Genomic DNA, 576,716 nt, shown 5'->3' with positions numbered 1-576,716 from the left:
CAACCCCCACCCACCCCCTCGTAACGTTTTTTGTATGAAAGGGTTCTGAAATTTGTATGGGCCGTAACGCTCTGATAGGTACCCTCCCACCCCCTAAAGCGTTATGTAATTTGTGAATGGGCCCTTATTCTCAAGTTTTACACGTTAATGCATGGTCAAGCTTTTCTTCACTTTGATGATGTTTAGTAAATGAATGTAACGTGGATGGCATGTCATATAACTAATGTTTTCAGACTTGATAATTGTATGTGATTGTAATGGAATGCAAATTGGATATAAATGACTGTCATGTGCTTGGTCATGTGTATTTATTTAAATTAAATTCGGTTAATTTTTATTTAAAATGCATTACAATAAAAAGGAGGACGGATTTAATTTCTAATTAAACATTATGTGCATGGTTTTTTAAGCAATCATTTTATTGACCAATATTGGCAAAATAAATATGTACATTAGAGTGAAACCAGAGTAAATGCAACGGCCTACCAGAGTACGCGACGTGCGACTGTTATAACTGTCGAAGGTTGAGTCAAGTACCCTGCGGTGTTTTGCTAGTGCGTTTGAATCATATTATTCCGTACGTCACATAAGACCGAAAATGTCGAGGAAGCATTTTCCATCTATTTTGAACTTTCAAATAAAATAATGTTCCTTTCGAACTTTGAGTCGGAAGAAAAGCTGACGCGTTCAGTTTGATTAGCTTTATAGTTTCCTGAGAGAAAATCGAATATGTATTCATTTTAGGACCCAATTCGCGGCGATCGATCCATTATAAACATCACAACTTTCTTTAGGAATACCTTCGGACATTCCTCCGAAAATTTATTTAGAAACTCCTCAACACCTTCGTATTTATTTAGAAATTCTCTCGGGAATCTCTTCAAAAATTCATTTATAAAATCTATTACGAACCATTTAGAAATTACTTCAAAAGTTCCTCGAAAAATTCATCTGAAAAAACCCTTCCGAAAATTCCTTCAGGATTGTTTTCATTCTTTAATAAATTTCAGGAAAAAATCTACCAACAAAATTTCCGGAGTAATCCCTGCATGAATTTTGTATGTTTTTACAAAATAAAAGGAAGTTCCGAAGAAATTTCTGGATAAATTAACAAAGATCTTTCCATTGGATTTTCCGAAGGATTTCCTGGAGGAAACTCAAAAGGAATCAATTAGGGTCTCGCCGACATTTCTCACCAACACGAACGCAGGTTCGTGGTTGCAAACAATGCCATTTGATTTTACCGTGACAGCTGCTTGTGGTTGCAAACAAACCGCGTAAAAGTGTGAGTGAAACGTGCGTGTACGTACACGATCGCTGAAAGCCTAATGGAAACAATATTCCTGGAGTAGAAAACAATTCTGAAGGATATTTAGAAGAAATTTTCAAATTCCTGGAATAAATTCAGAATGAATTGGATTCTGAAGCCCTACATCGTTTATCGTTGCAAACGACAGTGCAACGGTCAAGAATACATGACCCCATAAATTTTAATATTAGTGTTTGAGTGTTTAAGACATGTTTTGAGCAAAGCAACGTTTGAAAAGGCATCATATCAGAACGAATGCACCATCAGCCCAAAACGTCAGGCCCATATATTAAATGTCAAAGGTGCTATAGTGCGTTTGAATCATATTATTCCGTACGTCAAACAAGATCAAAAATGTCGAGGAAGCATTTTCCATCTATTTTTTTAATTATATAATAAATAATGTAGAGTGTATGTAATTAAGAGCGGCGACACTGTCAGAATTGGATCAAAATTCATCTGGCATTCCCATACAAAATCGTGTTCCAATCGAGCAGGAGACCTGTCAAATGCGGCACATCTCGCCACTTTTAATTAGATACACTCTGAAATAATGTTCCTTTCGATTTTTGAGGATTCGCGTTCAGGATGATTAACATCATCGTTCCCAGAAACAAAATCGAATATCAATTATTCATTTTAGGACACAATCCTCGAAGAAATTTCCAAAGGAAAGCCTGAAAGATTTTCGGATAGATTTGGCGAAGAAATTCCAACATGAATTAACGATGGCATTTTCAATAGAATTTCCGGAGAAAACCCGATTGGAAATTGCAAAAAAAAATCCTAGAATTTCTTCTAAAATTCTTTCAAAAAAAGCTTAAAAAATACTTTGGAAATTTTTCCAGGATTAATCAAACTTCTAAGAAAATCAGTTGTTTTTCATTGTCCTAATCGATTTTATGGGTCACGTGCCTTATTGTGCCCCACCTTAACTCCGCCAGTGGTCTTAAATAAAAGATTGTGCACAATTATTGTTGTTTTTGATTACTTGGCTTAATAATCAAAAGCAAGCAAACCGTCTGGTGGTACAATTTTGATAAGAGTTTCAATACCGCCATCCGGGGTGACAATGGGTCTGGGGGGTGAGAATGGGTCATCGCTTCCACCAGCAGTCTGGAGGTCGTAAGAGCAAATTCGTTCAGAAAGGTCTCTTATATTTTAGTCTTCTTGCCCTCAGATGCATACAAGCATTTTGAGTGGTTGAAACAGTGACCCATTCTCACCCCCATTTGACCCATTGTCACCCCCGACGACGGTATATAAAGATTTATATCGATGAATTCGGTCAACCATTCGCTAATGCTTGAGCCATATTCCCCTACATTTATTTATTTTTCTGTAAAAACGAATCTATTATAAAAAGGTTACCACAAGATCACAACAATTATTGTGTGGAATAACAGCGTCTCAAACGTTCGTACGCTTCCCCTTCCAATGACTCTCGATTGTTATGCGTATGCACTGATTTGTTTTGGAAGGTTACGTAATTTTGGGCTCAAGGACGAACCGATAAGCTTCATGGGAAAGAAGTTCAACGATAAAGCAAAGAGTAGTTAACTTACATCCTTCGGTGCACTTTTTCACAAACGAATCCAGAAATTCAGGCATCTCCACTGGTTCGAAGCAGCATCTTATCATCGACATTTTTATTTCTGTTTTGAGATCGTTGCACTTTATGAGCCTTTTGGATTGATTGAGAATTACTTATTCTGGATGAATTTTGTTTTTAAAAGCGTTGTATTTATTTAATTTACATATTTAGACTATTGATTAGATCACTTGTATTAAGCATATCGATGGAAAAAAGAATGCAAATTTAATTAGGATTGGTCTATTTATAAACTTTAGGTAGACTTCAATATTAGAAAACAGAATTCGATTCTGAATTTGTTAGAAGCCCAACGATTTTAGAATAACACATCTAACACTATTAAATTATCTTACAAACTATGAACATATTTCACTATTTTAACTTGAATTTCATTATTTGGGAAAACACTCAGATTTCAACTTTTCCTTCCATGACACACTTGTTTCACCGAAAAGTTCTGCTTAGAAGTGGCAAATTTCCACCCACTTCCGATTCCACGTCATGCGCAGTTCGGCATGGTTCGTTTCCAGCCCGGTCGGTTATCATTCACTGACTGAACGTAGACAACAAACACAACAGACGACACGATTTCACATCACAGAAGAATGGATAGATAGGTGCTACCTTGCAATCTCTGGGGATTTACCATCTAGTAATTTGATTTCGTATACTGATGATGACGAAGAAAATCAAAACAAACAATGCGTAAAGAGTGCGCTCAGCGACCCCCAAATTAGTGGAGCTGCTTGTCGGGCGTGTTATCAGCTTATTCACCACAAACATACGCTCGCGTTGATACGCGAGAGATCGTGAGCGGCAGACCATATTCACCACACCACCCTCCACGATGGTCGGCACAGTACCTCCGAAACGGACGCTAATGGAGCATGGCATTGAAAGCGGTAAACCAACTGCAACGCCAGAGGATTCCTCTGCTCGCTGCAAAACAATGCGTATGGCCTTCTTCTTTGATTTGAAGAGGCTCTCGATTTTTGAGTTTATGAATGAATACACGCTGATTGGATTGGTACGTGGAACCTTTGCTTACAGCTGATCTACCTTGGTGGCAAAGGTTCCTATTTTTTGTTTCTCGTTTTCTGTTATACCTACTGTCTTTAGATTTGATTGCCCTCAACTACGTGCTACTTACATACATATAGCATGTGGTGGGTACAAGTGAATTTGGAATGGATTTGGTGTTAGCTTGGAGTTAGTAGATATGTATATCTATAGATATTGTACGTGAATGAGCAATGACATCTAATTATATTTTTAAAGTACAACGTGAATATTAGTTCAATATTTTCAATCTATGCTGCTGATCCATTGTAGGTATTCACTTCATAAATATCATTGATAGTGCTTTCTTGTGATAAACGAGCTCACTACTTAATTGCCATGACTAGCTGCCTTTGCATACAGAACAACTTATCCTGTTGGCAAATTGCAGTGTTTTTTTCGCACATATGGCGTTATATGCGTCCGTATTGAGTCTTTGAGACCGCTTCAAGGTTGATCGGCTGTCGGTTTGTAAGTCGCGTGCAGGAAAGCTCCTTGGTTACTGTATAGCATATGGTACTAAGTTCATGCAGCACCATTGCATTGACCAGCATGCAGCATTGAGCGTTTCAAAGAAACTACCGATCGATTATCAATGTGTTAAGTTGTTTAACCTTTTGTCTGTGCTCTGGGGTCAATATGACCCCAGGGCATTTTGAAGTGTTACCATTTCCATCATTTTTGAACCAATTCCTACTAATGTTTGGTAGTTTGGTTGAACTAGCCGAGATTTGCCTTCTAGGAACAAACTCGCTTGAAAAATGTTGAAAAAAGCGCTGTAGTGTAATGCATCAAAAAACTTACGTTGTTTGGGCTCTGGGGTCATATTGACCCCAAATTGAAATTGTTATAACTTCGCAAAAAATTGAGATTTGTATAGATGAACTGGCTTGAAACGGAGAAAGTAATTAGGAATTTTACAAATGGGCTTGCATTATTCCTTTTTTTATCCCTTTCTTTATTTGGTAGGCACTCTGTGTTACTTAACCGCTACTGTGCCGAGATCTACTGTGGTATTCTGCTGGCAGATTCCTCACAGAATCTATTTTTAGATTTTTCATTATTCATTGTTGTTTGATGTTGCTGGTCCGTCTCACCGTTTGTCCATTGTGTCCATTTGTCTGTGTCATGAATCCAATGATCTTTGCATTGTTCGGTTGCCATTTATCCGGGTATGTTACTTCCTATAACTTCACCATGTTGAAAAACAGTGATTTCACGCACACGTCCGTCGCCGCTAGATGGCAACAGCGCGGCTGCGTCAAAGCGAATAGGCTGCGCATTCGGCGACTGACGAGGGTTTGGTGGAGGGGCTGGGAATCGAACCCATGACCATTCGCTTGTAAGGCGAACGTGTAGCCAACTACGCTACGGGACCGTCTAGCATTATTCCTAGGTATATGTGTTAAATATTGCTCTAGCTTTAGGGTCTGTTGAAATATTACGTAACGCAGTAGGGGGTGGGGGCTTATTTAACTTTTGTTACGATTTGTTACGCAAAATATAGGGGGTGAGGGTCCTTCTAGATATTGTTACGCGTAACAAATCAATTGCTTAGAGAAAAAATATTCAAAAAATTAAAAAAATGTTCGTTTCATTTCATTCATTTGTTCAGTCTACATCTAAACAGATAACACAGAATCAACAATTTGATGCCACAATACACGGTTCGAGGCCGCATATCTCCATCCTCGAATACGCCCCACGCTCGCCAAGTGGTTTTGCACCTGGGCTACCCATCTCGCTCACTGCGCTCCACGCCGTCTCGTACCTGCCGGATGTGAAGCGAACACCATCTTTGCAGGGTTGCTGTCCGGCATTCTTGCAACATGTCATGCCCATCGTACCCTTCCGGCTTTAGCTACCTTCTGGATACTGGGTTCGCCGTAGAGTTGGGCGAGCTCGTGATTCATTCTTCGTCGCCACACACCGTCTTCTTGCACACCGCCAAAGATGGTCCTAAGCACCCGTCTCTCGAATACTCCAAGTGCTTGCAAGTCCTCCTCGAGCATTGTCCATGTTTTATGTCCGTAGAGGACAACCGGTCTTATTAACGTCTTGTACATGACACATTTGGTGCGGTACCGAATCTTCTTCGACCGCAATTTCTTCTGGAGCCCGTAGTAGGCCCGACTTCCACACATGAATCGCCTTCGTATTTCACGACTAACATTGTTATCAGCCGTTAGAAAGGATCCAAGGTAGACGAATTCCTCGACCACCTCGAAGGTATCCCCGTCTATCGTAACACTGCTTTCCAGGCGGGCCCTGTCGCGCTCGGTTCCGCCCACAAGCATGTACTTTGTCTTTGACGCATTCACCACCAGTCCAACTTTTGTTGTTTAACGTTTCAGTTCTGCCACATTGCAAATGTTCGGCCGACAATGTTCATGTCATCTGCGAAACAAATAAATTGACTGGATCTGTTGAAAATCGTACCCCGGCTGTTACACCCGGCTCTCCGCATGACACCTTCTAGCGCAATGTTGAACAACAGGCACGAAAGTCCATCACCTTGTCTTAGTCCAAGGCGCGATTCGAACGAACTGGAGTGTTCGCAAGAAATCTTCACACAGTTTTGCACACCATCCACCGTTGCTTTAATCAGTCTGGTAGGCTTCCCAGGGAAGCTGTTCTTGTCCATAATTTCCCATAGCTCTACGCGGCCTATACTGTCGTATGCCGCCTTGAAATCAACGAACAGATGCTGCGTTGGGACATGGTATTCACGGCATTTTTGAAGGATTTGCCGTACAGTAAAGATCTGGCCCGTTGTCGAACGGCCGTCAACGAAGCCGGCTTGATAACTTCCCACGAACTCATTCACTAATGGTGACAGACGATGGAAGATGATCTGGGATATCACTTTGTAGGCGGCAATAAGGATGGTGATCGCTCGAAAGTTCTCACACTCCAGTTTGTCGCCTGTCTTGCAGATGGGGCATATAACCCCTTCCTTCCCCTCCTCCGGTAGCTGTTCAGTTTCCCAGATTCTGACTATCAATTTGTGCACACAAGTGGCTAGCTTTTCCGGGTCCATCTTGATGAGTTCAGCTCCGATACCATCCTTACCAGCTGCTTTATTGGTCTTTAGCTGTTGGATGGCATCCTTAACTTCCCTCAAGGTGGGGGCTGGTTGGCTTCCATCGTCCGCTGAACTGACGTAGTCATCTCCTCCACTGCCTTGACTTTCACTGCCTGTACTCTCAGCGCCATTCAAATGTTCCTCGTAGTGCTGCTTCCACCTTTCGATCACCACACGTTCGTCCGTCAAGATGCTCCCATCCTTATCCCGGCACATTTCGGCTCGCGGCACGAAGCCTTTGCGGGATGCGTTGAGCTTCTGATAGAACTTGCGTATTTCTTGAGAACGGCACAGCTGTTTCCATCTCCTCGTACTCCGCTTCTTCCAGGCGGCGTTTCTTCTCCTGAAAAAGTCGGGTCTGCTGTCTCCGCTTCCGTCTATAAAGTTCCACGTTCTGCCGGGTACCTTGCTGCAACGCGACCGCCCGCGCTGCGTCCTTCTCCTCCAGAATCTGTCTGCACTCTTCGTCGAACCAATCGTTCCGTCGACTTCGACCCATATACCCGACGTTGTTCTCCGCTGCGTCGTTAAAGGCTGCTTTGACTGTATTCCAGCAGTCATAAAGAGGGGCCCCATCGAGCTCACTCTCTTGCGGCAACGCTGCCTCGAGATGCTGCACGTATGCAGTGGAGAGGATTCTAAAAATTATGTTTTTCGCGTTACGTAATATTTGAACAGACCCTTAGATTCTTGTTCATTTTATTTAATTTACATCTAAACAGATAACACTGAATCAACAATTTGACATCACAATACACTGTTCGAGGACGCATCTCTCTATCCTCGAATGCGCTCCACGCTCGCCAAGTCATTTTGTACCTGGTCAGCCCACCTCGCTCGCTGCGCTCCACGCCGTCTCGTACCTACAGGACTGGAAGCGAACACCATCTTTGTTTGGTTGCTGTCCGGCATTCCTGCAACATGTCCTGCCCATCGTACCCTTGGAAAGATCCATTCATTATGTAACGCAACAATGGGCATTTTCAACTCCCCCTCTTCCCTATGTCACATTTTTGTATGAAACATCTGAAAATTTTGTATGGATCGTCACACTTTGACCAACCTTCCTCCCCCCTCTAAGCATTACGTAATTTGTGGACGCTCCCATTCCGGCTTTAGCTACCTTCTGGATACTGGGCTGGGCGAGCTCGTGGTTCATTCTTCGCCGCCACACATCGTCTTCTTGCACACTGCCAAAGATGGTCCTAAGCACCCGTCTCTCCATTACTCCTAGTACTTGCAAGTCCTCCTCGTGCATTGTCCATGAAACATGGATATCCGTAGAGGACTACTGGTCTTAAGAGCTTTTTGTCCATAGTACATTTGGTGTGGTGTGAATATTTTTTGACCGCAGTTTCTTCTGGAGCCCGTAGGCCCGTCTTCAACAAATGATAAGTCTTCGTATTTCACGACTAACATTATTATCAGCCGTTAGAAAGGATCCAAGGTAGACGAATTCATCGACCACCTCGAAAGTATCCCTGTCTATCGTAACACTGCTTTCCAGGTGGGCCCTGTCGCGCTCGGTTCCGCCCCTGCATGTACTTAGTCTTCGACGTATTCACCACCAGTCCAACTTTTGATGCTTCACTTTTCGACAATGTCCATGTCATCAGCGAATCAAATAAATTGACTGGATCTGTTAAAAATCGTACCCCGGTTGTTACATATGGATATCCACATGAAACCTTGTTGCGCAACATTGAGCTACAATTATGAAAGCGCATCACCTTGTCGAAGTTTTCGTCTTAAATTTTAACACAATTTGGCACACCATCCATCGTTGTTTCGATCAGTCTCATAGACATCCCAGAATAGCTGTTCTCGTCCATACTATCGTATGCCACACTGAAACCTATAAACAAGGACCAGATATTCAGATCATTTTTGAAGGATTTGTCGTACACTGAAGATCTGGGCCGTTGTCGAGCTATGAAACCGGCTTGGTAATTTCCAACGAACTCATTTACTATAGATTATGATAGATTGACGAAAGTCGATCTGGGATATAACTTTGTAGGCGGCATTTAGGATGGCGATTGCTTGAAAGCTCTCACACTCCAGCATGTCGTCTTTCTTGTAGATGGGACATATGACCCCTTCCTTCCACTTCTCTGGTTCCCGAGTAACACAACTCACACAAATGAGTTGCAGCATCACAAATGTGACCACATTTGGTTGTACACGTGTTACTGAAACTTCTCTACAACAAGTGTGCTGAAAGAGTAGCTGATTTGTTTTCCAGATTCTGACAATCTGCCTGTGCATACAATTAGAGGGCGACTGGACGAATCAACGATGTGTTCAGAGCTAGTCTTGTCCGTGTCTGTAGACTGCGAGACTTTAGCTGGCTAAGCAAACCGTTGGAAGTCCTACTTTGCATCTCGCTGCTAACGTCATTATCACATGTAACGAGTGTTCCAAGATATATGGATTCGTCGACAACCTCAAATCGCATTCCATCTATTTCCACCTCGAACACCGTTTGGAGGGCAACGTTCACTGCCAGCCACCAAGTACTTAGTTTTGACAGAGTTCATGATCAATCCTATTCTTTCAGTCTCCCGTTTCAAAGGCACGAAAGCCTCTTTCACAGTTGTGCGATGTATGCCAATAATGTCAATGTCATCCACAAAACCAAGGAGCATTTAAGACGTTCGTTGTGATGGTTCCGTTTCTTTGCACTCCAGATTATTTGCACAATTATGAATTCCCACATTTTACTTCTTCTCACTTCTCATTTCTCATTCCTCTCTTCTCACTTCTCATTTCACATTTCTCACTTCTCATTCGACACTTCTCCGTTCTCTCTTCTCTTTTCTAACTACTTACTTCTCACTAATCCCTTCTCACTTCTCACTCATCCCTTCTCACTTTTCACTTTTTATTTCTTATTTTTCACTTCTCACTTTTCACTTATTACTTCTCATTTCTCACTTCTCATTTTTCACTTCTAATTACCCATTTCTCACTTCTTACTTCTCACTTCTCGCTTCTCACATTTTTTACTTCTTACTTTTCAGTTTTCATTTGTCACCTTTCACTGTTTTCTTCTCACTTCTCATTTCCCATTTCTTATTTTTCACTTCTCACTTCACTTCACTTCTCACTTACGATTTGTTACGCAAAATATAGGGGGTGGGGGTCCTTCGAAATATTGTTACGCGTAGAGAAAAAATATTTTAAAAATTAGAAATATCATTTACTTTATAAATAGCATAAAATAAACAATACATAATATAAGAAAATTATTTTGAGCTTTTTAGTGGAATGTTTTCACCTGTCATAAGACGAGTTTAAACAATCCCATTGAATTCCACCACTTAATTGTATCCTGACAGATACGTATTTCGACCTCAACAGTAAGGCCGTCTTCAGTGTCTTGTACTTGACTCGACTTGAGTCGAGTCAAGTACAAGACACTGAAGACGGCCTTACTGTTGAGGTCGAAATACGTATCTGTCAGGATACAATTAAGTGGTGGAATTCAATGGGATTGTTTAAACTCGTCTTATGACAGGTGAATACATAATAATTTATTATAACGTGCTTCAAATTCTACCATGATTAATTGTTACGCATTACGCATGGGGATATAGGGGTAGTTCTGTAAGTTGTTACAGATTGTTACGAGGGGGTGGGGGGTTCTTAAAAGCATCGTTTTTGCATTACGTAATAGACCCTCATCATGACCCGTAACGCTGGGTAGACACATTTGCGTGGTAAGATCTACCACGGGTACATTGCCAGCTACAGGCAAATCCTGACCCAACGAATACCTCCATCTTTATCCAACTCCGTGGTATGTATGAGGGTGTCGCTAAGTCGGTGGCCTCTCGTTAAGTAAGTACCACATCAACATCTCTCCCTAGTTACGGTGAAGATGGGCGTGGCCAGGAGTAGTAATCCTCATGTATTTGTTATTTTTATCTAAGACTGGAATCAAGGACCACTCCCCTTCTTGATTTCTGATAGCATTCTAGATGAGGATTCAAAAAGTAAAACATGAGTATCACTAGTGTCCAATCTACGAATTACACCGTAACAATGCTAATGCTAATGCTACGTAATAGACCCTCATCATCATATGCTCATCGCACTGCTACATCGATAAAATAGAAGCCGAAGCAGCACATCGAATATTGGTATTGGAATGAAAAATAAATAAAAACTACCGAGTCAAGTACGAGACACTGAAGACGACCACACAGTTGTGGTCGAAATACGTATCTGCAAAGATATCGAAAATAATTGGTGGAATTAAATGGAAAGTAATTAATTCGTAAATAAACTAATAAAAAAAAGTCGACACTGTACAGTGTAGGGATATAGTTGTCACATGTGGCTCGCTCGCGTTGTGCCCAAAGGGACGAATGAGCTAATGGAAATGCAATAAAAAAAATCCAACAAAACAAAAATCCAATTTAATCCTCTGTCTACACTGCTGAAACGAGATTTAGAAGTCAACTAATAGAACTTCTGGTAGATTCGACACGCCGCCATTTTTTTTTTTACATCGGCCGATAAATATGTAACGCCATTGACCTATAATTTGCAACGCCGGTTTAAGTTTGAAGAAGTCCAAAGCATTTTAAAATTCCAACTAAATTAAACTAAAAATTTAAATTGTTTTCCATAGATAATTTTAGAATTTCTGCGGACGTTGCGAAATACTTTCCATGGATTTTAAGATCAGAACTAATTTCCATGCAAATTTCGAGCAACTTTCTGTCGAAATTTCAAAGAATTTTTTCGGTGAAAATTCTCAAGAATGCCGAGTGAAAATGTTGGTAAATTTCTCATGAAAACTGAAAAGGCTTTCCTGTGGAAACCGCGAAGATTTTTTACGAAAACTCGAAAAATGTTTGGTGGGAAATTAAAATCATTTCCCGTGGAAATTTTGAACAATTTTCTGTTGAAGCTACGAAGAATTTTCAATATCAATTCCAAGCAAATATTATTTGCGGATATTTCGAAGGGAGATTCCGTGGAGATTCAAAAGAAGTTTGGAAGCTTTCAAGACATTTTCTGGGAAATGCCGAAGAACTTTTAATTCAAATTAAAAAAAAATCCCTTGAAAATTTTAAAGAATTTCTCGTGAATTGTTCAAATCTTTTTCCGTAAAACTAAGAAGAATTTGGCAACATAACACAGAATAATTTGCTGGGGAAATTCAAGACAGTTTAATGCCGAAATTCAGAATTTACTTCAGTGAAATTCTAGAAATTTTTCTTGAGAAATTGCATTTTGAAAAAAAAAATCGTTATGTAAACCACTTTATAAACTTGATCGCCACGATTATCACTAAGAAGGGCGAATATATAATCAAGTGCTCCACTACATATTATGAAAATAAAATCGTTAAATACAAAAAATAAATATAGATTTCATTAGCATCAAGCGCTTCAGAACAGAGCACAATCATCACCACGCTGAATGATTTTCTAATTGATTGTCGCATAAACTATGAGCAAGATAGTCGACGATAGTATTGAGAAAAAAACGCAGAGTTTGAATTAAATCAAGTGTGATAGTCCCGCAGTAGCATTATACCTATTTTGAATTTGTTATGAAATGTGTTAATTTTTTTCTATCTGCCTACATTACTCAAAGTTCATATTAAGAACACGAACTTATTTATTGTTTGACTCAGCTGAGCCAGATAACCGTACGGCTCTTTAATATGCGTGATTTTTTCTACTGAAAACTATAAACAAACAGAGAATTGCGCCGATACATCAATAGCATCAATAGTTACTCTGGTGTGTGCTTGACAAATAGAGCAATTTCATTACCAACAATAGAAGTTGCATTGCTAATAAAAGAAAAGGTGGCTATGTTACTTCTATATTACTAATTTTGTGGTGATAGCTCATATATTTAGTGAATACCAATCATCCCAATCATCAAGCAAGAACATACAAATGTCTACCAGTTGAGATTTGTTTCATGGTAAATATTCATTAAGTTTGTCTTTAATTTTGACGGATAGTATTTTCGTATTTTCTTCTAATTTTAATATATAGTAATACCTCGATATAACGTAACCTCGATAACGTAACCTCGATATAACGTAATTTTTACCTCGATATAACGTAATTTTTACCTCGATATAACGTAACTTTTTTTTGCTCCCATTTTTAACAGTTTACATTATAAACGTGATTCATTAAGTATAAAAATATTATTTCAATTCTAGGTCACTATAGGACCATCCTCGACATACATAGGGTGGAGGGAAGAATCTCAGATTTTGAATCGTCACATTCCAAATATTCACGTTCTGACATATCCTCTCTATGAGGCTGTCTGGATTCATTCATTTTCATTTATTTAGCTTACATCTTAACAGAAAATACTGAATCAGCAATTTGACGCTTCAATACATGGTTCAGCCGTTGACAAGGATCCAAGGTAGACGAATTCCTAGACCACCTCGAAGGTATCCCCGTCTATCGTAACACTGCTTACCAACTTTTGTTACTTCACTTTCCAGGCGGGTGTACACTGCATAATCTGAATAAGTGACGTATGCGCCAAATTACAAAAAACATTTTTTCTGTTAAAGAGCTCGATGATTACTACTCGTTAACGCCATTTTTGTAAAATGGCGTATACGTCCCTTTGTCAGATTACGGCAGTATAGTTCGGCTACCTTTGCAATTTATCGGCCGATAGTGTCCAAGTCATCCGCGAAACATATAAATTGACTGGATTTCGCCCGAAATCTTCGCACAATTTTGCCCACCATCCACTATTGTTTTGACTAGTCTGGTAAGCTTCTCAGGGAAGCTGTTCTCGGCAATAATATTCCATAGCTCTACGCAGACTATACTGTCATATGCCGCCTTATAATCGATAAACAGATGGTGCGTTGGGACCTGGTATTATCGACGTTTTTGGAGGATTTCCCGGACAGTAAATATCTGATTTCTTGTCGTAAGGCCATCAACGAAGCCGGCTTGACAATTTCTCATCCATCCAAGCCAATCTTGATGAGCTCAGCTCCGATGCTATCTATACCAGCTGCTTTATTGGCCTTTAGGTGTTGGATGGCATCCCTAACTTTCCTCAAGGCTGACTGGCCTCCATCGTCCGTGGAACTGACGTAGTCATTTCCTCCGCTGCCTTAACTTCCAGTGCCTGTACTCTCAGCACCATTCAATTGTTCATCGTAGTGCTGCTTCCATTTTTCGATCACCACACGTTCGTCCGTCAAGATGCTCCCCTCATTATCCCTGTACATCTCGACTCGCGGCACGAAACCATTGCGGGATGCGTTGAGCTTCTGATAGAACTTGCGTGTTTCTTAAGAACGTCACAACTGTTCCATCTCCTCGCACCGCGCTGTGTCCTTCTCCTCCAGAATCTGTCTGCATTCTTCGTCGAATCAATCGTTCCGGCGACTTCGTTTCACATACCCGACGTTGTTCTCCGCTGCGTCGTTAATGGCTGCTTTAACTGTATTCCAGCCGTCCTCAAGAGGAGCCCCATCAAGCTCACCCTCTTCCAGCAGCGCTGCCTCGAGATACTGCGCGTATGCAGTGGCGACATTAGGTTGCTCAGTCGCTCTAGGTCGTACCGCGGTGGTCGTCGGTACCAAACATTGTTGATGACGAATAGGTTTGGGCGCAGTTCAACCATCACCAGATAGTGATCAGAGTCGATGTAGGCGCCACGATATGTCCTGACGCCGATAATGTCGAACAAGTGCCGTCCATCAATCAGGACGATCGATTTGTGATTCTGTCTGCAGTGGTGATCTTCAAGTGTATCGATATTTCAACTGGCTTAGAATGCGTCCTTATCATCATCAGTGGTTCCGGAGTATGGGCTATGGATGTTGATTATGCTAAATTTGTAGAACCGGGCTTTGAACATCAACCTGCGCATTCTCTCATGAATCGGCCACCACCCGATCACGAGCCTTTGCATATCGGCTATCTCTACGCAAGCTGTTCAAAGCTCGTGTATGTTGCCGGTGCTCTGATAGATGGTATGATTACCTCTGAACGTTCGCACCGTTGATCTCTTCCAACAAACTTCCTACAGCGCTTCGATGTCGAATCCACGGTCTTTGAGCACATCGACGAGTATGCGTGTGCTTCCGATGAAGTTGAGAAATTTTCAGTTCCACGAATTTTCCCTATGTAGGCACCACCGATTTTCAGTAAACATGATTTTTTCCGAGATCTCAGTAAATGTGACGTTTCGGTTGCTGAGATACATTAAATATTTTGCTGAGAATCAATACTAAACGAAATTTTCTGCCAAAGTTCAGTTCTGAAATGACTTATGAGCGTAGCCGAAGCACTTGTAGCAGACCACAAGTGGTTGGTGTATGATCACGTAACATACCATCAATCCTACCTTCAACTTGGTCTTATCGAGTAACTTCTTGGCTCCCGCCAGACGTACCTGGCGGGTACGCATAGCTCTTTCGTAAACGAATAGGATCTCAACTCTCCACTGATCTTTCAATGTATCGACCAGCACACTGGCTTTAGTCATTTCATCCAAACCCTTACATTGGATGACTTCAACTGGGCATAGGGCTCCAACATGAATCCCATCAACCAGCCCCTCTACAGTCAAGTTTGTGTACGCTGAGCTCTTCTGTGCAGGATCCCGAAAATCATCTCGCCCTTCTGCATCTCATGGATGCAGTTGACATCTTCTGCGTGACCAGAGAGTATTTGCTCTCCTCTCATGGCCTTTGGGACATCCGCGTAGCTCCGTCATAATAGCCTACTTTTACAAGCACCTCTTTCTTTGCCGTAGCTACCTCCTCTGCCGCTAAAACTCACTTCGTTTTCATTTTCGGCTTTTTAGGGATGGCAATTTTCCACCAGGGACGGTTGTCCTATAGTATACCGATGAAATTCAGTCGGTGGGATTACTACACTTAATGTTTTGGGGTGGCATCCTGCACAACCTTACTCACTTTAAGATTCGCACCACCAACTCCTTCTAACCAATAAGGAGGCGTATCTCACGTTCCGCATCCTGACTAGACATTAGCAGAGACTTTCACTGCTGCCTAGCCATTGTAACTAGGTCGCAGAGAATCAGCACGACGAGTTTGAAATTCTTGTGATTATGTCAGTAATTTCCGTTACCACGTCAAGTTTTGGGTCCTCCCCCTCTACATGGTTGGTCAACATGTTTTTAGAGATTCATCAGAGTCGCTTCGTCTATTTTCGAGTCCGCGGGCACCTCCTCTGACCAACCTACCATAGCCCATCAACATAGAAGATCTTTTGTTCGCCAAAGCGTGGGAGGTTGTTCCAGCTGACTTGATTCTCAAATCTTACAACATTCTTTACAATGCTCCATGAAGTCGAGAATGAGGATGATGTACCACTGTCAGTCTTAAGAGGCACACTGAGAAGCAATGATGAGAAGGTAGCTCACCGACATTATGCCGGTGACAACACAAGGCAGTCAATGTAAACGCATGAAGAAGCCACAATCTGCGAGTTTTGGAAATGATAACGAATATGTAAACGAGTTGGAACAAGCAGCCCTCAATGGGTTTATTATGGTAATCAGATACGCGGAATAGAACAATTGGCCACTGACTAATCAGTTCTCGCTGCATCAGATGCGTACTAATATCATGGGCATCGTAATTATCACACAATAGTAAACAGGCTTCAGTGCAGAAATATTGTTTTGCTGTTACGAACTGGTTTGTGAATTGTTATGAACTTGAGTTCTACTTTCATGAATAAAAAATGGTAATCTAGAATAATATTAAATTTAAGTTTATTCTTATTAAAAAAATATTCGTTTAACTGATTTAAAAAATATTCTAAGATAAAAAAGAAAAGAAAAGAAAAAAAAGAACATGGAAAAAAAATAGGTAAGCAAATAAAAAACAGAAACAAAAAATATAAAAAAATAAAAAAAAATAAAGTTGAGTAAGAAAGGTTGGAACACCCTAATGGATGGATAACATTGATTTTAGGTTATAATTCTTTTATAAAAAAATATTTGAAAAAAATTTTGAGAAAAAAAAATTGCTTCGATATAACGTAACCTCGATATAACGTAACGAAAATAAAAATTGAGTTACGTTATATCGAGGTATGCTGTAATTTAATTTAAAATTTAATTTAAAATTTAATTTAAAATTTAATTTAAAATTTAATTTAAAATTTAATAATTCAATATAAAATGTAAGAGTTGTATTCTTTTTAGGTGAATCTTAAATCGATTGACTGTAACCTTATGATCTATCATTGTTTCATAAAGTGTGCGTAATAGTTCTATCGATCCGTGCCCTTGAAAAAATAAGAGTACAAAAAAAAGTTCGTGGATTTCCAGATGGTCGATTTGTGGCTTCGTTGTATACTCAGCTTGTATGCCGATGGAAATGACCTGATTCCGAATATGATATGTATCTGTACCTTCAATCTTCATATATGCTTGTAAACAATAATTATCCAATTCTACGACCAAAGATTGGCAAACCGTGAACCGCGGAGCACATCAAAAACCGTTTAAACAAAATTGCAAGATGAAAAAGAAAAAAAGTGTGAACCGCCTTCCGTGTGCAATTATCCATTAATTGCTCCTATTCACAATGTGTTCTCCTTCGAATGTGTTTCATTCTCACTTTCAGGTTAGGTTTTTTTTTGCATTACATTTTTCTTACCCTCCTCAGAACACACGTCATAGGTCCCAAATCAATTCATCCAGAGATTACGATGCCTTTCTTATGGAATATAAGTGAACATAAGATTGATAAAAATGTAACTGTCAGTGATTAAGGTCCTATCATTTTGCGGAATCAACACACATTCTTCACATGCATTGATTGTTTTTTCCTGAGAAAGAAAAAGTAGGAAATGGGCCGACTTAGACTTGGATTCACGATCTTTTTCGTATAAGGCAGAACCTCGTCCTGACGTATTTTTCTAGTTAATAAAACATCTGTCTTAAAAAAATATAATTCAAATAATTTGCCCGAAATATTAACTTGTTTCGGTCCAAAACGATTAATTACACAGGAAAAGAACAGAGGTGAGAAAAATCCAATTTACTTTTTATTAAGAAGCGATAATGACCAATAATTGTAACTCATTGTTTCGATGCTTTCCAACAAAATCAGGGTTTCATTCTCCATCTCACTGAATCGAATTCATCTCATCTCCGAAGAAATGAATGAAGCATCAATTTCGGAAGTTGCTAACATGCGTGTTTATTCTTGAAAAAACACAACAGTAGAAAACAAATACAATTCTTCAAAATAAAAAAATGGTGACCTATGTAATGTCTTTTCATTATAAGTGTTTTTAACCCCAAGATGTTGTCGAATTTCTCATGAAAAGATCTTGCCATATATTTCACATTATTTAATACCCCATGGTACCTACGATCGTTACTAATCACTAATAACTAACCGTCGAATAAAATTCAGCTAAATAATTGTTCACCTGTCTTAACCCTGGCATAATCGATTCGTTTTAATTGTACCGTTTAAATGCCACTCACGAATATCTAAATACCTACCTAAATAAACTCACGCTAACATCATCACCAACTGATCAACTAAACTACATGATGACTTTGGAAATTCGCAAAATACAAAACATCTCCTCCTCATCGATTGACCCGGTGGTGGCGCCCTCGTTTTCGTACCTCCTCGTACACGCTCATCGATTTCTTCTTCGTTTTTTTTTTTCATTCAGCGTCTGTAATGAAAAGCTGCTGCAAGGCTCTCACGCCCATCTACAACCGCCCATTCACAAACGCGATGCGATCGGCGAAAAGTTTTGATTGATTTTCCGCGTGCCACGGTTATAATTAAATTGGCCGACCGAACATCATAACACGGACCGGAGTCGACGTTTGATCGAATAATTTTTATTGTTAAAACTATTATTTTTAACTATTCGTCCGATTGCGGTCACACACAATCAATCAGCTCGCTTTGTTGGGCCTTAACGATCGATGACGACGACACGATGGATGACGACGATGATTTAATCCGATCAATTCGAAGAAATATTCATAATAGTGGCGATGCTCCATACGATTCGTAGTTACGCGCTATGGCGTCCAAATTGGATCGTTTCGAGCAAATTACGCCAATCTACTCCAAATGGTCCCATTTCGGAGCGGGTGCGGTGGCCAGATCTAGCACTAGTGGCCACATTTGCAAACATATGTTTCGCGCTCGCGATCGTCGTTCATTGTCCGTTTGCTGGTTTTGGTTTGCTATTACCTTCGGGCAAGGTGGTTCACAGTTGGGCTGTAACTCCGACTGGGGGAGGCACGGAGCCGAAGGAATTCTACGCTTCATTCATTACGGTCATAGTGCCACCGCGTGTGTTCTTATCCTTCACCGCCTCACGCTCCAGCGAGCTGACGACTCCCCTTTGCTGGTGGTAACCGCAATCAATACCAAAACAAGCCGGCTGGTAGTGACAGTGAGTTGAGTGGATGATAGTAGACTGACGCGCAACTTGTTATGGTTAGTGCATTACATGCATACGTTCCAAGCGTTTTGTCGATCGCGATCGTGGTATTTAGTATGTGCATTATACTATACCAATACCCATTCCTGTTATGATCGTAAGTTTTTAATAGTAGCAGGTCACGATACATTTATGCATAGCTGGTTGTGTTTGGAAGTCAGTATGCGTAGGCAGTTCCTCATTGTTAGAATTAACATCTGTTCGATTTGCATTGCAATTCTCGAACCATGAATTAAAATGGGATTTATTTTGATTTGTCAAAACATTTAAATCGGAGTAGTCGAAAATATAACTTCAAATAAAGAGCCGATGCACAAATTTGTAGGTTGACTGGTTATCTACTCCTCAGCAACTGCAACAGCAACAGAACCTACGTATACCTACCTATGATAGTCGTAGACCCGTAAATCGAAGCGATAGGCTATTGGTCATACTCCAGGTTTCTCGTTCTTGGGCTGTTTCCCTGAACACCGGACGCACGCTTGTCTCCTTCGATTGCACACAACAAGCGAGTGCGGTGTCGACGTCCTCCTTCAAGTTCTCTGCTAAACATAGCTTTATTCCGGCATACATGTCCAGCTCATTGCAATCTGCCATATTTTATCTGCCTGCCAATATTTGCATTTTTGTACACTTGCTATAGCTCGTTATTCATGCGTTTTTCATCACGCCACCAAGTATAGAGTGCAGTGGAAAAACGTTCTAAATCGCCGTGGGTGTAATTTTTGGCTATTTTAGTTTCAAAAGTTTGGCTATTATTCAAGATTTTTATTGAATTGCGAAGGCTGGCTATTATTTAAGTTCTTTTTTTTAAAGAAATTTGCACTCTAAATACTGAAAAAATGAAAATCCTTATCTCCTGATATAACATTTTAATTTCAGGGTTTGCTGAAATCGCTCTCAATAGAACAACTAGGTATAAGAGAAACGCAACACAATTTCTGGATCATTTGCTTACTTATGCAGAACAATCGACTTAAATTTAAGCACTAAGCGAAAATTATTGAGACAGTTTTGGGCATTTAGCAACGGGAGTAGAAAATCAGGTGCTGAATATTAAATTCATCACGGGATTCCTTGTATAATCACGGTGGCGTCAATCGACCACCTTCCTTTACCGCAGCGGTTCTCAACCTGGGGTACATGTACCCCTAGGGGTACCTCGGACAAAAATCCGTAATGGCGGACGTATTACAATTCCAATCAATACTCATTTTTAAAGTTTTGAGCAAGTCTCTCACTTATCATCTCTGGATACATATATACGATATTTGTTGTTTTAATTGTCTTTTTTCGGTGACAATTAAATCAAAACAGCAAATTTAGCGTTACGCGTTTCGGCTTACTACGCTTCAGCCATCATCAGACGCTACTAGCTGGCAACCTCCTAGCTGTTCAGTCAGACAAACATAACTATTTTTCTTTCTTTCCTTTCTCGCTAATCTCTACCACCCAAATCAATGCAATCTACCTGATCGAAACAAAATGTTGAGCAATATGTTAAAAATATGCTTCTGAACTGAAAGCTAGAGTCTAAATGTTCGGAAGCCTCCGCTTGAAAGGCATGAAGGCATTCTTTTTTTTTCGAATAACTCGGTTGCCAAGAGGATTGGAAGCATTTTTCTACGTTTGTGGTTTTTAATGTATTTCCATGTACATATTTGGAGAATGCAGATAAACGCAACAATCAATCGATCTTACTGTTCTTTTAAATCGAAATAAATTTAAATTGTTCTTGCTTGCAAAATTCAGTCAAACTTAATTGAATTTCGAATGCAATTTTACACGTTGATCAATTTTCAAAACTATTTGCTATGTTCTTCTTAGCAGCTCAGAAGCTTCCTTTCAAGATACTCGGAAGCCTCTTTTTGAGAGGTTCGGAGGACTCCTTTCAAGAGGTTCGGAAGGTTTTTTTTAAAAAGGTGCGAAAGCCATTTTTCAAAAGGTTCAGAAGTCTCCTTTCATGAGGCTCGGAAGCCTCCTTTCAAGAGGCCCAGAGGCCTCCTTTCAAGAGGCCCGGAGGCCTCCTTTCAAGAGGCCCGGAGGCCTCCTTTCAAGAGGCCCGGAGGCCTCCTTTCAAGAGGCCCGGAGGCCTCCTTTCAAGAGGCCCGGAGGCCTCCTTTCAAGAGGCCCGGAGGCCTCCTTTCAAGAGGCCCGGAGGCCTCCTTTCAAGAGGCCCGGAGGCCTCCTTTCAAGAGGCCCGAAGGCCTCCTTTCAAGAGGCCCGGAGGCCTCCTTTCAAGAGGCCCGGAGGCCTCCTTTCAAGAGGCCCGGCTCGGAGGCCTCCTTTCAAGAGGCCCGGAGGCCTCCTTTCAAGAGGCCCGGAGGCCTCCTTTCAAGAGGCCCGGAGGCCTCCTTTCAAGAGGCCCGGAGGCCTCCTTTCAAGAGGCCCGGAGGCCTCCTTTCAAGAGGCCCGGAGGCCTCCTTTCAAGAGGCCCGGAGGCCTCCTTTCAAGAGGCCCGGGGGCCTCCCTTCACGAGGCCTCCTTTCAAGAGGCCCGGAGGCCTCCTTTCAAGAGGCCCGGAGGCCTCCTTTCAAGAGGCCCCGAGGCCTCCTTTCAGCAGGCCCGGAGGCCTCCTTTCAAGAGGCCCGGAGGCCTCCTTTCAAGAGGCCCGGAGGCCTCCTTTCAAGAGGCCCGAGGGCCCCTTTCCAAGGGGCCGGGAGGCCTCCTTTCAAGAGGCCCGGAGGCCTCCTTTCAAGAGGCCGGAGGCCTCCTTTCAAGAGGCCCGGATACCTCCTTTCAAGAGGCCCGAATGCCTCCTTTCAAGAGGCCCGAGGCCTCCTTTCAAGAGGCCCGAGGCCTCCTTTCAAGAGGCCCGGAGGCCTCCTTTCAAGAGGCCCGGAGGCCTCCTTTCAAGAGGCCTCCTTTCAAGAGGCCCGGAGGCCTCCTTTCAAGAGGCCCGGAGGCCTCCGTTCAAGGGGCCCCGAGGCCTCCTTTCAAGGGGCCCGAGGCCTCCTTTCAAAGGCCCGGAGGCCTCCTTTCAAGAGGCTCGGAAGCCTCCTTTCAAGAGGCCCGGAGGCCTCCTTCCAAGAGGCCCGGAGGCCTCCTTCCAAGAGGCCCGGAGGCCTCCTTCCAAGAGGCCCGGAGGCCTCCTTCCAAGAGGCCCGGAGGCCTCCTTCCAAGAGGCCCGGAGGCCTCCTTCCAAGAGGCCCGGAGGCCTCCTTTCAAGAGGCCCGGAGGCCTCCTTTCAAGAGGCCCGGAGGCCTCCTTTCAAGAGGCCCGGAGGCCTCCTTTCAAGAGGCCCGAAGGCCTCCTTTCAAGAGGCCCGAAGGCCTCCTTTCAAGAGGCCCGAAGGCCTCCTTTCAAGAGGCCCGAAGGCCTCCTTTCAAGAGGCCCGAAGGCCTCCTTTCAAGAGGCCCGAAGGCCTCCTTTCAAGAGGCCCGGAGGCCTCCTTTCAAGAGGCCCGGAGGCCTCCTTTCAAGAGGCCCGGAGGCCTCCTTTCAAGAGGCCCGGAGGCCTCCTTTCAAGAGGCCCGGAGGCCTCCTTTCAAGAGGCCCGGAGGCCTCCTTTCAAGAGGCCCGGAGGCCTCCTTTCAAGAGGCCCGGAGGCCTCCTTTCAAGAGGCCCGGAGGCCTCCTTTCAAGAGGCCCGGAGGCCTCCTTTCAAGAGGCCCGGAGGCCTCCTTTCAAGAGGCCCGGAGGCCTCCTTTCAAGAGGCCCGGAGGCCTCCTTTCAAGAGGCCCGGAGGCCTCCTTTCAAGAGGCCTCCTTTCAAGAGGCCCGGAGGCCTCCTTTCAAGAGGCCCGGAGGCCTCCTTTCAAGAGGCCCGGAGGCCTCCTTTCAAGAGGCCCGGAGGCCTCCTTTCAAGAAGCCTCCTTTCAAGAGGCCCGGAAGCTTCCTTTCAAGAGGCCCGGAAGCCTCCTTTCAATAGGCCTGGAGGCCTCCTTTCAAGGGGCCCGAAAGCCTCCTTTCAAGGGGCCCAGAAGCCTCCATTCAAGAGGCCCGGAGGCCTCCTTTCAAGAGGCCCGGAAGCCTCCTTTCAAGAGGCCCGGAAGCCTCCTTTCAAGAGGCCCGGAAGCCTCCTTTCAAAAGGCCCCAAAGCCTCCTTTCAAGAGGCCCGGAAGCCTCCTTTCAAGAGGCAGGGAGGCGTCCTGTGAAAAGGCCAGGAAGCCTCCTTTCGCGGGTCACGGAAGCCTCCCTTCAATTGGCGAGGAAGCCTCTTTTCAAGAGGCCAGGAAGCCTCCTTTCAAGAGGCCAGGAAGCCTCCTTTCAAGAGGCCAGGAAGCCTCCTTTCAAGAGGCCAGGAAGCCTCCTTTCAAGAGGCCCGGAAGCCTCCTTTCAAGAGGCCCGAAAGCCTCCTTCCAAGAGGCCCGGAAGCCTCCTTTCAAGAGGCCCGGAAGCCTCTGTTCAGGAGGCCCGGAGGCCTCCTTTCAAGAGGCCAGGAAGCCTCCTTTCAAGAGGCCCGGAAGCCTCCTTTCAAGAGGCCAGAAGCCTCCTTTCAAGAGGCCAGGAAGCCTCCTTTCAAGAGGCCCGGAAGCCTCCTTTCAAGAGGCCTGAAGCCTCCTTTCAAGAGGCCCGGAAGCCTCCTTTCAAGAGGCCCGGAAGCCTCCTTTCAAGAGGCCCGAAGCCTCCTTTCAAGAGGCCCAGGAAGCCTCCTTTCAAGAGGCCCGAAGCCTCCTTTCAAGAGGCCCGGAAGCCTCCTTTCAAGAGGCCCGAAGCCTCCTTTCAAGAGGCCCGAAGCCTCCTTTCAAGAGGCCCGGAAGCCTCCTTTCAAGAGGCCCGGAAGCCTCCTTTCAAGAGGCTCGGAAGCCTCCTTTCAAGAGGCCTCTTTCAAGAGGCCCGGAAGCCTCCTTTCAAGAGGCCCGGAGGCCGCCTTTCAAGAGGCCCGGAGGCCTCCGGTCAAGAGGCCCGGAGCACTCCTTTCAAGAGGCCCGGAGCACTCCTTTCAAGAGGCCAGGAGGCCTCCTTTCAAGAGGCCCGGAGGCCTCCTTTCAAGAGGCCCGGAGGCCTCCTTTCAAGAGGCCCGGAGGCCTCCTTTCAAGAGGCCCGGAGGCCTCCTTTCAAGAGGCCCGGAGGCCTCCTTTCAAGAGGCCAGGAGGCCTCCTTTCAAGAGGCCCGGAGGCCTCCTTTCAACAGGCGCGGAAGCCTCGTTTCAAGAGGCCCGGAAGCCTCCTTTCAAGAGGCCTGGAGGCCTCCTTACAAGAGGCCCGGAGGCCTCCTTACAAGAGGCCCGGAGGCCTCCTTACAAGAGGCCCGGAGGCCTCCTTTCAAGAGGCCCGGAGGCCTCCTTTCAAGAGGCCCGGAGGCCTCCTTTCAAGAGGCCCGGAGGCTTCCTTTCAAGAGGCCCGGAGGCCTCCTTTCAAGAGGCCCGGAGGCCTCCTTTCAAGAGGCCCGGAAGCCTCCTTTCAAGAGGCCCGAAGGCCTCCTTTCAAGAGGCCCGGAGGCCTCCTTTCGAGAGGCCCGGAGACCTCCTTTCAAGAGGCCCGGAGGCCTCCTTTCAAGAGGCCCGGAGGCCTCCTTTCAAGAGGCCCGGAGGCCTCCTTTCAAGAGACTCGAAGGCCTCCTTTCAAGAGGCCCGGAAGCCTCCTTTCAAGAGGCCCGGAAGCCTCCTTTCAAGAGGCCCGGAAGCCTCCTTTCAAGAGGCCCGGAAGCCTCCTTTCAAGAGGCCCGGAAGCCTCCTTTCAAGAGGCCCGGAAGCCTCCTTTCAAGAGGCCCGGAAGCCTCCTTTCAAGAGGCCCGGAAGCCTCCTTTCAAGAGGCCCGGAGGCCTCCTTTCAAGAGGCCCGGAAGCCTCCTTTCAAGAAGCCCGACGCCTCCTTTCAAGAGGCCCGGAAGCCTCCTTTCAAGAGGCCCGGAAGCCTCCTTTCAAGAGGCCCGGAGGCCTCCTTTTAAGAGGCTCGGAAGCCTCCTTTCAAGAGGCCCGGCAGCCTCCTCCTCCTTTCAAGAGGCCCGGAGGCCTCCTTTCAAGAGGCCCGGAGGCCTCCTTCCAAGAGGCCCGGAGGCCTCCTTTCAAGAGGCCCGGAGGCCTCCTTTCAAGAGGCCTCCTTTCAAGAGGCCTCCTTTCAAGAGGCCTCCTTTCAAGAGGCCCAGAGGCCTCCTTTCAAGAGGCCCGGAGGCCTTCCTTTCAAGAGGCCAGGCCTCCTTTCAAGAGGCCAGGCCTCCTTTCAAGAGGCCAGGCCTCCTTTCAAGAGGCCAGGCCTCCTTTCAGAGGCCTGGAGGCCTCCTTTCAGAGAGCCAGGCCTCCTTTCAAGAGGCCCGGAGGCCTCCTTTCAGAGGCCCGAGGCCTCCTTCAAGAGGCCCGGAGGCCTCCTTTCAAGAGGCCAGGCCTCCTTTCAGAGGCCTCCTTTCAAGAGGCCAGGCCTCCTTTCAAGAGCCAGGCCTCCTTTCAAGAGGCAGGCCTCCTTTCAAGAGGCCAGGCCTCCTTTCAAGAGGCCAGGCCTCCTTTCAAGAGGCCAGGCCTCCTTTCAGAGCCAGAGCCTCCTTTCAAGAGGCCAGGCCTCCTTTCAAGAGGCCAGGCCTCCTTTCAAGAGGCAGGCCTCCTTTCAAGAGGCCAGGCCTCCTTTCAAGAGGCCAGGCCTCCTTTCAAGAGGCCCGGAAGGCCTCCTTTCAAGAGGCCCGGAAGGCCTCCTTTCAAGAGGCCCGGAAGGCCTCCTTTCAAGAGGCCCGGAAGGCCTCCTTTCAAGAGGCCCGGAAGGCCTCCTTTCAAGAGGCCCGGAAGGCCTCCTTTCAAGAGGCCCGGGAGGCCTCCTTTCAAGAGGCCCGGAAGGCCTCCTTTCAAGAGGCCCGGAAGGCCTCCTTTCAAGAGGCCCGGAAGCCTCCTTTCAAGAGGCCCGGAAGCCTCCTTTCAAGAGGCCAGGAAGCCTCCTTTCAAGAGGCCCGGAAGCCTCCTTTCAAGAGGCCCGGAAGCCTCCTTTCAAGAGGCCCGGAAGCCTCCTTTCAAGAGGCCCGGAAGCCTCCTTTCAAGAGGCCCGGAAGCCTCCTTTCAAGAGGCCCGGAAGCCTCCTTTCAAGAGGCCCGGAGGCCTCCTTTCAAGAGGCCCGAGGCCTCCTTTCAAGAGGCCCGGAGGCCTCCTTTCAAGAGGCCCGGCGCCCTCCTTTCAAGAGGCCCGGAGGCCTCCTTTCAAGAGGCCCGGAGGCCTCCTTTCAAGAGGCCCGGAGGCCTCCTTTCAAGAGGCCCGGAGGCCTCCTTTCAAGAGGCCCGGAGGCCTCCTTTCAAGAGGCCCCGAGGCCTCCTTTCAAGAGGCCCGGAGGCCTCCTTTCAAGAGGCCCGGCGGCCTCCTTTCAAGTGGCCAGGCGGCCCCCACTCAAGACGCCCCGAGGCCCCCTTTCAAGAGGCCCGGAGGCCTCCTTTCAAGAGGCCCGGAGGCCTCCTTTCAAGAGGCCCGGAGGCCTCCTTTCAAGAGGCCAGGCCTCCTTTCAAGAGGCCCGGAGGCCTCCTTTCAAGAGGCCCAGGCCTCCTTTCAAGAGGCCAGAGGCCTCCTTTCAAGAGGCCCGAAGCCTCCTTTCAAGAGGCCCGAAGCCTCCTTTCAAGAGGCCCGGAGGCCTCCTTTCAAGAGGCCCGGAGTGCTCCGTTCAAGAGTCCCGGAGGCCTCCTTTCAAGAGGCCCGGAGGCCTCCTTTCAAGAGGCCCAGGCCTCCTTTCAAGAGGCCCGAGGCCTCCTTTCAGGAGGCCAGGAGGCCTCCTTTCAAGAGGCCCGGAGGCCTCCTTTCAAGAGGCCCGGAGGCCTCCTTTCGAGAGGCCCAGGCCTCCTTTCAAGAGGCCCGAGGCCTCCTTTCAAGAGGCCCGGAGGCCTCCTTTCAAGAGGCCCGGAGGCCTCCTTTCAAGAGGCCCGGAGGCCCCCTTTCAAGAGGCCCGGAAGCCTCCTTTCAAGAGGCCCGGAAGCCTCCTTTCAAGAGGCCCGGAAGCCTCCTTTCAAGAGGCCCGGAAGCCTCCTTTCAAGAGGCCCGGAAGCCTCCTTTCAAGAGGCCCGGAAGCCTCCTTTCAAGAGGCCCGGAAGCCTCCTTTCAAGAGGCCCGAAGCCTCCTTTCAAGAGGCCCGGAAGCCTCCTTTCAAGAGGCCCAGGCCTCCTTTCAAGAGGCCCGGAGGCCTCCTTCAAGAGGCCCAGGCCTCCTTTCAAGAGGCCCGAGGCCTCCTTTCAAGAGGCCCGGAGGCCTCCTTTCAAGAGGCCCGGAGGCCTCCTTTCAAGAGGCCCGAGGCCTCCTTCAAGAGGCCCGAGGCCTCCTTTCAAGAGGCCCGGAGGCCTCCTTTCAAGAGGCCCGGAGGCCTCCTTTCAAGAGGCCCGGAGGCCTCCTTTCAAGAGGCCCGGAGGCCTCCTTTCAAGAGGCCCAGGCCTCCTTTCAAGAGGCCCAGGCCTCCTTTCAAGAGGCCAGGAAGCCTCCTTTCAAGAGGCCAGGCCTCCTTTCAAGAGGCCAGAAGCCTCCTTTCAAGAGGCCCGGAAGCCTCCTTTCAAGAGGCCAGGAAGCCTCCTTTCAAGAGGCCAGGAAGCCTCCTTTCAAGAGGCCCGGAAGCCTCCTTTCAAGAGGCCAGAAGCCTCCTTTCAAGAGGCCCGGAAGCCTCCTTTCAAGAGGCCCGGAAGCCTCCTTTCAAGAGGCCCGGAAGCCTCCTTTCAAGAGGCCCGGAAGCCTCCTTTCAAGAGGCCCGGAAGCCTCCTTTCAAGAGGCCCGGAAGCCTCCTTTCAAGAGGCCCGGAAGCCTCCCTTCAAGAAGCTCGGAATTCTTCTTTCAATAGGCTTGGAAGTGCACTTTCGAGTGTCTCAGAAGCGTCCTTTCAACATTCTAGGAAGCTTCCTTTTAAGTGGCTCAAAAGCCGCCATTAAAGAGGCTCGGAAGCCTCCCTTCAAGAGGCTCAGAGGCCTTTTACCAAGAGGCGCGGAAGCCAACTTTCAAGAGATTCGGAAGCCTCCTTTCAAGAGGCTCGGAAACCTCCCTTCAAAGGGCTCGGAATTATTCTTTCAAGAGGTTTAGAAGCCTACTTAAAAGCCTGGGAGCCTGTCAAGAAAAAGGTTGAGAACCGCTGCTCTACCGCATGCTCTACCGAAGATGAATGATGATGTTTACAGGCCCAATTTGAATTCAGATATATTGCCGTATATTGCATAAAAAATCAATCTTCATTGCAGTAATGAAAGGATGAACATTGAACGTAGCTGAACACTGTATACATATAAATATTAGGTTAGCACTTTTAAGTTACGGAGTAATCTAAGTGGTCTCTTGTTTTCTTTGCTGATCTATTAAACCAGCGGTACTCAACCTTTTTCTTGAGAGGTACCCCTTCGAACTTTTACATTAATTGAGGTACCCCCTATTTTTGCTCTAAATGAAAAAAAGCGTAGCTCATAATATTTGAAAAATTGGACCTGAAACCTAACGGTATTTATGTTGGCTGAAATTTTCATCGCTCCGTAAGTTTATATATCAAGCTTCCTACAGAATTTTCATGACTACTGGAGCCTTCCGAGCCACTTGAATGAAGGCTTCCGATTCTCTTAAATGCCGGCTTCGAGACACTTAAAAGAAGGCCTCTGAGCATCTTGATATGTGACTTCAAAGCCTCTTGTAAGAAAAAATCCGAGCCATTTGAAGAGAGGCTTCCGAGCCTCTTGAAAGAAGTCTTTCGAGCCTCGTGAAAGGGGCGCTTCCGAATCACTTGAGCCCCTTGAAATGAGGCTTCTGAGCCTCTTGAAAGGAGGCTTTCGGTCCTCTTGAAAGGAGGCTTTCGGTCCTCTTGAAAGGAGGCTTCCAGGCCTCTTGAAAGGAGGTTTCTGGGCATCTTGAAAGGAGGCTTTCTGGCCTCTAGAAAGGAGGCTTCCGGGCCTCTTGAAAGGAGGCTTCCGGGCCTCTTGAAAGGAGGCCTCCGGGCCTCTTGAAAGGAGGCCTCCGGGCCTCTTGAAAGGAGGCCTCCGGGCCTCTTGAAAGGAGGCCTCCGGGCCTCTTGAAAGGAGGCCTCCGGGCCTCTTGAAAGGAGGCTTCCGGGCCTCTTGCAAGGAGTCTTCCGGGCCTTTTGAAAGGAGGCTTCCGGGCCTCTTGAAAGGAGGCTCTCGGGCCTCTTGAAAGAAGGCTTCCGGACCTCTTGAAAGGAGGCTTCCGGGCCTCTTGAAAGGAGGCTCCCGAGCATTTTGAAAGGAGGCTCCCGAGCCTCTTGAAAGGAGGCTCCCGAGCCACTTGAAAGGAGGCTCCCGAGCCTCTTGAAAGGAGGCTCCCGAGCCTCTTGAAAGGAGGCTCCCGAGCCTCTTGAAAGGAGGCTCCCGAGCCTCTTGAAAGGAAGCTCCCGAGACTCTTGAAAGGAGGCTCCCGAGGCTCTTGAAAGGAGGCTCCCGAGCCTCTTGAAAGGGGGCTTCCAGGCCTTTTGAAAAGAGGCTCCCAGGCCTCTTGAAAGGAGGCTACCGGGCCTCTTGAAAGGAGGCTTACGGACCTCTTGAAAGGGGGCTCCCGAGCCTCTTGGAAGAAGGCTTCCAAACCTCTTGAAAGGAGTCTTAAAAACCTATTGAAAGGAGGCTTTCGAGCCTTGTTCATTCGACGTTTTTTTTTGCTTTTGATCTGTTGTCCACAGCCCTTCATGCACTGAGCGAGTTGTGGAGGGCAGGCTTCGATTCACTGCACACAAGATAATGTTTTGAAATTAAAAACATTACAGTTTATCAATAAATTTTGATTGGAATTGTAATACATCCGCCATTACGCATTTTTGTCCAAGGTACCCCTTTGGGCCAGCAAAGGTACTCCCAGGGGTGCGTGTACCCCAGGTTGAGAACCGCTGTATTAAACTAATCATCACCATCATTAGTATTGAAAAACTCGAATTCTGAAATCGAAAAATCGACTTTTCCAATTATTATGTTTTTAGCTATGAGCTTTATAATTCACGATAACGCGGTGTTCCCACGGTGCGAAAAAGTGGATTATTATCGAAGTTTTATGTACCTCTGATTTTTTTCTTTAGAAAGTTAGGCAAGGTCATTTGAAATGAGCCACGGGATGTTTAAAAATATTTCATCGGCGATTTTTTGAAAATAGTAGTTTGTGCAACTAGTTGCAAAAAGTTGATTTTTTCAGCACGAGTTGTACCTTTATCCAACGAGGCTTGCCGAGTTGGATACATACTACGAGTGCTGAAAAAATCGAGTTTTGCAAAGAGTTGCACACGCTATTTTTTGCAATGACGAAAAATAGGCTTTACTATGACAAATTTGGACCAAAATGGTACAGTCTGATGTACATCACATGATAATTCATGCCAAAAAATCATGTTGCATTTTATTTGTATTTTTGCATAAATCACAATTTTTTTCCAGCAATTATCGTCAATTGCCAGTCTTTATCCAGTTCTCAGTGCTCAATGTTGTATATGCATTTTTTTTCTTCCAACATTCGTACTAGATAGCCAGTTCTTTGCCAGTCTGCCATATTTTATAGGATTCATAATATTTTCCTCTTGATACACTGTCTCATAGTTTCTATGGTACACATCACATTTTGCTTGAAAACCACAAAAGCTTCTCATAATTTCCATGATTCATGTTCGAAAATAGCTACCGGATGAACTAAAGTTTTATGTAGAGCGAATTTCATTTCTGTATATATGTTACGGAAGCTAAGCTGCTGCTACACGCTCGACAGTCATTATTTGATTTGCTCCATATCTGCGGGGGTTATTCATGTGTTTATGGGCAGTAAAGTGGTTACTTACATCTTAGAAAACCATTTTCGCAGCAGTAATACGTCTTTCAACTTTACGGGAAACATCCCAAGTAATAATTATGGCTTTATAATGTTCTTGAAGATAACGATTTACTCTTCAACTGTGTGTTGTTTGTGCTGATGTGGTGCTTGAAGGTGTCGATCATGACGTTTCCTGTGAAGCATTTCTACTACGAATGAGCAATAAGGTTACCTTCGGCTTACGTAATAAGTTCTAGGACTTGGCTTTCAAATTTTACGAGTGGAAGGTGTTATGTACAGTGAGAGGACAGAAAAAATCGTGTGACGCATACGCATGAGTTACGACCTGTATCATATGTTCAAAAAAGAAAATGTTATAAATCTTATAAAATATGGCGCACTTCAGTTGGCAGGTCATCTAGCCAGCTATGGGAAAACTCACTCACTCACACGAACCACACCAATTTTAAATCCCTATCCATCAGCGAACACGCGATTGCAAAACGAATGCTACTCAACCCAACAGCGAACCAACAAACGATTCATACCTACTGAGTGCCCCCCAGCAGGGAGAAGTGAAACCAAAAATAGTACGAAAAGAAATCGAGAGATGAGAGTGAACCGATGTGTAGTGAGTGCAGCAGAAAACACTGAGTTGGACTCAGAAGATTGATTCAATTTAGACTCAATGATTCGTTTTGCGGCCTGATTCTTTCTGCCGAATCCTCACTCACCACTCAATTGCGATTCCATTCGTTTACGAACCAAATACTCGGCTTTGCATCATTTACTATCTGTGGGAAAGATTCGGTGATGAATTTTGTCTGTTTGTTTTTTGGCATGATTCGTTACTAACTGAAGCCAAACGGCAGACAATCGAATTTGAAAATTTTGAAGGGCTCGTGTACAGTGCCTAATTTGCGATTGTGTGTAGATGTGAGTGAAAGATTAGCGCTAAATGAACCGATTTTTCTCATACCTGCATCTAGCACAAATGTTAAAAGATAGAATTGGAGATATTTTGTTTAACAGATAACTGGATAGATGCCGGAGATAGATGATAATTGCTGAAAAAATATTGTAACTCACGCAAAAAAAATAACAAACAAACAATTGGAAAATGCTTAAATTACATAAAAAAAGAGATTTTTTGGATATGGATTGGATATAGATTGGATTTAGATTTGATTTGCATTGGATTTAGATTTGATTTGGATTGGATTTGGATTGGATTTGGATTGGATTTGGACTGGATTTGGATTGGATTTGGATTGGATTTGGATTGGAATTTGATTGGATTTGGAATGGATTTGGATTGGATTTGGGTTGGATTTGGATTGGATTTGGATTGAATTTGGATTGAATTTGGATTGGATTTGGATTGAATTTGGATTGGATTTGGATTGGATTGGATTTGGATTGGATTTGGATTGGATTTGGATTGGAATTTGATTGGATTTGGATTGGATTTGGATTGGATTTGGATTGGATTTGGATTGGATTTGGATTGGATTTGGATTGGATTTGGATTGGATTTGGATTGGATTTTGATTGTATTTGGATTGGATTTGGATTGGATTTGGATTGGATTTGGATTGGATTTGGATTGGATTTGGATTGGATTTAGATTTGGATTGGATTTGGATTGGATTGGATTTGGATTGGATTTGGATTGGATTTGGATTGGATTTGGATTGGATTTGGATTGGATTTGGATTGGATGTTGATTGGATTTGCATGGGATTTTGATTGGATTGGATTTGTATAGAATGTGGATTGGATTTGGGTTAGATTGGTTTAGTTAATGGTTTAGTAAATCAATAGTTTAAACAGAATTATCTGAGCAGTTTAAGGACAGCGTCAATGCTTTAGAGCCACAGATAATAAATTCACAGCTGTTATTGATATATAAACAACTGCACCGGTATGAAATAAAGAATACAATTAAATTCTCGTTTTCGTATTAAAAGCTCCAAAAAAATTTTCTAACCGAAAAAAAGAAAGAGAAGAGACGGTGAATATTGTGGGGAATAAAGTGAGTCTGAAAAATGCATTTGCATTTGTTTGTTACATTGATGGATAAAGTGGAACGTATTTCTTATTTCATGATAAAAATAATGAAATAAACTAAATTATTTAAAAATGACATTAATAGAAAAAATGTTAACGAATTTGGAATTCAATCGTAGTTGGCATTGGAAATGCTAGCATACTAAGAAGCTAATGAGAAGAAATTTGAAATTCAATCGCAGTAGGCTGACAGGAAGCTGTTTTTGAGGCGTGAACATGCGAATTATCCTTCGGTGTTACGCGCTTGTTTTCGTTGGTAAAAGGCAAATCGGAAGACGGATTTGCTTGGCTACGACATAATCGTTACAATAGAAGATTGCGTATTTGAATCAAAAAAGGCTGAATGAACTCGGCAGAGCAATGCGCGCGCTCGCTGTTGCCCATATTGTTGCTTTGCCGAGTTCATTCGGCCTTTTGTGGTTTCGGCCCGTTTTTGCTTTCGGCCTTTCGTTATTCGACCTTTTGTGATTCGGCCTTTCGCAGGTGGGTGGCACGACGCCATGTTTTTGCAGCCAACATCTCAGTGTAAAATTCATGATAGTAGGGGAACGGTTCGCCACTTCATCTCATAGCTCCTATTTCCATCCTACCATAAACAAAGCAATGGACAGGAATTAGGTTTGTTTATTATTTTTGTGATTTTTTTCAGCAGTGAGCACGCATCACATTTGATTCTCATTAGGATACAGAACTGTCAGTGGGATACGGCCGCGCAATGTTGGCTTTAAAACAAACTTATTGTGTGAGATAGGGATGCCACCCGGCTGGCCTTTCGTAGAAACCCCGATTGGAGCGCTATCAGACCTAGACTAACAAAAAACTTAATAGTATCGGAAATGTCACTGGATCAAATACGATCGTTTTCGGACCTCGAATAGTTTTTTAATTTTTTTTTCAAATTCGCACAAAATCCCTAAAACTACTTCAGTGTATACGTTTTATATGGTCTAGGGTCGGTGTACCAATTGTCGCCATACATAAGAACAACTATTAAAAAAAAAAGTTAAAGGTATGTAGGTGGACTTTATATATCAAACGAAAGGTTTTACTTCCTGCTCCTTAGATAGGGGCAGCAGGGACTATGTCCAAGGGCATGACGACCCCTCCCCATGGCCACTGCGAGTTAGGGGGCCTGTCTAGGATGTGGTGGGGTTTTACAGTGGGCTCTGTTGAACCTCTGCAAAAAGCTGCATGTGTCTATAGGCAGGCCCTGTCAAACCCAGTCAACACATGGAAGTATATGGTGTCGTGTGGGTTGTTGAAGTGGAGGCGATATAGGTGCTTCCCCATACAACATGTATGTTAGGGTGGCTCAAATTAGTATGGGAAAAACTTTTTTCAATTTTTTTGATGGGCCGCCCTCTTATTTGGTTCTATTTGATGCCCTGATGCTCTGGACAAAATTTCAGCCAAATCGGCCAATGTTTGGGCAGTGCTAAACTCGTTGGAGTTTATATGGAAAAATGTATGCAGAAACATCCAAAAACAGTAAATTGCAGCTGGACTACACAACTTACGATGAAGAACTATGATACTCATTCAGATCTTGGAGAATTTAATACAGAATGTTATGTAGAAAACCGCGAGAAGATTCGAGTTTGCCTGGCTAAGTTATTAGCATTTCTCTGCAGTGGGGTTTGAGCAAATTTCGTTTCTTTTACCTTTGAAAAGAAATAAATTCACCCCTATAACATTCCAGTAAAATGCTAATATCTTTGCCTAATAAACTCTAATCTTCTCGCGGTTTTCAGCATAACATTCTGTATTTTATTTTACAAGAACTGAATGAGTATCATGGTTCTAGATCTTAAATTGTGCCGTCCAGCTGCAAATTACTGTTTTTGGATGTTTCTGCATACATTTTTCCATATAAACTTCCAACGAGTTTAGCACTGCCCAAACGTTGACCGATTAGGCTAAAATTTTGTCCAGAGCATCAGGGCATCAAATAGAGCCGAATAAGAGGGCGGCCCATCAAAAAATTTGAAAAAGTGTTTTTTGAGCCACCTTAATGTATGTATATCGTGTATCTATATCGTCTCCAATTTAGCATCGTGCATTGCATCATGTACGACTTTATATTGACTGAAAAGCGACCGTGTGCCGCTCAAAGCGCACAAGCCCATCAGGATTAATACCAGTGAGATCCTGATTACGGTATACTGGTCACGGCAAGCGACAAACACATGCGCGAAAGTAATTCAAAATAATCGACATGTAAAATAAACGTAAATTAACAAAATATGTCTGGCTGAACATTCTTATTTAACGTCAAATAGAGATAACATAATTAGCTTTCCGATTACTATCAATTTGGTTGAACAGCCGTGATTATTACTTTATTTTCAATTTAAATCCCGTTTCTTTTTTACTTTTCTTGCGTTGAAGAAATGATGCCGCGGGTGCCTCATCCGAAGTTCAAACGAACAATCGCTCATTTTGAGCGATTGATTGTTTATTCTCGCGAAGGATAAACAATTGAACAAATCAAGGAAATGCTAATACTGTAGTATAGAAGTTGCATAGTCACATCACTTTCCATGGTGAATCCCGATCTATGTTACTGATTAACCCACCCAACTAACACAACTTCCTTCCCGTGGTAATTGTGGAGATGCAGAGGTATTCTCAGTCTCTAGTAGCAACAATAACCACACACTAACATTCCCTCCCTTCCCCAACTGACTGTAAGGACTTGGCCGGCGCCGTTATTGATCAACATTTGAGAGCTACTGAAACGTGCACTTCGAGAATAGATGGTAAACACCAACCACTATTCACTTGGATCGTAGTGCAATTTGCACCAGTTCTAATCAATCACGGAGTAGCAACCATTGATATGTACAGTCAGTCTAAGCTAAGCTAAGCTAAAGCTAAGCAAACGAAAGGTTTTATTTCCTGCTCCTTAGAACAGCTATGAAAACCACAATAAAATTTGTTATTATCCTCAAATTTAATTAATCCATAATAGGAACGCATGCACCAGTTGTGGCACTATTCTTAATTTTGGTTCCTTATTTGGCAAATCCCATTGTTTTCTTATGGGACTGGCCAAATTGGGACCACTAGTGCCACAAAGTGCAAAGGACGTTAAAAATTGAGCAAAATCAATTTTTACAATTATGCTTTGCTTATTTTGGAGGAAGTCAAAGGTGTTATCGTGTCATATGAATATGCTTTATCGATATGAACTTGGTTTGCGGTGATTTGATTGGTCATTTGGCATATAAAGCACTAGTGCGACAACTGGTGCTATAGCCACAACTGGTACACCTAGCCTACTCTGTGTTTTGCCTTTCGCGTATTGAAAATTCCCCTTCTAGGGCTTCCTCCCCAGAAGCCTGTTCCGTACTCCTTGCCATTTTTAATTTCTTCTTCTATCATTTTTCTTCTTTTCCAAATCCGTCAAATGAATTATGTAACAGACAGTAGTTGAGGCGATGGCACAAATCTCCTTAACTGAGGGAAACGTGCTCCCTGAGCCGACGTTCTGATACCTGTATTAGTTATTAACGGAAAAGGGCTCTTCGGATACTAGTCGAACAGTTGATTGCGTAATCGTTTATTACCCAGGAAATAGTCTGATCACTTGAATCTGAATCACTTTGAACCAGTGAGTTTGAGAATATTTTGTGATCATTTACCATAGCGACATTTATGATTTTGACGCCCCCTTAGGCCTTGCGCCCTTGGCGGAGCCCAACCCGATCTGGAATGCATAACAAAATTATAACTCAATTCTATCAATTGTTGATATTTAAAACAACGTGTGTTTTATTTAGATAATTCGATAAAAATGTTTTTTTTTTTTGTGTCTTTATTAAAGAGACTTTCAGCCCGAGGCTGGCTCGTCTCCGCCAATAAAAATGTGTCTTCGGCCAGTTTTGTTTCATATCGAAATTATAACAACATTAGTTATGTATATTTTCACAAAAAAATTGCCTACACTTTTTGTAGATATTGGAAAAAAATCAGAGGTAATCACCTTCAGTATAACTTGAACCCGCTCGATATTAATACATAGCTAGAACAATGTTAAGTGGGAACACAAATTGGCAACAAACCACTACATAAATCCATTGGTTGTGTTATTTCTCGGTGTTGCACTACCACAATAACAATTTCCCGAAAGACGGAAAGAGATAGACGACACACCGCCGGTGGTAAATCATTCAGAAAGCTCTTTTCTTCGCTCATTTTTTCTTGAGCCTTAATTGCCTACATTATGGATGGAAATCCGTCGTGGTAGCGTACCAGATTTCTATCCGTGATGTAGGCAATAACTTTAAAATAGATTTTTGTACAGACAAATTATATTACGTTTGTTATAATGTTGATATGACGGTATCAACCTCTGTTTTAATTGTGTTACGGCTAGAGGTATTTTTGATATAATTTTTGTTATTTTAACAACTAACCAGCCAAATTTATAACACATTTTGTTACAATATTTTTCTGAAATAAATAACTCTCCTTGTTATAATTTTGTTATGCATTATTGATCGGGTATGGGTAAGCACCGCTTAAGAGTTAAGCGGAGGTGAAGAAATTGGCCATTGATCGTTTAAAATAAATACATCTTTTTGACCCAAGCTCGACAAGCTGTCTCACAGATTGAATATCTCGTTCGTCACGTATTCCCAATTAATGTATTCAATACGTAACACGCCAACTCTGAGTAATACCTATAGAAACATTCGACTGTATTTTGCTTGTATTCTATAACTACTTTTACAGTTGCAACTTCTAGTATTTACATTTTGCCATACAGACTGAACTCAATTCTAAGTTCTCCTCAAACAACCAAACTGCTCGATTTTCCGCCGTTTAGCATCTAAGTCGACGAGAAAGAGAGAGCATCCTGACGAGAAGAGAAATAGCTCACGCTGCTAAACTTGGCGCTTGGTACTTGACTTAGATGGGTGCTGTGTGGGTTGACGACGACGATGGCGACGTTCTTGAACTGGAAGCCGTGTTGTAGTCATCGTACAGGTGGGTGAAGGTGTAAATTGAGATTCAAATTGACACTGCGGATGACGCTGGATCACGATCGTGGTGTGTGTCGTCTGTCGCCTATGGTGCGGAAAACCGGGGAAGAGAGTTCTTGTTTTGTTCAAGAATGAAATATTGCGCTTGCGGTTATTGAGGAATTCTGGGCTTTGCAGTTTATGGATCCAAAAGCTATGCTGTCATGCTCGAGTAGATCCGACAGTTGCTTCGGAATCGTTTAGGCTGACTAAAATGAAACATTTAAAATGTAGGCGTTAGGCGTGACCTTTGAAGGAGGAATTTGTGTTGCAAATTAGCGCGTCGTTGTGGTTTCTCGGATTTTACATATAATAAGGTAACATTAACTTTTTTAACCAATGGATACACTTCGATTTTTGGTAGTCATAATTCTTTGTTGTAGATTCAATATGCGACGGTACAAGCCGAAACACAACAAGAATCAAACGTTTTGTTACATTCGAGCAATTTAGTGACTATAATAAAAATAACGTCATCACCAGATGGAACAATCAATGGTTTCACAAGCCGCAATTTTTATTCCATATTTAGTAGTATAGTTTCTCTGTTTGTCTACCTGAGTTATTTATACACATTTGTCGAAATAAATTTCGCCGCGAATTAAGACGTAAAGCCCGTCCCAAGGAGGTCAACGGGATCTGCGTGTCATCACATGAAACTCGCTGGAATGAGGAAGGAAATCGCATGACAACGACGACGATGGCGACAACGAGCTACGCTCCGCCAAAAAGGTCGTAAATCAAATTAACGCCCAAATTTCGCCAGTATGATTGCTGCTGTGCTGTTGGGCAGGATAGGGTTACGATCGGTGAGCATTATCTTCGTTACGTTGCGGTTGCTCAACTGTTCACTCTGTACGCAGCAAATTAGCGTTTCTTAACCATTTTTCCAAGAACATATCTTTTGGTAGTTTGTCAGATTCCGTAATCAGCATCATCAAGCTGATCGTTATCCAGAAATGCGATCCAAGTAGGGCTTCCCGAATATTTTTAACCGACGTAGTGCCTTGTGAGCTGCAAGGGCAGATAAGGATTTGTGATGTCCGTTTAGCTGCAACGGGACCGACATGCAGTGGGAATGCAGAGACCTTATTAGTTATTCAGATTAATTATATTTATTCGGAACATAGATTTGAAGGTAAAATTCAATAAACTTGTAATAATGTTACAATCAATATTGATTCGAATGTAAGACTCATACTAAGTCTGTTGACTTTTCGATGATTAGGTCCGTTTCATTATTTACATTCTTCACGCGCAGTCGAATTTCCACTACTTGTTTTATTTATTTTTCTGTGCGGCACTTCCTTCGTCATCTTATTGTGTTCAACATTATCATGGCATTTTGCGCTTCTGGCGTAATAACAATATTAAAATTTATCCTTCTTATCATTAACGACGACGATGATCGTTTGTTGCCGGAATCAACAAATTCAGCGCGCACTTCTGCTCTCCGCCGACCCAAGAACCTCATATTAGAGCACCCCGTTGCTGGTGTTGCAACATAAGCAGTGGCTTCGACATTCAGCCAATAAATTAAATTAGGATTAAAACGTGGCATGAAATATACTTGATCATATTTTAACGGGTCGGATTACGCTACTTGTGCGACGCAGGACAACCGAAATGTGCCCCCACAAACGTGAGCTGGTCGCTAATGAAGTCCTCTCTTTTCGAAGTTCGTAGCTTCCGTGCCCGCTCAAGTCTCCGCACCACACAGTTTCCCGAAATTTGGGTTTGGGTCGCGACCCGCTTCCTATAAGAAAACGCACAGGTCGTGTCGAAAACACACATCGTCCGACCAGCAGAGTGCAGCAATGCATCGTGTCGTTCTCATTTTCAGTTCGCCGTTTGCTGATTATCTGACTTGATCTTCCGATCTTCGGCCCGAGGGGAAAAGTTTTGATTAACTCACAGCATGTTTCATTTTTTTCTGCAACCACGGTGGAATCCCCCGGAGATCCATTAGGGGCTCGATCACAAGCCCTTTGCACTTCGCGAAGAAAATGTTTCAAATTTTGTGAATAATAATTTTTGGCAATAACCATAAATAACAGGACAAGAGGCGAGCGGAAAACTTGTTAGGTCTGTTAGAACTGAAAGAACTGAAGGACTGATGCTGGATAAGTTGGCCGGCTATCGTATGGACAACCAATGCGTTTTTGTGGCACGGCCTACGATCTGTTCCAAAGGGAGAGCGGCAATCTTCAAACCACTCAACGTCATTCATAATCACCTTCTTTTCGGGTGCGGACGAACTGCACAGCATATATTCCGTCTCTCGCGCTGCTGCCTCGACTTAATTATGATGAAGTAGTGGTCAAATCATTCAATGCGTGCTTTTTGACGGGAGTTTTGTTTTGTTTGAACCATTATCGGTTGAATCTGTTTTTGGTGATCTTTTTCAAAAAATGTACGTTTACAAGCATTGAACGTTTGATGCGCGTTTTATGTTGAGTAATAAGCATTCGTATTATATGCATTGACAGAGGAAAGTAGGCATTAGATAAATGCGAAAAAAAGCATGGAATATGTTAAAAATTTGTGCAATTCAGTGTTAACAATCTTTATTGTAAATTGGAAATAGCTTATGCTTGAAGTATTATTACCTGCTTGAAGTATAGATATAATATTTCCAGATATTGCAAAGCTCGGAAACTCGGGTTGAAAACAATTATTTTCATTATAGACTGGAAAAACATCATGAAAAAGCTACTATGGATGTTTCTTATTAACTGTAACTTGCTTCAAGTAAAAGTATGGAAAGTTTCCGGAAGAAGTTTGGAAAGCATTCGGAAAAAGCTTGGGAATCTTCTACTAGAAGTCCTAGAGAAGCTTGAAAAATTTCCAGCAGAAGCTTGGATGCCAGATGCTTGGAAAGTTTTCAGCAGAAGCTGGAAAAGCTTCCTGATGAAGCTTTGAATGCTTTCACAAGTAGTTTCGGAACATTCCCAATTAAATTAAAAAAAACTTCCGGCAGAAGTTTCGAAAGATTCCGGTATAAGCTTGAGAAGCTTCCAGTAGAAGCTTCGGAATGAAGCTTTGAGAGCCAAAGCTGGCAGCAGATGCTTGGAAAGCTTCCGGCTTGGAAGGCTTCTGACTGATACTTGGAAAGCTTCCGACAGAAGCTTAGAAAGCTTCCTGACAGAAACTTGGAAAGCTTCCAGCAGAAACCTGTAAGGCTTCCGGCAGTATCTTGGAAAGCTTCCATCAGAAGCTTGGAAAGCATCCATAAGAAGCTTGGGAAGCTTCCGGCAGAAGCTTGGAAAGATCCTGGCAGAAGTATGGAAAGCTGCCGGAAGAAGCCTGGAGAGTTTCTGACAGAAGCCTGGAAAGCTTCCGGCAGAAGCTTTTAATGTTTTCGACAGAGCCTTGGAAAGCTTTTGGCAGAAACCTGGAAAGCTTCTAACAGAAGCTTAGAAATCTCCTGACAGAAGCTTGAAAAGATTCCAATAGAGACTCAGAAATCTTCCGGCAGAATCTCGCAACGCATCTGGCAGAAGCTTAGAAAGCTTCCGGCAGAAGTTTCACCAGTAACAATGAGGTTTTGTAATGGTTTTATGGAACTCTTGTATAGCAAATGATGGGTTTCACGAGCGTACTCAAATGATACTTGATGGTCTACAGCTTTTCGATGAACGTACGTCGAATGGAGTATTTCATGACCGTAATGATACTAAAATATTACTTGGGTTGGAAAGTTTTCGGCAGAATTCCTGTAGAAGCTTAAATTGCTTCCTTCGGAAGCTTAGAAAGTTTCCTGCAGAAGCTTAAAAAGTTTCCTTCAGAAGCTTAAAAAGTTTCCTGCAGAAGCTTAAAAAGCTTCCTGCAGAAGCTTAGAAAGCCTCGTACAGAAGCCTTCTGCATCAGCTTAGAAAGCTTCCGGCAGAAGCTTAGAAAGCTTCCGGCAGAAGCTTAGAAAGCTTCCGGCAGAAGCTTAGAAAGCTTCCTGCAGAAGCTTAGAAAGCTTCCGGCAGAAGCTTAGAAAGCTTCCGGCAGAAGCTTAGAAAGCTTCCGACAGAATCTTAGAAAGTTTCCGGCAGAAGCTTAGAAAGTTTCCGGCAGAAGCTTAGAAAGCTTTCGGCAGAAGCTTAGAATGCTTCTGGCAGAAGCTTAGAAAGGTTCTGGCAGAAGCTTAGAAAGATTCCGCCAGAAGCTTAGAAAGCTTCTGCTAGAAGCTTAGATAGCTTCTTCCAGAAGTTCAGAAAGCTTCTGCTAGAAGCTTAGAAAGCTTCGGCCAGAAATTTAGAAAGCTTCCACCAGAAGCGTAAAAGCTTTCGCCAGAAACATAAAAAGCTTCCGCCAGAGGCTTAGAAAGCTTCCGCCAGAAGCTTAGAAAGATTCCTGCAGAAGCGTAGGTTAGAAAGCTTCCTGCAGAAGCTTAGAAAGCTTCCTGCAAAATGTTAGAAAGCTTCCTGCAGAAGCTTAGAAAGCTGCAGAGCTTAGAAAGTTTCTTGCAGAGCTAGAAAGCTTCTGCAGAAGCTGCAGCTGCAGAAGCTTAGCAAAGCTCTTGCAGAAGCAGAAACTTCTTGCAGGCAAACTGCTTGCAGCTCAGAAGCTTCTCTGCAGAAGCTCTGCAGCCTGCTTGCAGAGCAGAGCTTCTTGCAGCTTGCTTCCTGCAGAAGCCTGCTTGCAGAGCAGAAAGCTCCTGCAGAAGCTAAGAGCTCCCTGCAGAAGAAAGCTCCTGCAGAAGCTGAAAGCTTCCTGCAGAAGCTAAGAGCTCCTGCAGAAGCTAAGAAACTCCTGCAGAAGCCAAGAGCTTCCTGCAGAAGCTAAGAAGCCCTGCAGCCAAGCTGAAAGCTCCTGCAGAGCTAAGCTTCCTGCAGAAGCTAAGCTCCTGCAGAAGCCAGAAAGCCTCCTGCAGAGCAGAAAGCTCCTGCAGAGCTTAGAAAGCTCCTGCAGGGAGCAAGAAAGCTTCCTGCAGAAGCAGAAAGCTCCTGCAGGCTTCAGGGCTCCTGCAGAGCTTGCTCCTGCAGTGCAGAAGCTCCTGCAGAAAGCTTCCTGCAGGCCAGCAGGTGCCTCCTGCAGAAGCTTCAGAGCTCCTGCAGAGCTGGAAAGCTTCCTGCAGAGCTTAGAGCTCCCGCAGAGCTTGCTCCTGCAGCTTGGAGCGCTCCTGCAGAGCTTTCAGGAAAGCTCCTGCAGCCAGGAAAGCCTCCTGCGGAGAGAGCTCCTGCAGAAGCTCAGAAAGCTTCCTGCAGAAGCTTAGAGCTCCTGCAGAAGCTTGGAAAGCTCCTGCGGAGCCAGGAAAGCTTCCTGCAGAGCCCCAGGAAAGCTCCTGCAGAGCAGAGCTCCTGCAGAGCTTAGGAAAGCTCCTGCAGAGCTTTCAGAAAGCTCCTGCAGAGCTTGAAAGCTCCTGCAGGCAGAAAGCTCCTGCAGAGCCTCCTGCAGAGCTTTCAGGCTCCTGCAGCAGGCTCCTGCAGCTTGCTTCCCTGCAGAGCTAGAAAGCCAGGAGCTCCTGCAGGAGAGCCTCCTGCAGGGAAGCTGAGCTTCCTGCAGAGCTCCTGCAGAGCTCCTGCAGAAGCTGAGCTCCTGCAGAGCTTCCTGGAAAGCTCCTGCAGGCCAGGTGCTCCTGCAGAAGCTTAGAAAGCTCCTGCAGCCAGCCTGCAGAAGCTTTGGCTCCCAGAAGCCAGAAAGCTCCTGCAGCTTGCTCCTGCAGAGCTTGCTTCCTGCGGAAGCAGCTTCCCAGAGCTCCTGCAGCTTGGAAGCTTCCTGCAGAAGCCAGAGCTCCTGCAGCTTGGAGAGCTTCCTGCAGAGCCAGGAGCTTCCTGCAGAGCTTCAGAAAGCTTCCTGCAGAAGCCAGGAGCTCCTGCAGCCAGAGCCTCCTGCAGAGCTTAGAAAGCTTCCTGCAGAAGCTTAGAAAGCTTCCTGCAGAAGCTTAGAAAGCTTCCTGCAGAAGCTTAGAAAGCTTCCTGCAGAAGCTTAGAAAGCTTCCTGCAGAAGCTTAGAAAGCTTCCTGCAGAAGCTTAGAAAGCTTCCTGCAGAAGCTTAGAAAGCTTTCTGCAGAAGCTTAGAAAGCTTTCTGCAGAAGCTTAGAAAGCTTTCTGCAGAAGCTTAGAAAGCTTCCTGCAGAAGCTTAGAAAGCTTCCTGCAGAAGCTTAGAAAGCTTCCTGCAGAAGCTTAGAAAGCTTCCTGCAGAAGCTTAGAAAGCTTCCTGCAGAAGCTTAGAAAGCTTCCTGCAGAAGCTTAGAAAGCTTCCTGCAGAAGCTTAGAAAGCTTCCTGCAGAAGCTTAGAATGCTTCCTGCAGAAGCTTAGAATGCTTCCTGCAGAAGCTTAGAAAGCTTCCTGCAGAAGCTTAGAAAGCGTCCTGCAGAAGCTTAGAAAGCCTCGTACAGAAGCCTTCTGCAGCAGCTTAGAAAGCTTCCGGCAGTAGCTAAGAAAGCTTCCGGCAGAAGCTTAGAAAACTGCCGGCAGAAGCTTAGAACGCTTCCGGCAGAAGCTTAGAAAGCTTCCGGCAGAAGCTTAGAAAGCTTCTGCCAGAAGCTTAGAAAGCTTCTGCGAGAAGCTTAGAAAGCTTCTGCGAGAAGCTTAGAAAGCTTCTGCTAGAAGCTTAGAAAGCTTCTGCGAGAAGCTTAGAAAGCTTCTGCTAGAAGCTTAGAAAGCTTCTGCGAGAAGCTTAGAAAGCTTCTGCGAGAAGCTTAGAAAGCTTCTGCGAGAAGCTTAGAAAGCTTCGGCCAGAAATTTAAAAAGCTTCCGCCAGAAACGTAAAAGCTTCCGCCAGAAACTTAAAAAGCTTCCGCCAGAAGATTAGAAAGATTCCTGCAGAAGCTTAGAAAGCTTCCTGCAGAAGCATAGGTTAGAAAGCTTCCTGCAGAAGCTTCGAAAGCTTCCTGCAGAAGCTTAGAAAGCTTCTAGCAGAAGCTTAGAAAGCCTGGCAGAGTTTAGAAAGCTTCTGGCAGAAGCTTAGAAAGCTTCTGGCAGAAGCAGAAAGCTTCTGGCAGAAGCAGAAACTCCGGTAGAAGCAAGGCTTCCGCCAGAAGCTTCCTGCAGAAGCTTAGAGCTTCCTGCAGAATCTTAGAAAGCTTCCTGCAGAAGCATAGGTTAGAAAGCTTCCTGCAGAAGCTTCGAAAGCTTCCTGCAGAAGCTTAGAAAGCTTCTTGCAGAAGCTTCGAAAGCTTCTTGCAGAAGCTTAGAAAGCTTCCGGCGGAAGCTTAGAAAGCTTCTTGCCGAAGCTTAGAAAGCTTCTTGCAGAAGCTTAGAAAGCTTCTTGCAGAAGCTTCTTGCAGAAGCTTAGAAAGCTTCTTGCAGAAGCTTAGAAAGCTTCTTGCAGAAGCTTAGAAAGCTTCTTGCAGAAGCTTAGAAAGCTTCTTGCAGAAGCTTAGAAAGCTTCTTGCAGAAGCTTAGAAAGCTTCTTGCAGAAGCTTAGAAAGCTTCCTGCAGAAGCTTAGAAAGCTTCCTGCAGAAGCTTAGAAAGCTTCCGGCAGAAGCTTAGAAAGCTTCCGGCACAAGCTTAGAAAGCTTCCTGCAGAAGCTTAGAAAGCGCTTCTCCCGCTTCCGCTTGAAGCTTGGCTTCCGACAGAAGCTTGGAAAGCTTCCGAAAGAAGCTTGTTAAGTTTCCGACAGAAGCGTGGAAAGCTTCCTGCAAAAAATTGTAAAGCTTCCGGCAGATACCTGGAAAGCTTAAGCTAGAAGCTTGGAAGAATTCCGGCAGATAGCTACCGGTAGAAGCCTGGAAAGCTTTCGGCTAGAACTTTTAAAGTTTTCGGCAGAGGTTTGGAAAACTTCCGGCAGAAACCAGGGAACCTTTTGAGAGAAGCCTGGATAGTTTCTGATAGAAGCTTGGAATACTTCCGACAGAAGCCTGGAAACCTCCCGACAGAAGCTTGAAAAGCTTCCGGCATAAGCCTGGCATGTTTTCAAAAGAAGCCAGTAGCATTTAGGTTTTATAATGGTTTTATGGAAGTCTTGTAGAGCAGATGATAGTTTTCATGACCGTACTGTACGCATAAAAATCACTTTCATAAAAAAAATACAGTGTAGTAGTATACTGCCGCTAACCGCAAGTCGAGCACATCTGTATATGGAGCCCCATATACAGATGTGCTCGACTTGCGGTTAGCGGCAGTATAGGTTGTGCAGAAATGTCATGGCACCACTAAGCTAGCAATATGGGCTTCGGCCGTGCGGTTAGCGACGATCGTCTAGACGCATGTGCTTGGGAGTGGGGGTTCGAATCCCGCCCCGGTAAAGATGATTTTTTTCGTGATCGAAAAATTCTCCACTGGTTGTTATGTGTCTTGTTCGTTGTCTTACGCTAGGTGTTAAGTGCTCAGTCTGTACGACCTCTGGTCGAATACGGTGTTCCTGCCTTAACATAATAAATAAGAGAGAAGAAATACTAAACAGACTGCAGGATACTATCACGCCATAACACAATTATTCGAAAACAACATCGCCATCCAGGAACGATCGATTGTATGTCATACCCCAGAAACCCATTGCCCAGAAAGTGATTCCCCAGAAATTAATTCCCCTGAATGCACTACTCCCCAGAAAACCATTCCCCAGAATACCACAATCCCCAGAAAGACATTCCCCAGAATGCCCCTATCCCCCGAAAGACATTTCCCAGAATGCCTCCATCCCCCGAAAGACATTCCCCAGAATGTCCTATTCCCCAGAATACCATACCCCAGAATGCACCATTTCCTAGCTTAGGCTAAATACTTCGTAATTGCTTATCCCGGGCAAATGCGTACTTTTAAAGAAGGAGTCATCTACTCTTTTGCCTTATTCCGGGCAAATGCATACTTTTAAAGAAGGAGTCATCCACTCTTTTGCTTCATCCTGGGCAAATGCGAACACACTTAAAATAAATCACCGAATTCGGTAAAATTTTACCGAAATCTCAACAACAGAACTGTTCGGTAAATAATTTTACTGGTTTTCGGTGATTTTGACACTTGAGCAATGGAAAAATCACAAAAATCTGTAAAATATTTACCGAACAGTTCTGCTGTTGAGATTTCGGTAAAATTTACCGAATACTGTCAAATGAGTTAAGTGTGTACTTTTAAAGAAGGAGTCATTTACTCTTCTGCCTTTTTCCTGGCAAATGCATACTTTTGAAGAAGTAGTTATCTACTCTTTTGCCTTTTTCCGTACAAACGCATACTTTTAAAGAAGGAGTCTTCTACTCTTTTGTCTTATTCCAGGTAAATACATACTCCTAAAAATGGAAATCATATATTCTTACGACCCATTGCATTTCATGCTCAACGATTATGCCAAATGGTCATTATGCCAAACGGCGTTATGCCATACGGCATTATGCCAAATAGCGTTATGCCATATGGGCTTCCCCCAATATGAACAACGAGTATAATGGATTATATGCACCTTCGTATTATATGTGAGCCCTAATAAACATATCAAATGGTCTCCATTCCGGACAAATGCGTGCTTTAAAATAAGACACCATATGTCGTTTTGCCTTATTCCGGGCAAATGCGTTCTTCAATATAAGTATTTTTGCATAGAAATATAGTATCTAGTATTTTTAATTTATAGAAATGACAGCGAAAAACATAGTTTCTTAGACTGATACCTTTTTCTGGGGAACGGGTCATTCTGGGTTTTTGGTTTCTGGGGAATGGGTCATTCGGGGTTGTTTTTTCTGGGGAATGGGTCATTCTGGGGATTTCTATTCGGGGAAATGGTGCATTCTGGGGAATATCATTCTGGAGAATTGATCGTTCTGGGAAATGGAATTCTGGGAAATACCATTCTGGGGAACTGATTCTGGGGATTGGTATTCTGGGCATTGACATACAACCGAACGATCTTGTTCAAGACAATAGAATAGAATATACCAGCGAAATGTATTACAGTCATGACGTAAGGGTAGAAATAATCGTTGAGCTTCCTTAGTTCCTCCACTGTTGGGTCTTTTACCCTAGGTAAATATAAGTTTGAAGAACTTTTGGCAGTAAATTGCTTTTAAAATAAAACGCACGAAAAAAATACGTCCTACTGAGAGAATAGCACACTTTGATCTCCACAGTGATAGGGAATTCACGAAAGAAGGCTGAAAAAGTCACAGCCAAAAACCGATCAAGTTTTCTGCAGAATGCAGGGGATGGAAATTGAAAATCTACCCTGCAGAAGCTGAAAATGTATCTTTCATATTTCGAAAAAGCTTCTTACAAAAACTGGAAAAACAGAAGCAGAAAAAGTAGAAATGCTAGCGAAACTTTGAAAAATGTTTGCGAAGTTTTTTTTTGGGAAACACTTCTTCACAATTTGTTGAACTGTTTTGTTGTCTGGAAAACCATAAAAGATAGATCAATATTTTCTTAAAAGATCTCAATATTTAAACTGAAATGATTATTATTAGTATGCTTACATCAAACCGTTACTGAACTCTTTTCGTATAGAGCCAAAGTGGGTGTCAAATCTACAAAAATACTCCTTGTTCTCCCAACCAACCCCCGGGGCCATTACGTAGGGTTTACTTCATACCACAGTGCCCGTAAAAATTCTTCACCTATCTACTCTACGCGTTTAAACAGAGGCTATGCAAACAAGGCGCTCTCAGCGCTTCAAGTGCAAAACACAGCATTTAGTGGGCTCGGTACGACCGACGGTGCGACGCAATCTCTCCTTCACAAAAGACACTCTCAGAAGATCCGCCAGCAGCCAGGCTCAGGCAGCAACAATCCAACCCGAAACGAATGCGATCAGCACGATCGCGCCTCACACTGCATCCCTCCACCGCACCGTCCCAGCTATCACGCTCGGCTCATGGGACGCACGCTTTGCATGAATGGACCTCCGCGTCAAGAGCCTATTGCGTCCAGCCAGCCTACCTTTTTTGGCATATCTGCTCGCTCACCTTCAGGCCGGGGCTGGGGTTTTCTACACTGCGCCGAGTGGCTGACGACTTTGCTGGTTGACACCGTAGACACACACAGAGAAGCAGATTCCATTAACGTGGGTATGTGCTGTGAGATTTCATGAACGGGTAAAAAATAAACATGCGCAGCATGCGAGGAAACTAAAAATTAGTCATATTCAACTAATAATCACTTGAAATATCGCATACCCTCAGCACAGCAGTAATCAACCAAAGACGACGACGCCAACGACGGAGAGCTGGAATCGATGGATCGTTCTCGCGAAATAGGCTTATTCTCGCTCACTGGCAATAAGCCTGCTTCTGGTAAACAGCAGCGGCAGCGGCGACACGGCGCGGCGTGGTAACGACGTCGACAGGGATCGGAGTGCAGAACGTAGGTAAATGTGCGCGCGCGATCCGCTGCGAATTGGTTTTGATTTGTAAATTTTGCAGTCTCTGTTCGATCGCGGTGTCGCGCGCACTTGTTCTTCAACTTCAATTGGTACTGTGGTGGAACGAATCGGGCTGATCTTTTCGGTTAGTGTTGCAGCATTTGTGAATGCTTTGCATTGGTTCGGTGTTTATCGATCTGATTTTGACAGTCAGTTGATGATCGATCGGTTGTTTGAAGTGAGTTGAAAATTTTCCACTAGATATTTGCGGTTCCCTCACTGTGTGCTAAGACGACTTTCGATTTCCGATCAGCGGCGCTGGTAAAGCCGTGGCGAATCGAGAAGAAAACGAATTGAGTGATTCTAACGATCGCTAGATCCATCATCATCAGCGATCACCTGTGACAATCTGCGAGCCTTATAGTGAGTAAGTGACGAACCTCGAAACGAAACGAAAACACAGGTGTTGGAGGTGAGCGAAGTGAATAAATTATCGACCTTTCAGCAGTACGTGCGAAGTGTGTTCGAAGCAAATCGCTTAGAAAAGCATCCCAGACTTGCGAAAGGATTTTGAGTGTCTTTGGAGCCGGTTGACTCAATAGAAGTGGTTTTGTTCTGGAATTATAGAAACAAAAGATTCAGGGAATGTGAGGTGTCTCGAATCAGGAGAATATTTCGTTTTATCAATTTGGAAGTAGAAGATTGTGGTGATAAGTGCCTTCAACATTTGAATACGAGAAGCAGAGCGCTAAATAGCTTCTGGCTTTAAGATAGTGAAATCAATTAACAACCATTCCTCAGATTGTAGACTTCAAAGGAGAATAAACAATAACCCCATTCTAAAAATACCCGTTTTTTGTTTTGTCGCATCCGAAACCGATTGACGTGTTTTCGTTGACTTGGTAAGTAAGAAGGTGTTATAAAGATCTATTGCCATTTTCACAAATATTTCATATTCGAATGAATGGTGAAACTATTTCTTAGTTCATTATATTGGAGATTTTATGGCTTCCATGATGAATAGATATGTTTGTTATTGTTTTAAAATATTTGTATTGTTTTATATGGTTTATCATAAAAAAATTATCAAAATCAAATTAACCAAAAATATTTTCTTAACTATCGTTTATTTGGAAGGCTATTTTACGTTACGGAGCCAAAATCATGTTTTAATACAATTTTTCAAGAATTTTGTGCACTAATGTTAGTTTTGGGGAACAGTAAGATTCGCGGTTCGGTCGATTCTATGGAATGCAATAATACAGTAGGAAAGGATGGGAATTTAGGGTGCTTAAGTAATAACAATGCTGATATTCACATAGTTGACATTCTTGACGATGTTTCACTTCTGTAACGGGACGAACAAACATTTTTTTGGGAGACATCAACGAAAGGAATACATACGAAAGGGGATAGACATTAAAATGGGCAACAAGAGGAAGACACTCATGATGGGGTACGACAGACAACAGACAAGGCGTACATTACATAAGACTTTCAAAAATTGGTAGACATGGGACATGTAATCGAGATCAAGAGCCGCCAACACTTCTCTAATAGGCTTTGGTTGTTTTCCTCGGAACCGAAGATGTTCCGTTAGCTCAGATATGGGGCGACGATGCTCCTCACAAGCTCACAAGGAAAGATGTGCATTCAAAGTGTAGTGATAGGACATTAGACAACACATGGTTCGAATGAAGTCTTGTTCCAAATTCATTTTTTAAACCATGGACGCTTCGAAACCTGTGGGTGAGTTGATGTATAGCCATCTCCCAATTTATACATTATCTGTTGCCAGCTGTTCATGGTTCCCTAACAAACTAATGTGAAAAATTCTTCGAAGGTGATTTTCCGATCGTAAATATCATCTCCCACAGCGCCCACCTTAGCCAAAGAGTCCATTTTCTCATTTCACGGGATCAAGCAATGAGAAGGGACCCAAGCTATGATGATTGTGAAGGACCGTTTTGATAAAGCACTCAAAGCTTTCCGTATCCCATTCAGAAGATACGCTTTCATTGACCGAACAGCCTCCAAGGACTGACTGTCGGTAAAAAAGGAAAAGTGGGCAGGAGGACTAACAATAAATTGTAAACTCATATTTTACGGGTGGAATGTCTTTAATGAGCTCTCTCGTTTGTGAGGTATTGTAAGAAATGTTGGAAGGCTGAATATTCAGTAGTACTTAAAAAACTACGTATATAAACATTGTAATTCCTACAGTGTTTTTTGTTTTTTTTTGTAATAGTCAAAGGCGTAACAAAATATGGATTCTTTGGCAAAGTTGACTCTAATTAAGTCAAATTATCGATGTCGGCAATAAAATAAGTAAATTTGTTTGTTGGGAAGATTTAAAGCAGAAAAATGTTGGCTTAGGACTTGTACAAAATCTTATGAGTTCATTCAAGACAAAAGTACCAGCATTTCAAGGTATTAACTAATCAAAGTGAAATAGATATGAATATCTTATATATTGTATTTCAGTCCCTGGAAATTTCATGACAATCTGTTCATAGACTTAATTTTGGGAAGTAGTTTTAAGTGACGCAATTCGATGCCGTACACCCTTTATGTGCTATAAAATTGGGCCTTAGATCCAATTTTTAATTTATCCAAAACAACAACGATCCAACAAATTATTCAAATTTCGTCAAAATGTGATTGTACAACAAAACAATTAGAAAATTATTGAGTTCTTTTAGTGGAATGTTTTTACCTGTCATAAGACGAGTTTAGTACCATTCCATTTAATTCCATCACATTCTTCCACCACAATGTCAAATCATGATTTTAGTAAATCCTTAAATCATGAATTTTTGCTAACCTATTAAAATGCAACATCATTTTGGTGGATATTTCAACAATTTTGAAATTTTTGACATCAAAATCAAATAGAAGCATATAAATATTTTGTTTTATAAGAAATGCGTAAACAAGTCGGAGAATCCTGTCCTATTGTTTGACAATTGGCCATATCTATGTGTTATAGTCAAAATACATTTTCTTTAGGCCAAAATGAGTGGAAGAGTCTATCCTTTTTTCAGGCACTTATCTTTAACCAATTTACTTGCAACATATTGCATTCGACGAGAAATCCTGTCCCACTGCTGTTAAAAATTGATCAAGTCAGAATACTACTACTACTACTTTTCTGGTACTTATCCTTAACCAATTTGCTTGCAACAAGTTGCATTAGACACTGAATCTTTTCACTTTGGTTCCTGATGAAAATTTACCAGAGCTGACTTAGAAATTATGGTCAAAATACAATTTTTGTATTTCAAAAATTCATTCTTTTTTGTGGCACTTATCCTAAATTGATTTACTCGCAACAAGTTGACGAGGAGTCCTATTTCATTATTTCTTATGGAAAATGGGTCAGATCGAACTATGAGCACAGAAAACACGGCCATTTTTTTAATTTGGGAAATTCATTTACATTTTGAGTCACTTATTCTTAACTAATTTATTCTCAGCAAGTTATAGTCGATGGGGAATAATTTTTCATTGTTTTCTGTGGAAAACGAGCCAGATCGGATTATGGGCTCAAAGTTACGGCCAAAATACAATTGTATGCAAAATACGCATCAAAAGCTTACTTAGGTTACGGGCATTTATCTTTAACAAATTTATTGCAACAAGTTGCATTCGATGGTACTGTTCCATTGTTTTGTATGGACAATTGGACTACATCGGACCACAATCTTAAAAATAATAGCCTAAATATTATTTTTCAAACTCAAACTGCGTTTTGAAAACTCACTCATTTTTCGAACACGATCAAATAGAGATCTGAATAGGCAGTATATCATATCTTATATCTTATTTTATTATTACCTTCTTCTTCTATACTTAGCCGATTTCAACCATATTTGGTGCACACAATCTCTATCCTCAGGGAAGTTAACAAGGGAGGAGGGTTAGAAGGAGAGGTTGTCTTTAGAATACGAGCAATTCAGAGGAACTCCCAATCCACAGGACCAATTTCAACCAAATTTTGTACACATATTCACTATGAGGAGCCGATCATATGGAAGGGTAATTTTCGAAAGGGCGGAGGGGTCTGTAGGGAGGGGTATTTTTCAGAAAACGGGCAATTCAGAGTAAATTCTGAACCCCTGGACCGATTTCAACTAAATTTGGTACACACAATCTCTATCCTGAGGAAAAGATAACAAATGGGGTGAAATGGTCATTGGGAAAGGAGGAGTATGGAGGATGAGGGTATGGGGAAAGGGGTTGTCTTTGGAAAACGAGCAATTCGGTGTAACTCCCAACCCCCAGGATCAATTTCAACCAAATTTGGAGCACACATTCTGTGTCCTGAGAAGAAGGTAACAAAAAAGGTAGCTGTCATTGGGGAAAAGGAGAGGTTATGGGGAAGGGGTTGTTTTAGAAATCGAGCAATTCAGTGTAACTCCCAACCCCACGTCCGATTTCAACCAGATTAGGAATACACAGTCGAAGATACCGAAGGGTAGTGAGTCATTAGCGAATCAGTAAAGATTTTTGATTTAGTCTTTGTAACTTTTGAGCCCTAAGCCCTTTTGAACACTAATTCTCTGTCAAACGCAAATTTGGGAGACTGTTAAACACGTACTCTCAATTCAATCAAAGGTAATTGCCTATCTCCGGGGATTGAACCACCCGACTTGGACGTTAATTTACAATGTTATGAAAACTCATATGTGAATATGTACGTTATGTGGAAGATATTGATTTGGAAATTGTATTGGAGGTAACCACTTTCCCTTCGATGGGACTCAGACCCATGACCTACAGTACGCTAGACTGGTGCTTTAACCAACTAAACTACGAAGGACCTCCGTCGGCCTTCGCAACATAGCAACTACTGAACGAGCTCGAGATTCCCAAATTGGACGCATAGTCAAATCACTCGCAATCCATTTCTCAAGCCAATACTTCCGCATGTGTATTGTACACGTCCACATTAGAGGAGCGTGAGTATTTAGAATGTCTGGCGGCTATACACATTCTTCATCAGCAACGGTACTGATCAAGTGAGGTTGTGTAAGCTATTTGCCAGTCGGTCGTCAAGCTCAGACCCGACCGCATTGCGTAGGCGTCCAATTTGGGAATCTCGAGCTCGTTCAGTAGCCGCTAGGTTGCGAAGGCCGACGGAGGTCCTTCGTAGCTTAGTTGGTTAAAGCACCAGTCTAGCGTACTGTAGGGTCATGGGTTCGAGTCCCATCGAAGGGAAAGTTGTTACCTCCAATACATTTTCCAAATCAATATCTTCCACATAACGTACATATTCACATATGAGTTTTCATAACATTGTAAATTAACGTACTCTCAATCCTAGGGGAAAGTGGAGTTGGAGGGTCACTGGAAAAGGCGGGAGGTGGTTACGGGGCGTGGGGCGACCACTTCAGTAAAACTTCTGAACCCCTTGATCGATATCCAAAAAAATGAGACATATATCCTCTATCCTAAACAGGCGATTATAGATGGAGTTGAATGAAAAATGGGGAGTTGTAAAGGAGGACTAAGGTGCGCGAGATTAAGCATTAGTACGGCATGCGTGACAAATGTAAGGCATAATGTATGATAGCCATATCGGACGTTGGACATACTTTAAATTTCCCATTCTTTAGTTCTTTTAATTGAAAAATTCAAAAACAAAAAAAATATTTTCCCGGAAATAACATATCTCCGAAAATAACATTCTCCGCAAATATCAAATATGACATTTTCCTGAAAATTAAATTTCCTCGAACGTGACATTTCCCCGAATATAACGTACGTTTCCCCGAAAATGACAATTTCCCCAAATATGACAATTCCCCGAATATGTCCCCGAAAATTAACAATCCCTCGAAAATGACACTTCTCCAAATATGACAGTTTCGGTAATGATTGTTTTCTCGGTAACATCGTTCATAAAATATAACAAAACATTTTTTGCCGGAATTAATGTTTTTGAAAGTGATATCTACCATCTTTTAATCATTGGATGTTAACCATTTTTTTGATCTTTATATCAGTTGAGCTAGTATTAACAATAAAACACGATAACCCCGTTTACCAACTGGGTTGAACGAAATCAAATTAGCAATGCCAACTGCTGCGAAATCAAACTGGCATTCCCGGACAAGGCCGGGTACATACAGTTGGTTTCTAATGAAATTTAAAAAATGTGACCTCGCAACTTATCATGTCATAGGTAAATACAGATTTGAGATTTTCTTAAGTCACGTTCCAAGATAAACGTGCTATAAAGTAGTTTTTTGTCTTAGTTTTTGAAAGCAATATTATTCATTATTCTTTCTGTGGATATAGTTGAAACCTTGAAATGTTATTCCCACAGTGACATGATTGATTTTGATATTGATAGTGTGGGCCACTATTTATTTAACATATTTGTTCTCTCCAATTATAATCAGCCACCGCAAATTTACAAATATCCAAATTCCGGTAGGTCGAATGATGAAATTTTAAAACTGTTTATAGGATTAATTGGACATAAATCATTGTAAGCGATTCTTAGCCAACTTTTAGAAAAAAAATAGAAGATGGCGAGTTCTGTTTTAACCAGAGCAGTTCAAAACGGAGAAAGGCCGTTTGGCCGAAATCCATTCGGTTGAAAGCCATTTGGCCAAATGGCACTAGGGCGAACAAAGCATTAGGCCGAAAACCATTTGGCCGAAAGGGTCATCTGGCCAATTATGTCATTTGACCGAATAGGATACTCGGGCGAATAGGGAAGGGCCGTTTGACCGAATATCGTTCGGCTGAATGCCATTTGGCCGAATGCCACTAGGCTGAAAGTTGCTTGGCCGTATATACCATTTGGCCTAATAGGTCATTTAAAAAGTGAGAAATTAGCTTCTCACTTTTTACTGCGAGAAGTGTGAAATGAGGAATGAGAAGTGTGACGTCTCACTTTCCACTCCTCATTTCTCACTTCTCACTGTGAAAAGTGAGTAGTGCGAAGTGGGTAGTAAGAGATGTACTCATTTCTCTTTTTTTACAGTGAGAAGTGAGAAATGAAGAATGAGAATTGAGACGTTTCATTTCTCACTCCTTATTTCTCACTTCTCACTGTGGAAAATGAGAAGTGAGTAGTGAGACATCTCACTTTTCACAGTGAGAAGTGGGAAATAAGTAGTGAGAAGTGAGACATCTCACTTTTAACACCCTATTTCTCGCTTTTCAGATGACCTATTCGGCCAAATGTCCTTATCGGCCAAATGACCCTTTCAGCCAAACGTCCCTTTCAGCCAAATAACCATTCGGCCAAATGGCCTTTTCGGCCAAATAGCCCTTTCGGTCAAATGACTCTTTCGGCCAAATGACCCTTTTGGCCAAATGGTATACTCGGCCAAACAACTTTCGGGCTAGTGGCATTCGGCCAAATTTCATACGGCCGAATGGTAGTCGGCCAAACGGCCCTTTCCCGTTTATCAGTCACCAGGTTAGCTTCCGGCTGAAATGATTTCTATCTACCACTAGCTCCTTGTATGCTACCGTCAATAGGCTTTTGGGCTAATTTGTCCGTCGTTAGAATTTTCATCGTCGGGTGACAATAGGTCATCGCTCTCACCGTACGGAGGTCGGAAAACAAAAAAAAAACTTTGCACCCATTTTTCTCAAAACTAAGTTTCGACCACTTACACCCCTTTACGTTTGACCCCCTCAACAGTACTGGTAGATTTTGTGATCGTCATGTGAAAGCGAAAAGAGAGGCATTTTTATGCGATAACACACTTTTTCCTAACGAAACGAAACTAAATTTAAAATGTCTATGTTGATTCGGATCGAAACGAAGCGATATATAGATTTCTTTCGAGACTTCGAAACGATACGAAATCAAGGTTTATTTATTTTGATTTTTTTTCGAAACGAAACGAAATTTTATTTTTTTCCGCGGAATTTTTATTAAATTGGTTTTACATTATGTACGCAATTTTGATTGAACTTTTTCGAAGTCGAATAACTGTTTTGCGACCCAAAGTGTTATAATTACAGAAGAGGTAATCTGTGATAAATCGCCACATTCTTGCCGCATTTACCATTGCCGATAAGGCAATACCCCAGCATTTGTGTCGCTTTCAAAGGAATTCATCGTTTCGCGTGTGCTTCCTAATCTGATCAATTTTTATATCGGTTCATTTTTATATCAGTAATTATATAAAAATAAAGAAAATTGTGCGATATTTTGTGTACCGATTCGAATTTCGTTAAAAACCTTATTTCACTTAAGAGTAAAGTGATTATGCTGAAGCATACTTCACATTGTCTCGTCAGCGTGGTTTTACAGTATCCACATCTGCCAGGCGTATACGCAGATAGAGAATTGATATTACAACATTTGAAAAGGGTGAATCAGCCAAAATGTATTCCTTTTTATTCTTCGTCTACATATATAGCATACATTTACTCACTAGAAGAATCCTGTGCACCTTTCTAAAATGCACGAAGATATGTAGTTCAGATAGAATTTCACAGACCCATAGTCTTTTATACAATCAGCTCGGCAAACTGAGCTATTGTCTGTGTGTCCTTGGCATATGAGACAGCTGTTATGGTCAGTATGAGCTGAAAGCGATCTTAAGTAAAGAACTTTCAGCAATTTTAATGATCTTTCAACCCGTTCATGCGAAGATCTAGAAATGTGCAACAAATCTGCAACGTTCCTTACATATTGTGCAAATAGTCAAAAAAGAGCTTATTAGCTTGATTAACTGTACACATCGTAGTTGCTAATCATGATTGGCCGAGAAACAGCAAATATGCACAGCTCACCAATTAAATAATATTCTTTGGATACAAAAAAGTTATTCTTATTGTATACTTGCTTCGGAATTTCCAATTCATAACAAATAACGATGCTGGTCACGTGCTTATAGTCATTTTAGGATTAGGAGAGGAGAATTAAGAAAAAGAGTCGAGTCAAGTACGAGACACTGAAGACGGCCTTACTGTTGAGGTCGAAATACGTATCTGTCAAGATACAATTAAGTGGTGGAATTCAATGGGATTGTACAAACTCGTCTTATGACAAGTGAGGAAAATTAGTTTAACACTGATTGTTATAAAAGACAGAGGAATGCTCTGCATCTCCGTGAGCGCTACGGGAAAGGAATCGTTGGTTAGTTGATGTGAAACCCTTTGGTAAGCGACAACATATTTATTGTAAACGAAGTTATTTTGAAAACAAGAAGACGAAAACTGTGCTTCAAATCAATTCAACGCAAGATGGTGCTCTTCGATGCAGACATTAGTTTTATTACTTCGCGTTCTCCCGTACTAGCTGGCGTGATCAACATCAACACGATCAATTGCACACTGGTTAAACAAATTTCTGCTCGGCGAGGTACATTTTTTTCACTTCGCGTTCTCCCGGACTAGCTGCCGTCCCATGACCAGCAGCAACACGATCGATTCCGCATTCATATTGTGCAAATAGTAAAAGAAAATATCACAAAATTTAAATTTTAATCATGGAAACAATGAAGACGTTTTATAGAAGAATGTTATTATAGAAGAAAACTACTTACATACGAATTTGTCGACCAAGAATGGGGTTATGTAGTAAGCGTTAATAGGAATATTGTTAATCTAAAGTTTTGAAAACAACTTTATGATTTCGTTCAGCGGCGCAGCCAAAATTTTTGATAATATAAAGTATGGTTTAACCTTCAATTTGTTTCAAAATTCCGCGGAATATGTAAATTAACGAAACGAAACGAAATCAAGAAATCAGATTTCGAACAACCTGAAACGAAATTTTTCGAAATACCGCATATGCTTACCCTCAAGTGATATTGTCTACTCTTTTACTTTTATTCGATGATGGTAAAGAAGACCCAAATAAAAATTTGAATAGGGTATAGTTTATCACAATTCTTTATTCATACCAAGAATGTTTGCTTTTCTGAAATGTGATGGAAGTAATAATGATGCTTATAGTCCGTTTAGATTAAGAGCTGCTTTATAACTTAACATAATAATCTACTAAAATGAAATGTTTGAGCTTCGATCATCAACTTTTTATCAAGTAATAAAGCTTGGTATAGTAGTCTGAATAGGCTATCAAAATATTGTTAGATGCATTCTCAATGATTTGAAAGTAATGTGGATTTTGTGCAGATTTTGAAACAATATGGTTTTCAATATTTTTATCAAAAATTAAAGCATTCCTAGGCTTTTTATTATTTATTTTTTCACAATTTAACTTAAAAATGATATTTTCTATATCTTGCTATGTAATTGCCATTGCATCATTCCATAAACCAATATGTACAATAGACCTCTTCATGTTTTCAAAAAGTATTAAAAATTTAACCGGCCAGCTCAGAACCACAATTCTTATGCTAAAATAACCCTTCTCTCAAATTTTCAGCTAATTCTGATGAAATTTCGGGGTGGTTCAAGTCGATTCGGTGGTATTGGGCTATTTTCAATTTTGAAAAAAAGCTAACGAGAGATATTACTGCCAAAAATCATCGCAACAACCTCTAAACGGAAGCTTTTGATGTGCTCTACAAGTCTCGTAAACAATGCGATTCATTCCGTTCACGTTTTGACCATGTAAAAAAAAAGGTTTTGAGTGCATAAAAACACAATGTTCCCTAGAAATCGTTGTTCTACAAAGTTCTTGAATTTATTACAAGTAATTGCTAATTCATTATATTCAGAGGCGCGGCCACGTTCCGAGACGTGGATAGGTCAAAAACTATATTAAGAGAAATTACAAAGTTCTCGTGTTTCACATGTTACATGTCGAAAATACATTTTCTAAAAAAAATATTATGTTACGTTGAAACTACCCTACTGACATAAAGAAAATGAAATTTGAACCAATGATTTAAAATTTATTCAATTTGGATGAAATATTATTTTAGACTGTCGCTAGCTAGTAACTAGCGGAGCTGTACAAGTTCTAGCTATTACTGAGGTATCAAATCTATGGAATACTTTTAGGAATTAGACTTTCCGGAGATTATCTTGGATTACAAGAGATTTTTCGAACATCCTCAGATACGTTATAAAACTCTCTAAGGTTCAGGCACCATACATTTCCAGAGTTTATAGAGCATTTACAAAAAAACAAGATCTTCGAGCATCTTAACAAACTTCTAGAAGTGGTTATGGATTTCTGTAAATTTTATAAAATATTTAATCATTAAGCAATTATTACTAACTTCTAGGAATTTGTACCTCCCAAAAACACGATTTACCAGGAAAGAACGATCAATAATATTTCAGGGTGTTCAATACTACTGAGAGGTTTGAGTACATTTTCAGAAATCCCGAGAATTATGTTTGTCCGAATTTTAAATATTTAACTTCTAATACTTCATGAAATCGTAGGTATATTTATGATTCCCATACAGATTTCAATCAACTATTTCAAGTTTCCAGAGCTGTTATTCTCATATGCTTGCTACCACACATACGGATATGCTACAATTATTATAAACTAAAGGAACTGTTTCGATCTCCATCTCACTGAACATATATTCATCTCATCGCTAAACAAAGAAATACAGCACCAAATTCGTCGCTTCTTTTGTCAGCACGCGTGCTCACTGCTGAAAAAAATCACAAAAATAATAAACAAACCAAATTCCTTTCCATCGCTTTGTTTTTGATGGGATGGAAATAGGAGCTATGAGATGAAGTGGCGAACCGTTCCCCTACTTCATATTTGCATATTCGTACGGTTTCCTAGCATATCCTTGTTTAGATTTTGAGCTTTTGGAAAAGCTCGCTAGTCTAGTAACTACAGACAGGAGGTCGTGGACTCAATCCCAGGCTCGTCCCTATTTATAAAAAAATGGCATAGACTATACATCATTTTCCATAGTGAATAATCGATCTCTATCCTACCGAATTAACCAAATAACGAAACTTTCTGTGATATCGTGGGGATGCACAGTAGAGTGATTCAAATTTTGACTTTTTTGCTCCCCTATGCTTAAACGATTGCATTTGCCATTTTAATAATCATCCTAAATTTTTAGCTAATTTGGATGTAATTTGAGTGAGCACGCGCAGTTTGAAGTTTGTATGGACATTACTGTGAAAAACGACCCTTATGTGAGAGACCGTTCCTTGAGGTGGCCCATGAACTATTTTAATATAATTAACACGTTGACTGCATAGAATACTTCCTATGCTGAAAGCCTGTCGTTGTTGCGAAGCGATTTGTTGTTTGGAAGCAAAGTTATGAAGTAAACTAAAAGGCTCATTATTGATATTGATGTTATTCTTTTACATGTTAAATTGAATTTCCAACGATTTAGTATTTCCTTAATAACTTTTCTTGCAAGCAACAAATCGTTTCGCAACAAAGACGATCTGCTTCTTTGTTAAATTTCCTATGTTGCCAATGTACTCATATATTATTAGAACTTAATGGGAATCGTTGAGGAACGGTTTTCCACAAAAGTTACTGTTTTCATAGTAATTTTCATACAAACTTCAAGCTGCGCGTGCTCACTCAAATTACATCCAAATTAGCTAAAAATTTAGGAGGATTATTAAAATGGCAAATCCAATCGATTAAGCATCGGGGAGCAAAAAAGTCAAATTTTGAATCACTCTAATGTACAGGTATTCTCGGTCTTTAGTAACAACAATAGCTATAGACTAACATTTCTCTCTTTTCCCAAATGACTGGCGACGTTATTGTTCAATATTTGAGGGCTGCTGAAAAGTGTCCTTCTAGAATATGGTAGATCCCAATTTTTATACATTTGGATCGTAGTGCAATTTACATCAGTTCTGATCCGATCCGGAGTAGAAACCATTGACAAGTACAATCACCTAGGATAAATTGAGCTACGCTATATCATTGTTTATATATCCAACTTATGGTTAATTCACCTGCTCTGGAAAATCTCATAAAATTTTATAAATTCACTTAGCCTGACACTCCCTGACTTGCAGAAATTTTTCAACAATTTTACGGAAGAACAGAAACTATTAAAAACTTCAAGACTTCTTGGAAAATCTCAATACATCATTGAGCATTTTTTGGAATTGAAATCCTCACATGAGGAGCCTTTCGTATTTTTCCTTTACTATTACGGCCGTACGGAAACCTCGAAACCTTCAAATCTCTGATTACCTTTGAATGATATTTTAAATTATTAATTAGATCCTTTAGATATCCACATGATATGTTCTTACCAGAACCATGGGTAGGACAATGCTTCGACTGTCCTACCCAGGTATTTTCATGCGTAGGACATGTCCTACTTGTCCCACCCACTCCCGGCGCCACTGATTATATTATTATTCCTCTTCTTTCTCTGGATCTTTGAGTACTACAATTGCCAATGTGCGATCTACCGTTAAATTCTTAAAAATCGGAAGCTGAACATTTGTCATAAATTTACACGTTAGAATTTCTTCAAACAAGTTGTTCGAACAAAGAAGCTTTGATTTCACTTGTTACTACGATGCACGCGATGGTAAAAGCATACAGACATATGGTGCAATGAACCAAATTTGGAAGTCGTTTGTTGTAAGCATCATTATAATAATAAATAAATAAAATTGTTGTAAGCATCAAACGTCATCGAAAACCAATGCTTCTTTGTTCGAATAAATGTTTGAAGAATTCCTAATTGAAAATAGTTCAAAAACACTAAATTGACTTGAGCCACCTCGAAATTTTATCCGAATTAGCTGAACAGGAGGCTTATTTTAGCATGAGAATTGGGACCAGTGTTGTAAAATGTCATTTGCATTCGTTTGTATAATTTTCCCAGAACTTTTTTTTCTGAAGGTAGCCATCATTATTGATGTATGGCGAACTTATGGCGCTTAAATGTACCTACAACTTTGTCTAACAAGACATTGCTGTTAATATCTAATCTGAGGCGTGGGAGGCAAAATGTCATTCAAATGACATTATGTCAAATGACACGTGACATTTTGGAGAGTTTTCACTATCCAGCCTCATATGTAATATTTAGATCAATGTACCCTTGGACAAAAATATACCCTTACTCAAGCGTTATGAGTACATCTAAAAATATGGAATAAATTTGGCTTCTGAAGAAAGTTATGAACAAATTAGTCAAATGACATGCAGATGACATTTTACAAGCCTGATTGGGACTCTGGGCTGACCGGTTGAATTTTTGATACTTTTTGAAAAAATTAAGAGGTCTAATGTACAAGACAAAGTGATTACCAGATTTTAAACATGTTCAAGTTTTGACTGCCACTGAAATGAATTTTCATCAGGTGACAATTGATTCTGTAATTTTGATCTTATGTTTTTCCCGTCTCGAGGATTATTGTTCACTATAACTTGTCGTAGCAAATAACGAAGGGGTTCAGAGAAAAACTCTATTGAGAAATGGCAGCATCCACTCCAGATTCTGAGCAAAATTCGTTCGAGATTATAAATAAAATCCGTCAGTAATTCCGAACAGAATCCGCCTGGGAATCTAAACAGAATCCGTTTGAGATTCTGAAAAGATTTTATTTGGGAATCTGAACAGAATCCGATCAGGGTAGAATCCTTTTCAGTCAAATACAGTCTGTTTAGGATTCTGTTTGAGATTTTGAACAGAATCCGATTGAAGGTTCTAAATAGAATCTGTTTGCGATTCTGAAAAGAATTTGAATGGTATTCTGAATAAAATCCATTGTTGGTAGTTAACGTATTTTCTGGAGGTAATAATTCACCAAATTTCAGTTCAATTTCGCCAAAACCTAACTTATGTTTAAAAATAAAAACATTCTTATTATGGAGCAGTGTACGACAAAATTATTTTTACCTGTAGTTCAACCTTGGGTTCCTTTAAACCTGCGATAAAATTCAAATTTGCTATTATAACCCGATAAGATCGAAGTATTTGCTGTCGGCCTACACTGCACATAATCGCTTATTTGTGACACTCGCAATTTTGTTCATTTTGTAAAAGCATGTGAATCGGTCAGAAAGCTCAATTTACCATACCTAATTCCACAACAGTAAAATAGGCTTCACTTTCTTGCTTATATGTGGTAAACTGGAAATAATTGAGTTTATGGGGAGGATTGACAAAAGATTTACAAAGTCAACCAAAATGCAAATGTTACAAATATGCGATCATGGCCAGTACATATAATCTATGTATAAAGTAATGAGTTCCGTGAATCATAATGATAAAACTTTTCACGATACTGCAGAATGAAGGTATAACATGAAAATAAAAGAAAGCTATATGTAAAACAAACAAAAAAACAGTTGAAATAATAATAAAAATCAATAAAGTAAAACAATAAAAGCAATTCGTTTAGTTCTTTCGTTCTTTCATAAACGCGCTGTTTCACAAAATTTCTCAACAGTTAGAGATTTCAATTCAGCACTTCTTGAAAAAGCATGCCGTAACCAGAAAAAAAAAATGAAAAAAAAAATCATGAAGTCAGTGGACTTACAATTCCCCTTCATTGAAATTGGAAAAGCATGGCTTACTACCATCCGAAAAATTGAAATTTCTAGAGACGAGTCACATTTCCCCTTTATGTAAATTGGAAAAGCATGGCCTACTGCCACCCGAAAATTTGAAATTACAGAGTCAAGTTGGCATTTCCCCTCCGAACAGAATAGGGAGAACGGTCCAAAATGCACCCGGGGCAAAATGGCCTCACTCATAAAATCAACTATAAAATCTGTTGTAGTACATTTATAAACGAATATTACCATTACAATTCATAAGTCGAAACGTTGGACAAATATAAATCTTGTTTTAATTCTTAAAGACTGCGTAGCCGTTTTAAGTTGAAATAACAATAAACAGTCGATCATTCGAAAGTATTCATAACTATAATTATATGTAAATAATTATAAATAATAAACTATAGTTATCCATCATTGAGCTCCATTGAAAAAAAAAAATAGCGAAATCCCTTCATATTCACTCAAATTTTACGATTTGCTATTCTTCCACCACATCCTTAAGATTCTAGTTCAATCCATTAAGAAAAAAAAACAAATAACCATGCGTTCATCATCATATTACATGCAATCGAGTCATTTTAGACCACCATTCGAGCGTTTTTCCCCAGGCCTATTTTAAAAACATTTTTTAAATGCAAAACCTTATTGTTTTGAAAAGGAGATCATTGTGAAATGTGGCTGGGTTTGTAAATTTGTGTTTGGCAAGCGCGTCGGGACAGCAGCCGAAGAAAATCCATCTCTACAATCAGAGCATGAAATATTCATCTTCATGAAGCAACTTCACCCCGATTTTTGACAAGCGTCGCATGAATATTTAAAACATAGAATGACTTACTCAGATTACTTCTTCATAGATTCACTTATTTCAAAAACATAATTAGCCTTGATTATGTTGACATTTGCCGCTAAAAATGCGCCTCAATTGAACGTCGAGATATTAAATATGTGTGTATTTATTTGAATCATCAGAAATGTGTGCAGTTTTACGGTAATTTAATAATTTGTGAAATTTAAATAAATACTCACTGACCCATATTCATTCCGAAAATTGACAGTGCAGAGCTGAATATGAATATGTTTAGAAGTGAGCTGACAAAGAAGGCCAATGGGCTTCATAAAAATAATAAATAATTGGTAGTTAAATTAGCTGATGAAAATTGTTTGAGATAAAAGATTAAATATAAAGTTTTGTCTTTCTCGTTCACCATTCTGTAACAGACGATTCTTTGTTTCTTAAATTGTTGATACGGGGTCTAAAGAATCATATGTGGCAGACTATGGACTGTATCGAAAATAAGTTATCCACTTTCAAAGTGTTACTAGCTCATGTTTTATCCTGCATTCGATGTATTCATATGTTAAGTTTCGAATCAGATTTGTTTGTTTGTTAAAAAATTGTTGTATCCGAGTCGTGGACACATGGCTCCGTAAGAAGAGCATCGAGATGAATAATTTGATCAAGCGAAACCCACTCCGTAAAGATAAAAATTCACGGCCAAAAAGCTTGGGGAATACTACACATTCGCTAACCTATCGGAAAAAGGAAGAAAAACGAGATAAAGTGACGGAATATGGACCAGAAAGTAATCAATTTTACAAAACGAAGCAATATCATGCCGATTTGTAACTAGGAGAAAAATACTTGGATAAATGTTGGAATAGTGTAGTGTGGAGTGGAGTATTCAATATTATATTTTTTCATAAAACTAAACAAACAGAATTAACATATAATGCTAGACAATTTATAAGAAATTCTTAAAATTCATCCGTTTTTGTCAGAAAAAAATAATGTGAATAAATTATCTTCGAGACAGTCCTCAATCTTGGGATCAGCTGTTTCGGTATATGTATGAAAAGATAGAACATTTCGCTGGGAAAGTTAAAAAAAAACAAAAACATTCTCATGAGTTCTGAAGAAAACTATCAAGCTTAAGTTCAATCGATCTAGAGGGCGACGACTAAACGATTGAGAATTATGACGAAGAAGAAACAACCCGCTCAAGATCGGACAGGTTCGTCTAGTGTGAATAAAATTTTCTTCATCATGCCGTCCTATTAAAACATTTCGATCTTCTTCTCTTCGATGTAAACAACACCCCTTTTCACAGCAGCCATTTTTTTCCCAGTCTGGCACATCCGATGATTTATTTCTGTCATTTCATTGTCTGGCAATCTTTTGTATATTGTCGCGCTTTTTCATGAAGCTGTGACTCTCAATTCTGTTCGTGGTCACTATGTGTCACACTGTCTGTGAAACTCGAAGATCGCACAGCAGATTGATCGAAGTAATTTTTCAAAGGTTCAACCCTTTTCGACAGCAATCCGCTCGAAAATTGCACCACTCGTCGCTCGTCGGCGATTTCTGTCCTGGAGGGTATAGGGTTACAACGGGTATTACCGCCCGGGTAAATCCCATCATAGGTCTGAAAATCAATGGAAACAACATTCTTTTGCTATTACTTCAGATCAGAGGCTACGTTCTGATTGGATTGAGTTATAGCAAAAAAAGAGTAATTTTCATTAGAGTTCGATCCTAAGATGCCTCGGGCGGAAATATCTGTCGTAACCCTAATGAGATAATGAACGTGAAGTGTTTTTGTCCGGGGTGCTGCTGAGCTCCTTGTTTGTGCGGTCTGAAGAAACCAACCAGCGACGGCAAATTTGTGATAAAGCGCGTCTTCAATGAATTTCAAATTAAGTGGAATCCGTTCGGTGGGTAGGGTTCGGTCGACGAATGATGATGGTCATCATCAGCGCGAAATCGACACTTTAGGCTGTCCATCACGCGAATGCTAATGCCCTGTCGGCTCACCGCGCGTTGGACATGAATATTGATAGCCGACGCCCATCGAATATTTTGCGAAGTACGGGATTTATGACAATCTGCGCTCTGTCCTTTCGAAGATTAGTTTGGGACTGAGTTCTGTCCCGCTACAAAACTGCTATATGATGACTTTTTAAAAACGTTTTTGGCTCGCTCCATCTCTTCACTGATTCCGGACAGCACAAAATTCCTAACACGGGACAACAATATTTTGACAGCCAAGTCATTTCAAATTGCTCACTCCAGCCTCTAATCCCTTGATTCAAAAGCTCATAAGTCAAACCCCCCGTCGATCGGCGAACGAAACCGATGGGACTCCACAGACAATTAAATTCCCGAATTCCAGATCCCCGAAAGCTCCCTGCCGGACGAACAAAGGTGTCAATTCTTCTGCGCCAAAACTTCAGCTTTCGCGTTTCCGCGAATCATTATGCCCATATATCAAGGCGTCGCGCTAGTAGACGGGCTTATTCGGAAATTAAGAGTCCCATTTAATTCGGCCGATAATTGCTTCTGCCGTGTCAATGCCCCCCCCCCTCAACTAGACTTGTGCCTGACTGTGTGGCCAAGGCGCAGTCTCGGTCGAATTAATTCGGGATCCCGGGAACAGGTCACTCTGCGTGGGTTCGCACCATCTCGCATCGTCGTTGTCGTTTCTGATCCCGATCGGAGCCATTAATCGTCTTTACAAGCATCATTATTCACCCGCGAAAAGTGCGCACCGAACGCAAATTAATAATGAGCCAGTCATTGTGGATCGCGGATGCCGAAACTTTTCGAACTGGATGGATTACCGACAAGTAATCACGATTTCGGCTCGATAGTTGAACTGCACACTGCGCTTAGGCCGTAGTTGGAAATTCGCCATTACGACAAGTGCCCGCCGCTGAGAGCATTCGTCAAAGTCTTTGCAACATGAACGACCATCCGTGGCCCATTATTGGTATGGAGTGGCCATTAAAGTGATCCGCAGTATACGATGGAAGCAGAGGCTATACGGTTGAAATTGGTGATATTCAGTGTGGGAGGTTACAGGACAGGTTTTTTGCAGGTTTTTTGCAGATTTTTTTGTTCCACTGAATCTTGTTATACCCAAATGCTGATCCCAACTGCCGCCGGTTGCTAAAAGTGTCAATAATGAGTGGCTTGTGTAATAAGTGCGTCCCACACTTGTTACTCGGTGGGATTTGAACGAAGAAGTATTCACTTCGATTTCGAGAGACTTTGGGAGCAGTTTAAGATTGCGTAGGTTGAGATTACGTTTGAACTAAAATCACGCAAGGTAATTTACGATCGAATTGGTTCTTGGGCAATACATTTTACAGGACAATACAGTTTCGTAACACTTGGAAGAGAGCAAACATAGCCAGTTTTTGAGTTTCAGATTCTGTGAGGAGATTTCTTCTTCTATTACAAATTCAACGGCATGTGGTCGGGGTTCTGCCAAACCGCACCAAGCGGCTTTTTGACTGACTCGTGATGTTTTGTTCGTAAAAGGAAAAAAAATCATTTCATATCAATTCATACATACTTTTGTTGTGGAATATCCTCATTCCTCAGTTATGTGGTTGAAGTATTTTCGATACGATTCTTGGTCAATTAAACCTGTAAAACAAAAGCTTGAGCAGAAAATAGGCAATTTTTGTTGGCACTTGGAGTTCGCAGAACCCCACCCTTGCAGCACAACTCGGACATATTTGATTGCTGGAACTCAAATGTAACCAAATTTAGTTGCATATAGGCAACAGAAACCCCTGTTCCACATGTGTGCTGCTCGGGTGACCATGTGCATGATCATGACTACGGTTACTACTCCGCTATTGCCAGCTCAGCTGTAATTACACAAAGAACTAATCCTCTAAATTAGGCAATACCAGCGCCGGTCGTGTCTGGATGCAGGTTTATTTAAAAATGGTAGGAAAATGTTGACATGATGCTCGCTTTGATGGAAGCCGACAAGTCATTTGCATTTCCAAGTAAAATCACTTGTATGTTTGATTTTTTTTAGTAGCATAGAAATCTGCAACCAGACACCGACGAACCGGGTAATGGCTTATGCCGACTGGTAAGGTTATCCTCTCATAGCTCCCTCACCTTTCTGGAAGTTTTTTCCCTCGCGTATGATATTTTCTGTCAAATTTAATAAAATTTAAAGCCATTTGGGATCTTGCTGGATTTGTAACATTAACGCATACGACGCTCAACTACCAGAACGGCCACAAAGAGAGTGAACCCACTGTAAAACAACTGTCCCAACTAGTTCAACGATACTGCCGAGGTCCATGTCCCAGAAGGATGTCCAAACAATAGAGCTTCAGCATGAACCGCTCCTGGAATGCAGACTGGATGACATTTAATTTGATAACGGAGCAGCTTTTCAAACCGACGAGAGTAGATGTAGACGGTAACGCTACCTTTCTTTTTCGAATGGAAATTGGTAAGATGCTTTTTAGGAATTCGAGACCCAGAAGGTAAGTTGCAATATATTTAGGGACCAGCAGTTTTATCATAAGATTTCATCAGTTATGTCTCATAATTCAAGCTTTAACTCTAGAGTCTGAAAAGAATTTTAACGCCAAATGAACGTTGACCAATAATTAATCTGCGTACACCATTTCCGTGTAAGGAATGGCTAGGGGTAATGGAACTACCAAGCGAACAATCGAGCATGTCTTAATTCTGATGACGGAAAGAAAACAAGGCGTATTACGCGATTTGTATGTCGTTATTCCTACACTCCTACTCGTTAAGGACACTGAATGCTTCACGTTTCTTGTAATCAATTTGCAAAGTCGAAAGCAAACCCGCTGATCTTTGTTGGTAACGACTTAGTAAAAATTTTCGCAGTTGGTAGGGTAGCATGAATTCTCTTGCAACCTGATCCTTGCCATAATTCACCTTTAGTGTCAATGTGTTTCTTTCGCTTGTTCTGCCTTTCCAATGAAACATGATCGATTCAGTTTTGATTGTGCTTATAGGTAGCTGTGGTTTTCACTGTAAGTGAATTATTCTTCATTTTCAAGTTATAAATAAATAAATTTACTGTTTTCTTCACTGTAAGTGAGAAGATAATGTACCTAAGATATGCTAGGAAATATAAAATTAAATTTCCCAGTAAAAGCTTTCTTTTTAAACATTTATTATTATTATAATCTTTATTCACGAGATATTCGGCCCTTTGCCGGTTCATCTCATCGTTGCAATTTGCACCGAGAAAAATCAACAAACTTAAGATATATTCTATAGAATGAACATACTTTATTATTTCGCTAAACATTTCTTCATCTATGGCTTTTTAGCTTGAAAATTCTTGTCAGAACTTATCGAGAACTGTCAGCACTCAAAAGACCATCTAGTGGTAATGGTGCATTTATCGTGCATCACAATAAAATCGTATTTTTATGTACGCGTCCGATCATGTTTGATCTATAGGTGAGGCCAGAGTAGACGCGACCGCAAGATGCTATTTGACAGTTCATTGATGATAATTGACCTTTCCAGTCAAACTGTAACAGTACCATGATTTATGTTTTGAATTTTAAATAGAATTGTACAAAGTAGCACAGTACCGATGAATTTCCCATTGAACTACCCTTGAATTCAAACGCTCACTTTGAGTGCATACCGATAATGTTCATTTTTGCACTCAGTAAATCTCTGCACTGAATGAGTTCCCACTCAAATGTATGGCGTAAAATAACCGTCGTGCCAAGGCCCGGCCAATGACCTATCCGGATCGCTTTCAAGATTCGTTGACCCCCGAAATCATTTACAATCTTCAGGTGGGAGACAAGTATACTGATCGTTTCCACTTGGAAGCTCGGGAAAAGGGAGGTCTTTACCCGCCGAATATGGATGTTGGTGTGGGTAGAGGCAATTTTTGACCTTCGCGAAATCACTTCGTGATTCGCGTAATTTCCGGCGACGATCATAAAATCTCGCGCTTTGATCTGAGGATCCAATGACTTAGCTCGTTCACTTCGTTCTGGTCTACAAAAGAGGCAAGAGCAGTCCGGATTTTCTAAATCGCGTCGTGGTGTGTTCTTGAAGGTGAACCATAGGAAAATGTGAAAGTGCTCCAAGTTTGCTTATTTAGATTTTTTCTCTTAATTTCCCCTCTACTAGTTAGTCAAACCGTAATCAAGTGATTAGTGCATTCTGGCGGTTAGGTGGTTGTGTAGACTTGCGGATAAAGCGGTAAGACTGAAGACTAAACTTGGTGCAAAGTGTGGTGTTCAAGACCGGTGTGGGTTCTCTTTTCTTTACCAGATTGTTGCAAGGCCCGACACACCACCCACACAGTTGGAGACTGCTTTTGACCCCGTTTACCTGCTACGAAGGACGTCCCGGTGGTACACGTGGACCGGAGAGGGCACGCCCTTGGCAGGGCGGCAACAACCGGACCGGTTAGGAACCGGTAATCAAGTTTATTCATCCTTTTTCGTGAGTGACGGCGTGCAGAGCGTGACACGGTCGCGTAAAAAGTTTTTCCCCCGGCCGGATTCGAACCGGCGACCTTTGGATCGGGAGGCGCACACCGTAGCTCGACGCCACCGACGGCTGTACCCCGTCGAGCAGTCCACAATTTCGCGCCGGAGGCGTCATCGACAACGGCGACATCAATGAACGACGCGTGAACAATTTCGGAGTCCGTGGGAGAGACCGCGCGTGACACGCGTGGCGCCAAAGCAGCAGTAGTGGAGAACCGCCGACGCCTCCAAGTTTGTATGCAACGACCAAAGTGAGTAAACATGCATGTTTCATTATTTTTCTCCATGCGCATGGCGAATGAGTGCCCCTAGCCTTAGCCAATCTGCTAGCGTGGCCAAGCCGATAGCCCTACCGTTCCTTCCGTACGCGTCAGCGAGGTAGTTGGCTTATTTATAGTTCAGAAAGAGTGAATGCCGCACCATAGAGTGAACACCGCACCAGTTTAAGTCACACCGCCAATTGAAGTCGAGCAGTTAGACAGAGTATAGAGGGAGTGATTAATGATTAATTATTTTAGAGCGTCTAACCTTATAGAGGGAAATTAATTTGTAGCTAGGCCTAGTGTTAAGATTAACGATGTCGATCAAGTAGATCCAATATAAATGAACTGAATTCAATAAATGCTTTTTTGTACACTGTAGCTCGATAGTTTCTGAACAAATGGGAGAAATTTGAAAAGGTGAAGTAGGAGTACTTTCACATTTCGGTCGTTTTTTAGGTTACTTTTGGTTATTTTCTAGGGAGGTTGGCCCTTACTCCAACCAAGGATTCTCTCCATTCGAACGTGGCTTGTTCGGAGTGTATTGGTTTAAGTCTTCCAATGATGATAACAACCGCGAATATTGCTTTGTCGCCGGCGGAAATCACCTCTGTTCGCACCAATTTCTCTATTTGCTAGACCTCACGGTCTAAAGGCATCCAATTTTCCCTGAACAGCCCACTTGTTTCCCGCCCAATCTCTTTGGGAAAAATCCCTGAAGGGTCTCACTAGGTCGGGCAACCTTCGATCAGGTTAATGGTGTCCTCCGGGAGTGGCACATAAGCCATTTCAACTAAAAACGGGAAACTCGTTAGGGCAGGTTACAAAACATTTTTATTTTTTTCATTTTTCTCTCTTGATTTCTTTTAAATTTTGAATTAGTATTGCTTTTCCCTCCTTTCGGGTAGTTACGGAATCCAAGGGCGGTGCTTTTTATTAATGTACATCGTCTTCTATAACCAATTCGCCGTGATCCTGGTCTAATAATTTATCCTTATCCTTTTTATTTTCTTGGGTAGTACTCAAAAAGCAAAACCGTGTAGTGACCATTTAAATAATTTAATTCATAGGTATATCAAGTTCCATCTCCCCGACGAGACGAGCCAGCCTTGGGCTGAAAGTCTTCTTAATAAAAATAAAAAAAATATTTAAAAAAAGTTCCATCTGCGATCCCCTGATATGGGAGATTGCAAAATAGAGTTATTCACTTTGGATCGTTCCGAGCGGACGGCTTTTTGAGTCTCATGTTTAGTCATGTTCTAGGATTTTTTCCTTCACACGGTTTTCAGGTGTTTGCACAATACAGCTTCAAGTGATTTCTTCATATTTCTCATCAATATCTACACTAAATCTATTGCATATGGTCATTATACTTATTTACCAAGCAATACAAGTTAGGAATTAGAGGAATTTGAAATTCACGGCACCCTGCTCCAAAAAACGTGAAATAATTGTTCGCCCTCGTTTTCACTTATTTATGTGTTTTGCTTTATTTAATAATTATTAGTGTTGGCTTCTGGCTATGTTTCTTGAATATTCAAATGAAAGTTGATACAGTTCTTGAGTGTGTGTCGGTTCGGTCGTAGCGCGATCCTCAGTATGTAGAAGCCATCGGGCCGGCATTGTATTAGTTCCTTGAAAGGTGAAAGAGTTTTTAAAATAGTGTTCACTTAAAAAGTAGAACGGTCTCGAGGCCACAGATTTTTGTTCTGCTTTGTGCGGTAAGTTATTCAAATAATTAAGTGCGCGATCGGACGTGTTTGTTTAAAACAGAACGGTCTCGAGATCACGGAATTTTTGTTCTACTTAGTGCGGTCAGTAATTGAACTAATTAGTGCGCGATAGTCAAACTACACGTTATACACAGCATGCCGTTTACCAAGACGAACCCCGCTACATGCCCTACCCCATATTTTCCAACATCCCAGTGATTTCTCGTGGAAGTGCAGATGACTCGTCGGCTTCCATCAAAGCGAGTATCACGTCAACAATTTCCAACCTATTCCCTAATTGACCTGCATTCGGACACGGCCGGCGCTGGTATTGCTTTATATTGGGTTACCAGTTTTTACACAGTTGGTTCTCTGTGTAATTACAGCTGGCCTGGCAATAACGGAGTAGCAACCGTGGGCGGTCAATCATGCTCATGCTCATAGTTCCCTCACCTTTCTGGTACAGCTCATCGGCTTATTTGCTCAATTGCAGTTGCTGGTGTCATTGCAAATCGTCATTAGGCCGCACGGTCATTTGGTTGAATTGGAAGTGGAAGTAGGGAATGAGAAGTGAGAATACAGTTCATCCTTCATCCTTCTCCATTTTTTCTTTCTTCTTTTTCAATCCTTCTGTCTTCTCGCTTGTTCTTTCTTCTTTCTTCCTTTTTCTTTATTATCCCTTATTTATCTTTTTACTTCACCTTTCTTCCTCCTTCCTTTTTCTACCTTTCTTTTTCTTCATCCTTCTCTCTTCTTTCTTCTTTCGTCTGTATTATTCCTTCTTACTTCTGCCTTTTCTTCTTTTTCCTTACTCCTTCTTGTTTCTCCTTTCTTACTTCTTATTTCTCACTTCTCCATCTTTCACTTCTCACTTATCCCTAGAACGTGTGACCTTACGGTCTTCGGCCTAATGGCCCAACACCGAGGCATCGTTGCGTTGGCGCCCTGAACGTGACAGGGGCTGCATTGACAGGGCTTCAGTGCCACATTCGAGATACCTACCGTCAGGTTTCGGTGATTTGCTACTGTCCAACGGTTTTACGATCGCAAGCAGCTTTTCGCTTGTTTTTATTGCTTCTATTTTTCGTCTGCCTTTTTCCTCCCAATGATAACCACCGACGCCAGGAAGACGACTCCACCTGGACTGTACATATCGTAACCATCAACACATGGGCCGAGACCTACGGCTTTACCACCTATCCGAGGGAAGGCGTGACTAGGCATGTATCGTCTTTGAAAATGCAAACAGAGCCTACTGGATTTGAATCCAGACCCGTTGGGGCGAGAGCTTAATGCTCAACTCCGGGCGCCGTCGTCTCTTCACTCGTTTTTATTGCCGCTCTCACCCATCCACCCTCCTTTTGGAGTGGCCTCTAGCTGGAGGCCAGGGATTTGTGGCGTATTGCGGGAACAGTACCCAAATATTTCTGTTCAGTCTCTCTGGAGACCGTTCGTGAGGTTCGACGATCCTCTGGTCGAAGCCATTATCACCCTGTAGGAAGGTTGAATGACAAAAGGACAGAACAAAAGGTCGAAAGGGAAAAACGGTCGAAAGGACAAAACATTGAACGGGGCAAAAGCTCGAAAGAACAAAACGTCGAACAGGACAAAGAGTCGAAGAGACCAAAGGTTTTTTTCGACGTTCGACGAATAGGATAAGTCAAAAGGGGCAAAAGATCTAATAGACAAGAAATTAAAACGGAGATAATCAATCTTGGACAATACAAGTTTTATTCATTTCTTAATATTTTTTTTTCTCCAACAGAACAGAACTTTTGTCCGTTTCGACCTTTTGTTCCTTTCGACCTTTTGTCTCATTCAAATTTTTGTCCTTTCGGCCTTCTGTTCCTTTCTGTATTTGAGATCTTTCGTCTTTCGACGTTTTATCATAGATTCCCCTGTAGTAGTCCCCTCAGTGGTTGATGTAGCCAATCTGGCAGATGCTGTTGGAGCACGGTCTTGTCTTTGTCGGCTCTTTGGATCCTTCTCATTGTCCAAAGCGAAACTGACCGAAGGCTTGCGATATTTGCATTTCACCAGTAGGTTGGTGGCCTTGGTATGTTGTTTTTCGATTGCTTTTTTCTCGGCATTATTGCTGCGTCACACGCGCGTGACTGGACGGCTGTTAAATCGTCTCCGAACTAGGGATTCCTACCCGTAGTCCGAGATTTCACACTTGCCAGTCAGATGTGTATTAGTCCACCTCACAATGTGAACGTCGTAGCCAACCTTAAAATGGATTACTAACTGGTCACTGTGTGTAGCCTTTTCCCACTCTCCAGTTCATGCCGTTGGTCAACTCAGGACTACAGAACGTATCGTTAATGTAATCGACTTCACTCCGTTCCTACGAAACGTACTGCCAGCCTGTTCTGACGTTGGAGAGAACTACATCAAGTTTGACTAACTTTTCGTAACTCCGAGATGCAATTCGGAACTCGAACAATTTGCTTTCCGATACTTGAATAATGGTCCCTGTGGAAATCGGAAGTAAAAGAATTAGCTTCTTACACGCAAAAAAAAAGCGTTCCCGAATTCGTGAACCTGCAAAAATACACGGTAATTTAATTCATGGAATCGGGAACACCAGTCACGTTTTCCAGAACGTTCAAGAAAACGTGAATGTATTCCCGATTCTTTGACTGTTGCTCCCGAAAAAATACACCATGAATTCATGAACGCTTTTTTTGCGTGTAGAATGCAGAGATTTTCTTGTCAAAACGTTGAGTATTTATCAACAATTTCCATCTCGGAACTTGGAGATATTGCTTCTTGGAATTCATGCAATTCCTTTGCAGATCATGATCTTATCGAAATGCGAATGGATAAAGTTCACAGAGAAAATTCTTTTCCGAACCGCAGGACAATTTGTACCTCGTATCTCGGAAAACTATCATTCCAGAACATGGATAACTTGCTTTTCGGAACGCGAAAAATCTCGTTAAGAAATTAGATAATTTATATCGCGAAACACGAACATTAGACTGGCCCAGCTTAGTATGGGGAGACAAAAATGTTGACGAATTCCACGGGCACCCCCCAAAATTGTGTCTTTGGGTGAGAAAATCAATCTCTGAAAATTTCAGCTCAATCGCTTGTTGCATAAGCTGGCGCATTTGAATTGAAGTTTGTATGGGGATGTCAGCCAAAATGTATAGGAAAATACACCTCCGTCACTCATTCGATCTGGAAATTGGTTCTGATTGCTCGATTGACCTCAGAATTGCAAAAACGGCAGTTGGTATGCTACAGAACAATTTCACAAATCATTGAATGATGATTAAATCTACTTTTACACAGTTTTCGGCTGGTTTATGAGGAGCTGAATTGTGTATTTTTGGATTTATCGATCGATTCGCATCAGCCGAAACCTATATAAAAGTTCATTTAATCATCATACAATGTTTTGTGAAATTGTTCTGTAGCATACCAACTGCCGTTTTTGCAATTCTGAGGTCAATCGAGCAATCAGAACCAATTTCCAGATCGAATGAGTGACGGAGGTGTATTTTCCTATACATTTTGGCTGACATCCCCATACAAACTTCAATTCAAATGCGCCAGCTTATGCAACAAGCGATTGAGCTGAAATTTTCAGAGATTGATTTTCTCACCCAAAGACACAATCCTGGGGGGTGCCTCGTGGAATTAGACAACTTTTTGTTTCCTGGGCCAGTCTAACGAACATTCTACGTCTCGAGTCGGAACTTGGATAATTGGTATTTGGAACAATTCGCTTTACGGTTAGTTTGTTTCTAGGAACCCAAGATATTTTGATCTCGATCTTGTTAAATTTGCATTTCTCAGTCACCACCAATTGAAATTCACGTCAAAATATTTTTTTGCGTGTTTGACATGAACTCAATGGAATTTGTTCGTGAAAATTCAATTTCAGCCAGTATTCAGTAATTTTTGAGGAGTTTCTTTAAAAATTGTACACGTAATTCCGGCAAATTTTCCCGGTTATTTTTTCAGGATTATATCCGGGACTTGCAGTAGGAATGATTACGTTAACTCTTCCTAGAATTGCCCAAGTAACTAAAAGCTCCTTTAAAAGTACGTTTTTCGCTTAATCAGCTCAGTCAAGCTCGTCAAGCTAATTGAGCAAAAATGTACTTTTAAAGGAACTTTTGGTTATTTGGGTTCTTCGGAGGTTCCTTTATGAGCTTAAGAAATTTTGGCTAATTTCTAAGAAGTGTTTACAAAAAGTCACCAAATAATAGTTTTCCAATAGTTCATTGAATAATTCGTTTGGAAGCATATCCAAGAGTTCCTCCGAAAACTCCTCAAATGAGCATTAAATTTATGGGCTTTATTTTCATTTTCCGTGTAAGAAATAAGAAATATTTTAGAGTAAACCATTCACCACTGTTACCTTCTATTGTATTAAGTTAGTTGTGGAAAAATACTAAGGTACAAATATTTCACTCTTGAAACGGACGCGGACGAAAACACGAAGGAAATAAAATTGACGCATCTAGCAACATTATAAAAAGGGGTATTTTGAAATTTTATTTTAATCTACTCTTAGACATGCATTGAGGATTTTATTATTGATTAGTATCAAAAACTTATCTGAACAATCGAAAATAACAACCAATAGTCAAAGTACCCTGCCCGGTTTTCGGCATTAGAAGTCTAAGAAAAATAATTTTAAGAAAAAATGTCAAAAGGCAAATGCGAATAGAGCAATAGAGCTTGAGCTTGAGCTTGATTGACTGCTCGTAGTTGCTACTCCATTATGACCAGATCAGCTGTTCTTGCACAGGGAACCAACAGATGTTTGCTTGGGACTAGCACACATCTTCAATGTACAAGTACTGGTGATCTCAATTGTTAGGTCATACTGGCGCCTGCCACGTCAGAATGCAAGTCAATGTAGGGAAGGGGAGGAAATGGTGATGCAATCACTCGCCCACTGCAAGCCGAATATACCTCTGCACTTGCCACGAGTTCATGCGGAATTTGTTGGAATTTCTGGGTTAGGTTGGAGAAGCAGAGGTTCGTCTTGGTTAACGAGCTGCCAATGTGATAGATAGGAGAAGGTAACTGATGGAATTTCTAATTGGATGTAGGAAACGAGCTCTATAGTTCATTTCCAATTCTAGCAGATTACTGTTAGAATACTCAAGTTGAAGGTATAGGAATAAAAATGGAAACGGTATGAAAGTCCATTTCCAGTTCTAGCGATTGCTAGAACATGAGGAATATAGAGGAAGATACAAAGTAGGAGAATGGAACGGACCTGGGATTGAACCCACGACCTCCTGCGTATGAGGCAGAAGCAGTAGCCATATGACTACCAAGCCCGCTTCGAAACAAGAGAGATCACGCACAGAACTGATAAATTTTATTACCGGCCGCGCAATGCAGATCACAATAATTCGTCCGACCGCGCGATCGTTCTGCTGTCCGAAACAAGAGAGATCACGCACAGAACTGATTAATTTTTTTACCGGCCGCGCAATGCAGATCACAATAATTCGTCCGACCGCGCGATCGTTCTGCTGTCCGAAACAAGAGAGATCACGCACAGAACTGATAAATTTTATTACCGGCCGCGCAATGCAGATCACAATAATTCGTCCGACCGCGCGATCGTTCTGCTGTCCGAAACAAGAGAGATCACGCACAGAACTGATTAATTTTATTACCGGCCGCGCAATGCAGATCACAATAATTCGTCCGACCGCGCGATCGTTCTTCTGTCCGAAACAAGAGAGATCACGCACAGAACTGATTAATTTTATTACCGGCCGCGCAATGCAGATCACAATAATTCGTCCGACCGCGCGATCGTTCTTCTGTCCGAAACAAGAGAGATCACGCACAGAACTGATTAATTTTATTACCGGCCGCGCAATGCAGAACACAATAATTCGGCCGACCGCGCGATCGTTCTGCTGTCCGAAACAAGAGAGATCACGCACAGAACTCGCAAATGCGAATAGAGCAATAGAAAAAGAAAAACAAGAATCTCCACAAGGAAAGAACATTAATAAAATGTAATTTAAATTATTTCCATGAATATGGTTGGCACATGAGAATAAATGTCCTTCCTGATCGAATTTGATTAAAATAACGTTAAAGGTAGCTTCGCACCTCGGGAATCTTGTCCATTGATCTTGTTCCCATGAGCTTCCAAAAAGCGGGACTCATACAATTTCGTCGCGAAAAGTAAAAAAAAAACATGGCCAATTATAGTCTGGTTTACAGATCGGACCCTTGGCGATTTCCGCCGGATTGTATATTAAATCGGACCGAATTTCTAATTTTCCATGACGGAATCCCATAAATCTCGTCCACACACTTAGGAGCAAAATTTGCAGACAAGCTTCTGATGTGTAAACTAGCCTTAAAGTACGTGAGGACCAATCTAGCCTTTAATCCGACCACATTTTTCCTCGGTTTGAAGCTGTCTTAAACTTGATTTTGTTCAGTTGATTTATAAATTATGTTTTCACGAGGCTTTTTTTTACAGTGGATGATTTCGAAATATTCAGAATTAGTCAGAAAGGCTTTGAATGATTCTTAATGTTTCGAAAAGAATTAAATGATTGAAAAATATGTGGCAGATATGAAAAAATACTACGTAATTCGGAAGATTCAATAAGAATAATCGCAAATGAATTTAAATTGAAATCTAGAATGTCTGTCCCTGCGCTTCCTTTTATTGGCCTTTCCAGTTACTAATTCTGTTCAATCCACTGATAAAATAATATAAGCAGAAAAAATCATTAAAATGAAACTGTATGAAAAAAATCTCCTGGAGGTTGTCATTAACTGTTAAAAACCTTAAGAAAAGATGATCGATGGAAAATAAAAAAATACGATACGGTAGGTTAGGAGGTTCGGTTGTGGGCACCCTTTTTTGTTTGGTCCATAACTTTGGCCTTGGTTGATCTTATGCCGACATTTGCATGGCAATGGAAACCTTAACGTATAACCTTTCTACTAGTAAAGAAAATAGTAGGACGTCTTCGATTCGGAAAAAAATATTGCCAATTTAGAAATTTTGACATTCTGGATAATCTCATTTTTTGGTTCGATTGTGGGCACCCTGGAAATCTTACCTAAAAATTAAGAAGCATGAATAAAAACCACCCAAATGTAAAGACAAGGAATAGTTTATTCATTCTTAAAGCCAGGAGACACTAAAACTCAAATCAATTCACCTAGCAGATGATGCCTCCTCGGTGCATTAAAGAGATTGTTGAAAAAAAATCACATAAGAATAATCACATAAGGTCTAAAATAGCACTTTAGGTAAATGGGTTTTTTGGTAATAATAATTTTTCATTGATTTACGTTTTATTGGTATGCATCACAGTAAAAAAAAATCCTGATTAATCATCCTAGCAGTAATAGTGCCTTTCTCGTTCATTACAAAAAAATAATATTTTTGCGGTTTGGCCATTAATTTTGATCCCATAGTCCGATATGACCAATGGGAAAGCATTCCACGTCGAATGCAACTTGTAGCAAGCAAATCGCTCAACGCTTTGTTCCAAAAAGTGTGTGTGTATATAATAACTAAACATGCCCATAGAACAAAAATATTAAATAAACTAATTTTTTCGAATTATTATGTCAAAATTATTATAAAAACTGCATAAAAACGTTATTAAAAATAAGTTGAGGGACAACTAAAACGATATTGAATTATTTATCAATAAAATGAAGGTGCCCATAATCGAACCAATAAGGGTGCCCTCAACCGAATTTCGCAGCCTTTTTGGAATGTGAAGAAAAAAAATTTCGCGCTAAAAGTTTGATGGCAATCGACATTGGGCCTCAAAATAGATTAAATTTACTGTGTAAATACGCATTAGAACTAACTTTTTGAATTAAATCTCTTCAGTTTATAACATTTTGAAAAAGGCCAAAATAAAACTTTCGTGTTGTTTTCCTTGTACAATATTTTTTTCTAGTTCAAAGTAGAGATGCCCATCTGGTTTGATATTGAGCACAAAACATCATGCTATCATAGCAAACAAATGACGGTTGGCAGAATGGCATCATCTCTTATCTGTCAAAAGGTACATAGGGGTGCCCATAACCGAACGGTGCCCACAACCGAATCTCCTTCCCTACGTTCAGCCTATGAACAGGGCATATGGCCAAAAATGACAAGTTTAAAGTGATTAATGATAACTGAGAAGTAAGAATTATGAAGTGAAAAATAAGAAGCAAGACGTCTCTCTCTACTTCTCACTCCTCATTTCACACTTTGCGAAATGTGAAAATTAAGACGTCTCACTTACTCTTATTCCTTATTTCTTATTTCTTTCTTCTCTCTGTGAAAAGTGACAAGTGAGAAATGAAGAGTGAAAAGTGAGAGTCAGACTTTTCGCTTGTCACTCATCCCGTCTTACTATAACTTTATAATTCAAGAAGTAAAAAGTAACCATGTAACGTGAGAGATGAGAGACATCCAACTTCTTATTTTGCAGTTTTATTAGAAATGAGACGACTCACTTATTTCTCATTTCTCATATGAAGAGTGAGATATGAGAAAACAAATATCTCATTACCATTGCGTAAAGTAAGTAGTGAGATGAAATAATTGAAAAGTGAGAAATAAGAAAAGATAACTAAGAAGTGAAACGTTCTATTTCTTCTTATTCTTTATTTCTCACTCCTCATAAAAAGATTATTAATAGTGAGATGTCTTTCTCAATTACGTCTCTCTTTTTACTTTCCACTTCGCAATGTGAGAAGTCCGAAAAAAGAAGCGAGTAGAAAGAAATTGAATGTGAGATGTGATATATGAGAAGCATCTTACTCACTTCTCACGTCTCATACCTCACTTCTCACTACGCACTTCATACTTTTCAAGTGAGAGACATCTTACTTCTCGTTTCAGTGAAAAGTGGCTTATGAAGAAAAGAAATATCTCACTTCTCACACTTCATTTCTCGCTTCTTATTTCTTACTTCTCACTACTCATTGCGTAAAGTCACATCTTATTCTTAATTTTTCACTTCTCGTTTCCGATATGAATTACAAAATGAGAAGTGAGATGTTTTACTTCTCATTTTTCACTTACGTCTTTCTTGTTACTTTTCACTTCGCAATGTGAGAAGTGCGAAATAAGAAGTGAGAAGGAAGAAATTGAGTGTGAGATGTGATAAATGAGAAGCATCTCACTTCTCACTCCTTATTTCTCACGTCTTATTCCTCACTTCTCACTACGTACTCATCACTTTTCACAATGAAAAATGAAGCAAAAAATTAGCAGTAAGAAACGTCAGACGACTCACTTTTTACTTCTCAATTTTCACAGTGGAAAGCGAGAAATGAAAAGGGAGATGCGAGAAGTAAGTAGTGAGACGTATCACTTCCTGTTTCTCACTTCTCATTTCTTTCTTCTCACTTCTCATTTCTCAATTACAACTCAATTGTTACTTCTCACCGTAATAAATGAAAAATGAGAATGGAAAAGAAAGAAGGTTGTTGTAAGCTGTGATCAATGAGACATGAAACCTTTCACTTCTCTTTTAATATTTTTTTCTTCTCAGTTCTCACGGTGAGAAGTGGGAAATGAAGAGTGAGATGCTAAAAGTAATAAGTGAAGCGTTTCACTTCTTATTTCTCTTTTCTAATTTCTCCTTTTTCATTTCTCACTTACTTCCCACTTGTGAGAAGTGAAAACTGAGAAGTGGGAAGCATGAAGTGGGAATAAAACGTCATGTGCACCTTGTCTTATTGTGATTGATGTAGGTCAGATACCTTAGTTCATATTGCGAACTTTCATCTGTTTTTTTTCCTGTTCGGGTGTGCCACTGCGACCAATTATTAGATCTATTGTAGCGTTACCCGTATCCTTAGTGTTTAAGTGCATGTCGAATTACTCCAGTGCTATTGAAAAGCAATGCAGTATCGGTTTCGATACAGTTGTTGTTTTGTTTTCTCAAGACCACCATGACAAAGTCCCGCTATTTAGACCCTTCATAGGAACAATCCCATTGAAGGCGCGCCCTTATCAATAGGAAATCAATCCTTGCTTGAGAAAACAGAACAGTAATACTGTTTTCGGCCATGCATCGGGGCCCTAGCCCCATCCTGGTCTTGCTTCTAGAATATCACCAGGAAAACTCTTAAAACCCGGGATTTAGCTCTGTCTACAAGACCATTTCAAGCAAGAGAATTTGTTCAGTAATAAGAACTTCCGTGTGTTCCTCTCACTACCATTTTTCACCAGTTCATGCCGAGTTAGTACGTATTTAATCCCTAACTCGATTTTTCCAGCAATTAGTTCAGCCTAGGACCGGGTACCGAGGTTTTTTAACTAGGGCTCTGTTTGGTAGATCTTACACCGCAACACACTACGTCAAAGTCATCTACCGTGTTACGGGAATGAATTCATCTGTTTCTTTATTTTCTGTATAGCGTCAGTTGAAATAAATTGTAGACAAGATTCGTCTACTTTCGTATGCTTTGTATACTATCTTAGATACTTTTTCATAAAAATATATAACGCTCTACTTTTTCATATTTTGCACATTTATTTGAGAGTTCCATGTGCAAATCACATATCATTTTACAGCAAATATCATGGTGTTCTCAATTTCTATTCTTATAGAATGATGTCTGTAATAAACATTAGACTTTTTACAGGAATATTTTCTTTTTGTTTTCTTGGGAAACTTTTCAAGAGTTTTGTTTTTTGTTGTTCATCGTTTATTTTTCTGAAAATATCTGTGCCGTAAAACACTCGATTTATCTGACGAACCAAGTTTTATAGTTCATAAATTTTCATAGTTCAGTGCGAATGACAGCAATAAGACTTAAATAAAAATGGCAAAAACGTTTATTTTTGAAAAGAAAGTGTGATAATTTATTGCTCAATTAGTTTTGAAGCTTTGTGATCAAAAATTTGGTATTTCCTTCTTATTTAGAATTCAGTCATGGCGAATTGTGAAACTCAGGATTCGTTTGGAATGGCTGTCGATGAAACGATCATTCCACCGTCGATCGTCATCTTTCAAGAAGACCTACAAATACAATCGCTGCATTCGTACCTCGCGAGGTGAAAATAACCATATGACCTGTCTCGCGTGAGCCCTCTCTCTGTGTTCCCCCCTTTTCGCTCGGATAGAATGTCGAACAGCACTTTGTATAAATTAAAGTAAACATGTTGGAAATATCCAATACAGAGCCATCGATGACGATGACGACGACGACGACGACGAAAACGACTTCGCGGTGTCACCCTCGCAAAACAAAACAAACCTGTGTGGACCGAATTGATGCTGGCTTGCTCTCACCTAGCTGTTTGTGTCAACCACCCAAAGCAGAACCCAGCTGCTGAGCCCGCAGCCTCAGCATCAACCGCCCGCCCAGTCGATCGCGTTTATTGCATATGATTAAACCTCTATTTACGATGATGACATCATGGAAAGCAAAACAGCCACTTTGGGGCGGACCGGTCGGTCGTTGCCGCTTGGAGCCTGACGCCGCACGGTGCCATATACCGAGTTGTCGAATACGGCAATGGGGAAGAATTTATCTGAAGGCCGAATGCTGGCGGTTTGCCTCTTTCGTTTCAAACGGAGAGTGCCACTTACATTCATTGCGAAGCTGTTCTTCATGCAACTGATCAATGAATATGGTACAAGCGCTGATGCCCCCGATTCAAAAGTTGAGGGGGCGAAATTTCTAGACAACATTTCTATAACAGTTTTGTAAAATGAAATTAATCCCTTAATTGAATTCTTTTGTTTTATACACCTCCGCTCTCCCACCGGTCGAATCCCGTACCACCTAGTCTACTTATCCCGCGCATCTAATTATCTACATCTACACACCAACAAAGTGCTGCACTATCCTTCTTCCGAAAAAGTGATGGTACCTACATACCCGTTAAGGTGTGAACTGAGCACAACCTCGATGCAAATATTTAGCATTTGCTGGCTATTTATTTATTTTTGCGCTCCAGCAGCATGACACATCGGTGAAATGGTTTAATAAGTTTCTCTTCACTTTCGGCGCGACGACAAACGGGCGGCGACATCAGCAGTGCAGTGTCGCGTCGCCTGCCTAAGCGACCCCGCAAATAGAAATTCGTTTTAACTATTAAAAATACTTAGCTTGCGACACCATCATCATGACGCTAACATGCTACCCATTCAATTCAATTCGTAAACGCCTTTTTTGATTAACCGCTGATGTGCTCTAGCGGAAGGATCGTGATGCGTGGACGACGCGCGGTGAGCTCAATGACCGCGACAATGCTTCCACAAGCGAGGAACCTATTGTGGCGGGGTACGCACAAGTACGCATATTCTTCCGTTGTGCGGCTTCTCAGACGTCTTGATCTATAGTGGCAGCGGTTTGGTAATAGGACATGAAGGTACAATATTTTGATTTCAAAGAAATGCGATATTTGTGCGATGATCGCATCTTTAAAGTCGTTTGGCTCATGAATAGCAACGTTACCATCCTTGCGTAGAAAGTGCTGACGGTGCATCAATGCTTTTCTTATGCAAACATCACTCTTGTAGAAAAAGAGAAAAAAAAAACAAATATATGGAAATTAAATTACTTTAACACAGAATTTAGTATTTCCTGAACATAGAGACGACAACAATGGGTAAACACATATTTGAATGAAAATCGCATGATAGAAATCTTGGGGTAGCAAAGATGGCTGTGTGGTAAAAGGTCGAAAGAAACTTTTATTATTTTTTTTTGTGAAACCAATTGTAAATACGTAAAATTATTGACATCAAGGAATCACGCATTTGAAGATAAAGCATAGATTATAACATATTCCTAATGTTTTATTACAGTTCTTTGAAATTTTAAAGTTTTGTTCTCTCTCTATTTTATTATATTTTTCCATCGATCTTTAATTTTTATTAAACTCTCACATAGATAAAAAAAAAGCAGTGCTGATCATGTCCTAGTACCAAGTATCAGGATGGAACTGTGAACATGCCGTACGCAAACGTTAAATCAAATTAGTTGAAATGTATTCTGGCTAGGGTGACTCAAATTAGTATGGGAAAAACTTTTTTCAATTTTTTTTGATGGACCGCCCTCTTATTCGGTTCTATTTGATGCCCTGATGCTCTGGACAAAATTTCAGCCAAATCGGTCAACGTTTGGGTGGTGCTAAACTCGATGAAAGCTTAAATGCAAAAATGTATGCAGAAACATAAAAAACAGTGAATTGGAGTTGAACGGCACAACTCACAATGAAGAACTATGATACTTATTCGGATCTTGAAGAATTTAATACAGAATGTTATGCAGAAAACCGCGAGAAGATTAGAGTTTGCCCGGCTAAGTTATTAGCATTTTTCTGAAGTGAGGTTTGAGCTAATTTCGTTTCTTTTACCTTTGAAAAGAAATAAATTCACCCCTACAACACTCCAGTAAAATGCTAATATCTTTGCCTAATGAACTCTAATCTTTTTGCGGTTTTCAGCATAACATTCTGTATTTAATTCTTTAAGAATTGTATAAGTATCATGGTTCTTCATCGTAAATTGTGCCGTCCAACTAAATATCACTGTTTTAGGATGTTTCTGCATACATTTTCCATATAAACTTCCAACGAGTTTAGCACCGCTCAAACGTTGACCGAGCTGAAATTTTGTCCAGAGCATCAGGGCCCTAAATAGAACCGAATAAGAGGGTGGCCCATCAAAAATTTGAAAAGTGTTTTTAATGCCATCCTAAGTCGATTAAATAAAAAAAAGTTTAATTTTGATACACATAATTAAGTTTGCCTTTTTAAGGTGTTTTTATGAGATATTGCATAAAAAGTTTGGCTGTCGGTGGGACTTGAACCCACACTATTCAAGTACACGGAAGTATTACCAATTATACAACAGCTGCCCTTGCGAGAAGTTGTTCCAAAACCAGCTAATAATGATAGGATATTAGTCAATTAGTCCCCGTATTAATCGAATCTGCTTTGGTAACATTTCACACCGTTTCTCTCTACCCAACTATGTGTATCAGAATTGACAACAGTCGGTTGCGTTTGAATCACAAACATGTGCTTCTATTTGTTGTATTTAGGCGGGTTTGCTTCTGCAACGACAATAAAGGCTCGCTTTCCACCAAGCGTCCGACCAGCTATAGCTGCAGCTGCGGTGTGTTACTGCAGGGTATCATCTTTTCTTTTTCTTGATTGATGACTTGTGAGGGAAGATGTTTAATTTTGGAAAAAGATGTTTAATTTTGATACACATAGTTAAGTTTGCCATTTTAAGGTGTTTTTTATGAGATATTGCGAAAAAAGATTCGGCTGCCGGTGGGACTTGAACCCACACTATTCCATTAAATACACGGCAGTACAGTATGATTCAAACGCAACCGACTGTTCTTCAATTCTGATACACATAGTTGGGTAGCGAGAAAATGTGTGAAATGTTGCCAAAGTAGATTCGATGGATACGGGGAATTGACTGATATCCCACAGTTATTAGCTGGTTATGGAACAACTTCTCGCAAAGGCAGCTGTTGTATAATTGGTAATACGTCCGTGTACTTAATGAAAATAGTGTGGGTTCAAGTCCCACCGGCAGCTGAATCTTTTTTTTTTTAGCAATATCTCATAAAAACACCTTAAAAATGACCGGAGACGAGCCAGCCTCGGGCTGAAAGTCTCCTTAATAAAGACACAAAAAAAACCTTAAAATGGCAAACTTAACTATGTGTATCAAGATTAAACTTTTTTATTTAAATCGTCCAGCAATTCTGTCGAAAAACCTTGCAGACATTTATTCTACACGCCCGTTTCAAATCACTCAGAGACTGAGTGAAATTGTATTGCTGTCTCTTTTTTTTCTCACGGAAATAGTTCCTCTTTTTACGAAAATTGGGAAAAAAGAAACGGCAATACAATTTCACTCAGTCTCTGAGTGATTTGAAACTGGTAATGTAGTAAACGGCACGGCACGGCAAATGCTGGGTAAAGCGTACCATTGGTACTTCGCGTACCTGAAGGAATAAAATAGACCCCATCTCGCGGTCCTTAGCCTCTTACCCAGCAACTCCTATCCCTACCTCCCGCGGTGCTGGCCGGGATACGAGCAACCTTAGGGAAGATCGGGTAACCAACCCCGGTGGGAACTATGGTCGTATGCTGACAGGGAAGGGGGTTTGCTCCTCTTCGGAGGTGCAAATCTTATTGAGCGTCTGTTCTCCATGGCAGGATCGGCTCACAACAGCGTCTGTTCTCCAGGTTAGGGCGGCGGATCATCGTCCGGCTGCCAGCGAGGGACTCTAAGTGAAACTGTGCACCATGGTCCACCGGAAATAAGGAGGAATGGTCCTCCGGAAATTTAGGGGTTTGGTGTCAGGCCCTGCAAGCCAGCCTTTAAAAATCATAAGCAACGAACAATCAACAAGAGAGTACGGACCGGAACCAACGGCGAAGACCACTGCGACGAAAAGGGACTAGCGATTGGAAACTCGGTTCGTGGAACTGCAAATCTCTCAACTTCATCGGGAGCACACGCATACTCGCCGATGTGCTCAAGGACCGTGGATTCGGCATCGTAGCGCTGCAGGAGGTTTGTTGGAAGGGATCAATGGTGCGAACGTTTAGAGGTAATCATACCATCTACCAGAGCTGCGGCAACACACACGAGCTGGGAACAGCTTTCATAGTGATGGGCGATATGCAAAGGCGCGTGATCGGGTGGTGGCCGATCAATGAAAGAATGTGCAAGTTGAGGATCAAAGGCCGGTTCTTCAACTTCAGCATAATCAACGTCCATAGCCCACACACCGGAAGCACTGATGATGATAAGGACGCATTCTACGCGCAGCTGGAACGTGAGTACGACAGCTGCCCAAGCCACGACGTCAAAATCATCATAGGAGATTTGAACGCTCAGGTTGGCCAAGAGGAGGAGTTTAGACCGACTATTGGAAAGTTCAGCGCTCACCGGCTGACGAACGAAAACGGCCTACGACTAATTGATTTCGCCGCCTCCAAGAATATGGCCATTCGTAGCACCTACTTCCAACACAGCCTCCCGTATCGGTACACCTGGAGATCACCACTGCAGACAGAATCACAAATCGACCACGTTCTGATTGATGGACGGCACTTCTCCGACATTATCGACGTCAGGACATATCGTGGCGCTAACATCGACTCGGACCACTATCTGGTGATGGTTAAACTGCGCCCAAAACTATCCGTCATCAACAATGTTCGGTACCGACGACCGCCACGGTACGACCTAGAGCGACTAAAGCAACCTGATGTTGCCACTGCATACGCGCAGCATCTCGAGGCAAAGTTGCCGGAAGAGAATGAGCTCGCTGGGGCCCCTCTTGAGGACTGCTGGAATATAGTTAAAGCAGCCATTAACGACGCAACGGAGAACAACGTCGGGTATGTCGGACGAAGTCGACGGAACGATTGGGTCGATGAAGAGTCAGGAGAAGGACGCAGCGCGGGTGGTCGCGCTGCAGCAAGGTACGCGGCAGAACATGGAACATTATAGACGGAAGCGGAGACAGTAGACCCGCCTTTTCAGGAGAAGAAACGCCGCCTGGAAGAAGCGGAGTGCGAGGAGATGGAACAGCTGTGCCGTTCTCAAGAAATACGCAAGTTCTATCAGAAGCTCAACGCATCCCGCAAAGGCTTCGTGCCGCGAGCCGAAATGTGCCGGGATAAGGATGAGAGCATCTTGACGGACGAACGTGTGGTGATCGAAAGGTGGAAGCAGCACTACGAGGAACATCTGAATGGCGCTGAGAGTACAGGCAGTGAAAGTCAAGGCAGCGGAGGAGATGACTACGTCAGTTCAGCGGACGATGGAAGCCAACCAGCCCCCCCTTGAGGGAAGTTAAGGATGCCATTCAACAGCTAAAGACCAATAAACCAGCTGGTAAGGATGGTATCGGAGCTGAGCTCATCAAGATGGCCCCGGAAAGCTGGCCACTTGCCTGCACAGATTGATAGTCAGAATCTGGGAAACCGAACAGCTACCGGAGGAGTGGAAGGAAGGGGTTATTTGCCCCATTTACAAGAAAGGCGACAAACTGGAGTGTGAGAACTTTCGAGCGATCACCATCCTTAATGCCGCCTACAAAGTGATATCCCAGATCATCTTCCGTCGTCTGTCACCAATAGTGAACGAGTTCGTGGGAAGCTATCAAGCCGACTTCGTTGACGGCCACTCGACAACGGACCAGATCTTTACTGTACGGCAAATCCTTCAAAAATGCCGTGAATACCAGGTTCCAACGCACCATCTGTTCGTTGATTTCAAGGCGGCATACGACAGTATAGACCGCGTAGAGCTATGGAAAATTATGGACGAGAACAGCTTCCCTGGGAAGCTTACCAGACTGATCAAAGCAACGGTGGATGGTGTGCAAAACTGTGTGAAGATTTCGGGCGAACACTCCAGTTCGTTCGAATCGCGCCGAGGACTAAGACAAGGTGATGGACTTTCGTGCCTGTTGTTCAATATTGCGCTAGAAGGTGTCATGCGGAGAGCCGGGTGTAACAGCCGGGGTACGATTTTCAACAGATCCAGTCAATTTATTTGCTTCGCGGATGACATGGACATTGTCGGCCGAACATTTGCAAAGGTGGCAGAACTGTACACCCGCCTGAAACGTGAAGCAACAAAAGTTGGACTGGTGGTGAATGCGTCAAAGACAAAGTACATGCTTGTGGGCGGAACCGAGCGCGACAAGGCCCGCCTGGAAGCAGTGTTACGATAGACGGGGATACCTTCGAGGTGGTCGAGGAATTCGTCTACCTCGGATCCTTGCTAACGGCTGACAACAACGTTAGTCGTGAAATACGAAGGCGCATCATCTGTGGAAGTCGGGCCTACTACGGGCTCCAGAAGAAACTGCAAGATTCGCCACCGCACCAAATGTGTCATGTACAAGACGTTAATAAGACCGGTAGTCCTCTACGGACATGAAACATGGACAATGCTCGAGGAGGACTTGCAAGCACTCGGAGTATTCGAGAGACGGGTGCTTAGGACCATCTTTGGCGGTGTGCAAGAAGACGGTGTGTGGCGGCGAAGAATGAACCATGAGCTCGCCCAACTCTACGGCGAACCCAGTATCCAGAAGGTAGCTAAAGCCGGAAGGGTACGATGGGCAGGACATGTTGCAAGAATGCCGGACAGCAACCCTGCAAAGATGGTGTTCGCTTCCGATCCGGCAGGTACGAGACGGCGTGGAGCGCAGCGAGCGAGATGGGCAGACCAGGTGCAGAACGACTTGGCGAGCGTGGGGCGTATCCGAGGATGGAGAGATGCGGCCTCGAACCGTGCATTGTGGCGTCAAATTGTTGATTCAGTGTTATCTGTTTAGATGTTAACTAAATAAATGAATGAAATGTGTAGTAAATAATTTAGGAAATGTTTAGGAAATACCAGGAATTTCCTCGGGAATTCTTCCAGTAGAACTTTCTCCACAAATTCCTTCGGAAAGTCTCAGAAATTCCTCCATAATTTGCTACGAAAATTTCTCTAGTTATTCTTTCGAAATCTCTTTCAGGTTTTTTTTATCATAAAATATAGTACGAAATTTTTGGAATGTCTGAACGAATTTCTAATGAAATTTCTGAAGGAATTTACAAAAAAAAAACACCTGGAGGAATTTCTAACATGCATAAAATTTCCCAAGAACTTCAAAAAACCCTTCAGAAATTTCTTCGTAAATTTATTTAAGAACAAGCTGACACTGACTAGCTGATTGCAAACATTTTTTTTATTCACAATTTAAGTTTTGACGTTTGCTCTGCGATTCGATTTCCCTTGACCGTTCAAAACTTCTTTCTCGAAAGAGGGAATGAATTATGTGGTAATGAATAAATTATGAAGTAATATGTTTGTACATTCCTTCAAGAATTCCTTCGGATATACCTTAACCGATTCAATACAGATGGGTCATATATGACCCAAGACAAAAATCAGCTGTCAAAAATCAGTTTTAAGAGATAGAGCCTTGCTTTCTTCAGCAAAAATGTTTATAAATAACTGTTCCATCCAGGAAAAATATTGCACAGGTCAGGTTACGGGCACTAGGATGATCTAGAGCATCCAAACTATCCTTGAGTTGTAATTTTGATGTTCTAAGGAATCAACACCATACTTTAACATATTCTGGTTGAATAATTAAAAGTGAAATGCTTCATGATGAAATTCTGCGCCTGTCCAGTAGTATAACAGATCTTTTTCAATATTTACGATACTCCAAACTGTCCTTGAGCTTAGATCCTAATATTCAAATCGATCAACATGAAGATCTTCGATGTCCCCACTAGTTTTATGAGTTGAAATAGCTCCACGGGACTTTGTTATACCATTATATTATTATTATTATTATTATTACTTCATTACAACATTACAAACACAATACAGAATTTGTTGAACATCTACGACATTCCAAACTGTCCTTGAGCTCAGATCTTAATATTCAAATCAATCAACATGAAGATCTTCGATGTCTCAACTATGTTTATGAGCTGGAATAGGGATTTCGTTGCACCATTATAGACATATGATAGAATTAGTTGAACCGTTGATGTTCTGGTAACACTGAGATTTGATAAAAATAGTTTAATTGTGTCTCAAGTACCATTTACAACTTCAAAATAGGATTGATTCCCCGTAAAACGCTTTCTTGTTTATGTATATCATCAAGATCTGAACTCAAGGAAGGTTTGGAAGCCCTAGAAGATCTCAAAATAAAAAAATATATATTACCCCATATTTCAGCATCTTTTTCATGGATAGCATCCGTTTTTGAAGTAGTTTGTCCAAAATTTATGTTGAAACAAGACGATAAAAAAATCCGTATTGAATCGGTAAAGGGGTTTATCGAAAATTCCTTGATACACATCTTCTTAAACGACTGGATATGCTACCCACCTTGTTGAGTCCTCCATCCAACCATCAGCGGATGTCAGATTTTCTTACAATCCTGCATAAGAATTTGTCAAAATCTGGGCGTATGAAAAAGTGCAACATTCTCATGCAAATATTGTATTGGAATTGGAATTTTGCGAGCATTTTTTACAATACTTGTGTAGGAAGCTTGATTTTTTTTATGAGAATCAAACAATTTTGCATAAGCATAGTTCTTATACAGGTTTTGATAGCGAACCACCTGATACAAAATGTAAAGATTTCAAGAAATTAAATAAAAATGGGTTCGTGTTAGATTGATGAAATCATAACAAATTCACACAATTTCAGCAATTTTCGATTCTGTTTCTGAGGTAGACACCAAGATTTAGCAATCATGTTACTATCTTCTTGGAGAGTGAAGCTCCAACGAAATTAATAGATTGATTCATAGAGATTATTGTGTAGTATTGCTAAATTGAAAGACAGCATCTGTACCGAAGACTAACTAGACTTTATCATAGCTTTCGAATGACTTTTCAAAATTAGTTGTTTTTGATACGTGTTGTGTTCTTGGCAGCATTCGGTTCGGATTTGAGACCTTCTGCAGATATCTTAAATTTATTTTTGTATGTAAGTTTATCCAAATTGTAGTTTTACAATTAATAAAAATTTCATCATTTTGTTTCATGTTATTATATTAGTTTTGGATAGTTTTTGTCTTGCTTCTACTCACAGTGTTACAGTTTATAATCCGAATTGGATAACGGTTTTTCATTGGTTATCCTCTCTAATTTTATACACTAAGTGTTCACTGGTACGTGACTATTAGACCTATTCATGTTTTCAAAAAGTATCAAAACCTTAACCGGTCAGCCCTGGATCGCGATTCTTATAGTCATTTAATACTAACTCTCTTATGATGGTATGGTCCTTTTGCTGTTGTGTTTTGGTAGTTGATGATTTGTTTACCCTTTCGATGAGGTTGTATACAGCATTTGTTTTCAAATGAGTGGAATGCATGGAATAGAAGCTGAGAAAACGACTGGAGGCGATCGTCTTCTTATACCAATCCGTAGCGGTTAGCCATGATAATTTGTTATAATAAAACATTCATTGTTTAGTTATACTTCATACCTAGTACACCTATTTTTCATCAGGTTATGGGTCCAGGCACCGAGGCATAGTAGCTGTTGTTTGAAAAAATAACATTACAACAACTGGTGGTTTCTGGAGGCTCCTTGTCGTTGCCTGTCAGAGAGGCTTTGCGAGGATCAGAAAACTAAAATTTCCTAAAATGGTCCTGATAAAGGAACGGACCTGGTGCACTGTTCAGGAAGTATACGCGAAGATATAGAGTAGAGTGGGGCAAGAGTACGCACTTAGTTTTCAATCTATCATGTGGCCCTTATGAAGCAAGCTTCTGCATGTCAAATCAGTGTCGATGATTCATATACTCTTCCTTCAAGTTACCCAGTGGAAAAAATATTGAAATTATTGAGATTCGTTTTAGTAGAACCCTTATTGCAAGACAAGTGAAAACGCACTCTTACCCCACTGGTGGGGTAAAAGTGCGCATCGGGTGGGGTAAGAGTACGCATTTATCCGATCATGTGCTTTGAGTATATATTAACACGAATAAGAGTTAATAACATTTAATTGATGTTTAATGAGCATATATTAGGGAATGTTTAAAGATTACGTAACTCTTAAAGGAGAGGGGGTGCACTTTCATTCGAAAAACCTTTGTCTTTTATAAATATAAACAACTACAGAGGTAAAAATATATATCAGGTTTCGCGTGGCGTATACAAAGCCATTTTCCTTTCAAAGTCCACCAATCACACAGATAAAAATATGTCGTGACGTTAAATGTATTTTCATGCACATATTTGGAGCATACAATTAAACACAACATTCAATCGATCTTACTATTCTTTTAAATCGACGGTGCTTGCTTGTAAAATTCAATCAAATTTAATTGAATATCGAATGTTAATTCGTTTGATAGGGTTTGCTGCAATTTTACACGTCGTTGAATTTTCAAAATTATTTGCTGTGCACGTAACGTAAAATTTGGCTTTTCATCACCTCCCCTTATCTTACACTATTTGTATGAATCCTCTAAAAATTATATGTATCGTCACACATCTCACAACCCTCCTAGCTAAACGTTGCGTAATTTATGAATGTTTCTTTTGATTAAATGAAATTATCATTTAGATGAAATTGTGTTTTCGTACTAGGTTTAGGTGTACAACAAGTCCTAATACATTTTTTTCATTATTTCGCTTCAGTGCTTTGTTCGGTAAGTCCTTTCTAACAACAAATTACTCCAACTTATCCTTAAACTTGTTATAATTTCAAATTCTGTCCCATTTTCTTAGTTGTCTTTACGCTTTGGAAGAAGTCTTATTTCGGCCGGAGATACGGGTTTGACATCATAACTTGAAGATTCATATGCATACTCTTGCCCTCCCGGTTCCTGCGTACTTTTACTCCACAGTCCCAAAAATTATTCAAGTAATGGATTTGACTTCTTGGAAAACCAACCGGATTGGTGTTCTGTTCCATAAAGTACTCTATACAATAGGTTATCGAAATGGTATAATGTTCACCGGATTGAACGTATATATGGTAATGAAATACTAGTTGCGGAAATCCAATTATTTTTAGCAAAATGACCAGATAATTATCTAGCTTCATAACTCCCTTGTTGTTTATTCGAATCGTTCACAATCACACATGGCAATAGTTGGCCAGAATACCTGTCAAACCTATGCAGTGATGCTAGTTTATTATTTGTAATAACTTCAAAAAATCGAAAAGGTACTCTTAATCCGCGCGCACTCTTGCCCCACTCAACTCTAATCTACTCCACGGTGTCTCTATGTGGAAACATAATTTTTTTCAGACATTTCAAAAAGGCACATTTGTGAAAGAGGAAAACCTTTTATTTCGTGTTGTGAGTGTTAAGAGATAGGTACTGATCCAACCCATGTGTTTTATTAGGTAGAATCATCTTCCATTCAATCTGCCGAGGTTGGCAGAATTAAAAAAATCATGTGTTCGGTGGCTTGCTGCTTGGGAAGCCGATAAAGCGCGTTCTGCTCGTTGCGAGCACCGATGAATTTGTCCCATTGTCGAAAATATCTGCTTAGGGACACCACAACAAGAGACGAATCGCTGCAGAGCGGCGATGAACGCATCTGTAGAAAGGTCTTCTACTACCTCCAAATGAATGCCCTTGATGACCATGCACACAAAAACACTCACGTTACCCTTTACAGGAGCCATCTTTCTTCCTCGTTGTTTAATGAGAATGGGACCCGCAAAGTCAACTTCAACCTTCATGAATGATGAAGCCTGGTCGCACCTTGTGACGGGAATTGTCTGGCGCACGGAGGGTTGAGCCGGAAACACCGCACACAATTTCATGTCAGCTTGCGTACAGCAGACCGGGCTCCCAGAATCCAAAATTGCCGACGAAGCTGGGCGAGTAGCGCCGACTTTCCTATGTGCAGGTTCTCTTGATGTACAGCTTGAATCAATCGTTGGACGGTTTCATCGTTCTTAGGTAAGATCCATTGATGCTTTACACCATAAGGCAAACTTGAATGTCGTAGCCGTCCACCGACTACGTTTTGAATCTTTTACAGTACTCACTGGACTTGATAATGGCTACCTCGTTACCAAAATGCTGTAATTGGATCACCCTGACGATTACCTCCAACGAGTGGCGCATTTCCAGAACGGTGGGAAACCGCTCAGTGATTCTCCTGTTATGTACCTTCTTTTTGGGATTCTGACAAAAACGCAAGAACTCGCTGCAGTTTCCTGAATGACTCGTACTTGTAGAAAATCGGCAGTTTCTCCAATGACACCACCACCGTAGAAGATACATCTTCATCGGATAGTGGTTCCGGGACCACCATATGATATTCTTCACTGCGCAAAAACAATGGACCATTCCACCATATATCGTTCGGCTGGATTTTCCAGCGTGCTCACGTATTTCCACTTAAATTGCTGTCCAGTAGAGTTAATCTCACTAACCAGGTTCCGAACAAGCACTTCCAAATGTTCCGGGTTCTTCGCTAGCCAAGCTAGCACCACTTGATTGTCCGACCATAATAAGAATCTAACATTTTTGCATATGCCTATTTCTTATATAGGTTTTAGTAGGTTCAAATACAGAATTGTTAGAAAATCTAACAATCACCAGTTGAGTGAAGAGAGTGTAATGTTAGATCAAGAGCAGTACATCAACGAATTACTGCAGCATTTCGTAGTAACCAATTATAACTATAATATTGTATCATTACCTGCGGATCCAAACCAGAGGCTGACTAAAGAGATGTGTCCAAAATCCAAAAGAGGGAAAAGAAATGGAAATAGTCCCGAGCACTGGTAGGAGGCTTGCAGTATTTTGCATTATTTACAACGGATATCTATCATGCAGTTAATGTGGTTAGGCAGTATTAATTGAATCAACGAAGATCCTTGGACTTGAGCAATGATTCTTGGTTAAGGGGGAATGTTGAAATCAGTACTGCAAAAGGTCGTGATCGTCATAAGACAGAGATAAAACCACATTTTTCTATTTCAGGTGACTAAATGGAAGAACACAACCTTAAACAACTGTTCCGTTCCAGGTCATCCAAGAATTCTCCTGAAGTATAAGCGTTAAGGTCTATACGCACCTCCAAAAGGGCTTATATCTCTTTTTTGAAAATGGTGCATGCTCTTTGCAATCCGTAAATAAGACTGTATACGCCTTCAATTACTGTTTCGTCCTATATCGTCCAAGAATTCCCTGGAGTCTATGCCTTAAGGTCTACACGCGCAACCAAAGAGTTGTTACCTCTTTTTGAAAATGGTCCATGCGATTTTCAACCCGTAGAACCAAATTCGATGGTGTATAGATCTACAGATTCTATTTAACCAAATAGGATAACCATTCAATAACTGTTCTGTTTCAGGTCTTCCAAGAATTCCTTAGGGTATAAGCGCTATGGTCTACGCGTGTAATTCAAGGGTTGTTATCTCTTTTTGAAAACGGTTCATGCCCTATTTCACCCATTTGTAAAATTAAACACGCCTTCAATAGCTGTTCCTTTCCAAAGTCATCTAAGAATTCCCTGCAGAATAGGCCTTAAGGTCTACACGCGTTACTAGATGATTTATATATTTTTAAATGGCTCCTGCTTTATTTGGTCCATGAAATCAAATTGGAGACGTCTTCATTAACTTTGAGTTTTAGGCCATCCAAGAATTCCCTGGTGTATAGGCTTTAAAATCCACACACGTATTCAAAGGTTTGTTATCACTTTTTGAAAATAGTTCATACCAAACTAAATATGCTTTCAATAGCTACTCCCCTCCAGGTGCACCAAGATTCACTGGAATAAAGGCCTTGTATGTAAAGCCCAAAGGGCTGTTATCTATTTGTAACAAGAAATTAAATCCTACTTAATTTAATTAATTACTTAAAGCACGTTTAATTCCTAAAAGAAGAAAAAAGATTTTTCGTTATGCTTATTGAGCATAAGGCATGTACTCCAATTCTTGGAATTTTTGGATGGCTTTGAATGTATCGCTACACATTTGAACAAAATTTACAAATTTACAAACAAAACATTAACAAAATTTAATCCAATCCAAATCCAATCCAAATCCAATCCAAATCCAACCCAAATCCAATCCAAATCCAATCCAAATCCAATCCAACCAATCCAGTCCAGATCCAAATCAGTCCAAATCAGTCCAAATCCAATCCAAATCCAATCCAAGATCCAGTCCAAACCAATCAAATCCAATCCAAATCCAATCAGTCAAATCAGTCCAAACCAATCCAAATCAATCCAAATCCAATCCAAATCCAATCCAAATCCAGTCCGAATCCAATCCAGTCAATCAAATCCAATCCAAACCAATCCAAATCCAATCAAACCAATCCAAACCAATCAAATCAACCAACCAATCCAAACCAATCCAAGTCCAATCCAAACCAGTCCAGATCCAGTCCAAATCCAATCCAAACCAATCCAAATCCAATCCAAATCCAGTCCAAACCAATCCAAATCAATCAAATCAATCCAGATCAATCCAAATCCAGTCCAGGTCAATCAGATCCAATCCAAATCAATCAGTCCAGATCAAGTCAGGTCAGTCAGGTCAGATCCAGATCCAGTCAGGTCAGTCCAGATCCAGTCCAAGTCAGGTCAGGTCGGTCAGATCGGTCCAAGAGTCAGTCCAGATCCAGTCAGGTCAGTCCAGGTCAGTCAGGTCAGATCGGTCAGTCAAGTCCAGTCCAGGTCGGTCAGGTCAGTCCAGGTCAGTCCAGATCCAGTCAGATCGGTCCAGATCCAGTCCAGATCCAGTCGATCCAGTCAGATCCAGTCCAGGTCAGTCAGGTCAGTCCGGTCAGTCAGATCCAGTCCAGGTCAGTCAGTCAGTCAGATCCAGTCCAGATCCAGTCAGATCCAGTCAGGTCAGTCAGATCCAGGTCAAATCAGTCCAGATCCAGTCCAGATCCAGTCAGATCAGTCAGGTCAGTCAGATCCAGTCCAGATCCGGTCAGATCAGTCCAGGTCAGTCCAGATCCAGTCAGGTCAGTCCAGATCAGTCCAGATCCAGTCCAGGTCGATCCAGTCCAGGTCAGGTCCGGTCAAAGTCAGTCCAGATCCAGTCCAGATCGAGTCCAGATCCAGTCCAGGTCAATCAGATCAGTCCAGTCAGTCCAGATCCAGTCCAGATCGTCCAGATCAGTCCAGGTCAGTCAGGTCAGTCCAGATCAGTCAGATCCAGTCAGGTCAGTCAGATCAGTCAAGTCAGTCAAGATCCAGGTCCAGATCCAGTCCAGGTCCAGGTCAGATCGGTCAGTCCAAGGTCGGTCAGATCCAGGTCCAGATCCAGTCCAGTCAGTCAGGTCAGTCAGATCCAGTCCAGATCGGTCCAGATCCAGTCCAGGTCGATCCAGATCAGTCCAGATCAGTCCAGATCGGTCCAGATCGATCAGGTCAGTCGGTCCAGTCCAGGTCAGTCCAGGTCAGTCCAGGTCCAGGTCAGTCAGTCGGTCCAGATCCAGTCAGGTCAGTCCAGTCAGTCCAGGTCGATCAGGTTCCAGATCAGGTCAAGTCCAGGTCGGTCCAGGTCCAGTCCAGATCCAGTCAGATCAATTGATCAGTCCGATCAGTCCAAGTCAGTCCAGATCAGTCCAGGTCCAGTCGGTCAGGTCAGTCCAGATCCAGTCCAGATCCAGTCAGGTCCAGTCCAGATCAGGTCAGTCAGTCCAGGTCAGATCCAGGTCAGTCAGGTCGGTCAGTCCAGTCCAGGTCAGTCCAGGTCGATCCAGGTCAGTCCAGATCCAGTCCAAGATCAGTCGGTCCAGTCCAGATCCAGTCAGATCCAGGTCCCAGGTCAGGTCCAAGATCCAGTCCAGTCCAGTCAGGTCCAGTCCAGATCAGTCAGGTCAGTCAGTCCCAGTCAGGTCAGTCCAGATCCAGGTCAGATCGGTCAGATCCAGTCCAGATCCAGTCAGGTCCAGTCCAGATCCAGTCCAGGTCAGTCAGATCCAGTCAGGTCGATCAGTCAGGTCAGTCAAGATCAGTCCAGATCCAGTCCAGATCCAGTCAGATCCAGTCCAGGTCAGTCAGTCAGGTCAGTCCAGATCCAGTCCAGTCGATCGGTCCAGATCGGTCAGATCCAGTCCAGATTGATCAGTCCAGGTCAGTCAGGTCAGGTCGGTCAGTCCAGGTCCAGTCCAGATCAGTCCAGGTCCAGTCCAGATCCAGTCCAGGTCAGTCCAGGTCAGTCAGGTCCAGTCAGGTCAGTCCAGGTCAGTCCAGATCGGTCAGATCAGTCCAGGTCCAGTCAGGTCAGTCCAGGTCCAGTCCAGTCCAGATCCAGTCAGGTCGGAGTCAGATCAGTCAGTCAGTCAGATCCAGTCCGATCAGTCCAGGTCAGGTCAGATCCAGTCAGATCCAGTCCAGGTCAGTCCAGGTCAGGTCAGGTCAGTCCAGATCCAGTCAGAGTCAGTCCAGATCCAGTCCAGGTCAGTCCAGGTCAGTCAAGTCAATCGAGTCCAGATCCAGTCAGATCAGTCAAGTCAGTCCAGATCCAGTCAGGTCAGGTCCAGTCAGTCCAGGTCAGTCCAGATCAGTCAGATCCAGTCCAGATCCAGTCCAGATCCAGTCAGGTCAGTCAGGTCAGGTCAGTCAGTCCAGTCGATCGGTCCAGTCCAGATCGGTCAGATCCAGTCAGGTCCAGTCCAAGGTCAGTCCAGGTCAGTCCAGATCCAGTCAGGTCAGTCAGATCGGTCAGGTCAGTCCAGATCCAGTCCAGATCAGTCCAGATCCAGTCAGGTCAGATCAGTCAGGTCAGTCGAGTCGGTCCAGTCCAGGTCCAGTCCAGGTCAGTCCAGGTCAGTCAGGTCAGATCCAGTCAGTCCAGGTCCAGTCCAGTCAGTCCAGTCAGATCAGTCCAGGTCAGTCCAGATCAGTCAGGTCAGTCCAGATCAGTCCAAGGTCAGGTCCAGGTCAGTCCAGATCCGATCCAGTCAGGTCAGGTCAGTCCAGATCAGTCAGATCCAGTCCAGATCCAGTCCAGATCCAGTCCAAGTCAGTCAGTCAGGTCCAGTCAGTCCAGTCCAGGTCCGATCGTCCAGGTCAGTCCAGATCCAGTCAGGTCAGTCCAGATCCAGTCCAGGTCAGTCCAGTCAGTCAGGTCAGTCCAGATCAGTCCAGGTCAGTCCAGATCCAGTCCAGATCGGTCCAGGTCCAGTCCAGATCCAGTCAGGTCAGTCCAGATCCGGTCAGTCCAGTCAGGTCGGTCAGGTCCAGTCAGATCAGTCCAGGTCAGTCCAGGTCAGTCCAGATCCAGTCAGATCAGTCCAGATCAGTCAGGTCGGTCCAGATCCAGTCCAGGTCAGTCCAGTCAGTCAGAGTCAGTCCAGGTCAGTCAGATCCAGTCAGATCCAGTCCAGGTCGGTCCAGATCAGTCCAGATCCAGTCAGGTCAGTCCAGATCCAGTCCAGATCAGTCCAGGTCAGTCAGATCCAGTCGATCAGGTCCAGTCCAGATCAGGTCAGGTCGGTCAGATCCGGTCCAGGTCAGATCAGTCAGATCCAGTCCAGGTCCAGTCCAGATCGGTCATCAGTCAGATCCAGTCCAGGTCCAGTCCAGATCAGTCAGGTCAGTCCAGGTCAGATCAGGTCAGGTCAGATCCAGTCAGGTCAGTCAGGTCCAGGTCAGATCGAGTCCAGTCAGTCCAGGTCCGGTCCAGATCCAGGTCAGTCCAGGTCAGTCCAGGTCAGTCAGGTCCAGTCCAGGTCCAGTCCAGATCGGTCAGTCCAGGTCAGTCCAGATCCAGTCCAGTCAGTCCAGATCGGTCAGGTCAGTCCAGATCCAGTCCAGATCGGTCAGTCCAGTCAGGTCCAGATCAGTCCAGGTCAGTCCAGATCCAGTCCAGATCGGGTCAGTCCGATCCAGTCGATCCAGGTCAGTCAGGTCAGTCCAGATCAGTCAGGTCAGTCCAGGTCAGTCAGATCCAGTCCAGGTCGGTCAGAGTCAGTCCAGATCCAGTCAAGTCAGTCCAGATCGATCAGGTCAGTCCAGGTCAGTCCAGATCAGTCCAGATCCAGTCAGGTCCAGTCAGATCAGTCAATCCAGTCAATCCAGATCGGTCCAGTCCAGATCCAGTCCAGTCGGTCAAGGTCAGTCCAGGTCGGTCCAGATCCAGTCCAAGATCAGTCCAGGTCAGTTGATCCAGTCCAGATCAGTCCAGATCCAGTCCAGATCCAGTCCAGATCCAGTCAGATCGGTCAGATCAGTCAAGTCAGTCCAGATCCAGTCAGGTCAGTCCAGATCGGTCAGGTCAATTGATCAGTCAGGTCCAGTCAAGGTCAGTCCAGTCAGTCCAGATCCAGTCAGGTCAGTCCAGGTCAGTCAGGTCAGTCCAGATCGGTCAGGTCAGTCCAGGTCCAGTCAGGTCCAGTCCAGGTCAGTCCAGATCCAGTCCAGGTCAGTCCAGATCCAGTCCAGATCCAGTCCAGTCAGTCAGGTCAGTCAGATCCAGTCCAGATCAGTCCAGATCGGTCCAGATCCAGTCCAGGTCAGTCCAGATCCAGTCCAGATCCAGTCCAGGTCGAGTCCAAGTCAGTCGATCAGTCCAGGTCAGTCCAGGTCAGTCCAATCGATCCAGTCCAGTCAGTCCAGATCCAGTCCAGTCCAGTCCAGATCGGTCAGGTCAGTCAGGTCCAGTCAGTCGATCAGTCAGTCCAAGTCGGTCAGTCAGTCCAGGTCCAGATCCAGGTCCAGGTCGGTCCAGATCAGTCCAGGTCAGTCAGGTCAGTCAGGTCCAGTCCAGATCCAGTCCAGATCGGTCAAGATCCAGTCCAGGTCCAGTCCAGTCAGTCGGTCAGTCCGATCCAAGGTCCAGGTCAGTCCAGGTCCAGATCCAGTCAGGTCAGTCCAGGTCCAGTCCAGGTCAGTCCAGATCCAGTCGGTCCAGGTCCAGTCAGATCCAGATCGGTCCAGGTCAATCCAGTCCAGTCAGTCCGATCCAGTCCAGGTCAGTCCAGTCAGTCCAGTCAGTCAGTCCAGATCCAGTCCAGGTCAGGTCAGGTCCAGTCCAGGTCAGTCCAGATCCAGTCAGGTCAGTCCAGGTCAGTCCAGGTCAGTCCAGATCCAGTCCAGATCCAGTCCAGATCCAGTCCAGGTCAGTCCAGTCAGTCCAGGTCAGATCCAGATCAAGTCGGTCAGATCCAGTCAGGTCAGTCCAGATCCAGTCCAGATCAGGTCAGATCAGTCCAGGTCAGTCAGGTCAGTCCAGGTCCAGTCAGGTCCAGTCCAGATCCAGTCAGGTCAGTCAGATCCAGTCAGGTCAGGTCCAGTCCAGTCCAGGTCAGTCCAGATCCAGTCCAGGTCAGTCCAGTCCAGTCAGATCCAGTCAGGTCAGGTCCAGATCGGTCAGATCCAGTCCAGGTCAGGTCCAGGTCAGTCCAGATCAGGTCCGATCCAGTCCAGGTCAGTCAGTCCCAGATCCAGTCCAGATCGGTCCAGATCGGTCCAGGTCAGTCAGATCGGTCAGATCCAGTCCAGATCGGTCAGTCAGATCTGAGTCGATCCAGATCCGATCAGTCAGGTCCAGGTCAGTCCAGTCAGTCAGGTCAGTCAGTCAGTCCAGTCAGATCAGTCCAGATCGGTCAGTCAAATTCAGTCCAGATCAGTCAGGTCAGGTCAGATCGGTCCAGGTCAGTCCAGGTCAGATCAGTTAGATCGGTCAGGTCCAGTCAGATCCAGTCCAGGTCGATCAGTCAGTCCAGGTCAGTCAGGTCAGTCCAGGTCAGTCCAGATCCAGTCCAGGTCAGTCCAGGTCCAGGTCGGTCAGGTCAGTCCAGGTCAGTCAGGTCGGTCCAGGTCGGTCCAGTCAGTCCAGGTCAGTCAGGTCAGTCCAGTCAGTCAGGTCAGTCCAGATCCAGTCCAGGTCAGTCAGGTCAGTCCAGTCCAGTCAGTCGATCAGGTCAGTCCAGATCCAGTCAGTCCAGTCCAGATCCAGGTCCAGTTCGGTCAGTCAGGTCAGTCCAGATCCAGTCCAGGTCAGTCCAGATCCAGTCCAGATCCAGTCCAGATCCAGTCCAGGTCAGTCCAGATCCAGTCCAGATCCAGTCAGATCCAGTCAGGTCCAGTCCAAGTCAGTCCAGGTCAGTCCAGAGTCCAGTCCAGGTCAGTCAGATCAATCCAAGTCAGTCCAGATCCAGTCAAGATCCAGTCCAGGTCAGTCAGGTCAGTCCAGATCAGTCCAGGTCAGTCCAGATCAGTCCAGTCCAGTCCAGGTCAAGTCCAGGTCAGTCCAGATCCAGGTCAGGTCCAGTCCAGGTCAGATCCAGTCCAGGTCAGTCAGGTCAGTCCAGTCCAGTCCAGTCCAGATCCAGGTCAGTCAGGTCCAGTCCAGTCCAGTCAGTCCAGATCAGTCCAGGTCCAGTCAGATCGGTCCAGATCCAGTCAGGTCAGTCCAGGTCAGTCCAGGTCAGTCCAGTCCAGATCCAGGTCCAGGTCCAGGTCCAGTCAGATCGGTCAGGTCAGTCCAGATCCAGTCCAGGTCAGTCAGGTCAGTCCAGATCCAGTCAGTCAGTCAGTCCAGGTCGGTCCAGGTCAGTCAGGTCAGTCCAGATCCAGTCCAGAGTCAGTCCAGATCCAGTCAGATCCAGTCCAGATCAGTCCAGTCAGTCAGATCAGTCAGGTCAGTCCAGGTCAGTCCAGATCCAGTCCAGGTCAGTCAGGTCAGTCAGGTCAGTCCAGATCCAGTCCAGATCAGTCAGGTCAGTCCAGGTCAGTCCAGGTCCAGTCCAGATCCAGTCCAGGTCAGTCCAGGTCAGATCCAGTCCAGATCAGTCAGGTCAGTCCAGATCCAGTCCAGGTCAGTCCAGATCAGTCCAGTCAGTCCAGATCCAGTCCAGATCCCGGTCCAGTCAGTCAGAGTCGTCAGTCAGATCCCGGTCCAGATCCAGATTCAGTCAGGTCCAGTCCAAGGTCAGTCAGTCAGGTCCAGATCAGTCAGGTCAGTCAGTCCAGTCAGTCCAGTCCAGGTCAGATCGGTCCAGGTCCAGTCCAGATCCAGTCCCAGGTCCAGTCCAGATCAGTCCAGTCAGTCAGGTCCAGTCCAGATCCAGTCCAGTCCAGTCCAGATCAGTCAGGTCCAGTCAGGTCGGTCCAGATCAGTCCAGGTCCAGTCAGGTCCAGTCCAGATCCAGTCCAGGTCAGTCCAGATCCAGTCCAGTCCAGTCAGGTCAGTCCAGGTCCAGTCAGATCCGGTCCAGGTCAGATCCAGTCCAGGTCAGGTCAGTCCAGGTCAGTCAGATCAGGTCAGATCAGTCGGTCCAGTCCAGGTCAGATCCAGTCAGGTCCAGGTCCAGATCAGTCCAGATCCAGTCCAGGTCAGTCCAGATCCAGTCAGGTCCAGTCCAGTCAGTCAGATCCAGTCCAGATCAGTCCAGTCAGTCAGATCAGTCCAGTCCAGATCCCGGTCCAGATCAGTCCAGAATTCCAGTCGGTCAGATCAAGTCGGTCAGTCAGATTCAGATCGATCCAGGTCAGTCCAGAATCCAGTCCAGATCAGTCAGATCCAGTCCAGGTCCAGTCCAGGTCAGTCAGGTCAGTCAGGTCAGTCCAGGTCAGTCCAGATCCAGTCAGATCAGTCAGTCCAGGTCAGTCCAGGTCCAGTCAGTCGGTCAGAGTCGGTCAGGTCAGTCCAGATCCAGTCCAGATCCAGTCCAGATCAGTCAGATCCAGTCCAGGTCAGTCCAGATCCAGTCCAGGTCAGTCCAGATCCAGTCCAGGTCAGTCCAGGTCAGTCAGTCAGTCCAGTCAGTCAGTCAGGTCAGGTCAGATCCAGTCCAAGTCAGTCCAGATCCAGTCAGTCAGTCAGTCCAGTCCAGATCAGTCAGATCAGTCCAGGTCGGTCCAGATCCAGTCAGATCCAGTCAGGTCAGTCCAGGTCAGTCCAGGTCAGTCAGGTCCAGTCAGGTCAGTCCAGGTCAGGTCCAGATCAGTCCAGATCGGTCAGTCCAGTCCAGAGTCAGTCAGGTCCAGTCCAGGTCAGTCCAGGTCCAGATCCAGTCCAGGTCCAGTCAGTCCAGTCCAGGTCAGTCCAGGTCGGTCAGGTCCAGTCAGGTCCAGTCCAGATCAGTCCAGGTCAGGTCAGTCCGATTCAGTCCAGGTCAGATCAGAGTCAGTCCAGATCCAGTCCAGGTCAGTCCAAGTCCAGTCCAGGTCAGTCGATCCAGATCCAGTCAGGTCAGTCAGGTCCAGTCCAGATCCAGTCAGATCAGTCCAAGTCGAGTCCAGATCCAGTCCAAGATCCAGTCAGTCCAGGTCCAGAGTCAGTCCAGATCAGTCAGATCAGTCCAGATCCAGTCGGTCAGTCAGTCCAGATCCAGTCCAGATCCAGTCAGGTCCAGTCCAGGTCCAGTCCAGATCCAGTCCAGGTCAGTCCAGATCGGTCCAGATCAGTCAGATCCAGTCAGGTCAGTCCAATCCAGTCCAGGTCAGTCCAGATCCAGTCAGGTCAGTCAGGTCCAGTCCAGATCCAGTCCAGGTCAGTCCAGGTCAGTCCAGTCGGTCAGGTCAGTCAGGTCAGTCCAGATCCAGTCCAGGTCAGTCCAGATCCAGTCCAGGTCAGTCCAGGTCAGATCCAGATCAGTCCAGTCCAGTCAGATCCAGTCAGTCAGTCAGATCAGTCAGTCCAGATCAGTCCAGATCCAGTCCAGATCGGTCCAGATCAGTCAGATCCAGTCAGGTCCAGTCCAGATCCAGTCAGATCCAGTCAAGATCAGTCAGATCCAGGTCAGTCCAGGTCAGTCAGGTCAGTCCAGATCCAGTCCAGGTCAGTCCAGATCCAGTCAGGTCAGTCCAGATCCGGTCCAGATCCAGTCCAGATCGGTCAGTCAGTCAGATCCAGTCAGATCAGTCCAGATCCAGTCCAGATCGAGTCCAGATCAGTCAGTCCAGGTCCAGTCAGGTCAGTCCAGATCAGTCAGGTCGATCCAGGTCCAGTCAGTCAGTCAGGTCAGTCAAGTCAGTCCAGATCCAGTCAGTCAGTCAGGTCAGTCAGGTCAGTCAAGATCCAGTCCAGATCCAGTCCAGATCCAGTCCAGATCCAGTCCAGATCAGTCCAGATCCAGTCCAGGTCAGTCAGGTCAGTCCAGGTCAGTCAGGTCAGTCCAGATCAGTCAGATCCAGTCCAGATCAGTCAGGTCGGTCCAGGTCGAGTCCAGTCAGGTCAGTCCAGGTCAGTCCAGATCCAGTCCAGGTCAGTCAGGTCAGTCCAGGTCAGTCCAGATCCAGTCCAGATCAGTCAGATCCAGTCAGGTCAGTCCAGGTCCAGTCCAGGTCAGTCCAGATCCAGTCCAAGGTCCAGTCCAGGTCGGTCCAGTCAGATCCAGGTCCAGATCCAGTCCAGGTCAGTCGATCCAGTCAGATCCAGTCCAGATCGGTCAGATCAGTCCAGATCCAGTCCAGGTCAGTCCAGATCAGTCAGATCCAAGTCAGTCCAGTCAGTCCAGATCCAGTCCAGGTCCAGTCCAGGTCAGTCCAGGTCAGTCAGGTCCAGAGTCAGTCCAGATCCAGTCAGGTCAGTCCAGATCAGTCAGATCCAGTCCAGGTCCAGTCCAGATCAGTCAGGTCAGTCCAGGTCCAGTCCAGATCCAGTCAGGTCAGTCCAGGTCAGTCAGTCCAGTCCAGTCAGATCCAGGTCAGTCCAGGTCAGATCCAGTCCAGATCAGTCAGATCCAGTCCAGATCCAGTCCAGATCCAGTCCAGATCCAGTCCAGATCCAGTCCAGATCAGTCAGTCAGATCCAGTCCAGATCCAGTCCAGGTCAGTCCAGGTCAGTCCAGATCCAGTCCAGGTCAGTCCAGATCCAGTCCAGTCAGGTCAGATCAGTCCAGATCAGTCCAGTCAGGTCAGTCCAGGTCAGTCCAGGTCAGTCCAGGTCCAGTCCAGATCCAGTCAGGTCAGTCCAGTCCAGTCAGATCCAGATCCAGTCCAGGTCAGTCCAGTCCAGTCCAGTCAGGTCAGTCAGATCCAGTCCAGATCCAGTCGGTCAGTCCAGATCAGTCAGTCAGTCAGATCCAGGTCAGTCAAGTCCAGTCAGATCAGTCAGGTCCGGTCAGGTCGGTCAGGTCAGTCCAGGTCAGTCAGTCCAAGGTCGGAGTCAGGTCAGTCCAGATCCAGTCCAGGTCCAGTCCAGGTCCAGTCAGATCAGTCCAGTCGGTCAGGTCGGTCCAGTCCAGTCAGATCCAGTCCAGGTCAGTCCAGATCCAGTCCAGATCAGTCAGATCAGTCCAGTCAGTCCAGGTCAGATCCAGTCAGTCAGTCAGATCCAGTCCAGGTCAGTCCAGATCCAGTCAGGTCAGTCCAGATCCAGTCCAGGTCAGTCAGGTCAGTCAGTCCAGTCAGATCCAGTCCAGGTCAGTCAGATCCAGTCAGATCCAGTCCAGTCAGTCAGATCAGTCCAGATCCAGTCCAGGTCAGTCCAGGTCCAGTCCAGATCCAGTCAGATCCAGTCCAGATCCAGTCCAGATCGATCAGTCCAGATCCAGTCAGATCAGTCCAGGTCAGTCCAGATCCAGTCCCAGTCAGTCAGGTCAGTCCAGATCAGTCCAGATCCAGTCAGGTCAGTCCAGATCCAGTCCAGTCAGTCCAGATCCAGTCCAGATCAGTCCAGATCCAGTCCAGGTCAGTCCAGATCCAGTCCAGATCCAGTCAGGTCAGTCCAGATCCAGTCCAGAGTCAGTCAGATCCAGTCCAGGTCCAGTCAGGTCAGAGTCGGTCCAGATCAGTCCAGATCCAGTCCAGGTCAGTCCAGGTCGGTCCAGATCCAGTCCAGATCCAGGTCAGTCCAGTCAGATCAGGTCCAGGTCAGTCCAGGTCGGTCAGGTCAGTCCAGGTCCAGTCCAGGTCGGTCAGATCCAGTCAGATCGGTCAGGTCAGTCCAGATCCAGTCCAGGTCAGTCCAGGTCAGTCCAGATCCAGGTCAGTCAGGTCCAGATCGGTCCAGTCAGTCAGGTCAGTCCAGATCCAGTCAGGTCAGTCGGTCAGATCCAGTCAGTCAGTCCAGATCCAGTCCAGGTCGGTCAGTCCAGTCAGTCAGTCAGGTCCAAGGTCAGTCCAGAGTCGGTCCAGATCCAGTCAGATCCAGTCCAGATCAGTCCAGGTCGGTCCAGATCCAGTCAAGTCAGTCAGTCAGTCAGTCCCAGTCCAGGTCAGTCCAGGTCGGTCCAGGTCAGTCCAGTCAGTCAGATCAGTCAGATCCAGTCCAGATCCAGTCCAGGTCAGTCCAGATCCAGTCAGATCAGTCCAGATCCAGTCCAGGTCGGTCAGGTCCAGTCCAGATCCAGTCAGGTCAGTCCAGATCGGTCCAGATCCAGTCCAGGTCAGTCCAGATCAGTCGAGTCAGTCCAGGTCAGTCCAGGTCAGTCCAGATCGATCAGATCCAGTCCAGATCCAGTCCAGAGTCAGTCCAGATCCAGTCAGATCGGTCAGATCAGTCAGGTCCAGTCAGATCCAGTCCAGGTCAGTCCAGATCCAGTCAAGTCAGTCAGGTCAGTCGGTCAAGTCCGGTCAGTCCAGGTCAGTCCAGGTCAGTCCAGATCAGTCCAGGTCCAGTCAGGTCAAGATCCAGTCCAGTCAGTCCAGATCCAGTCCAGGTCAGTCCAAGATCCAGTCAGGTCAGTCCAGGTCAGTCCAGATCCAGTCCAGATCAGTCCAGATCCAGTCCAGGTCAGTCCAGATCCAGTCAAGTCCAGTCCAGGTCGGTCAGATCAGTCCAGATCCAGTCCAGGTCAGTCAGGTCAGTCCAGGTCAGTCCAGGTCAGTCCAGATCCAGTCCAGGTCAGTCCAGTCAGTCAAGATCCAGTCCAAGTCCAGTCCAGGTCCAGTCCAGATCCAGTCAGATCCAGTCAGGTCAGTCCAGGTCAGTCAGGTCAGTCCAGATCCAGTCAGGTCAGTCAGGAAGTCCAGGTCAGTCAGGTCAGTCCAGATCCAGTCCAGATCAGTCCAGATCAGTCAGAGTCCAGTCCAGATCCAGTCAGGTCAGTCCAGGTCAGTCGGTCAGTCAGGTCCAGATCCAGTCCAGATCGATCAGGTCAGTCCAGAGTCAGTCAGGTCAGTCAAGATCCAGTCCAGGTCAGTCCAGGTCAGTCCAGAGTCAGTCAGGTCAGTCCAGTCCAGGTCGGTCCAGATCCAGTCCAGATCAGTCAAGTCGGTCCAGGTCAGTCCAGTCAGGTCAGATCCAGTCCAGATCCAGTCCAGATCGGTCCAGATCCAGTCAAGTCAGTCCAGGTCAGTCCAGATCAGTCCAGATCCAGTCCAGATCCAGTCAGATCAGTCCAAGTCCAGTCCAGGTCCAGGTCAGATCCAGTCCAGATCCAGTCCAGATACAGTCCAGATCAGTCCAGGTCAGGTCAAGATCAGTCCAGATCAGTCCAGATCTGATCCAGATCCGGTCCAGATCTGATCCAGGTCAGTCAGATCCAGGTCAGATCCAATCTAGGTCCAGTCCAGGTCCAGATCCAGGTCAGGTCAGATCGGTCAGGTCAGTCGGTCTAAGATCCCAGGTCGATCCAGATCGGTCAGATCAGTCCAGGTCAGTCCAGATCCAGTCCAGGTTCAGTCCAGGTCCAGTCCAGGTCAGGTCAGATCCAGTCAGGTCGGTCCAGGTCAGTCAGGTCAGTCCAGGTCAGGTCAGATCGGTCAGAGTCGGTCAGGTCAGTCAGAAGTCCAGGTCAGTCCAGGTCAGTCCAGATCCAGTCCAGGTCAGTCCAGATCAGTCAGGTCAGTCAGGTCAGTCCAGATCCAGTCCAGATCGATCCAGATCCAGTCAGGTCAGTCCAGATCAGTCCAAGTCAGTCCAAGTCAGTCAGATCAGTCAGTCCAGAGTCAGTCAAGTCGGTCCAGTCCGGGTCAGTCAGTCAGTCGAGTCCAGTCAGGTCAGTCCAGGAGTCAGTCAGATCAGTCCAGATCGGTCCAGTCGATCCAGATCCAGTCCAGTCAGTCCAGTCAGATCCAGTCAAGTCAGATCCAGATCGGTCAGATCAATCCCAGGTCAGTCAAATGCCAATTCAAAACCAAGTCGAAATCTCATCCCAATTCAATCCAAATCCAATCCAAATTTAGTCCAAATCAAATCCAATCCAAATTCAAGTACAATTCAAATCCAATCCAAATCTAGCCAAATCCACTGAAAAACTAATTAAAATTTAATTTAAATCAATCTGAATCTATTGCAAATCCAATCCAAGCCCAATCCAAATCCAACCCAAACCAAATCCAATCCAACACAAATCTTGCCAATTTAATTACTTATTAAAATCTCATCTTCATCCAATCCAAATTTAATATGAATCTACTGCAAATCCAATCCGAGTCCAATGAAGTCCAAATTTAATCCAAATCTCAATTCAAATCCAGATCCAATGGAAATCTCACCCCAATTCAAAACAAATCTAATCCCAATCAAGTTCAAGTCCAATGAAGATCTCTAAATCCAACAGCGAGATTCAAATTGAAAATCCGTCTTTAAATATAATTTTGTTAGAACATATTTTCTAATTCAGTATCAAATTTTAATCTTTTTAAATGTTTTTTTTTTTGCAAATACAAGGAAACATTCGCTAATTCGTTTTTTTCTAGTTGGGGGTTCGCTAATTGAGGCGAAACCCAATTAAAAGCAGCTAAACGTCAGAATGTGATTTTAAAAACGCGTTGACGTTTTATTTCCATGTTTGGCGGGATCGATATTTTCTGGCGCGTAAAATTTTCCTTTGTTCAATGTAAAAAGTAAACAACATTGACGCTTGTCAAAACCCCCCAATTAGCGAACGGCATTCGCTAATTGGAGTGAGGTCATACCCCAATTAGCAAACTATCACTGTATCTGTCACCCGGCCTACTCCACTGCCCTTCCGTTAGGAAGCCTATCGGAGACGCTAGCTATCTTTGTTGTTGTTCTCATTGTGCTCTCTTTTTTGCACTTGATTACTGAATAAGTTCTGCCCTTTTTCTTTTTAAAGCCACGATTTGTGCAATTATATTTGCAGTGGTTCAAGTGCCACTCGGCTTATTATAAATTATAATTTTTAAACAAATTTGACTAATTTGCAATTGTGTGCTCCGCTACTGATTTTATACAGATTACACTCAACAACACTTGGACAATGTTTCAAAACACGCAAATAGCCCCAAACCTCCCATCGTTACCCGAGTGACCCAAATGCTCGATCACTTAAGATCACCGCGACCTCCCGAGGTTTAAATAATAATTCAAATCGCTCCCATCATTAGCATTAACGCACTTCGCATTCATCCGCCATCCGCCCTAATTGCCGTATTTGTAAACATCCCAAATCGGCGCACAATTGAGCCCGATTTGAATTGCGTTCGCGTCAACCCTATTTCACGCTCGACTGGCCATGCACGTCACGTTGTTGTGGTACCAATTCCTTCTTATTGGCGTCGTCCCACAGAACACAAAGAACACCGCCACCGCCAAACACCACTCCCTAAACTCTCCCGACGAGATTGTTGCCATTGTGTGAGCTGCCTACTACTGGTGCGGTGGTAGCACTGTCTGCCTACCGAGAAGGGAACATCACATCGTTCGGTCAAGGTCATCACGAAGCTACAGGAAATGAGCAGCAAATCCAATTACCAGCTCAATAGTAATCTCTCTGACTCTTCTGTCACCTCCACATAGGCGTACGATCGCACCTGAAGTTCAAATAAACATCAATCAAATGGTCGTCGCGATCGAGTGGCTACCTACCGTTTGGATACGAATTTTGATCAAACCAATATGGGTTCTTGGGGTAATTTTCATCTTGAGGTTCGTATTAAAGTATTATAAGCACCTAGCACGAAACAAATTGTTTTAAAATCACAGTCCATGAGTGTTCAAATTCGGGGTTCGATGACCCAGAACGGCTAGTCAAGACATAAATAATGATGTTTGCGAAAAAGGAAGTTCTTTCCAGGATGTTTGACGGTGAGAATCTTTTGGACCTTTGTTGAAATTTCGAAATGAGTGGAACGGGAAGCAAAACTTTCGGAAAAGGGCAAGACTACCACGCATTACCCATTTGCCACGCACCATTCGCGATCATCTTCGAACTGGCTAGGGGAACCAAGAGGCGTGGATCACTCAGGCGATCAACTAAATACGGCTTCAAGCTCAAACGCACAGGTGCTTCGTTTGATAGGCACGTTATTCGCTTCCATTCTAGCTTGTATAGCGTTTGGTGGTGAATCATGGCACTTAAATGATCGTTAGAATCACCGAGACTGTTTTTATCGTTCATTGGAATTTATGACGTACCTACGCGCTGATTTAGTCATTTTATGTAGCAACTAATTGGTAACCAGCAATTGAAATTATAAAAAAAGCTTGGTGATGGTAATGTCTCTATAAGAATTTAAAATAAATTAGAAAATAAATAAGAAATTAAAACATTTTTTTCTCAGAACATAGTATGTGATTCAAAATAAGATTTTTCCACTCTTTTATGCTTAAAAAATGACATTTGCTATTTCAGCATATATTTTTAATTTTAGACTAATTTGATTATAATTTGACTGAGCACAAGCAGTTTGGATAATATTTTGGTTTAACATGAGGCAAACCTGCTTAAGTCGAATAGATCCAAACCGAAGAGCAATTCTACCCCCAGCATGATCAGGCAAAAGTGAAAACAATTTCGTTCAAGGTGAACGTCCTTTGCGCAGACTCTAGAGCAAGGGACCTGCCGGCACCTCCTGGTCGCCGCATATTCTACCAGCATCCATGCATCGCAACCTTTAGAGAACCTAAAGCATGGCACTTTCCACAAAAGGGAATCCACATCTCGTCGGGTAGGTTCAGTCCGCGCAAGCGCATTGCATAATCGCCCGGTTCAAGTTGATCTACCATTGAGGCCACCGCTCGACCGCCGGCCGCGACCAAACTGGGAGGGGGTGATGTACCCGTAAAAGGAAAGAAGGTGCAAGAAATGCGACTGATGTGGTGTCGGCTACCATCGCAGAATACGGCTCAACGAGAGAGCTCGTAAATCTTGTGTGAGAACCTTGCTCGAGGGGTCCCAAATGATTGTTTTGTCAAGCCACCATTCATAATTGTTTGCGATCCGCGCCAGGGATTAAATGCTTGCGGCCGGCCGAACAAAGACCTGAAGGCGCAACCGTCAACTGTGGCGCACTGTCTCGGACGGAGGATTCTTCGATATTCTGTGAGCTGATCGAAATTTAGGTTGATGGTAATTGGCCCGGTGCCATATTAGTCCAGAGCAAGTTTACGCAAAAGTCGAGGGCAGGTTCTTTCGCGACGATCGGGCAGTCTGTCGTGGCGAGATTATGGTGATTAATTGTGGGGTGCCAAGTTAAATTGGATCACTTTTGCTGAAGGGTCGATAGTCGCCATTTTGCATCAATTCGAACGAGCTGAGTTGATTGGCGCAAATACGTGCGACCGATTCTGCCTTTGACGGAAAATTAATTTATTAAATAAATCAGCACCCGTAGGGGGTGATTTCACTATGGCCCGGCCAAGGTCCAACCAGTCATGGCTCGCTCGGTTGTCGGTGGGAAATTGGAGCTTGATTTTACGATGCTAAATAACACAAACCAGCGAGCTATTGTTGAACTTCTTCGCCAGTTCTAGTCTCCTATTGAAGCGAAACACGCCCACGATTTCCTTTGCGTGGTTTAGAACCAAAAGCGTGCTGGAGGCGCTACTTAATTACAAACCCTTAAAGCATTGTTAATAGTATTATTTATTAGATTCTAACTCGGAGACAATAAAACTTGCCGGGCTGTTCGCGAGCCTATCGTTTACTACGGTACTAATGGTTTTATCCGATAATTTATTGAGAATGTCGTGCACTTCTATTTAGAATCGATTCACAATAGCGGGAGCCAGATGATTTTTTCCCCTAATTTTAATAATAAATAAGCAAAAAAAAATAGTTTGTGTCAAATGGACAAAGGAATTTCAAAAGCATTCAAACATCTGAAGGCGAATTTCACAGACCATAGATAATTTTTAAAATGTATTTTCAGTAGCTTCAAGATGAAATGCATTTGGTGTCCCTTCTTTTCGTACCAAAACATGTCTGTCAGGCAATCAACGTTCAAAATCGTGAAATTTGAACTGAATCTGAATTGCCGCTCGTTTGTATCGACAAATCAATTACACGCTCATCAAGCCAGCCAGCAGTCGTGGCGAGATTCGATCAGTAGACTTTTTACATAATATTAATAATACAGTAACATGCCGCCCTCCGCGTAGCGTTTTCTCTCGTTTGGAGAATGCTATATTAGCATAAATACATTTAGTGGTACGGCAGCAACTCATTGACAGAAATTATGTCACTTTATAAGCGATTTTCCCCGGTTTATGCTCACCTCGAACGGCACACAGTCATCATTGCGCGCCGAGCCGATCCCATCTTTTCTCATCATGCTCAAAATCCTCACTGTGTAACATTACCCGTTCGCTAACGCAATGCACGATGGCAAGAAGCGCAGCAAATGTTCATAAAATATGCAAGGTTTTTTTTTTCTTGGGGACCACGGAGCAAGGCTTTGCGCATGGTTTTGCAATAACTCAATGACCCCCCGGAGGGTGATTTCGGGTTTGTTCTTTCGCATACGTACATAGTGATCATGCTTCGTGCACTCGACACACAGGCTGCTACTTGCGGTAATGAATATGATTATGAGTGACAAGTGAGCCGGCTGACGATCAAAGATTTAGTTGAGGTGCATCGACGAGTCGATATCGTGAAACATTCTAATTATCGAAAGGACGATTAAATTGGGCTGCGATGTAAATTAGATGTACATATGTTTGCATGTAGGTGTCCACCATACCGGCTTGAGTCTTGCTCTGCATACGGTTCCACCTAACAGTACAGTCGAATTTAATTACAATACTGCTTTCAGTGCACTGCTGTATGAAGGGCCGAAAAGGTGGTGGTGGACCCGTAAGCAAAACACTTATGTGAGATTACAATGAAGTAATGTAATGAATTAGTAATGAATTCGACATATTTGGAGCTGGAAATTGAAGATTCCCCTTGCGTGTATCGACATTTCTGTGGCGTTAATTAAATTGGTTTTAATCGTTTTGATCGTGGCTTTATTTATTTTTGTTTTATTATGTTTCGAATGACAAATAATTCTTGATTTGCAAGTTTGTTACAATTTTGTTATCTCGTATCAATTCATTGAATAACATCTAACGTTTTAATCAAATGTGTACTGTAGTCATAACATTCCGAAAAGATAAAATTAACATATTTTATGCATATGAATTTAATTAAACATTACTTCCAAAAAAATTTGATTTATGAGCATTCCTATGATTTCATTTTCTTTTTTTCTATATTTGCAGGTTTCGCCTAGATACATTCACAAACCAGATCCTGGATCCAAAAGGTAGGGTTTGAACAAAGTTTCAGAATGTTGGTCAAAATATTGAGCGTTCGAATGAGTGTTTACAATTCATTCTAGTCGTTTTAGAAAGATCGAGATTCGTCAAGACTTCCTAAGAAGAAAGCATTCTTTATTTTACTCTTGATGAAGGAAATAACATGATGAAGGTAATGAATATCAAACGATCTTTAAAACCTCTAGGCTGCATAGCCATCGAAACAATTCAAAAATTCTCCTTCTTGCGAAATATAATTGACTTTCGGCGTGCGCGCTCAAAATGGTAGGGGAAAGTGAGCAGACTTGATCCTCGATTACTAAGAACCAAAATAGTTTTGTTCTAGCGTATTTTTTAGTATAGATCCCTCAGTGGCGTAGCCAGAAAATTGGTCTGGGGGTTTTCTGAACATTTTTTTCGAATTCTAAAAGTTTTGTCTCTGGGGGGGGGGTAATGTCCAAAACCACCCCCGTGGCTACGTCACTGGATCCCCTAGTCAAAGAATAATTATTTAGGGAACTGTTCCATTTTCCATCTCACTGAACATATATTCATCTCATGCTCATCTCAAAACAAAGAAATACAGCACTTATCTCGTTGCTCCATTTTGCTAACACGCGTGCTCACTGGTGAAAAAATCACAAATATAAGAAACCAACAAAATTCATTTTCTTTCTTTCTCCTACTTTGTTTGATGGGATGGAAATAGGAGCTATGGGATGAAGTGCCAAACCGTTCCCTTAGAGACTTATTTTGGGTGCTTTTCATGCTTGCTATTTGTAAATTTTTGAAAAAATGGTTTAAAACTGGGTTTGTTTGTTAACATACAACAACTGTAACTGCTATTTCGCAGTAATAGCAGTTACAGTTGTTGTATGTTAACAAACAAACCCAGTTTCAAACATTTTATTCATAAATTTACAAATAGCAAGCATGAAAAGCACCCTGTCCACCACTGATCGAACGTGGTTTACAATAATTTACGATAGACGATAGACTATACAACCCTTGAAAAAGGCCACAACCCATCGGCCGAAACGTCGGGCAAGTAAATAAACCATCGTTTTGATACTTCAAACTGAGAAAGCCATCCTCCGAACAGTACATCTTATCCAGTCGAAAAACACCCTTCCAGTATTTTTTAAATAGAAATAAATCTTCAGTAGAAAAATAATATGTTTGGCTAATATTTGGCCTAACCATAACTGTCCGGTCCGGTGGAGGAGAAGGACGCAGTGCGGGCGGTCGCGCTGCAGCAAGGTACCCGGCAGAACGTGGAACGTTATAGACGGAAGCGGAGACAGCAGACCCGCCTTTTTCAGGAGAAGAAACGGCGCCTGGAAGAAGCGGAGTGCGAGGAGATGGAACAGCTGTGCCGTTCTCAAGAAACACGCAAGTTCTACCAGAAGCTCAACGCATCCCGCAAAGGCTTCGTGCCGCGAGCCGAAATGTGCCGCGATAAGGATAGGAGCATCTTGACGGACGAACGTGTGGTGATCGAAAGGTGGAAGCAGCACTACGAGGAACATCTGAATGGCTCTGAGAGTACAGGCAGTGAAAGTCAAGGCAGCGGAGGAGATGACTACGTCAGTTCAGCGGACGATGGAAGCCAACCAGCCCCCACCTTGAGGGAAGTTAAAGATGCCACCCAGAGCTAAAGACCAATAAAGCAGCTGGTAAGGATGGAGCTGAGCTCATCAAGATGGGCCCGGAAAAGCTAGCCACTTGCCAGCATAAATTGATAGTCAGAATCTGGGAAAACGAACAGCTACCGGAGGAGTGGAAGGAAGGGGTTATATGCCCCATCTACAAGAAAGGCGACAAACTGGAGTGTGAGAACTTTCGAGCGATCACCATCCTTAATGCCGCCTACAAAGTGATATCCCAGATCATCTTCCGTCGTCTGTCACCATTAGTGAATGAGTTCGTGGGAAGTTATCAAGCCGGCTTCGTTGACGGCCGCTCGACAACGGACCAGATCTTTACTGTACGCAAATCCTTCAAAAATGCCGCGAATACCAGGTCCCAACGCATCATCTTTTCGTTGATTTCAAGGCGGCATACGACAGTATAGACCGCGTAGAGCTATGGAAAATTATGGACGAGAACTGTGTGACGATTTCGAGCGAACACTCTTGTTCGTTCGAATCACGCCGGGGACTAAGACAAGGTGATGGACTTTCGTGCTTGTTGTTCAACATTGCGCTAGAAGGTGTCATGCGGAGAGCCGGGTTTAACAGCCGGGTACGATTTTCAACAGATCCAGTCAATTTATTTGTTTCGCGGATGACATGGACATTGTCGGCCGAACATTTACAAAGGTGGCAGAACTGTACACCCGCCTGAAACGTGAAGCAACAAAAGTTGGACTGGTGGTGAATGCGTCAAAGACAAAGTACATGCTTGTGGGCGGAACCGAGCGCGACAGGGCCCGCCTGGGAAGCAGTGTTACGATACACGGGGATACCGTCGAGGTGGTCGAGGAATTCGTCTACCTCGGATCCTTGCTAACAGCTGACAACAATGTTAGTCGTGAAATGCGAAGGCGCATCATCTGTGGAAGTCGGGCCTACTACGGGCTCCAGAAGAAACTGCGGTCAAAAAAGATTCGCCACCGCACCAAATGAACCGTTTGTTTGAGAAACTGCATATGTAACATTTTTGGCCAAAATGAGATTTTTATATATTCTGAATCCTCTTTCAAAAACACGTATTCTGGCAAAAAATACGAAAAAAACATTTTTGTTCAGGAGTGTATGAAATTTTTTTCGTTTGTTTGAGAACAGCATATGTGCACGCACTTTGAAGAGCAATTATAGAGTACTGCTTACAGCTTTTGCACCGGAAGTGCCCTAGGGTGTTGAGTTTTACCAAAAACTATTGATCTGCATCGCGAAAATTGAAAGATTTGGTGAAGTTTTGTTCAAAAACAGTTTTTGTTTGTTTTCTCGAAATAGTGCTAAATGGACTAACGCAGTTTCTCAAACAAATGATTCAAATGTGTTATGTACAAGACGTTAATAAGACCGGTTGTCCTCAATGGACATGAAACATGGACAATGCTCGAGGAGGACTTGCAAGAACTCGGAGTATTCGAGAGATGGGTGCTTAGGATCATCTTTGGCGGTGTGCAAGAAGACGGTGTGTGGCTGTGAAGAATGAACCATGAGCTCGCCCAGCTCTACGGCGAACTCAGTATCAAGAAGGTAGCTAAAGCTGGAAGAGTACGATGGGCAGGGCATGTTGCAAGAATGCCGGACAGCAACCCTGCAAAGATGGTGTTTGCTTCCGATCCGGCAGGTACGAGACGACGTGGAGCGCAGCGAGCGAGATGGGCAGACCAGGTGCAAAACGACTTGGCGAGCGTGGGGCGTATTCGAGGATGGAGAGATGCGGCCTCGAACCGTGTATTGTGGCGTCAAATTGTTGATTCAGTGTTATCTGTTTATATGTTGACTAAATAAATGAAATGAAATGAATGAATGAATGAATGGATGTGAGAAGTAAGACGTCTAACTTCTCACTTCTCACTTCTCGCAAATAATGTCTCACTTCTTACTTCTCACTGTGAAAAGTGAGAAGTGCGAAGTGAGTAGTGAGACGTCGTACTTCTCACTTCGCACTACTCTTGTTTCACAGTGAGAAGTGAAAAGTGAGAAATGAGAAGTGAGATGTCCCATTACTTACTTCTCACTAATCATTTCTCACTTCTCGCAAAATGATAGGTCTCACCTTTTACAGTGAGAAGTGAGAAATTATTAAAAGGATGTCAGAAAAGAGACTTCTCAACTACGTGGTACGTAGTAGTAGGTCTAACTTGGACGTCTTACTTCTGTGAGGGAAGTGAGGAGTGAGACGTATCTTTTTTAATTTTCCACTTCTAACTATGAAAAGTGAGTAGTGGGAATTGAGAAGTGAAACGTCTTTTCTCTTAGTTAGAAGTAAGAAATGATTAGTGGGAAAGTGAAACGTCTCACTTTAACTATTCATTTCCCACTGTGAAAAGTAGGAAAATCGAAGTAAGACGCCTCAATTTTCTTTCATTATTTTTCTTTTTTTGCAGTGAGAAGTGAGCAATGATGATTGAGTAGTAAGAAGTGAGACGTCAAATTACGTATGTGGCCAAATAACATATTCGGCAGAATGACTTGTTCGGCTAAATGACCTATTCGGCCAAATGACTTGCGACCAGATGGGGTTCGGCCTAATGGTTTGTTCGGCCTAGTGACATTCAGCCAAATGGGCTTCAGCCAAACGACACTTCCCCAAGTACATAGGGGTTTGTGGGAAAACCCCGTTAGGCATAAGCACGTTGGGCGTTTATTTCGTCAACCGACGTAGACTATAGTACATATAAAATATACATGTTTTTCTTTGTTTTCTTAATGCTATAAATACGGTATTATAGTGTGTTTAATTTTGAGATTTAATGTAATTTTAGATGTGTAGGTTTTGAATTGTGACAAAATATTTTTTAAGGTTCTGCCGAGACATTGTAAAGTCAAAAGTTTGTCAGTGTTCATTATAGATGGCCATCATCTGATTGAGAGGCCCGAATTTTGCATAATTGATTAATTTAAAAATGTACGTCGATGACGCAGTTGTCGACATGGTATGTAGAAATTTAATTTCGAAAAAATATTTGTTGAATCAATACGCTGCAAAACTTTATCGTTAATAGATGAAACCATTGCAGTTTCACGACGCTCTTTCAACGATTGAATGTTTATAAGCTTGCAGCGTGCCTCATATGATGGAAGTAGGAATGTTGTCCAACCTAATTTACGAAGAGCAAATAATAGGAATTGTTTTTGTACTGATTCTAATCTTTCTTCGTGTGTTATTGAAAATGGAGACCATACAATGCTGCAATATTCCAGTATCGACCTTACATAAGCAATATATAATGCTTTAATTGTGTATGGGTCATAAAAGTTATAGCAGAAACGTTTTAAAAAACCCATCATATTATTTGCTTTATGAATAATTGTGTTGTAGTGGTCGATGAACGTTAGTTTGGAGTCTAAGATAATTCGTAAATCCCTAACTCTATCGCATTTTTCTACAATCTGGTTTCCTAATTTAATTGAGAGATTTGATGCTGTTCTTTTTCTGCTGAATGATATAAGGTTACATTTTTTCATTCAGTTGCAATAGGCTTTTATTGCACCATTCGTAGAATGTGCATATTTCGTTCTGTAATATGTTGAGGTCATTTTTATTCCCTATTTCCAAAAAGAGCTTCATGTCATCTGCATAGATTAACACTTTAAGTTTGTCAAGAATGAAGGAAATGTCGTTTATATATACTTATTATGAATAATAGAGGCCCCAAATGAGAGCCCTGGGGGACACCGGAAGTGGCTTGAATGGGTTTTGATCTATTGTTGTTAAATTTTATAATCAATTGGCGATCAGTTAAGTAGGATTCAAGCCATTTGAGTAGTCCCGGCTCAACTCCAGTTTTTTTTTTATCAATTTGAATAGAAGCATGGGTATATTTAGGCGATCAAATGCTTTACTGAAGTCAGTATAAAGAGCTTCTACATGGTTTCCTTTATCCATTGCATTCAAGAAGATTAGTTGAACTTGAACGCCCTTTAAAGAAGCCATGCTGTGCGTCTGTAATTCAGTTTTTTACTTGTTTGAATAATTTTTCGTTTACTATGGCCTCAAAAAGTTTTGGAATGCAAGAGATAATGGCTATTCCACGATAATTACGTATGTCTGATTTTTTTTCAGATTGAATGAAATGAGTTTTTCCATATATTAGGGAATTTTCCTGATTCTAGTGACATATTAAATAGCCAAAATAATGGAGTGGTTAGTTCCACTGCTAGGGTATGCCTAACGTACATTATGCCTAACGTCGCGGACCTGAGGTTTTTTTTTTATTATTATCACCTTCGTATAATAGATAACATACAAATGAAGGGCTATAAAACATGTTTGTTGAAGGTGGGGCTTATTGCCCAGGAACTTGTTGAAATCCATTTTTCACTACTTTTTAAAAAGCTTTACTTATTACGTGTTCTCTGTAATATTTTTTTATGAGTACTCACAGGCAATGCATTTGCGACATTTTGGCACACAAGGACACAAAGTTTGTTTGTTGAAAAGTAAAAACTTATTATAGGCATTGACTAAGGAGAGAATATTTTACTGTCTTTCACTACCCTCTCCAGCTATGGTTTTGATGGATACGGTTTTCTCCGATTATCAAAATTTCCTTCTTCTTCTTCTTTTTAGCATTATATCCCCACACTGGGACAGAGTCGCCTCACAGCTTAGTGTCCATAAAGCGCTTCCACAGTTATTAACTGCGATGTTTCTAAGCCAAGTTACGATTTTTGCATTCGTATATTAGCTAGCATGATGATACTTTTATGCCTTTCCAATCCGAAAATTGCCTAGACCGGCACCGGGAATCGACCCAGCCACCCTCAGCATGGTCTTGCTTTGTAGCCGCGCGTCTTACCGCACGGTTAAGGAGGGCTTATGATTATGACACATTTTTTATTTGTAATTTGATATTTCCAATAATTCAGGGAAAACCAAGGTGCTTGGATGCTTTGGGGGAGACTAGAATACGTTATAAATATAAAAGGAAATCCAAAGAACGTTGCTAAAATTTACAAGAAAACCTTACAAATTCCAAAGCGCAAAGCAACTACAACTTCATTCCCAGCTAAGCGACTACATCACATAAAATTGACATTAACACGCTTTCAAGGCATCATGCATGAGCAACAGTCACATTTTTATGAGCAGTATAGTACTCATCATGGCACGGTTTGGTTTTTATTTATTTATACGGACCAAACAAACAATATTCAGTTCGGTGCCGATAGACTTGACGCGGCCGCACAGTCAAACGATTTTAGTGGATTTTCTTCCTTGACTTTATTTTTTCAATGCAGTCATTTTTCCGTTTTTTTTATTATTCGTGCTTACCATCGTAGGTGTGACACATGTTCGTGTTGGAATTAATCAAGACTCACAGTCGTTCGGTTTCGGATGCTTAAAACTCCTCCGACGCTGGCGTTAATCTTTACGCAAATAAAGTTGTAGCTATTTTGTTTAAGTTATCTCGGACGTCATAAAAGGTACAAGGTTTGTGTCAATAAGCAATCAATAAGTATAATGGCGCAAACCGAGCAAAAGTGATTCAAGTTTGCAATTGTTAGCTGTCTTTCTTATGTAGACGTGGATTGACATCATCAGCTTGGGAAAAACAGCCACCTGGCACGACGCCATGTTTCTGTAGCCAACATCTCAGTGTAAAATTCATGATAGTATGTGTTTTGCCTTTCTCGTATACTAAGTATACGGTAAAGGCTATATGATCGCTCCAAAAACAAACTTTTTATAGAAGGCCCGGAGACCCATAGTGTTATATACCAATCGACTCAGTTCGACGAATCGAGGTGATGTCTGTGTGTGTGTGTGTGTGTGTGTGTGTGTGTGTGTGTGTGTGTGTGTGTGTGTGTGTGTGTGTGTGTGTGTGTGTGTGTGTGTGTGCGCACAAAACGACGCAAAAAATGTCACTCATTTTTTAGGCACTTATCCTCAACCGATTTGGTCACACAAGTTGCATTCGACGCAGAATCCTCTCCCATTGTTTCCTATTGAAAATTGGTCAGGTCGGACTATGGGATTGGAAGTTATGGCCAAAATACAAATTCATACGAAAAAATCGCGTAAAAAATGTCACTCATTTTTCGGGCACTTATCCTCAACCGATTTGCTCGCAACAAATTGCATACGACGCAGAATCCTTTCTCGTTGTTTCCTATTGAAAATTGACCAAGTCGGACTATGGGATCGGAAGTTATGGCCAAAATACAAATTCATACGAAAAAATCGCGTAAAAAATGTCACTCATTTTTCGGGCACTTATCCTCAACCGATTTGCTCGCAACAAATTGCATTCGACGCAGAATCCTTTCCCATTGTTTCCTATTGAAAATTGACCAGGTCGGACTATGGGATCGGAAGTTATGGCCAAAATACAAATTTATTCGTAAAAATCGCGTAAAAATGTCACTCATTTTTCGGGCACTTATCCTCAACCAATTTGCTCGCAACAAATTGCATTCGACGCAGAATCCTTTCTTATTGTTTTCTATTGAAAATTGGTCAGGTCGGACTATGGGATCGGAAATTATGGCCAAAATACAAATTTATACGCGTTTATACAAAATTTATACAAAAAATCGCGTAAAAATGTCAATCATTTTTCGGGCACTTATCCTCAACCGATTTGGTCACAACAAATTGCATTCGACGCAGAATCCTGTCTCATTATTTCCTATTGAAAATTGGCCAGATCCGACTATGGGATCGGAAGTTATGGCCAAAATACAAATTCATACGCAAAAATCGTGTAAAAATGTCACTCATTTTTCGGGCACTTATCCTCAACCGATTTGCTCGCAACAAATTGCATTCGACGCAGAATCCTTTCTTATTGTTTCCTATTGAAAATTGGTCAGGTCGGACTATGGGATCGGAAGTTATGGCCAAAATACAAATTTATACATAAAAATCGCGTAAAAATGTCAATCATTTTTCGGGCACTTATCCTCAACCGATTTGCTCGCAACAAATTGAATTCGACGCAGAATCCTTTCCCATTATTTCCTATTGAAAATTGACCAGGTCGGACTATGGGATCGGAAGTTATGGCCAAACCACATTTTATAATAGAAAAATCAGAAAAGAAAATGTTACCTATTTTTCGGCCACCTAACCTTGATCGATTTACACGCAACAAGCAGTACTGGAATTTCTCATTTTCAATGAGAGATGTCACGCGATGTTTACATATCTGCCCCTTTCAATATCTATGGAAACGCGAAGGATGAATGGCATGTAACAAAAATCTCAAAAAATATTTGTTTCGTGACAGGGCATGAAAGTGTGCAATATCTTCTTTATTTTTGTGTTTATTACCACTTTCAACCCGGTGAATTAAAAGCATATGATTAATTTATCGTCTATTTACTATTATTTGCATTTGTCTATTAACATAATTTAGAAATTTTAATTTTAAAATAGAGCACAACATCCTTTCATGACTGCCTTTCATTCGAAATTGATCAAAGAAACCACGGTTGTTTCATTTGGTCGCCTGAAATAGACAAAGGCGCTTTGCTCTCTGTCTTATGACGATCACGACTTATTCCACTACTGGCAACAAGTTGCATTCGACGCAGATTCCTGTCCCATTGTTTCCTATTGAAATTTGGCCAGATCGAAATATGGGATCGGAAGTTATGGCTGAAACACCATTTTTGCCTTTTGTTTACAAAGTATACAAAAGGTTATATGTTCGCTCCAAAACCAAACTTTTACAGAAGACCTGGAGACCCATAGTGTTATATACCAATCGACTCAGCTCGATGAACTGAGCTGATGTCTCTGTGTGTGTATGTATGTGTGCGCGCACCAAAAGTGCAAAAGTTTAGCTCACTTTTTAGTACTTATCCTCAACCGATTTACTTGCAACAAATTCCATTCGACGCGGGATCCTGTCGTTTTGTTTTCTATTGAAAATTTGGAAGATCGGACTTTGGGCACAAAAATTATGGCCAAAATGCTTTATGTTATAAAAAAGTCTAGCTCATTTTTAATGCACATACCATCAATCGATTTACTCACAACAAATTGCATTGGACGCGGAATCCTATTCTATTATTTTCTATTGAAAATTGACCAGCTTGGACTATTACCTTAGAAAATATGGCCAAAATACTTTTTCCCGTCTTTTGCTACAAAGTTGTACCGAAAGGCTCTAATTTCTCTCCGAAAACGAACTATCGGATGCTTCCACACTGAGATTTATATAATAACAAATATTGCCCTCCACTCGCTTGATGGGAATGCCATTTTCGTTTTCTTTTGTGTAGTCAAAGCTTCAGTTTAACAAACATCCAAATGTGATATCCTTAAAATATATAACTGGGTAAAATAAAACAGGGGTATGTTCATCAAAAAGATTGGAAAAGGAAAAAAAATGTCGAAATTCTTATCAGCATATTGTAGATCAAGTTGAAAACCGAACCGAGATCTCGCGTTTTCAACTGGATCTACAATATCTTTGCTTGAAATAATCCGATTTTCAAGTTTTTCCGGCCAAGAAGTTTTTCTTTTAACTCTTGTAGCTCATCTACTTTCAAGCAAACACATTTTACGAAGGTCGAGAAAGGCACCATCACCGCTAGGTGGATTAATCTGGGTTTTGTTTACAAACATCCACTCAAAATAATTGTCACTTAATTTCCACTATAAAAATCAGGTAGGCTTTAAAAATCGACGTTTATGATGACCTTACTTGTGTCTAATAAAACTTACTCACATGTCATATGCATACCAAAAAGAAATGTAGTGAAATTTAAATGAAAACGTAGAAAACAATATCTATGTTCTTTTCTAGTAAATACTACTTGTCACGAATGTAAGAAAAATATATGAGTGGGGTACTCAAACCGAAGTGTATGTTTTCCATCAATCGCTAATGAAAAATTGTTCAAAAATGTCATAAGAGCAATTTATAAAAATAAATCTGAGTATGAAATAAATATTTCATTACTCTGTTTTTGGTCCCGTCTGCTTCTAGTGGATGGGAATTATTATTACTAACACGGATATTTCTCAAACTATAATGCCAATTCACTTAAAATCTATGTGTTTGTTGAAATTTCAATTCACTTAAATTTAATTACAATTTTTAAGTGAATTGAGAGCTGTGAGTACCATCACTAACGAAATATTTAAGTTTTACAATCGAACCTAGATGGAAAAAATCTACATATGTTTTCCAGTACCTTCTAAGTGGAAATTATTTTGAGTGTCACATTTGATTCTCATTAGGATACAGAACTGTCAGTGGGATACGGTCGCGCAATGTTGGCTGCAAAACAAACCTATTGTGTTAGATAGGGATGCCACCGGGCTGGGGAAAAACATGCTTCCGATCAGACATATTTAGCTAAAAATATTTAGAACACAGCGACCGATCATGGAAAGATTAATAGGGCTAATCTGATGCTCTGAATTGTGTGTTGGATTGCATAAACAACTCAGCATTTACATCAGTTTCACATTATGATAAACCCTAAAGATTGATATTGAATAAATATCACATTTTCAATAATAACTTTATAATATTTCAAATTTATGAGAAAACGTCCTGACGGAACCATCTTGCATAATTGGAATCATTTTAGTGGAAGACCTTGAAACCGAAACCTGAAACGCGCATTTTAGAGCAAATTCTTTTGATCAGTGCCGCTTTTTAGCGACTTCAAAATCTACGGCTCTGAAAACCTTCCAACAAGTGAATAAAATCCAACATTGAACACGAGAATTGGTACGATTCCGTATACAGTCATTTTCCGTTTTTGGATTACACATTGCCTAGTAACATTTTGGTTTTATATATTGGTTTTATAACATTCTTGTAGAGTAAATTATGGTCTTGAAGAGCGTTATAAGACTTCAAATGTAAGTTGGATTTGGCTCAATTTTTTGTAAATTTTTCATTTAGCTATTTAGATTTGAATGATTGAATTTTGTTGCCAAAAATGGGTAGGCAATGTGGTACGAGCTGAAAGTTTCTTTACGACGATAATTAACCGTATGTTCGCAACAAGTGCCTATTCGTGAGAGTGATTCACTTACTCCAATGAGTCGTTAATCGGTTCACTTTTATTGGGCTGCATGCATCGAGCTCGGTCTGTTGATTTGGGTGACAGAATTAAAAACGTAGGGTAAGACGGTATAATATGCCCCCCCTAAGGCAACTCCTTGATATGTTTTTCCTTTTCAATGCAATTTATGCAAACTTTGTGTTATTTGGTAGTCCAGGAAGTCGCAAATGTATTGCCCGTGAGTAGTCATATAAAAATATTACAGATTACACGTAATAAAGCTTTTTTGAAAAGTTGTGAAAAATGGAATTTTAAAAGTGCCTGGGCAATACGCCCCACCTTAGCCAAACACGTTTCAAAGCCCTTCATTAGTATTTTATCAATCCCATAATAAAAAGGTTACAAATCCTTATGCGCGTGACATTAAAAAAGCAACATAAGTCCATTTAATCAGGTTTGAAATACATTTCAATAGTTTCCATATAATTTGGAAGCAACTGCTGCAAGCTCGCCGCCGTTGTGTCCAGTTGGTAAGGGCATATTGTCCTGCCTACACTGGGGCGTATTGACCAGTGAAACATATTTTCGAAAAATGTTACATTTTTGAAGATGGAAGCAATTTTATATTACATTAACCACTGATAGAAGTTAATTGGTTGCCCAACTGAGTGCTCCAGTGCAAGTTTTGCGGACAGTATGCTAGAGTTTCTCAAGAATGTTGAGCAAACAAACATTGAAAGTTACATCAAAACTGTAACTTTTTGTATTTTTCTATTATTTTTATTACGTAATACAAAAATACTCCCATATTCACATAGGATGATGGTTTTACAAATATTTATAGGTACCAACTAATTTTGACCCTTAGTTAGTTATAGTTTTCTAGAAATCCAAGTGGGGCGTTTTGGCCAGGTGGGGCGCATTATACCGTCTTACCCTATAAGCTAAATGGCAGTTGGCAGTAAAAAGGTGGTTAATTAACATATTTCTGCTACTTCAGCGAGGACAATCGTTGTCGATTTGTGGGACTGTTACACTCGAGCGACAGACAGACGACAGACTCGTGACGGACGGTGGGCACCCGAGAATCACGGGGATCGATCGGCTAACAATTTATATTTATGCGAATTAATGACGCGCAGGGAAATAAACAGGCATTTGTTCGACGACCGAATATAGCTATAAATTTTAATCCGAGCTGAGTGGAATAGTAATGGGAGCATTTTCTCCGAACTGGGTTGGTCTGATGGGAATCAAAATCAAATGGATATGAGCAATAAACTATTTGAGTGTTGGATATGTGCTGACAGAACTCTGAATTCATATGGATCCGAACCACAAAAAAATATTCTGTAGAATCGGTGTACTATCGAACCTATGGGACTACAGAATCTAGGATCTCAAAGTGACAAAAGCAGAAATAAGGGTTCTAGTGGGATGATCTGGAATTCCAAGCACGTCCTCAATACAATATGTTTGTCTGTACTCATTTCGAGGTAAACACAAGGAAATCCTCACCAACTATTCTGCATGAGCAGATTTCAACACGAGAGATGTAAATTAGCTCGATCCAGAGTACCAAAACAAAAAAATCATAGCCGCGGACATCATCTCATACCAAAAAGAGTAATGCCCACTTACCGACCATCATCCCACTAAACAAGGAAACGTGCAATCGAGACGTCGGTCGTCATCATCGTCTCCGCGAGTAACATACCTCCAGAATGATTGACATTGACTCGGGTTGCGTCATTTTGCTTCTGAATAGATGGTCCCAATCGCTAGACCGAATCGAAGTAGCTGCTGCTACTGCTACGGCGGAGAACCACGCGCGTCCAAAATCAATGGGAATCGGTACGGTTCGATTACAATTCCTCGCGGGTTGCAATCGGCTAGAATCGGTCGTGACGACCGACTAAATGGACACGTAAATAACCGTGATCGGCCGTTTGCCGTCCGTCGTCGTCGTCGCCAATCTAAGTTGGTCATCTTCATTCTGAGCAGGACCACGGTGATGAATGAATAGGTTGAAAAGATGCTACCGGAATGCCAACTGGAAATCGATTAGCGCCACCGTAATTTTCGTCGTTGGGGCTTGTACAATAAACGTGATTTTTTTCCTAACGCCTGGGAGTACTTTTGTATTGCATTGAAATTGTATGAAAAAATATTAATCTGAGTATAAACAAGAACATTCGTTTGATTTTGTTAGAAGTTTAGTTGTATAAATCGTTAGTTGTCGTTACTGTCGTTAGTTGTATAAATAGCTCTTCAAGCATTTGCAGAGAATTTCGGAATAAGTTCTGCAAAATGATTTTCTTTCTTTATTAGGAAGGCATTGAATAAAATTTGCTCGATTCTTAAACAAACATTTTTAGTTTTGTAGTAGTCTAGGGTAACAACATGACTTGGACCCATACACATTTTGGACATTCCTTGCAATATTTTCTTAATTTAAGAACTAAATTCAATGTTTCTGCTAGTTCCCTCACTGGATTTAAAAGAATAAGATTGTTTCGCATTTGTTTAAAATTTCGAAGAAATTTTAATTAATTTAGTTTGTTCATGAATACAAGCTTTACAATGCGTTACGCTTCGAAGCATCCATAGCTGAAAATCTCCGAACGTACACATAAGTTCAGGTCGAAATAGTTAATTTAAAATGCTGGAATGTTATCATTGGTGCATGCTTCAGCTCAATTAACCAGCTTAAATTAAAATATCGACTTTTATCGGACTAAATTGCAGGTGTCCAAAATGTGTACAATTTAGGGTCCAAAATTTGTTGCATTGTCAAAAACGAAAAATATTTTTATTTCAGGAGTTGAAATTCTCAGCGATTTTTTACCAATTGATGTCCATTTCAAATTTCTATTTCACAGATAAACCTTTCATCCATGGAAATTTGATGCGATGTCATTTTATAGACATTAGCAGATTTTGGAAGGCACCCCAATCAACATTGGAAGCTGATAGAGCGCTAATTCTACCAAAAATAGACTTCTTCAGCCAAAAAACTCGCTTATTCGATTTAAATTGTTTATTGGGACTTCCTCTAGGGGTCCAAAATCGAACATTTGCCCTACCTATCTACCTGATTATTTGGATGGGTACAGCATGGCTTGCCGGGCGTATTGTAGAGTTCCATCTTCATAAGTTTCAGGTTCCTCAAGTTTCCCTGTAAGCACCAACGGAACATTAGAGATTTGTATAGAACAAATTACGATTCCGTTTGTAAGTTGTGTGTTCGACGCAACAACCTACTGTTGAAAACCACAGTGGACGTCAATTTTTTTTTGTTTATTTTAAAATGACTTTAGTTCTTTACTTGTCATGATATTGCTAGTGCTGAGGGAGCAACTGACAAGGGGAGAGGGCTGAAACAGCGACCCTCAGGTTCAACCTAGGGGCCTTCCAACAGACAAAAATACAATACATGTTTATTAGAAAATCAATTTGAAACTAAATATTTTCGAAAACATAAAAATTTGGTTGGATAATAAAGTTACTAGTTAAAGTTAATAAAGAAACTGAAAAAAACGCTGCAGTATTTGGGAAAGCTGTCCGAAACCATTGGGTAGTAGAGGTGTGCTAGCTCCTAACTTGACCCTAGCCATCAGGGGGAGACTGACTTCGGCCATATTGTTCGGAATGTGGTCGCTAAGATTTTGTGGTCTCCGGATGTGGTGAAAGCGTATGGGACGGCTTTTTGGCATATATCCGTCTGCATACGATGGCGAAATGGAGGAGCACCTGCTTCAGCGAAGGCGTCCGTAAGCTATGTAAAGCAACTTTTCAAAGACTAGGGAGACTATGCTGACAAGTTCATGACGTGCTACACAATCCGGCTCAAGTTCGTACAGCAGTCTGCTATCAATAAACGTTTGACCGAAACGATTCCGAGTGGCCCTGTTATTTGTTTTATGTGCCCTTGATAGGATTTAAGCTACCCGAGCAGCACAAGACCAAAATGGTTACAGCAACTTGATTGTGACTGAATCCGGTCACATATGAGTTGCAGTTACCGATGTGGAACATGTGTGCTGCATGGGTAGGTTAATCCTGGAACTGCAGCCGGTTTTGACCACTTTGACGGATAAACGACAGTTCCCAGTCGATGGAGGACCGAGAACCGAGAGCAGTTAGGCTGTTCAACAATTTTGAAACTAAGGAGAGACAGCGCCACCATCAGGGGGACACATGCTCTGCTTGGGTTTGGATCCGCGTTCACGCTGCTTCCTACGACCACAAGCATGATGTCGCCCGTGTAGACAAAAATGTAGTTGTTATTGGCGAGATTATTGAACTCTAAATCATAGCTTCCAGAAACATGGTCACCGCAGGCCCTTGCCGGACCCCAGTCTCCCAGTAAAAGACCCGGAAGGACCAGCGGGAGAGAAAGTTAACAGTCAAACTAGGTTGACGTGTTTCCTTTGGTCGAAGGCGTTTTGCAGTACGTCTTCTAATCCGGCGAAACACGAACTGATCTCATACCCCGAGCGAAAGGCGTATTAGTTTGAAACCAAATCTTTCGTCTGCCTCAAACTTTTCTCGCAGCTGTAAACCAATTTCTTGACGACATTTGATACACAGTACAGTAGGTAATCAGCGGAGTCACGATAGGAGATATTGACTTTATGGATCGGAATGACATCGCTGAGTCGCCACTTGTTTGGAGAAGCTTGGCTGGAACAGGCTTGATTTACCAGATCAAGGAATACTATTTTTGTGGTAGGTTTTTTCACATTGAATACGCTATTTCATCCGGACCAGAAGACTTCTCATTGCTTCTGGCAATAGCGAAAGGAAGCTCGGTGAACGAAAAGCTGGGCTGGTTTGTTGGAGAACCTAGCAGGTCTAGCGGAACTCGAACATTCTGTAGCGTTAGGGCCTTAACGGCTATGATCTTTTGAAAATCTGCTGGGTATTTCCCGTCTTTAATACCGGTATTTCCGGTATTCAAAATTGACCGGTAATACCGATATTATCGGCTTCGGTACTACCGGTTAGACCACTCTAGGCACACCGTCCGGTCCCGGTTTGAAGGATGGTGAGGGACAGCCTTGAACCAAAGGAGCGGGTGCGGTGGAAATGAATAGAGCGGTGTACCGACCACCAACGAAGCAAAGATCCAGCAAGCGGTTATTCTCATTCACAATGCAGTCACTGTAGTTATCCAGCAACCTGAGAGCTCCCGGGTTATACGAGGAATGCTCCTGATCGATGGGGGAAGAATTCCCAAGAAGTATCTGAGGAATTACCCAAGAAAATTCAGAAAAATTTATCAGGCAAAGGAAAAATTTACCAGGAAAATTAGAAAAGTTTCCTGACATAATTCAGATGAATTTCCAGAAAATATTGGAAAGAGTTTTTCGAAGAAATTAGGAAGCATTTTCCGAGAGAATTCAGAAGAACTGTCCGAAAAAAACGCAGAAACATTTCCTGACGAATTTCAAAAGAATTTCCAGGAAGTTTGGAAGATTTTTCGACAAAATTCAGAATCTGTTTTCGAGGAAACTTGGAAGAATTTCCTGAGAAGATTTGGAAAACTTTCCCTAAGAAAATTGGAAAAAAATCTGAAGGAAATTTAGAAGAATTTTTTCAAGGAAATAAAGAAAAAAAAATTCCGAGGAAATTCGGAGACATTTGCTGACAAAATTTAGAAGAATTTTCAGGTGAAATTTGGAAGAATTTCCCAATAATAAAAATAGAATAATATCCCAATCAAAAATAGAAGATTTTTTCTAGAAAGTTCAGAAACGTTTGCTGCCGAGTTGAGGAAGAATTTCCAAAGGAAATTCGGAAGATTTTTCCGATCAAATTCAGAAGAGTTTTTCGAGGAAGCTCTAAGAAATAATAGCAAAAATTGCCTGACGAAATTTTTTTTGTGGTTTAAAATTCAGTTTATTTTGTCAAATTCATGTTAGTTTTTATAATGTTGTTTCGAATTCAAAAATCTATAGTTAGTTCAAACTCTAAAGCTGGGCATACATCAATTCTTCCATTGCAAAGATTAACGTAGCAGATGTAATTAATTAGAAGTTTCAGAATTTGTACACGAGCTGCTCTTCGTATGCCTGGCAAAGCGGGCTTCGCGAGGTCTTCAAACGAAAGTTGTCTCCATCCATCCGTTACTTCCGCCAGCTTCTGCTGCAGGACGGTCCATGCCGGGCCGACACGAGCACAGGAAGAAAACTTGTTTACAATGTTATGAAAACTCATATGTGAATATGTACGTTATGTGGAAGATATTGATTTGAAAAATGTATTGAGGTAACCACTTTCCCTTCGATGGGACTCGAACCCATGACCCTACAGTACGCTAGACTGGTGCTTTAACCAACTAAGCTACGAAGGACCTCCGTCGGCCTTCGCAACCTAGTGGCTACTGAACGAGCTCGAGATTCCCAAATTGGACGCATAGTCAAATCACTCGCAATCCATTTATCAAGCCGATACTTCCACATGTGTATTGTACACATCCACATTAGAGGAGCGTGAGTATTTAGAATGTCTGGCGGCTATACACATTCTTCATCAGCAACGGTACTGATCAAGTGAGGTGATTGATTTGACTATGCGTCCAATTTGGGAATCTCGAGCTCGTTCAGTAGCCACTAGGTTGCTGGTAATAAGGATAGTAAAATGATGCTTTATTGCGGATGATGTCATGCTCCCATTATATGCATCAAATTTGACATATTTCTGCGTCGGAAATCGATTTACAGCATTTGAATGTTACATGATTTCCCTATTTACATGGCCTGTAACTTTCAATTTTTTTTGCTGTGTATGTGGCTGCTGATAATAGCCGTCTCACGCTAGCCGTAGTTGCGCATAGAGGTGCTGATGCGTATCGTGAAACTCCTCGTAGATGGCACGAGATTTCCACTTGAAAAAAGATTTGATTTTTGGCTAAGCGTACGACAGCCACCATTGCATACACGACGCGTATACGCTATAGTTTCTGCGCTGACGAGTCCAATATTGCCACTTATACTGAAACTCGACAACGTTTTCTTCGGTTAAAAGATGCGGTCGAAGAGCCCAGTGGGGGAAGACAGAGTCTGAGCGTTAGCGCCTTGTGATCCGTGAAACAGCAGACGTGCGTGTAGGCCGAATGCAGTTTGTCGCGAAGACCACGGCTGACATAGATCCGATCGAGTCGAGATCGCGCGTTTCGACAGACATAGGTAAAACCGGCATCACGCTTCTCCCAGACATCATGTAGCTGCAGCTGCTGTACGGCTGTTTTGAGGGACGGACTGGTGTTCGGGCTGGACGAATCGCACGCACGCAGCACACAATTGAAATCGCTAGCTACGATGACGTTCTCGGTGTGGTGGCGGGGATAATAGGCAAGCGTGCCATTGAAGAACTCCTCTCTAGCAGCGCGCTGTACAGTGCCGGAGGGAGCGTAGACGTTGCAGATCGTCGTGTCGTGCACTCGCAGCGCGATTAGTCGGCTGTCCAGACTCTTCTCCACGTGAGTGACATGGATGTGCTCCTTCACCGCAACAGCTGTGCCTCTCCTCGTGTGGTCCACGATAAAGCCAGGCAAGGAAAGCTGTTCGTTCTCGACTTCCTGCAGACACACGATATTCGGAGTGCGTTCAATTTTGTGGGGTTCGTGATCGTACCGATGTTGATGGATGCGAGATTGTATGACGTGAGAGCCATTTATGGAAGGAAGTCCACATCCTGCTCGTCGTCACCGTCTTTGCATCGCTGTTTCTTGCCGGGCGGGCGCCCTCGGCTTCGGCTACTTCTCGTCGATGTGGACGATTCGTCCGTATCGTTGCCGACGGTTCGATCTTTCGAACGCATCGCGTTTGCTGGCTTTTTAAATATGTCAACCAAGAGCACTTCGGCGGTCTGTGGTTGTGTGCGCAACGACGACGACGACGAGTTGCGCGCGGTTTGTGTTTGCAACGAACTGGGAGACACCGTTCGTGCAATTGGAGCAGCAGATTGGCTAGCAGTTGGGTTTTTTGAGCCGGACTGTTCGGTCTGACTCGACGGCTGTGGCAGCTCGGGGAAAGCCTCCAGCGATGCTGGTGGTGGAGCGACAGAACGCTGACCTACCGGTTTGGCGCTCGGGGGTTTTGCAATCGCCTTTGTCGATGGTTGTCGTGGCCCAGTTTGCTTCGCCACGTTCGCATAGCTCTTCTGGACTAGCAGCTTTTTGTTTTGGACACACGATATGCCAGTATGCGCTTGCTCTTTGCAATATTTACAAGAGACGATCTGTCACTTGTAAACAATGTAGGCCTGCTGTCCATCGATCGTTACCCACGAATCGATGTTTCGATGGACTAGCATTCGGGCCGACCAAATGCCGAGCGGTATCCCACCGAACTCGAACCCTTCTCCCCATGTTAACTCTCGCAGCGAAAATACTTCACCGAACGCACTAAAAATTCCACGATTTTTTCTTCGGGGACGTTTTCTGGGAGGTCGTGCACTTTAACTTCTACACATCCATCTTCCATAGAACTGCCTAGGGCGTGGTGGGATTTAGCAGTGGGCTCTGCTAAAATCCTCCCAAAAACCACAAGTGCCCGTAAGCAGACTCTATCAAAGCGACTGTGTGCCGCTTCAAAAGCACAAGCCCAGGAGTGCCATTGGCACATCAGGATTGATCCCAGTAAGATCCTGATTATGGTATACTGGTTGCATGTTATTGGTCTTGTTTTTGGATATTGAGATATTGTGAACGCAAGGGCTGGTAGTCTGGTTATTCTATTCTCTTAGTAAGGCCGGGTGACACCGACCTGAAACGGCGAATGGGCTAATGGCCAGGCTGTCTTCCGTCCCCTAAAACCGTGGCAGGCCTTGTGGCACGCGGTACAATCCTGTGGCTCAGCTGGTAGCTGAGTGGGAGTAGGCTCAGATGCTCCTTCCTGACTAGCGCTGATCTGGCTCTGAACACGAAAGTGTCAACCCTCGCATGGCCTCCCTGCATGCCGCAAGGTATGTATAGATAACCATGGGATCGCGAAGGCGACTACACCGACTGGATTCGGCAGCAGCCGCAAGGGGGACTCGACTAACATGAGTTTCCCATTAACAAATTCAAAAACGACGAAGGAAGGAGGTGAGGCGAATGGCGACAAGGAGAACCCTTTCGCCAGGCGCAGTGGCCTTGATCGGTCACCCCAAAGATCGCCGGGGAGGCGATGGCGGAGCACGTGGTGGGTCGGAAGAGGTGCCGGTGGATGTTAAGATGGACGGCCCCACTCTGACCAAAGTCATTAACTCGGTGATGACTAACCACGGTGAGGATGGAGTCCAGACGATGGAGGTGATTACGGACGTTTCGGACGTAATCATGTCCTTCCTGGACAACCGAGTGAATTATAGTAAGGACTTAAAACAGGCCGTACTAACCCTCTGCGCTCTAGTCGTGGAGGCGAAGTCGGAGTGGAAGTCCTTGCTGGAAGCCAGTAAGGAGGCGGAGCACAAGATCCGTCTTCTTACTGAAGAAAAGGAATTGGCGGTTAGCCAAGCCAAGAAGGCCTCGAAGGAGGCCGAATCGAAGATTCGGCTCCTTGCAGAAGGGAAGCAGCTGGCGGAGAGCCAGACTGCAGAACTTAAACGGCGTATGGCTAACAGCGGAGCAACTCCTAAGCTTAGTAGGGTCACGCAGGAGGCGGACCTGAAAGTAGCTAATAAAGCCTCGGCACGGACCGCAGAAAAGGTCCGAGTGGAGACCGAGAGGAAAATGGTACCTCCACCTAGGAAGATACCAGAGGACCGCCGGGAGGAAGATCTACCATGGACAAAGGTAGTGAATCCTAAAAGGAGAAAAGAAGCCGCCAGCAGGTCGCAAGGAGTGCGACCAAGGGAAAGTGATCCAGTCACCGCCAAGAAGGGTAGAGCCCGTGAGAAAAAGGGTGCGCCTTCTAGTGGGAGTGGCAAGCGGAAGGATAGAGGTGAAGCGATCATTGTCAAGGCTGACGATAAAAGCTACGCTGAAGTCCTAAAGACTATGAGAGGCACCGAGAAGCTCTCTAGTCTAGGAGGGGATGTCAACTGCATCCGAAGAACGCGCAAAGGCGAGATGATTCTCGTCTTGAAGCGGGATGCTACTCGGAAGAGTTCCGAGTATAAAAAGTTGACGGAAGAGGTCCTGGGTGACAGGGTCCAGGTTAGAGCCCTGTGCCCAGTCCTGAACATCCAGTGCAAGGGCATGGATGAAATAACCGAAGCCGGAGACCTGGTAGACGCACTGAAGGATCAGTGTAATGTCGAGATCCAGGAATCCGCGATTCGGTTACGCAAAGGCTTTGCGGGAATGCAGGTTGCCTCATTCCAAGTACCTATGGCTGAGGCCAAGAATGTGCTGGATAAGGTGCAACGGAAAGTGGGTTGGTCGCTGTGCCCGCTGAGCACAAGCCAACCCAATCAGGCCTGCTACAGGTGCCTTGGCCACGGTCATAAGTCCTATGACTGTAAGGGACCTGACCGTAGTAAGCTGTGCCGTAGGTGCGGAGCCGAAAACCACCAGGCTTGCACCTGCCAGGCTGCACCGAGATGCCTGATCTGTCCTACGGGGGCAGACAACAGGCATCTCACCGGTGCGCCTGTCCGGCCTCTAGAAAGGTCCAGACATGCAAGTAACACAGCTAAACTTGATCCACTGCGAAGCGGCCCAGCTGCTGCTACAACAGTCGGTTATCGAGTGTAAAGCTGATGTTGCCTTGCTGTCTGACCCATACCGCATCCCTGCTGGAAACGGCAGCTGGATTGCGGACAAGTCCGGTATGGTGGGAATCTGGACTTGTGGGCGATACCCCATCCAGAAGATAATATCTTCGCCTGACGATGAGGGTTTCGTCATAGCAAAGGTAAACGGTGTTTACTTTGTAGCTGCTACTGTCCTCCTAGATGGAGTATAGAGCAGTACACTAGGGTAGTTGATACTCTTGCGGCGAAGCTAACTGGCCTTAAACCAGTAGTTGTAGCAGGTGACTTCAATGCGTGGGCAGTGGACTGGGGTTCCCGGTTTACTAACGCTAGAGGTCATATCCTGTTAGAGTCACTAGCGGTATTGAACGTAGTTCTGCTGAACGAAGGTCAAGTGCCAACGTTCAGAGGACCGAGCGGTGATTCATGTATCGATGTCACCTTCTGCAGCGCAGGATGGACTGAAGAACCGAGATGGATGGTCCACGAGGGTCATACTTCTAGCGACCATCAGGAAGTACGTTTTATGGTCGAGTATACCCGGAGAACTACGACGAGAAGAGGTGGTGCAACGGATCCCGGATGGCGCACGTCACAGTTCAATCAAGAGCTGTTGGTGGAGGCGCTGCGCTGGGAGAGTAGGACTACAGGACTAAGCGGTAACGACCTGACGGAAGTACTTACACGTGCTTGCGACGTGGCGATGCCAAGGAAGACCCAGCCCCAGGAAATCGACAACCAGTGTACTGGTGGTCTGACACGATTGCAGATCTTCGTAGAACCTGTCTTAAAGCTAAAGAAGGTTGCGACGTGCTAGAACAGACGCTGAGCGACCTGATAGACGAGGGTATTCCGGACAGCGAGCAGAGCCCTGAACTACGAGATTAAATGTAGCAAGCGAGCCTGCTTCGAACAGCTGTGCAGGATGGCGAATGACACCCCGTGGGGCGATGCATACAGGATAGTGATGTTCAGGGACCAATAGCACACCTCCTGAAAGATCCCCAGAACTGTTAGCCAGTATAGTAGAGGGACTGTTTCCGACACATGAACCATCGGACTGGCCTGCTACACCGTACGAGTCAGTCGACGTGGTACCGCTAGTGACTAACGAAGAGCTTATCGTAGCCGCAAGAAAACTTAAGCTCAATAAGGCGCCAGGCCCGGATGGTATTCCAAACCTGGCCCTTAAACACGCCATTCTTGCCAATCCAGATATGTTCAGGAGCTGCCTCCAGAGATGCATGGACGAAGGAAACTTCCCAGATCGATGGAAACGGCAGAAATTGGTGCTATTACCGAAGCCTGGCAAACAGCCGGGGATCCTTCGGCATACAGACCAATTTGTTTACTCGACACAGCTGGAAAGCTGCTAGAGAGGGTCATTCTGAATAGATTGTCGGCCTATACAGAGTGTGCTGGTGGCTTATCTAGCAACCAGTATGGCTTCCGTAAGGGCCGTTCTACCATCGAAGCAATTCGAGCGGTAACGGATACGGCCAAGATAGCGAGAGGTCTAAACAGAAGAGGTATTAGGTACTGCGCGTTGATTACACTCGATGTAAAAAACGCGTTCAACAATGCTAGCTGGGCAGCAATTGCTGACTCCTGCACCGATTGAGAGTTCCGGATTACCTGTGCAGGATACTGAAAAGCTATTTTCAGAATAGGGTGCTGTTATACAACACTGATGCCGGTCAAAAGTCGATCGTAGTGTCCGCGGGTGTTCCACAGGGATCGATCCTCGGACCGGTTCTGTGGAATATTATGTACGATGGAGTATTACGCCTAAGTCTTCCGGCCGGAGTGAAGATAGAAGGCTTCGCGGATGACGTAATGCTAGAAGTAGCAGGTGACACTCTCGTCGAAGTCGAACTGGAAGGCTTCATACGCGATTGGCAGAGTGGAGGAATGGCTCAACTCGAGGCGGTTGTCCCTTGCACATCACAAGACAGAAGTTGTGGTAGTGCATAACCGTCATGGGCTGCAACAGGCGAGGATAAGAGTAGGGACCTGCACAGTTAACTCCGTGAGGTCTCTCAAGCATCTGGGCGTGATGATCGATGATAAGCTCAATTTTACGAGCCACGTCGATTATGCATGTCAGCGGGCTTCATTGGCGATAAAATCTTTATCACGAATGATGTCCAACAGATCGGCGGTGCATAGTCAAGTGCGTAGGCTGATAGCTGGCGTAGCATTGTCTATCATCCGTTATGGCGTGCCGGCATGGGCCGTAGCACTAAAAGCCGAGTACAATGTAAAGAAATTGATCAGAGTACACCGGCTGATGTGCTTACGTGTCGCGAGCGCATATCGCACCATATCATATGAGGCGGTGTGCGTTATAGCTGGAATGATGTCGATAGACACACTCCTAGAGGAGGATGTGGAGTGCTACAACGAAAGGGACTCGGTGCAAGTGCGACGTGTCAAGAGAGCAGCTTCGTTGCTCAAATGGCAAAGAGCATGGGACACCGCAGTCAAAGGTCGTTGGACCCACAGACTGATTCCAGATGTGTCCAACTGGGTTGATAGGAAGCATGGTCAAGTCAACTTCCACCTAACACAGGTATTGTCTGAACCTGGCTGCTTCAAGAAATTCCTACACAGGTCTCGCTTCGCAGATTCTGCGGAGTGTCCTGAATGTGTAGGTGAGGTAGAATCGGCAGAGCATGTGATGTTCGCATGCCCGCGATTCGAGGTAGAACGCAATACCATGCTGCTTATTAGTGGTATGGATACAACCCCGGACAACCTCGTCGAGAGGATGTGCCGGGAAGAAGCTATATGGAATGCGGTGAACACAGCATCTCAACAGATCATGTCGAAACTGCAGCGGTGGTGGCGTCTTGAACAAAACCAACGAGTGCAGTAAGGGCACCTGTGATGCAGTGAACATTTGCTCACCCCGACAACCAACATGTCGCGGGTGGGCTGCGGGGACCTCAGTATGTAGATATAGAGGTCATTGCGGTTCACGCGCGGTGGTTGTTGTCGGGGTGCTCGTCTCCAACGTGAGATTATGATACGGACCGTTAGGTTACTATCATAGCTTGCGATCGACGGGTGGTGAGGTAGCCACCCTTGAAGTCGATGTTGTGTGTATTGACGTCAAGTGCGTTAGCATAGGCGTGAGCGTTCTCAATAGTCCCCCTCCTGATGTATTGCTTAATTGCGGGCCGGGGGTACGGACTGGCGAAAGGGTTTTGGTTTTAGTGGGTCGGGTAAGAGTTACATGACATACCCATCCCCACACTACCTGAGTACCTCCTCAGGTGTCTGGTTGCAGATTTCCGTTTACCCTTGCTCAAGAAAAAAAAAAAAAAAAAAAAACATCCGCGCCGTGTTCTGGGGGCAGCAGGGACCATGTCCAAGGGCTTGACGACCCCTCCCCAGTTGTCTACGAGTCAGGGGGTTCTGCCTAGGATGTGGTGGTGTTAATTCCCTCCCAAAAACCACATATCCGCAAGCAAACCCTATCAAGCGACCGTGTGCCGCTTAAAGCATACAAGCCCCTAACCCCGAATCCCAAGGTGTCAGGCGACCCGTGCTGAAGGGATTTTAACAATTAGCCAGGTCGTTAACGGAGCCTGTGGAGGTTCCACAGAGTGAGGGCTGCTTCGGCGGCAAGCGGGTGGCAGTGGGTGGTACCCACACACCCCCAAGTGGTGCACATGTGGTGCAAGCGAATGGGAGTTAGAGGAATTACTCGTAATACACCCACAGCGTGAGGGCCCGAGTGTATGGGTGAGCCCACAAGTAAGACTCGCATGGTACGCATGATCGGTAATGTTAGAATGACTGAAGTCTGGTGAGGCCTGGCAGGAGTGTCGGGGGCAGATACCTCTGAGGCACCTCAGAAGTAGGAGACACGAAAGTCCCGCTGCGTCTGGCAGGAGTGTCGGGGGGTTGATGCTTCTGCGGCACCTCAGAAATCGGAGACATGTAAGGTAAGTGGTGCCGCCCCGTTGCAGGATGGGGAGACCACCACACTGGCTGAGGACTATCTGGGCTTCGAAATGTCAATAGGTGGGTGCTACCTGCAAAGTACCCGTTTTTCGGAGCCTACTGGCCGTATTTAAGCCCGGGTAGGTGAGTGTTAGGCACGCGTGACGTGCCGGGTTTTCCACGGCCAAACGATGCACAGGAGGTGCACAGAGTGGATAAAAAAGGGAGATGGGGGTATTACAAACCCCACTGAGTGAGTGACTGAATGTCAAGAGAGTGGTGCACAAGTGGTGCAAGCGATTGGGACTGAATGTATGAGCGAGCACACAAGTCAGACTCGCATGGTACGTATGGTCAGAGTGGCTGCTTAGGCAGTAGTGTGATCCGGCTGTCAGGGACGGAATGAGTGAAGTCTCGCTAGGCCTGGCAGGAGTGTCGGGGGGGCAGATACCTCTGCGGCACCTCGGAAGTAGGGGACACGAAAGTCTCGCTATGACTGGCAGGAGTGTCGGGGGGTTGATGCCCCTGCGGCACCTCAGAAATAGGAGACATGAAAGGGTCTACCTCGTAGCTGAGGTAGGAGCGGCATAGGAACCACCAACCTAGGGTCGCCTCCGGCTTGGTAGACAAGTGGTGCCATTCTGTTGCAGGATGGGGTGAGCACCATACTGAGTGAGGACTGTCTATGTTGTGAGATGGCGGCATGTGGTAGTGGTACCATTTGCAGGGTACCTATCTGTCCTCTTGCAGTCATTCAAGCGGCATAGGCAGGTGAGTGTTGGGCCACATGTGGTGCCAGTATGTCTTGTGCAAATGTGTTGCATGGGGAGTGTCGAAAAGTTGAGGCGCATACGTGCACTTGTGTACGTCATTGGAGGGCGCAATGCCCAATAGTCATCCCCGAAGTATTGCTTAATTGCGGGCCGGGGAATGACTGGAGAGGAAGGAGTTGGTTTTAGTGGGTCGGGAGTGGTGATCCCATCCCCACACTACCTGGGTTCGCCTCCCCAGGTGTCTGTTTGCAGATTTCCATTACCATCGTTAAAAAAAAAAAAAACATCCATCTTCCATGGTGATGCGAAGCTTGTACTATTTCCCCGCGTGCTCCACTTCATGCTTCTCGTCATGTTCTTGCACTATTCGTTATGCGAGCGGCAGGTTGTCAACCTTGACGAACGCACATTGTTGTTCACCTCTGTGGCACTGTAGTCTCAACACTTCTTCTTTCTTCAGGCCGAGTACCGTGCGGCAAAAGCCGTGAACCTTTTCGAATGACGGCTTCACTGGGAAACTCGAATAGTCAATACGAAAAGTATTTTCTTGCCTCATCGCGGATCACTAAAACGCGCGACGGAATCGGACTTTAACCACTGTAATCGATCACTTGACTTTCCAAGAGCGCAATCGGAAACATGTCTGCACGTCTCAGAAGCTGAGCGGTAACTGCAAAAATTTTCCTATGAAATTTATGCAAATTTCCCCATAAGTTCCAAGATATTTTTTCCAGGAAGAAATTTGGAATATTTTTCTGGTAAAATTCGGAAATATTTCCTGAAGAACATTTTTCATTTTCAGAAATTCAGACGATTTTCCGAAGAATTTCTGTAGAGTTTTCCTAGGAAATTTGGGGATTTTTCCGAGAAAAATTTTCAAGCATATTTGATTGAATATTCCGAGGAAATTCGGTAGAATTTTCTGTGGAAATTCGGAAAAATTACCCGAGAAAAATCAGAAGAAATTTTCGAGGACATTCGAGGACATTTTCTCTTGAAATTCTTTTACAGAAAGTTTGGGAGAAGTATCCGTAAAAATTTGTGAATTTCTCAAGAAAATCCAAAAGAGATTCAAGGGAATCCAGAAGAACTCCCCGAGGAAATCCTTAAGAATTTCTTGCAGGGTTTGTAGAAATCGCTCTTAATAGATAACGAACAACGATTAAAGAGAGGGAAAAACCTCTTCGAATGATAACAAGCCATGAAAGCAAAACTATCGCACTTGTATACAAGTTGGAAAAAAACTGATTCGAATAGGCGCCCCCCATTTTATGTTGGGGATTATATTTTTTCGCACAGCTGTGTAAAACAAGTTGAAATGCATCAACAGAACTGGTGCACCCCACAATTGGGGCTTATTAAAAGAAATTTTCTCATGGGTTGTAGCCCCCCGAATCAGTTCATTATCGTAAATAACAGCTACCGAAAAACGTCTCTCACGGTATGCTACCTATCGATAGTGTATACAGCCATGATAAGTGAGAGATTTTCTCATTCTTCTTTGGATTCAAACCCTGATTTCTTGAGAAAATACGGAAGAATTCCCAAAAGAAAGTCGGAAGAGTTCCCCGAAGAAATTTAAAATAATTTCTAAAAAAGCAGGATTTCATTCAAAATTAATTACTTATATCTTATGTATTGGCCACCCGATACGGTCATTAATTACACCAATGTTTAGAACTCGATTTGCATATGCACAACATGTGAAATATCTAGTTCGTAAAATGTATTGGAGGCAACCACTTCCTTCGGTGAAGTTTGATCACACGGATTTGATCCCAGTACGCCAGACAGATGCTTTCCCTACTAAGCTACGAAGGACCTCCGTCGTCCTTTGCAACTTAGCGGGTATTGATGAGACCAAATTCCCAACACTAGACACATGGTTCAACACTAACATTTTGCGCAATTTTATGGGAGTTCTGAATCGTAATTCCATGTATTTCGTATCATTTCTGAAAGATTTTAAAATAGCAAAACCAGATATTGTTTCTACTCCTGCGACTAGTGCAAGGGAATTAACAAATCCGTAAGATATCCAATAGTGGGCCGATTTGCAACTAAGATGCCAATTATCCAAATCGGAGCCGATGGCGGTGCGGTGGAGCGAAAATCTAATTTTGAACATCCGAAGACAATCTGCCACGCACGAAATGCCTCGAACGTTTTACACGTCCTCGAGTCGTGATTTAAAAACGAGTGGGCCCATTAGAGGAGGATTTTCATCTCTTCAGCTCACTGCATCGGCATTAGTAGCATCATGACGAAGGAAAGCATCAAAGCAACCAGCAGAAGAGTGGTCTGCTGGGAAGGTCATAGTGGCCAGCGATGAAAAGCAAGCAAAGGGGAAAATGATACGAATAACGTCGATATGGAAAGTCGTTCCAAAGCATCGAATTATGGTAGGTATACATAAGAATGGAAGTATTCGAATAGCATTTTTGGGCGAATGATTTCATGTTAGTAATACTAAAGCCATTCTGATATACATTTTTCTATTTTTATTTTCAAAGTGCAAAGTACTTATGTAAATCATCGGATTACTATGGCAAACAGATCGAGCACAATAATCGCATTGCACTATTCTCTCCTGACTCGTTCTGAGTCCCTCTCTCTGTAAATTGAATTATATGGGCGATCAGCGAGAACGTGGTGTGGAATTCATTAACGACTCTATCGTTGTCGGATGGTTAGAAGCGTTTCATAATAGATACGTATGCTAATGCACTGATCCGTCTCCTGTAGGTGTTATCATTATTGAAGGCCACAACTGAGCTGTGGTAAAGAAAATCAAAATCAAACGCACTTCGATTACAAAGTAGTCCGGCTCATCACCGCCTACTATTTTGACGGGATGGGCTGTCACTGCGTGTGCACTTCTTCTTCGGTGGAATTGACCAGCCCGTTCACAAAGGTGGTCAGTTTGGCATATGCAAATCTTGCCCGGGCGTAGGAGTTGTCAGAATGACAAAAAACCGGTCCAACGTGATCCAAACAAAACTGGACGGCGATCGATGATGTTTGCAATTTTATGCTACTACCTTCGAAGTGGTTTCTTGCGTTGAAACAGCCAGGTGTTTTTTTTCTCTTTGATAGACTTCTAATTGAAACAGAGGCATTCTACACATATGTCTACATACCGTAGCAGCAGCAGCATAACAAGTGGCTGACATTTCGAAACTTGCTAAATCATGGCATTCTCTGATCGAGATGTATATGATCCAAAACGAATATTGACAGGCCGACCGTGTTTTTTTATCGATTACGACGCTTGATGAGATGCGTGACCCTGGGGAATGCTGTTGCTGAATATTTGCTACAATTTGCCGCTCTGCTTGCGATCATCGTATCTGTATAGTGAAAAAGAGCTTTCGGATCTTCATCTAACATTAATGAAGCTCAGCCGAAAATTAGCATTTAGCCGTGCCAGATGTTGGTATTTCATAATGTCGCACCTAAGTGGAACCGAAACATTCGAACGTAAAAATGTTCGCGATGATCCAATGATGCGCAGATAAAAGCACGCGAACCAGTTCTGATATCTGCGCTAATCTGGAATGGAAATCGTGGGAAGGTTCTCCCATCAGATAATGCATTCCAATTAATTGTGTTTCTGATGACCGTACAAACGTGTGGCAAATACTTTGTCGCCCCTTGGCGGAGATTCCTGTTTTGCGATTACGGTTAACGGCTTTCTCGGGGCCGGAAAAGGGATTGCGTGGGATATGACACGGTTGGGGTGATTAATCTCTGGCATGGAAGCTGTAGAAGTGAATGATAATTGTTATGATTATTTTTTTTCCGTTCTATCCTTCACATAATTTCGGTTATTCGGTTAACGATCGCTTACAAACACCTTTTTGATAAGAATTTGTGGAAGGTATTCTCTACTGATTTTGTATTTATTTGAATTTTTCTCATTTATCGTTATTTTAAGAAGCCTACATCGCTTCATGATTTTCATGAACTTTTATAGCTTGATTTTGTTTACCCGTACATTTTTTCAAATATAAAATCTGAGCTATGAAAGCGAATGAATATCATGAGCGAATAATATTAGACAATTCTATAGGATCTTCTGGGAAAGTTCTCGGAAACGGTTATGAATATATTGACCGTGATGCTTCAAAGTGTATTATGCGTGCAATATTGAATTCGAAATCCTCAAAACAAGTTTCCGAAAACTCGTCGTTCTCTGTCAAGAATTTATTTTTTTATAACCATATTTAGCATATTCCTTCCTGATTATATTTTTGTATCTGAGTTCTAATTCAAAATCAAAACGAACAACATGGGACGTTGTTTTGGCACGACGATTGTAGAACCGCGCACAAAGTGAAAGAACTCTGTTGCTGCGAAAACCGGAATAATTAAATCTCCTGTTTAATATCCCGATCGACTTGTGACTTGTGCTGAAACCCGCCACCAAGCCTTACAGGCATTGTTGAGAGGGGGGACAGCTCCGTTGTTGCTCTTGTCGTAAGCTCGTCGACATCTTGGCAGCTCCGGTTTCCAATAAAAAAACACACACACAGTCCACCAAGGTCATCACGAACCAGAAGTGCACCGAGATTACGATAAAAACCCTTGTGAACTTCACGCCGAGATATCTTTCAGCGTCCGAACGAACAAACGAACGATGGCTTTCTCGATGCTTGGATACGCTATTTACGATCAAGCTTGAGTTGCCAATAATCAGTCAATAAATTCATCTTAATGGACTGTAATAAGCGCATTACGGCGGGTTGGTATAAATTTTATCCAGCTGACGCACCCTGATGATTACCGGAGTCGGAGAAGTATCACTTCAGAGTAAAATTTACTTGCCGATCTCATGCGCACATGGGTCTAGCATAAAGTGCTGGAAGGTGCTGGCTAATTGTTACCATTACTTCGTATGGCTCTTTCGGGAATATGTTCAAACATGTTTTGAATAAAAGCTGGTAAAAATCCGTAGTTTTGAAAACATGTATGATTGGATCCATGATCTCAGAATCAGCACAATTTTATGGAATCCGGAAATATCTCTTCAATTCTAAGGCTGTAAAAAGTAGCAGAGGCAATACTAGTTAATGAGAATGAGATATTGAGAAACTTATTTCTGACACCAATGCTTACCTGCAATTTTAAAATTGAAAATATCTCAAGAAGCCAGTCAAGAAAACTTTTCTTCAATTAGGTTCCTGAATGATGTATGACCCGTTGCCCGCCAACTAAACAAACCCTAGGGCATTGTCATTGACATTGGCCTCGTACATCGCTACGACAGAAAGGTTGCATTGTAATTTTTACCCCTATTCAGGAAACGACAATGCGTCTTCTCTTCATTCACACCACACCACAGTTGACTTTACATGACGGTGAAGGTAACGGCGACCGACGATGGCGCCATCATAAAACCACAAAAGCGGTGAAAACCGTAGCAGCCTATTTGATATCTGATTCACGATGCTGATGGCTTAGCTCAGGAGTCAGTGGCCTAAAATGAATAACATATTGAATATAAATATTTAAAGGAACATATACATTTATTTTCGAATAATATGTTGCCTTAATTTGAGGAAGAAAGTTATTGTATTTTTATTTTAATACCTACAGGAGCGTAATAAAAAGGTTAATATATCAGAGTAGAGTTTATTTGAAACATGCAAATTTTGCAATTTGAAAATAATGGAACAACGATCATCTCTTGTGCATAAGCAGCCAGATTATTAGGATTATCGATTGAGTTTTCGATAGTAATAGCTCATAAGTTTCAGGTTTGTTGTAGACCAATTGATCTCAACACCAGAACAATTTTGAAAACGTAGAACCAAGGCTCAAGGGACTTACATGTACATGCTAGATTGCTATAGGTTTTTTTTTACCAAGACCAACAATTCGAAGAACCATATGCAAGGGCTCTATGGAATTGTCTGGACATGCTGGGTTGCTTTCGGTTTTTACCAGGCGTAGTTGACCTGGTAGACCAATTGATCGGAACTTCAAAACATCTGCCTTGGACAAATTTGAAGAATAAATTATTCACGTGGGCTTTACGGACAGTAGTTAAGCTTAAATATTTATAAAGCTCTAAATTTTTGTTCCAATGAACTACTTTTTGTTTATCGATTCATTGGAAATATTTTACAAAACCTCATCCCTAATTTTGCTGATTTAGAATTAGAAGCATAACGAACAAGACAACCGTGAAAGAATTGTGAGAATTGTTCAGTAGATACCCGAGAATCAGCTGTTTGATCTTTTATAGTAGTTCTCATGATTTCCTGATCGCGGTATTCCTTATGTCAACCAAAAACACGTACTTTCCAAAATTTAATCAGGTTCATGGTTGTTTCCTTGAGAAATACTCATGGATACAGATCAGATTGTCGAAATTACTCATGACATGAACCAAAAACGTGTGAGTGACTTCAACGCAATGCAATTACTTACTTTACTTACTTATGGATCCTGTACACCTCCGGTGGTGCCAAGGGCCGACTTGAAAGATCTCTATCCTGAGCGTTGCCCGGCTATCGCTTTAACCTGTTGCCAGGTTAGATTTCAGTCGACTTCTTTTATTTCTTTATTGAGGCTTCGCCGCCATGAGCCTCTGGGTCTGCCTCTGCTGCGATGTCCCGCTGGTTTCCAGTCTAATGCTAGTTTACAGATTTCGTTTCCGCCCCTACGTAGAGTGTGGCCGACCCAGCCCCACTTCCGATCCCGAATTTCTGTTGCTATCGGCCTCTGGTGACAACGACGATGGAGCTCGTTGTTTGAGATCCAGTTGTGAGGCCACCAGGCCCGAATTATATACCGCAGGCATCTATTAATGAACACCTGCAGCCGTTGAGTGTTCTCCACTGATACACACCATGTTTCGCTAGCGTATAACAGCACAGATTTCACGTTAGATTTGAAAATTCGTATTTTGGTGCGTTCACTTATCTGCCTGTTTTTTTTTTCAGATATTTCTTAAACTCGCAAAGGCAGCCCTTGCTTTCTTGATCCTTGCACCTATGTCGATATTGGTATCGCCGTCTGACGCCATTTGGCTACCAAGATATTGGAAGCTTTCAATATTCTCCACTGTGGCTACTGTGAAACTGGAAAGAGTCACCGTGTTTACATCCAACGATTTGGTTTTGTTGACGTTGATGACTAAACCTGCCGAAGAGGAGCGCTCGGCAAGGTCGTTGAGCTTACTCTGCATATCAGAGCGCCGTTGCGCGAGGAGTGCAACGTCATCAGCCAATTCGAAGTCGTTTAGGTGCTCCATGGCAATAGGCTGCCATAACAGCTCGCGGTTTGGTTCACGTTCAATCGCGTCTACCAGAATCTCGTCGATTTCCGGGCAGAAGCCATGAACAGAATAACAAAACATGATGTGGACTTGATTGATATAAAAGATAAAAGAACAGGCAACAACATCAAAAATTTGCACCGAAATATCATTTAAATATCAAAATATGCTATGGATAAGAACAAACTAATGGCACATGATATTGATCACTTATTACAAATAGTATAACTTGATCTTCTCATGATATTTTAGTGCAAAATTTTGATATTATCGTCTGATCTTTTATCTCTTATATCAATCATGTCCATATCTCATTTTGCTATCTCAACAACATTTGATATTATTGAGCTTCCGAGCAGCACAAGTCAGACGAAAATGGTTGCAGCAACTTGATCGTGACTGAATCCGGTCGCATATGAGTCGCATCGCAGTAACCTATGTGGAATATGCGTGCTGCTAGGGCTATTTTCGTCTAATCGGGTTACGATGAGGAACAGTAACGGTGATAGAATACATCCTTGCCTCACACCAGCTACGATACGGATAGGATTGGACAGGACCCCATTGTGCAGCACTCTACACGAAAAGGCCTCGTACTGTGCTTCGATGAGGCCGATGATTTTTTCAGGAACCCCCTTGCGTCTCAGGGCGCCCCACATATTCTCGTGATTGAGACGGTCGAAAGCTTTTTCGTAGTCAATGAATACCAAGTAAAGGGACTCTTGGAATTCGTTGACCTGCTCCAGAATGATGCGGAGCGTGACAATATGGTCCACACAGGATCTTCCGACATGGAATCCGGCCTGCTGCCGCCGGAGAGTCGCATCGATCTTCTCCTGAATCCGGGCTACGATAATTTTGTATAGAACTACAGTCAAGTCACCGTTTTTGGTCACCTTCACTAAGACACCTGGCATCCAGTCGACCGGGAAAGTTGCGGTGTCCCAGATATTACGGAATAAACGATGCAGTAGTTGAGCGGATGTCATGTGATCAGCTTTGAGCATCTCGGCTGATATGCGATCGACCCCTGGGGCTTTATTCGATTTCATGCTTTGGATGGCTATTCGAATCTCTGACAGTGATGGAGCTTCGGTATTGACGCGTGTTATACGTCGGATCCCAGGCAGCTCATGCCGAGGTGGTGGTGGTCTGGCTGGCAGTTGTTCAAAGTGCTCGAACAAGCGTTTCAGCTGGTCAGTTGGGTCGGTCAATAACTGACCATTCGCGTCATTCACAGGCATCGTTGCATTTATCTTCGTCCCGCTTAAGCGACGTGAGATATCGTAGAGAAGGAAAATGTCCCCGGTTGTTACGGCTTTCTCTGCTTCGTCGGCCAGAGAGTCTGCCCACGCCCGTTCGTCCCGTCGACATGAGAGTTTCACTTCCTTCTCCAGAGTCGAGTGTCTTTGACGGGCTAAGGCTTTGGCTCCTCTGGTTTTTGATTGCTCTATCGCGGCTTTGGCTTCTCTTCGCTCCTCTATCTTCCTCCAGGTCTCATCGGTGATCCATTGTTTTCTCTGGGTGCGCATTTCGCCCAGATTGCCCAATGCAATTACCAATGTGACAAATCCCTTTTTTGCCTTCTGTGGATGCGAGCAAACACAATACAGGTAGTACCATGCGACATCAAAATCCATATATTTGAGCGTTTCAGTCTCTAGAAAATACGAATCGAATGCTAATAAAACGTTCGTAGCTGTTAGAGGTGTGTAGTAGATAAGATCAGGTCTATGAAATATCGAGAAAAAGTGATCCAGTGTATTTCTTTTGAATGTGAGGCTTCCGGGCCTCTTGAATCCAGGCCTCTTGAGAAGAGGCTTCCAGGCCTCTTAAAAGGAGGCTTCCAGGCCTTTTGGAAGGTGAGTTCCAGGCTTCTTGATAGGAGGCTACTGGGCTGCTTTCGAGCCCTTTTAAAGGAGGCTTCCGGGCCTCTTGAAAGAAATCTTTCAGGCCAATTGAAAGGAAGCCTTCAGGGGCTGTCCACAAACCACGTAGACCGAAATTTCACTTTTCCAAATCCCCCCGTCCCCCCTAGTAGACTTTCGTAGACTTTTTCAAAACCTCTCCCTCCCCCCCATGATGTCTACGTAGACTTTATCAAATTTTACAAAACATCATATGTGATTGGAAAAATATGGAAATATGGAAAGCAATTCAGCTATTCAATTCCATTTACATGTAAACATTACAACAAAATTCGAATTTCAAACTTAACAAAATCACACTGAGCAAAATCCAACAAAACAAAAATCAAATTGAAACGAAATCAAATTTAATCCTCTATCCCTAAATCCTAAAATCAAATCTAAAACCCAATTAATTTAATTACTGTTGAATTCAACTCCTCCTATAAGTGTGCACCACCATCGCCGACATTTCTGCATCGGCGCGCCACTGATAAAATCTGTCACGTATCTGACCTATAATTCTCAACGCCGGTTCACAATTGTGAAAATCGTGAATTTACAGAATTTAGAAAAATTTCGAGTTCAAATTTCGAGAATGTCAAGTCTACATTCCAATAAGTTTTGCGTAAAAATTTCGTAAAAATTCCCCAATTGATAACCTTGAAATACTCCAAATAACTCTCCGTGATAGTTCCGATGCTTTTCTTGAAAATTCCATGTAATATCCCGTTGAATAATCATCTGTTAATCCCAAGATTTTTCTTCTAAATTCCAAAAGTTTCCCCGTTAAAAAACCGAGTAATTTTCCTTGAAAATTTAGAATTATTTCGAAGTAATTTTAGTTTAAACGGACATTCTGAAATATTTCCCGTGGAAATTTAGAATGGTTTCCTACGGTATTTTTTAATTTGTCTTGCAAATTTGGAGCAATTTCTTGAGGAAATTATGGAGAATTTTCAGTTGAACTTTTTGTGAACTTCTTGTAAAAAATTCGAATAAATTTTCATGAAAATTAGTAGGGCTTTTTTACAAAAATTGCAAATATTTTTTGTGGAAACTCAAACTGTTTCTGGTGGGAAATTCAAATAATTTCTCGTTGGAGTTTTCAGCAATTTATTTAGAAATTCCGAAAATTTTCCATCGATAATTCCAAAGAATTTGCATTAGAACTGCCGAAGAAATTTACGAATCCAGTTTTCCGCGAGCGGTAATGGCCGCCAGCTTGCCTGCGGGTTAGTCTCTGATTTGACGTTTCTGGAGGTCAACTGCACCCACCATTCGAGAATTTTGATCAATGTGGTATATAAGAAGGCTTGAATTCACTGAATCAGCACCTTCTTATACATATGCAACATTGGTCAAAATTCTCGGATCGGTGGGTGCAGTTGACCTCCAGAAACGTCAAATCAGAGACTGACCCGCAGGCAGTCTGACTGGCGGCTATTACCGCTCGCGGAAAACTGGATAAGAATTTTCCACGGGCATTTTGAACAATTTTGCTTATATTTGCAAAGAATTCCTCGCCAAAATTCCGAAGAACTTCCGAAATTAAGCAAAACATTTCGGGGACTTCCCAGAAAATCTCCAGTTAATATTCTGAAGGGTTTCTCGCAGAAGTTCGGTGAATTCTCTTTACAAGTTCCAAAGAATATCTTTTGGGCATTCCAAAGACTTTTTCTTGGATATTCCAAAATACTTCCTTTGTAAATTAAAAAAAATCCGTTGAAGTACGACATAATTTCGATAGTTTGCAAAGAAGCTCCTGCCGAAAATCAAATGAAATTCTAGTAGAATCTGCAGTAAAATCCAAGTGAAGATTTTGAAAAAAATCGAAAATTTTTATAGAATACCGCCACCGGGGGTGTCATTGGGCTAAAATGTGATATGCTCCAAGTAAATGTTACAGAGCTCTAGTAGGTAGTTAACATTGGAATCAAGTTTTAATTAGTTTGGTACAAGCTTGAATAATAAATTTACCGCTGTGTGGGGATAAAATAATGAATTTTTGAAATTCTTCAAAGTTATATGTTGTTCAAAATTGGCCCATTCTCACCCCGCACAGGGGGTGACATTGGGCCAAATGAAATAGTTCAGCGGTGACGATGGAACGATTCAATCGTTCATTCAAAATAATTGCCTGCATTACGGCTCTTACCAACTATGTATGGCAAATCAACTGAAGGCTTGGCCCAATCTCACCCCTTTTTGCGTGCATTGCTCGTTGCTACGAAAAACCAGAACCGTTATATAAATATTAATAAAATTCTATAAATGAACAACAGATTATCGTAACATGATAACCAGGTATCCATTTATCTAAAAACTAGTTATGTAATAGATTTGTTGGACCATTACTGACACTATTTTAATACGGGTTCATTCGCTTAATAGTTTTACATTCAAATTCCAAGCATTATCGTACAAGCACAATTAGTTCTTGGAATTTGTTTTGTGATTTCCTAGACGTGAATTTTAATATAATTTCGAACCGTTTGAAGTTTTCATCAAAATTCGTAACAGTTTCTGAGATATTAGGAATTGAAACATTTTTCGTTTTTGGCCCAATCTTACCCCCTAGGCCCAATGTCACCCCGAACGACGGTACTTTGGAGAATTTTCTTGCTCAACACAGAAGAATTTCCTGGTGAAATATATGATAGTTTTAAGCCGTAGCTCAGACTTTTACTTCTTTAGTGAAATTCATTAAATTTTTAAGGAGAAATGCAAAAGATTATTTCGGTAAAGTCATGCAAAAAAAAACGGAACATCCCAAAAAATCAAACAAGTGAGTTTAGCACGATGCCGCTGTATAAATCGCTTTTAAAAAACATCAAATTAAAAAGTCTACGTAGACTTTTGGTATACCCTCCGTCCCCCTTCGTAGACTATTGTGGACTTTTTCAAAACCCCTCCCTCCCCTCAAGAGTCTACGTGGTTTATGGACAGCCCTCACTGCCCATGATCGCATATTTGTAACAATCGACAAAAGTAGGCATGGACGAAATGGAAGAATTATGTTTGAGATACGCATGAGTATGGAAATCTGAACGATTTTCTAAAAATTGTTAAAAATTACATGAAAACCTTTTCCAGTTCGATTTTGCTCGAGCCGACAACATTCTCCGGTGTTACTGTTATGCAGTCACTTTGCCAAATGTTACAAAACAACTTGGTAGTTTTTTCAAGATTTTCAGAACAAACCTTCTGGTTTCATCTGGCCAACTGAAAGAACCAACAATTTGGAGACGATTCATAAACTCAACCTGTAATCGCAAAAATGCAAATGTTACAAATATGCGATCATAGGCAGTTCAGGCCAATTGAAAGTAGGCTTCCGGCTGCTTTGAAGGAAGCTTTTGAGAAGTTTAGAAGTTTATAAGTTTAGCGACGAAGCAACTGAGCTTTTCGAAAAAAAAAACTTTACGTCTCTCAAATGGAGGCTTCCGAACGTGTAGACTCTTAATTTTATTAATTATTTTGTTCAGATCAGGTAGATTGCATAGAAGGTTAAAAAAGAATCATTCGTCGTTCTGTCCTCTTGATCTTTTGTCCCACAGCCTAAAGGTTGTGGGGGCAGGATTCAATAGTATTTGAGTTACTGACCGCCATTTATATTATGTACAAGGGTAAATTTTGAGATAAAAAAAATATGCACTTTGGAGGAATTGACTTTCTTATTTTTGTGATCTTTTCCAGCAGCAGGGCACACATGTTGACAAAAAGAAGCGACCAAATTAGTGCCGTCCCTAGTAACATTTTGGTTTTATAACACTCTTGTAGAGTAAATCATGGTTTTCAAGAGCGTTATAAAACTTAAAATGTTACTTGAAGTATTTATTTGTTTCGCATTGAGATATATGTTCAGTGAGAAGGAGATCGGGAAATTTCCCTTACATCGAAACTTTATCAATAAGTTTTGATTAAAATTCCAATACATCCGCCATTATGCATTTTTGTTCGATGCACCGTCCACGCGAACCCTAACAGCATACATGTTCCACATATGTATCTGCAACTCATATGTGACCAGATTCAGTCATAAAAAAGTTGTTGCAACTATTTTTGTCTGACTCGTGTTGCTCGGGAAAGTACCCGCAGAGGTACGTGTACCTCAGGTTGAGAACCGCTGTTGTAGTGTATGTTTATTATTATGGCCTGCCTATTGAATCTTGTTGAAGTATAATTTGGCGAAAAAAATACTTCAAATAGCTACAGTGCTTTCTAGTACTTATGTTTCTACTTTTCAAGCATATGAACAGGATGATATAAATTATTTATAAATTACCCAAGTAACACATATGTCGTAGAGTTACAATGACTTACAGGTATTCAAATTTGGTCATATGTGAGTTGCTGCACCCAAATCAGTATGATTTGTGATACTTAGGAAACTATCTCACATCTATCATTTATATCTATATCTTCATCCTAAATGTCAATTTGGTTCTAAAGCCCTACTTCATTCATGGTTGAAATTGCAAACGATAGTGCATCGGTCAAGAATATTGTAGGGTGCTGTCAATACGATACACCGCTCGGGTGTTGTAATGTTTCTAAAAGCTCATTTGCACAAGATTCCACGCGGCGTTTCGCATTCGAAAGGAACAACCGCACTCTAGGAAACGCCGCAATGTTATCTCCCCATAAGAATCGAGTACACTCAGCGAACTGGACTATCGAAATTCATAACTGGCGCCTTATGAATCTTCGACTGATTATTCCACCAACAGTGCTTCTTATACGCAGTTACCTTCCCGAGTAATCAAGCGTCGATGGGCATGTGGTCTACATACCGGCCTCCCAACCCCGACGTCCATGGTTCGAACCCAGTCTGCCGCACTTCACTTTTTTTCAAATGAAAATCATCATTCATAAGGCAACATATTTCATACCGATTTTTTGTGGCAAATTTTTATGAGGCGTTTGATTGAAAATCATACGTCCATTTTCCTCAGTGTATACGGGCAGCAAAAAGTGTGGTGCGTCGTTTCCTCTGGGGAGCGCCGCGTGTACTTTTGGGCAAATGCGATTATGTTGTATAAATTCTGGTAATATTCTAGGTCAGCAAAAATTATATTTTTGTGTTTAGGGCCATCCAGAAACCACGTGGTCATATTTTTGAAGATTTTCAACCCCCCCCCCCCCCATGTGGTCTATCGTGGTCATTTGGCAGACCCCCTCCCCCCCCCCTTTGACCACGTGGTTTTTTTTTTCAAGCACAAAAATTAAAAAAAAAAACCTATGTAACTAAAACATATGGTTAATCCGATCAATTTTGAAGATGGACAATTTCAACTGATTCAAAATCCAACTAAAACACAGCATGGAAATTATAAATTTTCATTATTTCGAAGATTCTATTTTTTCTCTAATAAATAATCTAGAGCTGGCTCATCTCTCAAAATTTCTAATTCTTCATTGAAATTTTATTTTGATATTGACTCGTGGAATCCAATGATGCCATACTAAACAAATTTTTTCGTTCACTCTGATGTCTTTCGAATAATTTCCCAAGGAACTTCTATTCCATATCTCGAATATGCTTCAGTCAATGGTGGACTCATAGAAGAATGAATGTATTATAGATCAATTATCATTTTGGAGTTCGGATCATTCGATTTATCCAATTAATCAAATTATGAATGATGTATGATATAATATCTCATTAGGTCCATTGGGTTGATATGGCAATTGTTATTTGTACAAGCTACTACAGACTTTTTAGTTAAAAAAATTATGTTGAGCTTTTTAATGGAATGTCTTTACTTGTCATAAGACGAGTTTGTACCTTCCCATTTAATTCCACCACTTGATTGTACCTTGACAGATACGTATTTCGACCTCAACAGTAAGGTCGTCTTCAGTGGTTCGTACTTGACTCGACTTAGGTTATACAAAACTTTTAGGTTTTAAAAACGTCCTGGAAGTCGTAATGTTTGAACTCCTATTCCTTCAAGTCCGTGAACCCAGTGCTTCTAAGGCCCTACAAAAAGGCATAGTCATTGTGCAGCTTGATGTTGACTCAAGATAATTTTGGGTACCTTGTCTCTTAGATCTCATGTTAATGGAAATTAGGATCATATGCTTATTTCATCGGATTAGGTACATACAGATGATGAGGACATTACAAATGTCATGATTGATCACCTGAGAAGTCGTAGGCTGAACTTGAGAGCAATCACTGGCTTAACGTTCAGGATGACCCATCTTATCTGAGTGTTCAGAATGATTCAAACATTTCAACTTCATTTGCATGCTCTTAGAATCGAAATCTTCCCAAAGTTTCGGATAACTGAGTTTTCAGGATCAGTCAAATTTGAGCTCCCATATTTTTTCTGTAAAACCAATATCTAGATGAACAATTTTACTGAAGAAAATGGTGGTCTAGCTCTCTTTGTGATTTAATAGCCAATCTAAAACGCTGGGCATATATGACCCATCCGTCCTGAAAGGGTTGAGATTTGTTTTGGAATTCAATTTCAATCGTCATTATAACACTATGTGTTACGCTAGATTGTTTTAGGTATGGGAGTGTTTTTTCTGGAACACTGCCACTTTTTTCATATCGCCGGACTCTTCTTAGTTCTAAGACCTTTTATGAATTTAAAAAGCATTTTTTAAATTTAATTTTAATAATTTTTTTTATTTAGAATTTCATGTTGATTTTTAAATGCAAACTTCTCTATGCCATAACCTTTCATACGCACTACTAGAATTTTGTGCATTATTGATCGAATTTAAAAATGCACCTAAATGTTCTAATTAGGTGCATTATTAAATTTTTCGATCAATTAGCCTAATTATTCAATATCATAAGAACTAGGCTTCTTAATCCTAAATAATTGCCTACATGTATTGCTTGGATGAATTTTAAATTCCAAGATCTTCCTAATTTTCAAGAATAATTATTCTGGAGTTGCAAGGGAAACCCTTCAGAATAGTTAGAAGAAATTCTTCGGAGTCTCCACGGAAAAATCTTCAGTATTTCAACGATTTTTTTTTCGAAATTCTGTGGAAAAGTTCCTAAAAAAGGTTCGGTAGAAATTTTGAAGAACTAGAAGAATCCGTAGAAGGATCCTAAATGCATGAAAATTCCAATAAACATCAAATTCCGAAGAACTTCCGGCATAAATTAGAAAAAAAATCCAGCTTACTTTTTTTACAGAATCTCTAAAGATTTTTTTCAAAATCCTGGGCAAATTTAATGAATCTTCAAAGGAAATTCTTCTAAATTTCCAATGGAAATTTTTTTCGTTTTTCAAAAAAATCTTAGAAATTTTCAGCAGTTTTTTTAATTTCCAAAAGAAATTATTTGGAGTATACCAAAATATTTCCGATGGAAATTCCTAAGATTTTCCAGTAGAAAATCGAAAAAAAGTTCATCTAAAACACCAATAATGAATTTCCCGAGGATATTTCGATGTTTTTACAAGTAGAAATAACGAAAAAATTGCACTTTTGTAGTACTTGTGAAGGTTGTACTTTAGAAGCAATTCCAATAGGAATTCCTTAGAAATTAAAACAAAATTTTAAAGATTTTCTGATGTGAAAATTCCTTAAAATTTTTAAATCATTTCTTGTGCATCTTTGCATGGTAAAGATTTAAAGCAATGTTTAGCTGAACCTACAAAGAAATCAAATGACTTTCCGAAGAAGAATGAATTTCCCATGAAATTTTGGAAGAATTTATGGTGCAAATTAAAAACGAACCTTGAGAATTCTAAAGATTTATTCTATGAAAATCCAAAAGTATTTTTGAAGATAATCCATAGACTCTTCCGTGGAAATTCTAAATAATGCCTCGAATAAAAAAATATTTGGAAAATTTAAAATGTGATAGAGCTCACAAAGAGCGTAAAAAATTTCATTTCAAAATTCCAAATTTGAAAACAAAATCCAAAACAAAAAAATCAACGGTAATATCAAAGTGTTTCATGTGGCATTGGCTATTTAATTTCTCATGAAAATTCAGAAGATTTTTCTTGAAAAATTTAGAAGTCTTCTTCTTCTTCTATGGCTCCATATTCCAACTGGAAGTTGGTCTGCTTTTCAACTTAGTTTATTCTATTAGCATTTCCTCAGTTATAAATTGAAAGTTTTAAATGCCAGCAATTGTACGATTATATATCTTGTGTAGCAAGTACGAAGGATACATTATACCTAGGGTGTCGACAATGTTTGACACCCGAAAAATCCTAGACAGAACGAGAATCGAACTCGTCATCTCCGGATTGGCAATCCTATGCCTTTGCTCGTAAGGCTAACTGAGACTAAACATTTTGAAGTGCACTCCCTAAAATGCTCGGAAAACTTATTTTGAAATGAAATAGAATTTCTGGTGAAGATTCGAAGAACTCGTCGATGTAGAAGTTTTGTATCTCAGTTCTCATTATTATCGTTTTACTCTGCCACACGGTTTCGTTTGCCATTGGATCCTTTTCAAAGGTTTGTCACCAGCGTTTTGTCCTATGCAGATAACAGTTTCTGGTCATGTGGTCATATATTCTTATGCGGTGGTGATAATTTGATATTTTATCAACGGTCACAGTGCTCGACATAACAACGACTGTCTTATGTCTGTTGTTATGTCGAGCACTGTGACCGTTGATAAAATATCAAATTGTAGAACAAAACCACCGCAAAAAAGCCAATACTATGACCATACGACACCCAGAACGACATGTAAATTAGGACAAAAACGATTGACCAATTTTTCCCTTGAAAAAGGCCACATCCAATGGCCGAAACGTCGGGCAGAGTAAAACGATAATCGTTTAATGGTTTTAAAGACTGAGATAGCCAAAATTTCTACTTAAAAACTATTTCCAGTCGTTTCAATATGAAATTTTTTGTCAAAAATTTTTTTATCGTTCAAATTTTTAGACTGGTTCCGTCCTCCCTTGAGTTTCAGAGCGTTGCTGCTTATCATTCCTGCCTTCCACGCGCACTGGGTTTTGATGAAAATGTCCCATCCTCAGTGAGAAGATGAGAACGTCAGCAAGCTCTATAGAGCTTGCTGACGTTCACTCATCCTTCTCTTTCAAAAGCATGGGGAGGATAGGATTTGTTTTCATCAAAACCCATTCTTTCAGTGCGCGTGCAAGAGAAAGATGACTAAGCGTCAGCAAGCTCTATAAGGCTATCTGACGTTTAATAATCTTTCTCTTGCACACGCTCGGGAAGGAAAGGATTTGTTTTCATACGGCAACGCTTCGGAAGCGTTTCCGTATGAAAACAAACCTTATCCCGTCTGTGCGCGTGCAAGAGAAAGATGTTGCCATCAGTACTGTAAAAGCTCATGATCGCCACTGCACACTTTTATGCTATCACGGATCAAATATTTTTTGAGTTTTCTGTAGCATACCATTCATTCTTTGCGTTTCTATATATTGCAGTACTGGTTGCCTTTTCGGTAACACAAATTGGTTAGCCTAAAACATGTCCTAAAATGTCTTAAGGGGCCGTCCAGAAACCACGTGGGGGGAGGGGGGTTTGGAAAATGACCACGATAAGCCACATGGGGAGGGGGGTTGCTCTCGAACCACGTGGTTTTTTTTAACACGAAAATTTTTGGTAATAGCAATAGCGGTGTAAAAAATACAAATCATCAAAATTTAATGATTTAATCATTAAACACAAAGCGCATCTTAGGGCCGATGCCCACGTAGCGTCTTTTCAATTCAGTGCTAAAATGAATTTAGCATTAAGCATCGAGAAAACCTGGTAACGCAGCGTCGGTCGCAACGCCGATGCATATCTGAGTTATTTGGCCAACTTAGCTTTAGATCCTATTTCCATAAAAAAAAAATAATCGAAAAAGCAGGTTGCGTTTCAGTCTCAATTTTCACAAAAAAAATTGGGAAAGAAAATGAAAAATATTTTCTAAAAATTCCGCCGCAGATGGTTTTGGGTCATCACGCCGCCGACACTTTTGCATCAGCGGACTGCAGCTACAATTTTGAAAACTGTTCATGTTTTTACAATAATTCAAGAAAAATCTTCAAAAGAATGTCTTGTGGATATTCAGGAAAAATCCAGTAATAAAAATTTCTGTAAAAACTTTGACCTTACTTCATACAATCCTGATAAAGTGCTAGTATTCAGAATGTTTTTGAACAATTTCTCTGGAAAATTTTGCTACAAATTGGTCATGAAAAAAAAAAAAAACAAAATATCGCCAGTGTAAATGCTGAAAAATTCCATGTGAATTCTGTCTGAAAATTCAAAACAGTCTCGTGGGAAATACATATAATTTTTGGTGGAAAAATGTTCATATTTTCATATTTTTTACATTCTAATGAATTTCTTCGACAAGTTCTTCCGAATCTTCACCAGAAATTCTATTTCATTTCCAAAATAAGTTTTCCGAGCATTTTAGGGAGTGCACTTCAAAATGTTTAGTCTCCAGTTAGCCTTACGAGCAAAGGCATAGGATTGCTAATCCGGAGATGACGAGTTCGATTCTCGATCCAGTCTAGGATTTTTCGGGTGTCAATAGAGCTTGCTGACGTTTACTCATGCTTCTCTTTCATGCGCTTGGGGAGGATGGGACTTGTTTTCATCTGGAAACGCTTCGGAAGCGTTTCCGTATACTTACTTAATAGGAAATAAAAACCATCGAAATGAGGAGAGATCGAGGAATGGAAGGAAAACTTAAATGGGTACTAGATCGAAAAAATCTTGGTGCTATAAAAAACGATGACAAAACCAATATCATCTCTTGCTTTTGATATGTTTGTTTTTGTTCAAAGACGATCTAGCAGCCCAGAAATTTGAATATATCGACATAGGGAGAGAAACCCCTGAATTTAACCAGAACACGTCGAGATAGAGAGACGTAGAAACCCCAAATGCATGTAAGTTGAAGGGACCGAGAAAAACATCGACATATGGAGAGATATCCAGATATAGAACATCGTGATGTAGAGACTCGACTGTATATAGAGATTAGGCGGACTCTTCCTCCCAGTGTTGCACTTAATTCCGAAAAAAAAAAACACAATAATAAAGTTTTAAAAAATCATGAGGTGGACAGATTTCGGCTCCTCACGGTATCCGTTGGTTTTAACGTCGGAAAACGTTTACTGGGTGTTAAATCTGAATCCAATATTGGGGACCGTTAGGAAATCTTGTACAATTTTGTATGTTGAAAGCACCTTTCTCTGTCGATTGATTTTAGAGATTTAATATCAATCGACTCGGAAAATCTCCAGCAATTTGTCAATTTCATTGACACTTTCAATTATTAAGGTAAACTATTGCAGATTTCAATTCTTGTCATAATCAGAACCATCCAATCCCGTTCATGCATTCCCAGCACGGACATCGGAATGCTGTAAGTTATGGGCCTCTGGAAACTCTGGGCGTAAAAATACAGCGGCGTTAGTTCTGGCTCAGGTGTTGTTGCAGTTAGTATTTGGAAATGCGCAGAATCACAAAAAACGTGGGAAGGAGACGTTGCAAAAATTTATTCGCATGAACGGTGTCAATAGTGCAGCTTTCTGGAGATTTTAATTTTAGTTTTGTTGCTGTAACGATTTGGAAGAAGCATTATTGGAAATCAATCGGTTCTTTTCAGGACAACCATTCTATACAAAGGAAGGTTGAGCTGAGACGAATTTTGTTCAAAGTGCACATCATAATCGCTTGGCGCAAGCTGAAATTTGGCTTCGGCAGCAGAATCACAAACGCGACTCGGAGGGAAACGCTGCAAACATTTATTCGCATGAATGGCATGAGTAGTAGCCAAGTGAAATTTTCTCTAAGCAGCAAAACCAAAATCAGAATCTGGAGAGAAAATTTCACTTGGCTGCTACTGATGCCATCCATGCGATTTTTTTGCATCACACTATGGGGATTTAGGCGGACATTAATAGAAAAATCAACTTTGACTATCCACAATTTTAGGTCCCTGCGAGTTATAGTTATATTATACATTTTAGATACAACGTTGTTTTATCTACAAAAGCTTGCTTCACTTCACACCAATTTTTAAAGGTTTTTTATGAGACAATACCAAGGTGTATAGAGCAGCGGTTCTCAACCTGGGGCACATGTACCCCTGGGAATACTTTTGCTGGTCTCTGGGGGTACCTGAGACAAAAATGCGCAATGGCGGCCGTTATATTAAAATTATAATTTTTTTTCGAATACGCTCAACGTCTGTATTTTTTTAAATCTTATTCCGTTCTTAACTTGACGTTAAGGACATAGTTGGAAGAGTACCACGATGGCCGTCAATATGTCACCTGACCTTCCACGGGTCAACCCCACACCTCCCGCACTCCTCTCCCACAAACATTCGAATGCATCGAACAGCTTCGAACAAAAGTTCAATATTCGAAATACTAACCTGTTCACAGCATATTTATTCACTTCCCGTGATAATGAACATGTTACTCCGGATTATCCTATGTATTTCGGCTCGAATTACATCATAAATCAGCAATCTTGTGCCAATTTAATAGCCGTTCGCGATTTGGTGGGGTTATCACTGCACTTCACTTCTTCTCAAAGGGCATTGGAAAAATCAAGTTTTTACTCACTTCTCCGCACATGAGCAGCCCGAAATGTTGATGGAATGCAAGTGAAACATCACTTTTTGAAATCAGTCACTTGTTTGAACCGAAAACTTTATAAAAACTGCAATTTTTGCCCGAAAAAAACTATGAAAAACTGATCGCGGAGCGAATGTAAACACCGGCGGCACCGATAGCAGCAAACTAATAACTAGGGTGGTTCAAAAATGATTTTACTCCGCCAGGCTCAGTCGATGATGTTTCATATTTTGGGTGTCGTTTGATGGTTTGGGCTGGTTTAAATAGGGGCTTATCGTGCACAGGTCGTTTCAGGTTTGTATTACTGACAGTAGATATGGCAAGGTTGAATTTAACATTATTCTGATTGTGGCCCTCCGTCATTGGGCGCTGGCGAGGGGGGACACCATATGATTGGATGAAATACCACTTGTCATAAGACAAGTTTATACAATCCCATTTAATTCACCACGCAATTGTACCTCAACAGTAAGGTCGTCTTCTGTGTCTCGTTCTTGCCCGACAAAGTGGTGGAATAAAATGGGATTGTACAAACTCGTCTTATGACAAGTGAAAATATTCCACTAAAAAGCTCAAAATAATTTTCTTAACAAAATGGATGAAATATTTAAGAGCTTTAACTCCATAGACAATGCATATTGAATGGTCGTTCCAATAGTTGGAAGTCGATTTTAATCGAGGTTGCGAGTCTTTAGCATCAAGGATGTTATCGATCATTTAGTAATTTGCATTCGATCCACTAGTAACGTAGTTGCAGCAATATTTTCAGTAACTTAGACTAACTGATAACGAAATTTCAATAATTTAGTTTAAGTTACTGCTACTAGCGCTATAACTCCGTTATTAGTTGAATTCTAACAACAAACCATCAGGCAGAGTTGTAGAAATACCTTCGCACTAGAGGTCCACCATACAACACATTTTGAAAATCAGCTTCTGGAATAAGTTATTGACAAACTACTAAATGATCGAACGCAAATTACTTAACGATCGATAACATCCTTGTTTAGCATGATAATCAGGCTTCTCAGAAGGAATCAGTGAAACGTGTAATTAAACAAAATAGCCAGAATTTGTCTGTGATATCTGCACCAGGGGCAGATGCTTCGTACAGAAAGTGTGACATGGGGGTGAGCGGGATATAAAATGCTATTTTTTTGCGTTACGTAATCAATGGTTCTTTCCTGCGGTGCGATTTTCGTTCAGTGAAGTCTCTGGAATATTGCTTTCACTATGTGGGTTCTCTTTCGCCAGCGTTTGGAGGGGAGGCGGTGTAGCCAGTGTAATGAAAGGTTTAGTTTCACATACTAGTTATCATACAAACTTGAACCGGCTTGTGCTCACCCAGGTTTTGTTCGATTCGGTTTTTGGAGGACACTCGAGCATGGGACGGAATCGAGTGAGCGTGTTGGAGCTGGGTCGTTTTTGAACCAATTCTACTAATATTTTATGTTTATTTATAAATGCGACACCAATACTACTACAGTATATGACAGTTTTTATTGTACCAATACTTTCAAGTCTTTGTTTTGGTACTCAACCCACCTTCACCTTAAGTTGCCAAGTATAACAGCATCAATACTTTCTGTTGAGCATTTTTATGGGTGCGTGACGTGAGGCATCAATACATAAGGCACCCTTCTTTGCATAAACAAAGTGGGATTCATGTCCATGCTATGAGCTACTTCAGCTGAATTTTGAAATCAGTCTTAACTTATCTTGTCATAGTTATTATGTACAGTTGCACATAACAAGTACCGCCATGCGTGCGGGACATTTTGAAAAACGAATTACAACGTAAATTACTATCAAATTGCCATTATCACTCTTATTGATAGTTGGACGGTAACTTTCTGTTTCAAACTTGGTATTTTTTACGATCGATTTTTTTAGAAAATCAAGAATCTTGACTTTCTCATAATTTTTATTTCGTAATAGGCAAGAACTCCTCATTGAAGTTTGGGACAAACCGAGCACTAATTTTGACATACTATTAAAGAGGAGTTCAACACAAGTTCTCCTTAAATTTGGATTCCTGGAGTTTAAAAAGACCATGCTAATTACGTGAGGTCTTGTCATTTTCTTTACACTTCATATTAACATGAAGTTGCAAAAGGAACAATTCTTTACGTAATTAATGTACCGCACAATATACACCCGGAGTAAAAAGACTATGATTGTAATCCATTCATATCCAAAAGAAGGCAAACGTTTTTCTAACTTTTTATTTGTATCTTGACAGATACGTATTTCGACCTCAACAGTAAGGTCGTCTTTACTGTCTCGTACTTGACTCGACTTAAGTAAGTCGAATTAAATGGGATTGTACAAACTCGTCTATTGAAAAACGTCATATATTCTGCTGTCAGGTTTTTTTTTCTATGAATATTAAAAAATGTGAATTCGTGTCTAGTGAAGTCTCAATAGAATATCAAATGTCATCGACAATTACAGATTGTATAAGGCAGAATAAGGCAGAAAAAGAAGAAAACCCCTGCTTGATCCACCTAGCGGTGTTGGTGCGTTTCTCGTGTCAAAAAATAATAATAAAAATTAGAGTTACTGGTTTTAGCGTGTTTTGCGCATAAGAAATAGTATTTTGACCATAACTTCTAATCCCATAGTCCGATCTGTACAATTTTCAAATAGCAAACAATAATGGGATAAAAAAAGAAATACAAAGGAATACTTCTTAGCTAGTAATTAATGTCGAATTCGTTTTTAAAAAGTTCCAACTTAGGTTGGAAACCAGTTCCAACCTAAGTGCTGTCAAAGTGTTTTTTTATTCGCTCAGGTTGGAACTAGGTTCGCACTAGTTCCAACCCCAAAGCTGTCGGGTTCGCACTGTGTTGTTTCACGGTTTCGCACCGGGTTCACCAATACAACTGTATTTTAACTGTCAAAACCACGTGGTGGGGTGGGACTGGGTGGAATGAACAAGCAGAAGGGAGAAACGAAACTGTCTGTTTATTAAAATGAAATGCGCGGTGGAAATCTTTTTTTCGAGAATTTTGTGATATTTGTTATTGTAGTTTTAAATGAAATTAATCCGGTACTGTTGTCTAGATTCATTTTTTGCCTTTCTCGTATGCAAAGTAGGGTATCCAATCATGGTTTGAACCAAATGGCGGGTTTCAGATGAGCCGTCAAAACAAAGTTGATTTATTTCATTAAAGGGACATGTTAGAACTGCGATTTCTAGTTTGTATGGAAGCTTAGCTCATTATCTTTCTGAAAACATCTTGGGTGCACATATTTATGCTTAGTTTCATTGAAAAACTTAATTAACTAATTACAAAACATTGATTCGTACCATGGTTTGAACTACACTGTTCATGGTTTGAACTAAATTCGTACCATGGTTTGAACTACTACAGCAGCCAGCAGCTCCTAAATATAATACTAATCACATGCATGAAACGCTGAGGAAATCTGTAGAAAAGCAAATTTGTTTAACTATTTATCCTCTCGCATTCGATTAGTAACTCGAAACGCGTGAAAATCGTCTAAATTATCGATATGAAAATTGCGATTTTTTCATATTGGAAATGTAAACAAAATGCTCCAGTTAGGCGCATGCAGCGCTCCTAGCGGACAGCAGCAGAACATGACTGCATTTACAAGTTCAAACCATGATACGAATTTAGTTCAAACCATGAACAGTTTTTACCTTGTATAAATGTTACTATTTTAACTATTTAAAACTGTTTCTCAATTGTATGATGACGTCAATCGATTACAGATGAAAATAGCGTTCTTTTGATATATTGATCTCACTCCTGTGTCATAAAATGCGTTCTTTACGAGCTTTTTGAAATTATGCCACTGGTGGGGGGGATTTGGCGCAAATTCAGGACGTTTTTAAATCGCTTTTTTAATTACTTAAACAATATGTACGAATGTTTAAATAAACTCTATCACTTCCAGTATACTTAAATATTCTATCCATACTGTTTTAGGTTCATTTCCTGCCAATGAGATGGTAATTTCTACTGATTTCAAAATGGTTCAAACCATGATACGCTTTTCACTAGTTCAAACCATGATTGGATACCCTATACGGTAAAGGCTATATGATCGCTCCAGAAACAAACTTTTTATAGAAGGCCCGGAGACCCATAGTGTTATATACCAATCGACTCAGTTCGACGAATTGAGGTGATGTCTGTGTGTGTGTGTGTGTGTGTGTGTGTGTGTGTGTGTGTGTGTGTGTGTGTGTGTGTGTGTGTGTGTGTGTGTGTGTGTGTGTGTGTGTGTGTGTGTGTGTGTGTGTGTGTGTGTGTGTGTGTGTGTGTGTGTGTGTGTGTGTCTGTGTGTGTGTGTGTGTGTGTGTATGTGTGTGTATGTGTCTGTGTGTGTGCCCAAAACTACTCAAAAATGTCACTCATTTTTCGGGCACTTATCCTCAACTGATTCACTCGCAACAAGTTGCATTCGTCGCAGAATACTATCACACTGTTTCCTTTTTGCAATAGGCCAGATCGAACTATGGGATCAAAAGTTATGGCCAAAATAAAAAATCCTACGAAAAAATCGCGTAAAAAATGTCACTCATTTTCGGGCACTTATCCTCAATCGATTTGCTCGCAACAAGTTGCATTCGACGCAAAATCCTGTCCCATTGTTTCCTATTTGAAATTGGCCAGATCGAACTATGGGATCGAAAGTTATGGCCAAAATACAAATTCATACGAAAAATCGCGTAAAAAATGTCACTCATTTTTCGGGCACTTATCCTCAACCGATTTGCTCGCAACAAGTTGCATTCGACGCAAAATCCTGTCCCATTGTTTCCTATTTGAAATTGGCCAGATCTAACTATGGGATCGAGAGTTATGGCCAAAATACAAATTCATACGAAAAAATCGCGTAAAAAATGTCACTCATTTTTCGGGCACTTATCCTCAACCGATTTGCTCGCAACAAGTTGCATTCGACGCAGAATCCTGTCCCATTGTTTCCTATTTGAAATTGGACAGATCGAACTATGGGATCGAAAGTTATGGCCAAAATACAAATTCATACAAAAAAATCGTGTAAAAATGTCACTCATTTTTCGGGCACATATCCTTAATCGATTTGCCCACAATAAGTTGCATTCGACGTAGTCCCGTTTTTTCCTATTGAAAATTGGCCAGATCGGACTATGGGATCGAAAATTATACCATTTTTTTCATGGAAAAATCGCTAAAAAAACTCATTCATTTTTCAGGCACTTTTCCTCAACCGATTTGCTCGCATTAAATTGCATTCGACGCAGAATGTCTCATATTTTCTTATTGAAAATTGGCCAGATCAGACTATGGGCTTAGAAGTTATGGTCAAATTACTATTTATTGTGAAAAAGAGTTCAAAAAATTCTAGCACTTAGACTATAGATGAAGTAGATTAGACTCACAAGATACACAAGTTCAACAAATCTGGTTGCAGTAACCATATTGTGACTGAATCCGGTCATATAGAAGTTACTGTGATTGATGTGCAATATGTGTGCTTCTCAGGTCGCTCGCAACAGATTGCATTCGACGCCGAATCTTGTCCCATTGTTTCCTATAGAAACTTGACCGGATCGTACAATTGGGTAAAAAGTTATGGCGAAAATACTAATTTTAAAACTACAAAATAAATTTTTGAAAAATTAAATTTTTTGCTCTTATGCTCATCCGATTTGTTTGCAACAAATTGCGTTTGGCGAGATTTTTTTTATGCATATATTGTACGTGGATTTCCTATTGGACCCGACCGTTCGAAATAGTCGCTCCTGGAACGGTCGTTGAAATCGCTGTTTCCACCTTCACACCCATCTTCATAGTAAAATCTGTCAAAACTGACAAGTCTGCCACGTGTTTTTGCGGTTTCCTCGGACTTCTCTTTCTTTTTCCGATGTTTTGACATATGTTTTGATAGACAAGGAGCAAAAACAAGGTAATCTACCAAACATTTATTGAGTTTGGCAAACCTTGCTGGAGAAGGAACGTTTGAAATAGGCAAGTGAACCGACCTTCGAATCCATTGGTCAAGTAAATCCACAATAATATATATGAAAAAAGACTAATCCACATATTGGTGTTATTTGAGATTTTCCAAACCTTTTGAACGAACGAGAAAGGCGCCATCACCGCTAGGTGGATTAATCTGGTTTTAAAATAATTGTTAGGATGTATTCATAAGTTCATCCAGGTTTTCCTCACAGATTCTGTCCTAAATAAGGTCGGTGGATGGAATTGTGTAGTTTGAATATTCCTCTTGAAACCCGTTCACAAAATCCGCTAAGAATAGTCAGAAAATATATATTTGAGGAATACCGAATAGAATTATTTCTTATGCAGAAATTACTTCAGAAATTCTTTCTTTTGAAATTCTTCCAAAACTCTTTCATGCGTTTCAGAATTTTCTTCGAATTCTGCCAGAAATTACTTCAGAAATTCTTTCAGTAATTATTTCTTGAATTGTTGGCGATATCTTTCAGGCATTCCTCCAATTTTTTTCCAAGGGATCTTTTGAAGATGAATTCCTTTGGAAATTCTTCTAGGAAGATCTTTGAAGACTGTTCCAGGATTTTTCTGGAAGTTGCTCCAGGAATTCATTTAAAAATTCCTACAACATTATTCCTTCATGAAATCCTACTGGAATACAGGAACTAACTCGAAGTTTCCTTCAGGAATTGCTCAGCAAGGTTCGTACATAAATTCCTGGAAGTACCTTGAACAATTCCTCCGGGAGATTTTTGAAAATTGAAAATGTACGGGGCCCAAAATCTGGCGAAAAATTTTCCGAGGTTTGAGGCTACCTTTATCAGGAGAGGTAGCGAGGAAAAAAATTAGCGAATCCTGGAGAATTTTTATTACATGCGTGTTCTCCGAAAACTTTAGCAGAAATAGATAAATTTTTGTGGAATGGAAAATCTCTTTGACATGAATTCTATACGGAATTCTTGGTATAAAAATGTGCACGGGATTATTGAATATAATTGAATAGGGGAACTGTTCCGATCTCCATCTCACTGAACATATATCCATCTCATCGGGAAACAAAGAAATACAGCACCAATTTCGTCACCTTTTTTGTCAACATGCTGAAAAAATCGCAAAAATAATAAACAATCCAAATTCCTTTACATTGCTTTGTTTTTGATGGGATGAATATCGGAGCCATGAGATGAATTCCAGGAGCAGTTCCCCTATTTATATACACCCAAAAGTAAATTCCACTATCCGCAAAAATCAGTTCACGCACTTAAACATATTTATTTATCATGATCTGATTAGGCCAACGCACTGCCAGTGCACTGGATGTCCTGGATCATATGTTTCGAATCAAAACAAACACGATGCTACGCACACCAACATATCCAATGACAGATGGAACTGAAAATGTTTTTTTATTCAGGGTTCGGGTTGGCACTGACCCAGGTTTAAAAACGAATTCGACATAAGAAATTGCTGTGGCTCGTATTAGCTGATCGATCCATTTAAAACCATTGCCCCTACGCAAGTCTTCTGTTTGTGACGATCGGTCATTTTACGTCACTATTCTTATTTATTTTCTCATGGGCGTCACTTTAAAACATTATGTTTGAAAACAATGAATCAATTAGAGGAAATGACGGCTTTATTCTCAGCTTATTGTCATTGGGGTTTTCTATAACTAATTATGCTCAAATTTGGCCTGAGCATTCTTTGCATATTAAAGAATATTGTTACCAAATTTTATGGAACAAAACCTGCCAATGCCGTCATTTCGCCCAATTAAAGACGCAATTTATCAGATTTTCAGATGTGATTTTCCATACAAAGTTTCCTGCACATTACAATCTATCAAATTATAATCAGTAGCCTGCACGATTCTACGGTTTTGTGATTGAGTTTTGTACTTCAGCTAATTGAGTTTGACTATGCTTTTTTCCCCGTGGATCACGATTGCATTGCAAGGTCCAAATTATTCGAAGAATTCTTAAATTAAGTTCACCAAAATACAATTATTATCGCCGCAATGACATGCTAAAATCGAAATCGTCATGCACATCTTACTTGAAGTGCAATCAATTTGGGCCATAGTTCCTCAATTTTTTTTGCTATACAAACATCCGCTCAAACGTTTGTTCGTTTTTGCTTCATTACCGCAATCTTATCATCCAGCAAACATCAGCGCTCCCCACTCGGTTTCGTTCTCGCGGCGGAGACGATTATTCTAGCTCGTGCGCGCGGCGTCACCGACCCAGCTAACATGGATAGATCATTGACGACTCCTTAAAAGGCGTCGGGAAGGTAACCTCCTTTTCCAGAAGTGGTTTTATGTGTCTACCAATCTGAGGCGACGAGTGGTTCTTCGCTTCTGGTGATTGACCAGTTCAAAGCGGTTCAAATAGGCGCCTGCGTCGAAGATATGACTTTTCGATATGGGCAATCAATAACATTGGTAGATGTCCGAGAATGCCTGGATGGCTGCAATTCCGTTCTTTACCCGATATATTTGGGTCCTACTGAGGCATACGGCTGCTTCCCGGTTGTCAAAACCCTAATTGATTACGCCAGACATCTTAAGTGCATCCCATCCGGGCAATTATATGGCTCATCCAGAAGCGGGTTCGTCGGTTAAGCCCCAAGATGCAGTTAAATTACTCGATGAATTATGGTGGCAGTCGTGACGCAGTGGCTATTGTTACTTACGGAGAATTTTGCACCCAACAACCAGCCGGGTCGAATCCGCGAGCTGACGAATTTGGTATTGTGTAGGTACTTGAGATAGCACTTCCTCTCACGTACGAGTCGTCAACCTCTATCTACATACCGCAGAGTATCTTTCGGCTGGATGGAGTAAGGTAGGTGGCAGTTAATGACCAATAACAACTGACCAACCGTTGAGCTTTGTGTTGTTGATGTTTTTTAATTCAACGGGCCACATGAATCGGCACTGTTTTAGTTCCGTTGCGTAGATAGTGGACAGCGCTTCTCAATCTGTTTACGTTCTAAAAACTTGGATGACGTCTTGTAATTTTGGGATTTGCGAGGGCGACTTTTGAAACAAATCTGTTTTTATAAGATGAGTGATACAGTTCAAAGAACATAAGATGTTATGTTATTTATAAATGTATATTACTTGGGCCCTCCTACAAAGCAAGACCATGCTGAGGGTGGCTGGGTTCGATTCTTTGTTTTCATTATTTTTTGTGAAGGTGATGCTTTGTGCACAAATGTTACGTGCGAAGTAAGACGTACACAATATATTTGCTGTCAAACAGAAAAAAAATAATGAAAACAAAGAAGGGTAAAAAATAAAGACATGGAAAGTTACACTGTTTTGGGAGCACGTGGATATTTTCTAACAAGGACACCTAAATGTATGCAATTTTTATAGCATTATGTCAGTTTCTATAGCATACATCATATAAAAAGTGACATAATGCAATGCAAATCGCATACATTCAAGCGATAATGTAGTTTAAATTTACGCTCTTTTGGCATTCCCTTTATTTACATCACTTTCGTGTAAATTTCAACAACTTTTTCTATCTGTGTTGCTTTTTGTTAATGTTAGAATTTGAAAATACCCTTTTTTCTGTTCTTTACTTCATTGCTATCATATTCATTCCTAAAACAAACATGTAATAAGAAATCGAACTCATTTTTTTTTGCGCTCTCCTTGTCAGCAGTTAACGGTAATAGTATTACCTGAAGAAGTCGGAATCAGAGGAATAGTTCAGATTTATTGCTTTGAAACATAATTTCTGTAATAATCACCTAAAAGAGAAAGGACTTCCAAAAATTTTTAAATCACCACCCATGACAAGGCTTAAGAACCACTGGCGCTGAGTACAATGGATGCAATGGATAACGAATGATTCTTCGTATATCCTTCCCTGCCGTCATCAGTGGATTCCGGGATGCTCGATAAAGTTACCGACCGACCGCCGCAGCCAACCGAAGATGGTTCAAAAACACTTCGTCCGTGTCGTGCTTGATGACCTCGAAAGATACAAAAATGGTAGTGCCGTTGGCACCACTGATGAACGGCCACACCGAACCGACTCGAAGAGTGGAAGGATGGTGGATCGTATTTATGGTGATTCCGATGATAAATCTGCAAATTGACTGCTGCAGTAGACGACGCGACGCGCATCCTCCCGGACAAGTCCGGTTCGGGGGGTCAACTGAGGATACTTACCTAGAAGAATGCGTTGCACTATCGTTTCACTTTCCTCTGGCTGGGTTGTGATGAAGAAGCTTTTTATGACTACCCCGCCAGATACTTATTCACAGCACATGTCTCTTCTCGAAGATTGATCTTAGGAAATAACGATTTATCTAGAACTGGATGTTTTAGCAATCAATCAATCATTAAATTGGAAAACCATAAAATCAAGACAATGACTCTTTTTATAATATCGATTTCTTTTGTTGCAGATTACCGGCCACAAATGACGTAAAACACTGCGTACCTGGAACATAAAAGTCTGATTGAATCTAGTGATTAGAGAGGAATATCAATTATCTTAAGGTAGGTGTTTTTTTGTTTTCTCAAACGTGTATTGCATCATAGATCGCATTTCTGTTTCAATTTTGATTTCATTGCTAAGTTTCTCATATTATCTTCAAAATTGTAAGAATTTTATTCTACAGTACCTCATTCAAAACGATTCAGAACATTGCTATTACCTGGCACTGCATACTCAGCATAACCCTGACATAGATACCTTTTGTTCGGCGAGCACGCACTCCCAAGGCCCTTTCATATGTATAGGTTAAACGACTTCGCCAGTAGATTGGAAGACCCAGGGGGGGGGGGGAGTTTTTTTAAGTGCAAATTGTAAACAAACGAGCATAAATTCCATACAAAAATCCAAGTTGGCTGACTTGGGGACATTGGCAAGTCAGATCACCCCCAATAAAGGCATCCTGCGCACTCTTATCCATTTTCATTTTATACATATGATATTAGTCGGGTCGGCAGACGTTTTCCTGCATAGTAGGCGCAGAGCGTTAATGAATAAACCTTCCAATGAATGATTAACTTGGTTGTGATTAAATCATTCAACTCTATGATTATAGATTATGATTAATGATTCATTTTTGACAATGAATAATGATTATGATTAATGATCAGTTCATTTTTGACAATGACTAACGATTATGATTAATCAATAAAACGATTGAAGTATGATTAACGAATACCGATCGTGATTAACCATTGACACAATTTTAGCATGATTAATGATTAACGATCGATATGGTTAACGATCAATGTTTATGAATAATCAAATTGAATGATTCTAATAATGATCCATAATCAAGAAATCTTTCTCTAAGGTTACCAAATTAAGTTTTTAAATGGTATAGAAGTCGTATGATTATGATTGAAGATTAATGAATAAAAACAATGTATGCAATGATTAAGATTGATGATTGATGAATAGACTCAAAACAATTATGAATATGATAAGTGATTAATGATTAAATGTATAATTCTATGATTAAGGATTAGTGATTGATGGATAAATCATATTTTTTGTATGATTATGATTAATGAATAATGAATAAATAACCCATTATTCATAAATCATGATTAAATCTATGATTAATCACTAATGCTCTGGGCGAAACTGCCCATGCGAAATTTCCATGCGAATTTTAATTTTAGTTTTTCACGATTTACTCAACCTTACGCGTAATTTTTGCATAAGGGAACATCATATAAACCCGTCGAAAACGATAAAGAACATATCTGCTGAAGAAATGAAGAAAATCCGTCCAGCCATTTTCGAGTTATGCGGATACGAACACAGACCATTTCATTTCAGAAGAAGAATAAGAAGAAGAAGAAGAAGAAAGATTCTATATATATGATATTCTTGGGTGTCATGTCTGTTTGTATGAGTCGTTGGTCCCTTCAATATCTACTCATGGAGGTTTGAATGTATTAGCTACTGGAGTTAAAAAGTAGTGAGTAGAACTTCTTAAACTTCCAAAGGAAGGAAGACCAGATTCAAGAACCGGCATATTGTCACGTTTAGAGATATGGAACACATTTCCTTTTTAATTCCCAAATATCAAACACTTTTTATAACATGTAGAAATACGGTTTAGGCTTATTTGGTTGAATGCCGTTTGAACGAAAAGGCCATTTATTGAAATGCGGATTGGCCGAAAAGTTAAAATTTGATCCCTTATTAAGTGAAGCGAGAAGTGCTATGTGATTAGTGAACAGTGAAAAATGAGATATTCGAAGTGAGGACAGAGTAGCAAGAAGTGAGAATTAAAAGGGTAGAGAGTAGTGAGAAGTGACAACCCCAGTAACATTTTGATTTTATGCTGGTTTTATAAAAGTCATGAAGAGCAAATAATGGTTTTCATGATAGTTCTTCTTCTTCTTCTTCTTATTGGCATTACATCCCCGCACTGGAACAGAGCTGCCTCGCAGCTCAGTGTTCATTAAGCACTTCCACAGTTATTAACTGCGAGGTTTCTAAGTCAGGTTACCATTTTTGCATTCGTATATCATGAGGCTAGCACGATGATACTTTTATGCCCAGGGAAGTCAAGACAATTTCCAATCCGAAAATTTCCTAGACCGGCACCGGGAATCGAACCCAGCCACCCTCAGCATAGTCTTGCTTTGTAGCCGCGCGTCTTACCGCACGGCCAAGGAGGGCCCCTCATGATCGTTATAAAACTTAAAATGTTACTTGGGAAGTCAGTAATGAGTAGTGAGATGTGATAGTTGCGAAATGAGAAATAAGAAGTGAGTAGTGAGCAGTGAAAAGTGTTGAGAAGTGAGAAGTGACTGGAGAGATATAAGACGATAGGAAGAAGGAAGGCAGAAAAAGAAAGAGAAAAAAGAAGGGAAGAGAAAGTATAAGGAAGATGAAAAAAGATGGAATAAAGATTAAGAAAAAGGGAAGAAGGAAGAAGAAAAAAGAAAGAATGAAGAAGAAAGACGAAAGAATGTAGAAGGAAGAAGCTAGAAGAAAGATAAGAATAAAAAGGGAAAAAATGAAGAGAAGAGAATTGATATAGATGAAGGAAAGAGGAAGAATAAGGATGAAGAAAAGAATAGAAGAGACAGAATAAGGATGAAGGAAATAATAACAATGAAAAAGGAGGGCAGAAAAACAGAAACAAGATGTGAGAAAAAAGGTATAAGGATTAATTAAACAATTTTCAATTCCCACATCTTACTTGTCGCATATCCTTTCTCACTTCTTACTCCTCGGTTCTTACTTTTCACTTGTCATGTCTCACTTCTTCCTTCTCACTTCTCTTTCATCACTTCTCCTTTCTCACTTCTCACTTCCTACTTCTCACTTCTCATTTCTCCCTTCGCACTTGTCACTATTCACTTCCTCTTTCCCACTTCTCACTACGATTATTTACTTCACATTTCTCACTTCTTACATCTTACTTCTCATTTTTCACTTCATAATATCATCTTTTAACTTCTTATTTCTCACTGTTCCCTTTTCGCTTCTCACTTCTCACTTTGCATATCTGAAGTCTAACTACTCACTATTTACTTTACACTTCTTACTCTTCCCTTTTCACTTCTCCCTTCTCACTTCTTACTTTTCAATTATTATTTCCTACTTCTCACTTCTCACTTTGCACTTATAACTTCTCATTTTTTACTTCTCACTTCTATATTCACTTTCTACTTCTCAATTTTAATTTCTTATGTGATGTGAGAAATGTCTCATTCCTCACTTCTAGCTCCCAAGCAGTGCGTGCAACATCTTTCAAATAGCTGTGTGTTCATAATAAATTACGGCGTTGCAATATGTGACGCATCTGACCTTTTGAGTGATGTTTCTGAAACGTTGCAAAACCAGCTCAACTGAGCAGTATTTTATTTTTGACAGTCCCCTGCATGTTTCGTATAAGGTACAATGAAGTTGCAAATGACTTTGTTGTGTAAAGGGTGTATTCGATAAAAATGCCACACACATATTTACTCACCAAAATCAAACCGATTATCGGATTTTCTTAAAATTTTCAGGGAACGAAAAACTTTCAATGAGTTATGATTTACAACATTTGTTTTATTCGATTTCATCACCCATTCCGAATGCACGCATATTCCTTCTCACACCACCTATCAAATTTTGTACAATCGATTTTCCCAGTGTTTTGTTGTTTTTACCCAAATTTTCTTCAACTCCAGCTCTATTTTACTAATTTTGGGATATTTGCGAAGTTTTGTCTTCACAATTGCCCAGAATTTTTAAATTGGGTGAAGTTCCGGTAAATTTTGTGCGTTCATATATTTTGGCACAAATTTAACTCCGTTAGCTCGGTACCACTTCAACACTTTCGAGCGTAGTGGCGGGACGCCAGATCAGGCCCAAACAGAATTGATACTTTGTAAATACGCTTCTTGAGGCACTCTTCGGTGTAAATCGTACCGTTGATTCTACCGGAAGTAGTGCAGGAAGCGCTTACTTTACCACATCCGCAAATCATCTGCCTTCTTTGCAAATTTTGATAACTTGGACATTCCTCCGGAATATCGGCAACGAAATATTCTTGCCCAGCAAGTTGACGGAAGTTGACGATGCAACACGATTTGGTGAACAACTTCATGTAAAGTTTCCGGGTGCGGGTTTTGCAGTGGCGTTTCGCTTTTCATTTTGGTTTGGATTTTTTTGCACCTTGTAAACATATAACCTAGCACGCTTCATTGTTTTCTGCACAAAACCAACCGACACCTTGGACTTGTTAGCGATATCTCAGATGGACACTTTTTCAAGCTTCTGGAACTGTTGTACCACTCCTGGTCATTTTACTGTCCATTGGATCATCCACTTCCTTCATTTGAACACTCAGACGCTTCTTGGAGGTTCTCATTACACGAGATATAGTTGAATTTGCAATCCCAAGCTTGTTAGCGATCGATCGGTGGGACGCCTCCAGATTTTGATGGTAGATGCACAATTTTTTTCCCTGGCAATTTCTTGTTCTGACGACATGATCACTGTACGAATACCTATGAAACTCTGCAGATATAAACAATACACTATGAATAAGATTTGCTCAAATTTTCAGGTTTTTTACTCATACGGTTTAAATGTTACAGAAGATTTTCTGTGTGCCATTTTTATCGAATACACCCTTTATGTACTGCACTTGTAGCAGAATCTCCTAAAAGAATTGATGGTGTGATGGTTATAATAAAAATGTTACAAATCTCAAGGTCCATGGTTCGATTCCCGGTTGGTTTTGTGTTTTTATTTTCATTGTACCCGCAAGATGCTGCAAATAGGTTTCACCTCTTGCGCTTTTTGTGTCTCAAAGGAGTTCCAAATATTACATGTTGTGCATAACTTAGACCTTTAGTAAGTCACACCACAGTTGTTGTTACTCACTGAGAAACAAGTGGCAAAATGGCCCGAAATCGTGTGTTTCGTGCAGGGAGCGTGTCATTTGGCATAAAGGTATTTGGAAGTAAAGTATTTCCGTATATCTATTTCCGTCGTCGAATGACCCGACGGTCTTTGGTCAGATGGTCCTCGAATGACCCGGCTGCGGCCGCAAAGCGTTGCTTCCCGACGATCTTATGGCCGGGGTAAATTCCGGAATTTTCCGGTTGGTGGAACCCGATAACTGGGACGAATAATAGCTGTCGTTGCCAGGACGCCGTATGACAAAATGGCGTTAGTGGAGTGGTACCACCCGTCGGTTCGGGCGAGAAAGTACCTTCAGGAATACGTAGAAGACCCTGCACCTCTGGGCAGGATGTTAGCAGGCTCGGTGGTTCTCACTTGGCAGGTCTTGCCAAGCTCTGGGACGACCGGCTTGTACACTACGCACCGCTCGCTGGAAGTCGTCTGCCGACCGGAAGTCGTTCCGCAGAACTGGGGCCAACAGTTGTCAACCCCGGAAACGAATAACCAAACGTCGGCCAGCCAAATGGTAATTCCTGGCAGTATTCGTTCCGGAGGTGTACTTAGGCACACGGATAACTACCGGCAACTGGGCGCCGACTTGCGTTCTCGTGTTAATAGCACCTACAGTTTGTGAGCTGGAATCCCACTTAGTTCGTCTTAGTTCGTTCCCAAACGTCACAATGTCGGACTGACTATTTGGACTGATTTACTATTTATCTCAAAATTCCGAGTTTCACGAGGAATGAAATAAACTTCAAAGATGCGAGTTGGCTGTTGGTTCTTAGTATCTCGTGCTTCGACTGATCGCTTTCTTCATTTTTTGCTTTCTTCATCGAAGCCTCTGGAGCTCATATTTTTTGTAACCGTATTAATTTGCCACCCACTTTTTAAAATTCACCGCTTTGATTTATGGCCCACCCGTTTTGAAATGACGGTTAGACACTAGCTTGACAAATTATTTCCCTGCATTCCAACAACATACACAAAGTGTTTCCATTCGGTAACAACCTGTATCAGTTGTAGGCGGAAAAGAGCCTTCTGGAAATACGTCAAACGATTGTTTATGGATGCAGTCCCCGAGAGAATCGTGATAAGAGGTTAAATTTGTATAACTTTGAACCAGTGAATTTGTGAATAATTTGTCATCATTTCCCATAGCGGAATTCTGGATTTCGGTGACCCCTAAGGCCCGGCGCCCTTGGCAGAGGCCAACCCTGCCAACCATACGCTACGACGCTGGGCGGATGAAATCCCTTTCTCAAAAGTAGTTCTGCCGCTTCGTTTGTCCGTCATTCCGAAAAATGCCTACCATCAGTCTAAATCTATCAGAACATATCCTCGATCTACTCTAATTATGGTAAAAAACTCAAAGGTGCAGCCCAATCGGGTTGTACGCAAAGGTGACGTAGGACTACGTAGCTATACGAAATGGAGGGTATTTTTCATCATAATTTGTGTAAATTTATTAGCATTGTGCAAACTGCTCGGAGGTCAACCGAATCAAGAAACTGAAAGTAGCTCCCAGTTGGATGAACCAGCCATGGAAAAGGAACGACTCATCGGCCGCATCGCCACTGAAGCCACTCGCCTATCTTTCAGTGGATATCATCAGAATCCTAGAAGACATTATGCTCAAAAATGTCCGGAATAAAGGAAAAATAAGCAGAATCGGAGGTGGCGCGAAACCAAACACAAATATATTAATTTGCAACGTTTGACTTCCGCACACGATGGAAGCGTACATGCATCGTTTTCTATAGCGCTGGTGGCAAAGTGACCGGGACTTCAAGAATAAATTACAAACAGTCTTTTTCAGGACTTAAACTATTTATCCAAGAAGAGGTTTTGACCGTTGGGAAAATTGTTTACCCAGACAAACAGACTGTTCGGCTGTTTAAACGACAATGACCAATTTGGAAAGATCTATTATTGTTGCGTAATTTGAAAAACTAACGACATTTTTCACTAAGGTGGCGTCTTCATCGATTTGGCCGACGTCGACGGAAAGTGAAATTTTCTGGCAAGATTCTTTGGTTTTGTTTCGTTAGTCATTGGAAATGATATCGATTTTTTCCGGGTTACCATCGTTTGGCGACGACAGAAAGTTGCCCTTTGGTAGCACAACCACAAGCGCGCGTCGGAGGGAGATGATGCAATGAGTTTGTTGAAATGGATGGCGTCAGTAGCAGTCAAATGGAATTTCTTCACAAGATTTTGATTTGTTGTTGAGGTTGAATGACGACCACCAACGCAGACTTCCACCACCAATTCGATGATTTTTATTTGAAAATGCTACCAGAGCGCCTTCGTGCTGCTGTCTTCGCTCCGCTGCGTCCGCTCTGCGTAAAATCTTGTTCAACCGCTCTCTGCGAAATCCCGATCAAAATGGCTCGCGCGCGCCGAACAGCAGCTTTCTTGTATTTAATAAATTAAGCCCGTTAGCCCCGCCCCTTTGTGATATGATATGATATGGGTGTAAATATAATGTGCACTCATAACTAGAGATGTCGTAAAATTCCGATTAATCGATTAGTAACTAATCGATTACTCTCGATCCTTGTCGATTATTGAATCGATTATTCGTTGGATAGTAATCGATTCAAAATTAATCGATTATCACAACGATGAATCGATCAATCGAGGTAATCAATCCAATTGGACATCCTTATGATGTCGTAAAATCCTGATTAATCGATTAGTAACTAATCGATTACTCTCGATTCCTCTCGATTATTGAATCGATTAATCGTTTGGTAATGATCGATTCAAAATTAATCGATTATCACATCGATGAATCAATTTATCGAAGTAATCGATTAATTTGCGACATCTCTACTCATAACGGATAATGAAGGGGCAGGGCAAATGGAATTACTTCATTAGATATAAGAAAGCTGCTTTTCGGCGCGCGCGAGCCATTTCGATCGGGATTCCGCAGACAGCGGACCGTTCGGAGGATGACAAATTTTAAGAACCCTATGAAATTTTCTCGCAAGATTCTGAATTTGGTTATGAGATCTAAGATGCGTATTGTTGCAAGGAATGACAACAACTCAAAACGAAGTTTAATATTGCAAAACATTATCTTTCGGCATCTGTATGTCAGAGGGACGTTCACCGATGGGTGGTTGCTGTAGATAGTTTCCACTGAGGTGGCGTCTTTATTGATATAATACAAAAGCCACCATTTTATTCAGAAGAAGGTTGATCCGACTATCCGAAATAAACTTTCTTCAAAGTGCAAAACTGATAGCGCGTCGGAAGGAGATGATGCAGTAAATTTTAATGGATGGGATCACTAACAGCAACCAAGCTACCACGCCAAACCCGATGCCATAGAAACAGTCCATTTTCACAATTCACTCTTTCTTTTCATTAAATGTTGGTCCTAAGAAGAACCAATTTTTCTTTTCCCAATGCTCCTTTCCAACTAGCTGACACCACAATTTGTAATAAATTTTCAGCATCGGCACTGGCGGTGCGGGATCGCCACAGTGCTATTTTTATGGTCAACCCTTTCTTCATATGAAATGCTGGTTCGTTGAGGTTGAATGATCTGCAGCAACACATCGAGCACCACCACCAATGCGATGGATTTCCTTTGAAAATGTTATTAGCGCCTCCGTGATGCTGTGTCCGCTCCGCAGCGATCGCTTTGATGTGTCTGCTCTGCGTGAAACCTTGTTCAAACTGAGGATTAGATCCAAACCCGCAAGTGATTGATTTTTGATGTCTGTGCTAGTGATGCATGTACGTGATTGGTTGGTTGACCTATTTCCAAACTTTTTATCAATTATCGATAATAAATAGTTAAAAATCAGTATTTTCAAATAAATACGAAGAAGCGTTGACTCATCCTTGATCGAATGGTCCAAAAAAATTGAAAATCCATCGAGAAACGGTTTTTTTCGCTGCCGCTTGCTGAGCCGTCTTTAATGTTTTTATTGTTTGACCACCATTAGATTTAAGAATTTCATGTAGACAACACAGTCCGATGAATAAAAAACAAATACAAATACAAATATGTTTCCTTCCTTTAATTCTTTTTCCTCCTTTCTTACTTCCTTCTTCCTTCCATATTCCATCTTATTTTTTCTAACTTCTTTCTTTTTCTTCCTTCTTTGCTTCATCTTCCTTCCTTCTTTCAACCTTTTTTCCTCTTTATTTCTTCCTTCTTTCTTCATACTTAGTTCCTTTTTTTCTTCTTTTTTTTTCTTCTTTTCTACCTTCTTTTTTTCTTCTTCTATCCTTCTTTCTTCCCTCTTTCTTCTTTCTCTCTCTCCCCTTTTTTTTCTTCCTTTTTGTTTACTGTTTTTCTACCTTCTTAAGTTTTTACTTTCTTCCTTCTTTTTCCTTCTTTACTCCTTTTTGTTTGCTTTTCTTTTCCTTTTTTTCTTCCTTCCTTCATCCTTCTTTATTCCTTTCTTCCGTTTTTCTTCTTTCTTTTTTCCTTCTTTCTTTTTTCCTTCTTTCTTTTTTCTTCCTTCCTTCCTTATTTCTTTCTTCGTTCTTCCTTCTGCCTTTCTCCCGTTTTCTTTTTCATTCTTTCCTCTCTCTTTCTTTTCTCTTTCTTCCTTTTTTCTCCCTTCTTTATTTCTTATTCTTTCTTGTTTCCTGTTTTTCTTCCTACTTTCTTTTTTCTTTTCTTCTTTCTTCCTTCTTTCATCCTTCTTTCTTCCTTCTTTCTTACTTCTGCCTTACCTCCTTCTTTCATCCTTCTTTCTTCCTTATTTATCTCTTCTTTATTCCATCTTTCTTCTTTATTTCTTCTTTCTTCCTTATTTCTCTCTTCTTTGTTCCTCATTTCATCCATCTATCTTCTCTTTTTCTGTTACTTGCTTCCCTTTTCTTTCTTTTGTTTTGTTTCATTGTGTCGCCCTTCTTTCATCTTCCTTTTTTCTTTCTTCCTTCTTCTATTTTTCTTTTTTCTTCCTTCTTCCTTCTTTTTTCCTTCTTCCATCTTCCTTCTTCTTTCTTTCTTTGTTCTTGTTTCCTCTTCTGTTCTTTTTCTTTCTTACTATATATGTTTCCTCCTTTCTTCTTTCTTCCTTTTCACTTCTTATTTACATCTCACTTCTTACTTCTCCGTTCCTCACTTCTCACATCACATTTCTCACTTGTCACTTTTTACTTCTTATTTCTTCCTTTCCACTTCTCACTTTTCACTTACTTCTTCACTTTTCACTTCTCACTTCTCATTTATCTATGCTTACTACTTCCATCTTGCATCTCACTTGTCACTACTTTCTCATTATGCCTTAACGTCACTCATTTCTTGTCTTTGTGTTCTTTCGACCTTTTGACCTTCGACGTTATGACACATAATCGACCTTTTGACCCTTCGACCTTTTGTCCATCGACCTTTTGACCTCCGACCTTTTGACACAGATTCGTTCAAAATTACGCCAAATGACCAACTTTTTTGTTGCAGTTCAAAATTATGCCAATTATTGGCGTTACGCCAAATGACCTTTATGTCTAATGACCTTATGCCAAATGACTTTATGCCGAATGGCCCAGATCCTTTCGTACTTGTGAAAACTGATTCTGATAACATCGAGTTCACGAGGTGAAAATGCATTGGAAAATTACTTCGACTTAGCAAATATCGAGTAAGGAAGGCAAAGACTTACGGAGGGAACGCAGTATGGGAACTGTACCGGTTTTGGCCATGTTCCTAGTTTGGCCTATTTTGCGAATAACTCGAATAAATCAATTCGCAAGGGTTTTATTAGCACTAAGGCACTAAGTTGGCCAAAACCGGTGCACTTCCGTATGGTAGATTCAAGGGACTTTTAATTTCATCGTGTTTCAATAATGAGGACATAGGTTTTAGGGGGGGAGGGGGTTCAAGATTTTGTGACAGTACATATACTTACTTACTTGATACTTGATGGGCTACAGCTCTTCGATGAACCTACGCCGAATGGAGTATCCTTCTCCACTGGACTCGATCCTGGGCCAATCGCTTCCAGTCGCCCTGAACATTGAGCTTCTTCTTCAACTGCAAAAAGCCATCGTGTACGTGGCATTCAACGAATCCTGCGGCCTCTTCCGGGTTCTCTACTAAATATTATCTTCGCTTGACGTTCTTCCGGCATACAAACAACGTGACCAACCCACCGTAGTCTGCCGTGTTGTATAAGCTTAATAATATCCAGCCCTTTATACACCTGGTACAATTCGTGATTCATGCGACGCCGCCAGATACCGTTCTCCTGTTTACCGCCGAGTATTGTCCGCAGCACCTTACGCTCAAACACTCCGGGAGCTCTCCGATCAGCCTCCTTTAACGTCCATGTCTCATGGCCGTATAAAGCCACCGGAAGAATCAGAGTAGTATACAGCGCGAGTTTTGTTTTCGTTTGCAGACTACGGGACTTAAGCTGGTTACGAAGTCCGTAATAGGCTCTATTTGCATCTGCAATACGCCGTGTCACCTCGCGGGTAACATCATTATCGCACGTCACCAATGTTCCAAGATACACAAATTCTTCTACCACTTCAAATTTTTCACCATCCAGCACTATTTCGCTACCACCACCACTAATGAACCCACGTTGATTGCCAGCGACCATGTACTTCGTTTTGCTGGTATTGATCGTGAGTCCAATCCTCGCTGTCTCCCTCTTAAAAGGCGCAAAGCCTCTTCCACGGCACGGCGATCAATTCCGATAATATCGATATCGTCCGCAAATCCCAGGAGCATATGCGATTTTGTGATAATGGTACCGCTTCTTTGCACACCAGCTCTCCTAATCGCTCCCTCGAGCGCTATATTGAACAGTAGGTTCGAGAGTGCATCACCCTGCTTTAATCCATCTAAGGTAACAAATGACGTCGATATTTCATCCGCAACCTCGTTGATCGGCCCTCACGAAAACCTGCTTGGTATTCGCCGACGAAGGACACTTCAAGCGGTCTCAATCTGTTGAACAGAATACGGGACATAATTTTGTACGCCGAATTAAGGAGGGTTATTCCTCGGTAATTGGCGCACTCCAGTCTGTGCCCTTTCTTAAAGAGAGGGCAAATGAGGCCGTCCAACCAGCTAGCAGGCATTTCCTCGTCTTCCCATATTTTCGACATAATATGGTGCAGAACTTCATAAAGCTGCTCACTGCCATGTTTGAAAAGTTCAGCCGGGAGCTGGTCCTTCCCCGCAGCCTTATTGTTTTTCAGCTCTTTGACAGCTTTTTTAACCTCATCTAGTGTAGGTGACTCCACAGCTTGTCCATCGTCGCTAATATCTATTCTGTTCACCGATGCACCGTCACTTCCTCCATTCAACAAAGTCTCGAAGTGTTGATTCCACCTGGCAGCTACGTCAGTTTTATCTGTCAGCAAATTCCCTTCTTGGTCGTCGCACATGGCGGGAAATGGCGCTGTCTTTCTCCGCACGCCATTGACAGACTCGTAAAACCTCCGCATATCGTTCTGCTTCTTTTTTTTTCTGCGCCTCGCCAACCACTTGTTCTTCATATTCTTTCTTCTTCCTGCGGTGGGTTCGGTTTTCGGCTGCTCTTGCTTCCTTGTACCGATCTCTATTCGATCGGTTACCCGACACTAACATCCGGCATCTGGCAACGTTCTTCTCGTCTGTCACTCTCTGACACTCCACATCGAACCAACCCGTCCTGGGTCGCCTCTGTGCAGTGCCTACCACTTCTCGTGCTATTGTGCTCACCGCTCCATGGATCGACTCCCATAGATCGTTGATGTTGTCGCTAACGTTGATTGCACTTATCCGTTCGTCGAGCATCTGGCGGTACTCAGCCGATACTCCTTCCGCCGACAATCGCTGGATATTGTAAAGCATCGTTCGCTGTGATCTTTCGTTCGATACAGTTGACAACCGTGATCGAATTTTACTGACAACGAGGTAGTGATCAGAGTCAATGTTCGGACCTCTGAATGTTCGCACATCGATAACATCCGAGAAATGGCGCCCATCCACCAGAACATGGTCTATCTGGTTGCAAGTTTCACCATTTGGGTGTCTCCAGGTGTGCTTTCGGATGTTCTTTCGTGCAAAGTAGGTGCTACTGATGGCCATCCCTCTGGCAGTAGCAAAATTTACTAGCCGTAGGCCGTTGTCATTGGTAGCGGAGTGAAGGCTCTCCCTACCGATTATGGGACGGAAAAAGTCCTCTCTACCGACCTGAGCGTTAGCGTCTCCGATAACAATTTTCACGTCATGCTTTGGGCACTCTCCATAGGCTTTATCAAGACATTCATAAAACGTGTCCTTCACGTCGTCGGATTTATCGTTTGTCGGTGCGTAAACGTTGATAAAGCTGTAATTGAAGAATTTGCCTCGTATCCTCAACCCACAAATTCGTTCGCTAATGGGTTTCCACCGCATCACTCGCTTCATCTGCTTGCCCATCACTTCGAAACCAACTCCATGCTCTGCTTTTCCGCCGCCGCTGTGATAGATGTTATACTTGAATGCAGTGTTGGTCGGGATCCACGGCTCGAAATTCACGTTCTCCGGATCTAGGCCATCGGACTTCTTGAATAGCAGCCACGTTCACTCCAACCTTCTGCAGTTCACGAGCCAGAAGGCTCACTCGTCCAGGTTCATTTAGGGTCCTGACATTCCAGGTACCGAGTTTCCAATCATAGTCCTTATTACGTTGCCGGATCGGTTTCCAAAATAACGTTCTCTTTTCTTCTATCTCCATTTTTCGTGGTATTTGAGAGGCTTCAGTAAGCTACCTTACCGGGGTCGCGTTACCTACATCGCGATGATGGGGCTGCCACCTTAGGTATAGCTGACGCGATACAGCATTTCGTTAATCAGCCGCTGGGTACCAGGCAGACGCTGTTTGAGCCGCACCTCCTGGTGAACAGACGCTCGAGGCGTACCTTCTCACTCTAGCTGATGTCAGAAGGACAACAGTGCCCAGGCTGCACTACCAGCTAAGTACACAACCCTTAGCTGGCGGTCTTTTGTCATCGGACGACCCGTGGAAGCGTGAGATAGGGACTTGTGGGGACCAGAGCTCTGTTGGGCGCTCCTTCCTTTATGTCAACCCACCATTTTGCAGCCCATATACATATACTATGTATACAAAAAAGCGACTAGAAATCTCAAAAAGTAGTGGACGTTAAATTTGAATCACACCTAAGGGAAAGTATTTCATTATATTTTTTATAATGATAGAAGGTATTGTGGAAAGCAGTTATTCGAAAATGTAAATTTTGAACCCCCTTTTCTTCTCACTGAGTAATGCTTCTCAAATGGATTTTTTCTTGTATTAGGCGCAAAGTTGAAGCAGAACGATTGTATGACATTTGCCAGAAAACCATTTGCCAGAAAACCATTTGCCAGAAAACCATTTGCCAGAATCAATTTGCTAGAATGATTTTGCCAGAAACCCATTTGCCAGAATGGACCATATTCCAGAATGTAATTTGCCAGAATGTACCATTCCCTAGAAATAGTAAAACTGGAAATTCCAATAATTATTGATGGCTTAAGAATAGAAAAAAATGGATTCGGATTTATTTAGTAATGAAGGGATTTGCGGTATAATTAATTTTCATAAAAGGGATTATTCAACATATTAGACAATTTTCAGAAAGATAGATCCTATATATCAAAAAAAAAAAATATTTGTCTAATACAAACAAACTGTTTACGAATGGATATCATATTTCTTCGTCTCATTTCGGAAGCAGATTTTATTTCAAAAATTAAATCATATCTACAATTGGATAATATCATTTTAAGCCATACTAGACGCCATTTGCTTTCATTGAAGAAGTTATATCTACAAGTCTAGGCAAAATGTCTATTCCTAAAGAAGGAATCATATGCACAATTGACATATTCAAACACGGACACGGGCAACCACCTACGTTTGAAGGAAAAACATCTTCTTCTTCATTGGCATTACATCCCACTGGGACATAGCCGCCTCGCAGCTTAGTGTTCATTCAGTACTTCCACAGTTATTGACCGTGAGGTTTCTAAAGCCCCAAACGCAATACAACGGAACGGCGACGGAATCGGCAAATTTGACAGTTAGCCCATATATTTTCTGTCAGATTTTCCGTTTCCGTCGCCGTTCCGTTGTATTGCGTTTGGGGCTTAAGTCAAGTTACCATTTTTGCATTCGTATATCATGAGGCTAACACGATGATACTTTTATGCCCAGGGAAGTCGAGACAATTTCCAAACCGTAAATTGCCTAGACCGGCACCGGGAATCGAACCCAGTCACCTTCGGCATAGTCTTGCTTTATAGCCGCGCATCTTACCGCTAGGCTAAGGAGGACACCGGGATAACATCTATCCTTGCCTTAATCGGAGCAAGCACCATTTTTTTTCAGAAATGGATCATGTGCACCATTGCTTCCTTTCTGACAAACGTCTATTTTCAAAGAAGGGATCACATCCACCTTTGCTTTAACTCGGACAAGCGCCTACTTTTGAAGAAGGAATCACATCCACCATTGCTTCATTTGTAGCAAACGCCCACTTTTTAAGAAGGGATTACATCCTCCATTGCCTTAATCCGAGTAAGCGCCTTCTTTTAAAGAATGAATTACACAAAGCGCCTTTTTTGAAGAAGGGATCATATCGACCATTGCCTTAATCCTGACAAACACCTATTTTTGAAGAAAGGTTCACATCCACCATTGTCTTAACCCGGGCAAGCGCTTAATTTCAAACAAGGTATCATATCCACCATTGTTTTAATCCTGACAATCGCCTATGTTTAAAGAAGGGTTCACATCCACCGTTGCCTTACTCCCGGCAAGCGATTGCTTTTAAAGAAGGGATCACATCCACCATTGCCTCAATCCGGGCAAGCGCCTACTTTAAAAGAAAAAAATACATCAACCATTGCACATAATTTTAAAGAAGGAGTCACATCCACCATTACCTTAATCCGGGAAGCACTAATTTTGAAAGAAGGGATCGCACCCACCATTGCCTGAATCCGGGCAAACACCTATTAAATAGCCAATACCAAACACCTATTAAAAAATTTTGAAAGAAGGGATCACATCCGCCATTTTTGACTTAATCCAGGTAAGCTGCTATACTCGGCTTATGTATGCATACGTCTTATGTACAGATTAGGTATTTTCAATTCTATTATCGACAACAACAAAGCAAAATTATAAAAAAATGTCCCTTATGCCAAATGACCCTCTCTTTTAACGCTGTTCATAGTTATGCCAAAAGTTCATGGCGTTAAGAATTATTGCGCATACTGGGCAAACGCGTGGTGATGACCAATTCTGGGGAATGGTCCATTCTGGGGAATGGTCCATTCTGGGGAATGGTACATTCTGGCGAATGGCTTTCTGGGGAATGGTGCATTCTGGCAAACGACTTTCTGGGGAATGGTCCATTCTGGCAAATTGATTCTGGCAAAAGGCCTTCTGGCAAATGACTTTCTGGCGAATGTCATACAACCGGCAGAACATCATATACAATATTGTGTTGACTGGGGATAGAATAGCGGCGACTAATGGTCACCACCGCGGCGATGAAATCGCTTAGGTCTGGGGGAGCCTTAAAAGTGTATTGTAAGTTATTAAAATATGTATATCGAAAATTAAATTTTATAATTGTTTCTTTAACGTTCTGTTTAGCCAGTATAAAAAACATATTAACTTGCATTATTATTCGGTACACTTAAGAAATCTGTTAGTAGAGGTTAACAAATTGTCAGAAATGCGATCTGATGTAGCTATTTAGAGAGCACTTTTTTTTGGTCAATGCTAAGTGAGACTGGACTAAGTAACATTTTTTTTATTTCGAGAAATATACTGCTGCATCTAGTTTGCATCAAGCACTTTGGAGATCTTTTACTATGAAACTCGAAGCTCGAGAAATCCTCATTCAATTATTAACTTAAATGTTCTCTTAGTCCACTCTGATTTGAAATAGATAATAAAAATCGGTTGATACTAACAATATTTACTTCCCATAAATGCATTTACTTTATTGAATCAGCTCTATTTCCGTTTCTGGTGAATTTTAGATCTCGCCTCAGTGGCTATTGGATATCGTAGTTTAGTTCATTTAGATTAGATGTAAATGAGCCTCGAACCGCACTCGTAGTCGTTAATGCTTCCAAAGCCTTGAATCGATCCGGATATGAATTTAAAGTTCCTCCCGCAAAATTTACCGCTATGAGTAGACGGAGCTTCGCTGCCAGTTTGGGATCAGAATGACGGATGTCGCCCACCCGATCGCGCCAATTTCCTCAGTTTCGAAAACCACCCCCGCTGCTACGGACGGCTCGGAAGCGCCGGCGCCGCCTCCGCGTACGGTGTCCTTCAATCGGGACGTGCATGTCAAAAGAATTGGTTTGTCCAAAACAAATTTTCCAACACTTCCTACTAAATCACCTTTTGTCGTTGCATTTGTTTTGCTTTCAATGTTCGTTCGGTTCGCCCCGTGGCACATAATCACTTGTTTTGACGCTGCACGCTGCTAACCGATTAATGCTCTTCTCTAATCGATTCACACTCGGAAATGGAATTTAACGGAGCAACAACCCACAGCTAATTTGCTCTTTCACCTCCGCACACTAACGGCGAGTACTCTAATAACGATCGTAATTAACTTTCTAATCGATTCAAATAACACTTGTTGACAGTATTTTACCCCTTTAAGATGTGTGAAAAGGCCGAATCAAATTTTTGGGATAAATTTAAAGATATTTGAATTAAACGGACATTTTAGCACCATATGGAACAATACCATCACTAGAAAATCTTGAATGTTATTAGCAGAAATTTTATTTTTTAGCAACATGTTCGGGCTTCCATCCAGTTAACTGGGGCATTTCGGGAACTCAATGAATCATCCAGACTGCGGAAATGCCACAGAGCTCGATTTGCAAGAAACTCTCGTGACACACTTGACAATTTGCAGCCGCCTTACGTCACATTCGTAGACAATAACAGTGCCCCGTCCGGCGACCATCGATGCGGGATAAAATGCGTGGAACTGTGTCAGGCCTACACATCCGAAAGAAGATGCAAATTCGCCTTATAAACCACAGTCATTGCCTATAGGAAGAACTCAATAGTCGGGCTATAAAACTTCCTCACCGCGCGGCAGCCAGCACTAACAGCGCCAACAAATAGCACGTGTCATCAAATGGGAATGAGAATTCTAACTCACCAGCTCGGTAGGCCGCTGAAAGCGGTGACGGTGTCGTAGTCGTCGCCATAGTGAAGCCTTGAGATAGATGTAGGTACCGGCGCGAATAAAATCTGCGGAGGCTTACATCGGCCAGCAGGAATTAAAATGCGCACCGAGCTGATTTCGTGGGCGGTCTATACCCGCTCTGGCTAGCTGGAACCAACATAACAGTCCGACCTCTCCGGCAAACTGAAAACGTTTCCAGTCAGTGTCAAAGAACGATCTTGATCTCTGGGCGATGCGTTGGTCTTGGCAGCGATGCCGTCGACGACGACGACGCAACCCGGATGGAATGCTTGAGATCGAATAGCGGAGCCTTCCGTGATTCCACGCATGTGCACGAGCGGAAGTTCTCACTGCTGAACGTGCTGCGGCAGTTCTGGACCCGCGCGTGGGAGGCACGTTTAGGTCAAACTTGTTGCGGTTTGTTGAATCAGACCGATTTGTCAGCTGCTGGTAGTGGGATGGGGAGTTCTATCGGGAATAAATTGAACGATTATCTAATATGTATTCATAGTAGTTCAATATAACATGTTATTGTTGAGAACGGTGGCAGCCAGAAGTGAGCTTGAACAGATGGTCGTATTCAAAGCAGGCTTATTATTATTATAATTTTTGTCTTTATTAACGAGACTTACGGCCATTTTTCACGATTTTTCGGGAAATTCAATGACAAATGGTTTTAATCATTTATCATATGTTGTGTATCACATATTTACATATTCTAGTTGTTATAGCCAGTCAGAAGATAATGATCAGACGTGACATCGGCATGATGTTTATTCCTCACTACAATTGGTTTCGGTTCATACAGATGTGATTTGTTGTAAGTCCATCACGGTTGATGGGGGTATGTGTGGTTCATTATGTCTTTGTTATCACAGAATGTGATCTTAGTTCGAGTTTACGGAGCCGATTTTCGCATTGAAGTCGCTCATACAAATCTTGATATAACCCTTCAGTACTTTATGTACAACGATATGGAGTTCCTATAAGGGGGAAAATGCTTATCTAATCTTCCGGTCAATGTCATCATATAGTGCATATACTCCTGTATATATACGATTGTGATGCATCACCAGTGCTACGATGTGCACGTATTACCTGGCAATCTAACTGCATTGATTGTCTGCCTTTTCAGAATTCCCAATAAAATTCCGTTGAAATATCACAAATGATGGTAATTGTTTGTGGAAAGGGAAAGAAAAGTGCAGTGGGTACTGGCCAAGTTCCCCTGGCGGTGCTAAAATGATAAGCGGGAACAATGCCTAATTTCATTTAAATCTTTTAGTATCATTAGTGATTAGCACACGTTATTATTTTATGTGGGGGCAAGCATGGAACATATTTTTCAACGCGGGAGTCAGGCGGCTGACCCATGCTCGACCAAAATAGTAAAATTTAGCTAGAATATTTTAATTTTGTTTGATTGTTTACTATTGAATTTTATATCAGAAATCGCGAAAATACTTAAATAAAACTTTGTAAAATGTTTAGTATAATTATCTTTAAAAGGCATGGTTTGATTTTTGTATTCGATGAACCTAGAAGAATCGTATTGCTCACTGAGCAGAAAGTACAAATTTGGTAAATTTAGATTTGTTCAACGGATATTTGTTGATAGATTGAGGTTAAGAAATCGTCTGTAAATTATTTAAAGAATAAACTGTAAATAAAATTGATATTAGCATACTCTTTCGACAGCCGGCTGGCAAGAGTTTAAATAAAACAGGTAAACAACATAGTCTGTGGGTCGAATTGCCAGCTTGAGGCAAACCTCCATGACCTACCTTACCCTACCAAACCACCAACTCCGTAGAACTTATGAGGGCGTCGCCAAGTCGGGGCCTCTCGTTAAGTAAGTTCTACATCAACATTTCCTTTCCTATCCCTAGTTACGGTAAAGATGGGCGTGGTTGGAGTAGTAATCCTCATGCTTATGCCATTTTTATCTTAGATTGGAATCAAGGGTAACTCCCCACCTTGATTTCCGATAGCAATCTGGATAAGGATTCCATAAGAAACATGAGTATCACTAGTGTCCAATCTACGAAGTATACCGTAACAACGCTAACGCTAACGCTAACGCTAACGATATGGAGTTCCCTATAAATATAGGTTCTTTCACAAATTACGTAACGCTAAATTAGTTGATTGTTTATCCCCACCTTCCCACTCGTAACATTTTTTGTATGGAAGGTTTTTTTTGTGTGGATCGTAACGCTCGCTCCCCCTACAGCGTAACGTAATTTGTGAAAGGCCCCTATACTTTCCGACTAGCGGATCGGCATGGGATTCTGCAGTTTGAAGCCCATATTCTGAATTTAAAACTTCCTGAATTTTCTTTCATTTATAGACTACAACTTCAACATCGCTAAGGGCACCTGGGAGGTTAAATCAAATGTCAGAGTATAGACGAATTAATTCTAATGGTGTACTGCAGTAGAACCCAGCTAGGTTCTCCACAGTTTGGCCAACGGACTGCTTCGTACGGTGCACTTCATTCCAACTTACCAGCCTCCGATGAAAAACATAATTAATTCATCCATTGGAATACATGATAGATCAGATTTTTATTTTCAGAGGAAAGTAATATTTACACCTCACATACTGCGTATAATTACCGGTAAAAAATACTAAGTTAAAACCGGTCATAACCGCGACCGATGATTCTGTATGGAGGCACTCGTCCTGGTAGATTTTGTTGTTTTTAGGAATGGTGGGGTAGCGGAAACTGTTGTCAACACCTAATATACCGTTCGAGAAACTAGCAGAGAAAACTCACGAATAGATTTAACGGCAACGACTTTTAGCATAAACACAGAACAAGGAGGCCTTTTTAGCCGTGCAGCAATTTGTGTGTAGTGTTGTACGCCAGTAAGTTTTGGTATTCATTATTAGATATTTTTGTTTTATATTTCGGACCTGGTGGTGCTCTCACAAATGTATCAGGAATGCAGAGCTATAAAAATCAGAAGGGTTGTGTACAATAAACGACCGCCTGACGTAAACTATGCAAAATCTTTTGGTGCAATGATAATTCTAGCATCATGTAAATATTAGGTTAATTGCATATTATTAGGCAGCTAACTAGATAGTAGGAAACTTTATTGCAGTGTCTCTCTCCGATACATGCTTGTGATACCGTTACTGACGCCACTTTACTACCATCGCCAAGCGATTATGTTTTGTACTTTGACGAAAATTCATCTTGGATCAACTTTCTCCTGTATAAAATTGTGGAATAGAACCAAATTATTTTGATTAATATAGGGGAAGGTGGTAGGTTGCCGGCACTGGTCGGTTGACAGCACCCCGTCGTAACTTCCGACAAAGAACAAATGCGGTGATTTGACATTTGCCGTACGTGTGCTATGTTAGCACGATCTTGTTGTGCTCATTTCCGAAGCATATAGGGGCCTTTCACAAATTAAGTAACGCTGAAGGGGAAGGGAGGGGGTCAAGCCGAGCGTTACGATCCATACAAAAAAATAAACCTTCTATACAAAAAGTGTTACGAGCGGAAGGGAAATGACCAAATTTGTCAAAAAGGCGGAGCTTATGGTGTTACTTCATTAAATACAAGAAAGCTGCTACCTAGGGATCCTATATTAAGAGATGTGCGAATACTTTTCCAGATGAATTAGCAACGCTGTTAATTTCGTAAACAAACGCTGCCAGCACTTGTCGTGGCGCAAAATGTTGGAGCTCGAACATGACTTTGCGTATAATGGCATTTTCAGATTTCGTTATCTAACGTCCAACAGTGCATTATCACTAAAATAAAAGTGCAATACAAATGAACAAAGTACCATGCATAAACTAGACTACTTCAACTTGCCAATGTAAAACAAATTGTTTATTCGACAAAACTTTTCGTAAAATCTTTTTCATTACAATCGCAATACTTTTCAATCCGCAACAATAACAATGTTCATTTGGCTCAGATTCTGACAGCTCTCAATGCTCGATTGGCTCAAGATGGCCGCTTTCGCATATCTCTGAATGTAGGATCCCTACCACTACCCAAGTAACACCGAAAACATCTTTCTTAGCGTAGACTTAGGAAACTTGTTGTATGACAGTTATAAAGATGAAATACAAAACATATAATGTTCAAAGAAAGTTGTGAAAAGTTTTTGCTAAACATACCGTCCTTGATCATAGAAGATGTTTTGTACTACATTCTCACGACTTGCTGATAACATAGCATTTTTAGACATTCATTTTATTGTTCAAGATGTTTTGTTCAACCCTCTCACGACATTAAACATGTCGTCAAGTTGATTTCACGAACTTACAAAAACATGTTGATTTTTGATACTTGCTTAGGAGTCGTTCAAAATGATGTCACAAGTTTAAGGGGAGGGGACTAGGCCAGTACATATACATTATATGATATACTAGGTATACAAATAAGCGTGACAGAAAGGGGTCTAGAAATCTAAAAAAGTAATGGACGACATAGTTGAATCAAATCTTATAGTCAAAACATAGACAAATAGACGTAACACTTAATATAAATTCATCGCTCATAATGTATTTTTTGCGCGATTCCGCCGGGAGAGGCGCTATCAGTCAGCCAGTGAAAAATCAAACACCCACAGCGACGCTTTATTACGCATCTTAGTATGGGCTCATTAAACGGGGTGGAATTTATAAACAATTTAATGACACCTTACTTGCTCTTCGGTAGTAGCCTTGCTTAAGTGCCGTTCGACATGCAGCGTACCTAAGGGCGAAGCCAGAGTAAACGCGAGGAGTGATGTGACGCGACACGACTCATGTAAAAGAATAACAGTCATTATCAACAGGCTGTCGAATTGCACTGTCGCGTCGCGTCGCATCGCACGTCGCGTTTACTCTGGCGGGCACCTAACTCTCCCGAAAACCTTTCCGCGGATTGGGAACAATGGTGCATTTGGGTGAGAAAAAAAATGTTGGCATTAAAAACTATAAATTGTTCGCATTTCTAACTAATGGGAACAACGTTCCGGCAGAACTTCTTTCCATGCTGTGATGTAAAGCTATATTTAACCACCTTTGACCCAATCTATTGCCTTTAACCACCGTCGGTGTATTACCTGCAATATGCTGTCACAAATGGGTTATTGGGTAAGACTTTCTCTGCCTCAGATCTGATCCAATCTCGCAAAGGTTTTCTCCATGCTGAACCTATCATCCTGTATACTATCCATATTTTGGTCACAAAACTTATGGAGAAGTATATTAAGAGTTTATCTGCTGGATACACAGAAAAGAAAACTGGGAAAACCGTTAAGCCAACTAGCAAAGTTTGATTTTCAAACAATATGTACGTTGAAGAGATGCTTACATGCTTATTGCTTATTGAAAAGATGATGACTTACAAAATCAGATTTAGCATACATATTCAGATAAAATTTAATTTTCCACTGGCTGACTCGAGGGCTGAATATATAAAACTATCATTCTGTTACCATCGGGACTACCATCATTATCTCTAATAAACATTATTCAATTCAACAATTTCCATATTTATTGAATTTTTTTTATCTGTCCCAACATTCTTATGACTGCCTAAAAAATAAACATCAACAACGTATCACCATAGCAACAGTGATGATGGCTTGTGCGTGTAGCGCTGTGGTACAACGTTGCATTAGAAAAAAGTGATCGAAGCGTAGCTTTTAGAATCGAAATGTCAAACGCAAATTTATCATGGCTGCCATTGATTCGAGTGGATTGTGCAACAGATGGCGCTAGAGTTTTCGATGACGAGAAAATTGGAACTGATTTCCACTAAGAGTTACGTCTGTTTGTCTGTGGTCAAAAGGGCTCAGTTCAAATCAGTGTTTTAGATTTAATTCCAACATCTTTTCGGCCCTTCCGGTGCCGGTCTATAGGTAATTTTCGGATTGGAAAGTGTCTCGACTTCCCTGGGCATAAAAGTATCATCGTGTTAGCCTCATGATATACGAATGCAAAAATGTTAACCTGGCTTATGGCCCGTTTACATATAGGCTAGTTCTAGCGGACAATGCACTGTCCGACAATACTAGCTCGATATTAGCATAATGTAAACACTATTAGCACATGACAATTCCTGTTTACATTATGCTAATTTCGCGCTAGTATTGTCGGACAGTGCATTGTCCGCTAGAACTAGCTCATATGTAAACGGGCCATTAGAAACCTCGCAGTTAATAACTGTGGAAGTGTTTGATGAACACTAAGCTGCGAGGCGGCTCTGTCCCAGTGTGGGGATGTAATGCCAATAAGAAGAAGAAGAAGAAGATCTTTTCGGATCTAAAATCGGTCTTTTTCATCAACTCTATCGTTTGTCGAGAACGTGCCATATTTTTATTATGCATATTCGAGAATGGGTTTACAGATGAATTTTCAAATTTTATGATTTTGGTACAGTGACTATTTTTTTTTAAACAATGGCGCATGAGTTTACCTACCTGGTTGGCTAAAGCGTCGATACACCTATGCCTGGCATATTGTAGAGCTCCATAAACGTTGGTCTTGGGCGATGCTCCTCCAGTTTCCCCGAACGTTCAGGTACTCCAGGTCCGATTCCACAGCGTGCAGCCAGCGTGTTCGTGGCCTTCCTGGTTCTCTGTTGAATATTGTTTTCGCTATTCTTCCTTCCGACATTCGCACCAAGTGACCACTGAAGACTGTCGTATTTTATACGATTCAGAATATTTTCTTCTTTGTATACTTGATACAGCTCATGATTCATGCGTCTGCACCACACATTATTTTCTAGTTTTCCTCCGAGTATCGTACGCACCACTTTTCCGCTCAAAACCTCGAATGTGCATGTTGCGGACCCTAAGCTGGTTACGTAATCCTTAAAAGGCCCTATTCGCAGCAGCAATACGTCTTTTCACTTCAATGGAAACGTCATTGTCACACTCACATGTCACAAGCGTTCCAAGGTAAACAAATTCTTCAACAACAAACAGATCCCCATCAAGCACTCTATCTCTACTTGCCACCATGTACTTTGTCTTGGTAGAGTTAATGGACAAAAGCCTCCACTACTGCTCTGCGATCGATTCCAATAAGGTCGATGTCGTCCGCAAAGCCCAGGAGCATAGTGCCGTTCCTCTGCACGCCAGATCCCCTAATAGCGCCTTCGAGTGCAATGTTGAACAATAAATTCGAAAATGCATTACCCTGCTTCAATCCGTCTAAGGTATCCGGATTAGCAGCGCTGCCCGTATCAGTCTAATCAGTTTCGCCGGAAAACCATGTTCGGACATTATCTGCCACAGCTCATTTCTTTTTACTGAATCGTACGCTGCTTTGAAATCAATGAACAGATGGTTAGTCTGCAAGTTGTACTCCTGGAATTTATCAAGGATCATCCGCAGGCTAACCATCTGATCCGTCGTTGATCGGCCCTCACCAGGCTATAGACATCCCTATCTAACTCCCTTAGCCTAAAAAATAGCCACCATGTCCCGGGCACAGTGTGCAGATAGACCGCTGTCAGTTGCATGAGATGTCAACAATCGTCAACAACACCAATGATTGTAGCTTGATAATTAAAAATATCCACAACAATGAAAGAGCAGGATTTATTTTTAAATTCTGCTCAAGCTTTTCACGGTGAAATAAAAGACAAATTGTTGTTCTCCATGTAAGTAAAATCAAAATTGATCATGTAGATAAGTTTTGAATCAATTGAACTCATTAGTCATATTTAATTAATATTCCCGATTAAAGTTGAATATTGAAGAAAGCTGAATTTGGATGTTTTACGATATTAAGCTTTTTTAGATTTGACGTACGTTGCTCGGCGTTGGTGTTGGTGTTGGCTACGCTAAACATGAGGTCTTAGCATAGGGCTGGCCCTCACGTAAACCTGCCTGGTATTCGCCGACGAAGGACTCCTCAAGCGGTCTCTGTCTGTTGAACAGGATACGCGACAGGATTTAGTACGCCGAGTTCAGGAGGGTGATCGCTCTGTAATTGGCACACTCTAGTCTGTGCCCTTTCTTATAGATTGGGCATGGGCATATGAGGCCATCCAACCAGCCAGCAGGGAGCTCTTCATCCTCCCATATTTAGCATATAGAGAGCCATTCAGCTTTCAGCAATTCAACTCCCGCATTGAACGCGAACTAGATGGATAGTTCTCGACAGTAGATCTACTCTATTCCGACAGGGAGTTGCCCATCGTACCGAAGTCGATTCAAAAATTCCGAGTGGATATAGCGTCCAGTTTAATGATGCTCTGGTGACCCGACAACTGTTCGTTTACATTTGACGAATTACTCGAACTAGTTATCGGTCTAGTCTACTTAGATAACCGATTTTCAGTGCCTTTGAGCCATTCAGTCTCTAGGTCACGATTCGACCGCGAACGACTCGGATAGTCCCCTATTACTCATATTAAACCAAATTCAGTCGTATATGAGTTTCTACAACCAAATGGGTCTGAATAGTGCTGCTATGTGTAGCACGACAGCGGGGGATCCCACGTAATCGATCGTGACATTACACTCTAGGACGTTGGTAACTGGCGCTTGCGCGCTCGTACGTGATCGAAATCCCATCTGGCGGCCTTTTGGCTGCTCCGTAATTCAACCTCATTGTAGGAACTCGGTTGTCATGCTCGTCACTCTTGCGAATGTTTTCCACTGTTATGCGTTCTGGCACATACTTCCGGCGATGTTATCGGTGATAGTGTCTAGCGTGCATTCCGTTCTTACCTGTGCAGGAACTATTTGAATCATCCCTGGCCTGTTAAGATCTGGGTCAAGCCAAAATTCAGTTCTTCATGGTGTTTGATAGTGCATGCTAACACGCTTTGTATAAGGCGGTGGGTCCACCTGCCCTTCAATCGAGTTGACCCTCTCTCTGTCATTTGACCACGCTTTGTTGCCTTGATATTTCTTCGAACATTACTGGTGATACTGAGGTTATAGCACTCCTCGTCTTCCATGACCTCAAATTTGGCATTCATGCCCACTAGTACGCCTGCAGCCTCGCGATATAATGTACGTTATGCGCCGATGACCCTCATAGGCATATCAGTTTTTATCTGCTCTCCAGCTTTCAGACGTTGCAATTTGCATTCAACACTGACACACAGGCTGTACCTCAGTACGGTCGTATTCAATCCACCACGCTTGATAGCAGCCTATGCGTGCTGGAGCACACCCTCGTGCAGTTCGTCATCATCCTCGATCACTATCGACCGCGACGCATGCTTGCAGTCCTAGACGAAATAGCTGCTGAAGCTCAGCTTATCGTCGAGGGTCGTACCGATTTGCCTAAGAGATCTCGCAACCGTCGACTCATGCATCGCTTTCCAGTTGACGTCCATGTTATGATACGCAATTATGCTTCGAAGAGACTAATCGAACGGGCTGCAGTCAATTTCTCCGACTCAATGGATTCTTCCTTAGGTCGTTGGGGAATTCCTCTAGCTTGACTTCTGGCAAGTGCTTTAACCTAAGTACACCATCGTATATTACCTTACACAGCTATGGACCCTGGATTGATCACTACAGGCCACCTGCCATATTGGAGGTACCTGGTGTAGATCTTCTCTTCGAAAGTCGAATTGCTTGTTCGACCATTCTTCCGTTGCGTAAGGAGACAGCCGGTTCAGAATAACCTGTCACGGTATCTATCTAACAGATTGGTGTTGAATCATTTTTTCTGCTCTCCTCTCGTCTGAAATCATTCATACTCCTGCACGCTTCAAGTCATAAACACAATTTTGAGTTTCGTTCACACAAAAGTGGTCCAACCTGGAACAATACATATTATGTGTTACTGCCATGTTACCACGCAAACCAACACTATCAATATGTAGGTGAAGGTTTCAGCTACCTGTTGATGGCGTTGGTTTGTGTCGAAGTGCTATCAGAATCGTCAAATCGACGTTTACAAAAGCAGATAAGTCCTTTTGAAAATTTTGTCTTGAAATATTAGTTTAAATTGACGGCTATCGTCGTCATGTGCGAATATTATTCATGCGATGTGTAATTGACTTTTAGCGTGTGGTGTGTCACTATCTCGGAATACTTAGAACGATGCCGCCAATCGTGTTCATGGAAACACTTATTTTTTTTGCACGACTCTAAGAAATGATCGAATACAATTTGTATTTTAAATATATCATATTATTTGTACACGAATTGTACAATATTTTTCAACTAATGTTTTGCTTCTAAGAATCACTATTTCCTACAGCAAACCTGTATAAACATCATCTTCAAGTATCCTTCTAACAATTCTTCTTCATAGTATGCGATCAAGATCACTTCGAAAAGGAGGTTTGAGTATCTTTTTGAAGATTGGTCCCACTGTGACTCACTACTATAATATAAAGTTAGAGATAAACGGAACGTTAGATTTGTCATCGTTGATACCGTCTTGAGCACAAATAAACCATAGAAGAAAATTATCGCTGTCGTCGCTGGTGCAACATATTTTGCTGGCAAGGATAGGATGGGCTTTGGCAAAATCTGTGCCTAGCGTTAAAAGCAGAATTGTGCTGAAATTGAAGCTAGAAGGATTCAGATTCACCCTCATTGTTACCCTCACTATCCATTATGTTAGCGCGAACACTTCGCTTGGTCGTTTAGGAACCACTCCCCTCATTTATCAACAATGCAATACCAGGACAGTGATCGATTTCCCCACGCAACTTTGTATCAACGCACTATGATTTATCCAGTTTTAATCCAATTTATTAACGTCATCCATGAAATTGATTTTCCCACCGGTCGCGATCAAGAAGGTTCCGACGACTCACAGCGTGGCGGTCTATGTGCGCTTGGCGGTGTTCAAAACGATGTTCCGTTTAGCATAGCAGGCCTCTGGATGCGCGTGGTCGGTTAGAAGCGGCGCGGTAAATGCGGTGCGAACAAGCAATCATTCGAGAGGTGTGCGCTGATTTATGCGCCAACCATTTATGCTGCGTGCGCGCGTACCCTATAGAAGAGCGATTTCTCTCGAGGGATATGTACTCCCACTGAGGGTACACTTTTTGAACTTAAACACCGTACTTTCCTTCGCCAGAGCTTCTGGAGGCTACCGGGGCCTTTCCTCGGTGATGCATTTTTCGTAAAAGGGAAAAGCAAAACAAACAAGTGCTACTTCACTTTGTACAGAACGATCGCACGTTTGTTATTGTTGTTATTGCGCGGGATAGTACTTGTGGGTAGATGCATAAATAATAACCCACTGATGGAGCGCAGCTCGTGGCATTGCGTTGATTTGCGGTTGCCATGATGACGGTCAAAGAAGGTTTTACTGACACGTAGCTCGTAAATTACGGCCAAGTGCCTACTTGGATCGATGCTTCGGGTCCGGGTCGCTTAGCATAAATTAAATTGGCTTTGAAGAATAATCTGGAGTAGTCCGGGCCGTAAATTAGGTCGCTTAAACCTGCTTAGAATGGGCTGTTGAATGTAACTCTAATACTAATTTATGATGTTTATACGCGTTTTATCAAGATTTAACAAGCTTGTTATCTATTCGCAGGATCTCGTTCGGAACCACGAACCTTTCCTACCAGTTCAAACGTTCGCAAAGAGCCTCAAAACCTATCCAAGGAAGCACTCCGAAAAGAAGCTGAATTTGTATTAGCGCAAGCTGATCGCTTAGATAGAGCACAATCCCGAAGCAACAGCATCAACGGTAATAAGGACAATAAGTTCAATTCGCTACCGTCGAGGAAATCTCGGGCAAAAAGCACACTTACCAGAAGCTCCAGCGATGCTTCCTCTAAGAAACCTCAAAAAAGTCTATTAAGTTTGTTTAACAAGGCTAGGAATGATGGTCCAGTAAAGCCACCTGAAGAGAAGTCCCGAATAACCGTGAGTCGTAGTAAGAGTGATGTTGGCCAAGCTCCTCGACAAGTAAGAGGTCGAACTCCTAGACGTAACACCCAAGAGCTGAAAAATGATGCACTAACTCCCATAATTGAAGCTTCCCCAGTGGAATACACCAGATCCGTAGATCCGCTTACTGCATTCGCTCAGCAGAAAAAGAGCTTCGGAGATAGTCAGGAATTGAATATCTCTACTAACCGCCCAACGTCCAAGCCAGTGATGGAAACGATCGAGCTTTTACGGCAGAATTCGAAGTCCCAAGAACGCCTGCACAGCTCCCAATTGCCACCTGATAAACCCAACTTGACCAAAGGAGTCACGGTGGAGAATATCGTCAAGCGTCTGTCCTCCGAACGACACACTTCTCCCCCTCCTGCGCAAATTGTTCGTGACGGTTTTTCGTACACTCGACCGGGTGAACCCATTGTCTATGCCCAAGTCGTCTGTAATAATGACAACAAAGCTAAGCACACCGTTCGTAACCACTATCTAGCGAACACCAGCGACGAAGACGTCAAAAAATCTAGTCCACACGACGACCTTCTCAACAGAATGACCACCAAGGAGTACCTCACCATGAAACGTCCAAGCCCTCCATTGCCCAAGTACACCCTTGATGAAACGGACAACTTTCCGCGAACCAAGTTGAAGCCCTATAATAGCGATGAAGACGAAGGACTGGGCATAGATTACAACAAACGCTTTTCAACCTCCTACCTCAAAACGACAACTACCACGGCGGCTGATTCGTTCACCAACTCGGATGAAGACCACATCACTCCGACCGTCAAGTACACTCCTCCATACATGGCCCACAGCTACAGTACGAGCTATCGTGGTCAAGCCGATGGCAAGGAGTATTTCCCAGAATTTCACGAGCTTAGTCAACGGCGAGAGATACTGGAATCGCGGATTCGTAACCGAATCGGCTCGAGGGAGGTACTGGACCTAGGTTCACCCGATAGGGACTTGAACAGACATGCAAGCGCAATGCGGTATGATCAGTACTATCAAAATAGTGGTGCGCGGAGGAGTGTTGACCGAATGGCAAGTGTTTCGCCAGTTCGGAGGAACACTATGTCACCCCCTCCAGTACAGGAAGATTTGGTACAGCGCAGGAACTCGAAGAACCAGTACGTGGAGTCATTTGTCACCAAAACGGTAGTGAATCGTGATGGACGGCCCTTCTCGGAGGAGTACGTGGAGCGTTTCAAATATCCGAGTAAGAATGTGGAAGATGTACGGACGACGAAGACTACATTCGAGCGGGACGGGTCTGTTGAACGGACCGAGGTGCAGAACTTTACCCGACATCTGGGCGAAACTAGCCACTCGAGACATGTGATGGACAAGGGAGATTCTGGGATTGAGAACGATTTTCGTAAGGACTCGTTGAACAGTGAATATCCAACAGGGTAAGATCTGCATAGTCTTAATGTTTTCATGCTTCTGAAATTTCGTTCCTTTAGAAGAAAGTATTCGATGGCTCAGAATATTCATGCTTGTGAGGGATTTCTGCGTCATGAAAGAGCTCATACCAACAGCTGTTTGCGGAAGCCGAAGCGTACATATTCGTATCGAGAGCGAAGCATTGATGATGGCAGCCGGTTCGATCCTAGGTTGGACGATTATCCGGATTCGGCACGGAGTTATCCAAAGGAGCTAAAGTCTTCCATGAAGCAGGAGAAGAAAACTGGAGGGTTAGCAAAGGTGAGTGTGGTTTACATCATCGATTTTCTTCTCGGAAACCTGTGCTTTATTTATGTCTGGTTTTATATAAGACTTTTGTAATATCATTTATAGTATTTATTGATCATTTAAAATTGGCATGCATTGGGTAATAGTTTAGGAACATTCACGCCAATAGCGTTATAATTACAGGTTAAACAGTTTATGAGTTCAACCAAAAAGAAACTTGTTAAGATGGGCGAATCGGATAAGAAGGACTCAAGACAGAGCAGCATCCGGAGTGATGAACGGTCACGATATGATGAGCAGTACCATTCTAAGGTGAACCCATCGCAGTATAATGAATTTTGGCTATGAATCTCAAACGCTTTTCATATTTAGGTCCCCGACATTGCCAACCGCCGGCGGTTGTCAACTCCGAAATCTAGTCCTTCAACGACGAAACGTTCGCTCTCGTTCAAAAGTACCTCCAAAAGCGGCGAAACGTCAAAAGCTTCCCGTTCGGATTGGTTCAAGTCGTTTGACAGGTTGTCTCGTAAGAAGCCGCAAGACTCCAAATCACAATTTGGTGGAAGCGATGTCAAGTCATCCGCCAGTGGCACAAAACAACAAAAAAGTTTACGGTTTTTCGGTGATACCGATACAGAGTATGCGAACACCGCCCCAGCCAGACCTAGTCGGTAAGCATTGAGTTGAACTGTAATTGGGTTGAAGCGTTAACTAATTCTGAGTTTTCCTCTTGCACAAGTTCCAAATCTTCTCTGTCGAAGGTGGATAAGAGATACCAGAGCGCTTATGATTTGGAAGCGACGCCAAAGTTCCGCGAAACTCGATATCGTTCCACTTCTATGCAAAATCTTGATGAGGAAGATCGAAGAAATGAGCCTAAGGTAACTCCACTTGAGCATTCGTGTTCAACATAAATACATAAATATGTTTATTATTAGCGAAAAGACTTATACGACATCTCCGAGAACTCGACAAGTTACCGAATGCGATCTCCGTCGCCGAGTTATCCGGTCCGACGACAGCAAAGCATAAGCCGAGACTATACACCGGATCGCACCATCAATCGAAAAAGCTACAGTCGTTCGCGAGAGAACAGTGTTGATCACGTCGAATCCGAACGCTATCAACGATCGAGTCGAAGTCGCAGCGAACAACAGCACAGGAAACCTCCATCCGGCCCACAGAAGCCAGCCCGTAGCTTTGAGCGGAGAGGGAGCTTGAACAGGTAAGATGATAAAATATTTATTCGTTAGGATTTTTGCTTGATCAAGTGTCATTTTAACAGGGACATGGATCGTGTCCAGGACAGCTCCGGTACCGAGGGAGAATCTAGTCAGCAGAGTCAGAGAAGTGTTGTATTCCTGCATGCAACTACCGGTGAGTTGATTAAAATGTCTACGGTATTACCCTTCTAGATCCTTCAACATTTCTATTTGTAGTTGGAGACATTCCGCATCCGCACATTGCAAACGCCCACCGAATGGCATACTCGCGGGAATCGCTGAACAGTGCCAAGAAAGTGCAACCGATGACCCGCACCGTATCGCGATCAGTATCCGTGTTGGCTCCATGGAAACCAAAGCACATTCGAGACGGCTACGAAATCAACTACCATAACGATCAGCAGCAGGTTGTGAAACCGATCTCAACATTACCGCGACCGACAAGGAACCGCTCGTCAAGCCAGTCTACGTTGAGCCGAACCAAGCAAAAGACCCGGCGAAGCCATGCCGGATCCAAGGATGATCTGGACTCGGACAAAAGTTCTTCGTTTGATAATTCGCGCAACTCATATCGGACGCCCGACGGTGGCGGAGGTGCAGGCCACCAGACTCATTCGTTACCAAGGAGATCGCGGGAAACTGGATCGGGTTCCGGCAATACGAAAACCAACACTCTCCAGAAGCATCGAAGGGCCTAACCTCGTAGTTTTGTTGCTTGAGGTTGAATAAAGTAATATTTAATAATTTTGCTAAACAGAAAAACAATCCAACTTCGATCAAGTGATGTTTGATTTTTGGTCCTGGAGATTAGAAAGTAGTCACATTTTATATTTAACAAAAGTGGATGAATATGTCGCAAAAATTAACGTTGTTCTTCAAAAAAAAAAAGTAATATGCGAACGAGATAATTATACTAAAAAGGATTGAATTTTGAATAAAGATTGCAAATTATTTCAACGATCTTACTTGGAATGCGACCAATACTGAACCAAATGTATGATGACCAGCAATATGCGCTCCCTCTCCAGAAAGTTTTTAAAGATAGTAAACATAGGTAAACACCAGGAAGTTCTGACAATTGCTTGTGTTCGGGCTGGCAACCATTCCGTAGTCAACGAACTGAAGTCTGCTGCGATAGTCATCAGATAGCATTAAGGTTCCCCAAACACACGCGATGCGACAGTCGCGACGCGATTCTAGCGCTTGGCGACAGCGATTCTGTCGCCGTTGGTATGGAAGCGCGCCTGGAACATTGCCTGCAGCGACCCAACGATAGAATCGCGGCGACTAGTTGTCGCCGTCGCGGCGATAAAATCACTTAGGTCTGGGGGAGCCTTTAATGTCAAAACATCGCATGCGTTTGTTATCCATGCATAAAGCGATTATCTATTTCAATAATTTAGTTTATTTTATTAATTTCTACAGTGCTACATTGAATTAAATTCGAAAATACGTTAGAGGTGAGAAATAACAACTTATTTATAAAAGGCTCAACATTATTGAGAATTATCTTACAGCACAAAAATTGTAAAATTATAACCTAATTGTTCGTGGAATCGAAAAACTACTAAGCCACTGAATTTGTAAGCAATCTCTAAATTAAAATCTAAGCAAACTTATTACTACATATATCCTAAATATATTGCAGCTTAAAGTACTACGCTAACGAGAATCGTGTGTTCTTAGTTCGTTCCCGAACAGCTTGAAAACGTGAGGCAAAGATAATATAAAAAATCACTTATGTTCCTGTCTCTAATATTTTTCACTCGTGTGCATTCTAAGTACTTTGAGTGATGTATACAAAATCAAGTCATTTTTACAATTTGTGCTGCCAAAAAGTCTGATTTGCTGATTCAAATAAATGAAATTGTTCCGCTTCGAAAGAAAACAACAAGAATTAACCCATGAAGTTTGGACCTACACACTTAATTTTTTTTACCGGGAAATGTTGAACTTTTACCAAGATTCGCTCAGCCGTGCTCCAGCAAACATGTTTTTTGTCTAGATTTCTGTCAAAATTTCTGAAAATCAGCAGATATTTTACAACACATCAGCTAACAAACGTCATTTTTGCTGAAATATCAGTTTTTCATTTTGCTGGCGCACGGCTGTGCGAATTTTTGCCGAGCTGCAGTAATAAAACTCAGTGTGTATGTTTGGATTTTTTCTTCGAGAATCTTCAAAACAATTTTAATCAAAGAAATACATTAAAGTGAGAAGCTGTTCCCGATCTTATGGAAGCAACGATTTATCAATTCAAGTAACAGTCCATGTCTTTCCTCCTGCGATCTCCAAGAGATTAGGATGGCGCTATGAACCCGTCGACTGGAAGTCATATGACCACTTCAGAATCTCGCCGGGCTTGTCTACTTCCCCGGTAGTCACGGTCTTGTAACTCAGCGAATGGGAATTTTCTGGCAATATTCTTGCTCGAAACTTTCTCAGGGACGTTCCTTTCAAGTCTTCATCGCAAACCAATCTACCAAGAAGAAACAGTTGTACCTCAAGGATTGGTCCAGGCGGACACAATGTTTACGTCTTCATTTACGCCGAAGACATCTTAATGGGGCACCTCCATAGCCAAAATAAATCACTTCATCGCGAGGCGCTTCAAGAGTGGAGACAATACAAAAATTCTCCGAAGGTCGGTTACTGGGTTGCAGAGCCCGGAATACAAGAACCACGAACATCGCTGCACTGACGGTTCCGTTTCGTGGCAAGTGGTTTCGTGGCATCGCTGCCCACTACACCCTTCATCCAACCGATCCTAGTCTAGACTCCAGATCCGCCAGTGCAATAGTTGCCCTTCGAAGTGAGCTCACGATATATCAAGGTATTCAGCTCATCCTTGTCAACACACAACAATCGACGACCTTCGCTAGGATTCCGGGGCATTGTCCGGTGCCAGGGAACGCAACCTAGGCCGGCTTTTTGATTACTATGATGATGTCGAAAATTTGACAATGAAAATCTTCGGTCAGAATTAGGAGAGTCAGGGGATGACTCCCAACTCAACTCAACTACGGAAGGTTAAAGAACAATAGTGTTCTGAAATGATACGCTCAGCCGATTTTTGGATAATTTTCGTTCCGGTTCGTTCCGGAATATTTTGCGAAATCTGTGGGATGGTAAACTCCGTTGAACACATACTTTGCCAAAATTCGAAGCATAATATTCATTGAAGCTTAGCGAAGCTTGAAGCGAAGCATAATATTCAAATTTTAAATGTTCCAACTCCAAAAACTAGGCTACGGCTGCTTTCGGTTATGCTGTCATGAATAAAGCTTTTTAGGCTCCACAACTCCAATTTCGTTCTGAATCAGAATTTATTATTTATTCAGACTAAGGCCGAGGTGGCCTGTGCGGTATATACATAGGCGTAACTAGAGTCTCGGTCTAGGGGGGGCCATGGCACCAGCTGGTGGGACGTAATTTTCAAAGGCGATTTAAAGCACTGTGCGCATGGATTGCAATAGATATTGTTTGACTAAGTTTATCGCTCATTCGTCCTAGAACTAACATAAAAAATTCGCGATACAACTGATTTCCCATGATGCTGTGATTGTTTCAAAACACTGTGTCTGTGTCAACTTGTCTTCTCCATGTTACCAAAACTAGATTATTTCGTGGTTCCAGTTGCGCAAATTATGAACAATCCTCGGTACCCAGAAATGTCATCTCAGTAACCAGTACGTAATCTATTAGTGGCACCTTAGAACAAGATTTAGCACTGCTGTCATGGCAACATTTCGAAGATTTATTTTTTCACCAAACAAAAACAAACTTGGAAAATGTTTGGTAAAATCTAATAACTAAAAAATCTAAAACATAAGCATAATCTCTCATTTTGCTCTATAAACTTCCTTTTAAATTAACTTTTAGTTCTATTTTAGCCACAGCACGAAAAATGACTTAATATCAATGAGATGACAACATATTTATTGATAGGAAAATTTTAACGACTTCTTTCGGCAAGCAAATATATATATGAAAAGTTGGATAAGCTTTAAAATCAGCAAAACTCTCGAATGAATAGAAAACCTAAAAAAATGCTATATACCTATAATATAATCAATATTCATTCATTCCCTATTCAAAGCATGGTAGCACATAACATATAGGCATCTTGCATTATATTCCTGTAACCCCCTTAGACTCGTTATGGTTTGCTGGCGTAACTACGGAAAGAAGGATCCTGTTCGGAGTGCTGTTCGGTACCCCTTGTAAGTAGGAAAAGGTTCCATTCAAAAGCCAAAAAAACTCCACGCAGAAATCCAAAAGTATTTCTTTCAAAAGTCTAAAATAACTCCGGTCGAAAGTTTAAAATAATTTTGTTCAGAAGCCAAGATTCTGTTCGGAAGTTCAAAAACGCCATCCTGAAGCCCTAAAGAAATCGGTTCTGTAACCCAAAAGCGTTCCCTTCAGAAGTATAAAAGGATTTCTTTCGGAAACCCAAAGAACGAGACGAACATCATGAACATCATAAACTATGTTCCATTGCTTAAAACAACTCAAGTCTTTCCGAGACGGACAGTGGTGCAGAACGGTGTGGTCCCAGAATATCACGTATTTTAAATAAAAATTACCGATGAAGTAAAGTGAGTCAGATTTAGTCCGAACAGGTTATTTTTAAATAAATGTATTGTAATGTCTTCTAGTATTTGAGAAGTAGTCAGGCCCAAGTGAGAGGAAACCAAGATTTCTGATATTTATTCCTCGGGGCTCAGCAACCTAAATCCTTCATGTGATGGTGTTCCTGTCGGGTTCTAGACTAGGAGGTAGCTTATACAGGGAATCGGCCGTTCCGAGTCCTCCAGGTGGATCTGAATATATGGAAATTTGTAGTTTATGTAGGACTCAACCCCCGATCAGCTGAAAAATCAACGTACCTACGAGTCTGGGAGAGATGCACTTACCCCGACAATCAGATCTTCAACCGTCGGAAGCATTCCTCCTCACTTTGAGGTCGAGACTGCTGGAAGTCTGACGCTATTCGATCTACATGCTACCACTACCCAGTATTCGATGTTTTCAAGGCCTGAAACGACTCCCATTACATAATCTCCGACACACCGGCGGCGAGCGCATCCCTACCCCTATCAATCTTCGTCGTACCGATTGCTTGATCAGCACATACGAGAGAACCTTCGTAGCTCCGAAGGCAAATCTCATCACCAAAAACATTCGCTTTTGTCGCACTGGCGGTGTACTCAGCCTAGACTGGACATCGTTGAACAATGCTCGAGCGGTGCGAGGTTAGTCATTTTCATATTATAACAACGAGTATAAGGACCAAAAGCAAGTAATCCAATCTGGACCGTAGGGGGCGATAGGAATATGAACAGAAGAATAATTTTGTTAATTCCGTCGCAAACGGGATTTAAGATATTAGATCATTTGCATGCCGTTTGGTGATGCTTGTGGTCGGATAAGGAGGGTTCCTATTTGAATAATTCCGCGTGATTTTGATAGACTCGTCTCGCTTGGTATACATTTACTGCTTCATCCAATTGCCTGCATCCAATCAAATTCTGAAACGTTTCAAAATATATCAATCATAAAGAAAAAAGAATTGAATATTGACGATGAAATAATAATTATTTTCTCTCCAATCTTTCTTCAAATGTATCTCCGACATCGACCGGAAAACAGTAAACAAACAAAAGTAATAACCCATGACGACGGTAGTAAATTAGAACAAATTCAAATTCAAATAGAAAGATTGCTTAGTTTTGCTGGGTACCGCTGGGTACCAGAGAGATTAGTACACTGGAACCATAAAATGAGTACTAATTTGCTCTGACCCCAACATCTTGATAATTATATCTATGATGTTACTAAATGTGGATAAGTGTGTAATCTAAGATTCAAGAATCTTCTTCGAATTATCTATAAATTATATTCGATATGAGTATATTTCTGAAAGTTTTCAAGCATTTCCATGATTACTTAATGCATAAAGATCTCGATTTTTTTGAAACTTGAAATTTTTGAAACTCTTTAGATGTGGAATAAATTCCACGAAATTTTGTCATAATCAATATAAGTATTCATGCAATTCCAAATGTATGCTATGTGCTGAAATAGTTAAGTACCGATGAACACAAATTTGGAATTCTAAAGTGTTTTTTATGAGTCATAAATTCCATGAGTCATAAATCAAATTCCAGAATAACATAGGGTTTTTGTAGTTACTGACGTTAGGAAGAGGCTTTATTATGGTTTTCTGAATAGGTGAGAGATTTCTCTGCAAAAATCAAAGAGACTTGAGAAGCAACCAAATCGATCTGAATTGTGCTGCAAAAGAAATGTTTTCTGATACGAACTGGTTTCTAAATCTAATTTTTTTATCCTAAAAAACAAATTCTAACTAAAGCAGGCACAAAAGAGTTTTCCGATGATCCTTATGAAATCGCCAAAAAATTAAATGGAACAAGATCTTTTGAGGATTATAAAAATATTTCTTTAATGCAATCTCTGTTGTGAGTGCGAAGGTTGCCTAAGTTTTGTCCTAATACTTTCAATGGAATGCGTTGTTGATTTTTCTGTCATTGTAACAAAGATTCTTAAGTTTTATAATTTTATATCTTTCTGTGCCAGAATTATATAGCGAGAGCAAAAAGCTCCATAGGAATTTGATCAACTGTTTTGCGGCATACCTTGCGATTAACTCGAAGATTTTCGAAAGAATGGTCGTTCGAAATTTCATTGACCGGATTTGTGTACATGTGCTCATTTTGATGTAGTTGCTTCAGTCTGTTTTGAAGCGGATGGTAGTTTAATAGAACAGAAATATTTATATCGTAATACAAATATGTTTTTATGTTTCTGCGACCAAGATACTAGTCAAACAAATGTTGAATAAATTTATTACTTTAAGCTAGCAACTGAATTAGAAGCGGCATTGATTTTAGCTTAAAAATCGAGAAAAAGTTTCCGGGGTAAAACTTAAATATTTCGATGCTTTGCTGAACAAATGGTCATAGATGTGATAACGCAACAAAAATATGTTTATAGAATTCATAATCAAAATTAAGAAATATGTAGGAAATATGTAAATGAAATAAAACTGACTAAGCTGGAATCACTTTTCAAAATTTTCTGGCCCCCCCGGACCCCCGTTATTTACGCCAATGGGTATATAAGAGTCTTCGATTTTCGCGATGTGAACGATGGATGGTTCTCCCAGCAGCTGATGCAACTCGTGGTTCATTCGCCTCCTCCACGTACCGTCCGCCATCTGCACCCCACCATAGATGGTACGCAGCACTTTCCTTTCGAAAACTGCAAGTGCGCGTTGGTCCTCCACGAGCATCGTCCAGGTCTCGTGTCCGTAGAGGACTACCGGTCTAATTAGCGTTTTGTAGATTGTCAGTTTGGTACGGCGGCGAACTCTATTCGATCGGAGCGTCTTGCGGAGTCCAAAGTACGTACGATTTCCAGCCACTATGCGTCTCCGAATTTCTCTGCTGGTGTCATTTTCGGCAGTCACCAGTGAGCCCAAGTACACAAATTCTTCTACCACCTCGATTTCGTCACCACCGATGCAAACTCGCGGTGGGTGGCTCACATTGTCTTCTCTTGAACCTCTGCCTATCATGTACTTCGTCTTCGACGTGTTGATGACTAGTCCGATCCGCTTAGCTTCCCTCTTCAGTCTGATGTAGGCTTCCTCCATCTTCTCAAAGTTACGTGCCATAATATATATGTCGTCGGCGAAACCAAATAGCTGGACGGACTTATTGAAAATTGTACCACTCGTGTTAATCCCTGCTCTTCGTATTACAGCGATGTTGAATAGCAGACACGAAAGACCATCACCTTGCCGTAACCCTCTGCGGGTTTCGAAGGGACTCGAGAATGCCCCTGAAACTCGAACTACGCACATCACCCGATCCATCGTCGCTTTGATCAACCGTGTCAGTTTATCTGGAAATCCGTGTTCGTGCATTAGCTGCCATAGCTGGTCCCGATCGATTGTATCATATGTGGCTTTGAAGTCGATGAATAGATGATGTGTGGGCACGTTGTATTCGCGGCATTTCTGCAGTACTTGGCGAATGGCGAACACCTGGTCCGTGGTGGAGCGTTCGCCCATAAAATCCGCCTGGTACTGCCCCACGAACTCCCTTGCAATTGGTGCTAGTCGACGGCATAAAATTTGGGAGAGTACCTTGTGGGCGGCGTTCAGCAATGTGATTGCGCGGTAGTTACTACAATCCAGCTTATCGCCCGTTTTGTAGATGTGACACACGACACCTTCCATCCACTGCTGCGGCAAAACTTCCTCCTCTTGGTAATGACCCAGTGCAGCACTCTAGCCAGTGCCTCACCACCGTGTTCAAATAGCTCTCCTGGTAGTTGGTCAACCCCAGGGGCTTTGTTGTTCTTCAGCCGGCCAATCTCCTCCTGGATTTTCTGGAGATCCGGAGCCGGTAAAATTATGTCCCAGGTCTCATTCTCCCAGGTCCATCACTATACCGCCATCTTCGTCTGCCACATCGCCATTCAGGTGGTCTTCGTAGTGCTGCCGCCACCTCACGCTCGTTTGTAAGAAGGTTCCCGTTTATGTCCTTACACATATCAGGCTGTGGCACGTGGCCCTTATGTGAACGATTTAACTTCTCATAGAATTTTCGTGGGTTATTAGCGCGGTACGGTTGCTCCGTCTCTTCATGGTCTCGATCTTCGTGCTGGCGCTTTTTCCTCCGGAAAATCGAGTTGTGTCTGTTCCGCGCCTGTTTATATCGTGCCTCGTTCGCCCTCGTTGCATTCTTCTCTTCCACTAACTGCTCATATTCGCCGTCATACCAGTCGTTTCTCTGATCCGGGAGCACCGTGCCAAGTTCAGCGGTTGTGGTGCTACCAATGGCGGATCGAATACCTCTCCAGCCATCTTCAAGAGACTCTGCACCTAGCTGCTCTTCCGTTGGGAATGCCTCTTCCAGCTGCTGCGCGTATCCTTGGGTTAGTCTACCGTCTTGTAGCCGCCCAATCTTAAGCCGCGGCGTCCGACTTCGACGCGTGTTGTACACCATCGAGAGTTTTGAGCGCAGGCATACTGAATCAGAAATGCCGTCGATAATCTTCTCTGCTCATCAAATCTTAGATATTCTAACTTCAAATTCAGACTCCACAACGCCAATTTTGCATCTAAATTAGAAAACGAATAATATTTTTTTATGTTCATTGAATCTCAAAAGTTCCAACTCCAAAAATCAGGTTCTCAACGTCAGTCTTGCATCCAAACAATAATATTCTCTGTTCATTGAATCTCACACGTTCTATCTCCAAAATCAGACTCCACAACTTCAATCAATCCGAAAAGCCAACGATAATCTTCTCCGCTTTTCAAATCTCAGATAATATGACTTCAAACCCAGACACCACAACTCCAATCCTGCATCCGAATCAGAAAAGTCATCGATAATCTTCTCCGCTCAACAAAACTTTAGATATTCTAACTTCAAACCCAGACTCCACAACGCCATTCTTGCATTCACATCAGAAAAGACGAACAATAATCTACTCTGCTCATTGAATCTCACATGTTCTATCTCCTTCTCCAAAACCAGACTCCATAACGCCGATCTTGCATCCAAATCAGAAAAGCGTTCAATAAACTTCTCCGGTCATAAAATTTTTAATGTTCTAACTCCAAGAACCCGACTACGGCTGATTTCGGTCATGCAATCATGGGTAGAGCTTGCCAGGCTCCACAACCCCAATCTTGCATTCGAATCAGAAAAACGACCAACAACCTTCTCCGTTCATCAGCTCTTACATGTTTAACGCCAAACAGGCTGTCCAATGCCAATCTTGCAATAATCTGCTTATGTTCAAATTCTGACAATCAGACTACACATCGGTCATGCAATCGTGGAAAAAGTTTACCTCGTTTTGCCTAGGTATTCCACAGCCTATCGACTATCACCGTCCCTCATTCATTGGAGAAACTGCTTTATCCAAAAGGAGCTCAAATTGTCCTCTGTGTCTCTCTCTATTATTTTTCTTTAAATAGAGTATATATACTATCAGCGCCCAACTTATTTTTTCTACCACCATCAACCATAAACCGCCTTCTTATCTGGGTTCCACAATCTATTGGACATCTCCTTAAGTATCGATGTCCCTTATTCATTCGACCACCGCCTTTTTCATAGGGGTCTCACAATCATCTAACCACCGCCTTTTCCATCGGGGTTATATTTTATCACACTCCGCCTTTTCCATCGGAGGTATTTACTTTTCTTCTTACTATTACCCAGTCGTAGATTCTGGTTCTACCGTCCACGCCATTGTCGTGATCTGACGGCCCACCCGTCTTTTACAGTCCCGTTACTGCAGCTACTACGCTTCGACTAACGAGGAGCATGGCTACCGCATGTTTGCGTTGAAAATGAGCTGTATCACCGACGCGGCTCCCACGCTACAATGACCGGGTTGGTAATACCCGATCATCCGGATGAAAGCGGAACTGGTCAGTGGTCATCCAGATGGCTCCCACACTTCGATTGCCAGAGGCGGTGCCACCCGCTTACCCGGATCGAAAACGAACTGGTCCTCCAGGCGGCGGAGATCGGAGTAGTCGTCGTCGCGTTCCGCGTCCGTCGAAAAGAGACTAAATCGCTGTCATGCAGTCGCTATCGTTCTGCAAGTGCATGCATGCTGTTAATCGTCGATGTATATTTTCAGTTAGAGGTTTGTATGCAGTACAGTTATAGGGGAACTGTACCGGTTTTGGCCATGTTCCTAATTTGGCCATTTTTTCGAATAACTCCAAAAGAAAGTAATTCGCGAGGGTTTTATTGGTTCCAACAAGATATATCCCTCACGGTTCAACGCTGCTTTCAACTGATCGATTATTTTGGAAAAAATATTTATTGTTCAGGGTTGGCCAAATTAGGCACTAAGTTGGCCAAAACCGGTGCACTTCCCTATTGCTCTTAAAACTCATATGCAACTGAGCAGTTTTTATTGACAATGTTTTCAAAATTTCATTAGAATGTTTTATATTAATAATATATTTTTTCGTTTTTAATTTTTAAGTACTATAAAAATCGAACTTTATTCACTCTATCTCATATACATACTAGACTTATCAATGCAAACTAAGTGTAGGAGATAATCTTTTCACCTCATACTGCATTCCTTATAACTACTTTCATCTAAAACACCACTATTAATTCTATGCCAATACAGAACTTCGAAAGAAAAAAATCTGACGGACATGTAACAGACGGTAACGAAGATTGAATAAAAATAATAAGTAGAGGAATATGTCACGAATAGAATGCTTAATTGACCTTCCGTCAAACATTTGTATTTGCTAAATCGATTATTTGACATATTTAAGGTCAACTTTTCCAAAGAACACATATATTTTGACGCCTTCGAGTATTTTTAAAATTGAATATAAAAAATCGAAAAAGTGCTGTTTTTCAAGAATGGCCGAATTTTGAACAAACATCGGGTAAATTTTTCAAGTCGGTTCACACGTGTAGCACTTTTTTGGTTTTTGTATTCGATTTTAAAAATAGTTGGAGGCTTCAAAAATATGGGTTGTGTGGGAAAATTGACCTTAAATAAGCCAAAGAATCGACAGAGATGTTATACAATTTTTGACGGGAAAGGTCAATTCATGAGTTGAGTGTTTCCTCGAGTGTATCACTTCTGCGAGAGATGTTTACAATGATATGGAGATACTAATATAAGTAGGAAGAATATTTTAAAGCAAACGGAGGGCAATTTTTGGTGACGATATAAATGGAACGACCTTTCTTCTGTCAAGCTTCCATTCTGAAGAGTGTCAGCGTGGAAACTTATCTCAGGGAAGAAAGAAATTTTGAAAAATACTCGTAATCAATGCAATTATTGAACCAGTCTACAAAAAAGAACGGGTCTTCGGGTTCTTTGTCAAATTGTTCCACCCTGTGGCTGGGCTGCTAGAAGTCGTTTCAGTTTTCGTAGCGTTTCAAGTAGAAGAAACGTCAAACTGACCGAACGCTTGCACTTGCAGCGTGACGAAACATTTCCTTGTTGAGATTATGTGAGGGCAGCGAACGGGTTTAATTTTAGCTGTATCCATATAAGAGTGAGCTCTTGTGAGGGCAATGTTTACATTTTCTATATTAAGTTAGTGAGGTGTTGTCACTCGTGCAATATTCTGGGTTTGTTTTTGTTGTTGTTTACAAAGCAGTTGTTTAGTTTACCATCTAGGAAAAAACGCCGGTATAGTTTGATCCCCGATAAATATCACGAATGATGAAAGAAAATGACCGTAGCAGAATCCATCGACCATCCCAAGATCGATAGTCTACCGCTGAGCGTGGACCCTGTCTCGCTGTTGATGATCGTTGTGGTTGCACTGTTTTGGGGCGCCACCAATCCATTCATCCGGCGGGGCAGTCTTGGCTACAACAATCTGAAATCCGCGACCAAATGGGGCCAGCTGTGGCTGGAGGTAAAGTTTCTTGTTTCACGGTGGCAGTATCTGTTGCCTCTGGCGTTGAATCAACTGGGCAGTGTGGTTTACGTATTCGCGCTGCAGCGTGCCGAACTGTCGCTGGTTGTTCCGATGGCGAACTCGCTGACGTTCGTATTTACGGCTATTACGGCGCGGTTGCTTGGAGAGCAGGGCGCCAGTTGGAGTGAGTATTTATGAAGAGCACGACTGATTTATTCACTTAATAATAACAATTATATTTTTTAGAGACCTACACTGGCATGATGCTGGTAATAGCTGGCACAGGAATTTGTAGCTTAGAGAAAATATTGTCATAATAATGTTGAATTATTGTATGTTAATTAAATAATAAATATTAGTTTCTAAGAGATTAAAGTCGCTAGTTTTCAATATGGTATGATCGTTGAAATTTGTTCATCACTAGTCTACATAATAGCATTAACATGGCATTATCGTAATCATTTCTTTTCGGGACCAAGGATGGAATCCGTAGCAGTTTAGATTTTAATAAAGATATGTAAAACTTAATTTGATTTGATAAAAAATATTTTTTTAAATTATAAATTTCCGATATTGTTTAACTATTTTTGTAAACAATTTCCATCTTAATTTTAGCATGATGTAATTAGTACCGTGAGTTGCGTAGCACTTCTTCAGTGGTGCTGCTCATATTGCAAATCCAGGGATCTTTTTTCGTTGATCTTTTGGCCGTTGGGTCAGGAAAAAACTCTGTATTCAGTCAGTTATGCTGATTGTTCGAGACATTTTGATTAGAAAATTATTAAAATCTTTTTAGTGGAATGAAATAAATAGTATAAGCAACGTTCATTTTCTTCAAATCAAGTCCAGCATTCAGAACAATAAGTATATCACAGATAACAGATATTAAGGCTGGTAGCCGATATGTATCTGAACCTTTGCAATCGCTGGTAAATATAAATGTTTAGAACATTTAAAGGAAGGTGGTTGGTTGTCGGCACTCTTTTGTTTATAGTTCATAACTGGGAGGAAGCTCTCGATAGTATACACATCAAATTAATTATATACTGTCGTCATGCAACAAGAAATAAACAATCAACATAGACCTGAAAAGACTAAATTTATTTTTGCGTGTTATTGTTCCCAAGAAACAATTGTTGTTTGAAGAAATGTCTCTTACAGCTACGCTATTCAGCTGTATGTTTAATTAAGATTGATTTATTGCATTTGATACTACTATACCAACCTTGTTCGCCCAAAAATGGAGAATCTATTCAACAACAGTAGTTCTATAAGCATGTTGAAATAAATGTTTAAGCTATCACCTTGCCTCGATTGTTCAACTGCAAAAACAATAAAAGAGCTACAACAACATTAATTCAACGCTTGTTACTACAAAGCGTATTACCCAAACTAATAAAGCGTTTGTTCAATGTTTTACAAATAAGGCTGTTTGATATACTGTTGATTGTGTAATATAGAAGATTGGAGGAAACTATTATTCAACATTAGTTTGAGAAATAAGGTTGGTTTTGGTGGCTATAATACATCTCAATTGTTGTAAGGAATATCTCAAATAAAGCTTATTACAAGTTTCCACAACAAGCATTTTTTTTTATAAAAATGTTAAAAGAGGACTAATTCTTACGGATAATTTTTATCTTGATATTATTTTATGGCTTTCATGAACTATCGATTTTTCAACTAATTAGTTTATAGAACTGTGACGACTAGAACTGTTACAGCTTTCACAATCTTGAACGATGTGAGGCTGGAACCCAGGACCCTTCGATTGACATCCGCCTGCTCTTCCACTGCTCCATGCAAGGTCATATATATCGACCATGTTAAATGTAGTTATAAATTATTTAATACCAAATTGAACAATTTATTGCACAAACATTGAATAAACAACATTTGAACATGTTTATTAAATAAAATGTACATGGCAATAATATTGTTGAAAACGTTTGCACAGCAACGTTTATACAAATTCAGATAAGCATCGAATGTAGTTGCCCTGATTGCAGTTTAAGAATCGTTGAATAATGAACTCTGAAACAACCTGCTTCCAATAGTTAATCCGTGCGCATCTGTTGCCCATCACTGTCTAAACATCAGCAACAAACAGTGCGGTGCAGTAATAAAAAAATGAGGAAAGGTATCAAAAGTTAATTTATTGTAGATTTCATTCTTGTTGTGTGTTTTTAATTGCACAGGGCCTTTTCTTCTTCTTCTTCAATGGCTCTACATTCCAACTGGAACTTAGCCTGTTTTTCAACTACACCCGATTCTTTTTTACACGGGGATGCGTTCCGTGTAAAAAAGGTTTTAGTTCTAAATTTTAAAATCCGTGTAGAGAATGTTTTATGATTTCTCGTCGAATCATGCAAAATGGAGCAACTTTGCAATAATTTTGAATGGGATTTTTTTACACGGTCCTGTGAAAAAAAACGAGCAATGGGTAATGTTTTCAACATAACCGCGAGTAGACGTAGGACTTGTATAAACGTAACGTATTTACATTTAACTTCTAACTTTTGGATCTATAGAGTTTGATTATAGGTATTGATATTGGAAACGACAACTTCCATGCTGTGTAGAATTATTAGCAATTTGTTTATTCAAAACTTCTGGAAATAAAACTAATAATTAAATACATAATTAGAATTGCTTTGTTTCTAACTATTAAGCCCTTATTTACTCAAGCAAATGTAGGGCATCTATAGATTTCTTATTGATGATAGTATTTGAAGTTTAAAAATTTTATTTATAAAACTTTCAGACTTGGGCAAAATGTGCTATTTTAGGGGAACTGTCCCGTTTTCCAAACAAAGAAATACAGCACAAATTTCGTTGCTTCTTTTTGTCAACATGCGTGCTTACCGCTGAAAAAAAAAATCACAACAATAAGAAACTAGTCAAGGAGCAGTAACCCTACTAAAATAGAGGAGGTACTGCTAATACGTCAACGAAAAATTATTTAATGTTTTGATCCCAAACTCCGAGTCTACGTCAAGTTTAATAATACAATTTCTCAGAAAATGAAAAACAAAAAATAAGATGAAGTTTATTTAAATATTTTTCTGGAAATTATTTTTTACGGACTTTTTTAAAACATTTACATGTAAGACAGCAAAATTTTCTAATCTAAAATGGATATTAACACTATTGCTGATTGTGCATCTTTAATTGCTAATGCCTTCTGCAAACTAATGAAAGTAATTATTTTAATCAATTTTTTATTTTCATCAGCGAACTTATTTTTTTCTATGGAATTAGAACTGTTATAGTATAACCATGTTTCAATGTACGTGTGGTTCAGTAACAAGCACAACTTAACATATGGTCAGTCATATGACATGACTCATACCCATCCTGGGATCATATGGATTATGAAACCCATCACCTGGATGAGCAGACCAAATCTCTCTAATTTTATTCTTCTTCATCCACCACTGCTGCCCTCGCCCTCGCTGCCACAGCCCTCATCGGCCTGTAGCCGTGAACCCCGAGCTATGCGATGGGCGATTGCATCCATCGCAACCGACACCAATGCATCCGACCATCATCAAGCACAGAATGACAAAAAAATGCACCCACTTCTTTTATGCATATTTGCAGACCCACCCACCGGCAGTATGCTGTCGCTGTGTAGGTAAACACAGCGAACGAACGAACGAACGAAACGAAAAATGCGGGAGCAAAAAGCACGTCAGTACGCGCTGCTGTCACAAATTGTAATGACTCGCACACGGCAGGCACTGCTTCTTTTATACACAAAGAAAATCTTCCGGTAGACCCGAACATACCGTGACATACCGCATTCTGATGTCCGTGTTAGGAATGCACGGGATTGGTTACATATGAAATTTTGACTGGCTTTGACAAGAATTGAAATTCTCAGTAGCTAATCGTTAATAATCTTAAGTTTCAATAAAATAGGCAAAATGGTGGAGAGTGTCCAAGTCGATTGATATATAATTCTTAAAAATCCACCGAAAGATAAAGGCGCTAGAAACGTTCAAAATCTTCCCTTCCAGCGTAACGCTCTCGATTTCCAAAAATCTAAATGACACCCAGTATAGTAAAGAAAGACGTAAGTCCTACGTCAAAATCCGTGTAAAAACAGAATCGGGTGTATTCTATTACCATTTCCTCAGTTATTACTTGAAAGCTTTTCTATGCCCGCCATTGCATGAGTATGTATATTGCGTTGCAAGTACAATGGATACACTGTGCCCAGGGAGTCGAGAATGTTTCCGAAAACATCCAAGACCGGACCGAGAATCGAACTCGCGGCCCCACGATTGAATTTCGAGAAGGTTTACAATTTGGTTCTTTATATTGATAAGGTATCGATGTATTGTCTCGCGTTATTCGGTCTGAAATTATGCTTTTTAGTATAATTTTATAGTATTAAGCAAACACAAGCTTAATACCATTCGTAGGATCTGGTACAGCTTTGAGTTTTGCCAATGTCGCTGCATTTTCCACTGTTTTGTGTTGTATTTGTAGCGTCCTACACAACAACTCGCTTTAATTTTCGGTGATATGTACCACTCTTTTTAAACTTTTTGAAAGATTTGTCCGATTTTACAAAAATTCAATGCACAGTGACATCCGCACAGCCAGATACGACATAATTGATTTTGTCAATAATGATGAATCAACAGCAATTATGTTGTGTTGAACAACATTTGAAAGAACATCACTATAAATGAATAAGTAAGTTATTTTAACAGTTATCATACAGTAAACTTATTTCACAATTAATCAACATGTTTGGTTCAAAGGCTTACAATCTAATATAAGACACATTACTTCATTGAATTGTACAACTTCGGCAGCGCTGTTGAATAACAAATTCTAACAAATGTTATTAAGCATCACATGAACATGTTATTCAATATCAACTTGATTACACAAAATAGGATTTATTTTGGTGGAATAAAGAATATTTACAGTGAATAATACAACTGCACTTCACCCTGCCAGGGAAATTTTAGGGCAACATTTGTTAAACTCTTATTTGATGCTTTATTCAAATAACAACAAAACAGAGAACTGATGCAGTGATTTCAATCAGTATAATATTTATTAAACAACTTCTTAAACATGCTTTATTGTTCAACTACCATCGCTTCTATACAACAATTGTTCAACAAGCTTGTTGATTTATGGCTCTGAATTGTTTCTTGGGTTGTTATATTGCCTTCAAAAATTTGCTTGCCGAGAGTTTCGTTTTCGGCTCACACTGACAGATAGGTTTCGGCTCGGCTTGACACACACATTTTTCGTATCTGTCTCTCCCTCCCAGGTTCATAAGTTTCCTGCATTTGCACAAGGTGGTGATATTTTCATACCAATGGAAGCCTATATGCTATAGTAGGGTGGTTCAAAAAATCGATTTTGCTCCACAGTGCTCATCTGATTCTTTACCATGTTCTAAATGTCCTCTGAAAATTTGAGCTCATTTGGAATAAAACTGATTTAGCACAAGCCGTTTCAAGTTTGCATGCAAATTAGTATGGGGAAATTTATTTTTTCATTATACTGTTAATGACGCTTCCCCATCGAGCGCATGTTAAAAGAAAACCTACATAGCTAAAAGGAATACTCAACAGCTTTCACTCAGTGAAAATCGCGTCTTAATTAATCGTTCCAATAATTAGTAATCGAATTTAATCTATACCGTGGTTTTCCGGAGCTAATTGCATAACTCATCAACAGGCAACATTGCTGCTCGTGCACAATAGGACAGCCCCATATAAAGGAGTGGCCAAAACTACCAAAAGGCCAATTTTCGATTTGGGCGAATAAAATGTGATGAATACACAGCTAATAACCTATATTTCTATAATCAGGACGGTTTTTATTTTTTAGATTTTTTAGGGAGGGGTGGGGGGCGTTCAAACTAGCCCCTCCTTAGAAATTATATTTTACGTTTTTTGGAAAAACGGACAGCTTTGCCATGTTTTCGTCTCAAAAGTAACATATTTATATATCGTTACAAAGCTCTTAAACAGATCTATGCAATAGGCTTGATAATGTAATGATAGCTCCATCCAGAATTCAGTTTTTAGTAGTTTTGTAAAAGCATATTTTACGTAATATTTAACGAACAAAACAGTTTGGTACCCCGCAATACCCCGCAGTAAAACATCATGCACTACACTATTGAACTCTTAAGCTTTGAGGACCATAAATAAAATTCTGCCCAAATTCACAACTTTGTAAGATACACGAATTTTAAAAATTGACACTTCAAGAGTGACGCATATTTTATCGCCACATGTTGGAGTACAACCAGTGCTGAGACCGTAAACGCTCATTTTGATTTTACTCATCGGTGAGTAGTTTTTTATTGCTGTCTCTTTTTTTCCCACAGAAATTTTACTCACTTTTTGAAAAAAAGTGGAACCACTCAAATTTTTAAAACTACTCACTATTGAGTAGAAAAAAATGAGCGTGTAGAACAACGTCTTGGTTCAGCATGTGCGAAGAAAGTACTTACGACACATGTTTACATTCAAACTAAATGTTTACACGCGTATTGAGGCTGTCTTGTTTTTTGTTTGCCGTGGACTGACAGCAGTTAGGAATAGGGCATTGCACGGATTTTCTCTATCTTCTTCTTACCTGAAGAAAATTAGAAAACAACCGGACCACTACCTGTCATATTTGACAGGAGCTGGTCCTGTTGTTTTCTAATTTTCTTTAGGTGGGAAAGAGATAGGAGAGGTGATGACGTCAACGTGCAATGGAGTATTGAGCATGGAGTATGGAGTATTGGAGTAATCGGATGGTCGCGTGAAAGTCGATTCAGAGGAAACACTCAGCATACCAATATAAACAAGAATACCGATCCATTTTAACATGTAGATGCAAAATTTACAAAACCAACTACATTTTACAATGATCTCCTGTTCAAAACATTCTCATGACTTTCTAACGCATTAAAAAATGGACCTGGGGAAAACGTCCGAATGGTGGTGCAAAATGATACAATTGCATATGAAATAATGGTGAAAGCATGGTTCTTTGATTTTTCTTAATGGACTGAACGGGTGAGGTGGAAGAATCGCAAATCGTTAAAATTTGAGTGATTATGAAGGGACTTAGCTCACTTTTACCATTGCAGTTCAATAATGAATAACTAATATTGAATTGTTATGGTAATATTCGTTTTTTCTTTGTGGTTTAAAATTTAGTTTATTTAGTCAAGTCATGTTAATATTTACAAAGTTGTTGTATGGTTCTAAAATCTATGTTAAGTTGAAACTTTAAAGCGTTAACATCAAATATATCATTACATATTATTATTAACGAAGCAGATGTAGTTTATTAGCAATTTCAGAACTTTTACACGAGCCGCTCTCCGTATGCCTGGCAAAGCGGGCTTCGCGAGGTCTTCAAACGAAAGTCGTCTCCATCCATCCATTACTTCCGCCAGCTTTTGCTGCAGGACCGTCCAAGCCGGGCCGACACGAGCACAAGAAGAGAATTTATGTTGAAGTGCTTCTGAAGTTTGATTGCCACAGTGTTGGCAATTCTCATCAGCTGATAAATGCATCACATGCACCAGTTTGCGGTGCTCGGTTTTCCCTTTGACGAAGAGATAGAGTTGAGATCGTTGCGCTGGCGAGAGCTCTTTCATACGCCATATGTTACGCCACGCGCGTGGCCAGTCAACTGAGGGACTGTTTCGTTACACCTTTGGTAGCTCAGCTTGCAGTACAAAGAGATGATGGATTTGATTTGCGGAGGGGTTTTGTTGGATTTGGCGAGGAATCTATATACATAAAATGAATTTCTGTCTGTCTGTGCCTTATAGACTCGGAAACTACTGAACCGATCGACGTGAAAATCTGTATGGAGAGGTTCTTGGAGCCGGGGAAGGGTCCTAAGATGGTTCGAGATCCCTCCCCGCTTTGGAAAGGGGGGCTCCAATACAAATGAAACACCAATTTCATCATAACTGGAAATCTAATCAGAGAATAAATCAATTTTAGACGAAATAAAGTTCGTCCGGTCTGCTAGTGTGAAATAAATTTGAAAGGATTAGTTTTAGGTCAGGATTATCCAACGGGTCCCCTTGCCGCACAGAACGAGCAATCTCGAACGAACGAGAGATGCGCCCTTTGATGAGTATCCGGGATGTAGACCTACTGGCAATGCGCGCGAGAAGAGCGATGAGCTCCTCGTTGAAGCCGAGCGACCGCATGGTGTCGAAAAGGAATGGATGGCGCACCCGATCGATGGCGTTCTCCAGATCGAAGCTGATGAGCTTACCGGCGCGACGGTGATGACGAAGATTGGTAGTCCGATCTTTCAGAACGAGAGTGGCTTGGAGTTCTAACATTTCAGTCCGTCGCTCAAAACACGGTGGGTTTGCATTACGCACTCTAGTCGGATTTTCAATATGCGAGAGAAGTTTATAATCGCTGTTGAGCAGCGAAATGGGCCGGTACGCCCTTTCAGTGGGTCGTCCGGTGGAATAACGCGTTCGCAAACAAACCCGTCCTCGTTGTTATCTGCTGCTTCTTCTGAGTAGAGGCCGGAGAAAAATGCAAACAGATTTGCTTCTATTGCTTGTGGCTCATTTGCAATCTCGTTCTCAGCCGTTTACAGCTGCGTGATGGTTGTTTTTTTTCGTTGTCTTTCTACCAGCAGGAAAATTGACATGGGCTCTCCGTCGTCTTCTTCTTCTTATTGGCATTACATTCCCACACTGGGACAGAGCCGCCTCGTAGCTTAGTGTTCATTAAGCACTTCCACAGTTATTAACTGCGAGGTTTCTAAGCCAGTTTACCATTTTTGCATTCGTATATCATGAGGCTAACACGATGATACTTTTATGCCCAGGGAAGTCGAGACAATTTTCAATCCGAAAATTGTCTAGACCGGCACCGGGAATCGAACCCAGCCACCCTCAGCATGGTCTTGCTTTGTAGCCGCGCGTCTTACCGCACGGCTAAGGAGGGTCCCCATCGTAGGCTAGCGCAGAAAAGTAAAAAAAGTCCAACCCCGTACTGCTTTCCGTTTTTATTTAAATTGCTTCTAGAATTTTTGAGAAGAGTTTTAAAAAATTTCTCGTTTGCTTCCGTGCAATATTTTTCAAATATCATCCTTCGACTTCTTCTTCTTCTTCTTCATGCAACCTTTAATCACCAAAATGCTGAGCGGAAACCCACCAAACTCAAAACCATCACCCCACGTCAGCTCGTGTAGCGAGATCACTTCGCCGAACGCACTGAGGAAACCGACGATCTTCTCTTCGGGGACGTTTTCCGGAAAGTCGTGCACCTTCACTTCCACACTTCCATCTTCCATGGTTATACGGAGCTTGTGCTTCTTCCCCGCAATACTCACTTCATGCTTTTCGTCGTGTTCGTCACCGATTTTTTGTGCGAGCGTCAGGTCTTGGCACATTGTTCACCGCGATGGCACTGGGATCTCGCATCATCTTCTTTCTTCAGCCCTAAAACAGTGTGGCAGAAGCCATGCACCTTCTCGAAAAACGGAAGTGTGAGTAATCTATTCGAAAAGTATTTTCTCGCCTCATCGCGGATCACTAAAGCGCGACGCGGCACGGACGGATGAAAAATAAACCACAGGACTTAATCGCTTGACTTTCCGAGAAGCTGAGCGGTAACTGTCGTTCATAAATATTCTACAACAATATGAGTGAGGCCATTTTGCCCCGTGGGTGCATTAAGCATTGTTCCCCCTACATCGAGTGTCGTTGTACATCGAGGGAAGTCCAATCTCTAGTTAGAATTGAAGCATTATGTATGATTGCGTGGAAGATCAATCCAAGAGTGTGGATAAAGCCAGCTTTCCCAACAAACAATTTAAGCTGATATCCTAGTCACGGCAAATGCTGGGTAAAGCGTACCATTGGTACTTCGCGTACCTGAAGGAATAAAATAGACCCCATCTCGTGGTCCTTAGCCTCTTACCCAGCAACTCCTATCCCTACCTCCCCGCGGTGCTGGCCGGGATACGAGCAACTTTAGGGAAGATCGGATAACCAACCCCGGTGGGAACTATGGTCGTATGCTGACAGGGAAAAGGGGATTAGCTACTCTCCGGAGGTGCAAATCTTATTGAGCGTCTGTTCTCCATGTCAGGATCGGCTCACAACAGCGTCTGTTCTCCATGTTAGGGGCGACTGATCATCGTCCGAGTGCCAGCGAGGGACTCTAAGTGAAACTGTGCACCGTGGTCCACCGGAAATAAAGAGGAATGGTCCTCCGGAAATTCAGGGGGTTTGGTGTCAGGCCCTGCAAGCCAGCCAAAAAAACTCACGCAACGAACAATCAACAAGAGAGTACGGACCGGAACCATCGGCGAAGACCACTGCGACGAAAAGGGACTAGCGATTGGAAACTCGGTTCGTGGAACTGCAAATCTCTCAACTTCATCGGGAGCACACGCATACTCGCCGATGTGCTCAAGGACCGTGGATTCGGCATCGTAGCGCTGCAGGAGGTTTGTTGGAAGGGATCAATGGTGCGAACGTTTAGAGGTAATCATACTATCTAGCAGAGCTGCGGCAACACACACATGAGCTGGGAACATCTTTCATAGTGATGGGCGATATGCAAAGGCGCGTGATCGGGTGGTGGCCGATCAATGAAAGAATGTGCAGGTTAAGGATCAAAGGCCGGTTCTTCAACTTCAGCATAATCAACGTCCATAGCCCACACTCCGGAAGCACTGATGATGATAAGGACGCATTCTACGCGCAGCTGGAACGTGAGTACGACAGCTGCCCAAGCCACGACGTCAAAATCATCATAGGAGATTTGAACGCTCAGGTTGGCCAAGAGGAGGAGTTTAGACCGACTATTGGAAAGTTCAGCGCTCACCGGCTGACGAACGAATACGGCCTACGACTAATTGATTTCGCCGCCTCCAAGAATATGGCCATTCGCAGCATCTACTTCCAACACAGCCTCCCGTATCGGTACACCTGTACACTGCAGACAAAATCACAAATCGACCAGGTTCTGAGTGATGGATGGCACTTCTCCAGCATTATCGATGTCAGAACATATCGTGGCGCTAACATCGACTATGACCACTATATGGTGATGGTTAAACTGCGCCCAAAACTATCCGTCATCAACAATCTTCGGTACCGACGACCGCCGCGGTACGACCTAGAGCGACTGAAGCAACCTGATGTCGCCACTGCATACGCGCAGCATCTCGAGGCAGCGTTGCCGGAAGAGGGTGAGCTCGATGGGGCCCCTCTTGAGGACTGCTGGAATACAGTCAAAGCAGCCATTAACGACGCAGCGGAGAACAACGTCGGGTATATGGGTCGAAGTCGACGGAACGATTGGTTCGACGAAGAGTGCAGACAGATTCTGGAGGAGAAGGACGCAGCGCGGGCGATCGCGCTGCAGCAAGGCACTCGGCAGAACGTGGAACGTTATAGACGGAAGCGAAGACAGCAGACCCGCCTTTTTCAGGAGAAGAAACGCCGCCTGGAAGAAGCGGAGTGCGAGGAGATGGAACAGCTGTGCCGTTCTCAAGATACACGCAAGTTCTATCAGAAGCTCAACGCATCTCGCAAAGGCTTCGTGCCGCGAGCCGAAATGTGCCGGGATAAGGATGGGGGCATCTTGACGGACGAACGTGTGGTGATCGATAGGTGGAAGCAGCACTACGAGGAACATCTGAATGGCGCTGAGAGTACAGGCAGTGGAAGTCAAGGCAGCGGAGGAGATGACTACGTCAGTTCAGCGGACGATGGAAGCCAACCAGCCCCCACCTTGAGGAAAGTTAATTTATTTATTTATTTTATTTCGTCAAGCATTGTAGACTACAAACACATTGTTTCACTTAAACACTATCTGTTTTAATCACTAGACAACTATTAGGCTATACTATTCATTGTTTTCCTCACTAGCGTGTTAGACATTGATATGTCGATGACCTCACAATATTTATTATATATGTTCATCATAGAGTTGAGCGGTCCATTTTTAGCATAGGATGTGCGTTGCAGGTTTTGTTGAAATAAGTCACGATTTCTCAAGGTACGCGTAGGTGCATAAAAGTTCAAGCCTGACAGAAGGCTTTCTGCTTTTATCTGATGTGAGATTAAACCATTAACGAATGTTACACAACCAACTTCTCTTCTTTTCTTAAGTGTTTCGATATTAATTAGTAGGCACCGAGATTCATATGACGGAAGCGGTAGGGTTGACCAACCTAACTTTCTAAGAGCAAAAAGCAAAAACTGTTTTTGTACTGATTCGATTCGATTTGAGTGGACTTCTTGATAGGGTGACCAGACAATGCTACAGTATTCTAATATTGATCTGACGTAGGACACATAGAGTGTTTTTATCGTGTAAGGGTCATTGAAATGATAACTGAAACGTTTAATGAATCCAAGCATGTTATGTGCTTTATGAATAATGACGTTATAATGTTCTACAAAGGTCAACTTGGAGTCTAATAATAACCCTAAGTCTCTCACTTTTGTGCATCGTATAATTCGTTCCTGGCCTAGTTTACAGGTAATATTTTGTAATATCTGCTTTCTAGTAAATGAAATTATGCTACATTTTTTCACGTTTATATCGAGAAGGTTTTTTGAGCACCAGTTATAAAAATCGTCAATTTCTTGTTGAAATACGGCTAAGTCAGCATCATCACAAATTTCCATGTACAATTTCATGTCATCGGCATAAATAAGGACCTTAAGGCGTTTTAATATGAGTGTTATATCATTAACAAAAAGAATGAACAATAATGGACCTAAGTGTGATCCTTGTGGTACACCAGAAGTAACTTTAATTGGCGAAGACAATTTATTATGGAAGCGCACTAACTGTGTTCTATCTCTAAGATATGATTCAATCCATCTAACCAAATATTCCGAAAAACCTAATCGCTGAAGCTTAAAGAGTAATAAAGAGATGTCAACTCTATCGAAAGCCTTACTGAAATCCGTGTACAAAGTTTCAACAGAGTTACCTCTATCCATTGCAGCAAGTGAAAATGTCACGAAGTCTAAGAGATTAGTGGCAGTGGATCTGCCTTTAAAGAAACCATGTTGGCGATTTGTGATCAAGTGCTTAACCTGTTCAAAGAGTTTCATGTTCACAATAGATTCAAACAATTTCGGTATACATGATATAATTGCAATGCCCGATAATTTTGTACGTCTGAGCGTTTGCCTGATTTGAAAATTGGAAGAAGATAAGATTTTTTCCATAAATGTGGGAATACTCCATGAGCTAATGATTTATTAAAAAGCCAAAATAATGGTTTTACAAATGAAGTAGCTAATTGTTTTAGTAATAAAGGGGGAATTCCATCGGGTCCAGGACCCTTGGACGCATCTAATGCTTCTAATGCTGTTACAATTTCATGTACAGTAATACCGGATATTGAAATATCATTTGTCTCATCAGGTAAATAATGAAAATAATCACGATCATAAACAGCACCAAGAGGTTTGTAAGTGCTTTGGAAAAAAATCGCGAAATAATTGCAAATTTCCTGGCTATCATGGCTAACCAATTCTTTAAATTTCATGCATGATGGAAAAGTATCCGATTTCTTTTTCTTTGACAAAGTTAAAGAAGGTTTTAGGATCCTTTTTATATTATTTTCTAAAATCCTATTATAATTTTCGTATGCTTCTGATATTTGATCGTCAAGCTCCCTGCATATTTCAATATATTGTTTCAGATTATCAGAAGTTCGATTTTTCCTATATGTTTTATGCATTTTTGTTTACGATTTCTTAGATTTCTTATCTCACGAGTGAACCAGACCGGATTCTTAGAATTGTTGAAAACTTTTTTGCGTTTCTTAGGTACTAGCTCATCTACTAACGCAAACAGTGTTTGATTAAAAAAATGTAGACTGCTGTTTATATCTAAGTTACTATTGAGTATTGTTTGCCACTCAACTGCGTCAAGTTCATTTCTCATTTTATCAAAGTCACAATTGTTGAAGTCATTCACCATTTCAAATGCACATTTATTCGGGCGAGTGCTGGCAGAATTTATTATTAATGAGTATTCAATTGCTGTGTGGTATTGTTCGTTTTTCCACAAAAGATGCTGGGCCTTATCAACATTGAAATCTTCCGTACAGTTAGTGAAGAGAAGATCTAAATGGACATTACGGTCGTTACTGACATGATTCACTTGATTTAATCCCAACTGACTAGATTTATCAAAAAGTGACTGTAAAGTTTCATTTTCACCAATGATAGGAAGTAGCAAAGACATATTATTTTCATCTGCAATAAATTCAATTGAGTTTTGATTAAAGTCACCGTATATGTGAATTCTATTTTCTGAATCCATGTCACTCATAACTTGTTCTGCTGTATTAAAAACTTTTCATAAGAATGTTTCTTTGCAAATGAGGGAGGAAAATAAACTGACACAAATATATGTGTCTCATGGCCAATCAAAACCTTTACCCAAACGTCGTCAAACTCTTTAAATTTTTCCGTTTCAATTAAGTCGGAATCAAATGCGGTATTTACAGCAATTAGTACACCACCTTCCGATTTTTATCAGTTAAAATTAGGTCTCGATCACATCTAAAAACATTGTATTTATTACCGAACACTTCCTCATTTTTATACTTTCTGTCCAACTAGTTTCAGTACCAATTATAATATTGTAAGCGCATGTACATACTTTATTGTGAATTTCATTAATTTTGCCAGCACCTCGCATGCGGTTAAAATTTTGACGAATTTTGCAGTTAAAATTTCATTAGGGACTTCGTGATCATTTTTACTTGCTACCACAGTCATGTCAGTGATTCTGTCATCGTCACTTATGCTATGAATATTACATTTAATACATGTAGATTCAATACCTTCCTCTAAGGAGGAAAGCAAAAACACTGGCAAGCACAGGTCCCAACCAAGCGCATTGGTGATTGATTAGGAGTATTGGATGTCGTTGGACGGTCAGAAGCAGGATACGGGTTCAGAATTTCTCCTCTCTGGAATGCAATTGGTCGATACAGTGTTGGAGGCGGACGCGAAAACGTTCCTTAGCAGCTGCAAGTAACTCTCTGTCCATCGGTAGGTTAAAAGAATGGTTATCGTCATCACGAAGGGCGAAGTGGCTTCATTGAGTTGTCATTTTATTATTACTGGTTCTAATAAAATGAGGCACTCTGATGTGTGGACTTGGTGTCGTAAATTTATTAGTTTTATTACGATCATTCTTGCCATTATTCTTAAATTGCTCAGCATAACGTCGTTGACACCTCTTTTTCTTTGCCTTAGCTTTCTCAGATAATCGTTGCTGGTTCAGTCGACGACGCTTACGTGCATCGTAATCAGTCCAAGCGGCTTTCCAGATTTCCATAGAACCAAGCAGGCTCCAACCCGTGCTAGTTTGGAGCGATTCTGGTTCAGCTTCCGTTTCAGCTAGTTCTTGCAACAAGTTTGGTGGTGATTCTTTAGGAATGAGGCGAGCAGTGCCAATGTTGGCCTCCAATGTGTTTACTACAGTCGCCAAAGATTTTACTTCATTTAAGATATCACCTCCAACAGAAGAGGCCAGTGATTGTAACTCAGTCAAAGCATGTGATACTATTTGTGGATGCCATTCAACAGCTAAAGACCAATAAAGCAGCTGGTAAGGATGGTATCGGAGCTGAGCTCATCAAGATGGGCCCGGAAAAGCTGGCCACTTGCCTGCACAAACTGATGGTCAGAATCTGGGAAACCGAACAGCTGCCGGAGGAGTGGAAGGAAGGGGTTATATGCCCCATCTACAATAAAGGTGACAAGCTGGAGTGTGAGAACTTTAGAGCGATCACCATCCTTAATGCCGCCTACAAAGTGATATCCCAGATCATCTTCCGTCGTCTGTCACCATTAGTGAATGAGTTCGTGGGAAGTTATCATGCCGGCTTCGTTGACGGCCGCTCGACAACGGACCAGATCTTTACTGTACGGCAAATCCTTCAAAAATGCCGTGAATACCAGGTCCCAACGCACCATCTGTTCGTTGATTTCAAGGCGGCATACGACAGTATAGACCGCGTAGAGCTATGGAAAGTTATGGACGAGAACAGCTTCCCTGGGAAGCTTACCAGACTGATCAAAGCAACGGTGGATGGTGTGCAAAACTGTGTGAAGATTTCGGGCAAACACTCCAGTTCATTCGAATTGCGTCGGGGACTACGACAAGATAATGGACTTTCGTACCTGTTGTTCAACATTGCGCTAGAAGGTGTCATGCGGAGACCCGGGTGTAACAGCCGGGGTACGATTTTCAACAGACCCAGTCAATTTATTTGTTTCGCGGATGACATGGACATTGTCGGCCGAACATTGGCAAAGGTTCACATCCGCCTGAAATGTGAAGCAGCAAAAGTTGGACTGGTGGTGAATGCAGCAAAAACAAAGTATATGCTTGTGGGTGTAACCGAGCGCGACAGGGCCCGCCTGGGAAGCAGTGTTACGATAGACGGGGATACCTTCGAGGTGGTCGAGGAATTCGTCTACCTCGGATCCTTGCTAACGGCTGATAACAATGCTAGTCGTGACATACGAAGGTGCATCATCTATGGAAGTTGGGCCTATTACGGGCTCCAGAAAAACTACGGTCGAAAAGATTCGCCACCGTACCAAATGTGTCATGTACAAAATGCTGATTAGACCGGTAGTCCTCTACGGACATGAAACTTGGACCATGCTTGAGGAGGACTTGCAAGCACTCGGAGTATTCGAGAGACGGGTGCTTAGGACCATTTTTTGGCGGTGCGCAAGAAGACGGTGTGTGGCGACGATGCTCGCCCAGCTATACGGCGAACCCAGTATCCACAAGGTAGCTAAAGCTGGAAGGGTGCGATGGGCAGGGCATGTTGCAAGAATAACGGAGAGCAACCCTGCAAAGATGGTGTTCGCTTCCGATCCGGCAGGTACGAGACGGCGTGGAGCGCAGCGAGCGAGATGGGCAGACCAGGTGCAAAACGACTTGGCGAGCGTGGGGCGTATCCGAGGATGAAGAGATGCGGCCTCGAACCGTGTATTGTGGCGTCAAATTGTTGATTCAGTGTTATTTGTTTAGATGTAAACTAAATAAATGAATGAATCCTAGTTTTTAGGCGAAGAAGCTTATTTTCAAAGAAATAAGCGTTTTTCAGCTTCAAATGTTTGTTGGGCTGGGTTATGGAAAATTACCAAGTAAAAGAGAAGCTAAATCACTAAATTTATTGGACATTTCGGTTTTGTGCGTCGTGAAGTCCTAAAACTATCAGCAACCAAACCACGCAACATCCCAACGGAGCAAAAGGTTCGAGTTATCAAGACATCTCTTCACGGTCTCGATCTTACTGTTAGCGCTTTTTCCTCCCGGAAATACAGTTTTGTGTATTCCGCGCCCGTTTGTATCGTGTATCGTTCACCCTTGTGCGATGTTGCATCAATTTAGCCAAATGCCGCAGCTTTTCATAGAAGTTTAACAGAGCAACTGCCAAACCCCACCACATCCTGGGCAAGCTCCACAACTCGCAGTCGCCTGAGGAGGGATCAAACCCTTGGACATAGTTGCTACTGCTGATTTGATATATAAATCTCTAAAATTCCCTGGTCCACCAGTATTTGATGTTAGGCTGTGCCCATTTTCACGCACATCGCCTTCGCTGTTATTTATATTCCCTTAAGAATGTCCTGCTCTTGTTGTCTATCGTTAAACCCCATTCGGAAGACTTCCTCTCGTCGTCAAACTTTTTTTTATCCCCTTACAGATCTGAAACAACACCAAGGATGTCTACTCAGAGCCGTAGCGTAGAGTCCCAGCGCCCTTGGCAAAACCATTATTGAGCGCAAAACCATTATTGAAGGGAAAAATGCGCAAATTTTACATTCAGATTACAATTTCATATTTTTTTTGTTTAATAGCATGGAAAATACCTTAAAGTTTCTTATGGTCGTTTTTAAAGCACAGCACGAAGAAGATAATACTTATTAATAAACCACTCTGAAGTGAGATGGTTCATGAGCAGAATTGCTTCAGAACCTAGACTAACTGAAAAAAACGCCTTTTTTGAACTAATTTCGGATTAAGAAAAAATCAACGCTCGAGTTAGTCTTTCGATGATCTGTAGATACCGCTTGGCCAAGTTGCATAATTAAAACCCAGCTCGAAAGTGGGTTGATCGGAATCGTTGTCTTCGACTTAACTAGATCATGAAAATTCTAAATTTCATATCAACTCATACCTAGTGGGTATATTTTTTATTATCCTAAGTAATAAGAGTTTTATACTCATTACACAGTAAGCATTGGTTTTGGCGCCCCCCTGAAGACTGACGCCCTTGGCGGGGGTCAACCTGGCCAATCGCACGCCACGACGCTGTGTCTACTATGTGAACATCAGCATTGTGATTAATTAAGCACCCTAAATTCTCTTCTTTTCCTACTGTATTCGCTAACTTGGAATAAGCCGCGAGTCTTTCGATTCCTCAAAACTAACATTATATATAATAATCATGAAAATGTTTTGAAAAACATGATTTCGGATCCGTAACGCTTCGCGGCAAATGAGCCTTCCAAATAAACGATAGTCTGAATCCGTCGAAAGGTAGAGGCGATATTAACGCTCTAAATTTTACATATACTTGCTCCATGCCAGTTTCCAAATTTTAGATTGTGATTTGGTACTCATTGCCTTCGGGTAAGACGTTGTCCAATGGATGACATAAGCCAGAATTACGCCAAGTTAGAGAACACATCGAAATGCATCGATGCATCTATTTATCTACGCGAGTGCGATGCTGCTATCAGCTTGAGAATTGAACATTCGAATTGCAAATAAAAATTTTCAATCCCGAGGATGACTGGATACATACAGCTTGTGCAAAATATTTGTTCGCGAAATGGATTCTCCTCTTGTTCTTCGACATAATTGTTCTTCAGCTGTTTTGTATACACGCAAAATGCATATGACAATACTAAAAACCCATCGCTCAATCCCTTTTGGATCCAAGAGAGTTAGGGAGCGTCCACAAATTACGTAACGCTTTGAGAGGGGTTGAGCGAAGTGTGACGGTTCATACAAAATGTTTCATACAAAAAGTGTGATATATTGGGGAGGGAGGGGGGTTTCGAAAATGTCCAATTTTCGCGTTACGTACTTAATGGATCTTCCTTACGACTCAAATCCCCACCCTCTAGGTCCGAGAAAGCGTCCTACTTTTCAGAATGCGCACTATGAACACAATCAGAGCGTAAAACTTTAAACACAACACCATACCATCCCACAACATTCGCCAACAGTCGATAAATAACCGCTCATTTTCAATGCCATTGCCGAGATCAAAACAGATAAACAATTTTCCACCAGCCAGAAGCAGTTGCAGAGCGCAGAAACAGTCGTACAAAGCTTCACAAAAGGAAAGGGAAAAGATGCATTGCAAGGAAAAAAAATGGTCGATTCACCTAGAGATTATAGGACTTTTTTCGATACGCCGAGTCCTTAAAGTCGTCGGCACGCATCAAATAGTGATTATCAATTGTTTGACTAAACAAATCGCTAGAATATTCGACCCACCTTACCCCTCCATCGAATGCAAAAGTCTTTTGGGTATATCAATATAATTATTTATCGTGGTTGAGATGGACATAACTAGAACTGAAATTATGTAGGTTAGGTGAAAAAAGTGTCACAATAATAGATAGAAGGGTAGAAAAATCAAGATTTTTCACAATGGGATGAAACATCTAACATTTTGGCGAGGCAAAACGCTCTACCGGCTCTATCCTACGAAATACCATGCGTCTCCACACACTGAGTGTCCATATCAGAATGCTGATTAGCTGACGAGGGGTGCGTTGTTTCCTAATAGCTGCCAGCTATAAGGCATGGACTATTCAAAAGGGTGGGTCAAAACTCAATCGTCTACGTCAAAATCGCCCTTCTCCGTCTATGCAATTTTGAATTTTAGTGCAAATTTGTAAATTCGAAGTCTTCTTTCACCAGCTTCTTGCAAATGTTTCTGCACCCTTACTCTCAATTGCCAACCAACTCTGTGCGAATTTCGGCTTATTAGTTCTAACCGAGATTCAGCAGACAACGTGCTCCTTATGTACAGCATTTCTTCAATAAGACAACTTATTGAAAACTAATATTGTCTCATAGGATAGGGATAGGCACTTAAATTTAAAAATTGTGCTTTAATTTGCTGCCAAACAGCGTTTTAACATCCACGACTAATGAAATGAAAACGATGGCGTTGCTGCATGGCTTTAGTTTGGTTAACAGGCGCCGGAATGCACGCTGAAGAACACGACGACGACGACGCATTGCTGCTTGTTTATGTTTGTTATGCTCTCCAGGTTGGAGGGGTTTCTCTTGCGGGTCTTGTTGCTTGGGGTGGTAGTCACAGTGTATTGTTGTTGCACTACCTAGCCACCTACAATGGATGGGGATTTTCGCGAATTTTTTATGCTAAAGAGCGATCCAATGAGAGAATGAGAGAGTATTTCGGGGAGTTTTGCGGTGTTTACCAGTGCTAGCATAAGATGGCTAAGTTAAACTCTTAGTGTTTGCATAAATGATGCATGTAAAAATGCAATATTTAAAATACGTAGATTTAAGTATCGCATAGTTCAGCAATCAAATACTTGTGGGCAACATGATTATTAAATTAAATTTTCTCAACTTTTGGAGATGTATGAAGAAAACAAGACAAGATGTTTGACTGAATGAATTTTCAAATATTTCAAGTTTCAGTGCTTCTAGGTACTCGTGATATTTCCTCCCATTATTTCGCACTCCGCTTGTGCATGTGTTATTTGAAGATAGACAATAGATCACCTGCAAGCCCCAAGTTGAGACTTTTGGGCAGCCCAAAAAATGTCCAATTGAACAGATGAAATTAACCTTAAAAAATTGAAAAATGCTCCTTAAAAAAGTGATAATTTTTCCTTAAATTATCTAACAAATTACCTTGAAATATATAAAATGCTCCGTAAACATTCGAAAAGCGTACCGTAAAAACGAAAAAAAAGTACAGTAAATAGTTAAAAATGCTCCTTAAAAAAGCAAAGATTTGCTATGTAATTAATGATAATTGAGCAGTATACTGACAAAAGAATTATTATAAAATAGTTCAAAAGGTACCTTGAAATTGGCTATCATAAATTAGAATCTTATGCACAATTGTATAGCCCCTAGAGTTTATTGCTGATTGTTTTGCTTGGTAACCCTATTCAACCGAAAACTAAGAAAAATGTTCCTAAGGTTGAATAAAATGCTCCATAAACAAATAAAAAATGCTCCTTAAACTATGAAAAATGCTCCCTAAAATAAAAAAACGCTCCTTAAACCAACGAAAAATGTTCCTTAATTTGAGGAAATGCTCCTTAAACGAAAAACAGTGCTCCGTAAAAAAAATGAAATGCTCCATAAACTTATAAAATGTAATCTTAGCCAATATGTTATTCAAAGCATTGTTTACGAAATTGTGCACCTGGCCAACAGACGTCCCAGACAATTGCACATCGAATAAAAAATGTTTGGCGATACGAATTTCATTAAAATCACATTGCATTTAATATGCTAATCGGTTTATTCATTAACCTCCCCGCATAACACCACACGACTTGAAGAACTCGAAATTGTCTTCTTCTTCTTTAATGGCTCTACATTCCTACTGGATCTGAGCCTGTTTTTCAGCTTAGTATTCTATGATTAGCATCTCCTCAGTTATTAATTGAAGCATTTCTATGCCCGTCATTGCATGAGTATGTACTTCGTGTGGCAAATACAATGGATACACTATGCACAGGGAGTGGAGAATTGAGCTCGCCATTTCCGGATTGGCAATCCTACGCCTCTACTCGCAAGGCTACTGGAGACCGAACTTGAAACTGTAACGCACACAAAAAAACTGCTAGATATTCGATATCTGCTGCAATTGAGCTTTCATCGCAATCTTAATTGATTTAACCAGCCAATTTGTTCAATAATCCGCATGTTTACCTGAACATTTGTTTGATTTTGGTATGTATGGTTTGGTATATCTCAATTCGCCTATAGAATAAGAAAATTGAATATTATATAATCTGGGCATATTCATTAAGACGATTTATGTCAGATGAGTGAGATAGCTAATGAAACAATAAATAAATTTTCAAACATATTTTGAATGCGTAAGATAGTCACAAAACTCTTTTTATTTTGGATAGGAGATATTTGTGAAATGTTTTGGTTTTGTAATTTTCGTAGGTGAACGAGCTTTCCCAGCCTCTCCATCTATTTTCTCTATTTTGAGATTATTTTCAAAAACCAGCAGAAAATCTCGGATCAGCTTTCTTTTGTATGAAGTCGTAGTCAACCGAATTATTTCCATAAATGCGCATTTCGTAGCACTAACAGTAACAGAGGCAGAATCTTGCGAGGAAATTTCAATTGGGTTCTGTCGACGCCGATGACAGCCACTCGATCATTCACCGCTGAATTGCTTCATATGCCATCACTGTGAATACACACATTTTCTGCAGCAACCACCCACCGACCTCGCCCCCATCGATGCTAGAATCGTTCTTCTCGAGTTCGCTCTCCGTGGATTTTTGAACAAAAATGACGCACGCACGCAAGACACGAGTCTTTTATGCACAGGGAAAATAAAATCTTGTGCCAAAAGGCTGGTAGCTAACATCAATCTGATGTCCGTGTTGGAAATTTATGACCCGATTCTAAGAGTTTTACCGAGTATGTCAAAAATTAAAATTTTCAATAGTTTCAATTATCAAATATCGAATTGGTATAGAGCTTCCGAGTCGATTGATATATAAATATTTAAAATCCAGCAGAGGATAAAGGTGCCATTAAAGTTCAAAATCTTACTTAATTTTGTCACGGTCTCCTATTTTATTTTCTAACTTGCTGACCTAGCAAACTTTGTGTCGCCAAAAATTAATCAATCTTCTGATATAATTTTGTGCGTACACAATTTATTTAAAAATCACATCGGTTCTTCAAAATAATTTTTATTTATTTTTTACAGTTTGCAAATTGTACGAAAAACCTTTCTGATTTTTAATTTCATAATAGCATTTTTCCTCTTGAATAGAAGAAGAAAACGAATATAATTTAGCAGAAATTGAGTTGTATATTCTTGAGTGATGCGCGGTCGTACAAATGCCAACTTTGATTTTGATAAATAAAAAGAAAATATTTGCACCCAGTACCTTCAGGTAAGACATTATTAAACGTAAAAAATAATACAACATTTAGATATTGTTTGCTAAAAGTTTCGAGTTGAGAAACAAGCGCATTTTTCTTCCACTCTTTTGTTATGACAGATAGAACATGGGAGGTAGCGCTTTTGTCTTCAAACTTTTTCAGTAATTCAATATCCTACCTATATGTTGACAACTAATATCAATGCCAATTGATTTTAGAAATCCTGGGGTCCCCCTTTATTAACGACAATGATTCTACTTCATCAGGCTAAATGGAATCTCTTTCAAGACGAAACTGTTGGAGATCGTGTTTGCTGAAAGCATCACAGATTTCTAGTCGGAATAGGCATACAAAATAGAATGCAGCGTCATTAAGATTGCTTTGCTTTCATATGCGAAGATGTCCATTTTGATTAATGTGGAGTTTGAGTAAAATTCCTTCAGCGTGTGTTTAAAGAATCACAACACAGCACGTCAATCAGCGAGCAGCAAGCCATGCCTCTTCTGGTCAGATCTCTGCGGCGAACACACGCATCCACTAAGAGTCGCTGGCATAATTTCGTACCGGCCATTTAGGGTCTGTCTCATTTGAAGAATTAAACTTAAAAGTGACAGTTCAAAAATTAGCAAATAACCCGGTTATGAGGATGGCTGGTGGTACCCAGCAATTCCAATAAGACAGCGATGCAAAATGATTCGATTGGCGAATTAAACTGAAATTAAACTAAAAAGTGACATTTCAATAGTTATCGAATAACCCTGCTCGCAGAGCAAGATTACTTTTGACAGATATCGAATCATTTTGCATCGATGTCTTATTGGAATTGCTGGGTAACACCAGCCATTCTTATGACTGGGTGATTTTCTAATTTTCGAACTGTCACTTTTAAGTTTGATTCTCCAAATGAGACAGACCCTTAGGGCCACACATTTTGGCGATCCTGCCAGTCTACTTTTTGGATATTGAGGCTGATTTCATATGGCGAGTTGAATTTCAGTGGTTAAATTGTGAATAGCGATATATTTGATTTTTCAAAATCACAAAACGCGTCCCGAAGACCGTCGGAAAATGGTTTGTGGTTTACAAAATCACAAGACGTGTCTCGCAGACCGTCGGAAACTGGTTTGTGGTTTGCAAAATCACAAGAAGCGTCTCGAAGACCGTCGGAAAATGGTTTGTGGTTTGCGAAATCACAAGACGCGTCTCGAAGACCGTCGAAAACTGGTTTGTAGTTTGCATTATCACAAGACGTGTCTCGCAGACCGTCGGAAACTGGTTTGTGGTTTGAAAAATCACAAGCAGCGTCTCAAAGATCGTATGTAAAAGGTTTGTGGTGGCGCGTCTGAAAGACCGCTGGAAAATGGTTTGTGGTTTGAAGAATCACAAGGCTGGTCTGGAAGACCGTATGAAATCGGTTTGTGATTGCAAAATCACAATGCGCGTCTAAAAGAACCATCCATCGTTCACAACGCGAAAATCGGACGACTGTGATGGGCCGGGCACGTAGCCAGAATGTCGGACAGTAACCCGGTGAAAATGGTTCTCGACAACGATCCGACGGGCACAAGAAGGCGAGGTGCACAGCGGGCAAGGTGGATCGATCAGGTGGAAGATGACTTGTGGACCCTCCGTAGACTGCGTGGTTGGCGACGTGTAGCCATGGGCCGAGCCGAATGGAGAAGACTCTTATGTACCGCACAGACCACTTCGGCCTTAGTCTGAAATAATAATATTGGATTTGAATTTGGATTAGATTTGAATTAGATTTGGATTAGATTTGTATTTCGATTGGATTTAGAATTGGATTTGGATTGGATTTGAATTGGATTTTGATTGGATTTGCATTGTTTTTGGATTGGGTTTAGGTTGAATTTAGATTGGATTTGGATTGGAATTCGATTTGATTTGGATTGCATTTGAATTGGATTGGGTTTGGATTAGCATAGATTCTCTTATCTTCATTAGGTTGTTTAAATCTTATTAGTAATGAAGTTCAACACCCCTTAATTTTGGATTGTATTTGGGTAAGTTTTGGAATGTTTTTGTATGAAATTGGAACTTCATTGTATTTGCTAAAATATCAGATATCAAAAGAAGGCCATTGGCTTCGTAAATTTGTTGTTCTCTTATCACCCATTCATTACTTAGATCCTAATTTTACAGCTTGTAAAGATTTGTGGCACGGAAGAGGAACGAAAGTATGAATCATGGTTTATCTTTCGCGACCCACAGTTTGGAAACCCATGTTCTTAATCATTGTTTTGGTATTAAAACAATGATGTTGAGACAAGTTTATTTTGGTGTGCAGTTTCCAATGGAGTTAACCGGTTGTTCAAATGCAACAGATGTACACCTTCATCTCATTTAAATAACCCGTGAGAAAAACATGCATGCATCTTATGCTAGAAGATATTTTTTTTCCTTTTTAATGTTGGGTTTGAGTAAAATGCCTTCAGCGTATGTTTATAGTTTCACAGCAAACCATAACTCTGCCTGTTCTGGTCAGATCTCCGCGGCGTGCACACGCATCCACGGATAGTCGCTGTCATAATTTCGTACTGGTCATTTACGGCCACACAGCTAATGCTTATATAAATAAAATAGGTGCTAGCTGTGATTTGCATGAAATGCAATGAAGTTTGTTTGATTTTTTTTTTGACAGCAACATGCTCGCTCACCAAGGTTTCTGATAAAATCATGTGAACGAACTTTTTGAAAATCCAATTGTGTTACACCTCGCGTTTTCAAGGACACCACTATCAGTACTACAGAAGCAAGCAGCTGTCATCTTTTTATTCTACGCTTGCTACGACGCAGCAATGCCAAAGTAAAAAGATGACAAATATTCGTTGCTTCTTTATCGAGCTTGGTACCTATGAAAACACGAGGTATTTTTTTTTTAAAACGTGCTTAAAAAATGTTTTGGAAGTTTCTGAATTTCTGATTGCTAAATTTGTTTGGTGTAAATTTGGAATTAGCTAGACAAACTACCCAATCTAGTGATAATGATTGGATTTTTTCTAAGTAAAGATATATTTCTCCCCCATCTCATACCATGAAAATGATGAATTACTAGCATTTGTCAACAAATATCAACGGACCAGTAAAATTTAATTCTAGGTTGAATAGATTGGAAAAACATTCGAAAATGACTGAAAATTAAAAAAAATCGGTATATTTTATCTTATAACCGCTGTATCCCAGAGACGGTAGCACTTACAAAAAATACTGTACACCTTTTCCATTGGAAATTTTACGTAATTTCATAAAAACGAGTCGATAAAAACGTAAAAAAATGACAATTTAAAAAACAACATATTTATAAAGAAACATAACTTTATCATAACAAACATAACATATCTCTATTATGACCCATACTGCAAAAAAAGTACATATATTATCTGCTAAAACATATCAATAAAAAGAAATGTTTAAAAATTCGTTATTAAGAAAATGGATTTTTAAGTTTTATGAATAAACACGATGAATATTGTGATTAAGATTGACAATTAATGAATAAACACTATACAATTATAATGTACATATGTACGTTAGGATCAGAGTTGCCCACGTGCCATCCCATCAGAACGAGCCATCGACCGGCCCATCGATCGATGCAACGTAAAAGTGATGACCCAGGGAATTATCCAGCTGAGGTGGCAACGTGCGCAAAGCCAAGCGAACGACAACGGATCGGACGACATCGATGCAAACTTTGACCGGGACCGTTTTGCTGAGTTGATAGATTTAGTTAATAAAAGGTTTAGCGGTAGGAAAATTCAATCAGTTTCGAGTGAGAAGTGAATGATACTTATTGTAACTTATAATTAGTGGAATAAAATTATTTTTTCATTGAACTCTGATCCTTCAGAGCATTTCTGGTGCAGTCGTGTAGTCAAATGGTAAAACTTAGTGTGAAGTGTTAGTGCAGAGCGAATATCGGCTATCACAATCAACGAGTTTTAAAAGAGGAGCAATTCTACGCGCAATCGAGGGCACCAGTAGTCCAGCATTCAGCTGTCGTGGAGCGGATATCCAGGATTTGTTCCCGCCATTTGGAACCCGTATCTCAACTTCACTCGGACTCCCTGATGAAAATCATCTTGTAAGTACCAACTTCATTACCATTACAAAGCGATAAGTGTATCGAAACGTGTATTAGTGAAAATTCAATTTGTGGGGAGTGCGAATAACGAACCCAAATAATTTTTATCCCAACGATTATTAGATTATTAGAAAAGTGCATTAACGGAATTTCGTTTGAGGGGAGAGCGAATATTGAACCCAAATAATTTCTGTATTAGTGTTCTGTAATTATTGATCCAATTGATCATAAACTGTATTCGAATTCTATTTGAACTGCGAGTGAATATCGAGCTCAAATAATATTCAGTACTCACAACCAAAATTAGCGCAAACGCGAAAACAAAACGATCCGTGCTATTCAACGCGAATAGAAACGTAGAAATGGCCAACGAATTAACGAAGGAAGAGCTTATTGCTCATGTGCAAAAATTAACAGAAAACCAGGAATCGCTATTTGACATCTTAGCTAGATTGCAAAATAGGGCGGAAGATCCATTTTTAGCTTACAATACCCCCGATCCAATAAAAATTTTAAGCCCTTTCAGTGGCAACAAAAAAGAGACACAAGCTTGGATCGAGGACGTCGAAGATACGTTGAGTCTTTTCGATAAGCACAAACATACACCCACATACAATCAAATTATACGTGCGGTCAAAAGTAAAATTACTGGCAATGCAAAAAAATTCTAATTGCAGCCGGAAACCCGAGCACCTGGGATGAAATTAAAGAAGTGTTACTTAACGCGTACAGGGACAGAAGGGACCTAGCCTCGCACTTCAATCTCTTTTTATATAAGCCAGGGAACAAAACCATCACGGAGTACTATAATATAACTAAGGGCATCGATACGGCGATAAAATCAACCGCCGCAGTAATGGACGATTATAAATCCAGTACTAAAGCCATAAATAAATTGATCGGTCTTATGACCTTAACACGATTTATCGATGGTCTAGGGGAAAAATTGTCTATGCACGTCCGAAGCTATAGGCCCGAATCATTAGAAGAAGCTTACCACATAACTATGCAATATTCTAATGCGGCCTATAGGCAAAAATTAGAGCAGAAACCAAGTGTGCAACCACAACATTTTTCAAAGCGAACCTCTAACTATAATGCTCAATCCCATAGTTCTAAACCCAATCACAATAACACCAACAGTAATCAGAGCCAGAATCAGTCCGGCTCCGGCTATTTCAAAAACCATTCAGCCAAACAACCGATCGACGGTGACGTCTCTATGAGAACAGCCAGGTCTAAAATGCAATTGAATGCACACATAAACGGAAAACGTAACGATGTAAAGGAACACGAGCTGGATGAACAAGAATCCGATACCCAACCGGTCGATGACTCGGCGTTGGATTCTGATGATGACGAATTCTTTCTCGGAGAGGAGTTAAATTTTCTCGGGGCTCGAAACCTAGATCCAAACGAATGAATAATAACTTTCTTCCTTACATATCATTTATAACTAGCAAGGGCGAATTGAAATTCTTAATCGACACCGGCGCGAATAAGAATTACATTTCAGCCGATCGAGTTAATCTAGAATACTGTGACGTTGTAAAAGGAGTAAAGGTCTCGAACATTCAAGGGTCACACGAAATCACACATGCGGTTTCATTTGATCCATTTCAGATAAATAAGAAACTAAAGTTCTATGTTCTAAAATTTCACGAGTTTTTCGACGGGCTCATTGGCTATGAGTCATTGCGAGACCTTAACGAGCGATTATGCCATTGGAGCGGTACTATCTCAAGGTACACTTGGGAAAGATCGGCCAGTAGCATTTGCATGAAGAACGCTAAACGTTACCGAAGAAAGATATAGCACCACGGAGAAAGAACTTTTGGCTGTAGTTTGGGCAGTGAAGCACTTCAAAACTTATTTACATGGCCGCAGATTTAAACTGGCAACAGACCATAAACCTTTGATTTACTCAATGATAACTCTAATGATAAAATCGTTAGATGGAAGTTGCAGTTGAGTGGATTCAATTACGAATTCATCAACAAACCAGGTAAACAGAACGTCGTTGCGGACGCTTTATCCAGGATAAAGGTGAAAGATGAAATAAATGCAAATACAGCTGAGAACGATGAAGATTTAGAGACTATTCATTCTGCGGATACTAGCGACGATTATTTTATAAACTGCACGGAAAGACCAATTAATTTTTCAAGACGCAAATTATTTTTTAAATTGCTCGAATTAAAACAGATTTCCACGAAGCTGTTTTTCCCAAATATAACAGATACATAATTGCCCAACCAGAATACACCGAAGCGGATGTGGTGAACGTTTTCAAAAGATGCCTGAATCCTAAAGGTATTAATTGCATCAAAGCTCCCGTATCCCTACTGCAGCTTATACAAGAAACATATAGAATACATTTTTCGGCTAATAAAATTATCAAAGTTTTTATTTCAGAGAAACTCTTGGAGGACATCAGACTGGGCACCGATCAGGACGAGCTGATCGAAAGTACCCATGGATATGGACATCGAGGGTTAAAAGAAAACAAAAGACAGATTTTACAAAGATACTTTTTTCCCGAGCTAGAAAGAAAGCTCAAAATTTTCATAAATTCTTGCGATACTTGCAAACGAAGCAAATACGATCGCAAACCTCCAAAATTAATCCAAAAAAGTACTTTTGGCGAAACTGTCTTTGATAGAATCCACATTGATGTATTTTTCATGAAGGGTCAGAAATGGCTCACTGTAGTCGATTCGTTTTCAAAGTTTGCAAACGTTATTCCGCTTCAAACAAGAACAATTGTCGATATGAAACACGCAATCACCGAGCACATAAGACAATTCGGTAGACCAAAGACTATAGTAAGCGACCAAGAACCTTCATTTAAATCCATTGATTTCGTCGGTTTTCTCAACGATTTAAACATCGAAATCCATAACGCGAGTAATTCTTGTTCTAACGGAATCGTAGAAAGATTCCTCCACATTAATCGAACTCTCTCGTACTCTCCATGCAAAATTCAACGATTTGCGCCTTAACGGAATAATTAACGTTTTGGTTGACGTTTACAATAATACTTTTCATTCAGCAATCAATCAAAAACCACGGGAAGTAGTTTTCAACTCATCAAATTCAAACAATCAGGAGGAAATAGCAGAAAACTTTCGTAAAATTCAATCGGCCGTTAAAGTTGAGCTTAATAAAAGAAAACTAAATCACGAGCAAATTTTCAAATAATGAAAGCCCTAAACATCTAAATCAGAATGAAAAACTTTATATTAAAAATAATCAAAGACTAAATAAAGATAGAGACCCGTACAAAATTTCAACAGTTAAAACTAATAACGAACTCACATACATAGATAGTAATGACATAAAAATACATAAAAATCGGATTAAAAATAAAAACATATAACACCTTAAAGCCCTCAACAGAACAAAACATTAAACAAATGAAATATGTTCCTTTTTCAGATTAATCTTCATCCACCTGATAAATGCGACTACATATAAGGAAATATCGAATAACAATGGCATGGTGGCCATAAAAACAAAAAACAGTACGGATAAGGATAGGATACGATAGGACACTTCATAAGATTAGTTTGGAATCACTAGAAGATAACATCAAATACATAGAAAAATCATACACTCATTTAAAACCGTTGAACACTTAGAGCAAAACCCTACAGGAAAAGTTAACAATAGCTAAGGAAAAACTTTTAGTTTAAGCCCAAGTAGAACAAAAGAGCACTGATAAACATCCTCGGAACAGCAATTAAATTCATTGCGGTAATCCCGATAACGAGGATCTTGAGATCATACACGAAGGATTAAGAATATTGAAGAACCAGGAGAATAAGTTAGTAAAAAACCAAATCAAGCAAATCCAAATTAACGAACTTTATAAAACCAAAATCATAACATAACAGATTCCTTAAGGAAAATTAGTTCTACAATCTCTAGAGAATTCAACACAGTACAAAACCTTAGATCAGACTTGGAGTTCATTAATCTCATTTGGAATACAGATAGAATAATTCATATATTAGAATCTATAGAAGAACAAGTCGAGTTCTCCAGATTAGGTCTCATAAATAAGAATATCCTCTCGTTAGATGACAAGCAGGCAATCGCAGGGAAACTTAGGAAGCAAAACATCCACCTTAACTATCTTGACGAAATATTTCAGTATTGCTCAGCATCTACCGACATCAACGGCGGACAAGCGATGGTACTTGTGAAGACCCCTGTACTAGACGACAAGGACTTCGACCTCCTGGAGCTCCACACGTTGAAGGTCAACAATTCGAGGATAAAACCGACATAAACCTGGTGGCAAAGCACGGCAATCTGATCTACGCCCAAACGACAAAATGCGACATTTGTGAAGGTACCAAGCTGATCGAGGACGAATGCATCCATAATATCTTAACGCATCAAACACCAAAATGCACACTCGTAAGTACAATACAAGGATTCCAAGCCAAAGAGATCACAGACGGCGTAATCCTAATTGAAACTACAACATCGAAAACATCGAGGTAAACGACTCATGTGGGATTCAAGAATCATTACCGAACCAACAATAATAGAAATCGGCAATTGCACAATCAGAGCACGTAACTTCACATTCTCTGGTAAAATAGATGTCTTAAGACAAGACAACTACTTGATCCCAATTTACAGTAAACCTCTTCAGAAGTCAAACTACACGTACAACGAGGAGCAAAACTTCATGCTGCGGAATTGAGCATGATCCAGCTTTCCTTTAACAGCACACATAAAAGGGTAACTTTTGGAGGGCTAGCCCTCCTGATTTTAACATTTTTCTGTTTCGTCATTGCTTTTCTTTACAAGAAAACTCACAAGAAGGATGTCAAAAGAACCACGTCGAGGCACTGATGCTTAGAACAAAGAAGCTAGAAGAAGTAGAAGCAACCGATGGTTCGAACAGTCAAACAACAAGAAGGACCCCGGACAGAAGCGTCTGAAACTCATCCCAGAACCAAGGTTCGAGCTCCTGAAACATCAAACGAGGACGCTTGATACTTGAGGAGGGAGGCGTTAGGATCAGAGTTGCCCACGTGCCATCCCATCAGAACGAGCCATCGACCGGCCCATCGATCGATGCAACGTAAAAGTGATGACCCAGGGAATTATCCAGCTGAGGTGGCAACGTGCGCAAAGCCAAGCGAACGACAACGGATCGGACGACATCGATGCAGACTTTGACCGGGACCGTTTTGCTGAGTTGATAGATTCAGTTAATAAAAGGTTTAGCGGTAGGAAAATTCAATCAGTTTCGAGTGAGAAGTGAATGATACTTATTGTAACTTATAATTAGTGGAATAAAATTATTTTTTTATTGAACTCTGATCCTTCAGAGCATTTCTTGTACATATTCCCATCTGAGTTTACGAAACATTGTAAATTTAAAATGTTATTTATTTGACATAAGCAGGGCCGGATTTCGCCGGAAGGGGGCCCCAAAATGTACAAAAAAGGTTGGTTTTGGTACATAAGATTTGTGGGGGCCCCCCCCCCCCCCCCCCCATAAATCCGGCCCTGGACAAAAGCTTTTTTCTTTCAGGAAGCATAACTGCAGTGGTTATTCTCGTTTCTATCAGTGTTTAGTGTCAAAAATAAGTATAATTTAAGTAAATATTTTTGCATTTGGAGAGCTTCTTGTTTGGGCCCCATAGGTTGTTATTCCTTTCTTTTATCAAAGCCCCTCTGGCTCTCGAACAGAACAGTACTGAAATGTTTAGTTGATTCAAACTTAACAAAAATGAAAACACGTACCGACTGACAATTACCATTCAACGCAACCACTACGAATTTCACTTTTCGGTGCCAACAAATTGACGCTGTACTGACCGTTGCTGAACTTACATACCTGATGTAATCACATCAATCGTCTATCACAGCATAACGAGAGACAAATTCAAATAAGCTGATAGACTCTCTGTCGTCAATTACGTTGGATCCTCGAATTTTTCGGTTGCCGCCTATGTGTCCTATTGCATGCTATTCAATTTTTGTAGAACGTAGTTAGTTAGTTAGAACCTATAGATGCATTTCGAAGTTATAACGGAAACGGTGAATTGTATCACATTAGGTACTAACGAGAAAGTTAGTATCACAACTAGGTGGTTACTCATTTGCATTCATAAACATAATTTGAATGAATAGTACACAAAACTAGTACTTAAGGTCTCCAAGAAGTTTTTTTTAGATGAATGACCGTCATTATAGTTGATAGAAGTTCTGATTTGTGTGAGTGTAAATCAATTAGAAAATAAAACTTTAAGGGGGCTGTTTTATTAATAAAAAGTTTTTAGGATGTTCATTGTTTACCAAGTGTTTATTTATTCAAACCTAAATAAGAAGTGCACTACTCCAATGCACACTTTCACAAAATCCATACCAAACGTGATCACTGTAGTGTTAGCAATGTTTCGACTGAATTTAAAAGTTCAGTTAGTTATATATTTACAAACTGAGGTTAGACGGATCAACTCTATCATTAAATCAGCTCTGGCGTTTACATTCGTTGGGATAAAATAGGAAAACCCGTAGAGCGATCGATTACTCGAGCGATAAGCTAAACGTTATAATTAACCAATTTATCTTAAGACTGCATCCATATTACCGGGCAGATGTTGGTTTGTTCGTCAACATTGTTGAAATCAGCAAAACATTCGATCTATATTTAAATTGGGATTGTGTCACTAGCGTAATTCCTTTTGCTCGGAGAGTGGGATAAGAATAGTTTTCATCATGGTTTATTGTATCGCATATGAGTACTAGAATAATCACCTTTTTGTTTAATTTTTTTACAATTGAAGTAGAAATGGAAAATGCGGAATTGGAATAGAAAAATAAAAAAAATACAAAGAAAGATTGGACTTTTCCACAAGAACATATGTTCTTTAGTCAAAACGTGTATAGAAGCCTGTTATAAGACGAGTTCAGTACTATTCCATTCCGTCTTATGACAGGTGAAGACATTCCAGTAAAAGAGCCTAATAATTTTCTTATATATGAAAGACCATACGGTGAAGGTTGGTTACAAAGGGTATTTAATCATGGTTTTAACTAGTGCAGTAGCGTATTATGATTTGAATCATTTTCAAAACATTCAGAATAGGCATCTGATTTTCCCGACGTTTCGGTCCATTTAGGCCCTTTTTCAAGGGGTCGGGGACGTACGTTGTTCGTTGCAGAAAAACATATTTGACAAGGGAACTCTGGCTTCCGGTGGCATCAAACGGCCATGATCAATGGATATTAAAGAATGCCGATCGAAAAACCTTCGGGGTATTTGAGCGTAAGATCCTGTGGACAATGTTCGGCGGAGGAGAACGGCATCTGGCATAAATCACGGGTTCCGTCAGATCTACAAAGGGATGGTTATTGTAAAGCTTATACAACACGACATACTATGGTGATCTGGACTCGGGTAAGCAGAACGAGTAGTAGAATAATACATTCAAGAAAGAAAAGATAATTCAGGAAGGGAAGTGCACGATGTAAGAAGTTTTATATCTGTTCCTGCTAACATACAAAACTCCACCTAACCCAACCCCATCAAATAGATCATTACCATCGAAAGCGAATTAGGATACATTTCTAGCTTCAACGACAACCAACACCATGTTTGCCAAATGAAGGAGCCTGAAAAAAAGAAACTCCAATACTGCCGTAATCTGGAAAAGTGACGTAACAGCCATTTTACAACATGCATGTTTTCCATCTGCGGGCAGCAGGGACTATGTCCAAGGGCTTGACGATCCCTCCCCAGACCATCTGCGAGTTGTGGGACTTGCCTAGGATGTGGTGGGGTTTGGCAGTGGGCCCTGTTAAACCTCTATAAAAGCTGCATGTATCCGCAAGTAGGACCCACCAAAGCGACCGTGCACCGCTCAAAGCGCACAAGCCCAAGTCCTGGTGTTAGGGGGGACGCTAAAAAGCCCTGACACGACGGCCCTCCGACGAGACAGGAGGTTTGCGCAGGCCCAATAAGCCGCCTAGAAAACCAATCATTACGAACAATATAAGAGATAATCGAAGACTCTTATATACCGCACAGGCCACTTCGGCCTTAGTCTGAATAAATAATAATAATATGTTTTCCATTTTTCTGTTAAAAAGCTCGATGTGTAGTACTCGTTATCACTATTTTTGGAAAATGGCGTATACGTCACTTTTCCAGATTACGGCAGAATAGAAATGATCTGGTTTACGTGAAAATATACAAACATATTTGCATTTTGGATTTCTGACACAGTGGCACAGTCATTAAGATGCGACAGATGCGAATTATTTAATAAAAAGCTGAAAGTAAGTGAACATGTCATACCAACCGACAATTCTCTGAAACACAGCAGCGCCAGCGTTCCAAAACACTCGTCGCTTTAATCGTTGACTGAATAAAGTGCTCATTCAGCAGTACTTTCAAACCTCTCTACTCAATCATCCTCAATAGTGTCCTGCAATGTTGACGTTCTTTGCGAACAAGAAGGACACCTACACGGTCTACATTTTAAAAAAGATTGGAACTCGCTAAAAGTTAATTGTCATAGGCAATGAGCTAGCAAAACGTGTAGAAGGGTTCATGCAAAAAGGAGGCTCAAATGAATGCTATGATAAACATTGTACAACCAATTTGACTGTTGTAATATGATCTGCAACCTAAAAAGGACTATTTTGCGGTTCAACTGCATATTTTTCCACACCGTTCGGATGCGATATCAAACTTATGAATGAATCTGATGCCCGGCTGCGCATCACCCATGGAGCATTTTCCCCTTCCGTGGTGACGATGTGACGTATTTCCTCCGTGCCACACTGCCGTGAATCGCATATCTGTCCCATATGAATAGGAAACCCAGCAAAGATGGGACAGATAAGCGATTCACGGCAGCACAGGTCCATTAAACAAATCCGTAGAGAGAAAAGCCGACCCGAAAGCTACCAATGAGGCAAGCACGTGAGCGAGCGAACCACTCAAAAGGACAGCGCGCGGAGGACCTCGGTTTCCTATTTGAATCGTCGCCGACGACCGAATCGCCACATACCGAGCGCTGACTTTGAGCAGTTAGGACGGAAAATTCGCTTTCCCGTTCGGTGCCGTGATTCTTTCTGGTAGTGTGGAAATTGGTAGTCTCATTTTTGGGTGTTTCAAACGGTGCAATAGAAGCTGATATTCAGAAGGGGTCTCAAGTGGATCCGGTACCGGTGCCGTTAGTAGACAAAGTGAGTTGATCGTTCTTTCATTCCGAGTGGAACATCCTTTGAGTGGAACTCCAATTTGCTTGACCAATACGTTGAAGAAAGGAAACAAGCATACATTTTTATTTACTTCGTGCTGGACAATGATGTAGATCCTTTCAATTTCCTATGATTGTTTGCATAGTTTGAAGCGGGTTGAATTGGTAATGTATGGATTCCAGAATTCAAAGATATGTTTGAGTGATTGAGGTTTTTTCTATTCTTTGCGAGCTGTTTCCAATCGAATGATGGTTCGTGGAAAAAGGCTGAGACCGATGCGATTGACAACAAGTGTTTTCCAGCGCCCACTTGGTGGGAGTGATTCTGTTTGTCTCCATCAGTAGTGCTTGTGAATGTGTCATGTGAAAAGCATGAACAAGAGAAAAAAAACTCTTGAGACGAATGATCCGAGTATGCTGATGAGGGGATGTGCGTGGTGAGAATGGTGAATAGTGAAGGATGAAGGGGAAAAATCCGTCGTTTCAATCACCACCGACTTCTAATCCGGCTTTTGTGTTGCTTTGCCTTCTCAGTTCAATGTTCGAATTGTGATAGACGAAGGATGATTGTGGGAAGGTGTGCCTATATATTGTTTTGGGAAGGTGTAGGTCTTTAATTGAATTAATGTAATAATTTTCTGACCCACACAATAATCGGATCTGTTTCCGAAGGGTTGTATCTAAGTGGCAGAAATTATATTCTGGAGAAGCAAGTTGAAAATTTTGAGATTTTATTAAGAAAAATTTTATTCAAATCTCAAAAACGCAATTCGCAAAGTTGAATTGAGAAAAAGGTTATTTTTCCAAATTCTGTGTCATAATAACGTGCTTAAATTTACTTCATTAGAATGAAATAAGTTTGCGGGCATGGAGTCATGATTTCTGGAACAAAAGACTGACAGTGGTGTGTTTTCTGGTAGAGATCTCCCATAGAAACTTCAAATCAAGTGCACCTGCTTATGGAACAACCTGGAACAACTGGTAGAGCTGAACATTTCGAGAATGTTCTTTTCACCTAAAACTCGCATAATTTTAAATTTTTTTTCTCCACGCGTAGTATAGCTGGGTCAGTCTATTTTATACGTGTACCATAAAACTACTAACTGAAAATTATTATCAATCAACGTAGATAAGTATTTAGCTACATATAAACAGTGCGTGTGGAGGCGCGTGGTAGTTCATAGCTTAGCGTCACTAGGGCGTAATATCGTTAACTTTTCCATCTAGCTGTGGAGAATTGCAATTTTCTACGGTGTTAGGGGACCAAACGTTTCAAAATGGTTATGAACTCAAATCTATAGTCAGACGAAACCATTTCAAGACTTAATTTGACTAATTGCTGTCAAAGTTGTGGGAGTGATTCCCTGTTCGGTCAAGAGTATCCTTTGGGTTGGAAATTCGACTTCTCTGGGCATAGGATATTAAAGCCCATATTTGGCATATACAAAATACATTCATATGAACAAAGCATCGACAACAATCATTAATAACTGTGAAAGTGCTTTCGAATTTCAACTACGATGATGTTCGGCTGAAAACTCATTACCGCAATAAGTTTGCAAAAAAAGCCTTGAAGAAATAAAACTTTGGAGATTAAACATGTTATGAATGCTAAATAGTAAATGACTCCTTTTTCTGAAGAACGCGTTTAATTTCATTTTGCAAATCTCTCCAAATGACTTTCAACGTAATATTACGAGTTTTTTGGTATTGCCTTCGCCTTATAATTCTAAGACGGATCAGTAGCTAAAGAACGTCGTCAATAATAATGGAGTTGAATTTAATTTCACATTTAGGAATCCGAATGCCTCTGGCCTCAACAATTAAATTTGTCAAAGATACGATAGCATTATCAATATCACTTTTGGTATCGAAAGGAATTTCAACATCAAAATTCCTATTGATATACGTTTTATATAAATCCCAATCAGCTCTATGATAATTAAAAGTTGAGTTGATTGGATTATCAATGGCTTTTTGTGAGATTTCAAACGTCACAGGAAGGCGATCAGAGTCATTGTCAGCATTAGTTACCAATTGACCAGCTGACTCGAATCCGTTTCAACTAAATCAATAGTATGGTATTCCGCAGAACAAGAGGCTAGGTTTTAAATGGGTTCGCGACGTTAGGCATAAGTACGTTTGGCATAAAGACGTTAGGCATAAGTACGTTAGGCATAAATGACGTTAGGCATAACGGACGTTAGGCATAATGTACACTAGGCATAATGGACGTTTGGCATAATTCTGCCTTCTTTATGTCATGGGCTGTTCTTTGGGTCATTTTATGCCTAACGTCCATTATGCCGAACGTACATTATGCCTAACGTCCGTTATGCCTAACGTCCATTATGCCTAACGTACTTATGCCTAACGTCTTTATGCCAAACGTACTTATGCCTAACGGGGTATATCCGTTTTAAATATGTTTAAGTTATAATGACAATGTGCACATTATGAACTGATAGGAAGTTGAATAATTCATCTTCCTTACCCTTTAAAGAGCGGGCATTCCAATTTAAAATTTACAAAGAAATATTTGGATCCATTAAAACGAAGTCCAATAACATTTTTTTAATACCAACCTGAACAGCTTCAGTTTTGTTATTTGCTTTGTGCATTGCATCAATCATGTGATGCAGTTGCCCATTTGGAGAATCAAAGTCTGGAGCAGACATGCTACAGATGTTTGCTTGGGACTAGCACTCATCTTCAATGTACAAGTACTGGTGATCTCATTTGTTAGGCCACACTGGCGTCTGCCACGTCAGACGTAGCAAGTCAATGTAGGGAAGGGGAAGGAATCATGATGCAATCACTCGCTCACTACAAGCCGAGTATATCTCTGCACTTGCCACGAGTTCATGCGGAATTTGTTTTTTTTTGGTTAGGTTCGAGGGGCAGAGGTTCCTCTTGGTTAACGAGCTGCTAATCCCAAGTAACATTTCAAGTTTTATTCCGCTCTAGGAGTGGTTTTCAAGATCGAATTATAAGAGCTTACAATAAAACCCACTACTACAGGAAAACCTTCTGATGATCACTATAAAAGTAAGATATTGCCATATGGCCCTCTCTAGATTACCACTACAAAACTGTTATAAGAGCATATAGAAATCCGTTTGAAGCCGCCCGTAAAAAAGGGAATTCAGCTGCGGCAGCTGTCTAAAATGTTGCTTTGAAAAAGAGAAACAAAACTTTGTAGAAAAATAATAACAAAATAAATGATGATGAAAATCATGATGAGGATGCATTCAAAATAATATTTTTTTAGGTTTGTTTTCCGAAGTACTTTCATGGAAATGAGGTGCGCTTTCGATTTCATGGTGAAAGCGAGTGCAAAATTAAGTTTGAAAACCACGCGCCCGCAAAATAATATAGTTCTGGGCAATAAATTAAAAACGATTATTAAACTAATATCGTGAATCTTCACTTAATCCATTAAAATTCCACCCAAATATTGAAATCTACAGCCAAAAAGGTGTTTTTCGCGAAGAAAACACCGTCCACCGACTTGAAATTGCGTCTCCTTTTTCAATATGGCCATCACAGTTTGCAATCAGAAAAATGTTGCTCTCGTTAAACACCGTTATAAACTCTTTGCAATGTTAATAATCTTATTGTGGTTACTCTTTTAACCACATTACGACCAAAAATTTTGGATTTGATAGAGTATTGTAAATAGGACTTGTTACGTTCTTCGTCATAACCGTAGAGCTACTCTTAGGATCAATCAGCTTTTGACGTTTAAAACATTTTCAGCGAATTTATTAGAGGTTTATTGATAGCAATAAGATCGCCAATAAAACTGAGCAACTAGCTATGGTGATTGCTGTCATAAATCCCCTATAAGAATTAAATAAATCCAACAAACATGGAAGTTGTTACTTGGGATGTGACAGATAGGATGAGGGTACGGATAGAATTTCTTACTGGAGGTAGGAAACGAGTTTTTTCGTTCATTTCCAATCAGGGAATCAATATTCGAGCAACGCCTAACAATATACTCTGTCATCAAACTCTGACAAACGCACCTTGCAACAAGCCTTTGTCAGAACCTGAACACAATATGACAAGAATCATTTGCCTTGCATGCGCTGATATTTCCGAGAATATGAGGCTATTTTTGTAATCAGCGTTAGATTTTCGAATATTTCCATGAAAGTAGAAACTACGATGGCATAAAGCCGAAATTTGCTCTAGAGAGAATGCAAAATAACGGAATGAGAAGTTAGCAACAAAATTGTCTTCTTTTTTGTCGTGGATAAAAATTTTCGTATCTTTGTCATTATTATCTCCGACAAAAACAAAGCTTTGTCGTTGGTTCTCTTTTGTCGTTTGTTTCGTATGTGCATCGATGATAAATAGGCAAAGAAAGGTGCTGTTTGAACGAGATGGCGCCACAACATTTTAAAGTAAAATAAATTTCCTTGTATGGACAAATTTGTTCATTAACTACGCATCGCATCAATATGAATGGTCAAAAGCAACAAATAATTTTAGATTTTTGTTCCCGACTTATTTACGATATCCTATAGGAGATCGTCAGTTGCATTCCATAGCAAAATTCCGCTTGAGGCCCTTCCTAAATATTTTAACAACAGCCACTACACCTGATTGCAATATTTCCATATCAGACAGGTGGTGTTGCTGTGTTTGTATCAATGTAATATTGCATATACACTAGTGACATCTGCTGTTCGATATTGTAAGCTTTCAATGTTCCTTCCACACACACGAGGTGGAGAACAGTCTTGAAAAAAATTGAAAGTATACAGCTAGAATTTAGTATGGAGGTACAATGAAATCTCTTTTATTGTTTAGAACTGTAAAACAAGTCGTGGAACAAAAAATCTAAAAATTATTTGTTGCTTTTGACCTAGGTTTCATATTGATGCGATGCGTAGTTAATGAGAACGGATGATTTGTCCATACAAGGAAATTTATTTTGCTTTTAAATGTTGTGGCGCCATCTCGTTCAAAACAGCACCTTTGTCTTTGCCTTTATTGATTCCCTGTTTCCAATTCTAGCAGTTATTGCTAGAATAGTCAAGTTGGAGGTATATAGCATAGAAATGGAAACCGTATGGAAACTCATTTCCAGTTCTAGCGATTGCTAGAATATGAGAAATATAAAGAAAGATACAAAGTAGGCGTATGAGGCAGAAGCGGTAGCTATACGACTGCCAAGTCCGTCTGATGCTTGCATAGTTAGGTATGAGTAATTCTCACTGAGACCGGGCCGCTATTTGCACGAGGTTCTTAAAAATTCCTAAATTTATGTTAATTCGAAAGCTTTTGACGAGTATATTAAGGATCAGAGTTAAATTCTTCAGAAAGATGAGCCCCTCGTTAGCTATACACGAAATCATTTTAATTGACCCTCCGATTTTTGTCAATTCTTAATTCACTAAAACTGTCATAACTCCAACATTCCTCAACCGATCTTAGAAATCAGCATATCGTTGGGAAGACGAAGAGTGTATCCTAAATTTGAAATAATAAAAATAGAAGCAGCCATATTGAATTCAACCGTCATCTTGGATTTCTTTTTGAAAACTTTTTCCGAAGGGTCGCAACTACCGATTTTGAATATTGATACATCGATGGAAAGCATAGCTTATATTGTACATTGTGTCCAAAAATCTCAGGTGTATGTTTTTTCTATCAAAAGCAATGTACGATTTACCAATACCAAAATTCTTGAATTATTTAATGCAATAACTTGAATACGGCTCCGTTATGCTCAAAACTTTTGAGCCCTGCAAATAAAATACTGTTGTAGATATGCTTTTAATTTTCGAAACATATTTGGTTTAGAATAGTGTATGAAATCAAGAAACTGACGTCGTAGTATCATATTAACCATAAAAATAATGATCGTTGGTCAGATGGGCCTTCAAAAAATAATTTGGTAAATCGTACATAACTTTTGATAGAAAAAACATAGACCTGAGGTTTTTGGACACAATGCACAATATAAGCTAAGTTTTCCATCGATGTATTAATATGTATTAATATCGGTGGTTTCCAAACAGGTGGAAAATAGTTTTTAAAAAGAAATCCAAGATGGCGGCCAAATTCAATATGGCTGCTCTTATTTTTATTATTGCAAATTGAGGACACATTCTTCCTTTTTCCAACAATATGCTGATCTCTATGATCGGTTGAGAAATGTTGGAGTTATGACAGTTTTGGTGAGTCAAGAATTGACAAAAATCGAGGGGTCCATTAAAATGATTTCGTGTAGATAACTAAAAAGGAGTTCATCTTTCTGAAGAATTTAAAGGTTCCCCCAAACACACGCTATCGCTTGGCGACAGCGATTATGTCGCCGTTGGTATGGAAGCGTAAATAGAACATTGCCTGCAGCGACCCAACGATAGAATCGCGGCGACTAGTTGTCGCCGTCGCGACGATGAAATCGTTTAGGTCTGGGGGAGCCTTAACTCGGATCCTAAATATACTCACCGAAAGCTTTTGAATGAATATAAATTTAGGTGCAAATAGTGGCCCGGCCTCAGCGAGAATTACTTTATGTTTGAAAAATTAGAATTCGACGAACTGTTCGTTACCCGGTGAGAGGTAGGAGCAAAATTTGTTCGTTGATTGTGGTGGATATGAATTTTTTTCCAAATTCGTTTACTTGGTAGGCTCATGCGTGTATAACACTTTACGGAGCCATGGTTCTTTGTGATATATACAATCAATATCATTTTATTATACAGTTAATAAGAGAGGGGAAGGAGCCAGCGTACTCGTGGTGACTCGAGGTTAGTTTACAATGTTTAGGGATGGACGGGGCTTAGGATTTGGGATAAGGAAATTTCAGCTTCTCATCCGGGCATTTGGCGTCAGTGACGATGTGGCGTGTCGTCATGCTCGAGGAATGGTTCGACTGGGAGCATCTTCCGGATGGCAAGAGCTATGGAGCTCTACGGAACAAAAAGGCAGAGACTAAACAAAAAAAAAAATGGCCTGCATATAGACAACATCACGATCTCCCAAAACACCTCGAACTTCCCTGAAGGGTTGTTTACCTCGGGCCACAAGGGTATCCAATAATTGCTCTCTGGAGGCGTCATTTTCCGAGCAGGACCAAACTACGTGATCGATGTCATCATAACCGGCTCCGCACCTACATAAGTTGCTATCGACAAGGTTTATTCTGTACAAATGTGCGTTTAGTGAATAGTGATTAGACATAAGTCTCGACATCACGCGAATGAAGCCTCGACTTAAGTCCTCACCTCTGAACCACGCTCGCCCAGAAACTTTTGGAACTATAGAAAATAGCCACCGTCCAAGTTCGTTGTGTGTCCAATTTCTTTGCCAACTTTGAAGAGTACTCTGACGGACTAATGGGAAAAACTCGTTGCTCGAGAATTGTCTATCATAAACCTCACCTTCCTGTGCGCCCACCTTTGCCAGCGAGTCTGCCTTCTCATTGCCGTAGATTGAGCAGTGAGATGGGACCCAAGCAAAGGTAATCTTGAATGATCTTTCGACCAAAACACGCATCTGCTCTCTTATGTTTGAAAGAAAGTAAGATGCGTGCTTAACAGGTTTCATCGACCGGAGTGCCTCGATAGAACTAAGACTATCCGAGAAGATGAAATAATGGTCTACGGGCTGATTGGAAATTATCCCCAAAGCGAAGTTAATTGCTGCCAGCTCAGCAACATAAACCGAACACGGTTCCTGAAGTTTTTGGAAGGTGGTTGAAGTTACATTGAAAACACCGAAGCCAGTGGATCCGTTGATGCGAGAACCATCAGTGAAATATCTGTTGTTGCAATTGACATGTTCATATTTTTCAGAAAAAAGTGAGGGAATTGATATTTGTCGAAGATGATCTGGTATTCCTTGAATAGCATGTTTCATGGACAGATCGTATACAATTGAGGAACTGTCGTTGGTGAAGTGAACTCGAGGGGTATTATAACACGGAAGACAAAGATCTGATGATATGTAGTTGAGATAAACTCTCAGGAATCTTGAACGACAAGTTAGTTCAAGCATATTATCGAAGTTACCTAGAACAAGTGTGTTACTTGTTCCACATTTGATGAGTATTCTAAGTGAGAGCTCCCAGTAACGGTGCTTCAAAGGAGTGACTCCAGCAAGCACCTCCTGGCTCATGTTATGCGTTGAATGCATACATCCAAGGGCAATACGCAAACAACGATACTGAATTCGTTCCAATTTGATCAGGTGGCAATCGGCTGCTGAGAGGAAGCAGAAGGAGCCATACTCTAAAACAGAGAGAATAGTCGTTCTATAGAGTTTGATGAGGTCTTCCGGGTGAGCACCCCACCATGTTCCGGAGATAGAACGTAGAAAATGGATCCTTTTCCGGCATTTTTGTATCAAATACTCAATGTGGAGTTTCCAGGTACATTTGGAATCAAACACGACCCCAAGGTATTTAGAAGATAAAGATTGGTTGATGTCATCATTCAACAGCTTGAGTTTCAGTTGAGCAGGATACCGCTTCTTAGTAAACACAACCAACTGAGTTTTTTGCGGTGAAAACTCGATCCCCAAATGTCTGGCCCAAACAGTCAGATTATCCAGGGTACTTTGCAATGGTCCTTGCAAGACAGCTGCACATGGACCTCTTAGAGAGACCACGGCATCATCTGCAAGTTGTCTGAGCGTGCATTGTCCTTCCAAACAATTGTCAATATCTTTAACATAGAAATTATAAAGCAAGGGACTTAAACACGAACCTTGGGGAAGGCCCATGTAGCTATTTCTGGAAGTTGTCAGAGTGCCGAGTGTGAAGTTCATTTGTTTTCTGACAACAAATTGTACAAGAAATTATTCAAAATAACGGGTAATCCACTACTGTGCAGATTGCCTGACAGTACTTCTATGGAAACTGAATCAAAAGCGCCCTTAATGTCCAAGAATACTGAAGCCAATTGCTCCTTGTGCGCAAAGGCCAGTTGTATATCTGAAGAAAGCAACGCTAGACAATCGTTTGTTCCTTTCCCTTTTCTAAATCCAAACTGAGTATTTGAAAGCAATGCATTTTCTTCGACCCAATGGTCGACTCTTGAAAGGATCATTTTCTCCAATAATTTTCTCATGCATGATAGCATGGCAATCGGTCGGTATGAATTGTGATTAGACGCTGGTTTTCCAGGCTTTTGAATAGCTATTACTTTCACCTGTCGCCATTCAGGTGGCACAATGTTGTACTCCATGAAACAGTTGTACAGGTCAAGTAATCGTCTTTTGCGATATCTGGGAGGTTTTTAAGAAGATTGAATTTGATGTTATCGCATCCCGGAGCAGAGTTATTCGATGAAAGAAGAGACATAGAAAGTTCCAGCATTGAGAATGGTCCACCCAAAGAACCGGGATCATTGACTGATTCTCGAAATAGCGGTTCTGCTGGTACGGAATCTGGACAGACCTGTTTTGCGAAGTTGAATATCCATCGATTGGAGTATTCTTCACTCTCGTTGGTGGAAATGCGGTTCCGCATGTTGCGGGCCGTTTTCCAAAGTGTTGTCATTGAGGTTTCTCGCGATAGTCCTCGACAAAACGTCGCCAGTAGCTACGTTTTTTGCCTTGAGAAGATTTTTGAGCTTTCTTTCGAGCCTCAAATACTCTTCAAAAGCTCGGACCTTCCGTGTTTACGGAAGGCCTTGAAGGCATCAGATTTCTCAGAATACAACTTAGTACATTCATCATCCCATCCAGGAGTGGCTGGTCTTCTTATGACAGATGTACTTGGAACGCGTCGTTTCTGAGCTTCTAGTGCGCTTTTTTGAATCAACTCAGTAAGGAATCGATATTCATTCAAAGGTGGAAGAGTATCAGTTGATTCAATACCAATTTTTACCGCCGATGCAAATTTTGGCCAGTCAATTTTTTCGTGAGGTCGAAAGGAACATTAACTGGCTCAGATTGTTGATAGCTACTTTTAATTGTGGTAACTATCGGCATATGATCACTACCATGGGGATCTTGAATTACCTTCCACGTGCAATCTAATGATAGTGAATTTGAACATAAAGACAGATCAATACGGCTTTGTTGACCATTTGGTCCTATTCGAGTTACTTCACCAGTGTTCAAAATATTCAAATTGAAATCGTCACACAAATCATAGAAAATAGGCGCTCTATAATCGTCATACGTTTCGCCCCATCCAATACCATGTGCGTTCATATCACCCAATATCAATACTGGAGATGATAGGAGGAGACTGCGCTCCAAAAATGTCGGCGATTAATAGAGGCATTTGGAGGAATGTACACTGAAGCTATGCAAAGATCTTTATTCTTCACATTTACTTGGCATGCGACGATTTCTAAGCCGGGAACAGTCGGAATGGAATTCTGTAGAAGGAGTAGCATTTTGATCCCCAAAAGAACGCCACCATAATGATCATCCTGATCTTGGCGAATAATGTTAAAATCGTGGAAGTTGATTTCATCTTCAGAAGAAAGCCATGTTTCACAGAGTGCAAATATATCGCAATCGGAATTGCGAATCAAAAACTTAAACACGTCTAACTTATTTTTCAGACTGTGACAGTTCCACTGCAGCACAGTGATTGTATCTTCGGTGTTGGCCGTATTATCCATCGAAAGATACAATTTCTGCAAGAAGGGCCATGAAACAGTCAATTGCTTCAGATAACTTTCAACTGTTGGAATAAAGAGGTCAATGATTGGCCTCAATGAATTCGGAATATTGAACAAGTTCAAAACGGTCCACAAGGTCCTTAAAGGAGATCAATCCTCGCTTGGACGGAATACTTTTTCTAGAAGTGCGAATTTGTTTTCTTTCGTTGATTCTTCTAGCCGGATGTTTCTTCGAAACATCGGATTTTGACAATGGCGGGAATGCCTTACTGCAACTAGGATCAAAAGAAGCAGTAGGGACAGGTTGCTTCGGGATTTTAAATAAACCCCCATTACCTTCAGATTTTGCCAAGCTTTTATGGATGATTTTTGTTCTCTTGCGGCGCGATCCCGGGGAAGACGGTTGCTTCCTCTTTTCGGGCACGTGTACCTCCGCAGGATCATCCATATCGGCTGCGTCAGAGTCCAATTCATCAATGGATATGGAATCATAATAATCACTCACACGAACGGTGGCTGAAATAGCAGTCGATGCAGTGGCTGTGGCGGATGTGTCTTGCGACTTAACCATTTCCGCATACGACTGCTTGGAGCGCTGTACCAACGAGCGCTTCACTTTTTGGGTGCGCTTTTGTACACCGGGCATTCCTGCAAACCATGGGGAGGATTCAAACCACAATAAGCACATTTTGTTGCTTGTTGCTGGCAGAACTCCTCCGATGTCTTTCTGAGCATTTGCCACAACGTGGTTTGTTGTCACAAAACTCGGCAGTGTGACCAAGTTGTTTGCAGTTGGTACAATTAAATACCCTTGGCACAAAAAGACGCACCGGAAACAACATATTTTCTATATCTACATACTTTGGAAGCATCGAGCCGGCGAATGTCACCCGAAGCGAGCCCGACTTGGAATAAACCTTTTTGCCATCTACCGTGGCTGCTGAATGCAATTCCTTGCAGTCCAGAATATCCACGGTAGATTGCAGGGCGTTCTTTAGGCGACCTTTCCTGCAAGCACATCCTTGCAAGTCAAGCTCGCTGCGTTGATTACGCCTTCTATCTCGACCTCCCGCGAGGGCACATAAACTAAATATTCAACATTGTACGCCCTGTCGCCAGCAATTTCATTCGCCACCTGGTATGTAGGTGCGGTAATGCGTAGTTTGTTCCTGTTGATTTGGCTGAATTCAAGCTTCGTAAAACGACGCGTCAAATCTCGTTTTATGCCCAGAAAATCTAGGCTCTTCACTTTCTGCCGAAAGTAAACAACCCAAGGCCCAGGCGAAGCCGCATGGTACAATCGTGTGCGCCCTGCATCTTTTGGAGGCCCATTGCCTTCCACAGTCTCTGTCTCCATTCTCACCCCGCAAGGTGGAAGGATGATTTTGCTTATGTTAACTTAAGACTAATAGCTAATCAGAAAAAAAAAAAACTAATTTTATTTATTCTATCAGTCCCACTCCGAATCAAGCAGATGGGAGAACAATAAAAACGTTTCTACTTATCTGCCCCTGCTGCTGTAGGTAGCAGCAGTAACAATAACCTGCTTCACTGGCGTCGCCAGAAGCAGCTACTTCACTCGCCGACAGCGATCGCCTTGGATCCGTAGGTAGGCACCACACAATAGACTCGCACTACCGAACACAATCCGCGATGAGACACAGCACACACGTCTGGCTCGTTCGAACTATCGGCACGGAATGGGATATGAATTTATTGGAATCTTCTCTCACAGGACAGGCGTCCTTGGCGTGAGAGGTTCCCCTACAAATCATGCATTTACAGGTAATCAATTTTTTTTGGATGCGCTTGCAAAACAAGCGACAAAAGAGAACCAACGTCAAAGCTTTGTTTTTGTCGAAGATAATAATGACAAAGATCCGATTTTTTTTGTCAGCAACTGGGGTAGGACGCCCACGTTAAGGAAAATGCCATTTTTATCAATGAAAACCACCATTTCAGCCAGTTTTCATCAGCGCATACTGAAGAACAGCATATCTGCGACTGACTACCGATAACAGATATCTAATTGTCCATTTTATTGCACAGAAATTTGATTTTTAAAAGCACCCGAAAAAATGATTTTGAAACCATGCGGGGTGAGATGCGCCAGTGGATGGGTTAAAACGCGCATGTGCTTATCGTACTGATTTTCATTTTAATTGCCTACATTAAGGCAATTAACCGAATGTTTCAGCTGTTTCGGTCATACGAAATGAGCATGGGCGTAATGCCCCACACCGACCTCAGAAGTTTGAAGGCCCATAAAATCGTTTTAAAACCATTTTTGACGACGATTTCGTGTGGAACATAAAGAACACGAGTAAGCAGCATGGCTCATGGCTCAATTATTAATTTATCAATGTATAACAGCGACAGAAAGACTAAATTCCACCGAGCTAGAATTGCATCAAAACACGCAAAAACCTTTTTTTCGAGTTTTTCATGTATAACTAGAGAAAAATCATGAAATATATGTATCCAATGGCAATATTTTTCATTGCTTTATCGTATAGACTATTGAAAATAATCAAAATGGGGATATTTAACCTTATTCAGGGGTGGCGTGTATTAACCCCTATGGGCGTGCTACCCCACTTCCCCTAACTTTGTTGCTGACTATTCATCCCGTTATTTAGCATTATCTCTACATCAAACGTCGGTTTCAAGCTACACCCAGGTTTTTTTACACGGTTGGAATTCATTAATTTTTTCGGTTAACCTGAACTTTCACAGCTTTTTAAATATCCCCTGAATTTTCTTTGATTTTTTGTGAATTTTTTCGTGGGGTTAACTCATTGCTTCATTGACGCTGAAGGTCTTAAACAACCAAAACCAAACCGTGTAAAAAAACCTGGGTGTATCATAGTTTCTGCTTTTATGGAAATATTTGAGAATCTAAGATTAGAAAATTAGCATCGTATTCCCGGAAATATCAGAGCATGCAAGGCACATGATTCTTGTCATATTGTGTTTGGGTTCTGACCAGGGTTTGCAGAAATCGCCCTCAATAGATAACGAACAACGATAAAAGAGAGGCAAACACCTCTTCGAATCATAACAAGCCATGAAAACAAAACTATCGCACTTGTATATTGCCAATTCCAGCTCTCAATGGATTTTTGGGAATATTATAGATCGCACTTTGAGCAGTGATGTCAAATGTTTTACATAATTGATTACTTTTCAAGTTTCATCTAAATGCATAAAACTTGGTCAAATAGTCTGTTGAACCACTACTGCAATCACCGTAATACGTGTTGCAGCAAATAAATCATAAAATAACTTGCTTACAAGTAACGAAAAGATTATATTTCAGTACAACCCATTATTATTTTTCTAAAGTTTGTCGAAACAATTATTCCGGCAACCCTGTTGAGCTCACGTGTTCAAGAGCAAGATTACCGGTGGTGAGTTTAAGCCGTTTGGCAGCGCAGTATCATTACTTGGCACTTTACCAGTCGCTACTAAACGCGCTGCTATAACAGTAGCGCGACTGACAGGTGACCAAATTTGGTAGCGCGATAAGAGCGCTGCTATTTAATGAACTGTCAACTGTCAAACGTCACCGGTACGGAATACAGCAACCAAATTGAGAGCCGAAAATAGTGACCGATATGGAAACGAGTGACGAAACTAAAATGTAAGCGCTGCGCGGGTGATTAAAATGCTCGCGATCGATAATGATGCTCTTAGAAAACATAAACAAAATTCGTTGGCGCCAACCCGATTCACCCGATTCATCAGCCCGCCAACCGGGAGAACAAAGGAAGTTGCAGTATTAATGACTCTTCGGTTCATTGATGTTACGACAATGTTTCTGATATGTTGCAAAACACTTTGAGCTCAGCTGAGCAGCATTTTATTTTTGACAGTCGCCTGCCTGTTCCGAATAAGGTAAAATGAAGTTACAAATGACTTTGTTGTTTATGTAGTGCACTCGTAGCCGAGTATCCAAATAGAATTCATGGTGTGATGGTTATAGTAAAAGGTTGCAAATCTCAAGGTCCATGGTTCGATTCCCGGTTGATTTTTGTGTTTTTATTTTCATTGTAGCCGCAAGATGTTGCAAATAGGCTCCACCTCTTGCGCTTTTTGTGTCACAAAGGAGTTCCGAATACGACGCGTTGTGCATAACTCCGACCTTTAGTAAGTCACACCACAGTTGTTGTTACTCACTGAGAAACAAGTAGTGCTGCTTGGGGAATTTGACATCTCGCACTTATGATTATCTCGCACTTCTGAAGTGCGGAGTCCAACGAGGTGGGAAGTGCGCAATACAAGTTGGAAAAAACTGATTCGGAAAGGCGGCCCCTACCGATGAGGTTTGATAAAACGCTTTGTTCTCGTTCAGTTTATGTTGGGGAGCATATTTTTTCGCACAGCTGTGTATAACAAGTTGAAATGCATCATCTGAACCAGTGCCCCCCGCAATTGGGGCTTATTAAAAGAAGTTTATCATGGATTGTAGCCCCCCAAATCGGTTCATTATCGTAAAAGCTACCGAAAACTTCTCTCACGGTATGCTACCTATCGAGAGTGTATACAGAAATGATAAGTGAGAGATTTTCTCATTCTCCTTTGGATTCAAACCCTGGTTCTGACAAAGGCTTGTGCATTTAGCATCCATGTGGCAATGTTTAGTTCCGTGACACCCCTCTTGGCACTTACGGCACTGAGTTGGGCTTTGGAAACGCTGAGAAGCACTGTTGAAATTAAAATAGTTTCGGGTAGTATTAAAAACTTCCTACAGAAAAGAGAGAAAAGAACCGCACAGCATGAAGGCACGATGCGGTCTGAACGCTTTGTTCTCGTTCATTTCATTTTGGGGACCATATTTTTTTCGCACAGCTGTGTAAAACGAGTTGGAATGCATCATCAGAACCGGTGCTAGACCCTTTTTCCTTACCGCTTTTTGATTGATCTTGATATGCACTATATACCAGATGAGCCCTCCTTAGCCGTGCGGTAAGACGTGCGGCTACAAAGCAAGACCATGCTGAGGGTGGCTGGGTTCGATTCCCGGTACCGGTCTAGGCAATTTTCGGATTGGAAATTGTCTTGACTTCCCTGGGCATAACAGTATCATCGTGTTAGCCTCATGATATACGAATGCAAAAATGGTAACCTGGCTTAGAAACCTCGCAGTTAATAACTGTGGAAGTGCTTAATGAACACTAAGCTGCGAGGCGGCTCTGTCCCAGTGTGTGGGGATGTAATGCCAGTAAGAAGAAGAAGAAGAATTAATAAAATTGAACTTTCACAGCTTTGTAAATACTTCCTGACTATTCTTCAATTATTTTGTGAATTTTTTCGTGGAGGTAACTCGTTGTTTCATTGGCGCTAAAGGTATCAATAGACTAAAACCAAACCGTGTAAAAAACCTGGGTGTAAGTACTTGTTGCTGGAGGAATCAACGTGAGTCGTTTAGATGTATTGATCAAAACCAAATTAATCGACTCAATGCAATCAACTGGCATAACAAGTATAACATTTTCTGATCGGTTCAATCAAAGTTAATTGCTTATTTCCGGGGATTAAACCACCCGACTTGTACATTAATTTACAATGTTGTGAAAACTCATATGTGAATATGCACATTACGTGGAAGATATTGATTTGGAAAATGTAGGGGAAGGGGGGGCAATATGCCCTAGCTAAGCAAACACTGCTCTATTGTCTTATTTGTAACGCTATTCATGGGTATTTTTACATTATGCATCAGTTAAACAAGATAGCTAGTTGATGCCATTCAAAAATTGTCAAAAATCTCAATCATATTGATAATATTCACATTTAAAAAAAAGTGGTGATATTTTGTTGCCGGAAACTCATGAGGCAAAACGCCTTTCAACTGGCGGCTCCTAGGGAACAAAGTACCACGCGTCGGCGAATCAGCATTCTAGTATGGATAGTCCGTGGAGACGCAAGTACTTTGTAGGTTATTGCCACTAGGGCGTTTTGCCTCGCCAAAATGTTAGATGTTTCTTCAAAATGTGGAAATGGTCGGTTTTTCCGACCTTCCCATGCACTATTTTGAAACTTTCTTCGCCTATCCTTCATAATTTCAGATCTAATTTTGTTACGGACACATTAATGACGGTAAATATGAGGGAAACCACAAAAGGCGTTTTGCATCGGGGGGGGCGCTTTGGGGCCTCTTCCCCTATTGGAGGTAACCACTTTCCCTTCGATGGGTCTCGAACCCATGACCCTACATAGATAAAAATATGTTGTGATTTTAAATGTATTTTCATGCACATATTTGGAGCATGCAAATAAACGTAACATTCAATCGATTCCACTATTCTTTTAAATCGAAATAAATTTAAACGGTGCTTGCTTGTAAAATTCAACCAAATTTAATTGAATATCGAATGTTAATTCGTTTGATGCGATGGGCTTTAACTTTACACGTCGTTAAATTTTCAAAATGATTTGCTGTGTACAGTACGCTAGACTGGTGCTTTAACCAACTAAGCTACGAAGTACCTCTGTGGAAGTGTTGGCTTGAGAAATGGATTGCGAGTGATTTGACTATGCGTCCAATTTGGGAATCTCGAGCTCATTCAGTAGCCACTAGGTTGCGAAGGCCGACGGAGGTCCTTCGTAGCTTAGTTGGTTAAAGCACCAGTCTAGCGTACTGTAGGGTCAGGGGTTCGAGTCCCACCGAAGGGAAAGTGGTTACCTCCAATACATTTTCCAAATCAATATCTTCCACATAATGTGCATATTCACATATAAGTTTTCACAACATTTTCTGATCGGTTTGTTTAGGATTTCTCGTTAACTTTTCAGTGACCTAAGTAATATTTTTTATGAATTAATTTGAATACTGCAATCAATAGCTTTCATGTTGTTCTATTGATTGCGCTATTCAAATTAATTCATGAAAAAATGTTACTTAGGACCTTTGAAAAGTTAAGCGAGATTTGATAAAAAAAAGCTCTGAATGCAAATAATATCACGAACAATTGTTTTCTGTGTAGGACTTGTGATAAGAAAATTATTTTGAGCTTACTATCTCATTTAACTCCACCCCTTGGCGTGCATTTTGTGACAGTTTGACATGACTTTTAGAAAACTCAAATATCCTTCTGTTAGTTACACTTACTTAGTAAGGATTATAAAATCGTTTAGATGGAGTAAAATCAAAGAGCAGATTTTTTGGCACGGAGTGTAGGACAACAGGATTAATATGTATACAGGATCATCATTTTCTACATTTCTACTTTTTTGGGAACACACAATAAGTAATATTTCATATCTTTTTTTCTCTTTTCATGTATGCAACCAAAATAGGTACCTGCTGTAGAAAACTCCTTTCCCAAGTGTATCGCCACATAGGCCGAACCATCCAAGCTACAGTGAAACTCGGACTGTTGGTGTTAGTGCTTCATCGGAAAAAGCTTCCCAAAGTGCGTGTAAGTGGTAATATTATTGAAAGAAAGAAGAGAAAATCCTAGTAGAATAACACCCCACGGCGCCGGTAGTGGAGTCCGCACAGCGGGAAGAGCCAAGGGAAAACAGAGGAAAAACGAAATCAAACACCGTTGCATACCTGTCTCACCTTTCTGTTTTCGGTTTTTCGCGTGGTTTGTTTTCCCTTCTCTGCCCAGCTAGTGGGGCACGCGTTCGCGTTTTGTGTTAGTTGTCGCCGTCTCTAGACGGTGCTCGCGTGTGGTTTATTACCGGTGTTTTCCATATCTGTCTGTGGGGGAAACAATAAGAAGAAGGAAAATACACATTTTATTAAGCAAGGACGAATCAAGCATATAACACAGACGAACATTGGTGTTGGCGGATCTACGCGTAATCCAACGCGACGCAGGCAAAGCAAATCGGAAAAGAGAATAAGGTAAGCTCAGGTAAATATAGATTATTGATGAGGGCTGGGCCGGTGAACAGTAGGGTGGAACACTCTCGAGCATAAATTTCAAATTATAACGATTGCTATTTCCGTTTGAGGATTTTTCGGAAAATATTTCACCCTTAGCGAGCTTGGCAATTTAATTGCTTGATACATTAGTAGAAAGGGTTCTCGGTTCGATTTATGCAATTTTCGCGGGTGAAAAATAATTGCTATCATGTTTTGAGAATGAAATCCGCACAATTCTGGATTATAATTGGATCACCAATCTCATAAGCTAGCGATAATTAACATTCTTTATGCCCAATCAACCATTTGGACAATGTGAGATTAAGTTAAGCTGTGACTGAAATAACGGCGAATGTCGCAAGAGATTCTCTTCGATTTTTTTTTTCGAATTCTCTTACAAATAATACTACCTGCAATAATTCTATTGAAAAGTCTCTGCCCTGAACAAAGGAAAGAAAATTACATGATTTCCATTAACTCAATGTGTTATAAACCATACGAATAGCATATTTGCAAGGATTCGGTTGTTTTCTCTTAACTCTTAACCTTAAACGCGAACACAAATAGTTATACCACCCTGGTTGGCTACAGCGTCGATACACCTATGTCGGGCGTATTGTAGAGCTCCATAATTGTCGGTCTTGGGCGATGTTCCTCCAGTTTCACCGAACGTGTAGGTCTCCAGGTCTGATTCCACCGCGTGCTGCCTTCCACAAAATCGCCACCCTCCATCCGGTTCTCATTTCCGCTATTCTTACATCCAACATCCACACTAAGTGAACGGCCTACTGAAGTCTGGCGTATTTTAAACGTGAGTAAACAAGTTAAGAACACTTCGTTCCCAAAAATAAGTGCATTTTATGAATAAAAAGTTAGTCTCCGGGCCTATTAAAAAAGTATATTGGCCAAAACTTCCGAGCCCAGAGTCCGAACAGCTCAATTTTCAATGGGAAACAACCGGACGGGATTCACTGTCGAACACAATTCGTTGCGAGCAAGTCGGTTGATGGAATCTGATTGCAAAGTTGGCGAGACTTTCCACGCCTTTTTGCGTAAAAATGTATTTTGACCATAGCTTCTGATCCCGTCAGCCTAGTTCTCAATAGATAGCAATGGGACGGGATTCTCCGTCGAACGCCACGTTTTGCGAGTCAATCGGTTAAGGATAAGCGCCGAAAAAGTGAGCTAGATTTTTTCACTCGTCTTCGTCCAAAGAAAATGTATTTTGGCCATAACTTCTGAGCCCATAGTCCGATTCGGCTAATTTTCAACAGGAAACGATGGGACAGGATTCCACGCCGAATGCAAGTTGTTGCGAGCAAATCGATTAGAGATAAGTTCTTCAAAAATGAGCTAAACTTTTTCACTTGTTTTTGTCTAAAGAAAATGCATTTTGGCCATAACAACGGGCTTGGTGGTCATATGGCTACCGCTTCTGCCTCATACGCAGGAGGTCGTGGGTTCAATCCCAGGCCCGTTCCATTCCTCCTACTTTGTATCTTTTCATATATTTCTCATGTTCTAGCAATCGCTAGAACTGGAAATGGGATTTCATACCGTTTCCATCTTCTATCCATATACGTACAACTTGAATAGTTCTATTAGGTAACTGTTAGAATTCGAAATGAGCCAAAAAAAAAAAAAAAAAAAAAGCTCGTTTCGGCATCCAATTTAAATATACTCCACCCTTTCATTACTATCACATTGGCAACCCGTTAACCAAGACGAACCTCTGCCGTAAAACCTAACCCCAGATTCCAATAAAATTCCGCAGGAACTCGTGGCGAGTGCAGAGGTGTTCTCGGCTTGCAGTGGGCGAGTGATTGCCGATGCCCCGATGACCGTGAGGACGTGGCCAGCGCCGTTATCGACCATCCAAAATACTAGAGCACTCGGACTGTGCACATTGAGGTTGGAGAGCAAATCCCATGCTTCCATCCATTGGTTCCCTGTGCAATTGCGATTGCTCTGGTCGATCACGGAGTAGCAACTACGGTCATCATGTAAAAAAAAAATCTAAAGGGTTATGTACAAGACACGACCGCCCAACGTAAACTACGTAGAACAGTTTGCTGCATTGAGGAATATAGTTATATTTTAAGATAATTCGTTCGATTACTTATGTCACTGGTTTAGAACAAAATTACCATAACTTAAAATATAAAAATTGTTGGATACCGTATTCAGGGGTGACGTCCGAGCCCTCACCGACAGTCTGGAGGTCGTATAACAAAATCGTTCAAAACGTCTCTCATAATTTAGTTTTATTGTTCTCAGATACATTTAATCTATTACACAAGTATTCTATGTTAGTTGGAACAGTGACCCATTCTCACCCCCATTTGACCCGTTGTCTCCTGACGACGGTACGATAACTTAAAATTTTAACTTTAAAACCCCAAGTGGTAATAATGCTTTTCGAAATTCCAACTGTCGCATTCGACTTAGAGTAAAATTAGTAGGGTTCAGTTTCATTCCAAATTTTCGACCACTATTCTAGTTTATTTGTAGTAATATATAGGTGGAAATAGTGGAGTATGATTATTAAATAATACTATTCTGAAATAAAAATAACTCACTAGCGTTACATGGTTATGATATCCCAAGCAGCACACGTTGAGCCAATCTTGTTGCAGTAACCATTAGAGTGATTCAAATTTTGACTTTTTTGCCCCTCGATGCTTTTTCCTAAATTTTTAGTTGATTTGGATCTAATTTGAGTGAGCACGCGCTGTGTGAAGTTTGTATGAAGATTACTATGAAAACAGTAACTTTCATGGAAAACCGTTCCCCAACGCTTCCCTTTAAGTTCTAAAAACATATGAGTACATCGGAAATACAGGAAATTTACAAGGAAACAGATGATGCTCACAAGAAAATTTATTAAGGAAATACTGAATCGTGGGAAATTCGATTTAAGGTGATTATAGAATGAAGCCCGTGGTGAATTTCAAATTCACCGCACGTTTATCTACATACATCTCCGAAAGTCCAAATATAGCGTAATAGTTTTCGTACAGTGCCGAAACTCAAATTATGATTGTTCAGCATAACTAAGCAAACGATCTACCATCATTTCAGCCCCATACGCGTTATGGTTCTTCCTTCTCGTGCTCTTGAAAAAAATGTTGGAAAGGCACGTGGTTTACAAAATGGCCGATTTCTGGCTTTATTGTATAATCACCTTAACCCGTAAAAGAATAACATCAATATCAATAATGAGCATTTTTGTTTTATCCATAACTTTGCTTCTAAACGAGAAATCGCTTCGCAACAACAACTGCCTTTCAGTTTGAGCAGTATTCTGTGTACTCAATGTGTTGATTATATTTGAATAGTTCATGGGCCACCTCACGGAACGGTCTTTCACATTATGGTCAGTTTTCATAGTAATTTCCATGCAAACTTTAAATGGCGTGTGCACAGTCAAATTACATCCAAATTTGATAAAAATTTAGAAGGATTATTAAAATGGCAAATGCAATCGTTTAAGCATCGGGGGGCAAAAAAGTCAAAATTTGAATCACTCTAGTAACCATATTGTGAGAGAATTCGGGCATATATAAGTTACTGTGATCGATGGGCAATATGTTTCTTGCTGGGGGTGTATACTGGTGAGTGCGTGTACCACGATTTAGCGATTTTACGACAGATGCGAGACGATACGCATCGGCCCCGGATCTTGCAAAGAATCTCTGCTCTGGCTACGGACAAACAGGTGCCTCTGTCCAATGGTAGTCAGAGCATCGAATCATCACTGGTGGAAGAATACGAGCCTTGGACCTTTGGCAGAATCTCCGCTATCTGTTATTTGGAGTGACGAGGAATAGTTGGCAGAGAAGGGATAGTCGTATTGTTGAGTCCGACAAAGAAGCACGAGTCGATAAAACCCGGTTGCGCCAACTAGAAATCAACAAATACTAGCCATGTACCGTTTTGACTCAAATTCCGAACATGACTCATATTTCGAACTTTAGCTTTTAAATGCCCATTTTAACTTTATTCGTGTAATTTTCTCCACAGGAGTTTGAATTCGTTTGTTATCTTGATCCTCAGTGCGGAAAACCAATGACCGTTTTAGTTTAAGGGCGCTAAAACGCCAGTGTTCGGAATATGGGTCATATTCAGGATTTGAGTCAGAACGGTACCAAAAACCAAGCCATTCGGTTGAGATGCGCCAGAGTAGGGAATAGGGTATAGGCGCTGCGGACGGGAATAGGGTATTTGTGCTATTTTATTACAATCTAACTCCCACTATCTGGCAGTGGCATTATGGATAACATATTCGTGCAACCACATTATTAATATAATTGCAAGAATCTTAGATCCGGGAACTAGAAAGTAATAGTTCTATTGTAACCTATAGCCCGTTTCAATAAAGTATGCGTTCCGAAGCTATAGCCGTATACAATAAGCCCCGCATGATTGTACCCACAGAGTATCTGAAGTGCATTCAAACTTCCTGAATTAAAATTGAAATCTTTTGATTGTGGCGCATATTTAGTAATAAAAATATAATTAACAATTTACAGTTTATCATAAAATGGCTTACCATTTTCCTAAGTTATCTTTGAATCGAACATGTTTGTTCATTTGCATTGCGATTATCGCATTTATGACATTGCATTGCCGTTGCTAACAATCCTATCCTTGCACAAACATGCGCTTGTATGTATAGGTATCGCCGACTGCGGTCACTGCTCTGGCCCTACTTTTTGTGGCAAACTGGTGCGAAGCACCGCACAAAAGAAGAGCCCCAAAACCAACTACACTGAACGACGGCCGAATGAGACTCACGTTGCGAACGGGAAAAAGAGGTGCTGCCAAAATGGTCCAATACCCTACTTTAACGTTGATAATCAAATGTTTCAATATAACTGGAAAATTGGTGGAGAGTTTCCATCGAAAGATGAATGCGCTATTAACGTTCCAAATCTTACATGATTTCGTGACGGTCTCGGATTTGGAAATTTTCATTTGTCACCCTGTATCCGAGTCTTCCCCTTAGACGTAGTTTACGTCAAAAGCCATCGTGTACGCGGCCTTCCACGAAGCCTGCGGCCTCTTCCGGGTTCTCTACTAAATATTATCTTCGCTTGACGTTCTTCCGGCATACGAACAACGTGACCAGCCTACCGTAGTCTGCCGTGTTGTATAAGCTTAACAATATCCAGCCCTTTATATACCTGGTACAATTCGTGATTCATGCGACGCCGCCAGATACCGTTCTCTTGTTTACCGTTCTCTTGTTTACACTCCGAAAGCTCTCCGATCAGCCTCCTTTAACGTCCATGTTTCATGGCCATATAAAGCCACCGGAAGAATCAGAGTAGTATACAGCGCGAGTTCTGTTTTGCAGACTACGGGACCTAAGCTGGTTACAAAGTCCGTAATAAGCCCTATTTGCAGCTGCAGTACGCCTTTTCACCTCGCGGGTAACATCATTATCGCACGTCACTAATGTTCCAAGATACACAAATTCTTCCACCACTTCAAATTTTTTTACCATGCAGCACCATTTCACTACAACCACCACTAATGAACCCACGTTGATTGCCAGGGACCATATACTTCGTTTTGCTGGTATTGATCGTGAGTATCCTCGCTGTCTCCCTCTTAAAAGGCACAAAAGCCTCTTTCACGGCACGGCGATCAATTTCGATAATATCGATATCATCCGCAAAACCCAGGAGCATATGCGATTTTGTGATAATGGTACCGCTTCTTTGCACGCCAGCTCTCATAATTGCTCCCTCGAGCGCTATATTGAACAGTAGACTAGAGAGACATCACCCTGCTTTAATCCATCTAAGGTAACAAATGACGTCGATATTTCATCCGCAACCTTTACACTTGATTTCGATCCGTCCAACGTTATACGAATCAGCCGTATCAGTTTCGCCGGAAAACCATGTTCAAGCATAATTTGCCATAACTCATTCCGTTTCACTGAATCGTACGCCGCCTTGAAATCAACAATGATGTGTCTATAAACAGATGATGTGTCTGCAAGTTGTACTCCCGGTTTTTATAAAGAATTTGTCTCAGGGTAAACATTTGATCCGTCGTTGATCGGCCCTCACGAAAACCTGCCTGGTATTCGCAAACGAAGGCTTCAAGCGGTCTCAATCTGATGAACAGAATTCGGGACATAATTTTGTACGCCAAATTCAGGAGGGTTATTCCTCGGTAATTGGCGCACTCCAGTCTGTGCTCTTTCTTAAAGAGAGGACAAATGAGGCCGTCCAACCAGCTAGCAGGCATTTCCTCGTCTTCCCATATTTTCGACATCATATGGTGCAGAACTTCATAAAGCTGATCACTGCCATGTTTGAGAAGTTCAGCCGGGAGCTGGTCATACCCGCAGCAGAGATGGCATTTCACCACAGTGTTTGCACTGTAGCGCATGAGAAATGCAAAAAAATGAGCCTACAAACAATACTCACCACACTTTATGCGACCCACTCTTCACCAGCGAAAGGGTGAGTTTACCGACCGCCGGTGAGTGTAGGTGCCTGCATGCTACAGTGCATGTGTACCAAACTTGTGCTTAGAAAAATGCTCACACGCGCTCGGTTGCGTATTCACTGCCGTGTACACGCCAGTGTGCGCTCTTTCAGGATCGCAGCAGTAATTTGGTGCGATGTGGTAGAGATCGAATGATTTATTTTAACCGTTAAGACGTTCTCGATCCTGAAACGGTCATGCAGGCTCGCTCGTGCTGTGTACCACGAGCGATGTTTTTTCATAAATGTTGTACAAAATACAACATCACGCGTGCTCGAGTGTTAATTTCATTATAATGAATATTTAGGCTTTACTCCATAGATGGTCAGACGCTGGATGAATAGAATAATAATGTTAAAATGGATACATTCAGTCAAACTATCGTTTTCATCTAATAAATGTAGCTGTTACTTATCTTATTCTTCTTCAATGGTTCTACATTTCAACCAGAACTTGGTATGCTTTTCAACTTAGTATTTTATTAGCATTTAGCATTTAGTGTTTTATTAGCATTTAGTTATTAATTAAGGGTCTGTTCACAAATTACGTAACGCAAAAATCCTAGGTTTTGACCCTTTCTCTCCCACTCGTAACAAAGAGTAACATTTTTGGTACCCCCTCCCTCCCTCGTATAACGCGTTACTGTGGAAATTTTAAATGCAGATTCTTTTCCTTTGCTGAAGCATGAGGGTTTTGGTATTTTTTTTAACACTGTTAGAACAGGAACGACACATGATTAAAAACTAAGGACATCAAGAATGCAGCTAGTAGAAACAAAAATATAATTTGTGACCATGACCATTCAAATAGATTTGCAGGGCTGTTCTGTCGAGAAATACAATATTTGCGTGATGTTTTTACGCATATCAAACTATGTGCTTGATTTCGGTGATGACGAATGCGATAACGATAAAATATAATTTTTAAATTGAACTGTTCACTGTCACAAATGCCTCGACATTTAGCAACAATTTTTTGAACATAACTCGCTGTCTTTTAGAATTAAAAAAAACGCCAGAGTAGCCTGCTCTGAGATAAAAAGTAAAAAACTACAAAGACAAACATGGGACAATTATGGGTAGTACGGTAGTGAAGAGGATAGGTTGATGCGTGTTCACTGTCTTGATCAAGGCATGTCAGCAATTACTTCAATCAGTGATTGAAAAAATATATATTCGCGTTATGCATAACATTTGGTAGTACCCACCCCCTCCCCCACCTTTTGGTGTAACAAAATATAACGCAAGTGGGACCTCCCCCCTCCCCCCAAAAACGTTACGTAATTTGTGAACAGACCCTAAATGCTTTTCTTTGCCCGCCAGCTGCATGAATATTGTGTGGCAAGTACAATGGAAACACTGTGTCCAACGAGCCGAGAATGTTTCACGCTATCCAGTGACGAGTCAGCCAAGGCATAAGGGCTGCAAGTTTCTTTAATAAAGACATATGTCTTCTCATGTCTTCTGAAAACATCATAGGCCGGACCGAGAATCGGCCTTGTCATTTCAAGATTGGCAATCCTACGCCTTTTCTCGCAAAGCTAACTGGATACCCCAAAAAATGAAATGTAGATATTATTCAATTCATCAGAGATTACAAGTTAATTGAACCAATGCATTATAAAGATAAGAACACTCTCCATCATCATGCGGATACAGTGGACAACGTTAACTTTACTATTGGTTATCCTCAAATGGCAGTTCAATGCATACACTAGGCCCAGGGAGTCGCGAATGTTTCCCACTCGAAAACATCCTAGACCGGACCGAGAATCGAGCTCGTTATCTCCGGAATGGCAATCCTATGCCTTTGCTCGCGGTTAACTGGAGACCCCTCACTCCATTCCTATTGGCAAGAAATGAAGCACTCCTTTTATGCAGATACATATTTCTTATATTCGAGGCTACTTTAGATTAAAGTTTCGCTATGTATATGGTTTACGCCATCTCCCAAAGGCACATGCCTTTTATTCAGTATCGGCTTCGATAAAATTTCTCGGGTTACAGCAATTCCTACAACTTTTTAATACCACCTTATTTTTTCTTCGAATTGTGTATTGTTTCGTGCGGTCAACAAAAAGTATTATTAACCTTCCGGAACTCGCATGATCCTGGATCACTCATGCAGTCCCGCTTCTCTTGTGAACGACAAGCGAGCTTTTTCCGAAGCTGTTGTACTTTTTACAACGGTGCGAGTCCCGGAAGTTTAAATTCAAAGTGTTCGTATTTTTTATTACCTGAGAGATTATTTGGACCCATCTTCTTCTTCTTCTTCAATGGCTCTACATTCCAACTGGAACTTGGCCTACTTTTCAAATTAGTATTTTATTAGCATTTCCTCAGTTATTAATTGAAAGCTTTATATGCCCGCCATTGCATGAATATGTATCTTGTGTGGTAAGTATAAGGATACACTATGCCCAGGGTGTCCAACCTGAAAACATTCTAGACCGGACCGAGAATCGAACTCGCCATCTCCGGATTGCCAATCCTACGCCTTTGCTCGCAATGCTACTGGAGACCCTGAACCCTAGAAAATTAGTAAGCTCTGGCCTATCATGAAGTATAGTATTGTAGAAGTATAGTATGACGAATTATAACTTATCTAGCCTAGACTGAGCAACTGTTTTGCTTTCTCGTATATCAAGAAGTAGCGAAAAGCCAATATTCATCTTCTTCTTATTGGCATTAGGGCCGTACACTTATCACATGAGCACTTAAAGGGAGGATCTGTCATTTTCTTACGCTCCGTATAAACGAAAAATCATTTAAGTGGGGAAAATCTTATATGAAGGGAGGAGGGTTCGAAAACCCAGAAAAAATGTTTATGTAATTAGTGTACGACCCCTTACTGCCACTGGGATTACAAAATTACAATTTTTGCATTCATTTGCATGAGGCTAACACGATGATACTATTATGCCCGATACCCAAAAATTTCCTAGACCGGACCGGAAATCAAACCCAGCCACCTTCAGCATGGTCTTGCTTTGTACCCACGCATCTCAGTGCACGGCTAAGGAAGCCCCGAAAAACCAATACAGACCCCATTCGATTTTGGCAACAACCATTCGATTTTGGCAACAACCATTCGGTTTTGGCAAGACATTTTTTTTTTTTTTTATATTGCTTATAAACCACGTAAATATCGGAACCCTCTTAAAACAAATTGGTTAGACACAAAAACCGACGTAAAAAAAGGGGAAAAAATCGCTTAAGTTTTTTTTAAAGATAATCGCCTAAATGTCGAAATTTTCGTAAAAGAAATTGATTAGACCCCGAAACCGACAAAAAACAATTTAAGAAAAAAAAGCGTGATTTTTTTTGTTTAAACGTTAAGATTTCTAAATTAGCGTTAAGAAGGGTCACAATGTGTGTAGCGTCACAAAAAGTGAAGAAATGTTGAAGTATCATGAGAAAACAAAAATCATTCGATTTTGTCAACATAAATTTTCCGAACGTGTTGCCAAAATCGAATGGGGTCTGTTTATTCAATCCAAATACAGACTATGGGCTCAAAAGCTATGGCCGAAATACTATTATTATAATATACAGGAAAGGCACCATTACCCCTAGGTGGATTTATCAGGGTTTTAAATTTAATTTCACCCATTTTTTTTGGAATAAAAACGCAGTCGGTACTTAAATGGTCGGGATTGGTGGTCATATGGCTACCACTTAGCCATTTTCTTACGTTCTATATAAATAAAAAAAAATATTTGTATGGGAAAAATCTTACATGGGGGAGGGGGTTGACAAACCCAGAAAAATGCTTACGTAATTTGTGTACGGCCCCAATGCGTAAATGGAACCTTACCTTAAAAATGCCTTTAAAAATATCACTAGAAGTAATGAATCCTATGTTGTGATTATCAAACACAATTCCACCCTGTAGGTATTCGAGGCCACTGTACATATATGGAATTTCCGTAGGCTTCGAAGAGATTTGATAAAAAATATGGGGTTGCGGGTGGTATTCCCGGCACCGGCTGAAAAACTAAAAATAGCAACATTTTTTTGCCAAAACTCCTCTGTACTCAGTACTCCTTCGTTGTGCCCACTCGAGAATTTATGTTACAGCTACTTGCATTGGAACTTAAATATGTAGCGCAATACCATGTTGGGAATACCGGCTGATACCCTACATTGCCATTTTTGGCTTTTTTATTGGGTGACTTGATGTGATTTCTCAAGCGAGTTTTTAGTTTCCGAATTCAATATCATATGTTACAGAAGGATTATTATTCAAATGCAGTGAAGTTTGTTGCATACATAATTTAACATGGACAATGATTTTTTTTGGAAGTATTCCAAAATTAAAACAATTTACCCAAAATGTAACACCGAACTAATTTACCCCATATTTATTAGCTAAATTCGAGAAAACTTGGTCGTGATATGAAAGGCTATGTTTAAACTCGGTTTTTATTCCACGATGCTCCACGATGCTTTTCGTTCAAGTGAGTTGAATGGAGGTGTATAGACGTTCAATTCGAGTTCAATTCAAGCGTCTTGTCCAACCCACTTGCCTTGCATTATACGGCAGTTATAGAATTTGTAAATTTTCAGTAAAATTAGATTTTTCGTATGACCGAAAAAGTGCCGTGTGAGAAAATAATTCATTAGGGCAATCATAATGCTTTACATGCAAATGGATTAAGCTGAAAAACAAAAGACTTAAGAACATTCAATATTATTTCCTAAAAAATTTCGCTACGAACTGCTCGGTTAATTCTATTAGCTCAGCAGTAATATTCACACAGAAATGCCACCGGCGCGTATACACGGCCGTGCGCGCGGCTGCGTATTTATCAGCGCTCACTGCAGTGCGTTTTAGGGCCCTTTTTCCACACTGCACTGTTCTGCTGTTGATTGTGCGCTCGGTTCATTTTGTTCGATCTTCTTTTATCATACACTTCTCCAAAGCTGTGGTGAATTCAAGCGTAAGAGGCGCGCTCCCGTTCAAATGCAACGGTGCGTGTGAGTGTATTAAAATTTCTTTTCACCACACTGAGGAGATGGACATCTCTGCCCCGCAGCCTTATTGTTTTCAGCTCTTTAACAGCTTTTTAACCTCATCTGATGACTCCACAGCTGGGTTCGTTTTTCGGCTGCTCTTGCTTCCTTGTACCGATCTCTATTCGATCGGGTACCCGACACCAACATTCGGCTTCTGGCAACGTTCTTCTCGTCTGTCACTCTCTGACACTCCACATCGAACCAACCTGTCCTGGGTCGCCTTTGTGCAGTGCCTACCACTTCTCGTGCTGTTGTGCTCACCGCTCCATAGATCGACTCCCATAGATCGTTGATGTTGTCGCTAACGTTGATTGCACTTATCCGTTCGTCGAGCTTCTGGCGGTACTCAGCCGATACTCCTTCCGCCGACAATCGCTGGATATTGTAACGCATCGTTCGCTGTGATCTTTCGTTCGATACAGTTGACAACCGTGATCGAATTTTACTGACAACGAGGTAGTGATCAGAGTCAATGTTCGGACCTCTGAAAGTCCGCACATCGATAACATCCGAGAAATGGCGCCCATCCACCAGAACATGGTCTATCTGGTTGCAAGTTTCACCATTTGGATGTCTCCAGGTGTGCTTTCGGATATTCTTTCGTGCAAAGTAGGTGCTGCTGATGGCCATCCCTCTGGAGGCAGCGAAGTTTACTAGCCGTAGGCCGTTGTCATTGGTAGCGAAGTGAAGGCTCTCCCTACTGATTATGAGAGTCCTCTTTACCGCCCTGAGCGTTAGCGTCTCCGATAATAATTTTCACGTCATGCTTTGGGCACTCTCCATAGGCTTTATCAAGACATTCATAAAACGTGTCCTTCACGTCGTCAGATTTATCGTTTGTCGGTGCGTAAACGTTGATTAGGCTGTAATTGAAGAATTTGTCCCGTATCCTCAACGGACAGATTCGTTCGCTAATGGGTTTCCACCGCATAACTCGATTCATCTGCTTGCCCATCACTACGAAACCAACTCCATGCTCTGCTTTTCCGCCGCCGCTGCGATTGATGTTATGCAGTTGTTGGTCGTGGGGTTCACGGCTCGGAATTCACGTTCTCCGGATCTGGGCCCTCCTTAGCCGTGCGGTAAGACGCGCGGCTACAAAGCAAGACCATGCTGAGGGTGGCTGGGTTCGATTCCCGGTGCCGGTCTAGGCAATTTTCGGATTGGAAATTGTCTCGACTTCCCTGGGCATTAGGTATCATCGTGTTAGCCTCATGATATACGAATGCAAAATGGTAACTTGGCTAAGAAACCTCGCAGTTAATAACTGTGGAAGTGCTTAATGAACACTAAGCTGCGAGGCGGCTCTGTCCCAGTGTGGGGATGTAATGCCAATAAGAAGAAGAAGAAGAAGGATCTGGGCCATCGGACTTCTTGAATAGCGGCCACGTTCACTCCAACCTTCTGCAGTTCGCGAGCCAGAAGGCTCGGTTCGTTTAGGGTCCTGACATTCCAGGTACCGAGTTTCCAATCATAGTTCTTATTTCGTTGCCGGGTCGGTTGCCAAAAATAACGTTCTCTTTTTCTTCTATCTCCATTTTTCGTGGTGTATGAGAGGCTTCAGTACGCTACCTTACCGGGGTCGCGTTACCTACATCGCGTTACCTACATTTGAGTCGCACCTCCTGGTGAACAGACGCTCGAGGCGTACCTTATCACTCTAGCTGATGTCAGAAGGACAACAGTGCCCAGCCTCAGCCCTGCCGTCCTGTTTAGTCACGCTTAGTCGACAACTAAGAAGCTTTTCCCTAAAGCAAAAATTTGTGTTGGTCTATTTTAGCTCATTAAAACTCATATTCGCCTATATGGGTCTCAGTATGATCGTTACTATCAACTGTGTGTACAAAAAATAGTAAACCAATCGGTCCAAAGCTAACATGTTGCGCATTCGCGATTACGGCTTCGCACTGCCGGCGCCCTCATGAGTCGCAGTTGAGCCCTGATAGTTACTATCAACTCCCCCAAAGCTAACATGTTGTGCATTCGCGATTACGGCTTCGCACTGCCGGCGCCCTCATGAGTCGCAGTTGAGCCCTGATAGTTACTATCAACTCCCCCAAAGCTAACATGTTGTGCATTCGCGAGTACGGATTCGCGCTGCCGGCACCCATATGGGTCTTGATTCTGCATTGAAAGTATTCTATTGCTCACCTAAAATCGCTTTCCAACATCCCCTGAAAACATATTTTATTTTGGGATACTTGGGTCATCAGCCTGCACTACCAGCTAAGTACACAACCACAAAAGAGGTTACTTAGGAATTCCTAAACCTTTGTTCTGAGATTTGGATGGAATTCCTTGGGAAATTGCTGGAGGTATTCCTAAAGAAATTGTTGATGGAATTCTTGTAGGATTTCCGGTGGTCCTAAGGTCTTCCTAAGAGAGGTTCCTGGAAGGGTTTCCGAAGGAACAGTTGAGTTCGTTTCATGAAGATGTTTTGAAGAAGCCCCTTCAGGAATTTCCAAATGATTTTCTGGACTATTCTTCAGAAGAATTTTCGAAGGAGTTTTAGAATGAATTACTGGTGAAATTCAAGACGGAATTCCCGGAACAATTCCAGAACGTGATTTCGAAGATTTTTCTAAGGAAGTTTCCAAATAAGTATTTCGGAAACGGAAATTCTATTCGGAATTTCTTCCCGAAATTCTTTCAAAAATGCGTTCAGAAGCATCTTCTGATAATTCCATTGGAAATTCTTTGAGGAATTATTTCGGAAATTTTTTCAGATTCTCCTTTGAAAATTCCTTCAGTCGGAAATTTATTCAGGAATTGATTAGGTAATTCCTCCTTAATTTTAATTAGCGATTCCTTCAGGAATTGATCCACAAAATCCTCCATAAATTCTTTCGGTAACTTCTCCAAAGGTTTTCTCTGGGATTAAAATAAAAATCAATACGCTTTTCAAACTTCGATCTACAATACCAATACATGACTCAACATTGGCTGACTAAACTATCCGACATCAGCTCTGACTTTGACAAAAAATTTGCCCAAAATCGACTAGACTTTTGTCCGACAGAGAACATGCTTAAAACCTCATTAACTCAATATTTTCCAATTTCTAGGTAATCAGTGTCACTGAAGACGACCTTACAGTTGAGGTCGAAATACGTATATGTAAAAGTACTACGAGGTGGTGGAATTGAATGGAATTGTGCTAAACTCGTCTTATGACAGTGAAAACATTCCACTAAAAAAGAGATAAATAATTTTCTTGACGATGATACTTTTATGCCCAGGGAAGTCGAGAAAATTTCCAACCCGAAAATTTCCTAGACCGGGACCGGGAATCGAACCTAGCCTTCATCAGCATGGTCTTGCTTTGTAGTCGTGCATCTTACCACACGGCGTAGTAACCAAAAGTAAGCAAGCCGTCTGGCGTCATAATTTTGGTTAGAGCTTCAATATATGGATATTCACAACGATGAATGTGCTCAACCACTGCATATTAGGCTAAGGATTGAGCCATACACCCTATCTAACACGTGTGCTATTCGGGCTGTGGGTATACCGTCCGTGACAACCTTTTTCTGCATTTTCCCGGATCATTCTGCTTTAAAATTAATTCCGTCACAGTGTGCCAGTCGGGGTTCTGAACTCAGATTTCCTATTGTCCCGTGGAAAACGTAACATAAAGCAAAATGCCGATAGACGACCATAAGTTAAGTGCATTGTGCCCTGTTCTCGTGTGAGTGTGTTGAATCCCATGAAAATTAACTGTGAGCAAACTGTCACACTGTCACGTCAAACCAATGAAAATCTATTATCCTTCTTGTGGATGAACGTGTTCCCTTTCGACGGATACCTGCCTGTACCTGTATACGATGCGGATGAAAAAGTGAGGTATGGCATGAACTCGTACGAGTTTACCGACGTCCGTCGTCCGCCGGTTGAACCCAGCTGCTGGCTAAAACATCCTTCATACGAGATGTTTCAATTTTAATCTCGGTGGAGTGACTGGATCTGGCTTGGTATCCGCTTGTGTAAGTTTTCCTCTGATTGGAGAGTCATGGTACGTGGAATTGGTACAGAGAGTGGAATCTGCATCGCATTGCATTGTGATGTCGTTCGACACAATGGAACTTTTCAAATCGTTGTTGGCACATTCCAGCGTAACGGGCTGTCAATGCTCGAAACATGTATTGTTAAGTACAATGTTAAAATCCACATACGTCTATCACGCTGATTTTCTTCAGCAAGGGATTTGAGATTAGGACGATATTGCTATGTTATATTGATAAGATTTTTTTTCGATAATCTGTTCGTAGTTTCTTATTCTCTCCCCCATTCCCATTTTAGTGCTTTGGCGTTTTGCTGTTTTAGGATACCTGATGGTAATCAACGATCTAATATAAAAATAGCAATCTATGTAGCACCATATCAAGGATTGCATTATTTTGATTTACTCCAAATTGTGGATGAAATAATGGCCCTGTGCAATATTGTTGCTGTTGTGTTTTATTTCCTGCAGGCGGTTTTGGTGTTGCTTAGGAAATAAAAATATGTTTAGGTACCAATAAACACTAACAACCGCAAACGACACGACACCGTTTGTTGGGATAATATAACACGATAATACTTCGATGTGGCAGTGGCAGATATTTTCGGTTATGCGAGAAAATCATCATGGGAGAATGACGAAATCAAATTCTTCGAACAGGACCATGACGTTGCCCTAAAACAGTGAAAACTGAAATGTTTGAATCGGATTTTAATGACGTTTTTTGAAGCGTAAACTTTATTTTTGTTATTTAGTTCAATACTTCAACTGTGAATCTGTTTCTGAATCAATAATTGAATACCCGTGTTTGTCTCATTTGTGCAAATTTACTCCAATTTGCCATGAGATCATCATTTTATTTTATATTACAGAGTTGTTTAAAAATAGGACAAAATTCGTTTCAAATCTTGGATGTTTCATATTTTATTTATACATCAAATTTATTATATTTATATTTTATAGATCAAATTTAGTATTTTTTTTTACCCAGTGCTTAGAGCGCTCATCTTGAATGGAATGAAACATTTTTTATTGAATTATTCTTTTGTTCTTATTGTATTAAAAACGAACTAGCATCACGTGAGAAACCCTCACTATCAGTGTCGCCATTTCTTTTAACCATAACAAATCCCCTACCGGAAAAGGACAGTTTCCGTTCCACTTTTTTCATCGTTTGACTCCGATGGGCGAGCCTTTCTCGTTGACACGGCACCGGTATAGCAAACAAAAAAACCATCTGCAATAATTTTCCACATTAGTGAAAGCTGTTGGCTCGCGGTTCTTCACAGAAAAAAAAATGAAAAGTAAACAGCGCGTAAAACTTGAGATGCGGAAATTTACACTATTCGACGCGGAAATGGTCCTCTTCCTAACAAGTTTGCTTACAACTTGCAAGCAATATTGACGATTCACGTCAAATATTGTATACATTTAGGCTATATCACGTGCTGAATTACGCTAATAATGGTGTTCCATTTATGTGCATGATGTTTAGCGTAAATTTCAGTGAATTTTTCTATCTGTGTTGTGTTACTTTCCACAATACTAATCTTTGTTCTGCTAGAGATGCAAGCATGAGATCTGGCGGGCGGTTTCGTGCCCTGGTTAACGAGGTTACGAGGTTAACCTTTTCATACGGATTTAGCCTTTTTCCGTTGACATAGCTTCCACCTTAGGGTTGAGAGTTGATGCACCATATGCTGAGCTTTAGCAGGAAAACGAGCGGAAACGTTTTTGTGATTGTGCAGATCGAGGTTTAGGACCTATAAGAACATTATTATTTCTTCCTAGTTTCAGTGCAGAAGCAACATCTCAGAAAGGTTTCATTTTATAGCACAACTCAGATCGAAATTGATTTGATTTGGTCATACAGAAGTCATATGGCCCCGTTTATGACAAATGATTTTTTTTTTCAAGATGTAAAAGTGAATTATTTTTAAGAGTTTGTCTAGTGGAATGTCTTTACCAAGGATGAGAATAGTAGAATTATAATAAACAGTCTGCGGTAGAAGAAGATCGATTGGGAAAGGTTGAACAGCTTTTTGCCTTTCTCGTACAACAAAGTTGTACCAGAAAGGCTTTCATTTCACTCCCAAAACGTACTTTTTATAGAGCGCTTGTAGACCCATAGTATTATATACCATTCGATTCAGCTCGACAAACTGAGCAAATGTCTGTCTGTCCGTGTGTGTGTCCGTGTGTGTGTGTGTGCGTATGTGTGTGCACATTGAAACATTAGCCAATTTTTCTAGTACTAAACCTGAATCGATTTTGCTACAACAAGTTGCATTCGATGGGGAATGTTTTCTTCTTGTTCACTATTGAGTTTCATAATGATGGCACTTCTCAAAAAATAGTAAATATTCAAAGAGTTATGAGACATCATTATTTCGTAACAAATAAGCTATCGATTTTCTAGGTTATGTTCTCCCAAGACACAATTTATTCGAAACCGGCACACTGACAGCATAGAATACACAGCTTACACGGAAGAAAAAACTTCTATTTTAAGATTTCATGTATACACTGAAAATTCTCGTTTATTTTTTCAAAATGACCTAAGAAACATATTTTCATGAATGAATTTTAATATTGCGATCAACAGACCAATATGATAGCTTTTGATTGCAGTACACAAATTAATTCATGAATAAAAGGTGACATATGTTCCTTTTAAAAGTTAAGCGTCATTTCTGCCATTTCTTTCCCCTATGGGCCGATGTGAGCAGTGAGAAGTGAAAAGTGAGACGTGAGAAGTGCGAAGTGAGGAGTGAAAAGTAAGAAGTAAGAAATGAAAATGAGAAATGAAAAATCACCAGATGATCCGAAATGAAAACAAAATGTTTTTCCAAATTTAATCTAGACTATCCTTTGAAAAGAGCTGAAATGTTTTTGCTAATATTTTCAAATGGATATAATAGAAAAACGACGCATCCCACAAAAAAGTGTTGTATGGGTGACCATCGCAAAATCAGTCAAACTTTCTAGTGAAAATATCGGAAACAATCCAAATTGAGCCCTACACTGAAAAAAATCAGTTTAAAAATTTTAAAGTCGATTTGCGAAAAACGCCCTTTTTATTTAAATGAAATTTTGTCTCAAGATAGATGATTATGTTCCTACCAACCGTCCATACATCGCAAGCTGGGCACTCTTTAAGGAAAAAAAGTTTTCTAACAAAACTTTTTCTTGTCGGAATTATTTTCAGTGTATTTTCATCTGAAATTAAACCAATGAAAGCCATCGTTATAGAACCCCAAGCAAATCTTTTTTATGATACATTGTCTAATTTAGTCACTAAATATAGTTTGTTTTAAATTAAGAGTAATATTAAGAAGGGGTTTATATCTTCAAAAAAATATTATATTCCATTATTAGCTTCTTTAGTTGCGACCAGTTACGACCAAAACATTGTACTCTGCCTGACTGTACAGGAATACTTAATATGAGTATATTATGTATACATATGTTAAATCCACCTTTAAAGACACTGAAAAATCAATTCCGTCAAGAAAAGTTTTTGTTATAAAATTTTTTTCCCTTAAGTGCCCAGCTTGCGATGTATGGACGGTTGGTAGGGAACATAATCACCTATCTTGAGACAAAATTTCGTCCAAATCGAAAAGGGCGTTTTTTGCAAATCAACTTTTAATTTTTAAATCGATTTTTTTAGTGTTGGTTTCAATTTTGAGTTTTTCAAAAGTTTTATTAGAAAGTTTGACTGATTTTGCGATAGTCACCCATACAACACTTTTTTGTAGGAAGGGTCGTTTTTCGATTATATCCATTTGAAAAAGTTAGTAAAAACAAGTTTGACCCTTTTCAAAAGATAGTCTGAATCAAATTTGAATAAACTAAGTATGCACTTTTCTTTTAACTGCACTTCTTAAATATTGACCAATAAATTTACAAAAAGTCAACTTAAACAATCAGAACACTTGCAAGTTCCCAAAAAGTTCTATTTTGGCTTTACGCATTTTATTACATTTCCCGCATAACTTTTCAAAAGGACCTAAGTAAATTTTTTTCATGAATTCTCGCTTAACTTTTCAAAAGGACGTAAGTAACATTTTTTTTCATGAATTAATTTGAATACTGCAATCAATATTGTGATTCTCGAGATATTATAGCATTTTGCTCATTCACCTCTGCCTCGCTTAGTTGTGCGCCGCTAAGGTATTGTGTCATATTATGGTACTTTACTCAATTTAAGTGTAGAATATTACATCACAAATTAAACATAATTGCACTACTAATATCCACTTAAACAATATCCCGAACGCAACACAGGCGAAAGAAAAGCAAAAAACTACTAAACCTCGAAAAATTTCACTTAAAAATATCTTTTCGTAAAGGGACGACAATATGCTACATACCTTACAAGCGAATGTGGAAAAGCTTACCGAAAGCTCACATCTACATATTTGACATTGGTTTATTTACATTTGCATGGCGCACAACTCGGCGCATGGAACCCGGCGCGTAACTAGTGAGCCAGTATGCTAATTTTAGAAAAGAATCGCAATAGGTTTCATGTTGTTCTGTTGATTGCAGTACTCAAATTAATTCATGAAATAAATGTTACTTAGGTCCTTTTGATAAATTATGCGAGATCTATAGTACAGCAGAAAGTTCATTGCTGATAAACGTTCATTTCGAACAATACACCGCAGATTGCTGGTTAATTTTTTTTTGCCATATACTCTGTCTCGCTCAACCCAACAGCGAATAATCTAGCGACTACTTTAACGAACTATTTAAGGAACAGCTACTTTAACCGACCGTGTCCATTTAGCAAGTACGGTGTTGAACATAATCTGAGATTAAAATAACACTTAATAAAGTTTAAAAAACTTAGCAAGTAACCGCACAATATTGAGTAAAACAAATTAAGGGTGTAGCATTTCTGCATGCGGTGAATAAATTTCGCACCGTGTATATAACTGACAGCATGAATGTTTGTGTTGCTTCTTTCGTGCTTTATTGATGATGCTAACCTCTCAAGCAAAGTTTTCCAAAGCTTCAAATGTGGAACACGAAAACTAATGGACGAACACACACGCGCTAGAGACCCGAAGCCGATGACTTCATCCGCCTCAACACAGCTGTAAAAGTTTCGTCGTTGGAAATAAAAATCGCATACCTACGTAGGGGAACGGTTCGCCACTTCATCCCATAGCTCCTATTTCCATCCCAGCAAAAACAAAGCAATGGAAAGGAATTTGGTTTGTTTTTTATTTTTGTGATTTTTTCAGCAGTAAGCAGTTGACAAAAAAGAAGCGACGAATTTGGTGCGGTATTTCTTTTGTTTAGCGATGAGATGGATATATGTACAGTGAGATTGAGATCGGAACAGTTCCCCTACATGCTTTCTCGTGCGCTCGTTACGTTTGCTGCCATTTTGTTTCATGCTTTGGAAGGAAAGAAGAGGCGTGTCATTAAGGCTAACTGCTTTTGGTTTGGGTGGTTTGGGTGGAATGATGGTATAGTTTGGGCATATGGGCGATTTGAACATAACGTTCTTTTTCATACACCTCCTTATTTCCATATTATACGGCTTTTTTCATTTATATTTATGTGAATTGTTGGTTTCATTTTCACAAATGTACTTGTACAATTATTACACAAAGGGATGCAAAATCAATGTATGACATACAACTATGCAGTATGATTGAACTTTAATATTACATTGGTGAAAAAACACTACGTGGGAATCAGGAAAGTTGAAACATATCGAATTTTAATCCATATGTATTTTTCAAAACGCGCCGTTGCGCTAATCATTGTATTTACTATCGCTAATCATTGTACTACTGTACGATCGCATATTTGTAACATATGAATTTTTCCTTTCTCGTACAACAAAGTTGTACCGAAAGGCTATATGATTGCTAAAAACTTGATAGAAGGCCCGAGACCCATAGTGTTATATACCGATCGACTCAGCTCGACAAACTGAGGTGACGTCTGTTTTTTTGTGTATGTGTGTGTATGTGTACAAATTTTGTAGGCACACTTTTAGAACTTTTAGAAGAATTATCCGATTTACTCGCAACAAGCTGCATTCGACGGGGAATTGTTTGCTATTGGAAATGGGCCTGATCATTGCTTTTCGGAATTATTGAAAAAACATTGTTTTTCCCCAAAGGTCCCCTTGAAAATTAAAAGAACAATTTTTTTGAATGGTGGCAAGGCAAAAATATTAAAAACGATCGAAAAATGTGATCTATTCCCCAAAGAGCTTTTTGACCTTTCTAATGTGATTTTTCAATATATTTTATAATGCACGAGAAAGGCATCATCACTGCTAGGTGGATTAATCTGGGTTTTTTAAACTAGTAAACCTTGGTCTTATTGGTTCATCCTACTGTTGTGGTGTTTTTACAATCTTCAACCGAAACAAATCTAGAAAATTCTGAGCCCCAGGGGGAGATTACGGTATGGGTCTTCGTCATTTTGATACAGGTCTTCCTGCTAGTGTGATATTCTGTCAGCACGCCCAGGTCTCATTGTAGTTTTTTTTTAGGAAGGTAAACAAAAATCTGCAACAAGACACCTGAGGAGGCCTCAGGTAGTGTAGAGATAAGTGTCATAGAATCTCACCCGACACACTAAAACAAAACCCATTCACTAGTCCGTGGCATGATTGTGAACAGCGTCAAAAGTGAGGGCTATTTGGAATATTTTTTTCTGTCTTCACTAAATTAGTTGCTAGACAAATTGGTGCCGAATAAAACCAGAATGGTTAACATTGTGGAGAGTATACAAAGCAGCAGGCCATGCCTAACCATAGCAACGTGCAATGCACAATTGCTCGCTTGCTCGTACACTTAATTAAGTAAGTAACAAGCGTGTAGAAGTAAGCACAGTAGTAGAATAAGATAATATACCGTCGTGCAGGGCTTCTTTTGGCAAATCGGGGGCTACTCTGGCCATTTTGAAACACGAATTGTTACGTAAATTATTGTCAAATTGCCATTATCACCATTTGGATGTCTTGTTGATAGTTGGATGGCAACTTTCTGTTACAAATTTGGTATTTTTTTTCGTGAATATTTTTTTAGAAAATCAAAAATACAAAAATATGGAATCGAAGGAAGCCCTGCACGACGGTACCTAGATAGTACATAAGCCTAGTATAAAATGTGTAAGTTGCGATCATTTTCTGATGCGAAAAATTTGATGTGATGCGAAAAATTTGCAGGTCACGTCTGGAAAAGCATGACGATATGGAAGCACATGTTTCTAAATTATCTGAACTGTTCGAGAAGCTCAAAAATTTACAATTGGAAAAAATCCTGTATGACCAATGGTGGGTCGCCATTTTGTTTAGCAGTCTACCGGAGGAGTACGAGACTTTGGTTACTGCTCTAGAAGGTCGCCTGGAGAAAGATTTGACGTTGGAGCAAAACGTTGAATGGCAGAAAAAAAGCAACACAGCGGAAGCGATGACGATTCAGAAAGTGTTCTGTATGCAGATGCGACGGCTGGAAAGGATCCAGGCTTTTCCTGGAAAAGATTATGTCATTAGAAAGCAAAGCGTGAAAAATTCCTAACATGGAAGGCGGAAAAGGCAGAACGGTATCCAAGCAACACAAAGTAAACCACGTGATACAGCATGTCGACGACAATTATGTGTTCCAGGCTGGATGTAACGATCAAGCAGAAAAGCAGTGAATTCTGGATTGCGGTGCCATTTGCCACATTGCAAATTACTAGGAATACTTCGAGCAACTGGATGGAACTGCAAATGAAGACGTTTGGGTCGCCAATGGATCAAAATTTGAATACACCCAGGTTTTTTTTCTTACACGGTTTGGTTTTGGTCGTTTAAGACCTTCAACGTCAATGAAGCAATGAGTAAACCCCACGAAAAATTTCACAAAAAATCAAAGAAAATTCAGGGGGTATTTAAAAATCTGTAAAAGTTCAGGTTAACCGAGAAATTAATGAATTCCAACCGCGTAAAAAAAAACCTGGGTGTATTGCAATCAACAGATCAATATGAAAGCTTTTGATTGGTCTTAGTGGGGTTTGAGTAAATTATCATCAGCGTGTGATTATACATTAACACCTCAGCGTGTCGATCAGTGCGCAGCAAGCCATGACTCGTCCTCTTCTGGTCAGACCTACGTGGCGTTCCGGTCATTTGGGGCCACACAGTCTTTTGAAAAGTTCAGTGAGAAGTCAAGTTTGTTGTCCGTGTAGCGCCTGGTGCAAAGGGGATTTGTCGTTATATTCGAAGCGAGCGGAGCAAGAATTATGAGAGGAAAGAAGATATGCGCAATGGCGGAGTCCGTTGGAAATCTGTTCGTGCTACGACAATCAACTGAATGTGTATCCATGCCCGAGCTGGAGATATTGGCTCAATAATATCTAATTCTGTTATTGATAAAATACCAAAGGAATAATACCAAAATATGCACAATGCTTGAGACATAACATACTCATCTATTAATTTGAATGTCAAAACCAAATGCATATTGTGGTATTTGAAATTAATACCTCGTCAAGGTATTCATGAGTTATTTTCTTCTGCTCGGGCATAACCAATTACTATTCGTTTGATATTGAAATACCTAAGCATGTTATGCCTCAAGTATTCTGCATTTAAGTTTTTATTATTATTTTTTGGTATTTTCCCTCTTATGTAAGGCTAGTTCAAACCAATTTCTGTTATCGAGGTCGTCGCGCCTGCTCGGGTGACAACGACAAGTGACGACTGCGTGCATACGTGGCATAGGCGATTAGGACACAGATATTGTGAAGCGGTTATGAAGTTACAAACGATGGCCAATGGAGAAAAAAGGAAAGAAATGCAACTGTGCAAGTGCATGTGAAGTGTGCATTGAAGGAAAGATGTACAGAGCACCTTTTCCGAAGGCTTCAGAAAGTGTTTCCCGTGAAGTCATGGATTAGGACCGTGCAGATTTATGCGGACCAATGCGAACAACGACACTGGGTGGACGACGGTATCTTGACACCTTTATCGATCATTACAGTAAGTTCACGGTATTTCATTTGCTAAGAGACAAATCTGAAGCATTACAGAAGCTCAAGGAGTGCATCGAGTTGGTCAAGACACAACTTGGAAAGAAGCCAAAAATGTTGCGCTCAGACAGGAGTGGTGAGTACCTACACAGGAAAGAAGTTCAACGCTTTCCTGAATCAAAATGGTATCATCGGACAGCTCACAGCGCCATACACTGGGAATTGGTTGATCTGCCAGCTGGAAGCCGCGCTATTGGATCAAGCTGAAACGAGACGAAAGCGGTATGCCACATTTGGCATTCTGATTTCATTTGCTGCCAAACGAAATATAGTAGTCAAGCAATTCGATGTGAAGACCACGTTCCTCAACGGTAACCTTGAGGAGGAGATCGTTATGAAACAGCCTCCCGGGTTTGTCGTTAGTGGTATAAAAAGCAAGTTATGCCGTTTGAAGAAAAATTTGTACGGGCTCAAACAAGCGGCCCGTGCTTGGAATCAACAACTACAAGAAGTTTTGGAAGCGGATTGCTTTGAACAGTTTGAGGCATATAGAAAACAAGTTAGTAGTAAATGGTGATATGTTCTCGTGTACGTGGACGACCTCATCGTAGCCAGCAAGAATGAGCGCATGATTTATGGGGTAAGGGTCACTTGGCTGAAACCCATTCGGCCGAAAGCCTTTTGGCTGAATGCCACTGGACCGAAAAGACCATTGGGCCGAAACCCATCTGGCCGAATGGGTTGTTTGACCGAAAGGGTCATTTGGCCAAAAGGGTCGTTTGGCCGAAAGGCTCGTTTGGCAAAAGCGTCATTTGACCGAAAGGATCATTTAGCAAGGGTAATTTGGCCTAACGGGTCATTTGGTCGAAAGGGTCATTTGGCCGAATAGGACATTTGGCCGAATAGTTCATTTGAAAAGTGAGAAATTAGGAATGAGAAGAGAGACGTCTCACTTCTCACTCCTAATTTTTCTCTTTTCACTGTAAAAAGGGAGAAGTGCGATATGAGTAGTGAGACGTCTCACTACCCTCTTTGCACTATGTCCGTCTAGCTGGCAGGCCACTTATCATAAAATTGAACATAAATACCTCTAAGTTGATGTACCAAATGCGTACCTATGCGTACCTCCGGGGCAGGGCTTGGATGAATGAAGCAATGAAGATGAGGAACGATGCTTCAGCACCAGATATACTCCCGAGGAAGGTAGCTTCATGAGAGAACAATTTCAAAGTGCTTGGTGAAGAATGCTTGCCTGCTCCATATAGCACTGCTGCACGAAACAGCTGGAGAGTGAAATCAAACACCCGGTAGTGCGGAGAGTATTTAACTCTCTTGTCTCACGTATACTGAGTTGCGCATTTCAGTTGGAATGAATGTGTGAAAGAGAGGTATATGATGCATTTTCTCTCTTTCTCGCTAATATGATTTTGTATTCACACAACACTCACTCGCATCTGAAACACTGCCGATGAACGAAGGAACCATCCTCATTTCACACTGCCGTACTGAACGATGCCTCCTCGGCACTACCCGGCTTGTGAAGATGCCACGTTCAAAGCTCCCCACTTTCAATGTATAAAACGAATGCTTTGTATTTGCCTCTTCCCTTGTTCGTGCAGCCAGCAGCACGACGTTGAGCGCACATCAATGCACTGAAATTTAAAGCTCACTGCGGGCTTAAAACGAAGCATTCGTTCGTTTGTGAACGAATTTTCCAAGGCCTGCTCCGGGGATTTTGAACGTACCTCAATATTTCCTAGAAAATCGGTGGCCTGCTGAATAGACGGTCGATTTTTCGAAAATCTTCGTAAAACTTCTCAATTTTATCGTTAATGTAATGTACCAAGTACGTACCTTCCGGAATTATATTTGTTTTTCAACGTACCTTAAAATTTCTCATACTTTCTTATACTAAAATTTTCAAAACGCTTTATATGTCAGATAACTCTACGGAATCGGATTCCTTGAAAAATTCTAGGGCGGAAACATATATAAAACCTTATACCTAAGTTGAATAATGATAGTTTTATACTAAAAAGCGTGATTTCCGTCCAAAAATCATATAAATACATTTGAAAACTCCTAAATACACACCAAAACATAAATAAGAGCTTACGCCTGAAAGTAGGTAATATACAGAACGCGCGGATATTGTATAAAATGCATTTCCAACAATTTTCAATTCAAAACGAAATTATAAACCGATAAGATATACATTTAGGGACACGGCAGGTATTTTCGTCTGTTCGTCATAGTCTCGAAAACCAATAAAAGAGACGCGTTTTTTGTAAAACTCATACGTACCAAATCGTAAGCTCAGGAGAAACGTTCTGCTATAGTGGAGTTCTAGCAAATGTACGTTGCTTTCGTTGGTTTTAGCCCCTATGACGATGGACGGAAATACCTGCCGTGTCCCTATAGTTCAAAAATGCATATCAATAAGGTACATTGCACAAATCGACCCCAAATGTCCTTCTGATCCCTCAAGGACATTCTCAGGTATCCCAAGTTATCCCAAAGCACTACTTACTTTTCACAGTGAGTAGTGAGAAATGGGGAGTGAGAAGTGAGACGTCTCTCTTCTCACTCCTCATTTTTCACTATTGACAGTGAGAAGTGAGAAATGAGGAAAGAAAAGTTAGACGTCTCATTTCTCACTCCTCATTTATCGCAATCTTGCTGTCAAAAGTGAGAAGCGCAAGAGAGTGAGACGTCTCACTACTCACTTTGTGCTTCTCGTTTTGACAGCGAGATGTGATAAATGAGAAGTGAGAAGTGAGACGTCTCAATTCTCACTCCTCATTTCTCACTTCTCACTTTGAAAAGTAAGTAGTGCGAAGTGGGTAGTGAGACGTCTCACTACTCATTTCGCGCTTCTCACTTTTTACAGTGAAAAGAGAAAAATGAAGAGTGAGAAGTGAGACGTCTCTCTTCTCGTTCTTAATTTCTCACTTTTCAAATGAACCCCAGGTAGTTGTTCTTTCAGAAAATGCACCAGTAATTTATTCTAAAATTCCTCTAAAAATCCTTTGAAGATTACTCTAGGAATATTTTTCGCCGATTCCCGGAGGGATTTCTTCAAAACATTTTCCAGAAATGAATCCAATAATTCCTTCGAAAATTCTTCCAGGAATTCCTTCGGAATTTCGCTTAGACATTAGGTCAATACTTGCACATCGAATTATTTCTTTAATTTATTTCAAGAAAATCCTTAGACCTCCGGAAATTCCTTCAAGAATTCCTTCAGAAACTCCTTGAGCAATACTTTTAGGAAATATCCCAAAAAATTTTCAAAAAATTCTAGAATAAAACTCAAAGAAAACTCCTGGGGAATTTCTAAATGAATTTGTAAGTGTTGGTTATGTTCTGTGATGAGTGTTGCCGAGAAATTCATGAAAATGTAGTCTAATGTGTGAATTGTTTGTGAATGGCAGGTAAAACTCGTCTTTATGTGTAGATTTTCCAAGTACTTTAGCAACTGCAGTAGAGTAGGGTATGATAACTCTCCACCACATAAGACCGCATCCAACCACTCACCATAGTCCTCCAACCCAAAACCAGACGGCCAGAAGCCCCTTCGGTAAGTAGCCATTAAGGGGTGGCGTTAATGGGTCGATATTATGAGACGAGGTGACTGACCTGTCGGAAGTTCCTTCAGAAGTTCAATTTAAAAATCCTTCAGGAATTTAAGCTAGACCAACTTGCTTATAAAAGGGAGAAAGGATGTGATCCCGTTTTTAAAAGTAGACACTTGCCCGGCTTAAGGCAATGCACCGTCTTATTTCATCCATTAGCCTCTTTCCAATTTGGCAACTCGTGAGTTCGGAACACCATATTTCCAGATGAGTGATGCAGTTGTAAATGTGTAGGCATACATATTGTTGTAGTGTTCTGAATTAAACGGATATTCTTCGTTCAGTGTATAGTTACCATAAAACGAATAACTAAAACGACTTACATGTAAACCCGTAACGCCTGTTGAAAGCTATATAAGAATAAAACGGCCATAGAGGAGTCTCTTTTGGCAAACTGATAGCTAAGTAACTACAAGTGTTCTCTTTTTCTAAACAACATAAAGAAAGTTTCTCCCCAATGTTTGGTTCCTAATAGTCGGAACTTCTACTGGTTTGTCCCCCGCTGGATCGTATAATTTGGCGACGAGACAATATAACATCGGCGCACCATATCCGTAAGTGAATGCTGTCAGTGCTGGCAGTAGCAGCCATCCTCAGTTGGCGTAAGTACGGACGACAGAACGGACGAGAAATACAAACGTGCAATCGGCGTTTCATTACGGTAAAAGTATCGCAGTGTTTTAAAGTTGTTAAAGGTTCTGGAGCAGTATTTTCGTTCGAACGAGCAGGAATTCAACGGTATTTCTAAATTTAGTTAATCAAACCTAATTACCGGTATTATTTTCCAAAGATTTTGATTGTGCTCAACCGCCGTGGAAGTAGTTCCCGGAGCCATTTTGTTTCGTTGGCATCGGTTTTGTTTCATTATTATACAATAGTTTTAATAATCTTCTATTGTTGGCAAGTCTTGAACCAGTTTTACAAAACTAATAAGTCTCGGTTTTGAAGATTTTTCAAAGTGATTATTAAGAGTGTTTTTTTTTCTAATTTAGTACAGCTGCAGTGCTCAACCTATTTCTAGCGCAAGTATAAGTAGTGGGGTGAATCTGCGGCGACAATAGGATTGAGAATTGTACTCTTAGAAAGTGCTTGCTGTGTAGTCTACAACCAGTTTAAGAATCGCGCTGCGAAAGAAAAGATACGTGACATTGAAACAACGGTCCGGAAAGCTCCGGAGATACGTCAAGAGCAACTTGGACGAGGCAAAGCCCGCCAGCCTGACAACAAACGACGGCCTACATCATACAGCACGTAGCTCAGTCGATTGTCTTCAGCCGGTGAGTCGACCGATTGTTTTGATCATAAAGAAACGGTGAGTCTTTTTGTTTTATTTGCATTATCGTTTTCCTATATCGGTGCGTTTATTGTTCTTTTTCTTATTTGAAATAACGGCCATTACTGAAAACGCCTTCATTGCGAAACACACTTTACAATTATTCGGGTTTTGCTTAATTCTTTATCTTTAAATATTGCGCATAATAGAAACAATGGCTTTCCCTGCAATGGCAACAATGATTGAACCGTTTCGTAAAGGTACATCCTTTTGTGATTGGGTAGAACGTTTGGCATACTGTTTTCAAACCAACGAAATAACAGATCAAATGGAAAAGGCACACTTAATCACTTTAGGGGGCCCTGTTATGTACTCTGAACTGAAACTCCTTTATCCTAATGGTACCTTAGAAGCTGCTTCTTATGCGGATATTGTATCCAAATTAAAAGCCAGGTTAGATAAGGTTGAACCAGATGTTATTCAGCGCGCTCAATTCAATTCTCGTATTAGACAACCCGGCGAAACTCTTGAAGACTTTGTTTTAGCTTTGAAACTCCAAGCTGAATTTTGCAGTTTTGGAGATTTCAAAAACATGGCGATAAGAGATCGCATAGTGGCAGGTATTAACGATGAAGCACTTCAACAGAGATTATTAAACGAAGATAAACTGACGTTAGATGTAGCTGGGAGAATAATTACAACATGGCAAACAGCTGAAACAAATGCTAAAGCTTTAGGGAATCGGGCATCAAATTGGGAACAAATTGCGTCTTTTAAAACGGATTCTAAATCGATGGGTACTGCTATGCGAAAACTATTATCTTCCTATGAATTGGCCAATGAAGGTGAACACTCAAGGGGGCCGGTGAAAAGCCGGCTAGGGTACAAGCAGCGATCAGGGCGCCAAGGGTACTATCAACGGCAACAGCATGATTGGAACAAGCCAAGGTCATCTCACGCAGTCGATTGGCGTAACCAGCAACAAACTAGACGATCACGTTTCGCAAATTTGATTTGTGATTACTGCGGTGTGAAAGGTCACATCAAGAAGCGATGCTTCAAGTTAATGAACTTAAAGAAAGATGCAGTCAATTTAGTAGAAACGCTTAAACCAAGTACTTCAGGCGTCGAGCTGCATGACCTCATCAACAGGATGACCACAAAGGATTCCGATACAGAGGACGAGGATATTGATGAAGGTGAGAGTTTTAGTAATGTATATGAATGCATGAATATTACTTCAGTCAACAAAATTAATAACCCTTGCTTATTAGATATGGATATTGAAGGCAAATTACTTAGTATGGAGATTGACTGTGGGTCGGCAGTATCAGTAATCAATAAAAGTCAATATTTTTCAATATTCAATAAATCTTTACAAAAGTGCAATAAGAATTTAGCTGTTGTTAATGGATCAAAATTAAATGTGCTGGGTGAGGTGAGAGTAATGGTGAGATTTAAGGGAAAAGAAGCAAATTTGAAACTATTGGTATTAAATTGCGAAAATAATTTTATTCCACTTTTGGGTCGATCATGGCTTGATGTTCTTTTCCCAGACTGGAGACTATTTTTTTCAAATTCCACTGTGATAAACCAGATGAATGACAGAAGAGATATGATAATTAATGACGTGAAACGAAAGTTTTCAACAATTTTCATGAAAGATTTCTCTAAACCCATTGTTGGCTTTAAAGCAGAATTAGTTTTAAAAACAGACAGCCCTATTTTTAAAAAAGCCTACGATGTTCGCTATAGGCTTAGGGATAAGGTTGATGCGTATCTAGAAAAATTGGAAAAGGAAAAAGTGATAACGCCTGTTAAAACCAATGAGTGGGCGTCTCCTATAATAATAGTGATGAAAAAGAATAATCAGATTAGACTTGTGATTGATTGCAAAGTATCGATAAATAAAATGATAATACCAAATACATATCCGTTGCCAGTTGCACAGGATTTGTTCGCACGTTTAGCTGGGTGTAAAATATTTTGTACACTTGATTTAGAAGGAGCGTACACTCAGTTGGAACTGACAGATCGTTCAAAAAAGTTCATGGTCATAAATACTTCTAAAGGACTATATACCTACAACAGGTGCTTCATCCAGTGCCTCAATATTTCAACAGGTAATGGATCAAGTTTTGCAAGGAATTAAGGGAGTTTACTGTTATTTAGACGACGTGCTTATTGCCGGCAAAGATTTTAATGATTGTGTTTCTAAATTATTTGAAGTATAGATAGGTTGTCAAAAGCGAACATTAAAGTTAACCTAGAGAAGTGTAGTTTTTTTTGAAGAGAAATTAAATTACCTTGGTCATATTTTAAGTGAAGCTGGTTTACGTCCATGTCCTGACAAGATTTCTACAATTAGAAATGCAAGAATACCGCAGAATGTAAATCCTTTTTGGGCCTGATTAATTATTATCAAAAGTTTATTCCAAGGCTGTCAACGAAACTATTCCACTTATACAATTTATTAAAAAAGGATGTTAAGTTCTTATGGGACAATAAATGTAATAGGGCTTTTGAAGATTCAAAAAAAGCGCTTTTGGAAACCCAATTATTAGAATTTTACGATCCAAATAAACCTTTAGTTGTTGTTTCGGATGCGTCAGGATATGGACTAGGTGGGGTTATTGCTCACATAGTGGAGGGAGTAGAAAAACCTATATGCTTTACTTCTTTTTCCCTTGACAAATGCCAGAAATCATATCCTATTTTACATTTAGAGGCGCTCGCATTAGTGTGTACTGTCAAAAAGTTTCATAAATATCTGTACGGGAAAAAGTTTTTAGTTTTTACTGATCACAAACTTTTAGTGGGCATTTTTGGCAAGGAAGGGAAAAATTCAATTTTTGTTACTAGATTGCAAAGGTTTGTGTTGGATTTGTCTATTTATGATTTTGAGATCCATTATAGACCCTCTTCAAAAATGGGGAATGCGGATTTCTGCTCCCGCTTTCCATTGCCACAGATGATTCCTGATGAGTTTTATACAGACTTTGTTCAAAGCATCAATTTTAGTGAAAATTTTCCTATAGATCATACGAAAGTGGCTGATAAAACAAAAAGCGATGCCTTTTTACAGAAAGTTATTTTTTTCATGAGAAATTGTTGGCCTTCGAGAGTGGATAAATGCTTTGCTGATGTATTTTCTAATCAATATGATTTGGAAATAGTTGACGAGTGTTTATTGTATCAATGCCGCGTGATAGTACCGTTTGTTTTACAGAATGCAGTTATGAAATTATCACACGGCAATCACACAGGAATGGTAAAAATGAAAAGATTGGCAAGGCAGTCCGTATACTGGTTTGGTAAAAAACTCTCAAACCGAAGACTTTGTAAAACAATGTGAATCATGTAACGGTATGGCAGTAGTTCCTCAAAGAAAAGTGGAGTCTAAATAGACTCCTACGTCAAGAGCATTCAGTAGAAAATGTAGATTTTTTTTCATTTTAATTTTCATTCATTTCTGTTGCTTGTAGATAGTTTATCGAAATGGGTAGAGGTGGAATTGATGCAAAATGGTACTGATAGACTCTGAACAAATTGGTGGCGTTTTTCGCTAGATTTGGTCTTCCTGGCGTTTTAGTTTCAGAAGGGGTTGCTCTATTTAATTCGTTCGCGTTTGTGAAAATTCTGGAACGGCAAGGTATTAAGGTTTTTAAAAGTCCACCTCATCATCCGAAAAGCAATGGTCATGCCTAACGATTTGTAAGAACAGTTAAAGATGTCTTGAAAAAATTTCTACTAGACCCAGAGAACAGCGAACTAGATTTGGAAGATCAAATTAATCTGTTTCTAATTAATTATAGAAATAATTCATTGACGGCTGATGGACATTTTCCATCCGAAAAAGTGTTTTCATACCCTCCAAATACTTTGATTGATCTTCTAAATCCAAGAAAACATTATAAAAAGCAGCTCTTAAATATAGAAAACCCTTCCAATGAAGATAATAAACTAGAAATCGTTTCAACTATGAAGCGAAGAGATGTTTTAGATGATCTAATGGAGGGTGATATAATATGGTATAAAAACCATAAACCCAACCATCCTGCTAAATGGGTGAAAGTCACATATTTAAAAAGAATTTCTCCGAACTTATTACAGGTGCTAATTGGAAGCGTTGTAGCAACAGATCACAGAACTCAGGTTAGAACCTCCGGAGAGACGTATAGAGAGATGCGACCTAACGTAATGCTACCCAAACAAAGAGCGACTGCAGATACAGAAGTGGGCGACCAAGTGGTCGATATCAATAATAGTGTATCTAGCGGTCTCAGTAGTGAAGACGTTCTGCGAAAGAAAACAATTTCGAGTAAAATGAAAGAACCGATCGAAAAGAACCAGGAAAGAAAAGAAAGATAATGAATTCGTATATATTTAGTGATATAAGTCGCTTCCGAAATTTGAGTGAATTTTGTCGAAACTAATGGAAACTTCAGATGTTTATATTTCTAATCATTAAAATAACTGAAAGTTGAAAAGGTGAAATGATTGTATCTATTATTAAAGTAATATCTAAAGGGCGGAGGAGTTGTAGTGTTCTGAATTAAACGGATATTCTTCGTTCAGTGTATAGTTACCATAAAACGAATATGATTATTGACTACGACTTACATATAAACCCGTAACGCCTGTTGAAAGCTATATAAGAATAAAACGGCCATAGAGGAGTCTCTTTTGGCAAACTGATAGCTAAGTAACTACAAGTGTTCTCTTTTTCTAAACAACATAAAGAAAGTTTCTCCCTAATGTTTGATTCCTAATAGTCGGAACTTCTACTGGTTTGTCCCCCGCTGGATCGTATAATTAGAAAGCAAACAGGAAGAGATTATTTCAATGCTATATCGTGATGTAAAAATGATGTTTTCAGCTCTTACTACTTCACTTCCCAACTATTTTTGTTCATTTACTTTTCCATCCAGTCGAAATGTTGTGCTTGCCTTTTACGTATTTTATAAGACTCTTCATGTAGCAATCACAAAAGCCAATTGATCTCATGTTCAGTCCAAAAACGAACTTTTTATACGTGGCCCGGAGACCCATAGTGTAATACCAATCGACTCAGCTCGATGAACTGAGATGATGTTCGGCTCTGTGTGTATGCGTGTGAATGCTTGTGCGCAAAAAAAAACAACTTATTTTTTAGGCATTTATCATCAACCGATTTACTTCCAAGTTGCATTCGGTGGGGAGTCCCATTATTGTTTTGAAAATTGGCCAGATCGGTCCATGGGATCAAAAGTTAAGGCCAAAATAATATTTAAAATAAAAAAAAAACGTACGAGAAATACACCATCACCGCTAGGTGGATTATTCCTGTTTTTTTTTTCATCACGTTAGGCATTCTTACTGTCCGTCCAATCTCTTTAAATTCGGTGGCGGTAAATTGATGACACATGATACCTAGTAAAATTTAGTTAAGACAATGATTAGGATAACAATTGGAAACAAATATTTAGTTCGTCATTTCTTCTTAAAATAAGTTAATTTCACCCTAATTTATAGAAATATATTACCTACTATCTATTGTCAAGTTATGAATCTTCTATATTTTTATGGAATGTAAATTTGGCTGCTACTTCAATATTCGGATTTTATCTATGCCATTTTCGCGTCAAAGTATGACAGAAGGTCACTCGCGACGGTTCGTCGAAAATGATTAAATCTCCATAAAAATATCAACAGCCAGTAGATTACCAGAGCATTTCCGATCGATTACAGTTAAACGAATAAACAATTGATCGCCCGCAACCATGTGGTCTATTTGTTTATGTGATAACCGGATTCGCGGCAGATTCATGTGAGTGCGTACACCACGATGACCAAATTTCTCGCAGCTGTCAGCCACCGACCGGCATTTTTAGTATCGATTCTGGGAAGCGTGGAAAGCTGAATCAATATCATATGGGCGGCGTTGCATCGGCTTCGAGAGTTTGATGTCTAATTTGGGAAATCTGTCGAATTATCTTTCCAGGGTAGACGAGAAGTTAGAATATTAGATATGGGTATATTGAACGCGGCTAAAGCGAACGATGAACAGACAATTGTGTACACCATTCTGATGAACATTTTAGTGGATGGTCCCAAGAGCATACTAGGAGAAATTTCTCCAAAGCGTTGCGTTGGAGGAGTACGGAAACTATAGATTGTTTATTCTTGTCAACTTAGAAGAAACAAATGATTCTACTCGACCTTGTTTATAGGCAAGGTACTCATAAAGTAAAGGGTGTTATTGTTGCTTTAAATTAGAAGAGTTTATTCAACTAGAGAGGGGGGTGTTTGTTTACAGTGCAGAAGATACCTACACATTGTATCGATTCGTTGATAGTAATAAATTCTGAACTTAATGCACATAAATCAACGTAGTCCGACGTGTTAAATTTACGGTACGAATAAAAACAATTGGATTAGGGTATTTATATGTTTATAATTTCTGGAACAGTCTATATATCAACATTCTTGACAGTATCATCGTGCTAGTCTCAAAAACGAATACTTGGCATAAACACCTTGCTGTTAATAGCTGTGGAAGTGCTGTAAGTTCTAGTTTAGTATGTAATGACAACAGAGAGTGGAAACTAGCTATCCAATGACAACTATCAATCATCCAATTTAGAGCCGGGGTTTTTCCATTTCACACTCTTGCCACAATAGCATCGCAACTCATCTGGATTGGCGAATCGATAAAATGGAAATGGAAGTCAATTGATAAACATTTATTGATTCTAGGTTTTCTTCCCGCCACATTATTTCTGTTTCCTATCGGGCAGCGTGAAAAATGAGAGTTCGAAGAAGATACACCAATCAACAAGCATATTTTAAATTGAAGAGACGTTGCCGGATCCATCATCTCATCGCATATTGGGTCTGAAAGTAATTTAACTTGAGGCAAATTTACTTTGATGATGAATGCTTTTATCTTTCCCAAGTCATATTTTCACTGGCATGTATTGTTCTGCGCTCGGTTCAAAATCCCTGGAATCATTCAATTGAGTGATTTATTCCAGCAGAGTTTGCCTTCGCATAGGTCAACCGGAACTGAAATGGCATATAATCGACTCGCCCTTTGTGATATGTGCCCTGCAGAATATCCGACCGGCAATACATCATTCATTAATAGGCATGACTTTGGAATAATGCGAAATTGGTTTGCAAATAGAGAAACGCACACATATACGGAAATTAATACCACCCGGGTTGAGGCGTTGTTTGACTTTGCACAACAAAGCATGATTTATTCAGGAATATTTCTCACCCAGAATGTCTTCAATTTAGCTGAACCAGATTTAATTTGAATTCTAAAGAGTGACAGACGGGACGACTGGAAACCATAGCATTCTGCTGCAACGGAGAAGGAAATAAGGGTCGTATGGCATAAACAGTATTTTCGTTTAATGTCATTAGGCCGTTACAATTATTCAATTAAAATTAGGTCCTACTAGTATCCGGAAGCTCAAGGGGGAATTATAAAAAAAAAATATTAAAATAAAAAAAATTAAAAAAAAAACTTGTTAAAACTCCTCGGATTTGTTAAAGAATGTATTGAAAATTCTCAAAATAATCTGAATTTTATTTTGTTGTCCCTTCAAAATATTATTTTTGGGCAAAATTCCTAGGGGGAGCCATAATTGTTTTTTAATATTTGTATCGGCCTAATTGAATTAGATTTAAAAAAAATTAAAAGGAAATTCAAGGATTTTTTTTTTAATTTGAAGCCATAAATAATTTCCATTGAAAAGAATTGATTTGTTATACGACGAGTATGTACTATCCCATTTAGTTGCACCACTTGATATGCATTTCGACCATAACAATAAGGCCGTCTTCGGTGTCTCGTACTTAACTCGAAATATGTTTGGCACAGTATGTTCTTACTAGCTATGTTTTTGTCTAATTTCTAGTTTATGGCGCTACCATAAGAAAAACTATTTTTTTTTGTACGAGCAAATACTACAGAGATCCGGCATTTTACACATACTTCACCATGGTAAAGTATCTGATAATTATTTTTAAAAATCCTGTGTGCTAACGATGCAAGCTGCCCGCATCTCCCCAGATCCATTCGCCTTCATTGGAATCGAAAAGTGAAGTGGAGCTTACTCGATTTCGAAACAATAGACACAACCCACAAGAGTGACAAGAAAGCAAAGTAGGCCAATCGACGACGACGTCTCTTCAGGTTTGTAACAGTTCCGACTCGCACTCTTTGCACAGATAGAGCTTGGTACTTGGCTTGGTACCTATTCTCGCTACGCTAACTGTGTGAAGCTGGATGTGAAATGAATATAGGAAAAGGAAACCATTCACAACATAGCTTGAACAAAACAGTTGTATGTGCATTGGTGCAGCTAGGACTAAGGAAGGGATCGCATAACCAGAAGTCATGATTCTTCAACAGGGTTATTTTACTATTAAGTTATGTCTATCTGTAAAATCTGTTTGCGAAAAAAAAGTATTATTGGTATTTTTTTTGCAAAAGATACTTAAAATGATAATGCCGAAATAAAAGGGGCAACCAACTATATTTTTTACAGTATCGGACTCAGCTTTCCAAAATACTAATAAATACTAGCGGAATTCTATCCCGTACATATGGTAAAAGAGACCTGATTCGGAGAGCATTGTTTTCGTTCCGACACCTTGATCGGTAGAGAGCAGTACAGAAATACGAAAATATCGTTTTAAGTTATTCGTGCTGTGATCAAGTTTTGAATTCCTCCAATTATTGGAATACTGTTCTCACTATTAGGTAACGTTCATTTTATGGTGGAACTAATTTATTTCTTGAACCCTTTTTTGAATTCCATTATTATTATAGGCAGAGTCATTCTGAGACGAAATTATTAAAGAAAAGCGGGAATAAATCAATTTGGATGCAACATATTCCGGACTTTAATAATGTTGTGTACCTAGATCATTGCGTCTTGAAATAAAATAGACGCAATATAATATATGCCACACTCAGAGGCGCATCCACGTTCCGAGTCGTGGGTAGGACAATTAGGAAACGCCAATTTAGGCAAAAAAAACTGACTTTAACACTAGCATTAAGCGATTCGCATAAATTTGTAGGTGTTACAACCCTAGACTGTTGTATGAGAGTAGCATCTCCGTTGGAATCCGTTACCACAGAGGCACCAACAGTCCAACAGTCGAGATCTGTCCTGGCCACATGCTTGCGAATATGTTAGGGGAAAGAATTGACACCTATTAAAGAAATGTACCGCGGAGAACTATACGATGTCCCATAGGTGTCACAAGAGATTTTACAACTGTTAGGAAGGTATAACAGTAGGAATCGTTTTGGTGGATTACGAAAAACTGAAAAAAAGTCATGCAGAATAAGAAAAAACGAACCTGCGATTGAGCCCACAACTCCTCCTGCTTGTAGTGGGGTTCGTGGCCGTGTGGTTAGCGATCACCGAGGTTGTCTCCGATTTGGGAAACCGTTCTGGTGATGTGGAATCGATGCACATTATACCTATACTGTCGATGGAAGCATAACCGTCCCATGTTGATATGAAATCTATTTCAATGTGGACCAGTTTGCTTGCGGTGGCATATAATCAATTCTAAAATATTTAATTTGAACTTGAAAAGTTCTTGCAGAGAATACTCACATAATTTGAGATTTTTTTTTCAATTTTCAGGGCAAACATTGCTTTTCCAAGTTTATTAAGGTCTGCAGGAATCCTTACGATTATCAAATATCTTTACGAACTTTCAGCAGAAGTCACGAATCAGATAAATTTGTATAAATCATCAATGGTTTCAATCAATTATTACTAATTGAAAGAATTTTATAATAGCTTCCTGAAATAGTTATGGATCTAGCGATTGAAAGCAAACTACTAAGAAATCGCATGATTGTCAAATTTTTTTTTGGGTGCTCAGAATTCTTTACGGATCAGATTTCAAATGGGAATTGGGATTTTTGTGGTTCCTCAGATGGACTTATTAAAAGCCATTTAAACAACAACCTGCGCTTTAACTCCGTTTTTGGTGGAATACAAACAACTTGATCAAACTGATTTTTCAAAGAGACAGCGATCTCATCACTTCATTAAAAAAAAAACCTTCGCACTAGAAGTTCACCGTTCAACCACAAGTCCACCGTCATAATACAAAATGATCTGTGCTCGATTACTCAATTACTAAATGAACGAAAACATTTTTGATCCTAGATATCTCTATAATTATTGTCAAAACTCTAATTAACTTTTAAATCTCTACAGATTCCTGCCAGTCAATAACTTCATCTTACCATAATCATGGGTAGGACAATGCTTTGACTGTCCTACCCAGAAAAATTCATGCGTTGGACATGTCCTACTTGTCCCACCCACTCCCGGCGCCACTGGTTACACTCAAAGATCTAAAATATTTAGTTCCTTTATATTTATTATTTTTGACTATCTTTACATGGAAAACCGTTTCATATTTCTGTGCGAATCAAATCCTGGATTGTGTGCTGCGATTATACCCGGGCAGAAACTATGAACAGAATAACAAAACATGATATGGATTTGATTGAAACACGCAGGGAAATTTACGGTAGACTCAAACATATTCTAGGTAAAATCAAACAAAATTTCAGTTCTGGCATCAAACATAAATATGATTATGAACAAATATATTGTCGCAATCAAAACAAACGTAAAATATGTTTAAATCAAATATACATTTCCAGTAGTTTCAATCAGCCGATTGTTTTTAAAGCAAACATACATATTATTGTTTTGGTTCGGCCGCTAATAATATTTCCCTGTCAATTTTACCAATATTTTTATTCTGGTAGCATTAGACTACCAGATTTCACATACGCCCACGTTCATGCTTAATTTACTTACCTTTTTGTACCTAGAATCATCCTCATCAACAATTTAGAAGCAAGAAAAAAATATGCTTCAACTCCTTTGCTGCTGCTTTGGTGCAGCTTCCGAGTTTTTGTTTACATCTGTAAGAGCTAGCGAGGGACTGCTCACCAGTGCATGCATAATACAAAGAGGAATTTTATTTTGTTTTTAAATTAAATATGTTTGATTTAAACATAGTTATCTGTTTTGCAAACAAACATGAATACTCAAACAAATATAAATACTTTTGGGAGATGACTGCAGCCTGCTCGGCTAGGCTATAACACATTTCTACCTAGTACTCACGCCTTCAATGCGATCATCGTTTGGATCGCTCTCCACTTGAGTCTTGACCGTTGAATTTATTAGATCGAAGACTATACCTTCTGTAAAAATTAGAAGACTAGAGGCAGTGATTAAGGAAAATTCATGCCAACTAAAAGCAAGAGAGTTTTAGTGTGCCAGTGCGCGGCTCCGTGGGATTTCCAGGCTGAAGCGGTGATTTATGGCCTAACCCCGAAGGTAACTACCACGTGATTTGGAACAATAAGCCACCATTGTTATAATTTGATCGCTATGCTTTAGACCCGCCTGTGCCAGTGAATTCCAAGGCCATTCGATTAAACTAAGCCTCAACCTTGTGTAAACCAGGTAAAATTATATCTATGATACCAAATCAACCTGATGCCTAATTGTTCACGTCAAGCAGGAACCAAACCCGCGTTGACGTGGGTTTTTTGTTGGGAGTACCGTCACGCCAACCTACGGTAAACCCACTTTCAGGAGCACGATTGGGTGGGAAAACCCGCTGCGTTGTCCGCACCGTACGAAACCACCCCCGAAACCGACCCCAAGAGAGTGCCGCTCCGGCGACGAGCCAGTGGCTGTCGTGCCTCCCATCTTTCGACAGCGCGAGAAGCAGAATTGCGCGCCATTGTCTAGCACGTGGTAAGATTCTGACGAACGTTAATTTTACCGTTATCCTCGTTACGGTGCGTCATCCAAACTGCGCACATTCTCACGCAATCGGAAAACGCCCTGACTACATCGTCCGGCGACAAGGCCCCGATCGAACCTGAGACTCCTAACACGAACCACTCCACCGGCGGCAAGGCGTCGTCGCGATCGGGCAAGTTGATTGCTACCGTCGCTCATATCATAAACGTGCTGCATACACCTAGCCAAACATCGTCGGACATCGCCGTCACTCCCATGTCCTACACTGCGTAGGATTCCCCGCAAATCGTCGAACATTCTGCATGTCTTCATCGTTTCCCTGCATCCCGCACCTACGTGCATACAGGTCAGAATAGAGTAAGCCAATATTGTAAACCACAATCTAAACAATCGTCCCGGGACTGGATAGGTAGGGTATGATACACATTGTGAATATACGTATACCATGCTCAAACGACATCCAAAGCTAGTGTTTTAGATTTGATGAAGGAGATGATCCTCATTCAAGTGGCCCGGTTTGTTTTTTTTCTTTGATTATTTTTTTAAATTTTTAGAAAAAGTGTTATAGCTTAAATTAGTAGTTTTGGTTTCGAATTCTTTCTGGATTTTTCATAGATTGAGGAAGCTGAGTGTTTCAGAGTGTTTGAGCCAAGCCTTACATCCGCCCTTAGGCAAGAGTCTCTGGCCGGCGTCGGAACGTGCGTCTACAAGCTTCCTTTTCGGAAGTGGCGTTTAAGTTGCAGGCGTTGAGAAACCAAACCGCTCGTTACAAATGGATGAAATTTGTACCCTGTAGAAGAGAAAAAAAACAGGCAACAATATCAAAAATTTGCACCGAAATATCATTTAAATAACAAGTTGTGCTATGGATAAGAACAAACTAATGGCACATGATATTGATCACTTCTTACAAATAGCGTAACTTGAACTCCTCATGATATTTTAGTGCAAAATTTTGATATTGTCGTCTGATATTCTATCTCTTATATCAATCATGTCAATATCTCATTTTGCTATCTTATCAACATTTGATATTATTGAGCTATTTTCGTCTACTCGGCTATTGCAAACCCGACTAGAAGAGCATAACAAAAATTGAACACAATTTTAACATATTGTGATATTTATAACTTATTTTGATACAATTTTGTTCTCAGTAGCAATTATCTTTCAAATGTTGTAACAGGATTATATCATAATATGATTTGAAAAATGCTTAACACCGAATTGCCCAATAGTAGGCAATTAAAATAGATGTAGCAAAGTCTCCCAGCCATAGGTATCACAACTCTGATATAATTTGAGAAGGTTGCCTTATTTGTTATGTTGTTAATTTCATGTTCTCGAAAAATATTCTTGTTCAGACAAAAACAAAAAAAATATGATTGTTGATCACAATCTGGCGACCTATCACGACCTGTAAAAATCCCAACTGCACAGAAACAATATATTTTGTATCTGATCCTGTTATAAATTTCTAACAGAATATGTTATTTTTATGATAAAATTGTAACACAATTTGATAGTTTACTCGATGAAATCGAAAAGTCCCTTGAATCTAGCATACTGCGTTCTCTCCGTAAGTCGATACCTATCTTACTCGATATTCTCTAAGGGCCAATTTCTTCACCTTCGCTTAACTCTTAAGCGGTGCTTACCCATACGTTTAAACCTGGTTTAAGGCCTAAGCGGAGGTGAAGAAATCGGCCCTAAGTCGAAGTAATTTTCCAATGCATTTCATCAACTCGATGTTGTCAGAATCGGTTCACACGCACGATACACACGGTCTCGGACCAAATGCCGTTTGGCCGAATATTAAAAAATAATAATTTTAAGCTCTTTTTAGTGGAATGTATTCAACCGTCTAAGACGAGTTAAGTAACCTCCATTTAATTCCACCGAGTCAAGTCGAGTCAAGTACGAGACACTGAAAACGACCACACAGTTGTGGTCGAAATACGTATCTGCAAAGATATCGAAATAATTGGTGGAATTAAATGGAGGTTACTTAACTCGTCTTAGACGGTCGAATATTTAGACACAAACTTAGATTGTGACTAGTTAATAGTAAGTAACGAGAAATGAGAAATTGGAGTGAGAAATTCGAAGTGAAAAGCGTGAAGTGAGAAGTGGAAAATGAGTAATGAAAAGCAAAAAGTGAGAAGTGGAAAGTGAGTAATGAAAAGCAAAAAGTGAGAAAAGCATAGTGAGAAGTGGAATGTGAGAAATACGAAGTGAGAAGTGAGGAGTGAAAAGTAAGAAGTGAGAATGCTAAGTGGTAAGTGAGCAGTGAGCAGTGAAAAGTAGGAAGTGAAAAGTGAAAAGTGAGAAATGAGAAATTCGAAGCGAGAAATGAAAAGTGAGAAGAAGAAAATGAGAAGTGAGAAGTGTGAATTGAGAAAAGAGAAGTGCTAAGTGATAGGCGAGTAGTGAGCAGTAAGAAGTGAGAGGTGAAAAGTGAGGAGTGAGGGTGAGACGTGAGAACTGAAAAGTGAGAAGTAAGAAATCAGAAGTGAAAAGTTAGAATTGAAGACCAAGGAGTGAGAAATGGGATGTGAGAATTGAAAATTGTGAAATTAATGCATATTCTTTCTATTATCCTTAATTTCTCCTTTTCCTTTCCCTTTTGTTTCCTTTCATTTCTCTTGCTTCTGTTTTCCTCATTATTAACTTCCTACTACACTTCTCATTTCTCATTTTCCACTACTCACTTCTCATTTGCTACTGCACACATTTCATGGTTCTATCAAAAACGCCCGAATGACATAAACCCGAATTCCATTCGCCCGGATGCCCGAAAAGACTATTTGTCTGAATGGTCATGTGTCCGAATGAACCATTTGCCCGAATGTATCAAATGCCCAAACCAATCAAGTTGAGTTGTTGAGCAGTTAATAATTGTGGAAGTGCAAATGAACAAAGCTGCGAGGCGGCAATGTCCCAGTGGGGATGTAATGCCAATAAGAGGAAGAAGAAGAAGAAGAAAGAACAACCTAAGACATCAAGAAGGCAGAATTATGTTTTCATGCGAATCGGTGTAATGCAGGCAAAGATCCACCTTGATCAAAAAGCCTTGGCCTTAATAATTCTTAACATTGTAAGTTAATAGGTAGAAGTTACAAAAAAGGTATTTGAATTTTTTTATTATTATATTTTTATTTTTCTTATTTTATTTTTTCCGCTGTAGTATTTTGCAACATTATTGCAATTTTACTGCAATCGAACGATGTTTCCGTAGGCTCCACCTCTTGCGCTTTTTAAATTGCACGATAGTTATATTTGATGACACATACGCAAAGATTGTTTCTTTCCGAAGAATTGCAACACAGTGAAATTTTCAGTAGTGAAACAATTTGTGCTGCTTGGGACGCTTTCAATATGATCAGTTCATCTCCTGAAAAGATTCCCGACACACATCAACACTTCATCCAGCTGAAAATCCTCAGGACCAGACTCCGCGACGCAAACTTGCCACTAGCCTTGTGGAAGGTCCTTATCCGCTCATCACAGTCGAGCCAATGCAGCCAGCGATCTTCAGCCGTCCCGGCCCTGTGTTTGAGGCAGGTGAAGGGACCTTCCAACAGCGATTTTCAGGCAAGTACGCTTCCAATACGATCAGTTCATCTCCTGTTCTCCTCCTGGACTGGTAATCAACATGTCGAAGACGAAGTACATGATAGGAAGAGGTTCAACAGAAGACAATGTGAGCCACCCACCGCGAGTTTGCATCGGTGGTGACGAAATCGAGGTGGTAGAAGAATTTGTGTACTTGGGCTAACTGGTGACTGCCGAAAATGATACCAGCAGAGAAATTTGGAGACGCATAGTGGCTGGAAATCGTACGTACTTTGGACTCCGCAAGACGCTCCGATCGAATAGAGTTCACCGCCGTATCAAACTGACAATCTTCAAAACGATCACAAGACCGGTAGTCCTCTACGGACACGAGACGCACTTGGAGTTTTCGAAAGGAAAGTGCTGCGTACCATCTATGGTAGGGTGCAGATGGCGGACGGTACGTGGAGGAGGCGAATGAACCACGAGGAGTTGCATGAGCTGCTGGGAGGATTATCCATCGTTCACACCGCGAAAATCGGACGACTGCGGTGGGCCGGGCACGTAGCCAGAATGTCGGACAGTAACCCTGTTGAAATGGTTTTCGACAACGATACGACGGGCACAAGAAGGCGAGGTGCGCAGCGGACAAGGTGGATCGATCAGGTGCAAAATGATTTGCGGACCTTCCGTAGATTGCGTGGTTGACGACGTGTAGCCATGTGCCGAACCAAATGGAGAAGACTCTTATATACCGCACAGGCCACTTCGGCCTTAGTCTGAATAAATAATAATAATAATCATCTTCTGAAAAGATTCCCGATTCCAGATGAAACGCAGCAACACTTCATCCAGCTGAAAATCCCCAGGATCAGACACCAGGGTGCACACTTGCCTCCAGTCTTGTTCCTTGTTCTTGTTGAAGGTTCCTATCCACTCATCACAGTCGAGCCAACACAGCCAGCGCTCAGCAGTCGCCAAGACCCTGTATGTGAGGCAGGTGAAGGGGCCTTCCAACAGCGATCTTCAGGCAATCATCCCGCTGCTTTAGAATCCAGGTCTTCGGATTTAAGTAGTTCTGATACCCGTATGCGTCCAAGAGACTTCCAGCAACCTGTTCGCAACGTTGTGTCAACTACCTACCACAAACAGGAATCTCCGTAAACTAAAAAGTTGTAAGCAGTCCGCTTTTCGGAAATACCAACACAATCACAATCCGAACTTCAAGCGCTGCTTTGTAGTTGCTAGCAACAGATATACAATAGAGTGATTTAAATTTTGACTTTTTGGCTCCCCTATGCTTAAACGATAGCATTTACCATTTTGATAATCGTCTTAATTTTTAGCTAATTTGGATGTAATTTGACTGAGCACAAGCAGTTTGAAGCTTGTATGAAAATTACTATGAAAACAGTAACTTTTGTGAAAAACCGTTCCCCATCATTGCTCATTAAACTCTAAAAATGCATGAATACATCAGCAACATAGAAAATTTAACAAGGGAAAATATCGTCGTTTTTGCTAAACGATTTGATGCTGGCAACATAAGTTATTATGGAATTGCTGAATTGTGGGAAATTCAATTTAACACGTAAAAGAATAACATCAATATAAATAATGAGCGTTTCTGTTTTCTTTATAATTTTGCTCACAAAAGTCAGATTGCTTCGCAACAACAACTGACTTTCAGCTTAGGATCTATTCTATGATGACAATGCGTTAAATATTTTCAAATATATTCTGGGCTGCTTCACGAAACGATCCTTTACATAAGTTGCAATTCTCATAGTAATTTTCATATAACCTTCAAACGGCACGTGCACAACTAAAGCCACAACTACAGCCAAATAAGCTAAAAATTTGGGAGGACTATTAAAATAGCAAAAACAATCGTTTAAGCGCAGGGGAGCGAAAAGTCAAAATTTGAATCACTCTAATATACAAGCTATACTCGTCTATCGTACGCACGGTATATTGATTGAACACAGAGCTCAGAGGATCCTAGCTAAGAGGAATCTACGATTACATTCTAAACGATTTTGTTCTTTTGTTCAAACTAAACGCAAGGAAAACGGGTTGCCTACAAGCATGTATTATGGTGATTCATCTGCCGATACTGCATCCGAAAAGTGCATCCTATTTGCTTAGCACTCCGGCCTTCGCAAATGCAGCACTTCTCCCTCCTCGAACATACGAAGCTCTCCAAGATACTCCAGCGGACCGCTTTGAGTTTGGAATTTTGAATTTCCTGAAGGCCACGTACTACAGGCATTGCGAAAGCTCAAGTACTTCATGTTGCCCGGACTGGGCGGCATTCCATCGTCCCTGCTAAAAACTGTTCTGGTGCTCTACTTGTAACTTGGAGTGTCGTCTGGAATAGTACGCTGGTTCGAATCATACCTATCCGACCGGTGCATGAAAGTGAGAATTGGGTCGGAATATTCAAATTCTTTTCGAATCGCTTCCGGAGTTCCGCAAGGAAGTAATCTAGGATCACTGCTCTCATAATTATTTATTAATGATGTAGCATTTGTATTGCCTCGTGGTAGGCGAATGTTTTATGCGGATGATGTAAAAATCTATATGATCGTGACCAATAGAGATAAATGCAACACAATCACTTTCTGTAGAGTGCATCATCCCATTTCATTCGACTACTCCTTGTCTGGTGAAATATTGCAGCGGAAGAATGAAGTCAAGGATCTTGGTGTTATAATGGACCAGCAATTAACATTTAGATCTCACTGTGAAAATGCGATTTCAAGAGCAAACAAGCAGCTTATGTTTAAGATTTCAGAAGATTTTCGTGACCCTCACTGCCTCAAATCACTCTACTGTGCATTGGTTCGCTCCATTCTGGAATCTTCGGTGCTGGTATGGTGCCCATACAACAGGATTTGGATTGACCGTATAGAGGCCGTTCAAAGGCAATTTGTTCGACTGGCACTTCGAGACCGTCCTTGGCGTGATCCTGTGCGTCTTCCTCCGTACGAACACCGGTGTATCTTTTATTGGCCTCGATACGCTGGAAAATAGAAGATCTGCAATGCAAACCGCCTTTATCGGTAAAATACTGAGAGGTGAGCTCGATGCTCTGGATATTCTTTCAAAATAATGACGGCTTTGGCAGGTTTTGTTCTATTATTGGCAGGGGTTTTTATGACTGACTAGGCTCGAATTTGGCCTAAACATTCTTTGCATATCAAAGAATATTGTGGCTAAATTTCATAAAATTCGGCCGACAAAACCCCCTGCCAATAATAGAACAAAACCTGCCAAAGCCGTCTTTCCCCTATATTTTTTAAAATATTTTTCAAAATGCCATAATACTACGAATACTACGATGTATTATAGCGGGATAATGAGTGAAGCTATTGCAAAGTTTAGAGCCGGTAACTTCTTTTCCGAAATCAATGGAAAAATGATCACGTATCAAATATTAAATTGATAGAACAAATGGATCAAAATGACAAAATGTAGACCCCTTTGGCAGTTGCCTTTCCAGCCACGCCAATGTCAGCGAAACAGCCTTCAAGACCACCCACAACAAGCATACAAACCTAGCAAGGTACCATTTTCAATTTTACTGGTCCGGAATGGGTAGGCGGACCAAAGGAGTTGAAAAACGAGACAGGTCTTGCCAGGACGTAAATGTAAACACAGCCATGCACACATATCATCACGGGTATCAGGTTCCGGTCCCCATCCTCTATATGAGTTGCTTGTTGCTCACGGACGATGATGAAGCTGCCGCTGGCTGGCTGGTTGCTGTGACTGGCAACATTCAGTGCGGGATACATGAATAAAGGACTCTGCCCAGCTGGGTGTTGCCATTCGCAACCGGTTGCAAGCGTCCGCGTCGACTAGACGCTAGATTATATGTCAAAGGCAGTTCCATGAATAAGTACTCGATGGGCAATTTCGGATTTCATTACGCTAAGATCAACTGACCAGAGGTCATTTTGAACTTAGAGGAACCACGCGTCTCCATTTGGGTAATACATAATAATGGCCCTCTTCATTCTCAGAACTGAATTTGTGATTGTTGGGCATTAGCTGCGATTTCCGGATCATAGTGACGAGCATCTATGTGAGGGCTATATAATTAAATAGCATTTTCCCAGTATTAACAATGCTATCAATTATTTCGTCACAAAACTAACACTAAAGTTCGACTGTAAAATGCAGTCAACAACATTAGCTTGTAGATAGAATCTATGGTTTTATGAGATTGACTTCAGATTCGCTTGCGCAGTAAAATAATCTTAGAATGTTGATTTTGTTTTTCTGTTTTTTTGAACGCTCTTTCCTCTGTACGAAACTATGCTTTCCACCCATTCGCCCCACTTGCTAGCATACATCAATGTCAACTATGTCGGCTACGGTGACAGCCCTGTTTGCGAGAAGGAAGTGAATATTGAAATAATTTCTTCAAGCAGTCGGAAATTTTGAAATTGAATTTCTTTGTGTTTTTCAATTGTTCAGCTGATCAACAGCCTTCTCAAAGCGGTCTCGTTAAAATGCGCGTTTAGTGGCGAACTGGTCGTCTGGATTTAAGATTAGAGCATTTGATATGCTTCTAGATGCTATCACTAAATTTCCTCAAGAGACAACATTTAAATCATGTAAAGGGTCTCGATTTCGACCCTTTTAACTCTCATCATTAGAATTCGTTCCGGAGCTAGTTTGACATTCATCCCATTTCCTAACGCGTTTACCCAGTTTCCATGAAATAGCTTGTTCAACATTTCTCTTGAATCCGAAATTGAAATTGTGCTTCACGTTGTTATACCGAAAACTCCAACTGGATCGGTTCGCGAAAGTTCTTTTCTTATCGGGAACAATTTATAGTTATCTTCATCCTCAATAATATAATATCGATTGGATCAACGGAACCGTTGCATTACTTTTTGTCGACCCAGCTTGCGGCAAAGAAAAAACCGCACAAAAACCAAACGACATTGGTTGAAAGAAAAAGCTGTTTCTAAGATCTACATTTGGCTTAGTTGCCACAAGGATAGTGAATTTTCCACACTCTCTAGATGTGGATGAGGTGAGGGTGCATAATCTTGCTACAACACTTATTCCGTGGCAAACAAAACGTTAATATGAATGGGTCTTGAAAGGCAGTCTAAGCTCCAACGTTAACGGCATATCATTGAGAAGAAAAGCAGAAGCTTCGGTGATCATTTTGAGAAAGTGAAATGTGTTCTAGTTGGTAGCTGACGGAGCTGTGTTAAAGTTGCTTTTCACGATGTCGTCGAAACACGCTGTGAATGACTTTGATTTTGGAACGATTTCCTTCCTTTCAGCATGATTATTTTCGACCGATTTCGAAATGGTTTCATTCTGGTTTGTATGACAATACTAAGTGTCCTCGTCATCTTCGTCATGTCAGTTTTTCACATGTTGTACGGTATGTGGAAATCTTCATTGAAACAGAAGCTGCCGATAAGCTTGACGTTAATCCGCATCATTATGCTTAACTTAATTAGGATCGATCGGCACGTACAGTGTGAGTGATGATGACGATGCTACAATATTAATAGAGTGGGTTAAAATATATGTTTCTCGTTTCTGTTGTTTTTAAGAGTTACATAATCTCAATTCTCGGAGGAATTTGAAAGCAATGGCAATAGAATCAAATATTAAATAATTTATACCTACACTAGCTTTAAATTATTTTGAAAACCTACTACACAGTGCTCGTCTGCAGGTATTTCAATTTCATCTAATTCATAATACAGATGAGTGCATGCACTTTTAAAATTGATTCCTTTGAAATGTGGCAGCCCTTACTTTGTACCATTAAATGTGCAAAAACAATCCATAAAAAATGAACATCTAACCGTAAATAACACCTGAAATGAAAAGCTACCATAAATCCATAAAATAGTTCAGGAGTATCCATACACACTTATTTTTTTTACCGGGATATCAGCAAAATGTTAAACTTTTTCTAAAAAAAAATGCTGATAATCAGCAAATTATTTGACGAAAATCAGCTAACAAACGCTATTTTTGCCGGAATATCAGTTGTTGTTTTGCTGGCGCACGGCTGTACGAATTTTTGCCGAACTGCAGAAATAAAAACTGATTGTGTAAAGAATAATTTTTAGATCCATAACTAACTTTAGCAATTAATAGGAAAATATGTTCCTTCAGACATGTTCAAGAAAAATAATAACATTCCTGCTATTTTTCCATGATCCATAAATTGGAAAACAAGTCATAAACACTATCGAGCTTTTCTTCTTCTCTGTCTCTTCATTCCAACTAGAAATTTACCTGCTTTTCAATTTAATGTTCTATGCGCATTTCCTCATTTATTATTTACAAGCTTTTCTATGCCCGCCATTGCATGATTGTGTATCTTGTGTGGCAAGTACAATTGATAGACTATGCCCAGGGAGTCGATAATGCGTCTCACCCGCAAACATCCTAGACCGTACCTAGATCTATCTCGCCATCTCCGGATTGGCAATCATCCTACGCTTTTGCATGCAAGGCTAACTGGAGACCTTCATTATAATTATCAGGTGATAACAATACTTTCTTATTACTAAAAAGTATTTATTTCAGAAAAAGTATTTAAGCTCTTACAGTGGAATGTCTTCAACTGTCTAAGGCGAGTTTAGTACTTTCCTTTTAATTCCACTACGTTTTGTTATCTTTACAGATACGTATTTCGACCTCAGTCGAGTCAAGTACGAGATACTTAAGACGGGCTCACAGTTGAGGTTGAAATACGTATCTGTAAAGATAACAAAATGTAGTGGAATTAAAAGGAAAGTACTAAACTCGTCTTAGACAGTTGAAGTATTTATTTGTTCTGCTGGGTAAGAAGATTTGCCTTTACCAATTGTAGGCTTTTTTTATAACATTCTGGTTGTACAATATTTTTATCAAATCTGACATTTACTCGTAGGACAAATCAAAATATTTGTTCAATTGACGTTTGGTCAAAAGAACACTACGTCGAATGGACATATGGTGGAATGAATGATCTTGGTACATTTCGTCGAAAGGATATTGAAGAAAAAGGAAACTTTATCCAATAATAATTGAAAACTAAATGATTTATTTGCGGTGTTTAAAAAAATAATGAATATTGACCAAAAAATGATGTGTCCTTCAAAAGAATAAACGGGAAAACGGTCAATATTTCCGGCAGGTTATTGACTTTGACGGGACCCTCTAACCAACTAAGATGAATATATGTCACCTGATCAAAAGACATTTAGTCGAATGACGTTTCGTCCAATGACACTTGGTCGGAAAGACAATACGTCAAATAGAGATAAGTTCGTATGGCCATTTGGTAGAAATTAAGTTTTTGACCAACCATTTACAAAGTATGATTGGAAGTGAATTTTATACTGAACTATTTTTTGTAATATTAACTGAAAGAAAGAGTATTCATGAAAAGAATAAAAAAACGTATGTCGCACTTTACTTTTGATGAAATGTCTATTCGACCAAACGTCCTTTCGACGAAATGTCATTTTACCAAACGGAATTTGACTAAATGGCAATCAACGAAATGACCCGAAGCCGACTGCGATGGAGTATTGACAAAATAAAATTGATATAATTGGTTTTCAAAGTTAAGTAAAAAAATTGAATAGAAGGTATTTCTCCACTGAACCTAATATTTTACTTTTTTCTGTAGGTTTATATTTTTTTTTATAGTCAACCAAAGTCTCCAGAAACTGCTGATTCCGCTGCTGATTTAACTTCCTCACTTCTACTGAATTCCTCCAATCAGTTCTTTAATGTATTTTGTGGATTATTAAAGCAAATTTAATCAAACATGCGTTGAATATATCTACACTGTTCGATAATAAAATTGTATTCACGATGCTCATGTGTTGCATTTGTAGTACTCGACCTCTCAAATCGACTGGGTACTGGCGTTTGTTGTTTGATTGGGAAAATTCTGATATTTTTTGGTCACAGAGTATGAAGAAAATCATCGCTTGTATGATTGCATGTTCAGATAAGTTAAAATACTAAGTTATCACGATAATCTAAGTTATAACGATATCTGAATGTCCCCATGAGTGTTTTTCAGGAAAAAATGGGCCTCTAGGGGAAACGATAGATAGGGATTGTGAAAACTGTTCAGCAGCATATAAGCATAAAAGCATATGGAGACGCATGGTACATTTGTGCGGCTTTGGGACAGTTTGTCAAATGACATTTCGTCAAATGACGTTTAGTCGAATAACATTTAGTCGAAAGGACATTTCGTCGAAGGGACATTTAGTCGAATGGAAATTTAGTCAAATGGACATTTAGTCGAATTTTTCGGCACATTGTCAAAAACCAATGATATCAATGTAATTTTTCCAATACTTCATCGTAGCGTAGTCGGCTTTGGAACATTTCTTTGATTAACATTTAGTAGTATGACATTTGGTCAAATGACATTTCGTCGAAAGGACGTTTAGTCGAAGGGACATTTGGTCGAATGGAAATGATTTTCTTATTCTTTTCATTGATACTCTTTCATTCACTCAATATTTATACAATAATTAGCTCAGTATAAAATTGTCTTCCAACTATAATTCGCTAATTATTGGCCGAAAATTTAAATTCGACCAAATAGTCGTATGACCTATTCGACCTCATGTCTAATGACGAAACATCATTCGACTAAATTTCTTTTGACCAGGTGGTATAGATTCATCGTAGTCGGTTAGAGGGGTTCGCCAAAGTCAATATCCAGTCTGGAATATTCGCCGTTTTCGTATTATTTATTCTTCTTATGAATCTATCATTCTTTGGACAATATTGGAGCAATAATTAGGCCGATACAAATATTTAAGATCCCTGAATAATCTGACTGTTTGGGCCAGACATTTAGGGATCGAGTTTTCACCGCAAAAAACTCAGTTGGTTTTGTTTACTAGGAAGCGGTACCCAGCTCAACTGAAACTAAATCTGCTGAATTATGACATCAAACAATCTTTATCTTCTAAATACCTTGGGGTCGTGTTTGATTCTAAATGTACCTGGAAGCTCCATTTTGAGTATTTGATACAAAAATGCAGCAAAAGTGTTCATTTTCTACTTTCTATCTCCAGTACATGGTGGGTGCTCACCCGGAAGACCTCATCAAACTCTATAGAACGACTATTCTCTCTATTTCAGAGTATGGCTCCTTCTGCTTCCTCTCAGCAGCTGATTGCCACCTGATCAAATTGGAACGAATTCAGTATCGTTGTTTGCGTATTGCCCTTGGCTGCATGCATTCGACGCATAACATGAGCCTGGAGGTGCTTGCTGGAGTCACTCCTTTAAAGCACCGTTACTGGGAGCTCTCACTTAGAATACTCGTCAAATGTGGAACAAGTAACACACTTGTCTTACATAACTTCGATAATATGCTTGAACTGGCTTGTCGTTCAAGGTTCCTTAGAGTCTATCTCAACTACATTTCTTCAGATCTTTGTCTTCCATGTTGTAATCCACCTCGAGTTGACTTCACCAACGACTGTTCCTCTGACTGAATACGATCTGCCCATGAAATACGCTATTCAAGGAATACCAGATCATCTTCGACAAATATCTATTCCCTCCCTTTTTTCAGAAAAATATGAACATGTCAATTGCAACAACAGATATTTCACTGATGGTTCTCGCATCAACGGATCCACTGGCTTCGGTGTTTTCAATGTAACTTCAAACACCTTCCGAAAACTTCAGGAACCGTGCTCGGTTTATGTTGCTGAGCTGGCAGCAATTAACTTCGCTTTGGGGATAATTTCGAATCAGCCCGTAGACCATTATTTCATCTTCTCGGATAGCCTTAGTTCTATCGAGGCACTCCGGTCGATGAAACCTGTTAAGCACGCATCTTACTTTCTTACAAACATAAGAGAGCAGATGCGTGTTTTGGTCGAAAGATCATTTGTTTGGGTCCCATCTCACTGCTCAACCTACGGCAATGAGAAGGCAGACTCGCTGGCAAAGGTGGGCGCACAAGAAGGTGAAGTTTATGATAGACAATACTCAAGCAGCGAGTTTTCCCATTAGTCCGTCAGAGTACTCTTCAAAGTTGGCAAAGAAATTGGACACACAACGAACTTGGACGGTGGCTATTTTCCATAGTTCCAAAAGTTTCTGGGCGACCGTGGTTCAGAGGTGAGGATTTAAGTCGAGGCTTCATTCGCGTGATGTCGAGACTAATGTCTAATCACTATTCACTAAACGCACATCTGTACAGAATAAACCTTTTCGATAGCAACTTATGTAGGTGCGGAGCCGGTTATGATGACATCGATCACGTAGTTTGGTCCTGCTCGGAAAATGACGCCTCCAGAGAGCAATTATTGTATACCCTTGTGGCCCGAGGTAAACAACCCTTCAGGGAAGTTCGCGGTGTTTTGGGAGATCGTGATGTTGTCTATATGCATTTGTAGTTTTCTTTGTGCTTCTGACATCAAAATCTAACATTTTGTTTTTTTTTCTTTCTTTAAAGTTTTTTTTTTGTTCTGTCTCTGCCTTTTTGTTCCGTAGAGCTCCATAGCTCTTGCCATCCGGAAGATGCTCCCAGTCGAACCATTCCTCGAGCATGACGACACGCCACATCGCCACACTGACGCCAAATGCCCGGATGAGAAGCTGAAATTTTCTGATCCCAAATCCTAAGCCCCGTCCATCCTTAAACATTGTAAACTAACTTCGAGTCACCACGAGTACGCTGGCTTCTACCCCTTCTTACTAACCGTATAATCAAATGATATTGATTGCATATACATATCACAAAGAACCATGGCTCCGTAAAGTGTTATACACGCCTGAGCCTACCAAATAAACAAAATTGAAAAAAAAATTTATTTAAGAACTATTTTGTCTCCTTCCCCCCTCGGATTTTTTTTGCCAAAAAATAATATTTTGAGGGGGCAACAAAATAAATAACTTTGAGGATATTCAAAACATCCTTTAACAAATCCGAGGAGTTTTTTTTTATTTTTTTTTTCATTTTAATATTTATTTGTTTTTACCCCACCCCCCTTGACCTTTCGGAGACCAGTAGGACAAAATGTTAATTAAATATTTGTAATGGCCTTATGGGACTTTTAGAATTTATTTGTTATTTTACTTGTCATATAACGAGTTCGTACAATTCCATTTAATTTCGCCACTTACGTACTTCGACCTCGACTTGAGAAAAATGATTCTACTCGTTTGTTACGTTACGTTATTTATCTTTTAAGCGTTATTGAATAAAGTTCCCTTCTTTCAAATATCCATTGGACGGAAATGACTAAATGTGCCAAGATTATCAATTCGAAAATCCGCTTCGATGAAAAATCCTTTCGACCAAATGTACGAAGATTCTTCATACTAAAATCTGATTTCGACTAAATGTCCATTCGACGTAGTGTCCTTTCGACCAAACGTCATTCTACCAAATGTCCTACGTGGATTAAAATATCATTTCGACTAAATGTCCCTTCGATCAAATTTTTATTCGACGTAATGTACTTTCGACCAAATGTCATTCGACGAAATATCTTTCGACTTGTGACTAAACTTTTTACGCAAATTTCATCTGATACGTGAACAAGTGTGCAAGCATCTATATGGAACTATGGGAAACTCGAACCAAATTGCATGTTGGGACCTACATGTTCTTCGTTAACATGTCCAATACTGCGATCAAGAAATCATTAGAACCATGATTTCAAACAGCAGGTTCCTGAGGTTCCTGAGCGTCTTCTAATAGACCTGTGCGCCGAAGTATTTGTGAATGGCGGCGGCGAAATCAATAATAAAATCACGCAGCAAGGCATATCATGCTTTTATTGAATTTAGGGGTTTTTGGACAATTGCTAGCTACAGACAGACTGATAGGGTGAACATGCTAATAGCATAGCTTGTATCTCCAAAACAAAAGTTTACATCCTCCACTAGGATATTGCCGCATCACAGCACATAAGTTCATTGGAAAGTACTTCGGATAAAAATCCAGAAATTCGTTTGGAAATTCCTCAAGATATTTATTAGAAAATTCGAAAAAGGATTGTAAGAAATTAATTAGAATTACCCTAATGAATTCCTTCAGAACTTCCTCATAGAGTTCTCTTGAAAATTTCTGTGTGTATTGTTTCGGAAACTTTTTCCAATATTTTTACAAAAGCCTTCAGGAATTTACTTTAGGGATTGCTTCAGAAATTCCTTTATGGAGTCTTTAAGAATTTCTTCGGAAAACTTTTTCAGAAGTTCCTTAGGAATACATTCAGAAATCTCTTTAGGAGAAATCCTTCGGGATTTGATTTAAGTTTTTTTTTTTAAATTCCTTCAAGAATTTCTTTCAGGAATTTCTAATAGAAATTTTTCCAGTAATTCCCTAAAGAATTTCTTTGGAAGCTCTATGAAGATATTTTTGGTATTCTTTCGAAATTTTCCTCTGGAATTTATTTAGAACTTTCTCCAGCATTTTTTTATTCTGAATTTCCTATAGGATTTTTTGTCTTTATTTAGGAGGTTTTCAGCCCTAGGCTGGCTCACCTCTTATATATAGGAATTCCTTCAGACATTTCTCCGGAAATTCCTTTAGCAACTCTTCCAGAACTCCCTGTAGACCTTCGGACATTTCTTTTAAATTCCTTTAAGAATTCTTGTTTTTAAGTAAAAATAAGTTACCTTTGCAAATTTCTTCGTAAATTATTTTATAAATTCCCTCAAATTAGAATTCTTTCCAGAATTATTCCTGCATGATTTTGTATGGTTTTTGGAAAAATTTCCTAAGGACTTCCTGGATGAATTTCTGAGGTCTTTCCGAAAGGTTTTCTGAAGGAACCCTGGATGAATGTCCAAATCAATTTCTGATGACTTTTTAAAGAGATTTTCATAGAAATACCTGGAGGAACTTCCGACTTAATTCTTGAAGGAATACCTGAAAGAGAACCTTAAAAGGTTTTCTAACAGAAATGTTAAATGAATTTCAAAGAGGTGAACCAGTCAAGGGTTGAAAAGCTCTATAATAAATTTTGTTTGACTATTATCAGCTGATTCAGTCTTATAAAATAGCTAAAACTTTGTTGCGTCTATTCTCCGACGTTTCAGTGTATATTTCACCTTCTTCAGGGATTTAGAGGCTACATTTTGTTGGGTATGTGTGTGCCCTGTATGACATAACGTTGTCAATTAACAATGGCGTCTCACTACGGTTCACATTATTTCTCATAATTTTTGCACAGTTTTTGGTTAAGAAAATTATTTTGAGCTTTTTAGTGGAATGTCTTCACTTGTCATAAGACAAGTTTGTACCATCCCATTTAATTCGAGTCAAGTACGAGACACTGAAGACCTTAATGTTGAGGTCGAAATACGTATTTGTTAAAGTAAAATCATGTGGTGGAATTAAATGGGATGGTACAAACTCGTCTTATGACAAGTGATGTTTTTTGGTGTTGTTCAAACTTCATCCCACCTACACGTTCGATAAAAGCTTCTTTGAATTTATCGCCCGCGCACTAGTGATCTAGCGTATCTATCTGTTTAATTGACAACGTTATGTCATACAGGACACACCAAGAGACACACACTTCTTCTTCATTGGAATTACATCCACCACTGGGACATTGCCGCCTCGCAGCTTAGTGTTCATTAAGCACTTCCACAGTTATTAACTGCGAGGTTTCTAAGCCAAGTTACCATTTTTGCATTCGTATATCATGAGTCTAACGCGATGATTCTTTTATGCCCAGGGAAGTCGAGGCAATTTCCAACCCGAAAATTTCCTAGACCGGACCGGGAATCGAATCGAAGCATGATCTTGCTTTGTAGCCGCGCATCTTACCGCACGGCTAAGGAGGGCCCCATCCCTGAAGAAGGTGAAATATACACCGAAACATCGAAACACCGAAACAACATATTTCTCCAGGAATTTCTTCGAAAGTCCGGACAGTAGTAAAACAATTTCAGTTTTGACTCCATAATAAAGACTACATGCCGAGAAAAACTCCCGAAATATCGAAATAGCGGATAGTCGGATAATCTCAAGAATTCCTTGGGAATTTACTGCACGTTCCTTCGAAAATTTCTTCAGAATTTTAAATAGCTTAAATAGTTCCCTAGGAAATATATTCAGGAATTAATTCTGTAAGTCATCAAGAAACTCATTCTAAAATACCTTCAAAAATTTTGTCCGAAGTTCGAAATTTCTCCAGGAATTCCTTCAAAAAATCTCCACAAATTAAATCAGTTTTTTCTTTGAAATTCACCACAGGAATTGCTTCGGAACTTCTTAGGACCTTAAGAAATTTCTCAAGGTATTCTTCTGAAAATTCCTTCAGAAATTCTTTTTTGAAATACTTTTAAAAACTTCTACTCATGAAGATGGGTACACTTCCCCACAGTTGTAATAGATTCCTGAAAGAAGCCATCCCTCGGAAAGCTAAAAAAGGATTACGAATTTATTTATTAGTCTGTTGGATTACATTGTTGAAAGGAGATTCTCTCTATCCCACGGGCTTCGCGTTTTTTAGCCTTCACACAGCAGTGCATCGAAAGCAGAATGGGAATGAATCTCGATTGTATTATTGGGTGGAGCCGCATGCAGAGCAAGAGTCAAGCTAGAATGTTGGATAACTACATACATGCAAACATACTTTTTAAAATGTATACAAAATTCCTTCCTTATTTTAACAATTCCACTGGAAATTTTCCAGGTATTCCGTAAGAAATTCCATTCCCTCGAAAATTAATCTAGTAATTCCTTCGAAATTTCCTCCGCCATTTCCTTCCAAAACTCTAGGACGAATTTTCAGATATCTCCGTACGAATTCCTAGAGTAATTTGCAAAGGACCTCCTTTGGACATTCCTCCAAGAATTCCTGCAGAATTTTCTCCAGAGATTTCTTCAGAAAATCCTCCAGAAATTACAACGGAGATAAATCCAGAAATTCCTCAAGACTCTAAGAATTTTCTTCAGGTATTTCTTCAGAACTTCTTCCAGGATTTTTTGGAAATAATTTTTGAAAAACCAAGAAATTTCTTTGGGAATTATTTATCGAAATAAATCAAAACCATTTTTTTTTTCAGAACGATTCTAACAACTACATAGAAGAGTGTGGGGAATGTTCAATTTGGTGGGTTATGGGGGCCCATCGTGCTCCAGCTCCAGAAACCAAAAGAACATTTTTGCATTCGCATATCACAAGGCTAACACAATGATACTCCATACCCAGGGAAGTTAAAAAAAAGTCCTACCAGCGCGGTGGCGCACAGGTCTACTCCTAAGCGATTTTACAATTCTGTCACGGTAGTCTTATGCAACTCATATAGGGTAACGAGGGACATCTAAATATATTTTGGACTCTTGGCTATATTTTCTTCAATTTGTTATATAAACATGGTTAGAAACGTAAATATGAAAGACACTAAATAGCGCATAATTCCTATTTGTTTTAAGAAAGCTACATATATATAGAAAGCTATGTATATACATAGAAAAACATGGAAAATATAACCAAAACTCCAAAATATATTCAGATGTCGAAAACACATGATTTGCTATAGTTTCCTGTAGTTTACTAGGTTGTTATGTTTCTAGGGATCCCTATTTTTAATGCTAGATCAGCTGGAGTACGGATGCTGTCGTTTGGAACGTAGAAAATTTCGATTTACCAAATTAAATATGAGAAAAAATCATCGATTAAGAAGATTTTCAGCTTATCCCAGCCCTTCCGTATAATATTGGTTTGATGCAGATGTTATACGTTCTCCAAATTGTTCTGTAGTTTAGATCAATTGGTCTACAAGGTCAACTACGCCTGGCATGCAAACGGAATCAACACAGCATGTCCAAACAAGTCCCTAGAGCCCTTGCGTTTTATGTGCAGTCAAATTAGCCAAATAAGTTTGATGAAGGCGTTCTAGTAATTGTTCTGGAGCCCAGATCATTTGGTCTATCAGGTCAACTATGCCTGGTATCCATCGAAATCAACTCAGCATCTCCATACATGTCCTAGAAACCTTGCGTTCAATGTGCAGCCCAAATTTGTTTGATACAGATGTTCTAGGTTCTCTAAATTGTTCTGGAGCTCAGATCAATTGGTCGACAAAGGCAACTACGCCTGATATGCAATCAAAATCAACCCAGCATGTACATATATGTCCCTAGAACCCTTGTTTATTATATGCAGATCAAATCAGATTCATGCAGATGTTTTAGGTTCTCCTTATTATACCGGAGTTCTGATGAATTTATTAGTTTACAAGGTTACACACCTTCTGGTATTCAACTGAAAGCAACCCAACATGCCTAACAAACAGTATTGGTAAAAGTACAGCACAATGATTGGCCGAATAATACATTTTATTCGTTTAAATTTCATGCTCCGTTCACATCAATACGGTATGCCAAAGAATGGGTTTGATTTTGGTTTGAAACCAGGCGAAGCTGATCTAGTTGGTCCAATGATCTTAAATCCAGAACAAATTTGAGAACCTAAAACATCTGCATTAAACAAATATGGATTGCATATAATACAGAAGGGCTCTAGGGACTTGTATGGACATGCTGGGTTGATTCCAATTGGATACTTGGCGTGATTGACCTGCTAGACCTAATGATATGTACTCCAGACCTATTCGGAAAACACAGAACATTTGCATCAAACTAATTTGGACTGCACATAATACGCAAGGGCTCCAGGCGTACCTTCTACATTTTAAATGACAGCATCCGTACTCCAGCTGATCCTGCAAATAAAAAAAATAGGTGTAAAATATTTTTTTGACCAGTGTAATATTTTTTGCATACAGCTCTTAAGTCACCTACAATACACTCGCAGACAGTTTTTCGTACAATGAACGGTTTCAGAGTTGAATTTTTTAAAATTATTTTTGCTCGAAAACACATACGACCTTTCTATAAATTACTCTAGGATAGATTTTTTTTAAATTAGTAGAAAATGGTCTATTTCCTACACCGAACCGTTTCACGATAATGTAATGAACATTGAACATGAGACCAATCATGCATCCTTGAAGTATTTTATTATGTTTGGTCAGTTACAAGCTTGACAACTTTTAATTAACTGATAGGCATTTTGAAGTGATGGAGAAGCATGCCATTCCATGCGTATATATTAGGGTGGCTCAAATTAGCATGGGAAATTTTTTTTTCAATTTTTTGATGGGCCGCCCTCTTTTTTGGCTCTATTTGATGCCTTGATGCTCTGGACAAAATTTCAGCCAAATCGGTCAACGTTTGGGCAGTGCTAAACTCGTTGGAAGTTTATATGAAAAATGTATGCAAAAACAGTGATTTGCAGTTGGACGGCACAACTTACAATGAAGAACTATGATACGCATTCAGATCTTGAAGAATTTAGTACTGGAAGTTATGCAGAAAACCGCGAGAAGATTAGAGTTTGCCCGGCTAAGTTATTAGCATTTCTCTGAAGTGGGGTTTGAGCAAATTTCGTTTCTTTTACCTTTGAAAAGAAATAAATTCACCCCTACAACACTCCAGTAAAATGCTAATATCTTTGCCTAAAAAACTCTAATCTTCTCGCGGTTTTCAGCATAACATTCTGTATTTAATTCTACAAGATCTGAATGAGTATCATGGTTCTTGATCGTAAATTGTACCGTCTAACTGCAAATCACTGTTTTTGGATATTTCTGCATACATTTTCCATATAAACTTCCAACGAGTTTAGCACTGCCCAAACGTTGACCGATTTGGCTGAAATTTTGTCCAGAGCAACAGGGCATCAAATAGAACCGAATAAGAGGGCGGCCCATCAAAAATTAGAAAAGTGTTTTTGAGCCACCCTAGTATATATGCATAACTGTAATTTTCCAAAAAGTTTAGCTCAAAAACGGCTTGGTGGACCTTTCGAATTTGTTGACTGTATGTGTAAAAACGTTTGAATTTTCATTTAAAAAAATAAAAAAAACGATCGTTGTGGTCCAAAAGGATGAAAATAAATAAAAACAAATATTTTGATTATTCAAACTTCTTAAAGCCTAATATTTTCCTTTAATAACATTTTTCTAAAATCTATAACTAAGAATCTTTTCATTCATGCCAAAAGATTGCAAATCAGTCCATTGGTTCAAAAGTTACATTTTTTAGGAAACCTCGTTTTTTTGGACCACCTTATTCTGAAAATGGCCACCCTAAGACCGAAACGAAAAAATACGGGTCTAATTATTTCGGTAGAGATCATTCATACATATTTTGAGCAAAATCGGAGAACTTTTTTTTCGACTCTGTTTTTTTTTTCATCGAATCGCTGGAGTAAGAAGTGAGAAATAAGATGTCTAGCTTCCCACTAGAGTTTCCATTTCCCGGCCATTTTCGTTGTCCCGAGTTTCGGGATGAACTTGTTCGTATATCCCGGGAAATCCCGGGATCCTGGAATTTTTCGATGTTTCCTTAGAAAACTTATTTTTTGATTTTAAAACGATTTTATTCAATGTTCAGGGGTAAAGTCCATAATTTAGAAAGGCTAGATAATACAGATTTCAAATTGGAACTCAATTCAATTCTAATTTGAATCGATTCTTTCGAAAAAAAAACGACTTCAAGAATCAAATAATATTCACATTTTTCTCGGAAGATAGAGTACCCTTTTTGAATATATGATCGCCGAGTCCGAGAAGAAGGGTTCGCTGGCAGTTAAAGTCGGCTTGACTGTTTGCATTGTTTTGAATATGCATTGGGTTTAGACAGTTGCTGGGATTGCATTCAATACCCTAGTGACGAAAGATGGAAGATGCGCAGTAGAATCGTACTGGGCCCATAACCTATTGGATTGGAAATATTGGAACCCCTCACTAAGAAAACAAAATACTAGAGTATCCTCCAACCCATGGCAGACTACTAATTGATACTTTTGCCAAGAGCTGCAGCTCTTCCTAATCTTGAACAGATCGCTTCCTAATCTTAATGTTAATCGTTAATTTATCGTTATCTCCGATAAAGTTAATTGTGTAAAACGTAATCACTTGCTGCGAAAAGATGAATCAACTCAATTATTATCGGAGTTCGAAAATTTAACGATGATGAGGTTTAACAGATTACGCGATTAAAGTTGGTATACAATTATGACAGAAGCCGAGAATTGGAAAACGATTGATTGCAGCCTGTTGACCTGTTGACCAGAGTTGATTTTGAAAAAAATTAGGTGGAGCAACGGGCTCGGACCACTTGTACTGGCGCATGTGCTAGACAGTTTGTTGTACGAACGTCGATTGGGAGGACATGAATTGGATCAAGAATTGTTCTGGAGTCAAGAAGCTCAGGAAGACTGACTCAATGTTGGGCGGCGCGAGGAGATGAGTGAGGCGAATATCAGCTAGTGTACACAAACTCGCTGTAGACGGGAGATGGTTAGGAAACATGCGCCAAATAGATGTAGCTGATCTTGCACTGTAGATACTTGTCGTTTAATTAATAGAGAGCTGTAGCTGCTGGAAAAAGTATCAGTCAGTTGCCCTCTATTTAGTGGTATAGGGGAATCTAATATTTTTTGTGAAGGTGTTCTATTAACTATCTCCGATATTTTCATGTTTAATCGTTTCATACTAATTTAATAATAATTATTATGTCATCTTAAGCATCACAAAGAACCATGGCTCCGTAGACTGAGCCAAGGTTCTGATATGAGTTTATAACCTAAGTTGGGCTTCGCGTTCAAAACAAATAACTTTTGTGAGAAAAAAAATTACACTGTTTGCGAACCGGAACTGAAACAGTATTTTTGTCCCGGGTATCCAGGATTTTCGATTTCAAAATAATATCCTGGAATCGGGAAATCCTGAATTTTCTTAAATCCTGGATATTTTGTCCCGGATGTCCTGGATGGAAACTCTACTTCCCACTCCTCACTCTTTATTTTTTGCTTCTTATTTCCCACTGTGGAAAGTGCGAAGCTCGAAGTGAAAATTGATAAGCGAAAAGTGAGTAGTCAGAAGATAGACGTCTTATTTCTCATTTCTTACTTCTCACTGCTTAATATTTATCATGAAATACTTCACATTTTTCACAATCACTATTGCTCGGACGTTTCCCATGAAGTGAAAAGACGTATTCGCAGCAGTAGAATAGACATACGTAACCAGTTTAGGTCCCGCAACATGTAGACGGAAATTTTCTCTGTATAAAACTTGATTCTACAGTGGCCTTTTACGGCCACGGTGGACGTTAAAATAGGCGGGCCGGATAGCTTTCTGGGTTTTCGATCTAAAAGTGCTGCTTAAAATACTAGGAGGGAAACTAGAAAATGGTGTGTGTCGCAGACACATTAATCACGAGCTGCATTAAGTGTACAAAGAAGAAAATGTTGTGCATCGTATGATATACGGGATACTTCAGTGAGCTGATCACTTAGTGTGAATGTCGGAAGAAAGAATAGCGAAAGAGATCCGAATAGAGGCCGGCGTCAGCGTGAAAGGCAACACGCGGTGGAATCAGACCTAGCGACCTTAAACGTTCGGGGAAACTGGAAGAACACCGCTCAAACCTATAATACTTACTCATGGGTCCTGTACACCTCCGGTGATGCAAAGGCCGACTTGAAAGATCTCCATCCTGAGCGTTGCCCAGCTATCCCTTTAATCTGTTGCCAGGTTAGATTTCGGTCGACTTCTTTTATTTCTTTTTGAGGCTTCGTCGCCATGAGCCTCTGGGTCTGCCTCTGCTGCGATGTCCCGCTGGGTTCCAGTCTAATGCTTGTTTACAGATTTCGTTTCCACCTCTACGTAGAGAAACCTACAATACGCCAGGCATAAGTGTATCGACGTTTTAGCCAAACAGGTATTCAGGTGGATAAGGTGATTAGAAGTACAAAGTAAAGAAAAAAATGACGTGCCGTCATCTGGGGGAAGATGATCATTTTTAAGACAAAACATTGTTGACTACCGTTTCAAAAAAAATTAGGCACCTTTGACTGACACATCAAATGATCATCTTCGCCTCACGGTGCCCCGGTAGACCGTTATTATAAAATAAAAATGTCCATCGAAACCAAGTACAGGGCTCGATTCCTGTGGTAATTCTGCACCTCTGGACCAATTTTTTAAAAAATCCCTAGGAGGAATCTCGAGAAATCTTGATTTGAAGTTTTTAGTTAAGCAATTTCAATAGAATCCATATAAGAATCCAAAAATATCACCAAAACCCTGATTAATCCACCTAGATAGATGACCTTCAATTCTTCTTGAACCTGCATGTCGGAAGTAACCACCAGCTTTGCAGGGTTGCTGTCCGGCATTCTTAAAATATACCCTGCCCATCGTACCCTTCCAGCTTTAGCTACCTTCTGGATACTGGGTTCGCCGTAGAGCTGGGCGAGCTCTTGTTTCAACCTTCGCCGCCACACACCATTCTCTTGCACAACGCCAAAGATGGCCCTAAGCACGCGTTGCCGTTATTAGAACTATAAATATGTACAACTGACTTATCTTACCAAACTGACTTAAGTATGTTTTTGTATGGCTAACTTGCTCGGGTTTAGTATAAGTGTTGCTTTCAATGTTTAATAGAATGAAAGGTAAACATTAATTTTAATTTAGTGTTTATGTTCATAATGGAGAGAAGTAAGACCAGAGTTCGTGTAGAATAATAGTAGTTAGAAGTTGTTATACTCGATCACAACACTTATTAACCGATCTTTGCTGCCACATCTCGTCAAAGTTCTAATCAACGGACTAGAAAAAGCATGTTTTATATGTAAGCTAAAACCTATTCCGGTACCTCTACAGAACTCAGAAACATGATAACTCAAGATACGGTACATTGACGTGGAAGCTGCAGCTTTTTCCAACTCCTAGCAAAGCCATCAATTGCTTCCTCGAAACCATGCTCGAGTTTCAAAGAGCTGTATCTTGCGTACACTTTTTTGAAATTATTCAGAAACCGCTGATTGACATATTAAAAAAGAAAATTGTTAATGTTTAAGCAGAGTAATGCCCTAATCCGAAAGATCTGGATTCTGGTAAACTCTATGCAATTTGTTGATACCTAATCTGTACTTGGTTCACCCATAAATTTACTCAACATGGCGCTTCTCGAGCAACTTTAAAATCGTATTAACAATTCCGAACTAGATGTGTAGTGACGGAGATAAGCAAAGGTTCATTTTGTTTCATTTTTAAAGTGTTTTTAAAAGTTCAACCGTCATAACCGAAAACCTAAAAGAATATGCACAAAGCTTGTATTTTTTTTTCTTTCCCTTGTGCATTTTTCCTGATATTTTCCTTGGTTCTCGAGATCTCATTCTATATGCCGAGCTCACTCATAACTTTTCCTTGCCGCCATCTTTGGAGTCATTACCAGTCCGATGATCCTTTTGCGGGGAAATCTCAGAATATGATAAAGCTCCGCTTGGTGAGCTCAATCAGTTGTAAAAATATATAATTGTAATAAAGGCAACAAATGCAAACTGGTTGAAAACAACTTGGACCATTTTTGAACGGCTTTGAAAGTATTTTGGGATATTATTGAATTAAAATATAGATTCTTTTGAAATTTCTTAATTAAAAACTTCAAATCAAGATTTCTCGAGATTCCTCCTAGAGATTTTTTAAAAATTGGTCCAGAGGTGCAGAATTACCACAGGAATCGAGCCCTGTACTTGGATTTGATGGACATTTTTATTTTATAATAACGGTCTATCGGGGCACCGTGCGCCTTAATGATCATCTTCCCCATTTGACGGTACCGTACAAACTACCGTAGTCGTCAACCAAACCCAACCCTACAATCTTTTTAATCGATACAAATAGATAAAACATTAAAACAAAAATAATTCGTTAAATATCTTGGCTGTGCATATGCACAGCATATGTTTCGAAATGGACAAATTGATATGAAATTTGCGAAAAGAATCCACGTGTCTTGGAGCTCATGTGGTGTCTTGGAGCTTACGTGGCTCATCACGTAAATTTATCAATAATTTAGCGATACTACATCGTCTTGTAGAGAAATATTTATAACTGCATATTTTAGTTACATTAGGCTAGATTCATGCACTTGTTCAACTGATAAATGCAATAAACTTGCGTGAGAAATCACATCACTAAAGCACGCAGGCTGTGCAAGAGTTATTTCTTTTGTTTTCTGTATGGATTTACCTATTTTCGCATATTAGATGAAAGGATAACAATCACAATATTACAGCATTCATAACAAATTCTCAATTTTTATTAGTACAGGGATATTTTTTGGGACATATTTTGGAGCACTCGTTGCCAAATTTCAGCTGAAGAATTTCATTTAAAGCAGCACATTATAATTGCCTACCTTACGACTTTTGCAAACGATTTATAGTGAGTAGTGTTTTTATGGTAAGATGTCATTTTTCAATAGGCTCCAAACGTCCAATATGAGATTAATTTGCAAAATTAGATAAACTTTCAAGTTCAAACACGAGCTAGAACCATTAACGTCATTATTCGTTTACTTTATGAACATACAAAAACCTAGATAGTAACTGTTAGCTCTATACTGCATGCAGTTCATTATTTGTAGTCATTTAAATTCAATTCTACCATGCCCTAAACTACCGTCATCTCATACACGTTCTAATCGGCCTAATGTGAAATGGAATCCTACTTGACTTGATAACAAACGGACGATCGAGCTAACGAGGCGACGACGAGGAGGACCGACCGACGACGGTGCAAATAGCCATGATAATCGAGTTGATAGCCTAAATGGGCCAGGTCTCGGCTTGCAAACTGGACCGACTGTACTACTTAGCAGCACGATTATAGCGGAAGAGGCATACCCGACCGGACTGGGTACTAAATTTATGCGTTTGTTTTTGACAGCTCAACGCTTATTCGTTTCACGTGATTTAGGTGCAAGTGCTGGCAACCGTTGTGGTTCCGGTGCTGACAGCGATGTACATGATCATAATGTATTTACGATAAGAGGGCTATCGTTGGTGATATTTTGATTATGGTTACTGACGAAATTTGAATTCCAATCATGTTCGTTGAGTGTTCCGCACAGTTCTTATTAGAAGTTTTTGCGTACCGGAGAAACATGAACTATGAGCAAGATAAAAATTTAACATTAGGGCAGCTTAATTAAATGGAACTCATTTAAAATTTACGCCAAGAATAAATTCAATTTTAATGTTCCGCAGCTTCCTTGTGTGCCAAGTACAATCATACTCCATTGCTTTATGCTCAGAGAAGTCGAAAAAATGTACAACCCTAACGATCCTTTCGCAAGAACCCGGAATTGGACCTATACCACTTAGGTTAATTAAGCTTTCAAAAGTTTTCCATAAGAATTACAACTCTGCAAATAGGATATTAATATATTTTAAACCTTTTTTTTCGTTTCAGGTACGTATGACACTTTTGCTGCTCAGTACTACAGTCTCCTTACAGAAAGAGAAAATCATTTCCAGAACATCTGCTCCGTTTTCATACAATATTCAGTACACAATCAGTGCAGGTGCATCGTACAACATCCAATAACAGTATGTATATCAAATTCGTTTTACCGTGCTACATGCTGACAAAACTCTCTTATTCAATATATATTCACAACTCTCTCGGAAGATTTGTATATTTCAACAAATTCATCACCTGGCGTAAGAAAATTGCGTTTCAGCAGCATATCAAAACCATTTTCTCGGTTGGTTTCCAGCACAGCAACTTCAATATCAATAAGCAACAATTGCAGCAATGATTGTCATGCAGCAATGAAATTTAATCATGGCTGTGAAACGAGTGCGGCCGTTCTTTCTGCATAGTAATAATTTTCCTCTCGTCCCTTGAGATTTCTCTAAAGGGCGAATTTCACGAGGAATTTAACAACAAATTTGCATATTTTCTCACGCGCCTCCTTCGGGTTTATTCTGGGCTTTGTTGGAAATATGTCTCACGTTAGCAAAACAAATGTCTCCAGATAAATAAAAATAAGGTACATACCTACTTCATTCAGAAATATTTCGATTCAAAATGCTTACATGGATACTTCGTGAGGTTTAGCGTTACTGTTTTTGAAATTTCCAGACGCAATAGTGTTTGTATCTCCGAAGATCATCAATTCGATAGAAAAATCATTAAGTATGGAATTAATAGTTTTGCAACAAAAAACATTTAAACATGAATAAATTCTCATCAAGAATTTCTAACTAAATAGTGCTTTCTATTTTAAACAGTTTCGCATTTCTTGCTGGGATTTTCTTTGATTCTTTATGGAAAAATATTTTTTATTATGCTGAATATATTTTTTGTATTCTACGCCCTACTAGGAACGATGGAGTTAAAAGCATTGTTGCGATTGCTTGTCGGAACGAAGCGTGCTTCCTCGCGGCTTAGCGCATTGCTGCACAGCAACTTTATTCTTTTGTCTCGGCTTGTAAGGAAGTATTATTTCTTCGATGCTCTTCCCCTCTCATGCATCTTAAATTAAATTAAATTGTCCATCATAGTTTGTTGCCTACATTGTGATCCCTTCAGAATTAATAGTGCCATTGTTGCTGAGCCCACATAATTTATTGAGTGAAAACTTTCCAAATTGGTGATCCTTATTGCTTTGGAACATGAATGCATATCGGAACTGCACACTATCCGTTTATTGGTAGGAGGCATGCAGCTCACCATTCGTGGTTTGAGATTCGTGACCAAAAAATTAGTTCAATCAGCACTCAAATTTGCATAGCGCATTGCTCCTTTCGCGAATCAAAATCGAATCAGTTATGGATCGTGAAGCAAATCGCTTCTATCACTGTTACGAGAACCCCACTATGGGCCAACAATGAACAGAGCGAACTTCGTGCTACAAAAAACAATTCAATATACTGAACTAAACGTACAATATACTGTCATCGCTCGGTGGGTGGTTTTGATTCTTTTTATATATTTTCCTCCACCAATTTTCGATCTGTAACCCACAGCAGTGGCACGATGCGATGGAACCACACGCCGTATAACCTATGTGGAATCCAATTGAGCCGTCGTTAGAAACCCATTTCTTGTTTCGTGTCGAGCTGCCTGAGCTGAGCTGGTTTGATCAATGCCGGTACCTCGCAGCAGCGATGGCACAGCGGAAGGAAGGATCAGTGGCATGCAACATAGTGCGCTTTCCCGACCACGAAAACGAAAAGTCATTCGATTGCAGAGCGAGCGTGTTGGTTGGTGCACCATGCGCTTCAAAGGATGCATGGCTCGAGGCTACCCATTGAAACTAATGTGCCACCGCGACGACGTGCTTTCGCCAATCATTCTCAACCTGTTGAAATTGTGATCCAATATGCCACAAGAGCAACGTAGATGCTCTGAGCATTTTAAGCTTTTTTTTGTCGAAGGTGCAATTGACGATTAATGATCGATAATTTGTTACAGGAAGCAATACTCGTTGTAAATTTCCGTACATATTGATCGCACTCAGTTCAAACATGGTATAGCGGATAAATTGGCCTCCAATAGGATCCATTTATCCATTAACTTTTTTTGTTATACGGGCTGTAAATATCTCCCTGCTTTTCAAGTCAGTATTCTTCTAGCATTTCTAAGAATTAATTGAAAGCTTTTCTATGCCTGCCATTCGCATGAATATGTTTCTTGTGTGGATAAGTATACTATATCCAAAGAGTCGAGAATGTTTTCCACTCGAAAACATCCAATCTTCGGATAAGCAACCATAAGCTTCTGCTCTAAATGAAAGTATTCCTCGTGGAAATCCCAAAGAGTTCTTCTTGTATTTCTTCTTATTGGCATTACATCCCCTACTTGGAAATTGCCGCCTCGCAGCTTAGTCATTCAGCACTTCCACAGTTATTAACTGCGAGGTTTCTAAGTCATGGTACCATTTTTGCATTCGTATATCATGAGGCTAACACGATGATACTTTTATGCCCAGGGAAATCGAGACAATTTCCAATCCGAAAATTGCCTAGACCAGCTCCGGGAATCGAACTCAGCCATTCTCAGCATGGTCTTGCTTTGTAGCCGCGCGTCTTTCCGCTAGGCTAAGGTGGACCCCAAAGAGTTATCTGCGGAAACTAAAAAAAATCCCTCGAAAATAGAGGAAAGTTTCCTCTCTCTCTAATGTGGGCCTCGTGATTATTCAGAAAAATGTGCAGGGCAATCTTTAAGTCTTACCATTTCTAACCCAGGGGAAAATAAGTCTACGTTCTCCTTCCATTCAAAGATGAAGGCATTTGAAAATGGCGGAATTTTCTAAGGAAAATGCGTTTTCAAATGCCATAAAACTTTGGAGATATATGTTTGAGATAATTTCAAACTAAAAAGTGATAAATAAGAAGTTGATAATTTGGTGTCAAGCTGAGTGACGTTTAACCGTTTGGCATTATGGAATTATGGAAGTATTATGGAAGAAAGCTGTCTGTAATAAAGTCAGCTTTAATCCGGGAGATAGGAGGTGTTAGCTCTACTGCAGATCCAGTGACGCATTTCAGACTGTCTGGTAACTCACGTCCAGTCTGAGAACATTATCACTTGCAATAAGCCCCGCTTGTTTATGTTACCGTTATCAATTGGATAATAAGAAGGAGACAGCGAGGATTGGACTCACGATCAATACCAGCAAAACGAAGTACATGGTCGCTGGAAATCAACGTGAGTTCATTAGTGGTGGTGGTAGTGAAAAATGTGAAGTGGTAGAAGAATTTGTATGTTATGGAATATTAGTGACATGCGAAAATGATGTTACCCGCGAGGTGAAAAGGAGTTTTGCAGCTGCTAATAAGACTTATTACGAACTTCGTAACCAGCTTAAGTCCCGTAGTCTGCAAACGAAAACAAAATTCGCACTGTATGCTACTCTGATTCTTCCGGTGGCTTTATACGGCCATCAGACATGGACGTTAAAGGAGGCTGATCGGAGAGCTTCCGGAGTGTTTGAGCGTAAGGTGCTGCGGACAATACTCGGCGGTAAACAGGATAATGGTATCCGGCGGCGTCGCATGAATCACGAATTTTACCAGGTTTATAAAGGGCTGGATATTATTATGCTTATTCAACACGGCAGACTACGGTGGGCTGGTCACGTTGTTAGTATGTCGGAAGAACGTCAAGCGAAGATAATATTTAGTAGAGAACCCGGAAGAGGCCGCAGGCTTCGTGGAAAGCCGCGTACACGATGGCTTTTTGCAGTTGAAGAGGACCTGAGGGCGCTCAATGTTCAGGGCGACTGGAAGCGATTGGCCCTGAATCGAGTCCAGTGGAGCAGGATACTCCATTCGGCGTAGGTTCATCGCAGAGCTGTAGCCCATTAAGTAAATAAGGTAACGTCCAGTCTGAGGTCACTTTCACTTGCAATAAGTCCCGCCTGCTTGTGCTACCATTATCAGTTGAATAACAAACTTCCGGACTTTTTAATCCAGCGCGCATTTAGTTTTTGGATCATATAAAAACATATTGAAATAATTTCACCAAATTGATCTAATTTCGGATACATGAATTTAGGAAGCGTCCACGAACTAGTGCCCACGAACAATTCGCTTCACTCTTCAAGAGCTATTCTGAGCATTTCGTAATTGATCCATGTATTTCTGATATTATCACACAGTCGCATATATTTTACCAAAAAACAACCGTGTATACAAACTATACAAACGATTTCGCGCACTCAACTTAGAAATACACCTTTTAAAAGGTTACGCGTTAATTTCAAACTTCAGATCACTTAAACTTTTTCTTTTCTGGTACCTACATATGCAAAATATAAATATAAGTCGAATCTTTTTCTTGCGAGAACAAACAAAAGCGTGACAGCAAATTTAAAAGCAAACATCCGCGCGCATGGCTTGCTGCGACCCGTTTAACTCGACGTTTAACCGTTTGGCCGAGTAGTTGAAATTAGAAATACTAGAATAAAGTTTTTGTTTTTAATTGAACCGTCAAAGCGGTTGTTTACAATTTGCATCCACAAGAAGTAAGCAAAAAGTTCAAAATAATGATCCCAGTATTATTTTCACGATATCATGCATTTTCATACGTTGCCATATCGACAGGTTTTCACTCCGCCAGTCTCTGCTTATAGCGTTACTATTTCAAATTATTTTCCTCAGTTTGTGAGCAGTAAAAAGTGAAAAATGGGAAGTGAGCCATGGGAATTGCGAAGTGAGATGTGAGGAATGAGACAGTTCTTACTTTGCATGGGAAACAAGAAGTGAGAAGTCGGAAGTGACAACTGAGGAGTGAGGAGTAAAAAGTGAAATGTGAGAAGTAAAAAGTAAGTGAGAAGTGAAAAATATGAAGTAAAGAAAAGAAAGTGAAAAGTGATAAATGGCTAGTGGGAAGTAGAAGAGTGAAGAGAGAAGTGAGAAGTTTAAATTAAAAAGTAAAATGGGGTAAATGATGGCCATTCTTAGAACCTATGAGGTGCCCCCAGGGAACCCGTAGAAGGTCACATTTCCGTTTTAATCATCTTCTTCTTATTGGCATTACATCCCCACACTGGGACAGAGCCGTCTCGCAGCTTAGTGTGCATTCAGTTATTAACTGCGAGGTTTCTAAGCCAGGTTACCATTTTTGCATTCGTATATCATGAGGCTAGCACGATGATACTTTAATTCTCAGGGAAGTCGAGACAATTTCCAATCCGAAAATTGACTAGACCGGCACCGGGAATCGAACCCAGCCCCACCCTCATCATGGTCTTGCTTTGTAGCCGCGCGTCTTACCGCACGGCTAAGGAGCCCCCCGAAACCACCGAAACCAATAAGTAACCACATTGTCCAGTTTTTGGAACCTATGAAGTACCCATGTGGAGCTCATAGGAGGGGACATTTCCGTGTTTACTCTCACTCACTAAAAATCGATTAGCGACCACATTGGCGACTTTTGAAACTTATGAGGTGCCTCCGGGGAACTTGTACAAGGATACATTTTTATTTTTATACCACGATATGCCGTGTAGCGACTCTTTCGCTATCATTTTACATCAAATAGATGGTTAATGGTTATGCTCTTGAAACCTAATATCAACCCCGGGGAACACCAAGGCCAGTTTCGGTAATTGTGGAGAGAGCCTCGGGGAATCCATTGAAAGGGAAATTATCATTATTGCTTCATATTTTTTTACGTGTTCTTACCATAGCATTACGCTCGGTTAGGTTTATTCATGTTCTTTTTTTGTTTATCAAATATGTAATTTATTCCAAACTTATTATCTACAATCTACACGGTACCCGCAGGAGTCTCATAGAAGGAGAAAATCTATTTCTTATATCAAAATGTAGCGTTTTCATATAACTTTCCCTGGCGATCGGTGGAAACCTCAAACCTCGATATTGAAGGGACGATCTACTAATGGAAATATCGAGACGTGGAATAGAAAATCCTTGGAGAGCTGTTCGGAGGAACCATCACAGTAGTCCAGAAAATATTTTTCAATATGACTTAACTTAAGTCATGGAACATCGACTCATGAAGGATTGATGTAAGAATGTGCTCACCTACGAGTTAGCCGGGGCACTTCAGAGCATCTAGAAATGGCCAATGTGATCAGTAATCTATTTCAAATGCAGAACAATTATAAATACGTATCTACAAAGATAACAAAACGTACTGGAATTAAATAGAGAGTACTAAACTCGTCTTAGACGGTTGAATTTCAAGCGCATAAGAATCTATTTGAAGACTTGCGGCCATCAAATTCAAGCGAATAACCATCTATTTGAAGACTTGTCATAAAGAATGAGTAACCGAAAGCCATAATTTTGTATAGACATGATAGATTTCCATTTTGCATGAGCCAGTGTAGACAATGTGCTCTAAATCGATTTTAAAGCCATCTATTACTTGGAAAAACTTGGAGATAGAGCTGCACCGTGACACCTCATAGGTTCCAAGAGTAGACAATGTCCCTAATTGATTTCAAGCGCATAAACATCTACCAGGTGGAAAATCAAGACGAAAGAGCCGCTGCACGACATATGTTACCCAAGCAGGACGCGCAACATCTTTCAAATAGGTGTTTGTTCCTAATAAATTGCATTGAAGACAGTGGCAATACATCTAGTTACATTAAAGCCACTTCCCAGTTTCAGAAAAACACAATGTTTCATTTCCGTTTAAGTGGCGTCGCAATATTCTACCAATCTGACTTCTTGGGTGGTTTAAATTTCGATGTGTTTCATAGGTTCCAAGAGTGGCCAATGGAGTCACTCATCGATTTCGATCACATAACCATCTGTTTGGGTTCCCCGCCCGGGGGTACCTCATAGGTTCCAAGAGTGGCCAATGTGGTCACTTATCGATTACGAGCGATTGACCAACTGTTTGAATAAAAATTATGACGAAAGAGCCGTCGCACGGCATATTTTGCTGTTAAAGCGGAAATATCCTTTTTTACGGGTTCCTCGGAGGCACCTCATAGGTTCCCCCGGGTGGTCAATGTACTTATTGATTTCGAGCGCATAATCATCTATTTGGTGGAAAATCGTGACGATAGAGCCGCCGCTGGGCATATTTTGGTGTTAAAACGAAAATGTCCCTTCCTACGGATTCTCCTGAGGCACCTTGCAGGTTCCAGGCCACTTTCGTAGGAGGCCCTCTAATGGACCATATATTACCATATTATGAGAATCTATGTAGAATTAGCGATCGAAAGGCAAAGGTGCTCCCCTTATATGACCAACAAGGTCCCCGTGAAAGTTGTTTCCCGGCTCCACCCCACTACCCCGAATGACAGTACCCCGAATTCCATTACCCCGAAGGCCACTACCCCGAACGGTACAGTACCCCGAAAGCCAAAACCCAGAATAGGACACTACCCCGAAATCCATTATCCCGCAAGGCCATTACCCCAAAAGTATTTCAAAACAGATACCAATGATTCGCGAAATGAGAAAAATTGCAAAGTAAAAAAAATATGCTACTTTGAGTTATTTAGAGAAACGCAATAAGGATTCTGTTTAACCAAACATTTTTTATTTACGTGTAATTAACTTAGACTGTCATTCTACGCCATTATTATCTGGAGAAGTGCTATTGTACGAGAGAGGAGATAATAATTTTCTAATTTATAATTTATTTGAACACCGCCTTCAATTAATGGATTGCACAGACTGATAGTTTGACTTAATTCTATTTAAAAAAAAACTAATTTTCTGTATTTTCTGTATTCTCTCGATGCGGTCGACGTGAACGGAATGATACGGAGCCCAGATTTGTACTCCATACTCGAGTATGCTACGAATTAGTGCACAATACAGCGATTTAAGAGCATGAACATCATCGAACTGTGCTGTGTTACGCCGTAAGAATCCCAGCATAGTGTTTGCCTTAGCGATGGTAACTGAGATGTGTTCAGTGAAACGAAGCTTGCTGTCGATGTAACTCTCTGAAGCGCTGTGTGACTCAGAAAACCGACAGCGAGTGAATGTTATGGCTCTGCATTTCGTCCATTAATAATACTTTCTTGCAATTAACGCATCTGTCCGGCATGAAGCGAACAGAGAAAACAATGCCTTTTTTAACCTTTTTTTAACTTTATTAAGGTGTTTTTTAAATTTTAGACCACCTTTTTCTAACCCTTTGCTTCCCATGGTGGCTTTCAACTTTCATCGATTTTTTCAACAACAAAAAGCAATATTTAGCACAGCTTTATAGTTTCATTAGACTACTAATATGATCAATTTTGTGTTTAAAAATAATTTTCATAAACGCGCTTGCTCGGTGTAAGGCGAACTGAGAAGATAATGCCTTCTTAAAATCAACGCGCCTGTCCGGTATAATGCAGATTGAAGAAAAATGCCTTCTATAAATGAACGCGTTTGTCTGATATAAGGTAACCAGGGTTAATAATGGCTTTTTTTAATGAATGAGTCTGCCCGGAATAAGGCGAACTGAGGAGATGATGCCTTCTTTAAATATATGCATCTGCCCGGTATAATGCAAAAAGTCCGAATTTTCCCAGTATAAAGCAAACAGAGATGATGCCTCCTTTGACTGCCTGGTATAAAATTAGATAAAAAGACAAAAAGAGTAGATGACGCCCTCATTGTGCTTCTAGCTGTCTGTCTGTCATTCTTCTTGTCGCAGCAAGGTAAACCGCCAGCTTTTCATACAGTATTGAAGCTACATTTCCACAAAGGATCTTTTAATTTATTCTGTCCATCATTGCATCTAAAGTATGCAGTCTATATATAGTATAGCCCAGTCGTCGTGGTTAAGTTTCCACCAACTATCTGCATTTTGCATGAAAAATGCTGCAAAATCTGCCCCCAAATACGTAGTGGAATGGGATTTCACGGAACAAGAATTCATCGTTCTATACTGTATTGAAACAATTTCAGTTTGAAGAACGGAACGCACCATCGAGTACTTGCTAGTTGAAAAAGACGCAAAAAGGAGGTGACGAAAGATTGTTATTGATTATTTCGTAATGGGGTAATGGCGTTCGGGATTGTGGCCTTCGGGGTAATGGCATTATGGGTAATGGAATTATGGGTAGTGTCGTAGAGTCTGTTTCCCGGTGACCATTGTCTCCAGAACCAGCATATCACCACATAGCCATAAAATATATGAGTTTATCTTTCGAACGGTATATAAACTTTGTAATTCGGTTATAATTTGACTATTTTATAAGCATTTACATTTCTGAGTCAATATGTTATATATGGCCCTAACATGTTATTCGTAACGTTTTTTGTGGGGTCGTTCCTGTTGCAACCTTAAATACTTTTTTCATGTCAGATGCTTTATTTTCATAAAACATTAGAAGTCAAGAAATTTCAGAACGATCGGATCATCAGGTAAAAAGTTATTCTACTTTGAAATTCCGTTTTCCAACATCTTACTAAGGTTAATCCTTATTCGTTCCTTTTTACATCTTCCATCTCTTTTCTTCTATCTGTTTTTCCTTCTTTCTTCTTTCAGATTTCTCATCTCTTCTTCTTTTGTCTTTTTAACTGCTTCCTTCGTCTTGAACCTTTCTCTCTTATTTTTTTCCTTTTTTTAGTCCTTTTCCTCTTTCTTTTTTATTATTCCTATTTCCTTCTCTCTTATCCTTTCTTTATTCTTCCTGCTCACTTTAGTCTTACTCCGTATCACTCAATTATTACTTCTCAAGACTCGCTTTAAACTTCCCAATTCTTATTTCTCACTCTTCACAACTCGTTTCTTATTTCTCACTACTTATAAGTAATCTACTTCTTACTTCTCACATCCCACTTCTTGCTATTTATTTCTCTCTACTAACTACTTACTAAAAACATCTCTCATATTCTCACTACCTACTCCTCTCTTCTCATTAGTCGCCACTCATTTCTCAATACCTCCCCGCTTCTGGAAACAAGTTAAAATTTTTGTGTTGTCACCAGAGCTTTAAATAGTCGAATATTTTTGGTGAAGCCCATCGGCCTTCTTTGGCACCCTCACTTCGTACAATTCATATTCGGCTGAACATTGACAATTTCCAATCAAATATCAGTCAGTGAGTATTTATTTAGATTTCGTAAACTAATAAATTACTGTAAAACTAAACACTTAAATGATGATTTCAACAATTACTCACATAGATCTGGCCCCTCTGTTAAACTGTTGGACAATTTTAGTATCTAAAGTCAACATAATCAAGGCCAATTATGTTTTCTTTAAACGCAGTGACCATTCTCAGTACCAATCAAATGAATGAATATTTGAAGTAGAAAACTGAGTAAGTCATTCTATGTTTTGAATAGTCATGCGACGTGTGTCAATATTCGGTTCGAAATTGCTTCGTAAACGTGATTATTTTATGCTCTGGATGTCACAATGGGAATGCTGTCAAAAACGGAGAAAACCGTTTTGAAATGATTATCATACTTGCGTATTTTTGCTCTCAGATGATTACCATGCAGTTGGGAGGTTTGAACTGTGCTCACGCACTTATTCTAAAATTCCGACCCCTAGCTTATGCTAGTTCGCCGACTGGCTGACTAATCCACTGCTACTCGATCCCTCGACAGTCGTGCCACAAACTTCCTAACTCGAATCCTCCTGACTCCTCCCGGCGTCGAGGGTGGTGCACCAGTTCCGGTGAAGGAAACTTCCGCACTGCTGGTGCCCCGACTACCGGCGGCTATCGCAGGGGACGCTTTCGCGCATTGCGCCTACTTCGTCTTCGGGTTGCAGAGGTGGTCCGACAGTTCCGGTGTTGAATGACGTCCGCACTGGTGGTGCCCTACATACCCGAAGCACTTTCTTCTTCTTTCTTCAGCAGGTTGGCTGTTCGAATGCCGAGGTCGGTCCGACGATTCCGGTTGGCAGAAGATTTCCGGTTCGCCGGCGCCTCGACGACCCGAGGCCAAACACTGCTCACTGGACTCCCACTGGATTTTCCCCCGAGACTACGCTTATTCGCTGGTCACTTCTCCATCTACGCTGCAGCTCTGACAGTATTTGCGTCACGAATCTGCTGGTCACATTCCACGTGCCTTCATCGTGACACATTCGCTTTGCGATGTTGTCCGCCCGTAGGGCAGGCATGCCTCTACGTACTTCCACAAACCTTGGGCAATCGAATACCACGTGTTCTGGATTCTCTTCAACATTCTCACACTCTGGGCATAACGGTGAATTAATGTGTCCAAACCGATGTAAGTACTTCCGGAAGCATCCGTGACCCGACAGAAACTGCGTCAGGTGAAAGTTCACTTCACCATGCTTCCTGTTCATCTACACCGACAGGTTTGGGATGAGCCGGTGGGTCCACCTCCCTTTCTCCGTACTGTTCCACTCTTGTTGCCATCTCGCCATCGAACGGATTCTCACCTCCTTCCTTACGTGTTTCTGGTGTCTCTCTGTGATGCAGATGGGTAGCATCCCAGCAATAACGCAAACTGCCTCCGACGATATCGTTCTATATACGCTCGTGACTCGAAAGGCCATCAGCCGAAACACACTTTTCAGCTTTTCCCGGTTCCGTTTGGTTTGCAGTGTATTGCCTCAAGCAGGAACCCCATACCGCAGTATTGATGACGAGACACTAGCTAGCAGACGCCTCGTGCTGCTTCTTGGTCCGTCTACATTTGGCATGATCCTCGCTATTGCGTTCAATGCCTTCGCCGACTTTTCACAGGCGTAGTCAACGTGGCTGTTGAAATTTAGCCGATCATCGATCATCACTCCCAAGTGATCGCTTCGAAGCAATCGTATAGCCTCCAACGACGATCTCCATCCGCTGGATCGCTTTGCAGTTGGTGACTAATAGAACCTCCGTTTTGTGGTGAGCTATCTGCAGCTTAACACCGTTGATCCAGCGCTCAATCATGGTTATCGTCTCTCTATCACTTCGTCACTTCTTCAAGAGTCTCACCCATCACAGATAGTGACACGTCGTCCGCAAAACCCGCGATTTTCACTTTCCTGTGTAGCTGCAAAGTCAACACTCCGTCATACATCCCGTTCCAGAGAGTTGGACCAAGTATGGAGCCCTGGGGAACACCCGCTGTAACGCGCATCGATTTATGTCCTTCGTTCGTATCGTACATCAGAACACTACCCTGAAAATAACTTTTCAGGATATTGCACAGATAGCTGGTTACATAGCTGGTTACAGCAACTTGTTTGTGACTGAATTTGGTCACATATTAGTTGCCGTAGCCTATGTGGAACATGCGTGCTGCTAGGGTACTGAGCCTGTCGTTCCACCAGTAAGCAGGACGCCGATTGCTTCTCGGTTCTAGTTTTCGTGGCATTGTAGCGTCGCAAGCCCTTACCATCCTTCTTGTTAGCACGGCCGCCTCAATGATCTCGGTACTGCTGTCCGGTCGAAGTGCCTCTACGAAAAGGTCTTTGTTGAAGGCTTTCGTTTTTTTTCCACTTCCGTTCACTGGTTATCCTTCTTCGTGTTGCACCAGGGTTTCGTTGGCCAATACGGTAGCGAATCGCCAGGTGGTCGCTGCGAGTGTACTCCTCGCTAACTCTCCAGTCCATACTTTCCGTCAACGAAGGACTGCAGAACGTGATGTCGATGATAGACTCCCTCCCATCTCTCCGAAATGTGCTCACCTAGCCTTCATTACACAATCGTACATCTAGCATCGCTAGAGCCTCCACCAGGATATATCCTCGTGTGATGGTCACTCGACTACCCCAGTCACATTCTATGACTATCGGCCTTCGTCCGATCAACTTATCGGTTAACTGATCCAATATCTGGCTGAACTGCTCCATGGTCAACCTTGGAGGTGCATAGCAGCTGCATATGAAGACGCCGTTGATTTTGGCAATCACGAAGCCATGAGCTCTTAATGCTAGACTTCCGCCTCTCAGCGCAATTATTTCGCAATGCGCTCCTGCGTTACCGAGCTATGAACCGCAGGGTCCTTTTTTAACTCGAATAGCATCTCTCCGGTTTGTGTGCGCCTGGGCCTTATCACGTTTTCGCTTAAGTCCCTCAACTCAGGATCTTCTCCAACTTTTCGGGAAAATCTCAACTCACCAAGAAAATTGGTGGATGAGTATTGAACGTATTCGGAGGACTGCTAACTTTTACCGGGACGGAGGCGACCGTACTGTTAGACCCTCGCCATTTCAAGCCATTGTCACCCTTCCTTACTTAGGGAACAGCACGACCGTCAGCCCAATGTCGTCGTTTCCAATCCACTATCCAGATTATTTCCCTTGTCGTACGTATATCGTAATTAGGACCTTACTGGTATCGATCCTAATGTGCCGGTTGGCGCTCCTGTTGATGGGGATGAAGTGCTAAGATCCGGATTCAAAATAATTTCACGTTTATCGACGACTGGAGTCGGTTTACGGTCGTATGATTGATCAGTTCGAAGGATCCCCAAGTAACACGATTTGTTGTAGAGTGTAAAAATACATCTTTCGAACATATAGTTTGTTACGTTATGGTATGAAAAACTGCTTTGATTACTTTCACACGACCCAAACAGCGCAAAAATTATCGATATTTTCAACATGTTTCAGTCGCAACCTTGTTTTTGATTGCACATTCACAAGACTAATTTTAAGTACTTAGGATGTTTTCAATAACCGACTTTCAACATGGTTCTGTCAATTTGAATACCAAAACAGAAATCCTGACCAACACGTTCAAAGAAAATTTTATGCAAAAACGAATGAAAACAAGGATGCATGAAATGATGAACACCATTACTTACTTTACTTATGGATCCTGTACACCTCCGGTGGTGCAAAGGCTGACTTGAAAGATCTCCATCCTGAGCGATGCCCGGCTATCGCTTTAACCTGTTGCCAGGTTAGATTTCGGTCGACTTCTTTTATTTCTTTATTGAGGCTTCTCCGCCATGAGCCTCTGGGTCTGCCTCTGCTGCGATGTCCCGCTGGGTTCCAGTCTAATGCTTGCTTACAGATTTCGTTTCCGCCCCTACGTAGAGTGTGGCCGACCCAGCCCCACTTCCGATCCTGAATTTCTGTTGTTATCGGCCTCTGGTGACAACGACGATGGAGCTCGTTGTTTGAGATCCAGTTGTGAGGCCACCAGGCCCGAATTATATACCGCAGGCATCTGTTAATGAACACCTGCAGCCGTTGAGTGTTCTCCACTGATACACACCATGTTTCGCTAGCGTATAACAGCACAGATTTCACGTTAGAGTTGAAAATTCGTATTTTGGTGCGTTCACTTATCTGCCTGTTTTTCCAGATATTTCTTAAACTCGCAAAGGCAGCCCTTGCTTTCTTGATCCGTGCGCCTATGTCGATCTTGGTACCGCCGTCTGACGCCATTTGGCTACCAAGATATTGGAAGCTTTCAACATTCTCCACTGGTTGCCCGGCTACTGTGAAACTGGAAGGAGTCACCGTGTTTACATCCAACGATTTGGTTTTGTTGACGTTGATGACTAAACCTGCTGAGGAGGAGCGATCAGCAAGGTCGTTGAGCTTACTCTGCATATCAGAGCGCCGTTGCGCGAGTAGTGCAACGTCATCCGCCAATTCGAAGTCGTTTAGGTGCTCCATGGTTATAGGCTGCCATAACAGCCCGCGGTTTGGTTCACGGTCAATCGCATCTACCAGAATCTCATCGATTACGATGAGGAACAGTAACGGTGATAGAATACATCCTTGCCTCACACCAGCTACGACCCGGATAGGGTCGGACAGGACCCCATTGTGCAGCACTCTACACGAAAAGGCCTCGTACTGTGCTTCGATGAGGCCGATGATTTTCTCAGGAACCCCTTGCGTCTCAGGGCGCCCAACATATTCTCGTGATTGAGACGGTCGAAAGCTTTTTCGTAGTCAATGAATACCAAGTAAAGGGACTCTTGGAATTCGTTGACCTGCTCCAAAATGATGCGGAGCGTGACAATATGGTCCACACAGGATCTTCCGGCACGGAATCCGGCTTGCTGCCGCCGGAGAGTCGCATCGATCTTCTCCTGAATCCGGGCTAGGATAATTTTGCACAGAACTTTGAGAACGGTACACAGCAACATAATGCCTCGCCAGTTATCGCATACAGTCAGGTCACCCTTTTTGGGCACCTTTACTAAGATACCTTGCATCCAGTCGACCGGGAAAGTTGCGGTGTCCCAGATATTATGAAATAAACGATGCAGTAGTTGAGCAGATGTCATGGGGTCAGCTTTGAGCATCTCGGCTGATATGCGGTCGACCCTGGGGCTTTATTCGATTTCATGCTTTGGATGGCTGTTTGAATCTCTAGCAGTGATGGAGCTTCGGTATTGACGCGTGTTATACGTCGGATCCTAGGCAGATCATGCCGAGGTGGTGATGGCCTGGCTGGCACTTGAAAAAGTTGTTCGAAGTGCTCGAACCAGCGTTTCAGCTGGTCAGTTGGGTCGGTCAATAACTGATCATTCGCGTCTTTCACAGGCATCGTTGCATTCATCTTCGCCCCGCTTAAGCGTCGTGAGATATCGTAGAGGAGGCGAATGTCCCCGGTTGCGGCGGCTCTCTCTCCTTCGTCGGCCAGAGAGTCTGCCCACGCTCGCTTGTCCCGTCGACATGAGCGTTTTACTTCCTTCTCAAGAGCCGTGTATCGTTGACGGGCTAAGACTTTGGCTCCTCTGGTTTTTGATCGCTCTATCGCGGCTTTGGCTTCTCTTCGCTCCTCTATCTTCCTCCAGGTCTCATCGGTGATCCATTGTTTTCTCTGGGTGCGTAGTTCGCCCAGATTGTTCTCGCTGGTGGCGATGAAGGCATTCTTGATGGCGGTCCATTGGTCTTCCACGCTGCCACCTTCCGGAATATCTGCAGCACGCGTCTCCAGTTCTTCAACGAAGGACCGTTTCACCGTGGCATCTTCCAGTCGGCGTGTGTTGAATCGTCGTCCAACTCTTTCCTCCTGCCGACGAATCCGCGCAATGCGCAGGCGTATTTCGCCGATGAGGAGGTGATGATCAGACGCAATATCGGCACTACGTTTATTCCGTACATCAAGAAGGCTCCGTTTCCATTTTCGGCTGATGCAGATGTGGTCGATTTGATTTTCTGTAAAGCCGTCACGGGAGACCCACGTGACCTTGTGAACCGGTCGATGAGGGAAGAGCGATCCCCCGATCACCATGTCGTTATTACCACAAAATTCTGCGAACAGCTCTCCGTTTTCGCTCATTTCTCCGAGACCATGGCGTCCCATAATACGCTCATGGTTCGAGTTGTCGGATCCGATCTTCGCATTGAAGTCGCCCAAACAGATCTTGATATCACCCTTCGGAATTCTATCTACGACGGCATTGAGTTGACTGTAGAAGTTCTCTTTGTCTTGCAGATCGGCAGCATCGGTTGGCGCATAACATTGGATTATAGTAAGGTTTCGGACCCGTGTTCGAAATCTGGCAACGATTATCCTTTCACCTATAGGTTCCCACTTCATAAGCGCAGAGTGTGCCTTAGCTTAGAGTGTGCCTTAGCTTGCCTTAGCGCTTAGTAGGAAGCCAACTCCGCGATGCCGGGGAGCGTGTTCACCTCGTAAACCAGAGTATAGCAGAACTTGTCCCGACGGCGTTCTGTGTTCTCCAAAGTTTGGCCAACGGACTTCACTCAGTCCCAGGATCTCAAGCTTCATGCGGCGTGCCTCATTGGCAAGTTGTGCCAATTTACCCTGCTGGGCTAGGGTTAAAACGTTCCATATTCCTATTCGTGTCCGTTGTTTCGCGCTAAGAGTCGTCGCCGTAAAATCAGTCCGTATTCTTTCATTATCGGATTCTCGAACAAATTGATGTTTCGGGAACAGTAGGTTGTTGGCCCAAGGTTCCCTATCCACCGGGATGGGGCTGCCATCTTAGGTATAGCTTCCGGGGAATAGCATTTCTTACTCAGCCGCTGTAAGACAGAACAGACGCGGGTGGGGCCGCACCTCCTTGGTGGACAGACGCTCGATCTGTCGGGTCAAATTTGTTTAAAGTCCCACCCAACACCAGGACTAGGCTAGTGCGCTTTGAGCGGCACACGGTCGCTTTGATGGGGCCTGTTTGGGGACACATGCAGTTTTTTTTTATAGAAGTTCAACAGAGCCCACTGTCGAACCCCACCACATCCTAGGCAGACCCCACAGGACGCACCCTCTCACTCTAGCTGATGTCAGAAGGACAACAGTGCCCAGGCTGCACTACCAGCTAAGTACGCAACCCTTAGCTGGCGGTCAATTGTCATCGGAAGACCCGTGGAAGCGTGAGTATTGGAACTTGTGAGGACCAGAGCTATGTTAGGCGCCCCTTCCCGGATGTCAACTCACCATTTCGCAGCCCAAACACCATTGTAATAATAATAATAAATATATGCAAACTGAATAAATAAATCAGACGAGCTTGGTGGTCTAGTGGCTACCGCTTCTGCCTTATAAGCAGGAGGTCGTGGGTTCAATTCCAGGCTCGTCCCTTTCCTACTTTGTATTTCTATCTTAGTTCTTTCTGTGTTTCACGTTCTACCAAAACGATTCCTACTGTTATAACCTTTCACACAATCCCAAAATCTCCCGTGGCACCTATGAGAGGTCGTAGAGTTCTCTGCATCTTTCTTAAGTAGGTGTCCAACAAACTATCCTTTCCCTTCCTCAGCATTCGCAAGGACGTGGCCAGGACAGATCTCGACTATTGGAGAGTGCAATGCTTTCATCTAAGAGATAGTGATTAGTCCCAAATCAATATCTGAGGTAACGGATGAAAGTAATGCTACTCTCATACAATAGTCGTGGCTTGTACCACCTACGAATTTGTGCGAATTGCTCAATGCTAATGCTAATGCTAATGCTAATGCTAATGGCATACATAAATCAAATTTGTTTCGAATTCTCGGTCGAAACATTATATGCAACTAATCTTTCATTGGCTAACTTTTCATTTTACTTCTCATAAATTTATTCGCCATTGATTGATGAAAAAAAGAACTATGCCAAAGCATAATTTTGAAATTGATATGTAAACACATTCTCGAATCTGCAAAAGAAAAACAATATGGCGAGTTCTCGGTAAACAACAGGGTCGATGAAGAACGTTCATTACATTGATCTTAAAAGATGTTGAAATTACGTTCAAAATGCATATTTTAGCTAAACTGCTATCATTGGGGTATACATTCTGACGAAACAAATGTCAAAAAATGAACATGTTATGACCTTGTTCGTAAAATCTTCCTGTCGACATGTTTTATGTTGTGAGAATGTAAAAACGAAACATCTAAAAACCAAACAAAATGTCAAAAACCGACATGTTATCAGCAAGTTGGGAGAATGTAGTATGAAACTTCTTCTCTGATCAAATTGCTGTATGTTTTGCAAAATTTTTTTATAGCTTTCCTTGAACATAACATGTTTTGTATTTCATTGTCCCGACCTTTATTTAACATCATTATTAGATCTTCGTTAATAATGATGTTTTCGGTGTTACTTAGGTCAAGTCGTGGATGTTTTCCGAGAATATGAAGCCATAGTACCAGCGAAGTTTGGAAGAAGCATTTCTCGTTTTCGGTGTTATAACGGTTCGGAATACAAGAGGGTCATGCTCTTCGGGAATATGTACATCGCCACAACGCATTGGTTCCTCTGTCATTCCTTGCCGTAACACCAATTGAGTTGAAAGTAGGTTGGATGCTTTGGTACGTTCCCGTGTCTGTGGTATGCACAGGGCACACCACTCAATACGGAAGCAACGCACAACACTGTCATTTTTATTATTTCAGCATTGCTGCGGCGCAGCATGCGTGAAATAATAAAAATGATAGTTGTGGTACAGGACAGGGACGATGACACTAAAGATTCCAATAAATTGTATGCGTTTTTGGTGCGGAGTACAAAGAAGACCGACTTCAAAATTAGCAACGTGGTCTTGCTTACTCGCCAGAATCGCTCCAAAATAGCCGGAGCTACATAATTGTGGCTAGAGAAAGTGCAAACGTGGTTGTGGTGAGTAAGACAGGATACAATAAGCGAGGCATGTAAGGGAAGTTGAAAACATTTTTTTGGGGGTATCTGTGAAGTCAGACGACGAGGAACTTGACATTGAAGAGGCTTTGATGAGGTATCAGAATATTCGGACGATATAATTCACAGAAGTTGAATGAACCGCGAATTCTTTGAAGCAGCATCTTGTTAGAACGTCTTTCCGGATTTGATGACCACTTTTTATATCGTGTTTTCCACTAGTCCGAACAGTTGTCATGCTCATAAACTAAATAAGGAAAATACCTAAAAATTTTGACCCAAAATTATAGAAAAAAATGACAGCAGAGAAAATATTTTTTCGTCATAGTCAAGGCCTACTCACGAATCATATTCATTTATATGCGTTTGAGCACAAGTTTGAGGTTGTCTGCCACAATTCGCCGGTTGTTAGGTTCCAGTCATATCAAATACAAGTCATGTTGGAATTAAAGGGAATAGTACTAATACGTCTTTTGACAAATGAAGGAATCTGATTTATAAGCTCTAAATAATTTTCCATTCACAAGAATTTTCTGATTGCATTTTTAATACATTTTTCTTGAGAAGAAAGGTATCTTCTTTCAATTAAATTGCTGTGTAAATTTGTATACGTTATACTGTTTAAGATTGTGCCAATTTAACTTATCAGGTTTTTCTTACGCACAAGTCTTCATTTGACAAGGTTACAAAATGGACGATGTAATGGATGTTACTTCGATTAATGAGAGAGCTTTTTGTCGATCATGACAAACATTTGATTTTTTTGCGTTCGTTCATAAGTACCATAAACAAAAATCTCAGCATCCCAGAATAATGCTTTCATAGTGGTCAAAATAAACAATTGCTCACATTAATATAAAGTGACTGCCTAGGATTCTATACTATGGGGTCACTTTTTATCCTCATGCCAAAACCGTGCCCGTACCGTTATTCAGTGAAGGTGCTTTTAGGGAAGCATTCGCTCCAAGATACATATCCTTCACAGTCAAATTCATGTCGTTTTCCTTGACAGATAGCAAACTCTGTTTTTTTTTCGAGGTTTTTCTTCGCGCTCACACAAACCACAGCTAGAACAAACAAACTCCACTTAGCTGATCAAATATGGTTTGCATATGGGTGAATCAGAGAGGTACCATCTTCATTTAGCACTGTCATGCTAAACCCAACACAGTGTGAAATAGCTTTTTCCTAAACGTTTCATCAGTTACTGTTTTTTTACAGTCATGACAAAATGCCGGTTGTTTATTCTCCTCAAAAGAACTACAAAAAGGAGACTAACATAGTACCTAGTTTGTACCAAACAATGGACGACTATCAATTGTGTTGGATGTTAACTTGCTTTATCTGTCATTTTTTGTGCTACTCCTTCTGTATGCCATTTACAATATGGCTGAGTTAAGATCAAACTATTTTCATTCGGTGTTCACCGGAGTACGTAAGAGTAGGCACCAAAAGATTTTTTTACATTTCCTGTTGATGAAAGTGAGAATGCAAAGCTAAGCAAATACAGGCAGGCTGAGAAAACAATTCAGAACAAACGATAAGGCTTGATGGCGTTTTCTCCAGAAAGATAAAAACAAGATAGAATGGAATTGAAAGGTATATAGTAGTGGGGACCGACTGCACAAGCACGATTCAGATAAGGAGAGACCAAATCATGAATAGAGTTACCAAAGACAAACAATAGTACCACTAAGAAAATTTCTAACGACAAAAAATTAAACGGTTGTTTGAATTAAATTGATTGTGTGTATTTTTATGTTCTACGCAAGTTCTTATGAAATACGGTAACACACAGTAATTGTACGATGGTCTTTGGACAGTTCTTTTAGAGGGATGTCGAAGCATAATAGTTTATTGACGATATAGTCGGTTTGCCTAATCCTCTGATTAAATCAAAAGTAGACAAAATAGATATAGTTTTGGCACGATAAAGATTCGTCGTCACCAACTATGGTATGGACGAATTTCTTTAAAATTTTCTTTTTTCTTTGTTCAAACTGGCTTTAAAGCAATCGCTTACCCCTCATGTTTAGCTTAGGTTAGAAGACTCGAGCGATGAAATCATTCCATGAAAATTGAACCTCTTTTTTGCAGGTAATCAAAAACTTTAACTGCACGGAATATTGAAATTATTTATAATGATAATCACAAACCAATAATATATAAAATATGTTTATGCACCCCTAGAATACACGTCATGCATAGCATAATGGAAAGCTTTAAGGATAATTTAATTGTGAATGGAAGACAAAAAAAGCCCACATAGAGGCACATCATGATTGATGATAGTCTGGTGAATATTTCAGCACACACGACTCACTCGGGGCTGTCACGTATTTACGTTACCGTGGTCGTTGTCGCCCTGCTGGTGTGAAACAAGCCACAAACGGCGTCATGTAGGAGTCCCGATCTGGAAGGCAGAATGATAAATCTTTACCACTTTTATAAATTAATGTGAACTAATTTAGTCGTTTTCACAGTTGCAATTATCATACAATTCGTGATATTTTTAATAACTGACCTTGCACATAACAGTTTTCAAATACATATCTTACCACATTTATAACAGTAACAAACATATAGCTGTACAAAGAGTTATTATACTCTTGTGCATTCTTACATGGTTCAACACTCTACAGTCTTCCAGTTTCATCAAACGGAAACACTTAGTCTGGCACAACGATTTCTATCACTTAACTTAGATAGCATGTGCAATGTAGCTCCATGAATGCATGTCCCACGTGTAAATTGGTCCTAAATTCATTATCATCACGCTCGGCTCGTTAGCTAAACGGGAAATCGTTGGGTCAGCTGATTGCCTTTCGTGAAGTCATGCATACTTCGGGATGGAAGGATAACATAATCACTCGTGCTGCACATTCAAACAAAAAACTAGGAATACCATACAAAAAAGGAACATGATGTGAATAAAATAGTTGAAACCTCGTTGAAAGGCTACTCTACATTCAGAAAATCATTAACTCACTGAATTACTTTTTACTTAAAATACCAAAACCTATACTTCCAAGCTAATGTTTAAAGAAAACGTTTTGCGAATTTTCGTACCATTTCGTTAATCGAAATTATGTTTTAAATTTATCTGCAAAAATAACAAATTCCGACTTATAACTTGCAAGACTATATTTAGGCACACTGAGCAAAACAAAATCGACAAAAGCTAAAAACAATACATTTACACCAAGAGAACAAGCAGAATACTAATTTTAGGAGTACTTCCCAATCACTTTCGAAATATTCCCTATACATCAAACAATCCTTTGTAGTCTTTGAGGTAGGGTATTTTTAATGTTCTTTTAGAGTTTGCGTTTTAACCCACATTTTATCACTTGTCCTAAGACGAGTTTATACCATCCCATTGAATTCCACCACTTAATTGTATCTTGACAGATACGTATTTCGACCTCAACAGTAAGGCCGTCTTCAGTGTCTCGTACTTGACTCGAGACACTGAAGACGGCCACTGTTGAGTCGAAATCATCTGTCAAGATACAATTAAGGTGGAATCAATGGATGGTATAAACTCGTCTTAGGACAAGTGAAGACATTCCACTAAAAAGCTCAACATAATTTTCTTACCACATTTTATTCCAAGAATGTCCATTTCTTTTGGCAAAACATGCTTTTGCTTATAAACAAGAATCATGTATCTACCCAGCACTGTTGATAGATGATGCGCATTGAAGTTACCCAGGAAAACGTTACGTAAAACGATGCGCGCAGCGATAAGATGAAGAGAGATGTCCACCTGCAGTCTCTCGAACGGTATACCTTCTCGTATAGCGAGGCCTATCCCGTATTGCCAGTAATGCACGCTGTTTGATTCTAAGAGTAGTGTGTAGTTCCTGCCAAGGAAGTTCGGTGTGCAACGGTCTGATTCACCTTGGTCTCTTGCAGTGCAATTACACACGGTTCAAGGTCGGTTAGAAGGACTTTCAATTTATTGATATTTTCTCTGAGACCACGCAGGTTCCAGTGCAGTGCAAAACAGCCACCAGTGTGACTATCCGGGGTTGACGGTGGATGACGTTGGCGAGACTGTTGCGCTTCGTGTTCGTGCTGTATGAGTAGATCGACCAGCTGGGAAAAATGGTGGCAGTAACCTCAAGTTGAGGTCCTCAAGTTTGAGGTCCTCAACAGATTTGTGGTGAACATAAGAACTTGCCTGTGGGACAATTTGCCCCATAGTGTTAGCCGATGTCGAACCCATTACACTAGTATAACCAATACCGACAACGACCGGCACTGGGGAGATACTTTCTATGGATGGTAGTTTTGCTGCGAAATAGAGAACATCTGAAAGTTTATTGAGCAAAGCAGTACCCGAGTAGACGAAAATAGTTCAATAATATCAAATGTTGATAAGATAGCAAAATGAGATATGGGCATGATTGATATAAGAAATAAAAGATCAGACGAAAATATCAATATTAAGCACTAAAATATCATGAGAAGATATGCTATTTGTTATAAGTAATCAATATCATGTGCCATTAGTTTGTTCTTATCCATATCATATCTTGATATTTAAATGATATTTCGGTGATTTTTTTTTATATTGTTGCCTGTTCTTTTATCTCTTATATCAATCAAGTCCATTTCATGTTTTGTTATTCTGTTCATGGCTTCTGCCCGGGTACCTGTTTGCATTGGAGTATAGTGACTCCTGACCTGTGGGGACGTCTTGTCCCACTTGGGTCTTGGGTCTGGTGAGATGGTCGATTTGACGTAATTGCACTTCAGTGTACGACTCCGCTTTGTTTCTTGTACGGCTGGAGAGCAGTTTCGGGATCGTGTTACAGGGCCTGGCATGGAGTTAGTCGGTACTTATTTCTAGAAATGTGCACCGGTCCGAAAATCGACGGCGGCGGCGGTGGCGTGTTAGGCGTCACGCCGAAAGCCATTTTTTTTTATAACGTTCTCGAAGATTTTGTTTTTCATTTTTTCTGGATATTTTCAAGACATCAACGGGAGCATCTTTTCCAGAATTTTTTTTGCCAATATATTCATTATTGGAAATTATTTTCGAATTTTCCACAGGAACTACTTTGCAGCTCTTTGTAATTCCCAAGGAAAATTCTCGCTTAACTTTTCAAAAGGTCCTAAGTAACATTTTTTTCATGAATTAATTTGAATAGCGCAATCAACAGACCAATTTGAAAGCTTTTGATTGCAGTACTCAAATTAATTCACGAAAAAAATGTTACTTAGGACCTTTTGAAAAGTTAAGCGAGAATTGTTTGGAATTTCAGGGGAAAATAATTCAAAATTAATATGAGAAATTTTTCAGAATTTTCATGATAAATTGTTCTAAATTTTGTACTCCAGAATACTCAACAAAATATTTTGCCAAATTTACAATGAATTTTTTTCGGTATAAAAAACATATATAATAATTAAGGATTTCAAGGCAGTTCCTGAAAGAACTTTCAAAGAAATGTCTGGATCAATTTTCAAAAGAATTTTCGGATGGTTCTACAAAGTGTCCTAGGAATTATAAGCGTAATTTCCTAAATTATTTCTGGGGGAATTTCCAAGATGAGTCCCCGAATGAATTCCTGGAGGAATTTCTAAAGGTAATTCAGGAGGAATTTCCGAAAGGATTCTTTAAAGAACTCCCGCGGTAGAACATGAAGAGATTTTCAAGAAAAAAAAATCTATAGGAAATTGTGAACGATTTCTGCTAAAGGAATTTTCGATGGAATATCGAATGGATTTTCCAAGGAATTCCCAGAAGAATTTTCAAAAGAATTTCTAAAGGTTTTCTCGAACTAATTCTCAAAACAAATTCAAAGAATTCCTCAGAAGGATTCCAAAATGAATTTATGAATAGATTCCCGAAGGAATTTCGAAATCAATTTCTATGGAAATTTTAAGAGAATTTCCGAATGTTCAAAGGAATTTGTAGAAGAGAACTCTCTAGAAATGACCGACAAAAATTCCGGAGAAGTTACTCGAGAAATTCCTCAAAACAAATACCGAAAATGATCTCCTTTAGGAATTCTAGAAATAATTTTCTTCTATTCTATTTTGTCTATTCTAATTTACGTCAATCGATCTTAAGGAATCGTCAAATGATTTTCTGAAGAAATATCCGTACGAAGTTCTGAAGGAATTCCCGAAGAAAGTCCCAAACAAGTTCTTCTAAAAAATACTAATTAAAATCGATCGAATTTTCGAAGAAATTACAAAAGAATATCTGCAAAAATCTCCAAAGTATTTTACGAAGGATACCTAAAGGATTTTTTTTTATGGAGGAAGCATTTCTTAAAATGTCTTTTTGAAGCAATTTCCAATTTCATTTCCTGGAGGAATTTTCGAAGGAATACCTGAAGGAATTTTTTATTGAACGATTGAAGCAATTTCTGGATGAACTAATTTACGACACGAGTCAGGGCCATAAAGCAAAACCATGCAGAAGGTGGCTGGGTTCGATTCCCGATCAGGTCTAGGAAATTTTCGGGTTGGAATTTTTTACCTCCCATGTATCATGCATATAAATGTATCTTCGTGTTGGCATTAGGAATTTTGTTTTTACAGTTGAGTAGACTTGGTTCACTAAAATTCAGGATTTATAAGTGAAATTTTCGAATTTTCACGGAAAATGTTCAGTATTTCAACGAAAGTTTTGCGGAAGGATTTTGGATTTCTACGGGAGGTTCTTTGTATTGTCCATAAGAAATTCTTCAAAAGTTCCATTGGAAAACATTTAAAACAGGAAAGGGTCGTCGACCAAATAACTTTGGGCTAGATGGACTTCGGTCAAATGATGTGCTTGATCAAACTCTATATTCGGCCTAACAACTTTCGGCCTTGTGGCTTTCGGCCAAATTATTTTCTGCCAAACGACAAGAAATTCTATTTCAGCGAGAAATTCTTCGGAATTTCCACTTACAGTTTTTCTAAGTTTTTACGGAGAGGTTTTCGGAATTTCAACGGTAATTCTCAAGAAAATCATTGGTATTTTCACGAAAAATTCTCTGGGGTTCCAACGTGATGATGTGGGAATCATTGGGGAAATTCTATGGAAATTCGACTGAATCTTCGAAATTTCCACGGAAAATTCCGCGGACTTCTTCAAATTTGAATCGGCGTGGAAAAAGAGAGATCACCGGCGTGACAAAATTTTAAGCGGCGGCGCGCCGATGCAAAAATGCCGGCGGCGGCGGCGTGCCAAAAATTTCCGCGCACACCTCTACTTATTTCTTGCTGAGCTGCGATTTCTCACGGCTGTCAATTTGATCTCTGTGCGATCTGTCTGGCTTGCTGTTTCAGTTGTTCGATGATGTTGGGCATTATTTTTGTGTTCTGTTTTCTTTCTGTTTTCGTTGCCTAGCTTGTCAATTTCGCTCTCTTTCGATTCAATGTTCCAGTTCTTTCAGCATCTTCTCCAATTCGTTTTGTCGAGACGAAGCCTGAGCATAGTTACTCTCTGCTTGAAAATCGACACGCTTCTTTACCTCCGGGAATGTTACGTTATCTCGTACCTTTATTCTGATTACATCAACCTCTTTCATATAGACTGGGCATTGACGTTTGGTAGGATGATTAGAGTAGAATGGGGCAAGAGTGCGCGTGGGGTAAGAGTACGTTTTCGATTTTTTGAAGTAATGAAAAAAGATAAACTAGCAGCACTGCATCAGTTTGACAGGTATTCTGGCCAACTATTATCATGTGTAATTGTAAACGATTTGAATAAACAACAAGGGAGATATGGAGTTAGATAATTTTTTGTTCATTTTGCTAAAAATAATTGGGTTTCCGCAACTAGTATTTCATTACCATATATACGTTCAATCAGGTGAACATTATACCATTTCGATAACCTATTGTATAGAGTACTTTATGGTGTAGAACACCAATCCGGTTGGTTTTCCAAGAAGTCAAAACTATTACTTGAATCATTTTTGGGACTGTGGGGTAAAAGTACGCAGGAACCGGTGGGGCAAGAGTACGCATGTAAATCTTCAAGATCTGATGTCAAACCCGTATCTCCGACCGAAATAAGACCACTTCCAAAGCGTAAAGATCCACAACTAATAAAAAAGGGACAGAATTCGAAATTACCACAAGTTTTAAGGATAAGTTGAAGTAATTTGGTGTTACAAAGGACTTAGCGAACAAAGCACTGAAGCGAAATAATGAAATTGTATTAGGACTTGTTGTACACCTAAACATAGTACGAAAACACAATTTCATCTAAATGATAATTTCATTTAATCAAAAGAAACATTCATAAATTACGCAACGCTTAGCTGGGAGGGGTTGTGAGATGTATGACGATCCATATAATTTTTAGAGGATTCATACAAAAAGTGTAAGATAGGGGGAGGGGTGATGAAATAGCCAAATTTTACGTTACGTAATTAGTGGATTTTCTTTAAGTAAAATTCCTTTGTATACGTCAGGTGAAACCTGATATATTTTTATCTCTGTAGTGTTTTGTATATACAAAAAACAATGTTTTTTTCGTATGAAAGTGCACATTTCTAGGACCCCCTCCCCCTTTAAGAGTTACGTAATCTTTAAACATTCCCTAATATATGCTCATTAAACATCAATTAAATGTTATTAACTCTTATTTGTATTAGGGTCTGTTCAAATATTACGTAACGCAATAGGGATGGGGGGTTGTTTTATTTTTGTTACGATTTGTTACGCAAAATATAGGGGGGGTCTTTCAAGAAATTGTTACGCGTAACAATTGAGAAAAAACATTTAAATTTTTCAAAAAATAATTACTATCTTCAAAATAGCATAAAATACACAAAAAATAATAATTGATTGAATCGACAAAATCAGCAAACACCTGAAGAAAAACTACCCCGATGTCAACATAGCAGCTAAAAACGTAAAAACCAGCAGAGAATTTTTCACCAAACTAAAGGATAAAGTACCCGCCGAACTCAGAAGCAACATCATATACCAAATTCCATGCACTAACTGTTCATCATCCTACATTGGGATGACCACCAATTACCTCAAAACACGACTATCTGGACACAAATCTAACATCAATGCACTCAACCGCCTAAATGATTTACACATCGCACCTAACGATCCTAGAATAGAACACCTAAAAGAAAAAACAGCATTAATTAAACATGTAGCAGAAACAGATCATAAATTTGCACTAGACAAAACAAACATCCTTGATCATCACAGAAATAATAGAGCTCTTGCTATTCTAGAAACATGCCATATTGTAAACAACCAAACCATAAACAAGCGTAGTGACACAGACAACTTAAGTTCAGCCTATGCAGGGATATTACAAACATTAAAGAACAGCCTAACACAAAATAGACAAGAAATAATCACAAACACAACAAATACAATATGATGATATACTGTGATGTTGACCTAAAAAATTTTCCTATACAATAACCATTAGTTCAATTGTGCCATAGATAATAACCTGACGTGATAATGATCCGGTGTTTAAATTAACAATTCACATAATATAACGGATACCGTAAGTTAGATGATATAGAAATGACATAAAACAAAAATAATTTAATTAACCACATATTCAATAGGGATTAGCTGATGTTTAGAACACTCAATTATTTGACTATACGAAGGACACTTATGACAATGAAACGCTGAGCGATTTTGTAAGACACAATAGAACATAACATTATACTAAGATTTATAACTAACTATACACTACATCTACAGAATCCATTGAAAAAGGACCAATAAAGGTACCGAAACGTCGGATTAGAATTAATATAGCGTTTTAGCTGGTCATCTGACTGCATAGCCGATAAACACTTCAACGATTGAATCGTGGTTCAAATTCTACCAAAACAAGATTTTTCAAAAAAAAATGTATTTGTTACGCGTTACGCATAGGGGTGGAGGTAGTTCTAAATTTTGTTACAGATTGTTACGACGGGGTGGGGGGTTCTTAAAAACAACGTTTTTCGCGTTACGTAATATTTGATTGATTACATGATTGGATAAATGCGTACTCTTACTCCACCCGATGCGCACTTTTACCCCACCGGATCGTTTGATAACTAAGTGCGTACTCTTGCCCAATATCTATTATCTATCACTTTTACAGTTTTGACAGAAATATGCCTCGCCACATCCCTCTTCATCGTGAGGTTCCCTAGAGCAAATTGTGGTATCGTTGTGGTCCAGGACATCGAGCTCGAGTTTGACCATAGCTGAAACAGCTTTATAACAACATTAGATTCGGGAAGTATGGTCTCGTGGCAACATTCAGTAGACCAACTATGAGGAAATATGGATACCTGGTCTTGCAGAGGCTGAGGATTAACGTCGGCGTTCGTTCTTGATAATACGTTGCTTCGGATTTGGCGGATTCGGTTGGTCCACCTGCGCACATATCGTTAGATTTTCCCACGATATAGGGGTTCGTTGGGAGTAGAGCACCATCGTTCCCGGTTAGTTAGAGGAATATAAGTTCCCTGAATTTATTAGTAGGGTCCATAAACATCGGTAATCTACGCCCTACATATCTTCCCGGATCACCGCTACACTAATGCCAAAATAGTTGGTAACGGTTACCTGTTACCTACCCCAAATTCTCAAAATACTTGTATTAAAAGAAATTTCTAGAACAGTGTTAACAAAATTTTGTTCCACACTGTGCACAGACACGGGACGGCCGAACAACGCCGGTTTCTTTTGTCGGTAGGAGCACTTTGAATACTAAAAACTTCTCCGTTATCAACCGTTTTTCCATCGATTCCCACCAAGCTTTCACTGTTTGCGTCTTTTTCACTCCCGTGTTCACTAGTCCGTATTATATTCGATCGTAAAGAACATGAAAGTACTCGAAAAAACTGAATTTATTTGTGAGCGTGTGCGCTATAGAAACCGTAACTGTCGGAGTGCCTAACGCGAGATCTCTATACACGGTTAGAAAAAAGTACCTAATTTTAGGTACTTTTTTTTCTCTTGCATCTCCCTCCCTCTTCCTTTTGTTGTCATAAAATGAACCAAACTACTCATCAAGAGCAGTGAAGTGTGGGAACCCAACGTTAAGTAATCTCATGTTTACAAATTTAACCTTACCTAAAATTTACCTATCTTTTGGTTATTTTCTATTTAAAATTAAGTATATTTTACGACTTTACGTAATACCGTGGGGCATCAAAATCCGTACACTTAAGCATCTTAGTATATAAAAACGTCAATAGAAAATAGAAATCGAATGCAAATGAAACGTTTGTCATTGACACGGGAGCATGAAGGCTTCTACTTTTGAAGTGTTTCACATTTCATTTTTTTCATTTATTTAGTTAACATCTAAACAGATAACACTGAATCAACAATTTGACGCCACAATGCACGGTTCGAGGCCGCATCTCTCCATCCTCGGATACGCCCCACGCTCGCCAAGTCGTTCTGCACCTGGTCTGCCCATCTCGCTCGCTGCGCTCCACGCCGTCTCGTACCTGCCGGATCGGAAGCGAACATCATCTTTGCAGGGTTGCTGTCCGGCATTCTTGCAACATGTCCTGCCCATCGTACCCTTCCGGCTTTAGCTACCTTCTGGATACTGGGTTCGCCGTAGAGTTGGGCGAGCTCATGGTTCATTCGTCGCCGCCACACACCGTCTTCTTGCACACCGCCAAAGATGGTCCTAAGCACCCGTCTCTCGAATACTCCGAGTGCTTGCAAGTCCTCCTCGAGCATTGTCCATGTTTCATGTCCGTAGAGGACAACCGGTCTTATTAACGTCTTGTACATGACACATTTGGTGCGGTGGCGAATCTTTTTCGACCGCAGTTTCTTCTGGAGCCCGTAGTAGGCCCGACTTCCACAGATGATGCGCCTCCGTATTTCATGACTAACGTTGTTGTCAGCCGTTAGCAAGGATCCGAGGTAGACGAATTCCTCGACCACCTCGAAGGTATCCCCGTCTATCGTAACACTGCTTTCCAGGCGGGCCCTGTCACGCTCGGTTCCGCCCACAAGCATGTACTTTGTCTTTGACGCATTCACCACCAGTCCAACTTTTGTTGCTTCACGTTTCATGCGGGTGTACAGTTCTGCCACCTTTGCAAATGTTCGGCCGACAATGTCCATGTCATCCGCGAAGCAAATAAATTGACTGGATCTGTTGAAAATCGTACCCCGGCTGTTACACCCGGCTCTCCGCATGACACCTTCTAGCGCAATGTTGAACAACAGGAACGAAAGTCCATCACCTTGTCTTAGTCCCCGGCGCGATTCGAACGAACTGGAGTGTTCGCCCGAAATCTTCATACAGTTTTTCACACCATCCACCGTTGCTTTGATCAGTCTGGTAAGCTTCCCAGGGAAGCTGTTCTCGTCCATAATTTTCCATAGCTCTACGCGGTTTATACTGTCGTATGCCGCCTTGAAATCAACGAACAGATGGTGCGTTGGGACCTGGTATTCACGGCATTTTTGAAGGATTTGCCGTACAGTAAAGATCTGGTCCGTTGTCGAGCGGCCGTCAACGAAGCCAGCTTGATAACTTCCCACAAACTCGTTCACTAATGGTGACAGACGACGGAAGATGATCTGGGATATCACTTTGTAGGCGGCATTAAGGATGGTGATCGCTCGAAAGTTCTCACACTCCAGTTTATCGCCTTTCTTGTAGATGGGGCATATAACCCCTTCCTTCCACTCCTCCGGTAGCTGTTCGGTTTCCCAGATTCTGACTATCAGTTTGTGCAGGCAAGTGGCCAGCTTTTCCGGGCCCATCTTGATGAGCTCAGCTCCGATACCATCCTTACCAGCGGCTTTGTTGTTCTTTAGCTGTTGAATGGCATCCTTAACTTCCCTCAAGGTGGGGGCTGGTTGGCTTCCATCGTCCACTGAACTGACGTAGTCATCTCCTCCGCTGCCTTGACTTTCACTGCCTGTACTCTCAGCGCCATTCAGATGTTCCTCGTAGTGCTGCTTCCACCTTTCGATCACCACACGTTCGTTCGTCAAGATGCTCCCATCCTTATCCCGGCACATTTCGGCTCGCGGCACGAAGCCTCTGCGGGATGCATTGAGCTTCTGACAGAATTTGCGTGTATCTTGAGAACGGCACAGCTGTTCCATCTCCTCGCACTCCGCTTCTTCCCGGCGGCGTTTCTTCTCCTGAAAAAGACGGGTCTGCTGTCTCCGCTTCCGTCTATAACGTTACACGTTCTGCCGGGTACCTTGCTGCAGCGCGACCGCCAGCGCTGCGTCCTTCTCCTCCAGAATCTGTCTGCACTCTTCGTCGAACCAATCGTTCCGTCGACTTCGACCCATATACTCGACGTTGTTCTCCGCTGCGTCGTTAATGGCTGCTTTGACTGTATTCCAGCAGTCCTCAAGAGGGGCCCCATCGAGCTCACCCTCTGCCGGCAACGCTGCCTGCCTTGCTTTAGTCGCTCTAGGTCGTACCGCGGCGGTCGTTTAACCATCACCAGATAGTGGTCAGAGTCGATGTTAGCGCCACGATATGTCCTGACGTCGATAATGTCGGAGAAGTGCCGTCCATCAATCAGAACGTGGTCGATTTGTGATTCTGTCTGCAGTGGTGATCTCCAGGTGTACCGATACGGGAGGCTGTGTTGGAAGTAGGTGCTGCGAATGGCCATATTCTTGGAGGCGGCGAAATCAATTAGTCGTAGGCCGTTTTCGTTCGTCAGCCGATGAGCGCTGAACTTTCCAATAGTCGGTCTAAACTCCTCCTCTTGGCCAACCTGAGCGTTCAAATCTCATATGATGATTTTGACGTCGTGGCTTGGGCAGCTGTCGTACTCACGTTCCAGCTGCGCGTAGAATGCGTCCTTATCATCATCAGTGCTTCCGGAGTGTGGGCTATGGACGTTGATTATGCTGAAGTTGAAGAACCGGCCTTTGATCCTCAACCTGCACATTCTTTCATTGATCGGCCACCACCCGATCACGCGCCTTTGCATATCGCCCATCACTATGAAAGCTGTTCCCAGCTCGTGTGTGTTGCCGCAGCTCTGGTAGATGGTATGATTACCTCTAAACGTTCGCACCATTGATCCCTTCCAACAAACCTCCTGCAGCGCTACGATGCCGAATCCACGGTCCTTGAGCACATCGGCGAGTATGCGTGTGCTCCCGATGAAGTTGAGAGATTTGCAGTTCCACGAACCGAGTTTTCAATCGCTAGTCCCTTTTCGTCGCAGTGGTCTTCGCCGATGGTTCCGGTCCGTACTCTCTTGTTGATTGTTCGTTGCTTATGATTTTTAAAGGCTGGCTTGCAGGGCCTGACACCAAACCCCCTAAATTTCCGGAGGACCATTCCTCCTTATTTCCGGTGGACCATGGCGCACAGTTTCACTTAGAGTCCCTCGCTGGCACTCGGACGATGATCAGCCGACCCTAACATGGAGAACAGACGCTGTTGTGAGCCGATCCTGACATGGAGAACAGACGCTCAATAAGATTTGCACCTCCGGAGAGGAGCAAACCCCCCCCCTTCCCTGTCAGCATACGACCATAGTTCCCACCGGGGTTGGTTACCAGATCTTCCCTAAGGTTGCTCGTATCCCGGCCAGCACCGCGGGGAGGTAGGGATTGCTGGGTAAAAGGCTAAGGACCGCGAGATGGGGTCTATTTTATTCCTTCAGGTACGCGAAGTACCAATGGTACGCTTTACCCAGCATTTGCCGTGCCGTGAAGTGTTTCACATTTATACATTAAAAACTACGAAAAACATGACAAAATAATGAATAAAATCAACTACTTCTGAATCGAAAACCGTCCACCATGGACGGATTTTGAATCAAAGGATCAAAATCCGTGCAGCTAATTTTTAACTAAATATTTAAATTGAAGCAGACTTATTGGACAAACTACCACTGTAAATAGTTCAATACGCACCTTGAAGAGCGATCCCATCGATTTGTATTCCGCTTATCTTATGTGATGATTCGCAATTAAAACACAGTTACTTTTGGTGCAATTATGCTCTACCCGATAAAAATTGCGGCAGTTTGGTGGGTGAAGATTTGTTTTTGATTTTTGTTGTTTTAAATTCAAAGCCTACTTTCCATTGCAATGCCCCAAAAGCTTACTGTCAAGTATCTTAACAGGATAAGATAAATTATTTCTACATTAATTACCTTTAACCCCCTTTAATTTATTGATATCTTATTAGGTGGACGGATTTCGGTGCTGTACGGATTTCGGTCCCACACGGTATAAAGCAAATTTTACTCAATTTTAAGAAAAAAAAACCGTATTTTGGGTTCCCACACTAAACTTCCGATTTGAGTGAAAAGTACCTACTGTGTAGTTTCTAGTAAGAAAAATCTTAAGGATGAACTATTTCAGAATCTATGATAAAAAGTCGAAAGACAAGAGGTCGAAAGGACAACAGGCCGAAAGACAAAAGGTCGAAAAGACAAAACGTCGAAATGGGCAGAAGATCGAAATGGACAGAAGATCGAAAAGACAAAAGGTCGAAAGCCACAAAAGGTCGAATGAGACGAAAGGTCGAAGAGGATAAAAGGTCGAAAGTGACAGAAGGTCAAAATGAACAAAAGGTCGTCAGGAACAAAAGGTCGATCAAGAACAAATTGATAACAAGTTGGGTGTATTTCAAAGGTATTTGTGAAATGCATTTAACTTCAAGCAGAACTAACACACTCATCTCATAAATCAAAGTTGAAAAATAAGCATTTTTTAAAAAAGAAGTAATTACTATGAATCAATCTTATGAATATTTAGATAGTTCTGTAATGATAAAATGATAAAAAAAATGATTAAGAAAATGAATAAAACTTGTATTGTGCGAGACAGTGGCCTACAGAGTTGGTGAAATTGGTAAATTGCTCTTTCATTTTCCCTATTTTTCACAATTAAATAAAATTTATTCAATGAGTGCAGGCGCGCACATTGAAAATATACCGGCGTGTAACACAAAAGAGCAGAGATTTTGCCAATTGTTTAAGACAGCTCTGGTGCCAAAATCATTCTCTCCATTTCAGTTTCTTGTCTATTTCGTCCTTTGGTTCCTTTCGACTTGTTAGTCTTTTTAATCTTTTGTGTCTTTTTTTCATTTTTTTTGTCCTATTCGACGTTTGTCCTTTCGACCTTTCGTCCTTTCGACCTTTTGTCCCTTTCGGCTTTTTGTCCTTTTCGACCTTCTGTCTTTCGACTTTTTGTCTTTCGACCTTTTGACCTTTCGATCTTTTGTCTTTAGACCTTTTGGCCCTAACCCACTATTTCAAATAGCTATGAAAGGAAAGATGTTATTTGAGTCGAATCCGGCGTTTGAAAGCAAGTGCTTGTAATTTTAATCAAAAGGTTGTCATCCACCCTCGGACCCCAGTCCAAGGGGCGCATGAGACATGGAGACAAAAATACAGTAAACTAGAAAAAGGTGTCACAGGTTTGATCCCCGACCTAAAACATGACCTGTAACAAGAATCTGGTTCGATATGCAAAGCAGATCCACAACTAAGTACTTGACGAGCCATCCCAACTCAAAAAAGGACTTCCAGTTTCACAATAAAAATGGAGTGATTAAAGAGGTGTACTTACTTTTATTGGTGTACTTATCCTACTTATCCTAGGGTTCTGTTGGTGTGGTGATTGTGTTCGTATGTATCCCTCGGCGTCGGCACTAGAAACATGCTGTCCGGACAGTTTAGAGGCCAAAGACTACCAGCACCATGCTGGCTACCCTGCTGCTTCGCACGCCCTTGACTTGCACACACCACAACATCACCAACCAACCAGGAAGATGCACCATCGCGAGACATGTTGGTGAACAGAAAGGCCTGAAGCCAATATCAAAAATTAACCATCAGTGCACTTTGGGATCATGGTTGAGATTCATGCTCGCTTGTTCTTACCAATCTCAGGTGATTATCTTACTCCTGCCGAACCAGCTTCATCAGGAGCTGCTCTATCTCATCCATCTGACTCTATTAGGATAACAATCAAAAACTGATTATATTGATCTTCTCCTTCTTCGCACTGTTGGTCATTGCCTTGATTGCAAGACGGCCACTTTCCACAAACTGCTAATATTGCCCACTTCACTGACCGAAAATTAACTTGGTTGCGAGATTGATCTGCACGATCCGATTGACGTTGTACCGGTAACTAACTCGCTTTCCGACGATCAGATGAATATTATCGGTCTGGATATCGATATCTGGATCGTGGCCACTCGAGTTAACGGGAGCGTCGTGGCGGTCACCTCTCGAATGCTTATCAGTTACAGAGCATGAGTGGTCAACGTTCGTGATGAGGGACTTCGGCTAGTTTGATTGTAGTTGTCGTGGTCAAGCGGTGGCGAATGGTGTGATAAGCTGGTGTGTTGGGTGATGCCGGGCTAAATTCAAACGATCTGAGAAGCAGCTTGCGCCCAGCGGGGCATGCTGTGAGGCATGCAGCGCGATCGATCGATAATTGACAACGATCAACCCGATGGCTTGTTGTTCTGTTGTGCATGTTGGAATTCAGTGTAGTGGTTGACATAGGTACTGCATTTGACTGAAACTTCTCTGTCGGTTGGCGAGGCTGTGAGCGCACAATGATGCTCAGTACGCGGAGACAATGATTGCATGCCACAGTCGCCAAGCAAAGAGAACAGGTTACAATACCCCCACACCAGACAGTAATATGAGGAGATCATCAATGATGATAATCCTAATTTTACTGCTTTCAATCTACCGTAGTCAAATCCACTCACACTAGAGCCAATTGCCGTCCAGATAAACAAATGTTCAGTTTTGTCAAGTGTTATTCGTTATCCATTCCAGAGATCATTCTTGTCGGGTCAGATTTTGAGATCTCATATACAGGCTTAATATGTTTTGTTTTTCTAACACTGGTCTTGATGTATCTAATGTTATTAGATGTGCACTCTTCCTTTTTTTTCTCAATTTATTACTTTTTATTGAATGTCAGTACACTTGTTGGAATAACAAATGCTGTGGATGCACCGAGGGTATGCCAGAGATTCCCCACGGCTCGTTTACTCAGAAATAATTTCTTTTTTCTCTTGTTTGGTGAGTCCTGTCGCCATGATAAGATCTATGGTCTTTTTCGTGGCTAATATGATAATATTTCGACTAGCTTCTATTTAATATTATCATGTCAGAAGCATACGTGGTAGCTCCTAACTTTAAGACGAGGATCGATTTTATCTCTTTAGTTTTTTACTTCATGAATTTAAGTGAATTTTAGGTTTCTTTCATATTTGTTTGTTCTATCGCGTCAGGAGATATCTAAAAGAATCTCATGACTAAGAAAGTAGGATTTTTTTACACTCAAGTATCCTACTCCACTAAAAGAATGCTTAAGGTCTCTTTTAGTTACAGCGATCAGAAATCTTATTAGTTTATAAACCGTAGGTAGGTTTGAGCTAGAATCCTGCCCTGTCATGAGACAACTTAGGGTATCTCATGACCATAAAAGGTAACACTCTGATTTGTCATTATTGTGTATTATTACCATGCCAGGAGAATACTGTGATCGCTCCTGACTACTGGGACACGGATCTGTAGATTTTTCATTTTTTTTTTTTTAATTGCATGGAAGTAATTTAGGTGAATGCTTTTTTCTATTCAGTATCTAACTCAAGGGCATTTTGTATCGAATCGCGTCACGAGACTTTTAAGACCGTCTCATGACTGAGTAAGTAAGATTTTAACAAGTTGCCCATTAACCTTACTCCACCAAGAGAATACGGATCGTTTCTCCTGATTGTTGCGATTTCTAGTACCATTTTAGCAATATGACACTTTATTTTATTCTTAAATGTTCACAAACATACTAACACACTGTATTTTGCTCATGCATTCCTCAAACATCTCTACACTCACAATCACACCTCCGTTAACATACAGTTGACTATTTCTTTCGACTCACACAATCCAGTTTACACATAATTTCAATCTTCACTTTCGCCTCATACAACACATTCAAATTCCAGTATATTCACGATCACAAAACACACCAGAAATTCATATTCATTCATACGTTAGATGGCCATCTCTATCCTAACATTCATAATTCATACACTCAATACACACTATATTCACTCATTACAAACTTTTCACATATTTATACGCTTTTCAACTCAAACTTTTACTACAACTATAACTTAACACAACACACTTACGATTCTTCATTTAAACTTTCACTATTCAATTCATGTTGCACACATTTTACACTATTATCACACTCATTCAGGAATTATATCTTGAGCTGCAAAGACACCTAGATTTCTCCCATTCTCATCTTCCAATTCATACGAAGTTGCCCCTCTTCTAGCAATTATTTTACAAGGTATAAACTGGACCTAATTTTGCAGCATAATGTTCGGCTGCATTCGACAACTTGAAATGTTTTTTATACACTTTCTGTCCTATAGCGAATACTGGTGGCAATCCTTTGTGTCGACTATCATAATTCTTCTTATATTTCTCGAACTGTTTCTTGTTGTTTCTAATGACTTCCTGATACAGGGGCCCAATTACCATTTCTCTTCTTTGGGTGAATTGATCCATTGATGGATCAGAAGTTTGCCTATCTTGTAGATGGTCCCTTCCATCAATGACTGATTCATACCCATGAACAAGAAAGTAGGGAGTGAATCCCGTGGAACAATGTTTCGTATTGTTGATTGCAAATTCAATCTGGGGAAGTTGTGTATCCCAAATACGGTGATCGGATTGACAGTACGTCCGGATACATGCCAAAATAACTCTATTCACCCTCTCTACTGGATTATTCTGACAGTGACGTCGGGCGTTTTTAAAATGATGGACATTGTATTTATTTAATAACTCCTGAAACTTGTTTCCTAGGAAGGTAACAGCGTTATCTGAAATTAAAGTTTGAGGGACTCCTAACTTGAAAAACCATTCCGTTTCAATTAATCTTGCTAAACTGTCCACATTTATCTTCTTCACTGGAAACAAACGAACATATTTGGTAAAAATGTCCAAGCATACCAGCAAATCGGTGTTACCCAATTTGCTACGAACAAATCCACTTAAATAGTCAAGCGCAATCATTTGGAACGGGCGTGTAGCGTTTTTCTGCTCACCCAAAGGGGATGGTTGGAACAGTAGGATATTTCGACTGTTTACATTGACTACATTTAGCAAGAACTTTCTTAACGTCTATTTTCATTTTTGGCCAGTAGAATTTTTGTTTCAGTCGTTCTACTGTCTTTTCAACACCTAAATGCATTATCACTGCATGCTCCTGTTCAACTAGCTCAGTTACTTTATCTGGTGGGACAACTAACTTCCATTCTAATCTACCCGTTTCATGCTGAGAGCGACAAGTGATGAATTTATAGAGGTCATTATTTTCAATCTTGAAATTGGGATAGTTTTCTGGAGTTTCGGAGACATTGCTCTTTAGATCCAGGTACCATTTTGAGGCAGAATTGTCAAATATAGCGCAAACAGCACGGCTGAGAGTGTCACAAACCACATTATCTCGACCTTTTCTGTGCTTGATGGTCATGTCGAACTCCTGTAGTTTGACTGACCATCGAGAAAGACGTGAACTTGGCCGCCATTTAGACTGACAAATGAACGTCAACGCTGAACAATCAGTCACCAACGTAAAGTGCGATCCTTCAATATAAGAACGAAAATGCTCAATCGATTCCAATGCCGCCAAACCCTCTTTATCCGTTGGACCATATTTCCTTTCACAGGTTGTTAATTTTCTTGAAAAATATGCAATAATATGCTCTTTTCCTTCCAATTCTTGAGTGAGAATCCCTGCAATGGCTAGATCACTAGCATCTGTTTGGACAGTAAATTCTTTTGACCAGTTTGGGTTTGAAAGCACTGGCTCAGACATCAAGCATTCTTTCAAATGTCTGAAGGCAATTTCCGCTTTTTCTGTCCACCTTATCTTCTTGGGTTTGCCTTTCAGCAAATCAGAGATAGGTGCAGAAATACCGCTGAAATTTGGGATAAAATTGCGGTAGTATCCCGCCATCCCCAGGAATCTGCGAATCTCCTTCGGGTTTGCGGACGAGCAAACTTGGAGATCGCAGAAACTCTTTCAGGGTTGGGTTGATAACCCTCCTCTGAAAGAATAAACCCTAAGTATTTAATCCTTTTGAGGCAAAACTTGCATTTCTGTAAGTTCACTGAGAGATTCGCTTCTCTAAGGCATTGTGCAACGATCTTCAGATACTTGATGTGGTCTTCAAAATTATCTGTCGCAATGATGATGTCATCAAGGTAAGAAAATATGAATGGTTCATACTTCCCTTCCTTTAGAACAATATCTAGAACTCTAGACATAGTAGCGCTGCTGTTTATCAGGCCAAATGGAAGACGTTTATACTGATAAAGTCCTCGGCCTAGGATTTTAAAGCTAGTATACTTTTTGGAACTTTCTGCAAGTTTTACTTGCAGGAAGGATTCCTTCAAGTCAATAACAGTGAAAAATTTGTTCCTACCTAAGTTATTGAGTATTCTCATGGAACTTGCTAGTGGATATGCATCCTGAATTGTTTTGGAATTAAGCTTTCGAGCATCCAGACAGAGTCTCATGTCTCCATTCTCTTTAGTCACTGGTACTACTTGGAGTGCCCAGTTGGAGTTTGAAGGTTCAATTATATCCATCTTCAGCAATCTGTCGATTTCAGCATTGACCTTTTTGAACTGTAGGGGACCATGGATGTGGGTTGAGGTGAATGGCTGTATTATCCGACAGCTCAATATTGTGTTCCATTACATTACAGGCTTCAAGGCTATTTGTTTCAGATGTTTTGAAAGAGTTTTCACTTTTTCTAGCATTCTGGTTTGCTCATCTGTTAAAACATGAGTGTTTATTTGAGCATCATTGTTATTATCAATGTTGCAGGTTGTAATCTCTTGTGTAGACATAATATTCTCAAATGTTAGTTCAATATTGAATAATTTAAAGAAGTCCATGCCCAAAATGCATCTATTTCCCAGTTCAGGAACAACCAGACAGGGAAGTATTTTTGTTTTTTGATTAACATTGAAAGGGATATCAACATATCCTACAATTTCCATCGGCTGGCCGCTAGCGTTCGATATGCTAATATCTTTTTCTATCGACTGTATTTGCAGAAAACTAGTTATATTGCCGAATTGCTCACCTACTATTGATACATTGCTGCCACTATCAAGTAAGCCATGAAGCTGAAGTCCCAGGATATCGAATTTTAAAAAGTACCTAGCGTCTCCATCTAAATTCACAAATACAGAATTGATATTATGAAAATGATTGCTATATTGCTGCGAATTACCAGAAAAGTTTTGATCAATTTCTGTGATTCGCTTCTGAAATTCTCCGATTGCAACTTTAGAGGCAGATTCTGGAGGATTTTCAGTGGCAGGAAAACAACCTCCTTCAATTTTCCCTTACCTGGTTTTGATTCACAATAAGGGCATTCCTCATAGTGAAATTCTGGAAGACCACAACTGCAACAAAACACAGTCCGCCTTGTATAGCATCTTGTGTAATGATGTCCAAACTTTCGACAGTTATAACATATTTTGCGATCAGGAATTTTGTAAAATTTTAGAATATCGTCCAACGATAATTCTCTCCAACCATTCCTAGGTTTGTACTCATCTGCAACCCTATTTTGATTATTCATAAAACGGTTTTGATTTCCTCCTGTATTTTGACTTTGAGACTGGTTATTGCTATTAGTTCTTCTGTAATTGTTTTGATTATTTCTGGAATTCTGTTGGAAATTTTGTTGTGGAATTCTATTGCTGTTATTAGGTGGGTTATTAAGGTGGTTTGTTGGAAAGGGAGATTCAAATTGAGTTAAACTATTGATCTCATTGACTTTATTGTTTTCAAAAGAAAGTGCAAATCGATTCATTAAAGCTTCATTGTTGTTGTCGATTCTGGTGCACAAACTTTCAAGCGATTCCAAATCGGTAACGTCCAAGAGAGCCAACTTGTCTCTGTAGGCAGGTCTCATTGTATGCCAAATAATCTCAAATTTATCCTGTTCCGATAATGGACTTGTCCTGCACAAAAAAAATTGTTCCATGCGAACTAGAAAATTGGAAAACAGTTCAGATTTACCCTGGTACATCGAAAAGATCTTATTTTGATGTAATGATCAATGTTTTTGGGTAAAAATTGGTTTCTCAAAGCCCTGATAAAATAATCCCAATCTTTATAACGTAAGACCGGCCATTTTGCCACAAACCAATCTTGAGCTGCCCCAATCAACAGAAAGTGTGCAGATTGAAATAAATCAGCTTTAGACATACTCTCTGATTGCGCGAAGAACTCAACTCTCCGTAGAAACAAATTTAATCCAATGCCATTATCATTTCCAGCATACTTAATTGGCCATTGCGATACTGGTAATGCTTTTCGATTTGAAAACTGGTTTTCACCGAAATTATGAAACAGTGGATTACTATTCCAAGTGCGATTATTTGATGTTATGTTGAAACCCGGAGCAAGCATAGTTCCCTCATTACTAGTATCAGCAAAATCAGCAATGCATGGATTGAAATTCAAATCCAGATTTGGGGCACCACTTTCTTCCAACAAATCTTCCATCTTCCTCTCCGTTGTTTTCGGTTTGGTTCCCGTATACTTTTGTGCACTTCCTCCATTCCACTTGCTTTCATCCTTTCCGCCATTTCACTATTTCGCGGTGCCTTGGGCGGCGCCGGAATATTCAATTGCGAATTCTCGCGCACCTTTTCCTCTTTATTGCTCTGCTTTTCCAAACTGTGATTCACATTTTCAGCTTTTTCTCGAACACTTTATTTAATTCCTCCCTAAATGAGGAAATAGTAAGCCTCCGTATTTGCTTTTCACTCATCTTACTCATTTTCATCACCGGAATGTCCTCCTCATTTTCAGAAATACTGATTGCTTGTAAAAATTCTTCTTCACTCTCTTCACCTATTTTCGCCATTAGTGTCCTTTTTCACTTTTCAAATTTACTTTTGTTTTCACTGATAATACTTTTCTTTGAGAATCGGCCTTTCTTTTCCACCATACACAATTTCTGGTAGCATATCGATTTTACATTCTAAATAAAATCTAAATTAATTCATGCACTAAATTCACTTCTAAATTCAAAATTACTTGCTAATAAATCACTTATCACTTAAAAATTCTCATGCAGTTCACCGTAAATTAAATCCAATTCAATCCATTCCATTATTTTACAGTACTTCAAGAAAACTAAAACTATTAAAATTCACTTATTCTATCAAAATTCATTTAAATACCAATCAGTTAAACTAAATTCAAAATTCACTTTTATCTATATACAAAATGCACATTATTCAATTCAATTCAAAAAGATCTCTATATACATATTTACAATCATAATCAGCCATTTTATATGAAAACTCAAAAACTTCTTTTATTAAGCGAATGACTCCAAAAAGAAAAACTTCGTCAGGTGGTTCTATCCGCTTCACAATTATTCACGATGGGCGCCATTTGTCATCCACCCTCGGACCCCAGTCCAAGGGGGCGCATGAGACATGGAGACAAAAATACAGTAAACTAGAAAAAGGTGTCACAGGTTTGATCCCCCGACCCTAAAACATGACCTGTAACAAGAATCTGGTTCGATATGCAAAGCAGAACCACAACTAAGTACTTGACGAGCCATCCCAACTCAAAAAAAGGACTTCCAGTTTCACAATAAAAAATGGAGTGATTAAAGAGGTGTACTTACTTTTATTGGTGTACTTATCCTACTTATCCTAGGGTTCTGTTGGTGTGGTGATTGTGTTCGTATGTATCCCTCGGCGTCGGCACTAGAAACATGCTGTCCGGACAGTTGAGTGTAAAAATCCTACTCCACTAAAAGAATGCTTAAGGTCTCTTTTAGTTACAGCGATCAGAAATCTTATTAGTTTATAAACCGTAGGTAGGTTTGAGCTAGAATCCTGCCCTGTCATGAGACAACTTAGGGTATCTCATGACCATAAAAGGTAACACTCTGATTTGTCATTATTGTGTATTATTACCATGCCAGGAGAATACTGTGATCGCTCCTGACTACTGGGACACGGATCTGTAGATTTTTCATTTTTTTTTTTTAATTGCATGGAAGTAATTTAGGTGAATGCTTTTTTCTATTCAGTATCTAACTCAAGGGCATTTTGTATCGAATCGCGTCACGAGACTTTTAAGACCGTCTCATGACTGAGTAAGTAAGATTTTAACAAGTTGCCCATTAACCTTACTCCACCAAGAGAATACGGATCGTTTCTCCTGATTGTTGCGATTTCTAGTACCATTTTAGCAATATGACACTTTATTTTATTCTTAAATGTTCACAAACATACTAACACACTGTATTTTGCTCATGCATTCCTCAAACATCTCTACACTCACAATCACACCTCCGTTAACATACAGTTGACTATTTCTTTCGACTCACACAATCCAGTTTACACATAATTTCAATCTTCACTTTCGCCTCATACAACACATTCAAATTCCAGTATATTCACGATCACAAAACACACCAGAAATTCATATTCATTCATACGTTAGATGGCCATCTCTATCCTAACATTCATAATTCATACACTCAATACACACTATATTCACTCATTACAAACTTTTCACATATTTATACGCTTTTCAACTCAAACTTTTACTACAACTATAACTTAACACAACACACTTACGATTCTTCATTTAAACTTTCACTATTCAATTCATGTTGCACACATTTTACACTATTATCACACTCATTCAGGAATTATATCTTGAGCTGCAAAGACACCTAGATTTCTCCCATTCTCATCTTCCAATTCATACGAAGTTGCCCCTCTTCTAGCAATTATTTTACAAGGGGTATAAACTGGACCTAATTTTGCAGCATAATGTTCGGCTGCATTCGACAACTTGAAATGTTTTTTATACACTTTCTGTCCTATAGCGAATACTGGTGGCAATCCTTTGTGTCGACTATCATAATTCTTCTTATATTTCTCGAACTGTTTCTTGTTGTTTCTAATGACTTCCTGATACAGGGGCCCAATTACCATTTCTCTTCTTTGGGTGAATTGATCCATTGATGGATCAGAAGTTTGCCTATCTTGTAGATGGTCCCTTCCATCAATGACTGATTCATACCCATGAACAAGAAAGTAGGGAGTGAATCCCGTGGAACAATGTTTCGTATTGTTGATTGCAAATTCAATCTGGGGAAGTTGTGTATCCCAAATACGGTGATCGGATTGACAGTACGTCCGGATACATGCCAAAATAACTCTATTCACCCTCTCTACTGGATTATTCTGACAGTGACGTCGGGCGTTTTTAAAATGATGGACATTGTATTTATTTAATAACTCCTGAAACTTGTTTCCTAGGAAGGTAACAGCGTTATCTGAAATTAAAGTTTGAGGGACTCTAACTTGAAAAACCATTCCGTTTCAATTAATCTTGCTAAACTGTCCACATTTATCTTCTTCACTGGAAACAAACGAACATATTTGGTAAAAATGTCCAAGCATACCAGCAAATCGGTGTTACCCAATTTGCTACGAACAAATCCACTTAAATAGTCAAGCGCAATCATTTGGAACGGGCGTGTAGCGTTTTCTGCTCACCCAAAGGGGGGATGGTTGGAACGGTAGGATATTTCGACTGTTTACATTGACTACATTTAGCAAGAACTTTCTTAACGTCTATTTTCATTTTTGGCCAGTAGAATTTTTGTTTCAGTCGTTCTACTGTCTTTTCAACACCTAAATGCATTATCACTGCATGCTCCTGTTCAACTAGCTCAGTTACTTTATCTGGTGGGACAACTAACTTCCATTCTAATCTACCCGTTTCATGCTGAGAGCGACAAGTGATGAATTTATAGAGGTCATTATTTTCAATCTTGAAATTGGGATAGTTTTCTGGAGTTTCGGAGACATTGCTCTTTAGATCCAGGTACCATTTTGAGGCAGAATTGTCAAATATAGCGCAAACAGCACGGCTGAGAGTGTCACAAACCACATTATCTCGACCTTTTCTGTGCTTGATGGTCATGTCGAACTCCTGTAGTTTGACTGACCATCGAGAAAGACGTGAACTTGGCCGCCATTTAGACTGACAAATGAACGTCAACGCTGAACAATCAGTCACCAACGTAAAGTGCGATCCTTCAATATAAGAACGAAAATGCTCAATCGATTCCAATGCCGCCAAACCCTCTTTATCCGTTGGACCATATTTCCTTTCACAGGTTGTTAATTTTCTTGAAAAATATGCAATAATATGCTCTTTTCCTTCCAATTCTTGAGTGAGAATCCCTGCAATGGCTAGATCACTAGCATCTGTTTGGACAGTAAATTCTTTTGACCAGTTTGGGTTTGAAAGCACTGGCTCAGACATCAAGCATTCTTTCAAATGTCTGAAGGCAATTTCCGCTTTTTCTGTCCACCTTATCTTCTTGGGTTTGCCTTTCAGCAAATCAGAGATAGGTGCAGAAATACCGCTGAAATTTGGGATAAAATTGCGGTAGTATCCTATATAGTATATTGTAACCTGTTCTCTTTGCTTGGCGACTGTGGCATGCAATCATTGTCTCCGCGTACTGAGCATCATTGTGCGCTCACAGCCTCGCCAACCGACAGAGAAGTTTCAGTCAAATGCAGTACCTATGTCAACCACTACACTGAATTCCAACATGCACAACAGAACAACAAGCCATCGGGTTGATCGTTGTCAATTATCGATCGATCGCGCTGCATGCCTCACAGCATGCCCCACGTTGGGCGCCATTTGTCATCCACCCTCGGACCCCAGTCCAAGGGGGCGCATGAGACATGGAGACAAAAATACAGTAAACTAGAAAAAGGTGTCACAGGTTTGATCCCCCGACCCTAAAACATGACCTGTAACAAGAATCTGGTTCGATATGCAAAGCAGAACCACAACTAAGTACTTGACGAGCCATCCCAACTCAAAAAAAGGACTTCCAGTTTCACAATAAAAAAATGGAGTGATTAAAGAGGTGTACTTACTTTTATTGGTGTACTTATCCTACTTATCCTAGGGTTCTGTTGGTGTGGTGATTGTGTTCGTATGTATCCCTCGGCGTCGGCACTAGAAACATGCTGTCCGGACAGTTTAGAGGCCAAAGACTACCAGCACCATGCTGGCTACCCCGCTGCTTCGCACGCCCTTGACTTGCACACACCACAACATCACCAACCAACCAGGACGATGTACCACCGCGAGACATGCTGGTGAACAGAAAGGCCTGAAGCCAATATCAAAAATTAACCATCACAGCACTTTGGGATCATGTTAAGATGCTCGTTTGTTCTTACCGATCTCAAAGTATTATTTTACTCCTTCCGAACCATCTTCATCAGGAGCAGCTCTATCCCATCCATCTGACTCTATTAGGATAACAATCAAAAAACTGATTATATTGATCTTCTCCTTCTTCGCACTGTTGGTCATTGCCTTGATTGCAAGACGGCCACTTTCCACAAACTGCTAATATTGCCCACTTCACTGACCGAAAATTAACTTGGTTGCGAGATTGATCTGCACGATCCGATTGACGTTGTACCGGTAACTAACTCGCTTTCCGACGATCAGATGAATATTATCGGTCTGGATATCGATATCTAGATCGTGGCCACTCGAGTTAACAGGGAGCGTCGTGGCGGTCACCTCTCGAATGCTTATCAGTTACAGAGCATGAGTGGTCAACGTTCGTGATGAGGGACTTCGGCTAGTTTGATTGTCGTTGTTGTGGTCAAGCGGTGGCGAATGGTGTGATAAGCTGGTGTGTTGAGTGATGCCGGGCAGAATTAAAACGATCTGTGAAGCAGCTTGCGCCCAGAAAGGAATGCTGTGAGGCATGCAGCGCGATCGATCGACAGTTCTGAACGATCAACCCGATGGCTTGTTGTTCTGTTGTGCATGTTGGAATTCAGTGTAGTGGTTGACATAGGTACTGCATTTGACTGAAACTTCTCTGTCGGTTGGCGAGGCTGTGAGCGCACAATGATGCTCAGTACGCGGAGACAATGATTGCATGCCACAGTCGCCAAGCAAAGAGAACAGGTTACAAAGTGTCGAAATCATCTTAGCAAACAAGTAAATTACATTAAAACACGTTCTATTACAAAAAAACGATGATTATTAGGTTTTCAATGGTTTTATTATTTTATATGATAACTTAAAAACATATTTTATAACAGTTTCATTATTACTATTAGAACAGTTTAAATAACTGCTTCCAGGATAATCAATTTGGTCGGAAGTTTATCTTAAAGATGTTGTGAAGAAGTTTTTTCAGGAATTCTTAGTCATGAAAACCTCTTAAAGATCATAATGAATCTTGAAATATTACTTGGGCTCGGTCGATTTTGTCTGCAATGTTTTCACACGTTATATGAGCATCAGCTGACACCAAAATAAATGAGTAAAAACATCGTCACTGTATCCTAAACTTAAAAACAACAATCAAATAATAGGCAGAGGTGAGCCAGCCTAGGGCTGCAAGCCTCTTTAATGAAGATAAAAAAAAACAATCAAATATTGAGAAGGTGATAAGTATAGGATACTTACTGCGAAAGAAGATTCAGGGTGAAAAACGCATGTCTCGAGTGTTTAAATTTGATTCAGAAATAGTTTTTCTGGGTTTTGTTTGTTGATTTTTTGAAAATCATTTTTCGTGTATGCTTCAAGTGAGCAAAGACGAAACTACTTTTCGCTTTTGCGTGTCGTTTGCTTTTTGAGTCATCTGTACCTAAAAGCGATTTTTCGTTTAGAAATAGGGTTCCAACGCAATTCACCTTAAATACATTGATTATACTTATAAATAGTGTACAGCAACTGCAACTCATATAGTGCCATATCTTATAAAACAATGAACCTATGTAAGTGTTCTTACGCCGTTTCATTCTCTGCAACAATTTCCTATCTTCAGTAATAAGTTCTCATCGACGTATCGTTTTGCACGCACCAAGGTCACGCAGCACTTGACATAATCAATCAAGATTAAAATCCTATCGCAGTACTCCCTGGTGGTGGTACGTGCTGGTTCCATTTTTCACCCTAAAAGCCGATGTTGATGAAAATTTATTACTTAGAAACGGGATTTACAACCCGGGGACGTTCGTGCCCTCAAGTTCTGCTTTCTGCCACGAGCGGAAAATTGCGAAGTAGTTTGACATGGGGGAATAACCAAAAGTGTGATCCGAGGGCAAACTGATCGTTTTAGAACAATTTGTCATGAAAACTCAAGGATGGTGAAATTGCGTGCAACATACAATGCCATGAGCGTTTCGCTTAGCTTTAATAATCTGCACCACTTATTCCAATAATCAGACACGTGCCTGAATTCAAAATATCCAAAAGCATACCAATGGAAATCCAGCCTTGTGGTAAAATCTCTGAAAAGCGCTATGATGAAGAGGATTTTCTATGACTCATCGAATTTAATAACGCATCTACGTAATTATTTCTATTTGAATTATTTAATTCAAATTTCAAATTTTTGACCAATATTTCAGATAACAACCGAAGATACTAAAACATTCGGCATTCATTCTTGACTTTTCACGAAAATAATTATCCGTTCCGAACCATCCTCCTCCCTAGTATATCTATTATGGATGGAATAAAAGTTGTGTTGCTCCAATCTGAGAATTAAAACATAAAAGTTAGTTTCATAAACGACCATGCGATGACATATTTCCGAGGCATATCAATGTTCCGCTTCATCATTCACCATAGGGTGAAAATAAACCAACCTTCCTTTTCCTGGAACTAACTGTAACATCGAAAGCTCCATATTTTCATTAAATTTGATGCCGCGCTAGATTCGGATGAATAATTCCCGATTTCCATTAAAATTTAATTGAGGTCTACCCATGTCATGATTAGGAGCAGAAGTTTCAACTTACTCTCAGACTCGATAACGGGCTGACATACTGACATATAACTATAAAAGCAACAACGGGTAAACATTTTTCGATCGAACCATGTGCTTCCCGGCAGTCGGGGTTTCTCCGAACGTCGTCGGTTCGGTACATATATCGATAACACATTTCCGGGCGCTACAAATTTCTCATACAAACCCTCCGAGCATGACGCCACATGCAACAGATCTCACATATTTTCCCAGCAACAGTACCCGCAGTCGACGACCGACGCATGACACCAGCAATCCTTTCGCAGCCCTCGGTGTCGCCCAACCCACTTCTTGGATATAATGATTGACCCCCAAACAGTGTAATATATGGCTCCGAAAACAGCTGGACCTCGTTCCCCCGAAAAATGTTTTTTTCTTGTCTCGGAAAATCAATGTTGTTGATTTTGTCGCAGCCTCGACTCTTTACTGTACGGTTCTCGCAATTAGGGATATGTGGTATTTCTAAATAATTTCGATAAATACGAATATGTTTGAAGTTGCATTTTTTTTAACAAAGTTGGTAGAATAATAGAATTCACTGATTAGAATGCAGAGAATAAATCTCTCAGAATCGTTACTGATCACAAAAAAATCGCAGTCATAATCAGTTATAAGTGTGATAAAAAAGATTCTAAAATAGATTTCATACATAGTAAAATTTAAGTCTGTTTGTCAATTGGGAGACCTAAGATGGTTACATAATCCCTAACGATCGTTTTGAAGTAGAAGTGTTTTTTTTTCATTTCATGAGTTCTCGCTTAACTTTTCAAAAGACCTAAGTAACATTTTTTCATGAATTAATTTGAATACTACAATCAATAGTTTTCATGTTGTTCTGTTGATTACGCTATTCAAATTAATTCATGAAAAAATGTTACTTAGGTCCGTTTGAAAAGTTAAGCGAGAGTTATAGTCATCATTATTTGAAATTTGAATAATTATTCAGCTCTTTAATTTTAATTGTTTTTATTGATTTAGTGAGACATTATTTTCATATTTCTTCGCCTATTAATCTCTCAACGCATACCTTTAATTACAATTAGGAACGACTTTCGTTTACCCCATTCGTCTCTCATGAGCAGCTACTTGGTAATATCGACATGTACATGAGAAAATCACGCCAATGACACCAGGAAAGTGGTCAAAGTCTACCAAGAGCCACCAACTGGCTCCGGTTGGTTGCTGGAAGTGGTGTGAAATATTCAACTTCTCATTGAAAAGGAGTGTTGTTTTCATGGCAGTACAAGCAGGATATACAATGAGAAGCGATGAAGCTAATTTGTGATACAAATTGGACTTGCGAGCCATCAGCTGCCGAATAGTTATGTTTTCTTATGAATTATTTATTAAGTTATTACAGTTTTTCCTAGCAAAACTATAATATAGCAAATTATACATTTCGTAATCCAGGTCACAATATCCGGAAAATCCCAAAAATAACAGATTCGCATGTTGCTAATCACTTCCAATTTTTATTTCAAGCACTAATTAAAGGCAAAAAATTCAAACCGGAAATGCAGAGAAAAAAACAGCACCATCATCACTGCAACGTTCAAAATCTTTTAAGCAAAAGCCTGCACTGCATTGCAATGAGCATCAAGTCCACCCACCTCGAACGGAATAATGCTTTATTTTTCTACAAAATTAAACCATTTGTTCTCACTTTGCTGATTCGTGGCTGCAGTCGAATTTGCCATCCACCAGCCAGTCAGTTGGGCGAACAGACCTTGGCACTGGAACGGAAGCCATAAATTTAGATTAAGAGGTGGAGCTCGATTTAGGATTCAACGAAGCGTGGCTTGGGTTACATTACCCACACATTTTCTTTTGAATCCGTTTTTATCTTTCCAGACTGACTAAGAGCCGTCCCGTTAGCAAACTTTCCAATTTGACAGTAAACTCGGAAAATTAAGTCACACGAGGGCGAACTCGAGCGTTTTCTATTGTGGATATCAATATCATTTATCATGAACTAGACATGGTTGGAAAACGTTTATTGATGAAAGCGTCGAACTGAAGCTATTGCTATTAATTAGAGATGATTCAATAAGTCCACTCTTTCCATCTATAGCCTTCTATTAACTCACATATAATACGATCCAATCTTTCAATCCGATGTGATTAAATCGAAAGAAAACAGATTGCCAATGTGATTTCCAGCTGGAGAGCATCGTTCACAGAAGATGAAAGATAGTTCTGTCAATTTCAATTCGCTTTCAAGTCGCAGTCGAGCAGCGAGTGGCAACCAACGAGAAGTATAGTGTGATGACAATGAACATCGTTTGGTGTTTGCTCAATCTATAGATCAGGAAAACCGCATGAATCATGTGCTCGTTCGACACATCCTGACCGGTTTCGCACGTTTGCACCATTTATAAAACAAGCACCGAGCGGAAGAAGATAGTAAAGCGGTGCACATATCTAGTGGGTGAAATATGTGATACGTCCAAAGCAATAAAATGAAATTTCCACTTTGTAGATACACATTTTTGAACCACATGCGTAAATTTTCAGTAGTAGAGTATAGAGTTATGAGAATAGCGTACAGATTTTATTCTCGACCACATACCCAGCAGTATATCAACCAATTGAATATGCTTTTAGTAAATTAGTCGTATCTGTATCTCATTAAATTAAATCATTTAGTCCTTACCAAGTATTTTTAAGCATAGGACATGTTCAATCTGGCATACTCGCTCGTAACACCTGCTTAGGCGAGTAGGTACATATTAGGAGTTCTTTTCTTAAAACGATCATGTGGAGACGCATGGTAGGACGATAACTTGTAGTCTTCTAAACGATTTGTAAATAACATCTGATTGTGAAATAAAACGCTATCATGAATCCACAATATAGTTTAGAGAAACCATATAGGATAGTCTTAGGATCCTGAACTGTTGCGAAAATTTGGGAATTATTAGGACAATATGTTCCTTCAGAAATGTTAAAGAACAACAATAAAAATCTTACTGTGTTTTTATGATCGTATAATAACAAATTAATACATCTTTGGAAAAATATCCATAAAGAAATATTTTGATACATTGAAACTCGCTAGCTCACAGATCATGTATCTGAGGGTCTGAAAAATTTCAATGTGAATATGTACATTATGGAGAATTTGATTTGAAAATGTATTACCCAAATAAAGAGGGAAAAAAAACTCATTTTTCAAATCAAATTCTTCCTCATAATGTACATATTCACATCGAAGTTTTTCAGAACATTGTAAAATATTGACCACGTCGAGTGGCTAACAGCTTAGCTTAGACTGACTGTACATATCAATGGTTGCTACTCGACTCCAACCATGTCGGGTGGCTAACACCCGAAAAATAGGCAATTAACTTTGATTGATCTGAGCGTCGTTTATCAACTGTTCCATCTCATACACACTCTAAATAACAGTCCTGTTCTTGAAGCAGGAGAACTACTACTCAAGGGCTGCACTTCCTTACAATTAACTACCACGATTTTCTACATACCTACTAGTTTTATTATTTATTCAGACTAAGACCGAAGTTGTCTGTGCGGTATATAAGAGTCTTGGCTACACGTCGCCAACCACGCAGTCTACGGAGTCAATACAAACTCGTGGTGGGTGGCTTTCGTTGTCCTCTCTTGAGCCTCTTCCTATCATGTACTTCGTCTTCGACGTGTTGATGACTAGTCCAATCCGTTTACTTTCGTTTTTCAGTCTGTTGTAAGCTTCGTCCGTCGTTTCAAAGTTACGCGTCATAATATCAATGTCGCCGGCGAAACCAAATATCTGGACGGTTGATCAACCGTATCAGTTTATCCGGAAATCCGTGTTCGTGCAATAGCTGACATAGCCGATCGATTGTATCATATGCGGCTTTGAAGTCGATGAATAGATGATGTGTGGGCTGGGCACGTTGTATTCGCGGCATTTCTGCAGTACTTGGCGCATGGCGAACACCTGGTCCATGGTGGAGCGTTCGCCCATAAAACCGTCTGGTACTGCCCCAAGAACTCCTTTGCAATTGGTGCTAGTCGACGGCATAAAATTTGGAAGAGTAGGCGGCGTTCAGCAATGTGATTGCGCGGTAGTTGCTACAATCCAGCTTATCGCCCTTTTTGTAGATGGGACACACGACACGTTCCATCCACTCCTGCGACAGAACCTCATCCTCCCAAACCTTGGTAACTATGTAACAAATAATTTCTTCAACAAAATTTTTATCTCCGTGTACAGGCTTATGGTGCTTTAAGATCCTTTGCAACTTACGCGCCATCTCGAATAATGGATAAGACATCTGAAGCTTTTTTGTTAAAGCTCAGTTAGATTGTTCCGTGAGTGTCTCTACGTATGACCACTTAGCTGACCACCGAGAATATAATAAAGAGCAAATTGAACTGGACACCTAAACATTTTTAAGGAACTTCTACATAATTGTATAGGATATATACGATGCCGTGGTAGAATGCGATTCCGATTTCTAGACAGTTATTATACAAGGCAGTTTGAGATGGGGTGTTACCAATTGCGTTCTCTTAAAAAAGCTGCGCAGAATTTGGGGTTTTTTCAAAACTAAATTTCCAAAGATTAAGGCTTGTACGCGACAAAATCTGGACACCTTTAAACACGTATAACTTTTGAAATAGAACATCAACGAGTGAAATATTTCGTAGATTGATGAATGTATGTGTGTACTTTCTGAAAATATATTTCTCATAAGTGTTACAAGTACGTAGTGAAAGATGGCGTCGGAGGAATTGCAGGTTCGGAAAGAATTGTGTGCAGTCGCAATTGAAATTCGGGTCTCTCGATCCAGAAACTGACTAAAAACATTTTGTTTTCATGTGAACACTGTTCAAAGCGTTTTAAAATTTGTCGATGCTTGTTTGACAACATCTAAAACGTTAGAGAGTAGAACAAAAACGGATTTTATGAGCCACCAGAAGAATATGAGCTCGAAACAGATTCTACTGAGGATGTCAAATCATTCGGCACGTATTATTTCTTAGAAAAATTCAAATGTCACCAAGTTTCGTGCATACATCGAAGCATCGATAAGGAATGAAGCCATTTGAAGTGAAAAACGTACCGAAATAAACCAACAGCAGTTTATTTTTATTCTTAAAGTTATGTGTCCAGATTTTGTCGCGAACAAGCCTTATTCTCGTGCGATTCGTTAACAATTCATAATCGGCATGCTTAAAAAGATTCAAAACGATTATTCCAACAAGAGTTATTCTTCGTTGAAGTGCTATAAGGAAATTATTGCTAGTTGAGCAATTGAAATTGTAATTAAATATACAAAGATTGTAGTGCAGATTGTGTGCAAATGTTATAGGAGTCATTTTGTCAAATCGCTTTGAATTTACTGATTATATTTTGCGATAAGGTTATTCCCGCTGGTCTCCACGGGTGCTAGTTCCGATTTTGACAAAGTTCTGCGACCGTCTTAGACGAATTAAGTACTCTCCATTTAATTCCACCAATTATTATTTGGTGGAATTAAATGGAGAGTACTTAATTCGTCTTAGATGATTGAATACATTCCACTAAAAGAGCTTAATATATGTTTCTGAAAGTTCTGCGGTTCGATAAACCACCCTGTGCGCAGACACCCTGCAAATTGCTCCACCCTATTTCCCTGTGGACGCTCACGCAAGCTTTCCCTTTGTCACGCGACATCGGCCAAGGCTCCCTCGCAACATAATTTTAAGCATTCCGACTGGTTACACAACTGTCTTATGACGTCAGCATAACATCGCACGTCTAATCGCGCGCAAAGTGGATCACGGTTATGTTTGCCCCTGTAACCCCAACATACACATCTTCACGGTTAGATGCATTTACCCGTTAATGGGTACTCTTTTATTGTTGATATTATTACCACCGTGAAAAATTCACCCATTTTCTCTCAAAAGTGCGTCTACCCATTAAAATGGGGAGAGGCACTATTGTGAAAAAATGGGTGAATTTTTCACGGTGGAATAATATCAACAATAGCAGACTAACCATTAATGGGTAAATTGATCTAACCGTGTTGGTAAGCTAGAGCGTACACTGAACCAAATCCCCGCTAATTAATGTATGAAAAATCATTCAGCGGTCTGTAATTTCGATACTTACTCATATTGAATGATATATCCATTTGGATGATTTACTGCTCGAACCTGATATACAATCATTAAGGCGTTGAATGCAAATATGACAAATCTAGGAACTTTTTTCAAATAGGCGTAACTGTGTTTGACCTTGAAATTTGAAATGGCTAATACTCTCTTAATTCAGCATATTTCGTTCAGCTAACGGTACTACCAGATAGATCGGAGTCTATTCCTTCTGTTAGGCACATAAGTTCACCAAAACAGTTTAATTTATGAGCACAGTCGCCGTTCCAAAAATCAAGCTTAGAATCATGTACGCCCATTTGAAAAAAGTTCCTAGAAATAGTTTTTTTTCTGTTCGGGTACACTGAGGAAAATGGACGTATGATTTTCAATAAAACGCCTTATGGAAATTTGCCACAAGGAATCGGTATGAATTTCAATATGTTGCCTTATGAATGATGATTTTCATTTAAAAAAGTAAAGTGCGGCAGACTGGATTCGAACCATAAACGTCGGGGTCGGGAGGCCGGTATGTAGACCACACGCCCATCGACGCTTGGGTATTCGAAGAGGTAACTGTGTATAAGATGATGGTGGAATAATCAGTCGAATATTCATAAGGCGCCGGTTATGAATTTCGATAGTCCAGTTCGCTGAGTGTATGCCCCTACGACCTGTTGTTAGATCTATTGTAGCGTTACCCGTATCCTTAGTGTTAAAGTGCATAACGAATTATTTCATTACTATTGATAAGCAATGCAGTATCGGTTTCGATACAGTTGTTGTTTTGTTTTCTCAAGACCACCATGACAAGGTCCCGCTATTTAGACCCTTCAAAGAGAGCAATCCCACTGAAGGCGCGTCCCTTATCAATAGGAAATCAATCGTTTCTTGAGAAAACAGTAGTACTGTTTTTGGCCATGCATCGGAGCCCTAGCCCATCCTTGTCTTGTTTCTAGAATATCACCAGTGAAACTCTTAAAACCAGGATTTAGCTCTGTCTACAAGACCATTTCAAGCAAGAGAATTTGTTCAGTAATAAGAACTTCCGTGTGTTCCTCTCACTACCATTGTTCACCAGTTCAAGAAGAGTTAGTACGTATTTAAACCCCTAACTCGATTTTTCCAGCAGTCAGTTCAGCCTAGGACCGGGTACCGAGGTTTTTTTAACTAACTGCTTGAAAAGTTGTTTCCGCTGCATACAGTCTAGCCTCAAACAAGAGGAATTCGAGTCTTTCAACTGTCTGCAAGGTAACATTAATTATGTTTTATTTCTGAGACTGCTGTTGGTAGCGGGGACTAAATACGATGAATCCTTAATTACCACAACTTATTGCCCTAGCTAGAAAAATGGATTAAGCTAGGGCTCTGTTTGGTAGATCTTACACCGCAACACACTACGTCAAAGTGATCTACCGTGTTACGGGAAAATAGCTTATTTTGCATTCAAACTCTCTCTATAGCTAATTTCAGTCGTGGACAGTATGATAATTCGTTGCATCCTCATTATACGAAAATCATCCATTTGAGAATTCAGATTCTTGAAACGCAAAAGCTGAGTAATTTTAGAAGAAGCTTTCACAAGTTGATAAGTTTTTTCTTTCATAATATTTAAGAAAACGCCATAAAAAACATCAAATGATTGGTTTATTTTAATTGTGCCGATATTATTGAAGATAATCTACAGCTAAATATTTACCGGCAAACATTTTCCATTGCAGATAACCGTTGCAAAATGCTTGCTCGCATCATTGGGTCACTAGAGTGGCCCAAGTTTATATGGAAAAAGTGGAAAGTCTGGAATTTCAAACCTTGCACCCTTAAATAACAGTTTGGGGGTCCCAGAAGCTCCCCTGAAAATTTCAGCTCATTCGGTCCAGTGGTTGGCGTGCGCAAATGGCTCAAAGTTTGTATGGGAAAAGTGATCCAAATGTATGAGGAAACGCAACCGTTTCAGTTTTTTGCTTCTAGGTGGCGCTGTAGTCGACGAATTCCTGTTGTGGACAAAATGTAGAACCTTTTTTATATAAGGAAGCGACTGGTGAAGACCGGATGTAAATCCCTTTGAAATTGGCCAAGTTATAAGCATCCAAAGTCGAGGGTGTCGAGCGTGTCTCCCAGGGGTGTTTAAAATGAGAGCAACGTACCACCGACCATTGCGGCGGCGATGCAGGCGTATCCGGTGCCGTGCGAAATTAAATGCATGATTATAACGCAATCTCGCGAATTTTTATCCGATTGGTAAATACTTTCCGTGCTCTGTACAGTAGTGTAGCTAGAGAGGGAAGGGGTAACTTACCACTGAAGCCAACGAGCTGAAGTTTTAAAGGGGAGACAAAATCCATGAAATATTTCTAACGAGTTGTTTCGGACATCGTGATGCCCGTTGCATCAATTTTAGAACGATATGATATAATCGTTACAGACAGAGGGACAGAAGGACAGAGAGACCTGGGATATTATATAAGTTATATATTTTTCAAACAACAGTTTTAATGTTTATAGCATAATTTATTAACTGTATAAAACTACAACGTTATCAACAAACAACACTTATAGCTATATTAATTATTTATTTTAACTGCTAGGCCTTCCTTTATAACAGAGCGAGTGCAACCTGGAAAATTTTTCCTATGCTGTTGAACAACTTTGAGAAGATATTGAAGCTGTTCTTCATTTTTTGTCAGTTTTCCACAAAAATCTTTAACTAGTTTAACTCCTCTTTCAGCACAGTCATTCACTACCAAAAATGAATTAATTTTATTTCTACTTTCAACAAATTCTTCCACTTCATCCCATATACTAGGATCTTCTTTGAGAAAATTTGCAGATATTCCAGAAATTTCAAAAGAATTCACCGTATTTTGAGAAACAAAATCCGAAAGCGTACAAGAAGTCAACTTATCGATCGTAGATACTTTCAATTTTATTTTTCTTACTTCATCACCCTTACAAGATTTTAAATTGTGTGCCATTCCTTTTCTCTCATCATTAGATATTTCTGGGTCGAAAAAAGCCAGAGCGACTAGTTCTTCACTCAAGTACCATAGATGATTTGCAAATCTTGAAGCCGCAGCCATATACACATTTCTTGATTGATCAGGGAAAGCATCTCGTAAAGTAATCAATTTTTTTGCCAGGTTTAGATCATTTCGTGCTGCTGATGAGGGTAAAGGAGTTTTAAACCAAGACCAAATGTAAACTCGTAAAATAAAAGCACACATTACTGGAAGTTCAGTTACTACAGTTTTAGCAGCTGGTTTTATACTCAAGTGTTGATTTTTCATTATAAAACGCATCCGACCAAGCACATCACCGTTTGAAGGCAACTTTACACCTTTAAAACTTTCAATTGGGACAACAAGTTCCATACTTAATTCTTCCTTAGATTTTGAATCAATTTTATGTATTCCACTTGCACGATCAAATATCACTTCACAAAAGCAAGAAGCACATTTTTCTTGCAGGACCAGTGGTTTTGGAGATACAACGATTTGAAGAGTGAAAAATTAGTTACGTTATATCGAGGTATACCTGTAGAAATAAAGAGTTTTTATTTGATTTGTTAATACAACAAATAGGCCTAATGATTTGGGAGTTACAATTTTATGAAAAATTAAAATTCCTGAAATGATCGATTTTTCTGAATACCCTATATTGAAATTGGTCACCATAAAGGGGAAATAATAAAATGGGTCCAATATTGTTCTATAAGGAACGATCCTACCAAATATAAGGTAATTTTGAGGGATCATATCAATAATGTTGGAACTGGATGGCTGTATATTTTTATTTGAGGCTAACAAAATAAATGGAAGAAGTACTTAATTTATTTCGTTTATTTACATTCACGCTTCGTTCTCTAAATCTCTAAACTATAGCATAAACCAAACTTGACCAAATTTTAAGTTATTCAATTTATGTCAATTTTGAGTGAATTTTTTTAGCGTGTTAGCTCGAAGATAAAACGACGCCAGAAAATTGCGAGATTAAACATCGAACAATATCCCGGATGTGTTTTTCTACTAAAAAAAAAGATCCCCACCCCTTGCCCCCCTCCCTCTCTAGCTACACTACTGTACAGAGTACGGAAAGTATTTACCAATCGGATAAAAATTCGCGAGATTGCGTGATAATCATGCATTTAATTTCACACGGCACCGAATATGCCTGCATCGCCGCCGCAATGGTCGGTGGTGCGTTGCTCTCATTTTAAACACCCCTGGGGGACACGGTTGACACCCTCGACTTTGGATGCTTATAACTTGGCCAATTTCAAAGGGATTTACATCCGGTCTTCACCAGTCGCTTCCTTATATAAAAAAGGTTCTACATTTTGTCCACAACAGGAATTCGTCGACTACAGCGCCTACTGGAAGCAAAAAACTGAAACGGTTGCGTTTCCTCATACATTTGGATCACTTTTCCCATACAAACTTTGAGCCATTTGCGCACGCCAACCACTGGACCGAATGAGCTGAAATTTTCAGGGGAGCATCTGGGACCCCCAAACTGTCATTTAAGGGTGCAAGGTTTGAAATTCAGGATTTCATGCATTTTGGGCCAGTCTATTGGGTCACCTACGCAAATTTTCTGTTGGATTTCTTTTCCGGCGGTTCACAATAGCGGTCCGGCGTATAATGTATAATCGCAATCTGCTTGTTGTCGATTTAGATTAGATCTGTGCGTTTATTTATTTTGCAATGACTAGTGAAACAATGTACCAGAGAAGCTAAATGTACTAAACTAGATAATACCATCAAAAACGATCTTCCGATGAAATGGCCCTACAAAAAGTTGGCAAAGTTACTGATAATCAATGGAAGTTGCCCGACCATTGCAAACCACGGTTGTATGGATTCCATTTCAAAATAACACTTACCGTCGTCGGGGGTGACAATGGGTCAAATGGGGGTGAGAATGGGTCACTGTTTCAACTACTTAGAATGCTTTTAGAATAGATTGAATGTATCTGAGGGCAAGAAGACTAAAATATAAGAGACCTTTTTGAACGATTTTGCTCTACGATCTCCAGACTGCCGGTGAGAGCGATGACCCATTCTCACCCCAGACCCATTGTCACCCCCGATGGTGGTACTGCGGAGCAAAAGGAATGGTGGTTTTAGTATGTATTTTTCTATTAGCAATGGTGTCTTTTAGGCCCAGGCACGTTGTTCTTTAAATAGTGTTGTTCAAAAGTTCCGAGCTCCAAAATGTTTTATTTTATAAAAACGTTCTGATAATAATATACACCTTCGATATTCGATATTCTAAGACATAAAAATTAAGTTTATATACATAAACATTAGATTTTCTTAGTTTTTTTTTTGAAAACACTCTCATCAGCTATACCAAACTTCCTCCTCATTTTAATTGATTTCAATTCGTCTAGCGGTTGTTAATCGTTTAATTTTTGGATGATATTCAGCCACTTATTCATTTGTTTTGATTATCATCTGAATGATTATACATTTTTTTTCTGGAAAACAATCATATAACTTTTTCCGATTTGGTATATGATTAAATGAATGGTGCTTTTCTGGAAATCTGATTTTAGTTATGGGGCTTGGATGAGACAAAATTCATTCTATAACTGGCGGAGCGGTTATGTTTGCCCCTGTTCAGTGTACACTGAGAAAAAAATTATAGAAGAAACTACCATTTTAGGGGTAATATTGAGAACAGTATCGACGTTTTTCAACCGACGTGCCAATCGTCTTGAAATAACTAAAATATGGACTATCTTACGATAAAATTGGTATATTCAAGCGCTTACATGGTTATCAGGGTGGCTCAAATTAGTATGGAAAAAACTTTTTCAATTTTTTGATGGCCCTCTTATTCGGTTATTTATTTTGATGCCCTGATGCTCTGAACAAAATTTCAGCCGAATCGGTCAACGTTTGGGCGGTGCTAAACTCGTAGGAAGTTTATATGGAAAAATGTATCCAGTAATGGTAAAATTAAGCGGTTGAAAAACGTCGGTACTGTTCTTAATTTTACCACAAAATTGTAATTTCTACTTCAAAGTTTTTTTCAGTGTAGTGAGAAACCGGACTCTTCTCGACAACAGAAGTCCGGAGTTGAAAGGTGCGCGGTTAGGTGGACGACAATTGCAACTGCACAGCTGCATGCGCATGCGAAACAACGCTACGTGGCAGCGGCTCATCGGTGGATTCGAGGAACCCTGGGGACATAGCCGGATTATTCAACTTGATTTCGTAAAATTTGCAGATGGAAAAGGTCAGAGATTTTAATCGTACATATTATTAGCATTAAGTATCAAAAGTCTAGCGTAGGAATTCGAATCAAATAGTGGTGACGTCAACTTCAAGTGACATAGGCCTCTGTATTGAAAATTGGAACCAATAAACAGGACTTGAAAATCTAGGCCGCCATAAATTAGGGGGTTAACGAATTATGCGATTTGAAATGAAATTGGTATAATTAGAAATAAGTCTCACTGAGCCTTATCCTTTTGATAGTTTGTATTATCATTATTCTTTTTTTTAAGTAAGTCGGTTCAGTTTGGTATTGTTTAAAGCCTACTTCGTGGTTCGCTAAGTGTGATAGGGTGTTTGAGGATATTCAACAGGTCCTAGAAAAAGGGCCTCTGACGGGCCATTAACAGCCTTAGCCGTCTAACCATTGGTGAGTGGCGCACAAGCTGCTGTAGGTCACAATCCCAAAAGCATTCGTTTCAACTACCCAGTGCAGCGCTCTAGCCAGTGGCTCACCACCGTGTTTAAACAGCTCTCCTAGTAGTTGGTCAGCTCCAGGGGCTTTGTTGTTTTTCGAGCCGGCCGGTTGTTTTCTCCTCCTGGATTTCATGGAGATTCGGAGCCGGAAGTCGCATGTCCTGCGCGCATGCTCCTAGGTTAATTACCATACCGCCACGGTTGGCTGCCACATCGCCATTCAGGTGCTCTTCGTAGTGCTGCCACCACCTTTGGATTACCTCACGCTCGTTTGTAAGAAGGTTTCCGTTTATGTCCTTACACATATCGGACTGTGGCACGTGGCTCTTACGTGAACGGTTGACCTTCTCATAGAACTTTCGTGTGTTATTAGTTACGGAGCAACGTCTCTTCACGGTCTCGATCTTCCTGCTGGTGCTTTTTCCTTCGAAGAATCGAGTTTTGTCTGTTCCGTGCCCGTTTGTATCTTGCCTCGTTCGCCTTCGTGCGGTGTTGCAGCAATCTCGCCTATGATGCATTCTTCTCCTCAACCTCAACTGCTCACATTCGCCGTCATACAAGTCGTTTCTATGATCCAAGGACACCGTGCCTAGTGCAGCGGTTGTGGTGCTTCCAATGACGGATCGAATATCTCTCCAGCCATCTTCAAGAGACGCTGCTTTTCCGTTGGGAGTGCCATTTCCAGCTGCTGCGCGTTGTCTTTTGTTAGTCTGCCGTCTTGTAGTCGCCCAATGTTTAGCCGCGACGGACGACTCGAGTTTTGAGCGCAGACATGCTGCAACGAGGTAGTGGTCGGATTCAATATTCGCACTGCGGTAAGTGCGTACGTTCGTGTTGCCGGAGAGGAATTCCCCGTCGATTAGAACGTGGTCGATTTGGTTTTCAGTTCTTTGATTAGGTGATTTCCATGTGGCCTTGTGGATATTCTTGCGGGGAAGAAAGTGCTTCGGACTACCATTCTGCGGGAGGCTGCGAAAATTATGCATCGTTGGCCGTTGCCGTTCGATACGGTATGCAGACTATCCGGTCCGATTACCGGTCTTTACATTTCCTCCCTTCCTACCTGAGCGTTCATGTCACCGATGACGATTTTGACGTCCCGCAGTGGGCAACCATCGTATGTCTGCTACAGCTGTTCTATGCTTCTTTCTCGTCGTCGGGTCTCCCTTCGTGTGGGCTGTGCACGTTGACGATGCTATAGTTGAAGAAACGGCCTTTTATCCTCAGATTGCACATCTTTGATGCGTTGATTGGCTGCCACCCAATCACGCGTTGGCTCATCTTTCCGAGCACTATGAAGCCGGTTCTCAGCTCGTTTGCTTTGGTAGAAGGTAGCCGCTCGATGTCCGCTTTTCCACACTTTCTGTCCTGTCCATCAGATTTCCTGCAGCGCTACGACGTCGAATTTGCTGGGATGTAATTCATCGTAGATGTCGCAACCTGCGAAGCCTAGTGACTTGCGGTCCCTGTTCCAAGCTTCCAATCGCGATCCTTTATTCGTCGCCTAGGTCGTTGCCGATTGTATCGAGTCGTATTATCTTCTATGTTGTTCGTAATGGTTGTTTTTAAAGGCGGCTCATGTGCAAACATTCTGTCTCGTCGGAGGGCCGTCGTGTCAGGTCTGTTTAGCGTCCCACCTAACACCAGGACGTGAGGTTGTGCACTTTGAGCGGAACACGGTCGCTTTGGCGGAGCCTACTTACGAATACATGCAGCTTTTATAGAAGTTTAACAGGGCTCACTGTCAGATTGCACTACATCCTAGGCCGGCACCATAACTCGCAGATGACCTGGGATGGATCGTTAAGCCCTTGGACATAGTCCCTGCTGCCCGGAGTATCCCTGCTGCTCGGATCCAGAATTACAATATGAGCAATTTATCAAATCATACGATACATTAAATATTATAAGAAAATAATGTTTTGAATCCGAAAGTATTGCTTACTCCTCATACACTCATATAAAAACATAAACATATTCAATTTATCCAATTATTTCCCGAAAATTCCAATATCGCTATTTTCGAAATAGTGTAAGTTTACCCAAAACCGCGATTTTCGAGACAACATTTAAAGGAACCGCGATTTTCGCGACTTTAAGAGTAAATACGATCGCGAAACCCGCGGCTTTTGTAACAGCCCTGCCTTTGACATAAAGATACTACTTAGAAAATAATAAAAATTGTAATCTAAAAGCCTCTAAAGGCACTCAAGGTAATGTTAAATGCATTCTTAATATTTTGAAAGTACTGTGGATTTAGCTCAGATTTTGAAACAATAAAAAACAAAACAAAAAAGTTGATGTGAACAGTAAAATAAGAAATAATTGAAATAGAATATGATGACAAGCAATAATTGCTAATGCTAGGAAATAAACCTCGTTTCGTAATTAAGTAAAGGCGCTGGTTCGTGGAAGAACATCGAATAGGCTCCGTTGTTTTGCTTTGTGCACGGAATGTGGATTCTCAAAGCAAATAAACGATAGATACTGACTACTGACGACGTAACATCCGACACGGGGATTGAAAGCATTCGATACTATATTAGAGTAAGTGGTGATTATTTTTACAGGTGGGTGGACAAAGATACGGTACCTGATGTGCGCATAGGATATCGATTGGTAAAAGGAGACAAGCACCGAGCATACGGTAGATGTTTTGATATAATAATGAGCTGTGTGCAAGGAACAATGACGAGCATTAAAATCAACCGTTCAATCAATTTGAGAATAGTGTTTTCGTTATCAAATAAACAATATTCGTGTTCTGCTTCAGTGCGAGTATGAAAACAAGACTCTATTGTTTATCATTTCAAAAGATCATATTTGCTTTAGAACACTGAAGATATGAAGCTTAATTAACTAACTTATTTCGACAAGAACGCATTTCAGACACCAGGTTGAGAGCAGAAAGAAAAACAGAGAACTCAAATTAGCATCTCTTCAAGTAATGTCGCTCGTCTTAGCTTATAATTTGAATAGTTTGACTTGAAAAGAATGGCATTTCTAAAATATTGATTTTACATACTTCCCTGTTCCTGATTTGGTAATTATAATAATAGAATCTCATATACCGAGGCATTTTTTTTTCTTCTAAATTTCAACATCAGAACAGTTCGGTAATTATTTCAAAGTTTTTTTGCTTTTGCCTTTCTCGTATACTAAGTATACGGTAAAGGCTATATGATCGCTCCAAAAACAAACTTTTTATAGAAGGCCCGGAGACCCATAGTGTTATATACCAATCGACTCAGTTCGACGAATCGAGGTGATGTCTGTGTGTGTGTGTGTGTGTGTGTGTGTGTGTGTGTGTGTGTGTGTGTGTGTGTGTGTGTGTGTGTGTGTGTGTGTGTGTGTGTGTGTGTGTGTGTGTGTGTGTGTGCGTGTGTGTGAGCAAAACTACTCAAAAATGTCACTCATTTTTCGGGCACTTATCCTCAACCGATTTGCTTGCAACAAGTTGCATTCGACGCAGAATCCTGTCCCATTGTTTCCTATTTGAAATTGGCCAGATCGGACTATGGGATCGAAAGTTATGGCCAGAATACAAATTCGTACGAAAAAATCGTGTAAAAAATGTCACTCATTTTTCGGGCACTTATCCTCAACCGATTTGCTCGCAACAAGTTGCATTCGACGCAGAATCCTGTCCCATTGTTTCCTATTTAAAATTGGTCAGATCGGACTATGTGATCAGAAGTTATGGCCAAAATACAAATTCATACGAAAAAATCGCGTAAAAAATGTCACTCATTTTTCGGGAAATTATTCTCAACTGATTGGCTCGCAACAAGTTGCCTTCGATGCAAAATCCTGTCTTATTGTTTCCTATTTGAAATTGGCCAGATCGAACTATGGGATCAGAAGTTATGGCCAAAATACAAATTCATACGAAAAAATCGCGTAAAAAATGTCACTCATTTTCCGGGCACTCATCCTCAATCGATTTGCTCGCAACAAGTTGCATTCGACGCAGAAACCTGTCCCATTGTTTTCTATTTGAAATTGGTCAGATCGAACTATGGGATCAGAAGTTATGGCCAAAATACAAATTCATACGAAAAAATCGCGTAAAAAATGTCACTCATTTTTCGGGTACTTATCCTCAACCGATTTGCTCGCAACCAGTTGCATTCGACGCAGAAACCTGTCCCATTATTTTCTATTTGAAATTGGTCAGATCGAACTATGAGATCAGAAGTTATGGCCAAAATACAAATTCATACGAAAAAATCGCGTAAAAAATGTCACTCATTTTTCGGGCACTTATCCTCAACCGAATTGCTCGCAACAAGTTGCATTCGACGCAGAATCCTGTCCCATTATTTTCTATTTGAAATTGGTCAGATCGAACTATGGGATCAGAAGTTATGGCCAAAATACAAATTCATACAAAAAAATCGCGTAAAAAATGTCACTAATTTTTCGGGCACTTAGCCTCAACCGATTTGCTCGCAACAAATTGCATTCGATGCAGAATCCTGTCCCATTGTTTTCTATTTGAAATTGGTCAGATCGAACTATGGGATCAGAAGTTATGGCCAAAATACAAATTCATACAAAAAAATCGCGTAAAAAATGTCACTAATTTTTCGGGCACTTAGCCTCAACCGATTTGCTCGCAACAAATTGCATTCGACGCAGAATCCTGTCCTATTATTTACTATTAGAAATTGGCCAGATCGGACTATGGGATCGAAAATTATACCAATTTTTAATGAAAAAATCGCTAAAAAATGTCACTCATTTTTCATTCACTTTCCCTCAACCGATTTGCTCGCATTTGCATTTGACGCAGAATGTCTCATATTTTCTTATTGAAAATTAGCCAGATCGGACTATGGGCTTAGATGTTATGGTAAAATTACTATTTATTGTGAAAAAGAGTTCAAAAAAGTCTAACTCACTTTCTTAGCACTTATACTTCATCTATTCCCCAAGCAACACAATTTCAACAAATCTGGTTGCAGTAACCATATTGTGACTGAATCCGGTCATATATAAGTTACTGTGATTGATTTGCAATATGTGTGCTTCTCAGGTCGCTCGCAGTCGCAACAGATTGGATTCGACGCAGAATCTTGTCCCATTGTTTCCTATAGAAACTTGGTCGGATCGTACAATTGGGTCAAAAGTTATGGCAAAAATACTAATTTTAAAACTACTAAATAAAATGCCATTTTTTGCTCTTATGCTCATCCGATTTGTTTGCAACAAATTGCGTTTGGCGAGAATTTTTTTATGCATATAAACAAATATGAAAAATAAGACCAATCCACATATTGGTGTTATTTGAGATTTTTCCAAACCTTTTGAACGAACGAGAAAGGCACCATCACCGCTAGGTGGATTAATCTGGTTTTTTTCATTGTGAAATTATTCACAATATGTAAACTTATTTACTGCTGTTGAGACTTCGGTGATATTTCGCCGAAAAAACGATTTTTCTAAATGTGATATCAAATTTTTAAACAAAATGATTGATATTTTTCTTGATAGTGCCCTTGAACACTAGCCTGACAAGCACAAGCCATGCAGGCAGATAGTTCCTCTTGCTTTAGAATTTTCTGCTTGCATCCATGTTCAGGATGCTTTTTTGCAGTGCAAAAAGTTATTGTCCTTCTAGTTTGATGCCTTTCCATCGTGCACATCCTTTACGGCTGTCGAGAGTTTGGAGTGATAACTTTTAACGACGAGACAATAAATTTTATTCCAGCTAACATTCACCTCTTATATGAGCAAAATTCTTAGAATGGGCTACGGTTTGGTCCACACCGTTTGATGTGGTCGTAACATAGAATACAATTGAATCCGGTTTTGAATAATTTCCGCACCTCGGGAAGCAATGAAAACGTTTTATGCATTTTAAAACTCTGCTCTTATTTATACGACCCATTAAGAAAATATTATCATTTTGAAATCTATTGTAATGGGAAACGATCCACGTTTATTGCGTCTTTAAGTTTTGTCTAAGTCTGGGCATACAATGAATAGGCATCCCGTTTAAAGCTTTTTTTTACCGCACGAGAATCAATAACAATCGAACTTTCCTGCTCTACCCAGACCGGAAATAATATCAATATTTTAACGGTCTGCCATCTGAATGTCACCTGTCCGCATCACCCTCCCAGTCTGACCTCCAACTTAATGTGTACCCTCCGAGCGCACTGTTTTCCTCGAGCCAATTTCAAGGGTATCGATTTCCCCTAAGGCCAGGCAGCCATTTGGCCCGACCCAAATGACGTGGTCCCGAAAGCGCACGACATCAGCCGCCCGCATCGATTTTGCGTGAGCTATTTTTACGCGAACGACTTTCAATCGTCCAGTTCCGGAATACGGGGAATTGGGTACGAAAATAACGTTTCGCTTGAACGGAACAAGTGAAAGTTCGAAGTTAAGGTGGGCACCAATAAGGCTGCCATTATAAAATGGGGCTGAGGGCAGGTTGGATGAAAGCTCATCAATCATTGATGGTCACCTATAGGGCGGTTCTTACATCTTGTTCGTAAGGGTATGTGTTATTCCGAAGTTAGGCTATTCGGAATGCAGGAAATATAGTCCACATGCCTATGTTACCTGGCCTGGGATTTCAATTTTCAGTTTTTCATGGCTATCATCACGTCAAGTTGTGTGAATACTACGAAGATTTTCGCGATAGTAAATTGATGTTTTCAACTTACTTAAATTCTTTGAACAATATTTGCCAATGAATGAATATTGTTTTGTTTTGTGTTCAGAATATATAAAATCATGACATATATAGAAGGCTGCCTGTTTTAAGTACAAGAAATAGGAATGTATGCCATTGTGCAGATATAGTACAAAATAAAAACAAAATTTCAACAATAATTGTATTGAAATCAAACAAATTTGTACATGCCAAAATTTTGTACAGATTTTGCAAACTTATTATCCAGAAAAGCAGAAACCTCGCAAAAAACTTACCTATGCAGAATTTTAGAAAATCCACAGATAACAGACATTGAAGCTAGAACAAATTTTATTGAAAATCCTGTGTAAACTTTTGAGATGATATACGTTGGCCCACTACTGCCATCTACTCAACTGATTGCGGCAGTACATAAGGATGCAGCTGAATTACAACCGTCGAACGCAGCCAATGCATTTGAAAGACGCAATCGAGCTGCGTTTTGAATAACAATGACCCTTGCGCCATCTCCAATCGATTGCCAAACGCGGTCCCAATTTAAAATACATTTTAATTAACGGTTGCGGATGTTTACACATGTATGGGATGCCAGCCTCAACATCTGTTATCTGTGGAAAATCCGACATTTACTGGTTTATTTTTACAATCTGTCATCGCGTACCCCTGTTTCAACTTCGAAGAATGATGAAAGACTCCCATTTGATGCGGTCCCTTAGTGGCGTTCACAGGTGAGTGGTTTTAATATCTTTACCGTCATCCCCTCACCTGAAGCAGCAGTAGTGGTAGGTCATAAAAAAGTCATAGTAAAAAAAAATGCGACATGGCATCCCAATTAATAACTCAACCGGCAATTTTCAAACTGCTGACAAAGGAATTTATTGATCAGCAATTATGGAATGGGTTTCGATTTAGTTGGCCGACGACGAGCTGTTGTGCGGTCTGGACGTGGTGCCGCCCGGGTTGTTCGTCCTTCAGTTGTGGGTGGCTGCATAGTCCCTAGAGCCCGGCCAGCGCACAGAAGAGTAACTAGAACAAATTCGTGGACAAAACCCAAAAAATTTGTTTCAACATTTATACATTCTTATATTTTTTTTAGATACTTAAAAACATTGTGCATACTATGGCTATTTCAGAAATGACCCAAAATTTTGTAAAAAATATAATTAGGGCTCAAAAATGAGGTATTGGGTTGGATTTTGTCTACTTTATTTGTGGAGTATTTGGAAAATCTGAATTTACACAACATAAATCAGAAAAATATATTAAGCTCTTTTAGTGGAATGTATTAAACCGTCTAAGACGAATTAAGTACTGTCCATTTAATTCCACTAGTTAATTTTCGTTATCTTTGCAGATACGTATGACGACCACACAGTTGTGGTCGAAATACGTATCTGCAAAGATAACGAAAATTAACTAGTGGAATTAAATGGACAGTACTTAATTCGTCTTAGACGGAACAAATATAAATGTTATCAACAAGCTATTATTAGGACACAATGAGTAGATTATAGTTGTATGTCTCCATTTTGTTCATGTTTATGGTCAAATTATAAATTCTATGTTTCAGGTGATGATCACTTGAAAATCACTATTCTTTCTATTTTTATGTTTTTTTAGAGGAAAAGTTAATCTATACGGCAAGATCCGGCAAAGATAAATCACTTGGGTGTAACTTCAAGATATGGACTAAGCATTTCACGTGAAAACTCGTCCGCAAACGTCCGAAAATTAGATTCTGAGCTATTTGAATAAAATGCGATTTTTCATCATTTTAAAACAAAATTTTAACATTTGTTCATAAATTACCACATATAACGAATCCAGGAAAAAAATGTAAAAAGCATGCTATTTAGCTATTTAGTCAAGACACAAATAGAATAATGGGTCTCCCATGAGTTGCGTTGATATCTTTTTGAAAACCTTTGAAAACCGTATTGAAATCGCTTATCTATAAATTCAGCATTGTAGAGAAATCTGTTACTACCTAGATTTAGGATGAACCCATTTTCGTGGAAGTGATCATAATTTATGAACGGTGCCTTATTATGATAGTTTCGTCATGACTAGCTATGATATCTTGTGGGCTTCGACTCGGACGTGGTAATCGTTGTTGTTTCAAGCCATGGTATATAGAATACAGGTGATTTATATTTTTTTACGGGCTTCATCTTTTCGACCCTAATTTTTAAGGCTAAGGTTCAAGTTAAGGAGAAAACAGTGTTTACTTTTGTGCATGCGAATTTATATTCATATTTTTATATTTTTCTTTTGGGATCTTGGGCATGGGTTAAAATAAGTTAGATGTTTTTTCCTATGTAAATGTTAGAAAATCCATCTAAGGATACAGCTTTAACTACGGGTTTCTTGCTGCTATGTGGAATATAGTCATTTTAGAATCGTTTGCGTAGCGAAAACAAGAGATTTTACATAAAACGCGAGGTTTTATTTGAAAACATATGTGCTTTGACATTTTATCTGGTTTTACACTGTTAGGTGGATAGATTTATCCAAAAATGCACTTTCCTGCATAATTGGCAATTATTACTTCGTCCTAGGAATATCATGCCCAAATAGCCGCAAAAAATAGTTTTGGCCAAGAATTGGCTTATTTACTCCTATGTGCAGCGGTTGGATTCGGGCCAAGTTTAGTGTAGGCTGTCAAACAGGGCCGCAAGATATTGGCGGTGACTGTTGGCAATCGTTCCGAATCGACCGCACCCGCCCGTGTCATATTGCCGACGATCAGCCTGAGGTTTGGAACAAGTGCGAGACAGTGACATTCAGGCAAACATCTGGGAGAAGTTTCTTCTGGTGCATGTTTGTTCGGATACTGCAATATGGAAGAGAATTATTGTTGCAGTACTTGGATGATGTTGCGTAAGGTTGTACATAAAGAAAAATAAACCGATCCAAGCTGACTGGAAATCATATTTAAATTAGCTATAATTAAAGTATAATTTTGGTAGGCATTTTAGCTTGTTCGAATTTACCATTTTTCCCCCCGCAGAGAAATAAAATTGATTTTTTTTGGGGAACAATGCATTTCTCATGCGTGTTTGCAGTTAAACTTTGAACTATTGCCAACAAAAGTACTTGTAATTATTGCTGTAAAGGATTTTTTTTCTACAGCTTGGATCATCAATCAACGAGACAAATCGTTTAACAAGTGTTTTCTGTCCGGTTGCATGAACGCTGGCCATAATTCATCAGCTTTCGGAAAGTATCAGCTTGGATAGAGGCAAGCAGAAACGATTCGGCCAAGTAACGCAACCTCACTGGCAAACCATCTATCTCAATTCAAGCACTAGAAACTGAAACAAGCATCTGCTTTGTAGAATCAGTAATAAATCTTTGCTAAATTGCAGTACGCATGAAGTGTTCCCCATGAGAGCAGATTGAAAACTGATTTTGATATTGGTTTTCGATAGCAAAATAAGTCAAAAGCCTAAAATCAGTTCATATAATTTTAAATATAAAATATTAAATATAATCAGGAAATCAATTTTTCTGGAATGCGTATACGGAACAAGCGACAAAGAGAACCAACGACAAAACTTTGTTTTGTCGGAGAAAATAATGACGAAGATCCGAAAATGTTTGTCAGCAGCAAAAAAAGAAGACAATCTTGTTGCTAACTTTTTATCCTGTTATTTTGCATTATTTCTAGAGCAAATTTCGGTTTTATGCTATCATAGTTTTTGCTTTTATGGATATATATATACACACTTAAATTATTTTGCCGACCTCACCAAAATTTTTGCCGAGATTCCAACAACCGAGATCTTGGTAATTGTTTTTACTGAAATTCGGTAATTTCTTTACCGAAATTTCGTCAACATTTTGCAGAAATTCGGCAAAGTTGATTTTTTGCCGAGATCTCGCTAACGATTACCGATCACTCGGTAAAGTTTACCGAAATCTCGGTAAAATTTTCCCGAAATTCGTCGAGATTATTACCAATATCTCGGCTGTTGGATTCTCGGCAGTCGGTAAACTTAGAATTTTAAGTGTGTATATATATAATAAATATATAATACAAAATCAAAATTTAAAAACAAATTATGATTTCTATTTGATGATAATTTCAAAATAGGTGTTCTATTTGTTCTCATCATGTTATCAGACTTTTCTCGGGAAGAAGTGTCTAGTGAGATAGATGTTTGAAGTAAGTAGTAAAGTAGGAAGAATGAAGAAAGAAAGGAAAAGGATAAAAAAGAAGAGAGGAAAAAATGAGAAGGACAAAAAACAAAGGAAAATGAAGGAAGCAATGGAGAAGATGAATGAAAGAAGAAGAAAGGAGGAAGAAGCAAGAAGGATATCGGAACAAGTAAGAAGGAATAAGGAAAAATTAATAAAAAAGAAGGAAGAAGGAAAAAGCAGATGAAAGAAGCAAGAAGTAAGATGAAAGAAAGAAAAGGAGGAGCATGAAGCAAGAAGGAATGATGAGGAAATAAAAATATGGATTTAAGAAAAAAAAGAAAGATGGAAAAGGGAAAATAGCGGAAACCGAAAACAATTCTCAATTTTCACATTTCAGATTTCTTCCTTTTCTCTTCTCACTTCTCTCTTCACTCTTCACAATTCTCACTTTTCACTTCTCCCTTCTCAATTATCGAGAGGTAGGAATCTCGTGTCAAATTTATCATTCCTCACTTCATTTTTCACACTTCGTTGTACTTTTTATTTCGTACTTTTCTCAATTCGCAATCTGAGGATTTTTTTCAACTGTTTGCCCAAACGGCATTCGGCCAAATGATGTTTGGTCAAATGGAATTCGTCCAAATGGCTACGATGCATACGGCCCCTTCCTCTTCTCTACTGAATGTTCCAGAATTTTTGCTTCAAAATTAAGTTATTGGAATTACAGACTTTCAGCAACTATCAGCTTGATCTATTATTATTATATCTTTATTAGAGTGACTTGCAGTCCTTTGGTTCATTTCTTTTTTGCTTGATTTGATTCTAATACCTCCTGTCTTCTTCTTCTGATTGGCATTACATCCCCACACTGGGACAGAGCCACCTCGCAGCTTAGTGTTCATTAGGCACTTCCACAGTTATTAACTGCGAGGTTTCTAAGCCAAGTTACCATTTTTGCATTCGTATATCTTGCGGCTAACACGATGATACTTTTATGCCCAGGGAAGTCGAGACAATTTACAATCCGAAAATTGCCTAGACCGGCACGGGGAATCGAACCCAGCCACCCCCAGCATGGTCTTTCTTTGTAGCCGCACATCTTACCGCGCGGCTAAGGAGGGTCTCTGGAGGTATTCAGCCTTATAATCAATCCCTAAAAGAGGGATGCCATTTTTTTTCTTTTTTACAACATGGAAGGTATACGTCTTCGCAAGAGTTGTAGCAAAAGTTCTCCCGAAAAACATTGTCGAAGACACCAAGTTTGTAATTACATTACTTTTGAAGATTTATTGCTTTTTATGCCAACAAGTTCGATGTATAACCATACAAGCATATGGAGACGCATGGTGCATTGGTTCATCAACTCCTTGTGATGGGTGATTGATTTCTACCTTGGATAGTAGGAAATGATTTTTGATAAACATTCCTTACATCCGCTTACAACTCTACAGTTCAGGTTTTAATTTAAAGTTCATTTATTCTTTTTTGTTAAGCATATGAGATTGACTGCCACAATTTGCCCGGTGTCAAGTAGCAATTAAATTTTTTTTCATTTCTTTATTAAAGAGGCTTGCAGCCCTAGGCTGGTTCACTAGCAGTTAAATCAAATATGACTAAACATCCAAAAACCTTATGAAAACTCATATGTGAATATGTACGTTATGTGGAAGATATTGATTTGGAAAATGTATTGGAGGTAACCACTTTCCCTTCGATGGGACTCGAACCCATGACCCTACAGTACGCTAGACTGGTGCTTTAACCAACTAAGCTACGAAGGACCTCCGTCGGCCTTCGCAACCTAGCGGCTACTTCTTCCACATAACGTACATATTCACATATGAGTTTTCATAACATTGTAAATTAACGTCCAAGTCGGGTGGTTTAATCCCCGGAAATAGGCAATTACCTTTGATTGAACTGAACTTGAGTTGCGTGCTCTTGCCTACGCAATGCGGTCGGGTCTGAACTTGACGACCGACTGGCAAATAGCTTACACAACCTCACTTGATCAGTACCGTTGCTGATGAAGAATGTGTAAAGCCGCCAGACATTCTAAATACTCACGCTCCTCTAATGTGGACGTGTACAATACACATGTGGAAGTATTGGCTTGAGAAATGGATTGCGAGTGATTTGACTATGCGTCCAATTTGGGAATCTCGAGCTCGTTCAGTAGCCGCTAGGTTGCGAAGGCCGACGGAGGTCCTTCGTAGCTTAGTTGGTTAAAGCACCAGTCTAGCGTACTGTAGGGTCATGGGTTCGAGTCCCATCGAAGGGAAATTGGTTACCCTCAATACATTTTCCAAATCAATATCTTCCACATAACGTACATATTCACATATGAGTTTTCATAACATTGTAAATTAACGTCCAAGTCGGGTGGTTTAATCCCCGGAAATAGGCAATTACCTTTGATTGAACTGATCCAAAAACCTGTTATAATTTTTTTTTAAGTTCTTAAGTCACAACGGCGTATTTTAATATTATCTAAAACTTTCTATAACATGCAAAAAATGTAGAAATAGAAATAAAAAGCAGTAGGGTAAATGATGTATCTTGGACAAGCGCAGGACATTCATTAGAAAATATATCGAGATTGAATAGTATAAAACAATTGAAAACCACTAGGTTCATCCAAACACATAACCTATGATTAGTCTTGTGTCTCCATTGCCCAATTTTTGAGTAAATTACGTTTACTAGGTGTAAACTGTGATATACTGCGAACTGAAATATTTTCTTTTTGGACATCAAATATATAATTTCGACATGAAAAATGCATATATTTTGGACAGAGTCATTTTCTCCTAATTTAAGAATGGCCACCTACAGATCTCAATGGTATGACCTACCTACACGTATCCACATTCATTTAAATGCATTTATTTGCTTAACTGACATAGATTAAACCAGAAATTAACATTGTTTCGCAATCTTATCGATATCATTGAAAACAGCCTGAAAGTTGGCAATTAATAATTCATCCATGTACTGTACATGGGGTGACCAATAAATGTCTGATGCATAAAACCATAACTTCATTTTGGTCACTCCTTTTTCATCCGTCTCAAGTTCATGTTAAGTGATTGGAATATGTTAGTATCTCAATTACAATTAAACTTTGGCCGCAGGACCTCAAGATTGCTGTTTGAACCAATTTCAACGTGTTTCAGGTGCATGTTACGAAGAGTCCTAAAATTCATGTTCTCTTGCATACTGGCGTCCAGCAGGCACTTTGGTAGAAAGCTTTGCATTTTAGATAATTTTAAAGATAAATAATAGTTGATTTGTGAATTCTCATCAGGAGCCGCTAGAGTTGAAGTAAAAGTATGCAATGATCATACTTTCGATAAAAATTTTCCTACACATTATCTAAAATTGATCGAAGAAGCTCAGGCTTGTCCAAAATATGTACATGTCCAAAATATATCATTTACCCTAGTGAGATTCCAGAGATGGTAGTGGTGGATAAAAATGTGGAGGGATTTTCGTACAGAGGAGCGGATACCAAGATGATGGTCCAGTGTGACAAATGCGACGGGTGGTTCTTTTTCTCCTGTGTGGGTGTATCCGGAGACATCGCCGACAAAAGCTGGAGTTGTACTAACTGCGTCATGGCGTCCAGCGAACTAAGGCGGCTTCGGAAAACGTCGTCAAGCAGGATGACGGCAACCGGGATCGCAGGTCAACGAGAAACCAGCCAATTGGCAACATCGTAACAAGTACGCGTACGAATCTAGTGATTCCTCCAGCAAATGGAGTTCGGTAATTCGCCTATCTGGATCAAAATCCCGTCAACAATGCGCCAACACCCGCGACCGGTCAAACAAAGACCGATCATCAGAAGCAGCAGTGGGAGTTTCCTGATGGAAACAGTCGGAGTATGGACCTTCCGGTTGTGGACGCCGCCATAGCACTGCCAGAGTGTTCCATTCCGTCATCGGAGAAGTCAGCGGTAAAACGTGCAAAGCTAGGGCTTATGCGACTACAGGAGGAAAGAGGATTTCAGAAGCAGCAGAAAGAGCGGCGTAAAATCGTCGAAGCGAAAGCGGATAAGCATCGCAAGTTCGTGGAAGAGAAGTACCGACTGCTAGAAAAAGCGTTGAGCGAAAAGGGGTTTAGAAGAAGTGAGAAAGGATCGAAGAGCCGCAGCGAAGCCTCAAACCGAGTGGGCGAATGTGTACAGAGAGCATGTCAAGCACAGCAAATTGAATCGCAAGCGAATGGTTGTCACATAGATGACCTACACCGTCCCCTTGACAACACGGAGCCAACTCACCCTAACGGGCGGTTCGAACAGCAACGTATTCGTTTCGAATCAGATGCCCAAACCGGATTCACTAGCAATGCGGAAATCGGTCTGCGATCCAATTCCCAATTCCAACAATTTCATCCGGCAACCGTAACTGCAAGGCAGCCATCGCAATCAAGATTCTCCGATCACCTCCGTCAAGGACAGCCTTCCTATCTTGTCGGCAATCCGTACAGCTCAACGATAAGGCCACCATTTAATTCTACTACCTTCGATGGACAAGTTCTAGCTCCACCGGCCTGTTCTACTGGAGATCACCAGCCGAACCTTCAAAGCGGCATCCACGCCTTGCCCGGATCGTTTCACGAGGAGTCTCGAGACGAATTCCAACTTTCCCAGTCCCAAGTGGCGGCCAGACAAGCCGTTCCCAGGGATCTACCAACGTTTTCCGGGAATCCTGAAGAGTGGCAGATATTTCTCTTTAACGGTGTATTTTTTCGGTATAGTATTTCTTTAAACGGTGCCTACACCCAACCTGGCGACTTTCAGCAGCTGGATCTACGCCTTAGCAGAAGCCGTCATTGTCGTCACCTTCCCGTCGTCGATGAAAAGCTTACCCATAGCGAAGCTCGTGGCTCCAAAAACGGTTATGCGTACCTCAGCGCCCATTCCGAGACACCCTCTATCGAGGAGAGTAAGATAACTTTGCCGAAGGAAAATTCGACCTCAAAACCAACTCCGGCGAGGCAGGGTTGCTCAATTTGCAAATGCAACTGTGAATCCGCCGACAAGTATAGGTGCTTTTTGGAATTCTCCCGAGAATCTCGTTGGGCTGTTATCAGGGAGTTCGGGTTCTGTCGTACCTGTCTCCATACGCATAGAGGATACTGCAACGTCAAGCCAAGCGGCAAAAATGGGTGCACCTACCGGCATCATGAGCTGCTGCACAACGATTCAAAGGAGAAGCCTCAGAACGGCGCAGTCGTGGTCGAAAAAGGGAGTGGACCGTCTGCTCCACTCTGCCCGAGTCCATCCGGATGCAACACTCATCAATCGGCTACCAGCTCAGCACTATTTCGTTATCTCCCTGTCGTACTGTACGGGAAAACTAATGTAGTTCGTACGTACGCCTTCTTAGACGAGGGTTCCGAGCTTATCCTGCTCGATCAAGACCTTGCTGATGTGCTCCAGCTAGATGGTGTCGAAAGATCGCTATGTTTGCGGTGGACCGGAGGAACTGAACGCTGTGAATCGGATTCCCGAGCCTACAATCTTCAAATCACTGGAACCGAGGTGGGAAGCAAGCGGTTCGATCTCAACGATGTGCGAACGGTGAAGGAACTGTAGCTACCGCAACAGATGTTGGACACCTCCGAGATTTTCCGATTGATTCCTATCGAGGTGTGCAGCCACGTATTCTGATTGGAACGAAGCACGCTCCCCAGTCAACACAAAATCGCATATGCTAGCGAATAAGTGTACATCGTGGAGGCGATATAGGCGAATTCCTCCATTTGACTGCATGCAAAATGTGCGTATATGGCCTCCACTTTTTACACTTATTCGCTATGATATATGATCTTATGTTTGCTGGGTCATCTTAACCTCGTCTTGAAAAGCAGAGAAGAAGAGTTTGGGCAGCCGATCGCAGTGAAGTCATGGTTGGGCTGGACCATCTGTGGAGGACAAAACGATAGGCGCAGTGCAAATCTAGACCACTACAGCTCCAACATCTGTCTATGTAACACTGACGCAGACGAGAATCTCCACAAAACGACGAAGGAGTACTTCTCCCTTGATAGCCTCGGAGTTACCCAACCGGATAAACTGTTGCTATCCGTTGAATATCAACGTGCCCTCATGCTGCTCAACTCGCTCACTAACCGTCGGAATGATCGATATGAGTCCGGTCTATCTACAAACGGATGGAGAAGGAACCGGAGCTGCAGACGACTCTGTAATCAAAAATAGAAGAATATCTAGCAAAAGGCCTCTCCGTTGGTATCTACAAATTTTCCCCATGACCAATCCAAACAAGCCTGGAAAGGTGCGGATAGTGCGGGATGCGGCTGCTAGCTTAATTCGGCCCTACTCAAAGGACCGGATCTTGTAACCTCCTCGCGATTCTACTTCAGTTCCGGGAACGTCACGGTGGACTCACCGACAAACGGGAGGGTACACTATGCAGGTGATGCTGCTCTCCAACCACTTCGCAGTTCGTGAAGAACACAAATGCCAACCGATTCACGAACGAATTTCCGGAGGCGCATCAAACCATCATAAAGTCACATTACGTTGACGATATGCTGATCAGCGTGTACTCCGAACATCAAGCCATCCTGTTGGCGAAAGACGTAAGGCATGTCCATTAGCAAGGTGGATTCGTGATTCAAAACTGGATCAGTAATTCGAGAAAAGTTCTGGCAGCACTACAAGAGGTAAATATCGACGAAAAATGCCTTGATCTGTCCTCCGAACTAGCCATGGAAAAGGTTTTAGACATGTGGTGGTACACGACCGACGATGTTTTCATCTACAAAGTGGGATGGAATCGCTACGATCCGGCTCTGCTAGGAGGTGAACGAAGGCTAACGAAGCGAGAAGTCCTACGCGTCTTGATGACCATCTTCGATCCGCTAGGGCTGATCTCTGATTTTCTATCTAAAGATCCTGCTACAGCAAATATGGCGGTCTGGTGTACAGTGGGACGACCACATCGACGACGATTCCTTTGAAAATCGAATAACCTGGTTGAAGGTGCTCCCACGAGTTGAACGAGTGAAGATTCCCCGATGCTACAATTCCCACTACCTCACGAACGAAGCTGACGAAGTGCAGCTGCACACAATGGTAAATGCCAGCGAGAACGGTACGGCCGCTGTCTGCTATATTCGATTCGTACGCGACGGATCCTTTTCTTGTTCTATTGTCGCAGCCAAAAGCCGAATTGCTCGCTGAAATTTACTTCGATACCACGATTGGAACTCGAAGCTGCCGTAGTTGGTGCACGGCTATCACGTACCGTCCAAGAGGCACTAACCTTCAGGATCCACCGTAAGCTATACTGGTCTGATTCCAGAAACGTTCTTTGCTGGATCAACTCGGACCATCGGCGATACAGCCAATATGTCGGCCACAGGATCAGCAAAATCCTCGAAACATCCGAAACACACGAATGGAGATGGATCCCTAGTGAGCAAAATCCTACCGAGAACGCCACCAAATGGAGTAGTCTTCCAGAATTGTCATCTGGAGACAGGTGGAGACTGGGCCCTTCTTACCCGAGTACACGAAAATAGCTCAATAATATCAAATGTTGATATGATAGCAAAAGAGATATGGCCATGATTGATATAAGAGATAAAAGATCAAACGACAATATCAATATTTTGCTCCAAAATATCATGAGGATGGCGTCCTCCTTAGCCGTGCGGTAAGAAGCGCGGCTACAAAGCAAGACCATGCTGGGGTGGCTGGGTTCGATTCCGGTGCCGGTCTAGGCAATTTTCGGATTGGAAATTGTCTCGACTTCCCTGGGCATAAAAGTATCATCGTGCTAGCCTCATGATATAAGAATGCAAAAATGGTAACCTGGCTAAGAAACCTAGCAGTTAATAACTGTGGAAGTGCTTAATGAACACTAAGCTGCGAGGCGGCTCTGTCCCAGTGTGGGGATGTAATGCCAATAAGAAGAAGAAGAAGAAGATATCATGAGGATATCATGTCATGCTATTTGTAATAAGTGATCAATGTCATGTGTCATTAGTTTGTTCTTATCCATAATATTGCTTACTGTTCCTTCATCTCTTATATCAATCAAGTCCATATCATGATTTGTTATTCTGTTCATTGCTTCTGCCCGGGTAGCCGTGTGGTAAGATGCGCGACTACAAAGCTATACCATGCAATACCAAGTTGGGTTCGATTCCCGGTGCAGGTCTAGATTATTGTCGGATTGGAAATTGTCTCGTCTTCCCTGGGCATAAAAGTATCATCGTGTTAGCCTCATGATGCAGAAATAGTAACTTGGCTTAAAAACCTCGCAGTTATTAACTGTGGAAGTGCTTAATGAACACTAAACTGCGAGGTGGCTCTGTCCTAGTGAGGGATGTAATGCCAACGAAGAAGAAGGAGAAGGAGACAGGTGGTTCAACGGTTCCGACTTTCTTCGGTGCCCTGAAGATGACTAGCCGTAACCGCATAATCGCAAAGATTCGACCGATAACGAATTACGCTCATCGCTCGTAGTACATCACACTTTGCCGGAGCAAGTGCTCTGCGTCAACGACTACTCGACTTGGGAGAGACTACGCAAGGTTGTCGCATACGTCCACCGATTCATCGATAATTGCCTACACAAGAGCCGAGGAGCTTCTACAGACATTGATTCCTTTGAGGTGAAGCAACTTCTCAAAGCCGATCCAACTCTTATTCGACTGTCCCAGCAGGAATGCTACTCCGATGAGATAACGATGCAACAAAGTACAGCCAAACGACCCGAAACCACGATGACTGTTCAAAAATCTAGTTCATTGTATAAGTTGACACCCTGGCTGGACGGTAACAGAGTCATGCCCATGCGAACCCGGATTGCTGCATGCCACTACGCCACTGATGATGCCAAGAACCCAGTTATTCTTCCGCAAAAACTCCACATTACCCACCTGATCGTGGTACACTACCATCGCAAATATCATCACCACAATCACGAGACGGCAATAAATGAAATCCGCCAGAAATACCGCATCCCTCGCCTGAGTGTTTGTTAAAAGCAAATACGTAAAAATTGCCAACAGTGCAAAAACCTGCACGCAGTTCCATATCCACCATTCATGGCGGATCTTTCACCCGCCCGGCTGCAGTGTTCTCACGACACGTCGGAATTGACTATTTCGGTCCAATCGAAGTTACAGTCGGCAGAAGAATGGAAAAGCGGTGGATAATGATTGCCACGTGCCTGACTATCTGAGCAATCCATCTGGAAGTAGCACACTCCTTTAGCACGAGCTCCTGCCTTATGGCTGTCCGAAACCTTATGACCCGCCGCGGCACACCACACCACGGTCTACAACGACCGCGGCACGAACTTTGTAGGTGGTAATAGAGAGTTGATGCAGATCAACGAAGCCATGGACGAGCACGAATTTGTGGAGGAGTTCGGGAGTTCCGGAATCGAGTGGGACTTCAATCCGCCTCTCACACCACACATGGGTGATAGCTGTCAGGAACAACCTGGCTGTTGTGTGTTCGTCTGCAAGGCCATCCGACGAAGTTCTGCGAAATTTGCGGACAGAAGTTGAGAACACCGTGAACTCGCGAACCCTCTCTCACGTACCGATAGACGACGACTTGGCTCCAGTGTTGACCCCGAACCACTTCCTGCTCGGTTCGTCCAATGGAACGAAGCCGTTAACCGATCTCGACGACAGCAGTGCAGCACTCAAACAGAACTGAATGAAATCCCAGATCCTGGAAAATCAATTCTGGAGACGATGGGTAACAGATTATCTACCAGAAATTACATGTAGGAGTAAGTGGTTTCAACATCCGGAACCGGTCACCGTCGGAGATATCGTGGTAATTATCGACCCAAAGCTACAATGTTTGGCCAAAGGAGAAAAACATCGCCACCAAAGTAAGTGCCGACGGAAAGGTTCGATCCGCATATGTGAGGACTTCAAGTGGAATTTACAATCGCCCAGCGACTGAGTTGGCAGTTCTGGAAGTTCGGTGCGACGGTAAGTCAATCCATAGTTGGCGTACCGGGGGACTGTTATTTAACACGCACCTTTCTGTAACCATTTTTACCCATGATCCCCAACGGTCAATACAACGGTGTGTGCGATAAGACTGTACACGATTGATAACGAGCGAAAGGAGACCAAAACAAACGAGAAAGCGAAACAAGAAAGAATTATTTCGACGGTGTTCTATAGTTTCTCAAATTTGGTAGAATATTAGTTTATAAGTAAATCTAATAAGTAAATTCAAAGATACTACTAATACCGGTAAGCTAGTTTCATGCGGTATAAACATATTGTGAAATAAGGAATACCTTCTAAAAAAAATAGGCTACCTTGGTACCACCAACTCTATACTGCAGCAGTTTGCGTGATAAACCATTCCTGTGTGATCAAAACTGATGAGAAAGCAATGGAGCTTTATCCATGATGTTGCATAATGTTGAAAATGTGTATAAATGTATAAATGTGAACAAATTACCATAGATCCATTTGCCCGTCCCGTATGATAAAAAGCTCGTCCGACACATTTGCGATCATAGCAAAGATCATTATAGATGAGTAATTCTCGCTGAAACCGGGCCACTATTTGCACGAGGTTCTTAAAAATGCCTAAATTTATATTCTCTCGGAAGCTTTCGGCGAGTATATTAAGGATCCGAGTTAAATTCTTCAGAAAGATGAACCCCTCGTTAGTTTTACACGAAATCATTTTAATGGACCCCTCGATTTTTGTCAATTCTTGACTCACCAAAACTATCATAACTCCAACATTTCTCAACCGATCGTAGAGATCAGCATATCGTTGGAAAGAGGAAGAGTGTATCCTCAATTTGCAATAGTAAAAATAGAAGCAGCCATATTGAGTTTGGCCGCCGTCTTGAATTTCTTTTTGGAAACTATTATTCCACCAGGTTCGCAACCACCAATTTTAAATATTAATACACCGATTGAAAGCTTGGCTGATATTGCGCATTGTGTCCAAAAACCTCAGGTGTATGTTTTTTTCTACTAAAAGTTATGTACGATTTACCAAATTATTTTGAAGGCCCATCTGACCAAAGAACATTATTTTTTGGTTAATTTGATACTACGACGTCAGTTCCTTGATTACTTGATACACTATTCTAAGCCAAATATGATTCAAAAATAGAAAGCATATCTTCAACAGTATTTTATTTGAAGGACTCAAAAGTTTTGAGCATAGCGGAGCCGTATTCAAGTTATTTTATTAAATTTTTCAAGAATTTTGGTATTGGTAAATCGTACATAACTTTTGATAGAAAAAACATACACTTGAGATTTTTAGACACAATGCACAATATAAGCTAACCTTTCCATCGATGTATTAATATTTAATATCGGTGGTTGCGAATCTGGCGGAAACATAGTTTTGAAAAAGAAATCCAAGATGGCGACTAAATTCAATATGGCTGCTTCTATTTTTACTATTGAAAATTGAGGATACTCTCCTCCTCTTTCCAACGATATGCTGATCTCTACGATCGGTTGAGAAATGTTGGAGTTATGATAGTTTTGGTGAGTCAAGAATTGACAAAAATCGAGGGGTCCATTAAAATGATTTCGTGTATAACTAACGAGGGGTTCATCTTTCTGAAGAATTTAACTCGGATCCTTAATATACTCGCTGAAAGCTTTCGAAAGAATATAAATTTAGGCATTTTTAAGAACCTCGTGCAAATAGTGGCCCGGTTTCAGCGAGAATTACTCAGATACTAAACGTAAGTGAGCATATCATCTTTCAGTTAGCATATTCCAATCACAATGTACAAAATTTATTATGCTGTAACCAGCGTCAGGGGTTCGCAAAACCATTTACACCGTGCAGTTAACACAGACAAAAATGTTAAATTCTATAGTAATTAAGAAATCCACGGATTAATTAATTAGTTAATCAGTTCTTTACATGTCCGTTTATAGGAAATTAATATTCTGCCATTATCCATCGGATCACGTGGGTTTCAGTCATTTACGTGGTGGAGAATCATAATTCCAGAACCTCTTGTTGAAACGACTATCAACAGGGGTTGTCAGCATTAAACGTAAAAATCTCCAAAACTAAAGGAATTGTGTAGTCGACAAAGTTTTTCAGGAGAACTTTTGCTACAACTTTTATGAAGAATCAAACCTTATATGTTGTACATAGGAAAAATATACTTTACACCTCACTTTTAGGGGATTGATCAGTAAGTTGAATACCTCTAAAGAAGCGCATTAATTTACTGATAAAAAGTATCAAAGACACCATCACGCTAAATTGTAAAATAAAGGAACTATTGAAGAAACGGGCTAGAAACCCGAATTTAGCAATTGTGCATTGTTGCAAAAACAAAAATTATATGTCCATTCACGCTTATGAACTGTTAAAAGCCTTGGAATGTAGAGCCGTTGAAGAGGAAGAAGTCGCCATAAGAGACCTATAATATTTCTGTTTCGCTTATGATACGAGCTGTTGTGCATGATTATGAGGGGTTATAGCCATTGTACTATTCTTCATAAAGATGCTACATATCCTAAGGAACAGAAGAAAACGATTACTCACATATTTTTCTGATATTTTTCTTATGTCGTTTGGCTGATTGCTAGTAAAATTACACAATCAGATAATAAGCACTTGATATCAATGTGTGATTCTTCACTCTAAATAACAGACACATGAGAATGTCAACTATTGAAGAGTTTCAAGACTACAATTCCTTTCACGGTTCAATTAATAGCCTCAATATCTAGATGCTTTACAGACAATTCCGTTGTGAATATCAGGATCATATGTTCATTTTATTTCGGGAGGAAGAATAAATGAAAATTAATTTCATTTTGAATTCAAATCAAACCCTGTGCTAGTTATAAAAATCACAAAACTAAATAATTTACTTCATGGAGGCGCATGGTTATTCAAAACTGTCAGCAACTAAGTAATATCTAAGTGAAATCTAAATTGATGGAAACATGTACCTGCAGGTTTAATTGCTAAACTATGGATGGTCCAAGACCCTTTTTGAATCGTGTTCAAAAACAAACATAATCAATTTTGCAATTAAAATGAAAGAAAACATCTATAAATCAAAGTTGATAGGTTTGAAAATGATGATCTAAATCACTTGAAATCTGTCATTTACATTGTATTTAGTACGGAAAGAGAACTCGAAAGACTACCGCCACATCTTCCTATCGTGGATCACTGCCCCTCGCATAAATAATTCCTAATCAGCTTCCGCCAATCTAACGATTTTTTTTTCTTTCCACCAGGTTTCACATTCTTTATTGCAGGTTTCCCCCGTCCGGAAGCCCCCGCTCCTGTCACCCCTCCCGACCGCCTAAGGTAATCGGCGGACTTCGAAGCGGTCCTCTCTCCCTCCCATCACACCATGGATCTGCAGCAGCAGAAGGTACACATTGAAAAGGCTCAGAATTTCATGCGCCAGTACCGGGATCCGGAATCGCGGGAGCTGAAAAAACTGTCCGCCAATCAGTTTATGGACGTTTGGAGTCACTACGATGGGGATGGTGAGTGTCTATGTCTAACTTGACAGCTGCTTTGGTTTGGGATGATGGGAAGAATAAGACGAAGCCAAATCTAGCACTTTTCGAATTCTGTCTGTTGTGCTTAATCGCAGGAAGGAATCATTTTCTAATCAATTTCAGACCGATTAAAGGTTTAAAGAGGAAAATAAGACATTCCTGATTTAAGATTTTGTGTATTCGAAGGAAAGAACCTCAAACTAATAACTAGTACGAAAAAGCACCAAAAGATCTATTGATCATCAAGATATATGTTCATGTTTGCAAATCATACAAATTTTGATCATACAGTAACCCTAAAAACCAAAATAATGCCATGCACATTAAAAATCCATCTTAAAAAGTAAGAGCTCATTCCCGAATAAGCTTGAGCTTGTATACCCAATTAAATTTGACCCAAACATACTTAACTTTATTTTCTTTATATTTGAAATCCGTAGAGAACAAGTTGTCTACCAACGAAGTCTTCTCTATAAAGAGTGCGGGCCTCAGATTATCAAATGTTCTCAATTCATGTTCCCCTATAGCAAATAAAACTTTGTGTTTCAACTTCGCTTCTTCTCAGCCGTATCATGCAATTATGATGAGCGAGAGAAGATTTGCAACATTGAATAAAAGATGTTGCATACAGAAAATTTTTATTCAAAACTTCCTCTACAAGCGCAGAAATCAGCTTTGAAAGAAGATACCGCCTGAAGATCACACAAACTAATTCCTGGCTCTGTATATTGAGGCTCCCACTAACCGCATTATTTGTGGTTTCAACTGCCAGATCTTTTTCCATGTTTCACATATGACTTGAACCCGACCTCGTGATGATGGAGTAAACCTAATATGGGAACTTGGGTCCTCGTTCACAGTCTAGCGGTTCTCTTATTTATGGGAGACCTTTCTACCAACCGACGGATCGGTTTGAAATGTCTCCCTCCCAGTGGAGCCACCCAGAAACGGGGAATGATTTCAGTCCAGCTCCTTGAGCTTTGAGTACAGCCACAGCTACTGGTGGTTGCACACCCCGTTTGATACTATTTTTCTCCACATTACCGAGAGTTATTTTCTTCTGGTTCAACCGGCCAAACCTTTGCACGATAAAGATGATGATGATGACGATGATGATGCTGGGTGTGTGGTGAGTGAATAACCGCTGCCACTGCAGTTCGTTCGGAGCGGAAAATGAATGAAAATCATACGTGATTGTCGGCCACTTGACGGTTATGGGAAATGGTACAGAACGGACTGAAATAAACACGAAAGTTTTCAGAAAAAGCGTTTTAAGTTTTACTTCTTTCTGCTTGTTTGCTTCCTGTTTATCAATTTTTTATTTTTCCTTTTTCTCCTTTTCTCTTTTTGTCTTTCTCGTACAACAAAATTGTACCGAAAGGCTATATGATCACTCAAAAACGAATTTTTGATATGAGGCCCGGAGACCCATAGTGTTATATACCAATATGTGTGTACAGGGGTTAGACAAAAAGGTTAAGATAGGCAAATTTTTCTCGAAGTTCAAATCAGCATAACTTTGCGTAGAATGATCCGATTTTGATGAAACCGGGATCACAGAACGCAGAAACTCATCTAGTATGATGTCCCCATGCAAAACCTTAGGTTGGCCCTTGGCCACCGGAGATGTTCCGGATTTTCCGAGGGTATGTTCAAAATGCATTTTGTCTTCTGCTTGTCATTTTGTATGACGTTTACTGCCATCATGTTTCATGCTTTCCTCAAAAACTAGAACTAATATGCTGACCAATGCTGGCTGCAGATTGAAAATCCGTTAGGTATACGCAGAGATATTGTCATTTTTGTGAAAACGGTGCGGGATTGGCCATACACCCTGAACAAATGTCACTTTCGCAGAACACCCGGAACCTGTTACAAATTGGCCAGAGAGTCTTACAGTCCTCAAAATGTTTCTTTAATAAAGATCCTATAATCATTGTCTTGGAAAAACATGAATTTTGACGCCCATATATGCATGGTTCCATATGGTGCCAAAACCGGCCCTTCCTGGAAGGCCCTTGGAACCTGCTATAAGGGTGGCAGTGGACACTATCATTCTGGAAATGTTTCTGTAATCATCGTCTCATAAAGCCATGAAGTTAGCTACTCATATTTGCATTATTCAGATCTGTTGTCGTTTCATCATGTTCCCGGAACCGTTTTTACGGAAATGGACGTTTTGGAAATGGTAGCATTAATGGATTCTCGATCAACAGCCAGCAATGGTCGGCATATTAGCCCTAGTTTCTGGAGAAAGCATGGAACATAATGAAAGTAAACGTCACATAAAATGACAAGCAGTGGAAAAATGCATCATGAACATACCCTTGGAAAACCCGGAACATGTAAGGTGGCCAAGGACCAATTTCAGTTTTAGCAGGGGATAGTATACTAGAAGAGTGTCCGCTTCTGATGGTCCTGGTTTTACCCAAATCGAATTATTCTATGCAAAGTTATGCTGAGTGGAATTTCGACAAAATTTTACCTATCTCAACCTTTTTGTGTGAGTGTGTATGTGTACAAATTTTTAGACACAATTTTTGGAACTTAGCATTTTCCGAATCACTCGCAAAAAGTTTCATTCGACGTCCCGTTGTTTGCTATTGAAAATTGGCCAGATTGGACTATGGGATCAGAAGTTATGGCCAAAATACTATTTTTTATGCCTAAAACACGCTAAAAATACTCGTTTATATTTTTTAATATTTTTTGCACGAGATAGGCACCAACACCGCCAGGTGGACTAATCAGGGTTTTTTATTTCCTCTTCTTTCCTTCTTTCATAACCTGTTTTTTTTTCTTTACAAGTATAATCCGTCTTTTCCTTCCTTACATATTCTTGCGCCTGTTTGCTGTTTTCTTTGTTTTTCATTATGCTTCCTTTTTTCTTTTTTCTCTCGTTGTGTTTATTTGTTTTTTCATCCTTTGACATTTCTTTTTTCACTGTTGCTTCAATCTACTTTTTCATATTTGCTTTATTTACGAGATTTCAACAAGCCTCCCGGAATCCAAAACTAAGCCTACGACATCTTCCGAGTAATTTTCTCTCTCTTTTTTAACTGATCTTGATGCTGTTTTGCCAAACGTATGATATTGATATCCAACCCATCACAGTCTGCGTGTATTATAAGAATACCAATTGCTAATGTTTATAAATTAATGCCTTTCTTAAAAAAAATGGAGTTAAGCAGCTGGATTTTGTGTATTCTGGGATGTCCAAAGAAAGACGTAGTGGTAGTCCCTAGGTGAAACTATAAGACATTTTTTTGTATGAAAAAAAAAATTGTCGGTTCTTATTAGGTTGTTTTACTACCTATTTTTTCGCATGTTATCCGCTCTTCGAAGGCTAATGAACTGAGCTATCAGACATTTTAAAAGTAGAAAGGTTTTCCAAAATTAAAAACTGTCTGGTCTTCTTCTTCTTCTTATTGGCATTACATCCTTTCACTGGGATAGAGCCGCCTCGCAGCTTAGTTGAGCACTTCCATAGTTATTAACTGCGAGGTTTCTAAGCCAAGTTACCATTTTTGCATTCGTATATCATGAGGCTAACACGATGATACTTTTATGCCCAGGGAAGTCGAGACAATTTCCAATCCGAAAATTGCCTAGACCGGCACCGGGAATCGAACTCAGCCACCCTCAGCATGGTCTTGCTTTGTAGCCGCGCGTCTTACCGCACGACTAAGGGAACGTCCACAAATTACGTAACGCTTAGAGGGGGGAGGGGGGGTTGAGTGAAGTGTGACGATCCATACAACATTTTCGGAAGCTTCATACAAAAGTGTGACAATATTCTGGGGAGTTGATTACCTGATTCCCCATATTGCAGTGGCTGATTGACTATCGAACGAGGCCACGTGACAACCAACCATTGAGTTACCCTGGAGAAGATGAGTTTCGGATGGTTACACAGAGAAAATAAAGAAACTAAAAAAGTTTGAACCCCCCTTTTCAGAGAAATTAAGAACGGCAGTTAAGCCCGTATGTGTAGAGCGTTGGCCTTGCAAGTAAAGGCGAAGGATTGGCAATCCGGAAATGGCGAGTTTGGTTCACGGTCCGGTGTAGGATCTTTCCGCGTAGATAAAACTTTTTGACTCCCTAAGCATGATGGTTGCATTGTGCTTGCCACACAAGGTGCTTAGTCATGTAATGGCGGTCATAAAAGCTTCCAAACAACAAAGTACGCCATCTTTGTTACATCTTATTTCAGTTCTGCTACTGCTATTCCCGCTGGAATCAATTTTTCCGCAAGCGGTAATGGCCGCCAGCTTGCTTGTGGGCTAGTGTCTGATTTGACGTTTGTAGAGGTCAACTGTACCCACCGTTCCGAGCACTTTGATCAATGTGGTGCCGAAAATCCACTTCAGCGGCACCTTCTTATGCGCCACATTGGTCAGAATGCTCAGGAACGATGGGTGCAGTTGACCTCCACTGCCGAAAATTTTCATGAAGCCAACAGATTAGTTTCGCCGGTACTCTTAACCTTGCCATGCTGTTCAAGAGTAGGGATGTGTTCACTGAATCGTAAGCCATACGCACGTCCAGAAACACCACACAAATTTCTTTGTGTGCATCCTTTGCCTTTCGCACCGATTTGCACCGAGTTCACCACTTAGCTTATGCACGTTGTCGCCGAAACATGTTTCCGGAAACCAAGGATGATAACGATCATTCAGTAATTTGCACTCGATCATTTAGTAGTTTGTCAATAACACATTCCAGAAGCTGAATTTCAAAATTTGTTGTATGGTGAACTTCTAGTGCGAAGGTTTTTCTACAACTTTGCCTAATGGTTCGTTATTAGAATTCAAGTAATAACGGAGTTAGAGCGCTAGTTGCAGTAACTTAAAGTAAATGATTGGAATTTTGTTATCATTTAGTCTAAGTTACTGAAACTATAGTTATAACTCCGTTACTAGTGGAATTCAAACAACGAACCATCGGGTAGAGTTGTAGAAAAACCTTCGCACTAGAAGTCCACCATACAACATATTTTGAAATTCAGCTTCTTGAATGTGTTATTGACAAACTACTAAATGATCGAGCGCAAATTACTGAATGATCGTTAATATCCTGCCGGAAACCAAAAAATAGTTCCGGCATTCTTCAAAGTTTCGATTTCTGTCAATCTGTTTTTGACTACGGAGTTGATCAGCTTGATCTCCACGTTTATTAAAGCTATTGGTCTCATGATGTTTGGTAGTTCCGCTGACCACGCTTTCTTCGAAATAACCCTAATTTCGGTGTACCTCAATTCTTTCAGAATCTCTTCATTCCCGAATTTAGATGCTTCAACACCGCGTACGATATTCCATTTATGCCAGGCGCTGAGTGCTTCTTCCTATCTTGTAGAACGGACAAAACTTCTTCGTCCTTGATTGTCATTTCGCATCATTCTAAATTTTTCCGTAGATGTCGTTGGTAGGACAATTTCACGAAATTTGTCTCCAAAATACTGATCCATAAACGTTTTACCCTCATCGCGGATGAGTTCGATTCCTTTCAGATGCTTCCCAGCTAAGGCTGTGTCAATTCCTTTGACAATATTCCACAACTGTGGGGGACATGGCCTCGTCGATTTTGTTCGTCATTTCCTCTATGTGATCCCGTTTGGCCTTCCTTACCTCCTTCTTAAATCGCGGTCGTTCCTTTTTCAGCAGAAGGTAATTGGATTCCGTTTGCAGTCTATTGTAGTCCCTGAGTCCATCCTGTTTGCTTGCATACATATTGGCGATCTTCTAGGACCACCAGACTTTTAAAAAGTTAGCCTTTTTGTTTTTCAGACTAAAAGAGGCTTTTTCTACAGCCTCAGCGAAAACGGACATCATTTCTTCCGGCGAGTAAATGTACTGCGGTCTCATTTGGTTTAACTCATTTCTACTATTGGAATGTTGCTGCTGATTTCCAAAACAATGCTCATGTGGATACTTCCGAATTCTTCTTCCTGGTCCTTTGATAGTCCGGACTCCAAGTCACATGGTGTGCGTTGATATCAGCCCCTACGACTGACTCGCCATCCAGGTCGTCAATCGTCAAGAACAATTTTGACAGTTCATCCCAAAGAGCACTGTTGGCCGTCCTTGGCGGAGGCAAAAACATCAAAAATGTTTACTGGATCGAAGCCTCTCACTATTGTGATCCCTACGTCTTCTAATTGTTCGAAAACAGGAAGAAAAGTGAGGAAGATTAATTTCTTTCCCTTCAAATGAGTCTGCCAGTAGTATACTACTGGATAAAACTACTCCTCCAAAACCTTCTGTTCGTCTTTTGGAAAAGAGCGTGTTTCCTTTGAAGGTATCTGAAGGTATCTCCTGAAAAATTGCCACCATGGATCTTTTCTCGTTTTTCTGGTTGTCTTATACTTTGTATATTAAGCTCAGGGTCTTAAAGCCCATAATACTGTTATTCGACGAGTTATTCTGGATGTCCGTTGTCGTAATTTTTCCTTCTAGTATTTTTTCGAGCTCCATGCCAACTTCGATGAGTCTGATCGATCGGTCTAGCTATAACCTCTCCTTCAGTTTTGTTCCGCAAAGTCTTCATTGTAGTCCTCCATTCGTTTCCACAGCAAAAGTGCATGATGTCCCTTCTCAATTGTGCGATGCGCCGCTCGGACTCTGTTACCCTGAAAGCGTTTTCATCGCTACCCGACCGCAACCGAGCAGCTATCCCTACGACTGAGTGGATTCGTTCCGCAGGAGTTCCGATGTATCCCTCCGTTTCTCCTTACTCCCCATCGTTATTTGATCGTCGTGCTGGCTCCTTGGCTCTTGATAGTTTGGGCACTGCTCTTCTGCTTGGGGAATTTCCAACCCCACTTGAGCTAAATCCCGATATTCTGACTCGTCCAGCAAAACTTCGTACCGATTTTGCGTTCTCGGATAGTCCTTTTCTGCTTCGGCGTTGGGCACTTGTTCTCGCTGCATTTTTTGTATGATATTCATTCTCCTTTCCCGTTCCGGACAGCTCCTGTTGTTGGCTTGAAGATCCTGCTGGCAGTTGATACAGTGCGTTGGTTCATTGCATCCGTCTGCTTGTCTGCACCCGTCTGTTGTGTGTCCAAATCTTCAGCAGAATACACACTGTTTTACCAGCTCGGAAGTTCACCGTAAAAACCTTTGCCGATTTGGGCACATATTTCCCTTCTACCGTTTCCTTCAAGTTTTTGCTTTTTCCAAGTCACTCGCTTTGTTTCTCCTCTTTCACCACCCGAGCGCTGGAAGTAATACTCGTATTGATTTCTTCCTCCGTGAAATCCAGTGGCACATTCGGGACGAAACTTGAGACGAAAAGTATGGTCTTCCTATGCGTTTTTGGAAGTTACAGCTTCAGGGTCCTCGGTGTCAGGTTAAGGCCGGTCAGATGTACAAAATCCTCCACTCTAACCGAAACTAGCTTGAAACGGAAATTCTTTTGCCTTTCTCGTACACTAAGTGTACGTAAAGGCTATAATATTGCTTCAAAAACAAAATTTTGATAGGAGGCCCGGAGGGCCGATTTTTATATACCGATCGACTCAGCTCGACGAACTGAGGTGATGTCTGTATGTATGTATATGTGTGTGTGTGTATGTGTAAGTGTACAAATTTTGTAGACACACTTTTTGAACTTCCCATTGTCCGATTGGCTCGCAACAAGTTGCAGTCGACGCGGAATTCAGTCCCATTGTTTGCTATTGAAAATAAGATCAATAGCTCATCGCAATCTGGAGTTATAGCCAAAAATATTGTTTTTGCGTATAAAAAATAGCAAAATGTACTAAACTGCTTACACCTAGATTCGAACTGCTGACCTCTGGGGTGGAAAGCGCTTGCTGTACCACATAACCATCAGATAACACTTGGTGTGTGTAAATATAAGTCATACAGTATTCATCAAATTGGTATATATTCATTTCTTTTCAAAGCCACATAGTTCACTCTGCTAGGGTGACGGTACCAATATTGGAAGTATTATTGAATCAATGAAAGAAAATATATATTTGATAATTCGAAATTGGTAGCTTTAATGCATTAACTATTAGACAAACTTTGAATAAGCTAGAAATGAAATTGGATTAATTTCGTCTTGATAATCGTCTTGATAATTAATCTAAATTTCTTGGAGGTAAAGTGAGCTCCACCATACTGCCGTCGTAAGCATAATCGTCCAATATTGATTCTGCTTGGAAGAAAATATGGAACAGTTACGCTTACGGCGGCAGTATATAGGTAGGAAAGCCAATTTGTTGGGGAAATTATTGTTTTCAATTAGTATTTATAATGGCATAATTACAACGTGTCGTTTCAAGTAAAGCAAACGTTCAGTAATGCAATGATGAACAATATTATTAAGAACCCATTGTCTCCACTGAGGGCATGATCGCCCTATAAGTGTTTATTTGGGTAACCTTTAACGAAGAGAAATCTGTTCAATAATTAATAATGTTAATCAGGCCCATTTTTTCTATTATTTTGCTATCATGCGCTCGCATACCCTATATACGAGTGAACTTCTCACGTGGTATCTTTTTTGTGGCGTGCAATAAGCGTATGGGAGCACAGTTGGTTTGCGCGAGGACGCTATGCAAGCACATTTCGGCGGGAGCGAACGGCACTGCATTTGCTTCAGCCGCTTGCCGTCGGATGAATATCGCGGAAGGAAGCATCACCAACACACCGCATTGGCCCTGACGAAAGCGAGTTAAGGTCACTCCTGACGGAATCCAAGATTAAAAGTGCTCGCGTTTTCGAGGGCACACCACTCGATTCAGAGGCGGCGCACAACTGTCATTTTTGTTGATTTAGCTTTGCTGCGTCGCAGCATGCGTGAAATAATAAAAATGACAGTTGTGCGTTGCTTCCGTATCGAGTGGTGTGCCCCCGAAAACGCGAGCATTTTTAATCTTGGATTCCGTCAGGAATATTCTTAACAAATAGAGCCGGATGATGCTTTTTATTTCACCCGGCAAGGGATATAGGGCGTCAATTTTAAAATGATTGTTAAAAAGTTAAAACACATTTTAGCCGAAAATGGTTTGATTTTTCGGGTTTGAAATTTAATTTACTTTTAGATTGGCAACACGAAAGTCTAATTATTTCGATTAAATTACATGTGTATATATGTAGCCTAACATATAAATAGCTTGAAGACTTCGGCTATCTGTAGGTGGTGTTGGATTGCGTGGGAGTGCTCTCGCCTCTCAGATTTGACGAATCGATGTTTTAATCTTTGTTTAAAAACGCAGAGAAGTCGTTTTAAAAATTTGGCATTGAGTTATAGAAAATAAAAATAGTATAAAGTTCATTAGTATTATACTAGAAAATATGTTTTTGAAAAAAAAATCAGAGCCGAACGAGCGTCGAACATATACTCTCTGAGCGAGAGCTTAGAATGTTACCTCTCAGCTATCTTTACTTCTTCATAGAGTGGTGATCGAAGTATAACAGGTTATACGCAATTTGCACTGACCATCGGCTGCTTGTGCATCCGTGCAGCAACGCACCGGGTGCTGTGTTTAGGTTCCGTGGCATATTTAAATCATCTAATGTTGAAAAACATACGATTGAGTTTACATCATGTGCTTTTGTGTCAATTCGGTCAATTCATTTAAATATGTCACCTAATACTCATAATGTTTTGGTGTGCCGGGAAGCAACTTCAGAATCAATTTCAACATTTAATTTGAATCCTCTGTAATGCATTCTTCCTGGCGTTGCAGCAAATAATCCATATTGGCAAAACATGGCTGGCCTAACAATTAATTTGTTAATAAAACAATTTATTTTAGTAAATGGTTTTGATTTTTCTATAAATATTAATTTACTATATTCGTACCTTTTCGCTTGCATACCTTCTTTGTGGTTGTTGATAGTTAATCAATTCATGCTATACATAAGTCCTAAATCTTGGACTTCGCTAGACCAATTAATTGGAACATTCATAGTGACAACATATCTGTTTGAAGATTTCAAATAGCACTCGGATTATGTGGAAGAAGCTGAGTTTCGGAAGGATTCGGAGAAAATTTTTCATTCTTGCAAATCAATGGAAATGTATCCAAACTTTTCTACAATCCACGCATGTTTTGGATCATGTAGTAATCTAAGTTCGATCATTTAGTTTGTCGATGACTCATACCAGAAGTTAAATTTTAAAACGTATTTTATGGTGAACTTCTGGTGTGAATATTTTTCGACAGCTCTGCCCTACAGTTTGTTTTTTGCCTTTCTCGTATACAAAGTATACGTAAAGGCTAGAGGATCACTTCAAAATCGAACTTTTGATAAAAGGCTCAGAATCCCATAGTGTTATATACCAATCTACTCAGCTCTACGAATTGAGGTGATGTCTGTATGTGTGTATGTATGTGAGTGTGTGTATGTGTACAAAAATGTGAGACACACTTTTTGGTACTTAGCATTACTCGATTTGCTCGCAACAAGTTTCAGTCGACGCGGATTGCGGTCTAGTTGTTTCCTATTGAAAATTGGCCCGATCGGTCATTGCGTTGCGTTGTAACGGAGTATTTCGTAGATTGCATACTGACAGTTGTCATGTATATTCTTTACCTTTCTTACCCCAATTGCTTATTGGATATTTGGGATTCAATGGAAATCCAATTGGGAGTCCAAAATGATAAAAGATGAAAGCTATCATTGCCGGCCACGCCCATCTTCTCCGTTACTAGGAAAGGGAAGGAAATGATGATATGACATCTACTTAACGAGAGGCCGGCGACTCACCGACGCCCTCATAGATGTCAAGGAATTGGATGGTGGGTAAGGTATGTGGTTTAGGAGTATCATTATAAGCAAATGATAGAAAATTTGTGGAAATACGTTGGGAGTGACTTTGCTAAGAAATTTATGTCACTCCATTATCCTTGCCGATGATTTTTCTCGAATGGGGCGAAGGTATTAGCCTTGCCCTGGCTAATAGCCTAGGTTTAAGCGCCTTTGCTCGCTCTCTGAAACGAAAAAGAGCAAAAAGAAATTAAATTCCCTTCCCCCTGATATGATAATGATTTTGATCAACAAATGAATTCTAAGTGGATGAATAAATGATCAAACGGCTGCAAACAAGCCTCTATTGTTTGCACTATTTGTTATCCATAAATTGTGTAAATTGGCACAAATTATCCCTTACCTTCATGCTCCTTTATGGTATTCCTTCCAGTTTTACCTGTTTACTGTTCACTACCAAGCAACAAAAGAAGTCAGCATTAATCTGATCGGGAACCAGGTCAGTGCCAAATCAAAGAGCCACCCAGAATGGAGATCTTTCCCGAATCCGGCAAAAATATATATTCTTGGATAACAGCGAAAGATGGCGGGGCACAACTCGTCATTTGTAGACCCTACCTCCCTTTTTAACTCCTCTTATAGGACAGCTTCCAGCTTCTTTCTCCAGACCATCTATATTTTTCGAAACTCCTACTGACACTTATGACAGAGAACATTACTGCTTCACACACACACAATTTCATTGTAACCCTCGTAAGCTTGCTCGTAAGACACTTTTTGCATTCGCTTCTGAAACACACAATCAACTTATAACACTTATACCACAATGTCCAAGCACATATATATTTCAGATATTCAGGATTGCTAAATAATTTTTTAATTTGAGGAAAAAAAATTGACTGAGCAAAATAAAACTTGATCAGCCATCACAAGCGACTACTGCCAAAATTGTCCCGATCGGTCATTGCGTTCCAAAGTTATTGAAAAAAATTCGGACTGGTTTTTAGTCATGGGTAATAGCGTTGACAATTTTACTTCATCGCCGACGTTTCGATCCGGGATGGGATCTTCCATCGAGCCCTGAAGAAGATCCCATCCCGGATCGAAACGTCGGCGATGAAGTAAAATTGTCAACGCTATTACCCGTGACTGAAAGCCAATCCGAAAATTAAGTTACAAATTTCACAGTCGTATTCCACTAGGTATTGAAAAACATTGTTTTTCTGCCAAGGGTCCCCTTGGGAAAAAAATCAAAAAGAAAAAAAATTTCTTAGATTGCAGCAATGCATTCAAATTTCCGCAAATGCATATAAATTGATAGAAAAGTAAAATCTATCCCCTTAAGTGCTATTTCGACCTCTCTTGTGTGTTTTCTTATTATTTTAATGCGCGAGAAAGGCACTACCAACGCTAGGTGGATTGATCTGGGTTTTTTATTTCCTTACACTTCTTGAAGCCTTTCTCATACAGCATTTTTACTATTGCGGTTCTAAATAAACCACATCTGTTGGGGTAATAATGGATTTAGCCAATGAATTGGGTTTTCCTGATGCTTCCTGCCGTCTTCCTTCCTTTTCCGATTCTGGATCTGGTCCTCATCCCTTGGCTATCTTGCGGCATTCTTTCTTTTTTCCACAGTGTTTTCTTTCTTATTAACAATTTCACTGTTTTTTCCTTGTTTTTCCTACTGCTTTTCTTTTCATTTCACATAAGGATAGGTTTTCTTTTCAGGTTATCGCAGCCGGCATATTTATTTTCCCGGCCACTTTTAACAGATATATAATATCGAAACGATGATATTTTATTCGCGACCGCGACTGCGAACGTTTTTCCGAGATCCGACGATATTTATTTTCTTTTTCACTCGATTTTTTTTAAATTTTAACCGATCTTTAAAAATGTGTAGTTTCCTTTTCTTTTCACTTTTCACTTGCTCAAAAGAGAAGGTGATTAAACGTTAGTAAGCTCTATACTGGTGTTGAGTGTCAAAAATATACAACAAACAATCGAACTAAAGACACTATAAACAAATACAGAAAATGTTCCAATGGATCAATCAATAAGCAAAAACTGCCGCTATGAAACGAACAGATCTAGCCACCGTAGACATGTTCTGTCAAAAACAACACGAATAGAAATATGCGTATACAGTGCCGCCGTTGTTTTGATGCGGTGAGTGCAAAATGAGTTACCTTGATTGATCCATTGGAATGGATAAGGTAGCTCATTTTGCACTCACCGCATCAAAACAAAGGCGCCACTGTATACGCATATTTCTATTCATGTGTGTTTGACAGAACATATCTACGGTGGCACGATCTGATCATTTCATAGCGACAGTTTTGCTTATTGATTGGTCTATTCAAAGCTACTGTCAGTGTCATTCGGATCAAGCGAGAGGCCTGTCATTGTCATTCCGAAAAATCCGCGTAACTTTAAAGAGCTATTTCTATTTCCACAAATACACATATGTATTCAAATTATGTTATTTTTTTCATCCTTTTGGGCTAACCAACCCCAGCAAATAGTTGATAATGATAATGAGAACCTTATTGAACCTTATTTTACTTTGAAGAAGACCTGTTCATGGTTAACATGCGTCTACAACACTTTATTAGCAATTTTTAAAACACATGCTGTGCACTGTAGATGGTCCATCTGAGCTTCAGACATTGGACTTCCAAAACACGCTTTTCTTCCTTCAACCACCGAAACGTGACAATGAATTGAGTGGATTGGCGGTTTATGCAATGGAAACAGTTCCGCACGAAAGTGTGATTGTGGGATTGAAGTTTACAACGTTTCCATCATCTAGCGGAGATAAGGACAAATTGAACGTTATTGCCAATGATTTCGCTTGGAGCAACAATATCTCCAACAAACATGTCGAAAGTTTCAACAATGACCATTCGATGCTATGATCTTCGTCTTGCTCGTCTCGTATTTCCTTGGTACGACAATATTATCGTAAAATCATGAAATCTAAACCATATTCATCCGAATCGTTTTCTCTTGCACATCAACAGGAAACGGCTACATCGAAGGCACCGAGCTCGATGGGTTCCTCAAAGAGTTCGTTTCCAGTGCAAATGCGACCGATCTGGGACCTGAGGTAAGAATTTGGTAGATAGTAAGTACAGAGCTAAAGAGATGGATTAAAGAGTGGAATGCTCCCACGGGGCAAACGTACAATCATCATCTTGGTTGTTTGCTGTTGTGCTGGCTCATCCACCACCAAGCACGGATCCATCTCGAAGGGCAAACAATTCTGAAGCTTACAGAAAAACCAATATGTAGTCGCAAAATTTCGTTTTTATGGGACGTGAGGGTTTTATTAATCGGATTGTTTTGCTCTTTTTATTGAATTTTTTTTTCTTTTCATTCTCGGTTCGACCATTTTTGCGCGTCTGGGTTATGATTGTATTTTATCACCACTGTACCCATACTTCATTTACCATATTCTCTACATCCTTCAGGCAGCGGTTAGTATAAAAGCAATAGTAGTGAAAAATGAACTTGTTGGTAGAATGTAACTGGTAGAATCAAATACCTCAGTATCGATGATAGTTAACATTAATCACTCATATAACTAAAACGATGGATCATAACACTTTATAAAACCCATAAAGTATTCAAAAAAATACCTTGGTTTCATTACTCGGCTCCACCTCAACCGCATTTCTTGACTTTCATCATATTTTGCGATCATATGTTTAGTATTTGTAGGTTTCTGGCGATGCACAAAAAAATCATTTGGTTGGAATTTAACTAGTCGGAAATGAAAAAATGTAGGGGGTGCTTTCGCATAAACACAACAAAAAGTTGTTGCTCGGTATTTTGGCAAACGCTATTTACATACTTCCAATGGTATGCCAATCTCACATCATCAACACATAAAGTAGTAAATCGCACCATGAAACAAACTTTTTTATTATTTCGAAATTGATATTCTCAGCACTACTCGTACCGCTTCTGTCGTCAAAAGTTATTCGTTGAGCCAATAATAACTTCATTTTATCGCAATTCGCCGTATTCGTTTATAACTTTCGCATCCGACATAGTCACCATTTTCATTTTTTTTTCACTTCAAATTATTCGCCGGCTACATTGAAGAAAAGCTTACAATATTTCCCTGCCATCCATTCCGAGCAACCGACTAATTCGTTGTCTCTTCCAACTTTTCATCCGTATGTTGTTTGCCGGCGCTCGACCAAATGCAGTCACTGACGGACGAGATGTTGGTCGAGCTCAAATCCTGCTTCATGGAAGCATACGACGATAATCAGGACGGGAAGATCGACATCCGAGAGGTAAGTGTTTGTCGGGGGTAAAGACGATTACTTTTTTAAATTCTGAGGAAGATGGCGTGGATTACTCTTCATAGATTGGTTGTTTGGCATAGCATTGAAACAAGTTTTCATCAGCAGCTTTATTTAAGTGGAAAGTTTACTGCGTACAATTGGCAATGTTTAGTAAATGGACCTGTATGTGACATTCTTGGCAAAAAGGAGATTTTCGTTCTCACTACAATTAGTGACACTAAATCACTACCAGTTTGTACCGTGCATTACTTGAATGCAGTAACTTAGGTTATTCATGCAATTTTACGATACCTACATATGATATTCGTATACCCTGTGTAGATCGTGGCAAATCCGGATGTATCATCATATCCCAGGTTGCTCATTCATGGGTAGTCAATCGCCAGCTCACTGACACGCGTCTTCCTCGAAATCACACAACCATCGAGGACGGGGTCTGTCCCGGAGCTGACGTCCTCTTCCAAGTTCTATCTTAATCCTCACTTTGGCTGGTCTGTCCTTTTCGTAATACTACTTGCCCAGTCCACTGTAATCTGTCATATTGTATCAGCCTGCCGATCGATATATCCATTTTTGGACAATGGAGTTTTCGATTCATCACTGTTTTTTCACAACGTCACCAAATATTGAGCATAGTATTTTTCGAGGCGCTCCTTTGCCGTGCGGTAGAAGGCGCGACCACAAAGCAAGACCATGCTGAGGGTGGCTGGGTTCGATTCCCGGTACCGGTCTAGGCAATTTTCGGATTGGAAATTGTCTCGACTTCCCTCATAAAAGTATCATCGTGTTAGCCTCATGATATACGAATGCAAGAATGGTAACCTGGCTTAGAAACCTCGCAGTTAATAACTGTGAAAGTGCTAAATGAACACTAAGCTGCGAGGCGGCTCTGTCCCAGTGTGTGAATGTAATGCCAATAAGAAGAAGAAGTAGATTTTTCGCTTAGGGACGAAGCAACGATGTGTACAGAGTCAGTTTTGGTGGTTCAATATTCATGATCAGCCTATTCTCTATCCCACTTGAAAAACAGAAATGCTTTCTCCACCAATGGTGTCAAAGTCATCTGTAAAACCAAGGAGCGTGTAAGAATTGTTGGTGATGGTTCGGTTCCACTGAACAGTAGATCTACCAAATGCATGTCTTACCGAGCCCATGAAGCGTCGCTCAAACCAACTCAATCAGCTTTGCCGGAAAACCACGTGCTAGCATAATCTGCCACTGTTTGTTCTGTTTCTCTTTCTCGAAAACCGCTTTGGTATTCGCCGTCTACAGACTCCGACGACGGATCTGATGAACATAATTGGAGGGTAACAAAATTGCTTTCTCCTTTAATTTTGGCAGTGGCTTCGTCTTAATCTTCCAGCTCTCGAAGTCTCGTTTTCCTTTTATCGAGTCGACCTACTTCAGTTCATTTCGCCATACCTTTTGCAGATTAATCTTGAATGTCATGTCATGTAGCGACTTCCATCGAACAATTTTGCATCATCACATGACTCAATAGCTTTTTGACAGCCGTTTGATGTTGTTTACTTTTTACATCAAACGGTTGTCAAAATGCTATCGAGTAGCATTCACTAGCTGGGATTAAGTAGCTACTGAAGATTTTTTAACAAAGTAGCTTTTTTTGGAAAATGTGCTTAAAAGTCCTGTTATGATGCAACGTTGTTCGGCAGAAGTCAATACATGACATGACATATAAAATAAATCTGCAAAAGGTATTGCGAAATGAGCTGAAGTAGGTCGACTCGATGAAAGGAAAACGAGAGTTCGAAAGGTTGAGCAACTGCCAAAGTTAAAGGAGATACAAATTTTGTTTATCAGATCCATCGTTGGCGTCTATAGACGGCAAATACCAAAGCGGCATTCGAGAACGACCTGTGGCAGATTGTGCTAGCAAAATTGTACATACCAATTCGATCCTGCCAAAAATGAAAATTGGGTTGTGATTGGAAAAATCAGATAATGTACAAAGCACCCCAACTAATCCCAACTAAGGAACAGCTAGGTAACGAATGTCCACTTGTCTCATCTTTCAAACAGATTCTGAATGATCAATTAATATTGAGCGTCTTAGGGGCAATTTGTTACAAGGCTAAAATACTTCACTATTCCATTCACTTCCGCTATATTCACTTTTGTATCAGTTCAGTTTCTGAATAGAATCGGGGTAGTACTTCCGCTAAAAGCAATTTGTCCGAAGGTCACTAGGCTGAAATGGACATTCGGCCGAAAATGTCGTTCGGCTGAACTAATCATTTGATCGAAAATGTCATTTGGCCGAACACTTCGTTAAGCCCAAAAAAGTCGTTTGGCCGAATAGGTCATTTGCCCGAAAAGGTAGTTTGGCAGAAAAGAACTTTTGGTTGTTATACAATATGGCCAAACATATCGTTTGGCAGTATGTACTATTTAAGGAAATGAGATGCGAAAAGTAAACAGAGAGATGTGAGGCGTCTTACTTCTTACTTCTAATTTCTCACATGTTACTTTTCCTTTTTCCACTTTGTACTTCTCTTTTATGACTTCTCATTTCGCACTTCTCACTTTTTACAGACTTCTTATTTCTTACTTTTCGCTTCTCAATTATCAATAATTACTTGCTTGCCGAAATGAATCCAGATAAAATATACTTTGTAACTAACCCTGGTCCCAGCGATGCCAGATTGTTTCAACATCAATTCCGTAGATGTGCTTAAATATTTGGATGGCCCAATTCTGGTGATCAGCCACAATCCTTCCAGTTCTAGTTCAAAAAATGAACTGAGATCTTGCGTCAATTTCTGGCGAATTTTCTCTCATTTTCAGATGTCACAGCTGCAACAACTGCCAGTCGTGACACCCGGAAATGTGAGAAAATTCGATTACAATTTGTGTGCAATTGGACGAAAGTTATGAACCAAGAACAACAGTGTAACACCACCTTCTTCTACTTTGATTACTTTGACTTTCGTTGATGATTAGGTTCTTACTATATTTTTTCTCAAATAAGCCGTGAAAAAATCATTTGTAATTGTATCAGAGTACCCGTCTAAAGTTTCAAATATTGGTCTTGAAGTAGTTCGAGGGTGAAAATAGACTACTATTGCTATTGAAATAGTGAGTTTACTACACGAAAAACCAACAAAAAATCGAAGAACAATCAGGTGGTATTTGAAAAGGTAATGAAATTAAGTTGTTTCGAGAAATTGAAGAAATCTAAAGCGGCCCGCTGTACTCACTTCAAAATTTAAGAGATGAGTCGAGGAAACAAAAAAATACACCACACTCCAAAATTTTATTTTGTGAACCAGCAAACAAATTTGCTAGGAAGTACCGAATAAAATAAACATTACAGATTTAGTCAATCTGAATACAAAAAAAACAGAAAACAATAAGTTTCATAATCTTTTCGGTCCCTCATCTGTGGATATGTCTGCTGGTACATGCTTATCAGTTCCATTTGAGTGTTTAAAAGTTAAATCCATGAAAAGCATTACATTTTAAGGATCTTTTCAATAACATAGTGAAATATGAAATTTTGTTCGAAAGGAATGTAACAAAATATCTAATCAACGTTGTCCCATATTGAATGTACCCGCGTACTAGTCGCATTAGGAATTTAATTTGATCAAAATTTTATTATTTTCCCATTGATCTAAATTGCTCAACAGTAATTTATTTAACGAGGAATAACTTGTTCAAATTTCAACAAAATCGTATTATGATTGTGACTTTTTTAAGTTTAAAAAAAATCGATTTCTAACCAGTTTCAAATTAATACAATTTCAATAGAATATTTGACCATCTGATGTACAGTTGATTTCGCTGGATACTAAAATGTGCGAAGAACTGGCAACAATAAGCTGGTGTAATATTTAAGGATTTGTTTGTGGGAAGAATTCCATTTTTTTCTTTTCTGCAAATAACTCAGGGAGTTTTAATGGAAACCATTCTGAGAGTTCATGCATGAATCCTTTTGGGAGATCTTCCAGAAATTCCACAACAAATTTTTCTATAAATTGTTACGTAAGTTCTTCCATGAGTTCTCAAGATGTTATTGTGTGACTTAATCTAAAAATTATTTTGTGAATTCGTCCAGCAACTACGCAGATTATTTCGTATTTCAAAAACTTCGGTGTTCCTGGAGTTCTTTCAGCAATCCTTGAGTTCAGGAAACGTTTTAAGAATTTCTCCGGTAGTGCCCGTAATTTCTTTCATTTTTTCAGAAATATTTCCGGAAGTTTCCATAAAGCTTCCTCCTATGATTTCCAATAAGAGTTCTTCCAGGAGAGTTCTTCGTTGTTCTTACAACAACCACTCCGAAGATTGATGTGAGACAAAGCCCCTATGAATCACCAATAAAAATTAAAACTGATGAAAAAACCGTAGATTTCCGCAGAAATTTTCAAATTTCCTTAGATTTTTCTACGGATCCGTAGAAATCTGTATTCAATTCCGTAGACCTACGGAAATTTCCGTAGATCTGGCATCGCTGCCTGGTCCGCAGTATACAGATTTCCTACATCTTCCAGCACACCGCACCGTTTTTGGACAAAATAACCCGTTTGATCCGTCTACGTTTTAATGAAGTGTATGTTTATTTTGATTATAATATGATCAAGTGTGTGTTCAAAAGTAGAATAATTAGTTAGTATCTTTCTGTACGATTAGTTCGAAGACAAGTAAATAAATAAATAAATAAATAAATAGCATAATACTCTATTCCAAGACGGGGATGGGCCGTTTGGCCGATTACCGTTCAGCCTAATGCCATTTGGCCGAACAGACCATTAGGCCGGAAGGGTCATTTGGTGGAAAGGGTCATTTGGTCGAAAGGGTAATTTGGCCGAAAGGACATTCGGCCGAATAGGGCATTTGACCGGATAGGACATTTTTCCGAATAGGAACTTTGGCCGAATACGACATTTGGCAGAATAGATCATTTGAAAAGTGAGAAATGAGGAGTGAGCACTAAGAGTCACTACTCACTTCTAATTTCTCAAATTTTCATTGTAAAAAGTAAGAAGCGCGAAGTGGGTAGTGAGACGTCTCATGACTTTTTCCTCATTTTGCACTCCTCACTGTAAAAAGTGAGAAGTGCGGCAGTGAGCAGTGAGATGAAGTATGCATGGAAAAAAATCACAATCAATTTTTGCAAAACTTGTGACAGATTTTTTGAAATAAATAAATAGCTGGCAAACACTTCAGTGGGGTTTGAGCTCACGACATTCAGTACAATGGTGCTTTCTCTGATGGTCACTATAACTGGTGGCTACTAAAAAACTGGAATAAAAAGAATGGCTCAATTATCAATAATTACTTGCTTGCCGAAATGAATCCAGATATTAAATACTTTGTAACTAACATAACAAATTGGTCTGAATTGTGCAGCTTGAAAAAATGTACAATGCGCGTCGCAGTAATACCTGTTTTGACGGCATGTTGCAATGTTGGAGTGAAAGTGGGAGTGCGACAATTCAAGGATTCATTCACATAAAGTCATATTTCTGTGAAAGCATTATTGTTCTGATAAAAATTAGTGAAGTCATTCACATTTTTTAATTGCCACCCGTTAAGCCATATAATCATTGGTCCGTATGAGAAGTAAGTTCTTCCATCTTTCTCCTTAATTATTTTTTCTTTTTTTTTCTACTTTCGAATGATTGACTGTTTATTGTTATTTTAACTTAAAACGGCTACGCAGTTTTTAAGGATTAAAATAAGATTTGTATTTGTCCAACGTTTCGACACGGGGTTGGTGTCTTCATCAGGGGAAACTATAATTAATTGGGTGATAAGTTGTGTGTTATACATATTTGTTAGAATTTGACTTACAATATTATGTTTGTTCCTTGTCTAATGTTTAGTCTAACAATAACTGTCTGGTTTGATAATTTATGGTACATTATTTTGGAAACATTTTATTCCTTCTTCCAGCGTCCTTCTTATTTTTTCCTCTTTCTTTTTATTATGTGCGTTCTTTTATATTTCTTTTATCGTTTTTTACTTCTTCTTTCTGCCATCTTTTTGTTTTTTTTTGCCTTCTTTCTTTTTTTTTCTTACATCCGTCTTCTTTTATGAGGGCGGTCCCGTAGTGTAGTCGGCTTAACGTTCGCCTTACAAGTAAATGGTTATGGGTTCGATCCTCAGCCCCTCCACCAAACCCTCGTTAGTCACAGGATGCGCAGCCTTATGCAGTGGTGTATTGGGGAGCGCCCTTACCGCCACGCCTGCCAGGTGACGACTGACAAATTGTTCTTCTCGGAGGCATTCCTCCAATGTACCCGGATAAATGGCAAACCAATAATGCAACGATAATTGGATTCACAACAAAGAAAGGAATAAAAAAATCTTCTTCCTTCTGCCTTTTGTATTCTTACTTTTTGCCTTCTTTCTGCTTCTATCTTATTATTTTTCCCTTTTCCTTTTCCATCCTTCTTGTTTGTTTCTTCAATTATCCTTGTTTCTTCTTTCTTCTTCCTTCTTCCTTATTTTTTTTGTATTTGTAATTTTTATTGGGAACGATAACGATAACGTTTACACTTATGATCCTGTCTTTATTCTTCCTAATCTCTTATTTTTTCTACTTCCTTTCTTCCTCCTACTTCCTTTTTTATTTTTTACTTTCTTTATTTTTTCCTCCTTTCTTCTTCGTATTCCTTCTGCCTTCTACTTTCTTCTCGCTTCTCTTCTCTCTTCTACTTCCATCTTTCTCCTTCCTTCTTCCATCTGCCTTTTTTAATAATTCCTCTCATTCTCCTTTTTCCCTTTTCCATTCTGCTTCTACTCTACATCCTTCTTTCTTCTCTTTTCTTCCTTCAACTTTCCTGATTCTTCAATCTTCTCTTTTTCATCTTTCTTCTTTCTTGCTTCCTTTTTTCCTTCTTCGCCTCTTCCTTCTTTCTTCTTTATTTCCACCTTATTTCTTTCTTCTTTCACCTTTCTTTTACCTTTTTTCTTCTGCCTTATTTCTTTTTCGCTTTTTCTTCTTCCTTCCGGTTTTCCTTCTTCCTTCTAAGTTTTTGTTCTTTTTTTCTTCGTTTTTACTGCTTTTATTCCATTTTCCTCTTTCAACTTTCTTCTGTTTTCGCATTCTTTCTTCTCTCTATTTACTTCTTCTCTCGACGTTCTTCCTTCATTCTACTTCCATTCTTCTTTCTTCCTTCTCCATTCTTCTTTATTCTTCCTCCTTCCTTCTTCTTTCTTCCATTTTCTTCTTTCTACCTTCTTTCATTATTCTTCTTCATTTTTCTACATGCTTCTTCCTTCTAACTTCTTGCTTCTCATTTCTTATTTCATACTTCATACTTTTCACTTCTGATTTCTCATGGTTTACTTTCCACTTATTATTTTTCATTTGACCTATTGATCATTCGCTCTAATGAACTTCTGACAAATGGACTTCAGCTTTATGTTTAAAATTTGCCAATTGATTCTTTGTTTTTGGAAAATTCTCTGATGTTTATGGAAATTTAAAATCATTTTGAAAAACATTTATATTCGTGCTTTGCTTTTACATTGATACATTTATTGGCAATTTCTTATTTTTCAGTGGAAACTTTCTAAATACTAGAGGATTTTTTTTATTGCAATCGAAAATACAGCTTTCAAATAATATTTTTTTATACATAGTAGTTTTCAATAACACCATCATCAACAACGCCTTGAAAAAATAAATGAATTCATAAAATTTTGTAAAATAGCCGGCGTTATTCAAATTTCTGTGCTGTTGTGTTGGATGAAAAATTACTTGATACTTGTTGGGCTACAGCTCTTCGATGAACCTACGCCGATTGTGGTATCCTTCTCCACTGAACTCGATCCTGGGCCAATCGCTTCCAGTCACCCAGAACATTGAGCGCCCTCAGGTCCTCTTCAACTGCAAAAGCCATCGTGTACGCGGCCTTCCACGAAGCCTGCGGCCTCTTCCGGTTCTCTACTAAATATTGTCTTCGCTTGACGTTCTTCCGGCATACGAACAACGTGACCAGCCCATCATTGAAGATCTGGTGGAAGAAAACTTTGTGGAACAAATGGATGAAGCAGTTACTGAACACTTGGGCCCGATCGGAAGAGAAGATCTTGAGAACGAAGGCATACTGGAAGAAAAACGAGTGAAGTGGAGGATAAAGCAAAGCGGATGCCATCTGCCGGTTACTTGACTGACTCGGAAAATTATGAAGATGTGAGAGATGACGACTTTCAAGTGATGAGGAACCCACAGGCGAACCAACGAAGAGCCCAGTTTGCGTCTTCCGGCGGCAGTTCGAGTTCCCGTCCTAAGAAGAAAATTCGTCGTAAATTGAATATTAGACTATAATATTTCTAGAGATCTGCGGCTCCGTGAAGTTTTTAATTAAACAAATGAGCCTTATAAATAAATGAACTGAAAAAAAAATCTTCGAAGTGCTCTTTCCACCTGGCTGCCACCATAGTCTTGTCTGTCAGCAAATTCCCCTCTCGGTCATTGCACATGGCGGGCGCTGGCGCAGTCTTATGCCGCGCGCCATTGACAGTTGCGTAAAACCTCTGCATATCGTTTCTATCCATGTTCTTCTGTGCTTCAGCTATCACACTCTCTCTTCATGTTGCCTTTTTTCTGCGGTGGATTCGTTTCTCTTCTGCCCTTGCTACAATATACCCCTCTCTGTTGGAACGGGTACGAGCCACTAGCATTCGACTCCTTGCGACATTTTTCTCGTCCGTCACTCGCTAGCACGACTCATCAAACCAACCATTTCGTTGGCGTCTAACACTTCCTGCGCCGTTGTAGTCCAGCTTCGCGGCGTCCCGGTGTTGAACTTAATCTAAAATTTAAAAAAAAAAACACCTAAATAAAGAATTAAAGGAACAGCTTCGTGGATATTTTTCCACAATCTGTTGACGTTGCCAGATCCAGTGACATCTCCTCTCCGCTCGTCCAGCTTCTGTTCAGCAACTCCATCAACTGACAAGCATTGGATATTAAAACGAAACGTTCTGTTATTTCGTGAATCTGTGACGCTGGATAGTCACACCCAAATTTTTGCAACTACAAGCTAGTGATCCGAATCAATGGTCGGGCCTCTGAAGGACCATACATCTGTAACATCCTAGAAATGTCGTCAATCGACCAGCACGTGGTCTATCTGTGAGCAAGTGTCTCCACTCAGAGCAAGTGTCTCCACTGCTTATTGCAATCCCTCTAGCAGCAGCAAAGGTTACAAGTCGCAGACCATTATCGTTAGTAGCGGAATGAAGGCTTTTCGTACTAATGGCAGGGCGAAAGAAACTTTCTTTTCCGAACTGCGCATTTGCATCCCCGACGACAATCTTTACATTGTGTGTTGGGCACTCTCTGTAGGCTTCACGTCATCATGCTTATCGATCGTTGGGGTATAGATGCTGATCAGTCTATAGTTGGAGAATTTGCCCTTCATCACGCTTCATCTTCTTCCCGATCACCATGAAGTCAACTCCTCGTTCTGCTCTGTCACCGCCGCTATAGTAGATGTGGTACTTGAATGAAATGTTCGCTATGGAACCCACCGCCCGGAATTCACGTTCTCCAGTTCTGGGCCACCACTGGATTGCTGCCACATTTACGCCGAGCTTCTGCAGCTCACGAACTAGGAGCCCAACACGTGCGGATTCATTCAAAGTTCTCAGGTTCCTAGATCCGACTTTCTAATCGTCGTCCTTTATTCGTTGCCGGGTCTGTCACCGTTGAATCAATCCGTATGCTCTACTTTCGCCTTTCTTGGCAAAATCTATAGAATCTTCAATAGGCTACCTTGCCAGGGTTGCGCTACCTATATAGCGTTGAAGGGATTGCTATTTCGATGCTGACACGATGCAGCATGACGACCAGGGCCGGATTTAGCCGGAAGGGGGCCCCGGGCCGACAGCTTGTGGGGGCCCCAAAATGTACAAAAAAGGTTGGTTTTGGTACATAAGATTTGTGGTGGCCCGGGGCCACGGTATGCTTAAACCCCACTTTCCAAGCGACTAGCGCTTGTTAAGAACTTGATTACCTATTTCGCTCACTGCATTGCAAGGCCATCACACTTCGCTGGTTTGTATGTTTTCAAATCAACCTCGCTCTTGACAAATACCGGTACTGTATCACACCGATATATATCTAACTTCCTTTTGGTTACAGATCCAAACGGCCATCCAAAGCATGAAATTGAACAAAACCCAAGAGGACGATCGCATAGCAACCGAGATGCTCAGAATTGACTCCTGTGAGGGTGAGATATATTAGGAGTTGGGCAATCCACTTTTAGAGTGCATTGATGACAGATATGCAAATTTTTTTTATTCCTTTCTTTATTTGTTAGGCACACTGTGTTTCTTCACCGCTACTGTGCCGAGATCTACTGTGGTATTCTGCTGTACAGAATCCACACAGAATCTATTTTCAGATTTCCATTACCATTATTGTTGCCGTTGCCAGTCCATCTCATCGTGAGTCCATTGTGTCCGTTTATCCATGTCGTGCATCCAATGTTCGTTGCATTGTTCAGTTGCCATTAAGCCGGGTCCGTTGGAGGAATGCCTCCGAGAAGAACAAGTTGTCAGTCGTCATCAGGCAACCGTGACGGAAAGACGCGTTCCCCAATACGCTACCGCATGGGCTGCGCATCCGGTGACTGACGAGGGTTTGGTGGAGGGCTGGGAATCGAACCCATGATCATTCGCTTGTAAGGCGAACCGTGTAGCCAACTACGCTACGGGACCCCCTACAGATATGCAAATATCGTATAACGGTTTGGTGGCCAACACTAACTAGTAAATAGCAGGCCATGACTTTGCCTCTTTCCTCGTGGGACACGAACGGGCACGCGCGATTAGACAGCACACCCGTGATAGCTCGTTCGGCAGAACTAGGCCGCACAGTCGCTAATATTTATTCTGTTCACCGATGCACCGTCACTTCCTCCATTCAACAAAGTCTCGAAGTGTTGCTTCCACCTGGCAGCCACTTCGGTTTTATCTGTCACCAAATTCCCTTGTTGACCGTTGCACATGACGGGTGATGGCGCTGTCTTTCTCCGCACGCCATTGACAGACTCATAAAACCTCCGCATATCGTTCTGCTCCATTTTTTCCTGCGCCTCACTAATAACTTGTTCTTCGTACTCCTTTTCTTCCTGCGGTGGGTTCGTTTTTCGGCTGGTCTTGCTTCCTTGTACCGATCTCTATTCGATCGGGTACCCTACACATACATCCGGCTTCTGGTAACGTTCTTCTCCACTGTCACTGTCTGACACTCCACATCGAACCAACCCGTCCTGGGTCACCCCTGTGCAGTGCCTACCACTTCTCGTGCTGTTGTGCTCACCGCTCCATGTATCGACTTCCATAAATCTTTGATGTGTTTGCTAACGTTGATTGCACTTATCCGTTCGTCAAGCTCCTGGCGGTACTCAGCCGATACTCCTGCCACCGACAATCGCTAGATACTGTAACGCATCGTTTGCTGTGATCTTTCGTTCGATACAGTTGACAACCGTGATCGAATTTTACTGACAACGAGGTAGTGATCAGAATCAATGTTCGAACCTCTGAATGTCCCCACATCGCTAACATCCGAGAAATGGCGCCCATCAACCAGAACATGGGTGCTACTAATGGCCATCCCTCTGGCAGCGGCGAAAGTTACTAGCCGTAGACCGTTGTCATTGGTAGCGGAGTGAATGCTCTCCCTGCCGATTATGGGACGGAAATAGTCCTCTCTACCGACCTGAACGTTAGCGTCTCCTATAACAATTTTCACGTCATGCTTTGCGTATTCTCCATAGGCTTTATCAAGACATTCATAAAACGTGTTCTTCACGTCGTCGAATTTATCGTTTGTCGGTGCGCAAACATTGATCAGGCTGTAATTGAAGAATTTGCCCCGTATCCTCAACACACAGATTCGTTCTCTAATGGGTTTCCACCGCATCACTCGCTTCATCTGCTTGCCCATCACTACGAAACCAACTCCGTGCTCTGCTTTTTCACCGCCGCTGTGATAGATGTTATACTTGAATGCAGTGTTGGTCGTGGGGTCCACGGCTCAGAATTCACGTTCTCCGGATCTGGGCCATCGGACTTCTTGAATAGCGGCCACGTTCACTCCAACCTTCTGCAGTTCGCGAGCCAGAAGGCTCACTCGTCCAGGTTCATTTAGGGTCCTGACATTCCAGGTATCGAGTTTCCAATCATAGTCCTTATTTCGTTGCCGGGTCGGTTGCCAAAAATAACGTTCTCTTTTTCTTCTATCTCCATTTTTCGTGGTATTTGAGAGGCTTCAGTAAGCTACCTTACCGGGGTCGCGTTACCTACATCGCGATGATGGGGATGCCACCTTAGGTATAGCTGACGCGATACAGCATTTCGTTAATCAGCCGCTGGGTACCAGGCAGACGCTGTTTGAGCCGCACCTCCTGGTGACCAGACGTTCGAGGTATACCTACCGTATGAAATACCTATTGCAATTAAAATACAGCGACCGAGGTTTTTTCGCGAGTGATACGAACCACATAAATCCAAACAAACATAATAGGTTTCTTGCGGAACTCACGTATCCTCCTTGTTTCTTGAAAAGTGCCGAAAAGCCACGAAAATCGCAAAATTCGTGCAGAAACCGCATGAAAAAAAATTTGCATTTTTTTGCATGCGACCCCAGTGAAAATTGATTATTTACAGTGAACTCTCTACATCTCGATGTTCTATATCTCGATATCTCTCCCTATGTCGATGGTTTCCTCAGTCCCTTCAATCTACATACATTTGGGCTTTCTACATCTCGATAACCTCCCTATCTCGATGGGTTCTGATCATATTTTGTTCAGGATTCACTCTCCTTATGTCGATATGGTCAAATTTTTAGGCTACTAGACCATCTTTGGACAATAACAAACACATCAACAACAGGAAACGACATTTGTTTTGTTGTCGTTTTTCATAGCAACGAGCTGTTTCGGATCTAGTACTCAATTCAAATTTCCTTCCATTACTCGATCTCTCCCTATCTCGATGGTCCCTTCAATATCGAGATGTGGAGAGGCGACTATATTTGTAACATTTTTCGCTCACGCCTAACTTAATTCGACCAAATGTCCTTCGTCTCTTGGACAAAAAAAATCATTTTCGACTATATAAATGTCCATTCAACGTAATGACCTTTCCACCAAATGTAATTCGACTAAATGTCATTCAACGAATGGGTATTGATGCCCGTATCTTATAGTTGGGACAGGACAGCAATGCATAGACGGAAGTTAAGTACCTATTCGAATAATCTGTGAAGCTGATGGTGGATATGTATAAGATAAAAATTAATTATATGTAAAAAGTCATGTCATGCGAAAGGTCATGTCCATTTCTGTTAAGCATTGTAATTTAAAAAAATCACAGGCCTCATTACCGAGCGCTCAGCTGTTTGAAAATCCGGTAAAATTTTACCGAACCCATTAATCTGAGTTCATTGTGTATGTACACTTGGTACACAAGAAAGGCAAAACATTCCATTCAGTAAGATTTATACTAGTTAGTTATATCATAATTTTAAAGTTATGGAACATATCGTTAGAGAAATGTTCTTTATTGGATGCTCTTTGTGTTAAATTCCTAAGTTTTGGACATTGCCCAATTTTCAATAACGAATTGAAGTGAAATTCATAACACATAAAAAAAGTCTGGATATCGAAAATTAATATCGATAAAATTGTATCTTTTTCAAAACATATTAAAGTTTTTCATTAGTCATCATTCTCTTCGGAGCAGTGAACATGCGACTGCACTAGAACTTGAATTCATTCGCTTTGGCGATGATGGATTGGTGGTTCGTCGGAGTGCTTTGTCCGCAGCCAACCGGAATTGACAATGGATAATATTGTTTTGGCAGCTTGTGCTAAAGTCTATGCTCAGATATAAATACAACTCTATTGTCAAAAAACAAGACATCACAATCGGTGTTAGTTTTTATTATCATTTTTATTAGTATGCACATCTTTTGCGTTCACAGTTTTGGCTTATTGAGTAGCGATTTAGAGGAATAGTTGGGACTAATGCTGACAAATGTTGGAGTCCACTTGAATGGCGCCTTAAATCTATGCCTTATCGTCGGTCCGCCAGCATGTGGCCTCCGATGTGGGTGTGAGCCAATTTTCCAATTGCATTGAATATTTGCTAGTTTTGTGTCTTCGTATCTTTCTTTCTATGCTTCTCAGCGTTACGTCGAAACTGAGATGAATGTTTAAGGAAAACACCTATCCACTTTTTTCTCTGGTAAGATTAGCATTCATAAAATAATTGACCTGTCCTTGTTCATCATGATCTAATTATCATCAGCTGAACATGTAATTAATAAACCAAATTATCCTAAATATATCTACTTCCGTATTCCGTTAAAGCACCTGTGCGTGCGGAATAAAATATCCCAATGTGCTTTTTTGCAACCCACCGGAAACGAATGCGATTACAGTACAAACACGTGATCCTTTTCATTCGTTGAGGCTGACGCTATATTTAGACTAGAGCCTACGTCCGTCATTGCGATTCGCTTGCCTGATTTATTGTCAGCCTGTTGGTGGGCTATTATTACTTCGCAACCACATGTACCCAAGTCTGGTGGAATTTTATGGGAAAGTTATTTTCGGTACATAGGTATTAGGTATCGCGACCGGTATCAAAGTGCGTTTCGATAGACTTAACTAGGTTGTGGTTAATTTGAGTTGCAAAATAATGAAAGGCTGAATATACGTTCGAAATCACGGAGACGGATGATAAGTACAATGTTCAACATTTGAATAGTGATTCAGTATTTTATCATTTGTTCAACTTACTGATCTTCCATTTCTGTAAAAGCTGGTGTAGTCCCGGATAAAATGATTTGAAGGTACTAGCTTAATCAAGACCAGCATAAACATAGGATAGGTATGAATATTCACTGCTGCTTATCATAATAAGACTTTTACTCATTTCCTATTCAGCCAGTCAGTCACATCCTGGCTTTGCAGGCAGCTTAGTACTCATTCGAATCTGACTTTTGACGGCATGTGTACGTCACGGCATTTTTTTGTTGTCTTTCGTGAGATATTTTCAACCATCCCTCGAGGCTTTGCAAGTTGGAGTTTCAAGGAAATTATCCCCCCAGTGGAAGCAACGTAAGAAAATTGTTTCGTATTATTTTATTCAGCTAAAGAAGCTCATGTTTCGGTTCGGTGTGGGCGTTTTAGTTAGCCTGTGTCGTTTTGCTAAACCGCCCCTTCCTTGTGTAAGTTTTGAGTGGCTAAATTTATACAATTATCCTTTTTGGTGTGTTTCAAACCGCCCCATAAGATAGATGGTACGGAGCGTCAAAAATATGAATGAATTGAGAATTTTCAGACATCGCCTAGGGGAAGTGCCCGGATCTTCACTGTTTCCACGACCTTCTTCAAATTATCTGCATGGGAAGCGTGAAACATGATAAAAGATTGAAATAATTTAATGGTTCTTCGGTGCTGTATGGGCTTCTTGGGAGGGTCTCTGTTTGATGATTGAGGATTTAGTACGATCGCGATAAGCCTGCGGAAGATGGTGAGGTATGGCCAATGGTTGCCAACTTAATGGATTAGATTTATTTATAATTTATATTTATTTGCGAGATTGTCAAAAATCTGTTACTATGCTTGACTTGACTAGAAATATTTAAGAAACCTTTCAAATTCGTTGGCATTTCTAGTGTTTGGTATGATATTCTTAATATTCAAAACAAACTGCCTCTAATCTATTAAATTGCCTCATGACTTTTGTAAACTCAAAAGAATTTGAAAAATCTCCGTTCAAGTTTTTTAAAGAATTGCTGGAAATTTTAAAATGCATTCTGAATCCAGTATTTTGCGCTCGATAATGGCGGCCAAGTGAGTGCCTTTTTGACATTCAAGAGGTAGAAAATATTTACGTATTTCAATCACAGTAGGCCTTGATTCATTGAAAAACATTGGCACTCATCCGGTATCAACAAACAAACAAATGTCAAATATTTCTCTACGTTATTCAAGGAGTTGGTACTTTTCTGGTGGATTCCCTTTTGCAATAAGGGGTCGTACACTAATTACGTAAGCAATTTTTCTGGGTTTTTCGAACCTCCTCCCCCCATGTAAGATTGTTTCCATACAAATGATTTTTTATTTATATGGAGCGTAAAATATTGACCGACCCCCTCCCCCATAAGTGCTTACGTAATATGTGTACGGCCCTAATATAATTTTATTTTCTAGGGATGAAGCCACAAAAAGTCAACGAAACAATGATGATTGTTATCAGTATTTTTCTAATGGAAATGAAATTTACAACCGAGCACCTTGGTGAGGCGTTAGCCAGGTTGTACCGGGCTGGATTCACTACGCTGGACGCATTCAAATAAACTTCGTTTGCCCTATCCAGATGCCTCCGCCCCCCCCAGTCAAGAAATACTTAAAGGGGACTATTAAGCATTGCGCTCAATGCTCTACCTACGTGCACATCGACACATATTATACTCCCACTTTTCCCACTGACTGCACAATAACGTTCCGGAAGCATCTGTGCCACAATACTCCTCTAGTAAAGCGACGGAAGTATCCTTGCAGCGGCGGACCTCAGGCACCTCATCTTAAGGTTGAGAATGGCAAATTTAGGCCTTTTGTAATTTGTGAAAAAATAGTAGTTTGTGCAACTAGTTGCAAAAAGATGATTTTTTCAGCACGAGTTGTACGTTTATCCAACGAGGCTTGCCGAGTTGGATAAATACTACGAGTGCTGAAAAAATCGAGTTTTGCAACGAGTTGCACACGCTATTTTTTGCAATGACGAAAAATAAGCTTCAGTATATGGTAAAAATGTACCAGTCTTACAGCAAGGGTGTCTCACATAGAATAAATTGAATTTATTTGCCAAAAATTAACCAAGCAACCAAAGCGACTTTATTTCGATGCAATCGAAATTAGTTGAAAGCTCATTTTGTTGATTTTAGCAACACAACGAATTGCTTTACGTCATCTGTCAAATTGAACGGTGATAGTGATTGAGTACATTACCATTCAAATATCAGAATGTATATCTTGTAAGCGCAAAAATTTTGAACAACATCTGAATCTGCCTGAGGCTAGTTAGCCTCGTCACAAGCTTATTATTATTATCCCTTTCTTTTGAAGGAACATTTATTGACTGCATTTGTTGGAACCCGGATAATACTTCGTGCTGCTTGGAACATTTTCCCTTTATCAATCAGCTCTTGACTTTCTGTGACATAACATAACAATAATGATCCAACATACATCGCCTGTTATTGCATTCCTGCCACCTGTCATAGACTGAGTCTCCAGTTCCAGTTCCTTGCGAGAAAACATGTGGAATTGCAATGGTTTCTCGGCCCGGTCTAGAATATTTCCGGGTGGGACACAATCTCCACTCTCAAGGCATAATGTAGCCAGCACACCATACAATTTCATGCAATGGCAGGCAAAGAAAAGCTTTTATTTGATAACTTGGAAGCGCTTTTAGAAGACATTGAAAAGCTGACCAAGTTCTAGATGGGATGTAGCCATTAAAGAAAACAAAGTTAAAGGATCGCCTAACTAAAAGTGATCGAGAGTTTCAGAGTCTTGAACAGTGGTCGTTTCCTCCACTTTATTTCATAGCGTCAGGTAATTGACAAAATTGAACCGCAAAAAAAAAACTCTAGTTTGAATCTTTTCTTGTGTTAAACAATGTAAAATTTTCTAAACAGAAGATGGAATCCAGCGGACGGCATATATAGATCTTTTTTCATTTGGATGATTAAGTAGACGAAACAAAAAAGAGAAATCCAAGCGTTTATGTTTACTTTCTTCATAAATCCAAACAAATTCAGACAGGCTTATACATCTGCAGTTACCATTAAGCTGCATTCATGTTCCAGAATAATATCGGTCCTAAAACACGAAAAAAAATTATATTAATGACTTAAAAAACAAAAACCCAGAAATCATGCAAAATGTTGTTTGTTTTGAAAGAAAAACTTAAATGATGTCGTTGACAACGCTCGAAATTCACGATTGCTTTGATTAAAAAATACAGTTCAGTGGAAAGAAACAGTTCTGTCAAAACGTAGTGTGAGATTGGTGTTGATTTTGATTAATTTACTCCAAGCGTTACGCCTTGCGATGCTTGCAGCTTTGGCAACACTTGCTTTATCTGGCAGCTCGCCGACAACGAAACTGTGTGGCAAATGTTCTCAGCCTCTTTGCAATCAGTCTGTCGTCGAGGTAACACGTGCGTATGAACGGGGCGATTCTTCCCAGCAGAATGCCGGTCTCACAAATGGCGATCCTGCCAGACTTTTTCTCGCCTGATTGGCTTGAAAAAGTTGAACTTCTCTAAAATTTATATTTTCTTCTGTTGTGGAAGAATCGCCCCAGCAGCGGATACGTACTGGAGAAGAACCCGTGGAGAACGGTAGTGTTTATTAAAAAGTTAACGGAGTGGCTGTGTAAAGTGAGTTTAGCAGTGTTTGATTTTTTCTTTAAACAATATTTTCTTAAATATGTCTCAGTGCAAAATGTTCCGATATGTGGGAGTTCAAGTTGCTCGTATAGTGTGGAAATAGAATTTGATACGCTAAATACTGTCGTTTTGCGGTTGTCCGAATAAAGAAAATCGCGGAGCTCATTTTATCATTTAAAAAGGGTGCGAACACAGTGCACGATGTTTTGCTCGAGGCAAATGACTCACTGATGGATTCGCGGAGCGATGTTGTTTTGCAGCTGTGCGACCTAAGTAAGTCGCTGCGTAAATGTGATCGCATGAAAAAGTGCGAACACGGTGCATGATGTTTTGCTCGAGGCAAATGACACACTGACGGATTCGCGGAGGAAAATTGTCGTTTTGCAGCTGTGCGACCTAAGTAAGTCACTGCACAAATGTCATTGCTTGAAAAGCTACGAACACGGTGTATACGATGTTTTGCACAAGGCAAATGACTCACTGATGGATTCGCGGGGCGATGTTGTTGTTTTGCAGCTGTGCGACCTAATTAAGTCGCTGCTCAAATGTCATGAAAAAGTGCGAACACGGTGCATGATGTTTGCTCGAGGCAAATGGCACCGACGGACTCGCGGAGCGGTGTTGTTGTTTTGCAGTCGTGCGACCTAAATAAGTCGCTATGCAAATGTCATTGCTTGAAAAGGTGCGAACACGGTGAATACGATGATTTGCTCGAGGCAAATGACTCACTGATGGATTCGCGGAGCGATGTTGTTGTTTTGCAGTCGTGCGACCTAAGTAAGTCGCTGCGTAAATGTCATCGCATGAAAAAGTGCGAACACGGTGCATGATGTTTTGCTCGATGCAAATGACGCACTGACGGATTCGCGGAGGAAAATTGTCGTTTTGCAGCTGTGCGACCTAAGTAAGTCACTGCAAAAAATGTCATTGCTTGAAAAGCTACGAACACGGTGTATACGATGTTTTGCACAAGGCAAATGACTCACTGATGGATTCGCGGGGCGATGTTGTTGTTTTGCAGCTGTGCGACCTAATTAAGTCGCTGCGCAAATGTCATGAAAAAGTGCGAACACGGTGCATGATGTTTGCTCGAGGCAAATGGCACCGACGGACTCGCGGAGCGGTGTTGTTGTTTTGCAGTCGTGCGACCTAAATAAGTCGCTATGCAAATGTCATTGCTTGAAAAGGTGCGAACACGGTGAATACGATGATTTGCTCGAGGCAAATGACTCACTGATGGATTCGCGGAGCGATGTTGTTGTTTTGCAGTTGTGCGACCTAAGTAAGTCGCTGCGTAAATGTCATCGCATGAAAAAGTGCGAACACGGTGTATGATGTTTTGCTCGATGCAAACGACGCACTGACGGATTCGCGGAGGAAAATTGTCGTTTTGCAGCTGTGCGACCTAAGTAAGTCTCTGCGCAAATGTCATCACTTGGAAATAACAAACAACTATGGAGATATTTGTCTAGTGCTGGAAAAATAGGAAACGTTTATATTCAGATCAATTTTGGGAGAAGGGGGAAGATGTGGGATTGGTGTAGACTTTGATTAAGCTACTCCAAGCGTTACCAGGACTAATACCGGGATCCGACACTCGCAATTTTCTCGTGTTGCACTTAATTCTCAATCGGTGTGTAGGAGTCCTAGGTATACAACTGAAAAGACACTAAATACGCTGTCAGTTATCACGCATGTTTCTCTCACCGTGTATTACTGACAGCATCGATGTTTTTGTTATTTTTGTCAAACCTGTGTCAAGCGTCCGGTTTATTTTCTCGCTTTTATTTTCGTTGTAGGTATTTTTTGCAATTTTCCAAATTTTTAATAGAAATGAAATAACTTTGGTTTAATTTCCGTATCATAAGGACGCTTGTCAGCGGTTATTTATCCAGATATGGACTCCAACGCGACAGCACAGCAGCGTCCTTGCAAGATGTTTTTGGATGTTTCTGCGTCGGTCGATTTCCCGTCGCACCAGCTGCTCCTTCAAGCCCGAGCTGAATTGCATGCTCGTCTGGTTGCCCCAGGAGAAGATGTCTGGCTCAGTACTCTAACCAGGAACTAATAACTAATTGCCCCACTCTCGCCAAGTCGTTTTGCACCTGGTCTGCCCACCTCGCTCGCTGCGCTCCACGCCGTCTTGTACCTGCCGGATCGGAAGCGAACACCATATTTGCAGGGTGGCTGTCCGGCATTATTGCAAAATGCCCTGCCCATCGTACCCTTCCGGCTTTAGCTACCTTCTGGATATTGGGTTCGCCGTATAGTTGGGCGAGCTCGTGGTTCATTCTTCGCCGCCACACACCGTCTTCTTGCACACCGCCAAAATGGTCCTAAGCACCCGTCTCTCGAATACTCTGAGTGCCATTTGGTGCGGTGCCGAATCTTTTTTGACCGCAGCTTCTTCTGGAGCCCGTAGTAGGCCCGACTTGACTACGCATACGATCACAAACGAACACGCAAGTTCTCGTAACGCGCGCGAATTTGTACGGTTTTTGCAATCACTGTGCATAGGTGATTGAAGTTAATTTCGGTCTCAGTGCGTTGAGCCGAATATCGCAACAAAGGGCTACCGCTCGTGCGTGGCCAGGTTAAATCCAGTGCGACTGTGTTTAATTTCCAATTCGCAATCACCGTAAGCTTTCGGTCTCAGTGAATCGAGCCGATTGTACCCCGAAAGGGGCACTTTGAGTGTAGCCAAACGAATCCAATGCAACTGAGTGCAACTCGAATTAGCGATCACCGCCAGTGGGTGATTGAATGATTGAAACAAGTGACCGTCGCCCGAGAGCGGCTCGGTGAGCATCCCGTGTGGGGAATATTGAACAGCTTACCGCCAGTGAACAGGCCAGGTCATTTAATTGGGTTTTACAAGCGTGCTCCAGTGCGGAGGAAAGTACATGCTGCCCGAGCGCAGCGAAGGTAATTGAATTTTACCGCCCATACGCAGTCGCAGTGATTCCCGTCGAGAGGGAGAGCGAACGGCCTGCTGCCAGCGAGTAGTTGAAGCCCATTAATTTAATGTTACTACCGCGTACGCGGTCGCAGTGATTCCCGCCGAACATGAGAGTGTGAAAACTAAAAACTCGTACGGTTTATGATCATACCGACGCGTGCGAACTAAGTTTCCGTTTGTGTAAAAAGTGAACATGCCGTTAAACGAAACAATTCAAGCAGAGCTGGCAGAGACCAGCAAAAACCAACTCACGGCGCTAGAAGGCGCGCTGAAGAAAATGACAGAAGATGCCAAAAAACTAAAAGACCAGCCTCACACATGGGTGCAAGTTACAAGCACCATTGGAATGCTGGACGCCCTGTACACACAAGCATCAGGCGTTTTGCTGAAACTAGAGGGCATCGAGGGCCCCCATCGACGCAGAGCTCCTCTCATGGCGCTCCACCTACGTGCCAAAGTGACCTTAGAGGAGCTGGCCAACGCGTCAAAACCAGTTCCTCCAGTACGCGCACAGGAACCGCTGCTGGATCAAACTATTCAGCCGCACACCAACAGGGCGGATCATTTACCGAGGATCGATCTCCCTCGGTTCAATGGTTCGCCGACCGAGTGGCTCTCATTCAAGAGCCGTTTTGAAAAGCGCATATCTGCGCTAAGTGAAGACGCAGACAAATTCGAGTTTCTATGCATGTGCCTTGAGCACTTCGAACCGGCGAAAAATTCGATTGAAGCCCTTGAGAATTCAGGGACTTCTTTTACCGATGCATGGCAAAAATTAGAAGCGCGCTTTTACAAGCGCCGTAATGCTTTTGAAGGCTACTTCACCAAATTACTTAGGGTGAACAACATTACAAACCCCAATGCCAAGGCGATCTTGGCACTAATCGATGCGGTGGACACCACGGTTCATGCCGCTCAACAAATCAACGGAGGACGCAACCAAACGCTGGATTGCGTCGCAAACGGGCTACTTGTAGCCATTGTGAAGGGGAAATTGGACAACTCTACCCTGTCCAAGCTCGAAGAGAGCCTGGACCTCCAACAGATTTATATGTGGACCGAATTGTAAACGGAGCTGGAGAAACGAGCGAACCAGCTAGCTTGCCATACTGAATTCGACGGAGCACGAAACGTTAAAACGGTGGCAGCAGCCCCCGTCTCCCGATCCTCGAAAGGGAACAATGAAAATGATCAATCATCAAAGAGCCCAAAAGCTTGTTTCGCCTGCGGCGCAACCAGCGATCATAGCATATTCTATTGTGCTGTATTCAACAAGCTGCCAATCAAGGAGTGATGGAAAATGCTACAATTGCTTATCGCATGGGCACTCTGCAAAAAAGTGCCCTTCAAAGTAGCTGTAAGGAGTGTGGTGCCCGTCACCACACCCTACTACACTCGCCGGCGGGGAAATTTCCTCGCCATCGACACCTCAAGAGAAGGCCGACGGATCGACCATGCAGGCCTCGGCCTCTACAAGTGACTTGGGGAAAATTATGTGTTTTTGACAACAGCGGCCATAAACGTACGAGGAGCTTCGACTTGGTACCAAGTTCGTTGTCTATTGGATTCGGGTAGCCAAGTCGAAACAATTACCGAAGAGGCAGCGCAACTCATTGGCCTGCCCCACACTGCAGTCCCACTGACCATAAATGGAATCGGCAACGCATCATATGCTTACGACTCTGATTGAGTCAAGGAGTGGTAAGCTTTCAACACAAGTAGATTTGATTATTGGGGGATCAGCCCATCATTACTCTTCGCAAGGGATCGATAAGGGTGCCAGACGACATCGAATTGGCCGACCCTACGTTTTACAAGAGGCAACCCGTGGAAATTCTATTAGGATCCAGGGTGTTCTTCCAAATCATCAGGCCCAGATCTATTAATCTGGGAAATGGACCTGTTTTTCAGGAATCCGCCCTTGGATGGCTAGTCGGCGGACTAGCATCTTTCCCAAAGCCGCGACAAGTCATTGTGGCTGTCGTGGAAGCCAAGCCTGAATACAAAAGGCTCCAGCTGCCGAAAAACCAGAAGGGTACGACGACAACGAACAAAACTTGGAGAATTGCTTCAGGCATTTTGGGCGCTCGAGGAGGTGACTTCCGCGGAAGCGACGCCCTACCTCAGCGCGAACATTTGCGAAGAACACTTTCGCAAAAAACACCACGACAGGACCGGATGGCAAATTCACCGTTCGTCTTCCTCTAAAGCATGAATCTCAGATTCTGGGGAACTCTTTGAACAGGCAAGGAGGCGCTTGCTATCGTTGGAGAAGCGTCTTACCCATCACCCAGACATATAAGAGCAATATAGGATTTCCTCAAGGAATATCGCGCCATGCAGCATATGGAAATAGTCCGCCCAGTTGATTATGCAAGGGTAAAATATTATATACCCCACTCCTGCGTAATTAAGCCGGACTCCACCTCAACGAAACTACGAGTGGTGTTCGATGCTAGCGCCAAAACGACGAGTGGCATATCTCCCCGAGCAGCACAAGTCAGGCGCAATCGGTTGCACCAACTTGTTTGTGACTAAATCTAGTCACATACGAGTTGCCGTAACCTAAGTGGAACATGTGTGCTGCTAGGGTCTGAATGAGATCTAGCACAGCGGACCGGTAATACAGCGCGAGCTGTTTTAGTTACTGTTAGAGTTCATGTGCTACGACAAAGTAATCACCGCTGACGTCGCAAAAATGTACCGATAGGTAAACGTCCACGAGGAAGACTCGTGGTTGCAATGCATTCTGTGGAGGAACCACCCCTCCGAGGAAATTCAAACCTACAGATTGAAGACGGTGACGTACGGCGAAGCAGCATGGTCTTTCCTGGCATGCCGAGCGCTTCACGAAGTCGGGGAAGCGTTCGTCCCGAGCAGCCGGAGATTGCTGATGCTATTCAGCAATGTTTCTATGTAGACAACCTAATGATGGGGGGAGATTCAGTAGATGAGCTACTACATCTCCGCAAGGCTGTGGAAGCCGCATTACTCAAAAAAGGATTCTCCTTAAGGAAATGGGCATCTAATGATCCCACCGCCATACGCGACGTGGCAACCGAAGACCTAGAACAGGTGATTCACGTAGGAGATCACGACGTCATCAAGACATTAGGAGTTGCATGGTCCCCGCAAACCGATACATTCCGATTTCTGGTGGATGACCAGGATCCTCGCAAAACCACTATGACCAAAAGGCAACTTGCCTCCGAGATTTTGAGGCTGTACGACCCGCTGGGCATTATGCAGCCAATAATTATTTCAGCGAAGATCCTGCTCCAAGGACTGAGGAAAATCAAATTAAAATGGGATGACCAAATCCTGCGCAATCACATCATGAATGGCAACAGCTGAAGAATACATTGCCGAAACTCGCTAGCTTGGCCATACCGCATCAAGCCATTCCAAGTAACGCTCTATATCTGGAACTGCATGTTTTCTCAGATGCATCCATCCTCGTCTATGGTTACGCGTACTGCATAGATGACCAAAATTGGAAAACAATGAACTTACAATGAACAATGAAAGGCCAATCAGCTGGCCCTGACGCTACCTCGAAAGGAACTCTTAGTTACTTGCCGAATCAATGCATAAGGTAAGCGGCATTATACCATCGCGCATCGATCAAGCCTACTACTGGTGCGACTCGCAGGTAGTATTGGCCTGGATCCACTCGCATGCACCCCACAATGAGGTTTACGTTTCAAACCGGATTAAGGTAATTCGGTCTCTAACAAACCAGGAGGCTTGGCGCTTCATCCCGACCGATCAAAATCCCGCGGGTGTAGTCTCAAGAGAAATTTCCGTGAGGAAGCTCTTAACTACAAAAATAGAGCTGTTGCTGCACGCCACAGAATACGTATTGCATAATAAGCCGCAGTTCAAGGCACTTGTAGACCTACCAGGTGTTGCAACCTGTTTATCACAGAACCAGGACGACATAACAACCGAGGTGTATGACCTAAGTAAGTAAGTAATGAACAATTTTATGGCCAAGTCAACCACTATCAAGGGACGTGGGGTGAACAGAGAATCTCATATCGGTTCCATAACTGTTACACTGTGAGTGAGCTGGAGGCAGGAGAGCGGCTGATCGTTAAGCACGAGGTTAAGCACCTCCAGCAAATTCATTATCGTCAGGAGTTCGCTCATCTAGAGGAAAAGGAACTCCTATCAAGCAAGGTCCTCTGCAGCAGTAGAGATGGTCGGGTTTCGGGTTTTAGGACAATGTCGGGTTCGGGTCGGGTACGGGTTTGTGAGATGATAAAATGTCGGGTCTGGGTCGGGTACGAGTTTGAGAAATAAAGTATTGAATATTTTTTTATTCGTTTCTGGTAATTTTAAGGCTTGTTCGTTGTTTGGGCCTATACCCTTTTGGGTGTAAAGAGAAATATAAAATATCTAGTTTGAGTATTCCGCCAAAAATTAGTTCGGGTCCAGCTCGGGTTTAAGACTGCAAAAATTGTCGGGTACGGGTCGGGTTCGGGTTTGATAAGAGTTTTCATTCCGGGTTCGGGTCGGGTCCGAGTTTGAAAGGAATTTCTAAATCGGGTTCGGGTCGGGTTCGGGTTTACAAAATGTGAAACCCGACCATCTCTATGCAGCACCTCAGTCCCATCATCGAGGATGGACTTATCCGCGTCGTGGGCAGAATTAGTCTAGCCGACCTACCTCAGGATCAACGACGTCCAGTTTCAATTCCCCGAGAGCACTTCTTTGGGAAAATCATTTTGAATCACATTCATAGAAGAAATCTCCACGCTGGGATGGAGACAATCATTGCGGACTTCCAGAGACAATATCGGAACCGCGCAAATTCCAGCAGCAGATGGGTCAATTGCCCAGACCCCGGGTGATTCCATCACCAGCCTTCACGCATACCGGAGTGGATCTTTGTGGTCCATTTTACACCCTGCCGAACCCCAGAGCTAAGACCAAGATGGCCGTCTACGTCTGCATCTTTGTTTGTTTTTCCACCAAAGCGGTGCACTTCGAAGTTGTGTAAAATCAGTCCGCAGGAGCCTTCATCGCTGCACTCATGAGATTTACTGCGCTGCGCGGCAGGCCTGAAGTAATCTATTCCGACAACGGACGCAATTTCGTTGGAGCCAACAAAGAACTCGCCGAACTGGCACAAACATACAACAACGAGCTATTCCAAAATGAATTGGTTGGGATAGCCGCTACCAAAGGGATAAAGTCCAAATTTCGGAGGACTGCTTCAATATTTTGGAACTGCAGACTGTGCTTTACCAGGTGTCGGCAATAATGAATTCCCGGCCCCTAACGGCAGTCTGGACCGACGCCAGTAGTCCAGAACCGCTCACCCCTGGACACTTTCTGATTGGGAGACCCATGACGGCTCTTCCCATTCCCAGCGGAATACCTAAACATGGAAATCTATCATTGCGATGGAAGTTGGACAAGTTGTCCTCATCGGAGATGACAACAATCCCGTGGCAAAGTGGCCCATGGGAATCGTCATCAACACACATCCCGGCGCCGATGGAGTCGTGCGTGTCGCCACGGTTCGCGTCGGAACCAGCATCTACAAACGGAACGTCCGGCTGTTAGCACCATTACCAATCGAGTTACCAGCAGCCAACAACAGCATGGAACAATCTTCGATCCATGAAGTAGCGGAATATGAAGAGGATCCCCCACCTCCAGCTATTTGGGACAATCGTCTGCGTCTGCGCTGCGGAGAAAATGGAAGTAATTAAACTTCATCCGGTGCTAATCTTGAAGCTCCGGCCCCAAATCGATCCAAATCTAATTTTGATGTGCAACATTGTTGCACAAGACGATCAGACGCAGCACAAGCATAAAGTGCTGCCAACGGTCCATCAGTGAACATTGACCGATGGACAAAAGCGCCCGCATCAGCACTTCGCGTGTTACAATATGGTCACACCAACCATCCCAGCTATCAGTGTAATCGTCAAACGATCGCAATGAATCGCCTGCTTTGAGCGTGCTTACAGCGGCACACTAAGAGTTATTGTCTATCCGGAAAAAAGTTAGACCGATTTTTATACCGAAGTTGGATTTTTCTCCAGATACAGGCAACTTTCCCAACTTCGGAAATAGTGCGCTAGATTCGCCTTAAGATGCGCTAAATAACGCATCAATTAGTTTGACAGATAAAACTTCGGAAGAAAGTTCGGTTCGGAAGTCCCGACTTCCGAATTCTAAGTTGGTGCTACGCCGACAATAACTTTCTGAAATCAGTATGGCGAAAGGCATCTAAGGTTCGATTTCTCAAAATTAAGCACCTTAATCGAAAAAATATTTTGTAGGAGGAGGAGCGGACACCATCCTTCATAGCCGGTACCAAATAGGTTTTCATGGAAAGTTCTAATTTTGAGAAAACCCGCATTAGATGCCTTTCGCCATACAAATTTCTGGCGGTTAACTCATGCTGGCTATTTTGCGCATATACAATAGCGCCTGGATGTGGAAGCGGCGTGTAGAAAATCAGCCACTGCCAATAATTCATTGTCGAGACAAACTCGCAGCAGTCAGCGGCATACATCCGGCTGGCCAGCGGTCACGACCGCATGGGTCCAACGTGCATCGATATCACCGCTGCCTCAGCAATGCCATGCGCCGCCTATCAACTATAAACTGGGCAACAGCCATGAAAAACGCACTCAGAAGGACAGACATCGTTGAAAGCGCACCGCACATACCGTAAGCAGTGTTGTCCTACACTCAGTGCAAAAAATTCTGCTCTTTGATTTTACTCCATCCAAACGATTTTATAGTCTTTACTAAGTAAGTGCAACTAATAGAAAGATATTTGAATTTTCTAATTGTTACGTCAAACTATTGAAAAAATGCACACCAGAGCCACAAGAGCGCGCGCGCTGGAAATACACTGGAGTGTTTTCATCATTCGTCATCCGACGCCTGCCGAGTAAGCACATTGGGTGCATCGGTACCGGCCCGGTCTTGGTGCACACCGCACCACAGTGAAATCAATCAAAAGAACTTTGTAGCAAATTCGTGAATAAAATCAAATCAGTTCTAGTTTAGCATTCGTGGTGGTTAGAACCATTTATTTCTGATCACAGTCCCCGGTTACGGTAGTTAACCGTTCGCTAGTTCTTTTTACTTTCAGTTGCCCTGCGGAAGCGGGATTTTGACTTAGAGTAAAACAATGTCCATGTTATCTGCGAAACAAATGAATTGACTGGATCTGTTGAAAATCGTACCCCGGCTCTCCACATGACAGTCCATCACCTTGTCTTAATGTCCGGCGCGATTTGAGAGAACTGGATTGTTCGTCCGAAATCTTCACACAGTTTTGCACACCATCCACCGTTGCTTTGATCAGTCTGGTAAGCTTCCCAGGGAAGCTGTTCTCGTCCATAATTTTCCATAGCTCTTCGCGGTCTATGCTGTCGTATACCGCCTTGAAATCAGCGGACGGATGGTGCGTGGGGACCTTGTATTCACGGCAGGGGTGAAGGATTGGCCGTACAGTAAAGATCTGGTCCGTTGTCGAGCGGTCGTCTACGAAACCAGCTTGATAATTTCCACGAACTCTTTTCACTAATGGTGACAGACGTCGGAAGATGATCTGGGATATCACTTTGTAGGCAGCATTAAGGATAGTGATCACATGAAAGTTCTCAAACTGCAGCTTGTCGCCTTTCTTGTAGATGAGGTATATAACCTCTTCCTCCCACTCCTCCGATAGCTGTTCAGTTTCCCAGATTCTGACTATCAGTTTGAGCAGGCAAGTGGCTAGCTTTTCCGGGCCCATCTTGATGAGCTCAGCTCCGATACCATACCAATACCTGTGGGCATCGTTGGTAGATTCCTATGGGCATTGTTATGAGCATCGTGGGCAATTCCTGTGAGCATCGCTCGCGGATTCCTGTGGGCATCGCAGGCGGATTTTTGTGGGCATTGCTGGCGGACTCCTGTTGCATTGCTGGTGGATTCCTGTTCACAGCGTTGGCGGATTCTTGTAGGCATCGCAGGCGAATTTCTGTGGGCATCGTTGGTGAATTTCTATCAGCATCCTGCGGGCATCGCTAGCAGATTCTTGTGGGCATTGATGGCGGATACTTGTTTACAGCGCTAGTGGATTCTTGTGGGCATCGCGGGCGAGTTTCTGAGGGCATCGTTAGTGAATTCCTGTTAGCATCCTGCGGGCATCGCTGGCAGATCCTTGTGGGCATCGCTGGTGAATTTCTGTGAGCAGCGCTGGCGGATTCTTTTGGGAAACTGATGGATTCCTGAGGACATCGCTGATGGATTCCTGCGGGCATTGCTGGCAGATTCCTGTGGGTATCGCTGAAGGATTTCTGTGGGCATCGCTGGTGGATCCTTGTGAGCATCGTGGGCGGAATCCTGTGGAAATCGCTGGCGGACTGCTGTGGGCTTCGTTGGTGTATTTCTATGGGCATCATGCGCGCAATGCTGGCAGATTCTTGAGGGTATCGCTGGTGATTTCCTGTCGGCATCGCTAGACACTCCCGTATGCATCTCTCCAGGATTCCTATCAAGCAATCAATCAAGCTACCCAATCAACCTTTCAAGCAACGAACAACAAAACCAATCAACCAATAAAGCAACTAATCAATCTTTTAACCTACCAATCAAGCAACCAACCTTTCAAGCTAGCTACCAATCAACCAAGTAATCAATAAACCAACCAACTAATTAACCAATGAAGCAACCAATCAATTCAGCATTCACAATTCACCAATCAATAAAACTACTATCCCAAGTAACACCAAGCATTACAATATTGCACATATATAAATCACAAGTCGGCATGCTAAATGCTAATTGCATTAGATCAGTTTTAATGATGTGAAATTGCATTTATTTATCAACTGTCAGACAACGATACTCTAAATCAGCATTACGAATGCAGCGATGCATTACTGATGCTTTATTTCAAAATGTCAAAGTAATGAACCATTAATTCGGTCTTATAATTGCCCTTTTCCACTTAAAGTCAACTTTTAGGTCTATGTTTTTTACAAGCATATATAGCTTCATGGTTACTTGGGATAATCAACTAACCAAGCAACCAAATTAGCAACTAATTAATCGAGCAACCAACCATTCAAGCCCACTTCTAATCACTCAAGCAACCAATTAACCAATCAAGCAACTAATCAATCAACCAGCCCACCAATTAAGCAACCAACCAATCAATCAAGCAACAAACCGATCAACCAACCAATCAAACATTTAAGCAAGATACCAATGAACTAGCCAACCAATAAACCAATTAGGCAACCATCCTATCAAGCAACTAACCAATCAAGCAACCAACCATTCAAGCAAGCTACCAATCAAGCAACCAACTAACAAATCAAGCAACCAGCCAATAATTCAACCATTCAAGTAAGCTACCAATCATCCAACCAATCAATCAGGATACCAATTATCCAATGAAGCAACTAATCAACCAGCCATCAACCAAACAACAAACGAATTAAGTAACTAACTAAACAATCATTCTAACCCGCTTCCAATCAATCAAGCAACCAATAGCCAATCTTCCAATCAGACAAGCTACCAATCAACCAACTAACTTATCAAGGAAATAACCATTTCACCAACTAACAAATCAATCAACCAACCAACTAATCAATCAACCATTCAAGCAACCAACAAAACAACTAATCAACTAACCAGCCGACCAACCAATCAACCAAATAACCAACCAATTAAGCAAACAACCAAAAATCAACCAATCAAGCAGCCAACCAATCAACCATTCAACCAACTAACCAATCAAGCAACCTACCAATCAACCAACCAATCGACCAACTCACCAATCTACCGACCAACCAGCCTACTAATCAATCATTCAACCAACTAACGAATCAAGCAAGCAACCAACAAACCAGTCAACGAATCAAGCAACCACCATTCATACCATACCATTCAAGCAAGCTACAAATCAATCAAGCAACCAACCAACTAATAAAGCAATCAAGCAACTTAGCAATCAATTAGGCAATACACCAATCAATTAATTTTTGAGTTGAGTCGATTGATGTATAATGGAGTTTCGGACTTCCTATCAAAAGTTCGTTTTTAAGTGATCCTAATATATTTATTCTTAATAATTAAGGTAATTTATTATTACGGCAGTGTTGGAAACGTTGGTAGATTAATGTGAAGTGGAGATTGCTATGGAAGTGAGCATCGCTATGGAAGTCTGGTCGCACCGGCTGCGTTTTACCCATCAGTTAGGGCTTTGTATTTACAACATTGCTCTCGAATTCACCCTTCGGGTCCGTCCAGAAGCGTCGATCGCAGGAATCATTGAAAGCGGGTGTACGCACGCCGACGTCATTGTTGTTTGAATTGTTTGGAAGGGGTCCACCGGCTTCACTGGAGCCATTTGGAACCGCGGACTTTGTCGGACTTTGGCCTTCCTTCGCCGTGTTAGTCAATGTTAACAAAACCAGAACTACTCAAAAATCTTCCGACGGTTGCAAGGAGCGTAGAATGGCAGAGCTCGCAATGATTCGTTTTTGCCTTGTTTGATCACCGATGCATCCGGTGCACAACGTATCCACCAGTGTTCAATAGAAGCACAGAACGACAGCTCTGGTATCCATGTAATCTTTGTCGTCGTCTATCTCTCTGAAAGAGGATGCGAGAAGCCTAGACCAGTGATCGTATCTTCTGCCTCATCCTGCTTCTTCCTACGCCTTGAAATCTTTTCGGACATCTTGTTGGCTTCGTTGATAGCCTTCATCAAACCTTCACCACGAAGCGCAGGACCGAAGCATTCCGTACGTCGGATCAACAGACGAATGACAAGATTGGCGTTCTCCTCAACGCTTTCATCGATGACCCAAACACAGAAGCGCAAGAAATGTAGGTAGCGTTCGATAGTCTGTCAATAAAGCTTGACCAACGGCCTAAAATTAGAGAGCGGTCGTTAGTTAATTACTTTCCGAAATCCACGCAGCTGATACTTACAAGAACATATTTTTAATGGAGACGCCGATCGGATCACGGTTGTGCACAAGATTCATCTCTACCGTCAACCTCGTTGGAAGAACTGCAGCTGACAAACGGCTAAGTAACTTGGAGTACTACCTAGGTTTGGAGGTTTGCTTGTGGCTTCAAAAGGTTAGCAGAGAACAGCTTGGTCTCCGGTTCCATCAGAAATACGAGGAGATCTCCTGTCCTTAACAGGCAAAGCGAATCTAACCGTGGCCGTATCGGCAAAGCATCCAACGAACATTCCTTGTGATGCTCCTTTTTCCAGAGGCGTCCTGTGAAGTCCTGTGCAAGCTTCGATGAATAATAACTCGCACGACTGACGCTGGATATATTTATTTATGTAGTATAATCAGTATAATGGTTTTAGATCTGGCATGATTTTTGAAAACGTCGAATATCGTAAAGAGAGCCTCCCTTTGTTTACTTTCTCTATCGATTATTACAAAGCCACACCAACATTTAGGTCGGATTTTTTGGCAGAGATCTGAAGAAATTAACTAGCATGCTGAGATGAAAATATTGCACATTTTAGACAATATTGCGATATTAGCAAAAGAGAGCTTAATGAAAGAGAATCTTTCATTTGGACACGACGTTTTCAAAAATCATGCTTGTAAATGGTTTTCATTTTAAACAATTTTATCCACAAATCAATGTTCTACTTACACTGTGCTATGCGGTTGCTGTGCGCTTTGAGTGACACACGGTCGCTTTGATAGGGCCTGCTTGCTTGTAGTGGTTGACCAGAGCCCACTGCCAAGGGTTTTTTATTCTTCTCCTTGCTGTGTACGTAAGACCCAGCCAACGTAGAGGTGGATTGTTCGTTGATTAATTTCAGGCATCCGGCATCGTAGATTTCACTCCCGAACGACACGACAGCTTGCGGGCTGCCCATAGATTTGCGTTCGCAAACATCTTTGCTGCTCCTCGGATATCGGCGTTCTAAGCTGTTGCAACTTCGGTGAGGTTCCGGTCCATCCAGCATGGTTAGCGCAGTGGCAGCGGCAGGCTTTGACTTACTGTTAAAACTCGCTGCTGCGCTCTTCATTCTGGGGACCCTTTTACGGTATTTCAGTTTCTCCTTACCCAAAAGCCGAAACGAATGTTATGTTTCTCTCGTCATCTCGTAAGCATTCTCCTGGTCGGACAGGTACATTAAATTTTCTCCGTTGATCTCAATCCCTGGTGAAATTAGCATTTAACCCGAAGGATTTCTTGTAGGACTTCACGCAGAATTTCTTGAAGGACATCGCGAAGAATTTCCTGGAGGACTTCCCGCAGAATTTCATGAACGATTTCGCGGAGGATTTCATGGAGGACTTCTCATTGGATTTCCCGGAGGACTACGATGGATTTCATGGAGGACTTTCAGAAGAATTCTCCCTAAGAAATTCCTGAAGTGTTACCGAAACGTAACGATAACACAGATTCCACCGGTACTTCCCGGAATGAGACGCAAATTTTTCCACAATCGTCGATTTTCACTTTTTTCGCGACCAGACCGGACCGAACGACGAAAGCAATTGAGCAAGCAACGACGAAAACAAATCAATGATCATTGAGGATTGACGTTAGGAATCTGTCAAAACTCACAGCAAACACTTTCAAATAAATTTACCATAATATGAGTAAAATACACTAGCGCCTCTGGCAGTGCTGGTCTCGTCAGCTCATCTGGGTTGCATGAATTTTAAATCGGTTCTTCGGGACTCCGATGTCCCGGTAATTAGTTCCTGGCGTTACGCCTTGCGATGCTTGCAGCTTTGGCAACACTTGCTTTATCTGACAGCTCGTCGACAACGAAACTGCGTGGCAAATGTTCTCAGCCTCTTTGCAATCAGTCTGTCGTCGAGGTAACACGTGCGTATGAACGGGGCGATTCTTCCCAGCAGAATGCCGGTCTCACACGTAGAAGGTGCGTTGCAAAATTGATCAAACAGAATCATATGGCATTCGTTTGAAATCGACTTTATTTCGATTGAAATTCGCTGGGGTCAATAGCAGTGAGACACCCTTGTCTTACAGTCTAATTTACTCCACATGATCATTCTTGCGAATAAATCATGTTGTTGCAGAAAAATATCAGATTCAATGTTATTATACCACATTGCATAGCTCCTCAAACCATGAAGCGATAGATGAACTTGCATTTGGAAAATTATGATGTTATGTCCATAATAATATTTAATTTATGACGCGACGCAGAGAATACACTATTTCAAGACAAAATTTTCAAAACGACTTATCTGCTTTTGTAAACAAAGATTCAAACGACGATTTGACGAATCTGACAGCTCTCCCACGCAAACCATTACCATCAACAGGTAGCGGAACCCTTCACCTACCTATTGGTGGTGTTGCTTTGCGTGAGAGAGCTATCAGATTAGTCAAATCGTCGTTTGAATCTTTGTTTACAAAAGCAGATAAGTCGTTTTGAAAATTTTGTCTTGATTTGAACACTACCCAAGCAAATTCAGCAAAATGAAGTCATGTAACTACTGTTCTCATGTTGGTTTTTCATTAAAGCACCCAAATGAGTGCTATAATGAATATTATGCAACCCATTTGAGTTGCATAATGGTCATTAAAGCACTCATTTGGTTGGTATGGAAAAGTAGGCCATTTTAGCATTCAAAGACGAACTGTAAACCAGGTATTATGATCAGGAATTGCAAAAAAAATTTATGGGTCCCTTAACAAATATCAGAACAAAAACTTTATACAGTTAATAATGGTACGTGGCCGGTCAATTGTAACAGGTCTAAGATTCAGTAAGTGGAACATTTAGTTGTCTGCTAGAGGTTTAAGAATATTCGCAGTGATGTGGGGCCGGAGGCAGCTGGATAGGGTAAACGAAGTTTATTTCAATGCATCCAGCGTAGTAAACCCAGCCTGACACTACCTGGCTATCGTCTCGCAGATGAGCTCTTTTGCAAATTTCCTTTCCATTAGAAAAATCCTGATTATAATCATCATTGATTTGTTAATTTTTGTGGCTTCATTCCTAGAAAATAAAATTATATTATTACAAAAAAAAAATCGATCAGAAAAGTATCAAATCCTTGAATAACGTAGAAGAAGTATTTGACATTTGTTTGTTTGTTGATACCGGATGAGTACCAATGTTTTTCAATAAATCAAAGCCTACTGTGATTGAAATACGTAAATATTTTCTACTTCTTGAATGTCAAAAAGACACTCACTCGGCCGCCATTATCTATAGCGCAAAATACTGGATAATCTCTTGATAGTTTTCTGGATTCTGAATTTTGTGTATTCTGAAAATAAAATATCCATGAAAAAATTTATCTGGTTTCATCGTCTCAGTCAATATTTATTTATTCATTTATGTCACCAACCGACGTAGACTAGTACATTTACAGTATACATGTTTATTTTCTGTATGCTATAAATACGTTATTATAATGTATAAATGTAATAATTCTCCGACCATTTCAAAGTCAACTACCTCAAAGAACCCATATTCTCTAATGCCTCTTACCATTTCAAAAATCGATGCAATAAGTAAATATAAATATAGTAAAGCAAGAAGTAAACATAAAAATTTCCCAAATAAAGGAAAACTTCCATACCTAAACGATAAAGAATATACAAGAAATAAAATTATATAAGAAATAAAAAAATATATACTTTCAAAGTAAAATTTGCAATCAGGAAAAAAAAATCGTGAAGAAATTAAAATTTTCCATGCAAAAAAATACAAAATTTCACGGGGCGAACCGGTCCAGGGTCGAAAACCTCATTAATAAAGATATTAATAATAATAAATACAAAATTTCCATACATAAATCAATTTAAGGATGAGGAATAGATAATTACAAACGTTCCCTCAAAGTAAATAATTTCCCACAAAAAAGAAATCAAAAACGATTTACACAATTTCAAAAAAGAGCAATTTTTTTCATTTATGGAATTTTTATTGATTTTTTTTTCTTCAATGGAATCTATTGATTCTATCATGGATTTTTGCCTTTCTCGTACAACAAAGTTGTACCAGAAGGCTATAATTTCACTCCAAAAGCCAAATTTTGATAGAAGGCTCGGAGAGCCATAGTGTTATATACCAATCGACTCAGCTCGAACTGAGCACATGTCTGACTGTGTGTGTGTGTAGCCCCGGGATTTTTTTATTGTTAAACACGTTTCATATAGAAGGACTTGACCGATTCGAGTGCAACTAGTTTCATTCGACGGAGAAACTTTCCTAGTTGGACACTATTGTTTTTGTTTGCTAATAACTCATTGGATTTGAATAATATTTCTATTTTCTTTTAACAAATACGCTGTTCACATGCACACTTTAAGTCATTAATCAATTTAGCCATGACGCAATCCATTACTCTCATAATAATTTCTTAAAAAATACACACTTATTGAGTAATTTATAAGCAGCGTGATAGAGTTGCATCAAATATTTTAACCGCCAAGATGTAGGCAATTAGCACAGCATTTACAACATTAATTCGAATCCAACATATCGAATCGAGAAAGGCATAATCACCACTTGGGGATAAATTTGGGTTTTCTTTTATGATTGCATTTTTTACTTATAAAAGTGCTAATATGTTTTTATTCTTTGCTTATGGAAATTAAGCATAATTATGATGAATTTTTATATTTGTTCTATATTTGCTTCTACCCTTATTTCTTTGTGGGTAATTTCCTTACTTTTATGAAAAATTTCTTATTCTTTATTGATATTTTATTTTGTTGCCATTCCAACATATAGGGGAACTGTTCCGTTTTCCATCTCACTGTACATATATTCATCTCATCGCGAAACAAAGAAATTCCGCACCAATTTCGTCGCTTCTTTTTGCTAACATGCATGCTCACTGCTGAAAAAAATCACAAAAATAATAAACAAACAAAATACCTTTTCATTGCTTTGTTTTCTGTGAGACCAATATCGGAGCTATGAGATGAAGTCCAGGAGCAGTAACCCTATCTAAAAAAAATTCGAACAAAAAATCAAAATGTCGATAAAAGTTTGTTGAATTATTCTTGTAAAAATACATTATAAACACAAACAGACTCATTTTGCCTTGCTCGTACAACTAAGTTGTACCAGAAGGTCATTTTGCTCAAAATCGAACTTTTTATAGACGTCTTGGAGATCCACGATAATGCATAACAATCGACTCAGTTCGTCGAACTGAACAAAAATCTGTATGTCCGTGTGTATGTGTGTTTAACTGTGTGTATTGACCTTGATCTTGTTTTGCAAAAATTGATCTTGTTTTGCAAATCTTTGATCTAGTTTTGCAAAATTTGCACGGTGACCTCTAGAAGTGCTAAGCAATTGTTCTCACTGGTGCCAAAAAACCTACCCTCGTACACCCCGGAATATTTCTAGAACCAAGTGGCCAATCCAAAATATTATCCCATTTCCATAAACTAGTGATCTAACCGATTGTTTTGAGGGGTTGATTGTCCCAATCGGTTGAGAAATGCAGAAGTCATGAATTTTTTTGTGATTAAATGAAAGCGTGAATCGTACGTTCCGGCTTTGAGGGTTCAACTTGTTTGATAAATTTAACAGACGTTTCGAAGCAATGCACAAGTGGACAAGAAAATTATTTCAAGCTTTTAGTGGAATGTCTTTACTTGTCATAAGACGAGTTTGTACAATTACATTAAATTCCACCATTTGATTGTACCTTGACAGATACGTATTTCGACCTCAACAGACAATCTCGTGGGAGTTATTTATAGAAAAGAACGTAGTAAGCAGTGACATAAAGTGGATTCAAAGAAAATAAAAGTGTCCAGTCAAATAATTGAATTTTCATTTTTATGATTGTTCAGTGCATTTGAAAATCAGAGTTTGTTTTAATACTGCGTGTTAGTCAAATTCATTTTGATACCAAGTATGAATGTTCCGGTTCTTCTTCGTATTCTCTCTGCAAACCCGAATGGTTATAGCATAGGATTGCGCCATCTTCACCGATCTTAGAAGATGTTTTTTTTTCAGTTTCCTCAAGTGCTCATCGTGTGCTGAAGGATCTCAAAAACCATAACATGGTCTAGGAAAAGCTCTGGAATTTGCAGGCTAAGTTGCATCTGTTTATCCTTCGGTTTCCTGTCATTTCTGGCATCTCTATTAAAGCTATTAGGAATCAGATAAGAAATTACGAAAGGGGGCCGGTTGGGTATTTCTAAGTAGCCCTAATTTAAATAATTTAAATGTTTCTTCTTTAAGGTCACTCCTGACGGAATCCAAGTTCCAAAGTGCTCGCGTTTTCGGGGGCACATCACTCGATTCAGAGGCGGCGAACAACTGTCATTTTTGTTTATTTAGCTTTGCTGCGTCGCAGCATGCGTGAAATAATAAAAATGACAGTTGTGCGTTGCTTCCGTATCCGGTGGTGTGCCCCGAAAACACCTCGAGCTCTAAATATTCAAAACGACTTATCTGCTTTTGTAAACAAAGATTCAAACGTTGATTTGACGAATCTAATAGCACTCCCACGCAAACCAACATCATCAATAGGTAGCCGAAGCCTTGGTCTGCGTATTGATCGTGTTGGTTTGCGTGGGAGTGCTATAAGATTCGTCAAATCAACGTTTGAAATTTTGTTTACAAAAGCAGATAAGTCGTTTTCAAAATTTGGTACTGACTTTAATCTTGGATTCCGTCAGGAGCGACCTTAAACTGGCTATGTTTTTATCTAACTTTGATTTTTCCTGACTTAGCGATCCACGACGCTGAAATACAATGATACGATCTTTGCTTCTTATTCATGTACCACTTTTTAAAAATAAAGAGCGCAATGGATCATGTTGAATTATAGAAATCCTCATTCATTATAGTGTAAGTTGTTTGGAAACCCTATGTGATGGCACAAAAAGTGATCCAGGAAACTCATGGATGTAGGGACATACCACCATTTCAAATCACGTACAAAAAACTAAATAAACAAAGAAGGCCGGACCACGACCGTTCGGTTTTCCAATTTTCACGAATATCAAGCCACACTTTTCCCAACCGATATCGTGGAAGAGGATCCCTAAATTATTTAATAGTAGTTTGCACAAAGATGATTTTTTCAGCACGATTCGTACGTTTACCGAACGAGGCTTACCGAGTTGGATAAATACTACTTACTTACTTACTTATGGATCCTGTACACCTCCGGTGGTGCAAAGGGCCGACTTGAAAGATCTCCATCCTGAGCGATGCCCGGCTATCGCTTTAACCTGTTGCCAGGTTAGATTTCGGTCGACTTCTTTTATTTCTTTATTGAGGCTTCGCCGCCATGAGCCTCTGGGTCTGCCTCTGCTGCGATGTCCCGCTGGGTTCCAGTCTAATGCTTGCTTACAGATTTCGTTTCCGCCCCTACGTAGAGTGTGGCCGACCCAGCCCCACTTCCGATCCCGAATTTCTGTTGTTATCGGCCTCTGGTGACAACGACGATGGAGCTCGTTGTTTGAGATCCAGTTGTGAGGCCACCAGGCCCGAATTATATACCGCAGGCATCTGTTAATGAACACCTGCAGCCGTTGAGTGTTCTCTACTGATACACACCATGTTTCGCTAGCGTATAACAGCACAGATTTCACGTTAGAGTTGAAAATTCGTATTTTGGTGCGTTCACTTATCTGCCTGTTTTTCCAGATATTTCTTAAACTCGCAAAGGCAGCCCTTGCTTTCTTGATCCGTGCGCCTATGTCGATCTTGGTACCGCCGTCTGACGCCATTTGGCTACCAAGATATTGGAAGCTTTCAACATTCTCCACTGGTTGCCCGGCTACTGTGGAACTGGAAGGAGTCACCGTGTTTACATCCAACGATTTGGTTTTGTTGACGTTGATGACTAAACCTGCCGAGGAGGAGCGATCGGCAAGGTCGTTGAGCTTACTCTGCATATCAGAGCGCCGTTGCGCGAGTAGTGCAACGTCATCCGCCAATTCGAAGTCGTTTAGGTGCTCCATGGTTATAGGCTGCCATAACAGCCCGCGGTTTGGTTCACGGTCAATCGCATCTACCAGAATCTCATCGATTACGATGAGGAACAGTAACGGTGATAGAATACATCCTTGCCTCACACCAGCTACGACCCGGATAGGGTCGGACAGGACCCCATTGTGCAGCACTCTACACGAAAAGGCCTCGTACTGTGCTTCGATGAGGCCGATGATTTTCTCAGGAACCACCTTGCGTCTCAGGGCGCCCCACATATTCTCGTGATTGAGACGGTCGAAAGCTTTTTCGTAGTCAATGAATACCAAGTAAAGGGACTCTTGGAATTCGTTGACCTGCTCCAAAATGATGCGGAGCGTGACAATATGGTCCACACAGGATCTTCCGGCACGGAATCCGGCTTGCTGCCGCCGGAGAGTCGCATCGATCTTCTCCTGAATCCGGGCTAGGATAATTTTGCACAGAACTTTGAGAACGGTACACAGCAACATAATGCCTCGCCAGTTATCGCATACAGTCAGGTCACCCTTTTGGGCACCTTCACTAAGATACCTTGCATCCAGTCGACCGGGAAAGTTGCGGTGTCCCAGATATTACGAAATAAACGATGCAGTAGTTGAGCGGATGTCATGGGGTCAGCTTTGAGCATCTCGGCTGATATGCGGTCGACCCCTGGGGCTTTATTCGATTTCATGCTTTGGATGGCTGTTTGAATCTCTAGCAGTGATGGAGCTTCGGTATTGACACGTGTTATACGTCGGATCCTAGGCAGATCATGCCGAGGTGGTGATGGCCTGGTTGGCACTTGAAAAAGTTGTTCGAAGTGCTCGAACCAGCGTTTCAGCTGGTCAGTTGGGTCGGTCAATAACTGATCATTCGCGTCTTTCACAGGCATCGTTGCATTCATCTTCACCCCGCTTAAGCGTCGTGAGATATCGTAGAGGAGGCGAATGTCCCCGGTTGCGGCGGCTCTCTCTCCTTCGTCGGCCAGAGAGTCTGCCCACGCTCGCTTGTCCCGTCGACATGAGCGTTTTACTTCCTTCTCAAGAGCCGTGTATCGTTGACGGGCTAAGACTTTGGCTCCTCTGGTTTTCGATCGCTCTATCGCGGCTTTGGCTTCTCTTCGCTCCTCTATCTTCCTCCAGGTCTCATCGGTGATCCATTGTTTTCTCTGGGTGCGTAGTTCGCCCAGATTGTTCTCGCTGGTGGCGATGAAGGCATTCTTGATAGCGGTCCATTGGTCTTCCACGCTGCCACCTTCCGGAATATCTGCAGCACGCGTCTCCAGTTCTTCAACGAAGGACCGTTTCACCGTGGCATCTTCCAGTCGGCGTGTGTTGAATCGTCGTCCAACTCTTTCCTCCTGCCGACGAATCCGCGCAATGCGCAGGCGTATTTCGCCGATGAGGAGGTGATGATCAGACGCGATATCGGCACTACGTTTATTCCGTACATCAAGAAGGCTCCGTTTCCATTTACGGCTGATGCAGATGTGGTCGATTTGATTTTCTGTAAAGCCGTCACGGGAGACCCACGTGACCTTGTGAACCGGTCGATGAGGGAAGAACGATCCACCGATCACCATGTCGTTATTACCACAAAATTCTGCGAACAGCTCTCCGTTTTCGCTCATTTCTCCGAGACCATGGCGTCCCATAATGCGCTCATGGTTCGAGTTGTCGGATCCGATCTTCGCATTGAAGTCTCCCAAACAGATCTTGATATCACCCTTCGGAATTCTATCTACGACGGCATTGAGTTGACTGTAGAAGTTCTCTTTGTCTTGCAGATCGGCAGCATCGGTTGGCGCATAACATTGGATTATAGTAAGGTTTCGGACCCGTGTTCTAAATCTGGCAACGATTATCCTTTCACTTATAGGTTCCCACTTCATAAGCGCAGAGTGTGCCTGAGCGCTTAGTAGGAAGCCAACTCCGCGATGCCGGGGAGCGTGTTCACCTCGTAAACCAGAGTATAGCAGAACTTGTCCCGACGGCGTTCTGTGTTCTCCAAAGTTTGGCCAACGGACTTCACTCAGTCCCAGGATCTCAAGCTTCATGCGGCGTGCCTCATTGGCAAGTTGTGCCAATTTACCCTGCTGGGCTAGGGTTAAAACGTTCCATGTTCCTATTCGTGTCCGTTGTTTCGCGCTAAGAGTCGTCGCCGTAAAATCAGTCCGTATTCTTTCATTATCGGATTCTCGAACAAATTGATGTTTCGGGAACAGTAGGTTGTTGGCCCAAGGTTCCCTATCCACCGGGATGGGGCTGCCATCTTAGGTATAGCTTCCAGCATTTCATACTCAGCCGCTGGATGCCAGAACAGACGCTGTTGGAGCCGCACCTCCTTGGTGGACAGACGCTCGATCAGTCGGGTCAAATTTGTTTAAAGTCCCACCCAACACCAGGACTAGGCTAGTGCGCTTTGAGCGGCACACGGTCGCTTTGATAGGGCCTGCTTGGGGACACATGCAGTTTTTATAGAAGTTCAACAGAGCCCACTGTCGAACCCCACCACATCCTAGGCAGACCCCACAGTACGCACCCTCTCACTCTAGCTGATGTCAGAAGGACAACAGTGCCCAGGCTGCACTACCAGCTAAGTACGCAACCCTTAGCTGGCGGTCAATTGTCATCGGAAGACCCGTGGAAGCGTGAGTATTGGAACTTGTGAGGACCAGAGCTATGTTAGGCGCCCTTCCCGGATGTCAACTCACCATTTCGCAGCCCGGATAAATACTACGAGTGCTGAAAAATCGAGTTTTGCAACGAGTTGCACATGCTTTTTTGCAATGACAAAAAATGGACATTAATATGACAAATATGTACCAAAAATATACTCGTACTGGTCTAATTCCTTACAGAATATACTCCACATGATCATTCTTCACGCCAAAAATTCTCAATTTTATAAGGGACGCAATCCTTTAAGCTGACGTAATCAACCGAGATGCATCCAATCATAACATAATATTGTGTCATATTTGCTTCAGACACCAAACACAATATATTGGCAGTATCATTCTGTCATCAAATACCGAATGCCAGACATTAAATGCTTCTCATTACCGAATGGCTTAAATTTACAGTAAGAATGACTGAAATCCAAAGCGCCCCGAAACAAACAAAGTGACCCATGAATACAAGATTCTTTGCGCACCAGCTGAGCACTGTTTTCGTTTCTCCTTTTCACCTTCAGCGCAGTTGCAAGGAACAAGCAGTGGATGGGCTGATGCTTCCCCATATTCATGAAATTGTAGAACATGGTAAGCTTCGATCTCCCTTCTGCCAAGCAGCAGGAATGGTAGAGTGGTATCGAACGGGACTCCCACTCATAAGATCTGGGGTGGCATTGTGCATCTCGAATCGAATCACTCGATTCGTACGTTTTTGCATTCGTTTCGAAAAAAATGCGGTATTATGTATTTCGTTCGACTTCATTTAGTCGCAGTACAAGATTTCGAATGGTGCTGTACTAGCTCAATCGAGTATGGTCTGTCAAATGAAATGTAGACAGAGAGAATAGGGACCATCCACAAAGTACGTCACGCTCCTAGGGGGGAGGGGGGTTCCTAGCAGCATGACGCTCATACATAAATTTTAGAGGCTTAATACAAAAAGTGTGATGAAGGGGGGAGGGGCGGGTCGAAAATCGCCAATTTTGCGTGACGTACTTTATGGATCTTCCCATAAGAGATAGCTGTCTCCGTGTTTAGTATGCCGCCCGTTGGAGAGCCAACCTTCAGCGCATGGCGAATGTGAGTAGACAGAGAGAAAAGAGTAATTACATCAGCGTGTAGCATGTTGCCTGTTGGAAAGGCATCCTTGAGGGCATGAATTGGCAGTTAATTTATGAACAAGCAAATCGTGCTCAATGACTATAAAAAGGAATATTATTTATTGAGCAGTTGCAACCGATTAAAACATTATGCCGATACGATATGTTTTGTAAAATGAGATATTGTTACGGCACAAATTGTAAGTTTTAATTTTATTCGAGTTTATGCCACATATCCAATTTTGAGCTAAATAATTTAAAGCTAAAGATGTTTTAGTTAAATGCACTTGGGTTATCTCTTGCGCGTTTGCTTTTATTTAACTCAACTATTTTTACGTATATTTTGGAATATACACGTTTTTACGCAGATTTTTCCCATCGATTTTTCACGCTGTTTATCGATTTTGAAATACGTGAAAACTGCAAACAAAAGTTTTTAGTTGAAGTCGTTTTTACGCGGATTTCGGGATAATTAGAGATTGCATATTGTCTGGAAACTATAAAAGTAGGTATACTAATGACATTCTTTCCTTCAAGATACAATAATGAAACATTTATTCTCTTCCCGTAGAGAAATAATAACAAATATAATTAAAAACTTTCAGCCAGAAATGACTCTCGAACAACATGCGAAAACTATAATGGTGACGAGTGTCTTTCATTCGACTTGAGTCGTTTTCCAGTGGGCTATCGAGTATCCATAATGCCAAAACATCTCGTTATTCTTGTACCTCCTCGACAGTACTCGAACGATGAGTCGTTTTCGAGATCGAATCGAAAGCCGTAATGCCTACCCGAGCAACACACATGTTGTAAATCAGTCTATTATACTCATATACGACTGAATTTGGTCATATATGAGTTATTTCAACCAAATCAAAGTGAATTGTGCTGCTAGGGTAACATGTTCGACTCGATAGAATTACGTTCGAATCGAGATGCGCAATGCCACCCCTGGTGTTAAATTGACATGCTAGGCCTTACCATTTTTGCTACATACACTAGTTTTTTTGGCCGTGTAAAATTTAGGATACACATTTTCAGAGCCTTGTAAAAATTAATTTGAATGCAATAATGCGTCTTTTGGTTCGCTTGCATATGTCGGTGTTAAACGACATAATGTTACAAGAATTTTCGTAGTGTGTTGCCAATAAATTATGTTGCTGCAGAGATATCATGTTGCCGTGCCACATTGCATAGTTCGATAAACCGTGAAGCTATAGATGTACTTGATTTTGGAAATTGTTGATGTCATGTCCACCATACTATTTAATTTATTTGAGTATAAATACTCAAAATTTTTAGGATATTCAAAGCAAATAGTACTTAACATGGACTAACATACGATAGTCCGTACTTTACGATTTTTGAACGGTCAAAATGAAACGAGCAAATCTAGGTCAAATAGATAAATATTAATAGGATAATTTAAAGGCAAAAATAAAAAAAAAAATCAGATAAATTAAATAAATTACAAATTTGTTTATTGAATGCCACAACTTGATAGTATCTTTAAGATACGTATTTTCACATTATGAGCATGCTCGTTTTCGGTGTCTCGGGACGTCGAAAATTTTGGTTACAATCTAAAACAATACTAATTAGTTTTATAAGCTGTTGACAACATTCCACTAAACAAAATGCTAGAGAAATGGAGATACGTGTGTTTACTCTCTGAAAATCGATTAATCGACTGCACTTTCTAAAAATGAACAAAGAGTTTTTGGATTGTTATTGGAAGTCTTTAGGTGCTCAAGTTTCCAATTTTCAACATCATTTTATCACTTTCTAACCTTTCTTTCCTTACAATTGTCTTCAGATTCTTATTGTTTGAACCTCTTTGTGTATTGCGTATTTAGTACCAGGCTTAACCATTACCAAATTTAAATTGCATAATCATTTAGAGTAATATTATTATTAAATTGCAATGAGTAGTAGATATTGAAATGTATTAGTAAATGTTATTTTTATTGTCCTGAAAGCTTACATTTACATAATCTACATGAAAATCCAACTCTTTTTCTACGCAATGCCTTCTAGCCAAAAGTGGGTAAGATGCGCAGCCACGTAGCAAAACCATGCTGAGGGTGTATGGGTTCGATTCCCGGTGCCGGTCTAGGAAATTTTAGGATTGGAAATTATCTCGACTTCCCTGGGCATAAAAGTACCATCAAGTTAGCCTCATAATATACGAATGCAAAAAAATGCTAACTTGGCTTAGAAACCTCACAGTTAATAACTATGGAAGTGCTAAATGAACACTAAGCTGCGAGGCGGCTCTGTCCCAGTGTGTGCGGATTTAATGCCAATTCAGAGCTCGATATTCCTTTGTCCTTTTTTAATATTTGAAAATCTATCTATTATATTTGTTTTATTTAGATTGTTTAATTTATGTTTAATTTAGGCATATACTCGCAATGGATAATGTTTTTTAACATAACCACGAGTAGACGTAGGACTTGAATAAACGTAACGTATTTTCATAAATTTTTAACTTTTGGATCTATGAAGTTGCATTATAGGTATAGGTATGCTGTGTAGAATTATTAATTTGTTTATTAAAAATCTTCTGGAAATAAAACTAATAATTAAATACATAATTAGAATTGCTTTGTTTCTAACTATTTAGCCCCTATTTACTCAAGCAAATGTAGGGCATTTAGAGATTTCTTATTGATGATAGTAATTAAGGTTTGAAAATTCTTTGAATAAAATTTTCAAACTTTTTTTTAGAGAAATGATGACCGTGCATTTCGTAGTTGCTACTACTCCTACCAAAACAATCGCAATTGCACAGGGAACCAATGGATGGAAGCATGGGATTTGCTCTCCAACCTCAATGTGCACAGTTCGAGAGCTATACCTAGTATTTTTGGATGGTCAATAACGGCGCTGGCCACGTCCTCAGGGTCATCAGGGATAGGAAGGAGTTGATGATGCAGTCACTCGCCCACTGCAAGCCGAGAACACCTCTGCACTCGCCACGAGTTCCTGCGGAATTTTATTGGAATCTGGGGTTAGGTTTCTTTATGGCAGAGGTTCGTCTTGGTTAACGAGTTGCCATTGTGAATGAAAGGGTGGTGTATATTCTAAATTGGATGCCGAAACGAGATTTTTGGCTCATTTCGAATTCTAAACAGTTACCAGCTGGAACTGATCAAGTTGTTGGTTTAGAGATATAAGATGGAAACGGTATGGAAGCCCATTTCCAGTTCTAGCGATTGCTAGAATATGGGAAATATATGAAAAGATACAAAGTAGGAGGAATAGAACGGGCTTGGGATTGAACCCATGACCTCCTGCGTATGAGGCGGAAGGCGGGACCACCAAGCCCATTCTATTAATAAAATTTTCAAACTTGGGCAAAATGCGCTGATCTAGGGGAACTGTTTCATTTTCCAAACAAAGAAACATAGCACCAATTTAGTTGCTTCTTTTTGCAGGGCTGGTAGCGATTAATGCCGTTCAAAATAGTGACTTTGGTGACCAACAATGACGAAAAGGTGACCGAACAGTGACATTCAGTTGCAGAAAAAGTGACCTAATAGTGATTTTTGTATGAAGTTTTTAACCGCTACAAGTTGTATTAGCACTGGTACGGTGTAATTCGTAAATGGAAAACTAGTGTTTTATTTTTAAAATCCTTATCTAGAATGCTATCAGAAATCAAGAAAAAGAAAAATAACAAAAACATGAAGATTACTGCTACTGACCACGCTCAATTACGCCGTAAGTAGGGAGAGGATGAAAGCAAAAGTCCGAGCAGCACAAGTCAGACAAAAATGGTTGCAGCAACTTAATTGTGACTTAATCCGGTCACATATAAGTAGCAGTAACTTATGTGGAACATGTGTGCTTCTAGGGAGGCCAGTGCCTTTGCGACAGCCTTATAAGTACCACGGAGTAAACATGAGCTCAAAGTTTTCTGTAAAACAGCAAAATAAAAATATAAAATTATCTAATTCATTCTTAGACCGAGAAAAATTTGGACTTACATAGCTTATAAGTCTTTAGTAAGATATGTATTTTGTTTGAAAACCAGAAAGTAATTGAAATCATGAAAAAAAATGATAAAATACGATTTGTCCAGTAAAACTACGGTTGAATAACAAATTTATATGAAGTTTTTGAGATTTTGAACTCGACGTCGTAGCATTCCGAGGGAAATTTTGAAGCACCAATTAGACCAAGGACTCTTATTAGACATCCTAGTAAACTATAATTTCTAAATTGCAGACTTAAGCATTGAAGTTTACTAAAATGGTAATTTGAACGACAAATAATCTTGATTAAAAAAAACTTTAAAATTGAATTAGTTTTTGTTTTTTTAGGTTTTTAAAATCCGACCAATTTATTTACCTCCACACCAGTTTTTTAGGGTGGGTATCTATTCCTTATTTTTAATAAACAGAATCTCTTTATGAAAATGTGGTATTTCTTAAAAAGTTTCATTTAGAAGTTTTGATTGACACCATGATCCTTTTTTGCACAATTTTATTCGCGAGCAGGTAGATTCACCAAGTCGCAAGACATTTTTGATCCAAATAAGTCATCATTCGAATTCCGGAGGAAACTCAGAACATGATGAAAAATCGAATGAGCGTGGTGAAGCAATGGTGATTTTTAAACCACCATAGTAAGTGTTAACCTAGGAGTTGAACGGAGGTGAAGAAATTGGACTTTAGTACAGTAAAAATGACCCTCATTAGCAAAAATGAGCAGCGCCGGATCAATTTCAGATTTTTTTTGTGAAGAAGCCCAGTAATCAAACTTTTTTTTCACGACCTTTGCACTTGTTTCGCAACTCATTTTTTTGCAAAACCTGTTTTTTACGCAAGGTCAAAACGCATTTAGCCTGGCTTGTGCCAGAATTACTTCTGACTTAACTCTTTTACAATTTCTTTTTCGAGACTATTATCCTGAAAGAGGCGGATTTAACAATCATAAACAACTCTCTGTAATCGTTGTCCTTATCGTACATTATTCACCCTGACGACGATGAGAAGCATTGCTCAACATAGACGTTACCTTGGGATGAAACTAAAGCTGTTCACCATCCTAGCCACCGAAGGGTATTAAAGACACTCCTCACAGAATCCAAGTTTCAAAGTGCTCGCGTTTTCGGGGGCACACCACCCGATACGGAGGCGGCGCACAACTATCATTTTTGTTGATTTAGCTTTGCTGCGAAAAAATAAAAATGACAGTTGTGCGTTGCTTCCGTATCGAGTGGTGTTTCCTGAAAACGCGAGCGCTTTGAAACATGGATTCCGTGAGGAGTGACCTTAAGGCACACCAATAGACATGGTTCAGGTCCCACTATGCCTCAATTCTGTACTCTATACTCTAGGTCAGCACTTCGCTTTAAATAATTTCATAGTTTACATGAATCGGACGTACCTAACCTCACGAATTTCACAACAAGCCCAAAGAGCATATTTCCCAAATGTTATATTTTGCCACCAAATTCATATTTGGTTGATGATAATAGTAGGTACTAAAGCCTGTCCACGTTAAATTTCGGACACCCATCTTATAATGCGATTTTTGAAAATTTTCACAATCCACTGAGGCGATCAATTTACATGACAGCTGAATCTGTCTGCTTTATGTGCTGCTTTCAGCATATTTTAAACACGCCCAAATTGATGAAACGACGACAGATCGATTGGACATTAGCTAAGTGTCCGAAATTTAACGTGGACAGGCTTTAGATACAAATGATTTTTATTTTGAGCTTGTCACCTCCCCATTGAGGGGAGGGGGCGCATGAGACAGAGACAAAAGTGAAAAGAGGCGAAGATGGCACTGCCCACGTACCCAGAACCGCCAAAAATTGGTTCAACCAATATAGTGGACCCATAAAAAAAGCACTACTCGGAATCATTGCAACAAAATAAAAACATAAATTTCACATGCATTTTAAAGATGTATATTAGTGTACTTACGCTAAATCCTTAACCTAAAGTTTAATTTGTGTGTGTGTCAGTGTAACCGTGTATCCCTCGGCGACCGCAAACCTTGATGTCTGCCCGGACAGAACGCGAATGCTTGCCGGCTCATGCCAGCTATCCGTGCCAGCCACTCCAGTCCACCATCGCTCTGGAATGCAGCTCACAGGACACACCACATAATTTTATGCAGTGAACGAAAGGCCTGTTAAGGGAATGCCAAAATGATGATTTTCCTCCACTAATAAAACACTTCGGATTTGCTTCAAGCACTCATCTCAACCCTTACCGATCTCTTAGCACATCCACACTACTCCATTATCGCGGATTCCGGTGCAGGCACAACATCACCGAAACTCGTTTCTGTAGGGTTTCTGTAGAGTAATAATTAGTAACTTCGCTCAGTTGAGCCAAATCAGTGGAGTTACTACCTGGCCCTAGGGCTTTACAAAACACCCACTACACTGCACCGCATCTACTGTCTCACTCCACTTTCCTAATTTACCAATTTTTTGGTTTTCCGTCGGTCAGGCGATTTGTACTGCGACACTCTACTTTGACTCACTACTGGGACACTTGCGCGTATTGCCTGCTTGGCAGTTAACCGACAACTAACTGAGGATTGGTTTGGATCCCTGCCTAAGCTGTGTGATCGGCCGTCGCTTATCATCGGGCTAAGAGTCGGGGGATCATCTCAGAGTAGTGAGATTATCTCAGGGGAGCAATTGGATTGATGTAGGGTTTCTGAATCCCATTTATGGTTTGTTTGGTAACCAGTATTGCTGTGCGGCAAGAAGCTATTGTATTCTAGGCACGTAATTTTTGAACTGCCCTCTAAAATTGAGAGAGTCAGATATGGTTTTCATATGGGGTTTCTGCGACGACTGTTCTGTTGGTGTGTTATGTTGTGTGTGATGTGATTTACATGGAGATAGATTTTTGTTTCCATTCCGTGCGGCGACTTTGTCAGCTGTTTTGCAGCTATCGCGAGGCCGTCGAACGTGTGCAGATTACAAGCTTTTATACAATAGGGGATGCAAAAATAGTGATTTTAGTGACCATTTTCCTAAAAATAGTGACTTTAGTGACCTTTGAATGCAAACACAACTTAACATATGGTCAGTCATATGCCATGACCCGTACTCATCCCGGCATCAAATGGATTATGAAACCAATCACTTTCTGTGGATGACCATTCCAAATAAAAACATCGATTCGGCAGTATCGATATTTTTCCGAACGCCCATTCCTACCATTATCAAGCACAGACAATGACATGACAATGACCTCTTCTTTCATGCATATTCGCAGACCCACCGGCAGCTCTCCCGCTGGCGACTGCATGCTGTGTAGGTAAACACAGCGAACGAACGAACGAAACGAAAAATGCGCGAGCAAAAAGCACGTCAGTACGCGCTGCTGTCACAAATTGTAATGACTCGCACACGGCAGGCACTGCTTCTTTTATACACAAAGAAAATCTTGCGGTGGACCCGAAGGCCCGTGACTCACAGAATTCTGATGTCCGTGTTAGGAATGCACGGGATTAATTACATATGAAATTTTTGATGGCTTCGACAAGAATTAAAATTTTCAATAACTTATCGTTAATAATCTTAAGTTTCAATGAAATTGGCAAATTGCTGGAGAGTATCCGAGTCGATTGATATATAAATCTTCAAAATCTATCGAAAGATAAAAACGCTAGTAACGTTCGAAATCTTTCCTTTCAGCGTAAGGATCTCGATTTCTAAAACCCAACTTTATTCACCGAGTGGTGATACTGCCTTTCCCACATTTAGCCAATACACCAATCTTATACGGCGATTATATAGTTAGATTCCTTTTTTAATAACTTTTTAAACGCAATGGTCGATCGTTATCAACAAGGCTCTGTCCCCTGTCGAATGCAACTTGTTCAGAGGAAATCGGTTAAGAATTACTATATGAAAAAGTGACTAATGTTTTTCGGTTTTCATGTGCACACACAAACACATACACACGGACAGACAGACATTTGTTCAGTTCGACGAGCTGAGTCGATTGGTATATAACATCATGGGTCTCCGAGCCTTCTATAAAAAGTTCGATTTTGAAGTGAAATGAAGTATAGTAAATAAAGACGTAAGTCATACGTAAAAAAAATGTACTTGAGCTTTATATTTTGCAATCACAAATTTGAAATTCTGGCGATCAAGTAGCCATAGAAATTCTATGATCAAAACGCGTAAAAAAAATTTGATGAAATTTTAAATCTGAAAAAGGAAATATTCAACTGATAATCTCTTATATATAAAAATGAAATGGTCTGTGTTCGTATCCGCATAAACGCGAAAACCGCTGGATGGATTTTTCATTTCTTCAGCAGAAACATTCGTTATAGTTTCCGACGGGTTTATATGATATTTCCTAATGGGAAAATTACGAGTAAAGTTGAGCAAACCGTGAATAACTTAAATTGTGATTCCTATGCGAACTTTGCATGGGCAGTTCGGAATGCACATTCTCGCCTACTATGCAGGACAACGTCTGCCGGGTCATCTAGTTTAAAATAATTTCGAATCATTATTTAATTTTTTTTGGAGGGGGCTACAAGAGGGTCTTAGGAGGGGCCAAGCCCCAGTGCCACCCCATATTTACGTCAAGGCAATGGCAATATGGCAAATTATTCAATAATCAATAATTCCTTAAAAAAGTATAAACATATTCCAGTTACATTACGTTAGATTCATTAGTCTTGGGGAAACTCTAAAATCAAAACATTACAAAAACTCGAACTGAACGTAAAAAAATGGTTTATATTGGGCACCGGATAGAATATCTAATGCCTGGGATAAACATGCTATGAGTCCTTTCATAACTCATAAGACAAGTTTGGCACCGTGAGTTTGGTACTATTCCATTTAATCCCAGCATGCATGGAATCAAATGAAATAGAAGATCCTAAACTTGTCTTATGACAGGTGAAGACATCCACTAATAGGGCTTAATAATTTTCTTGCTATCAAAAACATATTAATCCTCTCAACGGTTATGATGCCTTTTTTGGATCTCAATACAATCGTTTGCTTTCGCTTTAGTGTGATAAACACGAACTTCATCTGTCCATTTATCGTAACTGAGTTGAGTAATATTACTCGCATTTAAATAGAAAGTTATCATGTTAGCAAGCATACATTCATCCATTCCTCGTTGCCTTTTAATGCGTTTATTTAAATGTGACAATTCGAAATCGTTTAGACATCCAATTTTCATGAATAATTCCCTCTCCGTCACCAAGAACCAACGAGGAAAAAATCATTCCCCTTTTTCGTACTTCCGTGAGGCGCTTTCGGAGGATGTATTTCCGTTTTGCCAATGTTTCATTCTCGGTTCTATTTGCGCCAACTGCCGTCGTTGGGAATTTCCCAGCCGAACCAATGCCAAGAAAATCGGATGTCCCATTTCTTCTCCGCTAAAAGCTGCATCAGCTGCAGCCACCATTCCAGTCACGTTTCAGATGAACATTTTTGTGTCCCTTGAAAATGATAGCGACGAAAGTCGCAGCTCGCCTACCGCACGTAGAGTTATGCGGGTGGCGGTGAACTGTAAGAATTTTGCCGGGTTTGAAACTCGCATTTGCACTGTTGGATAGACCACGATAGCAGTTGAGTTATAGGTCATAAATACGTTGTTTCTATGAATCACCTAGGCGATAATTGACCCTTATAGTTTTCGATACTTGTTCAATTGCTAATCTTAATAAGCTTAATGTATAGACACTCAACTCAGAATTTGATTATGTACATCTACTTTATTAGTTGAGACTGCTTACTATGTCAAAAAGTAGCAGCAGACTATTAGATCGTTAGCTCTCTACAACCTAGCAAAAGGACAAGAGTATAAGGCATATGCAGCCATATCCACACCCCATCAATAATTCTTTAAATTTTGTGTAAAAGTAGGTCATGTATAGAAAGCTTTAAGATTTGTATACAAGAAAAAGAAAGGTTTTTATAAAGCTATTGTATAAGAATCATGCATAATCTTATGCAATGATTTTATAGGGTTTTTGATGTTTGGTATATGTTAAAACTTTACACAAACTCTACATTTACATTCTTAAAATCTAATAAATCTGACATAGGTAATTTGATGCTACATTTGCCAAGCGAAATCCATCGCCATCATACTTCTGAACTTTGAGTAATCGCATTACTTCCAGTTAAATTGTTTGCTTCCCCTCAAAATCCAATTACAAAGGAAGATTAGGCAATTGTAATTAGGATGCTTGTCCCGTTGCTGTGCTCCGAACTAATCGTTTGTTCTAACTTCCGGTTTTCTCTTGCTGCACATACACACACACACAAACAGCTCGCCCAACTTCTGCCGATGGAGGAAAACTTTCTGCTACTGTTCCGATTCGACAACCCGCTGGAATCAAGCGTGGAATTCATGAAGGTGAGTAATTAGATTCAAATTCGATCTCTAAAGACCCTTGATTGGAAGCATCTCGTCGTTTCATAAAGCTTAAACGTTTTCTCTCAATCCGGAATTTTCTCTTTTATTGAGCATTCCTAGGTATTCGATTACTGCAATGATTGTGCCCGAAGGGGGGATTAGAAACCGAACTCCAATCATCCTCAATTGAAGCTTATATGGATGGAAAACTTTGCCTCTCGACTCATACTTTTCTTTTTTTATTTTCTCTTCTTCGCAAATTTCTCGGCATTGGATTGCAGATCTGGCGGGAATACGATTCGGACAACAGTGGTTACATCGAGGCAGATGAACTAAAGGTAATTGTCCAAAAAAACCGGTAAAACCAATCAAAGTCTCCCTGAAGGTGTTTGACGATGGGGAGGTGGAGCAGAGATTGTGGCGGATTTTAGGATACTTTCTACTTCATCACAGACTTTGTGAGGATTTTAAGTGATCTATTTAATGAAATTGAAACTTATGTGAGGGTTAAGATCTTAATATTATACCGAAAGCAGGAGTGAAATAAGAGTAGAAATTTGAAGGTGATGTGAATGAGCACAGCACAGCATTTAGCCACAGACTACGCTGCTGCCTTCATATGACCAATGAGGCTTTCTTAAAATGTTTAACGTAGGTAATAAATAGGGGAACGGCTGAGCACTTCATCCCATAGCTTCTATTTCCATCCCATCAAAAACAAAGCAATGAAAAGGAGTTTGGTTTGTTTCTTATTTTTGTGATGTTTTTCACCAGTGAGCACGCGTGTTAGCAAAAAAAAGCGACGAGATTGGTGCTATATTTCTTTGTTTTGCGATGAGATGAATATATGTTCAGTGAGATGGAAAATAGAACAGGTCACCTAGTTCTCCGGTAACCGTTCGCGAGAAAATTTTGCCCCGTTTACACCCTTTTACTTCCGGTAGATAACTCATTCATTTTGAGTGTGTCGATTACCTTCCGATTCCCTTAGTATTATTTAGGATAAGTTTAGTTTAGGTTGAAAAAAAAATTGTAGTTCCTGCATGATTCAGTTCAACCAGTGGGAAAATCATAACAGCAAGCGGATTGCTGACTAGAAATTGAAATGTTTTAATTGTGTACCAAATCAAATACCGCCAACGGGGGTGTCATTGGGCCAAAATGTGGTATGCTCCAAGTAAATGTTACAAAGCTTAAGTAGATAACATTGGAATCAAGTTTTAATTAGTTTGGTACAAGCTTGAATAACAAATTTACCGCTGTGTGGGGAAAACTCAAAGGTGCAGCCCAATCGGGTTGTACGCAAAGGTGACGTTGAACTACGTGGCAGTACTGGTGGTTTTAGTGATTCTCTGCTGAGATTCAGTGAGTTGAAAGCAGGCCAAGTTCTAGTTGGAATGTAGTGCTATGGAAGAAGAAGCTTGCGATGCATTTACGAGTTTGACTGATTCACCAAAACCGATTGCTAAACTGTTAGCAAGTGTTCAGTAGTAAATAATCATACATACATATTTTAACACACTGGAGTCAGCTTTTACGCGGAGGATATGGGCCGCGTAAATTAAAACAACGTAAAAAACCGCATAAATTCCAAAATATGTCTAAATGAATCGCGTTAATCCCGAAATTCTAGTGAAAAAAATTGCATAAAAAGCGATTCGTGTAAAAATAAAACGCGTAAAAAACGACTTCAGTGTACATCGGGAATGAAGCGTTGACTCTTCCTTGATCGAAAGGTCCAAGAAAATTGAAAATCCATCGAGAAACGACTGAGATATTAACGATCAAAGTCTATCATATTTTCGTGACGTTTTTCGATTTTTTGCAATCGTAAAGTGTACCCCAATATAGAAAAGACAGACGTAGTTCTACGTCAAAAAATAATGAATTATGAAAATTCTTCAAAGTTATATGTTATTTAAAATTGGCCCATTCTCACCCCGCACAGGGGTGACATTGGGCCAAATGAAATAATTCAGCGGTGACAATGGAACGATTCAATCGTTCATTCAAAATAATTGCCTACATTACGGCTCTTACCAACTATGTATGGCAAATCAACTGAAGGCTTGCCCAATCTCACCCTTTTTTGCGTGCATTGCTCGTTGCTACGTTGCTCGTTGCCGTCTGTTCCCCTACTAGTTTATTTGTGGACGCTGTAGCGCCCGTGGCAAGTGTTTTTTTTTTCAATCAAAATTTTCCACGGCTGTTGTCTGTGATTTTTTTCATCAAATGCTGTGTCTGGTTGTCTAAGATTGTCACTGGTTTTGTTTTATGCATCTGATAGAAAAAAAGAATTGAAGTGTCAAATATTTTATTTTTTGTGAGAATTTCCCCGCGTGCTGCGTCTGGTTGGCTAGTCACCGGACAGATAAACAGGGCTATTATATATATGATTAATAAAATTCTATAAAACAACAACAGATTATCGTAACATGATAACCAGGTATCCAGCGATCTAAAAACTAGTTATGTAATAGATTTGTGGGACACTACTGACAGTATTGTAATACCGGTTCATTCGAGCAAAAGCTCTACACTCAGATTCCAAGCGTTATCGTACAGTGACAATCAGGTCTTTGAGTGAGTTTTGTGATTTCCTAGACGTGGATTTTAATATCATTTCGAACCGTTTGAAGATTTCATCAAAATTCGTAACAGTTTCTGAGATATTAGGAGTTGAAACATTTTTCGTTTTTGGCCTAATCTTACCCCTAGGCCCAATGTCACCCTGAACGACGGTATGTATGAATGGCAGTGTTAATCAAACACGAGATAACTAGTCTAAGAGATGAATTGAGAAGATAATTAGCAAATAAAATTAGTTAAAAGGGATTACGATAAGCAGCTGTGAACATGGAACTGTAAGTCACTCGGATTCGTAGGATGACGTTGGCGTCGTGGCGCTATAGGAAGTTTGAAGAACTCACGCGACTTACACTAAAGCTGTGGCAACATCAAAGAACTGAGAATCGGCTTCGAAATGCAACGTGATTGGTTGTGCATGCTGAAGAACAAAGGCCGTTTCTTCAACTACAACATTTTCAACGATATTGAGAAGCGTTCTAGGTATGCACAGTAGAAACAGGCAATCGACGGTTGCCCATTGCGAGGCTAGAAAGTATTCGGTCTATTGCAGCTCCGGTGATCCATTTCAGACTGCCTGGTATTTGATGACCAGTCCGAGATCACTTTTACTAACAATAAGCCCCATAGCTACTATTATCAATTGGATAATAGATCCATAAACAAACTTCCAGATTCTTCAATCCAGCGTATTTAATTTTGAAAAGAAATTATAGTGTGACAAATTGAAACAATCTCACCAAATTTGTAGCACCAGCAACTATCTGGAATCCGGCTTCATAGAGCTGGAAGAGATTCGTCAACGCGTGATTAAATCGCAAACCGCGATCCTGTCAGCAACGCTTCATCCAATCCGTGGTGAATTCACTCTTTCTGAATTCCTCATTCGCTTCAAGCCCGCCGCCGCTGATATTTCATAGTGGATGTTCTCAGTCGGGATGGCGACAGCTTTCTTGACGTTCGGCTTCGGTAGTACAAATCTAAACGGTTAATACGTACACGCTGATCCAATGGGATGCGGTGAGCTCATGGAAGTTTTTGCAGCGTTCCAAGTGATGGCCACGCCGCGTCACCACTATGTTGTATTTCTTCTTATGAATTTCACTTTCACAAATCGTTTAATTTAAATTTGGCCCTTTGACTAAATTTAAAACGCTAGAATAACATTTGAAAAGGGCGTAACAGTCAAAATTTATACCTTTTGATTCTTTGCTATATATGTAGACAAGGAATCAAAAGGAATAAATTTTGGCTGTTACGCCCTTTTCAAATGTTGGTCTAGAACGAAATTTTAATTTTTTTCCGTGAATTTTTATTGAATTGATTTTATATTATGTACATTCAAAATGATTTTCACTTAAGACTTACATGAAAACATATGCGGATATTTTCCATCTAGTTTCGATTGTAGAAGATAAATGATTTGTTAGTCATGGTAGATATGTCTTTCAGATTGTGTTTCAGAAATCGCAGTTTTTAATTTTTTTTAGTTTGCCAGGCATGAAGAAATAATTTTCACATACAAAATGTATAACAATTTAGTATTTCCTTATAAATTCAACCTTTTTATAGAAGGTTCGGAGACCCATACTCTTATATACAGTTAACTCGACGAACCAAGCTATTGCCTGTTTGTCCTTGTATATGTGTTTGTGCATATGATGCATGCAAAGATTGTAGTCAAATTTTAATTCTCAATCGACTCCAATTGAGTGCAAGAAACAGCTGCTATGGACAGTATGAGCCGCTCACGCCATTACAGTCAATTTAGGATTACGAGAGGAAAATTAGTTTGATACTTATTATTATGAGATTATAAGAGGAATGCTCTGCATCTCCGTGAGTGCCACGACAAAGGAATCTTTAATTTGTTGAAAAAGTAATTCATGTGAAACCACCTTGGTAAGCGACTAAATATTTATTGTAAACAAAGTTATTTTGAAAACTCGAAGACGAAAACCGTGTTTCAAATCAATCCAACGTAAAACCATGTGCTTCGTTTAAAGTTTTCAAGAATCACGCCACGACATTGCCTCTTTGACAAAGTTGTACTGATCTAATTCATATCTGATAATATTTACACTCTGAGCCTGACGTCTTAAATATTGAGTCGGATCGGATCACTTTTGAAAAAAATGGTATAGAATAGTTGAAGATATTTTTCTTTTTCTGTTGGACATTTCTAACAAAAGAAGTATTTGAACCGGTGTTAGCGAAAGTGGTACATGTCACATTGAACAAATTTTCCAGGACGCATTTTTCCAAAAACTTCGAAAATAAAATTCAAAGTTGAAATTTTCTGCAACTAAACTGTACCAACGTTATGACTGATGTACCCTAAAGGTAGTAAAAAAGAAATATGCGAAGTTTCTTGACAAATACCATACTGAAAATCAAAATAGGGCTAACATCTGTTGCGCATACTCATAACCAGCATAAGACCAGAACAGTGTCATGAGTTCTATCCAAACGTTTCTTTACATTACTGAATAAAAAAAGTGTTACTTCCCATTTACATGCCACTAGAATGGATATATCGTCCTACTGGGTTAGACGCTGAGACAGAGAGATGTCACCAACATTCCAGAATATAACAAAAATCATGCTACTATTCTATCAGCTTATCTTATATTTGGTCGACGATGGATACAATTCGCTCAGAAACTGAGAAAGTTGTATATAAATAAAAATAAAAACAACTTTACCTTATAAATGTTGGCTTTAAACGCAGTATGAGAACAGAATAAGTAAGAGAACTCGTATACTATAGAAAGCGTTCAACAATAAAAATAAGCTCTAACTGTAAACTTTTATTACATTAACTAGTTCAATGCTATCCATTTGAGTTAAAAATAGCTTTATCCTTATATAATTTGATCATCATGCATAGTTTAGAAGCGAAGAAGTAGTTTTCTACCTGTGGAACTCTCATCAATAGTTCGGGTCTCAAAGAGGCTGAAGACCCTCCGTTTCATTCAATTCAAATCCAGCTGGATAGAAGATTATGAATGTGCATTTTAAGAAGCTTTCGGAAATCAGGGTTTTCGTTTTTCAAACGTGTGCATATAAGGACTTGCATAAGGGATAAGCTCCAAACCACCGATACATCACCCACACTCGACCACTAGAAAGTTTCTGTTATTTATTTATCAGACTAAGGCCGGAGTGGCCTGTGCTGCACATAAAAGTCTTCTCCATTCAGCTCGGTCCATGGCTGCACTTCGCCAACCACGTAGTCTGCGGAGGATCCGCAAATCGTCCTCCACCTAATCGATCCACCTTGCCCGCTGTGCACCTCGCCTTCTTGTTCCCGTCGGATCGTTGTTCTGGTTCTTGATTTTCACCGGATTACTGTGCGATATTCTGGCTACGTGCCCGGCCCACCGCAATCTTCTTTTCGCGGTATGTACGATGGATGGTTCTCCCAACAGCTGATGCAACTCGTGGTTCATTCGCCATCCGCCATCTGCACCCCACCATAGATGGTATGCAGCACTTTCCTTTCAAAAACTCCCAGTGCGCGTTGGTCCTCCACGAGCATCGTCCAGGTCTCGTGTCCGTAGAGAACTACCGGTCTTATAAGCGTTTTGTAGATAGTCAGTTTGGTACGGCGGCGAACTCTATTCGATCGGAGCGTCTTGCGGAGTCCAAAGTACGTACGATTTCCAGCCATTATGCGCCTCCCAATTTCTCTGCTGGTATCGTTATCGGCGGTCACCAGTGAGCCCAAGTACACGAATTCTTCAACCACCTCGATTTCGTCACCACCGATAGAAACTCGTGGTGGGTGGCTTACATTGACCTCTCTTGAATCTCTTCCTATCATGTACTTCGTCTTCCACGTGTTGAAGACTAGTCCAATCCATTTATTTTCAGTCTGATGTAGGCTTCCTCCATCCTCTCAAAGTTACGTGCCATGATATCAATGACGTCGGCGAAATCCAATAACTGGACGGACTTCGTGAAGATCGTACCACTCGTGTCAATCCCTGCCCTTCGTATTACTCCCTCCAAAGCGATGTTGAATAGCAGACACGAAAGACCATCACCTTGCCGTAACCCTCTGCGCGTTTCGAAGGGACTCGAGAATGCCTCTGAAACTCGAACTACGCACATCACCCGATCCATCGTCGCCTTGATCAACCGTATCAGTTTATCCGGAAATCCGTTTTCGTGCATTAGCTGCCACAGCTGGTCCCGATCGATTGTATCATATGCGGCTTTGAAGTCGATAAATAGATGATGTGTGGGCACGTTGTATTCGCGGCATTTCTGCAATACCTGACGTACAGCGAACACCTGGTCTGTGGTAGAGCGTTCACCCATAAATCTCGCCTGGTACTGCCCCACGAACTATCTTGTAATTGGCGTTAGTTGGCGGCATAACATTTGGGAGAGTACCTTGTAGGCGGCGTTCAGCAATATGATTGCGCGGTAGTTGCTACAATCCAGCTTATCGCCCCATTTTGTAGATGAGACACACGACACTTTCCATCGACTCCTGCGGCAGAACCTCATCATCCAAAACCTTGCTAATTACCCAGTGGAGCGCTCTAGCCAGTGCCTCACCACCGTGTTCAGACAGCTTTCCTGGTAGTTGGTCAACTCCAGGGGCTTTGTTGTTTTTCAGCCGGCCGATCTCCTCCTGGATTTCCTGGAGACTCGGAGCCGGAAGTCCTATGTCCCGCGCGCGTGCTCCTAGGTCCATTACCATACCTCCACCGTTGTCTGCCTCATCGCCATTCAGGTGCTCTTCGTAGTGCTTCCGCCACCTTTGAATCACCTCACACTCGTTTGTAAGAAGGTTTCTGTTTATGTCCTTACACATATCGGACTGTGGCACGTGGCATTTACGTGAACGGTTTAACTTCTCATAGAGCTTTTGTGCGTTATTAGAGCTGGTCCGTCTCTTCATCTCGATCGTCCTGCTGGCGCTTTTCCTCCGAAAAATCGAGTTTTGTCTATTCCGCGCCCGTTTGTATCGTGTCTTGTTCGCCCTCGTGCGGTGTTGCAGTAATCTCGCCCATGCTACATTCTTCTCCTCAACTAACTGCGCTCATTCGCCGTCGTATCAGTCGTGTCTCTGATTCGGAGCCACCGTGCCTAGTTCAGCGGTTGCGGTGCTTCCAATGGCGTATCGATTATCTCTCCAGTACTCTCCAAGAGAAGCTGTGCCTAGCTGCTCTTCTGTTGGGAGTGCCACTTCCAGCTGCTGCGCGTAGTCTTGGGCTAGTCTGTATCGTTACGTTTACTCCTACCTGCTAATGTGTCACACCAGCAGATTTATGTGAACATAAATTGAATGAACGAAATTGCCATTGTGATATATCTCAGAAGTTAAAAGTGCATATCTTCAGATTTAGTTGTCAAAAATCACTTTTCGTTATTCCTTACAAGATCTTTGCAAACAGAAGCCGGTGGTGTTAAAACACAAAATCGACAAAAATGGTTTATGTATCACTTTCGCTGGCACTGGCTCATTTGTCGACTAATAAGGGATTATGTAGTACAGTGGTGCTCAGCATTTTGTGTGTTTTTTTCCTAAATTTGCTTGTCACACGATAAAAATCAGCTTTTACCTTACATGTTAGTACTTGGACGGTAGCTTTCAAATATATCTATCAGCGGAGGATATTAACACGAATATTGGTGTTAAAATCATTCCATATGACTTGATCAAAGCAAAATTACCTTGCGGCCCGCGGGCCGCACTTTTGTTTTGCTTTGATTGTATCGTACGGAATGAATTTAACACAAATATCCGTTTTATTGCCCTCAGCAGATAGATATATTTGAAAGCTTTCAACCAAGTACTGATTTGTATAGTCAAAGCTCATTTTTATTGTGTGAGAAGTAAATTAAGGAAAAAAACGTCTAAAGTGCTGAGCACCACTGATGTAGTAGGCGTTGATAGAAAAAAAATAACATAATTTTTGAAAATAGCTTTATGATTTTGTTCTGCGGCGCAGCCAATTTTTATTGATAATACACGACCGTACGAGACAGTATGGTTTAAGTCTAAATTTGTTTCGATATTCCGCGGAATTCCGTTAAATTTCATTTTAAGCTAGTTTTTTCACGCGAAATTTTTGTAATTTTACGAAACGAAACGAAATCAAAATATCTGATTTCGCCATGCTCAAATTCCGCGAAATTCCGCGGAATTTCGTTTCGAACCACCTGAAACGAAATTTTTCGAAATACCGCATATGCTTAGTGAATATTATAAATCTGATTGAGATTTTCTATAATTTTTAGATGGCATCAGTTAGCTATATTGTTTAACAGTTAAACATGCATGTGGTAAAAAAAAACCCACATCTAAGACATCAAAGCGGTTTTTACTAAGCTACGGCATAAAGCCCCTCCATCTTCTCATATAGTTTGATAAGGATGTTGGGTGAAAAGTTATGAGTGATGGACTGTGAGAAGTAAGAAACAGAATGAAAGAAAATTTAATTCGAGAATTCCACTGTAAAGCACTAAATAATTTTATAATCAATTAAAAATTGTGATCTGGAATTTGGGACATGGAAAGTAACAAGTAAAGTGGGAGATGCGAGAAGTGAGAATATGAATTTAAAAATGAGAAGCGATACGCAAGCAGTAGAAAGTGCGAAATGAGATGTGATCATTGAAAAGTGAGAAGCATGTAGTTAAATGTAAGAAGTAATAAGCAAATATGTTTGGGAAATGAGAAGCGAAAAGTGAAAAGCATGAAAAGGAATATGGAATATGAAAATTTAAAATAAGATTTGAGGAGTGAGAAACGAGACGTGAGAGGTGAAAGATGGGAAGTATGGAGTGAAATTGTAGATTAGAGGAATGGAGAAGCAATGATAAAAGATTGATAAAATAAGGTTTAAAAAAACCGGGTCAAAAGGTCGAAAGGACAAAAGACCGAAAAGGCAAAAGGTCGACAGAAAAAAAGGCGAATAGACAGAAATTGGAGGTTTCATTCTATTAATCATAAGCTGTTCTTATATTTCATACAGACGCTATTCTTTAGAGTTTTTTTGTCTTTATTTAAGAGACTTGCAGCCCGAGGCTGGCTCGTCTCCGTTCTTTAGAGTTTACTTAACCCTGTAACACCCACATTTTAGTTTTCGTTCAAAACCACTATTTTGCTTTCTTAAACCGATCTGAACACAATTCAGGCAAAATATTTAAAATCGCGATTTCATCAATTTCACCTTTTTAGCATTTTGTTTTTCTAGTTTGGAATTAATTCTTAACCAGATTTGAACAAGCATTAAACTTTTTATTATTGCTCGACATCAAAAGCTTTTTGAGCTTGAACAATAAAATATTTAAAAAAAAAAATAAAAGTATCCGGCTTCAAGGCGGTCTTGGACGTTAGAGGGTCACTACATAGTTAACCGTTCGCAAATTACCTAACGCGAATTTGGGCAATTCCATACTTCTCACTACTTTATAGGGTAACGTAACGGTTTCTAATAATAAAAAACTCAAAGGTACAGCAACAATGACAATTCTGAAAAAAATCCTTCATTTTTATTTTTGCGCCAAACACTAAAGCAGTTAAACGATATTTTCCATTAAAGTGGCGTTCTCATCGATTTTGCTGTCGTCGGCGGAAAGTGAAATTTCTGGCTAGATTATTTGGTTTTGTTTCTGATAGTCATTGTGAATAAAATCGATATTTTCCGGGCTACAACTTTATACAAGAGAAGGTTTACACGCCAGTGTATTTACTGTGCGCGAGCCCGCGTGGCTTCAGCGTGTATTATTTCGACAGATCAAAGTGACATTTCGAAAAAATCAAATATTCATCTATTAGTTGCACTCACTGAATAAAAAAGAGCAGATTTTTTGCCAACTGTGTAGGACATCTCTGCCCTGCATAAAAGGTAAAATACCAAAGAAATAATACCAAAAACTAATATGCACAATACTTGAGCCATAACATACTCTGTTATTAAATTATATTTCAATACAATTAATTGCATATTATTCGGCAACTCGGCCGTACGAAAACCATTTTTTGCATAACCAAATGCATAATCAATTATTATTTGTTTGGTATTGAAATACCTAAGCATGTCATGCCTCAAGTATTCTGCATACAAGTTTGAGTTATTGATTTTTGGTATTTGACCTCTTCTTCTTCTTCTTCTTATTGGCATTACATCCCCACGCTGGGACAGAGCCGCCTCGCAGCTTAGTGTTCATTAAGCACTTCCACAGTTATTAACTGCGAGGTTTCTAAGCCAGTTTACCATTTTTGCATTCGTATATCATGAGGCTAACACGATGATACTTTTTATGCCCAGGGAAGTCGAAACAATTTCCAATCCGAAAATTGCCTAGACCGGCACCGGGAATCGAACCCAGCCACCCTCAGCATGGTCTTGCTTTGTAGCCGCGCGTCTTACCGCACGGCTAAGGAGAGCCCCATTTTACCTCTTATGCAAGGCTAACCTACTAGAAGAGCATAACAAAAATTGAACACAATTTTAACATATTGCGATATTTATAACTTATTTTGATACAATTTTGTTCTCAGTAGCCATTATCTTTCAAATGCTGTAACAGGATTATATCATAATATGATTTGAAAAATGCTTAACACAGAATTGCCCAATAGTAGGCAATTAAAATAGATGTAGTAAAGTCTCCCAGTCAAAGATATCACAACGCTGATATAATTTGAAAAGGTTGCCTTATTTGTAATGTTGTTAGTTTCATGTGCTCGAAAAATATTCTTGTTCAAACAAAAACAAAAAACTATGATTCTTGCTCACAATCTGGAGACCTATCACGACCTATCACGACCTGTAAAAATTCCAACTGCACAGAAACAATATATTTTGTATCTGATTCTGTTATAAATTTCTAACAAAATATGTTATTTTTATGATAAAATTGTAACAAAATTTGATAGTTTTTTGTTTTCAGTAGTGTAGTTTTTGATAGAAATTTAGATATTTTAACAACATCCTGCACCATGTTTCTAACAAATTTTGTTATAAAAATTTAGTGTAACATAATAACATAGGATGATATAATTTTGATATGACCTTCTAGTCGGGAATTCATACCAATTTCTGTAATCGAGGTCTTCGCTCCTGCTCGGGACGAAATTACTTTTCGATGAGACTCCACCATTTGGAAGCCACTGCATCGCGCGGGATAGCAACAGCTGACGTTTTTGTAATCAATCTGGTTCGTTGAGGTTGAATGACGACCACCGTCGCCGACGACCATGTGATGGTTTTCCGTTGGAAATGCTACCAGCGCTTTCGTGCTGTTGTGTCCGATCCGCTGTGTACGCTCTGCGTAAAATATTGTTCGAAATGAGGATTAGATCCAAATCCGTAAGTTGCTTGATTTTGATTTCCGTGCTTGTGATGCATGCACGGGATTGGTTGTTTTATTATTTCTAAACTGTTTGCCAATTTTCAATCTTTCGAGAAATGGCTGAGATATTAACGTTCAAAGTCTATCATATTTTCGTGACGGTCTCCGATTTTCGCAATCGCAAAACGTACCCCAATATAGAAAGAACCGACGTGATTCTACGTCAATAGATTTATTATATATGTGTATATTCACTTCAAAACAAATTATACTCCCATTAAAATGTATCGTCTTTTACACACCTAAAATTAAAATTATTACCATCATTAAAAGATGGCATGTTATTCCTAAAATGATATTTTTCGAATGATCATTTTGATGAAAATGAGTGAAGAACTTGTTTCAGGATTTGAAATTCTAGTGAATAAAGCCTAGCAACACTTCGATGAAAATTTAACAATATACCTCTGAAGAATGTTTTAACAAAAGGAAAATTCTAGAATGATATATTTTCAGGCAAAATACCAATAAATATAAATATGCGAAACTCGAAAGAACTACCCATGTTTAAAAGAAGGAAAAAAAATCAAAAATGAACTATTATCAGGTGAATATGCGAAACTCGAAAGCCCTATGATTAAAACAAGAAAAAATTTAACAAAGAAATATGAAATACAAATATACATGAAAGTGCAAAAAAATGGTTGATTAACACTCGACGTTTTGCCTATTTTTTTTTGTGATTTCGACTTTTGGTATGACTTTTGACCTTCGATCTTTTGACCTTCGATCTTTTGACCTTCGACTTTGTGATTTTGACCTTCGACGTTTTGTCCTATAACCGATATTGTTCTTTCGACCTTTCGGCCTTTTCTTTTTTTCTTCGATCTTCTATCCTTCGACCTTTTTAATCAGATTTTTTGTTCTGACCTTTCGACCTTTTGCCCTTTTTACCTTTGGACCTTCGACGTTTTGTCCCCAAGCAGCACAACTTGTTTCACTACTGAACATTTCACTGTGTTGCAACTATTCGGAAAGAAACAATCTTTGCGTATGTGCCATCAAACATAACTCTCTTGCAATCTAAAAAGCGCAAGAGGTGGAGCCTACGGAAACATGAAGACACACTCAACTTATCTGCAACAACAATTTAATTTAATTTAAACAAACAAATAAATTTTGAAAGACGCATTGAAGTTACATGATAAAAAAAAATATGCAACTTGATGATTTTGTTTCGTGTTTGCAACATAAAGTGCAGTACTCTTTGGTTGTATGTTTCCAAATGTCAAACACGTACTGCATTGCAATGTTAATGAAACATTGAGCACAACTCGAACGTTTTTGACATCTTGATGCAACTTTTTCGTGCTTTGATGTTTTTCCAATGCATTTAATGAAACTGAATAGAATTCATTTCATTTATTTAGTTAACATCTAAACAGATAACACTGAATCAACAATTTGACGCCACAATGCACGGTTCGAGGCCGCATCTCTCCATCCTCGGATACGCCCCACGCTCGCCAAGTCGTTCTGCACCTGGTCTGCCCATCTCGCTCGCTGCGCTCCACGCCGTCTCGTACCTGCCGGATCGGAAGCGAACACCATCTTTGCAGGGTTGCTGTCCGGCATTCTTGCAACATGTCCTGCCCATCGTACCCTTCCGGCTTTAGCTACCTTCTGGATACTGGGTTCGCCGTAGAGTTGGGCGAGCTCATGGTTCATTCTTCGCCGCCACACACCGTCTTCTTGCACACCACCAAAGATGGTTCTAAATCCCCGTCTCTCGAATACTTCGAGTGTTTGCAAGTCCTCCTCAAGCGTAGTCCATGTTTCATGTCCGTAGAGTACAACCGGTCTTATTGCCGTCTTGTACATGACACATTTGGTGCGGTGACGAATCTTTTTTGACCGTAGTTTCTTCTGGAGCCCGTAGTAGGCCCGACTTCCACAGATGATGCGCCTTCGTATTTCACGACTAACGTTGTTGTCAGCCGTTAGCAAGGATCCGAGGTAGACGAATTCCTCGACCACCTCGAAGGTATCCCCGTCTATCGTAACACTGCTTCCCAGGCGGGCCCTGTCGCGCTCGGTTCCGCCCACAAGCATGTACTTTGTCTTTGACGCATTCACCACCAGTCCAACTTTTGTTGCTTCACGTTTCAGGCGGGTGTACAGTTCTGCCACCTTTGCAAATGTTCGGCCGACAATGTCCATGTCATCCGCGTAGCAAATAAATTGACTGGATCTGTTGAAAATCGTACCCCGGCTGTTACACCCGGCTCTCCGCATAACACCTTCTAGCGCAATGTTGAACAACAGGCACGAAAGTCCATCACCTTGTCTTAGTCCCCGGCGCGATTCGAACGAACTGGAGTGTTCGCCCGAAATCTTCACACAGTTTTGCACACCATCCACCGTTGCTTTGATCAGTCTGGTAAGCTTCCCAGGGAAGCTGTTCTCGTCCATAATTTTCCATAGCTCTACGCGGTCTATACTGTCGTATGCCGCCTTGAAATCAACGAACAGATGGTGCGTTGGGACCTGGTATTCACGGCATTTTGAAGGATTTGCCGTACAGTAAAGATCTGGTCCGTTGTCGAGCGGCCGTCAACGAAGCCGGCTTGATAACTTCCCACAAACTCGTTCACTAATGGTGACAGACGACGGAAGATGATCTGGGATATCACTTTGTAGGCGGCATTAAGGATGGTGATCGCTCGAAAGTTCTCACACTCCAGTTTGTCGCCTTTCTTGTAAATGGGGCAAATAACCCCTTCCTTCCACTCCTCCGGTAGCTGTTCGGTTTCCCAGATTCTGACTATCAGTTTGTGCAGGCAAGTGGCCAGCTTTTCCGGGCCCATCTTGATGAGCTCAGCTCCGATACCATCCTTACCAGCGGCTTTGTTGGTCTTTAGCTGTTGAATGGCATCCTTAACTTCCCTCAAGGTGGGGGCTGGTTGGCTTCCATCGTCCGCTGAACTGACGTAGTCATCTCTTCCGCTGCCTTGACTTTCACTGCCTGTACTCTCAGCGCCATTCAGATGTTCCTCGTAGTGCTGCTTCCACCTTTCGATCACCACACGTTCGTCCGTCAAGATGCTCCCATCCTTATCCCGGCACATTTCGGCTCGCGGCACGAAGCCTTTGCGGGATGCGTTGAGCTTCTGGTAGAACTTGCGTGTTTCTTGAGAACGGCACAGCTGTTCCATCTCCTCGCACTCCGCTTCTTCCAGGCGGCGTTTCTTCTCCTGAAAAGGCGGGTCTGCTGTCTCCGCTTCCGTCTATAACGTTCCACGTTCTGCCGGGTACCTTGCTGCAGCGCGACCGCCCGCGCTGCGTCCTTCTCCTCCAGAATCTGTTTGCACTCTTCGTCGAACCAATCGTTCCGTCGACTTCGACCCATATACCCGACGTTGTTCTCCGCTGCGTCGTTAATGGCTGCTTTAACTGTATTCCAGCAGTCCTCAAGAGGGGCCCCATCGAGCTCACCCTCTTCCGGCAACGCTGCCTCGAGATGCTGCGCGTATGCAGTGGCGACATCAGGTTGCTTCAGTCGCTCTAGGTCGTACCGTGGCGGTCGTCGGTACCGAACATTGTTGATGACGGATAGTTTTGGGCGCAGTTTAACCATCACCAGATAGTGGTCAGAGTCGATGTTAGCGCCACGATATGTCCTAACGTCGATAATGTCGGAGAAGTGCCGTCCATCAATCAGAACGTGGTCGATTTGTGATTCTGTCTGCAGTGGTGATCTCCAGGTGTACCGATACGGGAGGCTGTGTTGGAAGTAGGTGCTGCGAATGGCCATATTCTTGGAGGCGGCGAAATCAATTAGTCGTAGGCCGTTTTCGTTCGTCAGCCGGTGAGCGCTGAACTTTCCAATAGTCGGTCTAAACTCCTCCTCTTGGCCAACCTGAGCGTTCAAATCTCCTATGATGATTTTGACGTCGTGGCTTGGGCAGCTGTCGTACTCACGTTCCAGCTGCGCGTAGAATGCGTCCTTATCATCATCAGTGCTTCCGGAGTGTGGGCTATGGACGTTGATTATGCTGAAGTTGAAGAACCGGCCTTTGATCCTCAACCTGCACATTCTTTCATTGATCGGCCACCACCCGATCACGCGCCTTTGCATATCGCCCATCACTATGAAAGCTGTTCCCAGCTCGTGTGTGTTGCCGCAGCTCTGGTAGATGGTATGATTACCTCTAAACGTTCGCACCATTGATCCCTTCCAACAAACCTCCTGCAGCGCTACGATGCACTTCGGCGAGTATGCGTGTGCTCCCGATGAAGTTGAGAGATTTGCAGTTCCACGAACCGAGTTTCCAATCGCTAGTCCCTTTTCGTCGCAGTGGTCTTCGCCGATGGCTCCGGTCCGTACTCTCTTGTTGATTGTTCGTGGCGGATGTTTTTTAAAGGCTGGCTTGCAGGGCCTGACACCAAACCCCTAAATTTCCGGAGGACCATTCCTCCTTATTTCCGGTGGACCATGGTGCACAGTTTCATAGAGTCCCTCGCTGGCACTCGGACGATGGTCAGCCACCCTAACATGGAGAACAGGCGCTGTTGTGAGGCGATCGTGACATGCAGAACAGATGCTCAATAAGATTTGCACCTCCGGAGAGGGGCAAACCCCCCCTTCCGTGTCAGCATACGACCATAGTTCCCACCGGGGTTGGTTACCCGAGCTTCCCTAAGGTTGCTCGTATCCCGGCCAGCACCGCGGGAGGTAGGGATAGGAGTTGCTGGGTAAGAGGCTAAGGACCGCGAGATGGGGTCTATTTTATTCCTTCAGGTACGCGAAGTACCAATGGTACGCTTTACCCAGCATTTGACTGAATAGAAACAAGGTGCTTTTTGGAAGATGTTGCGTGTGCTACTTGGGTCGTTCGACTTCTTGACCTTTGACCTTTTGTCCTACAAAAACTTGCCCAGCCAAGAAATCCGTGGAGTAAGGCCTTCAGGTCTACACGAGTAAAGAAGTAAGACTTTTTCAAATTGGTCCATTCCCCTTTCGGTGTGCAGAATAGAATGTGTCAACAGGAGAGGTTCTCGGTCATCAAAGAAATCCCTGGAATTAGGCCTTAAGACCTACACGCGTAACTAAATATCAATCGGATTATTTTAAATATGATACATGCCCTTTTGAAGGTATACAATAGGAACACGAGGAACTAAAGAAAAATCGAACGAATTTAAATGCGTAGAATAGAATGTGTCAGCGGTAAAGGTTCGTTGTCATCCAAGAAATACCGCAAAACCAAGGATCGGACTGTTTTAACTATGTTACAGGACGATGTACAGATGTACATTTCAATTAATAACTGGGGAAATGCTAATAGAATACCAAACTAAGAAGCAGGCCGAGTTCGCAGAAATGGAATTTTCCTGGTGAAATCAAATAAAAATATCTCGGATAAATCATGACAATTTTCCTAGGAATTAAACTCGAACTTGAAATTGAACTTGAACTTGATGACCGCACAATTCGTAGTTGCTACTCCGTGATTGACCAGAACAATCGAAATTGCATAGGGAACCAATAGTTGGGGCTTAGGATTAGCTTTCCAACATCAATGTGCACAGATCGAGAGTTCAGTAATTAAAGGATCAATAACGGTGCCGGCCACGTCCTTACGGTCATCTGGAAAGGAAAGGAATAGTTTGTGTGACACCTGTAGTTACTAGAGACCGAGATCACCTCTGCATCTCCACAGTTGCCACAGGAGGGATTTTTGTAAGTGGGCGGGATAAGTAGTTACGCGGATCAGGATTCACCTTGGTAAGTGATACGATCCATGCAACCTTAATAAGATAAGAAAACCATGCTTTTAATTATTTCGACCAGGATATTAATGCTAACATACGTCGTCATCTATAATGACGAACTATTCAATGATTTTTTTAAGTGAGAAAGAAGAGTAGCATGTTGAAGACCGGATTATTTTTTTATATTTTATTCTATTTACCAGAAAAAAATACTATGTGTATGAAATGTACATAAAAAGTCCACAGATGTTGTGAAAAACCGTCGAAAAGGAATAAACGAAGCATGTCTTTTACAAAGAAAGTTGCCCACATATCTCTTATACTCCAGTGCTTGATATTTTAAGACTTTTTTTTTTATTTTTTTAGTATTGTATTCACTTAATAAATTTTACATATAAAATAAATGTTTAATAATGAAATACCCCAAATATGCAATCACAGCACAAATGAGGCCACTAACATCTTTATTAGTGACAGAATGAGAAAATATATAAAGCTCAAACCAGTGGCGTAGCCAGAAAATTTTTCTGGGGGGGGTTTTCTGAACATTTTTTTTTTCGAAAAAAAAATTTCTTCCAAAAATGTTGTCTCTGGGGGGGGTTTTATACCCAAAACCACCCCCGTGGCTACGCCACTGGCTCAAACTCAAAGGACAGATATTGCCAATAGGCCTATACGCCTTGCACATCCATTCAAAAAAGCAACTTATTACGAAGATTGTTTTGAACCAGCTCCATCCAACTTCTGAATTTTTTTTTAATTGAATTAACTTACTAACCGAAGTCAAAATGTCGCTGTGCCTCATGCGTGGTAAACGTGAGAAGATTTGAATTGAACAATGATTTGAGACCTGCGAGGAACAGAAGAGTTACAAAATTTAATCAGGGAAAATCTATTAATCACGCAACACAGATATTGGCTTTTTTCAACTTCATACATCATAAAATATTGAATCGGTTGTTATACGTTAGGCGTACGTAGTTTGTGAGTATTCTTTAAATTTGAATATTCTTTCCAATCTTCCACTCCATTCGCATGGTAGACTGTCCTAGAAACCAAAGATTATTGAAGCAAAATTTGTGCCCACTGGTTATTATCTGATATAGTTGATCTTAAAAAAAAGTTTAGCATGGTCAGAATTCCAAAGATCTGTTTGTAGCAAATGCCTATAAACGCATAATTTTACATCCAAAATATCCTAAATAAACCCAGCATCCAGTAAACCATCGTTCCATTATGCCAATACTCAAGATTCAATACAACAAAAATAAAATTCAACAATATACAAATAAAACTGGAAAAATACTTCCTTGGGTTCGATCCGTCAGTCATTTGATGAACAAAGAGATTCGTTTCATGGTCTCCATCGTCTTTCAACACAATTTCCTCTCATTTTTTGTCACATTTCAACAGTATTCCATCTTCCAGGAATCTAGCTATAATAATTACTGGATATCAGTTACGATAAACCCGAAAAATAGAAAAAATAAATAAAACTAGACTAAAAACGTACAACAAAAACTTAATGGAAAACTGCATCCATTCGCGTTCGACACTATTCGTACACAGAACCGTACGCCATGCTAGTTGCAGTGGTGGATTGACAATCAATCATGGCTTTCAGTTTATCTGAAGGAAACTTACGTCGCGTCATAAAGGAAGCTGATATGAAGAAAAATTGATAGAATAACCCGATGGTAAAAATGCAGAGTGTCAAATATATTTAAAAAATTAAAAATAATAAATAGTTACTACAGATGCAAATATTATTCTGTTGCAAAAACTCCCCAATTTCTACGAGCAATATAAAGCACATTATTATGCCGTTATACGCATAACTGTCCCATGTACATAGGGAATCACAGCAAACATGGGACAAATATACGTATGACGGAAGTATACTGCTCACGCCTTTTCATTCAAATGGCGGGAACGGCGTGTAAGAAAAAATAAAAGGAACTTCCTCACCGGTTTCCTGCAAATCTAGTCTGAGGTTTCCGAGGATCGAATTTAAAGGCACTTCAATACTTTATAAGAACACATTAAGAACACAGAACACAACAAATTAGAAAATAAACACTTTTTGGTTGAACCGCAAACCTTACGTCGGGGAAGTGTCATAAGCACCTCCTTTCACCAATTCTCATAGGAATCATACTCGATAAGAAAAAATCGTCATTCCGATTACTAGCATTTGATTTTTTAAACTGTTTACGTAGCAATAAAAAAATTCAATAGTGAAACATGTTCTGCTTATGAATCATGAAGGTCTTCAAATTAAATTTATGAAGATCTAGCGATCGCAACATCCACAGAAGTCCCAACATCTCAATAAACGATTCAAGCTGAATAAGCTAGTTTTCTAAGCTACAGAAAACTATTTTTGATCATATATGCACATGCAACACAAATGTTTGTTGGGATTTTTTTTATGTTTTAATACAAAACTTCTGTAGAGAGATGTATTTTTTTTTTAATAAATAACAACAGACATCGGAAAATAGATTAACTTCTTTTGTTATTTTGCACCCTCGAGATGTCATGACATACTGACAAAACATTCCTACCCATCGATTAAAGTCAATGACCCAGTGTAGCCGTTCGCTCGGAACGGAAACTCTCCCTCATCCAGTCGTCATTCACCGAATCGACAGCGCGCGGCTTTCGTTGATGAAAGCTTTGCGGTTTCTGAAGCACCGTGTGAAATTTACGTTCCATCGTACAAAACACACTTCGTTAGACTCATTCTATCACTCTTTCCCCACCCACAGAATTTCCTCCGGGACCTACTGAAGGAAGCCAAGAAGATAAACGACGTGTCAGAGGATAAATTAATTGAGTACACCGACACAATGGTAATGACTTCTGTAACAATCATCCAATTCTCTCGCTTTGCTGTTTTTTTTATTTCATAGAGTGCGAATTCACACGTTTAATTTTGATTTCTGCTCACGTTTTCCCGCAGCTTCGGGTATTCGACGCCAACAAGGACGGTCGGTTGCAGCTCTCCGAAATGGCCAAGTAAGTACATCACGCCCGAAGTGGATGGGCCAATTACACTGTGCAATCACGGTTATTTGTTGAAGACACATTTCAATTTGTTATGTTATAAGTAAACCAATCGTTACTGTCCCTAGGCATTAAAAAGTTTAGGAATTTCCGATTCAACAGATAATTTTCATTCAATTAATTGAAAACTAACATCGTCAATACATTTCGATATAAATTTTCGTATCGATTTTTGAACTTTATTTTCAATAAACATTTTCAATGACTCGTGTAAGAGCATTTTGGCAACCGATGTGATTGAATTTTTTTGGTGGGTATGCGAAAAAATCACGCCACCACTTCAATCGAATGCGGTAAAGACTGGTGTGGTGAGCATCCCAATTGGACGTGTGATTAAATTTATGTGGCTCTTTGCCTGGTGCGAAAGTACCATTCATGTGAAACCACTAGAAATGTTTCAAACTCTCCTCCCCAGCATACCACCGGTTGCTGACTGTTTCCACTGGAATGTGAAATATTGTCGCCCCAGAGAGTGAAGGAGGGTGCAGAAGCGGACCCAGTGAGTTATGATAACTTTATTACGGCACTTTGTCCTTCACATAGTGGGGCAGCAGGTCCCGGAAACCGAGTCCCTGCTGCTTGTTTGGCGTGACGAAGGAGACGACAAGATTGATGTCCATTAAATTAACGTGTTCGCTAAATTAGCAGCATTAGTCGAGATATTAGAAACTGTTGACACTTCTGGGAATGTGGTTGGGGGATCATCTTTTCTCGTTGAACTTTTGGTGGAGCTGCACTGAGTGAAGATTGGATTCTGTGAAGGTCAACACGCTTAACGGAGAGTCTATTAGAAGTTTCGCTGTTCAACTAAGTAGTCAGAAAATGCACCCACCTATGATGGAATAAGGACATATTATTGTTCGCCAGTTTTTGAACTTTGAATTAGAATACAATTCCATGTATAAAGTATAAAAAAGCTTAAAATCTTTTGATGCACTACCATAAATATAAAAATGGCTGAATTTTGGACTTTTTATATAAGGATCTACGAAGAATTTAAAAAAAAGTGAACAAATTCATTGTTAACGCTGAGCAACAACGTTTTTTTAATAAAAAAATGCGTTTTTAATATACATACCAAGCGTCCAGAATGTTGTTTAATCTTTGTTTTCTATATTTTTGCAGATTGTTGCCTGTTAAGGAAAACTTTCTTTGTCGACAAGTGTTTAAGGTAAGAGTATCTTCTTTATTGTTCTCAACTGAATGTTAGTACGAAACGAAACAATTTTCTGTTTATGATTGGCTTCGACTTATGTATATCATACATTTCCAATCAAAATATATTCCATTCCATCATAATATACGGAGACAATTGTCATCGAGATTCATCCCACACACATATTTCAATGATAAACATGTAGTTAATCACATCCCATTCTGTTGGAATATTGTTAAACCATTAATCTCATCTCTCAGTGTCGGATGGAAATTTACAATTAAATTAATTCCAACCAAATTAAAATACATAACTTTCCACGTGCGTATGTTAATGCGCTTGGCCATGCATCCATCCTGTTATGCCGTAAAGCCTGTCAGTCCACTCTGGTGGGATCAATTTACAGTAGTAGCTGCGTACACCATGAACCGGAAAAGTTAATCTGCCATCAATCCACCCCCCGGAATGAGTGGCCATACTAATCCAGTCGACAGTCGTTTGTATTCCGACTCCACCACCGTTGCGTGTCTGGTCTGGTAGGCGTCTCCCACTATTAGGGTGTTCTCAAGATATAATTTACTTTGGAGTATCATAATGAGCAACTAGCTAGCAGTTGACTTCCGTAGAGTTGTCTGATTTCATATATACTGATTTTGAGTGGACATGGAACAAATTGATCTGATCAAAATAAAAATCCATCTAAGTGAAGTTATAAAAAAAAATCAAATTTTGCTCGCCGTATATTTCTTTTTAAATATTGAAAAAAAAATCACATCTAAATGAATTAATAAATTTCCAAAATACCGTCGACGGAGTTGTCCTTATTCTTATTCTGCGTCTCGGATGACTCGAGAATTGTCGATTTTGACACGTCTTAGGCGAGACGACCTGTAATTTACAGGTTGACAGCTCGGCCCAGTGGCGTAGCCACGGGGTGGTTTGGACATAAAACCCCCAGGAGATACATTTTTAGAGGAAATTTTTTTGAAGAAAAATGTTCAGAAACCCCCCCACAGACCAACTTAAATTTTAATTTTTAAAACTTTAAGTTGAAAATTATGACTGTCCTATGATTGAATTTTTGTAGGACACCCTATTGACCGTTCAGTTTAACCCATTTTCGGGCTTTTGAGTGGTCGGTTGACCATCGGAATGAATGGCATGTGAACAGGATATAAAATTAAATTTCCAATCCGACATCAATCTGATGGAGAAAATCACCCCCGACATGTCTACAAACCTGTTCACTTCGTACCGTACCTTACCTTGCGTAGAGTTTGGCGCCGTCAGTTTGTTCTAATTTAACTTATATTGATAGACTGATGACAGGGAATGATCTTCTATGATTGAATTATATTGAGGGCTAAGAAAAGATTCAGCAATGATCAGCAATAATCTAAAGCAGAAATGATAAATAAAAAAAACTATTGGTAGAAGGCTTTATAAGATTCAGAGACTGCTGAATATTTCGTTCAGTAACGAGATCAATTCTGAAAGTTAAGTATAATCCTAAAAGTCTTTGAAGACTAATAGGGGCACAAGGGCTTGACGATCCTACCCAAGGCCACTGAGACTTGAAGGCCTCTCGTTGGATGTGGTGGGCTCTGTCAAACTTCTGTAAAAAGCTGCATGTATTCGCAAGCAGTGTGTCGCTCAAATCGTACTAGCCCAAGCCCTGGCTGGGTATGAATCTAAATACTGCTTACCAGGGTTCGGATTTCTCACTCACTCACGCGACAACAGATCACTCCATCAAATGCTGCTTACTTTACCTCTCCAAGCTGATTGAATCTGACGATGCACCACGATAAGCAGACGGTTCAATACAGCAGTTTTTCCCATCGCTTTCAATCAATTCATAAGGTGGCGTGGTTATAGTGGGCGCTCTAAACATTTTAAAATTGTTTTGGGTTCGAATCCCGTAGCGGTCCTAAATTTTTGTAAATATGCTTGTAAAATTTATCTGGTGAGGCGACGAGAAGGAAAATTTGTGGATTAAAATTAAATTATCCGGCGAGCCGGCGCCGGCGCTCACGAATTTATCACCCGCCATTCTATCCGGATAAAAATGTTGTGTGAGAATACTTCCTCACAGGGGACCATGAAAAATCACCCTCCGCTTAATGGATTAATCGCAGGTTTTTATTCATATGAGTGAGAATTCCGAACCTGCTCCTTACACCAATAATTTCGTAAACTCAATCAATACGCACTACATAGAGAAAATACAACTCGATACAATCGTCAACAATCTAGGCGACGAATAAAAGATCACGTTCACAAGCTTGGAACATGGAATTGCGAGTCGCTAGGTTTCGCAGGTTGTGACATGATAATCTACGATGAATAACATCCCCGCAACTTCGATGTCGCAACTGCAGCAACATGCTGGGAACCGGCTTCATAATGCTGAACAAGATGAGTCAACGCGTAATTGGGTGGCAACCAAGGATGTACAAGCTGAGAATGAAAGGCTTTTTTTCAACTACAGCATCATCAACGTGAACTGTCCACACGGAGGGCGACCCGACGACAGGAGATAAACCATTGTGGGACATCAAAATAGACATCGTCGCTCAGGAATGAAGGGTGGAAATACATTGATCTATGGTCGGACCGGACAGTCTGCATACCGTATCGAATGACAAAGGATCACACGATGCATAAGCTTTGCAACCTTCCATGTAATGGAAGACCGAAGCATTTTCTCAAGACTATTCACAAAGTCACATGGAGATCGCCTAACCAAAAACTGGGAAACAAAATCGATCACGTTCTAAACGACTGTAAATTGTAAATTCTTCACCGACACTACCAACGTCCGCACTGCGGTACATGTGCATCTGAATGGTGATGTGATAGACAACGATGCCGGTATAGTGACTAATCTCGAAGCACGCGCCAAGGACATATAACTACCGATCTTCAGGAAAACCAGGAGAAGACTGGGTAGCTGAAAAACAACAAGGCACCTGGTGTTGACCCACTACCAGGAGAACTATTTGAACAAGGTGGTGTTGAGCGTTGAGCGGATCAGATCTGTATCATTCAGTCTAATGATCCGGATCTTTCATACGAATCGGATCTTTGGATCAAAACGTAGGAAGAATGCAAAACTGGCGAAACAGTTGCCATTCAGGACCACGTACAAAATCGTACTTAATTTGGACTACGAGCGATGCTTCGATTGAATAGAGTTCGCAGCCACACCAAACTGACTACATATCTACAAAACGCTCATTAGACCGGTAGTTCTCTACGGAAACGAGACCTGAACGATGCTCGTGGAAGCCAACGCGCACTCGAAGTTTTCGAAAAAAAAAGTGCTGCGTACCATCTATGCTGGGGTGCAGATGGCGGACACTACGTGGAGCCACGAGCTACATCAGCTGTTGGGAAAATCATCCATCGTTCACACCGCGAAAATCCGGCGACTGCAATGGGCGATTTGCGGAACCTCCGTTGACTACGTACTTGAGTAGTTGAGGATGGCAAAAAGTCCGTACCCGGTAGACCGACTCTTATCGACAAAAGTGCAAAGTGAAGAATCAAACCCGTTCAAATTTTAAACCGGTTGGTGGACGCTAAGCGGTTTCTTAACGAACCTTAATCAATAGGAGTAGAGGTCACCTTCTACTGTATCATGCACACAGCTCTAGTGTACGCATCATAGGTATCTATTGCTCCTCATTAGTAATGGGCTATCAGCAAACCCAAGGTGTTTGTAAATTATACGTTAATTACGATTTTGGAGGAGAAGGGGCGTTTGGCCGAAACACTTTCGGCCGAAAACCATTTGGCCGAAAGCAACTGGACCGAACGAACCATTAGGCAGAAACCCATCTGACCGAAAGATCATTAGGCCGAATAGGACATTTGGTCGAATTAGTCATTTGGCCGAATAAGTCAATCGGCCGAACAATGCATTTTGCCGAACAAGTCATTCAGCCGAATATGGCCTAATAGGCCAAATAGGACATATGATTTCTTACTTCTCCATCATTATTTCTCACTTCTCACTGCAAAAGTGAAAAATCTGAAGTTAGAAGCAGGTATGGGAAGAATCGGTTCATTCAGCACTATTTTTTCATACAATCAGGCAACTATACACGACCCCTTCCAATATTTTCAATTCCGATTGTCTGCCGTTTGGATTCAGTTAGTAAGGAATCATGCCAAAAACAAACAGACAAAATTCATCACCGAATCTTTCCCACAGATAGCAAATGATTATGAAAACTCATATGTGGATATGTACGTTATGTGGAAGATATTGATTTGGAAAATGTATTGGAGGTAACCACTTTCCCTTCGATGGGACTCGAACCCATGACCCTACAGTACGCTAGACTGGTGCTTTAACCAACTAAGCTACGAACGACCTTCGTCGGCCTTCGCAACCTAGCGGCTACTGAACGAGCTCGAGATTCCCAAATTGGACGCAGTTTGGTTTTCGCGGTGGTTTAATACCCGGAACATAGGCAAATAACTTTGATTGAACTGGGCCTGAGTTGCGTGTTTTTGTCTTCGCAATGTGGTCAGGTCTGAGCTTGACAACCGACTGGCAAATAGACAACCTCACTTGATCAGTACAGTTACTGATGAAGAATGTGTACAGCCGCCAGACATTCTAAATACTCACGCTCCTCTAATGTGGACGTGTACCATTTACATGTGGAAGTGATGGCTTGAGAAATGGATTGCGAGTGATTTGACTATGCGTCCAATTTGGGAATCTCGAGCTCGTTCAGTAGCCGCTAGGTTGCGAAGGCCGACGGAGGTCCTTCGTTGCTTAGTTGGTTAAAGCACCAGTCTAGCGTACTGTAGGGTCATGGGTTCGAGTCCCATCGAAGGGAAAGTGGTTACCTACAATACATTTTCCAAATCAATATCTTCCACATAACGTACATATTCACATATGAGTTTTCATAACATTGTAAATTAACGTCCAAGTCGGGTGGTTTAATCCCCGGAAATAGGCAATTAACTTTGATTGAACTAGCAAATGATGCCTAGCCGAGTATTTGTTTGCATTCCGTTCGCTAACGAATGAAATCGCAATTGAGTGGTGAGTGAGGATTCGGCAGAAAGATTGAGGCCGCAAAACGAATCATTGAGCCTAAATTGAATCACTCATCTGAATCCAACTCAGTGTTTTCTGCTGCACTCACTACGCATCGGTTCATTCTCATTTCTCGATTTCTTCTCGCACCATATAGTGGTTTCGCTTATTCCTGCTAGGGGCACTCAGTAGGTATGAATCGTTTGTTGATTCGCTGTTGGCTTGAGTAGCATTCATTTTGCAATCGTGTGTTCGCTGATGGATTGGAATTTTAAATTGGTGTGGTTCGTGTGAGTGAGTGAGTTTTCCCAAGGCTGGTTAGAAGTGATGAGTGAGAAGAGAGGTATCTCACTTCTCACTCCTCATGTCTCACTTCTCACTTTTCCTGAGAAAAGTGACTAGGCGTCTCACTTCTCACTTAGCCACACTCATTTTTCACAATGAAAAGTGAGAAATGAGACATAATTAATCACTTCTCACTTTGCACTCCTCTCTTTCCACAGTAAGAAGTGTGAAATGATTAGTGAGAAAGGAAAAGTGAAACGTCTTTCTTCTCACTTTGCACTACTCATTTCTCACTTCCTACTGTGAAAAGTGAGAGGTACGAAATGAGTAGTGGGACGTCTCACTCAATTTTCACAGTGAGAAGTGTGAAATGATTAGTGAGAAGTGAGAAGTTAGACGTCCCACTTCGCTCTTCTAACTTTTTACAGTGAGTAGTGAGACGTCTCACTTCTCATTTGGCACTACTTACTTTTTACAGTGAGATGTAAGAAGAGAAAAATAAGAAGTGAGAAGTGAGAAATGAGACGTCTCACTTCCCACTCCTCATTTCTTTCTTCTCGAAAAGTGGGAAGAGCGAAGTAAGAAGAGAAACGACGTTTTTCGCAGTGAGAAGTGAGAAATGATGGTTGAGAAGTGAGAAGCAAGATGTCAAATGACTTATTTAGTCAAATAAAATATTCGACCGAACGACCTATTCGGCAAAATGTGTCATTCGACCAAATGACCAATTCGGCCAAATGGCGTCTACGGCTGTATAACTCTTTTGGCCGAATGGTATGTTCGGCCAAATGCTATATATTCGGCCAAACAACTTTCGATCTTCGACCAAGTGGCATTCGGTTTTCCCCGGTTTTGACATGATATAAATAGCACTTATTATGATCTTTGTAAAAAAAAATATTTAAAAAAATGCGGTTACTTTGGATTGCTAGCGAAATCGCGCAAATGTGCCTTTTGTCTGTTTAGTAGAATTCAAAAGTGCAGCAAAATAAAATTTCCATGAAGTATTAGAAATTTTCCATAAAAAAAAATTGAAATTGCCAATTAAGAAATCAGGGCATAAGAATTAAACAAATATAAAATTTCCACAAATATTGCAAAATTTCCATAAGCAATTGAGAAATTTCCACAAAATAAAAATAAAATAACACTTTGAAAAGCCAAAATTGCAATTATAAATGAAGAAGAATATGAGCAATAAACAATTACAACATTTTCCACTATATAAATATCTTTTTTAATAAAAAAATTTAATAATTTCCCCAAAATAATAAATAAACAACAATAAAAAATAAGAAAATTTCCATAAAAAATACAAATAAAGTAATAAAATTGATAAAATTTTCCATGAACTTTAAACGCTTTTAAAGAAGAGGTCATCTATGAAAAAAATCTGAGTTTTATTGTTTTTTATATTTCCTTTAGAAATTATTGTTCTTTATTATTTTTTTATTATTAGAAGTTTTTAATTTTTCGTGGAAAAAAATATTTTGTGGATAATTTTGGAATTGTTTATTGCTTATATTGATTTATTATTGGAAATTTTGTATTTTTAATTTTGATTTTTTTTATGGAATTTTTTTTTATAATTGAAATTTTTGCTTAGAAAAGTGCTAATTTATTTTTGTTTTGTGCAAATTTTGCTATATTTGTGGAAATTTCATATTTATTTATTGTTTATCTTTATTTGTTTATACATTTGGAAAATTTGTAATTTTTAGGGTTATTTTTAATAAACATAAAACGAAACGTGGCACAACTGAGCACTTTCGCTTGATGAGCTGGCTACCATGAAACTATGGAATTTTTCATAATATTGGGTTTTGGGATTAGCTTTTTGACCAACCAGTAAATAAGTGGAGCACAAATCACAAATCAAAGGGATCGTGAACGAGAAATAGTAATCATTCTAAACACAGCAGACTTTCGAAAAAAGCGATCGAACAAACAAAAGGCAACTCTAAGCAATTTCGTAAGTAATTCGGAGTAAATGCTATTGCTATTATCAACAACAAAAAATCATGTATGATGACACATTGGGGTTGCTGAAAGCCCGTTACTAACGAACAGCATATCGATACCTATGCTGCCGTAATCTCAAAAAGTGACGTATGCGCCATTTTACAACATACATGATTTCCATTTTTCTGTTGAAGAGTACGATTGGTACTCGTTAACACCATTTTTTTGAAAAATGGCGTATACGTCACTTTGCCAGATTACGGCAGTATGGCGTATGTTGCGGGACCTCAGCTGGTTACGTAATCGCAGTAGCAGTACGTCTCTTCACTTCATGGGAAACGTCATTGTCGTGTCATGCCACCGGCGTCCCAAGGTAATAAAAATACTCCAACAACTTCAAACACATCCCCATCAAGCACTACCTAAACACCAACATCACCCGGGCTACGTCAATTTCAACCCGCCATATTTTTCTTCAGTGTAACAAAAGCATCCACTATTGCTCTGCGATCGATTCCAGTACTCAAGCAGCACAATCAATGCGAAGTTAGTTGCTGCGACTTGATTGTGACTGAATCTGGTCATATTTAAGTTTCAACAATCTGTATGAGACATGTGTGTTGCTCGGGTAAGGTCGTTATCGTCCAAAATGCCCAGGAACATATAATGCAATAAACTCGAAGGTGCATCACCCTGCTTCAATCCATCTGAGGTCACTTATGGATCCTGTACACCTTCGGTGGTTCAAAGGGCCGACTTGAAAGATCTCCATCCTGAGCGTTGCCCGGCTATCGCTTTAACCTGTTGCCAGGTTAGATTTCGGTCGACTTCTTTTATTTCTTTATTGGGGCTTCGCCGCCATGAGCCTCTGGGTCTGCCTCTGCTGCGATGTCCCGCTGGGTTCCAGTCTAATGCTTGTTTACAGATTTCGTTTCCGCCCCTACGTGAAGTGTGTGGCCGACCCAACCCCATTTCCGATCCCAAATCTCTGTTGCTATCGGCCGCTGGTGACAACGACGAGCTCGTTGTTTGAGATCCAGTTGTGAGGCCACCAGGCCGAATTATATACCGCAGGCATCTGTTAATGAACACCTGCAGCCGTTGAGTGTTCTCCACTGATACACACCATGTTTCGCTAGCGTATAACAGCACAGATTTCACGTTAGAGTTGAAAATTCGTATTTTGGTGCGTTCACTTATCTGCCTGTTTTTCCAGATATTTCTTAAACTCGCAAAGGCAGCCCTTGCTTTCTTGATCCTTGCGCCTATGTCGATCTTGGTACCGCCGTCTGACGCCATTTGGCTACCAAGATATTGGAAGCTTTCAACATTCTCCACTGGTTGCCCGGCTACTGTGAAACTGGAATGAGTTACCGTGTTTACATCCAACGATTTGGTTTTGTTGACGTTGATGACTAAACCTGCCGAAGAGGAGCGCTCGGCAAGGTCGTTGAGCTTACTCTGCATATCAGAGCGCCGTTGCTCGAGGAGTGCAACATCATCCGCCAATTCGAAGTCATTTAGGTGCTCCATGGTTATAGGCTGCCATAACAGCCCGCGGTTTGGTTCACGGTCAATCGCATCTACCAGAATCTCGTCGATTACGATGAGGAACAGTAACGGTGATAGAATACATCCTTGCCTCACACCAGCTACGACCCGGATAGGGTCGGACAAGACCCCATTGTGCAGCACTCTACACGAGAAGGCCTCGTACTGTGCCTCGATGAGGCCGATGATTTTCTCAGGAACTCCCTTGCGTCTCAGGGCGCCCCACATATTCTCGTGATTGAGACGGTCGAAAGCTGCAATCCATATACATGATTTTGAGGTATCATGCATTGCACGTATCAGCCTAATCAGTTTCGCCGGAAAACCATGTTCAGACATTATCTGGTAAAGAAATTTCCATAGAGAAATAAAAATCAATCAATATTAGCAATAAACAATTACAAAAATTTCACAAATATTTTTTCCACAAAAAAATAAAATCTTTGCACAATGAATAAAAAAATAGCAATAGAAAATGTGAAAAGTACCATACAGAAATATAAAAAGGCCAAAAAATTTATTAAATTTTCCATGAACATGGAAAATTTCCCATTGAGTAACATTATTTCCAATGGAAACTCGGGAAGAACAACAGCATTAATAGTTTTTTCCGTCACATCAGTGCTGTCGGGTATGATTTGAAAAAGATTGGTATCAACGGTGTTAAGAAGCGATTAAAAATCGTGTCTTTAAAAAAAAATACGAAAATGGAACATTTGAGAAAACAGAAAGGTAGAGCCTAGTGCAGTAGAAGATGTCAGGACCACGACTTTGCCAATTATTGGAATAATGGGGGGAGGGGGAGGCGGAATGTTTAACTACTAAACAATCAACCTCTTAAACTCGTAATCTATAATACACGATTGGTAAAAGGAATCGATACTTAGTTCATTTGCAGCCAAATAATTGCTGTGTACATCAGTGCTCAGATCTAGATAGGAGCATCGTTAGTCAATAGATGGAACGTAAATCACTTTTACTGCAGGTAGCACATTGTTCAGGCTATTGAGTCAAATCAGTAGCTTTTTCTTGGTAATTGCTGCCAGATCCATAACTATATAGTCAATATGCATTGTTCACGTACATATGTGTTTATGTGCTCTTTCCCATTCCCAATTAGAGGCCGACCATGATTCGTGTGTGGATTACAGTAGATTTACTTGTACGCTAGTAGTGTAGTTCCTTTCAATTCGTAGACCAAATCGCTGGTAATTTTAAAGAATCGACACTGCCCAACTGCTTCCGGACTTAGCAATGTCGATTTGCCTTCGATTGAAGCCCAACTGAAAATCAATCACGACCAACAATGCTCAATATCGTCCCGCCCCAGGGAGTCGATGACAATAACAAAAGAAGTTTCCACTCTTCCTCCCCCACTGCGAAGGCGTCCGAATATTTAAGAATCGAAAGGCCATCAATTCACGCCAGGGTACCGCCCGCTAGTCGTCGCGCTGACATCCGCTGCTGCAGCAGCAGCAGTGCTGTTATCGAGAGCTGCGGGCAGTAGCGTGCGCCTCCATTGTTGTTCAATCCTTTCACTGACTTCCCCGGAGCTGCTGCCGAGACCGGGCCACCGATAACGGGGGTCCCAGCAAGGGGTCATAAACAAAAGATTGCAGCTGTAAATTTCATTTCTCGTCGGTGCGGATCAGTGGGGGGAAGATCCAGTGGGGATAGCAGGAGTTTCGGAAAACAAATTGCACACTTTGTGCAATCAATTCGTTTCGGAAGCGCGTCAGCTGGGTGCTCGGGATATTGAGAGCTCACATTCGCTTCCGCGAGCTGGTCGTTGGTCATTGTACGAGTTAATTGTTGAAGGCGGTGATTGAATGTAATAATTGGTGCGAGATGGTTTGCCACGGAAAATGTAATAAATATTGGATGATAACTGCTGAATGAAATTTTAATTAATTGGTTTTGGAAATGGAAGTTGGTGTTTCTGCAGACTTGGGAAATTAAATTGGACATCGCTCTGCAATTTATGGGTCCTTGGTTTTTTTTTCAACTGGGTCATATGCTCAACGTAGATGATTTTATTTATTTATTTTTGACAGATCGCTTAATAATTCATTTAGCGACTGAATAAATAATCAATTACTTCCATGAGCGCGATGAAAATAAGTTTCACACCTTAGCCTTGGGCTGAAAGTCTCGATAATAAAGTCATAAAAAAAAGAAGTTTCACACGTGCGTATTTCTTGTCATCGAGGATATTGTGCTTTGTGATAGAATAAATACTAGGGACACGGCAGGTATTTCCGTCCATCGTCGTAGGGGCTAAAACCAACGAAAGCAACGTACATTTGCTTGAACTCCACTATAGCAGAACGTTTCTCCGGAGCTTACGATTTGGTACGTATGAGTTTTACAAAAAAGCGTCTCTTTTATTGGTTTTCGAGACTATGACGAACAGACGAAAATACCTGCCGTGTCCCTACTATGAGCACTTTTCAAGGAAGGAGTTTTACAGATTGGCTTCATGAGCAGTGCAATCATAGTATGTATTTGATTCACTGCGCTACCATGGAGGGACCAAAACTATCTAAGTAGCAAAATTGTCGGTTTTTCTAAGGCCAGTACCTATCTGGTGCGGTGATTATCTTTGGCTACGACGAAGAAAAGTAATTATAAAAATTTCGAAAATTGTGCAAACTACCGCTGAAAAATCGGATTGAAAGGAATCAACTGGTGAACATTTATATAAATATATCCAAACTATCCATAAAGAAATAATGTCAAAATTATGGAAAGTATAGAAAATTATATAAAGTACAATAATATTTCAACCATATGTATAACTGAAGCCCATATATCATGTAAATAGTTTACAAAATATTGAATCTTCCTTTCCAAAAGCTAAAAAAATCGACGAATATTTTGATCCGCTTCTAACTTACCCCTCTCTTCAATTTACTGCTTTCTCTACTATTGCCACCCACTTAACTGCATACCCACTACTTTCCGAGTGCTGTTCGACCCTTAACAAGCAACCACATCTTCTTCCGTTCCGGTTACAGTCGATCATCTGCATCTACTTCTACTTTGCTCTCTTGATGTGCACCAGATTTCCATTGAAGTACCTCTCTTGTTAACTTGCTTTCCACCTTCACCACTTTCCAACTGCTAAGTACCTGCCCGGCAAGTCTGTTAAACGGAAACACTTTTGATTAAACTCTCCATCATGTGTGCTTTCGTGATCCATCTAGCCTGGACTTTTCCTTTCTGTTCCTTTGCCTGTAAATATATGAATGTCAATGAATAAACACGTGAGAGCGCAAAATGTAAGTGTGCTTAAGTCTTGTGAAGCGTGTAAACATCAGTAAATGAATTTACGTTTAATTTTCAGATTCAGGTTTGAATGGTAATATTTTCGTCATGTGCACTATTTTTTTTTAATGTGAGAACTTCTTATTATCATGATCTCTTCGGCAGTATAGTAGTTGTAAACCACACTGCATTTTTAAAGAACTCGTCACTATTTCTGGCAACCAACACCAGAAATCAACTTTATATTGAAGTAAATGATTTAAGTTTAATTTCATAAACTAAGCTACATGTACACATTGACGAAAATATTTATTGTAAATCTAATTAAAACCCAATTGTATTATATTAAACCATATCGCCTTATAAAAACAACTCTAAAAAATCGCTAAAACGTTGCTTTTCCTATGCCTTTTCTACCACTACTGCACTCCTACTGAACACTTTTTTTGCAACAACTCACCGTTTCAAACACGAACCAACTTCCCCCCGTTGAACTACCACCGTGCGCTATGAATAAACAAATGTTACAAAAAAAATATTCCAACACCAAACCCACAAACCAACAATTCTGCACCTGTGAAAATGAAAATGCACACGTTGAAACGCCACGTCACCACCCACACAGGAGGGCAGAATAGACGAAGAAGTGAGTACTGCCTGATGCGTTTGGCCCTTTTCTCGAGGGCGAATAGGCGAATACTTCGAGCTTTCGTTTCCTGTTTCTTTTTTTCTCTGTTCATTTTGTTTTTGTTGATTATTCACCATTGTTCACTCGTAGCGTGGCGTTACTCTCTATCCGCTGGTTGTTATTGTTTCATGTTGCAGCATAGTTCTTAATCCTGGGAAAAAAAAGTTCTTTCATTTCAATTTGCATTCCTGCGCTTCTTGTTTGCGATTACGATGGATTCGCTGCATTTTTCGAAACGTGATTATTTGGCTTCTGCCGGTTGAGTTTTGCAACTGAAAATTGGGGATTTTGAAAACTTGTTTTAATTGTACTTCGTGGTAGCTTAATTGTAAAGGCGATGTTTTGAAAGTTTATCATTGTAGGCACTGTTGATTCTACTTCAATGAGATATGAAAACACGTTATCCAAGTAGAGTTTGGTCAAACTTACGCAGCACATACACACATAAACACTATCGATTCGCACTCCAACGTTGAACAAGAAAATAACCTCCGTTAAATTAAATCAAATGCATTAAAGGCACATCGATATCGATGAATAGCCATTTAATTATGGTCCATTAGTAGCTTAGCAATGAATGTTCCACTGTTCGATGTTTCATATCCACTTTATATATATAGCTGCATGTGTTCCTAATATTAGTGACCTAAATTATGTGCATGTCATTCGCCGGAATGTTAATTAGATTATTATTGTTCAATCAACATTTAATCATCTACGCAAGTAGCAAGTAGCATCATAATTTTATAATTCACCATAATCTACCATGATGACATCGTTATTGTTTTATGGACCAACATCATTCCAGTGACATAAATTATGATCCGTGTCGTGACCCGATCGAGATTTCATGTTCATCTCAACAATACTCAGCAAATTATGACTTTCATTTCGCTATCACACGATCATACCGAAAATATTTATTGCTGGATGGAATCAACATATTTCACAATATGAAGTAGCTCGCTACATGTTTGAAAAAGATGCAATACAATAGAGTATTGGATATCACTTTAAATCCAATTAACATTGTGTAATTAGTAAAGTTAATGTTTTGTCCTATACTTTATTGCCCATTGCATCAATTTTTAGACTGGCGCAACTTCGTTTTGCTTTGAATTTTCAGCGTGCACACCAATACATTCAAGCTATCTTTGTAATTGTTTTGTTTGTGGTTGTTATTCATCGGACACGTGTTTTTGTTTACTACAACAAAAAGCAAACAATGTTAATTCATTTGTGTGTCTGACACGGGGAAAATATTCACGCAAATAGTTTTCGCGCAGGAGTCTAATAAGGCGGAATCTGCGCAATATAATCCTGATCTTATTTACCACAATCCGGTTATAAGGTTAATGCAAAGCTAGAGAAACTTTTACTTAACTCAAAACATTTGAAAGCGTAAAACAAATAAAACATTTCCAGAAATTGGGTATTTGGAAATAATTTTGATTGATTAAATTTTAAAATTTGTCACCACTTCATACGAGGCATACCCACCTATATCGTAACTCTTCGTATTCGGGCCCTGTTACGCCGGCTAACGCAACATACAGCAAATAATAAAGATCTGTGATAACTTTTGTGAAACCGTAGGACCCCTTCATTTAGAATTGAGAGAAACAATATGTGATTGGGTAAAACGGACATGTTTAGCAATTTAGGACATGGTTGACAATTAAGCTTAAAATAATGAATATAGTTGATGAATTGTGTGCATAGACCAAGCATCTATAAAATGTGCATCTTGGAATAAAAATGTTTCATTAAAATTGATATATTGGTAACTTATCAATCACTCAAACACCAAAATTAAACATCGGTGAAAAAATGTATGTACGTATGTAAATCATATGGTACGTAAAAATTTCGAAATCGATTTCTTATATGGCAAATGTCTTAAAAATGCATGAAACGTCGAGTTCTAGTGTTAGCTCGAAAAAATATCTCTTATATAATCGTACGCTATTATCATTATCTTCCTCCTGATGTCCCTCTTGGACTTTCTCCAAGACATCCTCCAGAAATCCTTCCAGGACTTCTTCCAGGAATCCATTCAGGAATCCTTACAGGACCTCCTCCGAGAATTCTTCCAGGACTTCCTCCAGGAATTCTTCCAGGACTTCCTTCAGGAATCCTTCCAGGACTTCCTCCAGGAATCCTTCCAGGACTTCCTCCAGGAATCCTTCCAGGACTTCCTCCAGGAATCCTTCCAGGACTTCCTCCAGGAATCCTTCCAGGACTTCCTCCAGGAATCCTTCCAGGACTTCCTCCAGGAATCCTTCCAGGACTTCCTCCAGGAATCCTTCCAGGACTTCCTCCAGGAATCCTTCCAGGACTTCCTCCAGGAATCCTTCCAGGACTTCCTCCAGGAATCCTTCCAGGACTTCCTCCAGGAATCCTTCCAGGACTTCCTCCAGGAATCCTTCCAGGACTTCCTCCAGGAATCCTTCCAGGACTTCCTCCAGGAATCCTTCCAGGACTTCTTCCAGAAATTCTTCCAGGGCTTCCTCCAGGAATTCTTCCAGGACTTCCTTTAGGAATTCTTCCAGGTCTTCCACCAGGAACTCTTCCAGGACTTCCTCCTGGAACTCTTCCAGGACCTCCTCCGAGAATTCTTCCAGGACCTCCTCCGAGAATTCTTCCAGGACTTCCTCCAGGAATCCTTCCAGGACTTGTTCCAGGAATCCTTTCAGGACTTGTTCCAGGAATCCTTCCAGGGCTTGCTCCAGGATTCCTTTTAGGACTTCCTCCAGGAAACCATTATAGGACTTCCTCCAGGAATCCTTCCAGGACTTCCTCCAGGAATCCTTCCAGGACTTCCTCCAGGAATCCTTCCAGGACTTCCTCCAGGAATCCTTCCAGGACTTCCTCCAGGAATCCTTCCAGGACTTCCTCCAGGAATCCTTCCAGGACTTCCTCCAGGAATCCTTCCAGGACTTCCTCCAGGAATCCTTCCAGGACTTCCTCCAGGAATCCTTCCAGGACTTCCTCCAAGAATCCTTCCAGGACTTCCTCCAGGAAACCCTCCGAGACTTCCTCCAGGAAACCCTCCGAGACTTCCTCCAGGAATCCTTCAAGGACTTCCTCCAGGAATCCTTCAAGGACTTCCTCCAGGAATCCTTCCAGGACTTCCTCCAGGAATCCTTCCAGGACTTCCTCCAGGAATCCTTCCAGGACTTCCTCCAGGAATCCTTCCAGGACTTCCTCCAGGAATCCTTCCAGGACTTCCTCCAGGAATCCTTCCAGGACTTCCTCCAGGAATCCTTCCAGGACTTCCTCCAGGAATCCTTCCAGGACTTCCTCCAGGAATCCTTCCAGGACTTCCTCCAGGAATCCTTCCAGGACTTCCTCCAGGAATCCTTCCAGGACTTCCTCCAGGAATCCTTCCAGGACTTCCTCCAGGAATCCTTCCAGGACTTCCTCCAGGAATCCTTCCAGGACTTCCTCCAGGAATCCTTCCAGGACTTCCTCCAGGAATCCTTCCAGGACTTCCTCCAGGAATCCTTCCAGGACTTCCTCCAGGAATCCTTCCAGGACTTCCTCCAGGAATCCTTCCAGGACTTCCTCCAGGAATCCTTCCAGGACTTCTTTCAGGAATTCCTCCTGGACTTCCTCCAGGAATCCCTACGGGACTTCCTCCAAGAATCCTTCCGGGACTTCCTCCAGGAATCCTTCCGGAGCTTCCTCCAGGAATCCTTCCGGGACTTCTTTCAGGAATTCCTCCTGGATTTCCTCAAGGAATCCCTCCAGGACTTCCTCCAGGAATCCTTCCAGGACTTCCTCCAGGAATCCTTCCAGGACTTCCTCCAGGAATCCTTCCAGGACTTCCTCCAGGAATCCTTCCAGGACTTCCTCCAGGAATCCTTCCAGGACTTCCTCCAGGAATCCTTCCAGGACTTCCTCCAGGAATCCTTCCAGGACTTCCTCCAGGAATCCTTCCAGGACTTCCTCCAGGAATCCTTCCAGGACTTCCTCCAGGAATCCTTCCAGGACTTCCTCCAGAAATCCTTTCAGGACTTCCTCCAGGAATCCTTCCAGGACTTCCTCCAGGAATCCTTCCAGGACTTCCTCCAGGAATCCTTCCAGGACTTCCTCCAGGAATCCTTCCAGGACTTCCTCCAGGAATCCTTCCAGGACTTCCTCCAGGAATCCTTCCAGGACTTCCTCCAGGAATCCTTCCAGGACTTCCTCCAGGAATCCTTCCAGGACTTCCTCCAGGAATCCTTCCAGGACTTCCTCCAGGAATCCTTCCAGGACTTCCTCCAGGAATCCCTCCAGGAATCCCTCCGGGACTTTCTCCAGGAATCTCTCCGGGACTTCCTCCAGGAATCCCTCGGGACTTCCTCCAGGAATCCCTCCGGGACTTCCTCCAGGAATTTCTCTGGGATTTTCTCCAGGAATCTCTCCGGCACTTCCTCCAGGAATCCCTCCGGGACTTTATCCAGGAATCCCTTCGGACCCTTCAGGACTTCCTTCAATAATTCTCAAGGTACATCTTCCAGGAATCCCTACGGGACCTCCTTCAAGAATTTCTACCGAACTTCCTCCAGAAATCCGTACGGGACTTCCTCTAGAGATCCCTAAAGGACTTCCCCTGGAATTTTTTCCGAGAATCTCTTCTGGAATTTCTGCAGAAATTCCGCCACAGATTCCTCCATAAATTCCTAGGGAGATTCATCTAGAAATTCGTCTGGAGATTCCTCCAAGAATTCCTCCGGGAATTTTTCTGGAGATTATTCCAAGAATTACCTCAGCGATTCCTTCGGGAATTCTTTCGGAGATACTTTTGAGAATTTCTCTGGAGATTCCTACGGTAGAGATTCCTGAAACATTTTACAGAGGGATCTCAGGAAGAATTCCTAGAGAAATTCTTGGAGAAATTTCCGAAAGAATTCTTGGAGGAATCTTTGGAGGAATTTCTGTCGGAATTTCTGGAGGAATCTACGGAGGAATCTATGATGAATCTCGTGGAGGAATCTCCGGAGGGATTCCTGAAGAAATCTCGAAGGAATTCCTGGGCGAATTTCTGAATGGGAATGGATTTTCCAAAAGGATTCATGTAGGGATGTTCAAAGAGGATTCAGAAGATTTTTGAAAAAAAAAATCCTGTAGGAATTCTCCAAATGGAGACTTTTCGGGAGAAAATCCTTAACGGTTTTTTCCGGAGTTATTCTTGAAGCAGTTTAAAAAGAATTCCAACAGCAGTTCTCGGAAAAAAAACGGGCGATTTCTGAAACAATTGCCGGAGGCATTTCTGATAAAAAAAATCCTTTAAAAAATTCTGAAAATATTCCGGAAGGAACTTTTGATGGAAATTGCTGGAAGAATTTATGCTGTCATTAATCTCCAGAATTTCCTCGAGTAATCCTTCCAGGACTTTATCCAGGAATCTTTTCAGAGCTTCCTCCAGGAATCTTTCCAAGACTTCCTCCAGGAGCCCGTCCGGGACTTCCTCCAGCAACCCCTCTGGGACTTCTTTCAGAAACCCCTCCGGGACTTCCTTCAGAAACCCCTCCGGGACTTCCTCCAGGAACCCCTCTGGGACTTCCCCCAAGAATCCCTCAGGGACGTCCTCCAGGATTTCCTCCAGGAATTCCTCCAGAACTTCCTCCAGGTATTCCTCCGGGACTTCCTCCAGGAATCCCTCAGGGACTTCCTCCAGGAATCCCTCAGGGACTTCCTCCAGGAATCCCTCAGGGACTTCCTCCAGGAATCCCTCAGGGACTTCCTCTAGGAATCCCTCAGGGACTTCCTCCAGGAATCCCTCCGTGTCTTTCTCCAGGAATCCCTTCAGGACTTCCCCCAGCAATCCCACCAGGACTTCCTCTAGGAATCCCTCAGGGACTTCCTCCAATAATTCCTAAGGGACTTCATAAAGGATTCCCTACGGGACCTCCTTCAAAAATTTCTACCGGGCTTTCTCTAGGAATCCCAACGGAATTTCCCCCAGAAACTCTCAAGAACTTCCTCGAATTTCTGAATGGGGGATTCCTGGAGGGATTCTCAAAGAGATTCCCAGAAGATTTTTCAAGGGAATTCCCGTAGGAATTCTCAATGGAGTTTTTGGAGGCATTTCCGGAGGAAATCTCAAAGGGTTTTTTGAAGAACAATCCCTAAGAAATTCCGAAGTTATTCTTGAAAAAGTTCGTAAAGAATTCCAGGAGCAATTTTCGAAATTGGAAATTCCTAAACAATATTCTGAAAATATTGCGAAAGAATCTTCCGACGGAAATTCCCGAAAGAATTTGTGCTGTCATTAATTTACTAGCTTCACTAGCAATTGTTTCGGAAATTTCTCCATTGATTATTTCAGGGAATACTCGAGGAATTTTCATATGAATTTCTCTCGAAATTCCTTCAGAAATTCCTCAGGAAATCCCTCTAGGATTTTTTTTCTGGAATTCTTCCGAGAATTCATCCAAGAATTTTTCTGGGAATTCCTCCAGTCATTCCTGCAGGAATTCTTCCGGGAATTACTCCGAGAATTACTCCGAGAATACCTTCATGGAGTAGTTCATTCATTCATCTAGGAATTACTCAGGGAATTACTCCAAGATTTCCTCCGGAACCTTCGCCGGGTTCCTCCGCTTCCTCCAGGAATTACTCCGGGAAATCCTCCGGGAGTTCCTTCGGGAACTCCTCCGGCAATGGCTCCAGGAATTCCTCCGAGAATTTCTCCAGGAATTCCTTGGAAATGTCTTCAGGAATTCTTCTAGGACGGAAATTCCTGGAATAATTTATGCGATCATTTATTTACTAACAATCCAATTGTTTCGGAAATTCCTCCAAAAATCCTCTAAAATTCTTCAGCAAATTTCTCCAAGGACTCTTCCAGGGAATTCTTTAATGAAATCTTGCGGGCATCCCTCCGGAGATTCTTCCAGAAATTTCTTCGGGAATCCCTCTAGGAATCTCTACAGGAATTCGTCACTGAATTCCTCTGGAAATTTTTCAAAGATTCTATGTAGGAATCTCTCCGAGAATTCTTCGGGGAATTCTTCCAGAAATCTCTTCCTCCTGAAGAAATCACCGTAGACATTTCTCGAAATTACTATATTGGCTTTTTTCGGTGATAATAATACTACTTAAAGCGAAAGGGAGTAGATGAAAGTAATAAAGAAACAGATTTGATTGACGAGCATTATTGAAATCGATTTCATTCTGCCTAAAGTCCACCCAGGAACACCTAAGTAGCACAAGTCAAGTGAATCTCGTTACAGCAACTTTATTGTGACTGAATGTAGTCATGTATAAGTTACCCATTTCAATTTCCCTTCCATTACTCGATCTCTCCCTAACTCGATGGTCCCTTCAATATCGAGATGTGGAGAGACGACTGTATTTCACCAAATCGGCCATATAGTGCTACTTTTATGCTTACCAGTTTTTAAATAGCCGTATAGTGGCCTTATATGACGGTTTGGCGTAATATAGTGCTAATGGTTACTTGGGATGAATCGCAAAATGACAATCTTTGCAAAAAATAAAAAAATAAAGATACTTAGATAAATGCATAACAGATTCTGTTTAATCAACAGTTTTGATTTTTCTTCTAATTAACTTTAAATGTCGTTCCTGTCATTATGATCTGGAAAAGTACTATTCTACGAAATGGAGTAAGAGAGCCTTTTTTCAATAGAACGCGTTTTCCCGGTATAAGGTGAACAGAGGGGATGGAGCCTTCTTTAAATGAACGAGTTTGCCCAGTATAAGGCAGATAGAGGAGATGATGTCTTCTTTAAATGAACGCGTTTGCTCGCTATAAGGCACACAGAGGAAATAATGCCTTCTTTAAATGAACGCGTTTGCCCGGTATAAGGCAAACAGAGGAGATGATGCCTTCTTTAAATGAACGTGCTTAGACCGGGATAAGGCACACAGAGGAGATAATGCCTTTTTAAAAGTAACGCGTCTGCCCGATAAAAGGCGAACAGAGATGATGCCTTCTTTAAGTCAACACAACTTCCCGAAGACAAACAAGATATCCCTCTCTCTTCCATACTCACTCAATTCCTCTACCTCACTAATTATTACTCACAAACCCACTCTTATTCGTTTACCCACTCTTACTCAGTAGTCCACTTTTACTCACTCATTTACTCTTAATCATTCACTCACTCAGTCACTTTTACTCATGCATCCCCTGTTACACACTTACTCACTTTTACTAACTCACTTACTCTAACTTCCTCCTTCCTCTATGCTCACTCCATCTTAATCACTCACTCAGTCACTTTTACTCATGCATCCCCTGTTACACACTTACACCACTCACTCACTCTTACTCGCTCATTCTATCTTACTTATTCACTCAATTTTACTCATGCACTCACTTTTACTCACTTACTCACCACTTCCTCTTACTCATTCACTCACTCTTACTCACTCACTCACTTTTACTCACTCACTCTTATTCACTCACTCACCTTTATTTACTCACTCACTCTCACTCACTTTTATCCACTCATACATGCTCTATTACTCATTCACTCATTCTTAATCACTCACTTTTCACCTGTCATAAGACGAGTTTATACAATCCCATTGAATTCCACCACTTAATTGTATCTTGACAGATACGTATTTCGACCTCAACAGTAAGGCCGTCTTCAGTGTCTCGTACTTGACTCGACTACGAGACACTGAAGACGGCCTTACTGTTGAGGTCGAAATACGTATCTGTCAAGATACTATTATGGTGGAATTCAATGGATTGTATAAACTCGTCTTATGACAGGTGAAAACATTCCACTAAAAAGCTCAAAATAATTTTCTTATCACTCACTTTTGCTCGCTCACTCATTCACCCACTCGTCGATTCTGAGCTTAAGACCACGCTTCATCCAGAATCCATTGCTTTACTACATTGACCAAGGAACAACTTCAACCTAGTTGCCCAATTGAAGCCATGCTGACGTGGACCGCATTTGCCTCCAAATCTTTGCATTGTGCATTAGAACGTGCTGCAAAATCTCCCCCTACCCTTCAGGACTCTTCACGCTTAAAATCAATAACACAGAGATGTGTTTGCATCACACAAAACGGACCTAATGCGGAACATCCCCTAGATGAGCGATAGTTACACAGCCACAAAAATAGCTCGTGTGGTTTTATTGAAGCTTGGATTTCAATATTTTCAACAGTATTTGGTTCCTCATGAAACAAGGAATCTGTACAAACGTTAACATGTTGAAAAGGACCGTTATCACGACCGTACGAGGCATTTTTGTGCCTGTGTAACTGTCGCTCATCTAGGGGATGTTCCGCATTAGGTCCGTTTTGTGTGATGCAAACACATCTCTGTGTTATTGATTTTAAGCGTGTTGAATATGAACGGGATCTTACGGAGTGAGAATACTTAGTTCTATACTGCATTGGAATTGTTTATGCATTATTGTTCATTCATATGAATTATGAATAATATTTTATTGAGTAACATTTTTTTCATTGAAATGGAGTACAAACATGAAATAATGACTAATTCGGGGTACTGGCTCATTCGGGATAGTGTCCCATTAGGGGTAATGGAATTAGGGGTAATGGTAATTATGGTTTTTCATTAAAGCACCCAAATGAGTGCTATAATGGATTTTATGCAACCCATTTGAGTTGCATAATGTCCATTAAAGCACCCATTTCATTGGTATGGAAAAGTAGGCCGTTTCATCACTCAAATGTCAACTGTAAACCAGGTATTATGATCAGGAATTGCAAAAAAGCTATTTTTTCTAATTTTTTGTAGTATCACAAGATTTTTGGACTCTACGACACTACCCATAATTCCATTACCCATAATGCTGTTACCCCTAAGGCCACTACCCCGAACGCCATTACCCATAATGTGTCACTACCCCGAATGCCATCACCCCGAATGGGATACTACCCCGAATAAGCCAGTACCCCGAATCAGTCATGGTTTCAAGTTTACAGTTTATTTCAATGAAAAAACGTAAATCAAAAGAAGTTTATTTAGTATTCATGTGAATAATAATTACTTGTTTTACGAATTATACAACAGTAAAGCAGTCGAGCAAATTACATATTTTTCAAGAGGATTTTGATCGTATATCCGTACTTATTTTTTAGCCGATGGTCCTTTGACAAGTACACTATTAATGATATGAGTGTATTACTTCTACGTGAAGTTAAACGATTTACAATGATATGGAAATGCTAATTCTACCATGAACAACGTACGTCTAAGTTTGGAAGATGATATTAGCATTTCCATACCTTTGACAAGGTTCACTGTGTCAGACTCGGTACTCAACGGTGCGATTCGTTTCATTGAACTGAAACAATTTTAAACTATTATCCGCTTAAAACTGTTATCCTGCAATAAATGCAGGGCTGATAATAGTCATCGTTGCAGCCCGAAATGCCACAGTTGCGACCTGTTGTAGTGTCGCCTCTGATACTCGTTGCATCGTCATTGACACCAAAGCACGAAGACTTCATACAATTATTCTTCAAGCGGCAGCTGCCACTTGGAAAGTTTTTTGAAACCTTTTTAATAATGAATTTGAATTAACATATAAAGGGGTTTTTGATACCTTTAGGGCCGATGCCCACGTAGCGATTTTTCAACGCTGCGTGCACGTGGCGTTGAAAAAACGCAGGTGTGCATCGGTGCGGCGACGCTGCGTTACCGCTTTTTCCCGATGCACACATGCGTCCTTTTAACGCCGTGTGCACGCAGCGTTGAAAAGATGCTACGTGGGCATCGGGCCTTATATTACCAGAGTTCCTACTATTTGTTCATTTGAGAAGCCATTCTGGTTTGATCTAGTCTGTCCATAGTGACGTGCAATCAATTATGTGAAGAAGTGACTACGGAAATCTTCATGACTTTTGGTTGTGTGACCATCTTTGTGGTAAGCATGCGGCACGAAGAAACTGAATAGGTGATGCGTTGAACCTGACGAACGCGTTTATTTTAAGAAGGCATCATATCGCGTTCACTTGAAGCAGGCATTATTTCCATTATTCGCCTTATACCGGGCAAATTCGTTCATTAAAAGAAGGCATTATCAACTCTGTTCCCCTCAAACCGGGCTAACGCGTTTATTTAAAGAAGGCAGCATCTCCTATGTTTGCCTTAAACCGGGCAAATTCTTTAGTTTAAAGAAGGTGTTATCAGCTCGGCTCGGCAGGTAAATGCATTCATTTAAAGAAGGCATCATCTACTCTCTTCACCATATACCGGGCAAATGCGTTCCTTTAAAGAATGCATTTTCAACTCGGTTCGCCTTACACCGGCCAAATGCATTCATTTAAAGAACCGGGCAGTTGCATTCATTAAAAGAATCATCTACTCTGTTCACCTTATCCCGGGGAGATGCGTTCATTTAAATAAAGGCTTTATCAGCTATTTTCACCTTAAACTGGGTAAACGCGTACATATAAAGAAGGCATTATCTCCTATGTTCGCATCGTATTACGCAAATGCGTTTATCCAGAGAAGGCATCATCAACTCTGATCGCCTTAGAGCAGGCAAACGCATTAATTGAAAGAATGCATTATCAACTCTGTCCTACTTTAACTGGGCAAATGCGGTCATTAGAAAAAGGCTTTATTTCCTATGATTGCCTTATACCGGGCAAATGCATTCATTTAAAGAAGGCATCATCTTTTCTGTTAGTCCCAAAATGAGCAAACGCGTTCATTTTAAGCAGGCCAATCTTTTTTTTTCTGCTTTACATCAGGAAAACGCGTTCATTTCAAGAAGGCATTATTTTCACTGTTCGTCTTATGTTAATTGAAAGAAGGCGTTATCTCCTCACTTACTCCATTTCATAAAATAATACTTTCCCAGATAATAATGGCGTAGAATGATAGTTAATTAAAGTTAATTAGACAAAAAAAAACAAAAATGTTGATTAAATAGAACCTTTATTGCCTTTCTCTAAGTATCTTTAAGTAGTACACTGACCCCACAATAATGGTTCACACACCTATATGAGTCATTTCCATTTAACGAATGTGCAAAATGGAGTGACTAATTATTGTTACAAAGTGACCCATATATGTGCGATCACTGTATATACTTTTATTATTTTCAAAGATTGTCATTTTACGATTCATCAGTATCTCTTCTTCTTCTTCTTCTTCTTATTGGCATTACATCCCACACACTGGGACAGAGCCGCCTCGCAGCTTAGTGTTCATTAAGCACTTCCACAGTTATTAACTGCGAGGTTTCTAAGCCAGGTTACCATTTTTGCATTCGTATATCATGAGGCTAACACGATGATACTTTTATGCCCAGGGAAGTCGAGACAATTTCCAATCCGAAAATTGCCTAGACCGACACCGGGAATCGAACCCAGCCACCCTCAGCATGGTCTTGCTTTGTAGCCGCGCGCCTTACCGCACGGCTAAGGAGGGCCTCATCAGTATCTGTGGATGTTAAATATAATGCTGGAAAAAACTACAGATTCGGAATGTATTCGGGGTAATGGTCTTTCCGGGTAATGGATTTCGGGGTAGTGTCCCATTCGGGGTATTGTCCCATTCGGGATAGTGGCCTTCGGGGTAATGGCATTCGGGGTACTGGGGTGGAGCCGATTTTTGGCATCAAAAAACGATTAAAAAAATTTCACGTACCCCTTGTAACCTTGGGAATTTTTTCGTGTTTAAATAAAGTCAAATTTTGACCGCTTTAGCCGAACACTTAACAGAGCCCGATTGAGCTCAAATTTTGCATGGAGACGTTTTTGTGGAAATGAAACTTTTGAGCACTACACATTTTTGAAATTCGATGGTCAAATGTTTTGGCATCCTAATGAATAATCTTATCTCACTTAGTTTGTGTCACGAAATCTACTTTTTGGATCTGTGATATTTGAACAACTAATTTAGTTAAGTGATGAGACTTTTAACCACAGTTTAACTGATTTATACGGATCAAACAGGCATGAGCTGAAGAAATCGACCAGAAATGAAGTTTCTTCAGTTTTGCGTGAAGACTCAAAGGGATAATTTTAACCCTAGAACACAGTCGTGCCATATCGCATTAATCAATCTTCAATCACTTATATGTGAAATCGAGCTTTATCAACTAATGTTCCACTTAATCTAAAGTTCAATTCGATAATTAACCCTTGACGATAGTTGAAGAAACGAATCAAACAGCTATAACATAATTCAAGCTTTCTCTCAAACGATAATAATAAAATAAAAATTCAAAACTTATTCTCAACTGCAGTATAGATTCTAGATAACACTTGGCTGGATGCAGTCGTAGAAAAACGTGCTCGCCCCGAAAACTGCGGGAGGCAGCACCATCTCGCTGGTGAACAATGTGATGATCAGCAATGTGTTTCCGGAATGCGGGGATGCACTAAAAAAACAGCGATTGTAATCCTTCCACTTTCTCATACTCAGCGGAGCCAAAGTATAGCAGAAGTAGCGTGAAGTACGAGCAAATCTGTATATATTGTTCCTGTCAAGACTACCCACTACATCTTCTGCCGCAGCGGAAGGGCCCCGGCCTAGATTCAGGTCAAACGATAACCGACGAAACGGGGTGCATGTCATCCGAGTCTGGTGTGTTGCCTCCCATTCGGGATTCCACGGAAATAGCGCCCATCCGTGATGTGGAAAACCGGTCGGCGGTTGACAGTGTGGAAATTCCTTTCTCGTGTAGTTGATTTTGGATTTGGGATATGTTGAAGAGAAGGAGAAGTGTCGGCGTTGTAGACAATACGGTTACACATCATTGTCACAGCTTGAACGAAATTGAAATTGAAAGGTTTACAATCGACGTTTTTCTTTTCTCGATTCAGGCATTGCCGATTATGATCAGAAGTAGATCATTGAACTTAAAAGTTAATTGTAATAATATTATTGATTTGAAAATGTATTAACTGGAATAGAATTTTATGAATTTTTACTAAACCCTGTTCGATTTTGATAACAATGATTTTTTTCAACATTATACTCTGAAATTCATTAGTTATTACGACATAAGAGCTGCAATTTTCTTGGTATTCCATCAAACAATTTTTTATCCAATTTTTCATGCGATTTTTTGGAAATACATTTTTTTGATTCCGCAATCGAATGTAGGCTAAATCAAATGGAGTCTATATATTGAAAATAGACGGTAAGATCCCTGACTGTTATATTACTGACATTTTCAATGCTTCTACTAATTGTTGAAGCAGTTTTCTTCTGATCCTCTTCTTTCGAACTTGAATTGGTTTTCTCGGTGAAATTCACTGAGATAAACCAATTCAAGTTCGAAAGGTCAATAAGCAGTGATCGAACCTGTTGAAGGTTCTGATCCACTTCGATCTCAATTTAAATACATATGATAATTTTAATTTGAAATGAACTATTGTTTGATCAAATTCTCGTGCGGCAGACAAGTTCCGATGAAAAGGTAATCCATTTATTACAATCCAATCATTTAATTTTTAGTACATGCATGATTATAATATGCAGATTTCAATACAGATTTAGATACATCAAAAGCAGGGTCAGTTAATTGAAACACGACAGATTAATAAAAGCCAAGGACAAAATTAATAGGTGCTACTTAAATAAATGATCTCCTACTCGATTATTTTTGGAATCTTATAAAATGAAATGCTTGTCAGTACAAAATCATATATCCCCATAAACTCGGGGAGTTCCTTCACGCTACTCCAACACGTTATTGGATTGTTCCTGACCTCGGAAGGGTCCTTCCCAGCCTTGCGATATGGCAAAGTGGAGGCAACTTTATGATAGAAAATAAGTACGATAGTGTACCATAACTTGGTCGTATTCCTGCGATAGAGAGAGAAACAAATTTATCCACTCTTTAAACACTGCGGCATGGGCACGAAAATTGTTTGCACTTCAATGGCCGTTTATAAAACAGTTTTAACCTCATTTCCAAGAAATATGAGTTCAACAGTAAAACCAATTAAAGATTATGGCCTACGGTCTGCCAGAATACATTGAAGTTCTCCACATCAAACGCGTGAAATCGGTGTCACATTTTTGGACTCACATTTCGAGCAGGAGCGACGACTTCGATAACAGAAATTGGTATGAACTAGCATGGCATAAGAGGTAAAATACCAAAACTTAATATACAAAATACAAGTATTTCAATACCAAACGAATAGTTTGTGATGCATTTAGTATTGTTATAACAGAGTATGTTATGCCAAAATTATTGTGCATATTAATTTTTGGTATTAATTTTTGGTATTTTATTTCTTATGTAAGGCTAGTTCGTAACAGAGTATGTTATCAATAACATAATGAGGTATTATTGAGTTTATTCCTCCTGCTCGGATAAGAAGGGTTTCGTTTTCATGCATATGAGAACTCTGAATCTACATTGAGTGGAAGTAGTATAGCACGAAGCAATGTAACGTCACTCAATATAACAACTGCCTTGTGCTTGATCATGAGGCGAAAATTAACTCATGGAACCTCTCTTAGACAAGTTCGTTGAGGCGATTTCAACAACAAGAGAGGAAGTTGACGTTGCAGACCCGAAGAGTACCAATTGTGATAAAATGGAAAATTAATAAAAGTCCAATCAGGAACTGTTTTGAGCAACAAAGAAAGGCCTTATTCTGATGAACGAGGAGCACTTCCTTGGTTGCTTAGTCAATCGGCATATCCAAACATGTTACAACTACCATGTAGCCAGCGGAACTGGTTCAGCAGTTCTATAATGATAGATAGCACAATTCTGAATAACAGAATCTCAAAATTAATGTTCAGAACAAAATGATTTGAAAAGACTGAAATTATACGTCTTCACCGCGAGACGAGTTTAGTACAAAAAACGTATATGTAAAACGTATATGTAAAAGTAATACGATTTGGTGGAATTGAATGGAATTGTATTAAACTCGTCTCATGACAGTGAAATATTTCTTAAATAGTTTCAGTTTTCTAAAATCTCTTATTTTCTTACCTGGCTTTATGGAAACGCGATGGTTTTTCTCTTCTAGTTCTAAGTCGGATACTAGTATTCCCTGTGTCAGTTAATTTATGTAGTAAATGCAATAATTTATTAAGTAAATGCATCGTAGTTCAGCAAGTCAGTTAAGTTGTTAAGACGTTCCGAAATGGCACATATATGCTTTTTCCATCTACCGTTCTCGGAAAAGGCGGTTTTCCTCGTGTGATCTAGCCTTTCCCATTTTTTTCCAAATGGAACTCGTTTTCGTACCACTGCTTGAATCGAACTGGATGATGGTTGTATAACTGACGACAAATGATGCACATTGTTGTTTAAATGTTGGTTACTAGTCTTACTAACTACCCAGTACGCATGAAAGACAAAATTGTTTCAGCGCGGTATTCTATGTTACCAACTATTATCATATTTAATAAAAGCAGAATCATCATACAGAGTGTAGTTACTTGTCTGTCATAGACAATATTCACACTTTGGTATGATTAGGAGATTGAATAATTCTGTAATTTGAATACTGTATTGTGGTTGTATTGTCTATTTTGTCATTGATATTAGAACAATATTATCTCTAACATCCTTTGTTATTTTTTTTTTCTATTATTCAAAGAATAGGTTTTAGGTAATAGTTGGTTAAGGTTGCAAATTGCATATTTGATGATAATTTATTTGGATGTAATCAGGAGGAAATTCACGGTATATATGGTTGCATATTAGTGAAATATCGAACGCAAAAATCATTAAATTTGTAACTGCTATAACTTTCGATTCCCTAGATGAAATATTTTGAAATTTTCATAGCAGACGCCTGGATATTATATCTTTCGAAAGGCGAGTTCAGAATGGATGGACATTTTTTTCGTTAATAACCGTCACAGGCACACCGTGAGGGGGATCCACGATCAATTTTAGAAAGCCAATCACCTTCCTGGAAAGGAAAGTGAGGTTTTGGTCGTTTGGCCGAAAGCCATCTGCTCGAAAATTATTTAGGCGAATTACACATTCGAAGGTCATTCGCCCCTCGCAACTGTTATTAGACCGAAAACAGTTTGGTTGACGATGTCATCCCTAGCAGCACGCATGTTTCTCATAGGTCACTGCAACTCATATGTGACCAGATTCAGTCACAATCAAGTTGCTGAAACCAATTTCGTCTGACTTGTGCTGCTCGGGATATAAACTAACATATTAAGTAGTTCTAAAATGTCATTCGGCCAAATTGTCCACTTAATCATTATTGACATTTATCTGTAAGTACAAAATTAACTGCTCAAACTAGGAGGGATCAAAAAAATGAAGAATGGAAAGGACCCTAGTAACATTTTGGTTTTACGCTGGCTTTATCACACTCTTGTAGAGTAAAATATGGACTTCAAGACCGTTATAAAACTTAAAATGTTGCTTGGGGATAGATATCGCAAGTAAGCGACGAGTGTGAAGCGGTTAGATTTTGAATATTTTATTAGCAGAGGGTCAAACGGGCCAAAAAGAAATTCTATCTGTTGCTTTCTCCTATCTGTCACATTAGCAGCTCGTTAACCAAGACGAACCTCTGCCCCTCGAACCTAACCCAAAAATTCCAACAAATTCCGCATGAACTCGTGGCAAGTGCAGAGGTATATTCGGCTTGCAGTGAGCGAGTGATTGCATCATCATTTCCTCCCCTTCCCTACATTGACTTGCATTCTGACGTGGCAGGCGCCAGTGTGACCTAACAAATGAGATCACCAGTACTTGTACATTGAAGATGAGTGCGCCCCTAAGCAAACATTTGTTGGTTCTTTGTGCAAGAACAGATGATCTGGTCATAATGGAGTAGCAACTATGGGCAGTCAATCAAGCTCAAGCTCAAGTTCAAACGAAAAAAATCCATACATTCCTGAACAATTTTTTTATCGTGTGTTGTTGCCAGAATACGTATTTTCGGACAAAGATTCAGAATATGTATATAAAAATCTCCGCAAAAATGTCACATATGCAGTTTCTCAAACAAATGGTTCAATTGTTCAGTAACATTTGCACATTCGCTGTCATATACGTCCGGCAAAACGACCTGGCCAAATTGGAACACACATTCTTTATCTTAAGGAGACGACGACAGAAGGGTTAGGGATGCTCTTCATAAAAGGGAGAGGATGTGGGGAAGAGGTATTGTTTAGTTATCGATCAACTTAGTGTTTCTTCTGAACCCCATGGCCGATTTCAACCAAATTTGAAATTTCTTAAGAGGACGACGATAGGGGGTTCTGGGATAATATTTGGAGCTATCGGTCACCTCAGTGTAACTTCTGATTTACCCTTAGCCAATTTCAGCCAAATTTGAGACACACATTCTTTATATTAAGGAGACGACAATAGTGGGTGAGAGATGGAAAAGGGGAGTTTGTGGGGGAGAGGTATTGTTTAGTTATCGATCAACTCGACCCTTCATCGGGGGGAAATGGAGTAAGACAGAGAAAGCGTTTTCCCGGTATAAGGTACACAGTGGATATGATGCCTTCTTCAAAAGTAACGCGTCTGCCAGATATATGGCGATCAGAGATTTTGCCTTCTTTAAGTCAACACGACTTCCCGAAGACAAACAGATCACTTTCTCTCTTTCTCTCTCTCCCTTACTCATTTACTTTCTTTGGCTCGCCAATTATTTCTTTCACACCCACTTTTACTCGCTCATTAACTCTCAATCAGTCGCTCTCTCTATCTCGCTCACTCACTCACTCTTACTCGTCCAATCACTCTTATCTTAGCAGCACACATATTCCACATAGGTTGTTGTAACTCATATGCGACCAGATTTAGTCGCTGTAATAAGATTTGTCTGACTTGTGCTGCTTGGGTACTCACTCACTTACTCATTCTTACTTTTACTTATGCACTCCATTTACTAACTCACTTACTTTTACTTAATCACTTCCTCTTACTCACTCACTCACTCACTCACTCTGACACAGTCAATCATTCACTTACTGACTTACTTAAACTCACTACAACTCACTTACTTATTCACTCACTCAATTTTACTCACTCGCTCCCTTTTACTCATTCACTCACTTACTCACTCACTCATTTACTCATTCACTCATTCACTCACTCTTACTCCCCCACTCGTCGAATCTGAAATTGAGACCACGCGTCATCCAGAATCCGTTGTTTTTACTACAGCGACCAAAAAACAAATTCAACCTTGTTGCCCCTGTAGCCATGCTGAAGTGGACCGCAACTGTCTCCAACTCTCTGCATAATCTATCATATCATAATCTCCACATAATCTACTCCTACCCTTCAGAACTCTTCTTGAATACGAAGTGGAACGGGATTTTACGGAGTAAGAATAATTGAAGAGGCCCCAAAACGCCCCCCGGGACAAAAGGCCTTTTGGATATTTCTTCATATTTACCGTATTTGGCATGACCATTATAAAACTAGACCAAAAATGTTGATGAAGCATCTAGCATTTCGGCTATAATGTACTACGCGTCTCCACGCACTGTCCATACCAGAATGCGGATTCGCCGACGCGTGGTGCGTTGTTCCCAAAGAGCTTCCAGCTAGAAGGCGTTTTGCCTCATGAGTTTTACGGCAATGAAATATTACCACTTTTTTAAAAGTGAATATTATCAATATGATTTAGATTTTCTACAATTTTCAAATTGCATCAGCTAGCTATATTGTTTAACTGTTGCAGAAGGTAAAAATACTGATGAAAATCGATACAGCTAAGACATTAAAGAAGTCTTTGTTTAGCTAGAGAAGCGGTTCTCAACCTGGGGTACATGTACTCCTGGGGGTACCTTCGCTGGCCCTAGGGGGTACCTCGGACCAAAATGCGTAATGGCGGATGTGTAAAAATTTCAATAAAAACTTTTTGATAACGTTCTGATAATTTTTGATTCTAAGACTTTGTATTGTAGATAATATGCATAGCGTCCAGTAAATCAATGACTTTTGAATCCTACTTTTCCCAAGCGGCACAGTGTATGAAGAGCTGTGGGACAAAAGATCGAAGGCACGAAACGTCGAATAAACAAATTTAAAAAAATCTGCATTATCTACCTGATCGAGACAAAATGTTGAATAATATGTAAAGAATATATGCATGAACTAAAGTCAAAAACCTAAAGACGAAAGCATCCATTTGAGAGACATGAAGGCTTTTTTCTGGAAAGCTCAGTAACTTCGTTGCAAAAAGTTTGTAAGACTTCTTTTAGGAGACTTGGAAATCTTCAGGAGACTTGGGAGCCTCTTTTCACGAGGCTTAGGAGCCCCCTTTCAAAAGGCTTGGAAGCCTCTCTTCAAGGGGCTTGGAAGCCTCCTTGCAAGAGGCTCGGAGAGCTTCTTTCAAGAGGCTCGGTAGCCTCTTTTCAAGGGGCACGAAAGCTTCCTTTCAAGAGGCTCGAAACCTAGGAAGCCTACTTTCAAGAGACTTGGAAACTTGGACTTGGGTGCCTTCTTTAAAAATGCTCAGAAGCCTCTTTTTAAGAGGCTTATAATTCTTCTTTCTAGAGGCTTGGAAGACGTTTTTCAAGAGGTTCCGAACCTCCTTTCAAGAAGCTCGTGAACTCATTTTCAAAAGGTTCGCAAGCCTACTTTCAAGAGGCTCGTGAGTCTCGTTTCAACAGGCTTAGAACTCTTCTTCCAAGAGGTTTGGAAGTCTCCTTTCAAGAGGCTCGCAAGCCTACGTAAATGAACAGCGCAAAGAGACTGGATTTCCATCGTCCATGGTATTCAATAGTGAATCTGCAAGCACCCAACAAGGTATATGCAACCTGTTCTCAGCTAAATTCGCCAGTGTGTTTGAAGACGAACAACTACCTGCACAGTATAAAATGTTACAGCATATATGATGTAACAAAAAGGCTCCGTTCGATTCGACTCATTTTTCCATCACTTTCTAAAATTACAGGTCGTCGTTACTATGAAGCTTGTATTCAATATTGTGTAAAAGAAAAAGTAGGATGTAAAATTAGGGGCTATTGAACACAAAAATATGCCTTCAAATATTTCCATAGCGTGAAATTTTCAGAATTTTTAACAGTGTGTTGATGTCGTGACTACCGCTGCCAGCAACGTCCCATTAGCTAATCAATTGCTCGGTGATATTGAGGTGAATGTCGAAGCCATCTCGAGAGCGATGTCAAAGCTTAAGACATCATCTAAGCCTGGTCCTGACGGTGTTCCATCGATGATTCTCAAAAAGAATATTACCTGTCTGCTGGAACCCCTTCTCCTGTTATTCCAACTCTCTCTATCCAGCGGCATATTCCCATCTTGCTGGAAGACTGCAGATATGTTTCCGGTCTACAAAAAGGGTAGCAAGCGTGATGTGAACAATTATCGGGGTATCACATCGCTTAGTGCAATAGCGTAGCTTTTTGAACTGGTTGTCATGGACCCACTGAATGCCCACTGCAAACAATATCTTTGCGCTGACCAACATGGTTTTACAGTTGGCCGTTCAACAACTACCAACTTGTTGTGCCTAACATCGTACGTCACACGGATAGGATGATTGCTCGCACTCAAACGGACGTGATTTACATGGATCTTTCTGCAGCATTCGATAAGCTGAACCACGAAATTGCAATCGCCAGGCTTGACAGACTTGGAGTCGGTGGAAATCTTCTCGATTGGTTTCGATCATATCTGACCGAACGCCAGTTGGTGGTTGCTTTGGGCGATTGTCGCTCAGATAGTTTCCGCGCTTCGTCTGGTATACCGCAGGGCAGCCACTTGGGGCCATTAATTTTCCTGCTTTACTTCAACGATGTTCACCATGTAATCGATGGACCACGGCTATCCTTTGCGGACGATCTGAAGATATTTCTTCGCATCTGCTCAATAGCCGATTGCCAATCCCTCCAAAACCAGATCACTGTGTTTGCCAACTGGTGTACTCTGAACCGACTTGTGGTCAATCCGGCGAAATGTTCGGTAATTACTTTTTCACGAAAGAAGGAGCCGATCCGGTTTAGTTACTCTCTTCTCGACACGACCATTAACCGAGTGCATTGCGTGAAAGATTTGGGAGTTCTTCTGGATTCGCAACTTACATTTACCCAGCACATATCCTTTGTCGTCGATAAAGCGGCCAGAACGCTTGGCTTTGTGTTCAGGGTGGCGAAAAATTTCACCGACGTACATTGCTTGAAGGCACTCTACTGCTCTCTCGTCCGGTCGACGTTGGAATACTGCTCGGCGGTCTGGTGTCCTTACTACAACAACGGATCGGAACGCATCGAATCAATACAACGCCGCTTTGTTCGTTTTGCATTGCGCAAACTACCATGGAGAGATCCATTTCGCCTCCCTAGTTACTTAAGCAGAGCACTGACCGTCGCTGACATTATACAAGGAAGGATCGATTGTCCAGACATTCTGCAACAAATTAACCTTAACGTGCAACATCGGCCATTGCGGAATAGCATAATGTTGAGACTTCCCCTTCGCCGCACCAACTATGGTCTGGGTTTTTTATAGGGTGGCATCAGTATTTGACTACCACTTGACAAGAGATGCGCTTCGCCGTAGTTTTGTAAATGTTTTTCGTCGTAGTAGCTGACGCGCATATGCTAGATAAGTGTATTTAAGTCCCATGACAAGTTTATTTTTCGTTGTGTTTTTACTGTTTTGTTAATTAGTTATTATTGTAATGACCATACTAGTTTTAAATCATCATTAGGATTACGAACAATCTGTTGATGTACACCATAAATAAATAAATAAATAAATAAAGTGAAAGCCTTCCTTCAAAAAGCTCGGAAGCTCGGAAGAAGAAGCTTGGAAGAATCCTTTCAATAGGCCTGGGATTATCCCCTCAAGAGACTTTGAAGCATATTTTATAGATGCTCAGATGCCTCCTTTTAAGAGGTTTGGAAGCCATCTTTTAAGAGGCTCGGAAGTCTCTTTTCAAAAGGCTCGGAAGTCGGCTTTCAAGGCTCGGAGAGCTCATTTCAAGAGTAAGGAAACCTTCTTTGAAGAGGTTCGAGAGACTTGTTTCAAGACGCACGGAAGCCTCCTTTTATAAGGCTCGGAAGTCTCCTTTCAAGATGCTCGGAAGCTTCTTTTCAAGAGGCTATGAATTCATCTTTCAAGAGGCTTGGAAGTCTCCTTTCAAAGGCTCGGAAGCCTCCTTCCAAGAGGCTTAGAAGTCTCCTTTCAAAAGGCTCGGAAACCTTTTTTCAAAAGGCTTTTCAAGAGGTTCGTAAGCCTCATTTCAAAAAGCTCGGAGGCCTACTTTCAAGAGGTTCTCTTTAAGAGGCTTTGGAGTCTCCCTACAAGATACTTGGAAGCCTCCTTTAAAGATTAAGATTAAGATTTAAGAGGCTCGAAATTTTTCTTACATAAGGCTCGATAGTTTGAAATAGTTGATATTTGATAGTCTATTGGGTTCAACGAAGGATAAAGTAGAAATGTTGAATAAGGCAGGCGTTTATAAAATAAGTTGTTCCCAATGTGAAAAAATCTATGTAGGCCAAACAAAAAGATCATTAGATATAAGGTTCAAGGAACATATGGCGGAAGTGAGTAAGGCGAAAAGAGAAAACGATAAGGGATTACATTACGAATTTAGATCTAAGGTAGCAGAGCATGTGTATAAGGAAAATCACCCAATTACGGCATCAAATATTAAAATCTTAAGAAATGTCTCTTCCCATGAAAACTCGATGTAGCTGAGAGTTTGGAAATCCACCGACAGGTACAATCAGAACGTTGGCTCCAGGGGCATGGAGAACCATATATCCCGTTAGTTTTCAGGTCCGTTCTGCATATATCTTGAGAGTTACGCTTATTTTTATTTACGAAAAAATATAGGGGGTACCTCAATGAATGAAAAAGTTCGAAGGGGTACCACTAAAGAAAAAGGTTGAGAACCGCTGTCCTAGAGTATATTGCCCCTCCTTCCCTAACTTAGTTCTATACTGCATAACAATGACCAAAACCTTGGATGAGATCTGCCAATATGACAACATTGCCATATCCAGGTAGCATAGAAATTTATCCTCAATGTGAACAAATGCTACTAGAATGATTTCTTCTGATTATACGGTCCTCTGATCTTCTAGCTAGACTAGCTAGCAAATGCAGTACTCAGATCTTAAATTCTACGCTTTGGTGAGGGACCGTACACTTATAAGCATTTATGGAGCATTTCAAAATTGATTCACTGCTTTATTCGTTCTTATGATTTGTGAGATACGGTAGATGTGTCTCTCTTGCCATGAAGCTAGTTTGATTCGGTTGTAGTCACTTTTTCCTCTTTTGTTGATGTCATCATATTTTCGATAAAGTAGTTTCGCAGACATTTCGTAAGTAAAAACAACCATGAATATTGTTGTTCTGATGTATTATTTGCAGGGTTCGTACTTTTCGTTTCGGTGAGACAAAAACAAGCGATTTTTGGGCCGAAAGAGAATCTTTTTTGGCAGTCTGTGGCGAGAAACATCTTTCACTCGCTCTTTTTTCTCTAGAGCAGGCTTGAAAAATAAACGAAAATCGTGCCTACTTGATGACATTCTTTTTTCATTTCATCATTCTTACGTCTCATTAATTTTTTGCAACAAATTTCAGTGTGCGTGTATAAAAAAAAACCGCACGAAAAAGATTAAAAAAATGAGAAAACAAGCAAATCAACTTTTTGCGACTCGAACAGTAAGGGGCAAATACCTATCTTTCATCAGGCCTTTTCTTCTTTCCCGCAAAATGATTTTTCGGTGAAAATTTGCGTGAGTGAGCGTCCTCTGCTCGTGAGAATGAGTGAGCGTTCCGGTCCCTGATAACTTGACAGTGATAGCTGGAAAGCATGGTTAAAACATTATATAAGGGGCCCCATATACGCTACGACATGTTGTACAACTTTGACTCCGCCTCCAGGAAATTTGGTCCGGTCGTAGTAAAGTAGGATCGTCTGTGGGCAAGTTGTACTGTCCAAAAGTCGACTTCTCTCCGACTCAACCAAATTTCATGGGGGCGGTGCCAAAGTTGTACAACACGTCGGAACGTGTGTGGGGCCCCTAAAACGATAGTTGAATCAACTTGACCGTCTCTAGTCTATTGGTGTAATTCAAGAAACAATCCAGTGAACTATCGCGTATGGACCGTATGGTTGATTGAACCATATTTGTGGTTGTATCAACAATACATATTGTTATTGCTGAATCCGTATGGTTGATTCTGACACATTTTTCTCCGTGTGGAAATTGTAAAAAAAAAACGTGCAAATTCTATTATATTTTCTATGGAATTTCCGAACAGTTTTCCGCGGAAACTCTGAAGAATTTTCCGTGAAAACTTCGGAACATCTCGTGAAAATTCCAGACAATTCCAACATACTCCTGTAGAAAATTGGATTAATTTCTCGTAGAAATTCTGAAGTTTTTTTACTAGTATTTTTCCTTGCGAGTTCTAAAGAAGCTTCCCTTGAAAATTCCTAAGAATTCTCGAAACTTCAAAGTAGTTCCCTATGAAAAAATAGAGAAAATAATTTCCAAATGAATATTTTGGAAAAACTTTGTGAGGAATGTGGGGAAGTACCTCAGACTTTTCCCATGAATTTCTAAAGATTGTTCCGTTAATTTCTTGAAAATATAAAAGAAAATGCGAAAAAAACCTCAAAAAATATGAACGTAATAAAAAATTGCCACGCCGATTCACGCCGCCCGGCGGCTTTCGGCGTGACGTGACGCCGAAAACGCCGTCACCTCCGGGCAATATTCTGTCAAACGCCGCCGCCGAAGATTTTTGGACCGGCGCACACCTCTACTCACATTACGCTAGACGGGTGCTCTACTGCTATGCTACGGTAAGTTTAATGCTAGGGTAACTAAGGGTAGAATTAAGTTTACCGTAGCATAGTGGTAGAGCACCCGTCTAGCGTACTGGGAGGTGTGAATTCGATTCCCACAGTGAATATTTTTGCATATATCATAAATATTCGCCTCCCTAAAATACAAGTTTTCGGTCCTCAGTATCTTTCCACATAGTATAAAGTAAGACGAAAGTCGATAGCCTAAACCTGCAAAAATCACTTGAACGCCAATTTGCTTAGAATACGTCCCAGGGCCATATTCGCCTTAAAGATCTCCACCAAAGGTTGAGTAATTATCTCTTCCTCTTCCTGGATAAACGTTGGATAAATTGCTCATATGCCAGCAAATTGAAATGGCTCCTAAGATCTCAATACCTTTTTATCAGTAGCACCAGTAAAAGCTTCTTTGGCAACCAAGGTTCTTCCAAACATACGTAACGCGAATATCGCCGCTGCTTCATTGCTGGTTGCAAGCAATGTTCCATTTACGCTTCTATAACATCGGCGACAGAATCGCAGTCGCCGCGTATGTTTCGGGGATGCTTTATTGTGTCTTGCCTAGTCCTGGGTCTCGTAGCCGAAATCTACTTTGCACAGAGGAGTTAACTTATGAAGTAAAAAATATGCTCATTTCGAAAACTTGTTGATAAGAGTTTGTCAAGCAACATGGTAACCCTTGGTAATTATTATGAGTTCCTTAACAAAAAATCGTTAGTTGACTCAACAATGCAAAATACCTTGCCATAGTATTATTAATTAATCTTCTATTTAATCCACCACTAGATTGTAACTTTACAGTTAAGAATTTTAACATCAAGTGAAAGCCCGTCACTATTTTTATAAATACAATATAGATTACTCAATTTGACATGAAATTAATTTTCGACCTATCTTGCAGCATAAAATAATGAAGTCTGATCGGTATACACCATTTCAACGAAAGAACAACCATATGCTTATCAGCCACGATTTACTCCTAGGTTGTACTTTTGAAAAACTTAGTGTATCCTTTGTAGTTAGTTCCAATTTCCAATTTCCACCTTGTTACTTCCGTTAACTGCTGCTATTCTTACTAACTGCATGTTACTATGAAAACCAAAACTAGCTCCCCACTTTGCAAAAGTCCGAGTTTATTTGGAAGACTAAAACAATAAACGATGTACATAGTTTCCCGTACATGTTCATCCCTTTATAGTACCCATTCCATCTAATACGACCCATTTCTTTTCACTTTCAAACGATACAGTTTTCGCTTCTTGCTTCATTAAAACAAAAGCTGGCGTGAAGCTCTTTCCTGTTTCTTGATAGCATCGCATCCTTGGCCAGTGGAGTTTGCATTTGTTGAGATTTCATTTGCCACACCATTTCAAAGCTCCATCGTCGTAGTCGTTTCTGGTAGCAACATCTGACTGTGCAGCACTCTGCAGAAACGTTAGGGTGCTAAACCAAAAAGTAATACATGTCTGCCATTATTTTTATAACGAATTATGTCAAACACAATCAAATTTGGTTTTATTAGAATTTAAGTAGGAACATTATTATTGTTTTATTTTGTACAAAATAAACCGAATTTAAATATTCGATTTGTGTTACAATGCTTGAATTATGTAGAGTAACGGTCTTCTGTTTTACACTCTTATCTTCACTATATCCAAAACAAAATAATATTTTTGAATCTACTTTCTTATCAAATATTTTGTAGATTTTTAATGTAAGTAAGTGCTTATATTTGAAAACGCTAATAAGACGAGTAGTAAAACATTTCCCCTTTTTCGGACACCCTTCTGTGCGCACCAAAATTGAAAAGCTTTCCCAATAAACTTCTGGCACAGCACGCTGATGATGTTAAACTCGTCGCCTGATTGTCATCATTTTTCCGAACCGGGAGAAAATTGTTTCCCCCCTTTCACTCCCGGATCGTTATCTTGAATCTCATTTCCGCGATTGTTATGTTTGCTGAGCAGTCCCTCTGTTCTCTTGATGTGTTTATTAGACCTCTTCATGTTTTCAAAAAGTATCAAAATTCAACCGGTCAGCCCAGAATCACAATTCTTATGCTAAAATAAGTCTCCTGTCAAATTTTCAGCTAATTCGGATAAAATTTCGAGGTGGCTCAAATCGATTTTGTGTTTTTGGGCTATTTTCAATTTTGGAAAAAATCTTACAAGAGATATAAACGTCGAAAACTATCGCAACAACCTCTATACGGAAGCTTTGGGTGTGCTCTACAAGTCTTGTGAACATTGTGATTCGTTCCGTTCACGTTTTGTCCATGTTAAAGTAATTTTCAAGCTTTTAAGTGCATAAAAATACTGTTTCCCCCAAAAATCGTTGTTCTACAAAATTCTTGAGCTTATGACAAATGATTGCTTATTTATCATATTATTATTCCTCTTTTTTCCCTGGAATTTTGAGTAATATAATTGTTAATGTGCGATTTATCGTTAAATTCTTAAAAATCAGAAGCTGAAAATTTGTCATAAATTTGCACGTTAGGATTTCTTCAAACAAGTTGTTCGAACAAAACATAAATCAAATTATATGATATTTGATGCTTACAACAAACGACTTCCAAATTTTGTTAACTTCACCATATGTCTGCATGCTTTTAACATTGAGTGCATCGTAGTAACAAGTGAAATCGAAGCTTCTTTGTTTGAACAACTTGTTTAAAGAAATCTCAGCGTGCAAATTTATGACAAATGTTCAGCTTCTGATTTTTAAGAATTTAACGATAAATCGCACATTGACAATTATATTACTCAAAATTCCAGGGAAAAAAGAGGAATAATAATATGATAAATAAGCAATCATTTGTCATAAACTCAAGAATTTTGTAGAACAACGACTTTTGGGGGAAACAGTATTTTTATGCACTTAAAAGCTTGAAAATCACTTTAACATGGACAAAACGTGAACGGAACGAATCGCAATGTTCACAAGACTTGTAGAGCACACCCAAAGCTTCCGTATAGAGGTTGTTGCGATAGTTTTCGACGTTTATATCTCTTGTAAGATTTTTTCCAAAATTGAAAATAGCCCAAAAACACTAAATCGACTTGAGCCACCTCGAAATTTTATCCGAATTAGCTGAAAATTTGACAGGAGACTTATTTTAGCATAAGAATTGTGATTCTGGGCTGACCGGTTGAATTTTTGATACTTTTTGAAAACATGAAGAGGTCTAGTGTTTATGTACTGCTCGCCCGCAAAGCTTCTACTCTGCTTCCGCTTTCCGCTGCTAAAATCTCTGTACACATGTTCTTGTATGCTTGTTTATTTTTGGCGTTTGTTCAGAATATTCCGTTCGTTCGATTGTTGGATCAAGTTCAAGTTTCTGTAGGAAAGTGGATTAAGCGAAATGGGCAAACCAGCTGATTGCAGTTGAGAACACCGCTGCCGGTAATGAGTATTTTTCGGCAATCTCTCTCGCTGAAGTGTTTGTTCCATTGGGCAAACTGTTTTGTATTGTTGCAGTTTTTTGTGGTTCCTATTTTAATTTTATTGCTGTTCTTTCTTGGAAGAGACCGGAGCTAGCTGGGAAATGGAAAAATGGATGTGCCTGGTGAGATTGGACTAATCCCGGTATTTATTTTTTATGCTTCCTTTTCCGCTTCGGATGAACTGCAGGGCGCTGCCAGACTGACGAAGGACGACATCGAGAAGGTGTTTTCGCTATACGACAGGGTGAGTGAGTACGGCTATAAATTGCAGCAGCATTGAGTGGGCAGATAAATCTAAATTGGCAAGAGAATTCAATGATTTATGTATAAAAGCTTTTTACTTGACAATAAGAGTAAACCTAAAGCGTTTTATCTGCACTAACATTTGTAAAATGCTGTTAGAAAGTTATAAATTAGATATAAATAGTAAGTAGCAAGTTCAATAGGAATCAAACATTCTCAAACAACAATATACAGTAATTTATGAATATTTATTATCTAATTATTTTCATCATTTTTATTGCGTAGGACAACAATGGATCCATTGAGAATGAAGAGCTTCGCGGCTTCCTGAAAGACTTGCTAGAGCTTGTCAAAAAGGTATGAATGCGAAGCTTTACACAAGTCAATTATTTTAATCTTTACGTCCACCTTCAGGACTACGACGCACAAGACCTGAACGAGTTCGAGGAGACCATCCTACGGGGGGTCGGCTATGACAAAGAAGGCAAAATTTCCCGCAAGGAGCTGACCATGATCTTGCTAGCGCTCGCAAAACAACCCCCAGAGGACGACCAGTAATATGGGGAATGCACTTCTCTCGTTTCGCACCAGCCGCCGCCGCCGTTGCATCGATCGTCCTCCAGTCACCACCACCGTCGTCTGTCCAGAGCCGGTTCGCTAACATCGGCCCTGGCAGTGCATCCCATTGCCAAGCTGCGTACGATGCTCGGTCTAGGGCACCAGCATAGTCAGCATGGCAACGGGTCCACCAGCGCTGGCAGCAGCAACTGTCCCGACAACGGTCACCCAACGGAACCATCGACTTCGGCGTCGGCGTCACACTCCAATGTAGAAGAACCACCCCTAGCAGCAGAAGATACCGCAAGTAGTTCAGAGCAACCGCAACAGCTTCTGCCGGTAGTCGTCGTCCACGATCGAGTCCGAGACTTCTATCGTCGGATCATGCGACGCGGCAAGAAGGAGTAGATCCAGTAGAACACACAAGCACATCCAAACAATTACAAACACCAAACACGCGCATTAGATCTATGCAACAGTAGGTCAGTTCCGAGATCTGATCTCCACCAAAACCATTTTGTAAGAAGCTGAACGAATATTGAAGCAAATTTGCGTCTGGAATACCTACCACGCGAAATACCAGGGGGTTTGAAACATTATTGGCGAATCGATCGAGGAGAACAAACAAATTTCTGTAAATTTAAGGATCATAAAACGAAGATGACTGGGCTGTTTGATTCACAGCAACCCAGTAAGTGCCCTGAACAGTGCACAATTCAATCCGTCTTATGAAAATTGTCTTTTTCGGGATCCGAGATCCAGAAACACAAAACAAAACAAAAAGTAAAAAGATGAACAAAGTCGTTTTCCCAACCCAATTCAAGCTTCGGCCCGCATATAACTAAAATTTGTCTTTCAGTCCCTTCGTGGTTCTCATATCACTTTTCTATGCACTTAGATGGAACTATAGAATTGCTTGGCGCTTTCATTTGTTATCGTTGGTCGAACCGATTTCATGTCTTTTGTGATCCATTCTGAATCTGGAACTTTTAAATCAGCAATATTTCGAGATTGTAGGAACTGTAGTTGTAGGGATGAGGCGTAGTGTCAAAATTGACAAAAAAAAATACGGGACCTTTTAGTTTTATAACAATCATCCGAATGACATTGTTTGCTCGAATACCATTAATCCGAATGTAACAAATACCCGATTTCAAACCCCCGAACAGACATCGGCAGAAATTGACTATTGACCTGAATGGGAAAAACAGGTGCAATACTCGACCTACATAGCCAATCATTTGCCTTGAAATTCCTTGGAATTATCAAGAAATGAATGACTACTTCCTATTAAACAGTATTTCCTCTGAGCTGTGCATAAGAGTATATCTACAACGTCGTTATATCTATGCGTGGAGTATTTTAATGCTGTATAATCGTAGTGACTTCATATGGACGTCAATTAAATATTGTTCATCAAATTCTTTCTTCCTATTTTCACACTACGACCTCCAAAATTTGCCGCGTTTTACACGATATACAATTTTGTTCTTTTTGTACACTGGACATAGCTCATGATTTATGCGCCTGTGCCATGCATCATTTCCTGGCTTCTCATCCAATAGGGTAAGGGAGCTAGGGAGCCCCTGTAAGCGTGGTCCAAAATACATCCTTTACCGTATTCTAGGCAGCACCTCTCGCTCGAAACCCCTGAAAAGGTTTGTCTTCCACGCTGCATGTCCGTAAAGGCAGACCGGGGAATTACATTTGTTTCCATCAGCATATGTTACTTAATCCGTGGCGCGTGGGGCGCATTCGAGGATGAAGAGATGCGGACTCGAAACGTGTATTGTGGCATCAAATTGTTGATTCAGTGCTTTCTGTTTAGATGTAAACTAAATAAATGAAATTGAACATAATCCGTAGAGGGCCCCTATTTCACAGGATCAGGAAATGTTATTGCTAAACGTGAAACAAAGTCAAAAGTGAGGCATAAAGTGGTTATATTATAATATATATTATAATACTTGATTATCGCCAAAAAATTATACGTGCATGTCAGTTTGTCAGAAATCTATCGCGAGCAGAGTGCTGTAGAAAGTTTCATCCGTTCCGTTTAGTAAAATGCTGAAAGAAATATGAAAATTGGGTCTCGATCGTCGGTTCAATATGTGATACAATACTCCAAAGAACTGAACCACTTCAAACTGCTTTCAGGAGAGAGACTGTAAGTCGAAGCATACTGATCGTCACAACCCCATTATTATTGCTGACAGCAAGGTCATAGTTGGTAAACCTCTTTAAGTCAGTCCGCAAATAGTTCAAAAAGGGGTCATATTCTCGAACGAAGTTTAACATTGTGAGATTGGATCGGCTGGTTAGAGTATGGCGCAAACCGAATATAAAATTGAATCAAAAAAACAGCGACCGAGTGTCAAGCACGAAGGTGGTCATCAATATGGCGCCGGAAGTGGGTGGGACAAGTAGAACATGTCCTAGGAATGAATGTCTCTGGGTGGGATAGTCGAAGCAATGTCCTACCCATAATTACCCACGTATCTTATGGATAAATAGGAGCTTATATTCTGCTTAGCGTAGGGAGGGAGTTACTTTTCAAAATTTTGACGTCAGGAAAAGAAAACTCGAACGATGCCAACATTTATTCGATTACTTTCAGAAAAAATATAACAGAATCGGGTCCATTGAATGCTGAAGGAAAAGAAATCAGGAAATTAATCCATTCACATTCATGCTTAAAATATTTGACCGGTCCATTCTGGCACGCTGATTTTTGATACTTGATGAGCTACAGTTCTTCGATGAACCTACGCCGAACGGAGTATCCTTCTCCTCTGGATTCGATCCTGGGCCAATCGTTTCCAGTCGCCCTGAACATTAAGCGCCCTTAGGTCCTCTTCAACTGCAAAAAGCCATCGTGTACGCGGCCTCTTCCGTGTTCTCTACTAAATATTATCTTCGCTAGACGTTCTTCCGGCATACGAACAACGTTTACAGCCCACCGTAGTCTGCCGTGTTGTATAAGCATAATAATATCCAGCCCTTCATACACCTGGTACAATTCGTGATTCATGCGACGCCGCCAGATACCGTTCTCCTGTATTGTCCGCCTAATATTGTCCGCAGCACCTTACGCTCAAACACTCCGAGAGCTCTCCGATCAGCCTCCTTTAATGAGACGTTAAAACGTATAAAAACACCGGAAGAATCAGAGTAGTATACAGCGCGAGTTTTGTTTTCGTTTGCAGACTACGGGACTCAAGCTTGTTACAAAGTCCGTAATAAGCCCTATTTGCAGCTGCAATACGCCTTTCACCCCGCGGGTAACATCATTATCGCACGTCACTAATGCTCCAAGATGCACCAATTCTTCTACCACTTCAAATTTTTCACCATCCAGCACCATTTCGCTACCATCACCACTTATGAACCCCCGTTGATTGCCAGCGACCATGTACTTCGTTTTGCTGGTTTTGACCGTGAGTCAAATCCTCGCTGTCTCCCTCTTAAAAGGTACAAAAGCCTCTTCCACGGAACGGTGATCAATCCTGATAATATCGATATAGTCCGCAAAACCCAGGAGCATATGCGATCTTGTGATACTGGTACTGCTTCTTTGCACACCAGCTCTCCTAATCGCTCCCTCGAGTGCTGTATTGAACAGTAGATTCGAGAGTGCATCACCCTGCTTTAATCCATCTAAGGTAACAAATGACGCGAATATTTCATCCGCAACCCATACACTTGATTTCAATCCGTCCAACGTTATACGAATCAACCGTATCAGTTTCGCCGGAAAACCATGTTCAAATATAATTTGCCATAATTCATTCCGTTTCACTGAATCGTACGCCGCCTTAAAATCAATGAACAGATGATGTGTCTGCAAGTTGTACTCCCGGAATTTATCAAGGATGTGCCTCAGGGTAAACAGGTGATCCGTAGTTCATCGGCCCTCACGAAAACCGGCTTGGTATTCGCCTACGAAGGACTCTTCAAGCGGTCTCAATCTGTTGAACAGAAAACGGGACAAAATTTTGTACGCAGAATTAAGGAGGGTTATTCCTCGGTAATTGGCACACTCCAGTCTGTGTCCCTTCTTAAAGAGAGAGCAAAAAAGGCCGTCCAACCAGCTAGCAGGCATTTCCTCGCCCCCGAAATGTTCCTATATTTTCGACATAATATGGTGGAGAATTTCATAAAGCTCCTCACTGCCATGTTTGAGAAGTTCAGCCGGAGGCTGGTCCTTCCCCGCAGCTTTATTGTTTTCTTTTTAACGTCATGTAAAGCGACTCCACAGCTTGTCCATCGTCGCTAATATTTATTCTGCTCACCAATGCACCGTCACTTCCACTATCCAACAAAGTCTCGAAGTGTTGTTTCCACCTGGCAGCCACTTCGGTTTTATCTGTCAGCAAATTCCCTTGTTGGTCGTTGCACATGACGGGTGATGGCGCTGTCTTTCTCCGCACGCCATTTACAGACTCATAAAACCTCCGCATATCGTTCTGCTCCATTTTTTTTCCTGCGCATCGCTAATCACTAGTTCTTCATATTCTTTCTCCTTCCTGCGGTGGGTTCGTTTTTTGGCTGCTCTTGCTTCCTTGTACTGATCTCTATTCGATCGGGTACCCGACACCAACATCCGGCTTCTGGCAACGTTCTTCTCGTCTGTCACTCTCTGACACTCCACATCGAATCAACCCGTCCTGGGTTACCTCACCTCTCCATGGATCAACTCCCATTGCACTTATCCGTTCGTCGAGCTTCTGGCGGTACTCAACCGATACTCCTTCCGCCGACCAAGGATGTTATCGATCATTTAGTAATCTGCGTTCATTTAGTAGTTTGTCAATAACTCACTCCAGAGGCAAAATTTCAAAATGTGTTCTATGGTGGACTTCTAGTGCAAAAGTTTATCTACAACTCTGCCTAACAGTTCGTTGTTTGAATTGCACTAATAACGGAGCTATAGCGCTAGTAGCAGTAACTTATACTAAATGATTGAAATTTTATAATCATTTAGTATGAGTTACAGCTGATAGCACCTAAACTCCTTCAATAGTGGAATTCAAACATCAACTTGTTAGTCAGAGTTGTAGAAAAACCGTCGCCCTAGAAGTCCACCATACAACACGTTTTGAAATTAAGCCTCTGTGATAAGTTATTGACAAACTACTTAATGATCGAACGCAGATTACTAAATGATCGATAACATCCTTGCAGGAGTCACAAGCTTCCAGTGATAATAAATGTTCTAGGCTGAGAGGAATAAATATTAAACTAACATTCATATAGGTATTGTTACCCTTATGTTTTGGATTTGGTTGTGTTCAACTAAGGAAATAGCTAACAGTTTGTGTTTTTATTAATCTCACAGAACCCATCGGCCATCGCAAAGACCATTCTAGAATGTATAGTTTTTAGAACCATAAACCACTCTTCGGAATATTTTTTTGTGATGCTCGTTCTTTATGGCATTATTAATTTACTCTAGGATGGCAAAATCTCTACGGCCCACTACCACTTGCGACGACTGTCCGTGAAGTGATTGTGAGTTTTTTATTGTATTTGCGGAAAACCCAAAAGCTAGCGGACCATAGGATTGCCGGATAGTCTCTTCTGTCCTCAGTTGGTCAAGGCTGGATTACAAAAGCGCGTTGCGCTGACATCGCGTCAACCCGTTGTTTTGAAAATGGCAATTTCCTCATCGACCAGCACAATAGTCAAAAAGCGAAATCCTCTGGAATTCTTTTCGCAATTATTTCAGAATATCCTTCAAGAATTCCTCTAGGAATTTCTCCAAGAATTCGTCTCTTCCAGGTATTTTTCCGGGAATTCCTTCCGATACATCTCCAGGAATTCCTTCAGGAATTTCTCCGGGATTTTTTTTTCTGTGGAATCGTCCTGGAATTCTTTCCGGACTTCACTCGGAATTTACTTCAAAATTTCATTCGGAAATTATTTTGAGAGTTCCTGCAGGATATCATCCAGAAGTTCTTCCAGGAATTTCTTCAGAACAAACCTCCGGGAATTCATCCGGTAATTTCTCCAGCAATTCATCTGGGAATACTTTTAGGATTTCATCTGGAAATTTCTCCATTTATTCCTCATGGTATTTTTCCGGGAATTCCTTCAGATATTTCTCCGGAAATTCCTTCAGGAACTTCTCCAAGAATTATTTCAAGACTTCCTTCCGGGAATTGCTTCGAAAAAGCTTGTGGGAGTTCCTCCAGGAGCTTCTCCAGGAGTTTTTTTTTTTTTACAAGAGCTCCTCCCGTAATCCCTCCAGGATCTACACAGGGAATCCCTGGAGGATATTTGGCAGGAATTTCATGGGATGTCCAAAATTTCCTCCGGAAATTTTTCCGGTAGTTCTTCAAGAAATTCCTCCAGAAGTTCCACCGGCAGTTCCTCCGAGAATTCCTCTGAAAATCTGAGAATTTCTCCGGGAATTCCTCCGGGATCTCCTCCGAAAATTACTCTTGGAGGAATTCTCGCAGGAACTCCCGGAGGAATTTCTGAAGAAACTCCCGGGAGAATTTTCTGAGGAGCCCCCGCAGGAACTACCAGAAGAATTCTCGGAAAAATCTTGAAACCTTTGTAGGGGTATGTGGCTGGACAATCAGAGGACCTCCGACCTCAGAGTAATTCTCTGAGATGTTTCTGGAGGAATTTCTCTATAAATTCCTGAAGAAGCCTAAATGAATTTCAGAAAAAAAAACTGAATGAATTCCTGGAGGAAATTCCCAGAAGAATTTTCAACCCCCGTAGGAACTGCCGACAGAACTACCGGAATACATCTCGGAGGAAATCCTGGAGGAATTCCTGTAATAATTCCCGGAGGAATTTCCGGAGATACTCTTGGAGGATCTCCCAGTGGAAATGTTGAAGTTTCCACCGGAATTCTTTCAGGATCTCTTCCGGAATTATTCTAGAAATTCCTCTGAAAACTCCATTCCTAATTTCATTTTCGGCATAATTTCTGTATAAATTTCCTGTGAAATTCCTGGAGAAATTCTTCTGCACTAATATTCACATATTTTTATAAAACTACTATAAATCTACGATTCAGAAGACCTAACAAAGCTGCCCCCACCTACTTGACATCCTGGCTACGCCCATGAAAACAAATGTGGACTGTAAGGTTGACAGATTTGGCTGCCATTGTGTCCCTGATGCTGCAGGATATTTAGGTTTTGGTAGACAGCGGTATTATTCTGCCGTAATCTGAAAAAGTCACGTATACGCCATTTTCCGAAAATGGTGTTAACGAGTACTACTCATCGAGCTCTTTAACAGAAAAATGGAAAACATGCATGTTGTAAAATGGCTGTTACGTCACTTTTTCAGATTACGGCAGTATTGGCCCTTCTTTGTTTCCCCAGTGCAGTCCTGGCTGACGATTCTATTGTTCCATGCTTTCACGTCAGTCGCGGGAACTAAGGTGGAGAAATGTCAAATAGAGTTAATAAAACTTTAAACAAAAATCTTTAAAGTTTGTGATAGCTCCAGCACTTCTGGATGGATTGTAAAAGCTTTCTAGGACAGGATTCATTGAATTGCAAGAAACTGATAACATTTGAATAAATAAAATTTGAAATCAATGAAATTCTGAGGGAATTTAAAAATCCTAACAGGATTCTTAAGCGATCTGAAGATTTCCTGGTATCAGTATTCAAAAAATGTATGGAAGATAGTGAACTAAATTCCAAATGTTATTACAATTGCTTGGAATTGGAAATTTTAAATGTTTGGTAGGTATTTCTGGATTTGGGTCCACATTAATAACCATTTCTGGAAAATAATGAGAATTAAAAGATGTATGTCATGCTTCTGTTAAGTAATTATTAATAAATTCTGGAATTGAAATATTTCTCCTGAAAATCGTAAAATTAAACCTTATGAAGATTCTGAAAATTTCGCTTGAAGTCTGCAAGAATATTTTGTGATTTCCTGGAAGTAATTTCAACAGAACTGATTACAGGTAGGATGTGAACCGATTTCTCATCAGCAACACTGTTGCTCAATCTGGCATTTTTGAGCTTGAGCTTGAGCTTGAGCTTGAGCTTGAGCTTGATTGACTGCTCGTAGTTGCTACTCCATTATGACCAGATCCGCTGTTCTTGCACAGGGAACCAACAGATGTTTGCTTGGGACTAGCACACATCTTCAATGTACAAGTACTGGTGATCTCATTTGTTAGGTCATACTGGCACCTGCCACGTCAGAATGCAAGTCAATGTAGGGGGGAAGGAAATGATGATGCAATAACTGATGCACTGCAAGCCGAATATACCTCTGCACTTGTCACGAGTTCATGCGGAATTTGTTGGAACTTTTGGGTTAGGTTGGAGAGGCCGAGGTCCGTCTTGGTTAACGAGCTGACACTGTGATAGCTAGGAGAAAGGAACTGATGGAATTTCTAATTGGATGTAGGAAACGAGCTCTATCGTTCATTACCAATTCTAGCAGATTACTGTTAGAATACTCAAGTTGCAGGTCTAGGAATCGTACTGGAAACGGTATGGAAGTCTGTTTCCAGTTCTAGCGATTGCTAGAACATGAGAATTAAGAAGAGACAGATACAAAGTAGAAGAATGGAACGGACCTGGGATTGAACCCACGACATCCTGCGTATGAGGAAGAAGCAGTAGCTATATGACTACCAAGCCCG

The 576,716-nt window shown here is 40.9% G+C and overlaps 5 protein-coding genes across 11 annotated transcripts in view; 3 read left to right on the top strand and 2 right to left on the bottom strand.

The window, feature by feature from the left end:
* Positions 1-3,435, bottom strand: part of LOC134227090 (protein EFR3 homolog cmp44E-like) — a 16,796-nt gene extending 13,361 nt beyond the window's left edge. Inside the window, exon 1 of the mRNA XM_062708333.1 lies at positions 2,875-3,435. Coding sequence (XP_062564317.1) covers positions 2,875-2,956 — 82 coding nt within the window. The 5' untranslated portion in view covers positions 2,957-3,435. The remainder of the gene's footprint in view (positions 1-2,874) is intronic.
* A 46,088-nt stretch (positions 3,436-49,523) lies between these two features.
* On the top strand, positions 49,524-211,103 carry LOC134227089 (uncharacterized). 2 transcript variants are annotated; one of them, XM_062708332.1, is made up of 12 exons: positions 49,524-50,353; positions 117,973-118,016; positions 177,231-177,324; positions 194,211-194,538; positions 206,882-208,646; positions 208,704-208,941; positions 209,113-209,241; positions 209,302-209,600; positions 209,669-209,810; positions 209,868-210,154; positions 210,215-210,306; positions 210,369-211,103. In XM_062708332.1, the coding sequence occupies exons 4-12, from the start codon at positions 194,400-194,402 to the stop codon at positions 210,848-210,850; spliced, it is 3,573 nt and encodes a 1,190-aa protein (XP_062564316.1). In that variant the 5' UTR covers positions 49,524-50,353; positions 117,973-118,016; positions 177,231-177,324; positions 194,211-194,399; the 3' UTR covers positions 210,851-211,103. The 2 variants fall into 2 exon arrangements, with proteins under 2 accessions (XP_062564316.1, XP_062564315.1); XM_062708331.1 differs by having other exon boundaries at positions 208,701-208,941.
* Positions 211,104-222,230: 11,127 nt separating this feature from the next.
* LOC134224147 (transmembrane protein 234 homolog) lies at positions 222,231-223,082 on the top strand. The gene is made up of 2 exons (XM_062703416.1): positions 222,231-222,802; positions 222,865-223,082. Exons 1-2 carry the CDS (start codon positions 222,427-222,429, stop codon positions 222,933-222,935), a joined length of 447 nt encoding a protein of 148 aa, XP_062559400.1. The 5' UTR covers positions 222,231-222,426; the 3' UTR covers positions 222,936-223,082.
* Positions 223,083-258,975: 35,893 nt separating this feature from the next.
* LOC134224145 (calbindin-32) lies at positions 258,976-569,455 on the top strand. Of its 6 annotated transcripts, none has more exons than XM_062703408.1 (14): positions 258,976-259,137; positions 277,055-277,170; positions 433,549-433,785; positions 447,554-447,639; positions 448,748-448,837; positions 503,292-503,378; positions 503,660-503,716; positions 523,832-523,915; positions 524,026-524,081; positions 525,255-525,300; positions 538,038-538,058; positions 567,468-567,524; positions 567,809-567,880; positions 567,938-569,455. In XM_062703408.1, the coding sequence occupies exons 3-14, from the start codon at positions 433,647-433,649 to the stop codon at positions 568,079-568,081; spliced, it is 939 nt and encodes a 312-aa protein (XP_062559392.1). In that variant the 5' UTR covers positions 258,976-259,137; positions 277,055-277,170; positions 433,549-433,646; the 3' UTR covers positions 568,082-569,455. The 6 variants fall into 6 exon arrangements, with proteins under 6 accessions (XP_062559392.1, XP_062559390.1, XP_062559393.1 ...); XM_062703406.1 differs by having other exon boundaries at positions 277,055-277,176; XM_062703409.1 differs by having other exon boundaries at positions 277,055-277,176; positions 433,528-433,785.
* On the bottom strand, positions 481,469-482,785 carry LOC134221397 (uncharacterized). The gene is made up of 2 exons (XM_062700589.1): positions 481,932-482,785; positions 481,469-481,587 (listed from the first exon to the last, which is right to left on the bottom strand). The coding sequence occupies exons 1-2, from the start codon at positions 482,311-482,313 to the stop codon at positions 481,469-481,471; spliced, it is 501 nt and encodes a 166-aa protein (XP_062556573.1). The 5' UTR covers positions 482,314-482,785.
* Positions 569,456-576,716: the final 7,261 nt, after the last annotated feature.

Source organism: Armigeres subalbatus, chromosome 3 (genome assembly GCF_024139115.2).
Source record: "Armigeres subalbatus isolate Guangzhou_Male chromosome 3, GZ_Asu_2, whole genome shotgun sequence".
Classification (NCBI taxonomy): Eukaryota; Metazoa; Arthropoda; class Insecta; order Diptera; family Culicidae; genus Armigeres; species Armigeres subalbatus.
Note: the sequence above shows the minus strand (reverse complement) of the source record. Positions and strands in the feature narration are given on the sequence as shown.

Excerpts from the sequence above, each read along its gene's own strand:
- LOC134227089 (XM_062708331.1), top strand. The coding sequence starts at position 194,400 with ATGACGGATGTCGCCCACCCGATCGCGCCAATTTCCTCAGTTTCGAAA. Across the intron at positions 208,942-209,112 it reads AAACTGGAGGGTTAGCAAAG|GTTAAACAGTTTATGAGTTC; the intron begins GTGAGTGTGGTT and ends TTATAATTACAG. Across the intron at positions 210,307-210,368 it reads ATTCCTGCATGCAACTACCG|TTGGAGACATTCCGCATCCG; the intron begins GTGAGTTGATTA and ends TTCTATTTGTAG.
- LOC134224147 (XM_062703416.1), top strand. The coding sequence starts at position 222,427 with ATGACCGTAGCAGAATCCATCGACCATCCCAAGATCGATAGTCTACCG. Across the intron at positions 222,803-222,864 it reads AGAGCAGGGCGCCAGTTGGA|AGACCTACACTGGCATGATG; the intron begins GTGAGTATTTAT and ends TATATTTTTTAG.
- LOC134224145 (XM_062703408.1), top strand. The coding sequence starts at position 433,647 with ATGGATCTGCAGCAGCAGAAGGTACACATTGAAAAGGCTCAGAATTTC. Across the intron at positions 503,379-503,659 it reads CAAGCGTGGAATTCATGAAG|ATCTGGCGGGAATACGATTC; the intron begins GTGAGTAATTAG and ends ATTGGATTGCAG. Across the intron at positions 567,881-567,937 it reads TGCTAGAGCTTGTCAAAAAG|GACTACGACGCACAAGACCT; the intron begins GTATGAATGCGA and ends GTCCACCTTCAG.
- LOC134221397 (XM_062700589.1), bottom strand. The coding sequence starts at position 482,313 with ATGAAGAGCGCAGCAGCGAGTTTTAACAGTAAGTCAAAGCCTGCCGCT. Across the intron at positions 481,588-481,931 it reads CAGCAACCGCATAGCACAGT|CGTCAGTCGTGCGAGTTATT; the intron begins GTAAGTAGAACA and ends AAATATATCCAG.